The sequence below is a fragment of the Podarcis cretensis genome (genome assembly GCF_951804945.1).
Source record: "Podarcis cretensis genome assembly, chromosome: 4".
Taxonomy (NCBI): domain Eukaryota; kingdom Metazoa; phylum Chordata; class Lepidosauria; order Squamata; family Lacertidae; genus Podarcis; species Podarcis cretensis.
Genome location: NC_137173.1, coordinates 52,770,771 through 53,301,543, shown reverse-complemented (window position 1 = coordinate 53,301,543; position 530,773 = coordinate 52,770,771). Strand labels below are relative to the sequence as shown.

The 530,773-nt window shown below is 41.2% G+C and overlaps 7 protein-coding genes, 6 long non-coding RNA genes and 1 pseudogene across 29 annotated transcripts; 10 read left to right on the top strand and 4 right to left on the bottom strand.

Moving 5' to 3' along the window:
- Positions 1-4,740: 4,740 nt before the first annotated feature.
- On the top strand, positions 4,741-53,624 carry URB1 (URB1 ribosome biogenesis homolog). 2 transcript variants are annotated; one of them, XM_079971982.1, is made up of 39 exons: positions 4,741-5,083; positions 6,407-6,546; positions 7,193-7,344; positions 8,875-9,007; positions 10,324-10,420; positions 11,056-11,141; positions 11,859-11,984; positions 12,705-12,835; positions 14,135-14,330; positions 16,206-16,343; positions 18,236-18,409; positions 19,554-19,698; positions 20,480-20,602; positions 20,917-21,029; positions 24,178-24,291; positions 26,500-26,616; positions 27,677-27,815; positions 29,265-29,438; positions 29,727-29,911; positions 30,711-30,929; positions 31,354-31,533; positions 32,326-33,181; positions 33,735-33,933; positions 35,172-35,355; positions 36,573-36,631; positions 36,902-37,095; positions 38,454-38,564; positions 39,293-39,356; positions 40,170-40,341; positions 41,166-41,268; positions 44,321-44,481; positions 44,944-45,055; positions 45,343-45,449; positions 46,285-46,428; positions 47,490-47,599; positions 49,137-49,328; positions 50,895-51,136; positions 52,268-52,858; positions 53,245-53,624. In XM_079971982.1, the coding sequence occupies exons 1-39, from the start codon at positions 4,933-4,935 to the stop codon at positions 53,460-53,462; spliced, it is 6,852 nt and encodes a 2,283-aa protein (XP_079828108.1). In that variant the 5' UTR covers positions 4,741-4,932; the 3' UTR covers positions 53,463-53,624. The 2 variants fall into 2 exon arrangements, with proteins under 2 accessions (XP_079828108.1, XP_079828109.1); XM_079971983.1 differs by lacking the exon at positions 4,741-5,083 and adding an exon at positions 5,886-5,970.
- LOC307213883 lies at positions 24,314-26,077 on the top strand. Its single transcript, XR_013837775.1, has 2 exons — positions 24,314-25,789; positions 25,847-26,077. It is a non-coding gene; the product is annotated as an uncharacterized lncRNA (long non-coding RNA).
- Positions 46,181-55,516, bottom strand: LOC307213858. Its single transcript, XR_013837747.1, has 4 exons — positions 54,991-55,516; positions 54,312-54,411; positions 50,844-50,978; positions 46,181-46,220 (listed from the first exon to the last, which is right to left on the bottom strand). It is a non-coding gene; the product is annotated as an uncharacterized lncRNA (long non-coding RNA).
- A 772-nt stretch (positions 55,517-56,288) lies between these two features.
- Positions 56,289-63,688, top strand: MIS18A (MIS18 kinetochore protein A). Its single transcript, XM_079972103.1, has 5 exons — positions 56,289-56,577; positions 57,314-57,380; positions 59,457-59,579; positions 61,885-61,978; positions 62,909-63,688. The coding sequence occupies exons 1-5, from the start codon at positions 56,385-56,387 to the stop codon at positions 62,987-62,989; spliced, it is 558 nt and encodes a 185-aa protein (XP_079828229.1). The 5' UTR covers positions 56,289-56,384; the 3' UTR covers positions 62,990-63,688.
- A 73,330-nt stretch (positions 63,689-137,018) lies between these two features.
- HUNK (hormonally up-regulated Neu-associated kinase) lies at positions 137,019-193,212 on the bottom strand. The gene is made up of 10 exons (XM_079972046.1): positions 192,382-193,212; positions 171,820-172,112; positions 166,517-166,572; positions 163,634-163,769; positions 161,873-162,000; positions 152,757-152,886; positions 149,144-149,312; positions 144,797-144,877; positions 141,820-141,997; positions 137,019-140,446 (listed from the first exon to the last, which is right to left on the bottom strand). The coding sequence occupies exons 1-10, from the start codon at positions 192,640-192,642 to the stop codon at positions 139,779-139,781; spliced, it is 2,100 nt and encodes a 699-aa protein (XP_079828172.1). The 5' UTR covers positions 192,643-193,212; the 3' UTR covers positions 137,019-139,778.
- LOC307213876 lies at positions 177,925-181,836 on the top strand. Its single transcript, XR_013837768.1, has 3 exons — positions 177,925-178,002; positions 181,310-181,528; positions 181,708-181,836. It is a non-coding gene; the product is annotated as an uncharacterized lncRNA (long non-coding RNA).
- LOC307213871 lies at positions 192,378-198,321 on the top strand. 2 transcript variants are annotated; one of them, XR_013837763.1, is made up of 3 exons: positions 192,378-192,456; positions 195,560-195,741; positions 198,088-198,321. It is a non-coding gene; the product is annotated as an uncharacterized lncRNA (long non-coding RNA). The 2 variants fall into 2 exon arrangements; XR_013837764.1 differs by lacking the exon at positions 198,088-198,321 and adding an exon at positions 197,114-197,416.
- Positions 198,322-209,116: 10,795 nt separating this feature from the next.
- On the top strand, positions 209,117-252,424 carry SCAF4 (SR-related CTD associated factor 4). Of its 2 annotated transcripts, none has more exons than XM_079972017.1 (20): positions 209,117-209,356; positions 223,660-223,743; positions 224,149-224,193; positions 225,434-225,595; positions 226,511-226,646; positions 228,462-228,601; positions 229,640-229,816; positions 230,101-230,198; positions 230,635-230,743; positions 230,860-231,030; positions 232,639-232,718; positions 233,184-233,368; positions 233,854-233,954; positions 235,333-235,446; positions 236,089-236,245; positions 237,163-237,320; positions 238,498-238,651; positions 239,108-239,203; positions 239,290-239,478; positions 250,537-252,424. In XM_079972017.1, exons 1-20 carry the CDS (start codon positions 209,327-209,329, stop codon positions 251,355-251,357), a joined length of 3,207 nt encoding a protein of 1,068 aa, XP_079828143.1. In that variant the 5' UTR covers positions 209,117-209,326; the 3' UTR covers positions 251,358-252,424. The 2 variants fall into 2 exon arrangements, with proteins under 2 accessions (XP_079828143.1, XP_079828142.1); XM_079972016.1 differs by having other exon boundaries at positions 209,166-209,356; positions 230,104-230,198.
- Positions 252,425-253,930: 1,506 nt separating this feature from the next.
- SOD1 (superoxide dismutase 1) lies at positions 253,931-261,288 on the bottom strand. The gene is made up of 5 exons (XM_079972106.1): positions 261,119-261,288; positions 257,214-257,307; positions 256,752-256,821; positions 255,003-255,120; positions 253,931-254,232 (listed from the first exon to the last, which is right to left on the bottom strand). Exons 1-5 carry the CDS (start codon positions 261,191-261,193, stop codon positions 254,122-254,124), a joined length of 468 nt encoding a protein of 155 aa, XP_079828232.1. The 5' UTR covers positions 261,194-261,288; the 3' UTR covers positions 253,931-254,121.
- A 139-nt stretch (positions 261,289-261,427) lies between these two features.
- Positions 261,428-285,488, top strand: LOC307213863. Of its 2 annotated transcripts, none has more exons than XR_013837754.1 (3): positions 261,428-261,723; positions 282,590-282,826; positions 284,903-285,464. It is a non-coding gene; the product is annotated as an uncharacterized lncRNA (long non-coding RNA). The 2 variants fall into 2 exon arrangements; XR_013837753.1 differs by lacking the exon at positions 261,428-261,723 and adding an exon at positions 276,489-276,785 and having other exon boundaries at positions 284,903-285,488.
- Positions 285,489-286,754: 1,266 nt separating this feature from the next.
- On the top strand, positions 286,755-474,702 carry TIAM1 (TIAM Rac1 associated GEF 1). 12 transcript variants are annotated; one of them, XM_079972001.1, is made up of 30 exons: positions 286,755-286,813; positions 330,160-330,213; positions 335,126-335,295; positions 385,498-385,676; positions 390,922-391,085; positions 393,998-394,977; positions 417,053-417,497; positions 421,366-421,538; positions 424,060-424,293; positions 426,528-426,713; positions 429,808-429,954; positions 430,546-430,620; positions 433,412-433,582; positions 439,169-439,273; positions 440,318-440,399; positions 442,478-442,564; positions 444,034-444,258; positions 447,741-447,844; positions 456,719-456,823; positions 457,980-458,048; positions 458,358-458,483; positions 459,781-459,889; positions 461,543-461,722; positions 462,729-462,847; positions 463,957-464,065; positions 466,045-466,103; positions 467,410-467,512; positions 468,681-468,768; positions 469,202-469,374; positions 471,796-474,702. In XM_079972001.1, exons 6-30 carry the CDS (start codon positions 394,009-394,011, stop codon positions 472,278-472,280), a joined length of 4,728 nt encoding a protein of 1,575 aa, XP_079828127.1. In that variant the 5' UTR covers positions 286,755-286,813; positions 330,160-330,213; positions 335,126-335,295; positions 385,498-385,676; positions 390,922-391,085; positions 393,998-394,008; the 3' UTR covers positions 472,281-474,702. The 12 variants fall into 12 exon arrangements, with proteins under 12 accessions (XP_079828127.1, XP_079828137.1, XP_079828126.1 ...); XM_079972011.1 differs by having other exon boundaries at positions 456,644-456,823; positions 469,202-469,347; XM_079972000.1 differs by having other exon boundaries at positions 456,644-456,823.
- Positions 291,223-298,010, bottom strand: LOC307213866. The gene is made up of 3 exons (XR_013837757.1): positions 297,967-298,010; positions 295,197-295,363; positions 291,223-292,337 (listed from the first exon to the last, which is right to left on the bottom strand). It is a non-coding gene; the product is annotated as an uncharacterized lncRNA (long non-coding RNA).
- Positions 474,703-513,662: 38,960 nt separating the features above from the next.
- On the top strand, positions 513,663-514,793 carry LOC307213846 (claudin-8-like). Its single transcript, XM_079972095.1, has one exon. It carries the CDS (start codon positions 513,822-513,824, stop codon positions 514,503-514,505), a length of 684 nt encoding a protein of 227 aa, XP_079828221.1. The 5' UTR covers positions 513,663-513,821; the 3' UTR covers positions 514,506-514,793.
- Positions 514,794-520,301: 5,508 nt separating this feature from the next.
- On the top strand, positions 520,302-520,967 carry LOC307214031 (claudin-8 pseudogene; annotated as a pseudogene). Its single transcript has one exon. The product of its transcript is annotated as a claudin-8 pseudogene (transcript).
- The last annotated feature ends 9,806 nt before the right edge of the window (positions 520,968-530,773 follow it).

The following is a 530,773-nucleotide window of genomic DNA, read 5'->3' as shown; positions in this document are numbered from 1 at the left end:
AGGTATGTATATTGTAACATGTAATGATCCTTCACCAGTGGCAATGGCCGTGATGACGTTGGAGACTGCTGATGCAAGTGATGCTGAAGATACATTTGCACAGTTTACCAACATTTAATAAAGTACTGCAAGTTTGTACAACTATTCTTAATAGTTTGTACAACTTATTCTTAATAGTTGCAGTTAGTATTGGACAAGTAGTATAGTCTTCTGCAATTATTCAGCACCTCTCAATATAGCCTCTAAATGCTTTGTGTTACTATTTGGTAATAGTTGGTGTGTATTTATAATGGTACCAGTGTATATTTTTACTTTAGTCCCTTCACGTCTCTCCCACAGAGGTTTCTACAGCCACAACTGGTGCTGTAACTCCCCAACGATTTGACTTCACCCCCAAAGCACACTCCTCCATTGTCTCCTGAGACAGACAGATGTCAACAGTAACCTCTGATGTCCATGCATTGAGCATGAACATCTACACCAGAAAGGCTACACACACATAGGCCTCTTTGCTACCAAGAACCCTGAATGATAGCTCTGCATGCAATCATGCCAGGCAAACACAATGTTTTTCATTTCCCTTGTCTCTTATTAAGTCTTAAAGCGGTTTTTAAATTCTGCAACTAAGTTTTTATGCAGTTTTAAATTTTCCTTCCTACTGAATTTTATATTGTGCTGTTGATGTAGGCCACCCTAAGAACTCTTAGGGCAGTCTATAAATGTTAATAAAAACATAATCAGAATAGCAGTTTCATATTATGTCTATGTTTTATTCTTTATTACATTTATATTCCACCTTTCATCAAGGAGCTCAAGGTGGTGTACACAATACTTCCCATTTTATCCTCACAACAACCCTGCCAGGTAGGCTTAGAGACAATGACTAAGTCATGTAGTGAGGTCTAGGTAGAGATTTGAACCTGGGTCTCCCAGCTTCTAGTCTACCTTCTATACTACACTGGCTCTTTCTCAATCCCTTTCTCTCTTCCAACTTAAAACTCATGTCACATTTTCATAGAATCATAGACTTGGACGGGACTTCAAGGGTCATCTAGTCCAACCCTCGGCAATGCGGGAATCTAAACTAAAACATCCATGACAGATGACCATCCAACCTTTGCTTGATCAATATTAACACAAATTAAATTGATACTGTCTGGTTTTTTCTTTCTAAGGCAACAGTCAGAAAAACATGAGGAACCTGAAAATGTAGATTATAGATAAATTTACACCCAGGCTCACTATGACTGCAATAGCACTTTAAGTTATGGAGGTCTATCACTACTTTTTTAAGATTGCTGATATGCCTTCAACTCTCTTAAACATCTCAGTCTCTTCCTTTGCCGGATAAATTTCTGTTTGTCTGAATCCAATTACAGAAGTTTCTCACCAGTGAGACCATTTTAAAGTACTTCATTCCCTGCACTTTGACACCAAGTAAATCTTCCCCCCAAAAGTTTTAACGACTCAGCTGCCATTTCTGGCTCTGTTTCTATGGAAATGAATGTCATGGCTAGTTGAAACAAAGCAAGTAGTTTAAAATAATCACTATATGGTGGTTATTTAAAACAAGGCACCCCATGTTTGCAGACTCAGTCTCCGTTTCTATGGAAATAGGAATAAACAAAGCATTCCAAGACAACTTTTCATATATATATATATATATATATATATATATATATATTTCAGAACTATTAACAAAAGTTCCACAAATTCTATTTTTCATATACATTACTGTATAAAATTAAAATTTCAAAAATTGCAGTGATTCTGTTCTTCGTGCCCTTGCATCTTTCAATGAAGAAAAACAGATTTCCTTTTAGTTAAAGCTTTGAATTAATAATGAGGGATAGGGGATTGTTCATTCTAGTTCTAAAAGTTAATTAATAGTACAATCCTAGGCATGTCTACTGTAAAGGACTGCGGCCTGGCTCAACTCTAGGGTGGTTTTATTTAACTCAGTATAATTAAGGGTCCTAAATTAACTGTTTGCAACTGCTGTTACTAGAGCCCAACATTTCCCCTATGGTTTCCAGATGCTTTCTTCATTTTATTGAAGTAGCAATATGATATACATTAGCCTGCTGGCAGGTTTTATTTTATGTCTGATGTAGCTTCCTACAACATTTTAATTGTATTCCCTGCTGTACAAATAATCCTCATTTATTTTATGAAGACTATGTTGATGAAAGATTTTCACTATTTCTCCTGGAGGTTATTATTTTATTCACTTTTTCACTGCATTATATGAATATGATCCAACCAAGGTTTTAAGTCCTACTGAATTCAATGGCAGACCTGTACGCAAAAATCAATAGAAATAAAAGTGCTTATTGTTAACTGGATTGTACTGTGTTAACATACAGTGATGTTTTGGGAATGCAGTGTCAAATCTTTTCTCTCTCCCTTTTAAAACACATTAATAAAACACTATTAGAACGTGTGTGTGTAACATTTGTGTGCACATTATCCTTAGCATGATGCTTGTGTAATTTTTATCCAAGACCAGTAACACAATCTATTGCTCTCCTATAAGTAGACTTTATGCAGGATTGCCTTGCTGTTGTTGTGGTGGTGTGGGATAGGCATGCTGGATTCATATAGCATAGGAATGCACAATCAGCAAGGAAATAAACCTAACTCCAATATAAGTAAACAAAAATACAAAATAAAAAAGTTTACAAGATGACATTGCTTGTGAAGAAGTCCCTCATAACTAATGATGGGGTGAGGAATTGTTTAGTTTTAATAACATGTAAAGTGTATGCCCACTGCATTGTAAACGATACAACTGAATATACATTCTAGCTGGAGTAAGATTTACATTCACTTTGTATATCAACTTGATTGCAGAATCAAATTTAATACACTAATCTCTTAGACCCTGGATACAAAAAACAGACTAGCAGACCACACCTCTTAAATACTACTTGGAAAAATATAAACACTGCTAGGTTCATAGACATGTTTCACAAGGAAGTAAATACATGTAAGTAACTATAACCAACAATGGATGACGAAGGGGAGAAACTTGAAATATGTGGCTCTCATTTACAAGGATTAATTTTACATTCTGCTCTCTTAGCAGTAAAAAGTTCAAAAGGTGTTTTGAGTATCATGCTTGCATGATAATTTGACCTTTTCAATTGTAATAAATCTCAAGGAAACATTTTAAGCCAATAAACAGTTCAGAATTAGTGCGGAAGTGGAAGAGTGCTGCTTAGGGCTGTGCAGTGCAATCCTAAGCATGTCTTAACAGAAACATATCTGAGTTCAATGGGACTTACTCCATGGCAGCTGTGTTTATGACTGCAACCTTAGTTATTCTGAAACAATTAACATGGAATGTAAGGGTACTTTTTGTGTAAATGGCGGTGGTGGGGACACTTCTGACTATGTATACTCCTGGAAGGGGCCAAACATAAGAGCTCAGCTGGATCAGAACAAAGACCTATCTAGCCAGCATCTTGTTCCTCACAGCAGCCAACCAGATGCTTATGAGAAGTCCACAACCAGGGTATAAAGGCAATAGCACTCTCCTGCTGCTATTTCTCAGCAACTGGTATTCAGAGACATACTGCCTCCAATTCTGAAAGAAGTATATAACCTTCATGCCTAGCAGTCATTGATAGCCTTATCTTCCACAAATCTGTCAGCCTTCTTTTAAAGATGTCCTAACTGGTGGCCATCACATCTTCTGCTAGCAAATTCATTTCACTCTGCTAGGGTTGGGGAGCCTTTGGCTGTCCAGATGATGGTGAACTTCAACTCCCATTAGCCCCAGTAAGCATGGCCAATGGCCAGGGATGATGTGAGTTGTAGTTTAGCTTTCTTTTTCACATTTCCGCTAGCATGGAAGTTTTTTATTTTATCAGACATATTGCAGCAAGATAAAAATAACAAAATACTACCAGTGATGTAATACTAAATGCAGAACCATGTGCCCAGACAACAAGGAAAACAAATGTGGGCAGGAGAGAGCACACATAAGGGTGAAGAAAACCCATTTGCCACCTCACTCTGCTAACAGCAGCATTTATATGTGGCAGTCTAATGCTTCTAGAAACATATAAAGCTCCACTTTGGAGAGTTTAGGCAAACATTTGAGAAACCATGATAAACGAAAAGCACACAGCAGCAGGAGGTGAGACCCAAGTTACCACTGTGTTCTTAAAATACTGTATAAACAACTACGGTTGCCAGGCAGAGAAAAAACAGGCACCGGTGCAGGAAAGCGTATCACTGAAGACCAGAGTTGAAGTCAAACGAATTCAAAAGTAGCAGAAAGTCCGATGGCATAAGCCATTCACGCTGACACCACTAGCCTCCAAGAAGTCCCCGCTATGAATCTCTTTCGATCGTAACAGCGGATAAGCTACGGAAGGAGAAACACTTGTCAGAGAAAAAACAAAAACAAACCAATGCTATTCTAACTTAGTGTGCAAAATGGATTTTTTTGGGCATCCTAATTTAAGATTTCTAGGTTCGGTGGGCCCCCTAGAGCGTGCGCGCCCTCGTGCACCGCTCACTTCATATGGCAGCAACCAGCGGAAAAGCCTCTGTGGCACGACAGGGGAACCTGCTGCGCTTCTCCCGAGGCAGATCCATTGCACCCGCCACCCCTTGCAGCCGCTGGAGTCCGAAGACGTCGGGCGGGGACGACACAAGTAGAAGGACAAAGAGGGAGCTGGGATGGCGGCTGCATCTGAAGAAGCAGACGGGGCCGCTGTCGGCTTCGGCCTCTTGGTCCCTGGACTGCGAAGGACTCCTTTCAGAGGCTTCCTCTGAAGTTCCACAAGCGGCCTAAAGCGGAACCTTCATCTCGCTTGCCCGTTTCCCGGGGAAAGAACAGCGGCCGGACCGCTTCCGGCTGCCGCGGAGAGCAGCGAGGCAAAGCCGGGCTTCCATCTCTGGTCGCAGTTGCTCCTGGTCATGGGCGCCAAACGCAAAAGCCCGGCTTCGGCCAAGCGGCAGGAGAAGGAGAAGCCGCCGCCGCCTAAGCGGGGCCGCGGTAACGAGGCAGCGGAGCTCACCGGGACCCAGTTCAAGTCCACGTTGCGCGACCCCAGCGCCGCCATGAAGGGTGAGGGCTGCTTTCCCCACGTGTTCGCCACTCCTTTACCTAAACGCTTCTCCCGGACCCCTGGGGGTTAAAGCACTGCGAATCCGTGACTGGGCAAGGGCCAAGCAGCTATCCTTGGGCAATAGCGTAGCCTACCCTTCCCCCACCACCACCGCCCCCCCGGATTTCCCCCCCTTTGCTGCTGATTTATATAGCCGAGTACTGCTTCGCCACCCCAGTGAGTTGCATTGCTCAGTTTTCCACCAAAATTGGATGCTCAGTAATTACCGGTAACTTTAACCGCTCCGTCGAAGAAGATGCAGCTCGCGGAGATCGCCTCCCCCCGCAACTCTTGTCCATCAGAATAGCCCTTTTTGAAAGAAAAGAGCAGCAATCTGCATACTTGTAGGGGATTAGTTATTTCAAACATAGTTTTTTCTCCATTTACGCAGTTCAAGTGGTTCCCTTGTTGCAAGTTCTTATTGCAGATTCATTAAAGGCAACAGAGTTTTTTGGCACCTTAAAGACTCAGCACATTTATCATGGGATGGTCTAGTAGTGCCTGGTTCATCACATGCATGAAATGTAATCATCTGTTAGTATGTATATACAGTAGGGTCTGAAAGGATAAATGTAAACGTTTGAATTAAATGGCAATGCAGTGTAAAAAGTACAGCCCGTAACAATCCCATTTTAGCTTAAATACAGCTAAAATCATGTTAACATTGTCGTGTAAATTAACACCAATCCTTGGGCAGCAACTGCATATTTTATGTTATTTTAGCAGACAAACACTGCTAAATATCTGCATATTGATTAATGCAGAGCACAAAATGGGACTGAATGTTTATATATTGCACTAGAAGTGCGCAGTTGGAGGGGGTAGAAAGTTTGCAAGATGTCCCCAGGTAGGGAAGTTTCTCAACATAAAAAAAGATACTCTTAATCTCAGTGTCATGGGGTTGGACTAGATGATTGTCATGGTCCTTTCCAACTCTACAAGTCTGTGATTCAATGATTTTATTTATAATATTTAAATCTTCAGATTTACCCAGGTAATAGACTCCCAGTTCACTGCTCCAACTTTGTTATGGTGCAATATTACAAATTTATTTTCCACTTAGTTACTGTTGCACCATTTGTTTGTCGGTCTGCACCTGTGTTCTGTTCCCAGAGGTTACATTGGCAAGGTATTAATGCCAGCAATTTGTTGGTGGTGGTTTCTAGGTACATAGGAAGCTGCCTTCTTTAGCTGGTTGATCTAGCTCAGTATTGGCTATACTGAATGACAGCATCTCTCAAGGATTTCGGGCAAGTGTTGAATAAGTCCTTGATTTGTTCCAGGTTTGGAAACATTCATATCGAGAGCGAAATCTTTACCATCAGCAGAACAGTATGATGTTGTAGAGGGATACATAAAAGTTTCTGTCGAGTGTGCAGAAATTTTAAAACTTCTGGATGGCGAAAGGCGGCCTGAAAGTGAGGTCAGTATTTCATTTGTTGCATTTAGCATTCTATGATGAGTTGTGTATACATTGAACAAGTACTGATTGGTAACATAAAGCAATAAGGAATAAACTTTCCACTGGAACCTTCACACAGTTAAATTAATGTTTATTGCTTGTCAAGTATTTCACACATTGAAACACTTAAAATGATAATCTTATTTGTTCTCACAATAAGTCTGTGAAATATTTCCTTCATATTTTCATATTGTAGGATTTGTAGCCCTGCACGTTTGTGATGCACACTGTTGTTCCACCTTCCTTTGAAATTGTGCGTTGGCTGCAGGCATTTTGTTACAATATAGGACAGGAGCATTGGCTTGGAAATTTTGACTTACTATTACAGAAATTGTCTCCTTGAAGACCTTGTTTAGCAAAGATAGGGTCCACAATTCATTTGCAATATTTCTTTGCTTTATTTTGGTATTCTGATTTAGAGTTTACCATTGTAGGAGGAAGCAGTGGATCTAAGCACTTGCTACATTTTTACATTTGGAAGCTTCCTTTGTTGTTAGATGTTATACTTTATTTAGGATGATGACTTCTCAAGTTGTTCTTCTAATATTTGCTGCTTTTCCCACCCACCCCAATAAACAAAGTATAATAAAGTATTTAAATGTTGCAGATGCTGCTAATCTTTCAAGCTCTAGAAAGCATTTTGCTGCGAACAGCAAGTGATTTGTCCCACTTCAGTGTGGTAGGGATGAACATAGTAAAGAAGCTGATCAATAGCTACATGAGATTAATCTATGCTGCTCTGTATTCTGAGAGTCACAGGTAAGTTCATTGCAAACCAAAGGACATATATAACTGTCTAAAACTTGAATGAAACAATATTTCCATTGATCAGGATCATGCCACTTTAATCCTGAGAACAGATATTGGAATGGTACACAAAGTACTCTTTATACTTGATTTACGAGAATACTTTAATTGGCCATGACCTTCCTCCTTTCTTTTTGCTTCCATGTTCATATATTTATTTATCTGAGGCTTCTACTCCACCAGCATAGATTCAAAGCATACTTACAAAAATGTGGTGGCACATTTTTTAAAAATTCAAAATATAATGTTCAGCATCCATTACAGAGTGCAGGGGTCCACTATAAAAAAAAGACTCATCAACAGGAAGAAAAGTATAAAAATAACAGTTACTCACATCAACCGCATGTGTTTAAAAGCTGTTGGTAGGGCCTGGCCATACTCATGGATAGTAACATAAGTGACAAAATAATACCAAATTAAAATAAACTTACTACTTTTATGTACTCTGTGAGTCAATTTTTCTAATAATGCAATATCCTACACTTTTGTATACCAGAATTCTCTCTCCAGAATCTTGCAATAGTTAGTCTGGTAAGTGACCAGTTCCCTGCTATATAGAACAGATTCTTGCTCTGTAAAGAGGTTTACAAGGGCTAATTGTGGGGATGGCATTATTTTGCCTTTTACATCGAGTGCATTCTTACAAACCACAGTATTCAAAAACAGTTAAACTTGTGGATATTCCCACCATAAATGGAAATATGTTCCCATATCTTGACATTCTCTCCTGCACCTTGGCAAGGAATCTGGAACCATATTTCTAATAAGCGAGCTGTTACAAATACTGAAAGACCAGGCAAAGATGGCCCAAGACCTTTTTGTTTCCTATAGTACAAAATTCAAATGGTGCAACATTTATATTATTATGTTTTATTATTATAAAACCACACTAGCACTCTTTAGTTACTGAAATCTTTTCCCTCAAATCTTCTGCTGAGGTGGACTGCCTCAGCCAAAATTGCTAGTTTTTAGGTTTTATGGTTTTCAGTTACAAACTTCAGAAAAGTAAAGAAAAAGCTACAGCAATGAATTTCAAACAGAAAACAGAAGGGGAGGAAATTTGGGTTAGATGCTTATTGGTAAGTGTTTTCAGGCAAACACTTCAGTCTGGGATGTGCCTTAGCATTTCTAATGATAGGGCAGCCTTGGGACCATAATTTAACAGGGCTTAGCCTGGTAGAGTTATTCATAAAGAAGTGGCCTATATAATTTTCAATCATTCATCTTAAAAGTGATGAAACAAAAAACAGAGAGCATTGTACCCAGCAAAGTTTCCCATTGCCACAAGGATGTTGGCTTTCACAATGGGAATTCCTCTCTCCCCTCCACAAATCTGCTGTCTAGTGGTGACATGCTAGGTATCTGCCGCTCTTAGCTGACATAATTCAGACTTGCCTATTTTAATTTCAAAGGTGTCAGTTCTTAATTTTCCATTGACTGGTTTGCCTATGTACTGTTCCTTCTCCTGTGTTGCTTATGCAGACTATCTCGCCAGTGCCTCATCTTGCTATCTGCAATGGTGTCACAGGGGCCGGATGCTGCAAGGGATGTCTACAGCCACTTTGATTTCAATAATAAATTCCTTCCTAGTTTAGTGAAGAGGAGAGATTATAAGGTAAGAGGAGGAAATATGCAGTGAGTGTAAGTGATGGCTTAACCGTATTTGTTTTTTTGTGCTGTGAAAAGTAAAGCTAGAATTGGGGGTGGGGATACCTAAGTCTCTTTCTATATCATGTGCAGAGCATCATTGATGTGGATTGTTTTATTGCTTCAAACTGTCACTGATCCACAGGCGAAACATTTTTTGATTCTTGATTTACTTAGGGTTTTTTTTAAAAAAATGTATATATACGTGATTTTATTACATCATTTTTCTGTGTGGGGGGGAGCTTTTGTATGAAATGGCACCTATGTTTTGTATGACATGGATGTAACTGTTATGTTCCCCCCCTTCCCCTTACACAAATGCCTTCTTGCATAAAAAAGAAGTAGCAAAGTCATCCTGTGAGAATTTCACAGCAAGCAAGCTCATATGCACACAAACACACACCATAATGTGTGTTTCAAGCTGTGGATTCCTTCCAGAGTTCTGTAAAAGCACATTGTACAGTTTTCCTAGGATTATGCTACTGCAAAATGTAGGTGTGCATGGAAGTGCAACATGTTTGCCTGCTGTTCCGCTCCAGAAAGCTGCTGATAAAAACAGGGACATCAAGAAGATGTGTTAGCTTCCCATGTACAGTGGTACCTTGGAAGCTGAACGCCTGTAAACTTGAACGCTTCGGTTCCCGAACAATAAAAAACCGGAAGTGATTGTTCCAGTTTTCGAATGATTTTCAGAAGCTGAACGTCCGGCATGGCTTCTAGTTGGCTGCAGGATACTAGCATCCTGCAGCCAATCAGAAGTTGCACCTTGGAAGTTGAATGCTTTGGAAGTTGAACAGACTTCCAGAACAGATTCTGTTCAACTTCCAAGGTACGACTGTATAGGAAGGTTCATTCATTCATATGACTGGTAAACCGCCTCTTCTGTTAATCTTACATTGTTCCAGGTACATAAAAACACATTGTTCATCTTCCTCCCATGTTTAATGCATAAATAATCTTGGGCCCTTGGGATTTTGACTGCTTTTGTTTTATGTAAACATGTGAGGAAACCACAACAACAGCAGTTGTTGTAATACATATCTAGGCTCTTTTACAAACCACTGTGGAAGCAGTGACACCACACTGGTAAAGAGGGCCTAAGTTTCTGATGGAGTGCACCTTATGAAATATGATAAACATAGAAATGGTTCTGCTAGTTAAAAGACTGTGAACTGTTTAAAATTGCAGTCACTCTTTTAAATATGTATTCCTCATATTACAACTGTTGTAGTGAGTTGGCATTTGGGTTTATACGTTGCTGAATGTCTCTTAACATTTATTTAGGGCAAGCCTGATGTTCGTATGGCATATATCCAGTATGCTGTTTCTTTTTTAATTGCTGGTGACAACACAATCCTTGTCCACGTTCTGGAGTTAAAAGGTATATTATAAATATTTCTTAAAGGCGTTAATATCTCCCTCTTATTTGTGAAGTGAGAGGTCCGTGTTTGGATGTTACGAGTACCTAAATTCATTGGATACAAGCTTTAAGAAGGAGCAGTTCACTTTCATTCGCCTGTGAGTTGTATTGCACAAGGCATTTAGCTGTCGAGATACATAATGGGAGAACTTAGGAAAACTTCTGTGCTCTTTAATAGAGGAAGACAGAGATTTAAAGAACCCTTTGCTCATGTTTTTGAGTAAGTGGCTGAGTTTAATGAGGGCAAGATTCCCTTACTGTTCTATCCCAGCAAAGGAAAGTTAAAATGCTTTGCCGGTTTCTTAGCTCTGTTTGGAGAAATCTGAGTCTTTGGATTGGGAACAATGTTATGGGCCAGATTTCCCCTGCTCCCCCATAGTTGGCCATCCTTACTGTAGATACTGTAGAGTTCAGAATTCAGCTACCCTCTTCCATGGTACAAGTTCATTGTTTATTCTGAGTCCATTCGCTTTTGGTTCACCTTGTAGAGCAAAGCATTCGGTAACACCAGTGGCAACACTTGATAAAACTGATTTCATTTTAAAAACGCTTTCCATCTTCCAATTATGTTTTTAACATTTTTAAATGGTTTATAGATTTCATCCCAGATATTTTTCGAACCGGTTTGAAGGAAGATAGAATTTCTACAGTTAGCCTTCTACTTTCCACTTTGGCAACTAAGGTATGACCTTGACGTGACTTTACTCTTTGTATCTTATTTAATATATGAAAATAACTCTGTTGTGGTTTTCCAAAGACTCTCCAATTACCAATCCTTTAATGTTTGGCTACAGTTTAGATCTTGTCAGCATTTCTGTTATGAGCTTTTGTTTGATCATAAAATATTCCCTAAGAGTTGGAGCCTGTAATTTGCTGAGTTTTTAAACAAACAAGAAAATAGTATTTCAAAGCAACTGTTAGGAAGTTTTAAACCTTTTGTACATCCTGTAAAAATAACTAGATTCTTTTGGATTTCTTTTGAAACTTCAATTTCTGGGGGCAAGGGCAGCTGTTTCAGTTTGCTGAAGCAAAAACAACAGTATTGTGGCATCTTAAAGACTTAACAAAATCAAGGGTTCATTCACTTGTTCATCTTCCAGTGTGGTATAAGCAATCATCTACTAGAAATGCCACCCTGCACTCTTCCTAGGACAAACAGGTTTCTCTAAAAATAAAACAAATGTACACAATCTGACATCAGAAAGGGCAATATTTAGAAATGCATGGGAGAACATTTCAGTCTCTTTCTTAATGACCTTAAACCTGACCATTCTTGAACAAAGGAATTTCAAAGGTAGGCTCTAGCCTGAAAATGCGGAATTATAAATTTATCAAGATAAAAGATTATTTTTTTCAGCTTTGTAGTTGAAATTTGTGTATGTGTTGTATTTTTTTCTAGGTAGTTCACAATAGAAATCTTAGCAAGACTCAGAAAGTGCGTTTTTTTACTGTCGAAGTATTGAACCACATTGCCTCACTCTACCGCTGGAATGGAATTACTGACGTCAGCACAGAAGATGTCGTGGTACAGCAGTTTCTTCTTATCTTTCTCTATTTCACTGTTTAACCTCAGTAGAAAGGGTTTTGCCTTTATACTAACCCAAGAAAAAGAGGAAAGCTATATCTGGCCCTGTATAGTAAAACAATATTTTGCCTAGGATAAGGATTATTATTGTTGTTGTTATTACTCACCCTGCACCAGGTCTGAGGGTGGCTGGCAGAAATTCAAAACGGGATGGGAGTTGGGAGTTCAAAACATTTGCAGGGCACCAGGTTGGGGAAGGTTAGTATGCACAGCTGAAAACGGCAAAGGAAGTGAGGAAGAAAAGTCTTCTCTGATCCTTCCTAAACCAGCTTATGGACAGACATTTAACAGACAGTGTCTTCAGCTTTTTATAGTGTCTCACCATTCACCTTTTTCTCCTCCAAGAATCTGCTGGTTGCTGCTAGGTCTTGGGACTCCATTTTTCATGTCCTCCTCATAAATGCCACCCCATTCTGCCCCTCAAATTTGACTTCCCAGCCAGAGGGAACATTGGTCTGATTCCCCATTGCTGCTCTCCTCTGACTGATGGCAGCCGTCCAGCTTCTCAGGCAGAGCCCTCCCCATCACTTGCTCTCTGATCCTGGATATGCCAGGTACCGCATTTGGGACCTTCTGAAGCATGGGAAGCATGTGCTCTGCCACTGAGCTATGGTCAAATAAACAAATTCTAGTAAACATTGATCTTTGTGCTCTACGCAGGCTACCCAGGATCCTGAAGAGGCAGGAAAGATCCTAGTGAGGAAACTCGTCCATAATTTTTTACTGGATCTCTGTTGTTCTCTGAAACATGGCATTAACTTTTATGATCCAAGCCTTGGCACATCTGGCAGGTAAAGTATCCCAGTTACTCCGGTGGTTGAAAATAGTCCCGTCAGCTATTCTCTGTTTAAATCAAAGATTCTCATTTTCAACCAGACAAACCAAACGTACAAAAATTGCTTTGGTTTTGTATGTGGACTGCAGGTGTTCCCCACTGTGGAACTGAGACTTGTCAGGAACCTGAGGGAATGAAGAAAGATAGAATTGGAAGGGCAGCCAGGACGCTACCCCAAACCCCGGAATGTTTCCTAGTCCGTTGCATCAGGGGTAGAAGTGGACTTGGGGTGTAGGACCACAGCCAGTCCCAAACCGCGATTCTGGTTGAGGCAGAAACATTGACAAATGTTTTGTCATCTCCTTTTTAAAAGAAGGCCACAGGGTGGAGCCCCAACACTCTACAGCTCCCAGAAGACAAGGCTGAACAAAATACTTCAAGTATTTTTAGTGAGAAGCCTAAACAGAGCTTTAAAAAATATAATATGGTTTCCCTTGGGGAGTTGTTGCCATCATATGATATAGGCTGCTTAGCTGAAAGTTCTGTGAAGCATTGGCCTTTGCTTGTGAAAAGATTGGTCTACATGTGCAGGCAGTAGCTGCCTGGAAGAATGGCCTCTCTGTCATAAGCTTCTTCCTTTATGAACAGTCCTATGACCCCTTTTGTCGAAGAGAAAGGCTTATATGTAGCCCAGCTAGTGAGGTAAAAAGGTAAATAAAAACCACCTAAGAATTTCTTGACTGATTTACTTTGCTTAGCTAGTTCTTGCAGTACCTAGGCTGACATTCTTCCTGTCCTACCTCCTGCTTAAATTCTCAGCTGGTACTGTTTCTTGCAAATGAGATTGAAACAATAATGCGCCAGTTATGTCCTATCTAAAGTGTCTAAATTAGATAACAATTCTGCAATTTCAGTAGCTTACAGAATTGTTTTGGGTTCTCTCTGTCAAAAGTAAACTGAGCAGAATTTAGAGCCTTATTTACCATCTTGCCAGCACCCAAAGAGCCACTTTACTAATTCCATACACCCAAGGGAGCTTTGTAGGGGTGCTGTTTTGTTTTGTTTGTCTAATAGCAGTTTTTTCTGCTCCATGGCACACCTCTTTTGAAACTGAGGAATGTTACAAGAGCAGTTTGTGAATCAGATGGGGGTCAAAGGGGGGCAGGGGAGAGTCAAATTCCACTGGGCATGCTCAAGACCCCCTTGCACATGCCTAGAGCAGTTGTTTGGATCCTGGCCACTGTTAGAATTGGTTTCAACTGTATGGTGACATATGCTGCCATAGTGATTGCTTTTCAAAATCTTTCTTTACTAGAGGAGGGAATTTGGTTCTTTTGCGCTTTCTCGTGAATCTAAAGACTGCTGCAGAAGATGAGATGGTTGCTGATCTTGCGGTGAACATATTCAAAGTGTGCCCAGATTTACTGAACAGATACTTTAAGGAGTCCCAGTATTCTTTTGTTCCCAGGCTAAAATCAGCTTGGCTAGACAATATGAAATTGCTGAGGAAGGTAAGAATTTTATGAAAAGTATACCCTTTGTACATGAAAATAACATTTACCAACTTTTTTGCTGTGTTAGGATCACAGTAAACATCTTTATTCCCCCCCCCCCCCCGTAGTTATATTTGATGGGGGAGTAGCAAAGAGACTCATTTTGGTTAAGGGCCTGTTCATGCATTTCTTACTGTGGAGAAATCCCAACAGAGTTAGACCTTTGGGTTGGGTTGCTCTTCTCCCACACCTCACCATGTGAGTAAATAATGTCTATCTTTACTATATTTATCTGAACGTAATACCTCTCTATTATCTGCCCTCCAGATCTGTCCTTGAAAAGAATGCTAGGGACATACTGTAGTCACACAGTTGAAATGACATTACTTAATAAGAGCATGATACAGAAAGCCTAAGATTTTACTAGGTTGATATTTTGCCGTTGTAACATATGAACAAGTCCTGAGTTTGGAAATGTTTTTGCACAGGAATTAACCACATCTGATCATAACTGGCCGCCATTTTGTGCCATCTGTGCAGAATCAATATTCAATGGTACTTTGTGCACTGGAATCTGTACCAATCATGCAAAATCATATTTGATTCAAATATGCAAATTAATATTGGGGTCCATTGCTGCATATATTTCCTAATGGTTTTAAAGTGTTTGTTCTGCCAGTTGTGGAAGATGAAAAAAGATATAAGGAAGCTCCATTTCTACCCCCTGGGATAGAAATGGGAATACCAGCTCACACCTACTGACATCTAGAACTTTGCCAGGCATTGCCTTTACACCTTCAATACAGTAATAAGGCAGAGTGGTTATAAGCCTAGATTCCCAGGATACTGAATTTTGGACTTGGTACCACATTCTATGCTTCTGCAACACTTATGGCATGTATACAGCTCTGACAATAAACAGGAGACAAGATGGTAATATGTGGGCTAAGTTTGTTCTCCTACCTTTTTTCTGGGCATAATTGCTGTTATCTGCTCTTTAGAAAGAGTACATTATCAACTCAAAACGGGTGATTAAATAGGAGCCAATATATTATTATCTTCCTCTGTGCTTACTGAGTTCTGTACCAGGGACCCTGAGCTATAAGTTGCCAAGAAGATATTGGCCATCCTTCAAGCTAAAGATCATTTAGCTGGTGTGAGTTGACTTAGCTCTAGGTCTTCCTAGTTATTTATAGAAAATGTGGCGAGAGGTTTTAAAAACTTCTTACTAAAATGCATTAGAGAGAGATTAATACATATCCTTTATTCCTAGTGAATGGGAAAAAATGTTTTTGAAAGTAATAGAATATATTAACTAAGAATGAGATCAGTGATGGAGAAATTAGATGGCAAATTATTTTTTATTTGATTAGAACGCTTATGAATAGCTTTTCTGTTACTCAGCAACATCCTGATAAAGTGTCTTAAACAGGAGGAATTAATATTGACAACAACAGATAAGCTATGGAAACTAAATGCTTGCCAGGAGAGAGCGACCGTGCGCAATATCACTCTCTCTATTTAGGATTCTCAGCAACTGATACTCAGCGACTTGCTGCCTCTGTTACTGAAGGTGATGCACAGCCATCGTGACTAGTAGCCATTGATATCCTTACCCTCCACGAATTTTTGTTTTGAGGTGGCTACAGCAGGAAACTGCTGAAGTTCTCCTAAATCCCTCTTCTGCTGGTGGAAAGCTATGCTTTATCAAATAAACAGTCGATGGACACCAGTTGGGTTTATCTCCAAACACCTTTCTTTTCATGAGGAATTAGGCATTTCAGACTGTTTTATAATATAATAACCTTTGTACATGTTCAGCTGAATTGGCGTTAGGGGCCATGGCCTCATTAGCACTGTCTTAACAATGTGTATTTTCTATAAAAATTTCAGATCTATGAGGCTCAACCAGAGATTTCTACTGCTTTTAAAACAACAGAGTTTGTTCCTTTTCCAAGATTGCTTTCAATGGTGATGGTAACAACCATTCCAGCTGTCTGCAACAAAGTCATGTTTACCCAAGGATTAAATGTAAGAACTTCTCTTTATAATCCGGATGGGGAGGTTTTTGGTTCCACTAAGCAATTTTGCTGGCACTTTCCTTATTAAAGCTTATCTTCCATGGAATGTTCCAACAGTTGCAAGAACTTAGTGGCTGAATTTTCATGTTATAGGAGTGAGCCTATGCAAGCCTTGGGCTTGTGAGGAAGATTTTGCTTTGATTTTGACAAACCACACCTTTGCATTGCATCTGCATTCAGACAGACTATGTTAGTAAACTTAACTGTAGTTTACTAAAACAAGGGCAACTTCAGTCTGTGGTTTATGAATCTGGCTCATTATGATCGTTAATTCTAGTATTACAACTGAACCCTAAATTGTGGTTAATGAAAAATTAAAGTGGAAGCTTCCAACCCTCTTCTCCTCATGGCTGTACAAGAGGAGGGGAAGCATGTGAGCCTTATTTCGTCTCAAAGGTCTGTCCTGATGCTGCCACCTTGTCTGGATGGCAAAAATGTTGGCACAAATAGTAAAAAATTGAATGTCATTGGCAACCCAAGTAGATTCCACCTCTCAAACATTACTGTAGCAACATGGAATCCATCGAAGGGAAACAGTTCTTGGTACAAGGCCAGTAAACTTAGCATAGCTCATTTGATACCGTGGCCTAAATATGTGAAATAATTGAAGTAAATCATGATTTTTCAGTGTCTCGTAGCAGTGTGTGGCAACCCCACTTTACAATATTATTTGATCATTCTCCAGTGCTTAAAACATCTGGGGTCCTTCAGATGTTTTTGACTACAGTTCCCATCAACCCCCAGCCAGCATGGTCAGTGATCAGGGATAATGGGAACTATAGTTTGAAACACCTGGAGGGCACCAAGTTGAGCTATTGCACCTTTTGTTAACCTTCCAATCTCTCCTTACATCCCCTCTTCAGTAAATGTTGTTAGCTGCTCTGAGCCTGGCTTTGGCTGGGGAGGGTGGGATATAAATAAAATTTTATTATTATTCTGCCCGGACACTGAGGTCTAGCGCCGAGGGCCTTCTGGCGGTTCCCTTGCTGCGAGAAGCCAAGTTACAGGGAACCAAGCAGAGGGCCTTCTCGGTAGTGGCGCCCTCCCGTGGAACGCCCTCCCACCAGATGTCAAAGAGAAAAATAACTATCAAACTTTTAGAAGACATCTGAAGGCAGCCCTGTTTAAGGAAGCTTTTAATGTTTAATAGGTTATTGTATTTTAGTGTTTTGTTGGAAGCCGCCCAGAGTGGCTGGGGAAACCCAGCCAGATGGGCGGGGTATAAATAATAATAAATTATTATTATTATTATTATTATTATTATTATTATTACTACTACTACTACTACTACAAGATCTTGCAGGGAGAACCTTTCCAGTCCAAAGTACCCAGAATGTATTAAACTCTGTCTGGCCACATAACGCTTTGACCCTTTGCAGTCTGCCTGCTTCCTTGGGGCAAGAGCTGCTGCTTGGTTTGCTCTTCACTTTACAGGGTTGCAGTTGGCTTTCATTCTGTGCACACCTACTTGAGGGTAAGTCTCACTGAACCCAGTGGGACTTACTTGTGCTCTGTCTGGCCCTTTATCCCTCTCTTCCTTCAAAGTAGTGAGTCTGACTATGCAGAAGCTATGTGATAATTGATGTGGAGCTGTGCAGGTTAAAGGCAAAGGTAGAAAAATGTGTCTTGTTTCCACTAAGGGTGAGGGTAGCTCTTGTCACTGCTATTTGCCTCAGTTCCTGCGAAAGTTCAGGCATGGAGAGGCATTCTCCTTACATGGAACATTGATGCTTCCTGGCCCCATCCTGGCAATTGAAAGTGATGCCACCAGTGGGTCACATCAGCAGTTCCTGGAAAGGTGAAGCAGAAGCACAGTAACAGTTTGTTCCTCATTTCTTTTAGATAGCCAATAAAACAGTAAAACATACAATCTTTTCGCTTATATCAACTGTTTTGAAAAGAGCACTGAAAAACATTGAGCACTGTCTAAATGAGACGTTATGGGAGAAGTCCGAAATCTATACACCATCTATGATGCAAGAATTTGTCCAGCAATACAGAGAAGCGCTTGGCAAGGTAAAAATTAATAAAACTGTGTGGTGCATAATTGCAGTTTTGTGCAGCAGAAAATACGTCCATTCAGGGAGGATTTCTTCCTCCACTTTCTGTATCCTGACAGCTAAGGTGAAAAATATCCAGAGATATTTCTAATGGATTCTTAACGTCTTCTCCCTCTTATAATTTATATGCTAACTATTTCTTGATGCTTTAAGACTTTCTTAATTAATGCTTAATTGCTGAATAATGGGATACTAATGTTTTAAACTTCTTATATGCTTTTATTGAAATAATTTCTTTGTGAGGTACTAGTTGCAATTTTTAAGTCACGGTGCTTAGAATAGCAAGATATGTTCAGCCAGTTAGTAGAGATGGTAAAATAGAGTTTCAATAACTCTGGAATTCTGAATGTGGAAACCTGACAGGGAAGAACACATATCTGGGTGCCAGGTTTGGGGAATATCAGCCCCCTATCATTTCAGTAGATATTGAAGATAAGGGGCAACAGTTGTAGACTGACAGTCAATTTGTACTAAGGTAATAGTTGAGCTAAGGTAATAGTTTTCCAATTCTCACAGCTGAGGCATCTCATTGGCTATGTTGGGACATAATGCAAAACTGAGAATAAGTCGATCCTCCTCTTGGGCTTGTATGCTCCTCTTTCCTTTTCTAATGCAGCCAGGAGGGGGATATTGGAAACCTCTGCTTCAGCTTTTAGATTACGTGCAGTTCAGCATGTCATCCAAACCATATACTGTGGTTAACCTATACCATTGTCTTGCTTTTTCACACTGACCATAGTGATATGCATGTATTTGGACCTGCTATATAATTGGTGTGATAATTAGTATTAAAAACTGTAGGCCAATTCACTTAAGCCTAGTTCTGACCAACTGAAGTGAACAGTCATCAGTGGGCTTAATTAGCAGTTGCACAACAAAAACTATTTCTCAGTTTTAAAATACTTCTCATCTTGTAATTCAGACTTTCTCAAAAAACCAATGACTGGTAAATTTTTGTATGAATTTGCATAGGGTGTTCTTTCCCCTTTTCTCCTCCATTCCTGCTCTGTAAATAATTCTCTATAAACATGTTGCAGTGACAAGACAATTCTATAACAATATTTAGTGGCTAATGTTGGTGGTCTTTTTAACAAATCTAGCTCTTGCCAGATATGACTACCATAGTAGCAGTCTGGCAGTCGCTTCTAAAGCAAGAGAAGGGACAAGATGGACAGAAAGGGAGTGCTGAAGATGCTTCTGTTTCGGAGGAAATAACAGCAGGCAAAGAAACAAATGGAGAGCATGGTAGGAAAACCTTAGTCATCTTATCTAATGTGCGTGTGAACAGTGGAGCACAATGATTCATATCTGATGAGTCACAATGGCTCTGTTCTGTTCTTTGACAACCCCTGTTAATGACCTCTTATAGGAGAGATGCTTTTTGAGGCATCTAACATTATTCTAAGAATCTGAGCTCCTGTTTTCAAGAAACGTCTTGAGTTATCCTGGGGTAGTCACAGTGCAGCCTATGCAGACTCCACAAGTGTCAGATTGGATGCAAAATTCATTGTTATCATTTCTGCCGAAATGGTTTCCAGAGCTAAGTTACACTCCTATCCTGTGCACAACTTAAGCTCTTGCTGCATAAACAAAGGCTTGCAACGGGGCAAGAGGAGTTGTCTGGATTTTCCTTTTCGCCATGGCCACTCCCCCTCTATTCTGCAGTTCTTTCCTATCACAGAAGGGATGAGAATGATAATTTCTTCGTAGCTCTGACTGTGACTGCCATATCCACCCACCCCTACCCTCAGTGCATTAGTACTTAACTATGTAGGGTTTTGCTAGCCGATACTAACGCAACAGTGTTTGTGGTGGTTGATGCACAAGCACAAGGGGCAGGGACAGTTCCAAGCACCAAAGCAAGGGAGCTGGGCTTAGACTGTTAAATGCATAAACCTAACTCCATGATTATGGTTTAACTTGGTTACTTCTTAAATCACCCTTGATCCTGACTGCTATTTCACAGAATTGTATTATGTCTTTGCTAGTAATATTATTTTAAAATATGTTAATATATCTACTCTAGGCTCAGATGATGCAGAGACCACTCTTTTGAAAGCTGTCTTACTCCACGTGATCTGCCTTTATCAGCAAGCTGTTCCCCATTTAGTAGCACAGAGCAACTTTGACTTTAGCAAATTAATAAAAGGTAATTTAAGAGTCTTCAAATTTTGAAGTAAGGCACACATTGAAAATCATTTGTATGATATGTATGCATGCAAAGCTCTGCCACTGAGCTATAGCCCTAACATAATATTTTGCTGTTGGACCTCTTTATTTTCCCAGGGTTTTAAATATTTGTTGTGTATTGCAGTGCTTAAACATTTTATACTCCTTGATCTATTATGTTCCTTTTTGTTGTTTTAGTTAGTTTTTTCCTCTGTAATTTAATGTTTTATTGAAATCATGTAAGCTCTGGAAATATAATGCATGGAATAAAATATTGTTATTTTCCAACCACAGGCATTATTACTGAAAAAGGACTGCGGCAGGAGATCCCTCCTGTTCTACAATATCACATTATCAAGGTGGCTCTAGAATTGCCTGCAAACAAGTTTTCCTGGTTCAAAATGCAGGTCGGAACATGAGGGTTATTTTTGTCTCCTATATTAAGACCAGCTGTCTTACTCATTGATTTCCTAATCTGTTTTGACTGTAAGGCAGTCATAAATTCCATTTCGTCAAGAGACCTGTGTGTTGTGAGCAATTATATTCACATTATACAAGTAGTGATGTTCTCAGAGGTAGCAATAAAGCTTTGACCATCCTGTAGGGCAGGGATGGAGAACCTTTGGTCCTCCAGATATTGCTGGACTACATGTCCCAACATCCCTGGCCATTTGCCACACTGGTGGCTGATAAGAATCACTATTATTATAATACATATATTCATAGGTAAAGGTAAAGGGTCCAGTTGTGACCGACTCTGGGGTTGCGGCGCTCATCTCGCTTTATTGGCTGAGGGAGCCAGCGTACAGCTTCCGGGTCATGTGGCCAGCATGACTAAGCCGCTTCTGGCGAACCAGAGCAGCGCATGGAAACACCGTTTACCTTCCCGCCAGAGCGGTACCTATTTATCTACTTGCACTTTGACGTGCTTTCAAACTGCTAGGTTGGCAGGAGCAGGGACTGAGCAACGGGAGCTCACCCTGTTGCGGGGATTCGAACCGCCAACCTTCTGATTGGAAAGTCCTAGGCTCTGTGGTTTAACCCACAGCGCCACCCGCGTCCCTACATATATTCACATATATATATATATATATATATATATATATATATTCTCTCATATATATATATATATATATATATATATATATTCATATTCATATTCATATATACACACACACACACACACACACACACACACATATATATATATATATATATATATATATATACACACACACACACACACACATTCATACCCCGCCTTTTTTCCCTATAGGGATTCAAAGTATCTTACAGATAAGAATAAGAGCAGCTAGATACAGGGGGGTGGGAATCAATATTTTTTTAAAAAATAAACATTGATAGAATTAAAGCCATCTATCTATCATCTGTCTATCTGTCTATCTAATGTATTAAAAACCATACAAATAATTACAATAAAAACAGGATTTTATTTTATTTTATTTTATTTATTGAATTTATATACTGCCCTATGCCCAGAGATATAGGCACTAGCCCTTTTGTTAAAAGCAGTGAGTCCCCAAATCCTGTTAGAAAAAGAAAGTTTGCACCTGCTGGCAGAAGGACAACAAGGAGGGAGCCACTCTGGCTTCTTCAGGGCGGGAGTTCCAAAGTCTGGGAGAGCAACTGAGTCCAACGACATCTGGAGGGCCACAGATTCCCCATCCGTACTTTAGGTCCTCTAGTAAGAATAAACTGTAGTTCAAGAAGAAGAATTGCTGCGAGCTGTCCCTGGCTCTTAAAGCAAAATGCTTACATAGGATTTTCTCTACTGGCATAATTTTACTTTGTATACAGGTATTTTCTAAAGGAGAAAACCTCTCCCTGATTTAACTACAGAAAAGTCTTTTGAAAGTTTGCATTTAGAACAAGAAGTGACTTTGCAGAGGCTAGGAATGACTGTGCCCATGTCTGTGCCCACTTCTGCCCTTTGCATTTTAACTAGGAGTGAGGTTATTTTATCTCTTTTGTGGAGTGGCATTTGTATAAACGGGAAAGGATTGGGTCTGGGGCACGGGATAAACACTGATAAAGCTTTGCCCTTCAGCAGGTATGCCAAACAAGCTTGTTTGGGAGGCTCAGAATTTCACAAAGAGGACTGTTCTCTCAGTTGTGTGAGATTCTGAATGAAAGACGGGAGCACAGACAGCAGATCAAATGACTATTCAAAGTGAAATTACAAAAGTCCTGTTTGGGTACTCACCTTTATTAGGACAACCAGTATGTCACAGGAAAGCAAGCGAGCTTTTGATTTCCCAGAATTCTTCATTAGGCTGGAGTTGAACAAAGGGGTGGAGGAGAAAAAAGAGAAAGCTGGCTGGGGGAAGGCCTGTAGCCCAGTGGTACCACATCTGCCTTGCATTCAGAAGGCCAAGTTTTAACCTGGACATCTCCAGGTACGCTGGAGGACTGCTGCCAGTCATTGCAGCAAGATGGACCAATGATCTGACTCAACACAAAACAGCTTCTTGTGTTCCTAAGATTTTGAAGCCACAAAGTCTGCATTTAATCATATAATGTAGGTAAAGACTGCAGAGGTAATAGCATTAGCTTCTCCTAGGTGCTGTGTAGCTTTCAAAATTATGATTATATTTTCAGAAATGGCGGCTTAGCTGTTACTGGTGTAGCAATCCTAGGTGTGGCTTGAAAGCTTTATAGCACCTAGCCCCACCTACGTTTTAAGACAACGGCCATGTTTGCACATAATGATAAGTAAGACTTTCTGGCTTATTGTGGTTTATTAGGAATGAGAAACATGCTGGTACATACCACCTGATCTCTCCCAATTTGCTGCTGCTCCCCTGGTGCAAGCTAGATGAACAAACCAGCAGGACTTAGCATCCTTTTACAATCCAAACCAAGGATTGTGGTCTCTTCCTCCATTACAGGTCACAAATCAGCAGTTGTAGCTTCAGGTTATGTCAGGGCACATCCAACTTGGATGTAATGAGAAGTCAAGGCTTTCTCACATCAGGAAAGGAGCAAAGTGGATGCAACTGGGCTATGCGTGCCACCAGCACACCACTTGCCCTGATGAACCATGTAAGCCATAAAATCTGGCTTCCCATTACATATGAACACAACATATGACTGAACTCTTCTTTTTAATGAATTTATTTCTTTATTTATTGGAGCTTCCAGGGTCTACAAAAACAAATGCAGGATTTGTGGCTTGAACATCAAGAGAATTTTCTTTCCTTCCTCTCCCCCATGTCTCTTAGCGTTAGACTTAACATCCAGCCTGATAGAACTTAAAAACTTGGCTACTATTTTGTGGCACTATGGTTGGTCCTATAAAGGTATTGCTTAACTGTGGATGTTTAATTTTTCTTATGGACCAACAAGATATACTTCGCTTTTTGTGTTCAAGGGAAGTGGGGAACTATGAATTGTTCAACCTTGACCCCCAAGCTCTATGAAAGCAGAGTTGGCACTTGGCACAAGTTGTCAGTAACAGGGTTATAGGCATCAGTCTCTGTGGAGAGAACCCAAAACAATTTTATGAATTGTAATCAATAAAGTGTGTCCTCCTAGGATGAAGCCGAGAAGGTCTCTGGCGAAAGATCAGTATTTTATTTGCTGATGAAAATGTTCGTAACAAGCAACCATTTGCACCTCAAAACCTCAACAAAGAAATTGATTATTAAGGTGAGCTTTTTTTTAAATCTAGTTTTCAAAATTTTGTTGTGCCCACAGAAAAGTTGTTCACAGTGAAGACACTTTAGAACAGGTTTCCTCAGTCTTGGCCCTCCAGATGTTTTTGGCCTCCAACTCCCATGACCCCTAGCTAGCAGGACCTCAGTGGTCAGGGATGATGGGAATTGTAGTCTCAAAACATCTGGAGGGCCGAGATTGAGGAAGCCTGCTTTAGAAAGTTGGATTTAGGGTTAGTAATAAGCACAAACACTGCATTCGCACCCTGGATTGTATCCACCATTGCATGAATGGCATTCCACTCACACAACAGAACTGTCACACCCCCCCCAATCTTTCAGAGTTGATTTTGAGGGTATGCAGGGAGCTGGAGGGGACAGGAAAATTGGTTGCACACACATAAGTCTGTTGTGTGAGTGGAATGGAGCTGCAGGGCTGACTAGAGCTTACTCTGTTCCATAGAATATAGCACTTGTGGCCTGTTTGCTGTATTCCCAGGAAATGGGTTTAGTTACTTCACTTTTTTATTCTTTCTTCAAGTCTCTGTTATCAAGTCTGTATTATGGCAATGAATTTGGTTGTAGGTTGTGAATACTGATACTCTGCTCTTCAAGGACACAAAATATACTGCTTATGGAAATCAAGTTTTCCTTCAGATGTTATGAATGGACTGATACTTGATGAAATCATCTGTGTGGGGAGGTTCAGACTTCATGCAGGTGGTTGCAAGGCAACCTCCAGTGTGTTACTTGAGCACTTTTGTTAGGAAAAAGCACTGCCAAATGTTACACAACTCCCCTTGGGGTTGCCCTAGTTTTGCTCTCCACCCTTCATTTTAATGCAGTAGTGGGTTTTTGTTTTTTTTAAAATGAAGTCTAAACTGGGTGATTTAGCAGTAAAATCCAGCCCCTCACTTCACCTTCTGAACAGCTGACTGGTGTGATTGCAGCTTTTACAGGGCCACACACACATGGCTCTAGCTGCTGGATGAGCTGGGGAAACGTAAATGTGTTTCCCCATCAAGCTAGGGGTTCATGTGTGTGAGAAGTCTGTGGTCTCTTTGTAGGTTGAAGTGAATAACATTGTTTCCATATAAATGTTTATAATTCAATTATTCATAGTGCTAGTGTTTTATTTAGTTACAAAATTTCCTCCCTGCCCTTCACCCTAATGGATTGCAGTGATAAAATGTACAATTATAAAAACAGGACGCACCCCAAACAGGTTCCTGCCTCTTTTCATAGGCTTGAATTTGGTAGCTGGTGCATACAGTAAAACTCTCCACCGCAACCCGTGGACAGGCTATCCCCATGCTGTCTGCGTTACAATAAAGGAGAGACAGGGTTTGATCTACCCTTTGGCAGAGTCGTTCAGGGTCCCGAGAGCAAGTTTGAATGATCCTTACCTAAAGGAATCCTTACAAAATGTTCTCTGGACTAATAGTTCCATCTCTTTTCAGAAATAAGAAAAAAATATAAATATTTGTGTCTGTGTGTGTGTGTGTGTGTGTGTGTGTGAGAGAGAGAGAGAGAGAGAGAGAGAGAGAGAGAGAAACAGGAAAGAAACATAATTTCAAAGCACATGAAATCATTCCAAATGGAACAGAACAGTATAAATTCAGCACAAGAGGTGGGTCCCATGAAACAAAATGCTGTAGCTGTCAAAGGCCAGGGTGTAAAGAGGTGTGTTGCCAGCATACAGCAGAAGCTGCCCTTAGAAGATGCTGAACACTTCTCTATGGGGTGGGAATTCCAGAATTTATGGACAGCCTTAAAGAAAGCCCACTCCCAGGTTTCCACTTCTGAGGGCAGGGCAGTACTGCTGAAAGGGCTCCCTCTACAGATCATCACACCCTAGAAGATCAGTAGGGATAGAGACAGTATTTTATTTACATGGGCTTTAAACACTAACTTGAGCGCTATTGGTGTATGCTATGGAATTGGAATGGAAGGCTCTTGCAAGATGGAGTTTTTGTGCCGGCATAGATAAAGGAAAGTGGTTGAGGAGGGAGCAACACAAGAGGCTTATATACTTTTAAATAACCTGCTTTTCCATTAATTGCGGTATGTTTTTAAATAGGGGTCAAGGTAAAAATGACTCTGCCATCTGCTGCTGTTCTTTCTTTAAATCAAAGAGCCAAAATGAGAGCTGACATACAAAAATAGAACTGAAAGCTTTGCATGATAATTGTTTTTTTAACAGGTTCTGCACGACAGTGGAGTATTTGAGTATACCTGGAAGGAACTTGAACTGTGGCTTGAACACTTGGATAACACAGCAGAAGGCAAAAAGGAAGCAGTGATTCAGTTTTTGGAAAGGGTAATAAATGTGCAAATTAACCAGATTAACAATGCCAAAAATAGCATATGTGGGGACTTATTACCTTTTGTTGTTTTAAAGAGGAGAGTGTTTTGAAAAATCATGAATGGATTCTGAGAACTCATATCTCCTAGACACGGAAGGGAACAAAGGAGATGAGTGATAGGAAAAGGTTTTTGTTAGAGATTTCCACTACAGTGGGTGGCAATGACAAAAGATTGTTTTTCACCATCAGTTTTATATCAGCATCTGCTGTTACAGCAGAGTGAACAAAGGACATGGGAAGGAAATGCAGCAAAGTTATGTAAACCATGATTTAATCCTACCAACGATGCTATCCTTTTTTGTGTGGAAGCTGTTAGTAGCATGCAGGAGAAACATGGTGTGGACTAGAAAGATCACTTCACAGGCAGTACACTGCATAATAAAAGTAATACTTGGTTCTAGGAACGCAATTTTATTATAGAATCAAAATGAATCCATATTATACCCCACCCAAAAAAAATTGCTTTCTTCAATGACAACCCTAAATATTTAAGAATACACTATTATAAAAGGAGGAGGAATTTAAAAAGGTGTCTTCAGTGGTTTCATTCACATTTTGTATATGTTTTAATGAGCTCAGGTACCAAAATACATGCAGTTCTGCTGGTTTTATGTACGCAATGATAAAATATCTGTTTTTCAGCCACTGTGATGGTTGACTTTTGTACAAGAAGATAAAGTGTTTGGGCTCCAGGACACTGCATTATATCTTTGGCTGACACCTGTGCCATTATGTGTGGAAATGTGTTTTGGCATCTAACGTACATACTCACTGCTAGATTTCTCAAAATATTTTTTCAGGGGTATGTTTCAATATATGCAAGGTTCTCCACCAAATGCTGTAGGCTGCCATGAAATGTTACATTGCTCACTGGGGCTGATGAGAATTTGAGTCCAACAACATCTGCAGGGCTAAAGATTCCCCAGACCTGCTTTATGCTTACAGTTAATAGCACTGCTCCCTTACTATCTTTATGATTAAACGTTTGTAATGAAAGCTCATTTTCCATTGCAGATCTTGGTAAAACTAGTGACCAACCCCTATCCATACACAGATAAAGCAGCAGACCTTGTCCAGGAAGCCAGCATTCTCCAGGTCAACTTGTTTAAGCAAGATGTTGATAATGCCAGCATACCCATCTCTCACATTGACGGTATGTTCACTTGGGGGGGGGGGTCATTATGCAAATCTTCCACAATTTTTCTGGAAAAGTACATGTAGACAGCATTTTAGAAACAGGCAGAAATTTTTAACACGGGAGGGGGGCAATACTGTTTTGTTTTGTTCTTGTTTTTATTATGTGGTTTTATTCTGTATTTTTGTGCTATGAACTGCCCTGAGATCTTCGTATGAAGGACGGTATGCAAATTTAAATGATGACAACAACAATGCAATCCTGTGCATGTCTACTTGGAAGCAAGACCCTTTGAGTATAGTGTGTATAGGATTGCAGCTTTGGTTGCCTTCTCAAGCTACACTGCAGTTGCTGACATAGATTTGCAGCTTTTTCTAAATGCATCTTTGCTTATCTTCATGATCCTAGGCCAGTCCAGAGAGTTAATTGGATTTGGGTTTGCTTCTGAATTACAGGACTAAGGTCAGGTTTCTATATCACAGTTTCTATACCCTTCTGTTGTCGTTCATACACACAGAAGTTCATACTACAGATGGTTTGTCAGGTATTACTACAGTTTGTCAATCTAGGTACTCCACCAAATCAGAGTTAATACAGACCATGGTTTCTGATACTGATAGGCTGGCTGATTGCAACACATGGTTTGTCAGTTCACATACTACACCAAGCCATCATAATTTTGACATGGTGTCTGAATAAAGCCGACGCAGGTGGCGCTGTGGGTTAAAGCCTCAGCGCCTAGGGCTTGCCGATCGAAAGGTCGGCGGTTCGAATCCCTGCGGCGGGGTGCGCTCCCGCTGCTCGGTCCCAGCGCCTGCCAACCTAGCAGTTCGAAAGCACCTCCGGGTGCAAGTAGATAAATAGGGACCGCTTACCAGCGGGAAGGTAAACAGCGTTTCCGTGTGCGGCTCTGGCTCGCCAGAGCAGCGATGTCACGCTGGCCACGTGACCCGGAAGTGTCTCCGGACAGCGCTGGCCCCTGGCCTCTTAAGTGAGATGGGTGCACAACCCCAGAGTCTGTCAAGACTGGCCCCTACGGGCAGGGGTACCTTTACCTTTACCTTACTGAATAAAGCCACTGAGCAGTTGCTAGCTCAAATCATTTAGAAACAATAGACCATCATCACTGAATTCTCACTGAACACATTTAATGTTAATAGACCCAAAATTTGGCATCTCTTTTGAGTTTCTAGGTCCCCCACCCCAGCATTTGATATAGCAGATTTCTTGGGATGAACCAAAAAGCCTAAATGGCATGCTATACACACAATATTTGAAAATCATGCAAACAGAATTTACTGTTTTCTGTTAAGATCTACGCAGGATTTTGTTTTGCTATTTTTACTTGAATGTTTCGTTTTGAGTAATGTTGTACTTGAGATCCTGTTATTCGGCTTCTGTTGACCCATTTGTTTGGGTTCTAGAAACAACCTTCATCTAAACTAAGCTTTTACCCTTTCAAACTAGATGTTTTGGATATGATCGATGTCATTGTGGAAGGCAATGAAGGCCTAAATGAAGAAATTGGATCTACTTTAAATGAAGACATGATTGTCAGCACTTTCCCATTTAGTGCTGTCGTTCCTGCTGCTTTGGAAGCCAGGAACAAGTTGCTTCTCGAGGCTGATGGGAATGCAAGAGGTATTTCCTTCCTATATTTCTTTTGCATGCTTTAATTCTTAATAATATCGGCAAAGCTTCCCTATGAGTTCTGACAAAATAATATTAGTTATAGCTGTCATGGAAAAGGTTTTTAAGCAACAGGGGTTCTTGTTGATTTGAGTTTCTTGCCTACCCATTTTTTAACGATCACATGTGCTTTTTAAAATGCTCATAAGTATTTCAGTGTGCTAACCAATAGTTTAGAGGACTGACTTTTCAAGTTAAGAAGCTGTACAATTCAATCTGTGTTTTGTTTTGTGTCTTTAGGAGAAAGCATAGTGGAGTATCTCATCACCGTTTTTACTGACCTCCTGCATTCTCAGAGAGACCCCTTGGCCCTTTGTTTGCTGTTTCAGCTCTATGATAAAGAACTCCAGACTGTCTCTCCTCAACTCTGTCAATTCAACCACTACTACAGTCTTTGGATACCAGAGCAAGCTAAGGAAACTGTGGTAAGCAAGGCAACAAGTATTTTCAGCTGGTTAATTTGATGTTGAGCTCACACTGACTGCTTTTGGATGTCACACTAAACCACTGTTTGGTGTGTTGACAGTGAGCCTCTGCAACCTCATGATGGCAACCCCAACCCTGGTGCTCCTGGTGCAGTAGCAAGAAAGAGTTCAGAAGATTGTGCTGATTTCCACTAACCACAGCTTAGCATGTTGCTTGAATCCTAAACTGGTTAAGGTAGATTAACCAGTCTCAGAATCCATGGTTAACATCAGGCATCCCCAACCTTCAGCCCTCCAGATGTTTTGGACTACAATTCCCATCATCCCTGAACACTGGTCCTGTTAGCTAGGGATCATGGGAGTTGTAGGCCAAAACATCTGCAGGGCCGCAGGTTGGGGATGCCTGGTTAACATTAACATTGAATAGCACAACAAGCTATGATTAGCCAAAACCCCTTCCTTCCTGTCACAATGGAGTGGGAGGGAAATGTGTGAGTTCAAGGCTTGCTGCAGTTTCTTCTTGTCACATAAATTGTGGTTTAGTGCAGGGTGGGGGAACTTGTTTCAAGCTGACGGCTCTGTGCCTTGCAGGGCAATATTCCAGTGGCCATTGGTAGCGGTGGGTGGCGCCAGAGGCAGAAGTAGGCGGGGCAATGGGTGCAACTGTTAACTTTGTACAATAGGCTACATTCCAGCCACAGAAAGGCAGAGGTTTCTATACACATGTCTGTAATGATGTTTCTTTCTTCTCCCCGACCCCTCTTTCTGAAAACATGAAACACATTTTAAACATTTCCAGCAAGGCAGAAGTGAGTATGTAGATGATTGCCTCTTGCCGAATTCCTCCTTTTCCTCCCTGCTGAAGAATGCCTATCAGAAAGGTGTTGCAATTCTGTTGGAAGAGGGTTTTGAAGAGAAGCTAAGGGAGGCTATTTCCCAACTCCAGCCTCAGCAGTTCCTGTTAGCTTCAAAGCACGTCCTTCTTTGCCTAAAAACTACCGTGGAGAATTTCAACAGTGTAAGAGATGTTGTTTTCTCTCCTTCACCCTTTTCTAAGATTATTGGTTATAATCCCTTCCTCTTTTATTCCCACACCAAGACTCTTTTACAGATTATGTGGCAGTAAATAAGTGCTTGGCCGCTGCAGGTACACACACCTGAGAAGTGTCTAAAGTTTCAGCTCCTAGGCCTGCATGATAGGCACTGCAGAAACGAACCTTTCGCTCTATGGAAATGTCACAGTTTTAAGAATATTTAAAAAATATGTTGCATGCATCTGGCTTTAAAAAAACCAAACATTTTTAAGTGTTACAAAGAGAAAAATAATAGACTTTTGTGTATGTGCTGACATGCTCTGCGGTGCAGTGCAGTGATGTAGCTTCTGTGCTTGGTCCTTTCCCCAAGTTTTGCCTATTCTGAAATGTATCTTAATTTTCTAACAGTTTGGCAAAAATTTGGGTCTCTCACTTCTCACCTTGTTTGTGGATCTGCTGAAGAGCTTGTTGCACCGGGGGGATGCCATAGAACTGTGTGGTCAGCAGAAAGAGAAAAATACACAAACCGAATCTGATCTCTTTGTGGATGCGGAGTGTCTGATGGCAGAAGAGACTGGAAACGACAAGGTAATAACTTTTCTCTGTCTTACTGTTTATGAATGTCAGCCTAGTTAATCGGCCCTTGGAGAGGGGGGAAAAAACCTTCTGGCAATTATGCATAAACGTTTACAGGTGCAGGCAATTGTTGTGAGACAAAAAATTCTGTTCAAATTACGTTTCCTCAGTGAAGTGGAAAGTCATGCAAGGGGGGAAATGACTTAATTCTTCTGTTACTTAGGTATTTTTAGACTGAATAAAGATAAAATCCTAGTCATGCAGTGTTTCTTAATCATGCACCTTCACTTCCATTCACTGGCCATTTGTCTGGGAGATGGCTCAGTTCATTCCAGACCATGACTTCCTTGACCCATAAAATAACAAGAGCAGCTCTCTTAGGGAGCAGTCCAAACTCACAGCCAGCTGACAAGCTTAGGGTGGGGGGTTATGAAAGGGCAGGGACACTGCTGCACCTGCATCCTTGCAGGAACAAGGGCCAAAGGGATCACTGGAGCTGATGCAGTTCTCCTGCCTCAATTGGGCATTAAGAAAAATAATATATATATACCAGGGCGGTTCACAAGATCAAAATACAGGATAAAAGCACAAATAAATAGTTAGAACAAAAACACAGCAATAACCTCCCTCCCACACACACATTTAAAAGGTCATAGAATATTAATTAGCCATAGTCCTGATTGCCTATCACATGGCGGATTCTGAGCTTCCCCTGCTTCTGACAGGTCCTGGGTCTCTGGGCAGCTTAACAGGGATCTTAAATCAGTTGGGTGATGTCTTTAATTGTAACCATCTCCATTGCAGATACTGGGAGAAGTGCTTCCTTTGGTCTTCAAACACCCTACGCTGGAGAATTGGTTCCTGGCTGTAGAACAACGTTCTCTCCCTCCCCATAGTTTAAGCCCAGTTAAAGTGAAGCTGCTTGCTGCTCACCTAAACCGTGGCATTCTTGAGTTGCTGAAGGTGGGCTGCCCAATGTTGCAAGCCAGGAACCAGCTAGACACGCTCTGTAGATATTTTGAAGCCGTCACTAAAACTGTCTTGGAAGAACTGCATGCTGGGAGAAAAGATGTCTGCAGGTTACATCCCAAAAGGTCACAGCAGGTGGAGGCACTGCAAGAACTGCAACTGTACATGGATACCCAACAGCTGAAGGAAGTGACTTTGGCTATGCTGCAGCTTCCTAAGGCGATGCTGGCCTCCAAGACAGCTGAAAGCATTTCTGGAAAAGAAACATGCTTGAGCACTTATGGGGAGACTTTGGTGCAGCTGCTCACAGATAGCTACCAAAGGGGATCCCTGAAGGGAGACCTCTTCCTCTCAAGAGAGCACATTCAAGGGATGGGGACTCTCTTGTCCACAGCAGTCACAGAAGAGTTGGAAAAGGTCTTCCTGCATGCGATACAGAAGGAGCCTGTCTTTGCCCAGGCAGTTGGAGTGGATGTGCAGCTTTCCTGCCTTAAGCATTCAACGAAAACGTCCCTTTCCATTGTGGCTGTGCTGATTCGGTACAGTCGGACTCACTTGCTGCAGTTTGAGCTTTGGTGTCTGAAGCCAGGCGCTTGCAAGCTTCTGAGAAAAGATGTGGACCTCTTTCTGCCACTTGTAAATACATACTTGGACTGTCGAGAGCAGCACACTTTGAGCCACCTGTCAGAAGGTAACCATGGTCAACCTACGTAACACTCTTGATCAGCTTTTTTTAAAAAGGGATTGCAACTTTTTTGTGCCATTGGATGAAGAGTATGATTTTGAAAAATAAAGTTGTAAATGCCAGTGGTACAGTGTTTGCGGGTTTTCAGACTAAAAACTTCAAACCTTGTTTGTTAAGTGGGCCAGTTAATAGTTCAGATGTTAGTTTCCCTGCAACTTTATAACCAGGGAATTTGTTTTTTTCTACCTTTAAATTTTGTTTACAAGTTCTCCTGCCGGTCTTAGTTTGTTTCCATGGTCCTATATTATAATTTTGTAACCAAAATTATGTGAGAAACTCTTAACCAGGACACAGTTTTGGAGCAGCCTGGTGTAAACATTGTTTGGCTGTCCCTTTCCAAGACATTAGAGTCTGTGATTTCTCTTTAGGCTAGTAATTTTAGTATGTCATTCCAAGGACTTGAGACTGTGCAGTGGTCTCTGGTACATGCATTAGAGTATGGGCCTGTGAAATGCTGACGGATCCACCTTTGTGACTGTTGTGTTGTCCTTTCCTACAGTCTCTTCAGCTGTTACGTCCATCTTGAGAGAAACTTTGTGGCCACAACTGCTGGACATGCTGAATAGTGGTTCATCTCAGCCATTCGCTGTGCAGTGTCAAGTTCTTTCCAAGTTACTGCCGCCTCCAGAAACCGAGCCATTCACTAATTTAACAGAGAAATTACTTTTATCTCTTGAGACGGCGGGAAATCATGAACAGTAAGTCTACTTATTTTCTGCTTATTTGTTCCAGTTCTCCATAATGACCAGTCGATTACAATAAACACAAGCACATGGCCTCCATTCTCAGGCACCTGCTGTCAATGTGAGGGTAGTATTTTAATACTTCAAATAGATAGAAATCATCTAAAGTATATCATCTTTTGCTGAGTCACATCAGTGGAGGTAAATACCAGATGGAACATCAATGTTGGGGGGGTATGTTTAATGTTAATAATCAGAATTAATGAAATATGGTAAAATTTAATAATAAAATAAAAATGTCGGGCGAATGTGATGACTGTTACGCTTTAGAAACTTACACAAGATAAAATAAAAATGTGATAAACTTTAATAAAAATGTAGTAAGCTTCACTACTGCAGCTTGGCTAGATCAGAATGCCTGTTGCATTTTTCTTTTTTAAACATTGATCTGTGTCTGTTATCAGAAGAGAAAGAGTTGCTTCAAGTATGATGCCAAACCTGTTTGACGCTATTTGAACGAACTCTGCCCATACACTCCGCCATCATCCCCTGCCATGATCAGCCAGTTGCCAGTTCTCTGGATCATTTCTTCAGCATTAATCCATAGTTCACCATTAGATCTGAAATGTGCTGATATTGTCATTTGCTTGCAAACAAGGTTTGCAAACCGTGGTTTTGACCTGTTTTGCAATCCTGATTTTTAGGCAAAGTATTGGTTTGTGCCAGCCATTGTTCGCCTGATTCAGATGTTATGACAAACTATTTTCTGCTGCTGAATCTGAACTGGAAGAAACCAGAGCAGGGAAGGAGAGGGAGCAAAAGGCTCATCCATGTACCATCAAACTAAGTTTGGCATTTTGTGTGAACTGGGCCAAAGAAATGAAGCTTCTTTTGCACCAGGATAGTGATGGACATTTTATTACAAAGAGAGAAACCATGACTCACTGTGCAATTACTCTCCTGATCTGCAAAGTATTCCATCCCATTGTGTTTAACAGTCTAGCAAAACATCCATAAGATTTCTGCAACCCTCCGTGATGCCTAAGAAGTCACTCTAGACCAATCAGTGGCTGTGTATTTTCAATAGGGGGGCTATCCTCATGGCTCTCTGAGAACTCAGGGCACTGCTTACATCCTCTCCTGATTTAGTAGACCTTCCAGGTCTAGAAAGCAATTCAAGTTTAAGGTTGGGGGGCAGTGGTTGAAATGAACACAAAAGCTACCATTTCATTACTCTTTTCAAACCTCTCTAGCTGGGTAATTGCTGATGCTGTATCCAGAGCCCTGAAGAGCTCTGCAGAGAAGTTGCATTCATGGAGGAAACGTCTGCTAGTTGCCTGCATGAAGTGGTTGATCCTCACGTACAGCAGTAACAGAGAACAAGAAGCCCACTCGGAAATTGAGAGTGCCGTGCTGTTGAGGCTAGAGAAAGTACTGGTGAGAATTAGGGGATTCCCCCCCCCCCCCCCCGCCCCAAGTTGTTATTATTATTCTAAGCAGGGTGGTAGTATCAAGCAACAACGCAGGGGAGTAATGTGACCACTAGAGGGTGCATATGCACAGGCTGTTGCACATGAAAGTGCAAACTTCTTTAGAAAATTATTCTTTGCTCTACCTACTTTCTCTACCTTTTTCCAGCTTCAGCTGTGACCCTCCTGACAAAACCAAACCTTGCCACAGACACCCATAGTCCAATGACTTGCAGGCTAGATTACTGCAACATGCTCTGCATAGGGCCGCCATTGAAAAGTGTTCACAAATGTCAGCCAGGGCAAGATTCAACTAGGCACTTTGGGTTTATCATGCCAGTTTTGTGTGATCTGATTGATGGCAGGTTTCCTTCTGGGCTCAATTTAAGAGGTTCTGTTTAACTTTTAAAGGCGTAAGCAACTTAGGATCTGCATAGTTTATTCCATATGAGCCTCCCTCCATACACGAATCATCATCTGAGGCCTTCCTCCAGATCCCATGAAGAATGCTTGGCAGTGACCAGGGCCTCTTCTGCAGAGAACTCACCCTATGGAACACATTGCTAAACATGCTGCATCAAGACTGCTTTTGGCTGAGCATTTCCTCTCTCTTTCTTGTATTTTGATGTTTTAATTCTGACTGCTGCCTGGACATTTTTTGTGGTCTTGGCTCCTCATGCTAGTATTTTGGTTTATGATTTTAGTTCAGTGGTTCCCCACCTCCCATGGACCACCTGAAAATTGATGATGGTCTTCACAGGCAGCTTAATGATTTTTCAGCCTGTTGTAGCCATTGTAATGTGCTGTGCTAGATACTGTATTATTTTTAATTCTGGGGATTTTTGCTGCTTTTCCCCCTTGTGTTTTCTAATACAATGGTACCTCGGGTTAAGTACTTAATTCGTTCCGGAGGTCCATTCTTAACCTGAAACTGTTCTTAACCTGAAGCACCACTTTAGCTAATGGGGTCTCCTGCTGCTGCTGCACAATTTCTGTTCTCATCCTGAAGCAAAGTTCTTAACCCGAAGTACTATTTCTGTGTTAGCGGAGTCTGTAACCTGAAGCATATGTAACCCGAGGTACCACTGCATTGCAATTTGCATTCCCATGAAGTGTTATCCCTGCACCACCATATCCCCACTGTCATATGTTTAAGTGTTGTTTTGCTGTTTCCTACCTACCTAGAACTCAGTAACTGAGGTGACTCCAGAAGACTGGCACAGTTTTGTGAAGATGGGACTCAAGTAAGCATGTTTAGGTTTATAAGAGTATTTTTTGCTGCTACAATGACATACAACACTGAGCTTAGGGTTGCTTATGGCTCACTAGGCAGTAGTTTTGCTTCTGTTAATAGATGTTTACCAATTGATATCATATACAGTACTTTTAAAGCAGTGTGGCAAACTGGTTGACAGACCAAACCAACTCCTGGGATATAATTCTTTCTTTCATTCACTTTGCAGGCAGAGTGCATGATTTTTATCTCAACGTCTCTTTAAATCTCTGTCATGTAGGTACCGTTATAAAGACCAGGGCTTTCTGAAAACTCTGAATGCAGCTATCAATTTGCTGTACCAGAAAGGAATCCCTGCTGCTCAGAGATTAGTGAAGCTGCCAGTGCTTTATATGATGATCACGCAGCACTCCTTATTTTTGTCAACTATGCTGAGGTCGCAAGAAGGTGATGACACAAACATTCATGAAAGAGGTATCACCTTCTCATTTGTTTCCTTGTGTATCTATATATAACCCAAGTGTCTTTCACGTGTTGTTTTTCATCCTTCCACTTGCCAGCCCACCTAGATGTTTTCAGAGCTGCTGTATCTAGAACATAATTATTTTAGCATTTACCTTTTAACATATTACTAACTCTTCTCTATTATCATTGCGTTGTCCCTTTTCTGTATATTTTTTCAGCTCCAGTGCCTTTTCTTACTATTTATTTGCATTTGGATTGCATTCATTTATCATTGAACTTAGCATTTCTTACTTTATTTTTTATTCTTTGGCTATATATTTCTGAAACAGTTATTGCAGTATTGTATACAGCTTTGTCTATTTTGTAATTAAGCATGCTAAAAAATAGCCCACTTGTTTTGGGTTACCTGGTCTTACTGGGATATTTACAGTGCTAGTTGAAATCCTCAGAATCTCAGCTTTGTCCCTTTTTCTTAGGAAGTGACATAATGGAATTTATCCTAGACTAGATGCAGGAATAGGTGGAATAATGCAAATTGAAAGAATCTGGGCTACACAGCATCATTTAAGAGCTTACAAAAAGGAACCCTGGAAAAACCTATGCAAAAGTTGTTTAATTAACCCCGAGACCCATTAATTAGCACAAGGGCAGAAGTTCCCATGTTACACTGGATGGGGATTAGAGGAGAAGGGAAGGATGGCCCAATTAATTTCCGCACAAAACTTGAATGGAATGTGTGGGAAGCTTGAGTAGCTGGAACTGTGTGGATCAGTGCTGCAGAACTGCCGTTTACCTGGACTACGCAGCGAGGGGGCAAACCAGAAGTGAGATCAGGGCTCCATGGGTGCAGCATTAGAGCCAATCTGGTGCTCCCTTTAAACTTTGTTCTTACCCCTTACCTTTGTCTTGGTAAGAGGCAGGGGCATTGGTGTCAGAAAGGCAGCGCTGCCCCACCACACTGTCCGTTCCTGGTGATAAAATAATACTTTTCAAGGCCCCCTTCATATTGGAACACATGTTTTATGAATTGAAAAGGGCCTTCATTTTCTTCAAAAACAAAAAGCCCTATGTGAAAGCGATGAACATTTCACAGTTATATCATAATGTGTTTTCCATTTTGTTGGCAACAGTCACTGTCCACTGGGAAGTTCTCCTGCGTGGCTAAAATGAATGGGAGCTTCATGAAAGCAATCATGGTGCTCCATTCATCTCAGCAGGTCTTGCCCCAGAGAACATCCTAGCAGTGTGAGTGACCAGCACCATTGTTGTAAGGAAGCGCCTGAGCAACTGTAGTATTCTCAAATTGCTTGACAAGAGACGATAAGTCATTTGGAAGAGGGAAAAAATATTTTTACTTTTTGCTTTAGAGGTATTAGTGGACATCCTGCTGACTCTAGTGAAACTCTGCCCTGCAGTTTGTGAGAGCAACCATTTTGCTGTGTTGCTTGGAGCCTACGGTGCAACACTGAGCACTACAGGTAAGTGTATTTGCAGTTGAAAGAGATGCATGACCTAATTTTTGAGACTTCTTAAAATGCAGCAGCCAAACTACCATGTGTGTCATATGTAGTAGCTCAGACAAATCCTGCTGTTCCTGGGTGGTTCGGGAAAATGACCAAAGAAATAAGTGCATGCATGCATACTAAGGAGTTTAAATGAAGTAATTTTCCTATCCTCTTTTTGTTCCCATTGTCCAAAGGGAACTATCTGAAATGGGACGAAACAAAGATAAAAGGAGAGAAAGAAACAGTGTCTTAGGAGACATGGGTAGTGGTCAAGAAGTGGCAGGAGTGGTAGCTGGAAGGGAACTGTATTTGGAGGTTCAGAGACTGGTTGGTTGTGGCTTAGGTAAAGGAAGTACAGAGCAGTAGCCTGAGGGAAACTGAGTAGGGTGTGGTGTGTTTTGTACAACAGAATGCCACAAAGACTTAAGTATGTGGTTCTTAATACTGATCCACAGGCATTCATATGTCATCTGCTGTGCCTTTAGATGATAACTTGCAGCAGAACATGTGCACTGCCTTCATTGCAAAGTATTGTGTTCAAAATGATGTCAGGTGAAAAACCTCTCTTGATTAAGGTTAAAGTTCTTACTCAATGTTGCAGAAATCAATAGTTGCATGTGCCCAAAGGTTGGCACTCTATCTATCTATCTATCTATCTATCTATCTATCATCTATCTAATTTTTCTCTTTTTTATTTTTAGACCAGAAGATATTGCAGCTGCTTAAATTATATGAAAAGAATGGTCTAAGCCTTGTAAACTTCAGGTTAGTTGACTGCCATGTTAAGTCAGTGTATCGGGTAGATAATGTGTACAGTGTGTGTCAGGTTTGCCTTCCTGTGGATTACGTGCCTCAGGTATTTGCATACACAAAGGGTGTTTTGAGCGGAGTTTAAACCTGTGCAGAGGAACAGTTATTCCTTAAAACTAGTGGTAGGGATGGGAATGGAATCTGATAGACTGCAATTCCAAAGTTGACTCACCTGATCCATTTTAGAATCTGAACATTGACAGATTCTTTCAACTCACCCTGAATCATTTATGGGTTATTCCAAGAGTCTGCCTCTCTGTTCACATCATACTGTACATTCTTTTTAAAAGGTATCATCTATTCTTTCCTCTGTGAACCCACCCACCTCCTGAGGTTTATCCCACCTTCTTCAGTGGTGGAACCCTTGGAAATGAGTTCTAATATTTTTTTAATAGAAAAAAAGCATTTTCTTTCATTGAGTGATATTGTGGCGGTTACCAAAAACAACTGTGTTGTTTATTGCTGATACTGTGATATTGTGTAGGAGGCAGTATTGCAGCCTTTCTCTAAGAGCCAAGATGGCTAAAAAGGAACACAGCAGAGTGACTGTTGCTTCGTAGTTTAATTTTGTTTCAAAGTGCTTTGGAAGGAAAACTAAGGTTGTCAAGGAAACACATCCTACCTTTGGTTTCTCTGGTAATAAATAAAGAAGTGAAGAGAAAAGGAAAACATTGTTCTACCATTTACAAGTCAAATTGCTTTGTGTAATTGCTATCTTCTCTTCATATACAAAGTTGGAAAACACATAGCATCTTAATATGATTCCAGAATCCTGATTTGGGGTCCAGCTGCTGTGGAGCACCATAAGACATGCAAGAGTCTGGGAAGGTCCCTGTGGCAGCAGCCAAGCATGGAAGAAATTCTGTGTCTGCTAGACCGAGAAATGATGATGAGGACCATTCTCCATTTCCCACAGCATCGGCATCTCCTGTCCACAGAGGTGCCTTCATCTGACCACAGATTTCTGTCCTTTCAAAAACATACGTACAGTAGAACCATTTTAGTCTTAGGTCATTTATCTTGAAAGTGGCATTGTTAATAGTCACAGTGGCAGTCATAGCATCTGATTGATTTATATTAAAGGGCCTTATTCCTCTTTTGTTTTCTTTTTTTTTAATGTAACGACTGCATAGTCTGCTTGAAAGCTGCGAAACTGCAATCCTTTCAGTTCAGTGAGGTTTCAGAGTTGGGTGCTAATTATGATCTAGGAATTAACCACCAAACCCTTGGGCCAAAATTGTAGCAGCTATTGAGGAAACGTAAAGCTTTTTCCTGCAAAAGAGAGATGCAGTCAGGCTGCAAATCCTAGACACACTTAGCTGGAAACTGAAATCAGTGGGGCTTACTTCTGCGTTGACATGCATAGGATCAGTGGCTTCTAACCCTTTAGTAGGCGATGGGCTTACCTCCACAGTCGGAGCCAGCATGCTTCTGAAAACCAGTAGATGAAAACTGCAGGAAGGGAGAGCTCTGTTGTGCTCAAGCCCCGCTTGCAGGCTTCCCCTAGGTATCTGGTTGGTGACTGAGAACAAGATGGACCATTGACCTCATCTAGCAGGCTCTTCTTAATTTCTTATTGCACAGCAGTCATTGAGGTCAGGGAAAGCGGTAAAAAAACAACCCAAAGCAGTTAACACAGCTATCACCGAGCTTTAGGATGCCCTGCAGTTCTTATATGATGACTGTTATGAGAAGGCTTTCACGGCAGCTAACAAACATGTCAATTAAAATTCAGTCATACCTTATTTTTTATTCTGTATTTAGGAAGAACAGATGCTCCTAAGCAAAGGCAAAAGCGAAGTGGCTCTTCAGGATCTCTATGACCCCTGTTTTCTCCTTCATCTCTTCAGTGAATTGTTGAGACCAGGTATAGGAAATGGTTTTCTTGTATTTTAGGAAGCATTTAGTGTGAAACTGGAAACATAGACCCCCCAAAAGTTATGGCTTGAAAACTGTCAAAGATTTGCTATGCAGGTCTGAGGTTGCAGCTAAGCTTGTGTGATTTAAAAAATAAGGCAATGGCTGAGCTCCATTTTTGAGAATATAAAGTCTGTTACCCAGATCTTTCTGCAGCCTTAAGCCAAACAATAAGATAGAGAGAAATAAAAGAGCTGGTAGTTTTTATATTGACAAGGCAGGCTATTACACTATTATTTTGTTAGTTTGTTAGTTTTCTTCCTCCCCCCGTCCTTGCTTTATATAACCTCCAGCCCAATCAAAAGTTTTGACAGAACCCAAAGCACGCGACATTTTGGTTAGTTCTAACAAATATGTTGGCCAACGGTGGATTTTGGAATATTTCTTGTGGTTTCCAATGCTGTTTCCTTTGCTTTTTATTTGTGTTCATGGTTTAGTCTGAGGCCTGTGTAATTGGACACAAGCTCTTTATGCACATCTGCTGAGCCAACATAGTACACTTTATATGTCTGTCTTATCTGTTTATAAAATGCTTCAAAATCCGGAGCTCATTTGCATTATGGCATCTGGTTTGCGTTTGCCCAGGAGTCACGGCATCTTCTAAAACAGGTGGCTAGTTGATAATGTAATTGCTCATTAAACTATTTACTCTTCCATTCAGAGCAGACATCAGATATCAAATTGACCCCAAGGGCTTTAATTATACTTTTTAAAGAAAACAAGAAGGGGTTTTGAGATGGAGGAAGAACATCATCTGACACTGCAGCACACACAGTTTTGCAGCACACACAGTTTTGGAAGGGCTGCCAGTGCACTTGGCAGTCACTGTTTTAGGTTTGCATTCATCATCTTGGTACCTGCCACTTACCATCTCCATTTTCCCAACCAAAATTTTTCACTCAACAATTGAAAAAAAGACTCAATGCTTCTTTTAATAGTGAAGGGGTGTGTGTGTGTTTTCCCCCACAGCATCTCCTGTCCTGTATTTTGTTACATTGTTTTGCAGGAGTTTGGAATCATTAGATTTGTCAGTGCTATGAGGAATATTGGCTGCTGCTGGATTGAGTATGTGAAATCTGGGCGGAGCGGGGGCATAAAAGAAAATTCAAGTGGCTGGGAAGCTACACACAGATAGGCCACATGAACAGGTGTTTCGTTTTTGTTTTTTGAGGAAGCTACAAAGCAGGCAGGATTTCCAAATCAAATTTGAAAGAAGAAAGAGAGACTGTGTAGTGAGTACAGCATTGAAGGGTATGTGGTAGTGGGAGTAAGTAGGTTGATTTAAATAGGGTGAAGCAGAGCTTGTTTTTAGTCTTGGGTGGGAGAAGACAATTTTTCATCTTTGGAATGGCAACCTCTTCCCACCACCAGAAACAATATTGTTTTGAAAAGCACTGCTTGCTTTGATTCTCTGTTTTTGTGGATGATTTGTTACCTCACCTGTCCACCGACTCTTGTTTCCTTTTCCTTGTGGCTTCATTGCCATAGCTTCTCTTAGCTTGCAGACTTTGTGTTACCACAGAAAGAAAATCTTTTCTGGTCAGTGGCAGCAAGGCCAATTCTGTGAATGTGTGAAAGCATTTGCTTAGGTCACAGGCATGGCCAAACTTGGCCCTCCAGCTGTTTGGGGGACTGCGGTTCCCATCATCCCTGACCACTGGTCCTGTTAGCTAGGGATGATGGGAGTTGTAATCCCAAAACAGCTAGAGGGCCAAGTTTGGCCATGCCTGGCTTAGGACATGGGAGCATCCAGCTAAAGGCTGTCCACCCCACTACAGTCAAAACCAGATATTTTCCCCATTATGATTCCTGTATCATTTTTGTCTTTCTCACTAACACCATCCAAGCTGCAGGTCTTGCTTTGGTTCCTCTTTGCCTCTCTTGCTGCCTCAGTTCCCTGAGGCTTTCTCCCACTTACTGCATCACACAAGCCTTCCTTTTATCCTTCAAATAATCTTTTAAGAACCTGCTGTCTCCATGGAATCTTTTGACAGCCGTTCATTCTGAACATGCTCTATGGAACAACCCCAAACATGCTGGGCTGTTACAGCAGGTGGCCGAAAGGGTCTTTGTTATATTTTTTGCTTCCTACATGTGTTTATAACAGTCTCCTGTGAATAAATGTTCCATAATTGCTTCTCACTGGGTGTAAAAGCCCCAAATGAAATACAAAAGGGAAAAAAGACACCTCTAGAACTGATCATTATCTCAGCAGCCGTTTCCCCTTGATTTTTCCAAGGTTTTGTAAACAAAACTGTATGTCCAACATAAATTAAACTTGCTGTCAAGTTTCATTTTGCCAAGGCCAGGTCCAGCATTGATGTTTCCTTCCATGACCTATACTCCTATTTCCAGATTAATCTTCACTCCATAAATTTAGGGCTAGCCCCCAAAATACAGAACAAGATTCCTTGTTGACAGAATCTCTCTTTTAGTAAGGGAAGAGGGGTGGCTCATGGGGAAAAGATTCAGCTGTAATTGCTCTGCCTTCCAGTTCCAAACTTTCAATCACTAGCTTGAAGTAGAATCACTGCTCCACAAATATACATGCACTGATGAAACAGAAATAGAGATCCTTGTTACCAAGCTGTATCAAACACCACATGGTACAAACAAAAGCATGGTAAAGAGTAATTAGATCTGTTTTAATTGACTCTGTATGTGCACCTCGGTGTAGGGGAAGGAGGGCTTCAAAGAGATAAGGTTTGGGTGGTGCCAGAATGGAAGGCTCCTTAGAAACTCAGGTGCAAGAGGGTTTGTGCCTTTATTTGCTTAAGCAGAGGCAATTCAGAGAGATTCTATCTTGAATTCTTTGTTGCAGAAGAATAGAAGAGGACAATTTTCTAATCAGGCATTCATTCACTCTTCTTCTAGAAATTGCTATGATTTAATGTGCATACCTATAATTTAGTCTTCCTTTAAAAAATTACCTTGTAAAAGATTTTGAGAGTTTCCTTTTTACATTTTAAAACATTCCTTCCCCTTCCTTTTTTCCTATGTAGAATGTGTTGTAGCATATCATAAGTTTGTTGACGTCAATGCCTTGGGTCTGGCAGTAGCAGCCCTTAGCAGCTATGACAGTAACATGCGAGCGGCAGCATACTATGTCCTGAGCTCTTTCCGCTCTCACCTGGAAGGGGCTCGGTTTAGAGAACAGAAGCAGGTAAGGAGTTAACTTTAGCTTTCCTAAAGTATGCAGTGGTTTGAAAACATGCCTAAGTCTAAACTTGCTCTGAAAGCATCTCCTAGGATAACTGTATTGCTAACTGCCAAAGATGTCAATATGCTTCTGATTTTCAGGGTACTATGTAACTTCCTTGCCCACCTCCCAGTTTTCCAAATTATGTATAGGACTCAACCCACGAGTGAAATACAGAACTTAATATTTCTCATTCATTTGTATTAGTAATCATTACCTCATCACTTCCATTCAGTTATATTAGGATAGGTATTCTAATTCAATTGAGCATAATTTCTATACTATGATTAACATATACTTTCTGCAGTTTCTGATGAAAATCATACTGTGTTGTCATATGAGGACTGTGTGTACAATTGAGCAGTTACTGATAGGATCATACAACCAATTTCCTGATTATTTCTCTCTTTTTGTCTTGTGCTTCAGTTGGTTTACCTTATGGATGTTGTGCAGAATGGAATCAGACAACCAAATCTCAGATTTACTTTCCCTTTGGCACTGTATGTTTCAAGAGTAGCCCACCAAATGCTAAAGCCAGGTATTCTAGAACAAGTTACACCTGCTCTCTAATCTTTCTTAATTCATAAGATAACCATTTTGTTTCTGTTAAATTTCGGTTGGTTTTGTTTCAGAATGAAAAACAATGGCTTTTAGTCAAATTGTTACTTCCATTTTAGATATCCCTGTGATCATGAAATGTTTGTCAGATTTGTTATGCTGTAAAAGGAGAGATTTTTAAGATGAGCATAGAAATTTCTTGAGTTTAATAATGGAAATGATAAGGGCGTTTTTCATGCTACAGTAACCATTCTGTTTTCTTCCCAGAGGAGCACATGTACACAAAGCTGAACAAGTTCCTTCTATCTCATCAGTATTTGGATTTGAAGAAGGTGCCTGGATTTTTTCAGCTTTTCTACAGTTTTGATTCAGAGGTAATAGAAATCTGTGTAGTGTAAACTGTCATTCATGAATAGCACAATTGTTTGCTTTCTGTTCTCTGTACACAAAAATCTGGTACCTGTCAAGTAATTCAAAAAAATTCTTTTCTTTTCCTGTCTGTTGCAACCAAATCACTATGTAAATAGTCTTTATAGTTGATTGCAGCACCCAGGATTTTCATTTCTAAACTCTGAGCATGGTAAAAGAGTCATTGTTCAGACACTGAGATTAGTGTCCATGTGGCAGCCACCTCTTCCTGTTACACAATTCTGTTCATGCATGGCCTCTTTATTTTTTCATTCTGCCATTCACCACATTTTTGAAACACATTCCAAATTCCATATTTGCATTATTATTTTTTTAAAAAGTATTTTTATTAAATTTTATCCATATAACCCAAATAACAAAATACAGCAAACAAAACACATAAAAACTAAACCAAATCACGGCAGGCATGGGATGTTACATTCACAAGAAAAAATGGTGAAGCTGGTTATCTGTGTGTTTGCGATAAGATACAGACAGGCAAGTGGAGCATCTTTTTCCCTACATTTAGTATGTGACTGTATAAGAAGGCACATTCTGAATGCAGAAAAATGATAAAAATTGTTTAAGTCATTTAAAATAAGGAATGTGTATTATATTTAGCAACATCACAAATTACTAGCATATCTGGAATTTAGGTTTTTGTGTCTCTGTTTGCAGCATCATGTGGTTTTTCCCCCCTTCTTTCTTCATCTTTATCTGATCTGTTGGAGACATTTCTATAGAGTGGAAATAGAGTGGAAAAGTTACAATAGTAATTTATGCTCCCTCTTTATTTTCCAGCACAAAATGGAGCGTGAATGGATTCTTGCAATTATTGGGGAAGGACTCAAAGACAAACACTGCTATGAACTATATGATTATCAGAGAATTTTCCATGTCATTCTGTCTTTCTTTCATAGTCCACTGTGTGATGAATCCTCCCAGGTAAAATGCAACTGAAACACATACAGATACTCCTAAAAGCTTTTAACTTAAAGCAAAAAGAAAACATTGAAGACTTTTTCTCTAAGAACTACTCTCATTCAGTCATATATTAAAAGAAAAACATCCAGTTGTCTTTCATGTGTCAAGAATTTTAACATCTGAGGCTATCTTTAGATCTCAACATAGTCTGTAGTAATAATATTCTAAGGCTGCGATCCATGCTTGCTTACTTGAGAATAAGCTTGGAAACAATACTGACTTCTGAGTGAATGTGCATAGAATTACTCGTAATTTATGAAGAAGCAATCCTTGTTTTGTGCAGGGGTTACATTCCAGACTCCCACGCTTGTCTGTGAGACCTGCATAAAGCATTTCCTCCCTCGTTCCAACCTTTTATTGATGTTTTCGGGTCACTTCTGGGTTTGGTGTGCATGCGTGATTGTGCATCAATCAGTCACTGCCTGTAGGTTAATTTATATCTCATTACTGTTTCTCTCCCCCACCTCACCCCAATATTTGCTAGTAAGGTTTTATAAAACTTAGTAATTATGTATGAATAGAAAGCTTGAGACAAAATTCGAAAATAACAAGCTATCTCCTAAGACCAAGGAGTGTGCTAAAAAGGCAGGGGGAAGTATTGTAAAATTGTTGAAAACACTAGAACCAAAAATATTGGGGTACTCTTTATATATAACACATAGAAGCAAGATAAAGGTCACCAAGTACCCTTAGAATGTCTGTCTGCATTCTGGAGGAGTCATGGTACCATTTTGCATGCATTTTAAGGCAAGATATTGAAGACAGTGTTCAGATGGATACTGTAGATTCTGCCCACACTCATGAGAAGATAATTTCCAGAGTGACTCCATCTTTGATGTAGTCATTCCAAAAGACTGTTGGTCTCAAAGGTGCCACAGAACTCTTTTATTGTGTTTGCAGATAATTAGATCTAGTTGTTTTCCCCTTGTTTCATTCCCAAAGGCTTAAAATTGCAGCTGTGAAAGTTATTAAGGACATCTTATGTAACTAAATAATATTATTATTATTTTTTTGTCTTTCAGCATCAGATTCTGGAAATACTTCAAAATGCTGCATACATCACCAAAGCTGCCTATCAGCTAATAAGAGATCACAGCCTATTAACTTGGATAATATCTGTACTAGATAAAAGGTGCATAGAAGAGTATTCATGATTGATTGCTAAATAATTTCTTTCTTTCACCTTTTTAAATGTGCATATACGAGAGCAAGAAATTAGGATAAGCATTTTTTGCTCGTAGAGGTCATGGTATGCCACTAAGGCAGCTATCCTAAGAACATTTAGAAGGATGCCAGCTTCAATGAACAGACTTACTTTTGAATAAATGTGCATACAGTTGCACAGTGAAACAGCTTAAGCCCTTTAAATCCTTTTACTTAGAGATACTTTAAAAACTTTTATTCTGTTAAAATGTTAGCCTGTACATATAATTATCAACTTAGTTAAGGATTATTAACTATAGTTTCCATGTACAGTGGTGCCCCGCAAGACGAACGCCTCGCAAGACGGAAAACCCGCTAGACGAAAGGGTTTTCCGTTTTGGAGGCGCTTCGCAAAACGAATTTCCCTATGGGCTTGCTTTGCAAGACGAAAATGTCTTGCGAGTTCCTGCGGGGGTTTTTCCCTTTCCCCCCCTTTTCCTAAGCCGCTTATCAGCTGATCTGCTGATAAGCCGCTTATCAGCTGATCCGCTAAAAGCCGCTAAACGCTAAATAGCGCTAATCCGCTGTCAATGGGCTTCCTTCGCAAGACGAAAAAACCGCTATATGAAGAGCCTCACGGAACGGATTAATTTCGTCTTGCGAGGCACCACTGTAGTCCGAAGCTGTATTCCATGTGCCTGCAAAGACTTGAGTTCATTAACTGGAATTTAACAGAGTGTTCTATTGCTTCTTTGGAGAAAACATTTTATTAATACTCTGTCGTCCTTGTTTGTTGAAGAAAACTTGGCCTCTAAATATGTTTCTGAAATGTAATGTAACTGAATAATAGTCAGAAAACTGGCTGTGGCAATGTTTTATTTAAAAGCTGAATCTCCTGTTCTTGAAACTCAACTTAAATTCTCCAGGGATTAATAAAGAGGTTCTGAGGATTGTTATGCTGTTAGTGGGAAAACGACACTGGGTTGTTCTGCCCATGGTTGCTGCTACTGTGGTTTGCTTTTAACAACTTCAGCACTCTTCAGCTTAGGTCCCATATTAAACTGGTATGAATTAAAAGAAATGGGATCCTATTTTTGGCTTGCAGCGTTCATCTCTGAAAAACTGTTGAACTAAGTTTCTGTTTTCACACAGTTTCTCAGTACACACACACACACACACACACACACTGTAGTGTTTGATGTGGGAAATGTGAATTTCCTAAATGCATGTTCAAAATCTACTCAAGGTTTAAATCCTACAGTGACTTTCAAATAAATACATCAACAGGAACGTACACTCTGGATTCAGTATTGGATTTTTCCCTTCCATTTTTTTTCCCCTCAGGTGAAAGGCAATATTAAAGGTAACATTTTGTGTACCCAGCTCATGGGACTAGTGGATAATGGTTGAGAAATATTATTTTTTAAATGCTATTTTGGTGCACTATTGTAATCTAGTTCTCTATAAAATAAACATGGTACATTTTTTATTTTAACTTTTTTTTTTCATTCATTCATTCTTTCTAGGTTTCTGGAATCCAAGATGCTAAGCAGTGTCATCTCTTTAGTCCATACACTTTGGGTAACCAATTTAGGAGATAAACAAAAGTCACTTGGAACACCTGATATGAAAGAGCTACTAGAGAATCAGAGATTCCTTCCTCTCCAGCTTGTCAGTGAATTTCTTCACATTTTATTAATGCTTCTTAAACACATTCGGTATGTATTTCCTTCTGTTTTCAAGAGTACAAACATACCTCCAGTTAAAGACACTTCGGGTTAAATCTTTTCAGGTTGTGTCCCGCGGCAACCCGGAAGTAACGGAATGGGTTTCTTCTGGGTTTCGCCGCTCACGCATGCACCGACACTCAGAATTCTGTCATGTGCAGATGCGGCAAATTGCGGCCCGCACACACACGGGTTGCGTTCTGCTCATGTTGTGAACAGGGCTCCGGAACGGATCCCGCTCGCATCCAGAGGTACCACTGTATAATGTAACTGGAATTAAATTTCATTGAACCTTGAGTTTTTGTAATATCTCAAAATTCACCTTTTATTTTTCATTGTAAATGGCAACAATCTTTTTTTTTAAAAAAACAACAGCTTATTTGCAGAGATCTGAAATGCCTTGGTTGGTACTTGCTAATGTCTAAGTGGCCCACTCATCATTTCTGCTCAGTGGGAGCCTGTCTTCAATACATTGTGCTTTTATTTATTTTCCAGAATATCTTTCTCACCTTTCTAAATTGTAATCAAGGCTGTGAACGGGGGCCATGGAGAAGCACTGCTGAAGTCTGCTTAGCATTCAGTAGTCTATGCCTTCTCAAAACTATTGCCTATGGTATTTTTCGGCCACTGCAATTCTTCAGAGCCTTAGTTCTCAGTCAATTTTGGCAGTTCTTAACCCTTAGGGTCATTTTCACCCCTAACAAGATGTTATGCCTGATTTTGTCTCTTTTCACTGACCAGTTTTCCATTTGACCTAACCCTTATACTGTGTGATTTTTACTTGAGTTCACTACAGTGCATTCACCAGTAAAACAAATTTAGCTTTTTATTTTTGTTTACTGTGTACCTGCATTTTCAGGAAAGACATACACTAAAAGCTATGTACATCAAGCACTTGAGTAGCCCTGCCTGAAAAGTGTATGCATATTTGGAAGGAGGAAATAGATTCAAAACCTGTGAAAATGAATTGGCTATTTGAACCCAACTAGCACATGTATTGTTGTTTGGAAGTGTTATTCCTACTATGGCTTGGTTCATATGTGACATTAAAGCATCATTTAAAATAAGCTGTGGTTAATGCCCATAAGTATGTTGCTCCTACTTCACTCTTGACTGTACGGTATGGGAGAGGAAACAAGCCAGAGTCTGGCTTGATGTGAACTGTGTACCCAGCCTTGAGGTTTGTTTCCTCCCAGGTTTGCACATCATGACAAGCCAGGCTCTGTCTTGTATCCTCCCCTGCAGGGCATAGTAACAGTGGAAGAGAAAAGAAGCGCTCATGTATACTAAACCATAGTTTATTTAAACTACTGTTTAATATTGCATGCAAGCCAGAGCAAATTATGCAACCTGATAACAAACGATAACTCAAATCAGTAGCCTTCATGTTTCACTGCTGTCTTTTTGCTGCAATCTTATCTGCCTCAGACTCTTATTTTGTGTTAGACAAAAATTAAATAAACCGTCACTTGTTTCCAAACAAAAGCAAATTTTGAGTTTAGTTACCATTTGGGTTGAGCATTGTAACCTTTGTTTTCTCCATCTCCTGCCAAATAGGACCAACTTGGATTCTGCCATATTGATTCAGTTTTTCAGCACGTTGAGTTCTGTATTGGAATACCGCGTTGTGGTTTTTGAGGCCTTCAGACAAATGGGAAGATTCACTGTGAATGAGCATGTCCTTTCAAACAAAGATGTTCTGCTGCTCTTGCACAAGTGGAGCATAATTGGCAAAGACGTGGAACTTCAAGATGTTCTTCAGATATTTGCTCAACAGTACCAAATAAAAGAATTGCTTAGTAAGTTCTAAATATATCATGTGTTTTAAATAAGGTCAGCTATTTTCTGCTGAATTCTGAAAGTACTGAACGCAACAGCCAGCTCATTATATTTCATCAAATGCATGGAACAAGAGGAAGTCCTTAACCACACACTAAAAAGATATTATTGTTGGCCCCAGGCAGGCTTCCTCGGGAAGTTTGAAAAGGGAGTAGAAATCATTAAAATATATGTGTACTTCATTAATAACATCAGACATGATCCAAGAAAAAGGATTTCATATCTCCCTTGTTTTTTTGTTTTTTTTTGTCTAGTGGTAAACTTCATAGAACATCACCATATGCTCTTTATATAAAATGAAGCTCTGAGTATAAGTGACTTTCATCTTGTCAGTTTGCCAGGATCTGCTTAGGACAGTCGAGGCCTTACCCAAACACTTTTCCCTTTCCTGAGCCTTTGTAGGGGTGGATAATTAAGGAGCAGAGACCTGTGTGGAAGCAGAAACCATTTTAGTTTGTGTGATCCCACACATAAAACACCACTGAGATGGGTAAATAAAAGAAAGAGTTCTCATTTTTAAGATAGTGGGAAATTGCTTTTGTTAATGTAGATTTAAAAGAGAGGGCTTATAATAATGTTTGTTTAGAGAAAATATTTTTGGCAGCATTCATGCAAAATCTATGGAGTGATGATAATCTCAAGATAAATGTTCAGGTCTGGGCTTCCTGCAACTGAGCTATTTGTTTTGTTGGGATTTGGTTGAACTTTTAACCTGTTACTTTCCAACTTTAAAAGCATAATTCAGCAAGAGGTTCTATCTGTCCTTCTGTCTCGCTTTTAAATAAATACTGAATTGATTAATTTATTACCATTCTCCCTTAGGTGTGAATATGTCTTCGCAGCAGTGCAGGAGAGGTTAAGACAGGTGCAAGATGATGGTTGTGCAGAGTCGTGAAAAAATCAGTTTACACCTTTTGAAACCTCTCCTGTACCAATGTGAAGACATCTGCTTGCTGCAACTTGGAGACATCCAAGTACCCACTGAGAAACATTTTTCACAATAAGACCAACAAATACTTTTCAGAAAGTTCAAATTTTCTCATTTTTCTTTAAATTATTGTAAGTATTTTGTTTGTTTTCTTCTACTACAGAAAACATTAAAGACAAAAACAAAGCACAAGCACCATTTCGAACATCATCCCGACTTGTTCGGAAGAAGAATGAAATTGAAACAGAGCCAGAAACAGCATCTGAGTGGGGGGAGAAATATTTAGAGGAATGCAGATCTGTCCTGAGATCTGTGCTTTTCCACTGGGAACTTGTATTCCTGGATATGCCAGCAAAGCATTCAAAAGAGCACAGTGGAGATGACAATCCTGGTCTTACGTGTAAGATTGCTTACTTAGTATTCAGATGGCTAGTGAAGTCTCTTCTCGACAGCAACTTCAACGTGCAAAATGTACTTTTGACTTTCAAGTGGTTTGAAAAGAGTGCTTTGCAAAACAGCACTGTGGTAGATGAGATTCTTAAAGATTCAACTCTCAAAAGTGGTATATTTAAGCTTTACAGTACTGTCTACAATGCCTGTGAAGAGAAGGCCATGGAACTGAGTGATCTCTCCTTGCTTAATGGAATCATGCTGCACCTACTAGATTCCCAGAACCTGACCAAAAATGCTTTTCATGAGACTGTGGAAAGGTTCTGCCTCTCGGCAGTAACAGAGGAAGAAAGAATGAAGAAAGGTAATGTTATTTTCAGCAAGGAAGTTAAGGAGAAACTAAGCATATAATCTTTCTCCCCCATAAAACTTCTTGAAATTTTGCCTTTTGCTATAATATGGTAATTCCAGAAGATACTAAGAGATTAACTAGTAATGTAGAGTAGGATATTCTGGTGACATTAAAATTGATTGAGAAATTAAATAAGCCTGAGTATGGTAAGGGATATTCTAAGGGATAAAGTGTTGTTTAACATCAATAACCCATGTTCGCTTAATGAAGTATCAAATGTTCCATTTTAAAAAATGTACTGGAAACTCTGCCATTTAAAATAAGCAGAGTAAATGATGAATATAGATCAACTTTTAAGAAAAGATCTTGATTGTGACAATTATTTTCTTATTTCCTAGGGGCAAGCATATTCCTCACTTCCGTTTACATTGGAGATCTTTGGCTGGGAGCAAAGCAACCAGACACATTTATAACCCATGTTAAACTGATACATGGAACAGCAAATGGTAAACAAAAGAATGATGATCAAAGAACACGGGAACCTGAAGAAGCTATAGCTTCTCTCTGCAAAGACATTTACCCATTCTTAATTCATCACCCTGTCTTTCAATCTTAAATGTAAAGTGTGTGTCATGCTTTCAGATCTTGATGGGGGGGAAGCTGCCATAAAGAGAACTATTTTGGAACTCATAACTTATTTGTAATTATGTATCACGAAAGATACAGTGTACTTTTAAGCTGGATTTTGAATAAATATTTACTGCTATTTTTTTCAGAAGTTTTGAAAGCTGATTTTCAAGGCTTTTGATGTATTATGTTTTAAGATGCCTGCCTACTAAAACCAAAACACCTGACTCACAGTTAGAATGGTTGGTTGACTCAAAAACAAACTGAATAGGTGCCAAGAAAAAAAAATTCAAGTCATCACCCTACATCGATTTTCTACATTCACTTTACTTCTTTAAAAGACTCATGCAGAATTAGGGCTTCATAGACACCAGGGCCAGTAGGAAGATATTTCTGGGAACACCAACATGCAATTCCTATTTGGACCCCCTCAGAGAAATAGTGTGAGATGGGTTATAGCAGGCAAGACATGCACTCAATTCAGACAGTGATTTCTGGCTAGTATTACATCTGATCTGGGGAACTAAGATTTAATGTCAGCTAATAAGTCATCATGATTCTGGTTTGTTAGCCCCAGTTCCCTGATTCAGAAATAATACAAGCAGCAATGAAGTGACACAGTAGTAATCCAAACCAGGACATTGTGAGCCTAATAGAAGCAGGGAATGTATGATACAGTATTTTAGAATTTTAGAAGCAACGTAGCCCAGGTGTTCATTAATTAGATGCTTAAGGATATAAATCTAGGATGCTTGCTTTGCATCCAAGTCCTGTCTTTCATAAGGGCGTACAACCTTACATTTCCTTTCATCTACAGAACACAAAGCATTGTACTTACTTCACGGGTGTAGAACCAGTCCGAGATATATAGAACAAAATAAGGAAAAGAAATGCCACAAAAGAAGCAAGCCCAATCCAAAGGGCTATGACAATTGAATCTGTGGAAAGAAATACAGTATTTATAACACCTTACAAATCCTTAAGGCATTTATTATAGATTACTAAGCAATATTACGTCCACTCAAGGAAGGCTTCTTTCCCAAGGGATAGGGGCTGTAGTGCTTTAAGTGAGGACACCCTCCTGAAACTCCAAATACTAAAAAAATTAATAGCAAAACATTGCTTTCATTAGTATAGCATTTGAAGTGCATGACTTATATTCTCAGTTTTAATGTAACAGTAAGAGGGAAGCTGTCATTTACTACAATGTTCAAAACATATTAATGTATTCCAGCAGTTAAGTCATTTGAAAACAAAAATATACATTCCATCCAATTTTAATGTATACATACTTGGAAAAGAGTTTCAATGAAGTAGGTGGACTGTCTTAGTAGTCAACCTGCACAAGACTGGTACTGAATTTGGTAGTCAACAAATTACTGTGCAGTAGTCAGAAACCCCAATCTAAATAAGCAATTTACATGCAGAAAGTGTGTTTACAAAAACATTAAACTTTTCAAAGGATGTTTTCTTTTTTGTTGTTTTTGCTTTAGTTGGTCACATAATGCAATACTTACATCTGTTTGCCTTCAGCTTTCTTGCATCAACTGGAAGTAGATCTAAATAATCCATGTAATATTCAAAATCGTAAGTAAAACTGGATGAATTTGTCTTGTTAGCCATCTCAGTACAACCTCCTAGCCAGCTCTAACCCCAACCAACAATTATGATGAGTTGTACTTAAGTGTTCCTATAAAGAGATTCTGTAGTTGTGCAGTTTTTCATTTGAGCAGACATCCTTGAGGAATGCCAAGATACCAGACCCAATCAGCAGAAATGAAGGTCAGTGTATGGCGATGGTCTCTGGTGCCAGAATGACAAATGTGAACATTCCGTGCGGGAAGTACAAGATGTTGTTAACTCTCTTATGTTTTCGCTAATACAGAACTAAGTAATAAGAAAAGACACATAGTCAAGTTGGTAAAGAAAACTATGCCAGCAGGTGACAGGCTATCATCATCATCATTTTATTCATAACCTGTTCTTCATTTAATATTTCGACCCCACAGCAGGGAAAATGGCAATATACAAAAATTAAGGACTAATAAAGCAAAGAAAGCTAAATGCAGGGAGGACAACCAACACTTTACCAAGATAAACAAACATGACACCCGGCCCACTAAAATAAAGCAAATGGCGTTAGCAACAGCTGACACCCCATTTTTCACCTACAGCACTGCCCACTTACTCCCCGTTTCAACAGAGTGATCACTGCAGGAAATGAACAACTCCACCTTTCAGTCCTCTCCAATGCACCCCCCTTTCCCACAACTGACCACGAAACGAACACGAATGTGGGAAATGGGTGGCACGTGGAGACTCCTCAAAGAAGTCTTTTCCACCACACTGGAGTCAGTTGTTTTGCAGGCGCAATGATGCCACTGCTACGTGTGATGTGCTTCCTACTGCCACCTCAAGCAGGTTTTTGAGCAAAACCTGCAGTGTGTGCATATTCTTGCTGTTATCATTAGCAGCTGCATCTCTCGTGGTTGGTTGGTGGTACTGAGAATCGTGTCTGTCGAAAAGATTGTAAGAATCACGCGACCCCCCTTTTTTAAAAAAAAAATAATCTTCAGAATCTGTATTTTGGAGTTTTTATTCTTTCATAACTACTTCTCTCATAAATCACTACCATGCAACCTCGCAAAGACCCTTAGACCGCTCAAAGCGGCTGCTTCCCCCGCGTTGCTATGGTGAACTCCGCAACCTGCCCGACCGAGGCCCTTCCCTGGTGCTGAATCACCCAGCGCCACAGCGCATGCTCCCACCCGCTCTCGACTCCGCCCCTTCTCCTGGGAGAGGCAAAAGAGAAGGGCTCGCTTTGCGCGCTAGAGCGGCACCGCGTTGCATCTGTTATTTCCGGCGCTGGAGCGGAGGGGAGGGGGCGCGGCGCGGGCGGCTTTGAAAGAGAATGGCGGCGCACCCGGGGGAAGACAGCTCTCTCCCGTTGACGGAGGCGTCCCCTGGCAGCCCGGGGCCCGGAGAGGAAGCGGGGTCCGAGGAGCTGCCCATGGTGTTCCTGTGCGCTGGCTGCAAGCGGCCCGTAGGAGACACGCTCGGCTGGGAGTTCAACGACGAGGACACCAACTGCATCTTGCTGAGGAGTGAGCGACGAGGCGCCCGCCCGCCCGCGCGGCTAATCACCTGGGAAACGCTCTGCGCCCGCCCGCACCGCGGCTTTCCCTCGCGCGGGCAAATATTCGCGCGCTCGTCCTCCCCCCCCCCCCCCATAAACCAGCATTCAGTGGCTCCTCTCTTGGCTTTGTTCGCGCCCTTCTCGTGTGCTTTACGTAGGTCTTAGGACCCAAGTCTCCCTTCTTGAGGCAGTTTTAGGCTGCGCCATCACTTGAAATTATCTGGGCGACTTGAAAGCAAAGGCATTTAAAGCAAAGGCATTGCAATAAAAGAAAGTGAATATGGTGAAGTTGCAGAAGGAACAGCAAAACACTTAAAAAGAGAGAACGGGGGAAATATTCTGCAGTGCTAACGTTGCCATCCTATATTTGTGTGTGTGTCCAGTTATTTTCAGTGGGGTTTTCGCCCAGGTAAATGTGCTTAAACTTGCAGCCAAAGATAATTCATGGGACTCAGTTCTAGTGCTAGTGACGTATATGCCACTTTTTAATTTCCAAAGTGTTTTGGAATATGCATTAAACTTATTCCTTGCCACCCGGTTGACCAAAGCATGTGGGCATTATTGTGCCCCTTAGTTGGGACAGAGGTTTTTGCCAACCCACTTCAGCGTTTTCCCTTTCTGTGTTGGCGATAAATAGCATAATTGGGCTGGGAGTACTTATGGGAGACTACTTTTCTACTGATCTTACATCTTTTGATTTTCAGATGTTACGCTCAATGTTTCAGTGGACAAGGAACAAAAACTTTCAAGCCGAGCAGGCGAATATGGCTGGTAAGTTGTGAAAATCCTAAAGTGAAACAGATGTGTCACACAATAAAGCTTTATGCTAAAGAAGAAAGTAAAAAAAAAGGTTTGCCCTAAAAGTATCCATATGGGCTAATAGACAATATGTTTGGACTCATTTTTGTTAGGAAGGGGAATAGGAAGCCACTTTAGAGCAGGGTTTTTTTTTTGTTTTTTTGAAGCCATCTGTTTTAAGCTTGTTACTCATACTGAATCTTTGAGGAAGTGTGGGATGTATATCTTATTATGTTAGTGTTTTCAGGATTTTTTAGGAGACATTCCTTGGGAAGTGTGTGCATACATAATAAAAATACATAGGTTAATGATCTTCAGTGCTTGCTACTGAGTTGTCACTTCTTAAAATATTTACAAGTGTTCCAAGAAAAGTAATTTCCACACAGTTTTGAATCTGTTTGAACATTCAAGCTACATTGCTTGTGCTTATTGACTAAGACTAAAACTGGTTTAAGAGTTTGGTTCACATCTGCTAACCATCACTCTGAATAGTTGTTTTGTTTTTTTGCGCACTTGCATGAATGCAGTACATGGGAATTTGCACCTTTTTGACCAAGTCCTTAAAAAAAGTCCTGGGAAAACCATTTTTAAAATATTGCTTTCAGTCAGATAAATATACACAACTTGCCTTTAACATTTATTCATAAATAAAGAATGTGTTGTCAACAGGCCTTTTCATTGAGTCATAATCAGTGCTTCGGAAGGACTGATTCTTAAAATGTAATGCAGTGGTTGGAGTACCCAGCAAGGACTTGAATGTGGTGGAATCAGCTATTATCAAAAGCACGAAGGTCTGGGTGATCAGACCATGGCTGGGGACTCTGCTGGGTAGCACCCAAGAAGCATAAGAAGGTTCTAATAGTGGGTTCCCAACCCGCTTCAGGTTGATCCCTCTGACACCTTTGGCTGTCCTGTCTAACATGGATGCCTGGTCTTGTTTATCCCTCTTGAGACCATAAACAAGGGGCCCCTGTACAAACCAAGACAGTTCAGCTCTTCTGCCTTATCTGTTAACTCTCAAATAGGCCCCAAGCTGGCTGTCTCCAGGGTGCCTGGCATTGTATTACAAAGCATCACATAGTGTTACATTTTGCCTGACTGCCTTTTCCCAGACTTGCTTGGTTGTTGTGTCTTCTTTATCCTGAAGTGGCCTTCACATGCACAGCTGCTTCTGACACCTGTGGTAATCTCTTGGCCTTCCTTGTAAAGGAAGGTCACCCACTCACAGTCACACTCTAGGCTGTCTTTGCTTTATGATCTAATTAAGTTGAAGAGCAAAGGAGAGAACCGGAAAAAAGGTTGCAATGGTATTAGGTTTTTCAAACCAGATTAATACAACAAAGTATATAAAATAATTCTGTCTAATTGCAATAACTGTTTCAGAATAAATTCATATCTTGACTGCATTGCCACAAAATCCCTACTTGGCTGTGAATACCAGTTGGTGATTTTGGAGCCAGGCATTAAGACACAGACCAACCTAGAGGAGTGTTGTGAATCATAGAATTGTAGAGTTGGAAAGGGACCCTGAGGGTCTAGTCCAACCCCCTGCAATGTAGGAATCTCAACTAAAGCATCCATGACAGATAGCCATCCAACTTCTGCTTTAAAACTTCCAATGAAGGAGAGTCTGCAACCTCCTGAGGGAGACCATTCAACAGCTCTTACTGTCAGAAAGTTCTTCCTGATGTTTAGTGACAATAACTAGGAGTGGGCAGGAAAGCCAGGTATGCTGCTAGAAGCTCCTCAGGAGGAGGACAGGATAAATCCTTTTTATTTAAAATATGTGTAAAAAAACAACTTTCCACTAATTGTTTTATGCCATTTGTTTAATACTGGAAGTGGTACATTGCTGCTAGAAGCTCCTCAGAAGGAGGACAGGATAAATCCTTTTTATTTAAAATATATGTAAAAAAACAACTTTCCACTAATTGTTTTATGCCATTTGTTTAATTTGTACTGGAAGTGGTACATTGCTGTGTTCCGAATTACAACATGAACGTGTTAAAATGATGTTACATATTTTCTAAGTGATGCTTTGCTTTACAGCATGCTTGAAACCTTGTTTTGCACTGGGTGCAACATGACCCTTGGAAGCATTTACAGATGCACTCCGAGACATCTGGATTATAAACGAGATTTATTTTGCTTAAATGTTGATGCTCTTGAAAGGTAAGCAAAGCAATAGTTCTGTTTGCCTTTCTTCTGATGATAATTGATTATTTAAATACTCTTAAAACTGGACAACTTCCTCAATACTCCAGGTTATTTCTGATGTGCGTAAAGTTTTTTGCGGGGAGGGGAGGAACAGTAGCGCAAATATTTTTCTGTTCCTCCATGGAAGGAAAAAATGAATCAAAACTGGCCTTCGTTTTTGTTTGCATTCAGCTAGATAACAATGAGGAAAACATCAATTTCTTCCTTTCTTTCCCCACTACCACCCCCCCAATCCTTTAAGTTTAACCATTATTCTGTGCAATAAATACCCGTCATTTCCAGAGATGAGACTTCATTGACAATTGCTTACAAGTAGCATTTTCTAACACAGAGATAATAGTGTGCATTGTGTTCTCTGAAACATATCCAATTACTATAATTTCCTTAGCAACCATTGAAAAATTATCCTTGAATGCGTGCTTGGGTAACTACAAATAGAGGATTGTGATCTAACTGTGATAGAGGATTGTGATCTCATCTCTTCCTTCAGATGTATTTTGAAAACTTTTTCATTTAGGCTTGTCTTCACAACATGCATTTTCTTTTTAAATCCATCAGGATTTATTGATCTCTTTGTTACTATTCTTGATATGTTGTGCTCCACGTTGTAATTTTTTTAATGAAAGTGCAGATTATAAATTTGTAAATAAATAATCTGCATTGCTCAAAATTCAAGTATTATGCAAATTAATACAAGCATAGCATGGGAGCACAGTAATAAGTATTGCAATGCATCATTAAGTTATTTTGGTGTTTTCAAGAACTGACCATTTTGTTCAATTGGTTTTAATTTTAGACATTGCACTTGTAAAGTTCTAATTGCTGTCCTTTTTAATTTAATTATTTAATGCATTGATATCTTTAGGGTAATATCTTTGGGGTGAAATCTTCCTAAGGCAGCTAGGAAAAGTCAATAAAATAAATATAGATGACTTGCAAGATGTGTAGGGGTTACATTTCATGGATTGTATGTAAAGGCAAAATGACACCTAGTCAGACCGACCCTGGAATATCCCACGCAAGCTTCCCTACCTTTCCAGAACCTGGCGCGCCAAATGGGTCATTGCCCCCACAAGGTTACTGGGTTCAGGCAGGCTGTTGTGTGGGCTCTTGCAAGATCTCATAGGAACATCCAAGATCTTGTGAGAGCCTCCCAGAGCCTGGAAATAATTTTTAAGCTTTCTGCCTTGTGAGCGTTTAATTCATGGGTTTGCCGCTGGCCATCCGCCAAGCGCATAAAGCTGCAATCGTGCAAGTTAACTGTGCACACAAGTTGTGAGTTAACTACACCAGATACCAGTATTACAAATTATACCAGTAAAGTAAGGATTAAAACATGAATCTATCATAAAATTATCAAGGAAATATCAAGGAGAACATAAATGTTCTTAAAATTCTCTTTAAAATCACCTGTGAAGGGGCCATGTGAGGAGAGGTGTTCAAAGATACAGGGCTACCACTAAAAATGCCCTGTCCCAGGTACCTACTAATCTCATGGTCCTTAATCAGGAACCAGAGAGCAAAGGCTCTGAAGCCAATCTCAGGGCCTGTACAGGGCCATAGAGTTGCATAAGGTTGAGAAAGATGTCATTTCATTCTTCATCCCCCTCCTGAAACCTGCCGCTCATACATTCTGTAAGACATCTGTTCTGAGCTGGCCTGACCTTGAGGCTGAAGAGGAACATTCCTGTTAGGGATTGGGGATGCACCAGAACATGTTGCTGCAGATCATCACTTGTCATACATCTCTCTGGAATTTCATCACCTGCCTTACGTACATAGCCCTACATTCTCAAGTGGACCTTCACCCAGGTAACCTGGCAGGCTCTACTTATAATGCAGGCTCTCATTACTTAAAACAAAATAGTGGGAAGGGGCCAACCAGCCTGTAAATAATGTGTGCATTTCAATTACAGTGTTACGTCGGGTTACATACGCTTCAGGTTACATACTCTTCAGGTTACAGACTCCGCTAACCCAGAAATAGTACCTCGGGTTAAGAACTTTGCTTCAGGATGAGAACAGAAATTGTGCAGCAGCAGCAAGAGGCCCCCATTAGCTAAAGTGGTGCTTCAGGTTAAGAACAGTTTCAGGTTAAGAATGGACCTCTGGAACGAATTAAGTACGTAACCAGAGGTACCACTGTACTGAGTATTACAGTCATGACCGCTGTCACTGGTAAATGATTCTTCAGTTAATAAATGCTCACACATTTATTGATTGTGATTGTGATGTTACTTATAACTGTACAATGTCCAAGTTATACCCTAGGGTCCTCGGAACAAAAAGCTGAAATTGATGAAGAGCCTCTAACGCTTGAAAGTCGAGCTAGTTTAGAAGAGTCACTAGGAAGGGTAAGATGGTTATTTTATGTTTTATGTTTTACTTTTTTCAGATGTGAAAGATGGTGTGATGATGGTTCCTTCTTAAAATCCCTCTTCTTAAGAAATACAGTAATCATGTCAGTAGATCTTGTTAAGGGAAACGGGGGAGAAAAGAGACATGAGATTCTTTTTGTACTCCTATATGAGAAAATAATGGCAATTTGCAACTGGGGATGCAGATGTGTTGAAATATGCATGCAGCTGCTGAGTTCTCCATGTAGTTCTGGCTGGAGATCAATGTGCAAATACAGCCCCAAACAGACAGAGCATGCTGTCATCCTCTGATCATGCCAGTCAACCAGAAGGTTGGTGGTTCAAGTCCACCCAGGGATGGCTGTGGGCAGGATTCCTGCATTGCAAAGGGTTGGACTAGATGACTCTTGCAGTCCGTTCCAACTCTATGATTCTATGATCTCTACCATATGGGGGAGGGTGACATCCATTCCTGTCTTCTGTGATCCCACTCATGACATATTGAGGAAGCAGGATGAGCGTCAGGTACAGTGGTGCCTCGCAAGACGAAAATAATCTGTTCCGCGAGTCTCTTCGTCTAGCGGTTTTTTCGTCTTGCGAAGCATCCCTATTAGCGGCTTAGCGGATTAGTGCTCTTAGCGGCTAAGCGGCTTAGAAAAAGGGGAGGGGGAGGGAAAAGACTCGCAAGACATTTTCGTCTTGCAAAGCAAGCCCATAGGGAAATTCGTCTTGCGAAGCACCTCGAAAAACGGAAAACCCTTTCGTCTAGCGGGTTTTTCGTCTTGCGAGGCATTCGTCTTGCGGGGCACCACTGTATACTGGCTTGTAATTCACTTGTGGGTCCATGAATTTGGGACACAACTTATAATTAACATATAATGTAAACTAAAATGTTTCTCGCCCCATCCCCCCCCCCTTACTTAACAGGCAGAAACGATTTTGAAGGCATTGGAGCAACGATTATCTGTAGTTGAATCAAGTTTTGCATCTCTTCACAACATTAGCTGAATAATTATTATTGATATTACTAATAATATTGACACTTGAGTTTGAAGTATGTTGAATCACTGCTGGAGTTGTCTGGTTAAAAACAAGTGTTTCCCAGTGTCCTAGAGCTTGTAAATGCAGACACCTGAGGAAGGAGAATACTTCTGGAAAGCCAGTCATCCTTTGGAAATTCTGGTCGTGAATGTTGTTGTTTTTTTTTAAAGAATCTTTTTTTACTCTCATCTTTTCTAAATCACTGAAATGCAAATATTGTTATCAATATTCTCTTGTACCTTTTTTGGTTTTATATTTTGATTTATATTTCTTTTATGATTTTTCACATTGCTTTTGGCAGATTAGGAGCAAGTGTGGCTAACCTGCTTTTTCTGAAGAAGAATGGCAGCAGTAGTGTGTTAGCTGCTTAATAGATCAATGGAATAACACTTTCATTTATAGTAGCAGCTGTTTAGTCTTCTGTTAGTTGTGGGTACTGATATAATGAGCCGTGTTGGCTGAACCTACATCTGTGGAACTTGTTAGCTTGTTTAAATGATTTAATTGTTAATGTTTATACTCCAGCCTTCCAAGAATTAGGTTTAAATTTCACAGAAGATGCTAGCAGTGGCCTGATGAGAATTTCAAAAGTAAAAAAGGAGCAAGTGATACTTTGACTGTATTGTCTTTTTTGTAAATAAAATAATAAAATATGATAGAACTCTGCTTCAGTTTTATAACTGTATTGTGTACAAGTTATTTAGAGAGATTTGATTCCTAGTACTGTGACACTTGAATAAATGTAAATAGTGCTGTAAACGTTTCATTAAAAAATTTCTACAGCTGAACTGGAATTTAAAACTGTTCAGTAAAAGTGTTTTATTGCAGGTCTTTGTGCTCATTCTTAATCACCTCGTCCTCCAAATTGAAGCTTCATGCCGTTTGCCAAACTTGAATGCCTTTCATATTCCAAATAACCTAGGTGCCATTAGTCATCACAGAGTTTTCATTATGCTGCAGCACATTCTGTTCACATCTAATTGCAGCACATCATGCTGTTTCATCCTTATTTTCTCTTTCTTTAAAAAAATGGAAAACAGGCACTGTTCACCAAGAAAAGGCTTTTATAAAATAGATGCTTATATATAGTAGTAATTCTAGCTGTAATGAAGCTGGAAGCTCAAGCAAACATTGCCATTTATTTTCAAGTTAATTTGGTAGGATTTCTATCTTGGCATGTGAATAAAACTGAAGGTAATTGGCATCATTAAGTTACGGAAATTTGCAGATTGAGAGTTTCCTGTCCCTTGCCTCCCCTGTAATCACCTCTTCCCAAAAAGTATAACCAGACAATCCGGGAGGAACCCTTCTGAACAATTTGGGATTGGGTGTAGGAGATGGGGGGCAGGACTTGGCAAGAACTCAGCCTAGTTTTGGGTGATTCCCCCCCCCCCTCTACCACAACTCATTGCTGTGCCTGTTACTGTTTTTTGTACCACTAACATGTAGTCCAGATGCTTGTAAGTTTTCCTGATCATGTTTATGACCATCGGATGTTTTCTCCAATGTAAGAAGATGCTGATTTGGATCAGATAACAAGGGTAGCTGGTTTCTCAGATGCAAATGTAAAACACAAATTTTTATTGCAATCTCAAAACAAATTTTGAAATAACAGCTTTCCATTCACCCAAATGAAAGCTGAAAACTGGGCTGCCATTGCTGATCTTTTTCTACATTTGGCATCTTGATACAGCTTTTTAATATGGACTATTAGGACTGATTTACTGAACATGAGTGGGACTTACTTGCCAATAGACATTTAGAGGATTGTACTGTAGAGCTGTAATGTTTTAGAATATATGAATATACTTCTAAAATGCAGATAAGAAACTGGATAAATATACATCTCTTTCAAAGACGCCACTAGTAAATGCAAGCCAGCAGTATCCTTTCTTCAACATGTCCTGTTGAAACGTATGTGTCAGAGCTGCCTCCAGGTCCCAGCTCACAGAGGACCAACGCTAGGCTGTAGTTATGTACAAAAGTCTTTATTGGGGTTCAGTTTCCATTTTAAAGCCGCAGCGCGCAGCTCTACGTCTCGACCTTAGACCGGCGTAGTCCCGTCTGAGTCTCCGCCCCTTCCACACCAGTTTAACACTCTCGCTTTGCTCCACCTCTTCCTAAGTTCCTTTCTCCTCTGGGCCCTCCTGCCCGCTAGGGTTTCATCCTTTCTGGATTCCTCTGACGCTGACCCTGATGATTCTTCCCCCTCCTTCCGGCGGGCTTTAGGACCTGGTTCCCTATCCGGGCTACCTTCTGTGCCGCTCGCCTGTACATTTGAACTTGGCGCGCGCGCCCAGCCTGCAACTTTCCTCTTGACCGTTCCCTCGCTCTCCGATGGAGGCGTGGCCAACCCTGACTCATCTTCTCTCGCTGGTGGTGCATATGTGGGCTCTGATACCTGGGACTCCTCCCCCCTGGGACTCCTCCCCCCAGCCAGGAAGCTGGTCCTGATTTCCAACTGCTGCTCTGGGAGTCCCCGCTGGCCCCTTGCTTCTGGGGTGTCCCCCTTGGGTCCCCCCTTGCCCTGCCCATCGGCGCCCCCTTCTGTGAATCTTCCGATTCGCTGGAGAGGCTCATGGAATCTATCGGGCTGCTGTCATCTCCTACGCTGCCCTCGGATTGCTCCCCCTCGCTCTCCATCTCCTCCCTGCGCTCCCGCTGAGTCCCTGACAGTATGCATGGATGTTCTAAGTAAATAAGGTTGAAGCCTGGCAGTGGCTGAAGTCTGACATATGTAACAGTGTTTGATTTTGCAGTATATTTCTCAAAATCTGATTTAAATATCTTTGAGCTGATGAAATTTTTAATTGTTTTACTTGTGAGCCATGCAGATAATGCAGGGTGATTATAAATAAAAGTAGCATACGGTAATGTTAGATAACAAAATCTCAATGGGTAGTATCATCATGTCTTCATTAAGTGAGCATTATCTTCTACTCTCAAGTGACATTAGTTCCCTGCACATGTAGAAGGGGTGCAAGGCTGTGTCCTTGCTACTTACCCTGTTCCTGCAGCATCTGCTGGACTTTTAAAAAATAATGATGCCATTTACAATTTTGTAGGTGTTTCATGTGCATTAGAAGGATAAAGAGTCACATGAAGATTCAATAGATGACCCTATGTGTCTGTAGAAAACTTACTATAGGTAACATACACAGGAGCCATATGAGTGGGGAATGGAAACCTTCCATGGTAAAGGGCAAGCCCAGATTTACATTAAATCCTTAATCTAATTTAGCACCTTTCCCCCCTACTTCATCATTACACTGGTACCTCGGGTTAAGAACTTAATTCGTTCTGGAGGTTTGTTCTTAACCTGAAACTGTTCTTAACCTGAGGTACCACTTTAGCTAATGGGGCCTCCCACTGCCGGGCAATTTCTGTTCTCATCCTGAAGCAAAGTTCTTCACCTGAGGTACTATTTCTGGGTTAGCAGAATCTGTAACCTGAAGCGTCTGTAATCTGAGGTACCACTGTACAGCTAAAATAATCATTATTTAACAAAGTGTATATACCACTTGATGGCAATAACCCCCCCAAGCCAATAACAAGAAATATTAAAATTATCAATTAAAAAAGTTAAAAACAAGTACTGTAATTAAAATATTTAAAAGATAATTAAAGTTAACAGACTACAGTGGTACCTCGGGTTACAGATGCTTCAGGTTACAGACACCGCTAACCCAGAAATAGTACCTCTGCTTCGGGATGAGAACAGAAATCGTGCGGTGGGGGCAGCAGGAGGCCTCATTAGCTAAAGTGGTAACTCAGATTAACAACAGTTTCAGGTTAAGAATGGACCTCCGGAACGAATTAAGTTCTTAACCTGATGTACCACTGTAAAGAGATTAAAACATGTCAACATCCAGGATTCCCTAAACAAAAATGTTTTAAGCAGGTGCCAAAGAGAGTATAGCGAAGGAACCTGCCTGATTAACAATCCGTATTCCTGGGAAAATGGGAATTGTAGGCCTGTGAGGGGAATGGGGGTCTCCAACCAGCTTTTAACACCCTTAACAAAGTATGGTTCTCAGAATTCACTGTTTAAAGTGGCATGATACTGATTTCAGTTTATAGTGCATATGGGGCCAGAATAATGCACCCTGTCTTCATCTACCCTACTGAACTGTCTACCCTGAGTTTGTTTTAAACCTTTGCAGCCAAAATTGCTGTTTCTAGATGGAACACAGTTCCGTTATTTGTGCTTTTATTTTAATCTATGCTTTTATTTTGATTGGCTAGTGATCTTCAGATTATATTACAGGAAGTGGGGTTTTCATTTCAGTCTGCAAATTGCATGCAAATACTAACCTGACTAGTTTTCTGCTTTAATTAATGGCTTTATTAAAGTCATTAGTAAAAGCAGATGTGATGCTGTGGCATGCAATGACATTGGAAGGTTATGGAATAAGGTACTGCTTTGCACATTCTTAAGTGAGATCACACTCATTGTGCAGTTCCTCACACATTTGCTTGTTAGAGCATTGAGGAAGGATGTGGAATAATGAATTTGTAAGCAAGTACAAAGTTCTAATTGTTTTGCAAATTGAGTATAGAGAGCAAATTGCTCTTGTTGAGAAGATACAAATAAGATGGCCTACTGTTCCTTTAAATCCTGTGAGTTCATTTAAATGCTTGCAAAATAAAAAATCCCCTATTAACTAAAATCCTTGGCTGAATTAAAACACCCACTAGTCCTAGAAGCAAAAGATCCAACATAAAACCCTATTGAGGCCCTGGTCTCACTATGGAATGGCAAGATGAAACAAGTGGTTGATATTATTGTCATGGAATTCTACTCAATATTGATCCGGAGCAGATTCCAATGTATAGTTAGTGGAGTAAAAACTTAAGCATGTTGCAATATTCCCCAAAAAATATACCAGAGTTAATTGTATTTCGTCCGGCTGAGCTTTACTGCTACTGAAGGCAAATGAGCATAATGATCACAAATCCAATACATTCAGGATTGGCACTGTCCATAATAAATCCAGTTGCAGCAGACTGAACTTAAACTTACAATAAGTCTAAAACCTTAACCCTAAGCATTCTATCTACAGAGGTAAAGGCAAAGAACCCCTGGATGGTTAAGTCCAGTCAAAGGTGACTGGGGTTGTGGTGCTCATTTCACTTTCAGGCCAAAGGAGCCAGCAATTGTCCACACAGCTTTCCGGGTCATGTGGTCAGCATGACTAAACCGCTTCTGGTGCAACAGAACACCGTGACAGAAACCTGAGCGCACAAAAATGCCTTTTAACCTTCCCACCACAGTGGTACCTATTTATCTACTTGCACTGGCGTGCTTTCAAACTGCTAGGTTGGCAGGAGCTGGGACTGAGCAACGGGAGCTCACCCTGTCGTGGAGACTCGAACTGCCGACCTTGCGATCGGCAAGCCCAAGAGGCTCTGGTTTAGACCACAATGCCACCCACAACCCACTATGTACAGAATACCATACCAGAAGGAATAGAGTAGAAAGAGAAAGTGAAACCCAGGCTCCTTCTGGCCTATTATTATAGTCACCCTGACCTTGACAGAAGAGAGAACCGGAGCAATTTAAGCCAACTGCACTCAGCTTCTCTGAACAAATAACCCAGACATCACAAACCTGCTTGTTTCTTTCACACAGAGAAGCTTCCAGAACCCTCTTGAATTAAGTAGAATAGGAAAGATGTCTACACATCAGATCAATACTTTCTGTACTAAGAAATGCAAACTGACAATCCTCTCTGGCGTTTTGGAGCTCAAGCACCTCCTTGGTACTCTGAGGAGCTCTGGACTATGAAACAGGCTGGATGAAGATGAGCGCTGGTGGCACAGGGCTCGCTCTGAAGCTGACCAAGCACTGGTAAGAACACACTGAGTTATCGCTCAATTCCATATAGCACAGCACAGGAAAGCGCTCAATAGGCATAGTAGCCATTTTTAAAATATACTTTACCTGAGTGCAGCCCACTCTTGCCTTAATTGTTGCACAATGGAATTTCCCCTCACCTCCCTGTGTGCCGCCATGCTTTCCCCAAATCTACTATGGAGGGTTGGGACAAAAACCCAGAACAGATTTAGAGGGTGTGCAAGGAGAGAGAATAGAAGTTCAATTCCACAGCCACAAATACTTGCATTAGGGAAAATACTTTGTTGAGATAACCCCCCCCCCCAAGAGTGCAAAGGCATATTTTGTCAGCTTGTTATGTCTCCCATAATTGTTTCCTCAGCCCAAAATGTTTTCCCACTTCTTTGTGCTTTCCAGTCAAGCAGGTGTGCCTGTTAGAGACTCCCTCTGATAACAGTTCAAAACATGAGTTCCTCCTCTTAGGGAACTTTAAGCTTATAGCTGTAAGAAAGAGGGGGAAGTTGTATGAATTATTATTTTTAGAACTAGTGATTCAACTTGTTAGAACAGAAGCTGAGTGACTAAATGCTTACATACAATTTCTCATGAAAACATAAACACTGTAATGATAAAATATCTGACAATTCTTCATTACGCTGAACCAGTATCCTTGTACAGTGGTACCTCTGGTTAAGAATTTAATTCGTTCTGGAGGTCCATTCTTAACCTGAAACTGTTCTTAACTTGAGGTACCACTTTAGCTAATGGGGTCTCCCGCTGCCACCGCGCCACCACCACACGATTTCTGTTCTCATCCTGAGGTAAAGTTCTTAACCTGAGGTACTACTTCCAGGTTAGCAGAGTCTGTAACCTGAAGTGTCTGTAACCCAAGGTACCACTGTAATTGAATTATGAGTCTTATCTTCCAAGCCCAGAGACAGCACATGTCCAGCCACTTCTGTCCATTATTTACTTCAATAAAACTTAGTTCAATGAAAGCCCAGAAGTTTCTGCATTAACTTCAATTAGCATTGTGCTTGGAGAGAGCAATTCAAACATTCTTTGTTATGCTGCTGAACCCTCTTGTTCGCAATTCTAATCTTGTGTGTGTTTACTGCATTCGCTGGGACATATCACCAAATAAGTGCTGTCAATGTTTTTGTTTAGAAACTTATCAAGATACCTTTTAACATTTGAACTTTTCAGCATAGGAAAAAACTTTAAAAGGTAGGACTAAAAGTTAGAACTAAACCCTAATTTGAGCAAATGGAGTAGTGGGGTGTATGTCAAAAATGCCATCCTTAGTCTGCAATTCTAATCATGCTTACTAAGGATCAAGCCCCACTGAAGACATCTGGACTTACTTCCAAGTAAATATGTGTGGGATTGCACTGTCAGTGTGCGTCCCGTTTTTCCTAGCTCAGGTTAACTTCATATGACTAATATAAGTGTGGGATTATTTTTGCTATTACCTTGTGGGAGGAAACACACTGCAGGTGGTAATATAAGTAAATCTGTCATCATGAAAGGCTGTTTTTAAGATTCACTGGAAAACATGATGAGGGAGGCCATGAAGACTTCAAATCCATTCACAATAATGCCCTCCACGTGGAGTTATTTTGGGAAGAGGAAAGGGAGAAGCAAGTTGCCATATTCTGACAGATTTGGAAGTAGATCAGATTAGTTTTTACTTTACAATGAATTTTGATGTGTCCCATAAAATATCAAATTCATATTTGAGTACTGTATTTTGTTATATTCTCACTTCTACCACATGGTGGTGTAACCTGCCCTCTAACCTTCCTCTTTTGCTTTCACACTACAGTATATTCTTCACTGTTTTAAGGCTACATACTTGACCTGTTTTTTAAATCATAAAGATTTAAAAACAAACAAAACTGCAGGGAATTTGAAGGGTGCGGGTCTTGCTTGTTTGTTTCATTGCAACTTGCTACAATTTGTGTTTTTTAATTTTTTAATTTTTTATTGTGAACCATCCTGAGATCTGCAGGTACAGTGGTACCTCGGGTTACAGACGCTTCAGGTTACAGACTCCGCTAACCCAGAAATAATGCTTCAGGTTAAGAACTTTGCTTCAGGATGAGAACAGAAATTGTACTCCAGCGGCGTGGCGGCAGCAGGAGGCCCCATTAGCTAAAGTGATGCTTCAGGTTAAGAACAGTTTCAGGTTAAGTACGGACCTCCAGAATGAATTAAGTACTTAACCTGAGGTACCACTGTATAGGGAAGTATACAAATTAAATAAATAAATAATAACAACTCAGCTTCAATTGTTTTATGAGAATTTTCATTTCAGTTTAGTTAAACGAATTAGTAATTTGCTTCCCCTAAGTAGATTGTTAATTATTTTTCCCCATGTTGGTTTCATTCTAGTCTCCTTCTTCAACTTTAGCAATGCTATGCAATCTTAAAACTTGTCCACACTTAAGACTTATAGCAGTATTTTTTTAAAGAGTTAATTTATAGCTGATTGGCTGTACCTTTGGCCACATGGGGCAGTTATTAGGTTGAGTTTCCTTTCCACACTAATGGCAGGTTGTGCCTGAATTTAGAAAAGTTCTGTGGCTGTAGTCACACTCCTTATGCACCCTCAGGTTCCTCTAGTCAGTAAATGTCAGGGTTATGTGTATGTGCAAGGGGATCGTCCTTTCATGACACACACACTCTCTCTCTCTCTCTCTCTGTGTGTGTGTGTGTGTGTGTGTGTTTACTTAATGCCTAGTATTCCAGAATTCTAATATGTGGAAGTGCAGGAGATTGGAAGAGAAACTATTTGTCTGCCTGAGCTTTGGTGAAGCTGGGCATGGTGAAGAAATTTTGTCTCCAGCTAGCAATTGTTGTCATGGGCAGTATTTTGACTCTGTACCATTGTCTCTATCGGCCACATCGCTCCTCTGTAACTAAGCTTGTCTGCCAAACCTTGCCCACCAACCCCCTCTCTTATGTATTCAGTGATCTGTGTTTGCCTGAGCTTGAGCCTGAACTAAGGAATCTGAGCCCCTGTGTTCTGATTCGATACCTGATATTCAATCACAGAACATTCAGGATTTGGGCCACTGCCACTGGCCCTTAAACTCTGAGTTATGATTTGGAGCTTCGGAGTTTAGACTACCAATCACACTGATAGTGGGAGTGTCCGAGGCCGTCAGAAATGTATATAAGCAGTCACTTTCCCCTTGTTGTCCAGTTCTCTTAGTTCAGTAAAGGTTCTTGCTGTTATCACTGTGTCTTGCTTTGTGGGAACCCAACTACACTTCACCCTCCACATAAAAACTGGGAAGATGCCTGTACACATACTACACAAATGAAAATACAGTGGTACCTTGGTACTTGAACAGCTTGGCTCCTGAACAAAGCGGGTCCCGCAAATCCGGAAGTGTTCTGGTTTGAGAACATTTTTCAGAAGCCAAACGTCCGACGTGGCTTCTGCTTGAGTGCAGGAAGCTTCTGCAGCCAATCGGAAGCCGTGCCCTGGTTTTCAAATGGTTTCGGGAGTCCCAGAACGGATTAAGTTTGAGAACCCAGGTACCACTGATTGAGGAATGATATCCATTCTGGATCTTTCACAAAAGTTGGACTTTTGTCGTAGAAGAAAATGTGTTTTTAGTACATTATTTCAGAATACTAGCTGAATAATACTATAATATTAGTATACTAGCTGAATAATGACCAGAGTGCCTGGAGTGCTCTGGTCCATGGGGTCATGAAGAGTCGGACACGGCTAAACAACAACAACAACAACAACAACAGCTGAATAATGATGACGTGTGACAGCATGCCAAAGAAAAATCCAGAAAAAACCCCCAAACCAGCAACTGTACAAATAGTACGTGCAGAAAGGCCTGTATTTGTAAGCTCCCATATACATTGCTCTGTTACTAGGCTACATGCTGTCAAGCGTCTAGACTCTAATAATGCTGCGACTGAGGCCTAGTTGTCACAGATAGCAGATGAAGAGGAAGCCTGTGTTTCTGACTTTCATCCAGCTTGTGGGTGGGAGCTCATATAATTAAGCAGACTGACCCTGAGAAATGGGCTACTTCAGTATGTGGCAAAAAAGAGCTTAAACTGCCAGGAAACACATTAGATACTCTGCATCACAGCAAAAAAGGAGGGTGAATATGTTAATGCCAGATAATAATTTTATGAACATTTCCAGTGTAGGGAACCAAGTCTAGTGAAGGAAGCCAAAGATGTAACAGCACCATAGCATGATCCCTGAAAACTGAGTCATTCTCATTAGTGCCTCAATGTCTTTCCTGGCTTTTCAGTTAAAGAGTAGGGTAAAAATGCTTCCAGAAAATAAATAAATCAAGTATCTGAACTAAGGCATTCTCTCACTTGCATCCTAGTGCAGTACCAATCCTAGGGGCCTTTCTGCACTTACAAATAGTAAGTGCAAAGAGGCCCTTATTTGTAAGCACCCTTTGCTGCAGATCCTGCTATGTTTTGACGTTATAAAACTGTTTAGCATCTCCCTGCCACATCCCCTACAGTTCCAAAGGATGTCTCAACTCCCAGGAGCAGCTTTTTGGCAGGTACAGGAGGCTGTAATGGATAAAGAAGGTAATTTGAAAATGGGTGCTCTGACTTACACCAGCCGAGTGTTACAACCCCATTATAAACATACACACAGGAATTCAGGTGCTGCTTTCCTCACTGCAATACAAGCACACATGCATTTGCATTTTTCATCTGACCTATATCTCAAAATTACACAGGGTACTGCTTGTAGCTATGAATGGTATAACTGTCTTTCAAGGCTCCAGATTCAAGCTTATGCTATCAAATTAACTACTTTCTAAAATGTTTGGTGTTTGGTTAAACAAAACACATTTATTGTAAGTTTTCTTTCTGTAAGTGATATATGGCTGTACACTACCCTCACATCTTTTAAACTGCAAGTTTAAAAAAACAAAAGTAAATTATGAATTCTTCAGCATTTTGAAGCTCATATATTTCCAAAATGTATCCCTTCGAGTGTTCTCGACGCTACAAGCATGAGTCTGACAAAACTGTGGGAGGCAGTGGAAGACAGGAGTGCCTGGAGTGCTCTGGTCCATGGGGTCACGAAGAGTCAGACACGACTAAACGACTAAACAACAACAACAACATCCCTTTAAAGGTGTGGTAAGAACGGATGGCGCTGTGGGCTAGACCACAGAGCCTAGGGCTTGGCGATCAGAAGGTTGGCGGTTTGAATGCCCGCGACAGGGTGAGCTCCCGTTGCTCGGTCCCTGCTCCTGCCAACCTAGCAGTTCGAAAGCATGTCAAAGTGCAAGTAGATAAATGGGTACCGCTCTGGCGGGAAGGTAAACAGCGTTTCCGTGCGCTGCTCTGGTTCGCCAGAAGCGGCTTAGTCATGCTGGCCACATGACCTGGAAGCTGTACGCCGGCTCCCTCGGCCAATAAGTGAGATGAGCGCTGCAACCCCAGAGTCGTCCGTGACTGGACCTAATGGTCAGGGGTCCCTTTACCTTTACCTTTAAGGCTGAGGGTATAGAGTTTTGTTCCTCTGTCTCTAAGTAATTCCCATTTTATATGAAGCCAAATTCTAGGGACAATAAGTGGGTGGCTTTTTCTTTTTTATTTCCTGCAGAATGCTGATCTCCACTAGTATTCAAATTCTACAGTATCCATTCTTAAAATAAGAGCCTTCAATCAACATTCCAGACTAATCACTTGTGCTGCTTCACTTGAAAGATACTACAGCACATAGGAAAGGAACCAAATATATTTCAAAAGCCTTAGATTAGCCCCAAATGACTACTGTTGAATAATCCTGTGGGACACAGGCCACATTTCTTTCAGGGTCACCAACCACTCTTACTGGGATAAATTTAGACACAATTTTTAACAAGAAAATGTGTATTTCTTTCATTTTTGAGTTTCTGCTAATCCAGTTTCCTATAAGCTTCATAGTTATTTCAGCTGACGGCATCAGATTTCTGATTTTAAGAACCCTGTGAATTATAATCTTTACCAGTTTCATTCTAGCTTTTTTAAGTATGAGCTTACTGTAACCTCTATGTACCTAATGGTTCTTGGTTCAACAGAAAGATTGAAGGGAGCAGTTTTGGTAACTCAGCATTGAAGGAAATGTTGCTGGTTTTGTACTTCTCAAATATTCAGAGGCTATGTCTGCAGCTAGGACCTGACATCAAGAAAACAGACACATAACTGATGAGTGTTGGTGAACACTGGCTCAAATTACCAGTAAGTCTTTATTTTAACTTTCCATAGGTATTGCTTGCAGTACAGATTGGCATGGAAGAACAGTCTCCTAGAACAGTGAATACAGATTGTAATTATTACCAAACAATGAATCAATACTGTAGACACAGATGAGAAATTTTGATGCCATGTGCCCTAACTAATAAAATAACTTTTGCACCTCCAGTTTTTGACACAATCACTCAGGACAGATCTTGGCAAAATGGATAGGATTCAATAGATAGCTCAGTGGGTGTGCAAGGTTCTAAAGGAGTAAAAAGCTGAAGGAACTTGTGGGGAATCTGTGATTTGCTCTTTTGACATCTCTCTCTCTCTCTCTCTCTCTCTCTCTCTCGCTCTCTTTCTCTTTCTCTTTCTGTTTGTGTGTAGGGCTCACTGTTATGTCTGTGGATATAACATCCAAATTAATGCACGTCAAAAATTAAATGTCTAAATTAATGCCTCTAGATATCAACAGCAGCAGGTCTTTTTGGACTAGCACCCATATGATCTCTGTCCCCTTCAGCAGCAGGTGGAAATAGGCCAGCAAAGCAGGGAGCAGGTGTTGCAGCACTTGAGCAAAGACTCTGCCCTTGACATTTACTCATGGAGCAGAAAAGCCTCACGCAATAGTCATTGTTTGGTTGAACATGCTTAGATTCCCCCATGCATATACAAACCCTGTGTGATCAGGGCTCTTGCGGTGAATTCACAGCACATTAAGCCAAACACATGAAAATTCCCCTTCCTGCTCAACATGCGAAGATTAAGGGTATTGCTGGTGGGGATATTGGGGGCAGGCTAGCATGTGTGACCCAGGGCTTCTGTTCATGCTGCCTGCTTGCCTTGTTCTGAACTAATATATACATATGCATAAAAGAAAGGTTTCCTATAGGCTGACATGGAACATACATCAAACTCATCAGCAGTGGCGTAGCGTGGGGGGTGCAGGGGGGGCCCCGGCCGCACCGGGCGCAACATCTGGGGGTTAGGGTTAGGGGTAGGGTTAGGGTTAGGGGGCGCAAATCCACGGGGTAGGGGGCGCAAATTACTTGCCTTGCCCCGGGTGCTGACAACCCACGCTACGCCACTGCTCATCAGCCTCACCAGTGGGCAGAAAGCTTAACCTTTTCCTCCCACCATCTTCCTCCCCACCCAAAGTTGCCATTTGTCTTGCTGATAAAAACAAACAAACAAACATGCAGATACGTAAAAGCAATAAAGTCAGGATATCCAATTATGGGCCTTTCACATTTCTTGTGTAGCTTGGCCCTTACTCTAGTGCAAGCACGGCGAGTCTACAGTCTGTGGGTCAGATCTGACCCTCCACACATTTTCATTCATGCTGTGAAATGTACTGATTTCCTAAAGCAGGTCCTGTGTTGTAAGCTTACCAACACAGTGCTTGGCTCCAGATCACGTAGAAAATGTATTTTTCTACACATTAGTATAAATCTTTGTGGCTGTCTATGGAACGAGAAAAGTATAGCATGGGGCTGTTAGATAATGAAGCTTGATTGGTTTACGACCCCAATTAGCTGCAGTTTATAACGGTCCGGCACGCTCCTCAGCCAAGCTGCGCCGATCTGCTTCGCTCCGGTTTCGCCTTGCAGAGTAAAAACACAGCGGGAAAAAAACTGTTGCTTCAGATCCATGCAACCACACCAAGCATTTGTGTGTCCATTTATCAGTCCTTTATTGCAGCAGAATATTTACAGCTCAACATTTCTCAGATTCTCCTGGACTGCTAGCATTCATGGCGTCCTTCTCTTTCAGAGACAAAGAGAACAGTGAGTAAAGCTCCTCCCTCCTTCCAAAACTGCCGTCAGAATGTGAGGCATTACTCAGAATATCTTAACCCTGTAAGTTCTGAATCCCAACACCCCCTCTTGCCTTGCATTCTGAAGAGACCTGTGGATGTACCTTTGCAGACCTCTGTGAGATCAATCCCTTCCCTAATGCCTTGCGCCCTCTCCTGGCGTTCCTGTCAGGCATCTGTGGAACATCCTCACAACTCTCAGATTCGCATTGTGCGAAACTTACCCACGCACCTGTGGCCTGATACCTCTCAGGTGGAATATCCTTCGTTGTGCGACTGGATCACCTGGGCACAAACTCAGGTGTTTCCTCTGACTCGCTGTGGCCAGTAGGTGTGTCCTCTGCATCACGGGATTCCCCCTCTGACTTAAAGCGTCTTCGAATCCTTTGCATTACACTCACAGGAGAACTAGGCTCACTCTTGGGCTCTCTTTTTACAACTTGTGGAGATGCCCCATCCTGCTCCTGACTTTGGTCAGTGAGCTGATCGTCATCAGCAGACTCAGCCTCTCCTCCCTCCTCATCAGAACCTTCCTGCTCTGAATCAGAAAGACATTCTGAAAGAACATCACGCTTTGCAGGAGTCTTTGACCTCTCATCCTGCTCATAGAACTCAGCGTGTTTACTGATCAGCAGCTTACTCTGATTACCTGATGGGTACGCAAACCTCCATGCTTTAGAAACCGGCTCATACCCACAGAAGATCATTTTCTGGAACTTGGGTTCACCTGGCCCTCGCAAAGCCTTAGGCACCAGCATAGATGCAACAGACCCAAAAGAACGCAGAAAGTGAATCTGGGGTTTCCTGCCGTGCAACATGAAAAAAGGTGTGTCACCTACCATTGAATTGTAGGTCCGATTCCAGGTGAAGCCCACATACTTAATTGCCTCCATCCAAAAACTTGGAGGTAACCCAGAGTCTGACAGCATCACCTGTGCAGCCTTAACCAGAGCCTCACTCCTGAGCTCTGCCACCCCCCTCTGTTGAGGAGAAGTCACTTTGTGACGTATCCCTTTCTGGTGAAAGAACTTCTGTAAAGCAGACCCAGTAAACTGTGCACCTCGGTCACTAGTGACTGCTTGCACCTTGGTGGAGAACCTTAGTTCCACCTCCTCAACCCAACTTTTAATCAGTTGTGTTGCATCTTCCCTGGATTTGAGAGCATGAGTCCAGGAGTTCTGCGAAAAACTATCCTGCATCGTCAGCAGAAACCTGGCCCCTCCCAGACTTGGTTCCTTCATGGGACCCAACAGATCTATGTGCACTAGTACAAAAGGTTTTGTGGTTACCCTGTCCACCTTTGGGTAACTACACCCTTTTACCTTTGCCTTTCTGCAAGCCTTACAACGTAGGGTCCTTCCACATTCCCTAATTTTACAGCCTTTGGTGTACTCTGATAACACCTGGATTTCTTCAAGAGAACTATGAGCTGTCTTTTTGTGCCAAGCACATGCACATGAAACATGAGTGGGAACTGTAGCACGCATCGCTTGTGCTCTCTCAACCTTCCCCTCACCCTCCAGAGGCGTTTTAAGAATGAAGAGATCATTCTGCCCCTTTTCAACTTTGACTAGCTGCTTCCCTCCTTTGTAGATTGTACAAGCATCATTCTCAAAGGAAACCTTAAACCCCTTTTTTAACAAATAAGGCACAGATAAAAGACAGTGATGCATCCCTGGTACAGTGCAAACCTCCAACTGCTCCTGCAAAACAGAAAGAGAGATTTTTGCAACATTAGTTACATCTCTTTTTTCTCCATTAGCAAATAGTACAGTTTTTCCAGCTGGAATTGCCTTGCAATTCCACATCTCGACAGCAGGGGTCTTTGGAATCAGGTTGCGGTTCGCTGCTGAGTCGATTACAAAGCAGAGTTCATTGTCTCTCTCAGAGCTGTCCTCAAACATTGCCATACTAGCTGTCAGCTGATAAGCTTCTTCATTGTCTTTAGCACCAAAAGTCTCGCTGCCCCCTCCCTCTGGGCGTCTGCAGCAGTTCTCTCTGGTTGCCACGTCAACCAACTCCCCCTTGTTCAGGACCTGACCAGCTTCAGCGGAAACAACGTCCTCTGTTGCCTTGGAGACCGGACTGGCCTCTGCTTTCCCACGCAACTCTTTGGGGCTTATCTGGACTTTTCGCAGGTGGTTGGCCTTGAAGCGTCTCAGCTTCCCAGACCTCTGCGCACGACGAAAACAACTCTTGGTAGCCTTTGGAAAATAAGCCGTTTCTGAGCCTTCACTGCTCACTGCCCCCCCACTGCTCTCAGGGCTCCCAGGACGTTTTCCTGCACCCCCTCTGGGGGGTAAAGGGCTCCCAACGCTTGGCCTCTGGCCTGGCTCCTCACACAGGTACGGTGCAGCACTCAAACAGCTGCCAGCAACAGTCCCTTCGTTACCAGCCATGCCTTCAGCCTTCTGCTCCATTCTTGCCAATTTTTGCCGTCCAATTTTTCAAATGGGACTACGAATGACTCGTGGCTGTCTGCCATTTTCTCCCAAGGGCCCCAAGCTGTACTCACGTATCAACAGCTCTCCGGCACCTGTCTTCTCAGCTGCTCTCAGCTCCTCTGCATCTCAGCATCAGGCAAAAATCAGCGTCTCAGCCAGCTGCTTTGCCTCAGAACGCAGACCTCCGCTTTCAGTAGCGTCTTCCCAGCTGACCCAGCTGACTTCAAAGCATCCTTCGCAAACTCAGCAACAGTTTTACAAGCGGTAATTAGGTCCATAACCTGTTAGATAATGAAGCTTAATTGGTTTACGACCCCAATTAGCTGCAGTTTATAACGGTCCGGCACGCTCCTCAGCCAAGCTGCGCCGATCTGCTTCACTCCGGTTTCGCCTTGCAGAGTAAAAACACAGCGGAAAAAAAACTGTTGCTTCAGATCCATGCAACCACACCAAGCATTTGTGTGTCCATTTATCAGTCCTTTATTGCAGCAGAATATTTACAGCTCAGCATTTCTCAGATTCTCCTGGACTGCTAGCATTCATGGCGTCCTTCTCTTTCAGAGACAAAGAGAACAGTGAGTAAAGCTCCTCCCTCCTTCCAAAACTGACGTCAGAATGTGAGGCATTACTCAGAATATCTTAACCCTGTAAGTTCTGAATCCCAACAGGGGCATCTTTAATTTTAGATGTTCCTAATGAGCACTTAGGGGAAGAAAGATGAAGCCTTTTGAAATAATAACACCGGGCATGATGCAGCCAGATTAAGTGCTTTCCACTTTCACACCCGTCTTAATTGTGGCTTGATCGCAACCCAGCTATTATTGGGAGGGGAGGAGGTGAAGGAGAGGGTCACTTTCAAGCTACTAATCAATCACATGCAGGCACCCAATGGGTTACCAGCCTTTATTGGCTTCTTCTCTGGCACCAGATACAGAACATCAAACAGCAAGTCTAAAACACAGCATATTCTCTTCCCTCTTCCCTGGCAGGTTTATAGGGGTGGGGAATTCTGGCAACCAGCCAGCCCCATCACATGCTCCCACTCTGGGGACTAATTGTTACCACCTGCCTGAGGGACCTCACCCAGCGACACTTCCTCACAGGATCATGACTTCATGACAGAGGAGACCCAAGTAAAAGGTCCATGACGCCATCTGTACTTTTGTTGAACAGGGGTACTCAGTACTGCACGAACTGCTGTATGAATTTCCCCAAGTTTAAAAGGCAGCTTACAGCACTTGGGGAGCAGCAGCTGTTAGACAAGAATAAGTACAACTCACACAAGCCCTTGGAAACTCATTTAAAAAAGTACTAGAGCAGTTAAGTAGTACTGGAGCAATTCAGTTAAAACTATTAAATTGTGATCAAAGGGCAAAACAAAAAACAAAAAAACCAACCCAAGCCATCTGAACACTTGGAATGTACGGTAATTAAATTGCATTACAATTAACAAATGCTGCATATGCACCATACATTTAAAGCACATTTCCTCCACCACTCCACAAAGACTCCTGGACGCTACAGTTTACCCCTCAGAGAGTTACAGTTCCTAGCAACCTAATAAATTATGTTTCCCAGGATTCTTGGGGAAGGGGGATAGGTTTTTAATTTATGTTGTACACGCCTTTGTAACTCTTTGAACCTTTGTAACTCTTGAGTGTGTGCTTCTTTCCTTGCTAAATGAATGAACCCATCTATGAGGCAGCGGTAAAGGGAAGATATGGGCAGGCCCCATAAGAATGCAGTTTTGTTTTGTTTTTTATTAGAGACGACTTGTGCTTCTTTCAACCACACCTAAGGCCTGTGTAGCTGTGGCCTCATTCATTGACCTATTTTGGTGCCCCCCACCCCCAGACAGAATGGTAATTACCATGGTTTTGTGTTTAATTCCCCTGTTGTTGTGTGGGTTGGCTCCTTTCTTTGAGCAACATGGAGCTGTTTTCAAAACAAAATAGTCTTCTTTGGTGCATCCATTGTCTGCCTGAGGCACATTGTGATCTCCAAGTTGATTTGTGGTGGGCTGGTGGATGGATGCAGATGCTGACTTCTAAACAGCTTTCCAAACTTACAATCACGGTTATGTGTCCTATGCACCCAACACTCTGCAACCAGAGCTACAATTGTTACAGGGGAAGGAACTGGTTTGCTCATTATTGACCCTCTTTGTCTCTATGTATGTGTTCAAAAGCGTGGGACAAAACTCTTTTTTAAGTATGCACAAGGATGTTCTTGAGAAGCTACACTGCAGGATCTTTGTAGAATACGAACAACCATATAATTTATTGTTTCATTCTTGCGACAAATCAGATTCCCGCCACCCTAATGAATCATCCCATATATACTATCCTTCTTTTCCTCCTCCATCCCCACCCTATAGTGGGCAAGAAGAAAAGGACAGAATTCCATGTTTAAAAATAAAGTATCCCATGGAAATCCCTTTCAAGTGGAGCTCACTTTCATTTCCTCTTGAGATGCCCATTTCTGCGGCTCCATAATCCCAGTGTAATGCAAGTTAGCCCTTTTCACAAAGAGTGTATTATGTTTTCTGCATAGATGAGGGAAGTCTCCCCACCCCCAACTTTAAAGGTTCGTATCTATGAGCTGAAGCAGCTGGTTTAGTCAGTAAGCTAAATAAATAGCACTCATATGGAAAGAGTTAGACACTCCCGTCAAGTAGATGCGGGTGAAGAGGGATATGTATTTGGTGATGCTGTGTGAACGAAAGGGTCCTGCAGAGGGCCTGGGAGGAGTTTCCTGACCTCATTTGTCCATTAGGGTGGAATAGAGGCTCCTGTTGTTTGTCTGGCTCCACATCAACCCCAGCTGCTTGAAATAAAATGACCTCTCAGCTCTCTGCATTTCACACCAGTACAGAAGTAGGCCTGTGCACATGGACACCTTTTCATCCATAACCCTGCACACTTTCAGCAGGACAAAGAGCCTTTCGCTAGCTTCTCTTAATCCCCACCGAGAGCAAGAAAGACCTATTCTCACTCTGCCTTTTTGTACGCAGACCAAAATATATACAGTAGTATATTTTCACCTTGGTATTGATTCAGCTTCTCAGTTTGCCTATTAATAAAAGGATATGATGGTGTATCCAGTTCCATATTACAGAGCAAACACGTTTGCATCTGAGTATTGATAGCAGTCTACAAAAATCAAACATGTGACAATGGACCACATATATTTTCCATTGCTCCAGAGGGCAGGACCAAATTGACAGGCTTAAATTGCAAGAAAAAGGATTCTGATGAAGAATTAGAAGGGATTTCTTGATACAGGCAGACTGCCTCAGAAGATGTTGGACTTTGTTAAGCATATGCAGGAATCCTGTAGTCTTTCTGTTTCAGCCGGCATGGACTACGTGGCCTTTCATGTCCCTTACAACTCTCTAATTCTATGGCTTCATCTGGACTACACATGTAAAGCCATATCATATCATTTTAATTGTTACAGTCTCCCCTAAAGAATCATGGGCACTGTAGTTTGCTTAGGGTGCTGAAGAATCGTTAGCTTACCCCCCCCCCGATTTATGTTGGGGGGGGCAGGACACCCACCTGTCATTATCTTCTGTTTGGCTCTGTCTAGCAGATTCGGAATGAAATGTCTCAACAACAGTTGTTTTAAACTACTTTATTTTGATCCCAAGTACTCAGAAAGATCTGTCAAAATCTTTCTACAATTTCTACTTTTAATTAAGTATTTTTGTTTATTTATTTGATTTAGGGGGGGCAGCTGCGTTCCCGTGCCCCCTGGCTGCATCCATGCCTATCCCTATTCCTCTCACACAGCTACAATGCCAGCTCCCTTTGAAGAGAGATTTAGTGTTAAACCACGCTGAGACCTGTAGCTCTGTGGGGGGAATAGAGATCACCTAACAACACCTTGCCAACAAAGGTCCGTATAGTTAAAGCCATAGTTTTCCCAGTAGTGATGTATGGAAGTGAGAGCTGGACCATCAAGAAGGCTGATCGCCAAAGAATTGATGCTTTTGAATTATGGTGCTGGAGGAGACTCTTGAGAGTCCCATGGACTGCAAGAAGATCAAACCTCTCCATTCTGAAGGAAATCAGCCCTGAGTGCTCACTGGAAGGACAGGTCGTGAAGCTGAGGCTCCAATACTTTGGCCACCTCATGAGAAGAGAAGACTCCCTGGAAAAGACCCTGATGTTGGGAAAGATGGAGGGCACAAGGAGAAGGGGACGACAGAGGACGAGATGGTTGGACAGTGTTCTCGAAGCTACAAACATGAGTCTGACCAAACTGTGGGAGGCAGTGGAAGACAGGAGTGCCTGGCGTGCTCTGGTCCATGGGGTCACGAAGAGTCGGACACGACTAAACGACTAAACAACAACAGCAACTCTCAGTAGTAGTAGTAGTAGTAGTAGTAGTAGTAGTAATTTTATTATTAATACCCCACCCATCTGGCTGGGTTTCCCCAGCCACTCTGGGCAGCGTCCAGAAAAATATAAGAACATAATAAAATGTCAAACATTAAAAAGTTCTTTATCTCCTTGACATCTGATGGGAGGACGTTCCACAGTGAGAATGCCACACTACCCTTTACAAGCCTGAGTTCCCAAGATTCTTTGTAGGAAGCCATGACTGTTGGCAACGCTTTAAATGTGTAGTTCAGTTCGGATGACTATCATGTTGGCAGCTACAGTATCTGTAACCTTTCCATACTGGGAAAGAAGTTTGAAAAATAAAGGAAGGAATAAATTTGTTGTTGCTGGAAATACAAAGCATGAGAAAGCACTAAGAGACAAGAGAGCTTATTATTTGAACCTTGCGTCCTCAGTAGATAGCACAAATATTTTGCTAGCCCTGGTGAGCAAACCCTTGGGAAGTACCGTAATGCCTTGAGGCAAACATCAGTCATGTAGAAAGGCAGCAATGGGCCATAAAATGGTACTGAATAGCCAACTTCCATCTCTTTATACACTTCACTGTGAAAGTACAGCCTCACTAACTTTGAAGGCAAGTTAAAATTAACTTAAAGTCTATTCTATAGGAAGTAGATAGATGTAAGAATAGAGTGTGGAAACAAGTTCACTGAAGAAACCAACATGAAAATGTTGTGCTCATTCTTTCAGTGCAGATAGTGTATCTTTAAATTATGACCAAGACCTCATCTGTACTAGATATTAAAGCAGTAGCATATCATTTTAAACATTCACGGTTTCTCCCAAAGAATCCTGGGAACTGTAGTTTGTTAAGAATGCTGCGACTTGTTAGGAGAACCCTAGTCCCCTCAGAGGGCTACAATTCCCAGAATGGCTTAACAGTCAATCCCTCTCCCAGGGGACTCTGGAATTGTACCTGAGAGTAATCGGGGTCTCCTAGCAACTGTCAGCATCCTTAATAATATTTTATTAGGTTTTACAGAAGAAAAAGAAAAAACTTTAACAAACCAACAATAATCAACAAAAATCACAAAGATACAAAAAAGAAAAAACATAAAAAAGAAAGTTTTAACATAAAAAAGCTCTCTTTCAAATTTATAATCTTCAAAACCTTATTTCCCTTACTTCCACCCGCCTTCCTTTCTTGTATTCCAATTAAGAATTAATTCAGCAAGATCGTTCATTGTTCCTTTTCATCCTTTATCCCTCCCTTTATACTTTTACTTATCTTAATCACTAGAACCCCTTCGTTTCATTTTCAATGTCCTCAGCATTCATATATTTTACAATGCTTTTGTAAGTAAACTTTAAACTTCTTCCAATCCTCTTCCACCTGCTCATCTCCTTGATCTCGGATTCTGCCGGTCATCTCTGCCAGTTCCATATAATCTATTACTTGCATCTGCTACTCTTCCAAGGTGGGTAGATCTTGCGTCTTCCAGTGCTTTGCGATGAGTATTCTTGCTGCTGCTGTGGCATACATAAAAAAAGTTCTGTCCTTTTTTGGCACCAATTGGCCGACCATGCCCAGGAGAAAGGCCTCTGGTTTCTTCAAGAAGGTATACTTAAATACCTTTTTCAGTTCATTATAAATCATTTCCCAGTACGCCTTAATCCTTGGGCACGTCCACCAAAGGTGAAAGAATGTTCCTTCAGTTTCTTTACATTTCCAACATTTATTATCGGGCAAATGATAGATTTTTGCAAGCTTGACCGGGGTCATGTACCACCTATATATCATTTTCATAATGTTCTCTCTTAAGGCATTACATGCCGTAAATTTCATACCGGTGGTCCACAACTGTTCCCAGTCAGCAAACATAATGTTATGGCCAACATCTTGTGCCCATTTTATCATAGCAGATTTTACCGTTTCATCCTCAGTATTCCATTTCAACAGCAGATTATACATTCTCGACAATATCTTAGCATTGGGTTCTAGCAGTTCTGTTTCCAACTTTGATTTTTCCACCTGGAAGCCATTTTTCCTATCCAAATTATAGGCCTCTCTTACTTGAAAATAGTGTAACCAGTCTCGCACCTTATCTTTAAGTTTCTCATAGCTCTGCAATTTCAATTTGTCTCCCTCCTGCTCCAAAATTTCCCAATATTTTGGCCAATTAGATTCCATATTAAGTTTTTTCAAGGCCTTTGCTTCCATAGGTGAAAGCCACCTTGGGGTTTTGTTCTCCAACAAATCTTTATACTTCATCCAGACATTAAACAGTACTTTCCTGACAATATGGTTTTTGAATCCCTTATATATTTTAGCTTTACCGTACCACAGGTATGCATGCCACCCAAAAACATTATCATATCCTTCCAAATCTAAAATGTCCATGTCTTCAAGAAGTAGCCAATCCTTCAACCAGCAGAAAGCTGCTGCTTCATAATACAACTTAAAGTCCGGCAGGGCAAACCCCCCTCTATTCTTTGCATCAGTTAAATTTTTATATTTTATTCTGGGCTTTTTGCCCTGCCAGACAAATCTAGATATTTCTTTTTGCCACTTCTTGAAGCAGTCCATCTTGTCAATAATTTGCAACGTCTGAAACAGAAACAACATTCTTGGCAATACATTCATTTTAATAACCGCAATTCTACCCAGTAAGGAAAGCTTCAAATTTGTCCAAATTTCAAGATCTCTTTTCACTTCTGACCAACACTTCTCATAGTTATCTTTAAATAAATTAACGTTCTTAGAAGTCATATTCACCCCTAGGTATTTTACTTTTTTCACCAATGTTAACCCTGTTTCTTCCTGAAACCTTTCCTTCTCAATCGGTGTTAAATTTTTCTCTAAAACCATAGTTTTGGATTTATTCAGTTTAAAGCCTGCCACCTGACCAAATTCATGGATTATTTCCAAAGCTCTTTTGGTACTTGGGATTGGCTCCTGCAATGTCAATACTAGGTCATCTGTGAAGGCTTTAAGTTTGTAATGTTTAACTCCGACCTGTATACCCTGAATCTGTTGGTCCCTTCTAATCATGTTCAGCAAAACCTCCAGGACTGAAATAAAAAGCAAAGGGGAAATTGGGCAGCCTTGTCATGTCCCTTTCTCTATCTTAACTTCTTCTGTAACTGCATTGTTCACTATTAGTTTTGCCTTTTGTTCTGAATAAATCGCACCTATACCATTTCCAAACCTTTCTCCAACCCCCATCCCTTGCAAATTTTTCCTCATAAAACTCCAAGACTCCTAGCAACTGTCAGCATCCTTAACAAACTCCAGTTCTTGGGATTCTTTGGAGGAAACCATGACTGTTTAAAGTGGTATGGTTCTGCTTTAAATGTATTGTGTGGACAGGGCCCAAGTGTTTGGGAGAATTATGATACTAGAAGATCATGCATTTCCATTCATTGTTAAACAAAATAGTTATTATTAAAAATAGAAAAAGGCATGGGAGGAGCCTATTGCAATTTAGTGTCTGAACATAATCTGTGATTAGTATACTGACTAACTTAATTAAAATGCTATTTTCCTGGCAGACTCTAAATTGCTGCTAAAGAAGATGCAATTAAGGTGTTAATCCTATGACATTTTCTTTTTTGTAGAATCATTGTGTTTTTGAGGCTTCTCTTGAGATTCTCTCCCCAACCTGACCAAAAGGGTTTTGATTATTGATCATGTAAAAGTTTTTTCTCTGTTTAGAGCCTATGGCTGTTTCCACATCTGTTTACTCTGGCTCCAGTGCACTCCCACTGCTGGTGTTTGAAGCTGTGTATAGTGATGTCAGCCACAATCCATATCTGTCCTCTGGTTTCTTGAGAAATACTGCTATTTGATCCATTTCCCCTCAAACCAGCTTCCATCCAATTTGAAAACATAAGCCACATTCATTTCACAGTTAATCTGAGGTACGTAGTTTTGAGACAGGCGTTGCACATACACAGATGACAGTTTGATGAATAGAAGTTGGGGTGGTTGCAGGCAGGGGAAAACCAAACAGGTAATGTACATCAGGTGAAGACAAGCCCTCTGGTGTGGTGTGTACAAGCAATATGTAAGTGTGACTTTCAACAGGGGGGGGGGGAAATACGTTGTACTGTCATGGACTGCTTGGACGCAGAGGAATGGTGGGAGGAACCAGCTGGGGAACCCCAGTGGCATAGCTAGGGAGGGACAGGGAGGGCAGACCACCCCAGGTAGCGCTCACAATCCACTCAGGCCATTTGAAAGGAACCCCCAAGGGAAGACAGCTCAGAGCTCAGGGAGTGGTGATGGGACAACAGTGAGTGGTCAGAGAGAGAAGATGGGTTGTCAGAAGCTGAAGAAGTTCCAGGGCCTAGTGAACTGGGTGAGTTTGTGGCAGACAGAAGTCCAGAATCAGAGGCAGAAGCTGGAGCCAGTGAGTAGGAGGGGGGAGGCCAAGAAGCAGAGATGAGTCAGGCAGGGTGTCTCTCCCTCCTGCTGTGACAAGCTCCCCTCTCCCATAACCAGAAGAGGACTAAAAAGGGCAGAGCAGTGACAGGCTTCACGCAGGCATCATCTTCAATTGCTTGGGGAAAGCCCTGGAGAGAAGAAACTTAGATGGCTGTTTGAAGGGGAGAACTTTCAGTCTCGGCAACAGATTTCATGGGGTGAGACCTACCAGGGTTGAGCTGCTGTGCTCATTAGGCCTGACACTCCGCCAAGTCTGTGAAGATTGCAGATCCTCTAAGTGTCCCTAATTTCCAGGGACCGTCCTGATTTAGAGAAGCTATCCTGGTTTCTGATTTAATCCTGGAATGTACCAATTTTCCTTCGGATGTCCCTATTTTCATTGGAGAAATTTTGGAGGTTAAGGAATTATCCAACCCCTGAGCTGTCTGAAGGCAATCCTGTACAGGGAAGTTTTTGTTAATGTTTAATGTTGAATTATGTTTTCATATATGTTGGAAGCTGCCCAGAGTGGCTGGGGCAACACAGTAAGATTTGTGGGGTATAAATAGTAAAATTATCATTATGGAATGGGACGTCCCTATTTTCATCGGAGAAATGTTAGCGGTTATGAGATCATGGTTTTGCTGATAAAAAGTTAACTCTAACTTGAACAGTGTGACTTAATGGCTTGTTCACTCTGTGACAATCGATGACCTATGTGAAGAATAGTATGCTACAAAGTCCTTTTGTCTTTGAAGACTATGCCTTCTATGTTCTTACATCAATGTCTCAGTCAGAGTTTTTTTCCACACAAGATGTATGTTGTTGTTGTTGTTGTTGTTTTATTTGTACTCCGCCCATCTGACTGGGTTGCCCCAGCCATTCTGGGCAGATTCCAACAAATATAAAAGCATAATAAAACATCAAACATTTTAAACATTTTTTAAAACTATAAAACAATTTTTCTGTAGAGTAATTTGCAATTGGTTTCACAGTCCTTGGTTCCCCCCACCACTCAGCTTTTCTTCCCTCTCCTTTCATGTCATATTAGCATCAGCTTGCAAATAAAATGGGCTTTCTTAAACCAGCTGCTGATAAATTCTCCTGAAGGCCGTAAGTTAAATGAATAAATGTGACATTGTGTTGAGTTCATGAAATAAAGAAGTAGGTGAATTCATCCAACTGACCAAATAAGGGCACCACATGGTTTTGTTCAGATTAGCATCTACTCCTCACTGTATTTCCAAAGGCGCATCTCAATATGGGACATCACTTCACTGGGAAGTAGGGCAGATCCTTGTTTACTGGCAGAAATGTTGATGCTTTTGTTTTTTTCCTGTTTGACTAAGGCATGTTATTAAATGAAGAAGCTTAGATGCTTCACACAAAAGGTCTCCCATCAATAGGGCAGTGGGGGTGGTGCAGTTGATAATCCAGTGCAAGTCAGCTGGAAAAACAATTACTGTGACCTTCCCCAGGCTGAGAAGTTCAATTGGGCCCTGCCCTACCCTGCCCTGCCTTCTCCATCACAAGGAAAGACAGTTTAAAAAGAAGCAAAATAAATATTTTAAATTTCCACTGGGGTGTCCTTCCCCTCCCCTCCCCTTCCCACCCCAAAAAACAGAAATTGAGACAAGATACACATGGGTTGTGGAGTGGTGTTTTCTGTCTAAAAATGTCAAGATTTAAGATTTCCCACTGTTCCTTTGAGATGTTTGCTTTAAGGCAACAATTCCTCTCTTAGATTTGCTGTACATGATACAGTCCTACCAGCAAGCATAGCGAAGAAGCCATCACAGTTTTGAAAAAAGAAAAGAAAAATCCTGCCTTTCTTGGGAACAAAGTAATTTCTTTGCTGTTTATGGACAGACCTCTGTCCAAGCAGAACTACCATGACTGCTGTGATTCTCAACCGACAGCTGTAGGCTAGTATTTTAGTTATTCAGCTCCTCACATTCTAAGTCCATGCCAGGGTTTGCTACAAATATTATGCATAATTGACAATGCAGTTTGCTCTTATTAATAGTGCAGCATTAAATTGTTCTGTTCAGCTGCTATTAGAGAGAATGAAGACCATTGCTTAAACATGAAAGGCACATTTTCTCATTCTTTAAAACTTTCTTGAAAAAGATACAGGTTTAGGACTGAAAAAGGTATCAGAAAGACTCGTAACATCATGGGACCAGTTTCCCATTAAGAGAACAAGCCTGATATCAGAGATACAGGATCGTATTCAACAAAGTCACCCTGTTAGAGCAAGGACTGCCACCTGCACAATCACACAATGCTTCCCCTTTCCCCTCCCAAATCTCAAAGAGATGGTTGAGGGAACAGGTGGGGGGGGGGGACCGGTAGAGAAAGAGGGAGACCCATTGCACAGGCAGACGTATTTGCACTTTGTAGGATACAACTTCATACCTCTGAAATCAGGCATGTTTTCTTAATGCAGGGGTCAGCAAACTTTTTCAGCAGGGGGCCGGTCTGCTGTCCCTCAGACCTTGTGGGGGGCCAGACTATATTTTGAAAAATATATATGAATGAATTCATATGCCCCACAAATAACCCAGAGATTTTAAATAAAAGAACACATTCTACTCATGTAAAAACACGCTGATTCCCAGACTGTCCGCAGGCTGGATTTAGAAGGCGATTGGGCTGGATCTGGCCTCCAGGCCTTAGTTTGCCTACCCATGTCTTAATGGAAAACTGGGCCACTGTTACTTACTGTATACCACTGGCAATAATTTTCTAGATTTTTCTGCTACTAGAAGACACTAGCCAGACCACTGTGGGGTGTTTTTTTTTAGTTGCTTAATAAATCCATGTCTGTATGTAATAAATGAAAGCTCCTATGTTGCATGAACAATTAACATTTGAAGCGAAATGGAAGTTAGAATGCTTGAGATGCACATTTACAAAATAGTATTATTTTCAAATGACTGAAGAGGAACATAACTCAGGAATTCACAGGATAACAATTGACCGTAACTAAACTTATCATCTTCTTGAAAACTATTATTTCTAAAACATTTGGCTACAAGAGCTAACTGAAAGTGAAGTCAATGCATGCCTTCAGTGGCGTAGCGTGGGTTGTCAGCACCCGGGGCAAGGCAAGTAATTTGCGCCCCCTAACCCGTGGATTTGCGCCCCCTAACCCTACCCCTAACCCTAACCCCCAGATGTTGCGCCCGGTGCGGCCGGCCCCCCCTGCACCCCCCACGCTATGCCACTGCATGCCTTATCACCCATTACTGATCATTATAAGGCTGACTTTTTTGTGCTCTTAGCAGCAAACTCACTTGCATGATCCTGCAACAAGAGATGACGGTGAGAGAAGCCTACAATCTCAAAGTCCATCCTAGGATGAATAGATGTGTCAAGTGACTAGGAAGGATCTTTCTAGGCTTGCCATTTCCTCCCATTCAGTATAAATAAGGTACCCAATAACCAAATATTAAGGAATCAAGGCAATAGTGCAAGATGAGTCTACAGTGGATAGATCATGAAATCACAGATGAGGTGTAATGACCCCTGGGGGGGAGCATCAAAGGGAACTCTGTGTGAAACGACAAAGGGGTGGGGCCCCTTTCACATCACAGATGAAGCAATGTGGGTTAGAAGCTGAGAGTAGAAGTTAACATAAGTGACAAGCAGAAAGCAGAAGGCAGAACAATGGCTGATATCTGTTTGAATCCAGTGGAAATGGCAAGACCCTCTTGGAGTGGGTAATTCAGTGGACCCCTCCTACACAGGCTCAGGTTTTATATATGTGTAAATAAACCATATATCATAAAGACACCACAGTCACAGCTGTGCCTCATTTTCCAAAAGGAAACACAGATCCTGGATAAGCGTGCCTGGAACTCCCTGGAATTCCACACCACTCTGAGATTGGGGGGTGGTGTGTAACCATACAGTGGAACCTTGGTTCTCAAACGGCTTAGTTGACGAACAAATCGGCTCCCAAATGTTCTGTTTTCCGAACGTTTTTCAGAAGCCGAACGTCCGACACAGCTTCCGCTTGAGTGCAGGAAGCTCTTGCAGCTAATCAGAAGCCATGCCTTGGTTTTCAAACAGTTTTGGGAGTCAAATGGACTTCCAGAACAGATTAAGTCCAAGAACCAAGGTTCCACTGTATTTGTATATATTACTTGCCTGGAAAGCTGCACTGCAAGTTTCAAAGAAAGGTGAATCTTTAAGAGATGCCTGTGTTTTGGTTCTCAATTTGTTTTGGAAAGTGTGATTTAAGTGGATTTGCCTTGAAATGCAAACTGAATCAAATATCTCCCCATCCCTGCCTAGGAGTAAGCCCCCATTGAATCCAGTGCAACTGAATCCTGAGTGAACCTGCAGAAGACGGTGTGCTTTGACGCTGATGTTGTGCTCAAGCATAGAACTGTGATTTCTGAGTTAACTGAGTTCATTTTAAGGTGTCACAAATACAAAGAGTTATGGAATCATCAGGAAAGACATTAATGGCCTGAACTGGCTGACCTGATCTTTTCGAGCAAAGAAAGAACCGTATTTGAAGCAGTTAATAGATGGCTTTCTCAACACTTCTCTCCTGGCAGTAAAGTACACACAGTAAGTATAAAATATGCCGTCAGATCTCAAAGCTGAAATAATTTGATGCTAGGCTTGCAGTTTCATTTTGATTAATCTCTCTAAAGTAAGAGGCTTTCAGAAACAGAACATAGTATTACAGGGAGCAGGGGGTTGCAAAATATTTATGTAAACATATATTCAAGTTAACATCAGTTCTTTTCACACTGGCATACCTCTACATAACATGGTGAGGAACTACATTATGGTAAACAGTTTGCAGTTCTTAATAACTAGAGGTCTACAGGGGGCTGTTGTAAGAGAACTGAATCTTACGTCAGCTGCTGAAAGTCTGTTATATATATTTCCCCTATCGATAGCCATTTGGATGACATTTGGTCATAAGTCACCTTGCTGAAGCTAAGGAGTTCTGAGTCAGGACCTCTTGGGTGCCGTGTTGGAAGATAAGCAAGATATAGTGTAAATGTAAGAAAATAAACCATAAACACAATAAATCCCCAACCAACAACTCTGATTAATGCAAATCAAGATCCTTAATTAAGGAGGGTCTGTCCCCCCCCTTGATTTTCACTCTCTTTGCTTTTGATTCCTCTGACACAAATCAGATTATCTTACCAGAATACCTGACTATGGAAGTACATTAATCTGAATATTTCTCCAACTACAGACAACTAAACAACAATCTTTAACCTTGCAGCCTCCCCACTGAGTGTTGGAGCCAACTCGTTATACAATGAGAGCTCAGAGTTGGACAAATCTCTGTTTTTCATTTCTAGTCTTAAGTCTGGCTCTTTTCATTTCTACATCAGTTGGGGTTTTTTTTTTTGGGGGGGGGTTTAAAGTCATCACTAGAATTCACTCACATTTAGTGCACATGCTCCTAATACTCAATTTTTTTGTATGAAAGTTTGCCTAATATCTACATTTTTGCAAGCAATTTCCCCCTGTATAATGCAGTTTTGCTATTCTCATTAATATATGCATTAATATGCATACTTTTACCTTATATATTCATTTAGAGAACTACATTGCAAGTGTGAATTTTGAAGAATAGCTACATTTTAGTCTGTGTATTGTATCATGGTGTGTAAATTAGATAGTTTTGCATTAATTTATGGACTGAACCAAATTTCTCCCCCATCCCAAAGCTTAATATTATTCATTGAATTTTTGCTGATCAACAACAGCATTTTCTGAAACAGTTGCTTCCTCTGAATTATGGGCAGATTCTCAAGGCTGCGACATCATCCTTTCAGAGTGCAGAGTGTGGTTATCCATTTTCAACACACTGTCCTGCAGCATCTTGAAAGCCGAACATTTAGGGACAAGGTTGTATTAATTACATTAAGTGAGACATAGAATGATTATGATTTGATTGTACTAGTCATTTCCATGTTTAATTCAATAAACCCTCTGCCCCCATTTTATTAATTTATTGGAGCTACTTCCAAATTTCCTGTCTGCTGCTCTGGAGTGTCGCAGAATGTAGGTCACAGCTGCCGCAGCTTGGGCTAAGCAAACTGAGTTGCTTACTTCCAAGTGGACAAGTGTGCTCATACGAATTGGCACTTTCTTTGAAAGAAGAGCACAGAAACCAGTGACTGCACCTAGAAAACCTTCTCTTTTTGTCCTCTTCTAGACTAAAGTTCAGTCATTCTCATTGGCCGCATTTGGACGACATGCTAAACCATAGTTTAGTGTGATCTGAACGAAACATGATGAGCCTCAAGCTCATTGTCCCTGCTCCCCCCTCCCCCCTCCGTTCCCAGCTTGGGTTTGAGAATTTTAGAAGCTTCTGCTTCCATTTCTTGTTAACCAAAGCTTGTTATGTCATTCCAACTGACAGACTGACGTTAATGTTGGATCTTGATATAAGAAGCCAGGATGGAGAATGTTGCAGAGGACCCACATTCCAGGAACAACAAAAGCTGAACTGAAAACAATAGACTAGGATAAGATGAAATCACTTTAATGCTAGGTCTAGACTAGATTTAGATTAATGAGCTTTTCTTTGTCTTTTTTCATATCCTAATTGCGATATGGTTAACTGATACAACTTTTAATAATATCATCACAATATACTGTATGTTAAAATTGCTGCTTTTCAAAGTAATTTAGTTTTGGGCTAGGTAGTGAACCTATTAAAAAAAATAAGAAGAAATTGAGGGGCATTTTGGTATCACAACGGGGAACCTGTGGGCACATTCAGTAAAAATGTTTTAAAATGTTTATTTCTTTTTAATGGAAAATAGGTGGGGCTTGGAGGGCCATAATGGCTTCACATCAGGAGACCCATAGGGAACAGTCTATGCATCTTTAGAAGACTTAAAAAATACAGACATCAAAATCTGTACATTTTTATAAGATGACAATGTGTGGGGAGAACTTAGGAAGACCTAAAAAAAAAAACTATTGGCGACTGAATACAACCCACAAGCTATGTGTTAGCCACCCTTGCTGTAGGGTTTGTTCCTACACAGCTTACTAGTGAGTCAACTAGACTTCTGGTTGATTGCTAATGCTTTACCAAAAATCCTAATTGCATATTTCTAGCTAATCACAAAACATTAAGGGTTTGAAGACTGTAGTTCTGGAACCGACAAGCACGGCAACCTAGATATTACAAAACCATAGCTTGTGTGTGAAATGTGACTAGTGGGGTGATTTAAAGCACAGCATAGGTGGGAGGACACAGTTCAGGGCAGGGGAAGAGATACAAATATAATTCTTGCATTTGACTTTTTATTATTAGGTTCTCGTAGTTGACTGTATATTGCTAAAATTCTAATAAAGCAGTACCCACAATACAACCTTTTCAATTAAAAAAAGATACAATGCCTCTATCCTGTGGTTTTCATGCATGCCGACTTGGTTTTTCTTTCTGTTGACATACAAGCCATCCTTCCATATTCAGCTGCTTGCAAACACTGTGCCTCAGGCAAGAGTATTCTTCACTCACCACTTCCACTTGTTTTCCTGGCTTTGCTTGCCGTGATCAGATTGGATCTGAAATGTTTTTGTTTTCTAATATTATTTTGTATCTCTTTCCTCTGCTCAAAACACATATTAGTGTAAGATGTGATTCAACTAGACAACTGAATTTGGAATCCTGCTTCTTCTGGGGGAGCTGATGGAGGGAGGAAGAAAACACCAGCGTTTGGAAGATCTAGGGTGCCTGGTGGCCTTTTTTTGACCCTGGTTTGCCGTCAAAAATGGTAGAAAAGCCCAAACTGTACTAGACACCAGCTCACTACAAACTGTCACTTTGTTGATCACACCTGAACTGTGTGCACCTCATCAGCTGCAGAAGCAAATAGAGCTGTCAAGGCTGCGATTGACTCCCACAGATATTAACACAGTGAACGCCATGACTAATGCAGTGCAGCTCAGTGCTGCAACAAGACCACTGAGAGGCAGGAAGTCTTGCCACAGTGGTGCCCAACACTGTCTAAGAGGATAACACATGTAAAGTTCAGCTGCATTGTCCTTCCATCAAGTTTGTATCAACAGGATGCAATTTAGCTTAGATTGACATCTAAGAACCTTAAGGGTTTTTCCAGGACCAGACTAATGTGAGTCTCTGGCCAAAATGTTACTGCTATGAGACAGGACCAAATAATTGCCAGTGCTAGTACTCTGATTTGCCAAGCGTTGAGTAATTAATATGAAGAGGGGTGTAGCCTGCATGGCCACCTTGGTTGCCAACCATCTGTTGCATTAGAGACCCTTGCTTCAGGATGGTGATGAGAACACCTTACTTAGCATTTCGAAGTGCACTACCCATAAAACGCAGGGGCCTGTGGCTGTGATCAGCTCTCTGCTTGCATCATCCTCCGTGGCATATGACTGCATAGGGCTAGAGATAGAAAGGCTAACTATATTGGCCTTTTCAAAAAAAAAAAATACGGAAATTATGTGTTCTACATGAACAAATAGTGAATTAACGTGGCACTTCCCTAATAGAAAACTGAGATATAGCTATCATTATCTGCGTGACTCAGTTTCCTGCCCCAGAGAGCAGATGGTGTGGCTAATGGTATGGTGGGAATATGGTTAGTGTCTGCCTAGTAGGGTGAATGCAGCACGTTAACAGGAAACTGTGTGTGCTGGCTGATTTAAGGGTCTCCTGGCACAAAAGAAGTTCGTCTCCAGTCCTTGTGTTGGTGTGGGCTGAATGTAATCAAGCTGTAACAGCTCTGGAAATTCTCACAGCTGATGGCAAGGCATGTGGTAGGTGACCTGGCGGTTTCCCAATCTAATCGGTCTCAATATAAAAGATAATGTGTCTCCATAACGCTTAAAACACACACCCTAAAACCATAATGATTGATACTCCTGTCTAATGAAAGCTGCCTAATGTGAATCTATTTCTAACAGGTTTTGAATTACTTGTCATTAACTGGACTATTACTGGAACACAGTAACATATTTTATAGGTTAGGTATCCTTCTTGATTGAATTCAGTATCTACAATGACTTCTGTTAAAACTGCATGCTATAATCTGGCCAAGGCTTTCAAACCTGCAGTGTGAAAGGCTAATAGGCATATAATCCTCCTCTCTCTCTTTTTTTTGGATAAATATTCAGTCACTATTAAATATAATTAAATGCATGATCAGTAGACAGATCTGTTCTTTACCTATTATGATTAGTGTTCATAGTGTACTTATTGCAAAATGCAGCACAGGTATAACCCATGAAAATTGCAACCAGAATTCCTTTTAGCACCCCACTCTATGCAAAGTCTATGAAATTTGCATAGACTATTTTTAAAAATACACGTATGCACATTTAGAAGTCATCATTATTGTTTAAATCAGGGATTGCAAACGGGATCCCCCACTCCTGCCTGCCCGTATGTCAATTACCTGATGCCACTTTGAGGTCAGGTTACTTTAGTTCAAGGAAAGAGGCAGGTCAGTGCTCCTGTTTCTTTGCTCTCTTCCTTTGCAGGTGTGGTTTGGCTTCAAGCTGCACTTGCGGAGGAAAAATGGTCCTTTGCAGGAGCCACTTACATTCAAACTGTGCATGGCTTGGATTGAACCACATCTGCAAAGGAAAATCCACAACGCAAGTGGGACACTGCATTTAGCCTGGCTTGTGGCAGAGATGGGTTCCACTCAGGAGCTCACCCTGGAAGTGCTCAAGTGCAGGTGACCATAGTGAGCTTGCATTTGGTGCTGAATTTAAATTTTAAATAGAAATACATCTTGGCATTGTGGGGAAGACTGTGGCCACTGACCAGGTGTCCTGTGTGCCTGCTCAGTCTGCTGTCCAGGGGCTGGTGGTTGATGGGCAACATTAAGGCTTCTGTTGTCCTTTCCTAAAGTTATTTATCTCGAAATGAGAGATGGACAGGGCACTCTTTTAAATAGACGCGGCTCCTCTGTCAACCCATCAGACAGAAGATTGCTCTGTGTACTGTTGGACACCAAAGCCACCATAGACCGCCACTTGACATGGACTGTAATTGTTATTTGTCAAGAATCAAAATAAACATGGTTTATCATACGGACATTTGGTGACTTGGTACTGTGATTATTCACAACAATCCTTTGGATAAGACCCTTCCATACAAGTTACAGCACTGTATTTCGCTCAGTATTCATTTCGTTGTTGCCCTAGGATTTCTATCCAGATGGATTGCAACAAGGAGAGGAGCACTTCATTAAAAAGATACTTCCCTTGAGGGAAAAAACACACACACCCAAAATCCAAACATAACAGGAATGGACCAGTATATGGGATGAGGAGCTGGCTGGAACAGCTGTTCCTTGGACATCTCAGAAAAAAAACAATTAGTGTGCATGTGCCTTCATTTTGCAATTGAGTTTCACTGGACTGAAAGCTGGTAAACTGGACACATCTTTGTTAGGCATTAAGCATGACAGAAGCATCACATTTCATGAGCAGAACTACCACAGTCCCTCAATGGGAAAGGGTGACATTTGCTCAAACTTTCACCTTTGAATGTCCAAGGGAAAGGGCATTCAACTGGACATATGCCCACATCAATCCAGCATATATAAACAGAGTACTGTATACATCCAGGCACATATGATTTCTGGTAGTTTTTCTGTAGGGATTGATAAATGAATTGTATCCTTGGGCATAGTCTTCTTTTTTGAGAACATAGATGAATACATCCATGTCTCAAGATGAACACAATTGCCACATGGAACGGCAGAGACATATCTGCCTCCAAACAAAAGTCTTGGGCCCACCTTCCAGAGTTTTTGACAGGTTCTCCACTGCTTTGAAGCTATACTCATTCATGAAAAAGGCATTGAGAGTAAACTACAAGGAAAAATCCATACTTGCTGCCTTGTAGGACATTTTTGGGGAGAGGAAAAGGTTAAGGAGTAACCCTACAGAAATCCAGAATAGACTCCCTAAGATGGTTGGGCCTTGTACACCTCCTTCTGGCAACTCCTGCAGCCAAGCTGGTGCCAGATGTATTGTTCTGCTTTCCTTTGGATCACATCAGTGAGGCCGAGAGTGGGGTCTTTTCATCTGGGAAGCCCAGGCTTACCATACACACTGCCTAGACCAATGCAGCAAAAACAATGTGGGAGCCAGATGTGATTCTCCAGCGCTTTGACTTCACCCCCGGAGGCGCACTCCATTGTCTATCAAGTCAGATGGATACCAGCAACCTTTGTTGGAGAATGGACATTGGTAGCTATTCCCATGCAATGTCTAAGATCCAAATTGCATCAGTCTTTAGGGACATGGGCACCTTGCCTGTATCTTAAAAGGAATTCTCTTAGAGCCCATCTTTGGATATGTTGCATCTGTATGTTGATGAAATTGAGAAGGCATAAATAAATGAATACTTTAAATAAATGAATACTTTAAGAAATAAAAAGCAAGTTACACAACAGATGGCCCCAAAGAGCTATGCTGAGTTTGAGGATTAACCAGGCCATAACAAAAGATATCATTGCAAATTGTTAGTGTTGATGTGTTACTTATTATTGCTGAACAGTGTTCCCTTTAGCTACCAAATGCCAAATGCTTAAATATGTAGAAAACCAAGTTGTCCTCTCCCAGCTGCTCCCCTTTCAAGCTGCCAGCTGCATTGTCTCATCTTTTAAGGACTGCCAGGAGGTATTAATGGGCCCCATTATGCCTATCATATTGCCAGTGAGTTTAGATGAAGTCTTATTGTGGTATTAATCTGATCATTTGCTATTAATCAGTTTTGCATTGTTGCTCTTCTGACATTAAAGCCCTAACGAGCCTAAAAAATGAAGGCAGAGCATATTACTAGATTTACAATGAAATGTAGAGTTCAAGGAAAATGTGGAATTACTGGTAACGTGCAAAATAACCATAGTGCCAACTTCATGTAAAGGACAGCTTGCAATTCTCTTTGCAACTTTTGACACTCGGTCTAAACTGAAAACTTTTGCACTTCTCTCTCTGTATTTAAAAGTACCTTTGGCAACCACAATAAAATAACTGTAATCTCCCTTGCCCCAGTTAAAATGGAAATGCTTCAAAAGGTGCCACAAGGCAACACCCCCATCTTACAGTTGAAGTATATTGCTTCCCTCAATGAATTGTAGTTTACCCCTCACAGATCTACAGTTCCCAGCAACCTTGACAAGTAGTTTGTACCCTGAATTCTTTGAGGGAAGCCATGTGCTTTAATTGTAGGATATGGATATTATCATTCTTCCCTGCCTCCACCCCCCAAAAATTGTCTGAAGGGGGTAGTAAAATTACAGTGAAATTCTAAGGAGGGGCTGGGGAGAAAAAGTGGCTCTACCATCGCAGCCATAGTTTTTTTAGCTCTCACCACCAGCCATGTCAGAAGCACACACATGTGTGTGGTGGTGGGAGTATTAGCTTTCACTATTCCAAATCCTGGTTGGCATGACTGACAGGCACAAGCACGAAGCCCCTCAGAGGACACTTGAGGCTTTGGATCCAGTGGATCCAAAGCTTCTGCCACTCTGCTCCCAAATGGTCCATTTCAGAGCTCACTGATTCTTACCGCCAGCAGTATGTCACTCCAATGGCAAAGGCCACTGGAGAGACCTCTCAACACAATCCCATAATACCACACCATCTATCAACATGGGTGTCATGAACTGGCAGAACAATGGCAAGGAGGAAGAGGATCCTGGTGAGGGATGTAGCCAGGACTGGGACACACTAGGGCAAACTGGAGATGAGGAAGGAGAGGCTGGTGTAAGAAGTATTCACAGGGTGACAGATGATAATGAGGGGATGGGTGCCAGTGCACAGGAACCAGAGCAGCAGGACCAATTACCAGAGCCAGAGGGGCCCCTGTCTCCACGAACACAGCAGGTTCTGAGATGCAGGGAGAAGAGGATGGGGCGATCCAGGAGATTGAAACAGGCAAGGCCTTACAGCCCAGCTTCCTAGCTGGTCAAGTAGGACTTACTAGCTCTGGGAGGAGGTGTGTGATTCCTCAGAGGACTCAGAACAGGTGTGGGTCACACGCCTCGTCAAGCCCAGATGCTGCAATCAGTTTACATAGTAAAAAAGGGCTGCAGAGCTGAGGTGCTGTGTCTGCTCAACTGCCCATGTTGATGGACCTCAGTTTGGATGCTGCAAGATCTCTGTGGGACTTTGGACACGTGAATTGACCCTGGACTAAGGACTTGACCTACTGACTTGGATGTCTGTAGGATTGGACCATGGCAATTTTTTTAAAAGGTATATTTTACCAAGAAAGGTCTATCTGTACCTGAAAGCTTTTAGGTGCCACTGAGTTTTGTAATTTTAAAGATATCTGGCAACACCCAGCTAAGAATAGGCACATTTACTTCCCTCAATTTCAGTGTGAGAGAAAAGCATGTGGTAAACTTTTTCTCAGTGAAGTCCATGAGCCTGAAACATGCTTACTTTTAACTAGACCATACCCATTTTGTTGTTTTCTTAAGAACACACAGAGAGACACTCACAACTCATACAAAAGATCACCAAACAGCAAACACCAATCCTCAGAAAGTTAGCAATTGATAACAATACATACATAGCACTTGCAAAGTTAAAAGAAACTAAATTGCTCCCAACTTCCCCAATGTGCATTATTTTTTGCCATCCTTCATTAACACAGGCATAACTTATTCACAAAACCCATTATTTTAATAACCATTATTTCAATACTGGCATTTACTTTGTTCTCTTCTTTCCAAATTAACCCATCTGGTTTCTAATCAAAGGATGCTTTTATGAGGTGGGTTTTAAAATGATGTTGTTGATTTTCTTGTTTAATAATCATTCTGTAATTGGATGTTAGCCAAATATAGAAAGCTATGTGTGTATAAAGATTAAGGATACATTCTGTGGTTAAGCAGTGGCTGTGGACTCCCTCTACCCCTCCCCCATGCCCCAGTTTGGGGTCAGAGCACTCTATGAAATTTCAGTGGGAGGTAAGCAGAAGAGATTTCAGAACTCAGATAGCCCTCTCCCTCAGATATCCTCCCCCTCTCCTCCTAACACCACACCAAATCCAACTTGTTAGATGCAGCGTTGCCAATTTCTAGCTTTAAAAGTCTTTCCATTTAGACCTGGTTTCAGTGTTGTTTTTCACCACTGGGAAGAATGCCATGTTCTGCAGTTGTCTTCTGCATCAACTGCACAATGTAAACTACCAAAAACCAACAACCCTCCCTTGGAAGTGTCATATGGAGGCAGTGAAAGTCAAAGCACAGAAAAGCACTGGGGCATTGATGAAGTTCTATCACAGTAAGGGAGAGCAGCTGATTGAATCCACTGTAAAGATATTTGGTAGTGAGGAGCTTACCCAAATGCTTTATGGCCTTGAAATCTGGGGCTCTGATTCGAATAGTTTTGGAAACTGTGCAAAACATTTATTATTATTTTTTGGGGGGAGCTATACTCTCTACCATCAGGAATATCAGCAGGTCTTCTTTGTACAGAATTTGGGTGGCCAACCATTAAGGCAAGAACAAACTGCGCTCAGTTAAAGTATTTTAACTGTGCTGTGCTATATGGAATTAAGTGATAACCAACTCTGGAAAACAGCTTGTCAAGATGTTTCGGACTATTATTACTTTCCAGAACTCAGCTCTGCTTTGACCTTGAATAAGTATCAACTAAGGAATTGGCTCTCTTGGATAGAATCCAGAAGGGATCTGCGACTGATTCTGATCTCCCAAATTTCCCCTTGGAATCCACTCTTGAGAACAGAGCATCTTAGCACTGGTTATCTGACCCTACTCTCACCAGTTTCCTTAAGAAATGCCTTTACTGACCTGTGTTTCCAAGTGATGATCACTGCAGTCTTTGATGGCTGCTACAAGGATCCCCTTCATGGATCACTGCCTTGCCGTGGCGAAGGGGCTTGAAGAACTCAGAGAAGCTATGAACTATGCCGAGCAGGGCACCCAAGATGAACAGGTCATAGTGGAGAGTTTTGACCAAACGTGATCCACCTGGAGGAGGAACCGGCAAGCCACTCCAGTATCCCTGCCAAGAAAACTCCATGGACAAAGACAACAGGCATATAAAAGTTATGACGCTGGAAGATGAGCCCCTCAGGTCGGAAGGCGTCCAACATGCTACTGGGGAAGAGCGGAGGGCAAGTACAAGTAGATCCAGAGCTGATGAAGCGGCTGGGCCAAAGCCGAAAGGACGCTCAGTTGCGGATATGCCTGGAAGCGAAAGGAAAGTCCAATGCTGTAAAGAAAAATATTGCATAGGAACCTGGAATGTAAGAACCATGAACATGGGTAAGTTGGAGGTGGTCAAAAATGAGATGGCAAGAATAAATATTGACATCCTGGGCATCAGTGAACTAAAATGGACGGGAATGGGTGAATTCAGTTTGGATGACCATCATATCTACTACTGTGGGCAAGAAACCCGTAAAAGAAATGGAGTGGCCCTCATAGTCAACAAAAGAGTGGCAAAAGCTGTACTGGGATGCAATCTCAAAAATGATAGAATGATCTCGATACGAATCCAAGGCAGACCTTTTAACATCACAGTAATCCAAGTTTATGCACCAACTACTGGTGCTGAAGAAACTGAAATTGACCAATTCTATGAAGACTTACAACACCTTATAGAAGTGACACCAAAGAAGGATGTTCTTCTCATTATAGGGGATTGGAATGCTAAAGTAGGGAGTCAAGAGATAAAAGGAACAACTGGCAAGTTTGGCCTTGGAGATCAAAACGAAGCAGGGCAAAGGCTAATAGAGTTCTGTCAAGAGAACAAGCTGGTCATCACAAACACGCTTTTCCAACAACACAAGAGACGACTCTACACATGGACATCACCAGATGGGCAGCATCGAAATCAGATTGATTATATTCTCTGCAGCCAAAGATGGAGAAGCTCTATACAGTCAGCAAAAACAAGACCTGGAGCTGACTGTGGCTCAGATCATCAGCTTCTTATAGCAAAATTCAAGCTTAAACTGAAGAAAGTAGGAAAAACCACTGGGCCGGTAAGATACAATCTAAGTCAAATCCCTTATGAATACACAGTGGAAGTGAGGAACAGGTTTAAGGATTTAGATTTGGTGGACAGAGTGCCTGAAGAACTATGGATGGAGGCTCGTAACATTATACAGGAGGCAGCAACGAAAACCATCCCAATGAAAAGGAAATGCAAGAAAGCAAAGTGGCTGTCCAATGAGGCCTTACAAATAGCGGGGGAGAGAAGGCAAGCAAAATGCAAGGGAGATCATGAAACATACAGGAAATTGAATGCAGATTTCCAAAGAATAGCAAGGAGAGACAAGAAGACCTTCTTAAACAAGCAATGCAAAGAAATAGAGGAAAGCAATAGAATGGGAAGAACCAGAGATCTGTTCAAGAAAATTGGAGATATGAAAGGAACATTTCGTACAAAGATTTCCATAATAAAGGACAAAAGTGGAAAGGACCTAACAGAAGCAGAAGACATCAAGAAGAGGTGGCAAGAATACACAGAGGAATTATACCAGAAAGAAACGGATGTCTCATATACCCCAGGTAGTGTGGTTGCTGACCTTGAGCCAGACATCCTGGAGAGTGAAGTCAAATGGGCCTTAGAAAGCACTGCAAATAACAAGGCCAGTGGAAGTGATGGTATTCCAGCTGAACTATTTAAAATTTTAAAAGATGATGCTGTTAAGGTGCTACACTCAATATGCCAGCAAGTTTGGAAAACTCAGCAGTGGCCAGAAGATTGGAGAAGATCAGTCTACATCCCAATCCCAAAGAAGGGCAGTGCCAAAGAATGCTCCAACTATCGCACAATTGCACTAATTTCTCACGCTAGCAAGGTTATGCTTAAAATTCTACAAGGAAGGCTCAAGCAGTATGTGGACCGAGAACTCCCAGAAGTGCAAGCTGGATTTAGAAGAGGCAGAGGAACCAGAGACCAAATTGCAAACATGCGCTGGATTATGGAGAAAGCTAGAGAGTTCCAGAAAGACATTTACTTCTGCTTCATTGACTATGCAAAAGCCTTTGACTGTGTCGACCATGGCAAACTATGGCAAGTTCTAAAAGAAATGGGAGTGCCTGATCACCTCATCTGTCTCCTGAGAAATCTCTATGTGGGACAAGAAGCTACAGTTAGAACTGGATATGGAACAACTGACTGGTTCAAGATTGGGAAAGGAGTACGACAAGGCTGCATTTTGTCTCCCTGCTTATTTAACTTATATGCAGAATTCATCATGCGAAAGGCTGGGCTGGATGAATCCCTAGCCGGAATTAAGATTGCCGGAAGAAATATCAACAACCTCAGATATGCAGATGACACAACCTTGATGGCAGAAAGTGAGGAGGAATTAAAGAACCTTTTATTGAGGGTGAAAGAGGAGAGTGCAAAATATGGTCTGAAGCTCAACATCAAAAAAACGAAGATCATGGCTACTGGTCCCATCACCTCCTGGCAAATAGAAGGGGAAGAAATGGAGGCAGTGAGAGATTTTACTTTCTTGGGCTCCATGATCACTGCAGATGGTGACAGCAGCCACGAAATTAAAAGACGCCTGCTTCTTGGGAGAAGGGCAATGACAGGCCTAGACAGCATCTTGAGAAGTAGAGACATCACCTTGCCAATAAAGGTCCGTATAGTTAAAGCTATGGTTTTCCCAGTAGTGATGTATGGAAGTGAGAGCTGGACCATAAAGAAGGCTGATCGCCGAAGAATTGATGCTTTTGAATTATGGTGCTGGAGGAGACTCTTGAGAGTCCCATGGACTGCAAGAAGATCAAACCTCTCCATTCTGAAGGAAATCAGCCCTGAGTGCTCACTGGAAGGACAGATTGTGAAGCTGAGGCTCCAGTACTTTGGCCACCTCATGAGAAGAGAAGACTCCCTGGAGAAGACCCTGATGTTGGGAAAGATGGAGGGCACAAGGAGAAGGGGGCGACAGAGGACGAGATGGTTGGATAGTGTTTTCGAGGTTACCAGCATGAGTCTGACCAAGCTGCGGGGGGCAGTGGAGGACAGGAGTGCCTGGCGTTCTCTGGTCCATGGGGTCACGAAGAGTCGGACACGACTAAACGACTAAACAACAACAACAACAAGGTCCAGTACGCAGATTGGCTTTGTATTTGTGGTCAACCTAAGGTGGAAGATCTGAGATCCAAGAGATCACTTTCTGAAACTTTGTTCACACCCGCATGCAGATACAACCTGGCAGAAATGTTTCAGTTTCTTTTGAGTGACAATAATAGCTTTGTAACACTGAGTGGCCCTCTATGCACTGGCTGAAAGAAGGAAAAGCAGAAGGAATTAGAGAAATCACAATAAATTATTGTGGTGATTCGGAGGTTTAATTTGAAACCAAGCTGGATTTGAGCTTGTTGGTGCCTCTGGTAACCTGCCTCTTCCATCATGGATGGTGGTTCATATTATGGATGTATGATTTGTATTGTTTATTGGCACTGTTGTGTGGGTTTGTCATGGCCTTTGGCTAAAACAATGAACTTATGTTGATTTGATTGATCTGCCAGAAGCACAAGAAGCTACTGAAAATGAATAAATCACATTCTAGAACTTCATAAACAAGGTTGCCCAAATAAGGATTGCAAAGAAAAACTATGGCAGCAACCCATAGAATGCTGGTTGTTTTGGGGTTGTTGTTTTTAAGCAGAAAGGGATACCAGGAAAGGCTTGATTTGGATAAACTTTTCTGTGACTACTTTTGCTGTTTTACGTCTGCAGTGCTTTCCACACTGGAGGCCAAGATTTCATTGTAAGAGCTAAGATAGAGTTCTCAGAACAATAATGGTATATCGACTGAGGGTATGGGTTGTATTTCACTGCTTGTGGTGCAGCTGTTCTTCTCTCCAGGCTTCTACAGAAGGGAGGCACCTGTATTTTTTCATCCAACAAATATGTATGGCCTACCAGATATCCAATAATTTATAGGCAGACATCTGCTGTTTCCCAGCTGTTGTCAGAAAAACTTCTAACGCTAACATTTTCTTGTCACTAACACAAAAATAACCATCAAGCTCATGTTTAAAATCAAGCTCATGTTTAAAATCAGAGGCAGAAATAAAGGTTGGGATATTTTTAGAGTGTTTGTATTGCTCCTCCTTAGCCAACAACTGACTTCAGTTACATTTTGTTAAGTCTCTCTCATTTTTCTGTGGTTGACTTTACTTGAGGATCTCACAAGGATTTGGCATCTTCTAAATAGCCCTGCTAAATTATGAACATAGTGACAGCTTCATTTGTTGCATAAACAGAAGGCTTTTTGCTTTGATGGAACTGCTCTTTTCTTGGTTATTTTCTGTAGACCCAACATGTCACTAGGAAGAGGTGCAGTATACTCTACTCCCAATAAAAGAAGTTGGTCACCTGCTTCTGCTAAGGATGTGCCTTAAACTCCACATTTTCATTAGAACTGTAAACACATGCTTTAATATTCTCTCACGATCATTGTCTCCTGAGAAGTGGGAAATTTATGGCAGTCTTTGCAAGGCCAGATTCCAAAGAATGAAACTTCTCTGTAGATGTAAAGTGTCTGGAATAATTCAGTCATTTTCAAATGTGCATGTTGAGCAAATATTATGAAGGAAGCAGAAGCAAGCGCACTGGCAGGCAGTGTTAGCCCCTAACAACGGGTCATTTAGGCTAAGTTCATGCTCCTGCTAATTGTGCACTCACAACAGCAACAGAAGTATAGTGTCCAGATCAAGGGAAGTAATAGTACCACTCTATTCGGGACGCAGGTGGCGCTGTGGGTTAAAGCCTCAGCGCCTAGGACTTGCCGATCGAAAGGTCGGCGGTTCGAATCCCTGCGGCGGGGTGCGCTCCCGCTGCTCGGTCCCAGAGCCTGCCAACCTAGCAGTTCGAAAGCACCTCCGGGTGCAAGTAGATAAATAGGGACCGCTTACCAGCGGGAAGGTAAACGGCGTTTCCGTGTGCAGCTCTGGCTTGCCAGAGCAGCGATGTCACGCTGGCCACGTGACCCGGAAGTGTCTCCGGACAGCGCTGGCCCCTGGCCTCTTAAGTGAGATGGGCGCACAACCCCAGAGTCTGTCAAGACTGGCCCGTACGGGCAGGGGTACCTTTACCTTTATTCTGCCTTGGTCAGACCACACTTGGAATACTGTGTCCAATTCTGGACATCACAATTTAAGAAGGATGTTGACAAGCTGAAGGAGCATGTCAGAACTATCACAAAGCTACACGTGACTTCAGAATCTCAGTCTGGCTTCTCCAAGATATGACCAGATTATTATAGCAATGAATGAACAGTTTTAAAAATAAAAAACCCCTAGGGATGAAATACTTCCCTAAGCCTAATAACGTCAGGGGTCAACATATTCATGCCAATGGAACATTTTCACATGTGTCAGAGTAAGCCTAAGGAATATTTTAAATGTTTGCTTTCAGAGTTGAAAAGTTTAATTGCAGCCCAAAGAATGACATGTGTTGAAAAGGCTGAATTAGAAGCTTTTGTATTCCAACTCCCCACCCCACCCCCACCCGCTGCCTTAAGCTTTACTTGGGTAGCATTTCACATCCATTATGTTTTCCCTTTCATCACGTTTGGTGAATTAGATTTATGCAAGGCTATTTTGCAGTTAAATACACATTTTGTTTTTACAGTCTGCCAATTTACAGGCATTAAATGTATGAATTAATAGTGCTTAAGATTAATGCAATAAAGTTTGTTTAGTTTAAAGAAGCGCTTTTGTTCCAAAGTACTATTAAATCTTTACATAAGACATTAAACCAAAGTGTCTTTGATTTGACTCTGGTAGGTGTCCAAATAACGTTTATAGAAAATGTGGCAGCTTTTCAATTGAGGAAAGGGATAAACCACCTTCTTTAGCATTTATGCCCTGGTCCTGACATTCAAGGGTGTAAGTACTGCTAAATACACAATGGTTATTCTGTGTGCCTTATACACAGACACAGCAATGCTATTTTCTCAGTTAGGGTTTGCAAACTGTACATGGAATAATCTTGCTCTGTATACTGAAATCTCAGCCTTGTATACTATAACAATCCACATTAAATGAAGAAAATGTACCATAGTGAGTGAGAACATAATTTTAAAAGATTTCCTTTCTGAAATCTCAGCCTTGAGACTTCACAGGTGCACTCACAAAAGGGATTTTATGTGATATTGTGTATGAATCCTTTTGGTTTTTTTGGAATGAATGGATTAACTTCCAAACACATAAATTTAGTATTTCAGAGTTTAGACACATTTATAAAGGTATGAGTTGTGTCTGCAACTGTTTAAAAAAACAAAACAAAACAAAACACTTCCATTGTTTTAAGGGCAGTTTAATTTTTCAGTATTGTTATGTCTGTACAAGTAAATAGAGCATACTTTCTACAAGTGTAGATACGTTTCCAACCCTAGGAACCCTCTTAAAGTGTGGATAGGGGGCATTCAGTGTGTGTGTGTGTGTGGCAGATTGATGATCCTGGCTGCCATCGCAAATCTCTCTTCTCACAATCCTAGGCTGCTTCAACTTTGGGAAGTGAAGGTGTCACTCCCACAGCCCCACATGCTACCCATCTGCGCTTTGTCAGGCAGAACTCATATCCCAGGCTTCAAGAAAGAGACAAACAAGGTCCTGTTATCAGACTTCTCTTGTGTTTTTTGGGTGTGTGTGTTTGAAAATGCACAGGGCTGTCTTTAGCATATGCACCACTGGGGTACAAAGATCCACCCAGCGCCCCCCAAATTTTTAGGGGGCAGACTCAAAGTTGTTGAGCTTTTTGGGAGGAAAGAAGCCGAAGTTGTTGACCTTTTTGGGGGGAGGAAAATCACTCACCTGTAACAACGATGCTGCAGAAATAGCTGCTTTTGTTTCCTGATCCTTCGGGAATATTTGATGCTATGGAGTAACAGAGTGACGGAGGGGTCCATTGCTTTTTACTGCCGCCAGTACATTTGGCGCCCCCCAGAATTCGGCACTCGAATGCACCGCACCCCTTGCATCCCGAGTAAAGACGCCCCTGAATATGCAAATGCAGAATACTGAACCCCTGTTTTTGGATATCCCTATATTGGTGAGTGAATCAACAAGGCTTAAGGCTGCAATCCTTACTCATATACTTGGGAGTAAACCCTAATGACCTTAATGGGATCTGAGTAGACATTATACAACTGTTCTGTAAATTCCTTTGTGCAGAGGGAGGGTTCTTGTCCCATGCATAAGGGTAGGACATACAGAACATTCTGGCAGGGGTCATTCACAGGCATTAAATGAGAGGTGGGGAACCTGTGGCAGCATGACCAATGGTCAAAGGCAATGCTCCAGCAACATTTGGAAGGCCAAAGAGTCCCTTTCCCTATGTTACATACACATCCTGCTCTTATTAGCTTTAGGTAAAGGTAAAGGTACCCCTGCCCGTACGGGCCAGTCTAGACAGACTCTGGGGTTGTGCGCCCATCTCACTTAAGAGGCCAGGGGCCAGCGCTGTCCGGAGACACTTCCGGGTCACGTGGCCAGCGTGACATCGCTGCTCTGGCCAGAGCCAGAGCCAGAGCCACACACGGAAACGCCGTTTACCTTCCCGCTGGTAAGCGGTCCCTATTTATCTACTTGCACCTGGAGGTGCTTTTGAACTGCTAGGTTGGCAGGCGCTGGGACCGAGCAGCGGGAGCGCACCCCGCCGCAGGGATTCGAACCGCCGACCTTTCGATCGGCAAGTCCTAGGCGCTGAGGCTTTAACCCACAGCGCCACCTGCGTCCCATCTTACTAGCTTTATCACCACCTAATTTCATATAACTGGCATACAGTCACATGGCAACTGGCCTTTGAGCAGCTTTTTAGAAAAATGAAAAATGAAATATAAACAGCACTGGAACTATGAAATCATTTGTGCATCTCCAATTAAAAGCATGTATGTCAAACAGACATTTCAAAGGCACTTCCTGCATCTTGTCTCTAAGGTCCAAATCACAGCAATTAGGCAATTATGTCAGTCCCTTGGGTAAGCTGGAAATGAAAAAGTTCATTTGTTCTCGGCTTGATTACATTTGTATCTATTTATTTTTTTAAGCCTGCCCATTTTAATTTCCTCAGCCATAAGTACACACAACTCATTTAATTTATATGCACAGGAAAATCTCTCAGGGTACATTATAAAACCACACCATCCATCCATATCTCACCAGAGCTAGAAGCCCTGAAGGCTGCTTATATATGTTACAATTTATGTAAAGTTTGAGTTTGCTTCAGTTCTTCAGAATTCCAGAGGAAACCTCATTCTCGGGCAGAGCATCTGCTTTGCCTGAGAAGGTCCCAGATTCAATTGGTGGCATCTCCGGATAGGACTGGGAGAGACCCAAAACCCTGCAGAGCTGCTATCACTCAGTGCAGACAATACTGATCTCAATGGACCCAATAGTCTGACTCAACAGAAGGCAGCTTCCTATCTTCCTATACTCTTGGTTTCCACAGAAGACTACATTGGCAATGAAGTCACATTTCCTCCTGGAACCATAAGGTATATTGCTCCTTTCTATAAAAAGGAAGGGGTTAGCAAAGAGAAATGGATCCTACAGCAACTAGCTCAATATTTTGTCTTCTGAAATTAGCTATCCAGGGCTCCAGAACTCTCTCCCAGGAGAGGTACACATGAGTTACCTTTGTTGCTAAGTCTTTTAGTGGCAAATTAAAACTATTTTAAGAGAAGGGGAGAGAGGCAAGGGGATGGGGAAGAAGAGGCAGAGAAAAATGAGGGGAGATGAAGAAAAAGAAACGCAGATGAAACACAGTTAAAGAATTAAAAGTGAGTCCCATATTCCAGGTTTGGGTAAAGGATGGATCCTAGATTGTAAAAAAGACTGCTGGATTGGGAAAAGGATTATGAAGCAAATACAAATCCAGCCTGGCAGATCACGATTTCTGTTTTTATGATCTGCTGTTTGTATTACTAGGATTTTCATTTTATTAGAAACAATGTTTTATGGACCATTCCTGTTGTTGTTGCTACTACTGCTGGAGATATTATTTACTGGAGATTTTTCATTGCAATGGAAATTGGCAAGAGCATCAGTTGTGTCATTCCAGCTCATTTCAATTAGGCTTGTGCTGGAGAAGTCCCTGGTGAGCTGCACCCACCACCTCTATTGCCCATGTGTTGCTCAGGCCACTTGAATCATCACTGCAAAAAACGCCATTCTCAAACATTCCTCTCCAACTTGTGAAGCAGGTGTTCATGCTGCTGAAATTCCACACCACGACACTGTAAAACCTTTGCTGGGAACTGACATTTTATGACCAGGAAAACGAAACACACGAATTAGTGTAATTTAATATATTGTGTGCTGTTCTTTCTTGGGCATTGTATCTTTCAGTTCCAACTTTTAATTCACTTTTTCCGTCGTCACTGATAAATGATTATGGTGAGGAAAGTTTTTTATGTAGCTCTGTGCTTTTCTTACACCCGGATTCAAAATGCATTTAATCTCATCCAGCTCAAATTAGTTGGATTTGTGCTTAAGCAGTGGTGTAGTCCTACATATGATCATTCATAGGAAAGTCTCGATGCAGCATATCCTGCTTATGATCCTATGTACTCATAGCAGAGAACAAAGCACAAGAGTATAAAGAAACCCAACATAGTGACATCAACAGGCGCTCCCTCAGTACCTCTCTATTACAGTAATCTAATCTACAGGGGTAGGGGACGCGGGTGGCGCTGTGGTCTAAACCACAGAGCCTAGGGCTTGCTGATCAGAAGGTTGGCGGTTCCAATCCCCTGACGGGGTGAGCTCCCGTTGTTCGGTCCCAGCTCCTGCCCACCTAGCAGTTCGAAAGCACATCAAAGTGCAAGTAGATAAATAGGTACCACTCCGGAGGGAAGGTAAACGGCGTTTCCATGTGCTGCTCTGGTTTTGCCAGAAGTGTCTTAGTCATGCTGACCACATGACCCGGAAAAACTGTCTGCGGACAAACGTTGGCTCCCTCGGCCTGTAAAGCGAGATGAGCGCCGCAACCCCAGAGTCATTCGCAACTGGACTTAACTGTCAGGAGTCCTTTACCTTTACCTTTTTAATCTACATGGAAGGAAGAAGTTCCTGCCCTAACCAAAATTGGGAGAAACATAGAAAGCTACTGTAAACTGAGTGGGTCCATCTGTCCATCTAGGTCAGTATTGTCTCTACATAGACTGGTGGTGGCTTCCTAGGATTTCAGACAAGGATACCTTCCAGCCCTACCTGCAGTTGCTAAGTTCTAAGGAACTTTATGTAGAACTAGAAAGGAGCTGAGCTTTCACTATTAACTTTTCATACTAGATAATTTTGGAACACTGGAGGCTAGAACCAACTCAGGAGGACTCAGCTGAGATCACATGCTTGGATAAGTTGGGAGGGTCTTTCTGTGCCTGTCTATAGTCTATTTCCTCCAGACAATTTGTGTGCTTTGATCATAGGAATATAGGAAGCTGCCTTATACCAAGTCAGACTATTTTGATGCTTCTGCACTGCACTTTGTTAAGGAGTCATTTGATCCAGTGGCGTAGCGTGGGTTGTCAGCACCCAGGGCAAGGCAAGTAATTTGCGCCCCCTAACCCATGGATTTGCGCCCCCTAACCCATGGATTTGCGCCCCCTAACCCATGGATTTGCGCCCCCTAACCCTAACCCCCAGATGTTGCGGCCGGTGCAGCCGGCCCCCCCTGCACCCCCACGCTACGCCACTGATTTGATCCCTGGATGATGTTTTAAACTGAAATTGAATGACAGAGAAGACTAGGAAACACAAATTAACTTATTTTACTGAAAACAGGGCATCTGCACCCACCACCACTCTAAGTTCTAAGTAGCCCTAATTTTGTTGTTAGAACTTCCACAATTCTCTTAAATCAGAATTGTGCAAAATTATATTATATTAATAAGCAAGCTGCAGTTTAACCCTGTAAACCAGCCGTCACCAACCTCCAGATGTCGTTGGACTACAACTCCCATCAGCGCTCTGCCAGCATGTGCTACCAGTAAGGAAATTAATCAAAGCTTCAGAGATCAATTTTTCAAATAGAATCTGGAACTGTGACTGACTTTATGAATATGATAAATGAGTTTGCAGTGTGAGTGCCTAAGTGTCCATTAGAAAACTCTTTGCACATCATATCATTGATGACATGGGAGAGATAACATAACAGACTGTGATGGTTAACTCTCAACATCAACTCTGCTGACAGACCAACTGCCTTGCCTGCCTCAACTGTAACCAAGCAGCAGCCATTCCATCAGGCTGCAGTAGAGGAAGAGAATGGAAGCAAGGCTGCTCTATCAGCTCTTTTAAGAGACCAGCTGCCTTCAGCTCTATTTCTCCCACATCTGGCACGGAGCAGTAACCATCCTGTCCGATATCCTGAACTGTTTCCATGCTACCAGTTGTTATCAGAACTGTAACTTTTAAGAACTGGTACCGGAGTTTGTTTTCCCCCTTGTTTGTTGTGTCTTTCAGGCTGTAAATCTAAATGCAGGGATTGTCTCATTTTAAAAATTGATTTGTAAGCCTTTCCAGCAGAAAAGCATAATAAAAATGCTTTAAACAAACAAACTTCTTTCTTCTCATTTTTTGCATGCTTAGCAAATGACATCTCAGGCATGGCTGCCTCTCAGTGCTTCTAACAGTACTCTGCCGGGGGGAAAAAACGAAGGGGACAATAACTCTTCAAGGATAGCACCTACCTTCCCATTGCCAGCTGTAGAGGCAATGAGGCAGAGAGATTCTTATTCATCCAATTTTTGCTGGTGTAAGACTATTCTTTTCACACACTGCATTTCAGTGGAAGGTGCAGATTCTAATAAGCTTTCATCTCAGTTTTATGTTAAAATGGCAGATATTTTATGTAGGAATCTTCGGTGTCCTCCCCACACCACCGGCCTCTCCTCTTGTTGTTGTTTTTTTCATGATTTCTTGCTGAGCGTATATCTTTGTGGTGCCCTGATGGAAATTTCCTTTACAGAGTTGCAGAACAAGGTGTCAAATCCTTTATACAGATTTGCGGGTGACATCAAAAGGCTTCACTTCATTGCTGTGGCAGGCTCTACCCAAGTGTCACATCTGAATCTTAATATGAAATCCACATTGGCTTAATGCCAGCTAAGCAAAGAGCAAATCCTTTCTGCAAATGACATCCTTAGATGAGCATTTGAATTAGAGCGAGCAAAATGCCAGCTTAAATTGCAAGAGAAAATGGGAAAAATGCATGTATGACGTAATGTATTTGCTCTGTGGCCTCCCCACCCCCAGGAGAGAGTCTGCTAGCAGGAGAAAGCAGATTACTACAATTTCAATAGCCAGAGGAGTCCCAGAAAATATTTATCTGGCTGGGGACTTCTTAGGGTAGCTGGGATGCTTGGAAGAACAGCACAGGTAGACTTTATTAAGGGCTTCACACAGGCATGTACAACTTGTGTCCCATCAAACTTATTAGCTGTGCTTTGGGGGGGGCAGCTGAGGCTTGGCAACCCCCCAATTTTGCAGTCTAAGTAGGCAGCGAAAACAAAGCGTATGGAGTCATTGGCGAGCTGGGTGTCTGGTGGGCTAGCTCACAAGTTGCACAAGCTTTTGACTACACAACTTTTGACTGCAGCCGCTCCAGCGACAGTGCCTCATCAGTGCCCAGATTATTGCCCAGCTTACCTGGTCTGTACCTTGATGTGTCAGCAGTGTGACCCAGAGAAATGTCTTTGAGAAGGATATTCACACACCCAGGTGTGCTCATATTACTGCATTCATGGTCTGCTTGTGGGTTTTTCAGTGACATCTAGTTGGCTGCTATGAGAACAGGATGTTGGAATAGATCCACCTTTGGCCTGATCTAGCAGAGCTCTTCTTGTGGGGAAATTGCAGTGAAACATAACTATGCAAGAGTGCTTGTTAATGCATGAAGGGGTTAAGACCACAGAGTTGTAATGCTAGACTCAGTTAGATCACACACCCTCACTTCTGATGAGGGAGGAAGTGAAGCTGCTTTTCTTTTGTTTCTTCATTCACTTCACACCATGTAATTGACTAGAAAGGACGTGCCTGAGTTCAGACTGCATACTTGAAGATAACTTTCTGTATTTTGTAACCCAAGAGTATTCTGTGTTCTCCTTGCTGCTGCATGGAATAACACATGAATCAGACCTTTCAATTTTGTAAGTAAATCATTTTAAACTTAGCAAGGTGTGGTCTGCTCATTGCCAGAAGCATAGAGAAAAGGGTAAGAGTTGTAAGCAAACTAAAAGGGATATCAAAAGGGATTTAACAACCTTTATTTCCATGCTGTACTGCTGCTTAACTCTAAGACTGGTTTAAACTTTGCTGGGGGCTGTCACCTGCCGGAGAGTGTGCAAAGTCCCACATTTTGAATCCAGCGTCCAGCTGATTTTTTAAAAAAATTATCCACACATGTGTCATGGATCTTATTTTCATCCCACACTTCTTATATGGAAAAAGGCAACCCCTACAGGTCCCAGTATACCGTATTTGGAGCTTTAAAGCTTAGAACCTGAACACAGTATCGTACTCAGAAATAGACCACAATAAATTGCAGTTAAGACTGACAAATATATATTCCCTGTACCTGATCCTCGTCAATGTTCTAGCTGCTGTGTTTTGTACCAACTTTAATTCCTGAACAGAGGTGGCCCCACGCAGAATGCATCACAGAAGGATTTTACCAGTACATGGATTACATTCCGAAAGCTAGTTTTCCAGTGATCACGAGACTATCTCCTGCCCTTAATTCCCATTGATGAAACATCAACTGATCATCAGCAAGCCCTGAGCCTAATAAATTAACTAGCATTTCTAACACTACTCTGAGGAGTTATTAAGACAGGGGATCACCCTGGCCCGAAGCTTAGCGCATGGTGGATATCGGCAGAGATGTGCATCCAGCCCCTAAAAGAACCCCTCTCCCAAATGCACAGATGTATCTCAAGATTTGTAGTTCCTGTCTTTTGATTCCATACGTACCGGTAATGTGTTCTTCATTATGGTGTTAGACGCTTTCCAAGTGGCAAGTAGACAAATAGTCTGGACACAATTGGCCTATGAAGTACTATTTCAAATTCTTTGACTGCTTCCATGGGACAGATCTCCCATGCTACAGAATCATAGGGTGAAGAAATGGAAATAGAAAACAGAACCTATAGTCTGTTATTAGTTGCGGCCTAGAATAACTCTGGCTCTATTCTCCCCCACCCAAGCACCAGTCACAGAAATGATAAACATGAAGTACAGCTGCTAGAAGAAGAAGAAGAAAAAGAAAGCTCACCCCACCCCACCCCAAGGGACTTCTAGTGTAGAATTGTTGAATGAGGGATGTCCCCAGTTTCCTGTCACTGTCATGACAAAAGGGGCTGTTTAAATCATTTCTGCTGCACAGTTTCCTTTAGAATCAGAAGGAAAGCTTCGGCTGGTGGTAAAGGATAGGAAGATTCAGGTCAACCTCTCCCACAACGGAACAGCTGCCAAGTCTACAGGGATATTGTGCTCTCCAGCCCTGGTTGCAGGCCTGTGTCTCTCCCTTTGATCTAGCAGCAAGTAGTTCTGTGGGCCCCAGGAGGCCTCAGAGGTGCTGAAAGCTTTGATTTGAGAAGGGCCAGTCCCACCACAGGCTTGGATCTTCCAGCTGCTTCAAATCTCATCTGACTTGAAATTTAACAAACAAGTATCTTGAGCCAAATACAAACATTTGCAAAGCATTATTCTGTCTCGGCAGTTCAGGATGACAGTTTATTTTTAAGTTCATTTCAAAAGCTTTTTGTCTTTCAGCGTTTTTTGTTTTTTAAGAAATAGCTCAGTGGATAGTTTTTCTCCTTTGTGTAGTGGTGGTCCTTTTGCAGCCTAAAAAAGGATAATTGGTACTATTATATGATGGGGAAATGCGGCTGAATCTCCAAAGTTAGCCTTTCACTGCTGCCTCCTTGATAATGGTAGCAACTGAAAAGAAGGGCCTTACAGGGCAGGGTGGGGGTACTATGTGCGAGGTTTGTTCCAGACTTTGAGCAGATGGTGGCAATGACTGCCATCCTCTGTTGTCTAGATCTTCTTGCCGTTGTGCCGGCACAGATTCACCTGGACCAACAGCCCTGGGATGCTCGCCTGTTTCATATTATTGCTTTTAACGATGAGGGATTCAAATGCATTTTTCTCCACAAAACACTCCAGTTGCAAGAAAACATTTGCAACACTCAAAATTACAAAATGTTTATGTTGCAAATGTGTAATTTCCCCCTTAGCTAGAGTGACAAATGTGACAAGTGTGGTGTGTGATGCGATCGTAGAAGCATCATCACGAACACTTATTAGATGGTGCCGGTGACAAGCTAGACAGATGCAGAACATTTTATGAACTAATTTTAAGTTCTTTTGGGGTTTTTTTTTTGAGGCTCTGGGAGTTTCCCATTGTCTGTAAGTATTCATCTAGCTCTCCCCAGAAAGGCCCATTTCCCCCACAGCAGAGCTCTTTAACTGATTCGCTTTGGAGGAAACAGCCTTGCAGTGGGGAGGAAAGCTGTATTGCTGTTTTCCAACATTTGTTTGGGGGCTCATCCTGGTCCTGTCCTTTAAAAATCATTGGGGCACCAATGGACGTTGCAGTTGCTGTGACTCACATACCATTGCTCTGCTAGCCCCTTCATTCCCCTCCTATAACGAGTCAAAATATTTGCCCTAAAGTGAGTAGGATATGAGTTTGGGTGGACAGGAACAGAGGTTGGCTCAGAGCTCTTAAAGCGGCAGGCACCAAGTGAAGACCAAGCGTTTCTACTACCCACAATGGACACTGGTGCTCAGGGAACAAGAGTGGCATTCCGCTATCTAAAACATGATCAATGTATTTTCCAGCAGTTGCACCAGTTTCTCATATAGGGGCTGGTTAGAAATAACAATAAAAAATATTTTGAATATACAGCCCTATGGTGTGCCACATTTTGATGGTAAAGGTAAAGGTAAAGGTACCCCTGCCCGTACGGGCCAGTCTTGACAGACTCTGGGGTTGTGCGCCCATCTCACTTAAGAGGCCAGGGGCCAGCGCTGTCCGGAGACACTTCCGGGTCACGTGGCCAGCGTGACATCGCTGCTCTGGCGAGCCAGAGCCGCACACGGAAACGCCGTTTACCTTCCCGCTGGTAAGCGGTCCCTATTTATCTACTTGCACCCGGAGGTGCTTTCGAACTGCTAGGTTGGCAGGCGCTGGGACCGAGCAGCGGGAGCGCACCCCGCCGCAGGGATTCGAACCGCCGACCTTTCGATCGGCAAGCCCTAGGCGCTGAGGCTTTAACCCACAGCGCCACCTGCGTCCCATTTTGATGACATTGTAGTAAACTTTAAAGACATCTAAAGCCTAAGACCTATTTCCTTTGTACTCCATCTCTGAAATCTGCATCTTTTGATGAAACAAACTGGCAGCTTCTAGGCTTTTAACTAACAGGCTGACGCTGCTTTGTCATTCCTGATTCTGGATCCTGTCTCGTGATCAAACGAAAACAAAAGGAAATTCTGTATCAAAGCTATCATCTTCCAAATACTTGTGTATTTGTTTAATTTCTTGCATGTGAGCTGATCCCAAAAGGAATTGTGCTGGGTACTTAATGTTAAGCATATGCATATACATGTTTATAGGATCATGGCCAAGGAGATATTCATTTCCCCATATCTAGTTTGCATTTGCTGTCAGAAAGTTTGTAGGCCTTTAAAGCAGTGTGCTCTGGGAGCTCTCCAGATCTTAAACATTTTGTGATGTTAATTACATTTAAAAGCTATTGGTTTTGCAGACAGTTTGGTTCGCTGCCAAGCTGTGTCTCCAGCTGAACCGTCTTGAGTTCTGTTTTATATCACTGCATTGGTATTGTCAGTCTTCCTGTCCCAAATCACCAAACTCCAGGTGTGCATCTGACTTGTCTGCATTCTGCTCAGGGTTACACAAACTTTTTAAAGGCTTAAGGGCTTCAGTGCAGAGCACAAGGCCTGGTTATACTCATCTGTGTGCATCTTGACCCAGGGGGAGACCCTTCAAGATTTTCAATAGCAACCACAAGGAGTTAGCACTGGAATTTTCATCTGTGCCTGAAATAGTTTATTTTGCAGTCTGGCAATTTACAAAATGACACACGCATAGAGATGCAGTGGGTCTCCACTAACCCACAGGACTGGTGCTCTGGGAGTTGTTGATTTCAACATTTGTCTATATTAAAAATATATGCTTCTTTTAAATCATTGTCTACCAGGGCTATATTTGTGCTGGAGTACCAACCATCAATTGAAGCTGGCTTCTGTAGCTCCAGTGGGCTCATACAAAACCATGAATGACACATAAATAGTTTGGAGGAATGCTGCACACTTTACAGCCTTGCTGTGTTGTGCATCTATTAGCACAATTATCACAGCGTCACTTCAGAGCAGGTCCAGCGCCGAGGGCCTTCTGGCGGTTCCCTCACTGTGAGAAGCCAAGTTACAGGGAACCAGGCAGAGGACCTTCTCAGTAGTGGCACCCACCCTGTGGAACACCCTCCCACCAGATGTCAAAGAGAACAACAACCAGATTTTTAGAAGACATCTGAAGGCAGCCCTGTTTAGGGAAGCTTTTAATGTTTGATGGATTACTGTATTTTAGTATTTTGTTGGAATCCGCCGAGATGGGCAGGGTATAAATAATAAATTTATTATTATTATCATTATTTATTATTATTACTCCAAGAACAAACCCATCAGCACAGTGACTCTATCACCAAACCCTAGGATCAAACTGCTTGGGAAATTTAAATATTTCCTTTACACCACAAAGTTGCAGTGCAATCCTAGAGCATATTTACTCAGAAATAAGTCCCACACTATTCAGTGTGGCTTAATCCAGAAAGGTGTGCATATGACTGCAGCTTCACGGGAAAAGTAAAGGAATTTGAAGTTCTGAAATTTACAATTCTGCACAATTCAGGCACAGACTACCATTGTTTCTCATTTCTTCTCTTCAGCACCATGTAATTGGGGGGGGGGGGAGTATTTCAGTCATATAAAGACTGCAAATAGACAAATAACCAACCTGTAGTTACAGGTCACCTTGCCTGCACCCTGCTTCTAGAATTATTTCTCTGCACATGCATTTTGCCTGAAGGGTCTGAATTGGGAGATTGTGTTCTCTGTAGTGCCCTGGGATCTCAGTCATTCTGTTTAGAGCGACACGAGATTCAGCCACAGCAAAGAAGCATCAGCTCTGTTGCTCTAGTAACAGATGGACCCCAAGGTCAGTTACACACATTAAATGGCAACTGTTGTCGCTGTGCAGACCACATATGTGCCTGCACAGACACTATGAATAACTACAGGTTATCTAACTAGCTTCCTCCATGGCTAGATAAATGTACAGTAATTCTTCCAAATACACTGGGTGCGTTAACATTTGGCTTTTAAAAACAAAATCAAGTTTATAAATAAGTTCCCTTAGACCTTGAAACACAACTCTCTCTGATTAGCACATTTGCTTCAACCAAAGCTGTGAAAGTGTTCTTTCATAGCATTAACCTTTTGCTTAATTTGATTTTTCTCCTGGAAACAGAGGTTTCAGTAGACCTATTCTATTTGCATTAACCTGCATTAATTAAATAACCTATTTGCATTAATTTTATTTAATCCAAAGTACTTGAATGTCCTTGACTGCTACATAGGAAATTATTACTGACGTGACTGATGATTCTGTTGCTTTTCAAGGATGAACATTCTGGTTTGGCCACAGAGATCCTGTGAACAGGAGTTTTCCCATTAAAAACAGAGGCAGCAGCTCCATGCAGACATCCTTTTGGACATGCTAAGAACTGAGCTACAACTTCAGGCCACGTCCAGATTGTTACTATTTGTGGGTATGATTCACTTAAAAGTGGATTTGGTGCTCTTGTGCAAAACCCCTGATTGCAAACAACAAATAACCCCAGGACAGGAAAATACACCATATTTTGTGCAAACGAATCAGGACAAATGCTCAATAAACAGGTTGTGTGAAAGAAGCCTCAACTGAATTAAATGGGAAGTGTTCATCATAGAAAGCCCTATGCACACAGAGCATCTGTGAAGTTCTGGATAAGGTGCGTGAGATGAGAAAGTCAATGACTAAACAGGATGCTTTGTTAAATAGATAAAATGTATTGCTGTGAAAAAGCAAACTATGAAGTTAGGGGAAAATAACCACTGAAGGTGCTCAGGGATTAGGCCTTGGGGCTGTTTCAAGCAGGGTTGTGGTGGTTGTTTTTCCATGAGTGACCAGGGGAAAGGAAGTAGAAGTGAGTTGATGAAATTTGCAGATAACACCAAGTTTGCCGGCATTGTTAATACAGAGACAGATTTGGAAGTTATGTAGGAGGAATGGGATGATCTCATGAACTGGAGTAAAAGAAATTTGATAGTATGACACATATGTTATACATCTGGAGACCAATACTAAATTTTGTGTATGTGTGTCAGAGACCTACCAGCTGAAAATCATGAGAATAAGAAGGTATATTGGAGTAGTGGCAAGATAGACTATGAGAAGTGTGTTTGTGTTTTTATATTGAAATTCTTCATCAGTGTTGGCTCTGTAGACAAGAAGCTCTCAGTGGTCCCTCTTGCCTGATTACACATACTTCCTCGCTGCTGTTACCACTTGGTCCAGCATCAGAGGTCAGCATAGTTGGGCACTTGCCAAGGGCTGGGGGCTTAGAAGGAGCCACTAACAACCCAAACCTGCTGATCATTAAGGACCAGTGTTCAGTGCTGGGTGCCTCTGAGCAGAACTACTGCTGCATCCAGCCCCACCCCTCATCTTACTTTCCAGCCCAGACATGCAGCAGCAGGGTTTTGCATGGGATACAAGCTTCCCCTTGGCTCTGATTCATGGCAGCCACCCATCATTAGATTATCCTAAATGAGATCAGTTGGTTAGAGGATGATGCCAAGGTTACAGGTTCAATCCCTGTATGGGACAGCTGTATATTCCTGCATTGCAGGGTCCCTTCCAACTCTACAATTCTATGATACCATCAATGTTGAGTTGGGTAATCTACATGGTGGACAGCGACTGCAAATCAGAGCCAAACACTGACTTGACTTTAAGTCAGAAGTGCCAGCAGCAACAGCACATAGCAGCTGCCTCCCCAGCAAACATGTCCAGGGTAAGCAGAATGACTGGAGGAATTGGTGGTGACATCACACAGCAGCACCATGCAGGAATCCAGGCTGGTGCTGGGTTAGGACCTATCAGCTGCACCTTACCAAGGACCCACAGAAGTCTGGCGCCAGCCTTGCTTGCTGCTCCTATTCCCTTGCCTCTCCTCTCTGCTTAATATGCACCATCTCCCAGATGAAGAAGGCAAGGCATGTGGTGCTTACTGCTCCTTCTCCCAAGTCCTCTCCCAACTCACTTGCTCAGAAAGGGCAGCTGAAATGGCAGCAACAGCAAGCAGTAGTATGAGGGGGTCTAGGAGGCTCTAGAAATTAGTAGTCAGTCTCTTACTGGGGTATAGGCCTTGGCAGTTGCCCAACACTGTCAAAGCCTGGCACCATCCCTGTGCTGCATGAAGGTAGTCCAGAGTCTGACTCAAAAAAAAAGATGAACATTGAAAAGAAGCTCAAGAAGAAGAAGAGTTTGGATTTGATATCCCACTTTATCACTACCCGAAGGAGTCTCAAACCGGCTAACATTCTCCTTTCCCTTCCTCCCCCACAACAAACACACTGTGAGGTGAGTGGGGCTGAGAGACTTCAAGAAGTGTGACTAGCCCAAGGAGCAGCTGCATGCGGAGGAACGGTTTCCCAGATTATGAGTCTATTGCTCTTAACCACTACACCACACAAGCATCTCCATGGGAATGTGGAGGCCCTGCAAGGATGCAAAAGCAAAGAGATCTTATGCTGCTCCCTCTACTTCCCCTCCCAGTTTGCCATCCCATTCCAGGATTCAAGAGAGAGATGCACCATCAGTTTGTAGAGCAGGAAATAAAGAGTCATTGGGCATTGTTCAGCACTGGTTCTGCTGTAAATTTCTGTAACTCCCTGATGAAAAAAATAATTTGGTCTGTATGTCCTAGGGGAGCAGGGGTAAGAGAAGTGTAATTAAGTTCATTTGTGCAAGAAAGCCCCGTGAGTATTGCCAGCATGGCCTTTTCAGCTGTTTATATTATATGATGAAATCTCTGAATATTCTCCAGACTTGGTATGTGTGCATTCAGCATACCTGGAAAGTTGTGCGTAATGTCATTTTGCTGACACAATGCTTGTTTAGAAGCCCATAAACTATACATAAACCTTGTTCTCTAAACCAGCAAAATGGCTGTCTGAGTGCTCAAATTGTGGTGAAGGCAGTAGCAACAAGCAAGAGGAGATGTTGCCTGGCACCAACACCCCACATATTCAGTGTACTTATCAACTAGCAGGAAATTGGCTATTGAATGCACTTTCATTACAGAATTACATCCAGCACAGAGAAAGAACTAAAGAGAACCTGCAGGCTCCAAATATTGCTCTAATACATCTCCCACCATCAAACTTTGCTAGCTGAGGTTGATGAGAGTTGTAGTTCAACAACATCTTCAGGGCCATTGGTTGTCCATCCCTGCCTTAAAGCCTGGCTTATATGAAGTGGAATCAGCTAATATAGCAGATTGCACCACTTCAACTGAGAGAACCATTTTGTAAGTTCCCCTTACCTAAAAAAGAAAAAAGCAAGCAACAGCAACTATTCACTCACTGCAAGTAAAAACCTAGCGTGATAAGGATGAAGAAAGCAGCCTAGGCCATTCCCTGCTGTGCTAGTTTTCTTCTTAAAGGAAGAAGTTTTGAACAATGTGATTCCTCCACCTGCTCTCTGAAATATTACAGGACCATCTCTCGATTTTGCTACCCAATTCCCATCTCATTCTGTTTAAAGTGTACAGCCCACTTAGACAGGGCTTGTAAGGAGTTCCTACATCAAGTAGCAGGATCTACTCCAAGCAGTGTTTCAGTCATCCACTTGCCCTCCATTTGCTTTTCTTGATATGTTATGAAACTGAAGCATGCTTGGAAATTAACTGGGGAAACTACAGCAGCATAATGTGTTAATGGTTGAGAGGATTCATTTGGAAATAAAAACACTGCTTTAGGTAAATGTGGTGTACTGTTACTTTACATCTCACACCATTTTAATTCCTGGTTAGGGTAGGCCCAAAACATTTTGCTACCTGAGGCAAAGTGGAAATTAACCAAAGGCAAACCAAGTGATTTTGGTACCTGTTCCTGAGGCAGAAAATTGCACAGGTAGCTTTCCTTCTCCTTGTCAGAAATAATCCCTTTAAAAAAACAAAAAACCTAACCATTTGCTGCTCTTTCATAATGCCTCAAATCCTTTGACTCTCAGTTCATTAAAATGTTGGGCTTCAGTGAATTGCTTTAAGGCAATTCAATACAATACAACTGTAAAAACCGAAAGAATGGTTGACAAACAAGAGGGTTTGAATAAAAAAGATTACCGTCTTGAATCAAGGACCCAGTCTAGATGGATAAGGAGTAGAGCAGGCCCTACTTACTTCCCCGGGAACTCAGATCATTCAAAGGTCATTGTGTATCTTGAGGGGAAATTCTGCTCACTTCTGCATACCAGAGATAACAATCCTGCTAATTGTGTACATGGTGATCACTTACCCAGGACCCAAGTTTGCCAGTGGTTTTTCCTTTGTTTCTCTTTTCATCTCACTTCAGCATCTTGATCATCTCTTGAATGTGTAAACAAATCAGAGGCTTGAGTCAGTTAAGCACTTAATAACTAAAAATGATTGTTCATGTAAACAAATCATGGGTGGCTACTGAACTCATCTATGCTGTTCTATATCCATCCCCTTCCATGGACAGAAGCTGATCAGACAGGCTGTTGAACCTTATTTCAATACTGGTGATGAGACAGTGTCCTTCACTGCAGGCTGGCTTAAGAGGTTCAGGGCCCAGAGCTCTATTCTTCAACTTCTCACAGCCACTCCCAATTCTTCAGCGTCTGCCGCCTGAGGCAGCTGTCTCGCTTTGCCCAATAGTAGGGCTGCCCCTACTCAGTAGCAGCAATAGTAGTATGGTACAGATCCACCAGCAGAGCATACAGGTTGAGTTATAGCACTCTTTAAAACAACAACAAGTATTGCATGGTGAAGCCACTTTATAACTAGACTTATTCATTTGGTGTTTGGAGAGGATTTTTGTGAATACTTTCATGCGTTATGGATATCACACTGGTCCACTTCCCAGTCGAACTGGATGTGGCAACTGTGAGTAAGACACAAACGTATCACATGCTGGAACATTTGCTCCATCCATCATGCCAAAAACCTCTTGGAAAGGTTAACTTGAGGTGAGCTGCTGCATAATAGATGTGTGGAAAATGTGATAGTTCAATCCTCAAACCAGCACAGGGAGTAGTAAGTAGGGATTTTCTGTACCTGCACATATTTTTTTGTACCTCAGTAGTTGATCATTAATAGGAAAGAATAGCTGCTGCAGGGGCAGCAAAGATAGTAAGATCATATGCATCTATGTCAATCTCTTCTAACAGCAATCTCTTTACCATCAATTCTATTTACAATCAAGAAGTATATAAATTATGTGAAATAAAAAATAAGAATATGTATCTAATAATAGAAATAGCATTTTTACACAACATCCATTTTGGCATGCTGGCTCCATGTTCTCCCTAATGTATTATATTTGGGTAAAAGGAATGCCCCACGGCAAACAAGACTGTTAGGCAAAAGACTGTGGATCAACATTTTTGGTTTGCCTCTGTTTCTCTGATAAACTGCTATTGTCACACACCCCAAAAAAAACACACAAAAAAACTACATGGGTGATGCTTAGAGAAAACAGAAGTTAATCCGATTTAATACTTTTTTTTTCCCCAAGGAGAAATGCATGCAATCTCCAGTAGTCTTAAATCATCAGGGATTACTTTAGGCTCCAAACAGCAATGAAATGCTGTCCCAGCTTTTTAATAAGGAAGATTTTATGGTTTTTATAAAAATCTAATCAGATTGCATCTGCTGGACTTTGGATGTTTAGTTTGGTATAACCAGGGATAGAGAACTTGTGGCCTTCCAGATATTACTGGACTCCAACTCCCATCATCCCTGACCATTGATTTTTCTGGCTGAGGCTTATGGGAAGTTGGAGGGCAACAGTAGACTGATCTTGTTGTGGAGGTGGGGGAATGATTAACAAAATCAATCCTCCGACTTCCGGGTTAGCGCCTCTGGCAATGGCGGAATTCTTCTGATCGGGAGGAATTTACTCCATGGAAACAGGGTCTGGCCGCCACGGCGAAGGCGGAGACCCACTAAAAATCACAGACGGGAGAAGCCTGTGAACCTGGGATTCGGCTGGCACCTTTTGCACCTCCCCTACTCACGGGGAGACCCGGTTTCGGGGATCCAGAGCGACGTGGGGTGAGTGGCGCAGTGCTTCGAATTGATTGCTTCTTTCACGGAGTGAAGCCGCATTGCTGTTGCCGGAGAGCACTGACTTTTTCCTGTGGACAATTTGATTTTAAACAACTACCCGTGAGTAGAACGGAAAATTGGATCTATAAATGTCTTAATTTGGCACCGAAACGGGAAGGTTTTAAACAGGAAGTCCGCCTTCCCCTTTTGTAAATAGATTGAAGCAAAGATGCTGCAAGCTAAGGTCTTGGAAAGTCTTCCGCAAAGGATTAAACTTCCATCGATTAAAACTATTAAACCCCCCTTGGAAGCAGGAGAAGAGGGGGGAAATTTTGGATCGCGCAAGCCTGCAGGAGAGAGTGATGAAAATTAAATCACCACCGCTCTGAACCTGGAAAGGGGCTGCCAGTAAGATTGACGTTTTGGCTGTGAATAGAACGTATCTTGACAGTTAGCTAAATAAGAGAAATATATTGTTTCCATTGACCTCTTCTGCGTTTAAAAAGGAGGAAAAGTAACTGAAAATTGAAACTATATTTACGGTTTGAACTGTGCTTAAAAGGATTGATACAAATAGAAACTGTTTCCCTCTAGAGGGAGCCTTTGAAACTGTTATAAGAGCTGAGCTGGGGGAACCAGCTGCAAGATAAGAGACTGTGAGAATCAGGGATTGACCTTGGACTATTTGAGAATGTCAACAGAAGAAGCTTTAGTGATTGCATTATGCAAGATAAGTCACTCGTTGGAACAACTCCACAAGAAGACAGATGTTATGACTACTAAAATTGATAACTTGGGACAAAAAGTGACTAACTTGGGACAAAAAGTGACTAATTTGGGACAAAAAGTGAACATCAATACAGAAATTATTCAGAATCTGATACAGGAATCTACTTTGACAGGGCAAATTGTCGAGAAGGCGAAGGAGGAAGTTGCTGTTGTTGAACCTAAAGTAATACAAGTGGGAGCCCCAGCCTTACAGAGGCAAATTGAGGACTATAAGTTGAGGCCTTTTATGATTGAATATAGAAAAAGTCAGATTTTGAGGATTGGAGCCCTGCCTGGACTGGAGAAGGAAAGTTGGATAGATCCCTTCATGCAGGGATTTACTGACTTTTGGAATTTGGACTTGGGTCGTGAGGAGATTGGAGCTGTGGGGGCCTTTGGATTTGGAGGAATTTTGAAACATGTCCTGAAATACCTTATGGATTTTAGATTTAACCATGGAGATTTGGTTGACCTGTTGAGAAGGAATAAAAGCATTGCTAGGTTGGAGCTTCCCCGAGATCTGCTCTTCAGTATCAAAGGAAGGAAAATAAGAACAAGATCAGTAGAAGACAAAGTAAAGTGCATGTATAAATATGAAGAAGACCTGCAGAAGGGACTTGGAAAAGAGTAGAGCCTCGGACAGAAGATCACCAGGTTGATGGACTATAGAATTGACAAATGACTGGCAGTATCCCAGACCAGGGAGAAGAGATGGTGGAAAAAGATTGGAAAAAGTTTAAAGTTTATTTTTAGAAATAGAAATATTGTAAAATTACTGAGTGTTAGAAAAATGTTGGAATGAAATCTTATGGCTTTAGTAGAAATGTTATAAGGAGTTAAGCATAAATAAGCATTATAGTATTAATGGAAAATAAGGGTAAAAATAAGTTAAGATATTTATATGACAGAAAATAGAGAAAGATGGAAAGGAATTGCTGTAACAATTAACAGAAGTGGAATACAAAAAGGGAGGTGAGAGGAGGTCGATGAAACAAGGGTATGAAAGATAGAGTACTGAAATGGTATGATGTATGTTTTTGATGTATGTTTTTGCAGTCCCATGGACTGCAAGAAGATCAAACCTCTCCATTCTGAAGGAAATCAGCCCTGAGTGCTCACTGGAAGGACAGATTGTGAAGCTGAGGCTCCAGTACTTTGGCCACCTCATGAGAAGAGAAGACTCCCTGGAGAAGACCCTGATGTTGGGAAAGATGGAGGGCACAAGGAGAAGGGGGCGACAGAGGACGAGATGGTTGGATAGTGTTTTCGAGGTTACCAGCATGAGTCTGACCAAGCTGCGGGGGGCAGTGGAGGACAGGAGTGCCTGGCATTCTCTGGTCCATGGGGTCACAAAGAGTCGGACACGACTAAACGACTAAACAACAACAACATGTTTTTGAATTGTTTTTGTTTTGTTTTGTTTACGTCAATGTGTCAATGTTGTGTTTTGTATTGTTTATATATTGTATTGTTTTTTCCCTTTCTTGTTTTTTTTTCTTGTTTTCTTTTTTCTTCTCTTTCTTTTTTGTAAGTTTTAAAAGTAATAAATATTTTTTTTTAAAAAAAAATCAATCCTCCGGCACACTGGGAATATCCCCTCACTCAAGTTTAGGATATTCCACCATTCTTCAGCAGAGTTTATTTTCCTTTGAGAAAAATAAGTGGCTCACATATATGTAAATAAGCTTTAATAATACTGTAACAAAATAACATAATGAGAGAAATAAAATACGGCAACATGAGGCAAATTTGAGGCAAGAGGCAGTTGGTCCCTCTTAACTGACATTTTAAATGGAACACACATTGAAGCGAGGGGCTGATTCTCGAGCAAAACACACAAGCCCCGCCCACCAGATACCAATTCAAATTAGGCCCCGGTGTTTTTCTTACTGATATGCCCCAGGAATTTCATCTGGGTAGAGACCCACATGCAGAAATCTGCTTCTATGCATGTATGGCTCTAACTGAAGCAATAGATTTAATGGGCTTAAATGTGCTTCACCATTGTGGCCAAAAGGTATAAATAAATGGCAGGCAATCTATAAATACATTGTGCTTTACACGTATTGTGTCACCGGTTGAACATCACTAGGAGAAAATGTTCTGTCTCAAGCTGTAACTATCTCTGATGATGCCTGAGAGGAAAGAAAGGGGAAAGTGGTTCCATCTTGAAAGATTACAGGAAACCAGAGATGAGTGTAAGAGATTGAACAGCTCTGTTGCTAGGTTATGGATTGTTTTCTTACGACAACAGTGAACTTGAATACTAATACTGTGCATTAATATAGCAGCTTGGCTCATTCTGAACAAATATATGTAATATTGAACTGTGGAATATTCTAACATTTCACGGAATCTATTCTAGGACAATTCAACAAACATGCACATATAATTCCTGTAATTGTGTCAAAGAAGTTCCATACCCTGGAGTGATCTCTATGCACATAGTCAGCAATGGGAATATTATAAGATGTTTAAGAGCAGTTTCTGTTCAGTTTAATTTCCTCTGAGAAGCAGTTTTGGAGATTGTAAATAGATTTACTAAGGTTGAGCTTCACCTGTCTCCTCACCATATTCAGGCATGGACTTTACATGGACCATATATAGGCCATTTCAAATGCTGATTGAAATTGCCAGGAAGCCGCACATTGGCAATTGGGGATTTGGTCAACGTAGTGGCGGACCTTGGGGTCTCAAAAATTAGTGGCATCCTGCATGATGCCAAAAATTGCCCCCCCCCACCTCTCACACTCCATTCTAAATCATAGTTGTGGCATCCCCTGCATCACCCCCAAGGCTCTGCGCTCCCAGCGTGACCAAACCAGTCGTGCCCCCCTAAACCCATCTCTGGTCAGGGCTTGTTTTTCAAAGATTGTAAGGATTTGAAACTTGGAGATCCCAGTAGATTTTATTTTATATTATTTTAATCTCGTATTGTCAACTGCTTTGAAAGGACGGTGGTTCTGAAAAGCAACATAAGAATCATTTAAATAATACAAATAAACAACCTAAGGGAGTTATTCATTATGCAACCCACTGATGAACTCGCTATAATGAATAGACAGTTGTAACTGAAACTTTCTACACACTTAGGGCATGTGTACGTTAGTGGCTTTAAAAGCAGTGAGATAATTCATCCCTTGCATTTCAAGTCCAGAGTTTTACATTGATATATTGTATGCAATATTACCTGATTTGTTTCTCCCCACCTGCAATGTCCCCGTCAAAAAAACTCCTATTCAATGGAGCTGTCATGTAGGCGTGTGCCACACCTCAGCTGAACCACAGTTTACATTTTCAAATCAGTTGGGACCTAGTTTGAGGGGAAGTGCATCAGACAAGAGTGTTTCTTAAGAAACTAAAAGATTAGGCATAGGCAAACTCGGCCCTCCAGATGTTTTGGGACTACAACTCCCATAATCCCTGGCTAACAGGACCAGTGGTCAGGGGTGATGGGAATTGTAGTCCCAAAACATCTGGAGGGCCGAGTTTGCCTATGCCTGTACAAGATACTGATATACTCGTGCTGTAGCAATATCAAACACCAGCAGTGGGAGCACACTGGAGCTTGAGTAAGCTGTAATGTGTACACAGCCTTACTTCTGAGTAGACATTGGATATAGGGTTGCACTGTTGTAGTGTCAATGCCATCAGCAGACACAAGTTCTCCCTCAGTGCAGTGGTGGCACGGGATTGTATTTTTTATTTTTTAATTCTAAATGGTTATTGAACCCAAATCTCTTTTCTGATGAAAGCAGCTTTTGCATCTCATTTGAAAACCAAGGACCCAGAGTCTGGAGGAAGAATGGGGAAGCACACAATGCCAGATGCTTGAAGTCCAGTGTGAAGTTTCCACAGTCTGTGTTGATTTGGGGAGCCTTGTCATCAGCTGGTGTTGGTTCACTGTGCTTCATTAAGTCCAGGGTCAATACAGCCGTCTACCAGGAGATTTTGGAGCACTTCATGCTTCCTTCCACATGAGCTTTATGGGAATGCTGACTTCATTTTCCAGCAGGACTTTGGCATCTGCCCACACTGCCAAAAGTATCCAAACCTGGTTCAATGCTCATGGGATTACTGTGCTTGATTGGCCAGCAAACTCGCCTGACCTGAACCCCATAGAGAATCTATGGGGCATTGCCAAGAGAAAGATGAGACACATGAGACCGAGCAATGCAGAAGAGCTGAAGGCTGCTATTGAAGCATCCTGGACTTCATAACACCTCAGCAGTGCCACAGGCTGATAGCATCCATGCCATGCTGAATTGAGGCAGTACCGTATTTTTCGCACCATAAAGCGCACCGGACCATAGGACACACCCAGTTTTTAGGGGGGGGAATCAAGAAAAAAATCATCCCCCCCCAGCCCCAGAGAGCAGCGTACAGGCTGCACACAACCTCTCCCTGCCAGAGGGGTTGCGCGCGGCTATGGCACAAGCCAAGGCAGCGAGCAGGATGGATCCCGCTCGCTGTTTCGGCTTCCTCTTTAGCCCCACGCAACCTCTCCTTGCCGGGAGACGCTGCGCAGGGCTAAAGAAGCCATAGCCCCGTGCAGCCTCTCCTTGCCAGAGGGGTTGCATGCGGCTATGGCACAAGCCAAGGCAGTGAGTGGGATGGATCCCGCTCGCTGTTTTGGCTTCCCCTTTAGCCCCGTGCAGCCTCTCCTTGCCGGGAGACGCTGCGCAGGGCTTTCCTGGCTTTACTGGGAGGTGGGGGGATTCCCTCACCTCTCCCAAAAGCCCGCATAAGCCGCGCAACCCCTTTAAAGAGATCGCGGCTTCTCCTGGCTTTTCTGGGAGGTGGGGGAAGGGACTGATGCAGCCAGTCAGTCCCTTCTCCCTCCTGTGGAAAAGCCCGCAAAAGCGCACGGAGCTTGGGGGCTTTTCCCGCCTGCCTCCCCCCTGCATTCGCTCCATAGGACACACACACATTTTCCCTTGCTTTTTAGGAGGGAAAAAGTGTGTCCTATGGTGCGAAAAATACGGTAATTGATGCAAAAGGGGTCCAAACCAAGTACTGAGTACATATGCATGCTTCTACTTCTCAGAGGTCCAATATTGCTCTATTTGCAATCCTTGTTTTGCTGATTTCATTTAATATTCTAATTTTCTGAGATTGTTAATTTGGGGTTTTCATGAGCTGTACGCCATAATCATCACAATTATAACAAATAAAGGCTTGACGTATCTCACTTTGCATGTCATGAGTCTATCTCATATATTAGTTTCACCTTTTAAGTTGAATTACTGTACTGAAATAAATGAACTTTTCCACGATATTCTAATTTTCCGAGTTTCACCTATATACACAGCTGAAAATCCAACACGTTAAAATGGCGGGGGGAGAATGCAGCATTTGTATACATGTAGGCCAGAATGTGTACATCACATTCCTGTACCAGCAGACTGCAGCAGCAAACTAACTTCTACATATATAAATATAGCTTTAAAGACAGCATTTCCTGCTGTGCCAGCATGTTGCTATGTAAAACACTCAGGGATGGCCTCCAGCACAGTGGCCTGTTCTAAATATTTTCTTTCACTTCAGGGAAGCTTTTCAAAACCTTCAGAGCTGCTTCAGCATCTGACTGATGCTCCAAGCAAACTTCTTCAGCCCAGTTGTTGTTTCTGCTGGGTACCCATGTGCTGCTTCAAGCATGATAGGTGGGGCACATTCAGTAAATAGAAGGGGGATTCTTGTTAAGGGTACCTGCATCCTTGGGGCAGCGGAGAAAGGAAATTCCTTTAGGGATTGTTTCACAAGGAAATGAAGGGAGTGAAACATATTTTCATGTGTGTCAAGTCCCATTTTTGTAACTTGACTTCCTGCTTTGCAGTCTTTAGAGCTTGTTAAAAGGGTACTAAATCTTACCTTCCCAAATGTGTGGATTCTTCAAATCATGGCAAGCAGTCTAGTCAGATGCGGAAAGAAGATCCATTGAACACAAAAGGGGACTTACTGTCAGACAAGTGTGCACAGGACATTAGCTTTAGCTGACCAGTTAGGAGAATTTACACAGAACATTTTACAATTCTTACAACAATGGAAAAACCATTAGTTTTGTGCACCTTTTAAAGGATTTTATTTCCTAACAATATGTTCTGAAATTGTCAAGCAATTACAATTAGTTAAGAAGTATTAATTGCAACTGCATGTAAGCTAACAGGAGCGAGCCAGCAGTAAATCACACTGAGCAAGTTGGTGTTAACTCTTTATTAGCAAAAACAGGATCTGCACAGGAGTATTCGGCCTAATGAGGACAGCAACTCTTCTCCAGCAGGTCTGGCCTCCATGAAGCAGTTGTTGAGACTGAAGGTCCCCTCTTCTCCAGGGTTTTCCCCAAGCAATCTGAGACTGTGCCTGCATGAAGCTAACTTCTCCTCTGTCCTCTTCATGCCTCTCCTGGTTTTGGGTGACCGAGGAGGGAGGGGAGCTCATCAGAGCAGGAGGAGCCTGTGCCTCTTCACCAGCAGAACTTATCTCTGCCTCTTGGCAACCCTCTTCTGATTCAGCTTCTGCCTTTGATTCTGGATTTGTCTGCCAGATTCCCACTGCTCACTAAACCCTGTTACGTTTTCAGCTTCTGAAACGTCCTCCCAGTCTTCTCCCTCTGACAACTCATCATTGTCCCACCACCAATCCCCTGGCTCTGAGCCTTATTCCTTGGGGGTCCCCAGCTGATGCCTCCTACCATTCCTCTGTATTGAACCAGTCTGTGACATAAACAGTTAAGAACAGTTAAGTCTAGGAAACACGAGTTTCCATTTTATTGTTTCGTCCAAGAAAGCATGTCTGATATCAGATTTGAAGATCAGGATTTTTAGTTTAATTCTTCATCCCTGTAACCCACATTCCATTCTAATTTCCCACAATGCATTGCTTTGGGACACTGGAAAATTTAAATGGCTTCTGTTATGTTCCAGAATTAGAGTGACAGTAAGAGCAACAATGAACAGTGTCCACAGGAGAAAAGCAAGCCCTTACTTTCAGATAGAGGAGTAAATTTAGAGATGCAAGAAATCCCACATTCCCTAGGCTTGCATGCCTCAAAATACACTTAATCAATAAGCTGTCTCATTGAGATCAAAAAGCTGGCTGCTCATCTTTATCTTTAAAAGCTGCTTCCTTATGTCTCTATGCCACACTATGAGCCGTCGTGCTCAGGGTATGTCAGTGACAGAAAGCAGACAACTGCTTTGGAGTTTTTCAACCTCTTCTCCCCAGCTCAGAACCTAGCTTTGAAAGGAAGAGGGGAGGAAGGAGGTAACAGGTATGTACAGATGGCAATTTAAGGTAGATTTTATGCATCCTACGTGTGCATGCTTTCCGAGTCGCCCACACAATGTCCTCATCTTAGTGGCAGCCTACACTCCCTCCGTTTAATTCAGTTTTTTCCTGATACATGGATAATGCAGTAATTGGCAGGGGGGACCTCCAACATAAAATGTAACATTATCTGAATGTAGATGCAGTGAAGCACCTTGTGTGGGTAGGTTTTTCTTTTTCTTTTTAAGTGTGATGTTCTGCTGGATGCTGTTAATCACCTTCCCCTCCACTTGCTTGTTGCAGACCATAACCAACCATTCTGTTTGTAACAGCTGCAAAGAAAGAAGCATGCTTATTTCCACTGCTTGTTGATGATGGGACATGCTGTGTGTGTGTGTGTGTGTGTGTGTGTGTGTGTGTGTGTGTAAAACAGCCCTTTTGTGCAGAACTGCTTTTCCATTGTACTGAATAGGGATTTTTATTTTATTTTTTTAATTGAAAAAAATGGGTGTTTCTTTCTGAACCATAAAGCAAAACTGAAAGGTGCTAAGACAATCCATCAAGAACTGTGACAAAAGGTCTGCAGCTCAAGACTTGAGCTTCGGGAATGGCCACCAGCGATTTTCCTACTGATCCAGCATTTAGAATGTTCCTCCCTGTTTTAGGGAATTAATTATCACAAGCAGGTTTTACTTCACCTCCTACTTAGGGCCTTAGGGTCCAATTAATGTATCTGCCTGGCTATTTGAATGGCAACAGCGGAAGGGTGGCTATACAAGCTGCTTGTGTGAATTGTCTTGCCAAATGGCAGAGTCATTTTAGCAAACTCAAATCCCCTCCATCCCTCCAACTGGGAACAGCATAAGCTAAACTGAACCACAGAGACGCTTCTTTACACAGATGACTTGCCATAAGGATTTGCCTTGATGTGATTGCAGTGCCACGTGGCCACACACACTGCAGAGTGCCACCGCAAACTGGGCCTACAGTGCCCTTCGTATGGAGCAGAAGGGAGGACTGGAGACACCTGTGATGACAGAACATTGGGCAAGAGTTTGGGTGAAGGAGCAGTTCTTTATGTGGAACTGCTATTATAATAATGATTTTGCTTCAGGCTTGGTTGTGGACTGAAGACGATGGGCTGTGTTACTGCATCTTGGGAAATGTGTTGTGCAAATTGCAATAATCACAAAATGGATTGTTAATTTGTACAGAACAGTACGGTTCACACAAATGCCATCCAAACTGAGTGCAGTTGTACTATGAATCCCAACCGTATCCCCACTCAAAGTGCATTTGCATGTGGGCTGTTAGCAAGTGTGAATCAATCCTTAGGAAGCAGCTTGTAGGATACATTGCATACGCAGTTATACTTACTAGCGTAATACTCATATTTCAGAATAAAAACAGATTCAGCAACAATGTTATTTCATTCTGCTATTACATGTATTTACCATTTGTTCACAAAAAATACAGCTCTCTCTTGCTTCCCCCAACGTTTCATTGGGTTCCAAATAAACCTGAGTTGATAGTTCAAGTTAGTATTTGCAGGACATTCAGGTACAGAAGTCTGAAGCATGCACAGAACGGTATGCTGATTATTAGTGCCTTAATATTGTGTTCTATGGGGAAATGCCACCAATTATATTTTATAACTTCACAAACATCAGTGGTGTATGGGTCCTTATCAGAATATTTGGGGTTATTTTGAAGACACTACTTGAAATACTGAGAGGTTTTTCAGAAAGCATAGTTGAAGCACACACAAAACATGCCACAATCCCATTTCAACAAGGTATTTTTTGTTTACATTAAGCAGTGTTGTAAACTTGATTAAACTTACAATGCAGCTTGCTTTGTCTAAGAGGGGTTATGTGGATAAAAATGTAAATGAAACCATCCAGTGGCAGGGATAGTAGAGGTTCATAATGTAGTAGTTTTTGGAACACCATGACCTTTCAAAATTCATCTCTGAAGTCTGAAAAACCCTTAATTGTGTGAAGTCAAGTTCAAAAGGGCTAGAACAATCTCAGGCAGCTGAAATTGGGTGGCGCTGGCTAAGAATATGGGCATTTCTCCCCGTTTTCCCCCCCTAGACCAGCTGCACATGAACATGCCTGCACATGGTATGTGCTTACAATTTTTTTCTGGCACACAGTAGGATATTGTTCTTTCATGGTGATGAATCTGAAACATTTTCAGCCATTCGGGCCTATGCCAATGCGGATATTCATTTGACACAAGCACACTGCACATTGTTTAAGCCTGGCCTGCTCCCATACTTCTCCTTGGGCCTAGTTTTCACAAAGAGCAATGTATTAAAACTTGCACAACTTCAGGCTATGCATGAGCTTAAAAGCAGGCACAGTCTTCTCTTGTTTGTGCTAAACGATGGTTTTGCTTAGCATTACATGTGAATCGGTCAGTTTGTACAGTTGGATATAACATGGCACTTGTGAAAATTCAGTGATCTGGACTTTAAACTGCAAGGTAGTCAGTGGCACTGTTACTGGATTAAGGTACCACTACCTTTGAAGCAGAAGCAACTGTTCTCATGCATATACCTATTCCTAAGATGGTGTTACAACCAATGGGTGCTTCTACTTTGGATGTACTCATGCACAAGCAGGTGGATCCAATTTCAAGATGGCTGCAGCCAAAGAACTGCTAGTGCTCCTGACATCCTGTCCACTGCTGTTCTTCAATCCTAACCTTTTAAGAAATATTTGGTGCTGAGCTGAGATTTTATGTGTATCAACAGAATCTCAGCGGGAAAAACCTGATTATCTGATATCGGGGTTTCTTAAAGAAGGCATCAAAACGACTCAGAAACATACCTTTAAAAACAATCTCTCAATAATTCCCCCCACCCAAAGCACTTATTCTGATTTGTCTTTTATAAAGGCATTAACATCTAGATACTGTGTATGCTAAAGAAGAGGGGAAGCACATAAACCATTAGTGACAATCTGCCACCGCGCTAGTCTAATGTTAACAACTATCAGCAATCCTGTATACATAACATGTGCTAGCAGGGAACAGGTAGACCATAGAATAGTCTTTGGTTAAAACCCTGTAAATTAATAGCAAATTATTTGCACAAACCCCTATTTTCTTATTCAGACATTTTCTTTACTGTGAAATAAAAAGAGCTGCAGAGTACAGAACATGTTTGCCTTTTACGAAAGTTAATCACAGTTCGTAGCACTACTAAATTTTTGATGACAACTGCATTACCATTCCTGCCATTTTCAAATGGCACTGGAGCTAGCAGATGTGTCCTTTGATAACTCTTCTGAATGCAGTGCAGAGTTTCTCAGCAACACTTTCAAGTATGTCCAATGCTGTTTTGCTAAAACTGAAAGTATACAATTTTTCTAAAGGCAGTTTCACAGAAATGGCATAGCTATACAGATGACCAGGTGTTTGTTTTTTTAAAGCACAGCATTTAGAAATATGGGCTATTGTCTCATGATGAGGAGGAAAATGTGAACAAAGATTTCCTTACAGTCAAACTAGTTCTGAGATGATCATGTCTCTTTATAGTAGCATCTCTTAACAAATGAACATTTCCTTTAGGAAAAATATAGAATGATTTTAGGTGTTTTGGAATTATTAGACAGTAAAAACTGCTTCAGTTATTAGCATCTTGCTCTGGTTTTTGTGCTTTTATGCCAAGTCCTTTCAGGTCTGTTTCTTCTTCATCTGTACATGACTGAAGAGAGCACATTTGCTTCAGAAATATGAAAAAACTTAGTTTTCCTGTTTTTGAGTAAAACGAATGGTGCTTATGCCTTTGAAACAGAGAACTATTGCCTGACAAGTACATCAACCACAGCTTTACAAACCAGAGGGCAATTCAACAAATTCTTCTTTCACTGTCCAAGCAAGTTGTTAGGTCCAGTGGTCTGTTGTTGACATAAACTTATGTGCAATATTAGAACACAGCCAAAAAGTATCTGCTTGGCAAGATTACACAGATCTTCAAAAGTAAGTCGTTACATCACTTGAAATATTTGTCCTTTCCCACCAATGACACTAGTCCTAGGCCACTGAAATATGTGGCCTTGTGATTTCTTTATTGAATGTGGTAACAAAATACACAGGAAAAAACATTTCACTACTTCTATGGGAAAGTCCCAGAAAACGGCACTACACAAATTTAGATTTTCAGAAAAGTCACCTCAGCACTGGCCATTTATAGGGTCCATTATATTGAATGAAATTTGTGTTGGGCTCATTTGCTGCAGCTGAGGCATTCTTGCTTCCAGCGTCTTCTCTGTTGGTGACCCTACTGACTGATTCCTTTTCCGCATCATCTGTCCAATACCCATCATGGGGAATCGACCTCTGCTTTTCACACAGTTAGGGCTCCCCAGAGGATTAGAGACATTATTTAGCTGGGTTGGAGAGACAGCTTCCTCTCTAAAAGAACTGCTCTTTTCGTCATATGTGAAGGACAGTTGAGTAGGATGAACTGGACTTTTAGTAGGACTGGGAGAAGTTCCCCCTGGCTGGAAGAGCGGAGACAATGTCCTTTCACTGGAACTTCTCCGACCAAAATTGACTGGCGAGCTTAGCATTCGATACTGATGCGTGGGAGAAATTTGGTCTATTTGGTCCTCTCTGTCGCCGGTTTCAAAAGAATGCACAATGTTCAGAATTAAAGGAGAATCCAAATTCTGGCTGCCAGGGCTTGAGGGCTCTTGCTGAGGCGAATCTTGCCGCTTGGTGAGCCTTGGGGTCCTTGGAACAGGTTGCTGGATTTCAAGGTATTCCAGAGAATAGGAGGTGACACAACCTGTCTTGGCTGTAGCTGATTCATGGAAGGGGCTCAAGCCACTAGGAGAATCTACAAAACAATTTTTTAAAAGAGTCAAGAAAAACCTTTCATGGATCCCCCCTCCCTGAGACAAGGCCAGCTATAAGTCATCAAGTGAGAAACCGCCTGAGTGAAATTCAAATCCTAAACATAAACATACCCCCAGAACAATACAGTAAATACAAGTTTAATCCAAAATGTGTTTTCCCTTAAGGTGTGTTATCCTGCTTATTCCTTCTCTACTTTGTCTTACACTTTGCCTGCCTGCCCCATCAGAAAGCTAACTTTTCTACTATTCTCATTTCTCTGTTCTGTCAAGGCTGTCAACCCCCTTCTCCCCCCCCCCCGCCCCAAGGGAATCTGTGGTCATGTCCCTTCCCAAGCTAATCAAACCTAAACCATTATCCGGGACAGAAAGAAAGATAACTGTGCACTAAGAAGTTTGAATAGAGGAAGGAATCTTATCTGAAAAGCCAGTGATGATTCAAACATACTGGGAGTAAGGAAACAGAACATTTCAGAGCATGCAATTATCCCCAAACACATTTGTCTTTCTGGGATGCATCTTGATGTTGAGTGCTGTAAGTCAACTGCTATTTCACAACTTATGCAGCAGTGAATGTGTATTTAAAACTGCCCATGCATATTGTGGCTAAATGTGACTCACTGATATGTATATCTGTGCAATACACCTAGTTACGAATACATGCTTTCTGAGTTTATAATGTACAGTTTTATATTTACATGTAAACAATATTAAGTGTACGTGCAAAAAATGTAAAATATGGAATGGAGCTCTGCTAAAACCATGCTCTTAACAGCTATTCTTTGTTATGTTTGTGAATGGCCTACAGCACTAAAATGAATTATAAAATCAAATGGCAGAAAAAGAATATGAGTGTGGAGCAAGACCAAACTTAAATACCATCCCATGCCTCTTGTGGAACAGTTTACATGACAGGTCTCCTGTCATGGCTTCTCCAGGGAATTCTAAGCTGGTAAGAGTCCTGAGAAAATATCATCACCCTCATCAGATTACAAGTCCCAGAATTCAAATATTCTATACCCCCATCTCCCTGCCACAATTAGGATTCCCTAGGGAGAGATAGTATGTGTTAAACAAGTTGATGGCTGTTATCCTATGCATCCTTACCGGGGAGTAATCCCACTGAACACAGTGGGACATATACCCGAGTAAAGATGAAGTGAGTCACACTAAAATGCTGCAAGCCTATATGCACTGACCTGGGAGTAATTCCTGAACACAGCAGGGCCAGCTTCTGAGCAGATATGTACAGGATGGCAGTGAAAGTCTGTGATATGCCCTAATTTTCTCTGATCTGCAACTTACAAAGCAAGTCTAGATCACATCAAGAAAGATGTGGAATGATGGCTCCACTTACCTTTCTCTGGTGCACCACCCTGAGTAGCTTTGTGATCATTCAGCAGAGCTTTTGTAGTCTGTATCTGTGTCAGAAGGCAGGTAGGAGGTTCTTTGTAGGTGGGGGAATTTTTCTCAGATTTCTTCAGAAGCGGGTGAAGAGGCTCTTCCTTCGTTTCCTGTTCCTTGACCTTTTTGTCCTTCAAATTTAAAAGCACATAAACAAAAACGGTTTGGTTTGTTGGAATCTGCTTTAGAAAGCTTCAAAAACAGGTGAAGTAAAAACACTGCTTCTTAAAAGCATTCCAAGTTTGAAAAGGCAGCATTAAGTTAATGGAAGCAACTTCATCAGGCTGGAAAAGGCGCCCCAGACCTGTTTTGGGCCTAGCAACCTTATGTCCCCTTTGGATCCCTCTCCTTCCTGAGAGTAGCGCAGTTCCAGTAATTTGCCACCGTGTGACTTTCTTATATCTTATTTCTCCCAAAACGCAATTCATGTGTCTGTACATGGAGGTTTCATATCATACCAGTAATAGAACTAGGATGGGAAAGTAGGAGCAGCTTTGGTTGGGTGGAGCAGAAGGAAAACATCCTGGGAGGTTGGTGGGATTTACAGCACCTCAGGTCTTGGGCTGTAACACCCACAGGGATGAACACAAATTGATGGTGCATCAAGCTAATCATCGTAAATAATTGGCCAAGAAGTGAAAACTATGTGACCCCCCCAACTGCTATTGAAAATTGAAGGATTTCAGAACACCAAGGTTACAATCTGACACCCAGATTTATAGAAGAGGATACCCAGGTTTCGTATGTTCCGAGATGGAAATAAGGAGCATCCATCAACAGCCTTAAAATCTAGCACTTGGTAGCGATTGGCATGTTATCAGCTTATGTGTTTAGCTCTGATTGCACAGGGAAGGATGCTAACTGAAGTTCAGCAAGCTGTCGGACTAGAAGCTATGACAGCATTACAAAGAATTACCTAGGATCAATAACAGTTGGTATAATATTTTATGTAGCACTTTCAATGTAAAGCATGCTTTATAATTTTTATCCAATCCATCCTCATGACAAGTATTGGATATTGGTCACTATGATTCCCATCACTCAGATGGTGACACAGAAATGTCTCACCAAAACCACTTGCACTTTGGATTCTGGTATCTAGTGGACAGAAGAACCTTCTTTTGCATTTGTTTTTCCCATTATTAAAATGATGCGGAAGAATTTTCTGCAAAGTGCAGGAGGACCCTAGGAGCTGTCTGGCTGCATCTCCATAGTAACGCTCTGATGCGCTTTCATGTATCTCTTATGTTCAGAAAAGCTCTTTGCAAGTGGATGTCCGTAGCTGCAAGCTCGGCTGAAAAGGATGTTTTGTCTGGCTATAGTAGCTGAAGAACACTGAGATGTGTGTCTTGTTCACATGTCTGTATCAAATGAAATTATCGAGGGGCCCTTAGACATGCTCCCAACAACTGCTGGTTTCAACTACATACATGTGCTGATGATAAAGTTTTGCAATAAGCCAGAACATGAGACACAATGGAAATTGATTCCCCCTCCCCCCTGGCAAAATTATTAAATCTTTATATGATCAAATATCTTAGGAGTCACACACTTTCTATTAGTTTTTGATTCTATCCATTTGGGCTGGGTGTATGTGCATGGGCACACATATTTCTGTATGTGTGTATGTATGTATCTCTGTATGTATCTGTTGTGTCTATATACAGATGTACATATATGTCTACATACAAAAACACACACATACACGCCAGCAAATGATTTTGAAAAAATGTGAAGTAAAAATATTTACTGGCCCAATTAATTTAATAAAAACACAACATCACAATTAATACCATGGTTTTAACAGCAATCTTCGAAAAGTATTCTTTTTTTTTTTTGCAAGTATTACAAGTTAAATTACAGCTGTGAATGTTCACATCAGTCGAGTTACAGAAGCAGAAGCAGGATGAGCTCTGCTCTCCTTCAAGAACAGAGAAGGAAGAAAGTGGCTGCATTTCTGGACTGTTGCCAGAGAGAAGCTATGTCCTAACCTGGTTGCTAAACAACACCGAATTGGAGGTTGACTTCTAAAGCAGAATATCTATTTTGTTTTTCAATGAGCTATGACGGTTCATTGTTTTTAAGGTCTTTTTATTGTATTACTTCTATGAAACAATAGAGGGGCAATTCCCAAACAAAGCAAAAATGAAAGGGGAGCTAATAATTAGATTCATGAATTAAAATTTTCTGGTGCCCTGCTATTTTGTCCAAATATTTAGTATTCAAAATAGCCTGTTGCCTGATATAGACTCCATCCCCTGGGATGTGTGCACCACCAACTCTGTGTATCCTTACATCAGCTTTGCACCTCTGTACAATTGCCCTGTATGATCAGCACACTCACTCTGAGCCGGAGCCAAAGAGCTGGATTATGGCTCTTGTGATAAATACATGGCATCAAATACAATGGTTCCACTTAGGTAAGTAGGGGGAAATTAGGGAACATGGCATTACAGCAAATGTTGGGCAAAGTGTTCTCTGCCATTGAATTATTCCTTAAACAGAATCTGTTTTGGGAAATGCTGAAACCGCTCTAAATGAAAATAACAAGCTGTGGTGCAGCATTAGCAATAGCTTAACAGTTGCTACTTTAAAAAAGAAAAGAAAAGATATCAACAGCATCTATTGTCGACTTGTATTGACTTTGTTTCTAAAAATGGGGATAGTATTATTTCCCTTTATTTATTTATTGAATTTATATCCCACTCCTCCCTGAGGATATATTCAGTATTTGCCAAACTGGATTACCCCATGTTGCCTTGGCATGTTTTGCAGTGAGTCATATGGTAAGTTTCTCTTGCACAGCCATCCTTCAAGAGACCTCTGGGCATGACTTTTTGTTTGTACTCTTTGTTGAACCAAAGTTGAAATAACAGTCAAGGGAAATGCCCAAGTATTGCCTGGTTCCAAATAATTGTAACCTGGTTTACCTCGTAGGTGTCCTTGTTTGACTTGTATTTTTCTATCCGACACCAATGGTTCATGTACACATTATCGGGAGCTTCTGTCTTCTAGAAGGATAAATAATAATTGTAAGGTATTTGTGGGGAGAATTAGAGCACAGATTAGTTCAAATACTTGTTTAAAAGAATTGCAATCACTACTTCCACCCTAAATATTGGGGTGGCCAGACTGGAATCTACTGGTGGGTAGGTAGGTGATTTGCATAGTTTGGCAAGTTCTGGGTTAAGAGCATCAACATCTAAAAGGCTTCCTCCCTATTCTAAATTAGGCTGCTGAAATAAGAATGACTCATAAAAATCCAAGAGTGGAGTTTTGACCTGGGCTGAGCATGTGGTTAGTACTACTTTGCGTTCTGAAAATATGTCCTTTCCCAGAGTCACTATTTTGCACCTGGTTCCTCCTCCTCAGTTACTATTTGACAGTATAGTCTAACAAAATTACAATCTTGTAATTGTCTAGTAACAGGTTAAGTCCAAATTACCATGGTAGGTAAACGGGTATAGGACTGTAGCCTCAATCTCACAATTATTTTACTTCAGAAATTGCTGTAAATAAATAGTCAGCTATACATCTTCTCAACATGCTTCCCTCCCAAATATAATCATAACCAGGGATGCATTTAACAATTCTTGTTACTCACAAAAATAATCACCTTCAGGTAAAACGGAAACTAATCAGATGTTGATAAACAAGCACTAACCATGGGAATTAAATTATTTAAAAAATGCAACCAGTTTCCTTGATGCTTGAACTGGAAAGCCTCTAGGGTGTCCAAATTCTCTTTTAAACAAGAAACACCCAAAAGGCAGAGGGCTTACAAGCAACTTCCTCATTAATTGCACCTCTACCTACTTCAACAGAAAAAGAGTCAACCATCATGTAGCTCAAAAGGACAGGCTAACAATTCCTTCCTGATAATCTTTTATATAGCTCTAAGGTAGCACTGCTGGGAGTTTGGACTTTTCAAAGAAGACAGAGATAACAGAGGAAAGTGCTCTTCATTATTGATGGAACCTTCCTTGTATGGAAGAAGATAAAGACTGGGCCCTCTCAAAGTGTGTCACAGGTGACAGCTACAATCCATTTCTTTAATCTAGGAGTTTCAGATTGAGGTGACAGTAACTGAGTTATTGTGCTGGTGTTCACTGTCTGATAGAAATCTATCATGGTCACAGAAGGCTGGCGAGTGATTTTCTACAGGCTCACAAAGCAACCTGGTATCACAGCGAGTTATTAAGATGATAGCTATTTCACTTTGAGCAATGTAACCAGCTTCTGGTACACCAAATTGCTTTTATGAACTAGTTCTGATACTTTGGGTGTGATAGCGATGCAGAAGAAAAAAAGATTATTTAAACTGAGATGTTCTGAGGAGAAAATGTAAAAAGGAATGAATCTAGCAAAAATAAAATCAATATCCCCCCCCCCATGCAACTCTTGCCTATAAGATGACAACATGTGAAGAGCAATTCTAACAAAGAGCCCAGGTAGTGCAGGGCAATGGACTCAACAATACATCTGCAGCCCTGCTGGAAGGGTGGAGTGTAGGGTGGTTGTTGTTTATTGTTGTTGTACCAGCACCATGTTGGCGCAGCTGAGGGGCTTGAGGATGGGGACCACTTGTGGATCCTTAAGGCTTTGGATCTAGTTTTGGAGTTTTCTACCTGGCTAGTAGCCACCTTCTCAGTTAGCAGAGGCCAGAGGAGACACAAGGACTCACCATTCTAACCACACACACCCCAACAACATTTGGGCTTAGCATTCTGGCCTCAGTACGCTAAACGGCTATATCAGTTAAAAATCTGACCAAAAAGTTGCTTCCAAATAATTGTCTTACACTTACACACACACACACACACACACACACACACACACACAATTTGTTAGTACAGGTATGACAAAACATGTGAACGGCAGGTACAATTTTGAAAAGGTACTCTTCCCCTCCCCTTTTGCACTTAAATTCAAACTTATATCAGTTTTTTAAACTGATTGATCAACTAATACTCTTATGATGAATTAAGGTTTTTGTTTCCAACATAGGGGACAGCCCCAAAATGACAGTTATTGCTACCTCTAAGAGTAAACTCAGGTCTGAGTGGCAAAATGACGTGGCCACTGAGAAACAAGAGGGCGGTATCAGAAGGCTCCGTGAAACCCTGACATTTGCAGAAATACAAATTACAACTGTTTAAAAAATCTTCTCTCTTTTAACCACCCCCACTGCCCTTTATAGCTTATAATCTCTTGGAGGACATGGCTACCTGGTTGACAGCAGGGGCATCATTGCCACTTACCTGGATGTTGCAGGAGCAGCAAGTGAAGTCAAGGCAGTGTGGCAAACTGGCAAGAGTGCCGGGACTGGCTTTGTCGGTGAGCCTGTGCTGACTGTCCTTGCTGCTGCTGCTCTCCCCTGGTAAATGGCAATGCTGCTGCTGCCGCCGCCGCCGCCGAGAGACTGGCTCTGCCTCCTCACCTCTTACACTGGAGACCCCACTTGTAACTAAGGCTGCATACACACTATGCCTTTAAAGCACATTCAAAGGGCATTTCCCCCCTCAAAGAATTCTGGGTTCTGTAGTTTGCTATGGGTTACTTTGAATTTCAACTGAGAGAGGTAAACTACAGCGTCCAGAATTCTTTGAAGGTAACAAACTGTGGAAGATTGGCAGATGAAGATGATGGATTTTTTGGAGCTAGCCGACCTGACTGGAAGAGTCCGCAACCAGAAGGAGGAGGATTAACAGGAGGAATTGATGAAATTTAAAGACCATTTAGTTAAATATATTAAATTAATTGGAAAAGCTTGCAAATACCAGATAGGCTTAGGATCTAAGTATGTAATGTGATAAATTAATATGTTGAAATGCCGAATGGGAATGAAAGAAAGATGCTAAGTGATTAAGTTAATTTTATGAGAATATTGGTTTTGGAAAACCGTTAAAATGATATACACTGAAATTCAACCAGGGGGATACGAGGAAGTCATTTAACAATGTCAATAAGATTGGTTTAAATAAGGTTATGATTTATGTTTGTTTATTTGTTTAAAAAATTCTGGAAAATCAGTAATTTATTTTTTTTTAAAAAAAGAAGGGAACAAATGTGCTTCGAACATGCTTTAAAGCAGTGTTTCCCATCCTTGGGCCTCCAGCTGTTTTTGGACTACAACTCCCATCATCCCTAGCTAGCAAGACCAGTGGTCAGGGATGATGGGAATTGTAGTTCCAAAACAGCTGGAGGCCCAAGGTTGGGAAACACTGCTTTAAAGGCATAGTGTGTATGCAATTTACCTAACTTAGCAAAACAGCCCCTATATTAGGGGGAAATTCATACTTTTGTTGTATATGCATTGTCAAAGCAACAGTCAGTGGCGGATCATAAAATCTCTGTCCCACCACCATGAAACTTCCCCCTGATGTCCATGGGAATTCTATGCAGGAAGTGAATGCAAAGAATGGAACAGATATATGTCCTGAAGGAAAACAAGTAATAAAGATTTATTGCATGAGGTCATAGGCGAGAACTGTTTTGTTTAAGTGGCTTGTGCTGTGAGCTAAAAGGGCACACAGAGGTCAAGAAATGCTCTATAGGCTTTTACTTTCCAGTGCCACTTTTAAAAATAACAAATAAACTAAAATCACTAGGTTGCTTTGCCTTGCTCCCAACTCACAGAGCACATTGTATTACTCCTTGCTCTTACTTCCTGCATTTTAAGCACAGTTTCAGCTTAGCCCACACTTGAAACGAGGACTGCAGCATGTTATCATTGCTCCTGCGCATGTGCACTGGCCAGCCATGCCTTCATTCTGGATACTCCATTCTATACCCCACACAGTCATCTGGTCCTCCCTGCACCCCACAACAGACACTCCATATTCTGTAGCCATTGGGGTTTTCTTCTTTTTTGTGAGAAGGGTCCCCTTAAGTTATTTAAAATCTACTTTTGCAAATCTTGTTGTTCCCCAGAATGAGCTGGTAAGCTCCCTCTTGTTTTTCAATAGCCCTATTTTGACTGCACTGCCTTCAGAACTTAGCACCTGAGTTCAAGTCTTGGGGAATGGTCATTCAAGCCCCGTTATTATTATTACTATTATTACTATTATTATTATTATTATTATTATTATTATTATTATTATTATTTTATATATTGCCCTAAACCCAGGGGTCTCAGGGTGGCTCACAGAATAAAATCACGATATGAAACCATAAAATACTTAATAAAAATAAAAACAACCCAATAGCCCCTCAACACACAAAAAACCCCACATTTTAAAAGGGCACAGGATATAAATCGTATCAACCAAACTTACTCTAAGGCCTGCCAAATAGCGTTCCAGCTTCTTATTAAGCAGGATGTAGATGGCCAAAGTGTGGCAAGCCCGGTTGGAGAGGACGGTATTGATGACATCACTGTTCTTATAGCCAAGCTTTTCAGTCATGTAGAGCAGCACACTCTGGCTGATGTCTTCTATGTGGATTCTACATGAAGAGAAAAGGGAAGGGGTTATTTTCCCCCTCCATCTTCCAGGGAGAGCGTCACCGGGGAGAGGTGACAACAGACATGCTATATAAACCTTAATGGCCACCATGTAACAAGAACTATATACTGTTTTAACCAAACTGATGTTTAACAAAGTTAAACAAACTGATGATAACTTTTTGTTAGTTTTAAATTCTGCACACACTTTGTTAAAATAATGTGCATATAAAATAGCGCTGGAAATGTTTTTTAAAAAACATTATCTAGTTACAACACAAATAAATAAATACTTATATGCAACTATTTTGAGGGGAAATGTTTCTGTAGCTTGCATCTTCCCCTCATATTTTTCTGCTGTGCCTTCTCATTGCTTCAGAATACCTGCAAGACCAATAAACTTGCTAAACAGTAAGCATAAGCACTATATATAATGTTTAGTGCCCTAGAAATAGCACATCAAGAATGACAGCCTCCCTGGGAACCTATATTTGATTTGTTATCACTTTGGGCCAAATTCAAAGTGATGTTAAATGTTCCTTTGCATTTAACACGTATGTGGGTGTTTGTTTGTCTTGTTTAAATGCAAATAGCACCCACTGTGGAAGCTGGTAATTATAAGGATCACAGCAGATGGAGTGGGGTTCAATCCTTTCCTTCCCCTGCTCCAGCCCCGATGAAGATGGCTTCTCCAAAGCGGACATTTGCAAAGAGAAGGAAGTTCCCATTGGCACCAACAAGACGTGGTGATACACAGAGGTTTACATGGAACTATAAAAGGCAATTAGACCAATTCATGAAATATCAGTAATTACTAAATGCAGAGGCAGAGGACCTCTGGATACCAGTTGCTAAAGGTCAAACATCATTGTTTGGAGATACCTAGAAGCATTTGGCTGGCCGCTGTTGGAGACAAAGACAATGGACAGGAGGGAACTTCAGCCTACAATCCTAAACACACTTGCCTGGGAGTCACTGGCGGAGGAAGGGGGATGCAGGGGGTGGGGTGCGGTCCGCCCCGGGTGTCATCCTTGAGGGGAGGGGTGACATCACCCCCTGCCCCCGGGTGCACAGCATGTGCACAGCTCCAAGTGCTAGAGCAGCTGCTGGGAGTAAGCCCCACTGAAGTAAGCTCCTGCCTCTGCTGGGAGTAAGCCCCAATGAATTCAGAGGTGCTTATTTTTCAGTAGACATGGACTGGATTGTGCTGTTAAAATGATCAATAGGGAGCTTAGGTTATAACGTTAGTTCAGTGACTCATTTGCTTCACACATTTTGCCTGCCATTCAACATAACACACAAAAACAAACATACACACCCTGGCTAAGGACTGCTTGAAAAATTTACAATTTTCTTACATGGAAAACAGTTCCACATTGGAAAATGCTTGAAAACCAAGCTGGGTCAACATATTTGATTGGTACATATTCTGACTGCATTCGTGCTCACGCAATGAAATAGATTTATGCGTGATCATCATGGGTGACGATCTACATACACTATTTGCTTTTTCTTCCTATCTGCAAGAATGAATGAATCCATTTATTTCAGTCACTGACCAGAGTGTAACATATACAACAACAGAGAGCATACAGACATAAATAGATAAAATTAAGCTTTATGATAATAGACAATAAATAATTCAGATATAAAACAGGTAAAATATATAAGTCAAAACCTTAATCACTAATTTAAAATGTATTAAGTCATTGGCCATTTGATTCTCTCAAAGTTTGTCTCCTTAATTTTATAGCAGCAGCAGCAGCAGCAGCACAGAATTTAGCCACTTTTAAGGTAATCTCTGGTTCCCTTTCCTCTATTAAGTATTTTAAGTAATTCCTATCTGCAAGAGATATACTGTGTAGAAAACTCATAACATCTAAAGTGCCCCAGAGAACAGGCAGTGGAACAACAATGTTTCAACAATGATTTATTTCATCCTCTGATGCACCTACTAAAGCAGCCATTTCTCTCTTGCAGTTTGCACACTTTGCGAACTTTTGTTGGTTAGAAGCAGCCAGCCCATGAATTTATTGGGTGGCCACAATAAGGCTTATATCCATCACATAAAATCTGCAGTAGATGCTTAGAAAGGTACCAGCCTCCTCTGCTGTATTAATATCCATCCATGTGTTACATAACCCTCATTACCATAGTAACTAGCACCTCACAATGATTAAAGGTTTTTATCCTCACAAACCCCTTTTTGAGGTTGGGAAATATAATCCTCCGCACTACAGGGCTGGGACAAAGGCACTGGGGAAGCAACGCGACTTTGCGCAAGGTTTCACCAGAGATTTGGGGCTGATCCAGGAATTGGTCCTAGCAACCCTAAAACCATTGCAGAATACTAATCTTGCTCCCTGCTGCTGAGGAAATATCAGAGACTGAGAAGAATCAAAAGTGAGAGCTGGCATAGTAAAGCAAATAAGGGGCGAGAATTGAAAGCCAGACAGTAGCAGGCAGTGGGATAGTGCAATTAGGGCAGTGTTGCTCACCTGCCTTCCCATCACTGCTGGTTCCTGAGAGCAAAAGGAGGAGGGGAAGGGAGCCTGGATGGCAGAGCCAGTCTGATGCACCTGCCAACACACCTGCAGTGCGCTGAGCTCCCCATGCACCACCCGTTTCAGGAACCTGCAGTGATGCTCACGATGAGATGGCAGGTGAGCAACATACCCCTGTCTGTGCTACCCTGCCAAACACTATTGGAGCCAGAGAGTCCTCAATCCAAATTTCCCTGCAGCTGCAGACATACTACATTGATGCAAAAGAACTCATGCTCAGCCTTTAACTTAGAATCTTAGCGTTGGAAGGGACCCAAGGGTCATCTCGTCCAACCCCCTGAAATGCAGGAATCTCAGCTGAAGCATCCATGACAGATGGCTTAACCACTTAACCAGTATATAGTCCATTGTTTTGATTTCTTTTTCCTGCAAATGTTTTATGTTGCTGTTCCTCATCCAGATCGAAGATACTCTTGTACCCAAGTATTTTTGTTCTGGGAGGGTGGTAATGGTAGAACGGCAGAATTTCAAAGTCATTCTTGGTCATGACTAGTGTTCTGGGAACTACAGTTCTTAGGGGCAAATAAAACTCACGTGCTTGCCATCATCGCAGTACACGTACCAACATTTCAAAACAGGAGAGATCTCTTGGACAACAGAGACAAGCTTTTCTCGAAAATTCTCCAGGCTCATAAATGCCAACTAATTCAGAAGTGAGCCAAGGGGAATTCACCCATCATTAGGGCTTATGCTGAATTTTGCAGGATCAGAGTGTGAGAGATAACATTTGAAAACACACACACACACACACACACACACACACACACACACACACACCCCTCCTCTGGCTCACTCAAGTAGCCCTTCCTCATTCAAGCAACCCTAATGACTTCAGTGGAACTTTATCATGTTGGTAAAACAGCCTTATCTTGCACAGTTTACCTGTTTGGATACGTGACATTATTCAGAACTTTTCCATTCTCATTAAGCCAACGATTCGCTAAGGCTTGTTGGATGTTTGGCCTCTTTGTAGGATCTGGCTCTAGCAGAGATCGTAGGAAGTTCACAGCCGCTGTAAAGACATTAAGGAGAGAGAAAAAAAGTGTCACATGTTTTGCAAATCCTTTTTGTAGATGATTAATTACAAGAAAGCAACTTTACCAAAAACGTATCAGCTATTACCCAAACATAACATGAATGGCATTCAGTATGAATTAGAAAAGCACATGGTTTCCAAATGGAGGACACACCACCTCTAGAAACCTGCAAATATGGGCTGTATCTTTTACAGAAATGGTGTAAATAGCTCTAAGACTACAACATATGAAGCTACCTTAAACTGAGTTAGACCACTGGACTATATAGCCCAGTACTGTCTACTCTGACTGGCAGCATCACTCCAGGGTCTCAGGCTTTCCTTATCACCAGAACCTTTTAACTGGAGATTGCAGGGTTGATCCTGGTAAACTGACATGCACTTTATACATGACAAAATAAGCATTATGGAATCAAATCAGATGCATCGTCAACAAACTGAGATCAGCTAAAGAAGTCCATTATAATGATCACTTCAGTAGGTAAGACAGATATAACAAAACGAATAATTAAACACACTTATGGATGCAACTCTGATGAATCTGGTTTCTAACTCCTATTGAAATAATGGCAGTTACTTCTGTGTGGTTTCATCAGCCTGATTTATGCCAAGAACAGCTCTTGTGTTTATACAAACTGCTCACACCATCAGTACATTGTCAGCTTTAAGCATGGTAATTTATTTCAAATGTTTTTAAATTAAATGTGTGTTTATATATGCCTAAGCTTAAATCAAGAGTCTGACACTTTCTTTTGTGATTTAAAGGAGGGTCACAAAGCCCAATCTTAAAAGGGTCATGTGCCTTTTTAAGTTAGGAGGCTTTTTAAAAAAAGAAAAGTAAGATAAAAAACCAAGTTGGTATCTGAGCTACAGAAAGGCTCAGTAGTACAAAACCTAAGACTGTGATCTCTAAATCCAGTGGGATAAATCTTGCTCTCTGACTGTATAATTAAATGTGTGCGCCACAAGAAATTAATGAGGCTTTGCACTCAGCATAATAACTAATTTCTGCTTTGCATGTCACTTGTACCAAAACAGCCGTCACATGCAACTGTATTGAGTGGCCCATCTGGTGCATTCTCTAGTGACTACAGGAAACATTTGGAGAGGGTGCCAAAATAATCTTGGATGAGTTCCACAACAAGTGCTTGGAAAACGTGACCACAGCAATACTCCCCCCCCCCCTTTTGCTACAAAGAACATCAATCCAACTAAAAGTGCCAGGTTCCATGTATTTCTGCACCTCACGTGTAAAGAGAGCTGTTCACAAAGAAGATTCGCAGCAGCCTAAACAGTCTGTGATTTTTCCTTTACTAAAGAGAAGATAAGTTTGCCTTTAAAAGGCTACCACCTTCATTCAGCCACATTGTCATCCAACCTTCTCAGTACTATGCAAGGGCATTCCCTTAGCCATATTCACACCAGGCAATGATGTCATGCACTTTCCACATGAAGCCAGGAAAAGGAAATACATGCTCATGTTCCACAACAAATCAGGGTGCCAGGAAGAGGAAAAAATAAAAGGCTTGTCCAATAAATCAGGATTGGGTGGTATCTAGTCAGAGTAACGAGATTTTCACAACATATAATCTGAACTAAACGTTTTGTAAGAATCTTACTTTTGCTGCACTGGGCCTGGAATTTAAGGCATTTATTATGTCAGAGATTTATACTCGGTGACCTGAAAATAATTTATGTTGGTAGGGTTTTTTTTTGGGGGGGGGGGCATAAAGAAGTGACTGTGTGTGATATGGGGGGGGGCCAGCAAGATCTTGATTCCTTTCTCCCTGTAAGGCACCAAAGGGGAGAGGTCTGAAACTAGGATCTCCAGCAGCCAATACCAGTACTTCCCACATCGCAAGCGCTCTTGATCTTCAGAAGGCCAGGATGTTTAGAACAAGGAAAAGGGTGTCCTCTAGGCCCCATCTCCTGCTTGAAAAGAGCCAGGCAGGCCAAGTGGGTCACACCATAAGGCCTTGCAGCCATGTCAGACCACCAGTTTGAGTGATTTGTCTTAAGCATCCCTATTCTGCCTACTCTCCTGCTTTGCTTTTTCTTGACTGCCACAGACTGTGACCCTTGTCTGCTGCTGACCTTGTGCCTGCTTCTACCCTCTCCACCCCTCTATTATTGCCTTGGAACTCACCTTTTTGCTCTGGCTCAATACTTGCTTCTTGATCTTTGATCCATGTCCACTTAACTTGCCAGTGACCACCATGCCAATTGTCCCTGGCCTGTTGGTCCTCATATGCCTAATCTGGTGCCTGACCTCCTGTACCTAATGCCTTTATGCTCCTTGTCTACCCATGTTCATATGGAACCACAGGTGCATCCTGTCCTGGAGCTAGGAAGAAGACTGACAATCCCCTTCCTTCCTGTCGTAATAAATCCCAGCTTCCCCTCCCCTTATGATCTTTTTGACAGTGAAAGAGCAAGGTCTCCTCGCTACTTAAAGGGAGGGGGGACTGAAAGAAACTGGATCCAGAGGATGCATGACAGGATATTTCTCTGGCAGACTAAAGGCTACACACCTGCACAATCTTCAGACCTTACAGGATTTTAGGAGCTGGAAGAGAATGCAAAACACACCCATCTTGCATCAGATGTGAAGTGCACATGAATGTGTTTTGAGGCACACATATGCATTTTAAAGGGACAACCAGCAAAAATATTCACATGAGATGCAGGGCCTATGGGTTCTGTACCAGTATCCTACTCAAGAAGGGAACTTTGTCATATGAGTAAGACTTAAGAATGTCCCACAAATCCCCACTGTGTGTGTGTGTGTGTGTGTGTTTAGTTTAGTTTCAGATGTCACTTAGCTTCAGACGCTCAAGGCAGGGAAGCGAAAGCTGGAAACACTTGTTCTATGCTAAACATACAACAGATGTTCAGTCTACCTCTTGAAACCACTTTGGCAAAATACGGAGCCACTGTTCAGAACCAACTGAATGACTGGCATGCATTTATTAAGCTGCAAGTGTTTCAAGATGGAACCAAACAATCCAGGTCAGCCTCCTGTTTCGGTGTGCAAAATGGCCAAAGGTCACTTCCTACGTTATTAGTTTTCATTCAGGGGAGTTTTCACTCCTGTGAGCAAAACTGTCATGCAGAAAGAAAAATCCATTGTTTTAGGCCCACTCACAAAGTAAGCCTATGTATGGATACAGATCCTGCCTATAATATGGGAGTGCAACTGCTGCCACAGGCTTCATGTATGGAAAGTGGCCCTGACTTAGACCAGTTCTGTGTCTAAAAACACTGCAATACATTACCCTTGCTCCACTCTGGCAAGTGACCGAGCAGCTAACAAGAAAATAAATCCAGAAATACAGGCCCCTCCTTTACAGATGCTGCTTGCCTTGTTATGTGCATGTTTTACCAAGACATAGCTTCCCAGGTATTTTCTTTGCTTCTTGCTCTAGCAGAAACAGAAAAACTGTACTGCTAGGGGTGGGAATGATGTGTCAATGAAAAATCCTGTTCTGACATTGGTCCTTCCCACATGCACAATGCACTTGCAAGCATGAATCACAAACCCAGAGAACAGATGCATAGCCAACATCTGAGAAACTTTCTGAGCACATGCGCTCTTCATAAGAACCACTTCGAATTTCTCCAAGCTTGTGCAACACAACAGGATAAAAGAACAACTTGCCGCTTAGCTGGGATGCAAATCATCAAAAAAAATATCAAACTATTGTCAAAAAGCGGATGCAAAAAGCAACCAGTATGGCACAGATCAATCAGCTTTGGAAATGGAGCCCTGTGTATCTAAATCTTGGGAAACTGTACCATATTAAGTATCTCTCATTTTTTGCTGCAATTTATTACTATTGATCCATATTTTTTTTAGATGTGTTTATTGGGGTTACACACACACACACACACACACACACACACTACAGCAATAACAAAATAAATCACATGAAAGAGGGTTGACATCATGCCAGGAAAAACAAGAGAGAGGATACCAAGGAAGATCAAAGCATATCATCATATATGTTACAAATTTCTATACCATAAACTCAGTTAAGAATATATCTATCAATTATTCCAAAACAACACAACACTTAAGGGCAAGCAGAATACATTAAAGAAACAGAAATTGTAAACACCAAAATTGGTCATCTGAAAGGATGCTAAAGAACTATAAATCATTTTCATAAGAAGGCTTGCTGAAAAAACAAAGTCTTAATTTGGCACCAGAAGCTCATTACAGATGATGCCAACTTGATTTCAGTAGGCAGAGAGGTCAGTAATTCCAGAGCCAATTTATGGTCTCTGCAGGGGCAATACCAGTACCAAAGGGTCAGTTTCTCTCTTCATTAAAATTTACTCCAATTTCTTTTAATGATCTTCGTTTCTTTTCTTCTAACTCATTCTTGTGTGCTTGAGCTGTTCTATATTCTTTATAAAAGCGTCTTTCCCCTATTTTTTTCTACTGCTATTTTATATTTTTAACTACTAACTCTTTTCTGATGTTTACTCTTCTTAACTTGAGTATCTTGCTTTTGTTCCTTTTCTCAGCTTCATTCCTTCTGTTTCTAGAATCATAGAATTCTAGAACTGGAAGGTACCCAAAGAGTGATCTAGTCCAACCCCCTGAAATATAGGAATAATGCCCACAGCTGTCCTTGAGTGGGCTCGAACCACCAACCTTCTGGTTAACAGCCCAACACACTGGCCCACTGCACCACTGGAGGCATCCATTCTTAATTCTGCTGTCAGTTTGGTGTTTTCCTGCTTTCCTTTTGTTTCATCACTTCACTGGGTTCCATTTCCTTATTAGATCCAGTGTGAGCTACCAAGTTTTGTTCTTCATACAATCACATAATGTGAAGTAACCTTAAAGCTCATCTAATCTAAGCCCTGTGCAACACAGGGAATTTACTGCTATGGCATCCTTGATAAGAGGTCATTCATTCTCAGCTTTATCATACCTAACGTGAAGATGGTGGTCCCAATAAGCAGAACAGCTCAGCAAGTGACTTATACCCTTGCACAACGTTTCTGTCCCATCAGATATCCCTGCTGGCAGCTTGCATCAGTGTAGAAAAGTACACAGTAGGACCTATCCATAAAATTAGCAGCTCTGCACATTATGGCTGGTGCATGGAACAGCTGCCAAACAGAGGGTATTTCAAAAAGGTACCCTGAGAGCATTCAGCCAACAAAAGCCAACACACATGAGTCCAATATACAGCTCCCATTGATCCACCAGTGGGTTAGAGATAGTGGTGAAGTCTTCACTGGGGATAGACATGCTAGTTGTTATTCTTTATTAAACTTATTAATTGCCTTACAAACTGTCTCAATGTGGCATGGAATAAAAAATAGGATGCATCAGTACAAAAATCACATAAAATGTAAGGTTTAACACAAAATAAGAGCAGCCTGTACCAGTGATCACACCAATAAATGATAATACAGTAAACAACACAGCTACCCCCTCTCCTAGCAACATGGCATGATCACAGGACCCAGGAAACACGAAAGCTTGCATATTGCCTCCTGCACTTACATGTGTTAAGGTGATGATCAACAAGAATTGTAGGAAATTCTCATGTATATCATGAGCTAATGTGGTGGCCTCCAGATACTGTGGACTACGCCCTCTCATCATTCCTGACCATTGGCCATTCCAGCTGGGGCTGAAGACAGCTGTAGTTCAAAACATCTGAGACCACCACTTTGGCTAGCTCTGATCTAATGAAATTGTTCACAGGAGGATCTAGCATAATTGCTGTCTGGGCTGCCTGTCTATAAGAAATGAGTTAGCAATGTCACTCAGCAGCCAAAGTCTCATTTTAATTTAGCTTCCATGTTTACCAAGTTTGTTATAAGACAAATAACATATCTGTAGTGTTAAAAACTCAGTGGTAGCTGATGCTCATTAGGAATGGTAGGGCAGCCAAAAATAGATAGAGCCAATGACAGGCGGAGCTGAGTAATTCTAGTTTTGACCCACCATTCTCCTCCCTGCTGAATTCTACAAGGGCAACAATAAGACTAGAGGAGAGACCTTACCCTGGGACTTGCTGTTAAGTAAGAAGACAAGCAGGTGGGGGGTTGGCCGAGGGCAGACTGGGGTTGGTGCGGCAGCACCTCATTTGGTCTAATGGACAAGCCTCCACTGTAAACTGCTATAAATGCTAGCACCTAATTCTTCATGAAGTTGGCTTAATGGACCATGCATTTGCCATCAATATACCATTTTTCACAGTTGATCCCTGGGATACAAGCAACTATGCTGTACTGATAAATCTGTGGGGTATGCATTTTCAATAAATTCTGCACCCAATGCAATTTGAAATGGGGAGGAGGGAAGGCTTCAGAATAAAATGGGTACACACTTAAAAATTCAGTGCTCTGTATGAACAATCCTTTTGGAGGTAATTCCACGAACCCTCAAGTTTTTTGCAGATGGAACACATCTGAAGCTCAGCAGTCATAAAAAGAGAAACCATGAATTAGTCTGAGGTTTCTGCCAAGTTCCACAATTCTGGAATCCAGCCCATCTAAAATCACTAACAGAATAACAATATTTCCTGAAAGGCTTTGTGGAAAGTCGTCTTCAAGAAGGAGGGCTGAATAGCCTATAGAAAATGTTGCCATTTATTTGACATATTACTTGGGGCTGGGGGAAGGGAGATGCATAATGGTCAGCGATTTCTGGGCTTATATATAGCCTGATAAGCTACCATAGACTGGTAAAAGCCCTGGGCTCAATTCCTGACATCTCCAAGCAGGGCTGGGAAAGACCTGTCTGAAACCATGGCGATCTGCTGTGAGTTTCCTACATGTTCAAACCTCAGAACCCTATCTGAGCCCAGGAGGGAACATCAACCCCTGTGACCAGGTGGCAATCTGAAGCCTCAGATTGGCCAGGTTCAATATAAATACCAGGCACTTGGCCTTCTGTCTTTGGCACTCCAGGTTCAGAACCAGTATGTCACGGGTCAGTGGGGTAACGGGGGTGGGGTGGGGTGGGGGGCTACTGCCTCCCTATCTTTTGCTTATGGGCTTCATGGAAGCACCCAGTTGGTCAAAGTGGGAAACACAACATTGAACTAGATGGATCCCTGGACTGATCCAGCAGGGTTATTGCTTGCTGCATTTAAGGTCCCAGATTCAAGCTCAGGTCAATGGTTCTGAACTGGAGGTGCACCTTCCACATCTGAATTTCGGGTACAATTGCCAATGACTCCAGCTTGGTTGTGGCTCACAAAAACAGCAAATGGGTGTATGGCATTTCAAGCCTAGACACCACATTAGTGCCCCCTCTCTATTTTGTCTGGCTCTTTGTCTATGGGGAGCCCCAGGCAGACCAACTCTGTGTTACAAATATGTCTGCAAACATGACATGAAGGCTGGAAACATCAACCCTGTCATGTGGGGAATCCCTTGCAGACAACTGCAGTGCCTGGAGACAGTCAGTTTGTGTATCCTCAGCAGTGACCAGAGGAGAGATGACCTTTGGGAGGAGCGCAGAGAGAAGAAACGCCATGGTGCATCTGCAGGAGACAAACTGGACCCCTTCACCTGTCTCTCCTGAATCTGTCTCTACAGCCACAGCAGGCGCTGTAACCTTCCAACAGTTTGACTTCATCCCCCAAGGCACACTCCTCCATTGTCTCCCAAGACAGACAGATATCAACATGGATGGATGGGTATGTGAACATGTGAAAGGGAGTAAGTGTGCAAATGCACACTAATCCTTTGGTGAAGCCTACCAGCTAATTTAAACTTTTCAATGTGCCATCATCCACTGAGAAACAGTCAAATAAATAAATATAAAGCCTTTCACCCTGTTTCTAAAACTTGTCTAATGCAGCAATTTGTGAAGCATTGCAAAGAACGTCTACTGTTACAAGCACAAAGAGATAACAAGAAATGTCATATTAAATCAGTGTCTGAAGAGTCACCAAACGTGCAGTAACTGAATGTGACTTTAATCAACGTTTGATGTATAAAGTTATGCAACACGGCATAAAGGCTAGCAACCTTAGGTCTTCTCCATTAAGTAATATTGCCAATACTGCTGCAATAGTGAACAAGTAGAAGTAAGAGCATAACAGTGAAGTAAGTTTAATTTCTGCAATAATACTGAACATAAACTTGTAGAAAGAGCCTACTGCCAATTATTTTCTCCCTTTTTAGTGTAAATCTTCTGATACCACTCCTGACACCAGTAACATTAATAAAATACCCCACCTAACAAAACCAAAGAAAGTAACAAAAAACAGCAGTAACTCCCGCCCCAAATGTGCTGTTGAAGCAAAAGTGAAACTTTCCATTTACTCCATTGGGATATGAAAACTACTCATGCATGCAAATATTTGAAGAACTGGATTGGTCAAATTACCACAGTTTCAATAGCTCTGACAGAGAAACAAAGCAAGCAAAGTTATGTTTGTTCTAACCCACTTGCAGCTAAAGTACAAAATTGGTCATTAAGGAACAGAGTTTCATAACCATTATGACACTAATTTATAGCTTGACACACCAAACACACTTCAAACAAATCCTATGGGTAATTCTCACTATCATCTTATACTGAAACCAAGCTTGGAATGTAAAAAAGGAACACTTTTATTTAGGCTTTTATTTATTACTCCTAATGCATTGGAATAATATGATATATAACTTCCACAGTGAATTGGGTTAAGTGAATTTCAAATCATTCTGACTGAAAACTTGCCCAGGAGGGAATCTCAGGAAGATCAATAGACTTTACTCTTGGGAAGAATGTAGCCCTTCCATCTTCTGATTAAACCAACACAGGGAGAGAGACAGAAAGCACAAATCAAGTGTGAAATTACAGACCAAATAGGTTGATTCAGCAAAGTTCTGAACACTCAGCCCACCAGAAACAGAAGTTCTGATGTACAGTACAACATTAATTATGAGGGCTGTATGGACTTAAATGGAGTAGCACTTAAGTAACTGCATTATTTACCTGTGGAGAGCTGAGTAGGGAAAGGATTCATTTCTTTGTCTACCATTTTCTGGTACAGTGCTCTCAGACTGAATGGCTCCACAGTAAACGGCAGTGTCCCAGTCAACATTGCATACATATTCACCCCACTGTAAAAGAAGAGTGGTGGGGGAAACTGTTAAGAGAAACAATTCCCTTAGAAACAAGACAAGGCATGCAAGAATGCATTAAGTTTACTAGCCTATGGTTTATCACACTTATGGAACATATATGAACATATGATGTTACTACTGGTCCATCTAACCCACCACAGTTTATTCCGATTGACAGCAGGTCTCAAATGTTCTTTAAAGGCAATGGTCTTTTCCAGCTTTGGTATCCAAGATCCTTTTCATAGGAGAAGCAGGGATCCAAACTGGGACTTTCTGCACCCAAAGCACTTGCTCTATCACTGAGCTCTTCTCATAGAAGCTTCTCATAGAAGCTTCTCATTGTGTTATGACACAATGTTCTCTAGAAGTGCAGCAACAGTCCGCTGGATCTTGTGTCTCAGTCATGTTTAGAGTAGACCCACTAAAACCAATGGAGCTTTAGTGTGGTTAAGTCTGAATCCAACCCAGTAGCATTTAGCCTCCCTTCAGAGTATCTGCATAACCAGTTTCTTGAGAGATAAAACCATTCATAGCATGAAGGATCACATTACTTAAGAATTAATTCTGATTTGAAAAGTTCACAGTTTTAAGGGATGATTCGGTTATATGGAAATAAGATTTGCTTATGTGCAAAAGGACCATACACAGGATTGATTCACACTATGCTGCTTCCATGCACCAAGCAAGTGCAAAACCCAAGGACTAAGCAAGTGCATTATAAGGTATATCCTATAATACAGCATTCCCTGTAGACGAACAAGCTATGAGTCAACTGTCTCTCTCCTTAAATTAAATGGCTGGATGTTATTGCCTGGGAAGGTTAAAGGGCAAGAAAAAAGAACGATGGCATTCTCTGTTTGAATCACGTCACAGTAAGAGCTTCTTCGTTCAGCAGCTCCAGCTTGCTGTGGATGGGTGACCCTATGTAGGAGCAACCAATTAAGGAGCAGTGTGACAGTTTCGATTTGGATTTTCTCGAAGCACAGACACTGTAAATTGGGCTTCAAAATATAAAGCTCTCTGAACTAGCTGCTTGCAAACAAAGGACAAAGCAAAACAAAAAATCCCAAAGAAGGAAACTCGTATCTGTTCTTAACTGCACCGAGATCAATGGAATTAATTCAAATTTCCAGACAGGGAAGTCTGAACATTTCTTGAAACACATTCATCTTTGTTTGCTTGTAGTACCCTGGAGTATTAAGATTTCCACTGCAGTCACTGAAAAGTTCATATGAGTTCCTATAAAAGCAAATTATTTGACAAGTTTCTTCAGCCAATCATATCTCCTTGTTTTCTGACAACAACATTCTGGCTAACTTCTGTCCCTGCTTCACAAACAGCTGTAGACCACAGTTTGTAAATCCCAATGGCCAAGGTCAACTAAACACACTAGGCAGCAATTACTTTGGAGAAGGAACTGTATCATCTTATGTTTGGAAATTCCTGGCAAATTGAAATCCTGACATTGTAAATGCTAACATTTACAATCATCAGCACTGTAAACTATTTTTCCAAAGTTACATATTTTAATTTACCAGCAGCTCCAATTAGAACTTATATAAAAGTCAAGCAAGAGAAGTCAACCCCCACCCCCTGCATGCATGTAGCTTTTTCAATTATAGTAACTCACATGGACCAAACATCTATTTTGGGACCGTATTTTTTTCTTGCAAGCAGCTCTGGTGCTGCGTAGGCTGGACTACCGCACTGCGTGCTGAATGGATCAGAGTATCCCAAGATACTTGCACAGTTGCTCAAGCCAAAGTCTGTGAAAAAGAAAATAAATAAAGCTTTCAACATTGCACAGGAGAAACAACAACCTCGCAATATTTGTACTTTGCTGCAATCATTTATGCAGTTAAAGGCTTCCTTTTTAGTTAAGAGCTTTTTATTTGAGTCTAGGGAAAATTTAAATATAAATTTAGTCAGGAAACTGGAATAACACTTATGAAAAAAAGATGACAGTATGAGCTCAAGTGTCTTAAGTAAATGCATATAAAATAGCTTTCTCCTTGCCTGGCAGAACTATTTGAGAGGCTGGAATCTTAAGAGTACAACCCTGCTCTCCTTGCATCTTTGCAACAGTGTGTGTGGTTGCATGCTACAGAACTGAGTATAGCCCTACCTATAACATCATGAGGATTTGATCAGATGCATGGTAAGGACTTGAAACCTATTTCTTATGATCAAGGATGAAGTGATAGGCATATAGAGGATTTACACGCCAAAATAGTATTTCCATCATTGGAGCCCTGGGGTTCTTAAGGACATCAGGAGGGCTAAGGGAACTTGAAACCTGTACTTCGGATTGAGAGCGCACTGTGAGGTTACACAATACCATGAAACAATCTTTTTTGTCATTGGGGCTCCCAAGGTTCTGGGTCAGAGGGAGAGACCCATTCGGGGCAATATATGATTGCACAGAGGGATCACAATGCACTCCCAAACCTTGTTTAAGGCAGCACCCCAATATAGTATTTTCAGGGAGAATCCTAAAGCAATCCTAAAGGGGGCAGGGCTTACAATGAAATGGGGGCACAGCACGTGCCACTTTTCAGTTTGATGGATGGTAGTTCTATGTATGCATATGTGTGTATATCTCCCTTAAAGGTTTTATACACCTTAAACATTCAGAAACAGTCTCACACAGAGCTTTGTGTAGTTCACAATGTCTTGTTCACTTTTTACTTCTGGTCCCATTTTAGGCAACAATTTTCATCACCTCAGAGGTGATGAAGCCTCTCTCATGAAATCATCATCATCCGGCTTCTACTGTGCACCCAGACTCATTGCTGCTAGAAAATGTGTAGGCATAGAATTAAATACATAAACAGATGTTCTGCTAAGGGGAATATTTTCCTATCAATGCCCACAACTAGCATTAATGGGAGCTATAAACAGATAGTAGAATAAGATGAGTAATCTATGGTGTCTGCAAAATGTGGATGAACAGTGCTCTGAATGAAGCTGATAGGCAGTTGAAGAATCAATGGGCCATTGACAAATTAGATATAAATATAAAAAGCTTCTCAACCAGTTTCACATTCTATTTCTGCAGATGAGTAAGCCAATCATATGGAGTGGGTGGGGTTTTGCCTGATGCTGCAAGACTAAGGCTGTGTTCACACAACAGTGTATTTCATTTCCACAATGTTACCTAATTGTTAATTGCTGCATTATATTTGAGCATTCACATGACATAAAAGCCACTTCCAGAAATGTAACACAATATAGCACAAGTTTAGTACTCATCTATGTGTAATTGACTTCCAGAAGAAAAAAATCCATTTGCAAATAAAACAGAAAGGCAAAACTTTCTTGGAACTGAAGCTCTCAAATCCACACATTAAAAAGCAATGGTATGGTGGTAGAAGGATGTTCACACTCCAACTATATTTGCAATGATATGCCATTATGCATGCTCAAATTTTAGATTCCCTGTTCTTAAAAACACCATGCTTCCAGGAACAGAGCCCAGATGCTGCATTAGTCTGTGGCAAAAGTAGTGATTAGGGGCCGAGAATACACATTATTAGGACTACATGTGCATGCAAGTACATGAAAACAAGCATCAACCATTTCAACTGATTAATTTTCAGGGACTGTTAATCATATTAAAAATGGCATTTCCCCATATTGCTTTAACCTCTCCATTGTTTTGTAAAAACAATGTTGATATCCCTTGTGAAAATGGTTTTTATTACCAGTTTTATGAGGAAGTATAGCTTACTGAAGCCACCAACTGGTAAAAACTTGGTGGAATCTGTCTCCCGACTGAGAGATAGGAGGGGAGTATGTACACCCTAGGTGACAGATAGAGGTGGTTTGATGGATGTTTTTTCTGTTTCTTGTCATAGGGTAAAATGACATTCCTAACATATATCCATTGTGATTGATTTGTACTTTGTAATTTTGCCCATATGGAATAATGGTTGGAGTGTTGGACTATGATCTGGGAGACTGAGATTCAAAGCCCCAATCAGCCATGAAGTTCACTGGGTGACCTTGAACCAGTCAACACCTCTTAGCCTAACCTACCTCACAAGGCTGTGGTAAGGATGAAATGGGCAGGAGAACCAGTATACCACCTTGAGCTCTTTGGAAGAAAAGGTGGCATATAAATCTAATTTTGTGTGTGTGTGTGTGTGTGTGTGTGTGTGTGTGTGTATTATTGTATTTTTGTTGAATATTGCTTTTAGGTATTGTTTTCATTTGTTAATGCTTTGTTACTGAACTCGGGGGTGGGGGGGTTGAAAAGGAGCATACAGGTGTGAAATTAAATGAAATCAAATCAATTTAAAGTGTCTTACTTGCAAGTAACACACTTGGGGCTGTGTGCTACTTACCAGTGCTCATTGAAAAAAAATTATATATGCATAGAAGACCACAGGATTGCAACTTCTTTTGCCACATTCCTCTAAAAAGCACTGCTATATACTGCCACACAGAATGTTTTGGGACATTTATTATAACAAAAATACCAGTCAACAAAATTGCAATAAGAGTTTCATACCAATAAGCTTGATATTGTTGTCATCATCAAGCAAGAGATTTTCTATCTTCAAATCTCTGAAACAGACAAACATGTTTAATGAGAATGCAGGCCTTCAAGCTTTTGATATTTTCAAAGTTTCAGTAACACTGTCATTTTCCACTTGCATCAGATTAGGATCTTGATGTTATGCTATAGAGATGATCGAGTTGTAGTCCGATGTAGTTACCATGCTGGTACACTTGGTCTAATATATGGGGCACAATCCATCAAACAGTTCTATTCCACAAAACTGACTGAAATTAATGAGAGTTGCACCGGAATATTGTGGCTGGGAAGTCTAGTGGTATTTTCCAGCATTGTGGTATGTGTCATGAAATCATATTAGACAGTCTCCATTTGAAAAAACATGAGAACAGACAGCTTTTGTACAGAAAAAGAGAGTTTTAAAGGCTATGTATATTTGATTTATGCTATCAAATGATATTTACTGGGTCTAGTCTTCTGCATGGAAAAGAAATACAGGCACAATAAGGCTGAAAAACATATATCACCATAACATAAGTGGAAGAAGGAAAATGGTTCACTGACTTCAAAGCATAGTTTGGGATATTTGTGGCCTTGTGCAGTTAAACTGCATTCCTAAGGCAAACCTATGGAAGAAAAGCCAACTTTGCATTTCAAAAGGAAGCAAATCTCAGTGCTGCAGAATTCTGACATAAATATTGCACTAGCCATCACACTGTACTTAAAATTAGTTGGCTGAATGCTTCTAGAGATCAAGCAATGGGTGCCAAGAAACAAAATCTAAGATGCCTGGAATAACTGTACTTGAGGGGTGCTATCAGAGACTTTCAAATGTTTTTGTCACTGTTTGCATTTTATTTCCATAGCCTCTGCAATGTTCAAAATGCTTTACAATCACTATCTCTGTCATCCTCGTAACAACCTACCTGAGGGCCTATTAATGTTACCTCTTGGAACAGAACAAGTTGCCAAAAATGCCTAAGCATTTGACAATCCTGCTAACACTTTGTGTTACATAGAAAGGAGCAAGGCCAAACTGAATGTTGTAGAGGTTTAATGCATCAACTTTAAAAAATGCATATAGCAACAGCTGGGGGGTGGGGAGAGATACTATCAAGACTGCACCAGGCATGGATGAGGAAATTTAAGCTTTTCCTCCCCTGGTGATATCCAAAGGAAACTATCTCTTCTGAAGTTGCTATGTGCATTGGAAGGAAAGCCCTCACTGGGGGCAACTTCAAAAGAGACATTTGCAAGTTACTTGAAGTTGTACCCCCCCCCCCCCCCCGTCTCTATGAGTACCTGCAAATAGGCTTCATCATCTGTAAAAAGCCACTCATTGAGATTCAGAACTTTAAAAAGTCTCACAATTTTTGAAGTGAGAGTCAGGATGGTTTAAATACCTCAGCAATGCTTCAGAGGTGATTAGAAAGTTCTTTATTGACTATGGGCAACCATGTGAATTGGAAGTCATAACAAACAAACAAAAGAACGTTATTGTTGTACTGTATGATAATCTATAAGGAAAGACATCTTTGACATTATCTGCCAAGGTCTAACCAAATGCCATGAGTGACCCAAGCAGACAGTATGGTGACATGGTGAATAACAAAATAGATGTATTTTGAAAGAATTAGGAATGTCCTATGACTAGTTGTTGCCTACATTCTCAACTGGTGTGTCCTCTAAGTCTTCCATTACATGGCCCAATGCGGAAAACTTGGGCTATTATCAGACAGAAGAGGCTGTCTGGCAGCACCTATGATGCAGAGAATGATATATGAAAAGGTAATTCTTAGTCCCTTTTACAGATAGGAAATGAAGACGGAGCGATAGTGGCTTGTCCAAGGTGATAGCATGGAGGTACAGCATTCAGACTTTGATCTCTTACATCCATATGCTATTATAGCTCACAAAATACAGAAATGTGTGTATTAACATCTCCCAAAGCATTGCTTAATAACCAAATTCAAGGTGATATGCATCTAGTTCCACATTGAAAGAAATAGTGGAAAAAACAGATACACAGGAAGCTGTCTTTGCCACTGGTACATTATTAAATTCCTTTCTCTGACATTCTGACAGTAATTGCACTGAATAGGATTGAATTTGGTTAAAATTACTTTAAAAGGGTTGTTGAGAATTTCCTGTGGGATGCTATTGCAAGCACCAAAGCCTTAACTTCATTGTCTCTGTTGTTCTTACTCCCTTAGGAAGCTTAATGCTCATCCTGTTTTTGACAGCATGAAGGCCTCTGTAAATATCTTCTAAAAAGAAAAGGCTTCCCATATATTGCCATTTGAGATTGTTTTCTTGCTGTCAGACAAAGAGACAATGACTGCTATCTAATTCTGATTTGAGATTGATGCTTCTATGGCTTCAACAATGAACAAACCGCAGGCCAAAGTTTACAGACCTTCTCAAAATGACCCCACAGAGCCAGGACAGGCATCAGAAATGACTGCTTGGTAAGAGCTTTTGGCTGTAAAAAGGATGTACAGTATTCTTAAAACAGGGTTCTCAATCTAGCATTACAAACTTCATTAGGTCAAGGGAAAATCAGCCAAGCTTCCTCAAACGTTGCTAGGACAAGACAAACACAGACTGACAGTCCTGGAATCATCTTTTACAATATAATCTGGCAACAAGCAATCCAAAAGAGCATGAAGAAGGCTACAGTACCCATCTTACATGCCTTAAAGTCCAATTAATGATGGAAGACCCTAGGGAAGCCAATAGCTCCCAAACAAAATGACTGGGCATGGTGACTGTGTTAAAAGGAGCAGCCCTGGGCTCCTTTAGAAGGAATGGCAGGGCAGAAATAAATAAGAGGAGCTACTCTGGGATGCCTAGTGCTTTGGCACCAAAACAGATTCTGAGAACATAACAAACCCTGCTGCAGCTGACTAAAGGCCCATATAGTCCAGCATCCTATTCTCACAGTGGCCAACCAGATGTCTATGGGAAGCTGACAAATGGAACAATAAAAGCACGCTTCCCGCTCTGCAACTGATATTCAGAGGCCCTCAATCTCCAACACTGGGCACAGAACACAATCACCACTATTAGCAGCCTCTGCTTATCCTCCATCAATCTACCTATCCCCCTTTTAAAGCTGTCCAAAGCTATCCACACTGAACACACAGAACCCAAACAAAAACAAACCATGGGGCAAACTGCACATGACAGGAACCCCTGAATTTCTTTTAAAGATATTGGTAACCTCATGTCATCTCTTTGGGAAAAACACCCAGGGAAGACTGAATTTTGTGGACAAACATTAGGAATTATCTAGGTAAACCCTCCTTTTGGGTTCTGATTTACAGCCTTTGATTGTACTTCACTGTTAAAACTCCCAAAACAGAAAATTAGAAAAGCAATTTGGTGTAATGTTTGCCCCATTGTCCCTTTGAGTTGTTGGGAACGGGAAGGTGAAGCAGTGGGCTCATGTAGTGTAGGAAGAGCTTACACTCCACTGGCAACTCTCTGTTCTCTCACAAGATAACAGGATTCATATTATGTGAAGCTGCGGCTTTGAAATGACGAGCTCACGACCCAGAAAACTGCTGGATACTGGTGGACTGGCTACTAGGTAGCATAAGTGAGAGTTTACAGAACACAGGCTGTGTTCACACATCATTCTAAGTCAAACCACGGTTTAACATGAATGCATGAATGTGCTGGCTCCCAGGGAGGAGACTGCTTCCATTTTGCTCCTCCTCAATTCTTTCAACTCAACACAACATGGCAGCTAAGATTTGGCTGAGTGTGTCATCTGAATGTGTGACTGCTTAAAACTCTCTCCTCCTTAACCATGATCTGCAGCCAAGAACAAACCTTGGCTAGATATCATGGTTAAGAAGAGAGCTTAACCAAAATCCCATGTCTGGATGACACACTAAGCCAAGCATCGACTTAACTAACACAGCACACTAAAAACTAAGAGGACTAGAAAGGAGAATCAGTATGTTCAGGCAGTCTCAGTAAGCCACAGTTTAACTTACAGTGTGACATGTGAACCAGGCTACTATAGCTCACAAGGTTAAGGAGGTTTCACTTTTAGGCCAAGTACTGAAAATGATAGGCAGGACAAAAGAATAATTATTTCCTTAGCTGAAGAGTTGGATACCTTGAACACTTCTTTTAACCTTAAAATACCAAGTATTTTCATATGACAGTAAAATTTTCTATAGCTGAATTCAAGGTCATAAAAGTTTTAAGGTTCTTCAATAATTACAATTCACTATTTTCAATAACATGACTCATGTTGATAAGATGACTGAATTTAATCACTCCTCTCCCTCAATCTAATTATTTACCTACTTTACCACACAAGGACAAATAATTTGTGATAGAGCCGACTGAATAATATCTCTAATGAATTTGATTTTGTTGTTGTTGGTGGAAGTCCTTACCTGTTCTGTTAAACAAGCTCAGAGATCATGAGTATATATTGTAAAAGGTCCAGAAGCAAGAAATTCCATCCCGCAAGAACAGCCATGTCTTGTTTATCATAAAGAGAGAATGTGAACACCTACAGATCACAGATGTGCAAGTGCTGTTATTTTTAGAGCTGATTTAAAATAACTTCATCGCCAACTGCACTTAAGGCAAGAATGAATTGTGACTTTCTAAAACATGGATTTAGCACTCCTTTTTAAAGGGTCCGTTATAATTAAAATAATAGCAAACTGCTTGAATTGATAGGTGACACATAGTGCTTGCACACTTTTAGAGCCTGCCTATAAAGCAACTCTCTACACTCCTGGCTGGGTATTGTGCCAGTCAACTAAATCACACAAAGTAGAAAAGATAGGTATATAATTTAACCACTGAGGTTGCCTTTTCTGACATTAAGTCTTTCAAACTGGATTACAGCCCATAGTTAAAACAAAATATCATTTTAAAAAATACTTAAAATTAACCAGTGAACTAACTAGAGTTTATTTTTTAAAAAACACTGGCGTATCAAGAATTAGCAACAAATTATAAAAAAATAAAATCGGAGTCTACAAAAGTTCTGTTGCAAAATGTACATTTTAACCAACCACCTGAAACTCTGAACTGAAGAAGAATGATACGATTTCCCTTGGGAAGACTTTTCACATACAAGTTCCATCTTGTTTTTATTTATAACTGCCACTGCTTAATTTATGTAACGACAGATTGCTTTTATTAAACTCTTGTTTAATAGTTTCTAAATGATATTTGCATCCGTGAATATACTGTAAAGATGTCTGTGAAGCCATGGTCTTCAAAAAGCAGAACACTCATGTTAAATAAATAAGCAAGCTCACCTGTGAACCACCCCTGCACGATGTAGGTGTTCAACAGCCAAGATAAGCTGCCGGATGTATTTGCGTGCTTCATGCTCTTCCAGCCGCTTTTTCTCATAGATTTTGTGCATCAAGTTGCCCCCTGGGCACAGCTCCATAACAAGGTAGTAGCTGTTTTCCGTTTCCAAGATATCCAGCAGCTGAGCAATGTAAGGGTGTCGGATCATCTGCTGGATCTGTCCCTCCCGCCTCAGATTCTTGGTAACATAGGTGTCCTTTTTGGCTCTTTTCTTATCAATAACTTTCACTGCCACCTGATGGGAAAGAAAGACAAGCCACAGTTATCATTACTATTCTTGTTATTGCTCCTAACTCCAACTGTTCAATCATAACATTAACCTGAAAAAAGGGGAAAAAACACAGAAAGAAGGAACTGGATGGGGGGGGGGGAAATGAGAGCTGAATTATACGAATATAATCTTAATCCTCCAGTGATGCGGTCTTACATGTATGGTGTTTGCTTTAAACAATTTTCAATGTTGTGTTTAAAGTTGTTGTTCCCACCCTGGGACCTTATGGTGAAAAGTGGCTAGTACATTTATAAATATTATTATTAATATTAATATTACTGTACCTCCAAATGCAATACTAATTTAATTATGTCCAACACAGTTGTGTAAGAAGGAATTTGTGACTTCTAAGCAATCCAATTGGGGCCCAGGTGGCGCTGTGGGTTAAACCACAGAGCCTAGGACTTGCCGATCAGAAGGTCGGCTGTTCGAATCCCTGCAACGGGGTGAGCTCCCGTTGCTCGGTCCCAGCTCCTGCCAACCTAGCAGTTCGAAAGCACAAAGTGCAAGTAGATAAATAGGTACCGCTCCAGCGGGAAGGTAAACAGCGTTTCCGTGCGCTGCTCTGGTTCGCCAGAAGTGGCTTAGTCATGCTGGCCACATGACCCGGAAGCTGTCTGCAGACAAACGCCGGCTCTCTCAGCCAATAAAGCGAGATGAGCGCCGCAACCCCAGAGTCGGTCACGACTGGACCTAATGGTCAGGGGTCCCTTTACCTTTAAGCAATCCAATGCTAAGCATTTGGTGGTCAGCAGAACCCTCAAAAGCAAAACCTACAGTACTTAATTCCTACCATATTGAATGTTATTTTTCTAATTTACACAAATAAGTAAATGTGAGGTATCCAACAAATATCCTTTTATTTTAAATTGACTTCTGTATCTTGATTCCAATTATTTAATTACTAAGCATTTGCATTTACATAACCTAAAAGCAGATTTCTAGGTCACAAGCATCTACTGATGTTTATTATGACATCTGTGGTATGAGCAGCAAAAGAATTATGCTAATAACCATTCCTCTTTCGCAGCCTATTTCTTCAGAGTCCTATGGCAAAGGAAATGATCATACCTTGCAAATGAGATCTATTAGCTCATTGTTCATTACTGCCAGCTTATTAGAATGGAAAAGGGAACTCGCTGTTCTTTCATGCTGTTGAGCTTTGCACTGAAATCAGTTTAAAAGGTTCCTGCCCATACAAAACAAAATCCAAAGTGGTGAAGACTCTTAGTTTAGTGGTAGAGCACATAGTCTTCATGCGAAAAGTCCCAAGTTTAATTCCCAGCATCTCCAAATGGGACTCTAGCTTTGATGGACCCCAGACAACCTATCCTCTGGCAGGCCAACCTACATAGCTGCAACGGAAATATTTCAATCAGTGCTGGTGCCTGGGTCTAGCTACCCTTTCCCATGATGCTTCTGACCATTGCGGAACACTGACATGATGGCTGGATTCAGTCACATGAGGCACTTTTTGGAATTCTTGTTAATTACACGTTTCTTCAAGTATAACACTTTTAGGCCAAATCTATCATCCCAATGTCAAGTCTACATTACACTAATGTTCTTTTCCTTGTCAACTTATAAGATCTCTTGTTCTTTTCAACAATAACCTTCACTATATCTACATTTAATAACACTGCCCAAACTACAGGATCACCCTGATTTCAACAGCCTTTTCCAGAAAAGTTGCTGAGGTGATGACAATAAACATTAGTTCAAACAAGAAAAGTAGCTCTCAGAAGCAGCCTCCAGGATACAGTTGACAGAAAAGGAGCAGATGAGTTGCTGATGTGGAAGACTCAATGGCAGCTTACACTCCCAGTGCTTCCAGTTTTCTATGCCTGAGAATAAGTGATTAATATTTCTATGTCCAGTGTGAAAAGTTGCCTGGGGGAAACTAATGGAAAGGGGATGGGCTGGCCAGGCCAGCTGACAAGGCCTGCAAAACTGAGCAATAATTAGTTTTAACTAGATAACACAAAGGTCAAGCAATGCTCACAAGGCAGCTGCACGATGGAAATTAACATTTGCAAAAATGCCAGGAAGCAACATATCACTGTGTTGAAATGAGGTAGTTTGGTTACAACTTAAAACACTGAAAATCACATATTCTTTTGCACTGCTAAATGTGGAGTGAGGGTAGATTCAGGCAACCAGGAACTACTAAACCCCCATGTTCACATTGTAGCATTGTAGCATTGTAGCAGTTCCCACATGGTTAACAGTCATCTGAATCCACTGTCTAAAACCAAAAAACTGAATGTGCTTCTCTCCCAATGAAGTTAGAACAATAACTCAGATTAGCATAATGTGTTTAAACAAGCCATCCTTAAGGATTAGTCTGCTGAGGACAAATTAATTCATGCATATTGAAAGGTTGTTTCCTGTTGGCAGAACAGGAAATACCACTTGCAGGCGGAAACAGAAAAGTAGTGTTGGTTTCCCCCAGGATTGAAAGACACAGGAAGAAACAGAAATCTGTTGTTTGAAGTGCTTTATGAATCACATCTCTCCCCCATACCAACAAGTCATCCCTACCTCATTGAATATAACAGTTCATTGTTGAACACCACTAAGAGGTGAACTACATGTTACATGCAAGCAACAAAGAAAGCCCCGACAGTTTTTTAAAAAATAAAAAGCAATCTTAACATTCACATTGTTTTAAAACCTATTACAGTTGTTCTTATTGTACAATTTTTAATAGCCTCAAGACTTAAGTGAACAGCAATAAATTAATAAAATAATTTTGATGGGGGGAAGCTCAACTGGCTCTGGTCGGTGGAGGCAACCAGGGCGGGGTGGTTTGTAAGACCCAATAATCACAGAAATGTGTCTTCCACCTCAAGGCACAACCTTGCAGTTTCCTTATTTAAACCCATCTGGAACATTTGCTAAGGAGTGGAGAAAACACAACAGCTTTCCTACCACCTACAAAACTCCAGAACCCAACGTAGGATTCTTCCACCAACTTTTGCTCTTAATTACTAATATGATTACAGTACAATTAACTGAATTAAAATTGTTTGCAAAATCAAAGTATTAAAATGTATTAATAACAACTGAAATGGAAGCAGGTGTGCATAGTTGATAAATGCCTGAAAACATAGGTCTGTTAGTTTAACATCCTAAAAATGGCACTCAGAATACTTCCAGATGAGGACTTAGTATGCAAATGGATCATTCAGTTATCTCAAACAGATAGTTGTGTTTTTTACTAATCGGATTTTGCCTTGGAAAGGGAAATGCAGACGAAATGGGAAAATATGAGCTGGTATCTGAATGCTAATGATGCCATGTGGATGCAGGAAAAAACCTGCATGCATGAAGAACACAATAGGCATCCATCTAGAACCACGCTTAGACAATTTGCTATATTCTTTTACTGCTCAATCCTATGCATGTCTACTTGAAAATAAGCCTAACTGCATTTAATGGGGCTTATTCCCAATGGAAATGGAAACAACTTTCCATGTATGGTATCATACCCTAATACAACCTTGTGCCCACCAGACTGCTCTTTACACATAGCTGTTTCATCTGCATCACAATGCTTTGATGAGGGGGCCGAACTAAAAGTAGCACTTATTTCTTAGAAGTTATGGTGTGCTTGTACATAATAAATGCATATGGTTAATTTTGCCTCACAATTAATTAATTAATAAATGCATATGATTAATTTTGCCTCACAAGTCTGTTGCAAAGTTCAACTGGGTAGGAGAAGGGCAAGGCTGAAAGTTTTTTTAAAACAACAACAACAACTTGGCTTATTTAGACCATTTTTCTTTAATCCTGCTCTTTGTAAACACCCCATGGTGCTGGGACCTCCTTCTCCTTATATGCTTTATGTGCAACTCTGGTTTTACTTCCAATAAATAATTCAAGTCCTGGCATTCGTAAAATATCCTGCTGGTGGGAAACAAAACACCAGCTCCCACAATTAAATTGAGAAAAGGCTTTAAAAAGCAAAGACAAGTTTACTGTAAAGCTGAACTTCAGTGGTATGGAAAATCACTGAAAGCAGTCGAGCTTTATAAAGAGACCAAATCCTTATGCAGAACCTGGGGTGTGTGTGTTTTTTTTTTTGCAGTGTAAATGCCCATTTCTCTTTACAACTTTTCCTGAGAAGTCCCAGAGTCTTCTAGTTAAAGTATACTGTAATCTGCATGAATATAAATGTAACTGGGAATTTCTTTTACAAAAAAGCACCCTCCCTAATATTTACCAGTACTGTACTGTGTTATTTTCTCATATGGCAAATCCAAATGATTACAGGATGTTATTTTACCATTTTCAGTGCCCTGAAGTGGGCATGAAAAACTCTGCCTTGCAGGGACAGCAAGGATTGCTAGGGTACGTTGCCGGGACGGTGGGATGCTTTACTGTAGCACTGGAGAAGCCTGAGAAACAGGAGAACTTCTCCACAGCTTCAAGGAAATAGGTCAATGGACTTTCCCTGAAACTGGAGTGAAGTGTGGTGCTCCAAAAAATCAGTGTCTGGCTTGAGGGCCTACAACCCATTGGTTATAGAGGAGCATCAGGGGAAGACTTAGGATTCGGAGAAGCACATGGGGAAAGGACCAAAAAAAATGTCTGGAAGGGAATTGTCACTGATGCACATTGGCCATACAAATGATCTCTGATTCATGTAAGGGAGTTAGTGCTTCATCCAGTTTGGGTGTGTACAGGTGTACTATGTTATAATTAGCAGGCAGGGTGAGTATACATGTACCATTCACAACAGAGATGTACTTTTCCCAGCTGTGGTGAATCTTTAAGTAATAACACTTTTTCAGATTTTCACCTAAAAATTAGGTTGGATAGCGCACAGAGGACGGCAACCAAGATGATCAAGGGTCTGGAAACCTAAAATAAATATCTTCTTATTGAAAGATTCCCTTTTTGCTTTCATGTCTCATGATTATAAAATAGAAAATCCCCGAAGCCTAAGGTCTGAGGCCAAAACCTAAGGTCAGATTCCTCAGATGCTTGTCTAACCATGTACCAGTTCATGATTTTATGACAGTGTAAACCAATGCTTAACTTTAAGATTAGGCTGCTTTTTAAGATTAGACTGTAATGCTTCACACATCAGGATAAAATGACTCCATTCCCCTGCACAATTTCCCCCCAGATTCTCTTACAAAATGATTCTCTTAAAAAAATTATTCAATGCACATTAGATTTGATGACACATTTACATTCGCCAGCAAATACCTTTTTTGGTTTCAAGGATTTCAAAACTGCGGTGCACATTAGATTTGATGGCGCATTAGACTCAAGTAAATACAGTGGCACCTCGGGTTAAGAACTTAATTCATTCTGGAGGTCTGTTCTTAACCTGAAACTGTTCTTAACCTGAAGCACCACTTTAGCTAAGGGGGCCTCCCACTGCCGCCACACGATTTCTGTTCTCATCCTGAAGCAAAGTTCTTAACCTGAGGTACTATTTCTGGGTTAGCAGAGTCTGTAACCTGAAGCGTCTGTAACCTGAAGTGTCTGTAACCCGAGGTACCACTGTACAGTATTGTTGCTGATAGGAGCAGATCCAGACAGAAATCCAAATACAGTGCAAGCTGCTAAATTTATCATCACAGCTCTATGTTTCTATGACATTGTGCCAAATTGTCAGATTCAGTCATAGTAATTTGGAGCAGACCTGAGTGAAGAATGCAGCCTCCAGGTCCGCTCCCCAAGCCCTGCCACAGGCCGCCACAGATAGGCTAGATTTGAAATACTGGCCACCCATGATGCTCTGTGGCAGCCGGGGAAGCTTCCAATGGCCAAAACAACATGGCAAGGCTTTGGAGGCGCCGCAGCGAATCGCAACAGCTGGGCACCCTGAAATCAAGTAAGTGGCCACTCTAGCATTAAAATTTGTTTGAATGTTGCATGTTTCCCCTCTCCAGCTCTAATCAAACATCTACTCCATTTCCCCCAGCCCCATTTTAAATAGGGGTAGATAGTGGCCCCTACTCTCATCCACTGCACGATCAATGGACAGCATATTGTCATCTCTGAATCGGAAGTTCAAACTATCTCACAAGCACTGAAATTCAGTCGCAGTGGAAATCTCCATCCCATCTGTTTTATTATACAGTAAACAGTAACTGAGTGAGTGGAGGCTTATAGTTAAAAGCTGCATCTTCAGATTTAATCATTTAAGGATGGAACTATTCAAGGATTAGAGATGGTGTCAGATTCATTTGGTATTTGTTCTTTACTGCTTGTTCTGGTAATTAAAAAGACTGAAGGACACAAAACAGAACATTTCAATGCAGCCTACAAAGCTTTTTTTCAAAAAATCATACACGCACACACACAACCAACCCTGAGGTTTATAAGTTTAAGAAATGGATTTTCAAACCAAATCCATGTCTTGAAATAGATCAACACTTTCCCCAAATAAAAATGGGAAATCCTTCAGTGCAAGTTGCCAGGCTGTGAACTGTGTACACACAGCTGTAACTACTCTGTTCCCAAGAGAGGTGGGATTCAAAGGAATGTTCTTTTACTGCTTCAAGATAACATTTCTTGCATTACAAGCCAAATTTGGTAAGGCACTTAAACATGAGCCTTACAGTACTTTAATTTCAGGAGTAGTTCCAGTGGAATGGAAGCAATTTAAGTGACTCCCATACTTTCTGTAAGGGCAGTTCCCATGACTCAATAGATGAGTTGTGAACATGTGTTAGAATGTAAGAAATGACTTGCTGGATTAGAACAAAGGACAATGAAGTTCAGTACCTTGCCTCCAACAGTGATCAGTCAGATGCCCTTACAAAATTCACAAGCAGAACATTCCCTGTTGTTTGTTCTTTGCATTTGGCGACCGTAACACATGAATATTCTGTGAAGTACAGTACTTCTACTTCTTTCCTCAAGGCTTAACGTTTCCCAAGCCCTCCAATTACAATATTTTGTTTCTAGGAAAATTCTATTCACCCCCCCCCATAGAGTATCTATTGCATCTATGACTGCTGTGTAGAATGAGGTAGTATGAGCATTATGGGTATTTGCTGGATTTGACATCATTTGTGATTAGTGACAATTTGCTCACCCATGGTCACCTTTCAAATAAATTGTTTATTTACTGCTCTTTTACATGATAAGGCTTAAACAATCCACACTTACCTATGAATATGTCATTCCACCACTGCAGCACACAACAGTAGGATTGCTTATGTAGCCATTAAAAAAAAAATGAAGAGATAAACACCAGCAAGGTTACTTCTACCACAAAAATATTTGGCACTTTGGAAGCTTTTTCTTTCTTAAAATTATATGAAGACTAGAAGCCCATCTCCCTCATTGCTAGGGTGTGTATACTCTCATATCTTTTTTAAGGTGGTAGACAAGAGTACAGCTATCCAACATATCCAAGTTTTGTGATACAGCTCTCTCTTTAAAAATACACAAAATGCCTAGAAAGCACCATTTCAAGAAAACACACTCAGAAATAGATTTAAAAGGTTAAAAGCAAAATGCATTCCGATTTACATATTCTTATATGTAGATAGGAGAGAATCCTTCATGCTTTTTGAAAGAACAAACTACTGTTCAATGCAGAAACACAATGGAATAAAAAATCAATGAATCAAAAAATGGAAAGAATATTTCCATTCAAATGCATTTGCCTTCAAATATAAATTGCAACAAATTTTAAAATATGTAATTATTAAAATATGCAGTCAACAACAGACACACATGCATCCCATAAAATCATTTATCTAAAATCTAAATAATAGTCATTCAAGTCAATGAAGTCACATGCATTCGCAATGCTTTCTCTAGCATTAAACTTTGGTAAAGCCAAAGGTTTCTACTTTATCGCTGACTTCATTGTTGTTGTTATATTATTCCGATAAATATTATTTCATTCTGCATGCACAACAGAACCTGCAATTCTTTGTTTAGGGCAGATTTCGCTAATCCTGTACCCATGGGCACCAGATTGGTGCCAGCCCTGCTAGAAAGAAAGATATTGGGCAAATTAGAGTAGTGTGGCTACCTTGCATATTTTTCCTAGTGCTGAAGAATGTTCCCTATTGTTGTTAGACAGCAACAGCAACAGCATCATTGTGTGTGTGTGTGATGATCTCCATAATCGGGACCAACAGGATACAGCTGACTGTTGGGAGTGGTTGTCTCTCTAATTTTGTGTTATGCCACAGTCCCCATGGCAGCCATTTTGTTACTGGTGCCGCCATCACTATCAAAATTTGAAATGTGCCCACTAGGTTGGCAATCCCTGTTTTAAGTCATTAAAAATCCCTTCTAAGTTACCAGGCTCTGCTAACAACCTTCCCCTCACGACAAGTGTCCATTCCTTCTCTCTCTCTTTAAAGGGGGAGAGAGGAGAATTACTACCCCCACCCACCCCTGAAGCAAGAATTACGTTTCTCATATTATAGTATCAGCAACAGAAATTTAACATCTGAAGTAAGTTAATTTGCTCAATAATTCACCAGATATTTTCCAAACAAGGATTTTGGCATTACATAAATAATGTGAAACATGCATGCTCCTTGTACCATTAAAAACTAGAAATCCCGGATAAGCTTAAAATACTGTTGACAAAGAGGAAAGGAATTTCAATGGGCAGTTGCAGAAATGAATGAGGAGTCTTGTGCATAATTGCTGTGACAGATGAAATACCTGTTAAGACAAGCATGGTCTGTTTCCTTTTGTTGACCAAAGCTGAATACTGTACATAACTGCCCATGAAGTAAATCAGGTTTCCAACTGCTATAAAACAGAGGTTTTTCTGGTCCTTTTAAGTTAGATGAACTAAGAAAACACAGAGCTCAAATAAAGCCAAACAAAAGTAATGCCTGGGTCACAAATGTATCCTACCTAGCTGGTTTTGATAATAGAACAACTAGCCTTTTTAATGTTGCAAATGTCTTCTGTCACAATGAGATAGATGAGACTTCTCAGATTACATGTGGCAAAACAAAAGCAGAAAACCCATGCCAAGTAATAATGTTATTTTAATAGTCAAGCCTAACGTGAAAATACTTGTTTGCAGAACTTACAAAATGACAACATTAATTGATCTATAAGACAGGATACATGTAAATGTTCCCATTTGAGATGTGGTGTTGAAATGTACATTTAGCTATTCCAAAGCAGTAATGACTCAATGTTCTTTATAGTTTTTCTACAGCAAATGTATGCCATAGCAAAACAGTAGTACTGCTCTTTTGACACACAGGGGATTTCAGTTCTGGTATTACCAGCTATGCTGAATTATGGACTTGGGCAGCAGGATGCTTCAGTTGTGCACACACAAGCAATCGTCCTCTCACTCTTTTGCCCCAGTGTGCTCCTGTACAATCCAGATGCTCCAAGAGAAACACAGAAATTACTTGCATGTAAGTAGACTGGCTGCCATTTCATGTTGTCAGCTGGGGCATTTGTTCACAAGTATAACTGTTGACGAAGCGGGCTAAAGCTAGGCCCTTGACACAGAAGACGCGAACCTTGCCATGCAAGGAAGTCAACAAGGCTATGTTCCAGTTGTTAATTTGGATCCCATTTTTTTCTTTCTCAGGGAACAGATTAGAAGCTCAAGAGGTAGCATTCTCATTTTGAAATGGCATGTTTCAAGTTGAAGCGAACCTTCTTGAACACATCTGCTGCCAACAAAGGTTCTAATTAAACTGTTTTTATAAGAACCTAACCTGTTTCACTCAAAAAAGTGTGTTATTGATAATGTTCTTAGCACGGTTTTTGTCCAAATATTACTTGAGCATGGGGCTCAAATATCTGATGAGGGCCAAGTTACATGGGAATGCCTTTCCACCTCTTTATAGGCAACTCCCAATTTACGTGGGGGTTATGTTCCAAGGCACCACGTGTTTAAGTGAAATTGCGTATATTTGAAACACCATTGGAAAAGGTGGCAAAATCAGAAGAGCGCTTGAGATCTCATCCTCATGTACACCTTCGTCTTTAAACTTTCCCAGGTATCTGTATGTGACAGACTAGCTGTCATTTCCCAACAGGAGAAGTAAAATGGAGAATGAGATGTATTAGAGCACATTATGCACCTTTGGTGCTCTATGAGCTGAGGTACAGGGTGCCCCCCTCCTGCATTTCTAAGCCAGAAAAGGGCTTGGGCTGAATAAGAAATCATGAGGGAGAGAGAAAATTACACAACAACGAGCTTTCTTTCAGGTTTACTTCTCCGTTATACATATATTCACAAATCTGTCCTTCTGCCCCCACTCCATCTTGTCCTTCCAAGCTAAGAAAATCCAGAGGAAAGAGATACAGAAAGCCATGCAAGGAAAAGAGTTCTCTCTCTCATTTTTCTCTTTGGGCAGATGTGTTGGAGAAAGGGGGACAAAGGAAAGTTCTTGCTCCCTTACCCTCCGCACTATACACAACCAGTGACTTTATATAGAATATTTTATGAAGCTTTATAGCAACATTTCAGAATTGACCAATGAATATGTCAGTGTTCTCCCTGGTGTAACTAACTTCAAAAGGACTTCAAACCTAAATGAATCCAGTGGAGGGCATGCTTTAACTAACAAAACATTTATATACAAAAGCATGACTTCAAGAACAGGCATACAACCTTACACATCATAAAATTGCAAGAAATACAAACACATACAGAAGAAACCAGATGTGATTTTCACATAAGAATTCACCTGGTGTCAATTTAACATAAACACTGGAATATTTCCACCATCGACCATCCACAAGTGAAATGATTATATGCGCAGGGGGTGGAGAGCTGAGGCTCTACCAATGTTCACTGCTGAAGATACTATAAATTTGAAAGCAGATTATGTCAAGAGGATAAGTACCTGCCACATGTGCATTAATTCAGTCTACTGCAGAACACGTTGAAAATTTCAGCGGAAAAAACATTAATATGAATTTCCTAGAATCCGGGCTAGGTTTGCAGACAACAGACTTTAGTAGTAAATACCATTTCCCTTTCTAGAAACATGCAGTGTAGGATGACAATTTTAAATAGGCTTGTTACTTGAGTAGCCAAGGAAAGAACTGATTATGTAACAAATAATACACAGGTGACTGCACCTCAGCAGCGTGGTGCTTATCCTGACTTAAACATTAAGCTATTTAAAATTTCCTGCACATGTTACGTCATGCTACCTTACCAAAGCAATAAGCCCTATCCCCTCCCCCACCATACAACCACTGGATGTGTTTTAAAACAACATATGACCTTTCTTGAAATATAACATTTGCACAGATTTAATATATATAAAAATTGCAGCATCAATTGTGCCATATTAGACAGTATTTCCTGCCACAAGGTTCTATCCTTCTAATGCTGGCAGTTAGTCAGGTTTTCAGAACAAGAATGGCCTCCCATTGAACAGGCAGGGATGCTGCTGTGCACTGGAAGTTTTTGATCCCCATTCCGGCCACCAGGGTGACATAAGTGATTGGTACAGGTGTGTGGCCAGGCAGGCTAGTAAAGGTATTTGTGAACCTATTTGCAAGGCTACAAAACCCAAATGGCTGAACGGGGAATGTTGCTTGTGCAGCAACGTTCTGTAAAACTTCCCACACACTGGTCAGAGTTCCAATGCAACTGAAAAAGCTGTACCCCAAACTTAGGGGACCACTGGCAGGAAACTCTGATTCGATTCAGCAGGTGAAGTTTCTTTGAAAAAGCAGAACTGTGGCAGGCCTGGTTCAAATGCAAAAGCCTCTGGATGCACAGATAATGTACTTTAGATCCCAACAACAACATTCAGACTTGAGATTTCTTTCCCTTAATCCAAATTTGTTGCGTTTGTTCATTTTTAATAGGTCTCAGAAAAAGATAAAAATGTGTTTTTATTTATGTCGAGGCTTATATATCAAACAAGTATCTAGACAGGAAACAAAATACAGCATAAAAATATTTAGTTACATTTCACATTTTACAAACTTGACAGTATCTTTACAAATGAACAAAGAATCAACATTTGACCAGATTTAAGCCCACTTTTCGAATCCCTGCGGCGGGGTGCGCTCCCGCTGCTCGGTCCCAGCGCCTGCCAACCTAGCAGTTCGAAAGCACCTCCGGGTGCAAGTAGATAAATAGGGACCGCTTACCAGCGGGAAGGTAAACGGCGTTTCCGTGTGCGGCTCTGGCTCTGGCCAGAGCAGCGATGTCACGCTGGCCACGTGACCCGGAAGTGTCTCCGGACAGCGCTGGCCCCTGGCCTCTTAAGTGAGATGGGCGCACAACCCCAGAGTCTGTCAAGACTGGCCCGTACGGGCAGGGGTACCTTTACCTTTACCTAAGCCCACTTTTGCAGATTGGATTTTGTGGTTAATGATAAAATTACAGGCAAATGAGGACTGAAAGGAAGTTACAATAAGGCATGGCAATTCTTACTGTGATATAAAGTTATTCATCTCATTTAGTCTGCTTGGGAGGAATGTGCTATCAAAAGATTAAGCATCTGTAACAGGAAACTTGAGTCAGGTGATCAAGTTCCTCACCTACATTGGCCAGCCAGAGGGATGGCACCTTATACCATTCTTCATCCTAATTTAGTGTAAGAAAATGAGGAGAGAGGAAAAATTCCACTGGTTGTTTTATATGTTTTACAAAGAATTTGTGCCTAACACTTCCCTTTAAACTGATGGTGAAGAAAATCACACTTTCTTTCTTTAAAAGTGTGTGTACAGGAAGTAACTCGGAGGGAATTACAAAAGGAAAACATGGGAAGATTAAATTTATCCGATGAAACAAAAACAAAGGAGCAAAGACACAATATTACCATTTTTGAAGTGTTACTCATACCATCCAATTTAGTTAAGGGGTTTCTTTCTTACATTCAGGACTTGCCTGTACTGTACCTCCAAAATAAGTTGTCATAGAAACCCTGCCTGGCTTGATTATCCACTTTAGGGCCACTATATTGAGTGTGGTGGATTAAAGCCCAAATGCAAAGGAAAACATGATCACCAGGTCTCACCAATATGCAGTGTCTACACACTGAAATGTAGTTGCTGCTGCCCTTCTACTGGTCCCCTTACCCGCCATTCTCCCCTGGTTGCTGCTATACAAAAACATAGTGCTGCTCACTACAGCAGGCAGGAAGAGGGGGGAGAGGGCTGACGGAAGAAGACTCTGCAGCCTCACTCTGACCTGGTGCATTTAAAGATGCGTTCTCCACTGCTGGGTGAGGTCCTGGAAAGCCACCATAGAGCTAATTAATGATGGGATAATCAATAGCACAGTGGTTTAATGATAATACACATATAGCCCAATAATAACCAAGGACCTTGATGCATCTTATATAGTTTCCCCCTCCTGTCCTGACAACAATACTATGAAATACATTAGCCTGAGAAACAGGGATTGTCTGAAGGTCACCCAGCAAGCTTCATGGTTAGGTGGAGACTTGAACCTTGGGTCTGACACATATATAAACAAGCACATGTAATAATCACAGTGCACAAGACTGGATTATCTCAAACACAACAACTACAGGAGAAATATATCTGAGGAAGATTACACTTTTGCCAGCATTTTTACTAACTAAAGCAAATGAAGGTGGGGGAAACGTCCATATTCCTGCAAATGTAATCTCTCAGCATTTTCAATATTTAAACGTAAATGGTTGTTAATTTAGCCACTTAAGCATTTACGGTTGCCTTGGAACAACCATACAATATACCCTGTAACTATTTCTAGGACTGAATCTTATTAAGGTTCCCTGAAAGCAAAACTCAACACCTGCTGAGAAGATTTGGAACTGCACTGCTATTTGTATACATACTTCAGCCCCTCAGAAGTGATTCAAAAGGTAATGCAAGGCACACAGTTCAAAGAAAATGTGCCTGCTATGGCAGCATGTAATTTTTTAAAAATTCTATGCGAAATGACTGGTCACTGACAGATCCAACAGGACCTGCTACACAGCTGTCTTTAGCGGCTGCTTGCCTCATTCAACATCAACCTGTCAAAGGTTAACAGGAATTTCTAGCTTTCTGTGGAGTGCTTGTTCTTCCCACACAAGCCACCCCTGCATTTCCAAGGTTCTAAAATACACAGAGTAGCAGCTGTTTGCTTTAGAAATATAGTCTAAAAACAGAGCTTTCTATAAATAAGACCACTTCTACTATTAGTCACTCTATTTTTGTTGCACAACAACCTGTGAAAGTCTTATCTTTAGCAGCTGTTTCACACTGACTACCAGGTACTGTAATTCAAAACTGATTTCATGCAAAAAAAGAAGTGAAGAATGAAGCTTTTAAAGCACTGCAGTACCATTAATGAAATGGATAAACAGATTTCTTAGTGGGCTGAAATCAAGGCAAACTATGTGACGGCAAGAGTTATCCTTGGCTTCAACCTATGAGCTACTCAAGCATTATTTAGCCTCAGGAACCAATCATCCAAACACCAAGCAGGCTCTACTAATTCTGTTGTGCAGCACTGAGATGTTCAATAGGTTTTCAGTTTTTTCATCAGAAGCTCAAGGTGGATAACACAGTCTTCTAATTCAAGTATGTACCAACATTCACAAGGAGCCCATAGTGGCATAGTTATTATCCCTTTCATTCACACAATAAACCTTCGAGAGGGTTAGGTTGTAAGAAAATGACAGGCATAGAATCAACAAACTTTATGGCTGAGTGGGAATTTGAACCTCAGGCTCTTAATTAATTGATATACTTGTATAAAAGTTTGGATTTTAAATACTTCCAGAAATAAATATATACCACAATGGCTATTTATCGTAGCAGAGAGTTTTGCAGCTAAATTGATCCAAGTTAGTTTTTTATTAATTGAATTTATATACCGCCCTATACCTGGAGGTCTCAGGGCAGCTGGGTAAACATAAAACTGTTAATGTATGTTTGCTTAAACTGGGCATGAATGTTAATCTCTCTGAGACTGTATCCCAGTTGTAGGCTGGCTGACTAGAAGGAATAGCTACTGAATCCTCCCAGATCCATAGACACCCATCAGAGGACTTATATAAGGCTTGACACATGGGGTTCCTGCATTGTACAGACCATTACATTCCAGCAGGGGTTTTGTCTATTAGCAGAGGAAGCTAGTCCTGGATTACTCTTGGCTATGAAAGATTCAGGAGTCTGCTACAAGCATTATTTCATTTGTACAGTCTTGTCAGAAACACAGATGGCACAGCTCTGGTAGGAGAGAATTTTCTGTTTGGGCTCCTTGTATTATTTAACCCAGCTTTGCAACTAATGCCATGGAAACTTACGGAGTTGCTATCGCTTTTCTTAAAGAGAGAGCGTATGCACTCATGAAACCCACCTAAAGCTAATTATGTTATTTGCAATATTAAAAGTTTACATTACTTTATTATAATTCTACTGTAAAAATAGCTTGCCTCACTTGTTTTCAGCTAATATATGTTTAGCTGCCTCAATCTTCTCTATATTCATATTGGGTAAGGAAACCATAGTCTGACAACATGAAAGTGGTATAAAAGAGTTGTCTTAAATAGAATACAAAAGACAAAACCTATAGCTATAACCAGTGCTTTTTTCTATAAAAATGTTTAGGGGTACTCTCATTTTCCTACTCATATTGAAATACTGCCCCTCAATGAGGCCAAACTTAGACCCCTAAAATGTTTAGGGGTATACATACCCACTGCGCCCCCCCCATAAAAAACACTGGCAGTAACAAAAAAAAAATGTCTTAGATAAATTTTGTTGTGCTTATTTCAAACCAATAACCCCTTCCCCAAACACATGTAAAAAGGGTATTGGATGTTTATCAGCCAAAAGCCTGGTTGAAGAGGAACATTTTTGCCTGGTGCCTAAAGGTTTTTAATGAAGGCACCAGCTGAACCTCCCTGCCGGAGTATTCCACAAAGGTCCATTCTTCTGCTGCCACCCTCCGGACCTCTCATGTGGAGGAGGCACACGAAGAAGGGCGTCAGAAAATGATGTCAGGGTCCAGGTAGGTTCATATGGAGAGAAGAGGTCCTTGAGGTATTGCGGTCCTGAGCTGTTTAAGACTTTATTGGTCAAACCAGCACTCTGCATTGTTCCTCCGGTGAGCAACCTGGCCACCGAATTCTGCACCAGCCAAAGTTTCTGAACTGTTTTCAGAGGCAGTCCTACATAAAACTTTGATTTGACAGTCACTTTGACGAGTGGATCTGCACAATGCACCAATGTGAACTGCAACTCATTAATCAGTGCCACATTTATGAAAGAGACATAGATTTCTTCAGAGTTGAGTCCCCTGACATAAAAAGCTCTTTGCCACTCTGTATACAGCTCTTAGCATTTGATAAGTCCAATGTGACAGGAAGCTTGAATGGAAGAATGATTGACAGTAAGGGAGTGGAATGGAATGCTGGGCGGAGCTAAGAGTGAGTGACAGTTTATGAGTGCGGCTGCTGGAAAGAGACAGTTGGAATGTGGGTGCTTTTAACAGCTGTATAGCAACATAATTCAGCAGTTCCCCATCACTACATCTCCAGGCTGGGGGAAACAGAACCTGTTTTATCTGCTGCATGACAGGCAGAAATATAGGGAGCCTGTCAGGAAAAAGTGACAAACCTAGACCCTAGTTCGTAATGCCCTACTCATGCAAAGGGGTCTCTATGCAGTCAAGGGGTAGCAGAACCATGCCACAGGTCTCATCTATGAGGTTTACCCTGCCTTGACATCTAGGTATTACCCATGGATGTCTGCATAGCTGCACACCAGGGGCAGAGAAAACAATTTAATCTTGGGGAACATCACAGACCAACTCTCCCTTGATTACATGGAAACCCCATAATGCGAGTAACACATAAAGAAGGCTATGGATTAGGAAGATTCTACAGCATATACTCTTAAATAGTCTAAAAATGTGCTTATCCAGGAAGAGTACAGCACTGCCATTCCTGTGTATGTCTGATGTCTTCTGTCTGTATTACTGAAGATGAAGTCCAGTCTTAGATGAATGGAAGCATAAAGAAGTCTTGCTTTCTTTAAAGCATGTTGTAAATTCAGAACTATGTGTGTGTGTAGTCCTGGGATAAGTGGACTGATGAGGCAGATTCACTTAGGCGAAAAGGCAAGAGAAAAACAGAGGTAGTAAAGTGCCTACTCTAGAATCATATATGAGCTCTCATGAGCCTTAAATTATTCAGTTCTAGTCCAGCTCCCTGTTGTCAGCCAATAGAACTGTTGCCCAAATAAATCTTGTTTAATTAATGGTATGAAACCTAGTCAATTAATTGTTTGATTGATTGATTAAATTAAATTAGTTTGCATATGAAAAATAGGGGAAATACTTTTGTTTTTAGATGATGCAGTGGGTATAATCTTAGAAAATGCATTCTGCCTCCTCAGAATGAAGGGAATGCTTGCAGTATGTAGGTAGTATAAATATTAAAAATAAAGTTTTTACTTTTTTAAAAAAATCATCTGCTTGATAAATCAAGGGCACCTTTCTGATTGACATAAATATGTTAGTTGATAAATGGATCTACTAGTTAAATATTTCTGCCACAACAACATCTAAGCTTGATGTTCTTCTAGCAACACTTCTATATCTATTTTCTCTTGCTGTCCCCAAGAGATTGCTTTAACTGCTGTTCATTTAACCTCTGCTTTTACAACTCTCCTGATAACAAGGGCATGACCCAACGTTTTAGGAACACAGCACCAGATGACACTATGAAGCAGATATGAAATAACAACTTGTTACCTGAACCTGATAATTCTCTGCATGTTTGCTTGGGAGCAAGCTCTATTAAGCTCAGTGAGATTTAGTTTTGAGTAAACATGTACAGGACCAGACTGCATGTACAAAAGAAACAACATGTCTTATTGTATTGGCATCTGTTTAGTAAAAAAAAGAACCTTCAAATGACAAAAAATGAGGTAGACTGTAAAGAAACTTTTTTTTAACTAAACTAATATGTGTTGATTACAAAGACTGATCCTACAAGGATTTACTTGGTTCAATGTGGCTTACTTCCAGGTAATGTGAACTGTGACCTTAAGCATATTTAATAACCTGAAGCATATTTATTTAGTTTATATACTTTTTAGAGACCCCATTCAAATGGTGCATTACCACAATGCATAAGAAAATTCATATTTCTTATGAAAATTAAAATACTGAAAATCAATAAAATTTAAAACAAACAGCAAGAGCTAAATGATCAAGTGAGCTTCACTAGAAGGATGATGAGAAGCTGAGGATGATGTCTGAAAGGAAATCAAAGAGGGGGTCATATGCACTTCATGGAGGAAGAAACTACAGCTGAGGAGTCAGTGCTGGAAAAGGTTTGTCCCTGATACCCACCAGCAAGATAGCTCATTAAGGGAAAGCAACAGAGCTGTCAGCCCCAACACCTGGGTAGGTAAAAATGGTACTTCAAATTAATTGGTCCCAAACCATTTAAAGGTTAAGAACATAACATTAAACTGAGCTTGAAGATGAATAGACAGCCAATGCAACTGGCAGGGAATAGGTGTACATGATCAAAGCGCTTGACTCCCAAAAGCATCCTGGTGGCTGTTATATGCTATTTGGATCTTCAGAGACAGCCCATAGTGATCTAACCAGAAACACTTCAGAAGTTTAGCCATACAAGATATCTGGATCACTGGGTCACACGCCACAATTACCCAAGAGTCCAGTGTCGCTGTCAAGCATTAACCCACATACCTGTTTGGTAGGAGTTTCCAAAATATTCTGGAGTTGTCATCTTCAAATCACATTTTGGAGTTGTCCTGGAATGGCCCTGCTTATTTCCCTTACACTACCATTTAAGTGTACATGGTTTAATTAAGCATGGTCATTTGTGTCATATACTATTGAGCAAAGCTGCATGTTATCAACAAAGTTATTATATTTAGAGCACACACTGAATAATGCTAAAAGCAAGAACCTTTCTAGGTGCGGTTGTCACCCATTCGTTATATCAAATCCAGACACAGTCTGTATTGAGCGTCTGTTGTAGTGTTATTGCATCTTTGCAGCACTAAATGCTTTATTTTTACTAATTGGAAAATGCATAACATATCTACTGCAAAAGCCTGGGCAACTACTGATTACTGTGTACTTTGCTATGGCCACACAACTTCTGTGTTTTTGTGTGTGTGGCATAGTCTCTATTGGACCAACAGCCTCTACACTATAATAAAAACATAAGGTAAAAGGTAAAGGACCCCTGGATGGTTAAGTCCAGTCAAAGGGACTATGGGGTGCGGTGCTCATCTCGCTTCAGGCCGAGGGAGACGGCATTTGTCCGCAGACTGCTTTCTGAGTCATGTGGCCAGCATGACTAAACCGCTTCTGGCACAACGGAACACCGTACCGAGTAACAGAACACACGGAAAAGCTGTTTACCTTCCTGCAGCAGCAGTACCTATTTATCTACTTGCACTGGTGTGCTTTTGAACTGCTAGGCTGGCAGAATATTGGGCTAGTTGAGCCTTTGGCCTGATTCAGCAGAGTTCCTCTTTGGTTCTTAAGGCAGCTTACATGTCACATTAAAAAGCACAATCCTATGCATGCTTATACAGCGATTAATCCCATTACTGTATGTTCAGTGGAGCACAATACAACAACCATTGCACACAGGCATAGGATTGTGCTGTCATATTTTTTTAAGTGCCACAAGGCATTGCTGCATTCGGCCACCTCACATTTTATGTCTTTGGTGGCTCTCTTCTCTTGGTGCACCTCAACACTGGAATACCCCTCCTGCTATGTGTTTTGTTTGTTGATTATTGTTATTATTACCCCTTGCCATAGGAAGAATCCCACGCACGGAAAGCGCGGGGGGCGCTTGCCCATTTAAGCAAAAAAGCCAGCGCTAGAGCTCTCGTCCATCCTTATTACAAAGGATAGGAAGAGAACCGGAGGGAGAAGCGTCTGGGCGAGCGGGAAAGTAGCGAACAGCGGCCCCTGGGGGGCGACTCCCTGACGGGAATTTGGGGGACGCGGCGCGCGAATAGACAGAGCGAACGGGCGAGGCGGCGGGGGACTGTCGGGGAAGAGGGAACCGCTTGACCGGACATTCAACCAAATTTCGGCCGCGGGGAGGGGGGGGGGAGGCTGGGACGGTACTGGGACAAAGCGGCGATAAGCAGGCAACTGCCCGAAGCAGTCCGGGCAGCGGAATAGGCGGCGAGGTCGCCTCACGTGGGGCCACCTCAGGGGCAACAAAGCCTGACTCGGTTCATATGGCGGGAAAACAAAAGGCTGCCCCCCCCCCTCGAGCGCGGGGCGAGAGCCAAGTACCTTTTCTCCGGTCACGACGTGCAGCCCTTCCCGCACTTTGGCGAAGGACCCCTCGCCCAACTTCCTTCCGATCAGGTAATTGCCCACGCGCTTGGTGTGCTGGAACTCGCGGAGCCGCTCCCGGGACGCGGCCGCGTTGACCCAGGCGGCCAGGAACGTCCCCTCGGGGCTGAGGGGGGGCGTCGTGGGCTCGTCGCCGCCGTCGCCGAAGCTCGCCGCGGGGGGCTCGCTCAGGAGCCCGTCGCCAGCAGCCGCCGGCATCCTGCTGCTGCTGCTGCTGCCGCCGCCGCAACTCGGTGCAATCAATGCTTTCCCTTTGCAACCCTTGCTGCGCCAAAGAGCTTCTGAGAAACTCGCTTCTTTCTTTCTCTAGCTCCTGCTTCTGCTCCCGCTACTCCCCAAATTCAAGTCTGCAGCACCAGCCTGCCAATGTGATCGGCACCCGCGTGTGCACGTGGGGAACCGACGGCGGCTGGCTGGCTGGCTGCTGAGGCGCACTTTGCCTCTCAGGGAAATGTCAAGCAAAGAGCAAAACAAGCAAGCAATGAAAAAAGCAAAATAACAGAAAAGAAACCCGCTTCGCCAACGGGGTCTGGCCGGCTTGGTGGAGATCTAGCGCGATTCGGCCGCCACGAGGAACTGGCCCCGGATCACAGCCGCGCAGCTTTGCAGCCAGGTCCGGCGAGCTGCGAGGCTGAGGCTGTGCACGCCTCACGTTGAAGAGGGAGCCTGAGCCAGCTCCCGCAGATCAATTGTCTCCAGTCTCGTTGGCTGCCTTCCCCTCATTGGATCTGTCGATCACTTTTCCCCTCCCTCTCGTACCGCGCCTGGCTGCCTCCTTCTCCTGGTGCTGCTGCTTGAGGCTCTCTTCCCCTCTTGCGGGGAAGGGTCTGGGGAGGCGGGGGGGGAGGAGAGAAACGTTTCATTCAGGCTAAATTGGCAGTAATTTAATCCGATCCCTCTGCTGAGAACAGATGCAATGAAAACTCGACAGCAGTCGTGGTCCTTTAGAAATTCGGGCAGCTCCCCCTGCCCCCCCCGTGTTTTTGGTGTAATGCAGATTCAACCCTAAAGCCAAATCGCATCGAGGAGCCCCCTTGCCAGCGAGTTATTTACGCCTTCAATTCACGAAGATGCTGCATTTCTCTCTATAATTAGGGCAGTCAAGCCGTGACAGGCGCTCTGCGTGACTCCTTTCGGAGCAAAGCTGGTTTATTTTTCTCAAGATCTCTTTTATTCCTTCCCCGATAATATTTTTCTTGTGTTGCTTTGTGCCCCTTTTGTGCTTGAAAGCACTTCACTTTGCTTTCACTTCTTTGCGGGTGACATGTGCTCCAGAGCTCAGATCGTGACAGCCCTGGCAATAAAAGCATAAGCGGTCCCCACCTCCCCTTTCTGTTGTAAGAAATTGAGGCTGAAAATGCAGTTACCTTGGCAGCTTAAAGCAAAGGAAAGCCCCGCCTTATATTATACATTATTTTTATTTAGAGCTGCAGCCTCCATTTTATGTTCTCAGCCCTCTTGCTTTTAACAATTCCCAACCTCAGCTTTAGGAAGCATTACACCCTTCATTCTAACTGCTATCTTAAAATGCTCCATACTTCCACAATGCAACTTGAGTAAATATAACTACATACAGGGACTATGAATAGTTGGGGAAAGTCACAACTATTGCGAGACAATAGTGTGCGAGACAAACTCATAAATAATATCAATGCGCCCCCCCCCCGGGCAAATAGAGACAGCCAATCATCCTCTCCATGTGCACAAATCACATCCTAGGCCTTTACTGAGAGTCTGCCAATCCTCAGGTGCTTTTTTGGGGGGAGATGCAGGAGGCAGGACTGGCAGGCAGGTCCCCCTTTCACTACTGGACTTCTACTTGCGGAGCTTTGGATGCCATTTATAATTAATTGACAATTTGCGGTCCTTTAATGGTACCCCCAGATCTGCTACCTGCCATCTCCATCAGAGTGCATTTCGACGAAAAAGGGAATTGCTGGCATCAATAGCCCTAATCCTTTCTGCAAATGTTTTAATTGCAATACACTCCGTGTGACAATTACCCTGATCACTTGCTGAAATTACTAATTCCATAGTTTAGAAAAGCTTTTTATATAGAAGTATACAGGAAAAAAAGCTGAAATCATATGCTTTTGTTTACGGGAATTAATCCCTCTGAACTCAGTGTGACTTATTTCTGAATAAACACCCGTAGGATTGGGCTATATAAGAATCTAATTTTGTTCCCCCAACGTAATCTAATGGTAGGTCTGATGGTAATGTAACCTTAGCTTATATGCTGATACTGCAAAACTTTGCATACACCAATAGTACTATCACTAAGTCTTTTAATTGTGATATTTTAATAAGCCAATCACCCTACATTGTATCCCAAGGCTGAATATGGTTCTCATTACCTGTTTTCATATTCAGCACAGCACAGTAGCCTGAATGAAGTTTATATGCCTATGAACCCCAGAAAAGGCTTATCCCCTCCATAAGGTACCTTCTCTACAAATCTAGTTCATTTCTCTCCCAGCTATGTGCAGGTTTTTCAGTTGATATTGGCCCCCCTGAAGATTCAATAGACTGAAGCACTACTTTCCATCTGCCTTGTGTTCTTGTGTTCTTTATCCCAAGCCTCATATAGTGCACTTAGATCTGTTTCACATTGGTTATAATTTGTTCATTGCCAGCCTCTACAGGGATCCATAGGGCTAGTTCCAGATCCATAAACAGAGTGAGAGCTTAAGAGTACATCACAAGGCAATAATAAAAATAGATAAACAGGTGTTTTATTTGCTTCATGTTTTTATTGTGGCCAGTTTATTTAGCATAGCTGTTACATCAAAGAAAGACATCATCTGGGCGTATTCATTGATCCAGGGTAATATGTTAACTTCAACCCTAGAACATTAAAGTAAGTGATTTCCAGTTATTTTAAAAACTGGGATTTCCGCAGGGTGTTGAGTGTGTTGTGAGAACAGGGATCAAAAGTCAAAAAGAACAGGGATCAAAAGCCTGCCCAGTCCCAAACCAGGACTGTAGAGAGAGTGGTCTGAGGATAAACATGTAATGGCATCAGTGTTTCTGTTCTCTAGCATAGCATTCATGGGGTTCAGTTATTTGCCATAAAATATTTAGAAAAGATAAGTGCGGTATGATTGTCTTGAAGATTTGGGAAATTTAAAAAACCATTTCGCAGATAAATACACCTTAGCTAATGAAAAATGGAGCCCTTCTGTATTCCAAAGGAAAGTGAAAAAAGCCCATTGGACCATTTTCATGAAACAGATCAGTGGCACCGAAACAGGCAGATTCAAAAGTATATCAGATGGTGGGAGAATGTTGACTTTGGTAAGTATTCATACACACACTATATTAATAGTTAAAATTTCTAACTCTAAATATGTGGCCACTGCTTCCATTTTATTAATTCAAAAAGACTACACAAGGGTGATGTCTTTAAGAATACTGTATAGTGTTTATATGCGTACCCAAAGAGGTGGCCAAACTGATTTTGGGAGCAATCCAATGCAGAAGAAGCTGGCATAAAGCAAGCCAGTGTAAATGAAGCCAAGATAAAGTTACACCAGATCCAAAACCCATTCAGTAATGGGGCTGCTGCTGCTCTCTCCAAATCTGGCAGAGCAGTGGCCGACCTTCGGGTCTCAAATTTTACCAGTGCCGAGTGCAACACCAAAATTTGTTCCCCCACCTCTCCCCTTCCATTCTACATCATAGTTACAGTTCCCCTGAAGCTCCACATCCAGTGCAACCGAAGCAGTCACTCTCCCCTAAATCAGTCACTGGAAAGAGGGCAAACAAGTCTTTAAAATGGTTTTGTTATTGGGTCACTCCAACCTAAGTCCCCTTCTGTGGTCCCATTCCTGCCGCACCTCCAGAATGCCCCTTTTGGGGGACTTACATTGGGCTCGGCTCAGCAGGCTAAGCTGGGATGAGCAAATTATGTTGGTGTATCTTCAGCTGAGATGAGGTTGGGGAGTTAACACCCTCTGAGCCAGGAATCAGCCAGTTGATCCAGAGATCCACTGTATCCTGATTGCTCATCCTGGAAGATATTGCCATAGGATTGCCCCATTAATCAGGTAATTCACTTTGGGAAACACCGTTCATACAAATATATTAAAGTATTTTTAAACCCAGAGTGCATGATTTAGTCTGTTAATCTCTAGCCCCTAAATTTTGACTCAAAACACACCCTAAGAGTTCTATAGTTAAAATGAAAAAGCAAAGAAGGCAGGACAGCCTTACTGTATGCCTCTTTGCAGCTGAATTACAGCAGCGATTCAGCCACTGGAAATCACCTTAGAAACTGGTGATAAATATAACATTTTGACACCCTTAATAAATGTGGTAGGAAGAGTGAATGCATGAATGCTGGCAAAAAGAGGGGTACCAAATTTGATATGTATTTTTTAATTGCACCCAGTACCATTATTACAGCCGTGTATGTGCGAGGGGCTGTTGATTAGAGACCCAAGCATGCAAGTAAAGCCAAAGATATGAACGGCATAGGAGCGATAAAAGCAGAATTTCCCATACAAAATTAATGCAACACCTCCCCGATCCCCAAATGACCATAGGTTTTTAGTATAGAGTAGACTAGGGGCATGTATATGTTAGCTTTAAATGCCATTTCCCCCACTGCATTTCAAATTGCATTGCTGTGCATATCACTACCTGGCATGTTTTCCTGCACCCACAGCCCCAACTCCTATTCAATGCAGCAATCCTTGTGCAAGCACAATGGATGTTTAAAATATAAACCCCTCACCTTAACTGTGGCTTATGGTTTCAAATGGTTTGGAAGCTGTTTTGAGGAAAAGCACATACCGTATTTTTCGCTCTATAACACGCACCCGACCATAACACGCACGTAGTTTTTAGAGGAGGAAAATCCGTAGGCATGCCACCCGTAGGCATTCCCTCCATAACACACACAGACATTTCCCCTTACTTTCTAGGAGGAAAAAAGTGAGTGTTATGGTGCAAAAAATACGGTAATAAAGAAACTACAGAGTAAAGATGAAAAGTGGCTAACTTCTTGTGTACCGAGGTTCGAACACCAGCAGTAGGAGAGCACTGGAGTCTGAGTAAATACGCAGAAACAAGCTAAGTACATTAGGATGCCATTTATTTTGCAATGACATGGTGTTTGAACTCAGATACGTGATGAAACAGATACAGGCAAAAGGGCATTGTTGGGTACTTAGAAGATGCGGAGGCATAAAATTTGCATATGCTCATTAATATGTATAGGTGCAAATTTAGGCCAACTTTCAGAGGGGAGAAAACAAACTGGCTCTTGCTCTCAGGGCATACTCTCTAAGCTGTTGGGACTTATTATCACGTAAGTGTATAGGAGTGCAGCCCTGTGGCACCATCCTGTGCATGTTTATGCAGCATTAAATCCTGAGCTCAGTGGGATTTACTCCCTAGTCATTATATTTAGGGTTGAATTGCAACTTAAGTGCTTTTTTTTTTAACAAGTTCTCTGATAAAATTCTTAATGCATATACAGTACCAACCCAGTTAAAATATTTAGTATGAAATGAAGAGGATGTATAAGATACTGTGTTAGTTAAGCAAAATGAATAATGTATGCAACCTTTTCCCATTGTATTAATCTGGAGCTCTAAAATTGGAAACTTTATTTTTTCTGTCTTCCTTTGTATACAGAGAGACTTGCAAATGAGTTTCAACAATAATTGTGTGGCATATCACAGTTTACTTGATGCAGTTGGGTCTCTGTGCGATTCTCATCCCTAATGAAGTCACCAGAGATTAACTGCTAAGGGATTCAGTTATGAAGAACATGTTTTTATTATCAAATGTGAAGACTTCTGAATGCACGGAGGAATCAATATACTTTGAAATAAAGCCTGTTTATTAAATAAAGAGTATAAAAACAAATTTAAGGTGCAGATGAGCACTGCTTCATTTAGCTATACTGTATACATGTTCATTTGATATATTCCATTTTTATATATCTGTTATATATCTGCTCCTAAGATGGAGCGGATGTCACAAGGGACCCTGCATGAGTTTGATGGGCTCTGGACCAATGGCCCCTCCATTGCCTGCTTCCTCAGGTTCACAGCACAGTGAGGGGGCAGACCTCTCAGTGTATAAGGGTGTATGTGGCAGCCATTTTGGAGAGAGAGGTGAGGGAGAGATCGGGATGGTGGAATGTGGAGGATGCGGTTCAGTTATGCAGGGCAGGGCTTAGTTGCCCTCCCCCAAAATTGTATTCAAGTTGGCATCCCTGGGTGGGTGGAACAGAGGCAGAGCGCAACCCTTGGACCACCTTGTAAGTTGTTTTGAATATATTCTCAATGGTTTTAAATATATATTTACAATATGTGTTCCTGGGTAGATTTTTAAAGGTTTTCCTCTTTAAAAAGACATGGAAATAGGATGTGACAGACTTAGACCCACCCCCTCTGAGAATAAGGACAGTCTGAACTTCAGTGGGTGCCTATGATTGGACATTGGGTTTGGGGCAATTACAGATGCCCCAAATATTTTGTGTGTCTGATGAAGTGGGCTTTAGTCTGCAAAAGCTAATGCCACCATAAATTTGTCTTGAAGATGTCCTAATACTTTTTCTTGGTTTTGTTGCAACGGCCTAACATGGCTACCCTTCTGGAATTTTCCCATTACATGCTGATTATTATAGCTGAACATTTTCTATGGTAGGAAATTCCCCCGTTATTCATGTATTTGTGCCTTTATTTATGCCAATCAGAAGTGCCAGTTGACATTTCACATGCCAAGAGACTCATCCTTATCTTCTGAATTTCCATTTTGGTCTGCATGCACACTTTCATGAGAGAGCTATTTTAATCACAGCCCTCAATTCACCTTCACTTCAACTTTTGAGCACAAGTTACCAAGACTGCCACACTGTGGTTTATGGAGCAACGAGTCTGCAAACGTGTCTGAAGCAAAGCAAAGCATTGTCAAAAGTGATGCAAATTCATCACTGACTGCTGCCACTTCAACAAAATGTTTACTCCTTGTCTACACTCTTGGCTCTTTGCTGACTCCTTGATTTTCAGACAGACAGAGATATTTCTCTGAAGTGGAAACAGATTTCATTATTATTATGGGATGATATTTACATATCAGTGAGAAACTTGATTTCCTTACATGATAATTGCAGCTTGCAATTCAATTTCTTTCTCTCTGAACTACTAATTTCTCCTTATTCTGTATCTATGAACAAACCAGTTCCTGTAATTTACCTGAATTGCAAACAAGGTTTGCGGATGTTTTAAATATGTCTTGCCTATCATATCATCATTTTCCTTTATGTTTTGAATATAAATTTAGTGATAGTTGCTTATGTCATATATATATCCCGAACAAATAAGCTATAACACAAAATATACTACAGTAATATATATGGTAACTTGCACACAAACAAATTAAAACACAAGCGTACACACGTACACCATGGAAGAAGAAGCTGACATGCAGGAGGAACTTATTTGTCACTGGTTATATTGCCAGCATCAGATTGCTCTAATGCCTGCATATTAAAATCCAAACAAAGAGCCATGCAAATTGCTGCCACTGGTTAGTTGCCTAGCAACTATACAGTGAGTACTGAAAACAAAGTACTGTCATACTACACTACCATGCTGAGCTTGAAACAAAGCCTATAGTATGACTTGTGAAACACTATAAATCTGAAATATTTAAAAGGGTTGACCAAAAAGAAAAAAGAAAAATATATTTTGAGACTCTCTTGATTTTACAAATTTTCCTCAAGGGAATGGGCTCACAGGTAATGCCATGACAAATGCTGTAATAATTTATGCCCTCCCAAATGTGTTTACATTGAAGGTGCCACAAGACTCTTGTTTTGTTTTTGCTGCAAAAGACTAACAGAGTTATTTCTTTGGAAACTGTAATATGAGAAAGATTTAGGGCTATAGCTCACATCTCCCATCCATGATGCCCCTGTCTACAGACAGCAAGCAAGCAATATTGCTATGCTTGTACACCTATTGTTTACTCCTGTTATGTCTTTTGTGCAGGTGTAAAAATGGAGCCTTGTATATGCATGTGGAATTTTGTTGTTCTTAATGCTCCTAGGGAGGCTGTGGCAGGGGGAGGATCAGACAAACCACAGTGATCCTGTACGTGATTAGAGCTTTAGCATATATACTTTAAAAACAACAACAGTCTTAGGTCACTTCCAGACTCTTGCATGGATCTCTCACCCATTTGGGGAGATGCTGGAATATGTCCTTTGCACAAGAAAGGACGCCTTCATAATCCACCCCCAAGAAAGCAGCTACATTGTGATAAATTAGGGATTAAGGAGAACTTCAGTGTGGTTCACATTTTAACGTGACCCAACCTAATTTGCACTTCTAGAAACCAAATGCAAACTGAAATGCAGCTCTCCTTTGAGTTTCACAGTTGTCTGAATTTTACGATGTAGTTCTCCAACTGATAAATGTGGATAAAAATGCACATATTAGGGGAAGGTGTTCCTAATAATGAGTATTAGGGAAAACTTGCATTACGTTAAGGTAAGTTGCTTGTAAAAATCTATATAGTAGGAAAAATTGGCACTAAAAACGTTGACAATTTTTCATGAGAACTTAAAAAAACATTCACATACTGATGTGAAGATGTGGAGAACTGAACTGAACTGAATCAAAGAGAAACCAAAATAGAGAGGTTCAGCCATCACTGTGATAAAGAAGAATGGCACTGCAAGGCTCTGGTGTAACAAATTCACTTCCTCCCCAAGTCACACTTTTTTGCAGTAAGCAAAGTGATGAGAAAAAGGAAGTGTGGGATAACTACGGCATGACGGCAATGTTCTATAACCACTGCACCATTTTTTATTTTTTAGTGCAAGGATGAATGTACAATAGGTAGGTTGTCTGGAAATGTCCTTGTATACAAATACTCAGAAGGAAGGCAGATGATGGCTGGAGGTAGGAATAGAATCTTGTGGCATCCAGATCCAGAGGTTTTTGGACTACATTGACAATGCTGGCTGGTGCTGATGGGAGTTGGAGTCCAGCAACATCTGGAGGTCTCAGGCACCCCACTCCTGCTCTATACCATCAGCTTTGAGCCACCATTGCATCACTTGTCTTTTCTTGCAGCAGCCAATGCAGTTGACTGCACCCTGATTCTCTTTTCGCCTTGACCTCCAGGACAGATTCTGGCAGCTGTCTTGTCAAGCCAATTACTTTGGACAGGAATCTGGCAGGAAGCCTTGCTCGTTTCTGCCCCTCTGCACTTTATACAAGCCTCCAAGAAACAGTAGGCCTAAATGTAGCTCTCTAGTGATGGAAAAGAGACAAAGCCTGCAGAACTGGATGCAAGGTCACCTTATTATAACACAGCTTGACAAGGCTCATTTAAGAAATGAAGGCACAGTACAGTACCTGGTTACAGTCGGAATTAGAATATTTGTCTGCTTGATGCATTTGCTTCAGCTTTCAGAAGAAGGAAGAGCACAATGTGCTGGCACCACTCGTCACCTAAGTGTTGCTGTAACTATGGGGATGAAATATACCGAAGTATATTTATGGAAGAGAGAGAATTCTGTGCAGTTTCCCAAAAGCACAGGCTGACTGAAGTATGAAGAGACCTCTTACTCGCTTGCACAGGACTGCTTAAATTAAGATGCGAAGACTTAATTCCCCCCCCCCAAGCAAGTTGCTGATATTCCTCCACTTGACTTAATATATTTTGTCTGCAAAGCTGCAGATATCACCCTGACATAGATCACTTTTGCTAGCTGTTTTACAAGATCATTTCCGAGAAAATACATATAGGAGTTTCTAGACTCTAGATTATATTCTCTAGGGGAGGTGTGGTGAACCTCCAGATGTTGCTAAACTACAGCTCCCAAAGTCTTTGGGCACTGGACTGGTCTGGCTTGCTGGTTTCTAATGGGAATGGTAGTTCAGCAACACCGGGAGGGCCTAACATTCCTTGCACCTTTCCAAGGGCATAAAGACTGATTTTGGTTTGCTAGACAAGCAACAGCTCCTTCAGTTTAATGAATCTTGAGTTGCCCCTGGAAGAGGAGACTGGACATTTGATGACCACGAACAGTTCTCATGAATAGAGGACAAAGGAAAATAAATGATTCCCATTCCAACTTGAGAAATATCCTTGGATTACTAACCCATCCCCCACCAAAAGGGGAAGGGACTAGCATTTATTTTGCTCAAAGCAACCATACTGAATTCCACATTATGATTTGCTTGTACTGAGTATATGAGTAGGGATAAGCACATTTTTTTTTTGTTTTTATTTTATTTTATGATTGTAATGTACGTAGTACTATTTTTATAACCCATGCTGTAACCATTTGGTGAAAGGCAGATTATAAGTATGAATAAATAATTATTTCACAAACATGAAACCTGTGATGTTTTAAACTGTAATTCTTATGCGGCTTTTGAAAGTGTGTGTCAGGGGTTGGAATTGCAAATATCACAAACTAGATCACACTTGCACAAAAACAGCAAGAGCCAACCAAACGTTTCAGATCTAGATTGCACCTCCAAGCATGCATGGTAGATACATGTTTATGGTGTGGGCATCCACTAGGAGGATCTGTACAAAGAGGTTAGCATCTTTGGTGAGGATTTAGTCTTTGTGTACATAAGCGCCATCTGGTGGTGTTTATTAATATTGATTCAGTATGTATTTTCTGTACATTAATTTGATTTAGCAAGCTGGCCATTGCTATTCTTTTGTTCAAACAACAATAAAAAGCACATCAGTATAGCATAAGATGTATGCAAAATTTTCCAAAATATTATCCGTAATGTGATTAATAAAATGAAATAAAAAAGTGGTTAAGGAAACAAAAGATGTTATAAGGGATTAAGATTGTACAAAACAAAATAAAAAAATTCCTTCCAGTAGCACCTTAAAGACCAACTAAGTTAGTTCTTGGTATGAGCTTTCGTGTGCATGCACACTTCTTCAGATACACTGAAACAGAAGTCACCAGACCCTTCTATATAGTGAGAAGGTGGGGAGGGGTATTACTCAGAAGGGTGGTGGGATTGGGTGATTGGCAGATAGCTGTGATGAGCCTGTTGACGACTCTTAACGACTGCAATAGGTCTTACAGGAAAAAGCAAGGGGTGAGAAGGTGAAAAATGGCTTTGTCATGTATAATGAGATAAGAATCCAATGTCTTTGTTCAGACCAGGTTTCTCCATGGTTTTAAGTTTGGTAATAAGTTGCAATTCAGCAGCTTCTCTTTCCAGTCTATTTCTGAAATTCCTTTGTAATAGAACAGCTACTTTGAGATCTTGTATAGAATGTCCTGGGAGATTGAAGTGTTCTCCTACTGGTTTCTCTGTCTTGTGGTTCCTGATGTCAGATTTATGTCCGTTTATTCTTTGGCGTAAGGTTTGGCCTGTTTGTCCAATATAGAGAGCTGAAGGACACTGTTGGCATTTGATGGCATACACAATGTTAGACGATGAGCAATTAAATAGTCCCGAGATGGTATGTGTGATGTTGTTGGGGCCAGTAATGGTGTTGTCCGGGTGTATGTGGCAGCAAAGTTGGCATCTGGGTTTATTGCAGGCTCTGGTGCCAGTGTCCGTGTTAAGTCTGGTTGTAGTATTATTGTGGGTTAGGAGTTGTTTAAGATTGGGTGGCTGTCTGTAGGCAATGAAAGGTCTTCCTCCCAGAGCTTGAGAAAGAGAACTGTCATTGTCCAGGAGAGGTTGTAGATCTCTGATGATGCGTTGTACTGTTTTAACTTGGGAGCTGTATGTGATGACTAGAGGTGTTCTGTTATTTTCTTTTTTGGGTCTGTCTTGCAGCAAGTTCTCTCTGGGTCTCAGTCTGGCTCTGTTGATCTGTTGTCTAACTTCATCTGCTGGGTATTTTAGTTCTAAAAAGGTTTGCTGTAGATCTCTTAGGTGAGAGTCTCTGTCTGTAGAATTGGAACAGATGTGGCTGTAACGTAGTGCCTGGCTATATACAATGGACTGTTTGGTATGTTTGGGATGGTAGCTAGAGGCATGTGGATATGTTTGTCGGTCAGTTGGTTTACGGTATAAGGTGGTGTCTATGCACCCATCCTGTATTTTTATAGTAGTGTCCAAAAAATGTATTGACAAAGCCATTTTTCACCTTCTCACCCCTTGCTTTTTCCTGTAAGACCTATTGCAGTCATTAAGAGTCATCAACAGGCTCATCACAGCTATCTGCCAATCACCCAATCCCACCACCCTTCTGAGTAATACCCCTCCCCACCTTCTCACTATATAGAAGGGTCTGGTGACTTCTGTTTCAGTGTATCTGAAGAAGTGTGCATGCACACGAAAGCTCATACCAAGAACTAACTTAGTTGGTCTTTAAGGTGCTACTGGAAGGAATTTTTTTATTTTGTTTTGACTATGGCAGACCAACACGGCTACCTATCTGTAACTAAGATTGTACAGTAATCTTTTCTGCATTTGCTTGGAAATATGTCTCAACTGAATTCAGTGAAACTTCCTTCTGAGTAGACATATATAGGAGTGCACTGTTAATCACTTTGATCACTTTCACTTTCAGATTACTTGTAAGTATTTAACAGAATGATCTAAATATCAAATATATATATGTATGTTGTCTTCAGTGCAACACTATTCAAACACGTTCAGATGTCTTAACCTCTTTGCTCATCTTCTTCCTCTTGTATCCACCTCCTTAAATCTATGGGTTAATAAATAGCAGTATTATTCCTGTGTGTGTATCACAGCCTTTCATAACAAAATGCTTCACAGTAGTCGAGTCTGAGCCTGTTTATCAAATGTAAACTTCCTGTTTTCAAATACAGATTTTCTTTCTATATTTGCTGGAAAAGGGTATAAAGGATTATACCTGCCGACAACAATTCTGAGCTGATTCCTAAATCAACATTTTGCCTCGTATACTTACTGTTACATGTTAGTGTATTGTTCCGAGTTGGGGGGGGGGGGTAGGCTGTATGCTTAAGCCCCCTTTTAATTCCTTGATCCAGCAAGTGTTAATATCTAAGCAGATGACAAATGCCTCCCCCTTCAACTCGCTGGTAGTTAGAGAGATAAAGGCCAGGGTTGAGGTGTATGTGTGGTAGAAAAGCTAGGAGCTATCAGTAGGCTGGGCAGCTAAGAGACAGGGTTATACCTAATTTCTGTTGGAATCCAAGACTGTGAATTCTATCAAAGAAGCAAGACCCTCTTGGGGTGGTAATGCTGTGAACCCTTCTGTCGTAGGCTCAGGTTATATATACGTGTGTGTAAGTAAACCATATATCCTAAAGATACCACAGTCTCCACTGTTCGACATTCTGAAGGAAACATGAACCCTGGGTAAGTGACTGGGACCCCTGGAATCTCACAGTTTTGGGGAGATTGGGGAGGCATGCAACAGTATGAATTCATGGGAATAACTCAGTTTAATAGGTTATCCACATCATTTCATCCTGAGACAACCATAGTGACCCACAGCTAGTTGCCCCTCAGTTTTTTTGTCTGATTCATCTCACTCACAATATCACTTCAAAAAGTAGCAAATCTCTATAGAATTATTCCAGTGTCTATTTTGATAGCTTGCAAATTTCAGAAATAGCAGATTAGCAGAGGAATTACTTCTTCCAGGCTTGAATCTCCAGCCTGAATAAAGTCTATTCAGTAATATAAATCTTACTATTCTACTCTAGGTGCTTGCAGAACTGTAGACCAGCCTGCTTTACTAGCTTTATAAACTGCCTTTTGGAGGTAACAGGATTACAGACCTGGACCCAGGCACAAAAGGATAGTAAACTAACGTTACCTGAGGAAAACTAAAAGATAATGGGAATAAATTACACACATCAATTGCCAAAGCACTAAACATTTAAGAAACCATCCCTACATTCCGAGAACCTAAGCAACTACCTGCCAGTGGCTAATGTCCCCTTCTTGAGCAAGATTCTTGAGCAGGTAGTTGCTGTTGTAAACAAAAATTGCCCCTTTCCCCTATGGGGTATCCAAGAGCCCATATAGAGTCCTTACATAGGCTCCCTATAGGTAGGAGAAGATAACAGAGGCCAACCAGAGAATATTGAGAAGCAAAGCACCTAGTAAGCTTGATCTTTATTGATCTGTTGCAACAGGGTGCTCCCCTAACCCGCAGGAGAGGAGGAACCCAGAAAAATTGTGCACAAGGCCTTAAAAAGAGTTTTGAAATTGCCACCCTGTAGATCAAGACCACCCCCAGAAACATCATACATACATCACAGAAGGGGTGTAACCTAAGACCACCCCCCAGATACATCATACCTACATCACAGAAAAGGCGGTCTAAACAGAAATAGAATGTTGTTTTTCTCTTGTTGTTTTTCTCCTGTCTGGCAGGTAACTTGATTGGATTGCCTGGGGAGCCTGGCCATTCTTTTGTAGCGATAAATACTTACGTAGTTCCTGGGCCAGGTCACAGGCTCACACCCTATTCATATCTTAAATGTGCCTTTAAGACAATATTTGTGAGGAAAGAGACAATGGGGAGGTTTCCCAGTTTGAGCTTGCAGAGAAAACATTTGCTCAGTTTAGGAGTCAAAATGGTTCCATGTCGGTCTTCCTGTGCTGATCTATGTACGTGCTTGGTATGCTTATGAACATTACCATATATCTAAGACCTCAAAATTCCTTTCACATTGCTGATCAGATAGTGACTCAGCTATACAGCAGCAAATATAACATTTTAAGTGTGTTTTAGGTACATTATACAAATGTGACACTAGATGGCAATGGGGAGTTTATGGGAAATTCAATATATTTTTCAAACTTTTTTTTTAAAAAAAACATTTACACAGCATTTTTATATGTGTCTAGACTCCACCCCAGACACTTGTGGAGGAGACTAATGTGGGTCTGCTTTTTGCACAGAAACTGCCCCGGTTGCATTTTCGGTAGTGCCGCCCGCCATGTGGACAGCGCTGGAGCATATGCCCAGGCTGCCCAGGAAGGGCACGGAGGGTGCCCTCCCAGGCACAAGATAGCCGCTCGGCACGCCTTGCAGACAGCGGCGGAGCAAGCCACTCACGGAGGCAGAGCAAGCTGCTCATGGCGGACATTGAGCACGCCACCCGCCCATGACTCCCAAGCGTTTCCCAAGCTGTCAAAATGAAGGGGGAAGGGGGGAATGCTGCCAGCAAAGCAGCACAGCTTCCCCCTTACCTCAACAGCTCGGGGTAGGCTTGTGAGTTGTGGGTGGGTGGCACGTCAAATGTCACCCCCTCAGTGACTGCACCCAGGGTGGTCCGCCCCCACCGCCCCTCTTCCTACGCCCTCCCATTAGATGTCAAGGAAATTAACAACTATCTGACTTTTAGAAGACATTTGAAGGGAGCACTGTTTAGGGAGGTTTTTAATGTTTGATGTTTTATTATGCTTTTAATTCTGTTGGGAGCCGCCCAGAGTGACTGGGGAAACCCAGATGGGCAGGGTATAAATAATAATACCTGTTGTTGTTGTTGTTGTTGTTGTTTTATTATGACCTCTGTCAGAAGTAGTACTTCTGTTAATGTTTCTCATACTATTAGTGGTTTTTGATACCATCTACCATGGTTTCCTCCTGGAAGGCCTGAGTTGTGGGTGGGTAGAACTGCTTTGCTGTGGTTCCAATCCTGCTTGGTTGGTTGTCTTCAACAGGTGATGCTTGGGGAGTGCTATTCTGCACCATGGGGTCCCTTGTGGAGTCCCTCAGGGTTCAATTCTATTCCCCATGTTTAATATCTATATGAAGCCACTGGGTGGGGTCATGCAGAATTTTGAAGTGTGTTGTCAGCGGTATGCTGGTGGCACACAGCTCTACCTTTCCTTTACATTTGCAGCTGTGGCAGTGGATGTGCTGGAGCGTTGTCTTGCCTCAGTAACAGACTAGAAGAGCGTTCTGATTAAAGGCTCCCTGTTACATTCTGCTGACAATGAATGAAAGCAAAGCATGAGAGTCTGACACGTCGCTTCTGAACTCGTTCCATTTTTAAGGCAGTAAAACCTCAATATGTTTAGTTCTGTGCAACTGCAGCTATACCCTCCCAAGTTTGAGTAATGAAAATGGGGGCATTTATTTATCAGAAGCCGCTGTCATCTTCCTATGTCACAGTAGGAATACTACTCCCTTCAGCTGCTGTACACACTTCTGAAGGCTCTTCTTCTGCTCTGCGTTGCCTTCTTATGCTTGCAAGGATACCTGGGAAGTCACGGTTGCTGCTTGCTTCGAAAAACCACCCTAGCCAATATTGACTTTTATGCTGTATGTATTGTTTTTAACACTTGATTGGAAGCCGCCCAGAGTGGCTGGGGAAACTCAGCCAGATGGGCGGGGTATAAATTATTATTATTATGGCGCAGGCGGGATGAAATGGGCAACTCTGAGGCTGCATTCACGTTTCATTTGGCACAACGTCCAGCCCCTTTTCAGTTAAAGCGCGGAGGATTCAACTCGCTGCCTTTCCCAAGACTTAAAGCGAGGTCGACATCTGGGGTGGCGGGAAGTGTCCGGAAACAGGCGACGAAAGCGTTGGGCGCGAGGCAAAAGGGCGAGCGCTGTCACGTGGCCCTCCTCAAGCGCACGCGCGCGCGCTTGTTCGTTGATATGCCCGTCTCCGGGGGCGGGGCGGGGGTTTGGTCCGCAGCTCTCCTTTCTTCCGATGGGTGGCGCGCAGCCCGGAGGCCTGCGCTATCCCAGGGTGCTGTTCGCGGCGTGGGCGCCGCCGTCCCGCTGAGGAGACAGTCTGCGCGGCTGCCTCGCCAACGAGACGCGCTGCGGGCTGCCGCCAAACGGACATGTTAGCGCCGAGGCCCTGAAGGCGGGAGGCCGACGAGAACGACGTCCCGCCGCTTCCTCCGGGGCTCCTCCGCGCGCGGTAGCAAGAGGCCGCCGAGCCACAGCCATGGAGGCTGTGAACGCCTTCAACCAAGAGGTGGGGACGGGGCCCGGCAAGGGAGCGCGGGACGGGTAGGCCCCGGCTGTTGGTGGTGGGGGGTTGGGAGCGGCTGGCGGCCGCTGATACCGCTCTGGAGCCTGGGACTGGAGGCCGGAGCTCGCAGGCCTGGTCTGAGGCGGAGCAGCCGACGGGAAAGAGTTGCCAGCGCCCTTCGGTGTGCGGCGGCCTCTCCTGGGCCCGGCGTGTGGGCGGCGGCGCTGCGCCGGGTGACGCGGAGCTTCAGGGGCCGCTTTCCTCTCAGCCCCCTTCCCCTCCGCTGCACACGCGACTTCCCTCAAGCTCGAAGGGGGCCTAAGAACTTTCGCCACACTTCCCAGGTCCTCTATCCCGGGCCCGGCTGCTGGGGAGACCCGGCCGGGCTGTTTAAGGTCAGCCCTGTAGGCCAAGCGAGAGGCCGGGAATGGAAGTAATGCGCGCGTGCCGGGTAGCGCTTCGCTGTAGGTGGGGAGGAAGGGGGCCTAAGTATATTGTGCGTGTATGTGTGTTTCTGTGTCTGTGGGTGAGCGCGCACTTCGAGGAGATCGCGGTGCGGGGTGGCGGCGGAGTGAAGAGGAAGTTTCTGGCCTTTTTCTTGCAGCCATTTGATGATGAAGATCCGGGACGTGCGAAGAGATTAGGCGTCTCGAGGGCATGTTATTTCCAGCCCTATTACGCGACCCATCAAAAAGTTTTGTATTTAAAGTTACCATCCCAACTGTTTCTGTGATACTGTGCGAACCCCTTGCGTTGCAGAATCTAGCAATGAATAAAAGCTACCCCACTGATTATATCTTAGATAATGTACACGGTTTTCAAATTATCGTGCATATGGCGCGAGTGTGAATAGAAAATCCGGAAGATTTCCCCCTTCTTTTCAGGACTGGTTGTGGTGGGCAGGAAAAGTGAGGGAATTGATCTCAAGGAGCAGAGAGTTCTTAGCCAACATCAGAAACTTGCTTTTTAAAGGTAACATTGGGCATATTCTCACAACAGAATGCCAGAAGAATTCCGAGCTGAAGTGTCTGGTGAATCGCATTGAAACTGAATGGCTGCTGCTAGTGTTTTAGTGTATTAACAGTTGACATTCATAAAAGTGTTTCAGTGGACTAACATTGATACTTCTCTAAAAGGTTTCTGTGTACTGCTGTGGCATTCTGGAAAATGGATACAAGTGTTATTAAACTACATAAAGATTGCAGCAAATTTACAACTTAATGTGATTTCTGCTGCAGATAACCAGATAAATCAAAGTGTGCATAAATGCAGGTTTACATGAACATAAAGTAGACTTTAATGTTTAAATCACTGTATATGCTTTTTGAACAGAAAACTCTGTAAAGTTTGCTCACTGTAAATGCTTTTATATTTGGGCATATCAGTGGCCTTCCAGTTAAACATCCAGTTACGAAACTTAATGTTCAGAACTGAAAGAGTACATTAAGCTTCAGAATATTGCCCTTCATTTAAGCACAGCATTATGACAGCCATACACACCTCTGGTTGTCTTTCTTTGGGTCCTACACAACCCGATACGAAATATCAAAACAGCTATGCATAAGTGGCAGGTTCAGTTTGCCACCTGGGGCTTGTTCAGTACTACTAATTTGTCTTAACACGGACCTATAAATGCTCAGATGCATGAAAAGTATTTTGGGTAACTTCAGTAGAACTTGTAGTAAATGTGCTGGGTGTGTATGGGATGTGTTCAATTAACAAATGGATTCTTTTCAGTATTGTATGTAAAACTTTATAAATGCTATCATCATCAACTTTAGAAAAAGCATTACAGTTTGTGTAAGATTTCCATAAAGAAAATGAACAGTTGCTTAATTGCTTGGGGTAGTAAGTATTATTTCAGAGTGTTTTCTTAAGATTACTGTGTGTGAGCTCCTAAGATGAAGTACAGTGGTACCTCGGGTTAAGTACTTAATTCGTTCCAGAGGTCTGTTCTTAACCTGAAACTGTTCTTAACCTGAGGCACCACTTTAGCTAATGGGGCCTCCTGCTGCTGCTGCGCTGCTGCTGCACAATTTCTGTTCTCATCCTGAAGCAAAGCTCTTAACCTGAGGCAATATTTCTGGGTTAGCGGAGTCTGTAACCTGAAGCGTATTTACCCCTAGGTACCACTGTACTCAAAATGTTCAGCTAAGTGTTAGAATGGCTACTGCATCTTCATGCATTGTGTTATGGCAGAAAGCCAGGAAGTGGCTATGCTGACCTCTTTGCTTCACCTTGGTAGAGATCATAGTACAGGTGTGTGGCTGCTGTCTTCAGAGTTCTCTGTACTGCTCTGATATTCTGTGTTTAGATATAAATGGAAGAATGAGACCTGTGGAGCATCATTGTAGTACAAATGCAGTGAAGAAAAAGAGAGACAAGAAAAATGCAAGCCATTGTGGCATTTTACATGCCCACAAATTTAACGTATATTGTGTTGGCTTTATCTTTCAGAGAAATAGTAAAATGATTGTTTCCTAAGACCAGAATAAATGGTGATGCTTGGTAACTTATTCTTAGACCTAAATCCTACTGGTTTGAGTCGAGTATAATTCTAATTGTGCCTTGGATTGCAACCATAGAAACTTTATGGAAAACTCCTTTCTGTCAAGGGTTGCCGTATCCAGAATATTGGAGCCGCAAGCAGTGTCTGGGTAGAAATTGGCTAAATGTCCAGGGAAATCTGGACGTATGGTAGCTGATGTTGGCAGTGTTGTTTTTGCCGAGTTAGCTCAGGAAAGCTCAAAAATGTCTAATTTTGGGGGGCAAAACTAGAAAAAGAAAAAGCTCAACTTTACTGTGCAGATTTTCCCTTTTTGAACATTTTTATAGCTTGTTTACATTTTAGGTCTGACTGTGGCCCAGATGCCATAATCACATATTTTGTGTTGTCATAAAGGGTTGTCTTAAACCCTGAGAAATAAGGTATAAATTGAAAATAAAATGGAGCAGTAATTGGCTTAAAATTTCAAATAATTCAGAGTACATACGTATTCTAGCATCTGTTGTGGATATTTGTTCTCTTTTCCATAAAGTGAAATTTATTTACATATTGTGGGACTCTAAAGTTGGAGGACACCCAGTGATTCAAGTGCTTGAACCCCTACTCATTTCTAGATGTTGCTGTCCTACAACTCCCATCATTCCTGAACATAGTTAGGGTCTGATGGGTGGGCCTGATTAGAGCTGTAGTCTAAAACATTTGGAGGACACCAGAAATCTTCATTGATAGTATTCCCTCCAATACCGTGTATTCAGCTTTTGACATCTAGACACTATATTCCTCTTGGGCAGGGGTCAGCAACCTTTTCCAGTTGTGTGCCAGCCCACAGTCCCTCAGACCATGTGGTGAGCTGGACTACTTTTGGGGGGGGGGGGGAATGAACACAAATTCCTATGCCCTAAAAATAACACAGAGATGCATTTTAAATAAAAGGACACATTCTACTCCTGTAAAAACACGCTGATTCCCGGACTGTCCGCAGGCCAGATTGAGAAGGCATGGGCCGCATACGGCCCATGGGCCTTAGGTTGCCTACCCCTGCTCTTGGGGTAACAGAAATAGAATTAGGTGATAGTTTACTTGAAATCTGGATGCTTCTGGGGATGTTCGTATCTAACACACAATAGTAACAGAACAGTGGGTATTCCGGTGGTGATATCCGAAGGTATTGGTTTTGGATACTTCCTGCTGACAGCAGTCAATATAAGGTGCTGTAATATCTGTTGTATTATATATAGTGCTTTTCGTTAATACCATAGATAGCATTTTTGTGCTGGGGATAAATATAGTTAGGATATGGTTGGCAATTAGATGTTAGATAAATTAACACAAATGGTGTAGCACTTGTGGTATTTCAAGGTGAGGAAGGCAAAACCTATTTCCTAATTGCAACCTCTTCTTACATTTGCTGTATTGTGTTTGTGGGGTACTGGTTTGTTTTGTTCTTGTTTTTATTATGTACTTTGTGGTTTTATTCTGTGAACTATCCTGAGATCTTCAGATGAAGGGTGGTATACACATTTAATAAATAAAATACAAATAAATATTTAAAACATTTTCTGTTTCTTTCCTTATGCAATTAAAACACAATAGTTTTTATCATTTTTAATATTTGGAAGCTGATAGCAGCCTATTTACACTTGCCTTCCATCTTATTTTCCCTAGAATGAAGATCCGTCATTCTGTTTGTTATGATTTGTTCTTTTAGCTCTATTTAATGCTAGGGACGCGGGTGGCGCTGTGGGTAAAACCTCAGCGCCTAGGACTTGCCGATCACATGGTCGGCGGTTCGAATCCCCGCGGCGGGGTGAGCTCCTGTCGTTCGGTCCCAGCTCCTGCCCACCTAGCAGTTCGAAAGCACAATTAAGTGCAGGTAGATAAATAGGTACCACTTTCTAGCGGGAAGGTAAACGGCGTTCCGTGTGCTGCTCTGGTGCCGGTTCGCCGGAGCAGCTTCGTCACGCTGGCCACATGACCCGGAAGTGTCTGCGGACAGCGCTGGCTCCCGGCCTCTAGAGTGAGATGAGCACACAACCCTAGAGTCTGTCAAGACTGGCCCGTACGGGCAGGGGTACCTTTACCTTTTAATGCTAGCTCTCTGTTTCATCTGAATCAGGAAAGGTGGCTGAGGTGTTAGACCAGTGCTTGGAGGCAGTAATGGGTTGGACATGGGCTATTAAACTGAGACTGAATCCTGAAAACAGTAAGGTGTTATGTGCCCCAGGTTCTTTTGTCTAAGAGGTGGAGAAGTGGCTTCCCCTGGAACGAACAATTTAACAGTTCTGGAGTTCTCCTGGATTCAACATTGGAGACTCAGGGAATATTGGAGACTAGGAATGCCTGTTTTCAACTCCAGCTGGTTTGCCAGCTACGATCCTTTTTGGACAGAGATGACTTGGCCACTGTACTTCATGCTTTAGTAACTTCCTGATTGGATTCTTGCAATGAGCTCTGCATGGGACTGCTCTTGAAGCTGACCACAAAGCTTCAGTTGGCCCAAAATGCAACAGCTAGATTACTGGTTGGGGTCCATTTAGGTCTCGTATAACCCCTGATTTAACCCAACTGCACTTGTTGCCAGTTCATTTCTGGGCCTAATTCAAGGCACTCACATTAGTGTTTAAAGCACTAAATGACTCAGACCCCAAATACCTGAAAGATTGCCTCCTTCCTTACAGACCCTCTTAGGTGCTGAGATCAGCAGGGTGATGGTGGCGGCCTGGAAGCTGTGGAACTCTCTCCATAGCGGTGTGTCTGTCACCATTATACAGCTTCTGGAGAATGAATGCTAAAGAGCCACCTCTATCCTGGCTTTTGACATGAGTTGTATATTTTAGGACACACTTTATTATTATTGTAAGTTGTTTTAAGCTGTTTTTAATACTGTGTTTTAATGTGATCTGACCTTAGGGTGAAGGAAAGGAAATAAATAACAAAAATTTCAACCATTTTCATACTTAAATGTCCTCCAGCTTGTCATAATGTCTTGAACAGTCTTCTGTTTTCAGATCTGTACCCTGTGTTCTGTAGGAAGTGAAAACCTTTGTAGAATAGTGATGATTTCCCATCTCTTAGGGCTTACTAAATAAGTCAGGTGGTTTGTTTTTTGAAACATCAGTAATGCTTTGGTGAGAACAGATAGAAACTTTACCCCCTCATAATAATAGAACTCGAGTTTGAGCTGTAAAAGTGATTGACAGTAGATTTTGAACAGACAAAAGGAAGTGCATTTTCACACAACATTTTATTGTATTAAATTCGCTGCTATCAAAAGTTGAAATGGCCCGCAACTTGGATGGTTTAAAAGGGCATTGGATAAATTTATGGAGGACTGGTCTCTGTCAACAATATTTGCTATAATAAATAAATGACATGTCCACATTTATGGGCAGTGTGGTTTTGAACACCAGTTGCTGGGGAGGTGAGCAGTGGGTTAAGGCTGTAGCTTTTAAGCCCTGCTTGATAGTTTAGAAGTATCTGGTTGTTTCTGCTTGAATACAGAATGCTGAACCAATACTAATACTTATGTGTTCAGGCAGATCTGCACAATACATTTAAAGCACATCCAATGCACATTTAAAGCACACGACTCTCCGCGGGATGCTGGGAGCTGTAGTTTCTTAAGGGTGATAGAAATTCTAGCTAGTTTTGTAGGGCAAAACTATAATTCCCAAAATTCTTTGGAGGAAGTCATGTGTGTTGCATGGACTTTAAAATATAGTGTGGATCTTCTCTTAGTATACTAATTTTGACTGTTCAAAATACTATATATGTCTTGCTTTATGTAATCCTTTAAAACTGTAAAGGGGGGGAGGGTACTCAGGGTGAATGGGAATATTATGGCACAGGGCAGGTGACATTTTAACCAGGGACTTCTGAACATAGCTTAGCTCTGATTATGCCAGTATTCCTAGATTAGTATTTTTATAGAAAGATAGATAAAAAACCTATATCTAACCCCTTACCCTAATGTTACAGAATATGTACTCTGTGCAAAAAATTCAGTAGATAACCACCAGTAAATGAATAAAAAACCTTTAAGCATAAATAGTAAAAAAAACCAACTCCACAGTATTTCTCACAAAACAAAAATTTGAAAACAAAAATAAAAGCTCACTGCTGTTGTTCAAAGGTTTGGAAGAACAGAAATGTTTTAAACTGTCACTGAAAACAGCTCAGTGTAGGAGTCTGCCTGAATTCAGGCAAGAGAGCATTCCGGAACCAGGGTGCCACTGCAGAGAAAGCCCTGTTCTGGTTTCCAGCGAACCAAACTCCCACTGATGATACTGCAACATAAAACTGTGTGCCTGGTGATCTCAGATCCAGAACAGAATATAATTGGGCAGGAGAGGTGTTCTTTCAGGTAGTTGAGCCCTAAGCTGGTTTGAAATCATAAAATTTATACACATTGATTAATTTAAAAAAACCACACCTCAAAAAGCTCAAAAAAGTGATTAAGGCTTTATATTCAAAATTCATCATCAGTTAGACTTTGTAACAAATAGGTAGCCAGTGCAATTGTTTCAAGAGAGGTGCTAAATGATCCAGGGACACTGTCATTGTCAGTACCCATGCACCAGAAGACGGAGTTTACAAACCAAGGCTGTTTCCCCCCCAGCGATCCTTTGGTGAGTTGCTATTTTCTTTGACCCCAAAATAATGTAAAAACGTTGTTGCCCTCCTCCCAAAGCTAAGCAACTTATGAATCCCGAACCCCCTAAAAACGGGGCTTTCCTCCTCCCCCCAAAAAGCTCAACAACTGGGGTAGATCACTGCCAGTTTTTAATTCTGTGAGTAGATCGCAGTCTCTTGGAAGTTGGCCACCCCTGTTGTAAACTATCTTGTGTGTTCCTTAAATGGAATGGAACAAATAAATGACTTGTAGTTCTGCTGTGTATGAGCACATCAAAAATGTCCTAATGAAGTAATCATAAGTGCAAAAAGATACAAAATGGAGTAAGGCATGGATTCAGGCAGAAGGAGCTAGCAAAGGCAGAAAATTGGTGCTAAAATGTGTGTTGTTGAATTTCCTTCACAGTCAGCTTAACACACGTGTCTTCTCTAATGTCCATGATGCCAGTCTAATCTGGTTGTTGCTATAGGTTGTTCCACACTGTAAAAAAAACACATACCTTAGAAGCTCTAAAAATGAGCAGTTTTCTTCTACTTTGGCTATGAGGCTAGAGTGGTGTGCACCAGTGGAATTTACGTGGCTGGATATAAACTTCCAAGTCTCTTCTTCAAAAAGAAAGTATTGCCACCAGAAGTGGGAATTATTTTTTCTGTAAATCCTTGTTGGACAATGCAAGCCCTGCCCATACTACCAGTATGCTGTTCATGATCATATAGCTGAAAACTCAAGGTTGCCAGATACTCCTTTACTAAATCTATTCCATGCATGCCCCAAACTGAACTACTGCAACTGTCCTTTCATATTTAGTATTAAAAGAGCAGGGATTCCTTGCAAATCTATATTTCCTTAAAAATCAAGTCATTACCTTCGAAACATTACTCCATCTTGTATCGCTTTTGGATTTGTGAAGATGGGACACCCGGGGCTGAACCAGGAAGTGGAAGGAGCTTCAATCCTCACATATCCTTTTTCCTACCGTTGAGAAGCAAGCTTCCCCAGCTGTGATCACATTTCCTCAGCTCACAGACCAGAGGGCTTTTTTTCTACAAGAAGGAAGTTTGAATAGATCCTAAATGTACTCTCCAGACAATTCTTTTTCTGCAGCTGCTTCTTCCACTCAGATCAAACAATCCCTGACTCAGATGGTTGCCCTCAAGAACGTAAGAGTCCTGTTGTATCAGTCTAAACCAGCATTATGTTTCTACAATGGACAATCAGAATCCTATGGAAAGCCAACAATTAGGGCACAAGTGCAATAACATTCTTCCACTCGTGTTCCCCAGCAACTGATAGTAATATAAATGCTACCTCCAAGACTGGAGGTAATAGTCATCACTACAAGTAGCCATTCGTAGCCTTATCTTCTCGTAGCCTTATCTTCTATAAATTTATCTAATTTCATTTTAAAGCTATCCAAGTTGGTGGCTATCACTACACATTCTGGTAGTGAATTCCACAAATTATGTATCCACCATGCAAAGAAATACTTCCTTTTTTCTGTTCTGAATCTCAGCTTCACTGGATGACTCTAGATTCTGCATCTCATACTGTACTTTGCTCCTCAGTGACTCACTCTTCTCATTCCTAGTGGTATAGGGAGGGAGGAGAAAGAGATTTCCTTCATGCCACCTTAGTATTGTGTAGGAGAGAGGAGACTTCTTCCATTTCCCTCATCTTCCACTCATCTGAATATAGCAGTTTTCTTAATCTTGAAAGCTTGCCATTACAATGCAAGATTTCACTTTCAGTAGAGCAACAGCAGGAGAAAATGGAAGTCTATCTTAAAAGTATTAGTCTCACTAGCAGTACCTGGAGGAACATACTTTTGATACCATAACAGACACTTGGGGGATGTTGTTAATCTGTTTAGCTTTGATTAAGAGTATTTTCTAAAAATGTGTGGAAGTCAGAGCAGTGAAAACTAACTCAGTATTGCTGTTACACTTGAATATGTACTGGCAGTGTGGTTTTTATCTTGATTAATCTGTTTAGTGGGGAACGCAGATGATTAACCCTCAGTTGATAGAAATACTGACTTTCAATCTGGGTTTGAGATTAAGTATACATCTAGGAAGTGATGCAAATAAACCTGGTGGAAGTTATTAAGCATGACACCATTTTCAAGTAAAAAACGGTGCACATAAGTCATCAAGGTGAAGGATACCCTATAGTTTAAGATACAAAACATGACAGTGTGTTGGAACTAAGTAACCCCACAGTTTTAAGAACTTCAGTATTGTACCATTGTATGCATACCATAAAGAAGGCTGATCGCCGAAGAATGGATGCTTTTGAATTATGGTGTTGGAGGAGACTCTTGAGAGTCCCATGGACTGCAAGCAGATCAAAGCTCTCCATTCTTAAGGAAATCAGCCCTGAGTGCTCACTGAAAGGACAGATCGTGAAGCTGAGGCTCCAATACTTTGGCCACCTCATGAGAAGAGAAGACTCCCTGGAAAAGACCCTGATGTTGGGAAAGATGGAGAGCACAAGGAGAAGGGGATGACAGAGGGCGAGATGGTTGGACAGTGTTCTTGAAGCTACGAACATGAGTTTGACCAAACTGTGGGAGGCAGTGGAAGACAGGAGTGCCTGGCGTGCTCTGGTCCATGGGGTCATGAAGGGTTGGACACGACTAAACGAAAAATGATATATCACTATAGCAGTGCAATAATAAGTAATTACAAATTACATGTAATAACAAAAGCATTTTATAGAACTGGCAGTCATAGTACATACTGCTTGAGCAATATATGCACCATCACGTTTTGCAATAGCGCGTGTAGGACAGAAAAAAGTTACATAAAACAGCGTGGCTCTGATTTTCTGTCATTGCATTGACTCCGGAGATGACACATTTCTCTGTAGATGCTAGCAGTGGAAATCAGGCCTTCCGTTTCTGAGGCTGCCTGTCTTGATGTTCCAGGCTGACCATGTTTCTAGACACATCCCAAAGTTGGTATTGACCTTGGGATAAGGCCTACTGAGAAGAAACATATTTTGGGATGTTCACACCACCTTTAGTTTTGTTATAATAAAGAACAATCTCAGGCTTGGCATTCTGGTCTGAAATTGCTCAATATATATTGAAGAAAGGAGAATCATGGTCCTTTAACAGACATTAAACAATTCTCAGTAAGAAAGAACTGGGGGGGGGGGGAGAGTTCTGATTTTCAGTGTACCAGTCAGACCTAACCTTTCATTGCTAATTCCTTTGCTAATGGCATGCTGGTGAAAAAAGTCTCACTTTTATTCCATGCAGAACCCTGTAAATGAGTTGTTAGTTTCTGGTGGAATCATAACCAGAATTTTATGCCATGCTTGGGTTTGGATGGTACATATTGCTTCATTGGATGTCTTGCTCTGAATAGGACCAATTGTTCGTTATTGAAACATTCTCATATGGCATGAAACATGGGAAAGATTTTGGTAAACATAAGCTACAGGACACACACAGGTTCCACATTCTCTCACACTGGTAATTGGGGGCTGTCTGAGGGCTTTATTGATTCTTTTGAAGGAATATATTTGATTGTTACCCTTAAATCTGGCCTCTTGTTCAGAGTGAGGTTGCTGATGGTTTGCATTTATTTTGTAGATGAAATTGAGGCCACAAAGAGACCCAATCCAAATTTGTAAATTTTGTGCAAAATCTTACCAATGATTAAAACAACTAAGTTTTGCTGGGTAACTGAATGTTATAACTGGAAAAGAAAAGTATTTTAAAGTTATATATATATACTGGGGTTTTATAAGCTTATATAGTGATTTTGACTCCTGTAGATTATTCTGGGAGTAATTTTAAACTGAGACTGAATCCTGAGATGGAGTGTGTGTGTGTGTGTGTGTGTGTGTGTAGGCAGCTCATGTGTCTGGGAAGTAGATAGACAACCTGTTACAAATTGGATTGCAGTCGCCTTGAAGGAGTAGGTTCATAGTGTGAGGTACTCCTGGTTCCAGCATTGGCACTTGATGCTGGGTGGCATTGGTGGCACGTGGTGTCTCTTTCCAGCTGTAGCTGCTTTGTCAGGTCCTACTGTTTATGAACTGAGCTAGCCTGGCCACAGTAACTTACATACGCTGTTGAAGGCAGTATGACCTTGAATGCCAGTTGCTGGGAATCACAAGTGAAGAGATCACTGCTGTATTCAGGTTCTGCTTTTTGGCTTTCCATAGGCATCTGGGTGGTCGCTGTGAGAACAGGATGCTGGACTACATGGGCATTGGCCTGGTTCTGCAGGCTCTTGTGTTCTTATTTTAACCTATGCATTAGTAATCTTTTGTTTGTATTATGTTCTGTATATGCTGCTATTTCTGAAGAAGCTGCAACTTTGGAAGCTGCAACTAATGCAGAATTCAGCCTTCAGAGTGCTGAGCAGTGTACCATTGTAACCGTATAACACTGGTTTTACAAGAATTGTACTGGTTGCCTGTATACTGCTGAAGATGTGTGACTTCTAGTGGAGTAGGGCAGGAAATGTGAGCATGATGATGCCATGCATCTTCATCTACAGGATGTTACTGGGGAATAGTGGGGGTGTAGCTCTCAACAAGCAGCCACATGGCCCTTTTAATGTTTAATCTGATCCTAAAATGGTAAGGTTCTTATTTTTTATACAAGTATGTGATCTTATCCTGGCTTTATTCTTTCAGCAGTGGTTCGATATTCTAGAAAGCCAAGGATATAACCTTTCTTTTTGTTTGCTTTTGAGCATAGCAAGTGAGACCTACAAATGTTTTGTTTTGTCTTAAGCCCTTAACAAGGATGTCCCTTTTCAGGGGCTGGCCAACCATGTTCTCCATCAGGATACCATAAATGTAGGCTAATTCACTCCTGCTGCCCAGTTCTCTGGTTCCCCCGCCCCCATACAGCACACAATATGAAATTGCTGCTGGACTGTTTTTTGTTCCCCTTCCCCCGTTGCGCAAAATACTTCTGTGACCATTGGGTTTTACTTCAGTTTGCTGATAATCTCCCTGTAGTTTCTCAGTGGTCCTGTTTTGGCTCCTGTTTTGTTGGTACTAAGCAACCTGAGTTTGCTATTAGGAATGTTGATTTTTTAAAACTTGGTTTAGGAGTGAAGTATTTTCACTGACAGCCGTTATGTGATGGTGGACTGGTTTTGGACACAAACATAGGTAGCACAGGCAACACCTGTTTTGCACGGGAGTTCAGTTCCAAGTCATTGTGCACATTGGCGGAGTACACATAAACCTGCCCCATTCTGGCCACCCTGCCCCATTATGCCCCCTTTTCCTGCTACTTCTGGGTTTGCAGTGATGCACACAAAATGAGAGTTGCCTGTACTAATCGCTTACTTAGCTGAAGGCGGATGTCTTTTAACAGCATGGCTTTTTTACTTTGGCATTTGTATATTAATGTAAAACCATTGAATACTGTTCTTCTAGCCTCTAAATACCAACATGATGTTACAAAAAGGAGGTGGGGGAGCTGCAAACTTTAACAAGTAAATGTATAAATGAAAGCTTTGGTTGAGTTAATCCTTAGGCAGTTTTAGAGGACAAACTTAAGGACACAATTTATTGAGGCTATTTTGATTCAAGTGTGCTACTGTGAGTGAATAAAAAGCTGTTAAAGTAAACTTTTGTCTAACAATGTGTGGTTGCTTTTTAATTATTTACAGTGTATGAGGATCTCGTATCAATATTTATTATGGATTTAGACTGGCAAGTTATAACTGGGGATTTGGCTAAATCCTAGTCCTGCTTCTAACTGTTCTGCTGAAATTTGGTGCCTCTCTTTCTGTTGAATCTCTTATTTGCTTTCTGATATTGTTTTCTTGTTAGCTGGCCTCTTTTCCCCAAGAGGATATACAGCAGCATGTCTGGAAACTAGCATCATTACTGTCTTCATTTTCTAAATGCCTGCTTCCAATATATATATTGCGGCATTATATATTACGAAAGTTACAAAACATCTCTACATAGTGGAGGGAAGGGAGTTTTTTTTTAACCTCATGGCATATACAAGCTCTGCAACCCTAGTCTTCCCCACTCCCAGAAGACAAAGCTGTTAGGAACCTGAGCCGGCCAATTGACGCTTCTTCTGACCTCCTTCCTTTCTCTCTTCCTCACCTGCCATTCTGGACGTCTTGGAAGCTCAGAAACCATTGGCAGCCTGTTTTGTGGGTTTACAATTCTTTTTATTGTTATTTTAGTTTACAAACTTAAATACTTCTGTGTTCCTAGGGAGTCCCCAGAATATGTAGAAACCTGTATCTTGTTTTTAGTTGGTCCCATTTCACCTCCAAACTGATAGGCACTTGATTATTTGAGGGAACCTGTGGGACAAAACATTGCAGTGCCAAGTGCTTTTGTTCAGACTTCCAGCTACTCCCTCTCAGCATTCTGTGGCAACTGAGCATGTTCAGTCCTCATTGCGCTGTGTTTCCTTTTTTTGGGTGGGGTGAGGGTGGAGATTGCCTCCTTAATTCCGCCCCCAGATATATTTTGGGACTTCTGCACCCTCTCATGTGAATTCCTGTTGTTTCATTAATTCATTATTTATAAGATTTCTATCCTGCCTTTCAACTGAATGATCCTCAAAGCAGATTATACTATATTAAAATAAAACATGCACACATATACATAAAAACCCTTCACCCATCAGCCCTTTGTCCCCTGCCTGCTGGTAAATGCCAGAAGGTGCTTCTTTTCAGCTCTGCAGTCCCAGGTGAACAGGATATTGGAGTGAGTGTCCTTTTTGGCAGGGTAGGGGAAACATGGTACCTGTCATTGCTTCTTTGCGGGCAGATGGATGAGGAACATGATGGACAACGGGTGTATATCTGCAGTCCCCTGAGTGGTGGCAGAGACTAGAGTGCATTTTGACTACAAAAGTCTGGAGAATTGCCTGAGATACAGGTTTCAACTTCATATGAAGAGCACGGAATAGTCTGATCAGCCATTTTTATAACATGAGTGCAGTTTGGAACATATTACACTTTAAAAGTGTGACATAATTTCAGAAATAGCTTTACAACTTGCACTGTTATTTGAACTAATTAGTTTTTAGTTCTGGAGCTATTTAGCATTTAACTGGGATGGAAAGAGTTCATCAAAAGGTCTGTAGTGACAAAGTTGCATTTCAGTTACTTGTGTTTTATGATTTTTGGTTTCTCTCTTCTCTCCACCCCACCATGTTAGCTCTTCTCATTGATGGAGATGAAACCTCCTATTTCTCGTGCAAAGATGATTCTTATTACTAAAGCTGCCATCAAAGCTATTAAGGTGAGATGATAAAGAGTATTTATTTTATTTTGTACAAAAATTTAAAAGGTTTGAACATTTGTAGCATGTTTTGTGTTTTTTCAAAGAGCACATGGACTGAGAGTCATTCTCACTTATTAATATTTTACAGATACTGAATAATTTTAATTATAATGCTTTTAATGTATACTTTTATCACTGTCAAAGTAATTTTTAAAAATAACTCCATTTCAAACACTCCTTTGAGATGATTTTGAGATAGTTATAAATGCAGGTTAGGACTAGTTTAATAAAATGACCTATGATATATTTCCTTCTGCTTAGTTTGATATGAGTTTATATGCTAATGTTTAAGGTAAACAAATTCACATTTCTTAAACATATTATGAAATTAAATATTTCAAATGTTCTTTGATTCTCTTTCAGCTTTACAAACATGTAGTCCAGATTGTAGAGAAGTTTATAAAAAAGGTAAATGAAATATTTATTAAGTTGTATATAGTGATGATTCAGCAATTTACATTCTCCCCCCAAAAATGGTTTGTTTTTTTAGAGCACACAAAATCAAATTATGTGCATCGAGCAATTCTATGGTAAATCACTCAGCAACTGCATATATTAATTATGGCAATGGTAATAGCTCCGTAACTGTGCAGAAAGATAGCATATTATATGGGGATTTGTTCTGGGGGATTGTATGTAAAGCCAAAATTGTGTAGTTGGAAAAATCACAAAAACCACACACAGTCCCGTGTGATCATTCATACTTTTTTGGAAGCATGGGCCTTGCCCCCCCCCCCCCAAACAAGGCAAGATCTTGCAGGAGCTTCCAAGAGTGAGATCTTCCCAGAGCCTGGTAAGCAAGACTCTCTGCCTTGTGTGCTTTAACTTCTGTGATACCAGCTGGCTGGCTGCCAAGCGTGTAAAGTTTTGATCATGCAGTTTAAATGTGCACAGGTTGCAACTTTGCTGTTTGGGTTTGTTTGTTTGGGAGAATTAGCTAATTCTAACCGCCACTAAACTAATGCATAACACACCTGCAAGAAGAAGTAAGCACACAAGGCATAAAGAGGAGATGAGGAAGGTTAGCCTGCCTACATTGGGAGCTGGAAAGCTTGTGTATGAACTCCCCTTCTTGCATCTCTAGATGCCAGAAAACTTTGATGTTACTGAGTTTTTGGGACATACATTCTTGACCTTAGGTGTGTCAGTTCTGCCTGTGATCTAGGTAACATGCAACTAATACGAAGGCAGGGCATGTTGGGGCAGGCTTAGTCTGCTTGTCCTATTTTACATTGATTATTTATTTTTGTGAGAGTCTTTTTGAACTGCCAAGTCATTCAAAAACATTTGGTGATGTACATTAAAACATCGTAGTTATGACATCATTATGAGAAATAACCATCACTGAGTCAAATTAATGTATATACACAGGCATATTTTTAAAGTGCATATCTTGCCTGATATGTGACTGGATTTCTGAGATCAGTGTTTAAAAAGTGAATAGCACTTACATTCAAATTCCAGGAAATATAGTGGAATGTCTATAGTGTTGTATGGCACCTGCTAGTTTGTTTTCCTTTCCCCCTCTTTCTGGACTTTTAACTTCATGCTAATATGATAGGCCTGTTTTATGATCATACAGAGCTTACTGTTAGGATTTATAAAATGTATATTACTTATATGACTTTCTGTCTGTCTCTCTCTTTAGTGTAAACCAGAATACAAAGTTCCTGGATTGTATGTTATTGACTCTATTGTTCGTCAGTCTCGTCATCAATTTGGAACAGATAAGGATGTTTTTGGGCCAAGATTCTGTAAAAATATAACAGCCACATTCCAGTATTTATATCTCTGTCCAACAGAAGACAAGGTATAACTCAATTTCTTGTAGCATTTTGACTTGGTGTGTGTGTGTGTGTGTGTGTGTGTGTGTGAGAGAGAGAGAGAGAGAGAGAGAGAGAAATGAATATCTTCGGATCCTACTATATTTGGTCCACCCTGTACAAACACACATTGTTGATTGTTGGATACTATTTCTGAATGAGGCCTTGATGTTGAATGTTTCTTTTCTAGTTGGCTTTTAAATTTTTGAGGCCCTTCTTCCTCACCACTTCATGACTAAAAGCTCTTATGGAGGAACTTTTCTCTTCTGTGTAGAAAGCCATGTGAGCTGGATTTTATTCTATTTGATAGTAAAGCTGCAACACAAACTAGATGTGGCTGGTGACTTAGAACAGGCTTGGGTTCCTGCTGCTTATATGTATTATGCTGACAAAACTGATTCCCACGTCTAGAATAGAATAAAGTAGCCATCATTTACTAAGTTTGGAGGTCCATAAAGTGTGTCATGAAAAATATTGTACGGGATTTGATCTCTCCACTGTTGCTCATGTCCACAGTCATTTCCTGGAGAAGTCACAAAATGCTACAAAGCATAGGAAACAAAGTATAAAAGTTTTGTACTGTACTATTCTCTCTTTTTCTGTGTGTGCATGCAAGGACTAGGGCCTTGTTCAGATGGCATTTTTGTGCTCTCATTTTTGTACATTGTGAGACTGATTGGTTTCATACACTTGCACTTTGTTTTGTCTCCCCTCTGAATAGAAGATATCTGAACTCGGATGTCTCACATTTGTTTAGGTGATAGGAAACAAAGTGCATGTGTCCATTACCTGATCTCATGATGTATAAAACTGAAGCGGGGGGACAGTATTGTCTGAACACTGCCTAGGCTTTGATTAAGCAAATGAAGATTTTTAAAAATGTACTTCTCTTCTTTGAACAGAGTAAGATAGTTCGTGTCCTCAACTTATGGCAGAAAAATGGAGTGTTTAAAATAGAAATAATTCAACCTCTCCTCGACATGGCAGCAGGAGCTAGCAGTACTGCTTCAATGGCTGAAGATACTACTAATAATGAAGGTAAGAAATCTTAGTTAAAGCATTATTTTCTGTTATGGGCCTATATTGTCAAAATCAGACTTTATTTGCTTTAATCTGCATAGAATGGGCTGAATTAATTGCCAGCAAAAGTTGGAGATAGATTTTTTTTGTTGTAACTCTTGGTGTTAAAAATATGATAAAGTTCATGTTTTGGCTAAGTGATTGTATTATAGAATAAGAGTGCTGTGAAGAGCCTTTTGGTTGACTGTCTTATTCATGCGTATGTTTAGTATTGTACTGTGAAAACATTTTTTTTTTTCTTCCCATGTTTTGAATAGAATTATTTCTACCCATTGCTGTGTTCTTGATGAGTCTGGCTGAAAATATTAAGATGGCCTAATAAATAAAATACACAATGATTTGGATACTATACAGCATATTCTGTTACCAGAAATGGCAACCGTGTATAAGTGGGGCACCCCTTAGATTGCTCAGTAGTTAAGCAATATCACTTGCTCCTGCAGTATCACAATATCACATTTAGGATCACAGGGAAATTTTCACTCATTAGCACAACACTACAGAATATCACAGGGAAATTACTGGTACTCAAATAGTATTTTCTACCACTGTGAAATGTCCTTCCCTCTGCCATATGTGAACCATAATCTGTTACGTGTTTCTGGCATCTTGTGTTGACATACCTTTTTGCTCATACATTCCCTGGTCCATAAGATTGAATCCTGTTATTTCTGAAATTCTTTTTTATCTTTTCCTGTTGTTTGTGTTTGTTTTAATATTGCTTTGCTACTGTTTTATTTTCGTGATATTTTTGTATACCACTTAGAGTTGTTTAAATAGTAAGCACTTTAAAAATGCTAATGGACAAAACACCTCTAGGGATGTATATAACTCTAGTATTTTATATGTTGTGGTATACAAATTGCTGCAAATACATTAATAATACTGGGGTGGGTGTGTAATAGTATATTAACCTTAAACAGTTTAGCAGTTCTCCATATATCCATTCAATTATCAATATTCTTTATAAAGGTTTCCCCCCCAAAAAATTTGCAGTCTGTAGGCTCGTTAAGCTACAAAAGGCTTTCCTGAACTTTGTCATCAATCGTCATCATGGTTTTCTATACAGAAGTATGACAAAGAAGTATGATTACTGAAATACAGAGAAAGAGAAAAAGATAGGAGTTTATATGGGACTGTGGATGAAACTAGACATGACAATAATCATGCAAAAAAAAAAGTTTTGTGTTTTAAGAAACAGCACCACAAAATACAGCCATGAGTGGGCTCAGAATTAGATTGAGGCTTTGGTGGGGAGGTTTAACCCTTTGCCTCTGCTGTAGTCCTAATCATTGCCCCCACTCACCTGCGGCTGCTGTTTACTGTACAGAACACAATTATGTAACTACCACTTGCATGATTATTGTCAAATTTAGTTTGGCCCTAAGAATATTTAGCATATACTTACAGCCATATATTCACCTGGCCCTAAAACAACAACAACTTATTATTTATACCCTTCCCATCTGGTTGGGTTTCCCCAGCCACTCTGGTGGCTTCCAAAAAATATTCAAAATACAATGAAATACATACTTTGTATTGTGGCATGCAGGACATGAGGGTGTTTGGCAATGAAGTATTGCCACATGATGTCTAATTTTGAGAATCCTGCCCGTGGAATTAAAAAAACAACTTGCTGACCGTATTTGCGAATGGTCTACAGACTGACCACCCAAGTTTTGATTTTTAAAAACTTGCATTATAGTGTAAAAGTGCAATGCTATCAGTGGGGATTGTTGAAATCTTAATGTTGCATTTAAATTTATTTTATAGGTTCACCACCTCCTGCCACAGTGATTCCATCTGAGCCTCTTCAAGTTGCTTCCAATTCAGTACCTGCTGTGCCGCAGTTGCCCAGTTCTGATGCCTTTGCAGCTGTAGCTCAGTTATTTCAGACAACACAAGGACAACAGGCAAGCAGAGACTTTTTGTTAAAAAATACAGAATTCAAATTACATTGCAGTAATCCAAGCGAGATATAACTAGAGCATGCACCACTCTGGCGAGACAGTCCACGGGCAGGTAGGGTCTCAGCCTGCGTACCAAATGGAGCTGGTAAACAGCTGCCCTGGACACAGAATTGACCTGCACCTCCATGGACAGCTGCGAGTCCAAAATGACTCGCAGGCTGCGCACCTGGTCCTTCAGGGGCACAGTTACCCCATTCAGGACAAGGGAGTCCTCCACACCGCCTGCCTCCTGTCCCCCCCAAAACAGTACTCCTGTCTTGTCAGGATTCAACCTCAATCTGTTAGCCACCATCCATCCTCCAACTGCCTCCAGACACTCACACAGGACCTTCACTGCCTTCACTGGTTCTGATTTGAAAAAGAGGTAGAGCTGGGTATCATCCGCATATTGATGAACACTGAACCCAACCCCCCTTATGATCTTGCCCAGCGGCTGCATGTAGATGTTGAAAAGATGTTGAATTGCATTAGTGAATAGTGAAATCAATATTTCTGCTGTTTACTGATCACATCTCGTCTGAAAATAAATCATGCATATGTATAACATGTCTGACCTTTGTCTGCTTGAGTAAGAAATGTCCTTTCTATTCTCTTGCCAGCTGTCTACTCATCTGCATAGCACTAGCACTTCTCTTGAGGACTAGTAGACTTTTAAGTGCAGAAGAGAGTGTGAATATGCAGATGTGATCATCAGTGCTTTACTAGGTTTCCATGCAAAGCTCTCTTTTGTGGCTGTCTATTGTGGCTACCTCTGTGCTCCATTATAGCTTTAAGAACACAGAGCAGAGGAGGAGCCACAAGAGCAGCTGCCTTGTACCATAATACCCACCAGGCATAGCAGTAACTCCTGCCTGATTGGAGGGTGGGGAGAGCAGATATCCACCTATTGGAAGGCATCAATTGTTGTACATTTATTACACCTCTGATGTTTTCACAGTCATTCCTAAGAAGATATTAATAGTTGCAGTTTCATTATTTTAGCTCCAACAGATTCTTCAGACTTTTCAGCAGCCTCCGAAACCTCAATCTCCTGTGATAGATAACAATGTAATGGCTCAGGTCCATGCTATTACTGCCCAGCTGCAGACTACAGCAACGCAACCATCCGAACAAAAACACGATTTCTCAGCACCTGAGCAAAAGACATCTTTTGATAAGGTAATATTTTTCTTGTACTGAAAAGGAATTTACTCAATGATTTGTTTTTTGTGGAATGCCATGCCAAATTATTGTTTCATGCTATGAGAACAAGTATTCAGGGAGTCTTGATTCCACCTCCACTGCATGTGACATTTCCTTCCCCCTTTTCTGGTTTCTGGTGAACCATACTTTGGTATGCAAAACTTAAAATGATCTTACATTGTCAGTGGTACTAATATTGTTTACTTGTCTTTCATTACTTACTGAAGAAAATAGAGTTGGCTCAATGTAATATGTTTCAGAAGCTGTTGGATCGATTTGACTATGATGATGAACCAGAAGCAGTAGAAGACACCAAGAAAGAGGAACCAACAGCTCCTGCAATCTCTCAACCAACATTGTAAGATTTATGAGTCAGACCAGTAGATGTTAAATTTTAAGGTGATGTTGTAGAAGCCTAATGTTGCATATATAGGTTCTCTTCATTAGACTTCATTGTTTTGAACTCTTTTATGCAATATTTGATATGCATCAGTTTGCCAAGCAAAACAAAAAAAAACCCTATCCTGCAGTTACAGTTGAATATTGCCACGTCAGCTTAAAAAATACCTAAATAGTGCCATCATTATAACAGCTAGAATACTGTTTCCATCCCTAATGAGCCTGCAGTCTAGAGTCTTGAGAAAGAAAAGCAACAGAAGGAGGGGAGCAAAGAGGGGAAGTTTGTATTCATGGAAAAAATGCATGGGGAGGGGAGCACTGCTGGCAGCCTAGGTTACTGTACTAAATTTTATGTCCTTAAAATGCTGCTTTAAAATCTCATATTTATTGCTCAGTGGTTTTCCGGGTGAAGGAATGCAGCAACAAGTTTATGCCCAGCTCCCAAATATAGACCAGTATCAGCAACGAGTGCTTGGAATGCAACAGGAACCTATGCTTCATCAGGTATTAGAAACATTTCCCTTATGCACAGTACTTAATAATTAGACATGCAGTACTTTGAAAGCTTGTTCTTGATTTTAAATTAATGGAAAATACCTATATATTCTTTTTTCTACAAGGTTCCACTTCCTCCAAATGGACAAATGCCAAATTATGGACTTCTACCTGCATCACAGTTTCCTCCCATGGCTCAGCCTGGGATACAACCCTCACCCCAGGTGCAACAACCTTTCCAGCCTTCTTTTCCAGCACAAAATGAACCACATACACAGAAACATACACATCAGCAGGTAAATATCTATCCTTCCCCCCAGCCCTAATGCCATATGTTGCACCCAGGAAGAAATCTCAGGACTGTTCACAAGAGTTCCATAGTGTATGCTTTGGTCACTGTGTCTTGCCCTATTTTAATTTACCTGGATATGTTTGTCACATTAGATTTCCAGTACAGGTTAGACTCCTTTAGAGTACTGAGTTTTAGTATGTTTAGTCACCCAAGGTGGTGGCGGCAGAACATTATGATAGTATGGTAGATTAATTGCTTAATCTTTTCAAAAATTTCTAATGTGCACTAGAATCTGTATACTTTAATATGTGCTTTGTGAAGGAATCTACAGTTATTGTATCTCCAATTTTAGTCCTTGATCAAAAAGGCAATATAGGCAATATTAAGACAATCGTACTTTGGCTTAATAAGATGATACATGAACAAACATTTGGCAGTGCACACAGACTCTTTATGCCTTTCCTTCATATGAACAAGCTAACAAACTAGAAAGTATTCTGTTGACTAATCTCCTGTTTCGTTCAACCCAGGGAACAATGGTTTAATGGTTTTGCAAAAAAACTTGCACACCTTTAACTTGCACAATCACAGCTTTATGTATTTGCTGACCAGTTCGCTGCAAGCACACAAATGAAACACACACAAGCCAGAGAACTTTTAAAAAGTTATTTTGGTACCAGGTTTTCCCACTCTGGAAAGAGCTTTTAAGCTCTCCACCTTGCTTTTAAGCTCCCATGAGACCCTCCCAGAACCCCATAAGCAAGACGGAGAGCTTCTATATGTGTGGAGCAAAGTCTGCTCAGCGTGCCAGCATCGGACAGGTAGGGGTGCTTGCGCAATCCCCCTGAACATAACCCCCGCACAAGTTGCGAGGCTACTGTAAATAGATTACATCTATGCCAGGATTTCACTGTCCAGTAAATGTAACAGAGCAGAAATCTCTTAATTGAACTGAGGTATCCGTTACACTGCACTGAGTAGAAGTTTTCAGTTTGTATAATGCTTTATTGGACAGAATCGGCAGGTAGTAAATTCTCACTTAAAGAAGTTAAACTTGCTCATTAGAAATTACTTCAGATAATATAATACACCTGTTTTCAGCTCAAATTATATATGGATTAGCAAGGGTGTTGGATATTCCTGTCAAGCTTACAGGCTTTATTTTACAACTAATACTTTAGATAGAATGTGATTGGTTTAGCATTTTGCTGACGCAAAATGATTGATTGATTTCCACCACTTACTAGTTTCCATTTGCTACAAGAGTTTATATCCAACTAAATTTATACTCATGAGTAGACCCAGTCAAATCAGTGAAATTAAGTTAATCATGACACCTGTTGCCCATTGATTCCAGTAGGTTTGCTCCAAATATTATTTAGTAAGATACATCCTTAACTATGTTAATTAAACCACTTAAACAGCATTTTCTTAAGGAATCATGTTTTTACAATCTGTACATTTATGTACATATAAGTGAATATGAATTGTAATTTGAACCAAATGAAAATCTTTACATTTCAAATGCTGTCTAGTTTTAAATTTGAAACTGATCAAAAAGTGAAACTGAAGAACAGCTGTGGTAATAAATCCTTGCCTCCCCCCACCCCAGGAAATGGAAGTGGATCAGCCTCCTGTTCACGAAGGAAAGAGGCATGAGAGCAGAAAGTCAAGATCTAGATCTGCATCAAGGTAAAAAGTAGCAATTACATGTACATTTATAATCCATTAATAGGTACTAGAGTGTATCCAGATACAGGAATAATGTAAAAATCTCAAAGCTGAAAGCTTTTAATCTCTTATGCTCCAGTCTTGTTATTTATGGTTTTATACTTTGCCATTCAGTAAGTGCTACCATTCAAGAATAGATCATTTGCATTTTGTGATTTCATACAAGGCATACATAGGGACAAATGGGGTGTGGTTTTTCTAAGGCAGGTTTGGCTTCTTAGAGGTGTTTTGTTTGCATTTTGGGGCAGTGATAGCCAGAAATAAAGATCTTAAAAGGGTAAGTTTTCACATTGCTCTCAAAGGACAAGCCTTACTATACAATAACAATTCTCAGATTTGGGGATGGGCAGAATTCAGTAGCAGCCAGCAAGTTACCTATGAATGTAAAACTTACTCTATATTTTTAATATCTTCCTTAAATACTAGATCACCCAAAAGGAGAAGATCACGGTCTGGTTCTCGGACTAGAAGATCACGCCATCGTCGTTCCCGTTCCCGGGACAGGCGCCGCCATTCCCCTCGATCCCGATCCCAAGAAAGGCGTGAAAGGGAGAGAGAGAAAGAGCGCAGAGCAAAAGGCCTTCCTCCAATCAAAACAGAAACTGTTAGTGGTGAGTATTATTTCTGTCTTTCTTAGCAAGATGGAACAGTATTAATACATGCTGTCAAATGTGTTTTTGTCCTTGCTTTCTTTTTCCGGTAAGATAGCACTTCGGAACAGTAGGCAAAGTCAGAATGGCAAACTGATACTCTGCGTCACTGTGTTAAATCCATTTTATTGCTGAGCTGCAGTCCTCGGAAAGTTTGAAAGCCACCAGTGTAGTAAAACTAAGTATATATTTTTAAAAGATGGGCCAGAAATGCACAAATGTTCTTGTTAATTTCACCATGATTAGTAGTGTCCTGTTTTTGGCGATGATGACAAGCTCTAGCCTCTCATCCTGAGTTTGGAAATGAAAGATGTCTCCTTCTGGAAGAGCTTTCCATTTGCTCAAGGGACTCTAGATCCTACCCATTCAGATTCATGTATACTTTTCAAATTATTGCTAGCTCCTGATTCAAGTTGCCAGTCACCTTTGACTTGTCACATTTTTAGTTTGCAGTACAACACTATGGGTAGGCCAGTTGGATAAACGAACATCGCAGCAGGATGTTGGAGGTCTCCTAGAAGAGTTTGGACCAATTGAATCTATAAATGTGAGTATGAAATAAAATGCAAGTTACGAGAAAATAAAATCATTCAGCTGAAACCATTTTGAGTGATTCATGTAGTATTTTTTTGCAACACGTGCTAGCAAATTTGTATACTTGTTTAAAAACAAATTGAATACTTGTATCCAAAAATTTTGTGAGCTATGATTTTTTAAAAGCCAACATTTTAAATGTTCTGATGTGAGAAATTGCTGTAAACAGTACTGAATATTAGTAATAGATGCAGCAAACACACAATGTTGATTATGCACTTTATTTATTTCCTCGGAAACCTCTAAGAACTTAGAAATATTAAAAACACGCAAGTCCCAGTTCTTCTATTGCTGTACAGACATTGTATCTTGGTTTATGTCAGGAGTAGAGAACCGGATCTGGCCAGTGGGCAGGATCTTAACTTCCCTACCCCCATGGGCCAACTTTGACTGTGCAGGACATCAGGTGATGGACAGTTATCAAAGTTGAAGTCTATATACAGTGGTGCCCCGCAAGACGAAAAACCCGCTAGACGAAAGGGTTTTCCGTTTTTCGAGGCGCTTCGCAAGATGAATTTCCCTATGGGCTTGCTTCGCAAGACAAAAACGTCTTGCGAGTCTTGCGAGTTTTTTCCCTTTTTTCCCCCTTTTTCTTAGCCGCTAAGCCGCTAATAGCGCTAAGCCGCTAATAGGGATGCTTCGCAAGACGAAAAAACCGCTAGACGAAGAGACTCGCGGAACGGATTATTTTCCTCTTGCGAGGCACCACTGTAATCGCTGATTAGTGGTTACAGCAACCTACTTCATAGGTGTGCCAATTGATGCTCCTAGCATGCCTTCGAAGGAATTTGCTGTAATCGCCAGTCAGCTCCCTTGAAGTATATTTGGAGGAAGTGGTTTGGATTAAAACCATAAATGGAGAATTTTTCTTTGCAGATGTCTGGTATTGGCTGCACTGGTGAGTTCCCTGTTGGAAACTGCCTAGTGCAGCTGACAGTAGGGTATGGGGGGAGTTGCTTTCTGCATTTTCAGAAAGCACTTTGGATTCACAGACTGACTTCAAAGGTGCTTGTTGCAGAGGAAAATTTTTCTGTTTGGAGGTAGTGAGTTGAAGTCAAATCTTTTCCTGCAAGTGAAGAGGGAGCTGCACCATGAGGATGATGTCATGTGTTTGTTGAGTGGACATGGTTTGTGGCAAATGGCCTTGCAGACCAAACTGAGACCTTTGGCAATTAGGGTTGAGGGCTAGAGGTTTCTCTCTGCTGATTTATGCCTTAAAAGGAAATAAGGCACACATTCAAACAAATTTCTTGTGACTTTGCACTTTTTCCTTGCAAAAATTATGGAAATTCCTGTTTAACAGTAGTGCAATGTTTTTATTTTTACAACAGATGATACCACCAAGGGGATGTGCCTATATTGTAATGGTGGAAAGACAAGATGCATACCGTGCTCTTCAGAAACTGAGTCGTGGGAACTTTAAAGTGAATCAGAAATTTATAAAGGTATTGGATATATTTTTCAATAAAAACTTATTGGATGAAATTTTTCCCTCAACCCCCTCCCCAAAGAAGATTTCTATGGGATAATATTTTCAAGAGGGAAGAGAGGAAGGAGCACTTTCATTGTGAAAACAGAAATTGGTTTTGCTGCAGAAACCATTGTCATCCATAGCAATCAATTAATCCAGAGGAGTTTGGGAAAAAATATTTGGTAGCAGTAAGAAAAACCCCATGCAGCTCAGGGTGGGGGGGAATGTTTATTTATGATAACTATATGGTGGATGAGCCACGTGGTAAGCTCCTACAAACAGAACGCATCACCATGTTATTTGGAGGCAGTTTATGTGGCTTGCATAGGACTGCTTAATTACATGACATTGTCTTTGGTCATCTCGTTGCAAGAATTTTTCACAGGGCTATGATAGGTTATTCTTTGCCAATTTCCCATTGTATGTGGGCTGTGTTGAATGGGAGTCACACTCAGAGTAGACCTGCTGAAATAAATGGACATGACGAACTTAGGTCTATTCATTTCAATGGGTCTACTCTTGGGTAAAATGTTTTGCTTTCTGACTTTAGTTGTGCTGAACAAGTACAAGTTCACTGTAGGAAGGAAATCACTGGTATGTTGCTGTTTTCCTTCAGATTGCATGGGCTTTAAATAAAGGAATTAAACCAGACTATAAGCAGTATTGGGATGTAGAATTAGGCGTTACCTACATACCATGGGGTAAAGTTAAGCCTGAAGATCTGGAAAGCTTCTGTGAAGGAGGAATGCTGGACAATGAAACACTTAGTCCTGGTAAGAGATAAATATATGGAAAACAAATATTTATTTAAGAAAAAGTCTTACAAGTAAAATAATTTGAATCTGTTAAAAAAAGTCACTTGTTTTACTTTGCTTGCTTTGGGGTGGAACTTTAGGAGGTGCTTGTAAGTAGAACTTCGCTTGAATGTGAATCCCCTTGGAGCATGAAATCTAATTCAAACATAAATTCTAATACTTACTTGGTAGTGTGAAAGAGGGCTGATAATTAGGGAATAGCGAAGATGTTTATTTGGTCAATTTTTACCTGATTTGATGCTTCTGTACCTGCTTGTGGTTTGGAATGCAGCTCCTAGTCCAATTACACACATATGCAGATAATGCAGTACAGTTTCAGTGTGGACAAAAATAGTTATATTTAAAAGAATTTGATAAAATTTATATTTTGTGATGAAATCCATATTTTACATAAAAATAGTATGTTATGTATAAAGTGCATAAAATTTAAATGCAGAGTTTTGTGTGCGCTCTTTCAAAAAAAAAAAATCACATAAATGGAGCTGATTGGGACCTATGAGGGGCTGCAGGAGAAAGAGGAGTGTGAATTTTGGTTGTGTGAATGGAAGTCTGCTTGTGCAGTGTTGGATTCTACCCTACGTGCCTGTTATAAAGATAGATAATGGGGCTGCAAGATAAACATTTCAAACAAAGCTGTGCTTTTGCTGAACAAACTATATGTGCACATTCCAAAAATTGTCTTTTGTCACCATAAACAGATTCAGATAGTATTTGTGATTGCCATTGGGACAGATAAGTGGGTTGGCCATGATGTATACATATCGTCAGTTAATGCATTAATTAAATTAATGCAGACTTTACACTTGCATTGTAAGGCAGAAATTGAGATTAAATATATTGCATTCTTGTAATCGATGTTTATATCTTTCCTGTAGAATGGAAAGGAATTCCAAAAAAGTCAGAAAACCAAGTAGCCCAGAATGGAGGCGCGGGAGATGCTGCACACAATGAACAAACTTCTCCAGTTGCTAAAAATATGTCCGTTCAAATGCCTGTTCCTATGCCCACACCAATAACAGTGCCTCCGCCACAGGTAAGTTGTTTTTCTCTTTTTGATTTCTCATTTCTGCATATGGAAATTTTAAAGCTTGGTTCATCTTGTTGTTGAGAGGTAAGATGCAATTTCATGCACTGTTTTGACATGCTGACACACATACCATATGATGGTATTACAGTACATCTTTTACATGGTGAAAATTCACATTTGAAACATACAGCAAGATTTAGTACTAACTAAAAGTATACCTGATACAGAAGAAATATCAGAATTTGTTGCTTTGAAGGCACATTCAAATGAAGAAATCACGTGGTACAACCTGTTATAGTATCTTTGTTGTGTCAAAAAGCAATGTGAGAATTTAGCCTTAGATTGATTACATAAGGACTATAGGTTTAACTTAACCTGATAACTTGTTGACAAATTGGTTAAATGATGGCAAAACATGCAGGGCCATCAGCACTGAAACTGTTGATTTGTGTGTTAATCGCATTAGTTGAAAAGCAAACTTCATTGAAATCACTTCAAAAACACTTTCAAACAGTTCTTACAATTGTGCATAATATCTGATAAATTAACTGCTCTAAGATTTTATGCAAGTGAAATTGTCTTTCTCTTACCTATGATCAGTCGAATTATAGGTCTTTTATTGAAGATCCTATGCCAAGAGGTGAAGTTTAACTGTACAATCTAAAGATACCACTTAAAAGCAAGGAACTCTTTAAATCAGCTTTCACCAGCCTGTTACTCTCTAGATGTTTTAGACTATTTGTCCCATCGGTCGCAGCCAGCTTGGTGGTGCTGGCTGAAGCTAACGGAGTTGTGGCCCAAATTGTTTTGAAGGCATCAGGGTGAGAAAGGCTGGTTTAAATGCTGCTGGAGCTTGCTGTATTGCTTTTTATTCAGCACAGAACAATGCAAACGCATTCCTCATTTTTAAAAGTAACTTTTCTCATTAGCTAATGGCAGATTCTGAAATCACAACTACAAAGAAAGCTCCTTGTAAACGTTTGTGGTTCCTTATCTCCCATGTAAATGATTCCACTGAAAAAGAGTTTTAGTAAGATACAATGTCTACACATTATTTAGAGAGAGAGAGAATTCTAATAGTTGGCTCTGTTAAAATGTCACACAAAGTCTTCATGCTCAGTAAGTCAATATCTATGGAAAGCTGTAAAATTATTGGTGAGTAAATCTTTTCATTCTACTGTAGGTTCCACCACACCAGCCAGGACCTCCAATGGTTGGTACACTTCAACCACCTACATTTACCCCTCCCATGGGAATGCCACCTCCAGGATTTGGTCCCGGAGTTCCACCTCCACCTTTTTTGAGGCCTGGCTTCAACCCAATGCATTTGCCTCCAGGTAATTAAACATTCTCATAATTTTCATACATATGAATTGTGAATCTACTACAGCCTAGTGACATCCAGATATTTTGGACTCCATCTCCCATTATCTGTGACCAATGCCATGCTGCTTGGGGTGGATGGGAGATGTAGTTCAAAACATATGTAGGGCATCAAGTTGTGGAAGGGTGCTCCTTTCCTTTTAAGGAGAAGAGAAAACTCCCTGGAAAAGACCCTGATGTTGGGAAAGGTGGAGGGCACAAGGAGAAGGAGATGACAGAGGACAAGATGGTTGGACAGTGTTCTCGAAGCTACTAGCATGAGTTTGACCAAACTGCGGGAGGCAGTGGAAGAGTGCCTGGCATTCTCTGGTCCATGGGGTCACGAAGAGTCAGACACGACTAAATGACTAAACAACAACAACATAAAGGATTTCTGTGGTAGTGATGCTTTGTTATTTCTATCTTCGTAGGTTTCCTTCCTCCTGGACCACCGCCACCTATTAACCCCCCAGTTTCAGTTCCTCCGGTCTCTGTTCCTCCTTCTCCAGGAGTAAACATCCCAAACTGTAAGTCTAATTTGTTATGTTATTAAAGTTGATGGTAATGCAAGTGTATGCCATTTAAAATATCTCTGTTAATATCACTGTTCTAGCTACTGTGGCCAATATAAATGAAGACACTACAAAAGACTCTTCTGTGGGAAACCCCATTCCAACAGTAGTTTCTGCAGCTAGAGGAAATGCTGAAAATGCAGATGGCTCCAAAGGATATCCAAATGCTCTGCCACCTGTAACTTCTACAAGTATCTCAGCTTCTGTCACCCAACCAGTTCCACTCCTTGGTAAGTTCACTTTTCAGTTGCTGGATATATATGTGCTTTTGCTTTCTTTCAAAAGTACTTATTCTACTTTGTCAATAGTTAGGATTCAAAATTTTAGAAAGCAAAGTGTTTTCCTGTGTAATTTGGTGGGGAGTAAAGCATTTAACGGTGCAAGTACCCACTGTAAATAATGAAAGATTGAAGCAGTGATTCGGTATTGAGAAATGATTATGTTAGGTACGTTTTAATAAAACAAATCCAGAAGACTCAGGAAATATGTAAGTAGATTCAGGGTTCTGGGTTTACTTTCGCCAGAGATGTTTTTTTCCTGGTCACCCATGGCTGTGTATAGAAATATCTGAAACAAGAGTCAGTGTAGGTGTGTAGATGACCCTGAAGATGAACTGTTTTCTCCCTGCCTTTATTCCTTAAAATATTCATTCCCGCATTCTGCTGTCCCCTTAGCTTCTGGGATAACATCAGGACTGGGGGCTAAATGCATATCTCAGGCCTCTCCATAGGCTACACCCCCATTCAGGCTACTCTCTCTCTCTTCAGGCCACACCCCTATCTGGCCATTCTTTATGCCCTCCTTCAGTGTTTTTGGCTTACTGGAATCTGTCCTTAAACTATGGCAAGGACTCTTTGGGTAGAAAAGTATGTGTACATGCAAACAGAAACCTCTCACTTCTGTAGAGCTGGGATGAGGTTTACTATATCAAGATAAGAGTCACATCTGTTATTTCACCCACTTTTGCCTCTGACCCCAACCACTCACATGCAGCTTCCAGAATGTTCCCCTAGAAGCAATTCAGCCCTCAGACTGGAAGCAGGGTCCCTCCCTCTCACTTAGGTCCTCTCTCCTCCATGTTTCAGGATATATTGGTATGTGTAAGTTTGTATGCATAAGTTTGATTTTTGTTTTCAGTTACTTAGCATGTTTATCTGCTCAGCTACATGACATTTTGAATAAAAGACACACCATTTTAAACACTTTTTAAACTGGGCAAGTAGCTTTATGGTTGACACAAAGAGCCAGGCAATCAGTGGTGTGCAAAACATCTCCTGAAACCCAGAACAGGTTTCGCCTGAGCTCAGTTCCAAGCAGTAGCTTGTACATTTGCCCAAATGCAGTGAATGTGCTCACAACTACAATTAGGTACATCTGTACATATCCTAATATAGTCTGAACCTGAGCATACAAGAAAGATGTAACCATCTAATGGCATTGCTACCATTTCTTTCCTTCTACTCCTCGTCTGTTTCCTTATGTAAGAATTGTCTACCATTTTGTCACCTGAATTTCTCACCAGTGCAGACTTGCATGCCATACTCTTACACATTTCCAGGAAAGGGGATAATGCATTGAGAGTGGGGTTCTTTTTGGCCCAGAAGAATTCATTTATCATACAACTCTCAAATGTATCACGATCAGTTGCCAAATCACCTGAATTACTGCTTCCACAATTTTTTTGGGGGAAAGCATTGCTAAAATTGCACTTCCTTGGTTTGAAACCTTATCTCCACTTTGGAATATGCTAGCTGTTGGCAACCCATTGTGAATATTTTTCACAGCTTCGGTTGTATATAGAGCATTTCAAGCACAATATTGCCTTAATATGCCTATACATAAGGTTAATCAATCAATAATTTTATTTGTATGCCGCCTTTTCAAAGTCAAAAGGATGCTGAAGATGGCTTGTAACATATACAAAATTACATAACTACAAACATAACAAAAGTAGTCATAAGCAATAAACAAAACATCAAAAGGTACACAAACAAATTGAATAATTTCCATGTAAATCAAGATCCAAAATAGAGATACAAAGAATAAAGAGCAACAACAGTATCAACCCTGCCTCCAATAAAACGCCTTAAACAGTACCACTGCCTGAGATTCTCTTCAGCAGCCTCAGCTTTTGTAGCTGGAGTCAGTCAAGGCTCTGCCCTCCCAGGCCAGGTGGGAAAAGCCCTCAAGGCAGGGAGCAGGTCTTCCAGGACTCAAAGCCAAGATGGTTGGAAATCCCATATAATTGTACAAGCATAATTGTTGTCATCAGTGATTCTGTGTGTGAAAGAGAGTGCGGGGGGGGGGGAGATAAAATAAATATTTTTTGTAAATGTAAAAAATGATTACCCAAATGTCACAATGCCTGGTCTTGGGAAATATTCTAGGAAGACTAATTCTATAATCCCTGGTACTGTTGTGCTACATGAAAATCTGGAGGGAATTGAAATGTTTCCTTTTAAGCTGTACTGGAGCAAAGCAGTTAAGGGACTGATGTAAAAAACATCTGTGCAGTTATTCCTGGAAAGCTATATAGCTATCCAGCTGAGATATGGTACCTCAAGTGTTTTAACAAATTTTTATTTCTCTTGTTGAGTAGACTGCATTCTACACAAGCTAGATCAACATATCTAAGTTTATTTAAAGTAGTGTTCAGTTTTATGGGGAATGGTATGAGGACCTGCTTGACAGATCACAGTTCTGAGGCATTACAGGTGGAAATTGGTAAGATAAATGTCCCTGACCTCTGCATGGAATCAGACACATAACAATAAATTCAGAATACCTAAACATCTTGAGCCTAAAGAACTGCAGGAAGGCTATCAGCAATAGATGTCATCAAGACTACCAACTATCCGCAATTCATTCTTCTCCAGACTCTATCAGCTTTTTTGCTTACTTCCTGCAAGCATTAAATAAATTCTGAAATTACATGGCAGGCTTTGAAGGAAGGAAGGGAGAAAATTGGGTGTCATCAATATACTGGAGGTACCGCTCTTCAAAACTGACACCTATCTAATGCTTTGGCATCTTACACACATTGAACATAATGGAGGTCATATGACATACTGCAGTAATGATACCAACAAGAAGTACATTATTTGGGCCTCTCAGAAGTCTTTTGCAAAAAGCGGTGATTAATACTTCAGAGTGAGCTCATGCTCATGACACCTTGTATTCACTTGATCCGTTATATCAGTGGTCTTTGAAGTAGAAATTTAAAAAAACAAATCTGTTGATTACTTAACATGAATGGCTCAGGGCACAATCTCCGTGTCATATCAAGTTGTGCTCAGGAGTTGGATGAAGTGCAAGAGTATATGAATTGCAAAGGCACCACCAGCTGGCAGTCTCCTGAAAGGGAGATGGAATTTGCTTAAGTGAAAAATAAAAATGCAGAGAATCCACTCAAGATTTTACCTTCTTAATTACTTGTTTTCATCTGTCAATATGAGTCTTGACTTCTGTGCACAAATGCTTGCATGAGTTCTTCCAGGTATCCTATCTGGTGGTCATATTAAATGAAACAGATGTATTTAAACAGGGTTGGCCTGAGCCTTCCACATACAGTTTGGGTAAAGCAGAGCATCAGAGGATAGTGTACATTTCCAAAGATGTCGGTCTTAATTTCTGCTCTCAGTCTGATGAGGTGTAGAATGTCTTGATGTTTCAGAAAGCAAATCCCATTCCTTCATGGTCGTTTGCAATATTCACTGTTGACAAACAGCTGCCATTTAATGAAGTTGTATATATATATTGAATAAGTTAACTCAGACTTGATCCAGATTTTACAATGTGAGGCATGGCTGAACAGCTGCTGCTATATGGTTGGAGCCGCATGCTGCGCCAGTGTTGAAAAGTACTGATGTGGTTGAGGCATATTATGTGGTCCCTGTGCTAGCAAAGTACGCCTGGAAGCCTGCCACTTTTACTGGCATAGGAACTTGTATGCAGTCTGCTGGATCCACATATCTACTCTTCAAAATGAGCCTGTGGTCTGGAGACAGCTCAGTTCAAAAATGATTTTCTAGCAGCAGTATCCTCGCATTTATAATACCTGAATCCTCTTTAAGAGCAACTGGATTCCAAGACCCTATGTATATTGTGTAGTTATTTCTGGGTGCCACCAACAACCTAAAGGTGTGTGGAAGCGGCTTCTGCTAGGTCTTTCATTCAAGGCCTGTGAAAGCTAAACTAGTTTCTATGCAGTAATTTTAATGAAAAGCTTTCGCAGATTTTTAAAGTTGCTGGGATTTCAAATAGCATATAAGTTCATGTTTTAAAGGCTATGAAATCATAGCTTAAGAAAATTCTGAGAAACATAACTTAATATGAAAGCTGCCTAAACTACTGGTGGGAGAGAATCTTCTGCACAGGGAACAACATGGAAGAATGCATCGCACATGAATGGAAAACAGGAAGATTCTTCTGAGGAGACTACACAGAGTCGCTTTTGCTTTGAGTATCTTATGTAGACACATTTCTGGCAACATCCCAAGCATTTTCAAGTGACATGCCAGCTCTACCATGTAGAAATGTGACATACGGAATATAATGCTTTCCAGATGTGTCAGGAAAAAGGGTCCTAGATTGCTGCCATTTTTACAGATACAGTTCCAGAAAGGTTGGGGTGACTGATCCCCCAAGTAATGTTTCCACATGGGAATGCGGATTTGATAGCTTAAAAAAGTTGAATCGCAAATAATCCACAGTTTTATGAGTTTAAATGATTAAACAAGTGTGTGATGTAACTTTGAATTGAAATACACATAAACATTGGTTCACAACACCACATTGCTTCTGTAAATGTTGACAGGAAGTAACTGAAATTCTGCACTAAGAAAATATGAACTCTGTAACCTGCATGAATTATGCAGCTAAACCATATACATAATTTTGTATAATTTATTTTGTTCATGATCCGAAAGGGGAAGCATAAAGTCTAGGTCTAAGATTCCTGTTGCTTTTCAGACATTCAAAGTTCTGTGATTGTTCAAAGTGATAGGAATTCAGTTACAGTACAATTTCCAACTCAAGGTGACTGATAACATTACATTATTACACTATTAGATTTTTGCAAATTGTTTCTGGGTTAATATCTGAGTTTTTATTAATGTTTTCTCATTTGAACAGCCTACGTTAATTAATTTGTTGGTCATGTGTTTCTTTTTAAAAAAACATTCAGAGACTTAAGATAAACGATGAGGCACTCTGGGAGGGGGGGAATTATTTCAGTTACTCAGTGATACTCAAGAATTATTTTGTTCAGCTTGTCAAAGACATCCCATAATTGTGAAGCTATCAGTCTACTAGCTGAAGATTCCATATCAAATGACACAGTTCTTCTGGTTGCATTCTAATTATGAATTTCCACAAATTTTCTTTTTAGCTTGTCATCTTTTCTGTTACTTGTGAAATGTGTTTCATTTATGTTCTGCTTGTTACTTAATGACTTACAATGAAATGAAAAAGTTTTTGTTCTAAGCAAGCACTAAAAGTAATTAAATTAAATAAACTAGAAGTTTATTAAATGAGTAACAGGGAGGTAGATTTCAGAAGACTATGTTGATCCTGTTATTATCTGAGTACCTTAGCCCAGGATTGGGAAGATATAGGTTGGGATCCACAGGTAGAGCTCTGTGTGAACTGCAGTAGATTGGCTAAGATTTCTGTCTCTCATAACAGTCACTGCAAAATGGCTCTCCTCACCCCATAGTATATTGCTGAAATGAGGATAGCTTGAGGTAATGAGTGGATGTTTGTGTGGAAGGACTACGAGTTCTGTTCAGTTCTGATACTCAAAACAAATTCTTGGGCTCCAAATTATTTAATTGTGTGTCTTTTGCACCAGGTTCCAGCTGGTGGAACTTGAGGTCCTAGTACAAAACAAAGTCAATCCTGCAAACCTGGTGTCTGCTCACCTCTGCCTTGCTGTATTTTATATACATCCCCACTTTTCATACCCCAATAGTTGTTTAGAGAACTGGTTCTTCGCCTTATTCTTCCATGACTTATTTGCCAAGGGTTCCCCAACCACATTTTATGTGTTCTGCAATTATCACAGCCCTGTGTTCCACGTTCAGTACAATGTTTAGTTAGCATATCATCCTCTGTGTGGCACATGAGTACCATGGGGATAATCTTGCTGCTGTTTTTCACTCCCATCTCATGAGATAGGTGAACACTGAAATAAGTTCATGTGTCTAGGTTTCTGTGTATTGCTGTGTAGCACAGAATTCTTAAAGAAATATGAGTTGGAAATTTTATATAAACACATTCGTAAGTTTAGCAGTAGGAGACCCTGACTTGAAAATGCACAAAAACTCATTGTCAACCCCAAAAAACTTGTAGCAATGCGACAGGGGATTCAGTCTGCTACAGGAAAATGTTCAAAGTACTTGACCAACCAAATCACAGCAGGATTACAAAGTTCTTGGAAAGTTTAGCTGGGAAATACTATTGTCTTGGATACTGCAAGAAAACCTGCTTGTGTAAAATGCGTATGTGCTGTACACTTACCCCAATGTGAAAGAAATGCACCATGAATTCTCAAAACAATGATTATGAGAACTGGCCACAAGTCTTATAATTAACAGGAAACTCTGGAATAGAGAACAGGTGTGAATGTAGTATTTCTCCAAGTCAAAGCAAATTGTCATCACCACTATATCTTTAATGTGTCTAAAGCATATTTAATAGTCATCCATCAGTAAACAATAACTTGGTCCAAATGAGTGTATTAGCGCTGTATAAAGCATGGTTTCTGCTGTAATGGCCAGTGCACAAGAATGTTAAATTGGGTAAGAATGGTGTGCAAGCTTTCAAGTTGTAACTTCCTTGCCAAGTCAGCCAAGTTGAAACCAAGCTAAAATTCTGTTGGAGAAAAAGCTAAGGTAGCTTGTGCCAGATATAATCAGTTCAAGCAAATAATTACAAAATATCATCTCTGTGAAATATTAACTAGGAGTGGGTTGGGATCGCTTACCTTTACTATTTAGCAAGCATATGAACTTTAATTCCTTGGCATGGCTTTCAAATCAGTGAACTTTTAATCCAAGGACAGAAATCTGAGAACTAGGTTTGTGCTAGGATAAATTATGGCCTAGTTCGTAATCTTTTCTGCATTGCTCTTGATATTTCAAGAACTGTTTGGATTCACTACATTGTTGCATTTCAGATATTTTGTGGTATTACAACAGTTGGTGCATATTTCATCTCTTAGTTTCATTAAGCCTAAGGTATTTTCAGTTTTATTGTTCTTTAGGATAGAGCATGAAAACATGCTGAACTCTTTATGTTGTGAATGCCATTTAGCTGTCACTTTGCCTATCATAACCTGAAAATGACTCCTAAGGGAAATTTACTAGTGAACTCTGTTGCTACATGGGAAAATAAGAAGCTTCCACTTCATGGAACAAATCTTATTATGACAAGTGCAAGAGGAACTTATAAGATAATTCTGTAGCGTATTGCCATCCCTTCAAAGGCGTGTTCTTTGCTTCAGCCAGCCTGGAATAGGCACCTTGCAGTCCTGTTCAGACTGTGTGGGTTCTTGTGTGAGGGGATGGTGAAATGATGCACACCCTAGCCTTTCCCAGCAGTTCTGTATGGTCCTAGAGGGTTTCCGTTTGAGACTGTCAATCCCCCTTTTTCTTTTGCATAAAATATCCCTGGATAGTGCAAGGAGAAATGTAACACATCCACACACCAAAAGTAAGTAGCATGAATCCCCAACCCTATTCCGTCCCTTTAGAATACCATTTACAGGCTCTTGGAGACTTGAGGAGCCTGCTTAATCTTCTCTCTGGTTTCCTCTGTCTTAGTTACTCTGAACCACAGAATTAAATGATGACTTGCATAGTTTACCTGATGTTGGCTCATCTGTTGTTAGATTCCAGTTCTCACCAGCCTCAGCTTAGCATGGCCATTGGGGATAATGGAAGCTGGAATCTAGCAATATCTGGAGCTCCACACACTAGCCTCACCTGATTTAAACCCTCTCCCCTTCTCTGGGGTGGAAAATTTCAGATTTTTACCATAGGTGATTGAGCAGTAGCTTGGCTTCCTACCCCCGCCTCCCAAAACTAACCATAGCAAGCAAGAAAAGTTACTGTTGTGGTTGTTCCATGTGAAACTGGAAATACCATCCCTAAAACTGGGTGGCCTAGTTTTTAGTATTATTTCTGCAGGCTTAATGGTCATTAACATTCCATAAAACTTAGAAACTCACAAGTTCTTGCAGGCACGTTTTTAAAAAATGTTTAGAATCTTAAAAACTATTTAAACCTAGGTAGAATATATATACAAGCTACTTCCTTATTTTTAGTGGCTGCCTTTGGTTTCCATACCGATAGGCATTTGACCAAAGGGACGCAGGTGGCACTGTGGCCTAAACCTCTGAGCCTCTTGGGCTTGCCAATTGGAAGGTTGGCAGTTTGAATCCGTGAGACAGGGTGAACTCCCATTGCTCCCAGCTTCTGCCAACCTAGCAGTTTGGAAGCACACTAGTGCAAGTAGATAAATAGGTACTGCTGTGGCAGGAAGGTAAATAGCGTTTCCATGTGCTCTGGTTTCCATTACAGTGTCCCGTTGTGCCAGAATTGGTTTAGTCATGCTGGCCTCATGACTCGGAAAGATGTATCAGGACAAACACTGGCTCCCTCAGCCTGAAGCAAGATGAGTGCCACACCCCATAGTCGCCTTTGACTGGACTTAACCATCCAGGGGTCATTTACCATTTCCCTAGGCATTTGACCACTTGACTATACAGTTAAAGAGAATGATGACACTGAGAAGTTATGAGATCCCCATGGTTCTTCTGAAAAATACTTATCAAGCTTGTTCCTACTTAAAGGTGACAGGAAGCTGAACAGTTGCCAATTCTTTAGAAGCTTTAATTCTTTAGAAGCTTACTATCAGCCCACCTAGAAGACTCTTGGTAATATGAATAGATTGTCAAAAAGTTGCTATGTGTGAGTGTCTGGAGGTGGTTGGAGGATGGATGGCAGCTAACAGATGGAGGTTGAATCCTGACAGGACAGAAGTACTGTTTTTGGGGGACAGGAGGCAGGCGGGTGTGGAGGACTCCCTGGTCCTGAATGGGGTAACTGTGTCCCTGAAGGACCAGGTGCGCAGCCTGCGAGTCATTTTGGACTCGCAGCTGTCCATGGAGGCGCAGGTCAATTCTGTGTCCAGGGCAGCTGTTTACCAGCTCCATTTGGTACGCAGGCTGAGACCCTACCTGCCCATGGACTGCCTCGCCAGAGTGGTGCATGCTCTGGTTATCTCTCACTTGGACTACTGCAATGCACTCTATGTGGGGCTACCTTTGAAGGTGACTCAGAAACTACAGCTAATCCAGAATGCGGCAGCTAGACTGGTGACTGGGAGCGGCCGCCGAGACCACATAACACCTGTCTTGAAAGACCTACATTGGCTCCCAGTACGTTTCCGAGCACAATTCAAAGTGTTGGTGCTGACATTTAAAGCCCGAAATGGCCTCGGTCCAGTATATCTGAAGGAGCGTCTCCACCCCATCGTTCTGCGGTCATCGACACTGAGGTCCAGCGCCGAGGGCCTTCTGGCGGTTCCCTCACTTCGAGAAGCCAAGTTAACAGGGAACCAGGCAGAGGGCCTTCTTGGTAGTGGCACCTGCTGGAAAAAGGTTTAAAATTTGCAGGACTAAAAGACTACTATGCTTTTGAGCATACATGTCAGATGAAATGTTAGGCCATTTTGGAGAGAGACCATTTTGGGTCTGATCAAAGTTTGTTTCCTTTAGTACAACTCTGATTTTGTTATGTTAAAAGAGGATAAAATAACTGCTAGTTGCTATTCTGGGGAGGGAGTGGGGACTCATACTTTCATGTGTTATCTCTCTCTCTTGGAATTGCTAGAAGAAATACAAATTTATTTGCCTGTTCTCTGCCCATTGCATTGGCTGCCCGTCTACTACCGAGCCAGGTTTAAGGTCCTTGCATTTATGTCTAGGGCATCTTGTGGGTTGCCATATAACCCAGTGCAGTCACTCAGATCCTCTGCCATTGGTTGTCTCCCAGGTTGGCCAAGCTCATTTGACATCAACACAAAAGTGAGCCTTTACTGTCATCGGCCCAGTCCTGTGGAATAGATTCAGCACGCACCTTCTGTTTCATGCTTTGCAAATACAGTGGTACCTTGGGTTGCATATGCTTCAGGTTACAGACTCTGCTAACCCAGAAATAGTACCTTGGGTTAAGAACTTTGCTTCAGGATAAGAACAGAAATCGGGCTCCGGTGGCGCGGCGGCAGCAGGAGGCCCCATTAGCTAAAGTGGTGCTTCAGGTTAAGAACAGTTTCAGGTTAAGAATGGACCTCCGAAATGAATTAAGTACTTAACCCGAGGTAGCACTGTACAGAATTTTTTTGTATTCCACCTGGCTTATGCCAGCAAACAGGAACCGATGTCAGCTACTGTTGTGCTCTCTTGCACCTCTGTTCAGAACTAATAGGAGGGTACATACCTAGTCCAATGAAATATGAACATTATGAGGGGGCTAAGCCAGTGCAAACAGGAGCTAAGCAGGAAAAGCAGAACAGCCTGTCATGCATTATGGATTATTATTGTTTTGTATTTTTACTGAGCCTTTTCGCAGGTGCCATAGGCAGTAATGGTGAGCACACTGGTGTTTATGCCCACCATATTGGCAACCTTTGAGCTGAATACACTAATTCTCATCTTTGTATATGTGTTTGGTATTTGTACGTGTGTCTAATTTTTTTTATCCGACTTTGAGCTTTATACAAATCCAAGATGTGTGTGCTATGCCATATAGATGACATGCAGAACTGACTTTGTAGGACTACAGTATAAAAAGTTTTGGGGGGAGGAGGCTGCAGAAAGCTACTTTGGACTGTGTACACAAACAGGGGAGTTAATTTATTTGTGATGAAGATTTCATTTATAACAAAAGCCCTCCCTTCTGTTGCATTTCTTTTAACTATATTTGGGTATGATTCATCTGAACTGGAGCACTCTTTAATCCTACCAAATGCAAGGGGAGAGTTACCTGCTTAAATATATTGTGTTAAAATAAATGGGACTTAAATGAGCTTAATGTTGAGTGAAAATGCTGGTACTACATGGGGGAAGGCAGTTGTGTTGGAGCAAAGGTTGGTTGAGAAAGTCAGGAATAAGTCCTGCAGTGTGTGAATTGCTTAGGAGATTGTAGGTTGCAGCTTGCTGAAGCAGCAGAGAAATAGAACATATATTGCATCCATTTACAACTTTATTTCTTTTGGTTTGCCAGGTACTCAAGGAGTTACACCCAGCCCTGTGATTGGGCTACAGACACCTTCCACGGGCCTTTTGGGTGCACGGCCTGGTTTGATACCACTCCAGCGACCCCCAGGAATGCCACCGCCTCATCTGCAACGGTTTCCAATGATGCCACCTCGGCATATGCCTCCCCATATGATGCACAGAGGCCCACCTCCAGGCCCAGGAGGTTTTGGGATGCCTCCGCCTCATGGGATGAAGGGCCCTTTCCCCCCACCTGGCCACTTTGCAAGGCCCGGTGGAATGCCTGGAGGAGGGCCTGGTGGACCCGATGACCGAGATGGAAGACAGTTCAGGAATGACAGGCAGCCATTTACTCCAAATAGAGACCAGGAAAGGTTTGGAAGGAGGTCTTTTGGAAATCGGATAGAAAATGAACGGGACCGCTATGGTAACCGCAATGATGACAGAGATCATGAACGCCTCGGTAATCGTGAAAGGAGAGAATGGGGAAGAAGAAGCCCTGAACGTGATAGACACAGAGACTTGGAGGAACGAAATAGGCGTTTCAGTGGACAGAGAGAGAGAGATTCTAGAGATAGGGAATCTCGCAGAGAAAAGGACGAAAATCGAGGAAAGGAGAAACCAGAGTTGACAGACAGGGTAGATGGTGTTAAAAACCATGAACCCCAGAGCAGCAAAGTGGAAAATACAGACTCTGTTCCAGAACTTAAAAAGGGGGAGGCTGAACCCACAGGTGCAAAACCTGCTGAAGAGTTAACATCTGAGACTACCTCATCTCTTGAACAACCTGAAGAGTCTACTGGCTCAGTCACAGAGGCTCCTCGCTAGACTGGAATACTTGTTAAAAAAAAAGTGACATTGGAGTGTAGAGCTTTAGAGTTGTACAGTATGCTGTATATTTGCTTTTGCTATTTCACAACTCCTCCATAGTTTATGGGATATGTAAGCAATTTGATTGCTTCCCTTCTATTTAAATAGCTACAAAAATAACACAAAAGAAATGAATAAACCATTACCCTTTTTTTGCTGTAACTTTTTAAAAGTTTTGACTTTAAAAAGTTTACAAGTCAGAATTAGAAGTGCTATTTTTTTTAATTTAAGTGAAGGTAACGGTAAAAGCTCCTAAAAACAAATAGGGATGTGTTTTTAATAAACTCTATTTTCATAACAAACTTTAATGTGTGCTATTCTTCCTACACTGCACAGAAGTGGTAAAGGATTGTTCAACATCTTAAAGTTTGAACTGTTAATGCTGTACTGGAGTCTAAATTAGACTTTGTTTAAAGCTGTTAAAACATGTTTGTGTAACAGTTCACAAAAATGAAGTATATGTGGTAGTTATGTTCTTAGATTTCTGAATTTTAATTAACATGACTATTCTAGATGGAAAAAATAGCTCTTAAATGTTTCAAGAGGAAACCTAGTGTTTGCAGTGAAATCACTTTTATTTGTTTTTGTTTTTCCTCACCATCCAAGAGATTTTGTGGTAAATGTTGCCCTAAAAAAAGTTCAACATTGCGTCCTGTGGAAAGCACACATTTTTTGTAATTTAATTCATTGTGTTTTTGAGGGAGGTAAGGCACCAAATTACCACTATATTCCAATCTGTTTTTGAATGTTCTCTCTCCTGTTTTGTCTACTACATAACTACTGTCAAATTGCTTGTAACAAGCTAGAGGAGGAAGTATTGACTTATTAGCCCCTCTGCTGCATTCTGAAATGCAGGCAGTACTTGGCAAATTGAAAAATTACATCACCCCATGGTTTGACATGCTCAGTTCAGTTACTGTTCCCATTCAGATGAGTTTTTTCCCTTAATTTTTTGGGAAGTGGAATGTGAGGTAGGTAAGTTATCTTGCAGTGGTAGAATAAAGAGAAACTTCATATACTTGTGACATCGATTTCCATGCGTTGACCTTTGTTTCTATGCTAGTAGCCACTTAGGAAATGCACCAAAACTCAATTTTAAAAAATAGTTAACTATTTCATGAAGTAGGAAACGGAACAGGCATGAAATTGCAACTGCTTTTTGAAATTTGACATCGGTAATTTACCTCTTAAAACCTACGGCTATGATTGAACATGATCTTTTAACAATTAAATTATGCAGGCCAGGTAGAGAATATCTTCCTCCAAATTCTATGGAGAGCTAATTTAAACTGTGTTAGAATGTAAAGCCCAAGTAAGATTATATAATTTAATCCCCATGTTTACTGACAGTAGTTGTCACTGTTACTTTGAGAGCCAGTATGTCACCTGCCTTGTTTTTAACACAATTTGACAAAGCTATTGTCAAGGTTTATTTGAAAATAAGTACAATATACCCAAGCTTATTTCAAGGCAACTCTGCAACCTAGAGCGCTTCAGGTAAGATTGTCAGTCTTGGTGAGCAAGGGTCTAACCTGCTCAAGCATGTAAACAATTGCCAAACCTTCAAGAGAGCTATATAGAAAAAAATGTGCTTTCTGTGTGCCTCTTGCATTAAAGGGTTTTAGCCAATACCCTTCTCCAAAGCAGGCAGTCACATTAATATTGACATGTTCGGCACATAGCATTTACCATTTATTAAGCATGTTCATCTGCAATATCTACCGCTCTCACTTTGTGTGATGTTGGTATGAATTTCTACTAAGGTTAAGAACTTTTGTTAAAATGTCAAATAGAATATGGCAAATATGTATAGCAATAGCTAGACATGGTGGAAACAAGTTTTTTATATGCACAGTAGCCCTCTGCAGCTATGCAGCTGAACAAAGCACAGTTTAGCTATTTCAGATAGCTCAAAGTGGTTGTTGCTGAGACAAGACTGCTCCTGTAAGACCATACACTATCAGTCTCCCTATATGTTTTCTATGAAACCCAAGCTACTCCATATTGCCTAAATAAGGAAGAATATAAAGATTTAGAACCTGGCTTCTACAGGAAGTAGGAATGTCTACTCTGTAGCTATAACTCACAATCCCAAGATGCAGATCTTTTAAATAAGCCACGGCATTCTCTTATGTCCTCTCCAACAGCTCACAAGAAAGGCAGACTCGGCTATCTCACTTGCAGCAATTAGTTTGTCACAGATTACGTTTGATTGGAGTCAGTAACAGTAGACTTCAGAAGCAATTTTTCATTTAATGATTGGGTTTATCTCCACTTATCTGATGTACTGGAATCGATGAGAAGTCACCCCTCCCCATTGGAAACGCTGATGTGAGAACTCACTAGGTTTTTACCATATTTAGAGCAAAGCATTCAGGACTAGGGTTCTCTCAAGCTAGCTTGTTTATGCCACTATCAGGTAATTTCAGTTGTCCAGATGTGATTAGATGATGAAATCAGCAGAGGGCTTTACCACCTCTATCAAAGTGAACTGGCGGTGCTTTGGTCCATCAAGGCAAAAATTCTTGAACTAATGTTCTACTGCCACTTTAATTACAAGGTATACAAAATAAGACAACTTATTGGTTTAAACCCCAATTAACAGAGCCGTAAGATTAAACAGTTGCTTTTTATCCTAAACAAAGCCAAATAATTGCTAGTTCTATAGGTACATTTACATTCTGCATGTAGGTTTTGGTATACAGTGCCACTGTCAAAGATCTTAAGCCTTGGCCAGTCCAATCACACCACAAGCTAGACGAGCACCAGCATTTCCAGTTTTCTTGCTCTCTTCATTTCCTCCTCTACCCAGATCATCAACTTTTTCATGAACCTAAAAAGGGATAGATAAGGTGGAGATTATTACATTAATAAATAATTTGAGGGAAAGTAAGTTTCAACCACATGGTGCAAATGGTCCAAGGCAGGATAAATACTATACATCAAATAATTAGTAATCTACAAATATAGAAATAACTAAGTTAGGAAATAAGTTGTTTAGGGGTAGTGGCTGTGTATTCCCACAAGGCTTGCTGCCACTCTGTTATGGGTACTCTACACACTACATATAGTCAACCAGATCTGGCTAGCTTCCCCATTAGGTTGACAGAACGCTTCCAAATTTGCACTTGCAGTTGAAAAGAACCAGCACCTCACCAAAAGCCTGTACTGAGTAGTGTATAGCAAAATATTTTAAGCGATAATTTTACAGCAGAAACACCTGCAGCTCTGCCCAAGTACATGCAATATTATAACGAACTGCTTCTCAAGCTAGGCTGAGAATGAAGCTTTGGAGCAAAGTGAGGAGCTCCTTAAAATACCTGGGATATTTCTTCACCTCAGAATTTATAACAAGACTCTGATCATGTGCAGTAATGCTCAGAAGAATTCCAGGCTTCCAATACACTTTAGCCCATTTCTGGTGCTGGTGATGCCCAACGCACCTACATTATGTAAGCAAGCATGTCTAAGGAGAATCAGAAGCAGCAACTCTGTGCCAAGACCTCTAGGTCAAAGTACTGAAGCAAACCATCCACAGGTAAAAAAATTATATTGATGTATTTTTCCAGAATTTGTAGGGAAGTTGCTCAAAGAAATACTTACCACCATAGTACGCCCGATAATGCAATGTGGCCCCGAGAGAGAAATAACATGGTCCTGTATTGATACTGTTGCTACACCTGAACCATCTGCAGTCACATTTCCAAGATCACCAACATGCCTGGAATAGTTGATTTGATTTTATAAGCAGAATATGACCTGTAATGATTGCTAAATGCAGTTGACTGAGGTGCTACTGTGACACACAACTGCTGAAACATATGAAGCTGGTGCTTTTCAGCTTCAATAACTGGTACTTGAAATATATAGACAAGTGTTAAGATGATATTATAGCCAGCTCAAGCTGTCTACCCTAATTGTAAAAACTTCCACCAGTGTAACATGCAGTTATGCCTAAAAACACATCATTCCTACCTGACAATAAGCCATCACTAGTAAAAAATTATATAAAGTGATTGTTAATACTGGACAGTTTAATTTTTCCTGTTAAAGCCATTGTTTTGCTGAGTTTTTATCATGGTCTAAATACTGGAATTTTCGACCCATGTGCTTCCAATAGCTTCAGATGTAATGGCAACACAAGGAGAGGGATTTAGAAGCGTACAAAATTCCAGGAAATTCTGAAGAGTTCAGGTGGGGTCCTATATGTAATTTAGAATGGCCATTTTAAAAAATGAAAATTGTAATTCAAATGTACACAACTATTGATGCCTCTAATTGTATGGCTGTATTTTGCTTGTTCTAGTAGTGCCTGTATTAACATTTTTATTTTATGCAATGCTGAATAAAATATATGCAGGACAAATCTTTCTGTCTTCGAACTAGTGTGACACAGACCGTAGCACCCTAAATTTAGAAATTCAACACAGGGGACAGGGTTCTTCGCCTTAATGTTTTCTGTGCTTTATTTTAAATTATTTAATTTGAGAACACATCAGTAACCCTTTTGAATAAGAAGCAGTACTCGACACATCTATTCACCGCCTTTTTACCAATTCAGGAAGCTAAAAATTAGCTGTTGCCTTCAAGCCCTCCACCCCATCAGACCACTCTAATTGACTGTGTTGCAGCAAAAAATCACTGAATGTTCGCTAAATGATTGACCAACAGAGCAGTTGCATAACAAGGCAAGTTTGACTTATATTCTTAAGGTCTATGGACAGAAGTATCCTTCAGGAATGAACTGAGGAACCAAGTGAGCTGGGTGCCCACAATTATGAAAGCCAAACAGGCATCAGGAAGGACGAGCTATGAAGTAGGATCTGAGGAATGAATAGGAGGTGACAGAAAAAGCACACCACTGGGAGACAGGAAGCCTTGCAGTGTCTACAAACCGAAAGAGGTGTGGACCAGCGGTAGAACAGTAATACCCAGACACAACTGGCAGACTGTGCCACTGAAGAGATCAACAAATAAGAAAAGTTTAAGAAAAATGAGCATTAGTCCTTAATTTCTCCAGCGCTAGTACATACTCAGCTAGGAGTCCTTTTAGACACTATTGCTTGAATAAATAAGGGACAGTTTTTTTACTGCTAATTTCCAGTCCAGTTGTTTCTATAGTTATCCTAGATGTATTACAGTAAATAGAAAAAAGGGATGCCCCAAAAGTGAAATACACAGAATTTTAGGTCCCATCTACAGTTTTACATTTGTCTGCAGCACAGGAACCTATCCTGGTTCTTCACTGTGTTGGAAGAATGCACTGTTACTTGATGGGAAGCAAGCCATTATACTAGAAGGTAGAAGGTACTTCAAGATCATACACAAATAGGAAACTGTTTTATACTAAACCTTTCTTCATCTTCTGGTCCACCATGCATTTTCCCCTCAGGATTGAAGTGAGGGCCTGCACTGGTACATCCTATAAGAAGTTACCCGAAGTCAGTATTTTCCCCACATTATGCAAATCCATATATTATAGCTCTCAGGACTCAGCCTTAAACTCTTTTTCTTTTATAAACAAGATATTTTATCAGGACATAATCTAACACAATTTAAATTAAAAGTGTGAGGGAGAAGATGGTCAAAGTAACCTGTCTCCCTCCCTTTAGAGATTTGAAGAGTTCCTGTGTTTAATGCCTAGGCCAGTATCATGCACATCACAAGCTAAATACAAAACTGCTTCCCCAAGAGTGGAAGTGTATTTATTGCTTAGCAATCTAATATTTGCATTCTTAAGACACTATTGGCCATATATGTTTCTGCTGTTAGAAAACATTTTGTAGGTTGTAAGAGCAAAAGCAATAATGTTACCGTTTGTGTTGTCTCCAAATTCATGGACGTGGAACCCATGTTTTCCTGGAGTTAACCCACTAATACTTCCTGAAACAGTTACAGGTCCGTTACCCTGAAACAGATTAGTATGAATAGAAAGATTCAGACAAACCATCCATTTTAAAGTCCTTACATCTCCAAGGAAAATGACATTGTACAGAGGAGAGAACTGATTCTTCAAGCAATACATGCTTAAGTATGATCCTACAGTAGAATGTTGGCATAGTACTCAGCATGAACCTAGAAAATCTTACTGTCTTCATCTGAAGGCAGCCCTGTTTAGGAAAGCTTTTAATGTCTGATGCATTACTGTATTTTAATATTGTGTTGGAAGCCGCCCAGAGTGGCTGGGGAAACCCAGCCAGATGGGTGGGGTATAAATAATAAATTATTATCATTATTATCATCATCATCATTATTATTATTATTATTATCTTGGTGCCTACAGTCCCACAACTGGATTTTGGTGGTGTATCAAAGAGGTGTATTTGCTTGGAAACTTCTTATGCACACCTTGGTCCAGATAAGTGTCTCTCCAGTGACAGACAAGGGTATGATGCATGCGCTTATGGCAAAACCAAGAATGCAAGGTTTACACCTGCTATATGTTAAATGCTTTTTAGTGACCTCGATGGAATGCCTGACACTTAAAGCTTCGCATAAAGCAACGCTCATAACCAACAGCAATTCAAGTTGCTTAGTAAGTGTACATTTCGTAAACTAATCTCTAGGATGCCTTATAAACTTCAAACTGAAGATACAAATCAACATTTTGTTTCTGATTAAACTAGATTTGTTACAATGCTGCTTTGAGTAGCATTTTATCTTACTGGATTCACACAATCTCATTTTAATAAATGCATTCAGAAATGAAGCATTTCCCTGATAAAATGGTTAAACCTGTCTTTTCATTACCGCTGATAATTATATTTATTCCCTGCAATTCACAATTATAAGAAGGAACCTGAGGTCATGCATACGATGGAGTCTCTTGCTCCCTGGCAGTCAATGACCGTTCAGGTTCCAGGCTCTTTCTTCCAGAGGGAAGGGGCAGAAAAAGCTGCACATGTATTTCAGGTGCTGGCTGACGGTGAAACAGTGGATCCACAAAACCCTCTGCTGATCTGTAGAGTCTTCTGGCATAGCTGTTTAGTCCAACAGCAGTATTATTTAGGGTAGGCAGAAAGTGATATGCCCCATTTCAACCAGGGCCTCCTATGTTAGTAGTAATATAATGAAATCTAGGACGCAGGTGGCGCTGTGGGTTAAAGCCTCAGCGCCTAGGACTTGCCGATCGAAAGGTCGGCGGTTCGAATCCCTGCGGCGGGGTGCGCTCCCGCTGCTCGGTCCCAGCGCCTGCCAACCTAGCAGTTCGAAAGCACCTCCGGGTGCAAGTAGATAAATAGGGACCGCTTACCAGCGGGAAGGTAAACGGCGTTTCCGTGTGCGGCTCTGGCTCGCCAGAGCAGCGATGTCACGCTGGCCACGTGACCCGGAAGTGTCTCCGGACAGCGCTGGCCCCTGGCCTCTTGAGTGAGATGGGCGCACAACCCCAGAGTCTGTCAAGACTGGCCCGTACGGGCAGGGGTACCTTTACCTTTACCTTTAATGAAATCTAATCAACATGTCAAAGGTGCACATTGGTGTGTGTTTTAATTTTCTGGTTAGCTGTTTTACCAGATAAACATGCACATTAAATAGCCTTGGGCAAAATATTTCACAAACTTAGCTATGAATGATATGCAAGTCTGTGCTTACATTCCACTTAGGCAAGTATTTATCCCACAGCCTATTAGTGTTGACTGTAGTTATTCACTCCCTTCAGAGACGATTTGTTCACAACAGCAGGATACTGCTACATTAAATTAGAAATTGCATAGGATGCAAACCTGCTGAGGATGACAAGATGTAGCTTGAACTGTAACAAATAGTTTCTAGACTTCCACACCGCTACATAAAAAATATTATATGGAATCCAACAAAATCAGTACACCAGTATACATTACATGAAAATTAAAGAGATTTTACAGGGATATAATTATTTGGAATAAAGGCTGTGTTGTAGTTTGTAAGATGTTGTAATCTATCTTGAGGATCAAATGATCAAAAAGCACAAATGTTCGAAATCATTTTCTTCCTGCTTGCAATGCACTGCACTGTTGTCAGTGAAGTCTCCATAGAAATGTCTAAAAGCATGCAAGTATTTCCAAAGATACAGCAAAGTCCCTCAAATAGTCAAGCACCATCAGAACTTTTGGAGCCTAAACCGTGACACTAAAGGTTAAGGGTCAATGAATTCCATACTAGTTCTGAAATATACTGCCAAATGCAACAATATATAAATAATTCTCTTCTATCAAATTCCCATGTGCTCTCTCACTTAATATATTTGAAACTAGAAATAGTCATGGTGTCAATAAGGCAGCAATAGTTGACATGGTACTGTCCTGTTGTTCCCCAGCCTGCCCAATGTTCAGGAATGATGATCGGGGCCACCACACTGGCTACCCACCTGCCATAATGTATTGCTCTGTATATTACATTTACAGTCCTGCTAATATAGTAATATAGGCCAGCTCCCTCGGCCTATAGAGCGAGATGAGCACGCAACCCCAGAGTCATCCGCGACTGGACCTAACTGTCAGGGGTACCTTTACCTTTACCTAATACTAAACCTAATATTAAACCTCTTTGAACCAGACATGCTTTCTTCATAGTTAAAGGTAACTAGAGTAACAGATCTTTCTAAATGCATTCATACTATTATCTATAGCAGCTTTAAAAAAGATATTTATACATTTATTAAAACCTACAACACATAAAATACATATACACAAACTTTCAAAGATCTAGCACAAAGATCCTCATTCACTATTAAATACTTCATAGCTATGCTTCTGTCCTGCTATTCACATTATTTCAACGACGCGTTACATTTCCCCCTAGCTTATGCGTGTACATCACATGAACAAAAACCTTATACTTCTAAGTAAATTCAGGCAGAGGCTGCAAAACCTGTTTGCCCAGGAGATTAGAGTTCACAACTCTCACTCTTCCTTTTTCTCCCTCAAGAGCAAGTTGGTTTAAGTTACGCTTTCCAGCAGCCATGATTCAGCATATTGTCCCTTTTCTTTTGGGCAGGGAGGACAGAACCTAATTTGCAGCACATTCCCCTTTCTTTGGCTATGTATATAATAAAGAGAAGGGAAAGAAACAGGTGCCCCAGAGCAGCTGTGGGCAACGTTTGCCCAAAGGTGGCGCCAAGAGGAAGGGAAAGTGGCAGCCTGAAAGAGCCGAGATACTCATTCTACTGGTCCTGACGGAGGAAGCGAGTTATTGCACCTCAAAATACCTGCGGGTTTTGATTTTATGCAGAACTGGAACGAACCGGTTCCCCTTCCCTAGAAGCCTTCCCCACGACTTCCATCCCCTAAAAAGCCCACGAGTTGGCTCTTACGCTTTTTGTTTTGTAAATGGGCTAAAGTTCATTGGAACTCGCCCAGGTACCTCTTATCTAATCTGACCCCTGCCCGCCGGCCTCTCTCGAAGCCAGGTCACGCTAGGCAGAGGCCGCACGAGAGGCCTGGCCTGATGCCGCAGAGCCGCGGCGCTTGCTCTAGCTCCCACCGCTCGGCCCAAGGCTGCAGCCCCAGAGGCGGACAGGAGCGGCCCTGACTCCGGAGGGGAGGGCGGCCAGCGACCTTCAGCGCGCAGCTAACACCTGAGTGGGCGCAGCAGCCTCCTCCCGCCTCCCAACCCAGCCGCCTCGCGAGGGAAAGCCCGGCGGGAGCGCGCAGCCTGGAGCGGGACCAGGCGGCCGAGCAGCCTCACAGCGCCGGACACCCCGAAGGACGGGGAGCCGCTCCCTCAAGCCCGGCACTCGCCTTCTGCTCGAAGAAAATGACGCCTTTGACGGGGGAGTCGCCAGCCATGACGCAAACAGCCTTCTGCACCGCCATGTTCCTGCTCGCCTCAGAACCACCTCCGCCGCCGCAGCGCGCACGAACCTGATACCTAGCACTCGGAGCGCTTGCGCGACCTCAGCCGCAGCCCCCGCGCGCGTCGCTTTCTTATACCCTCCGGTTACAGTTCCTCCCTCCCAATCGCGGCGCTCGGATCGCATTCTACGCCCGCCTTCGCGAGACGAGGCGGCCAATCGCCCGGCCGACGCTCTCCCGCCTTCTCCAACCAGAAGGGGAGAAAGACACCTCGGCCCCTTTATCCGAGCCAATGGCAGCTCGAGCGCCTTTTCTTAGTCAGAGCTTCGGCAGTGCGAGGGGGCCTTGACAGGCCTCCCGCCCGGAGAGGTCTCCTGTGGCCCGCCCTGTGTGCGGCGGGCGGGGAGAGAGACTCGTTGTTCCACCCGCTTGGCAGCAATTCCCTTGGAGACAAGTAGAAGCGATGCTCACGAGTGGCAGCCGAAGCGAATGTGCCGGACGAGGGAGGATCACGAGGTCGGGCTGCTCCCTTTTTCGCCTCAGGCATTCAGGTGACTGGTGCTCAGAGACCAAGGAGCAAGTCAAGTCCTGTTTCGGAGCTTGACCTATTTGGGTAATGTCGACTTAGCAAATGACTCCGTTTCCGAAAGCGCGGGGCTGATGGTCCTTAGCGTATCACTTTGACAACCTGAACCTCACTGGCTTATCCCTTTCCACTGGAAAGGGTGGCTGCGCGGTTCATGAGCATCTCCATCCCAACACACACACAAACACACACACACACGTGTATATGTATATGTATATATATATTTATATATGTAGGCGCTATATTATTTTAGTGCCACCTCTACTACTTATTTCACTAGTGATGTTTGGTGAACCAAATCATATTCTACCATTCTAATCTCATCTGACAGCTTCAAATACAGCCATACCTCGGGTTAAAGTAGCTTCGGGTTAAATCTTTTCAGGTTGTGACCCAGAAGTAACGGAACAGGTTACTTCCAGGTTTCTTCGCGGATGTGCAGACGCTCAAAATGACATCAAGCGCATGTGCAGAAGTGGCGACCCGCGTGTGCGCAGACGCGGGTTGCGTTCTACTCAGGATGTGAACGGGGCTCCGGAACGGATCCCGTTCGCATCCAGAGGTACCACTGTATTACAAAAAAGAAAAATCATTTTGCAGGCGCCATAGCTCAGCGCTAAAGAAGGTCCCAGGTTCAACCCTCCACATGTCCACAGCAGGCTGGAAATATTCCATCTAAAAGCCTGGTCAGCATGGACAGTAATACTATACATAAACTTAATGGTCTGATTCGGTAAAAGGCAGTTTCCTTTTTTCTGGGGATAAAGAGCCAGAATGTACAGGCTGATCTGTGACGGCTACATATGCATGTATTCATTAGTCGTATATGAGCTGGGAAGGCTTAATTGGTTGTGTTTTGTAGCATATGCTAGAATAGGGGAAGATATGTAGCTCAGTGGTCAAGCATTTGCTTTGCAAACAGAAGGCCCAGGTCCAATCCCCTGGCATCACCAGGTAGGACTAGGAATGTCCCCTACGTGGAACATGGAGAGCTGCTGCCAGTTAGTGTAGAGATAATACTAGATGGACCACCAGTCTGACTTGATATAAGGAAGCTTCCTTTGTTCCTAATGTATGTGTGGTTTGCACATGAATTTGTATATGAATTTCAAAACTTACAAAGCAACCGTGCAGGATAATGATTTGACCAAATGGCTCAGAGAAGACTGAAGTCAGGGTCTCCTGCATACACATAATGCCATTTGCTGATACAAAGGATGTAAAGTTGTACTATGAAGCCGCAGCCTTTTGCTGGCTAAAAGACTGGCTACTTCTTGAAGACACTGACGTATTGGATTTGGAAGGGTTTAACAATGCTTTTGGTTGGCATGCATACCTATGGTACGATAAGGTTAAGATCAATAAGGTCTTCAAGAACCATATTGTCAGGAAAGCAGTTTTTAATGTCTGGACAAAATACAAAGACTTATTGGAAAACAAAACTCCGAGGTGGCTTTCACCTCTGGAAGCTAAGGCCCGAAAAAGACCCAATATGGAGGCCAAATGGCCAAAATATTGGGAAATATTAAAAAAAGACGGAGACAATTGGAAATTGCAGAGTTTGGAGAAAATGAAGGATAAAGTGCGAGACTGGTTACATTACGCTCAGATTAAAGAAGTTTTTAAAAATGACAAAAAGGTAGGGTTCCAGGTGGAGAAATCGAAGTTGGAAACAGAATTGTTAGAACCAAAAACTAAGGTATTATCAAGAATGTATAACTTGCTGCTGAAATGGAATACACAAGACGAAATGGTTAAATCGGTTATGATAAAGTGGGCTCAGGATATTGGGCATAATATCATGTTTGAGGACTGGGAAAGGTTGTGGACCACTGGGCTGAACTTCACTGCATGTAATGCTTTGAAGGAAAATGTAATGAAAATGATATATAGATGGTACATGACCCCAGTTAAACTTGCCAAAATATACCATTTGTCTGATAATAAATGTTGGAAATGTAAAGAACATGAAGGAACATTCTTTCACCTCTGGTGGACTTGCCCTAGAGTGAAGGCCTTTTGGGAAATGATATATAATGAGTTGAAAAAGGTATTTAAGTATACCTTCACTAAGAAACCAGAGGCCTTCCTTCTGGGCATTGTCGGCCAGAAGGTGTTAAAGAAGGACCGAACATTTTTTATGTATGCAACAACGGCAGCAAGGATACTTATCGCTAAGAGCTGGAAAACTCAAGATCTACCCACACTGGAAGAGTGGCAGATGCAGCTGATGGACTATATGCAACTGGCCGAGATGACTGGTAGAATTCGAGACCTGGGAGAAGAGAGGGTTGAAGAAGACTGGAAGAAATTCAAGATTTATTTACAAAAGTATTGTAATTTGGTCGAATGCTAAGAAGGATGCTAGATCATAAATAATTGCCTACCATTGAATTAGATTTGAATTTGACGATAAGTGAGATTGAGGAAAACATAAAACTTTTGGAGATTAGATTAAATTAATTGAACAAGATTTAAGAATATAAATAAGATGATAAATTGCTGGAAAAAATTTACAATGATGTAAGTGGGAGTGGGAGACGTGAGGGAGTCCAAAGAAGTTTTGAAAAATGTGTTATGATACATGTTATATTGTTTATCATTTTCGCTTTTTGTATTTAAAAAAATCTCAATAAATATTTATAAAAAAAAAAAGGATGTTTCATGATGAGGAGATAATCATTATGTGCAACCAGTGTTTTTTTCTAGAAAAATAGGTGCCGGTACTCACCATGAAGTTGTTACAGTAAGTGCCACACTTTTTAACTGAAAAAAGAGAGGTGCCAGTACAGTACTGCACACCATGTGCAACACATAGCTACCCACTTACCCATCAACTTTATGGTTTCTCAAGATGCTGGCTTCCATGAGAGACACAGTTGTAGCAATTGTTGTAGGTTGAGAACATTGGAGCAAACATGCGTTCTGTGCTCATACCTTAGGCACTAGTTTTATTGTCAACATAATGTATTTAGCTGACTGTACTAGCATTCACTGAGAGAAACATTTCTTAACAGTTCTGTCATCTCATTGTTCCTGGTTGAGGGCCAATTTATGCAACCAGTTTTGCATGTTAAGGAAAGAGAATAAGCCATGCAGAATTCAGCATATGGCAATGCGGTTATGTGACTGCTTCTCTACATAAAGGTAAAGGTAAAGGTACCCCTGCCCGTACGGGCCAGTCTTGACAGACTCTGGGGTTGTGCGCCCATCTCACTTAAGAGGCCAGGGGCCAGCGCTGTCCGGAGACACTTCCGGGTCACGTGGCCAGCGTGACATCGCTGCTCTGGCCAGAGCCAGAGCCAGAGCCAGAGCCACACACGGAAACGCCGTTTACCTTCCCGCTGGTAAGCGGTCCCTATTTATCTACTTGCACCCGGAGGTGCTTTCGAACTGCTAGGTTGGCAGGCGCTGGGACCGAGCAGCGGGAGCGCACCCCGCCGCAGGGATTCGAACCGCCGACCTTTCGATCGGCAAGCCCTAGGCGCTGAGGCTTTAACCCACAGTGCCACCTGCGTCCTGCTTCTCTACATACTGCACCACAAACCCAGCTCACAACTCAGCCAAACATTATTTATTTATTTAGACCATTTCAATGCCAGTTGATATACAGAAGTATCACTAAGTGGTTTATAGAACACTAAAGCAACAAAAATGCTATAACAATACAGTTCAATACACAGTAAGCCTTCAACATATGTGGAGGTTATGCTCTGGAGATCATGCCTAAAGCCAAAATCACATGTAGTCAAAACACACTGGGTGCAATGGCAGGTGGGATTGCCAAAGGGTTTTCTTTTTTCCCAGATGCCCGCCCACTTTTTTTTTGCCTAGTGCATAAACCTGAATGCACATAAGTTAAATGTGCATCAGTTGCAGGCTTACTGTAGACAAATGTTAATATAAATGACTAAAAAATAGAGACACACCCTCCCCTCTTATCCTCCTGACTCTCGCCCAGGGCACCACCCATCCACCCTAGCTCTCAGATAAAAGAAAGTGCTTCTTCACATAGAACTTAACGGTGACTTATGGAACTTGCTCTGACAGAACACAGTGCTAGACATGGTTGGCATTAAAAGAGAATTGGGCAAATTAATGGAGGATAAGACTACTGATGGTCAGAGGCAGCAGTGTTTCTAAATACCAGTTGCTGGAAGCCGCAGGAGTTTGCGTCCTGTTTGGAGGCTTCCCACAGGCATCTGGCTGGTCACCATGAGAACAGGATGCTGGACTAGATGGGCCATTCTTATGCCTCTTACCCAAGGCCCAAACAAACTTTAAATGTCTCACAAATAGAAGGGTTGCTGCTGACATCACACTACTCTTGCTAGGCTTGCTTTTTATGGGCAAGCACCAAGGTGGATGGAGTGTCCTCTGGCTGCCCACAGCAGTGTCCCATTTAGCAGCCAGCTTCACTCTCCACACCCAGTTTCAGATGTAGCAGGTTTGGTGAGTTTCTCAAGAGTCCTGAGGATGGCAAGTAGGACACCCCGCCACACATAGGTCTCTGCACACCTATCCACCAGTTGTTGTTTTTTAAACCAACATATCCCTCAGCTGATTTCCCACGTGCAACTAAAAAATAAAAATCACAAAGCTATTTTGAAACTTTATAGTGACAAAACTGTTTTGCTAGATGCTGAATTCATGTAATCCTAACTTGGTTAGAAATTATTCCTGACTGAGTATTTCTGAATTTATTATATGTTATCTCACTCTCAAAGAAGCTCAGTAGTGTGGTGGATTTCTTCAATAACCACACCATTGTGATGTTTAAGGCAACTTTACTTAGTCATAACAGCAGCTGCTGGGAACCCACAAAAGTGGAGTTCACAGGCCTTCAGAGGGGTGTACCGAGGACTGGCCTTGAGGAGGAGGGGGCAGCTGCTGCAGGGCCTGTGCGTGGGGGGGGGGGGGCGAGCAGGCAGGGCGGTGCCACTGCAGGTGGCAGCACTACAGCAGGTGAGGCAGAGGAGTGACAAATTTTACTAAAATAGAAGGGGACAGAGGAGGAGAAGAAAGAGGGGGATAAATAAAAAGGAAATAAAGAGGGGGGGAGAAGAGAAGAGGATAGAGGAATGAATGAGAAAGGGAAACCCAGCAACAAAAAGATGTGTGCAGAAACAAAAAGCAAAGAAACAGAAGAAGGGTATCTGGGAAAGGCAGCAGGGGCAGAAGCTTCCATGGACCAGAGGAACCATTTGATGCTCCTTTATTTTTATTTAGAAGTGAATATTTCTGTTGAATGTGCCAGTGGTGCAGCTAAGTGATTTTAGAACCTGGACTTAATGGTCTTAATGCCCTCACCACCACCATGGCTGTGTGTATTGTTTCAAGTGAAGTGAAGCACAGAATTAACCTCTCCTTTCCTCTCCTCTCCTCTCCTCCCCCACTCCTGCCTCATGATTCCATGCTTTATAACTTATTCTGCATTCCTGATATGTCACAGCAAACAAACATTTGCCAAACCAGAAAAAAATGGGGAAAGAGATACTCTAAGGTTCCTTGTCAAGGGAGTAATGGGCACAAAGGAGCCTAGGTATGCCTCTGAAATTATACAGATCTTATATAGCAGCATGGGACGCGGGTGGCACTGTGGGTTAAACCACAGAGCCTAGGACTTGCCAATCAGAAGGTTGGCGGTTCAAATCCCCGCGACGGGGTGAGCTTCCATTGCTCGGTCCCTGCTCCTGCCATCCTAGCAGTTAGAAAGCACATCAAAATGCAAGTAGATAAATAGGTACCGCTCTGGCGGGAAGGTAAACAGCGTTTCCGTGCACTGCTGTGGTTCACCAGAAGTGGCTTGGTCATGCTGGCGACATGACCCGGAAGCTGTACGCCAGCTCCCTCTGCCAATAAAGCGAGATGAGCACCGCAACCCCCGAGTCGGCCACGACTGGACCTAATGGTCAGGGGTCCCTTTACCTTTACCTTTATATAGCGGCATTCTCTTGCCTTAGCTTTGAACATGCATAGAAATTAAGTACCATTCTCAATATCAGAGCTTTAGGCTTAAATCAGCTACATATACAGGGTGCCTACTCTCTATGAAACTAGCTGAAGTCGAGTTTTTCCTGCAGAAACATTCTTGACACATTCGTAATACACTCGATGAGTAAGCAGATTATCCTATCAATATCCATTCACACACTCTTTTATATCTCTTCCCATATAGGCTATCTATCAAAACATATAATGTGCTAATGCTTGACACCACATACTGTATACAAGAGCCTTAATAAGGAAAAGCTATCATTCCCTAACCCTGTACGGAAAATAAGTGGTACAGCTGGGTAATTTTAATTTCTGGACTTGATGGTCTTACTTGTGGGGGGTTGGGGACACACTGTAGACTAGGGTCTTTTTGAATGGCTGATGAAAGTGAACAACTAGATCTGTTGTGAAATAAAATAAGCAGAAAGAAAATCCTTATCCTGAGCCAATAACCTTTGGTCCTCTATACATTTATGACCTAATATCCTCCAGGCAAGCAAAGCCATAAAACAGGTAAAAATATACAGTACATTGTCCTAGATACAGATTGTTTCTCAACAGAATTCTTTCTTTTGGAGGTGGGGGTTGAGAAGTGGAAACCAATGTATTAAATAACCCACGTATGGAAGGTACCAATCACTGATGGCAAGGAATCATTCCACAAGTATGCATCAAGAAAGAGTTCGCAGTGCACCCTCCAATTCATCTAATACCACAGCTCACTGGTTTAGGCAGGAAGTATCTATGCTAGAGGCAACAAGCTCCAGGACTCCTTCCTTGGACTTGGATCTCCTGACTGGCAGAAAAGCCCTTTTTTTCTTGGTTGAACAGGGTCTGAAGGAATGTTGTTCCAGTCATAAGTTATCCAGTTCCACAACCCCGCAGGAAGGAGGCATGCAGGCTTACAGGAAATAAGAATGAGATACCTCATAGTTCCGTGAAGGACACAAAGTAAAATGGCAGCCAGGGGATGAATCCCACCAGCAACATATAGGAAGTCAAGCCCTGCATGGGGCAAAAGTAACCATTTCAGAAAGAGTTGTTGAGATGAAGAATAAAACACAGTCCTCTTGTTCAACAGAGCAATACACTTGACTGCATGGTCATGGAGATAGACAGAAAAGCACATGATGGGGCTTTTACAGTCTCCCAGTGGTCTTATCCAGGATATGCCTGCTTTCCTCCCCCAGTGCCATGTATGGGATCATCATAACATAAGCATACGAACAGCCTGCTGGATCAGGCGAATCACCCATCACTCCAGCATCCTGCTGTCACCATGGCCAACCAGGTGACTAAGGGTAGCCTGTAAGAAGGACCTGATTGCAGCAGCACTCTCTCAACTTCTGAATTGTAAAACAAGCAAATGTTCTTATTGAATAGCCTCAGTGATGTTGTTTTGAAAACCAGAACTAAAAATAGAAAAGTAGGGTTGCCATACTCTTATGTTGCACCAGGGCTCTTGTGCCTGTGAAAACTATGTGGTAGCAGAGGAATACTGCCTGCATTCTGCATCCTGGCATTCTTATGCTAGGATACTTATGTGTTTGTTAAACTGTTCGCAAAGTTACAGGAGCCTACAGCATTAAGGTGGCATTACCAGAAAGGAAGTGCTGGAGTCACACTGGCCATTGCTGTTGTTAGTCTAGTTGTCAGTCTACTGTCTTCTGAATTGCACCGGGAGTGGAAAACATCCTTGCTCTTGTCCTTGTTGGAAGGCTGCCTGGGAAAAGATGAGACACTGAGACAGTAAGGAGTAAAAGTTAGTCAACAACTTCAACAGGCTTAGGCTCTGTAGGCGACAGTGAGCAAGTAACTGAGATAATGCTGCCACCCAAGTGCTCTTCCCTTGCCTCCCTACTTCTTGGGTGGTATTCCTCAATGCCAGTATTCAGAGCTCTGTCTGTTAGTAATATATAGAGATAATACTTTCCAGTAACCTATACTGACCTGCATTGGAACTCTTGTCTGTTCTTTCTGTTTGTTCTGCTCTATGTGGTCATGCTCTTACCCAGCGCCAAGGCAGAAAGGGCCATGGCTGTTTGGTCAGCAGTAGCAATGGAAAAAATGACTGGTGTTTGCTCCTGTAACAATCCTGTCCTCATTCAGGCAGCAGCACTGTAGTTCTGCAGTCCTGTGCAGAATCAATCAATCTCATTGAAATCAATGAGATTTCCCAGTAATTGCACAGGATTACAATGCAGGTGAGACTTTTATTCAGTTGGAAATAATTCATGAGGGAGAATTCCCTACTTGACATCTATAAAATGTGACTCTCACAAATGGTTGATAACATCTGAAACGGTTTCTTTGTGATTAAGTGTACACAAAATGTGATGGTAGAATGAAAAAAATATAATGGCAATTCTTCTCTCTCACTGTGTGTATGTGTTCTGCTTTCAGCTCAGTAGCTAATGGCAAGAAAACTTTTGAAGTAAGTACTATGGAAGCAGAAATAGGGGAAGTATTTTACAAAAGGAGACTGAATGAAGGGCCAGCTCCAGGTATGGACAGAATTAGGGGTGTTCAACTCAATTCCCTTTCCAGAGAAGGAAGTTGGTCTTCATCAGGCTGATAGTGAGGCTGAACTTCCTGCAGGCTTGGGCAAAAAGGTTGATGAGTCTCTCTGTGGAGCTTCCTCAGAGTGTGCTGTCAAGGCTGCATCATCTGCAAACAGCATCTCTCAGATATGAACCCACAACACTCTTGTCTTGGCATGGAGATATGCCAGGTGAACAGATCCCTGTTGCTACTTGAATACAAGTATATGTCTTCTTGCAGGTTGTATGCTTGTAGTTCACAAGAGCCTCACGCTTTGCAGCAATAACAGGCTCTGTGTCCTTTATGCCAGCCTCAAACCAGTTGGGGCTCTGCGGTTCTCTTTTGCCAAAAGAAGGCATAGCTATGTTGTAGTTTGCCTCTTTGATGTGGTTTCTTCAACCTGTCTCTAGTGCTCAACAAGCAGTAGTGCTTATTCAACAGAATCAGAAAAGCATCCACAAAGTTCAGCTATGACTCTTGTGGCAATGTTAATTTGAGACCACACTTTCTGTTTTGTGCTATAGGTCCTCTTTGGCTGGAGGAGGATCTTGCTATCTGCCAAGGACTGATCTTTGTCACAGTGGGCACTGTGATAGCTCCGTGTAACACAAACACAGTTCAGTGCCGATCACCTGGTGACAGTCAAGCCCAGCTGATGCCAGTGGCCTGACCTTGGCTGTCTCCAGGATACTAATCATTTTGCCTTGGTAGAGAAGAACATGCCACCCAACCACCTTAGGATCTCTCTGCTGGATTTGTGTAGGGTTTATTCCTTGGCCTTTTCTTCTCCCAAAAATGTCCTACAAGGCAACGGATGGAGTTCATTCCTCAGAGTTTATTCCTGAAACCTTTCTCGTGAATGAATATAGCAACAAGGCAGCAGAGGTTTAAGAAACCACCTTTTTGACGGTTGGACCCTCTCTTGGTCCTGTCCGCTCAGTCTGCTGGAGCCTGCCTTCACCGAGGGTTTAAGCGCCTTTGGCTATCCTTACCTGGTTTAGCTGGCTACTCAAAGACGTTTCCTGGGGTGCGGCCACTGCTGCATGCTGACAGCTAGGAGCCACAGAAGAGAGCTGAATGCATTAGTGAAGGAAGGAAGGAGGGGGAGTACAGGGTGCACTGGGCACCAGGGGGTATTGCAGGCTGGCAGTGGGGGCTGTAGGGCATCACGGGGGCTGCTGGGTGTCACTAGAGCAGCAGGGGAGCTGCAGGGTGGCACGGGGATTTGCTGGGCACTGCAGAGCGGGTGGCGTCCCTCAAAATGCCAGTTTAGGAACTCTTGGTGATGTTTCCCAAAAAAGCTCAAAAACTTTTGCAGATCCCCTAAAGAAAGCTCAACAACTCTCTGCCAAAGTCCCCCCCCCCCAGGTGCCAGCAGGGGTTGCTACAGTGGGAACTGAAAGTGGATGAACTACCCCAAAAGGAGCAAAATGTGTGTCCCCCCCACCATAGCTACTGCCACTCCCCTAACTGTTGAAAATTTGCAGTAGCCCGTGCACAGCGGAATGATGAGGAGTATGTGCCACATACTCTATATTACTTTATTTACACTTCAAAGCTGGTAGATTACAGAAAAACATCTTGCCTCTGCCGGAGCAGAGAAAGCATCCTCTCTCCTCTAAAGCACGGAGAGAAACTCTGTGAGAACAGTGAAAAACAGGAAACCAGTGTACGTCACATCCAGTCTCCTTTCCCGTGGGAAAACCCAACAGCACAGACTGTGGAATGTAAACACCTGTCTCGTGACAAGCACTTCGCTGCACAGTGAAGAGAGCAGAAACCAACATCCTCCCCCTTTCTGTGAACATCACTGGGCAGCGTGTTCGTACAATATCAGTACAAACCCAACTTCTGCACATAGGTACAGTGTTGATCCCTTGATACAATCTTGGACAATACATCAGCAGGAATTTCATTACCTGGCATATAGGACACCGTTACGAGTCCCTTCTGAATACGTTCCCTAGCATTTTGCATCTTCAATTGCAAGTGCTTTGTGCTTTGCTTACAACCTTCAGAATTCAGCAAAGCCAAACATGCTTTGTTGTCCTGGTAAACCTGGATTGGACATTTGACAGGAATTTTCATGTCTTTGCACAATTGTAACAACCATTCACAATCCTTAAGTGAATAAGACAGTGCATTCAGTTCAGCTTCACAAGTACTTAAGCTAACTGTTGTTTGCTTCTTGCATGACCAATCAAATAGACCCTGATTGTACATATAGCAAACTCCAGACGTACTTTTCCTGTCTGTAGTGTCACTTCCAAAACTTGCATCTGCAAATATCTCAAGACCACCAGACTTCTGATTGTTAAATCTCAGTCTGTAATGCATAGTGCCTTTCAAATACCGCGCTATGCGTTTCAGAGCTTTCCAATCCTTAACACTAGGATTGTTGACTTGTCTGCTTAGCAAATTACAGCTAACAGCAATGTCTGGTCTTGAACATCTGGCAATGAAGTTTAGCTTGCCTAGCACACTTCTGTACAGTTAGTGTCAGAAAATGCTTCTTCAGTGTCATCTATCTGATAACCTGTTGTCATCGGTGTGTCTACGGGGTTAGCATCCATCAGGTTTAGTTTGCTTAACACATCAGCAATTTTCCGTGACTGGTGAACTAGAATGTTACCATCTTGATCTCTCTCTATTTCAAGAGATAGGTAGTTGTTTACCTTACCAAGATCTTTCATGTCAAAGTGTTCTTTCAGTTGAGCTAGGGCGTTATTGTACGTTGTGACATCATCCCAAAAGAATAAAAGATCATCAACATAAAACAAGCAATACAATTTCTTTTGCCCCTCCTCTTTGATAAATACACATGGATCAGCTTTCCCTTGCTTAAAACCTAGAGAAAACAATACTTCAGTGAGTTTTGTGTGCCAACACCGTGCACTTTGTTTGAGACCATAAAGGGACTTCTTCAGAGCACAAACAAATCCCTGTTTTACCTGTACGCCATCAGGTGGAAGCATATAAAGAGATTCACCTAGAGATCCGTACAGAAAAGCTGTATTCACATCGTGGTGACTAATGTGTAAATTCTCCTCTGCAGCTAGCTTGAGCATAAGCCTAATGCTCTCATACCTCACTGTGGGTGAGTAGGTCTCGTGATAGTCTTCACCTGGTACCTGTGCAAAACCTCTGGCTACCAATCTGGCTTTGTGTCTGACTATCTTGCCATTTTGATCAGTCTTCGCTTTGAAGACCCATTTGCTTCCAAGCAGTTTCATTCCTGGAACTACTGGAACAAGTTCCCATGTTTTGTTCCTTTCCAAGGAATCAAGCTCAGCCTTCATGGCATTTAACCATGGCTCAGCTTCCTTTGAATCCAAATCCTGGATTTCTTGGAAACTTGAAGGTTCAAATACCTTCTTGGAGCTTTTAACAGCTGTTACTGCTATCTTGGCAAACTCATCAGCAAATCTCTTTGGAGGTCTGCCTTTTGTTGCTCTTTGTGACCTGCGAATTAGCCTTAGGTCTTCAACACTCTCCTCTTCCTTCTTAGGAGAAAAGTGACCTATTGTGAACAATGGTTCTTCCAATTCCTGATCAGAGCTTTCAGAGGGTCGCATAGATGCTTTCGCACTCTTGAAATCCTCTGAATCACCCGATTCAGTTTCAGACTCAGAATCAGAACCTTCATCAGTGGGTGTGGGTTGTTGCGGCTGCTTTTGCTGTTGACTATCCTCAGTCTCATCACTGTCATCAGGATAACATTGGAAAATTCCCACATTCTCCCCCCACTTGGCATTGTACTCAACACTTCTTGTGAGCTTAATTGTCTTAGAGTCAGTCATCATTATTCTGTAAGACCCTTTCTGATAACCTAGAAAGATACCATGCAAACCACGCTTGTCTAACTTGGAGTTTTGTGGTGAGTGAACCCACATGTCAGAACCAAAAATTTTCATGTGTTTGATGTATGGTTTCTTGCCAAACATCTTCTCATAGGGGGTACAACCAATCGCTGAAGATAACCTGCGATTATAACTGTAAACAAAACACGAGAGAGATTCGGCCCAATAACTCTCTGGAAGATTGGCATCATGCAGCAAGGTTTTTAACCCTTGAAGCAATGTTTGATTTGCCCTCTCGCAAAGTCCATTCTGCCATGGCGAGCGAGGACTAGACAAATCGTGTTGAATTCCTTTCTCAGACAGAAAAGCTTCAAACTGCTGAGAAGTGAATTCCCCCCCGCGATCAGTGAAAAGAGTTTTTATCTTCTTACCATGCACATTTTCCAACCAAGCACAGAATTCTTTGAACCTTGGAAAAGCCTCTGATTTCTGCTTGAGATTGTACACATAAATATACCTGGAAAATGCATCAATGAGAACCATGAAGTACCTGTTTCCACCCAAAGAGGGCGCTAGTGGTCCAACCAAATCAGCATGAACAATTTGGTATGGTTCTGTAGCTTGCCTACTAGACACCTTACCTTTCGCAGCCATTTTCACCTTGTTTGCTGCGCATGCCTTGCACTTCATGTGGTACCTGCAGGGTTTAATAGTCATACCTTCAACCAAGGCAGGCATTTTAGATACTGCCTCAAAATTCAAATGACCAAATTTTCGGTGAAAATCATGAATACATCCTGCATGCAAACTTTTGTTAGAACCTGCAATGCAACAAGTGTCATCCTGCACAACATCATCATAATATAAAACATACAAACGATCAACATATTCAGCATGCAATACATAATCATTTTTCTTTGTGATGATGCACCTTTTGTTCTTAAAGGAAACGTCAATTTTCCGCTCATTCAGCTGTCCAACGCTGAGCAGATTATGTTTGGCATCTGGTACGTAAAGCACATCTTTTATCGATAAGTCCAAACTGTGAAGAACAACAGTTCCGTAGCCTTTACTGGGGATTGTGTGGTCATCCGCCTGGTGAATCGCACCTTCCTGCGGTGTAAAAGACACGAACAGTCGCTTATCGTTGCACATGTGGTGCGTTGCAGCCAAATCAACAACAAAGAAAGATCTAGACGTCTTCTGGACCTTTGCAACCTTTGGAGCGAAGCGTGAGACCATTGCCTTGTGCTGCGTTGTCCTGGACCTTTGCCTTTGCTTTTTCCATGCGATGAGCTTTTGCTGCGCTGCTCTGTCTTGGCCCTGGGATATCTGCATTCCCTCTTCATATGGCCTAGACGTCCACACGAGTAGCATTTCACTGCCTTCAAAGCTTTGGTGCCATCTGGTGGTTTCACTGCACTCTGGGATGACGTCTGTGAAGACTCCCCCTTTCCCATGCAGCTATCACCCTGGCGGTCTGCTTTTTTCTGAATCATGGCAGTATCACAAGCTACTCTGAGCTGAGCATGTGGCTGATTGGCATCAGATTCCCCATTTGCATCAGCCAGCCTTCTGCAGCTAGCCATCATGACTCTGGCATTAGCCTTCTGCATCATCTCTGCTGCATTAAATCAAGCTGCTTTATACAAGCTGTGTCTGTGCTGCTTCAAGCCTCATTCCAAAGGCAAGTTCAAAAGTGCTTTCTCTCTGCTGCCTTAAATCAAGCTGCGTCACTGTTTTCTGCAGCTACTTTATTCCAAAAGCACGTTTAAAAGTTACTTTCGGTTTCCCCCAGCATAGGAGCTTGTTCCTTTGAGCCTTTGCCTGTGCCCGGCAAAATGGCCTTAAAAGTTCAAAGTCCAGCCATAAAGCCATTAATTAGGAGCTGGCAGGCTGCCCGGAGCATGAGCAACATACCTCTCATCAATCATCCTGACGCGCAGAGATATCGTCCGATCCGTCCCTCTGCATTCCTTTGCATTCTTTGCCGGCACTCCGAAGTCCATCCGTCACTTTGACTGCGTTGTTCTGGGCCCATAACCAGGAATGTTGAAAATTTGCAGTAGCCCGTGCACAGCGGAATGATGAGGAGTACGTGCCACATACTCTATATTACTTTATTTACACTTCAAAGCTGGTAGATTACAGAAAAACATATTGCCTCTGCCGGAGCAGAGAAAGCATCCTCTCTCCTCTAAAGCACGGAGAGAAACTCTGTGAGAACAGTGAAAAACAGGAAACCAGTGTACGTCACATCCAGTCTCCTTTCCCGTGGGAAAACCCAACAGCACAGACTGTGGAATGTAAACACCTGTCTCGTGACAAGCACTTCGCTGCACAGTGAAGAGAGCAGAAACCAACACTAACATCCCATGCACAATTATATATTATACAGTACTTTTTACCAGAAAAAGGTGCAGGAACTCCCACTTTTTTTTGATGGACAACAAATAAATTGTTGAGCTTATTTTAGGGGGGGAAATGCTTTTTTGAGGGGGAACGCTTCTTCGCCTGATTGCCCCACCGCCAGCATCACTGCGACTGCATTACAATGTCGCCTCAGAAACAAAGCCATGAGTGGCATGCAGTCTGAAGCCTCCAACACGCAGCTCTGGGCGCCTTGCCACTGCTGTATGCTACAAAGAGGTGCCGGAACACATCAAAGAGGTGACGGAACTCAGTTTGGGTGAGGCCCGGCTGGAAAAAAGTCCTGCTATTATAGTAGAATAACTGAATGAAAGAGATCTGGGACAGAAAATTCAGCCAAAGGCTATTGAGAAGCTGGTAGTTGCATGAATACAAACTGTATTTCCTGTATGAAGCAACGTGCCTACTAGTCATAAGCATCACAAATAAATTCCCACTGAAAATCATGAAATGACCATGACAGAGACATAATCCAGCCCTTGTCTGTATCTCAACATGCATTGATGGCAAAAGTCACAGGTTGAAAACTGCAAAATTATGAAAGAAAGCATGAAAGATCTAGCAGAGTATATTTTGTGATTCAGTTCCTGCCTCAAGCTCTTAGAACAGGTTTCACCAACATGGCACCCGTGGGCACCAGTGTCCCCACCAGTACCTCCTATGCCACCTACAAAAGGTTTCGGTAAATATCCCCACCCCCGCCAAATCCACAGTGGATGAGATACTGTTTGCTTTTGCTGCCTAGGGCTGCAATCCTATATGAGTCCGCAACTTAGTGCATTTAACTTGTGCACATTCAACTTTACACACATTGCAAAAAATAAAAAGGTGTGGGTGTTCCAGGAAAAATGAATTTGGCAGTCCCACCCACCATTGAACCCAATGGGTTTTGACCATATGTAATTTTGGGTTTAGGTGTGATCCCCAGAATGTAACCCTGATGTAATTTGTGGACTTACTGTACTCATTTACTAGGAAGCAAGTGAGCACAGGATTTCAGTCTTTCAGTGCCTGTTTACTCAGAAATAAGTCTCATTGTGTTTAATGAGGCTTACTATCTAGCAAAGTGTAGTTAGGATCAGTCCTTTTTTTCTAGAAAAATAGGTGCCGGTACTCACCATGAAGTTGCTACAGTAGTGCTACACTTTTTAACAACAACAAAAAAGAGGTGCCAGCACTGCGTACCCCTTGGGGGGGAAAGCAGTGGTTAGGATTACAAACTTCATCTGCCTAACATGCCCTGCACAAGCCCAGACTGTTAGGATCAAACAGCATGATTTTTTTCCTCCTTGTTGTTTTGCTGTACATCCAGTGTGAAGATAATTTCTGGAGAATTCAAAAGCTTGCGGGTACTTTGTGAAATTTAGGTGGTCCCAATAGAGATTATCCCCCTATTGTGGCTTTTTGACTGCCCTGCCCCCCCCCCATTAGACCAACATCCCTACCTTACGATTTTTGTATGTTACTCAGTTATCTTTTCAAGTCAGCTGACACCTCTCTACTTTGCCATAAGTACAAAGTCCATCACAGGCGAAACATAGACAAGAACAAAGTAGAGATTTTCATGGAGAAATACTTGACAGCTACCAAGCCATGGGCACTGTTTTCTGGATTCAGTCCACACTACTTATTTTGATAATTTGCTTGGACAGGAGGAATATCTGATTTCCTTGAAATCTACAATAGCCTCCACTTCCCCCCAGAAACCTTAGAGGAAAGCATACTTTCTCCTGCTAACTATTGCAGAAATTTCCAGAATTGTTGCTCCTCACTCACAAGTTCCAAACATAACAAATATAGAGAGAAAGACTGTGAAATTACGTAGTTTCCTTGTGCAACAATGCAGGGCTATAGACTGCAAAGTGAGAGGGAAGACAAGCCAGCCAGCCAAGACAAGTCCTCCCCCTCCTCCTCCTTTACTACACTGCTGCCATCAAGTGGCTAGCTCTTATTTTTCTCTGGCTGCTTCCATTAAAACAGTGCTTTAGCCTTCTAGACCATTGTTTCTCAATCTATGGGCCAGGAAAGAACAGTGGGAGTCAGCCGTAGTCCCTCTTTGCTTGCATGCCCATCTTCTTACAGCGTCAGCAACAGCTGCCCCCATGCACAGTGCATAGGCATGTGTGCAAGAACTAGGAGTTGGAAAAAAGAGTGAGACTGCAGCACTGGAAATTGGAAAAGAAAGACAAGGAAAGGAAAGATGGATGGACAGTGTGGCTGACCAAACGTGAGGGAAGGAAAAAAACAGAAAAGAGGAAGACGTAAGTGATGATCTAACTAACATGCCTTGCAGCAACACTTTCATGACTGTTTGCCAAATGTGGACAGGTCTCCCAATTAAGACCCTGCATTCTGTGATACCTGTTGCTTCTACTTTACTTTTAAAGGTAAAGATAAAGGGACCCCTGACCATTAGGTCCAGTCGTGGACAACTCTGGAGTTGTGGCGCTCATCTCTGTTTACTGGCCGAGGGAGCCGGCATACAGCTTCTAGCTCATGTGGCCAGCATGACAAAGCTGCTTCTGGTGAACCAGAGCAGCACACGGAAACGCCATTTACCTTCCCGATGGAGCAGTACCTACAGTATTTACTGTATCTACTTGCACTTTGACGTGCTTCGAAACTGCTAGGTTGGCAGCAGCAGGGACTGAGCAACGGGAGCTCACCCCGTCGCAGGGATTTGAACCGCCAACCTTCTGATTGGCAAGCCCTAGGCTCTGTGGTTTAATCCACAGCGCCACCAGCACCCCATACTTTACCTTTAAAGGTAAAGGTAAAGGTACCCCTGCCCGTACGGGCCAGTCTTGACAGACTCTGGGGTTGGTGCGCCCATCTCACTCAAGAGGCCGGGGGCCAGCGCTGTCCGGAGACACTTCCGGGTCACGTGGCCAGCGTGACAAAGCTGCATCTGGCGAGCCAGCGCAGCACACGGAAACGCTGTTTACCTTCCCACCAGTAGCGGTCCCTATTTATCTACTTGCACCCGGGGGTGCTTTCGAACTGCTAGGTTGGCAGGCGCTGGGACCGAGCAGCGGGAGCGCACCCCGCCGCGGGGATTCGAACCGCCGACCTTCCGATCGGCAAGCCCTAGGCGCTGAGGCTTTTACCCACAGCACCACCCGCGTCCCTACTTTACCTTTAGCCCTTGGCTATTTCCTCTTCAACAATGAAGTCCAGTTACTTTGCCTAGGCTCCAAGGATTTTTATTATTATGCCTCTGTTCCACTCCCTCTTGTCTGCCTCAATATGTAGTTTGTTTTGGTTTTTTTTAATCTTTAATAACATTTTATTTGTATTCTTTTAAATATACAAAGATATTTTTTGATGGTTATGATCCCATTTATACAGGTAGAGTGAAAAGCCACCAATCAGACTTCTAAGGATAGGGTAAAATGTCTTCTGCCATTGGTCTGTCTAGCTCATTATTGTCTCCACTGATTGGCAGTGGTCCTCCAGGGTTTCAGCCAGACTTTTTTTCAATCTTACGTGGAGATGCCAGGAACTGAACCCAAGACCTACTGCATGAAATTACATGCTCTGTCATACAGCTATGCCCTTCCTTGTTAGTAGATGAATGGTCTCCAATCCAATTTGACCAAAACCAACCTTCATACCTCCCTTCAGAATACTGGATATCAGTACATTTGAAATTAAATACCTTACTTGGATATAAGACCTGTTGAATTCAGTGGAACTGCCCTTTGAATAAATATCAGTAAGACTGGCATGATGTACCTAACTCTTTACTTTCAACTGCAAATTGATTACCGGTAATTTCAGTAAGCATGCATCTTAGAAAGACTAACAACAATTATTATGGCATGAGTATTCATGGACTTCCCACTTCATCTGTCCACAAAAGCTTGTTCCACAATCATTGTTAGTCTTTTGCTGTAAAGTGGTAATCCCACTGAAATTCATCTACTTTACATTAGTACTGAAAAATGTGCAATAGCCATTACCAAGAAAGAAAATGAAACCTAGGAAATCCCAGCAGGTGGCACTCTTTGCCTCTCTAAGTGCCAAATTCTGTTTTTCAATCTTTGCAGTACCTGCCTTTAAGTCATTGCCCTACAAATATGCCACCCATCCCACTGGATTGTATCTGCGATGCAAAAAAAAAAAAAAAGTATAATAAATCCCAAACAAACAAGAGCAATCTCTGTGTAATAAATCCCAAACAAACAAGAGCAATCTCAGAGATTGGAGAATAAATGTAAATATATTTATCAGTACATTTCAGACCACCTCCAACATGGTTCATGGAAGAACAGGCCCATTCAAACATTACAGTCACCAGGTGAAAGCTCCCAAAGGTGCCTGGGTGGTGTGCTTGAAAGGCAGAAGAGCAGCACAAACTCTAGGATGGAAATACGTTCTCCTATTTGCCAGAATTTGGAGAGAGTAGAAGGTAATACAGGAAGTATCCAGGGATGTGATCAATGCCAGTCTAAGTATCCCAGGCCACAGATGCACGCATACACAGGGGCAAGGATCCAAAGATTTACATGCATGGGTGTGCCTTCCATGAATGAGATAACTCATTTCTATTCATGGAAGGGATTGAGATCCAGTAGACTCCTCACTCTCCATGAGGATATTTTTGCAGGCTCCTGATGTTGCTCCAGGGGCTTACCAGCATTTCAGAGGTAACGAGGAAATGACAAAAATCGCCTACCGCCTTCCTCAAGTGCAGGTCAGGATCAAACATAGTGCATTCTACACACACATAGGGGTTGCTCAGATTCTACTTCTCATTGTGGCCCCTGATTTTCTTCTTAAAGGTGACAGGGGACCCTCTAGAGTGGTATTCAAGTTGGCACAAAGGGCTGTGGCTGCCTACCCCTTCATGTGCAGATGTGACTTGGCACATGTGAAGTGGCCTGATTAGATCTTGGTCATAGTTGTCCCTTCATCACCAGCCTGGTTCTGAATTCTACCGGCTTGGCAGCACTAAGAACTAAAACTCTTTTTTTAAAAAACGAGAGAAATAAAAGTAGTGTAAAATTGTTGGAGTTCAGTGTTAAAAGCAAATGTGGCAAACACCAGTGGGAAAAGGTGGGTGTGTGTATCTTCTGTGCATTCAATGTATTTACTGGATTGTGGCTCATGTTGCCAAAGCAATCTTCTAATAAACTACGCTGCAATCTGAAGCTCCAACACTTCTGTATGAGCAGGGGCTTCCCCCTTGATGTTACAAGTCAGAAAAACCACAGAACCGATTGCTTAACAGTGAAACCACAGAGAAAGTGAAACAGCAGCCAAAACCAAGCTCCAACTTCAATCAAACACCAGTTATAGGTGAAGTAACAGTGACTTGGGTTTCCAAAGAAACTTGGTATCTTCCAGGGTTATTAAACGGAGTCAACGAGTTCCTGAATCAGTAATACATATATATTAAATTAGTCAAATGAAATGATTGCATATTTCACTCTTAGCTCTTCATTTCTTCACTGATAGAAATAACTAGTTATACTTGCAAATAATATTGCATCATTCTCATTGATGAGCACATATAAGCCATCACAATTATAACTGCAGCCCAGTGAAGCATGAGGCTGTCTGCGTGTTTGCACTTTCATGATTTTCTTGTTCATCACAGCTGCCTCATCCTACCTGCCCTCTGCCAGCTAAAACCCAAATCATTCTTTGAGCTCAAGGGTGGGGAGTGTGGTGGAGTGTGGTAGCTTAGCAGAAGGAGCAACTGAGTTGAAGGGATAACTGCCATGTACATTGACAAACTTTGCTCTAGTTTTTTGTGTGTTTTTTCTTTTTTTGCTTACACTATATATTGAGAGGCAGGGCAGAAGGATGAAATAAATGAAGATTGATTAGTCTCACATACTTTATGTCTTTGGTTTGGGGAAAAGACACCCTCTTAAAAAAAAAATCTTAACTTGTCACGAATCAAGGGTAACTTGTGAATAATGAAGAGACTGAAATGCACAAAAATATACAAATATATCATAGCACTCAGAAAGTATTATACAGTATAAGAGAATGAGAATGTAAGTTGACAAACTGAATAATTTATCCCATGATTTAGTCAGTGCTTTTCCTTAGGCAACAGCACAAAGTGAGGTCAGGAAGAGTCAGCAGGCTGCCTGCCTGGGTGTGTGGAGTGGCTCTAGTCTAGAATCCAAAAGCACACCACAGCCTCCCATACAGTCTTGTTGGCTTGCCACGTGGGGCAGCAGAATAAGAGAAGATCTGAAGGCTCCTGGTTGATCCTCTAGCGCTGAGAATGTCTGACAGATTTATTAACTTTTATCCTTTCTTTGCTGGGCCTAGCATCAATGGGTGAGTAAATCTTGGTGATATATATATATATATATATATATATATATATATATATATATGGCAGTTTTATTACTCTAACTAGTTGATTTGTTCTGGAAAGCATCCTTCATGTATCAGTATCTAGATATTGTTAGACTACAACTCCCATCATCAGTGGCCATGCTGGCTGGGGCTGATGGGAGACTGAGTCCAGACATATCTGGGGCAGGTGTGAGGGACGCATACAGGTTCCCCATCTTTGCTGTAAATATAGATTTAAAGGATGCATGGGGTAAAAGTACAGACCTTTACAATATAAAGATGTTTCACTTCCACAGTAAGAATGCAATAACCAACATTTCACACACTTGTTCCAACTCTTCAGAGAAATACAGAAAGTGCTATGTGCCAATTACAGCTTTCCATTATCTGGATATTACTAGTAAGTAGCTATTCTGTATTGGTCATTGAGTGGATGAACACAAGCAAACAACTACAACAGCAAAATAAATATTATAAAGGACAGCTGCCCACCATTCCAGGATTAAAGGCTGCACTCTTTCTACAGGAAAGTCCTATTCAACAGAGTAGGACTCTTGAGTCAACATGCCTAGAATTGAGTTGCGTGTCATTACAAACTTTTTAAACAGACCAATCCATGCTGCCGTAATACTATTTATTACAGTTTTCTACATTCCTTTTGGTCTATTATCAAAACATCCTCTGGTCTAAACTACTGACTGTAATATAAAAGAGTCACACGCCTAACTTGTGTTGCCTCCATTATAAAACAGGGCCTTCCTTTCTTGCTTTGATAGGTTTAAACAGTGATAAGTCCATTTAGTTCCACAGTCACAAGATAAGGGCAGTTATCCTATTCCTGGCATACACAGTTGACTGAATGAAGGTGATGTGCTGGTGGAGAAAGCAAGAATATTTTTGTGCCATAACTGTTATGGATATGCAGGTTTGTTACATATCATGATAGGATCAGTTTAAACATGTATTACTATCCATTTAATGAGCATTAACACCACACAGATAAGAATTTTCAGGAGAATATTGTTTAAATATTGCATGATTAGTTTTTATAATTTTTTGTTAATTGCTCCCAAAGATGAATAGAACAGCACAAGTAGGAGAAGCCATACTGTGGAATGTTATAGGGACGTGGGTGGTGCTGTGGGTTAAACCACAGAGCCTAGGACTTGCCGATCAGAAGGTCGGTGGTTCTAATCCCTGCGATGGGGTGAGCTCCCGTTGCTCGGTCCCTGCTCCTGCCAACCTAGCAGTTCGAAAGCACGTCAAAGTGCAAGTAGATAAATCGGTACCACTCCGGTGGGAAGGTAAATGGCATTTCCGTGCGCTGCTCTGGTCCGCCAGAAGCAGCTTAGTAATGCTGGCCACATGACCTGGAAACTGTATGCCGGCTCCCTCTGCCAATAAAGTGAGATGAGCGCCGCAACCCTAGAGTCAGTCATGACTGGGCCTAATGGTCAGGGGTCCCTTTACCTTTACCATATAATATGTGATTTAGTGTTAATTATTGTACATTGCAAAATGTAAGAATGTTACTTATCACCCATCATGTTCAGTTATTTAGAAATGAAAAACAGCAGAAGGAAGCAAATTTTGTCTCACAATATGATTTTAAGCACTCTTACATGGAAGGAAGTTCCATTGCTGCCTCCATATAGGAATCCATTTGTGTGCAGTGGTTCTTCACAAGCTCTGAATTTTCTCCACATTTTTGCAAATGTATAAATGGAAAACAAGGGAAAGGCCTGCAAGGCTCAGAGAAAATTGTTAGAACCATGCAACAATGTGCTGTACATAAATGTTTCATCACATAGGGACAGCTGCCACATGGAATAATTTAAAGTGGCCTCTATGATGCAGAACAAAGGAAATGTGTAACTACCCCCTGAAGGCCCTTTCTTCCCTCAAAAAACAGCTTGGGGGGTTGCAATTTAGATTGCTGAAGTGGCAAGGGAAGATTATTTATTATAATAATTTATATCTCACCCTTCAGGATACAAAACCTTCCTAAGCAGCATACAACTAAAATTGATATACTTTATTTTTTTTGGAGAAAAGAAACAACAAGCCACATCAACATCTAGCAAGCCATAACGATCCTGGCCAGGTGGACGAGGAGGGGACATTCCAGGTGGAACAGGAATCTGCTCCTGCTGTCTTATTTGTGTGATGAAACAGGTCATCTGGAATCTTGTTGAAGTAGGTAGTGTGTTGGGGAGTGGCCGTTGCAGCAGAAAAGCACCAAGCTCTCTCAAACCTGCTTTTCCATACAAGAATGGACCAGTTGGGTTAGGTTACCGATATTTGCACACAATGTGTAGTCTGATCCTTACATTCCGGGAACAATCAGCAACTCATCTTAGGAGACAGCACAGAAAACTTGATGAAATCCTGAAAAGATCTCCACTTAAAAGCCTTATTGGAAGAGAAGGGTCTTCAGGAGGCACCAAAAAGACAACAGGGATGACACCTGTCTAATGTTTAATAAGGGGAGGGAATTCCAAAGGGTGGGTGCCACAACACTATAAAGTTATCAAAACAAAACAAAATTGAATATTACAGATGCATTGTATCATGTCAAATATTTTGGGTTTTGTGAAGAATATGCCTTGTTACACTAGTATTCAATAAACATTACTCAATTCCGTCTGAACACAAGTTTCTGCTTTCTTTATTTCACTCTTAAATAGTAAAGTACTTACAAAAATCTCCAGAGGCCCTGCTAAGTCTGTTATGGTAAAAGTGTATTGAGGCATGTTATTGAAGCTGCAGTGCTTTGTGCATACCAGAATGTAAGCATGCCTGGAACAGGTTTCTTACGGTATAAGCTTTCATAGACTAGTCTTCGAAGGTGCTAATATTTACTTACAAGAATGGCAACTTTGTACTTTCCTCCGTCCCCCTTCAAAGAAAAACAAGTCTCAAACTGGTTACAACGAGGGACCTAAAATGCTGTACATTGCAAGCGCATTATAAACTTTCCTGAATTGGCAAACACACACACACAGTTGTGGGATATGGAAGAGCCAGTATAGAGGGAAATGAAAAAGAGAAGGGAGCAATTACTGGACCTGGGGGGGGGGGGGAGGGAGTTACAATGGTCATTACCAAGACAGTATTTTCTACATGAAAAAAGTTCCCAGTAGCCCAGTTCAACGGGGTTAACAGTATCCCACCCGACCACCACTTTAAAAAGTAAAAAAAGAAGTGGGAGCATTTCTCCTATCCACGTGTTACAGACCAAACGTCTGTACCCCTGCCCAAATGGGTGGGATAAGCCACCCACCTCCCCCCCCCTCGGTCAATAGCCAATCACGTAGCATTTTCCCTCGGCCCGCGTTAATTTAACCCAGGTCGTTCTCCTGATTGGCCAACTCCGTATCAGATTGGCAGCCCAACTGGGTTAGCGTCACTGGCCCTGAAGGAAAGAAAGAGCGCCGCTTTCGCAGGTAGCGCGCGCGCGAGAGGTGCGCGCGCGGCTTTGGAACGTAGCTGACGCGCTTCTCGCCCAGCGCCCCCTCAGCGACCGCTCCGGTGGTCGGAGGCGCCTATTCTCCTGCCACCTCCCCCCCCTCCCCCGCGCTCCACTTGGCTCCCCGCGTGCGCCTGCTATTGTCCACGCCTGCCGTGCTCCTAACTCCAAACGCCCCGCTGATCGCCGCCGGCTCGGCTCATTGGGCCGCGTCGGTTAGATTGGCCGGCGGCGCAGCCAATGGAGCTCGGTTTCCAAGGAACCGGCAGGCCCCGCCCTCCGCAGCGCTTGCGGTAACAATATGGCAGCGGCCGCTATTGGCAGAATGGGCTCGTCTTGAGAGCGGCGGCGGCGGCGGCGGCACTGGCGACACTGGCACTGCAGCGGGAAAGGAGCCATCCTGAGCGCCTGCCCTTCTCGAGCGCGCTGCTCTCTTGTCTCGCCTCCTCCGCCACCGCTGTGGGCTGCGGCGCTCGGCCGGGGCGCCCCGAGAGCTGGTAAGTAACGTCCCTGCTTGGTTTATGAAGCTGGCGGAATGAATGGAGGGCTGGCTGGCTGGCTGCTGTGGAAGCGGGAGAAAAGGAGATGCGGAGAGAGACGCCCCTCCCTCTCTCCCTCCTTGTCCTTTCCCCGCCGGGGTCCCCGTCTCTTCTCGCCGGTGCCTCGAGCCGGTAGGAGCGAGGCTGGAGCCCTGCGCTGTGCGCATTTCTCAGGCACAATGAATGGACAGGCGGTCGTCGGAATGGGGACTGCTTTGGTGCGAGGGAGGCTGGGAAGGGAGCGAGGAGAGAGACGGCCCACCGGGCTAGTGCTTGTTCCTACGAGCAGTAGAAGCTCCTTTCCACCCCCCGACTCTCTGCTACCCGAGGGGCCATCGCTCTGTTGTGAACATCAGCTTGGAGGGAGGGGGTGTCTGTCTGTCTATCTCTCTGTCTGTCTGTCTGTCTCTCCGCTTGAGTGTAATCTTCTGCGCTCAGACCCGATGTTACATTCTCGCCGTCCAGGGATTAGGAAGCTGGATAAAGCTTTGGGATAACCTCTGGCTGCTGTGCCTCTGGCGCGATGCGGCCGGTGTGTGTGCAGCTGCGAGGAAAACATTCACACAATGGCAAGGAGGAAGAAAGGAAGATAATCGTTTGTTCTCCCAGAAAGGGTATAATGGCACAGATGGATCAGAGGGATTTTGGTACAACCCCCCCAACACACACACACACAGAGAGTAATCCTTTCCCCAACCTCTCATTTGCATCTCAAATGCTCTTGAGATCAAAGCCAATAAATTGTTCATAGGAGCTAGCCAGTGTAATGTGGAGTGTGCTTCTTAAACGTGTGGTGGAGTCACTGATGTGCTTGTGTGTTATGGTCCCCTCGTTTTGCGACATTGCCACACCGCTAGTACTGCTGCAAGCTGCTTGTAATGTCCTGTCCCGTTGGAGAAGGGGGGAGGGTTGCTTTTGTTTATAGACTGCATCCTTGGTCATATTGGGTGAATAGAGTTTAGATTCAAATACTCATAACTCAGGCAGGAGGCGGATGTAGGTGACATATTGCTAAGGAACCAATGCTTATGTAGTCAATTTCCAGAGATTTCTTCCCGGTCAATGATTGGACACATGTAAATATGGATGTAGTGAGTTTTGATGGTTTGATTGGACAACACTGGATATCTGGGGTGCTCTGCATAATTCATCCTGCTTTCATGAGGATTTTTTAAAATCACAAATACAGCCAGCACAAAGACCCCGAAACACAGATGGTTTAGAAAGTTCTCAGTTCTTTGGCTGTAATCCTTGTCAGGGAATAAGCCCCATTTAATTCAGAGGGAATTACTTCAGAGTAAGTATGTATAGGATCGTGCTGCATGCTATGTAAAAACTTGTAAGCTGTTTGTTGTGACAACTGAATACCATCAACATGGAAAATTAGTTTCACTTGAGTTTTTTTTTTCTTTTTCTTTTAAATTGCTCTCCAGCTTTCTTGTCAGATCAGTTACATTGTGTCAGTGAATGCATTTTAAATAGCTGTAGATGGATGCCATGGAAAGTAATAGGATTTGAAAATTAACATAACTTCTCTCTTTCTTGCTTGGAAAGAACACTTCTCTGTGGAAATACTCAGTGCTGCTAAGACATGCTAAATTACTTGACAAACTAAAAAATAGGTCAGAATTTAATGTCTGTCTTTAAGTGGGTATGAAGTTTAAGAAGGTAACGTAGTTCTGCTGTAATTTACATTTTGTAAGTCTGCTGCATGCTGTGTTCTGCATTGTGCACCCCCCACAAGTGCAGCTTGCTTTGTTTAAGGAACGTATTAGTTGCAGATGATGCAATGCATATGTATAGTGTGTTTAGTAAATATGAATATATAAGAAGAAGCTTCAGGGGAAATATGTTGCAGCATTGTTATTGAAAATTAAAACGTACCAGCCTGTTCAGTGTATTGGGTTTCAGAAGTATGTGTACTGTATACATGTTCAGCGTGGTCCAGTCTTGCAAATTTTTACAGTACATAAGTAGATGCTTTGTGTATCTGTATCCTATAAATCTATCTTTGTAGAGTAGTGTAGCAGGCTAATCTTTTAGACCTCATTCCTTCAAACAGATGTAGGTATGGAATCCTAGTGTTTCTTTATCTGGTAGCTTCAGCTTGCTGCTATGATATAGCATACAAATGAATGAATGCAATGTTGTTTCCATACACAGAGTTCTCTGCTCCCCACCGCATTCAAATGTAAAGAGGCTCAAGGTAAGGAACAACATGGATGAGTGTGTTTTTGATTGGATACTAGAGGATTGTGTGCTCTTCTCAGATGGGGAAGCTCCCGGAAGCTGAGACTGACTTTCTTCATTCTTGGTGATAAAGTGGAAACCAATCTTTTCTTGTGGTGCACCTGAGTCTGAAAACTCACTGGTGCTCCTTTATCAGTATGAATCAATGGGTGAAGAGATGGACTGCAGTGTTGGGGAGAGATATGGTTCATGTGTTCTATTGTTCACACTACCCTCTTTCTGTATTGTGTGTCCCTTTACTAAGAGTCAACAGGGAAGTGTTCCATTTCTCCAGCACATGAGATTGAGTTCTCACATACGTGTCCCTTGTTCAGTGACTGCAACTATGATTCCTTGACTGCATTCATATATGAGAGCCATTGTAGATCAAACCAAAGGTAAGGCTTTCATATCCTCTTACACTGCATCCAACGCAATACTGTAGAACCTCTATTTACGACCGCCTCTACTTGGGCCCAATCAAATTCGCGACCACGGCAAACTCAGAAGTACCATATTTTTCCGTGTATAAAACTAGGTTTTTTTCCTGAAAAATAATGTCAGAAATTAGGGGGTGTCTTATTCACGGGGGCGTCTTATAGACGGAAAAATACGGTAAATACCGGGTTTGCCACGATTTGCGCACACGCAGAAGCGGCTTCTGCCGTTTGTGCATGTGCAGAAGTGGCTGTCACCGTCTGCACATGCGCACAATGGTGCTTCTACCAGTGACCTGTTTCGCCTAAAGGACGGGCCACCGGAACAGATTATGGTGGTAAGTAGAGGTTCCACTGTACTCATCAGTGGCATTAATTCCCATGTTGAACAGCAAGTGTTGGACACATCATGTTCTGCACGTGTGAATTGAGCTTTATTCATAAAATGAACATGTAGCTTCCAACTAATCCATAGTTTAGAGAGGCTACCAGCAGGTACTTAAATTACCAGAGATATGAAAGCTCACAGGCATGAATCTGTCATGGACTTGCTGGATGCAAAGGAATGGTGGGATACACCAGCTGGGGAACTCCCAGGAGAAGAAGGCTCAGAGCCAGGGGGTTGGTGGTGGGGCAATGATGTGTGGTCAGAGGAAGAAGGAGGAGCAGACTGGGAGGAGGAGGTGTTGGAAACAGAAGAGGTAACAGGGTTTAGTGAGCAGAAAGAGACTGTGGCAGAGAGCAGTTTAGACTCGTGGCTGGAGAGGAGGGTGGCCAAGAGGCAAGTGTTGAGACAGGCTGTTGAAGAATCCAGGGAGTCTCCCCCTCCTGCTGCAACCAGCTATCTTCCCCCCATGTCTCCTAGAACATGCAGAGAAATGAAGAGAGCGGAGCTCTTTTTGGTTGTGCACAGAGATAGTTTGTGACCGCGTGGGAAATACCCTCGAGAGGAGGAGCCTTAGAGAGTGGTGGGAAGATGGGGATCTTTAGTCCTTGCAACTGCCTCATTGGAGTAGTACCCACTGGGAAGAGTTGCTGTGATCACTAGTCATGCACTATTATGGTTTCTTTGAATAAATAATTAACTGTACTTACAACTTGGGTTTTTATTGCTGACCTATGCTTGGCTCTGACAGAATCCATTATTTCCTTTTGTAATGTACCTAGATGTGCTAGGCGGAAATAGCACTAAAATTAGTTCTGTGGCTTAGGATGCAATCCTGTACGAGTAGTTTCCTGGGAGAAGCATGACTTGCTTTCGACTATACAGCAGGGGTGGGGAACTTCAGGTCCGGGGGCTAATGCAGCTTTCCAAGTCTTCCTGTGTGGCTCTCAGGACTCTCCCTAGATCACACCATCTCAGGCCACACCCCTTGCTGACCTCTGTAAGTGCTTTTGCTTGGCTGAGATCAATCCATGAACTGTGATAATGCCATTTGCTTGCTTGGAAGGAGATATGTGGGTATGAGTGTGTGTGTGTGTGTACGTACCAATCTTTGACTTTTGCCTGGTTGGAATGTACCCTACTGTACGAATGAAAGAGTCACATCCAGGGCTCTATCTTATCTTCCCCTTCTACCCCCACTGTCATGTGGCCCCTGGAAGGTTTCCCACAAGGGAACATGGCCCTCAGACTGAAAATATACCTGATATACAGTATATACTGATATATATACACTGATATACCTGATATACAGTATATTTCAAGCATAAAACCATCACTCAAATTAAGCCTTGCTTTTTGCTTAGCATGTAATGTAGGAAGAGACTTGCTTATGTTAAACAGGTGGGGGGAACAGAACCCTTGCATACCTGGCAGCAGACTGTGGTACCCAGTTCTGGAACTTTCTTTCTTCTAGCATTAAAACAAAAATTGACTTGCTCTTATACTCAATGATATATTAAAGGGATGCTTGGAGATTATAGAGCTTCTGGGTCACAGTAAAACCACAGCTGTTAACTTGTCTGAGGATTACACTGGGGATGAATTCATGCAAACTTGCAAGAGTCTGGAGTTTTTATGTTAAAAGTAACCATGTCATTAAAAACAATATGTGACCATTATGGCATCGAACCCAGCTGAAAAACAGGTACTTATCCAACAGGAGACTGGCACCTAGGTGTTTTGCCAGGGGATCACTTGCCGCTTTAATGTTTGCGTGTACATACTATTGCTTCCTAGTCTCTGATTAGATCTCTTCTTCCTGTGTTTTTGAAACTGGCAGAAACGTTTTCAATAACACTTCAGCACTAAGATAAATGATTCAAGAAGGTTGAATGACACTTGCTGTCATCTTTACTGTTAAGAACCCCAGCATGGGCGAAGCTGAAATGATCCTCAGGGAAATCCCTCCTGCACACTGCTCCTTGATTATAACCATGTAAAACTTGCACTGTGCTAGTGCAGGCTGCTCTATTGCGGCAAATAGGGCACTGCCCCACCAACTCCCAGATTAATAATAATTTTTCAATTGATGTTAATGAACGGAGACAATCTGTATACTGCTTTACACATGCAGTTCAGTTTTCTGTATTAAAATGAGACACACAAATCTGCACGTGCCTTTGAGCATTCAGAGAAGACTTGACCCTGACAATAGGCCAACATTTTTTCATGAGAAAGTAGCCCTGTGGCTGAGTTCACAGTTACCCCAGTTTGTCCATTAGGGCACGCAGGATATTGACCCACCACCAACCTCATTCTGCCCTCAGCCAGCCTCCAGCTGCCTAACCTCTTACTGAGAACCAACCCAGGAGGTGGCAATGCCTGTAAGTTTCCTCTTCTTTCTTAGCTTCAGTGTTGTCCTTGTAGAACTCTGCAGGGAGGAAGATGGGGACAAAACTTGAATTAATTCGTTCTGGCTCCGCCTACCACTAGTGTCCCTCCCTTCTGCCTTACTAGTCCCAATGGGCCCCAGCCACTGTTGTACTGTGCAAAACAGATGGGAGACTTGCCAGGCCTGCTCAATCAAGGCATTTGGATGTGTTTGCATTTATCACTCATTTTGAGCATATCCTTCCTCTGCTTCGCTCCATTTTAGCTGTTTGTTTCACAAGTGAAGGATTTATCGTTTGCTATGGCAATATTCATATGAGCATAGGTAAACAACATTGGGTACTTCTGCAAAGCTTGTTAAGGAACAAGTGACTCACGTCTCTCTCCTCAAAGAGGATCTTTCTCATTTGGAGGAATGGTTAACTTTGATTTAAACCTTTTTTGTGTACATTGGTTTCTGTTCTCCCTTGGACAGAGGAAAGAGTGCTGCTCTGTTAACAGTCTCAACATATGCAGGGCATGCTATTTTAAAATGTGGGTGAAATCCAGTGTTGTGCAGGTAGGTGTGCACTTTGAGACTTCACTTTCCTCTCCTCCCCCATTTGCCTTCAAGATCTGTTCTGGAGGGGCCCTCCAGTTTTCTGGAGAAGATCTGGAGGGCTGCAGAGTGGAGAAGAGCCAGGAAAGCTTTGGATACAGGCTGCACATTTTGACTTGTGCTGTTTTTGTTCATCAGCATTTTATGTGCAATGCATAGTGGAGTTGGTGGGGGGAAGAGAATATAAGGGATTTCTTTTGCACACAGATACATCATGTGCAGGCTTGAAGAAGTCTCTCTGTAATCCAGCTGTGGCTATAGAAACTTAGAAGGTCAGGAGAACAGGAGGCATGTTAAGCTGAAAGGTATAGCTTCGTGTTAGGACTTTGTAGTTTCTGACAGTGATCTTATGATCCTGTGTTTGTTTATTCAAAAGAAAACTTCACTAAGTACAGTGGCATTTAATTTTTGTGTAGGCCTTGGGTTCTATAACAATATATTGCATTCATTGTAGATCTTCTTTATTTTGACTTTTATTTTATGTTTATAGGTTATATGTTCATTTGCAACCAAATTTATAAGTCAAAGCAAGTATACAGTATTTATATTTTTTGAATTTAAAAATCAATGAAAAAACAAATGATAAAACCCCAAACGTCTTGTTTTTATCCCTCTTCTCAGGTTTTCCCTCATTTCTTACCAAATGAGCACACACACACACATATATTACGTTACCTACTTGTAAAATTGTACAAGTGGTGAGTTTTGGATTTCAGTTCCCTGAACAATAAGATATGACTGGCAATGCATTTTGTTTTATAATAAAGTAATAAATTGCCCCTTTCCAATGCCTTTTGAGATGTTCTGAGTTAATCGTTAAATGGGTTCCTGAAAACTATTTGTGTGATCTTCGTTTACTTGGGAATAGGTTGCACTGATTCATGCCAACCCCCACAGTTTATATACAAGGACTTGTACAATAATATCTTGGGGATATTATGTATTTATAGGAAAAATGTTTTGGGGGTATTATGAATTTTTAGGGGGGGGATGTATTGCCCCTACTGTAATAAAAATGGCAAGGATCAACCACCTCTAAATCAGTTGCCTGTCCCCGTCAAGGCCACATATCCACCAGCTTCTTGCTTGCAGATCCATTTGTGGGGTCTGGAATCTGGGAGTGGCTGTGACAGCTTTCCCCAAGCACAGAGTGCATTTGAAGGAGCCCTCTCTGATAACTGAGAGATGAACATGGATGCCATGGGGAGTGGGGAGGCTATTTCTTCCCCTCCAATGTTTCATACTCCATGTGTTTTTCTTCTGCTCCCCATATACATCAAGAGTACCCAATTGTTTGCCAACTCATATATTTTGACTGCTCTTGATAATTGAGCAAAAACTGTGGTTACTCCTGACTCTTGCCCCTTCCCCAACTTGTTTGAGGGGCAGGATCTTGCCTCTGACATTGGTTCTGCTGCTTCCGAGTGCCTCCAAAGTTCTGTGCGACTGAAGATACAAGAGCTTGCTGCTCACCTGCGCAGAAGAGTAGAACCACATTCCTGTGCTCTCATTAAGTTTCAGAAGCACACAGAAGCTCAACACAAGTAGATCAAGGCGAAGGCTGGTAACTTAAGTCAGGGGCCTGCAGAAGTGGCAGGACTGCTTGCTGCCTCTAAAACCCAGTGATAGGAACTGCTGACTCCTTCTCTCTTTGGACTAGAGCAGGAGTCTACAAAATAAAGTATTTGTTTGCCACTGACAAATGTATTTGGACATTTGCTGCTTCTTGAATTTTTTAATTTTTTTATTAAGGGTTTGACCTGTTTGACCTGGGTTCTTAAAGGTTTCTTTTTTTTTTAATATGTTCAAGATCTGGCCTTTACCTTGCTGAGAATCTTTCCCTTTCCCCAATCACTTTGGCCTCCCCTGTTGAAATTTGAAAGGGCACCCAATCTGTTGGTCAGAGTCTAATTGAGCCAAGTTTTATTTTTGTTTTTTTAAAAAGAAAAGGATGTTGGCTTAAACAAAATGATTCTTTGGGGTTCAGGGAGCCATGACTATTTAATGTGGCATGGTACTGCTTTAAATGTTTAGTGCAGATGAGGCCTATTTGCTTGTTGTATGGTAATGAAAATAATGGTTTGCGTGATAGTTTGCGTATTTTTTCCTCAGAAACATCCCTTCAGGGACACTGCTCCTCTTCTTAGAGTTTCTCTACTCAAGATAGCACTCAAACGCACATAAATTATATTGAGCTACTCCTAAACTTGAGCTGCAGGATTGAAAGTTATGGTTTCCATAGCAACTGTTCCTGAAGCCTCTTCGGATGTATGCAACATTTCCCCCTTTTAAAAGGCTTACCCTTTCATGCTTTATCACGTCAACTCCTCCTTCCTGCCCACACCCTGCTTTCATTCCTCCTACTCTCCTCTCAGCTCTTCTTTCCTTTCTCATTTTCCTGCTTTCTCCTGTTCATCCCACAAACAGCTTCATGACGCCTTTTGTGCTTCCACCTACTCTTGGAACAGCTGCAAGATGCACGGACCAGAAAATCGCTACTTAGACATCAAGTGTCTGTTGCCCCTCTGTGCTCTTTGTTATAACTGTGTGGGTTTCTCCACCCCCAAACAACAACAGTTCCGACAAACAATGTGTGATAGCACTCCACAATACAGATAGGAGGTTAGTCACTTTTAGATTTGGGGGGGGGGGGTAGTCAGTCAAATATGGGCATATGGAATTGTGATAGAGTGCTATGGGCACCATCCCTTCCTGGCTACTTCCCCCGCCCCCATGCCACCCCAGAGAGACAGACATGCATATTCTTTACTTTTTATAGGGTCCAGGTTAAATCCAGATCCGGTAAAATCAAAACAGATTTTCTTGAATTTTCATGGTCTCTAGAAAACTACTGTCAAATCATAACTTCTGATAGTAAAAAATCACAAAAGTGGTGCTTGCTAACATCACAAAACACATTGAACCAAGACACAAAAGCTCATGATTTTTTTTACATAGGATGCCAACAAAACTATCAACAGATTGCAGAACGCATCACTGAACACAGAAGACTTGGGATTTGATAGTGGCATCGAGGGGATTTTTTTAAAAAAAATATAAGATCCATTTTATTTGGTCTTGTGTGTGTATGTTTGTGTGTGCACACTTGTCCGTCTCTCCGGTGCTCCATTTTTTTTATCCTGACCCCTACAACATTTCACTTTATCTCTCAAGCCACTCTGTTTTCTACCTTTCTTCCCTCTTAGTTGCCCCACATTCTCTGTCTGCATCTGCTCAGGTGTTACTCTGAGACTTGCAACGCACATAGAGTTGAAAGAGAATGTGGAAGATAGTGGAAAGAACATTTCTGACTCTTGCCTTTATGGTTTTCGGGCAAAGGTAATAATAAAAAATAATACAGTTCTGTGTCTTTATTCCCCAGCCCCTAAAATCTATATTTATGTAAGAGGGATGTGCTGTTGAGTTGTTGTGTCTTTGAAATAATTTCCAACTGTTCCAATAAAATAACTTTGGAAAAAGAACATTAAATTTGTTGTTCACGTGTTTAATTCCACACTAACTGTACATTATTGAAGTACTCCCCAAATCAAATATTTGCATTCAATTATCTCAGGATAACTGTTTCTATACACAGAACTCTAACACATGAAAACTGTTGCTCTGCTCTCTGGATTGTGATGTAAACCACGAACTTTAAACCACAATCTATGTAATGTGGTCATCCATCTATTGAAAACACTGCTAAACTGGAATGAATATTCCTAGATGCCTGTAGTATTTGAAGTTATAATTTAGAGTCACAATTAAAACTAGATATTCTATAAAGCTTTGTTTTATATGGTTGTGTGGTACGAGCAGTCTACATAGACTCGATAATGACTTGCTGTTGTTGCTTCAATTATTATTATTTATTATCTGGGAAGCAGCTGCCATTTTGTTAGCTATATATCACTCCACTAGAAACCCAAGGTTAGTGCAATTAGCAGTGATTCCATAAAGCCTGAAGTGCTTGGGAATTCCAGGCAGAATTCCTTAAGTGTAAGCATTACAGGAGCATTGCATTACTGAACCGGGCACCTTGGGAGATTTTGTTTTCTCTTGTAGTTAGTCATGTTTTCAGCACAGCCAGTCTTCCTTTGGATGCACAGTAGGCTATGTAACAATTTTCATTTTAATGAGTTTCTCTTAAGGTATGGAGGAAAACCCTGTATGAACCTCCCTAATAAAGAAAGGTGTTGTATACATAGGACGTGGGTATTTGTGGTACTTCTTAAGACTCCAGTGTATACATTATAGAAAGGAGAAAGAATCTGAAGAATATTCTATACATAAAACTCATCTAGAGGGTCAACAAAAGTAGAGCAATGGCTAGTTTTTGCTTTGTTTAATTTTATGTAAACCACTGAGAAGCATTTCTGAAGGGTGGTATACCTATTTTAAGGATTAGTTTACAGTAGTGTTTCTAATCAGATGTGAGACATTAAAGCAAATTTGCATCTTTGTTCTTGGCCCAAAAGATGCACATGCAAAAACTAGTCTTGAAAAGGTCAGGGAAAACCTCTGTGGCCATGACTATGCCTCCCATTTGAAATCAAATTTAAACCAAAACCATTTAAATTTGGTTGGGTTGCATACTTGGTGGTTGCAAGATGTGCTGGCAATGTCTTTCCTTGGTGGACAGAGGGTTCTGGCTAGCTGAATTTTCCCACGCTACCCAACGCTTAAGGACACTCTTTTGGTTGGCATGTGTTGTCAGCGAAACAGGTTCTTCATGGGTGGCTTTTACTCATAACTGATTAGTCAGGGATTATTACATAAGTGGGTTGGTGCAGAAGATGTCAATAGAAAGAACATAGCTCATAAGAAGAGCAGGAAAAGCTCAGGGTGAACTGAATAAAGTGATGGGGTTGAGCTTTGTGCCGTATTCCCATACCTGAATATGAATCATCCATTAATCATATTTAAGAAATGGACTTTATTATCTTGGGGTGCAGCTCACTTTTGTACCCCCCTGAAACATATGCACAGCTTAGCTTTCCCAACCCTCTCCAGAAACCTCTGCACCAGGCCACCATTGTGGAACAAGCCCATCATGCCAAGGCTTCAGTACCTTTCCTGGTAACATCCAACAGCTTGTTATTCCCCAGTAATCTTCTGTGTGACAGCACCACTTTTTCCCTAGGAGTAACCTGCATGTGGGGTAATTCAAGCCCTTCCAGAACACCCAGTAGCTTATTCTTGGAGTGTTCAGGTTAGTTGTGGTGCTGAATGTCAGTGACAGCCTGATTGTGTCATCCTGTTGCTCAGAGATGGCCTCTCTAGGACATCCCCATGTCCTGTTCTGTGGAATCACCAGTTATGTGTCTAACTGCTTAATAAAACAAATACTTTGACATTTATTCATTTTCATTCTCTTTTGGGATGAAAATCAGAATTCAGAAAATAGAACGCCATCCAGGTTAATCCACCAGTGATTCTAAAGTGCATGTAGCCAACATGGAGCTTTCAGATATTATGGGATTCTGGCTCCCATCATCCCCAGCCAGCTTGACCATTGACCAGGGATGATGGAAATGGTAATCCAGCAACACCATTTTGGGCACCATTTTGGCTTCCTTTGCTCTGACGTTTGTCTTCCATTGGCAATTCACTGAACAAGCAAGAGACTGTTCATTGTTTTCTTCAGTGCATCCTATGCTATTATTGAAAAAAAAAAGTCTTTTGCAACACTGGTGTTTTAATGCAAGAATGATCTCATAAAGCTTTGAAGAACTTCCATCAGTTGTGCAGAGATTTACCTGCAGAGATCCTCTGAAATCTAAGGATTAAAACTTGGCATATGTATGTGCTTATTGTGCCAGGAAATATCCCCCTGTATGACTCTGTGTATTAAATGTTACCATTACATCATTTAGCAGGCCTGTAGCCACATGTTTTATGATATGGCACCATGAGGGTAGATAGGGAGAAGCCTGAGGCAGTATTTAACAGCAGTACAAGCCTAAGATTGAAACTTTAACAGTAATATAATAATGCTTATTTCCATATTGTCAAAAGTAATGTCCTTGCCCATTGACTTGTTTTCAGGTTGTAAAAATCCATGCCCACCTGTGCAGGAGGATAACACTGCTGTGGCCAAATGGAGCCAAATTGCTTTTACTGGCAAGGGAAGAATAGAAACTCTGGCAATGGACAGAAATAGACAACATCTTTTTAAATTATTGGCTAAAAGACAGAAGAAAGTCTTTATGAGTAACTGTGTAGCACCCTGCCTGCTTTTAATATTCTTGGGCACTTTAGCCAATTGAGCTGTTCTTTGGCTGTACTCTGGTCAGTTAGGGAGAATATGGTGTTTCTAGTCAATCAAGGTTTGGACAACAATGGGGAAATGTCCGCAATGTGCTTGTGGCTCTACAGTTTCTTAAGCTGCAGGTCAGGACAGCATTTTGATGTAACAAATGCATTTTGTGTGTGTGCAAACTGGTGTTTTTTATGGCAAGCGTACACAGTGTGGACAACATAGACCAGCCAGTTGTGGGTAGACTGCTGGGTTGTGGGGTATACGTTCCATCTTTCTTCCTTCTCACATTAATTTTTTCTGGGTATATTTGCTCCCCTGCTTCTGTTTAAAATGCTGTTCTTTGGAATGTTGTTGCTCACTCTATCCACACCTTATTCATTTTAGTGTCTCCTGCTAAGCTTTTGGGTTAACAAACTGGTAACTGAGTGTTCTCTCTGGTTGTTCTTATCTTTTTCCTGTTTTGCTGTGAGACAGAAAAAAACTGAGTGCAGCAAATCTCTGATGCTTGAGGATTTGGCTGCAGTAAAGAGGCAGAAAATTTAAAGGGATACTGTACTCTGACACAAGAGTGTAGATGTGGGCCATAAAGAAAATGCATAATCTGGAAGGCATAGCTAACTTATTACTTGCATGCTATTAACACAAGAGCCTGGCGTAAGAGATGTGAAGCAGGCTCCTGTGCTCTCTGCCTTCTTCCCTTGTTGACATGAATCGTGATTGTTTCTTTTGTGTTAACCATAGGTAAAAATGTCTTAATGAATAATAAAATTGTGATCCATCTTTTAACCAGCATTCAAAGCTGCTTTGAAACACTGGCTAAAGCTAATGCTGATTAACATGCAATGCATATACTGTATTAAAAGGTAAAGATAAAGGGACCCCTGACCGTTAGGTCCAGTCGCAGACGACTCTGGGATTGTGGCAGGGTCATGTGGCCAGCATGACTAAGCTGCTTCTGGTGAACCAGAACAGCTCACGGAAACACTGTTTACCTTTCCGCCGGAGCAGTACCTATTTATCTACTTGCACTTTGACATGCTTTTGAACTGCTAGGTTGACAGGAGCAGGGACCAAACAATGGGAGCTCACCCTGTTGCGGGGATTCGAACTGCCGACCTTCTGATCGGCAAGCCCTAGGCTCTGTGGTTTAGACTACAGTGTCATCCTATACTAAACAATGGTTAATTTAACATGACATCTACAGTGAGACAATGTACCTATTTTGATGAATCTAGTGTGTTGGATTATAACTCAAGGTGGCCATATGATGGCCCTTAATTTTGAACTTTAAAAGGAGCTTATCAAGGGGTCTAAGAAGATGATTTTTCCCCATGATGGGCAACTTCTTGAACTGGTTGTCCCTGGGCCTCCCTCTTCTAGGGCAAACACAGTTTGCACAGGGCAGTGCTTAGATCTGCACCTCTGTTGTGCAGTATTCTTAATCTGAAACAGTTACCCTCAAGTGCAGAATGTCAAGTTTAGTCTTGAAAACACTTAACATGCAGACATATATCCTGTTTTGGTGACTTGCACTATTTCACTTAATGTTGCATCGCTACAGCTGGGAAAAAGAGCAGAGTACGCCAACTCTGTCCCTCTTATCAAAAAATCCCATTAAGTCTTTCTGACTTTGTATTTGCTGGTGTACCATATAGAGATTTAGAAAATATTAACTAATTTATAAATGCTTTTCAATTAATAAGTAAAATATTTTCTTTTGCAATCCTTCATGGTCCTGTGGAGTATTAGTTCCATTGATAGATGACGTGTGAAGACTACCCAGCGAGCTTCATCATATCTGAGCAAAAAATTGATAGGAGGCATGTTTGAACCTGTAGCATTCTTTCAAACAATCCAGCAGTTTTTGGCCATGGTTTTTTCAAGCATTTTTCTCTAATCCTGAGGGCTAGAGACTTTATTGACTCTCAAAATCTGACAAAATTGTTTTTTAAAAAATAATTTTTATTATTGTAAAGTTTTTCTTTAAAATGTGACAAAATTGTTGCGCAAAAGTATTCCAGGGCCACACATCTACTTAGGCTAGTTCAGCCTTAACATGTTATCTTCTATTTGTGTCTCATCATTCTTCACGTACAAGTCACTTTAATTTCTTTAGATACTGATTTTCAATCACCTACTTTTCAAGTCAAGCTTCTAGTTTTTTGTGTTTTTAGATCACTATCAGAATTAAAGATTCTCTGGGTCAGTGCTTTAGTTACATTCTTAAAGCTCAAATCTACACAGACAGACATGCCCATGATCTATGCTAACAATTATAGAACACTTCCATTGAAATTCTCCTTTCAGGATTGATTTTTAAATGGTTTTTAGTGAAATGGTTCCATTTTAATGGTACATTGTTAGCAGTGGCGTAGCGTGGGGGGTGCAGGGGGGGCCGGCCGCACCGGGCGCAACATCTGGGGGTTAGGGTTAGGGGGCGCAAATCCACGGGTTAGGGGGCGCAAATCCATGGGTTAGGGGGCGCAAATTACTTGCCTTGCCCCGGGTGCTGACAACCCACACTACGCCACTGATTGTTAGAGGACAATGGAACTTTGTAGGAAGGGTCTGATTACCAATGTTGCTCATGTGAGACAAAGACTGTAGTTCACTCCTGAATAATAGCATTTCTACGCTCACAAAAAGTAAATGTAGGCATGGTGTCCTATAAGGAAAAAAAATCCCAAATCCATACCAGGTCAATCAAAGATCTTTCAAGATCTCTAGAAGCTTTCATCAGATTTAATGATAAACAAAACTGGGGCATTGGGGGGAGGGAGGTGGAAGTTAGTTTACGGCAAAGTTATGAATTTTAATCTCTGTAAGAACTCTTAAGATGAAATGAAGAAGTAGGAGTCATTTGAAAAAGAAAAAGCTTTTAAAGTGCTATGCAAGTTTCAGATTGCCTTTTGGGATGGAGACACATGAAGAGAGGTATAGAAAGTTTAATAATAATAATAATAATAATACAGTGATTGATTCCCCATCTCTAGAAAAATAAAATGTATGTTACCCAGGTCTGTCCCCATTGTTAGAAAAACACAAGACCCTTAATAGGTATAAGAGAGGAAAAAAGAGAAACTACACAGTTCTTTTATTAACAGAAGTATAGGATCATATTAGGTGTTTAGTTTTAAAAATCAACAGAAACCAGATTGGGTCATTTATTATCTGAGGGAAACATTCCAATTGCAACTATCCAATTCAGAGTATGGTATCTATCTATCTATCTATCTATCTATCTATCTATCTATCTATCTATCATCTACCTAACTATCTATCTCTATATCTTTTTATCTAACACACCTAAAATTAATCAGAAAAAGAGATGATTTTATAAAGTATTTGCATTATTATGAAGATGGGTAAATTGCTAGCTGTTCCTAAAATTGTGTGATCTGTCTTTTTGCCCTCAGGAGTCACAGCAATAATGAGTAGCAGACTTTTGGGCTGGGGAGGAAGGAAATCCTACAGTAGATATGGTTACTGGGAGAATGTGATATTTAACACTTTCTTGGCAGAAACAAATATATATACCTGATCTGGCTGTCATGTGAGTCAGCAGAATAGTTCAGCCCTTGCTGTGTTACTTAATCCTTAATACCAAACTTCACAAACATTTGAAAGTGATGTTTTATTAGATTTTTTTAAAAAAAGATTGGCCAAATTAAGGAGTCCATGACGTTCTAGAAGACTGCTGTAAGACCAATAGGTGGGAACTTTCTTAATACAGGTGACTTGGATGGGACTTAATTTCTGCCAGAACTGATTCCAGCATCAAGGTTCAGTCTGGGAACACATGAAGTAATAAAAAGGGAGGGTTTTGTTGAGCAAGTGCAGCTGGATTCAGAAGTCAGTGGAGGGATGTGGAATGGAAAGTTGATAGGGTGAACCAAACAGACATTCACAAAAGTGATATGCAGATTAGGAAGTTATTTCACTTTTGTGAATGTCACTGTCTGTTTCAGTGTGATATAATCTGAAAATGAGTAGCGATCTATTTGGTCTTTAAATGGGATGAACTCCTTTAGGATTAATGAGCTGGAATATGTATGAAAGAATATGTTCTTTCAAACTGCTAACAAACAATCAATAACTAATCATCAGAAAATAGGTTTAATTAAATGTAGATTAAGCATAAAATGATTTCCCCAAGAGCCATCTTTAGATCTTTTCTTCTTTGATGGAACCTTGTCTGTTGATATAAGATGAATGTAACTTTAAAGGCTCTTATTTACTTTAAATATAAGAATGATGTTTTTTTGGAGAGATGTCTCTGGAGACAATTATCACATCTCACAGAGAAAGCTTTTAGTTTTGAATATAACACTGCTTATCTGACTAATGAGTGAATAAATAAATAAGTGATGATCCTGGACACTTGACTACTCTAGAGAATTAACTTTCATCATCAATATATGGTTGCTCAATTCAAATTATGGATCTCTCTCTCTCTTTTTAATGTTGATTGCATTAGCAAATCTAACAAACACCCTACATATTATTGCAATCTTTAATGTTGTATCCAAACTGCTTTTCTGTCTTTTTCAGCCTCTTGTACCATTTCCTTTTGTGAGAGACATCCATAATTCCCATGTACAGATGGGAAACAGACACACAGAGAGAGACTTGCTCATGGTAATCTTATAACTGGAGCAGTGATTTGACCTCTGTTATCCCAGGTCCCAATAGATTTTTCCTGGGACCACATTGGATGTCAAATGTTATCATATCTAGAAAATCCTATTTTTTTAAATCGAACTTATTTTGTCTCGCAAGGTTATACAAAGCAAAAGTCCTTAAAGGGGAGAGAAAAATAATGTCAAATTGATACAAAAGGTTGGAATGTTAATACAGTAGGGCTAGACTAGCACATTCCGCCAGTGCAAGGATTTCTGCTTGTGCAATGGGTTTTCTCTCTCTCTCTGAATCTGTTCTAGAGGGTTGGGGGAACTCAGAAGAGATTTAGGGGGCACGCAGGTGGAGCGTAGAACTTTCTGTTGTGCAAGTAAAAGCCTTTGTGCTGATGAGACGTTCACTTAGCAATACGTTGGATACAAACCTCAGCTGTTAATAAAGCTCACTTGTTCCTGGGATTGGTGAAGATTGTCTCCTTGGAGGTGGAGCCCCTGATACTAATTGTGGTTGCTCACTGTGGGCAAGCCAGGAGGTCCTAGCATATGTTTTCCCTTAGTCAATTTCTCTGTGCTTGTAGCCAGTAGCAAGGGTGTAACTTTTATTTAAGTACACAGAACGACTCTGGAAAATTTTTAATGGCAAAGTCCACCTTAGAAAAGTGAGCAACTTGTCTAGAATATCCTTTTCGGAAAGGAAGTCCTATATGGGAGAAAAATACAACAGTTGACTTGTGTTTCAGATGGGCTTCTTGGAAGTCATGTGTGCATTAATATAAATAAATAGAATCTGAATTACAAGAAAACTGCTGTATTTTGGTTTCCATCTATATATTAAATTATAATAGAGGCTGTCTGGTTTACAAAGCAGACACTGTTAAAACCACAGAACTGTGAGTCTGAAGGGCTGGGGTAGAGTAATGCTGCCACTTACCTACCACACCTACTAAATGGTTTCATTCAGTCTTCCAAGCATTACCAAGGAATTGTGGATCTGAATGTGTTTTAGCAACTTCCTTTGTTGTTTTTGCCTGAGAAATTTGACAGCTAGACTTGACGTATCCCTGCCTCTGACAACTGGGAGGATTCTTCCTAGCTTGAGCGGATAAGTGAATGACTGAATTCAGTATTGTTTATTTCTCACATAATGGACATTGACCACAATAAACTTCTAGTACTCGCTAGAGAAGTGAGGGAGAATTTTATGCATTGACCATTTCTGGTTCCTTGGACATGGTCTTCTGGAGCAAAGAGGCAGGTTTAAGGAACAGGATCTTTTAACACAAATGTAAAGCAGAACACACATTTCACCACATTTGAACAATTTCTGGTAAATACGGAACTTTGCTTTAATATAACAGGTTTTTTTTTGGTAGGTGCAATTAGTCACAGCATGAATCCTGGTTCACTAGCCAAAGGATAAACCAAGAGGCAACTGCACAACTTCCTTTTGCACTTATTGGAGATAATTATTAATCTACCAGATAAGCCACATATGATAACTGTTGTTGTTAGTTACTTGTTACCTGAAGAAACTCCAAGTGACTTGCAACGCTGTTATAAACCAAGTATATTATGCATAACATAAAATGTAACACCTGCTTCCCCATAACAGCTTGTAAACCAATTTGAGACTTTCCCCCTTAAAAATATAAAACGGTATATAAACAAAATCAACAAAACAACAACAACAGCCACAGGAAGCTTTGGCACCACAAACAATGTCATCTTGGTTTATCAGAAGCTGGGGGGGGGGGGAGGGAGAGTAAAATCTTTACTTGGCGTCAAAAAGATGTCTAGGAAGGCATCTCGCTGGCGAGTGCATTCCATAGATGGAGACCCACAAATGGAAAGGCTCTCCCTCCCTCCAAATCTGCCTTGGAGAGGGGACTTGGAGAAGGGCCTCAAATGAAGATTTAAGGGTTTGGGAGGGGTATTGCAGAACACAATACAGGGGTTGATGATAGGGTAATTTCCCCCCCTACTTTATAGCGTGAAAGCTGAAAGAAACATGCATCAAAGCCTAAGTATTTGTAAATATTGCATTTTTATGTTGACTCAGATAATCATGGAAGCCTAGGTATAATGACAAGTGAGCAGAAGAGAAATTGCTTCACTTTTCAGAATTTAGCTTGGAACACAGTGTGATTCTGGATAAAAATATTGGCAAAATATGTTCTATTTTTGTCATGGGTAATGCATGACAAAGTAGGCTAAGGTGACTTTATTTACCAGGCAGCATCTAGTGAAGATGCTTTGCAAACTTTCCAGCACTCATTACACAAAAGCCAGTTTTATGTTGGCAAGGATGGATACCTCATAAAATATGCCGGCTACTAGCACATAAATCTGGCTGAAACATTTGAGAGGCTATCTCAAAAGAATAAATTAAAATAAGTACAACTTTGTTGTTTCGTTAGACTGAAACGTGGTAATTTGTCTATGAATGATTGCAGGATCTGGGTCAGTTCATATGGGAGAGGCAGTCCTTGAGGAGATCAGCTCCTCCTCTTAGTACTCCACCAAGGCTACCTTTATCTGGGAGAAGAGGAGGAGATCTAGAACAAGGTTGAGCTGAAGATGGATCAGTATGTACTGGTAAATGGATATATAACTTCTAGTAGAATAGCAAGACTCTAAACTGTTAAACAGCAACAACCACAAGGTTTCCCCACTCCTTTTAAATTGGGCTATATGAATCTCTGATCTGTAGTAACTCAAATGTAGATTTGTTTATGTGGGTCATCCCAATTATATGGGCTCATGATGTGCAAAGATAAATGGCTCCACCTTTGAGCTACTGCTTTCAGTTTGCATTAGAAAATGTCCTGGTACCCGAGAGAGTGATCAAAATGAGCATGTTTATTTCACTTGCATTTAGTAAGCAAAGCTAAAATCTCTGAAACTGCCATGCTTCCTGAATATTTATTTGCAGTTGGCACCTAGTCATTGTTACTAAGATGAAATTGAAAATTTTCCGTGAAAAAACAAAGCCCTGGAAATTTTTCCATCACTGTTAGCAAATCGGAAGTCTGTCCATATATAATGCAGAACAATGCAGCATACACACTTGAGGGGGAGGGAGAGCTTGTCTATGGTGGAATCCCTTTCTTATGTATGCTCATAAAATATAGGTCTCCTCTGGTCTGTCAGGTTATGTAAATAGAAGCATATACTCTTGTGTGTGAGAGAAATGGAGCTGTAATAGAACTGTAATCGTGTCTCTGTGTGTGAGTGTATGTATGAGAGAGGGGCATCGTCACTGGAAAAGGTAAGGTGGTCTATGGATCTGGGAATATGGCTGCATCCTATTATTCTATCCCCACACTTAATTTGATACACTAGCTAAACCAAAGGCTATGCAAGATTCCCCACCTTGATACATTCCTCACACTTTCTTGGTGGCAAGCATATGAGTGGAAGATGTTTGCTCAAGCAAGGCTTCACATCTGGCATTGCCTTTTTTTTTAAGTGGCTGTATCTAGTGGCTTTTTAATTTTCTTTCCTTTTGTGGTCAGCAGAAGCACTGCCGCAGTAAAGCCAGGGACAACAGAACTGTTTATACCATCAAAGTGTCTGTTGCAAATCGTCTTTCCTTCCCATGGTTATATTAAAGCCGTCTTTGAAAATTGTGGGCGGAATAGTTATACGAGACAGCAGATCTGTCTATAAGAGGTGTCTGGACCTGTTTATATTTCAAGGGCAGACATCTTACCTTCCTTTCTTATCTTTCGAAAGATCCTTTTGTTGGTAGAAAGCTCTAGGCTTTCCCTCCCTGCTATCATACTTTGCAGGAAAGGAGAAGCAATTATTTGTGAGCTCCCTTAGCTGGTAAATCATTATGGTTAGTAGAAATGCCCATCTACCCAAACCCTTGACAGGATGGTAAAGTATAATTTGGTCTTGATAATCCCAACTGCTGTGAAATTGGATGAACATATAGCTTCCATGAAAGCTGTCTGCCTTTATTTTTTGCAATCTGTGAATTTGCTGTGTTGTCAGCCAGCTTGGATGGGACTCACCAGCTTGTGCAATAAAGTGTTTACAGTGTTTCTGAAAGACTTGCTAGGTAGCCACCTTCTGTGCTTATCCATCATCTTTGGAACTGCTTCTCATGAGATACAGGATTGATTGACTTATCAAACGCTTGTCAGTCTCCTTTCAACTAATATTGGTTCAAGATTCTTCCTTCATTTGTTTATTGCCTTCAAACCTTCTCTTTGTCATCCAAGTTAATTTTTCTCTGGGAGAAAAACTTTGATTTTTATGTGGTGCCATAACATCTGCCCTGCAATTGAACAAAGAGCAGAGACAATTTCGAGTCTGGGTGAATATTGCCACTTAAGAAAAGAAAAGAAAATACAAGCATTAAAGGTCTACTAATAAAATGATGGACTACTTTTAGGATATTTGCACTTTAGCCATATTTATTTATTTACTCAATTTCTTTGCAACCCATTTCTAAACGTTTCTTGTACTTTATAAGGTGCTTTTAACATCTGTGTGCCTTACATATCTTCAGCAGGTGACCTTTTCTCTGTCACCACATCACCCACCTGGGAAAATGGCTATTAATATCACAGGAACTCTCCCAAGAGTCAAGTTGAACACTGTCGTTCTTAGTAGTAGAAAGCAACCTGAATATGAGATATCACCCATAGTCCGTGATTATAACGAGCCATGAAAAGCTTTGGCCTTGTGTGCTTACCCATCCCATGTCCTCTTTGGCATAGCTGTGAGGAGGCATTTGGAAGCTTTTGCATCAATTTCAATTGACCACAGTTTGCCAGGCTTGGATGAAACAACAAGCTGTGGTTATGCTGAACTGGAACTGGAAGCTTCCAAACTGCTTCTTGTAGCTGCATTTGAGAAGGACACTGGAGGAGATAGCATGTGACCCCAAGGTTCACTGCAGCTTCTCATCAGATTAAATGATTATTTATGATGACTGAAAATCTCAATCTCTCTCTCCCTCTCCCCCTTTTCTTGCTCTCCTCCCTTCCCCAGAAACGTTGGCTGAAATTTTGTGCTCTTTTGCAACTTTTTGTGTGAAATAACAATTGTGATTCTTCCTGGGAAAACCAGATCCTATTATTTAAGGAATAATTCATCGGACATTGTATTTCTAATGAATATTTTTGTGGGTTTAGTGAAATGTCTTTTCAAACCATCAGGGAAAATCCAGATATATGCTCAACAACTTTCTGTCTGGATTTTCACTGTTTGAAATATGGCATCCCTAATATGTTCCACATTTCCTCCAAAGAGTTCAGAGTTGTATACATGGTTATGATTTTATCCTTGCAGCAACTGTGTTGGGTAGGTTAGTCTAAGAGATGCTAATTGTCTCAAGGCTACCCAGTGAACTTCATGGCTGAGTGGGGATCTGAACTTGGGTCTCCCCATTCCTCTTCTTATGCTGTTAGTACTGCATGGCACAGGTTTATTGAAAGATGGTTCAAATAATATGGGATTTGCTTATGGTGGGGATCTGTTCCTTTCCTCTGGAAAAATGTATACTTTTTGTTTCCTTGGAGTAGTTGCTCTCTTGCTAGTTCTAAATTCTGAAACTGTCTCTAAAATTGCTTCTAATTCTCTTCAAGTGGCAAAGATACCAGAAGTGAATACTATACCTGCAGAAGTGTCCTCTTGAAATATTTTTCCACTTCCTCCCAGGAATAGTTCACTTCGCTATCCTTCCTACAGGATAACAGTCTCTCCAAGCCAGGTGTGCCTTGAGTTAGCCAAGAAACTGACTCCTGTACTCACCTTTTCACACCAGGTTGGACTGCAAAAATCCTGAGGATTGTTAGATTCAGCAACCTCCTTTCTCTCACAGAGGTGACGTACCTTGAGCGAGGGCTTAAAGTGGTGACTCTCCATCAAAATAAATGGCTCAGGATTCTGTTTAGCTTTTTAAATTTTTTTAAAAAAGCTATACAATGTTGCAAATAAAGAGACAGATAAATTGCATCCAGGCTGTCGTAACTTGGAAGGAATGCCCTCTCCATTGCTCTGCACTATATCCTTGATTTTGACCAGCAGCTTTCAAATCAGATATGTATTCAGATGGTCTCTTTCTTCCCCCCCCCCGGTTTTCAGTGTGATAACCTTGTCACTGTTGGAGCCTGAAAGTCTAGTTCTATAGTTTAGCTTGTCGCCTCAGGAATATTTGACCCTCCTCCCATCATTCTGAAAGGCAGATGAAAATTGAAGGTCATTCTGGGGGGTGTGGTGAAGGGGAGATGGTGTTCAGGCAACCAACGAACCTCCTTCATATTCGCCTTCTGTGTTTCCTAAACAGCAAGGTATGCTGTTTATTGTTTGTGTCTCAGGATGAAATCCTGGTTGCATCAAATTCAGTGTTGCTTTGGCTTCTAACTTTAAATGAATGCCTTTCCTTAACACTATATTAAAGGAAATACAATGTCTGTTGTCATCACAAAATATTTAAAAAAACCTATTTCTATATCAGTGGTGTGTGGTGAATTTTTTTGTAGGAGAACAGTTAGGGCCGAGGTGCCAGCTTGCAAGGGCGATTGTGGGGGTGGGGGAAGGTGATGTTGTGTTGCGCCTCCTGGCCTAAGCTGGGCAGAAGCTTCCTGGGCTTTGGGAAGGAGGGGCCAGGCTTTAATACTTTAATACTGTAAGTTAGCAGGAACATTTAGGGGACTAGCCTAGTTGCCAATGTCTACTGACTGCATGCCACTGTTCTGTATATCTACTAGCTTTATAATAAATGTTGTGGCTACTGTTGTAAAACTACATGTTGGGATTTTGAATTAAGTAAACTTTCTTAGTGTTTTCTTACTATGGGCGATCCTATTTTTGGATGAGGCTCAGTCACATACTGCCAAATTCAGGCTGTGCAATTAAAGTTTATTTGGAGGTCTTGCACAACAGACCCACTTCCCATTTTTTGCAATAAGGAAAACGGCAGGAAAATGCACTGGAACATATAGGACAATGCTTGATGCAACATCATGTCACCTCCCCCCCCAACACAAATTGAAATAAAAGCTTAGTAAATAGCTGGTATCTTTTAACTTTCATGTGAACGAAACAGGTGACAAGTCACTGCAGACTGATGTGACTCCAGTGCCACCTCTCACCAGTGAAAAGTTGTCTTTCCCCATGGAGGTACCTGGGGATAGATCAAACAGTGAGCCTGCTCTGTACACCCCTGTCACCAAGGTCATGGGGACAACTGTGCTGTAGACTCTGCTAACATAGTGTTCTACCTGTCCCACACTTCCAAGGGTGAGCTGATTGCTCTGTAGCCTGATTTTCATAGTGTACTGACCTATGCATTAAAGCCTTTGGCAAAAACGAAGTTGGGTGTCCAAGTACTGGCAAGGGGAAGATCACCTTTTCTCCATCTACTGGCCAGGGAAGGAGCAGTTGAAGGGAGCCTGCTGCCCCCTCATCCTGTCGAAATGCAGTCAGCTCCACCATGAAGATCGTTTGACCGAAAGGTGAGATATAGAAATAATCTAAACAAATACTGTCCTTGTAACTAGCTAAAATTCAGGCAAGTCCTTTAAACATATACTTGAACTCTACTTCAATGCAATTTTAAGCAAGTTTTTAAAGCAAAATACTATAAAATGCCAGTTTTTTAAAAGTGAACAGATGGGGCTTTCAGCTTGACTGGACTCTTCAAAAAGAACTCTCTCTGAAAATTTCTCATTGCCTGAAGACAGCGAACAAGCTGATTGTACAGTCTTATATGGTTATATTACAAACTAAATCCAAGCTCGCACATCCAACTTAGGGGTCTTACAGCTCCAAGGGGTGATCTGTGTAAAGAAGGACAGAAGTGGATTAATGTGAACTTTTCCCTCCCTTATTGGCCTTGCGCAAGTTGTTCTGACAGGATTAGAGTCTAAGAAGTTGGAATTGGTTGTGCTGACAGAAATGCAGGCTGGCAGCAAGGAGGAAGGGATATAAGCACCAGTGATTTATTTTCTAGGGGAAAAAGTCTTGCATCTGTACATGTAATAAAATATTTACTATGGCAGCTTTTAAAAACTTTTTTGTGGGATGTATTTATAAACATTTTTAACATCGCTTTAAAATCGACTTTAATATTTTAGATTCAATAGCATGATACTACATTAAAGTTTTTGCTATAGGTTTTTTTTAAAAAATAAGGTTGGTTTTGTTCTTCATCTACCTAGCTAAGTAGAACAAAGTCTTTATTACAGCACCTACAGTGTTACAATACAGTACATGTACTGCATCTCTTGAAAATCCCAAGGTGTGGAAGAAATTGTATCGGTTTATATGTTAATTGAATGTTAGTTCAAAGTTTCCCACAGACAGTATCAAACATCGATTCAGCTTTGACATATAACATCACAAATGACATCATGTTTTTGGTGTGATTGTGGGGCACTAGGGACATTTCTCCATTTATGGTGGGAGTGTCCACTTGTACAGAACTTTCAGTCTGAGGTGTATCAGGAAAATTCTCCTTTCTTATAAGACTCCACAGCTTTCACTCTTAAATCTATGGGATGATCAGACACAACGAGGGCATTCAAAAGAACTCATTACACGGTTGTTGGCAGCAGCCAGAATATATTTTGTGCAAGAATGGAAGGCATTGCAAGGATTACAAATTTCCACATGTTATAAACGCGTATGGAACATTGTGATAGAGGGAAAAGATAACACATAATTTGAATGTTTCCAAGGGATTGGTAACTTCAGAATGTTTTCATGCCATGTGTTGGGACCTCATTTCTTAGACTGTTACAAAGAGCCTCTTGGACTCCATGGCTTTACCAATGCATGAAATGTGGCATTCCTCAGCATTTGTGGCTGTTTTATATATAATTATGTTTCACCATTTTGATTTTGTATTGACTGAGAAAAAATTCCTTTAGTCTCTGTCCTCCCTTGTTAGGTTGTGTTGTATGGTGTGTGAATATATGTGTCAGAGAAAAAATAAGATCCCAAAGTGGACTAAGGCCTGATTTATACAAGATGGCTGCCACCAGTGAAGCTCTTACCTATGTAATTACTCCATCATGTGTAAATGCATTCAGAAGTACTGGTTTATTTGTGTGTAACTTTAGCACCCCAGTAATTAGCTGGGCTGATTAACCTTACCTTATTTGTTCTTGCCACCAGCCAACCCACCCACCCACCCTTTTCCTTTCCCTTCCCCATGTTCTCTGGTTTGTGCATAGAGCCTGAAGATAGCAATTTCTCTTATTTGTGGTTGAGCATAAAGGATGTAAGATGCCTTGTTAGAATAATCTTGCTGTTTCTTGCGTTCTCCAAACTGTGGTGCAAGTATGAGCTGCTGTCTAGAAGGCCAAGGGCATTTCCCCCTGGTAAACTGGATTTGCAGGTACCTTCACAAAAAAGACACTTCCCATTGCACACTGCAGTGCTACCAGGCATTTTGTGGTATTGCTTTCTGTGATCTTTCTGTTGCATGTGCATTCTTCTTTGTGCATCTGGATCCCTTCCTTCTCCCTTTCATGTTGGCATCTCTTTGTGTGAGTGGCAGACAAGGAGCTTTGATCCTGCCACAGGACTATAACTTTGTTATAGTTTTTCTGCAAACTGCTTTCCTAATCCCTGGGCAATGGGAAGCTCTCGTGTCTATTCATTGGCCATGTGCTTATGCATCATGTGTGGGAGGACTGTGTAGACTGGGTTCCGTGATGTTGTCATGGTGTGTGATGTGCTGATCGGTGCCTTCCGTGTATGTGGGGGTGTCATAATTAAACATCATCATGATTAATAGTTGCAATGCAGTTGCGAGGGACTTTGTGGGAATGGTGGTTGTTGTTAAGTCAGTGTCCCCCCGCCTCGCTGCTATTGTGGTTTTGTTCCTGTTGCTGGGCGGGTATGTGAACCTGATGCCTGTGTCAGCTCTTACATCGTGGTAGCCATCCTAACTAGGCCATAGGATAGAGCTACACATCTCTTCCTTGAAATTAACCAAACTGAAAAATAATGTCCCACTGAAATGAAGCATAATGGATTTTTAGAGTCTTGTAGAAATTTAGCGCAGGAGAACAGTATCCAGCAAGTTCTCAAAACAAAACGTTGAAAACATGAACATGCCTCTCCCCCCCCCCACATGCACACAGAAAATTGCAAATACTGCAAACTGGGAGAGCCCATGTTACAACCAGCTTCCAAGACTGTGAACCGCTCTGAGGTCTATGGGTATAGGGCAATATACTACTACTACTACTACTACTACTAATAGGTGTAAAGCGATGACATGCATAGGAATTGTGAATGCATTGAGTTTCAGCATGTCTGTACAGTCTGATAGAACTGGGTTTTCTAAAGATCATAGTGTGCAGAGTTCTGCTGTCTACACTCACCTGCCCACTAGTGGTGGAAATGAACTTGAGTAGCAGCCGCCATGCTGAAAAGTAGTTGGGAAAATGACTGCAAATGTCCTTTTAAAAGTTATTTCATTTCATTTCGGAGAGGACAAGAGTAATTGTGGAGTTCTGTATTTGCTTCTACGTATTCCAGTTAAAATTGACCAAACCACGTGGTAGCAGTACTTGCAACATAGAGGTAGTGTAAATACAAGAATAAAATCAGTCATGGTGTTGAGCTGTGGCTTCCTTTTCCTGCTTCCAGTTCTGCTCTTGGCACCTCCAGTGAATTATGCCTTGTGCTTTTACTATAAGGCCATCTGCTCCCCTTTTGCGCACACTGCATTCTGATGAGACTGGAAAGGTGTGTTTAAAATGCTGGTTACGAAGTCTGACAAGTTCCTGATGTTAAAGAGAGCTTGTGTTCTCTTCACTGTCTAAAAGTTTGTCTAAAATACAATAGTCAGACTGGAAATGCCTGTGCATGTCTGAGACTTCGCTCAGGCATAAATGTTTATAAAATACTTAATAGCAATATTGGTCTTAAAAGAGAAACACAGAAAGAAAGAAAGAAAGAAAGAAAGAGAGAGAGAGAGATGAAACTGCAACAGAGACTTATCTATGAATGCCCACAGTCAATTTGAATTTTGTTTGAACTTCACCTAAATTTGTGCATTGTACAATTAACTGAGACTCAGTTCAGATAAGGCTGAGGCACTGTTAATGGGCAGTTCCCTAGACCGGATGGATGAGAGGTTTTTTGCTCTTGATAGGTTATAGTCCCTCTGAAGGAGCTGGTATGCAGCTTGGGGCCAATTCTGGAACCACTGTTGCAGCTTGAGGCCTTGGTGGCGCAGAGTGCCTACTATCAGCTTCAACTGGTGGCCCAGCTTTGCCCTTATCTACACAGGGATAGCCTAATGTCTGTTGTCTGTGCTCTGGTTAGATTGTCTGTGCTCTGCTCTAGGTTAGATTACTGTAATGCAGTTCAGGAACTTTAGCTTGTGCAGAATTCAGTGGCCAGGATGCTCACTGGGGCAAGATGATTTGAACTTAACACCAATTCTGGCTTGACTGCAGTAGCTGCCAGTTAGTTTCTGGACCCAATTCAAAGTGCTGGTTTTGACCTATGTAGCCTTAAACAGCTCAGGATCTCAATACCTCAAGGATTGCCTTTCCCCATATGAACCTACCTAGACCCTTCAACCATCATCTGAGGCCCTGGTTCATGTGCTTTCTCCACAAGAGGTCTGGAGGGTGGCAACATGAGAGAGGACCTTTTCTGCAGTGGCTCCGCACTTGGGGTAGGCTCTCCCCAGGGAGGCTCGCCTATTGCCTTCCTTACATATCTTCAGACACCAGAAAAAGGCATTCCTCTTCTCTCAGGCCCTTTGGCTAATTAAAGAAAGCCTTTTAAACTGTATGTGTGTGTGGGGGTATTTTCTTTGTTTGTTGTTATGATATGCATTTTTGTGTTTTTATGCTTCCAACTCTTTAAAGGATTAAACATCTGTGAACATAGTGGGTATTTTTTTTCCTTAGTAAAGATGTGTAGGATTTTGTGAACATTTTAAAATGGGTTCTTAGGGTAGTGGTTTTGTTTACTTTTATCCAGTGCTATGTTAGCTTTCAAAGGTATCTGGAGTAAAAATTGGTTGCTTAGCAACCTGCTTCAGTTACAAGTGTTGGTGAATGGGTCACTGATTAGCTGCACCTGACTACGTGGGCTCTGGACCACAAGAGCTTATGCTACAATAAATTTGTAAGTTGCCATAAAACTCTTCATTGGCCATTGTATACAATCAATATTTATAAATGCTGGACATTCTATGTTCCAACAACCAAAATATCTGAAAATTTTGGTGACTGAATTTATGGCAGGTGTAGATAAACATACAATACACCTTATTTTTTTATCTGTATGCTTGTTTAAGAGTATCTGAAACAGAATTATGTTCGTTTCTGTAGATCTGGTCCTCTTTGAAACTCTTAATCATTCACTTACTGTAGTTGTGAATTAAATTACCAATTGTTCTATGCACAGTGAAAGGTCAGAATTGATGGGACCTGGATCCCAGCCTTTGGAGGGTCACAGGTTTCCCATCCTTGCCATTTTGGATATGAAAACTTGAACAGACTGTTGTATGCCCCCCCCCCCCCCGCAACCACCTCATCCTAACAAACTTGGATACAACCTGAAACTGTAAAACATCTACATCCACTAATGGTGGTTTGCAATGAGATTATGGAGGGGGAAAAAGCACCGGAAACGTGGAAAGAAGCCTTCATCACATTGATACCTAAATCTGAATTGGAAAAGACACAACTTAAGAACTACCGCCCCATTTCCCTTCTAAATGTGGATTACAAAATTTTCGCAGACATTTTAGCAAACAGATTTAAAAAGGTTTTAAGCGAAGTGATCCATAAAGATCAGGCAGGCTTTCTCCCAGGAAGACATTTGTTTGTTAACACAAGGAACATTATTGATATTTTGGAACTTCTGCAAACAAATATTAATACAAGAGCAGTGTTAATATTTATAGATGCGGAGAAGGCCTTTGACAACATTTCTTGGAAGTTTATGAAGAAAAACCTGGAAGGGATGGGAGTGGGACGGGGATTTGAAAATGGGATAGATGCAATCTATTCAGAACAAAAGGCTAAATTGATAGTTAACAATGTGGTGACAGAAGAGTTTAAAATTGAAAAAGGAACACGACAAGGTTGCCCTATTTCCCCTCTGTTATTTATTTCGGTCCTGGAAGTGCTCTTGAATATGATTAGAGGGGACCGGTTGGTGGAAGGAATTCAGGTCGGAGCGAAGCAGTACAAACTTAAGGCTTTTGCAGATGACCTAGTTTTGACCCTACAGGAGCCAGAATCTAGTACGAAAAGGGCATTACAATTGATTCAAGAGTTTGGTCGGGTGGCGGGATTTAAACTAAATAAACAAAAAACTAAGGTATTGGAAAAAAAATTGACAGTTTCATTTTTTTTTTATAATAATATTTATTAAATTTTGTATAACCAATAAAAAACATACATAATAACATAATATTTTCCATTATCCACATTTCATTCTCAACTTTGGACTTCCTCACATCTCTTGTTCCTGCTTTCTAAACATAAATTTTACCAGCAAATTATTAACTTAATTTAATTCATATAATATAATTTTCCAATATTTAATGTCTCAAATTTTGGGGTTTAACATACTCTTATTGAAGCTTAATCATAAAATATTACTTATCCCAAATTTATCTTTTCATCTTCCAATTGAATTTAAATTTATATTCTTTATAACTAGTTTGTTGAAGCCATGTTTTTGCTAATCTTACATCTTTCTTAACAATCATACAATTTACAATATTTTTGTAGATAGTCCTTGAATTTCTTCCAGTCTTCCTCCACCAGTTCTTCTCCCAGGTCTCGGATTCTGCCCGTCATCTCCGCCAGTTCCATATAGTCTATCAGTTGCATCTGCCATTCTTCCAGTGTGGGTAGTTCTTGAGTTTTCCAGCTTTTAGCGATGAGTATCCTTGCTGCTGTTGTAGCGTACATAAAAAAGGTTCGATCCTTCTTTTGCACACTCTGACCAACAATGCCCAAGAGAAAGGCCTCTGGTTTCTTAAGGAAGGTATACTTAAATACCTTTTTCAGTTCATTATAAATCATTTCCCAGAAAACCTTCACTCTAGGGCAAGTCCACCAGAGGTGAAAGAATGTTCCTTCAGCATCTTTACACTTCCAACATTTATTATCAGACACATGGTATATCTTTGCAAGCTTGACTGGGGTCATGTACCACCTGTATATCATTTTCATAATATTTTCTTTCAGGGCATTACATGCTGTAAATCTCAAACCTGTGGTCCATAACTTTTCCCAGTCAGCAAACATGATGTTGTACCCTATGTCCTGTGCCCATTTTATCATGGCTGATTTGACCGTTTCATCCTGTGTATTCCATTTTAACAGCAAATTATACATTCTTGAAAGTATCTTAGAGCTGGGTTCTAACAGTTCAGTTTCTAACTGATTTTTCCACCTGGAATCCTACCTTTTTATCCAACTTAAAAACTTCTTTAATCTGAGCAAAATTTGACAGTTTCAGAGTCAGAAAGGTTTCAGAAAGAGACAGAGTTAAACGTGGTTAAAAAAGTAAAATATCTAGGGGTGAACATAACAGCAAAGAATCTGAATTTATTTAAGGACAATTATGAAAAGTGTTGGTCAGAAATTAAGAGGGATTTAGAAAGTTGGTCAAGACTGAAACTTTCCTTGTTGGGCTGAATTGCTGCTATAAAAATGAATGTATTGCCAAGGATGTTGTTTCTTTTTCAGACTTTACAGATTGTGGATAAAATGGAGTGTTTCGGGAGGTGGCAAAGAGATATCTCTAAATTTGTCTGGCAGGGCAAAAAGCCCAGAATTAAGTTTAAAATATTAACTGATGCTAAAGAAAGAGGGGGGTTTGCCCTGCCAGACTTAAGGTTGTATTATGAATCAGCAGCTTTTTGCTGGTTGAAAGATTGGCTGCTTCTTGAAAACACTGATGTTTTAGACTTGGAAGGATTTAACAATGCTTTTGGATGGCATGCGTATCTGTGGTATGACAAGGTTAAGATTCACAAGAATTTCAAGAACCATATTGTAAGGAAAGCAGTGTTTAATGTCTGGATAAAATATAAAGATTTATTAGAAAACAAGACCCCAAGGTGGTTATCACCTATGGAAGCTAAGGCTGTGAAAAGACCCAATATGGAGGTCAAATGGCCGAAATATTGGGAAATATTAGAAAGAGATGGAGACAATTGGAGATTGCAGAGTATGGAGAAACTTAAAGATAAAGTGCGAGATTGGTTACACTACGCTCAGATTAAAGAGGTTTTTAAATTGGATAAAAAGTTAGGATTCCAAGTGGAAAAATCGAAATTGGAAACAGAACTGTTAGAACCTAAGACTAAATTACTTTCAAGAATGTATAACTTGCTGCTGAGGTGGAATACACAGGATGAAACGGTTAAATCAGCTATGATAAAATGGGCACAGGATATCGGGTATAATATTATGTTTGCTGACTGGGAAAAGTTACGGACTACCGGTATGAAGTTTACGGCACGTAATGCCTTGAAAGAAAATATTATGAAAATGATATATAGGTGGTACATGACCCCAGTCAAGCTAGCTAAAATATATCACCTGCCAGATAATAAGTGTTGGAAATGTAAGGAAACTGAAGGAACATTCTTTCACCTCTGGTGGACTTGCCCCAGGGTTAAGGCCTTCTGGGAAATGATATATAATGAGCTGAAAAAGGTATTTAAGTATACCTTCCCTAAGAAACCAGAGGCCTTCCTTTTGGGCATTGTTGGCCAGAGGGTGTTAAAGAAGGACCGAACATTATTTATGTATGCAACAACAGCAGCAAGGATACTTGTCGCCAAACATTGGAAAACTCAAGATTTGCCCACGCTGGAAGAATGGCAGATGCAACTGATGGACTACATGGAGCTAGCAGAAATGACCGGCAGAATCCGAGACCTGGGAGAAGAAGCAGTGGAGGAGGATTGGAAGAAATTTAAGGACTATCTTCAAAAGCACTGTAAATTATATGAGTGTTAAGAAGGATGAGAGATTTGAAAATAACAGGGCACCATAAAGTTAGCTGAAAAGACTATGAGAATGAGTGAATTTCATGAGAAAGACAAATTTTGAATGAATATCATGTTAAAACTAGGTATTTAAGATTTTGATAAAAATATTCAAAGTTAGGGATAAAATATTGGAATTGTGTACAATAAGAATGAAAATAAGGTGATAAGTTGCTGGCTAAAGTTTTATTAACTTGGAATGTAGGAGCGAGAGACGTGAGGAAGTCCAAAAAGAAAAAATGAAGAAAAGATGGTTATTACAAGATGTAAAATTTTATGTTTGTTTTATTCTTTGTTTGTTCTCTGTTTATTCTGTCTTTTTTTCTTTATTGTATTAACAAAACTCTTAATAAAAAAATTTATTAAAAAAAAAAAGAAACTGTAAAACATCTAGCAAAGCCTTCTTTGAATGACTGCTAACTTTTCCCATACTCCATTTTCAGACTGGGACCTAAATCCAGATTCCATTCATGGCTCCAACTTCAGCCAGTTCATCTCTCCATCTCCTACCCTACACCAAGTTTTGTTTACTACCCAGCCTGATGAATTCAAAAACCTGCACAATAGTTTATAACATTTGGTTGGCCTAAATTGTCCTGGTGCCCTGATGTGGATTTTGGATTTTTTCTTATGAGTCAACATTGCTATCTGTGCTTTTTTGCAATTTGAAGAAAAAAATTGTTGAAAATGTGGGATGCTGCTCTCAGACTAAAGGCTTTAAGATTCTCTTGGGTGAGCAAGAGGCAAGAGCAGGGATAGGCAACCTAAGGCCTGGGGGCCGCATGTGGCCCCAATCGCCTTCTCAGCCTGCGTACAGCCCAGGAATCAACGTGTTTTTACATAAGTAGAATATGTCGTTTTATTTAAAATGCATCTCTGGGTTATTTGTGGGGCATGGGAATTTGTTCATCCCCCCCCCAAAAAAAAATAGTTCGGCCCACCACATGGTCTGAGGGACGGTGGACTGGCCCATGGCTGAAAAAGGTTGCTGACCCCTGGGTAAGAGGCTTCAGAGAATCTGATCTTGCATATTAATCCAGAAGCATGAAAATGGCACTGCAGCACTGTCTATGAAAACCACTTGGCCTTTTAACAAAATAATCTAGCTACAAATGTTAGTTGGTGGTACACAAATATTAATTGGTGCTTGGAAGGAAGAGAAGATTGTCTTGCATAGAATGATGACACTAACAAAATGAACTCTGAATTCCTCTGCAACATTCCTCTGTTTTATTTCTTCAAGGTAGGGATCTTATTTTATACGTAGCATATGGCTTAAGTGAAAGTAAAGGTAGAAATTGATTCCAAGACTTTGATTCCAAGTCAATTTTCATTCATATATGTAATTTTGCAATTTGACAGTGTGATATACAAAAGATTGATGATGCTTTCAGTTCATGGCAAGAGGTGGGGATAGCATAAAGTTCTGCAATAAGAATGTACTGTAGTAATCTCTTCAAACCTGATGTGCCATAAAAATATAGAATAGCCAGCTCTGTAGCAAGTGATAAAAAGGTAAAGGGACCCCTGACCATTAGGTCCAGTCGTGACTGACTCTGGGGTTGCGGTGCTCATCTCGCTTTACTGGCCGAGGGAGCTGGCGTACAGCTTCCGGGTCATGTGGCCAGCATGACCAAGCCGCTTCTGGCGAACCAGAGCAGCACATGGAAACGCCATTTACCTTCCCGCTTTGATGTGCTTTCGAACTGCTGGGTTGGCAGGAGCAGAGACCAAGCAACGGGAGCTCACCTCGTTGCAGGGATTCGAACCGCCGACCTTCTGATCGGCAAGTCCTAGGCTCTGTTGTTTAACCCACAGCGCCACCCATAGATGCCCCCAAAAGTCAAGGGAAAACATCAATATACCACAAATTCATAACTATCAGAAACATTCTGCACTAAGTTATCTTATAAATGCAGACCCACTTGTTTATATTTCTGGTGTGTAATGCTAAGTAAATGTCGACATAAACACAGGGTGTTTGACTTTTGTACTTTGTTAACACAGAATACCCTGTTCTGTTGCACTAACACCTGTGATGATCTCTGCTAGTTAATTTTACATTGCTTTATCTTCCCTCTTACTGTGTGCAGTTGGAGATCTCTCTGAAGGTTATTTGCTGTGAATTCATGGCTTTTCTTGCCCTTACTACAGGAAGCTTATGACGTCTGAATTCTGAAGTGCTTTGCACTGTATGTTTTGTTGTGCTGCTGCCTTCTCTTCTGATTGGCTTCAGGGAGTTGGAAGATAGCACTGTGACATGTTACTCAATAAAGTACATGGTCGCTGCTTTACAGCTTTTGAATTGCAGTGCTCCTGAATACCTTGCTTTTGTATTTTCAAGGTGGAATTAGGCACATGAGCAAGCCTTTTATAATGGGTGTTTCCACCTATTGAGAAGTGATGTAAATGCTCCAGAATGTTGAGCACTCTAGAGCAGGAACAGCCTAACCTCCCCTTTTATCCATTTTTGAGATCACCTCGAACTACTAATAGTTGGAGAGTAGAAGCCTTACCTCCCAGTTGTCTTGATGATGGAAATCTTTATTGCCTTGCTCTAATGTTTGGGATTATGCAGGTCTGCTACGGAATAACATTACTGACACTAGCAAGATTTATTCTTAGAGAAGGAATTGTCAGCTGATGGGTCACTGGACTCGCATGGGGTGCTGCTCAGCCTTCTCCACTGACAGCTTCCTCCCTCCCTTACTTTGGGCTTCTCAAGACAACTTGTAGAGAAGGAAAAACAGGAACAAGCCATGCAGGTGAGAGCAAGAACCCCCCTATGACTGACATGGCCTGATCTTGTTTGGTCTTACTTTCCCAAGCAGGTGGGAGGGAGACTGCACAAACTGGACTGCAGCCACAGTTGAAGTACTATATTCTCTTCTCCCCCTGTTTCAGGCAGGAGTGGGAAAGGAGATAAAGGACTAGCACAATGGTTTGCCAGCAGGTTGCTGCAGGGAAAAATAATGATAATGATGATGATGATGATTTATTTATACTCCGCCCACCTGGCTGGGTTTCCCTAGCCACTCTGGGCGGCTTCCAACAAAATATTAAAATACAATAGTGTGTAAAACATTAAAAGCTTCCCTAAACAGGGCTGCCTTCAGATGTCTTCTAAAAGTCTGGTAATTGTTTTTTTCTTTGACATCTGGTGGGAGGGCAGGGGCCACTACTGAGGAGGCCCTCTGCCTGGTTCCCTGTAACACGGGCAAAGGTTCATGGGCTGTGTCACCCTCTTTTCATACATGGAATAGCAGTAGATACAAAGACCGAAACACAGACATATTGTCTGACTTGCCACTTACAGGCTCTACTGTATTGGTGCAGAGAGGCTGTGACTTTGCCTGCCTTCACGGATAGCTTTTTCTCCTAAGCTACTTGCTTTGGCAAGAAGATATATAGCAAAGTACATCTTTGTCCTTCTCCCACTCTAAATTGGAGACTCAGACTGTCAAAGATTGTTTAGAAGAGGTTTGGGGAGGGGTGTTGGTTTGGTAGGGAAGATGTAGAGCAGCTGTGCTGGCCGAGGCAGATGGGGGATGTAGTTAAAAACATCCAGGGAGCACAAGGTTGGGGGAAGCTGATGTAGAGGCATATGACACACAAGTCATGAAAAACTGCTTTAGAAAATAGAGAGACGCAAAGCCACGTGATGCAGCTTTTGTTTTGTTGCTTTACTGAGGACAAATCTTTGCATCAAAATGTTGGAAGCACCTTTTTCTATTGACAATTCCTTCCCCCACTCCAAAAAAGTGTGCAGTCTGTCATGAGAAAAGCATCTTCCCTGCAGTTTCCATGGTAAGCACTCCCCCATAATTGAGTCACAGACGCAGGAGGTTATATAAAAGAAGCCAATTTCTGGATCTTACCTAGTGAGGCTGCGTTTGTCAGCAGCATACGTAATTTGAGCATCCTTACAACAAACATCACTGGTGGAATCAAAATACCTACAAGCTGTTAAAGACATCATGTTAGTTGTGTACCTTTCTTAGCATCTCTATTCCTTTTAGTACTCTACTTGCTATTAGGCTCACCATTTTATTAAGGTTAATAAACCGACTTTATAGAACAAGGAAGTTGCAGGGGTCAAAGCTGTGGTATGCTGTAGATCTGCGTGAAAGAAAATAACAGGATTTGTTGGGGGTTTATATTGGAGGAGTATATATAGAGCAAAGCATATTCTACCCCTGTATTATAGAGCAGAGAATTCTCTGGTGAAGAACTCGGGTACCTTGACATGCCAGCAGAGCAGATACTAATAAAAGATATTTCCTTGCCTATTCTTCCAATTTGTCACTTGCCTGGAGGTGAGTAGCAGAAGTTCTGCAGGGAAGTAGCTGGGTGAAAAATTGGCTGCCTGCCTATCTCCTCTTTCTCTCTCCCCGTTCCCCAGTGACTTGTACAACCTGTGACCCATCAAGCTGAGCAAATCATACCAGCTACACTTGTGGTCTGTCAGGTTGTGACAATTCATATGTTTTTGCAGTCCCAGGCAAGCAGTAAAACCAGGACACATAAGTATTTTATGGGTCATCATCTGCAAGATCTGCACCGTTTGCGTCCTACCAGACTTAGCATAGTTTCTCCCTCTATGCAATTCCAGGTTGGGACTAGTAGCATACTGCTGTGCTACACAGAGAAAATTGCCTACTGTTCTGAGGCCACTGTAAATAAAACAGACTTTTTAAAAAATGGACTGTTGATATTTGCTTTTTCATTATCTCCCCTTTTCCCCTCTCTTTCCTCATCACCCAAACCATTTTGACTAAAGATAGTTCTTGAAAGATTGTTTGCTCCTTCTAGGTTTATGCAAGAAAATTAAAAGTATGAGAACAGTTTACAAGTTTCAGCAAGTCTTGGTGTTGTACAATATTGGCTTATGAAAGGGAAAAGGCGGAGAAGGCTCCTCCACCAAGATCAGATATCTGGTGAATACGGTAGATATTTGTCAGTTGAGCAAATAGCCCAGATACCTTGTCACCAAATATATTTGGTAGTACAGTAGTAGGATACTTCCTGGATACTGTTGTTGTTTTTTTAAATGTTTTTCAGAACACTTTTCTCATTTATTTATCTATCTGTCTGAAGCTTAACATTAGTGACCGTTTTATATCCACGAGGGGAGAGTTACTTAGAGTATAGCCATCTACAAATTTAAGCTAAGTTTGGTAGTCTGCCAAAATTTATCTTTGGACAAGATCATGCGTCTCTCATCTGAATATTGTAGGAAGTGAAGGTCTTCTCTCTGACGTTACTAAGCTTTGGAGGCCACTTGAAGTGCAGCAAGAGTTCGTGTTTTCTGATCGTTCCTGACGCCAAGAGAAACTGCAACAATGAGTAGTATCCAAGCTTTCTAAGGTTTGAAGAAGCAGTGAAGCTCTACTCTAGGGTTGTGCTGAGTTTGAGTTGTTTTGAAATCTGCTTTAAAAACACCTTTGGATGGTTTGAAGATGTACCTTGAGAAAAAGTCCCATTGGAAAAATTCATTGGATGTGTTTTGATTAAAACTTGGATGCCATGTTTCAGATTTTCCTTCAAGTCAGATTGGCCGGTGGTCCTGGTTTTTTGTGTTTGTTTGTGCATGTGTTTTTTCCTGTCCCTGCAATGTTTGTTAGTTATACTCTGCCTTTGCAGTGGGAGGCAGTAATGCTTCTGAGTACTGGTTGCTGGAAGCAGCAGGAGGGGGGAGTGCCCTTGTGCTCATGTCCTACTTGTAAGCTTCTCGTGGGCATCTGATTGGCCACTGTGAGAACAGGATGCTGGACAAGATGAGCCACTGGCTTGATCCGTCAGAGCTGTTCTTATGTGGTTTGAATAATCAGGAGCTGCTCGCTATACAGACTTTCCAGCTGTCTCTCTACTCATGGAACTATTTGTGTAAGCAGATCTTTATGTGTGTGTTTGTGTGCGTGTGTGGGAGCTGATGGATGGGTGGCCCTGTTTTGCAGCAGGGAGGTGGTATGCCTGGCATTTTAATCTCTTAGATTGTATTTTGAACTGTCAGGATCAATGCAACTGAGGTTCTCCTATGTAAATAGCACTTCAGCAGAGCCAAATGCTTTATTTGGACATATTTATTATGTATTTATTTCAACAATTCATACGTCGCTTAACACTGTAGTCTATAAGTGGTGTACAATAAAGTTTCAAAAGATATAATAAAATAGGCTAAAATTAACTGTAAAATCAGAAAAAAATGTAATTACAATGCCTGCTAGAAGAAAAAGGTATTCACCTAGTGCTGGAAATTCAGCAGGGAGGGAACCTGTCTATCTCAGCTGGGTGGGAATTCCCTGGAATGGGGCCCACAATACTGAGCAACATAGCTCCTGCTTGATACAAGCTATGTCTTTTTGCCCTGGGGACCACTATCAGTAACTGTTCCCTAGACCTTGGTGATTGGTATATAAGGAATCAGGTGGTCCTTAATGCATTCTAGACCCAAGTTGTTAAGGGCATTGTAAATTAATACAAGAAACTGGAACTTGGCCCAGTAGCATATGGGCAGCGAATGCAAGCTCTTAAGCAACAGAGTAACATGCTGGTGGTAGTCTGTCCCTGCCAACAGTCTAGCAGCAGCCTTTGACACCAGCTGGAACTTCCAGACTAGACCCAAGGGTAGCCCCACATATAGCACATTTCAGCAATCCATTCTTGAGGTTCTCAATGCAAGAATTGCCATGGCCAGACTATAACGGGGTGTAGGGGTAAACAAATTTTACCAGGAATGACCAATTTGTGACCCAGTATCATTGTTCAACCAACAACAATTTTTGTGCAGCTGCCAGGTTAGGGGAAGGCTTTGGATGGGCAAAACAACCTGATTCTTTGGTCGGCGGATGCCAGCTGGCTCTTTTAATGGGTGAATGCTTATGCCACCTGGGTGCTGTGAAATTGAAAGGAGAAGGCTCCCTGAGCCTTGTTTTCTTCCATGCAGGTGCAGTAATGTAATGGCTGGTTTCCTTAACACCAGCTGCTTCATAATTGGCTAGCATGTGGCAATTCCTGATAGGTCATATCTGTTGCCTATTCAGCTCCAGTGCCTGGGGTAGGACAGGTGGAATGTATTCTGTCTTGCCCCACAAGCAACTTAAAGCCTGTCCTGAATTGGATAACACAGTTCTTGACATCCAGATACATAAGTGCAGTGAGAAGTTGCCATTCTTCTTAGTAGTGCTTAATCGATCAAGGGCTTGTATATTGATAACTATTTGCCGCTAGGTAACCCTATGCAAAAAGAGGAGGAGGAAAGAAACAGGCAGCAACATGCAGGATCTTTAGAACAAGCTCTTATTTTCTTTGGAGCTATGACTTTTTCTTTTCTGAAAGTATTGTCAGATTGATAGCATGTGGGTCCTCTGCTCTCCAGGGAGAGCTTCCGAGTTGCTACAAGTGAGTGGACTTTTCAAGCCCTGCTGACTAAGAAGTTGTTAATAAAAGCTGCCAGTAAAAAACTCCATATTGCAGCAATTAATCACCCATTCCAAATTTTTTCACGTGCAGTTGAACAAGTGACCCTTGCGAGAAAGTGAAGGTTCGTACCTCTCTTCTTGAGCAACTACAGTACTAGGAAGGCATTGTAGCCAGTATTTGTGGAGTAAATGGTTTAGTAGGTTGTTTTCAGTTCTACTCCACATGCACTTGTCCTTTTATAGAGAATAAATGATCCCTTCTATAAATATAAAACTGTATGCTAAAAATTCATTTGGGGGAGGGTAAATGTACCCCTCTTCCCCCATATAGATGTTTATCTCTTAATCTAGGTCATATCAGCACAGAAGTCTCTATGCTGTTAGGCAACCGTTCAGCGGTTTTCTGTAAAATTTCCTAAAGAACTCTCATTGAGCCCTAACATAAAAGCAGTTGTCTTTGACTCTCTGGCTTCTCTATGCAGGAGTTTAAGGGGCTCCAACTACCCAGGGAACAGACATTTATAGAGGCTTCTGTTCTTCCTTTGTAGCATTTACACCCCATTTGTACAGTTTTGTCATCTGCAATCTGTACAAATTGATGTGAATCCGAACAATCTGAGATTTTCTGTTTTATAGTTGGCTAGATATTCATTTTTTAAGTCTTACTTTCTGATGTGTAGAGTCATAACAGGTTTCCTTGGAAAATTTCTGGAAGGTGAATGAAGAGACAGGCTAATTTATGGGCTGGGTGGAAAGAGTCAAGTCAGTCATTATTTCTGGAATATGAAATGCGTAATGCATGGCCGATATACTGCAGTCATAAAATCATTAGGGCCCTGAGCAAGGCATGGGTCAGTATCCACAATGGATCATTTTGTAGGGTTTCATTAATGCTTTGCAAAGGTAGGTTTGCTTCTCAGTCAGTCTTTGAATTTTGTTTAATGTAGGTCATAATCATTTGCATAATATTTTACAAATACCCCAACATATCTTCCAGCTTTTTACAGGGGAAAATGGGTAGATATCTTCTGCTCACTAATAATATAGTGAACATGCCAAATAGAAAAGCCATTTTCATTGCGTGGTATTTGTACCTACCCTCCAATTTAAAAAAAGCAATAAAAATGCAGTAATAAATAACTCCATCATTTTGTTTGAACAGAAAAAAGTTTGTTAGTACAGAAAAACAAAAAAGAAACATACCAGAGAGTACTATAATAAATGAAATTTATTTGTTGTGCTGGTGAAAAATAAACCTATATGAATGTTTTAACAACTTTGTTCACTTACCTACTTCCTTCCATATTTCTTATCATGTGATGCTTTATACATTGGAATCAAATTCTATTGTTTTGTAGATGGTTTGTGAGTTGCTACCACTGATCTAACTTTTTCAAGTGTGATCTCTGTTAACTTTCCCAACAGAATAACCATAGTTTTTAATTATAGTTTGTGTTTTGCAATCAATCTTTTCAATATAGGCATTTCTTACAATCCTACAAGTCCACCAGAGATGTTTAAATCTTGCTTGGTCTTGGCCAACCCTCCAAAGAATTTTTGAGATGTTCCTATTGTAGTACATAAAAGAAAGTACACTTTTGCAATTGATGTCACACGTGCATACTTTATTTTACAGTGGTACCTTGGTTGTCAAACTTAATCTGTTCAGGGGGTCCAGAGTCGACTCCCAGAATCATTCGAGTGCTTCCTGCACTCAATTGGAAGCCACATCAGCCGCGTCATACATTTGGCTTCCAAAGAACATTTGAAAACTAGAACACTTACTTCTGAGTTTTCGGCATTCGGGAGCCAAAATGTACATGTACAAAGGTGTTTGACAACCAAGGTATGACTGTGTATTTATTTATTTAATATTAAATCTACTACCCTTCATCCAAGGACCACAGGACTGTTTACAACATAAAAATACAAAATACATAACATAATAAACAAAATAATAACCCTTTGAGGAACATTCCAAAAAAAGGTGGCATACACTTCAATTGTGTCTATTTACCAGGGACTGTATCTGTTTTCTCATACTGGCTCTTCATAGAGCAAATCACTCCTAAGTTTGCCTTTTGAAGATACCCAGTTTAAATTTTGTTAGTGTTGTCGTTGCTTGTGTTCCATCTCATCATTATCTCACAAGTAAAATTAGTAGTTCCTAAAATAGCCTTTTTGGAACATTACACTTAATACATGTCTATGTAGTTGTGGCATCTAACGCTTAAGCAAGTTTGGCACAATAGCATTGACTAGCTCTCCTCCTTTAAGTCCCATCAATTTTTGTGAAACAGTTGAGAATATGCCTGTATCTGTCCTAAAGAAGTAAATTCAGCCTTGTTGCAGATGTCACATTGTTGCAGATGCCACGTTTTGATAGAACCAACTAGAAAAATTGTTTCTATGCATTATATAGGGGAGGGCAGTGCTTTCCCCCCTAAAACAATGTTTAGGGGTACACTCATTTTCCTGCTCATATTGAAATACTGCCCCTCAATGAGGTCAAACTTAGATTCACAAGATGTTTAGGGGTATGCATACCCCTGTGTCCCCCCAGAAAATAAGCACTGGGGGAGGGTCATATCACCTATGTGTTAAATACACTCATTGGTCTGTTTTTGCAACACCATTTTACCTGTATAAAGAATGGACAGACCTTCTTTTGAATGTTCAGGTTTCAAGCTAGTTGAAGAAGAATTTCTTGAAAAGTGTACTTTAGTCCAGCATTACAATACTAGAGCACATGAGTTGTTGTTTTATTTTCTTTTGAAATTATTCCCAAGGAACAAGATGTCTTAAGTATGTGTCTTTTTTCTTGGATTTGATACTGTTTTGATGATTTAATAACTGTGTGACCAGAACTTATTAAATATGCAGGTTGGCACATGCTGTGCATTGATGGCTTTTGTGTAATTTTGTTTTCCAGGGTTAAAGCTGTGAAGTGAAGAAATGATTCCTGCATTTCCTATTTCCCAGGCTTGTACGTATAATACTTCCCTATTCTCATTGTTTACATAGATCCAGGATAAATGAAAGCTCTTTTAAAGTTTAAGGTGCTTGTTAAGACTGGATAATTCTTTGTCTGCGTCCACAGATGCATTCCATTGGGTGATCTTGCCAATGAGGTGTGGGATTAAGAATAAAAACACTGTAGTGAGATAAATGAATATTTCAGCAGTATACACATATGAGTCATGAGAACTTTAGAAAGGATTAACCACCTAAGGAGCAAATATTAAAATGAGAAATGGTGGTCCTGTTAGCTCTGGAGAAAAGAAAGGGAGTTTGGGGTGCATCTAGATTAATTGTACATTAGGTTTTAGTAACCGATTGCCCAAAATAGTCTAAGAGCTTCTAATGTGACATACTCTTCTTTTCATGAATTTCTTTAGTGGTGCTCAGTCTTGACTGAAAATAACAAGCTTAGGTTGTTAGAGAAGATTCATAATCAGGAGCTTGCCAAAAAAGAAAAGAAAAAAGAGTAGTATTTTTTGGAATTTCCCCCTGGAATTTCCAGGGTGATGTTTTCCCACAGAAATGATTCAAGAGTCACCCATTGAATGAACCACTCTTTTAAACTTGGGACCCTAACATGTTCTAGCTACTTGTCATATGCTTCCCATATCCCTCTGATGTGTTTGTAGTGGGGGCCCCTGTGTAAGGGAGATAGGGCATTCACCATTTATTTCCTTTTCTCTCTCCTGCAATAACCTTCATCTTTCTGCAGGCCAGGGATGCCCATGAGTTCCTCAGTCCTTCCTTTATCAGGAAATCTCCTGCCCCATGCCTTTCATCCCAAAGAAAGGTAGAGTTGGCTTCTGTATAGCTATAACAGATGGCCTTACAACTTGCATGTCCTGACTGGAGTTCCTGGGCAGGGGCCTCCCAAGGTCCTGTAGGTCTTTACCTGTTGGACCACATTCACCAGCAGATTGTGACCTCTTCTCCGTGATCTTGCTAACTGCCCTCTTAGCACTGTCTTAGAGCATACATATGTGGGGCTTGTAAGACCTTGGAAGGGCAATAAATGTGCAAGGTCTGGTATTGTATTGAGTCAAAGAAGCACTGAGTACTTTGATGGCTGGATTCTGTGTATTTTATTAAACCCCGGTATCTGTAGTAATAGGTCTCCTAACCCCTTGTGTTCAAATAAGATTAGCGACTAGTTGATCAGAAGGTAGAAGCATTACTGCATATATAACTTGAAAATTAAGATAACAGTTGGATTGCTTCAGTTATTGTCTCCACCTCACCTTAACAGTGAGGGCTCACTCCAACATTTGAGCTGATAAGCAGTTTTAAACACTTACAATAAACTTGAGAGAAAATAACACTTCAGAATGACAAGCAGTCCAAGTAATGTGATAATAAATACAGTATCCTTTTCTAGTGCCATATATGTATATATTTTTTCTGTTCACAATAAGGACCTCAAATGACATCCCTCTACATATGGAAAAAGGGATGGTAAACTTAATCAAAAAAGATATTGGGTTGTATCCAACCAAGTTATATTCAGAATAGATCTATGAACCTAATTTAGTCATTTCTAATGTTGATATAACCCTTTGTCATGAAAACATTTTATATATTATTTTTTCCTGGAAGCTTCTTCTTTCTTCTCTTCCTCTTTTCATGTGCCATTGGATGTGTGTGTTCAAAGCTTTGAGTCTCTGACCAGTCCACAGAATTATATTATATGTTCCCTTTGAAATCTGCTCAGATCCTTCCACCTATTACTTAGATCTTGATCAGAAACGGTGATTTGTCAATTTTTATTTTTTTATGAGTAAGGCTTATACTTGGACACTGATTGATCTATTTTGGTTTAACTGGTATTTAGATACTAGGGGAATCCCTGTTATCAAAAGTGAAATGTATGTTACTCTTGTGCTGTGTCCTTAATATTAAGGGGTAGAGAAACTGATCAAGTAAGAATTTTCACCGCAGTTGTGATGGTTGCAAGAACTCATTTCAAAATATCTAATTGAAGCTATTGAAGAGGCCTCTGGGGTTGGGTGCTATCAACTACAGATACATTTCCTAGTTCAGGGTGGTCCAACACATTGCCAAAGGGCTGCATGTGGCCCCTTGATGGTGGCCTTCTCAAAGCCAGGTAAGCAAAGTGCTGGGCTTTGAGAAGGAGATGTGAGGGTTCTGAGAGGGTCCTAGAGTTCTCCCTCTTCCTTCCCAGCTTTGGAAAGGAGATGGGAAGGCTCTAGGACCCTCCCAGGGCCTTCTTCCCAAAGCTTGGCGCCTTGCTTAGCCAGCTTTGGGAAGGCAGTGTGAGGGCTGGTGTGTGTGTCAAATTTTTACCTTGTTCCCCCCTCCTGTGCAACAAGACAGTCAGCGGCCCACAGGTATGAAAAGTTGGGCTATCCTGTGCTTGTTATTTGTGTCTGTCTAATCAGTATCTTTGGATATTTATTATGGTCTGATTTTCCCTCTTTAAAACCAAGAGAGCTTATGAACTTAATAAAAATTGTCACGTTGAGTCATACCAAAGCTCCAAATATGGGCATATGTCAGAGTATACAACTAGAGGCAAGATAGTATTAAATGCTACAAGTTGTTTCATCTTCACACACCCACACACCTTTCTTCAATCTTCATACGATAGAGATTTCTGTGTTTCTGTGGTTTGAATTTCTAACAAAACATACATAAAACATGTTAAATTCTACTAGGCAACAGTTATATAATGCAACCAAGGAGAAATACAAAAGTGTTATATGATTCTTTCATCCCCAATAGCTTAATGCATAATTAAATCTTCTTCGTTGTTGGCCATAAGGGAACTATTCTTTTAATTACTGCATGTATCTTAGGCCATTAAAGGCATTCACCCAGAAAAAACCCGCTTGACGGTTTTCTAAAATTTGATATGCATACTTTCTTAGTGTTCCGCTTCCCTTAGATACGGGAAGCCTTCTGAGGAGCAATTGGAACTTTACCCTCTTGGTTTGGCAGACGGCAGTGACTTTTCCAAACTACACATTATAATAGCATCAATAGGCTTCACTGTGAACAAATGTGAAATGGTTGGGCTTATTTTTGTGCATGAAGAAATTGTAATGAAGGAATAGCACACAATTCTTGAATTAAAATGTACAAAGGAGAGTTGCTGCTGTTGCAGCAGCCATGTAACGAATAACATCTGTATGTAGTGTAACATGATAATTTTAAAATGGCTAAAACAATACATTTTCTGAAGCTCCTAAGATCCTGCAAACTTGATCCACCAGCTACTAAGAGGAAAAGTTAGATAGTTTTTTTAATAGCTTAGTAGATCACTCATTGGTCTTGAATGCTTTTAGACAAGTTGCTTTTTCCTTTCTTCATTTTACCTTCCAAAAAGTGAAGAAAGTATAGGTTTGAGAAGAAGCTTAATGCTTGCCGGATTCAGCACATGTGGCCTGATTAAATGCCCAATATAATATGTTAAATCCATGCGCAACCTTCATAAGAAGCTAGAAGTTCAACAGGTCTTCATGCTTCAAAACATTTTGAGAAATTCTTCCCATCTTCATTTTCTTTTTTATTTCAAAACTACTTTGGCCTTTCTTTTCCTGTTCCAAAAAATGCACTTTGGGGATTAAATACTTCAAAATCGTTTTCTAAAGGTGTAACCTAGTTTGTTTGAGACCTGAAAGAAGCTGTAGGGGTGTTAGTTTTGTACAGTGGTACCTCTAGTTGCAGACTTAATCTGTTTTGGGGTGCCGTTTGCACCCTGAAAAGACCGCAACTAGAGTGCCTCTTCTGCGCATGTGCACGGCGCAATCGAGCGCTTCTGCGCATGCGCAAAGCACGCAGATCGCTTCTGCGCATGTGCGGGCAGCAAACCCAGAAGTAAACACTTCCAGGTTTGCCGTTCGTAAGCTGAAAGTCTGTAACAAGAGCGGAACGCAACACGAGGCATGACTGTACCTGGTTAATTTTACTTAGCTGTACATGTGAAATGTTTAAGTATAACTGAGACAAAGTCATTCAATGTTACCTTTTTAACACGACATTGTGCCTCAGCATTTTCCCTATACCTGTAAAATTTATAACCAGAATAATCTGGACAGGATTTATGGTTGAATGAGGAGGACTGTGGAGCATATTTCATAAGAATAAAGGTCTACTGAGATCAGTAGGGTTTATTCCTATGTGTGGATAAGTCCCATGCACACTTACATGAAAGCAAGTCCCATTGAACACAATGGGAATTCCTTTTAAGTAGAGTTACAATGTGAGAGATAAAATGAAATTCAACACCTGCTCGTCCCTTCCCTGAATGAAGCATATAGGAGTCCTCGATTGGTGAAGGACTTTTTTATTGTCCCGGAAAAGATGGTCAGTTACATACAGTGCTTACCTCCACCTTCTTGCTAGATTATGAGTTCTAAGGTCAGGGCGCAGGTGTTTCCCAGATCTGTTGATATGCCACTTTGTAATTACAGGATATGACTGGACCTATACATTTCTCCCCTTCAACCATAATTTTAAACTGTTCCACTCCCAACTTCTTTTGCAAATCAGATTCTGTTTTCTGGCTGGTGCATGTCATTACCAAAGCCTTCCCTAGCAACCAGATATAGCTAATAATAGCCCCAAGCCCAGCACCAAAAATACTTAAATGTGGCAGAATATCTCTGAATGTGAGGATGTAGCATTATGGTCTCCCTTAATGCCTCCAGTCTCCTTCAAGTAATTGAATCAAATGAGGCTTATTGTACCGTAAGTAAGACTGGCACTGTGAATTAGGTAAGGTTATTTGAGCCGTGAGATAAATTCCTTTTGTTGTTTCCATATTAAAATAAAATGTTAATTGAACTTAAAATACGGGTTTTTTGGATGTGTATTTTTTTATCCCTCATCTGTATATATGTATTTGACTTAATTTCCAGCTTGTGATCTGCTTGGTGAACACATCCTCTTAAGAGACATGTATTGCCTTGAAAAGCCGCACTGTTCTTTGATGTGAGCTGCATAAATTGTTGCTGTTGGACCCTGGAATACAACGCTTTAGGGTTGCAATACTTCAAGAGCATTTAGCTGCTTTTCTCATGGAGCAGAGGTATGTTCTGTAATTTTATTGTACTGTTTTCTCAATCTGTTATGCACTATACATAATATTCAGTAATGAATAGCCTGCCTTTTCATTGTGAGAGACTTCAAGCCATAGAACGTGAAGCTGTAAGAGATGCTCAATTATCATGTCCATTCTTCTGCTCCAAGGCAGGCACTTCCTTTTTTCCTTTTTTTAACCACACAACAACAACTCTATGGTATACCTATTTTGGGAAAGGACCATAGCTCAGTGGTTGAGTACATGCTTTGCATGCCAAAATATCCCAGGTTCAATCCCCGAGATTTCAAAATACAGCTAGGAAAGTCTCCTGATTAAAACTCTAGAGAGCTGCTGGTGGTCACTGTAGACAGTACTGAGCTTCATCAACCAATGGGTTGACTTGGCACCAGGAGCTTCCTGTGCTCTTACAAGTCTCTATCGTTGTCCACACTGTGCACACTACCAATAAGAATTAAACTTTGTAGTAGCCATGTGATGAGGATCAGGTAGAACTACATAGTTCAGTTCTCATAACTCTGGGCTCTGCAGTTACCATTTGCTGGATACGAACCAAGCACCTAAAAAAAATGGTGGCTTCAAAGATAGATCACTTGGTGAGGAGAACATTTGCCCCCCAACTGACTTCTGAGAGGACTGAGGGCAAAGTCCCTTCCGAAATAGCCAGCTGAAATATTTATAAAAGACGTGTTAGTAACAACTTAGAACGAGGAATTGGAGATGCACATATATTCCCCTTTCTCCTTATCCCTTTTACTAGAACTTGGGGACATTGCACATAAACACACTGAGCCAGTTCGCACATCCCACTGAGGCAAATGATGGCTTAGTAAGACTGGGTGTTCTCAAGAGAGCAGATTGCTCCTCTTGTGCTCCTCCTCATGACCTTCTGCTGCTGAACTTGACTCAGCATGTAACCTTGGTTACACCTTGTGGTTTGTCTGGAGCGAGATAAGCCACAATCCTGGGTTTGGACTACCCACTCAGCCCACACCATGCCTTACCTTACTGCAGCTCAGTATCAGGACCAGCGGAAGATCTTGATAATCTCTCCCGGAACTCTTATGCTTACGTGTTTGTGTTATGCCATTGTTTGGTTTAGCATTCCATGCAAGGTCTCTGCTGCTTTGCTGAGCAGCCATCATCTGGGCAGTGGAGAAAAGATTGTTGTCCCTGTTTCCATCTTTCCACTACTGCAGAGCTGGTATAGCTCATGAGCTGGGAACTGCAGACAAGCTTCCTGGGGCTTGGTGGGCTGCATAGAGTGGTCGACGGCTGCATGTGACCCACCTGCTCTCCAAAACCATATTGGGAAGAACTTGTCTGGATCTGAACCACTGTTTCCTTATTGACCAGGCAAGGAGATGACAGATTTTTGTCATGTTGACATGATTAAAGCAAATGAAAGAAGAGGAGCTATGTGCCTTAGTTTCCAGGGGTAGATCTTAATTATAACACATTTTTCTAGTTATTGATCAAAGCGTTTCCTTCCACATCTGGTATCACCCTTCCATTGCTGGCCAGTTCCTTTTATATTTAGAGGAAGGAGGGGAGTAGCAGCAGTGTTTTATGTGGTTGAGCTTCCTTCCTAACATGTGCCAATGATAGGACTGCATCCTGAAACATGGGATTTCCTTTCTCTGATCATTGATCTTATAGCAAGCTGTTCCAACGTGTCAGAAAACATTTAATGCTTTCTGCTACTTTCTTCTCAGCAACACAGATGAAATCTTTTCCAAGTCACATGTGACATGCTTACTACATGGTGATATTGTTAATCTCCATATTGGTATCTAAAACAAGAGAAGCTGCTCTATTTGTCATTTATGATCTATTTGAGATTCCTGCATGACGGGGTTGGACTAGATGACCCCCTGGATCCCTTCCAGCTCTGCACTTATGTGACTCTGTGATCAGTATAGTGATTCATAGTTGGGATTAGAGGTATAATTTACATTAAGTCTAAAGCTAAGAATGAAAAGTAAGCTGTATTTTTTTTAGCGTATCTCCCCCATATGCTCTTAATTTCTTTAGTTTAGCAATATTCAACATCTGTTAGCATTAAATAGTGTAATATTTATTACTGAATTACGATTAAGTTGGCTTGTTTATGAAGCTATTTGGCTGTTCTGATATGGACACCATTCGAACATCTAAACAAAAGAAAGTGATTCTGCCTGTATTCCAATTTAAGCCATAGTTAGCTCTTGTTACGAGAAATTTTATAAGATTTGATCTGTTAAACCACAAGATGAGCTCTCTATCAGTTCTTCCTAGCTATAACTCTTTGTGCTTTCTGTGCCTCCCCAAAGGTGCTCCTGGGCGGTTGAGAAGCCCTTTGGAATGGCATGAGAAGTGATGGGGGGGGGGTTGTAACAGGGATCAAGGTGTGTAATTCAGTACAATTGTGAACTCCCTTTGCACAAGCAGAAGTGCCTTCAGTTCATACAAACGTCCCTTTGGATCTAACCCATCCTCTGTTCAAGGAGAAAATACAGGTGCTTCCCTTTTGCCAGATAATGGGGTATATTTTTTGGTTCTTTCTTCCTATCCATTCCCTCTGCGCTCATATACAGGTATCCAGAGCCAAAGCTGATGCACCACATTTTAAATGGCAGCTTAGGACTCCCTTGCATAATGTTTTCCTTGTGATAATTGAGAAGGTGGCTAATTATTTTATCGTGGAGGCTATTGTTAATGTAACAACCCATTTTATTGCATCTCAGTAAGCGTGTTATTGCCTTGATGGTAATAATAGTGTGGTGACTGAGACATCTATCAGCATTTCAAAGATCTGTTTATTTAAAACATCACAACACCATTTATCATGCCTGTTGTGTGTTCTGTATATGCCCTTTAGAGATGTATGGGCATATTCAAGCCCCGTTCCCTATTTGGGAATTTAGGCTGTAAGGCACACTTACTTGGTAATAAGTCTCAGTGTGGCACTTGCTTCTAATTCAACATGTGCAACAACCATTTTTATTATATCAATATCCCACCTTTCTTCCAAGCATACATGCTTCCCACTTCTCAATTTCACCCTTGCAACAACCCTGTGGTGTAGATTGGGCTGATAGCTAGTGACTGTTCCAATGTAATCCACTGACTTAGTGTGTGAGTGAGGTTTGAATAAGGATCTTTCTAGTCAGACAGCTGAGCAACAACACTTAACTGGGATGTTTCATCAAGAGGCTACTTATCACTCTGAAAAATTCTTAGTAGGCCAAGAAGTGGAACCTAAGGGACAGATCAGTGTTGTTAGAGGTGAGAATTCCTGAGCTAGACATACTTGGTTTCCTTAACAGGGGTCTGGGAGTCTGTATTTTCTTATGAGCTGCTGTCTTACAGATGTGAATTTTTATCTACGTGGATGGAATTAATTGGTCTTTGCTGTGGAACTCTTTGCTTACTGACAACACATTTTTCTTAGGGGCAGTAAATTTTAACAACCAGCTTGCATGCCCTTCCAGAGGCGTTGCAAGACTTCCTTGTTGGGCTGGGTTTTAATAGCTGAGGTTAAACAGGTTAGGATAATATTCTGGGTTAGATCCAGAGTAAAACACAGCTGAATGCTTCTTCATTTTTGTTGCACTTAGTTCCCATTGAAAGCAACAGGACTTTAACCTATGACGATTTTTTCCGCATTGGTTTCATGGGTACATATGTATGATGATTACCTTGGTCAGTTTTTTATATATCAATCACATTGTGCTGTGGGAAAAGGTAGGATAGACACCAAAATAAATAACCAAATAAATACTGTGGGAAGAATAGTGTGTGCCAGCTTGAGCTCTGTGGAGGAAAGGTGGGATATACTGTATTTACTCAAGTCTAATGCACACTTTTTTTGCCAAATCACACTGTGAAAAATGGGATGCACCTTATATTTGATGGTGCATTAGACTCAATAAATACGGTAAAACTTAAGTTTAAACTGAGCAGATCTTTCCTTTCTTCAAAACTCTGCTGCTGCCAGGGTTTTGTGGTGGGTCAGGTGTTTGCTTTGTGGTTTTTTGTGCCAGGAAAAGCCTCTTATTTTTATTTTTTCGCTTACGGGGGAAGCCATGAAGAAGCTACTAATAAAAATTTATTCTTGTCAAGAGTGAACTTTTTGCTGATGCACATTACATTCACCAGCAGATTTTTTTGTTTGTTTCAAGGTTTTGAAAATTGAGGTGTGCATTAGATCCGACTGCACATTAGACTCAAGTAAATGCGGTAAATCCCGTAATAAATTAAATAAAAAAATTGTGCTTCAGGACTAAGAGCATGCCAATTCAAATTCTTCCTTTGCCCATATCCACAATATGGATGCTTGTACAGTAGAAGATGTAATGTCATCCTCCCTTAGAGACAGGTTTAGCAGTTTACTTATGTGCTTGGAGAGCCAGCTAAAGCATTAGCTATGACTGTGTTCAGATGTACATAAACTGACTCTATCATGTAAATGTGAGTAAATGCAGGGTGGGGAAGGAGCAGTATATTGGTCTTGATATGAATCCACTTCCTATAGTTCTGTAATTTATTCTTGACATGGATACTATATGGGACAGCAGAAGACCGTGTCCATGGTGTTCCTTTCCAACCTTGGAATTTACTCTCCCAAGAAGCCCTGTGAATCAAGCCTCCCTCTGACCCACTTCCCATGCAATGTTAAACCACAGTTTAAATTAAACTATGGTTGAATGCATACAAAGTGCTTTGCTCCTCTCCTGCTCTTAAATGTGTTCCATGGAGAGGAAAGGCTTGTCATAGATATATTTTTTTATTAGTTTTCAATTATTTTACAATAACAGCCTCATTATAACAATGCCAATTTATAATACACTTATTAATACCAATTATTCAAATAAATTATGTAATTTAATTAAAGTAGGCCCCCTACATGCTAGATTTGATGACTTTCTAATTTTCTTTATTTCTGCATTCCAAATCTTACTAGTTTCAATTACATTCCAGTCATAATAATAATTCCTTATGCAGCAACTGCAGTGTTAATAACTTCTGTTTGTGTTGACAAACTTCAAGCAAGGGACTCAAACTATATCATTGTTCTTTCTCCATCTCATGCTTCATTGTTTTGCACCGAGAACAGCAGCTGCAAAAGTTGCTCTGTCCCAGTAAATAAACTGTTGTCACCATTCCCCCCTCCCCAAGCCTGGGAAGAAGAGCAGTCTATCGAATTATAGATGACTTAGTAAGAAACCTTATCAGTTCCTTGGCAGCTCACAGACTTCTTTCATCCTTCCAGCTGAAGATATATGGCCAATTATCTTTCCAGTTAAATTAAATTCCAAGTCCTCTTAGTGTTATTCAGTTCACTTCATAGATAATAAAGGATGCAGAAGAGTTAGCTCTAAGTCTCCATCATAAACCTTTTGCAAAATAGAGCTTCCATCTCTTTCCCCCTTTTTTACACACACAGTTCAGTCTGATGTTATAATCCATATTTTAAATCCAATTTCTTCCATCCTCACTTGTACAGGTATAATTTGAACTAACATTCAGGGGAGGTTACAGATAGGTAGCCGTGTTGGTCTGCCATAGTCAAAACAAAACAAAATTCCTTCCAGTAGCACCTTAAAGACCAACTAAGTTAGTTCTTGGTATGAGCTTTCGTGTGCATGTGTGTATCTGAAGAAGTGTGCATGCACACGAAAGCTCATACCAAGAACTAACTTAGTTGGTCTTTAAGGTGCTACTGGAAGGAATTTTTTTTTGTTTTGATTCAGGGGAGGGTTGCCGAATCATAAATGTAGATAGGAAAACTTTAAATAAACAAACCGTAGGATCCCCTCCCCTGTCGACTTTTGTACCGAATGAAGTGCAAATTGAATTTTATCTCAAATTCAAACCTTAAAGTCCTTGCAGTTGGTTTGTTCACAGTTTGTGATCTCATCTCTTCTAGCACACACCTGTACTTTAGTCCAGTTAAGCTCTAATTAACAGGAGAACCTCTGCTTCTTAATGGCAGCATTGGAGGGTTTTTGCCAGGTGAAGTGCTTTTGTACTCAGCAGCTCCCTGGCCCCTGCATTCCATGTTGCAGCAAGAGCCAGGTACTGAGACAGAGTGCGAGTGAAGCCCATCCTTGGGGGGAACTTGCAAGAATGATTTACTCTCTATCATCCTTGTTTTTCCATTGCCTACACTCTCCTGCTGTCATGGGGGCTGCCTCCATTAAGGCAGACCAGAACTGGAAGCCGAGGGGAAAGGCTTGTAATGATGACAATGGCTTGTAACTTGTTTCACACCAAACAAATCAGAAGGAGAAAAAAAGGTTTGTTGTCTTACCACTACTGGGTTGAAGAGGAACCAGCCATGAGCCTGGGTTCACATCTCATGGCAAGCCGGGCTCTGGCTTGTTTTCTCTCCTTTTGTAGCACAGTCAGGAGCAAGGCAGGAGCAACACACTTGTGGTCATTAAATCATCATTTGTTTTAATTTTGCCATGGATAACAAAACTCTGAAATGAGTTGTGTGTATCTGTTTTAAAGGCAAAAAGCTTCTTGAAATTTGCAAAGGTAAACTTAATCTACATTTTTGTCAATTTTCAGAAGCTGGAAGAGCAGTGAGAGCATAATGCTCATGAGCAGAGGAAAGGGTTTTCTGAGCACTTTCCGTAACTGGGAAGTGGGAGAACATTTGAACACCACCTAAAATCAGAAGTGAATAGATGCATCTGCTTTGTGTGGGAGTGCAGTCTCAGAATTCTCTCTGACAGCTGCAATATCCAGCTAAAATATTATTCTCTTACTCCTACATGCTGAATATTCTTCCTACACACTTTTGGTTCAGATTAAATTCTCTCTCCCTTCCCTCTCCCTCCCTTGAGAATAAAAGAACTAGGCATTTTGAGTACTCAGGTCTGAGGTTGATCTGATTCAGGTATATTGCTCGTGTGTAAAGGCTACATGTGAGAATGAGCATGGATAGCGCCTCTCCTCAAATTGCTGCCCCCCCCCAAGGTCCATGAGTTGGAGGGTGAAATCTGAAGTGGAAAGCCCCCTTCTCGTGGAGACTCCCTTCCTGAATTTGAATGCCAATTTTACAGAGTTCCCTGTCACTTGGTGGGAGCTCCTCAAGTAGAAGAGGGTTCCCTCTTCAGGCTTGACCCTCCAACTTGTGGAGAGTAAGGCACATGGCAGCGCAGGGACAGCTGAGTGCATTCATCCCTGCTCACCCTGCTTGCATCTAACATATATGCAAGCAACATACCCAAACAGGCATAACACCAGAAGGCATAACACAGAAGGGATGCTTTTGCAGTGACCCCACTTGGAAGTTTCACCACCTTCTGTAAGTATTCTGCTTTATAAATAAAGATGGGACAGATGAAACTATGCAAGCCAAATTTATAGAAAAAGCCGTACAATGTTTGAACCATATATTTTTCCGGTATCTTTGAAGATTGTAGCAGATAGCCATGGAATGTTTGATGCAATAACAGTGTATAATGCATTCTGCGTGTGCATCTCCCCTCCTTAAATAACACAAATTTGTTTGTGTTATGGGATGCTGGACGCAATAGGCTTTTGGTCTGTTCCAGTGGTCATTTCAGACCAAATTTGCATAGCTGCTCTAGAAAGATAATTCCACTTAAAACTGACAATGTTTTTTCAAGGAACTATAAAAAGGATTTTTAAAATCAAATTTGGAATAAATAATTTATGTTACTTCTTGAATAGATAATGTGTTTTATTGTATATCAAGCATTTGTTTAGCAAACACGAATGTTAGCAGAATTAATATGTAAATATGAGTATGGGTAATGTAAATATTGGATGCTTAATAATACTCACATTTTCTCTATTCTGTTTTGTTGCATTTGAATTATTTGGTTTTAAAATGTTGCATTTACCCCTTCACTGCAGCTCTTGGAGTCACTGGCATTATATAGACAAGTTTTCTATAAAACCATGGGGTAGCTAACAATTTTTGTCTGGAAGACCGCATTCACCGTTGGCGCCAACCCAGATGAGCTGGGGCAGGCAATTATCACCCCATGCTGTTCATGTTATCATCAGTCTGATGACCAGGGAGGGGGCAATTTGTATCCTCATCAGGGAGCTTATCTAGATGGAGAGGTTAAACCTCTCCACCTAACCCAGTGCTGTGTCTACTTTTTTGTTTTTCTTTTCTCAGTGCTGCCCAATTTAGAGTCCTGGGGAACCAGAAGAATTTCCTTGGTGACAGATCAAACCCCTCTGCAAATTGTGTTAGCTGCTTCTGTTTAAAACATTTATTTATTTTTTACCTCTCATTTTAGTTAGGATAACCTGAGAGTACCATGTGAAAAAATGAGGTGATGTAAAATGGATTGGGTAACTAGAGGCAGGCCAGTGCAGCAGCCACATACGAGAAAGATAAAAAAGTGTTCAACAAGTTTTAACTATGTAAGATAAATGAGGATGATTCAGAACATCTAAATGTGGAAGAGCTGGTAATTTTCACGTAAACAATAGTGTTAATGGGGAGTTGTTTGTGCTCTTAAAGACATATGCAGGTCATTTCTTTAGAAAATTAACACCCCAAGCATGCATTCCTAGTTGCTAGCAGGAACAGGTTACAGGAAGTGTAAGGATGTTCCAGAACATAACAGCCATTTGGTATACAGCATGGGTTTCCATTTTGCTGCTTAACTTTTTGAAGGGTTATTGTGTATACATGGAGTCACTAATGAAAACTGTTGACTGAATAGTGAAATTCAGAAAGTAAGGTTTAAGTAAGGCTCTCTGAAGCACTGCTGCTGATTGATAACATAAAATAGCATTATGTGCAGGGTCCCCCCACCCCCATTATTTGCTAAGCCTTTGGCTAATAAACAGTATTTGGCCTTTTAAACTGTTTGCGTAGGGTTATTGTTTTGTTCATTATTATGGTGTGGATTTTTGTGTTTGTATATTGTAAACTACCCTGTGATCTTCAGATGAAGGGTGGTATAATAATAATAATAATAATAATAATAATAATAATAATAATAATAGAAACCCAGGAGGCAGGGCTGTTTCCAGGTTTGAAGGGGGCCTGGACAAAGTGTCTTCTGGTGGGCCCTTCCTCTTTCAGTGGGCTCTGGCAGGCTTACCTGGCTGTACCTACCTGTACAGTCATGCCTCGGGTTGAATGTGCTTCAGGTTGAGCGCTTTCGGGTTGCGCTCTGCGGCAACCCAGAAGTAACAGAGCGCGTTACTTCCGGGTTTCGCCGCTCGCGCATGTGCAGACCCTCAAAATGACGTCACGCGCAGGTGCATCTTACGTTCTATTCAGGATGCGAATGGGGCTCCGGAACGGATCCTGTTCGCATCCCGAGGTAGCACTGTACTCCAACCAGCACTCATACTGTCACAGAGTGATGCTAAACCAGGGCCATTGTGGGAAATTCAAAGGGTACTGTTTGAAATGCTAGCTCAGAAGTTTTTTAAGGTGAGACAAGGGGAGGCATCAGCAGTGTTGGGCATGGCTGGCAACTGTCCAAGGAGAACATCCTAAAAGGGAGTTGTATGAGTTGTCATTTTGCTGCAATTTGAGAAAGCAAGTGCAGGAACTTTGACTCAAGGTGGATTAAAACATTACAGTGAGCACTGTTTAAAAATGCTCCTGTGTGGTGGCAGTCCATGAGGAAGTGGTTTACCATGGTGAGGACCACATAGCTGGGACTGGAACTGATCAGCTGAAGCAATGCCGCATCAACTCCTTCTCCCCCTCCAAATGCTGTTATGGAAATGCTTTCCTGTGTTTAATGCTTAGCCTCAACAATGGGCTACAACTGTTATTGTGTCTTTTAAAAATCAAGCAAAATGTATTTTATAAAAACACTGTACATTTTTTATTATTCATTGTGCCCAGTAACAAAATTTGGTGTTGATTATTCTGGGGCAATAGGGGTTTGTGGCTTTAATCTATTTTATACACAAAAAACTGATCCTCACTGGCCTTACCAAATTTCAAGGTGCAGTGTTCTTGAAAAGGAAAGAAAAACCCATTATTTTCAAAAGGAGTTTGTGATTGGAGAGAGATTCCAGAATTTAATTTTAAAAATGCAAAGTTGATGTCCCAGGAGCAGGCCTTGGGTCCAGGAAAAGCAGAGGCCAGTCTGTGTTGATAAACACAAAAGCAAGACTGTGATAATTGTAGTTTTTTGTACCATACTTCACAAAATTAAATTTTCTGCTTCAGAGGAGATACATTTTGCACAAAAAGTTGTTTCCAAGGACAAATATAAACTATTTGCTGGCTCTGCATAGAGTGAACGAGTCAAACTAGGTTTTGGGTTTGTCCCAACTATTCATTTTTAATCTACTAAAATAGTGGCTGTTTGTGACAGGCTAAACCTGAAACAGTTAATTTTAGAAGAAAAAGTATAGAGATGATTGGGGATACTAACCAAACAATTCATTAAATGTGAGGTTTTTGGAACACAGAACTTCATTGCCGATCTAAATAGGACAACAGAAAAGAGTACATTTGGGCACAAGTTTGGGTGTAAGTGCAGCTGCTGGGGTAGCAGATGGTGTTGCACCGAAGCAGAAAACGTGCATCATACATGCAAGAATGAAAGGTCAGTAATAAATGGAGAATTTTTATAACACTAATGTTTGGCAGAAATAGATAATTCTGTAATCTAGATCAGGGCACTTCATGACCCATGCCAGAAGACAAGTGAACTGGCAGCTGCCTAGGGCCACACCATGGGGACCAGCACTGTTCTCGCTTGCTTCATAGATGGTTGGGCATAGAACAGGGTGGGGAACCTGTGACTCTCCAAGCATTGCTGAATTACAGCCCCACTCATCCCTGAGCATTGGCCAACCAGTTGGGAGGGCCACAAGTAACCCATCAGGGGCACACCGTTGAGTATTACTGATGAAGGTCTACCAGCGTGATTACTAAGATACATCAGTCCTTCATTTAGTGTTGGCAAAATGCCTATCGTCACAGCAGTTCTGGCACAAGGAAGGATGTTCTATTCAAAGCTCCCTCAGATGGGTGCAGTGTGTTGTTGGCGTTGCTCTGCAGAATGACAGTTCTGGGTCGGCCACCCAATGTTAAAATGGACTTACTTTTCTGCCTATTGTGAATCTGTGCTAAAGGAGTTTTACTTTCTATCAGGTAAAGATTGGTGGACACTCTTTAAGGTCACAACTGAACTTGAGCTGTGCTCCTGGCAGCCACAGTAGTTGAGAACCTTGCCTGCTGCCTTCTGCATTGCACTGCCCTGAATCCTGCAAATCAGCATGCACATCACAGTCTGTACAGTCCTCTGAAATCTTCTTTGCCTTATTATTAATGGAAGATCTGCTTTCCCCCGCCATTGAATAAATGGAAGAAAATACTATGTGGGGAATTGTGTAAGGGCTTGAAAAATTTCATGTTTCCTTGAGTGAAAGATGATGGATAGTGGCTATTGTGGGAAGACAGGGAAGCATTACCCATATATTTAAATGGCTATATAGTGTGTCATGATTGAGAGGTATGTTAAACTGATACAGTTCTGTTGGAATAAATATGGCTATATAAATGTATCCTATGGTCTCTATTCGGGATGATTGGTTCCCAGTTTGTTTCCTTTGAATCATTTTCCCCCTTCCTGGAGGTAAAATAAGTACTGTTAACAACTTTAAAAATTTGTTTAGCAATCTGACCTTGACGTAATAAGACATTTGCTCACCAATATTCTGTTGATGTAAACTTACAAATGTATAATATAGCAGTATGATTCAGACTGCCTGGTTGCTAAGAACACAGGTGTTCCTTTTTAGGCATAAGTTTCTGCATTCATCAAAGGTACATTGCAAAGTGGTGGCACCTGGCTTGTGGTTTTAGATGTGAAAAGCAACGGATTTCATTTTTTGCAGGCACTTTAAAGATTCTAGGCATCACTGGTTATGTAGCAATTTTAAGATGCTGGTAAAGAAAAAGAAGACTTCAGATAAAGGCGCTGTGATCCTATGCTAATATACTTCTGAGAAATCATGCATATGATTGCACTATAGTGTGGGGAGTTCTAGAGGCTGTGCTACATTATAGCAAAAGGAACTCCTAAAATACTTTGTTCATGGTTCAGTCCTGACCCATCACATATGGGAAGCTCCCATATTAGAGGGGTGCATGTGTGCATAACAGGATGATTTTACACAGGAAGCTGCTTTATATCAGGACATATAACTGGTGTATCTAGCTCAGTATTATCTGATTCAGGTGGGGGGAACCTTTGGTCCTCCAGATGTTGTTGAACTACAACTCTCCACCAAGTGCATGGAAAAGAAATCAATAATCTCCCCCATCCCCCCATATTGCTGCTTCAGTCAACTAAACAGCCCCCCAACTGCATTTCCCTTTTGTAAAAAAGCCCAACACACCAAAGGACTAAGTAACAATACTAGACTATACTGCAGGGTTGTCTCTCTCAGCCCTCACCCCCAGTGATATACGTATGGGCTATTTTTTGTGTGGTTCGTAATTTCTCAACCATAACCTCCCCTACCATGCAGCAAAATGTACATACTGATGATGGTTTTTTTTTTACATTTGCATTATGAGGGTTTTTCTTTTTTAATTACCCATTAAAAACACAGCTTTTTTTTACATGAAATTGAACCTGAGCTAGAAAGAGTGTGCACCCATGTCTTTGCCGCTACCTTTTGATTTTGGCTGGACATGCTATTACCCAGTCACAGCTACACTAAAACCTTGGATTTCTCCATTCTTTTCCTCCGGGCTACAATCAATTCTCTTCCACGGAAGATGAAAAACCAGCTCCATAATTAAGCAGGTAGTCTGTTAAGAATGAACCCTGTAGTCCTTCTCCAATGTCTGACTCTACAGTGAGAAAACTAGAGTGACACAGGCACCAAGGAAAGCCCAAAAGCAGCTTCAAAACGAACCAGGAAGATCCTCCTTCATTGCCTGAAGAAGGAACTTTGTGGCTCATTTTGAAGCTATTTTTGGGTCTTCCCTGAGGCTTGTATGACACTACATTTCTCTCTAGCACCCATCAATCACAGCTCTGATTTCACTCATTGACCTGGCTGCCAATTTGGAACTGGGCTAAGTTTGAGTTGCTGGTTCCAGTATACAAAACCTATACAGCTTGGGACCAATATACCTAAAAGAGAGTCTCATCCCTTATATTACCCACCCAATAAACCACTGAGCAATGCAGGAGAGGGCCACCTGAAGATACCATTGTATTAGGAAGTCCATTCTGCACAATATAGGAATTGAGTCTTTAGTGTCATGGCACCTACCTTTGAAATTTTCTCTTGTTAAATATTAGACAGGTGCCATGCCTGTTGACTTTTTGCTGCCTACTAATGACCTTACTCTTTTAACAAGCCTTTCAAGTAGATATTTCCCATATCTGTGTCTGTTATTGGAATTGCTTTTAGATATTTGGATGGTTTTGTTGCTTGTGGGTTTTGCCATCCTAGGCTTCTCTAAGAGGTAGGGCAGGATATAGTAAATAGTAATAATCTTAAAGGCCAGAGCCAGCTGATATCTTAAAAAGCTGCTTCTGACATAAACTTGTATGATAAAGAAGATGGTGCTGCTGCTTTAATCAGTCCATGTTGGGGCAGAGTGCCAAGGGCCTAGTTCTATTTTACCACTTGATGGCATTTACCAGCCAGCAAACTGGAGGATATGAAGAGGAGTTATGCAAAGATAATCAAAGCTTTGGAATATGTGAGAGGAAATTCTGAATGAGCTGCTCATGGTTAAAGGGAAAAAAAGATGAAATGATGGTCCTGGCAGATGATTTAAAACATCTGAAAGGGTTTCATAATAAAGAGGAAGAAGACACACACGCACACAACACCCTGACAGAAGATTTAGAAGGAGTTCAAGTTGCCGCGAAGCCATTCTGCTATTGGGAAATATGACCTAAGAGCATGATGAATTGAAAACAAAGCTACTGAGGAGAGTTTTGGAATCTTTCCCTGGAGGGTTTTAAGGTGACCACAGAATTTCACCAAGTGTAATTTAAATCTAGGGAAACCCTTTTGTGATTTCTGTTACCAAACCAAATTCTTCACGTATCTCCCAGGCTGGTCAGACACATGAGATTATTGTATCTCTAAAGCCTATTTTAAAAATCAAGAAAATACCTGTAAATTTAAACTTCATAAAATTTAGTCAGGATTTGCTCGACTACAGTCTAAGACAACATGTTTAGTTAGTGCTTAGAAATTAACAGTGTTGGCACCAGTTTGGAACTCTAGGGGGAGGTACAGGAAGAAAAACAGTTTGCCCACTGAAGCATTATAGAATAAGGAAGAAGCTTGGGGAATTAAGGTGAATATGAATATTAATGCCTTAATAAGTGGAAATGCTACCAAAAAGTACAGCTTTGCAAGGCTCTTGTAGACTTCCATTACTCCTCTCACAACGGTTAAACATTGGCCTCACAAGAGGGTGTTAACACAGCTGGTCTACAGCAGTCTTTTGTGTAGAATTATAGATGTGCTCTTTAGGAAATTACATCGCGCCATGTGCCGTCTTTGAACCATCCTGAGCTCTGTTCTCCATTGCACATGCAGTTAACACTGGTAGTCAGTTTCTTGTCAGGCTTCCCTCCTGCATCTTGAATTCAGTTTTAAATTGGATGCTCTCAAGTCAAGAACTTGCTCACTTAAGTTGATGATAATTACTTCCCTGCTGGTGTGCTGGGAGGGTAGGACTGAATTGGCTCATGGTCTAGAAGCAATTTGTTCAGGTCACCAAGGGCAGCATTCTTTGCATACCTAAACTTGTAGCATTGGGTTTCTTTTCCTTCCAATGTATGTAGTGCTTTTGATTTAAAACTCTAGCTATTTTTTCATTGTCAGAGAGCAGGCCTGTACTAGGATTGTGGGCCAGCTGCAGTCCCTTCCCTAACAATTTGTGGCCCCATTGGGAATTCCAGATACTAGCTGTTTGTGGTCTGTTTCCCACCTGCAGAGAAATCCATGCTGGTGGGGGGCGGAGAGAGGACAACTGTGATGGGGTACACCCATGGTAATTCAAAGTCAACACTTGTACAATGGAGAAAAGGGGAGTTTGCAAAGAGGTGGTGTAAAGAGAAAAGTGAGCCTATTTGAGAACAAGAGTGGACAGACATTCGGCTAATCAAATCTGCTTGGCTTTACTTCATTTGCAAGATCTACCAACCAGAGCCAGCTGCAAAAGATGTATTAGTGTTCCCTCTGGACCGCATTCTTAGCATACAAATTAGTTTTCAGTACCAAAGGTGAGCTGAGGTCACAGGTTCTTAAAACACCAAACAACTTGGAACAAGGATACCTAGTAGACAGTATCCTCTGGTACAGATCAAGTCAATCTTCATGATCTTCTAAGAAGAAATCGCTGGTTTTCTGACAACCAGTGGATTGTCACTGTGTGACTATGCAGAAGTGGCGCTTTTTGGTGTTAATGATTCAGAAGGTGGGTGGTAACTCATAAGGCAGAGACAGTAATGACATTTTAATGTCGCTTAGAAACTTTTATCTACCTAACCTTTACTAGACTCTGGCTCTAAAGCTTTATTTTTTTGTACACTGTTAAGTTGTGATATACAGTTGTTCTTTGTGCCTATCTCATTTCTATTTGGTTTCTAGGAAGTGTTATTTTTGTTCTTTTACTGTTTCTATGCAAACCACTCAGAATGTTTTTTGTGTTGAGCTGTACCAAGGTTTTATAAATAAATAAAATCCACTACATAAACACTGGGAATATGCTCTTTCTCAGTGACTTACCTTTAAACAATATTTATGCCCCCAAACAAAATTCAAAAATACTTAATACTAAGCAAACCAATGTTCCATTGTCTTAAGTTACATTCCCATTCAGAAATACAGGATTTAATACTACCCTTATGAAATATGATGGTGATGTCACTTAAAAATAACTATTATGGTATAAATGCAATTTTAAAAGCCTTAAAAATAATTTTAAATGTGTACTTGGAACAATTCAAACAACAAACAAAAATTGTATCATTATAACTTCCCATGTGTTGAGTCTGGCAGCTCATATTGAAGTTAGTTCCTTAGAAATCAGCTTTACTGACTGCCAAATGAATCTGTTTTAGGGTCAAAGTGCCTGCCAGTTCTTTGCCAGAACTTAGCATTCCTTTTTCATTTTTGGAAACGGTTATTGGACTTCTAGGGCCAAGGCTATTTAGTTAAGCTGTTTGACAGTCAACATATGCACATTAAATGGACTGCAGGTATTGGACTGACTCCTTCAGGATGCTTTGAGCTGTGGGAGGATTATCTGGCTTCACCCCTCCCTCCCATTGCCAGTATTTTTTAGAATTAATTTTATTTGCAAATTTAACATGGGAAAGGTAGGGGGGGAAATATAATTAAGAAAGAAAAGGAATATTAATAATAACTGTTGTTATTATATACAAATAGAAATAACAGTAAATCACCTTCAGTTCATATTGCAAATTCAGTGGCAAATACAGTACATGGATCTTAAATGAAACATGCAAATTAATACAAGCCCTCCATTTGTCAGAATAGGTATCCACACAGAATCGATGCCTATGTGAAATGATTTTGAATGAGCCAGGTCCTCAGACCATCATGTAATATAGACGGTGGGTATTTACCCTTCCAACTTTGAAACACAAGTCTCTTGGCCGCCACAATAAAATCCACTTTGGTTGCCCAGTTGTTAATCTCCATACTACGGGGATAGAGTTTAAAAGTACATGGACATTTGCAGATATCAGGGAATTTAGCCAATACAAAATGGATGTGATTAACTTCAAAGCAAATGGAATATATCAGTCACAAACCCACATGTATGTTGTGGGCTTGCCTCTTGGTTAGTCTTGATTTGGGAAAGAAAAATAGTAGCTGTGTAAGAACAACAGCAAGTACCACAAATCTTTTCTGCCTGTCATGTTCCAAGCTAAAAATATTTCTCGAGGGAAGATTATCTTTGAATGTTTGAGCTACTGCTTTAGCTTTGAGGGGCCTGGTCTTAGGCACATATTGGAACCATTCCTGAACCAGCTGATACATTTTGCCCTGTGAGTGGGCTGGAGGAGGGAGGGCATGCACAGTCCCTCCTTCACTATCCCACTCAGTTCCCTGTATGTAATTCCTTGTTTTTCTCTGTGGCTACCCAGAAAGTGTTTACCGTAATTTAAATACAAAGCTGCCTTGATCAGTGGTAGGGAAAGTAAAGCCAGCCTTGGAGCCAGGAGTCAGATCACGTTGGCAAAAATGTCCTTCCTAAATTGTCAACCCAGAGCTAACTCTCAGTAATGCTGTGCTGCTTATGAAATCTAATTGATTTTTTTTTTTTTAGTTCAAGAAGCGTTTTACATAGGCAGTAGCTCTAGGGATGCAACGCACGATTCGTAGTTACTCCATGATAACTGGTCTGTGTGTAAAAGACCTTGATTGGATGCCATTCTCCCCACAGCATCTCTTTCCTTGTGCTAATAGAGGAAATGAGATTACCCATTCAAGCCACCCAGTTACTTGCCCCTCTCCAAGCTCCACCGCACACTAAATCTTGCATGGAATAGCAAAGCAAAAGGCTTGTATATTTATAGCTTTAAAATGCTGATTGCTGTACACAAATTGCAGACAGAATAAAAGCAATAACAGTCATTTATGTTGCCTGTAATAAAACCAACACAGGTTGACAATTTAATTTACATGTTCAGGCCTTAGTTTTGCAAGCCTTCAGCACATAAGGCATTCTACTCATGAGTCACCTCCACAGAACCAGATCTCTTATTTTAGTAACAGGGGTTCGCTTTGCTGCTGAAGGTGTTTTACACTAGTTACACTGTTTTGAATGATGATCACTAAGTGTCTATCTAAAAACAATGAGTGATGTCTAACATTCCAGTATCTGACAATTTGTTTGTTTGCTTTCTGTCTTTTGCTCTGACAGGGATTCAAGGTAACTTACAGCTAAAACATAGAAAAAGCAATAATTAAAAAAACAATTAAACATTAATATATATGATCTATTATATACAGATCTTTACAATAAAAACATCATAGTTCCAGGCCTTTCCTTAAAAAGAGTCAGTTCCCAAAAGCCTGTTGGAAGAAGAATGTCAAGAAGAAGGACATGGACAAAGAGAATGATGCATCAGTTGAATGGGGAGAGAGAGATTTTTTGGCAATTTTCTCTTCTGCAGCACCCTGAACCCTCTCCGTAAATCTCCCTAAATCTCTCCTGTGGGGTCTCCACCTCTCTGGAGCAGATTTAGAGAGGGTGTGAGCCACTGTGTGTGTGGAGTGAGGGAATCGCCAGAAATTTCCCCCACCCCATTTTGCTGACTGATTTTCTTTGTGTCACGATCAGATACCACCTGCAATCTCTTGTGGATGAATATAAATTTAGGAGCAACTTGACTAAAATGAAACAGTACTATATGGAATCAAACTCTGGTCTGCACATATTTATCCCCCCCCCACTGCCCTCGCCCGGTGCCTTCTGTACCCAGAAGGCAGATACAAGTACAAAATGCAACCAAATGAAGTAATAGCTTTATGACTGCCAGCTGGATTTCCAGAAGAGCCTGGCAGCAGACGGCCTCTAAAGACTTCCAAATGCAAACCCACGTGCAAGATAACTAATTGTTCTGAACTCAGTGCTCTGATTTAATAATGAAAAACTTGCAATATTTGGCATGCTATTTAGCCTATATGCGTGTGTCTGTATGTGTTTCTTTCTCTATTTCTCTTTCTCTCCACACACACACACACACACACACACACACACACACAGAGAGAGTATACATACACATGCACACTCAGACAAATTTCAAAGTAGGCATGATGAACCAAATTATTTATTTTTAATCAGGTGTGTTTACTGGGAAGTTTAATCATGATCTTTTCCTAGATAGCAAGCCAGAATCTGTTTTTGCCATTTTTAACCGACAGATACGTTCCATGTAACTGGTAGACATTAGAATAAAAATCTTTCTAATCACATCCTCCAATAGCTGTTGAATGTTCTTTCTCTGAAGGCTAAATGAGAGCAGCTGGGAAAACCCAGCCAGATGGGTGGGGTATAAATAATAATAATAATAATAATAATAATAATAATAATAATTATTATTATTATTATTATTATTATTATTATTATTATTTCATAGACCTTATGGAGAGGATCCTGAAAATCACTTCTGTCTGGTAGCACTTTAGGCAGGGACTATAACATTTGTAAGCAGCACTGCTTGCACTGACCTGATTGTATAGAGAACAACTACCACAGGCACACTCCCCCCCTCCCCAAACACCCAGTGCTTTTTTCTGGGATTACTCAAGGATACACAGCAGCAGCACCTTTTTTTCTAGAAGGAAAGTACTGCAAACACCCATCAGCTTATTAGCAGCGATGGTGTGCAGGTTCTTCACATAACTGGAGTGGTGTACCCATGGATGAGAAGTTTTTTTTTACAAAACCTGCAGCCTTCTCCTAGAGCACAGTCATATAGGAGCACACTTTGGTTTCTTTTTAGCTTTCATGTGAAAAGTGTAAAAAAAAACATGAAGTGGTCTGGTGTCTAAGTCCCATAGTATCATACCTCAGCTTTGGGCTCATGTTCAACCACCTCCCCTTCTGTATGTCTTATTTTCTCTTCCTCATTTGAGAAAAGCCATAAGCTCTCTTCAAGGCTAAAGTGTCCTGCACTGCCCCATCCTCCCCACTCCCCACCTTCACATGACAAGGCAGGGTTGGTTATCTTGTATGCCTAACAGAGCTATAATTGAGATGTTTTGTCCAAAATAATAAGCTTTGGTTTGTGCTTGCTCTGCAACCCCAAAACAGTATACAGTGGTACCTCGGGTTACATACACTTCAGGTTACATACGCTTCAGGTTACACACTACGCTAACCCAGAAATAGTGCTTCAGGTTAAGAACTTTGCTTCAGGATAAGAACAGAAATCGGGCTCTGGCGGTGCGGCGGCAGCAGGAGGCCCCATTAGCTAAAGTGTTGCTTCAGGTTAAGAACAGTTTCAGGTTAAGAATGGACCTCCGGAACAAATTAAGTACTTAACCTGAGGTACCACTGTACTGGGATGTGATCCTGGTTTGCAGCGGAGTTGCAAACCATAGTTTGTTGTCTTGAATGAAATTTTGAATTCTACCTTTTAGTAGTGACTTTCTCTCCTTGAACAAATAACCCATACCCTAGCCCTTACCATTAGAACTGCCATATCTGTCTGAAACACTGACACAAGCTCTTTGCATTGCAAGCCTGTAATGTATTTCTGACCACAGTCTGTCCTGTTTTTAGCACTTATTTGCTAAGCAAATTTTGGAATTGATCTGTGTTTCTCCAACCACATAACAATGATACCTTCTGAGGTGCTACCGAAATGCAAAATATTTCTGTCTCTGAAGACAACACTATGTAAAACAATTTTGTTGATCCCCTTAAAAAAAAATAAATCATTTTCATAGCAATGATTGGAGTAATACATAACAAATTTGTGCTTGCCTTAGTGATTGAAAGGCAGAGGCAGATGACCTCTGCTGTGGCTTTTGCCAGGATCCAGAAAGCCCATTTACATGTTGCCAAAGAACTGAATGCACACAGCAGGATTTTTGTTTTTTGTAAAACCGGCAGTTGAGTGATTTAGTTTTTTCAAAAGAGGTCTGCAGGATGGCTTGCTAGCCTGGTTTGGAGAAAAGCTTTTGCTGCAAGCTGGAATGGAGTGTGTGTGTCCTCTTGCAAACTCTGGAAAAAATGTGTGAATAGGCCTTTTTTGTATTTTTTCCTCTTCCCTCAGTATTTGCAGATCGGGGTCTTTCTCAGCCTCACTTGCAGATGCTGGGGATTAAATCTGGGCTGTCTGCTGTAGGCCTGGACGACATATCAATATATCACCCAGGACCAGTATGAGGAGCAGACCACGATGTCAGCTTCACTCAGCGGTATATTGCTGGTGGAACTGCCACCGCTCCTGAGTCCCCCTGCTAGTGACTTCCTCCTGTGAGCATTGCTAGCAGAGGGACTGAGGAGCGGTGGCGGTTTCGCCAGCGATATACCGTACTGCATAGAGGGAGAAAAAAGCTGTATTGACAAGGCGCTGATACATCTTGTTCCTCCCTCTGCATCTTTAAACTGCTTGGCTGAGGAGTGTGTGGTTGCCATTCCCCTCAGCCGAGCAGTTAAAGGATCCCCCAGCCTCGCACCCTAGCAGAGCTTACTCGGCACTGGGGTGAAACTGCCTCAGCTTCTGCAGTGAGAGCTGTGGCAATTTCACGCGGCGCCTCACAGGCTGAGACCAATGTAGATTGTTTTTTCAACATTGGGGTATATCGCCAGACCGTGATGTTTGGCTGGTGATATGCTGTGATCTTGAAAAGCTGACATCGCCCAGCCCTAGTGTGCTCTAGTGCTGAGCCACAGCTCTTTGATTCCCCAGTACAGTGGTACCTCAGGTTACAGACGCTTAAGGTTACAGACTCCGCTAACCCAGAAATAGTACCTCGGGTTAACAACTTTGCTTCAGGATGAGAACAGAAATTGTGTGGCAGCAGCACAGCAGCAGCGGGAGGCCCCATTAGCTAAAGTGGTACCTCAGGTTAAGAACAGTTTCAGGTTAAGAACAGACCTCCAGAACGAATTAAGTTCTTAACCCGAGGTACCACTGTAATATGGTTTGCAGTTTGCTGCAAGGAGGAAAATTAAGGTACAGAGAACAAAAACTAAAAATGAAAAAAACAGAGGCACCTACCGCTTCCCAAAACGGATCTGTTAATTGGCCTTCTAACCATATTGTTCAGACCACAACTTCTCTGTCATTACAGGGAAGTGGTGTACTTTTAATGCCTTGGGGTAGGGGGTGGGAATCAGGATTTGACTAGTTCTGATTTCTTTTTGAATAGTATAAAGAACTGTGTGGCGTCACAAATCTTCCTTTCAGTACCTGAAATATTTTCCCAATAAAATGTAAAGAAGAGAAGACAGGATTATAGTCATTAGGGCTCCTATAGCTTGTAAAAAGGTTTTCTTAACTATTTTCATTTTTGCAGGAAATGGTAGACTGCAGCATTTTTTATTACTGGCTAAGATGCATGAATGGAAAGGTTGGAAATCTGGCATTTCAGAGAAAATATTTTTTGGGTAACCTGAACATATAAGCACAGATTCATACACAATTAGGTAATCCACACTTATACTATACTGATTTTCCCATGAACTGGCCCTGCCCAATATAAGTATAGTACTGCAGGATCTGTTCTACGCCAGAGTTAGGGAACCTGTGGCCTTTCAGATGTTGTTGGGCTCCTAATTCCCATCAGTTGCAACCATTATGCCTAATGGTCAGGGATGACAGTCAGTGGAGACCAGGGCTGGAGAATGGAAGCACACTCCCAGTCTAAAAGAGCTTTCCCATCCCAACACTTGTAGTTTGTTAGGGATCCTGAGAGTTCTTAGGAAACCCCATTCCCCCTCATAGCTAGAATTTTAAGAGTAGTTTGGAATCAATCCCTCTTCCTAGGGAACTCTGGGAATTGTATCTCTGTGAGAGGAATAGGGGTTTCTTCTCAGCACTCTTAACAAACTATACTTCCCAGAAATTTTTTTTTTGGGGGGGGGGTATGAATGCTTCAAGTGATCTGCTACAGTTTCCCCGGTTTTCTCTCCCTTCAAAAGCTTTTTTAAATGATCTGCAATAAAGTCAGCTCCTTGTTTTAAAATTTCACATTTCATTGCTACCCAAATCAGAGGATGGCCTGCATTTCAAAGGCTCTGAAAGTTACTCCCAAGCCTACTTTTGCTCCAAATGATAGCGTTTAAGCAATGGGTTAACACATGACAGTGGATGCTAATTAGCAGGTGTTTCAGGGTGTGACAATCTGTTGACATTTATTAGGGTTCAGTTGTGTCTGTTCCCAGTGTTCTGTTTAAACATGCACCTACACTGAGTAGGCTGCATAACCCTGTTTTCCCCACCCTGTGTGTCAGGTAGAGATTTCTTCAGCGTGGTGTGGACACAGACAGGGTAATGTTGATCAAACACTTCACAGAGGCAGATCCCAAAGCTTGGATACGGGATTGCATTTTGAAGAGCATGTTGTCTCCAGTTTGTCTGGGAATCTGGAAGGATACTCTTCATCTAGTCTTGTGGCATAATTAGGGTAAGGAACTCTGCCAGAGCTGATATTAATAGGAAGATATAAAACTGTAATACTTTATTCATCACTCAGGTGTTTAATGTAGGTGATTGTGACTCTGTACCAAAGCAGCTTCGAAAAAGGGGGAAAGGGAATGGGAGAGAGGCAAAACAACAACAGTTGAATTATAACTTGCTCTTATATCAGCCTAATTAGTTTGAATGCATTTTGTCAGGCATAGGAGGTGTCCAGAAAAAGCCGTAGCCTTAACCCATGCTGTGGAAAAGGCTTATTTTGAAGTACATGGCAGGTGGACTCCTGGGCGTTAAAATATAGACAGTGCAGGTGGGGGGATAATTTTTTAATACATGAACAGTTGAAGCACTTAGATGTGGTAAGCCTGACGGTCCACAAGAAATTTGCAGAATGAAGTTGGTTTTATGGGTAATGAGCAAGAGCGGGTGTTGCACGTGTTTATACAGCATGGGAAAAAACAAGGCTGCTATACGTCCGGATTTCCCCAGACGTTAGCGGGATTTCAAAGGCGGAATTGACATCCAGGGGGAATTTCTGAAAAGCGGTGCTTTGTCCAGACTCTTAGGCAAGTCAGTTTTGGGGTCTTCCTTTAAAAAGATCAACAACTTTCAGGGTGTCCTAGTTTTTACTTTTTGAAATATGGCAACTCTAGAAAAGACATAGTACACTGTACACTTGGGGACAGCAGATAGCAGCCAGCAGATCAGAGCAGTGCCTTTAGTTCTGCTGTCAATCCCTTACCCCTGGTTATTTTTCTGCTGTTCCCTTTCTTTCTCTACTTGTCTATAGCCTTGCTCTTCAGACAGTTGTAGGGAGAAGGAAAAGAGATGCAGTTGGAAACGCCAGCAGGTCACTGAGGTGAGAGAATTGCTCTCTGTGTCTCACTAAAAGTAAAACTTGTTCCAACCTATATTGCACTACTTGAGATGAGAGGCAACCTGTTGAATACTTTGCTACTCTGAGATTGTGTATTTTTGGCAACATGCTCAGGATCTACTATAAAGTCTGGACCCAGCATGCTCTTGGACATGGGCTGATGGAGTGCCATTTTGGTGTTTATATGGAAAGTTTGCAAGTTGCGTGCAAAACTGTATAGCCCAGGTAGTAAAAACACTGCATTTTAGCTAGGATTAATGTGGCAAGAAAGGCAAAGAGGTTTGGTCCCTCAGTACACGCGAAGGCTTCTACTACTCAACTTCGCTGGCCGTTTAATAGGATGAGCGAGAGTCTGGAAAGGCCTGTTCTCAAAATACTGCGGGCATGAGCAAACAAGTCATTGTTTTGCCTTCAAGGGCTATCGGCAAGGGTGTTGTCAGTCAAACTCTCTACTGTGAACCTACCCCAACTGGTATGTGTCACTCGTTATTTTAGAACATGCTCAGACTATAGTATGTCATCTCTATGAATCACCTCCCTTTGTCAGACTTGAACTGTAGGCATGTCTGCTGGGCTTACAGCTGATTCTCACCAGAGAGGAAAGGTAAGCTAATTACCTTTCTGAAATGCATGGCCAAGGAAAGAGCTATTTGTCTCCACCAGAACATTTAGCTTTTGCATGGGCCTAAATAGGACGCGGGTGGCTTTGTGGTCTAAACCACTGAGCCTAGGGCTTGCCGATTGGAAGGTTGGCAGTTCGAATCCCCGCAACGGGGTGAGCTCCTGTTGCTCAGTCCCTGCTCCTGCCAACCTAGCAGTTTGAAAGCACATCAAAGTGCAAGTAGATAAATAGGTACCGCTCTGGCGGGAAGGTAAACGGCGTTTCCGTGCACTGCTCTGGTTTGCCAGAAGTGGCTTAGTCATGCTGGCCACATGACCCGGAAGCTGTATGTCGGCTCCCTCGGCCAATAGAGCGAGATGAGTGCCTCAACCACAGAGTTGTCCATGACTGGACCTAACAGTCAGGGGACCCTTTACCCTTTAACTTTAAATAGTATCAAGCTCTGTGTCAGCATAAAATACATGCAAGATATACTACTGAACCTGTAGCTTTGCAGTCATTCTCTTTGCACCTGTTGACATTTATTTTTGGTATGCCTTTTACCCCTTAATGTTGAAAGGTCAGATTCTCTGTGTTTTCCTTCATCCGTTAATTAAAAATGAGCCAAAGGTCAAGACACGACTCCCTTTGTTAGCTGTGTGGTGTTGTTTTTTGAAGCGCTCTCCGGAGGAAGATCACATCAGTTTATATAGGAATCTTGGGTAGCACAAGACTCTAATAATGACTTTACAAAATGGTAAGGCCAGTTGGATATGATATTGCTGTTTGTTGTGACAAAATGCAAATGAAGAGAGTGCTGACAGCAAAAAGGCGTTTTTCCCTTTTTTAATTCAAAGCCAATTTTAAATGGACCTGCTGTAATTTGTTCTCTACCAGTTGCAGTTGGTGGGAATATTTCTCCTCTTAGGAGTGTGTGCCTACACTTGCTTAGCTGCTAGACTTTGCTTTTGATTTGGAATAGATAGGACTTCTCCATGGAACTGCAGTGCCGGCAATGCTTGTGTTTCTGGATAATGAATGATACTCTTTTCCGTCTTGTGAACTTGTAAATATTTAAAGTGCCCTAGTGGCCCAGAACACAGGAGTGCGTTATAACAATTTGCATTTTACAGCCATCAGTATGACTAGTGCCTATAAATAACCGACTGTTATTGCACTTGTAAGTCCTTTTTATTAGGTTTGGCTTTCAGGGACCAGGGTTAAGTGCATACAAGGGCCGGGTAGAATTCATTATGTTTTAGCTGTTTTAATGGGGTTTTAAGTAGGTATTCCGTACATCCATTTTTTTCATTGGGATTTTGGGAAGAGAATTTTATGTTTAATTTTTAAAATCTCTATTCCAGAGTCAGGCAGCATTGGGCCTTCCAGATGTTGCTGGACTGCAACTTCCAGCACCTCTGGCCATTGGCTATGCTGGCTGAGGATGATGGGAGTTGGAGTCCCACAACATTTGCTGGGTGCCACATTGGCTACCCCTGCCCTAATCCATCAAGCTTGGTAAGTAAGGTTAGATAAACAAAAAGCCTGTGATGGTTTTGGTTGTGGTCCTCCTCCTCCATCCCATCACTGCCCCTACAGTTACTCACTAAATACACCTCTGTGGCAGCAATGCTGACTTTGATGAGGAGGATTTCTGTATGCTGGGCTGCTCTCGTCTAGTTTGTGTCAAAGGGAAAGGAGGAGGAGGAGGTCCTTAGGGGGCTATAGGTAAAGTGTTTGCAGTGGCGTGAAAATTGAGAAATTAGTGGAGAAATGTGGAACGCAAGCTGCCTGTGAATGGGATTCTCATAGTACATGTATGCGTGTATGTTCATGTGCATCTTCTTAGAACGATAAAATACTTCTTCTTTTTGCATAACCATGGCCTTACTAAACATATCTACACCAAACAGTTGGAAAATTAATCACTCATTGTTTTTGCTGCAGCTGAATAATGTAGCTTCCCCTCTGAAATAACATTCAGATTAGCCCCAGGAAAATTCTAAGAATACCATGAGTTGTATATCCAACTTTATGTGTCTAAAGTTCCACTCATGCCCTGGGACTTCCCCTTCGTCTCATTTCCTTGAGCGCCCTCAGAATCTGCCTCCCGGGTCTTCCAATCCTCTAGGGCATATTTTGAGAGTGTGGGTTGGCTGCAGGGGAGAGAAAATGAAGTTTTCTTGAGCAAGTGGCAGTCTGTACTAACAGAACAACAACATTGGATCTGACCCCAATGCTTTAGCTTCTGTTGTAGATTTTGTTCAGAAATATGAGGTTTATTATTCAGTGTCTTGGTTAGTAATATTTCACAATCAGTGTTGTTCATTTTCCCAACCTGAATTTAAACTAATGTTTGTGCTGGGCTTTCTTTTATTGGTTGAGTGAAGCAAGGCCTTTGATTTAACTTGACCATTTGACATCCAGAGTCATCACATGTCAAAGTGCATGGTTAGGCACGATAGAAAGGGCATTGATTAAGGCTGCAATCTGTGCATGCTTACCTGTGAACAACCCCCATTAAACACCATGGAGCTTCCTTCCAGATAGAATTGTGCTGTGATTCATTTTGCAAGCACCATTAATTATGTTAAAAGTCAAATCTACCCATTTATATGCATTGCTGACTTGTCCCCTGCAAAATTGTTTGTTATCTTGTTGTTGTGAGCTGCCATCACAACTGCTTGTTACTGGTGTGGGAATAAACCATACAATGTGGAAAGAGTTGCATGATGAGCCAGTACACAAAGGTTGCTGAATGGAGTAGCCATCACACAGAGATCGTTTCAAGTAGCAATAATGTATGATGGTAATATTGGAAAAATCTCAGTGTAGTGTTTTTATGGCAGATTTTTGTAGTTGTATTCTCAGTACTGAAACCCCAAAGTTACACTTAACATTCCAAGTAATTTGTCATGTCAGTTGAATAAGGATTTTCCTGGGTTTCCTTACAGTCTCCTGAATCAGCTGCATTTCAAAATGAAGTTAGGAAAAGCTCCTGTGTGAATTAATCACACAGTATTTCAGAGGAAGACAGTGGAAAATATCTGAAAATTGCTTATCTGTGCTGCTGTTTTGGTGATCATTGCATCTCACTCATGTGCCTTACAGTTGCACAACCAAATTCAAAATTCACACTGCCTTGTGTACGAAAAATTTTTGCCTATAAGGTGAGATTCTCCCCAACAGAAGAAGTAGTATTTGTGGTTGTATTCATATCTCTTTGACTTACATGTACTTCAGAGGAACTCACATACAGTGTGGTTGTGTACATATATAGCTTGGATGCACACAAAACCTGGATTCAGATCCATCCTCTGTAGCAGCAGAGTTGGATAAAGCACACCACATGAATAGAAGAAACAAACCAGCATAAGTGGTTGATGTTGTATTGTAGGGCTGTGCTATAGAGATGATGGAGTGTGTGATATGCTTGGGGCAGTAGCTGGAAACATGTTGTGTTCAGTGGGTTTTTAATACAAGATGGTAATTACATATCTGTTCACTTCATAGTTCCACAAACTGAAACTGCTTCATGTACTGGTCTAGGCTTAGGTTGATAAAGGGATGGAAAAAGTTGGAAATCCTGGTATGATTTCTCAAGGTCCTCCATTATGTAGGTCTAGGTGATGTATCTCAGGTGCAGGAGATGCCTTTTGAAGATAGAAGCTGAGGAAGTATTGCTTGAAGTCAGCCATGAATATGATGACATACCATTGCAAAGTGAGTCTGCATGGTAGTGTCACCAACCTGAGTAGATCTCCTCAAGGGAAACAATGGGTAGAGATGAGAAAATGGCAAAACTTGGTGGTCAGATGAATTATGGCATCATCAGAGATAAAATTTCTTGTAGCCTTCCATTTTGTGGGGAATGTTGGTGCATAGAATTCATGGCTGCCTAAATAGTATTCACCAGGGTACTGTCGCTAGACTAATAGCTTCCTAAGGAAGATAGTGGTATCTCATAAATAGAATTGCCTATTTGGGGGTGAGTTTGGGGTGGTAGTTGGAAGGCCTCTGATTTGGTCCGCAGTCATACCTCAGAAGTTGAACAGAATCCGTTCTAGAAGTCCGTTCGACTTCCAAAACGTTCAGGAACCAAGGCGCGGCTTCTGATTGACTGCAGGAAGCTCCTGCAGCCAATCAGAAGCCACAACGGATGTTCGGGTTCCAAAGAAAATTTGTAAACCGGAACAATCACTTCTGGGTTTGCAGCATTTGGGAGCCAAAACGTTTATCTCGCAAGGCGTTCCACTTCCGAGGTACGACTGTATTGGGGTTTGTCTAAAGATTTATTTCTGTATATCGTTAGGAAATAGTGAAGTTGGTTACAAAGTTCTTTTCCATATTCCCCAGCAGGTCCTCCAGATGGTGATGACCTGTAAAATGTGGTGTTGGAGAGTTGCCTCTCACCTTCCCATGCATAGTCCCAATATGTTCATGATGACCACAGTCCTCCTTTGCCAGACTCATGTTTATGATGTCAGAATTGTTTCTCAAGCTCTATGTGGAGTCATATTCTGCATGACTGAGGGAATATAATAAGTAATGCTATTTTCCAAACAACCCTTGGTAAATAAAACATACAGTAAAAAAATAAGAATTCTTGTCTGGTGTTCTGACCATCCAGCACTTTCTGTGCAGGGCTGCTCTTCCTGGAGTACTAAGACCATGTATTGGTGCACTGTTCAGTGACGTGATGGAAGTATTCTTTGAGTCTTAGAAACAAACCTCCAGGTCAACCTAGAACTTTTTGGTATGTGTGGATCTAGTGAGGAAGAAGAACATTTCCCAAGATAGAACATTATGCAATATGTGGGAGGGAGTGGAGGAGTAGGAACAGGAAGCGCAAGTGACTCGCTGCTTTTTTTTTTTTTTGTATTCTTCTTCTTTGTATGTTCCAAAACAGAAGCTTCACATCACTTCTCCCACACTCCCTGCAGTGAGAAGCACAAGCTCTCAATGTGAGAACAGTTTGCATGGGGACAGATTTCCTCTAAAGTGCTTCAAGGATTATAGCTGTAGGGTTATTGTGGGAATGAATGGGGCTATGGCTATGTCATTCACCCAAGTGTGTATTGGAGACTAGAGATCCTAGACTGAACCTCTGGGCATGCCATTCATTCTGCCATGGTTTGGCAGGAACATCACAACCCCTAATCCAACTCCTCAGGCAGGAGCAGCCCACCTCCTCTTTGTTTTGACTTTTCCTAGAGATTACTTGGCTTCAGTCTGTTGCTCATGGGGCACATGTGTGAAAGCAGCTGAAGTGCCATTCCAAGCGTTTAGCCTTTCTTTTGGGTTGCTGTGTTTTTCAGTGACTGGCTAAACCCGCTGTTACAGGCATCCCTATTCAAGAGACCCTGCTGGGGTGGTGTTTGTGAGTATTTAGATTTGAGGAAGTTGAAGATCCCAACAGCCTGCTCTCTTCTGCATGTGAAAAATGCAAAAGCAAAGCCTTAGACTTGACTACAGACAGGGGGAGGAGAGGGGGATGAGAGAGAACCTTTTAAACACACCCAAATGACCCATCTCTACTTAGCATGAAACTTAGCAAGTTACACCCACATTCTGAGCCAGAAGCGGAATGAAAGACTCACGCTTCCTCATTTTTTGTTGCTGGCTGGATCTGAGTGCTTTGTGAAATGAGACCAGAGGATATGTTGGTGCTACTGATTAAGGGTAAGTTGTTACCTTTTTAAAAAGAAACTCTGATAATTCTCCTGTTGGATATACTTTATAGCTCTTTTTTTGACTCCCTCCCTCCTTCTGTGATTGTGTGTGTACGCACACTGTGCGTTGTGGTGTTGGACAGAATTATAACCTGCATGGTTCTTTCCTCTGTGCTGAAAAGTAGGCATATCTCCCTCCTTCATGTACAATTAAAAGGTGCATTCTTTCCGAAGCATATATCCCTCTTTGCAGGGCAGTAGCAGGAAAAGGCACATGGTTTTTGAATGTTAAGAAGTGCTGGATTTAGTAGCAGTATTTCCTGAGAGAAAGAGAGGCATCTCATGTTACTCATTAAAGATGCACCTTTTCCCAAAGCTGTCTGGTTCCATAATTACCAGTTACCTTCTCTAGAACAGTTTAAAGCCGTCTTGTGAAAATTTCCAGTATCGCTCACGATCCTGTTACGAGTAGTGAAACCTTGAAAACCGGGAAGGTTGTTTCTACAGCATTTACACATGTAACGAAGGGCTCTGGTCTGCTGCTGTTGGACTTTCAAACTATTTCTGAATGCTGCAGTGCATTCTGCAGGGCTACTCTGAACTTTATTAAGGCAACCCCTAACTTTTGGGTTAAGGCAACACAGCCTTTTTGTAGTATGATTGTTTGTATGAGATATTGAAGCAGTGGTTCCCAAACTTTTTTGGGGCCACTGCCCTCTTGGTTCCATAAATTCACCCCCGTGCCCCTTTCCCTGCCTATAAAAAGCATTCAGGTTAGCAGTTTGCATTTAGTTACTTTTTTATTTATAAAGTTTGTATACCACCTTATATCCATAGTTCTCAGGGCAGCTCACAACATAAAATTCCCATATAGAAAACACAAAATGCATAATAAAAATAAGAACAGAAACAAACCAATAACCCTCTCCCCCCCTTCCACAGCACAATTTAGATTGACTAGATGTGAATCAGCCCAAGGCCAGGTTGAAGGGGAATGTTTTTTTGTCTGGCACCTAAAGGCATATAATGAAGGCACCAATTGAACCTGCCTGGGGAGAGCATTCCACAAGCAGGGAGACACTGCAGAGAAGTCCCATTTGTAAAGTGATACAAAAAGAAGAAAAAAGGAAAAAGAACAAAACACAGAACCGTGTAAAGGGGAGGGGGAAACATTATAGGAATATATGCAAAAAATACCCTAACCCATACATCCTTTAATAAATTTTATATTATTATCCTAATTCTAATAGAAATATTAATAGTCTACTACATTTTGTATTAATACTACATTTTGTATTAATACCACATTTTGTATAGGGACGCTGGTGGCGCTGTGGTCTAAACCACAGAGCCTAGGGCTTGCCGATCAGAAGGTCGGCGGTTCGAATCCCCACGACGGGGTGAGCTCCCGTTGATCAGTCCCTGCTCCTGCCAACCTAGCAGTTCGAAAGCACGTCAGGTGGAAGTAGATAAATAGGTACTGTTCCGGTGGGAAGGTAAATAGCGTTTCCATGCGCTGCTCTGGTTCACCAGAAGCAGCTTAGTCATGCTGGCCACATTTGTCTGCGGACAAATGCCGGCTCCCTTGGCCAGTAAAGTGAGATGAGCGCTGCAAACCCAGAGTCGTCCGCTACTGGACCTAATGGTCGGGGGTACCTTTACCTTTACATTTTGTATACATTTGTTCCAAATATTGTTGTATTTATCCAAGCAGAGTCTATGTCTGTAAGCAGTCCGTTCATAGGTTGCAAGTGTTATCCTATTATCAATCCATTGATTAAAGGAGATAATATCTTTACTCTTCCAGTTCATCAATATCAGCCTCTTGGCTACCATTAGAACACATAAAATTAATTTTTGTTGTCCAGTTGTTAATTTCCATATGGTAGGTATATAGTTCAGAAGAATATTCTCTGCTGATAATTGTGTGATATTATATAGCTAGAGATTAGCTGGATTCCAAACGTCATCCATTGACATGGTACTTTGTCATCTAGAATAATTTCTCAGGGGCGGAGACAGAAAATACATTTTCTGTACCTTAATTAAGACAGGTGATTGCTGCTTGTGACACTTCATCTGATTATCTCAAAACCCCATTGTCAAGACAGTTATTCATTTTAGAAGTGTTACATTCCTGGGCTGATCTAAAGAGGATTAACATTTTTTTTTTTTTTTTTTTTAAAAAAGCCTCTGAGAAATGCTTGTGTGGGTGTGTCACCTCATTTTGAGCTTAAAACTGATAATTTCATTTTGAAATGCCCCGAAAATTGCTGTGGCAATTATCTGCTTAGGTATGGTAGCACCTATAAAATGCTTTATTTAGAACACTTTGCCTTACTAGTTGTTTCCTCAAAAGTACTGTGCAAATGATATGAAAGTGACCATACATTTCATGGGGCTTGTGTAGGATGTACTCTGGGTAGGCTGTCAGGGCCATACTTTCCAGCTTTTACATATATGAAACTGGCTCTTGTGATTTTCCTTTCTATGGAGTCAGTGGTAAAGTATTACTGGTACCGCATGTCTAGTATCTTAACATCCTCAGTAACACTGACTTCTGCTCAAGACAAAAATGCACTATTTTAAATATGCAAACTTGGTTTTAATATGCAGTTTTGGTTTGTTGATATGAACAGTGGTTATTTGCCCATGAGGGGATGAGGTGACAAGCTCCCAATTGTGTTTTGGAACAAACAGTCTTTTTGCCAATTTATCCATATATAGGTAAAGGTAAAGGTTCCCCTGCCCGTATGGGCCAGTCTTGACAGACTCTAGGGTTGTGCGCTCATCTCACTCTAGAGGCCAGGAGCCAGCGCTGTCCGCAGACACTTCCGGGTCACGTGGCCAGCGTGACAAGCTGCATCTGGCGAGCCAGCGCAGCACACAGAAACGCCATTTACCTTCCCGCTGGTAAGCAGTCCCTATTTATCTACTTGCACCCGGGGGTGCTTTCAAACTGCTAGGTTGGCAGGCGCTGGGACCGAACAACGGGAGCACACCCCGCCGCGGGGATTCGAACCGCCGACCATGCGATCGGCAAGTCCTAGGCGCTGAGGTTTTATCCACAGCGCCACCCGCGTCCCTTATCCATATATAAGGTAAAGGTAAAGGTACCCCTGCCCGTACGGGCCAGTCTTGACAGACTCTGGGGTTGTGCGCCCATCTCACTTAAGAGGCCAGGGGCCAGCGCTGTCCGGAGACACTTCCGGGTCACGTGGCCAGCGTGACATCGCTGCTCTGGCCAGAGCCAGAGCCAGAGCCGCACACGGAAACGCCGTTTACCTTCCCGCTGGTAAGCGGTCCCTATTTATCTACTTGCACCCGGGGGTGCTTTCGAACTGCTAGGTTGGCAGGTGCTGGGACCGAGCAGCGGGAGTGCACCCCGCCGCAGGGATTCGAACCGCCGACCTTTCGATTGGCAAGCCCTAGGCGCTGAGGCTTTAACCCACAGCGCCACCTGCGTCCCCTTTATCCATATATAGCAAACCATTAATTTTGGATTGCCCAGAACATGGCTTGCTGTATTTGAACCAGAATCTGATCCAACTTTTCTAGTTATGTCTGAATTGGGCCACTGAATGAGGTGAGGTGTTAAGAGGAACAGCTCTAATCTACTTGTTTACAGAACCATATTCATCGGCTATTATCCCAGGTTGGTTATCTGGATATTGCCTAGAAGATTCCAGTGTTGTTCGGCCATCCTTTGCTATCTGTCTTGGGTAATTCACAGATTCTTCCCTGTGCACCTATTAACCTACAAGAAATAAAGGCCTGGGTCTTGTATTTTAATCTAAGGATGGAGGCAGCATCCTCGTTCCTTGTCCTTGTTTTGAGTTGCAAACTTGCAGTTCACATCATTTGATTTTTTCTTGACTGGTGCATCCCATATTTCATTGTTGGCGTTCATAGCAATTTGGGGCATTCCTAAACATTGACCAAGCGTCTTTCAGCACTCTTAAAATCAACAAATTAATTGTGGCAAAAGCTTTCATGGCTTAGAGTCAACTTCATCAGAAATATCCCATAAAAACCTTTTCTATAATCAATCTGTTCATTTTTATGGTGTCACCTGGTATGTGCCACTGCTTCAATGAATGCTCAGTCTTACCCTGATGCTGTTCACCTGTGCTTTATTATGAAAACTGATCATGCAAGAAAACCTGATACAACTAGCGATAAAGCTCTCTGGGTGAAAAGGCAACTCGTCAACCGCTTGCATTTTTAATCCGTTTTCGCTTTCGTAAGAATAATTTGTAAATCACAGCTGAATCCAGAATTAAGCGACCACAATGCTTAAGAGCAAATGTGCAAAGGGGCTAGGCTTAACATTGTTTCCTTTTAAAGTGTACTTCTGGGCTGTTGATTGCGTAGGGGGAGGGGAGGAGTGTGCGTCTAGCATGTTCCAGTGAGTTTTATGGAACAATAATCCATTGCTAGATGAGAGGAATAAATTATTAATAGACTATAGCGTTTCAGCATTCTTGCGTGGAGATATTAAGGAGGTCAGAATACAGAGCACTGAACACAGGATTAGCAGAATCAGGCTACAGATACTGCAGAACTGGAGGGAAAAAGTTACACAAATCCCTTAAACATTTATAAATTAATTACGGTTGGGAATGGAATTGTACTTCAGCATTACTGTATTTAGACTCAGAATGCAGCTTGCCTTTAAATATTTACTGCTGGCTATACCCCCTCAAATAAACAAATGTGAAGATTTCCCTTCTTTAGCTCAGCAGGTATGTTCTCTTTTGGTTGTTTGGCTGCTCTGTGGGACAGTCACAAGGCTTTCAAGAAGTCAGAACACAAAACATTTCCAACAAATCCAGCCCAAAAGGGGGTTGTTTGATGAAACTCTGTGCAAATGTGGGGAAATGATAATCCACCTCACTTGATTGTACTTTTCTTTATATGAAAGGATGGATTTCTTTGTTTAGAAATGTTGAAGGTTTGGATGTTGTTCAGCCTAGTGTTAAATCCTATAGATTGCAGCAGGATTAAAGCATTTGTGTATATCTCCCTCATATGTGCTTAACTGGTTGGATCATGATCTCATGCAAAGTAAGTATGTTAAGCCATATTCTGTCTACCGTTTTTCATAGCAGAAGCAGATAATATGGTAATTCTTGGGTATATTAGCTTCTACCAGGTCAAGGAATGTGTCTATAATAGTAGCAGCACTTAAGGAAGGGTTAAGAAAAACAGCCTAGTGTGGAAAGAGGAAAAATACTCCGCAACGAGTATACAAAGCACTGAAGTGAAAACACTACTACAATTCCCTCAACCCACAAGGGTGGTAGCTGTTGCTAAGCTCAGTTGGCTGGAGTATGGTACTGACAACGCCAAGGTTGCAGATTCAGTCCCTGTAAGGGACAGCTGCATATCCCTGCATTGCAGGTGGTTGGAATAAATGATCCTTCCAACTCTGATTCTATGCAATATCTATGAAATATCCCTGACCATTGGCCAAGCTAGTTGGGAGTGATGAACTGGGAGCTCAAAACATGATAGTAGAAACCCTCACTTTCCCCCTACACAGAAATGGGTAGGATGCATTAAGATGGAGGGTTTTTTCCCTGAGTCTCTGTGGGGAGGGATTTCTCATGTTGCATTGAGCTTTGAGGCTATCTCAAGAGTTGAGAGTCCTTTGTCCTGCTGCAAAGCCCTACACAATATGAGATACCACCCTCCCCTGACTACTCTGTTACACACACACACACACACACACACACACACAGCATAGGGGGTAGGAGAGAGAAGTGGTGACCATAAATTATGCCAGTCTAGGGCCCCCAATTATTATTTATTTTATTTTATTTTATTTATTTTATTTTATGGGGGAACTGCTTAATTAGAAAGTGCTCCAAGCATCTGTAATAATGCAAAGCTACATCTGCATCTTGTAGATTGCCTTTGTCTCATAAGAGGCAGATGATCACTGTTCTTGGCTAGCAGTGGTAGAGTATAGGCATACAACATAAGGAACTGTCCTATAGAAAGGGGCTTGGGTTTCCTCCAAGCAACAGTCATGAATAATGAAGGTATAGGTTTTCACTGCTGTAATGGCATGCCAGGGCGGCTTATGTGAAGTCTAAGGAAAATGTTGTAACATTGCTTTCTTGGGGTTCAGTAAGAACTTGAGCAACAGATATCACCCTGGGAATAGTGAGGGCTCTTTGAGAGTACAGTTCTGTGGATTGGGGCTTTTAATACACTGGGCCCTGTTGGTCTATCATTCATCAGCCTGAGGCATAAATAAAGCCCTGCTCCCTTTGGTGTATATTCTAGCATATGCATTTGTGAAGAAACTCTTGTTAAAACTTTTGAATGATAATGGCCAAGGCCTAGGGAAAGGCATCTGTTAGACAGGGAGTGGTCAGGTCAAACAGACCTGAAATAAAACCATTGACATAAAAGAAAGGCCTCTGTAATGAAGATCCCCCAGTGTTACAAAGTCAGTACGAAATTAAAAGCCTTGAGGTAGTTTTGCTATGTAGTTAAGCCAGAAGCCACAAAGTCCAAAAGCACCACTAAACTTCTATCTAGTGATGACACGTTAACCCACAAAGCTTGCCTTCATCTTTGGAAACTTCAAAAACAGTTGCTAAGAAATTCTTTTTTTGTGGGGGTAATGGGAGGGAGGATATGAAGGCAGAAAAAGTGAGAATCATGTGCTATATTCTGATATTTATTTGATTCTATTTATAAATGGTTTCCCTTTAAAAAAAATTGTGTTGCAATTTCACAATCAGTAAGTAACTCCAGCTCCAAACACAGGGACAATGTGAGTTGATTAGAACTATTCATTCTAAAGTTATTACAAGATTTGTTCATATACTAAGGAATTTGTGGGTTTTTAAAATCTTTATTAACTTGAATATGGCTAAATGATGTCTACTTTGTTTCCATAACCAATTATTAGTTCACAGAACTCCAAGGTACTGATAGCATTATTCAGCTGCTTAGTTCTAAAACATGCCCATTCATTCCTTTGGTTTCATTCCAATTTTGCAGCTTTCCCTATCCCTAGTGCTCAAGAGGGCTGAAACATGTTCTTAATATTTCCAGCTTTTCAAGGAAGCCCTCCCAGAGCTGGTATTCAAAGGCAGTATGCCTTGACATTGCAGGCACATAGTCTAGTAGTCAACTGACAGCCTTATTCTCCATGTATTTCTTTAACACCCTTTACAAAACCACCACTACATTGTGCGGTAATGAATTTTGTAGTATGCAGTTTGTACAGAGTCTATCCTGAATCTTCCAACATTCTGCTTTGTTGGATGACCCCAGATTTATATTCTATGAGAGGGAGAAGGAAAAATAATAATCTCTATTTACATTACCATGCACAATATTTTAAAAGAGTAATTGGAGGTGAAAATGTATGTAGACAGATAAATATATAGATATAGTTTTGTCAGCTGTGTCAGGGATCAGATGACCAGGTCACAGCAATTACTATTTGGGGACAGTATTGTTGCAGTCAAAGCACATTGCTGGGAACTAGGATCAATTAAACCCACATTTCCCTCTCCCAATAGAGTTGAACATATATAATGCGAATTTGCAGATTTTTTTTTGCTTTTGCTTATATATGCAGATTTAGAAATAATTATTATAAATATAAATTTCTAGTGGGAAAGGCTGTGGCCAGGTGACCTGTGTGTCTGCTCAGTCTGTTGTCGAGTTACTGTTCTGGTTTGTCTTTGCTCTGGACTTAGACTAGGCAGCCTGGGCGATCCTCTGCAAGGGAGAATACATGACTACCCTAGTAATGGTGCTAAGAACTACCAGGAAAACCCTCAAAATCCGATGCAGATTATTTCTTTTTATCAATTAATTTAGTAGAAGATCATTGATGGCCATAGATTATATGATATTACCATTTAAATTTTTTAAAATGCACTTTGTGAGTTTAATTAGTTATCTTTAGAGAGTCATTAGCCATTTTTCATTCCAAACTTTGTGTTTTCAGCCTCCAGGCTGTGCACTTCATGATCACCCAAAGTATTCTGTCGGTGCCTTACAAGTTATAAATTATTGGGAGAATGTTTCTTTATGTATAATGCTCCTTGAAACCCATCAATTACAGCTCAGTAGTTATGAGTAGTAAGAGATTTAATTAGCTTGTATTTTAGAGTTGCCATGGAGCATCTGAGCTTATATTTATTGATGGTTGCTTTTGTTGAAACAGATCAGAATACGGACAGCATTGTAATTATTGAGGGTTGTGAGCACTGTTTTCTTTTGGCTGACATTTGCCTGGTTCTAAATACGAGCAAAACAATGCTAAACTTGTACTGCTGTGCTCACAGATTCATTGTGGCCTAGCTTGCAAACTTATGTACAGCCTTTCACATAGGAATGTCTAGAGCCAGCCTTGCAGATAAGGGCTGAAATAGGACATGCTTCAGCAGACCCTGAGTCTGGGAACCTAGCTGAAAAAAGCTATGGTTTGTAGAGGTACACAAATAGGTATGATTCCCAGACAAATGTTTGGCATTGTGTGTGGGGGGGGGGGTGAGGGACGGCTGCAGAAGAGAAATGGCTGGTGTATCTATCCCCCACCCTCTCCTTTTCCTCTCAAAATCACGGTCTTCATCCACCAGGTATCTAGTTTGGCCTTAAGTCAACAGATGCCCTGCCTACACATACATGCCTGCTGTTTAGAAAAACTTTTCTAAATATTTTTTTCTTGACACAGTTTACCAGGATTTCCCAAGCAGAAGATAACTTCAATAAGTTCATGGATATACACATGTGTGCACAACTATATAAAGCATGCATCCATTTGCCCCTTTCAGAATGTGCAAACACCTCTCTTTCTTAATTTGAAACATCCTTACACTGCCCGAGGGAGGTATTTGCATGAAAATATTATGTCTGGTTTACCTTTTCTAAGTCTGTAGACACCATATTTAGCAGTGTAGCTTTAGGTAAGCTTCTCAAATAACACAGAGGGTGAGGGGGAATGTCCTGTGCATCAGAATATGCAGTCAAAATTTCAAGATGTGTTGAGGCATGTTAAGGCCTATGCAAAAGATGGTAATAGAATTCCTTTATCATTCCCTCAGTTAATATAGATAAGATGCATGCATTTAAATATCAGGTTTCACTGGGCACTTTCTGGCATGCAGCTGCTTTTGAAACCAACAAAACATCTATCTGTATGGCAATTGTTTGTTGAGAGGTCAGCCGTATATCATTCCAGAGAGACTGTTTTGCTTGCTTGGTGCTCTGTCATTCATTCATCTCAGGATCTGTCAACTTCAAACAACACCACCAATGGAAAGCCCACTGTTTCTGTGGACCTTTGGTCGCACACTGCCTTTTGATGGCAGGGCTGATTGAAATCAGAGGCCCAAAATCTCCATCCAGTCTTAAGCGTGATTGAAATGAGTGGGACTTAAACACATGTTGGCTGTTAAATATACGTAATGCATGAACACATGTAATGGAACACTGGTGCGGTTCTGTTTTAAAGAAAGAACAGTTTTGGAAAGAGGAAATCTTGTGCAGAGAAACTCGGGGGGGGTGTCTTTGTTTTCACCACCTGCTGTTTCTCCATGGAAAATTGCCCCTCCCCACCCCTCTTGTTCCATCCCCTACAGGGTGAAGAAAAGGGAGTATAGTTTTGAGTGGAAGCTTAAGCAAAACCCCCACCCCCAGCTGAAAGTAGCTGGAGGTGGAGAAGTGAGCAGAGGTGCCAGAGAAAAAAAAATGAGTGATCGGTGTCCTGTTTGCCACCCTTTAGACCCCATAGGAAACCTGCCAGGCCAAACCTGCTGTAGCCTGGAACTGGGTCTGCTGAGAACAGCTGAACATAGCTGTGAGCAGCCTGAGGACGCTACATCTACCTTTGTTCCTTCCCATAAAAAGCAAGCCAAGAGTGGGAGACGAGTATGTCAGCAGGTTCCAGGGTGGGATTTGGGGGAGTGATCTTTGAGTTTGTTGGGGCCCTGAGTGAGAGGCAGGAAACTGAGAAGTCTTAAACAGAGATAGAATCATAAAGTTGGAAGAGACCAAGAGGGTAATCTAGTCCAGTCCCCTTCAGTGCAGGAATCCTTTGCCCAACAAGGAGCTCGAACCCAGAACCCTGAGCCATCCAAGCTTCCCAAGTTTTTTGAAAGGATAAAGAAATGCTATATATTATATATTTATAAATGCATATATTTATTCGTAATTTGTATTCATGGTTTCATTGTGCATTTTGGTAAAAAAAATCGTATTCCACTTAAGAGATTTTGTTACAGTTTAAGCAGTGTGGAAACGGTCTAAATAAAATAAATGCCTGCTCAAATGTCACCTCTTCCCAAAGCTGTTTTTCTTTTGCGGCCAGGGGAAGAATAACATAATAAAATGTTAATAAATGTGTGGGTGGCGCTGTGGGTAAAAGCCTCAGCGCCTAGGGCTTGCCGATCGAAAGGTCGGCGGTTCGAATCCCCGCGGCGGGGTGCGCTCCCGCTGCTCGGTCCCAGCGCCTGCCAACCTAGCAGTTCGAAAGCACCCCCGGGTGCAAGTAGATAAATAGGGACCGCTTACTGGCGGGAAGGTAAACGGCGTTTCCGTGTGCGGCTCTGGCTCGCCAGAGCAGCAATGTCACGCTGGCCACGTGACCCGGAAGTGTCTCCGGACAGCGCTGGCCCCCGGCCTCTTGAGTGAGATGGGCGCACAACCCCAGAGTCTGTCAAGACTGGCCCGTACGGGCAGGGGTACCTTTACCTTTACCTTTAATATACAGATGAAAAAATGTGGACTGTCCCACTGACTAATTTCAATGAAAAGAACATGTGAGTCAAGGAATTTGCACTGAAGGGATACATTCACACAGAGAAACTTGCAATACGTGCTTTCTCCTGCTGTTTTAAAAATTGGGGTGATAAGTGATAAACCCTTCAAGACATTATTGTGAACAAGAATGGAGAACTACTGAGATCTTTCTACATCCTAATGGTGTGAAGTGGATGGTGTGAAGTGGGGTATTAGAACATCATCTTTTGTTCTTCAAACCACCCCCACAAAGTCACAAGAAGCATCAAGAAGTGACTTTAGCTATTCTGAGCGCTGTTCAAATACCAGTAGTTAATTACAGTTTTACAGATGTCACCCACTGGTGGTGTGGGATTCATTGGGTATATTACACAGTTTGAAATGAAAGCAAGAGCGTCTGTGTTTTGCTTGGAGTCCTTGCCTGAACTCAGATTTTAGGACAGAAAGCCAGCTCTGAACTTTTCCATACCTTTGCAGATTGATTCATGGGGACAGCACCTTGTACTCCCCCCCTCCCTGAGTATATCACTCATTTATAAGTGGGCAGTCCTACAGGGTGTTCTAGCAACCACCTCCAATTGCAGGTTTTATCCAGTGAACAAAATATTAAGTATCATTCTGCAAGCTACCACATCAATTTGCAACATTTGACCGTAATCAATTAAAAAAGGGTGCAACAATCGCTGGTAGATTTTAGCTGGTTTGCATATTTGCATAAATTCCAGGAAGCTGGCCCTGTTCTCAACTAGACTGCATAATTTGCAAGTAACTTATCAGGTGCAGGTGAAATGGTTGCTCTGCAACTTCTGTTCATGCATTTCTCTTTGACTCAGTAACACTTTATCTAAAAATATCAGAGAGGCAGTGACGCTATTTTGTTCACTCTGCTGCAACAGAATAAAAAAAAATTAAAGTATTGCAGTTACCCTAAAGAATGCCAGATATATTGTTAATCTTCTAAGATAGCAGTAGTTTTTCAGAGTGACATGCTACTTTTCAGATGCAACGCGAGCAGCCAGTATTTGGATTACTTATCAAGATAACAGATACAAATTGTAAATTTACATGAGAGTTCTCTGAACCCATGAAGAACTTTTTGTAGTATAGATAGAGTGTACTGTTTTGATATAGGTACAGAAGGTAAAGGAAAGATCTGCACTATTACTCAACCTGTTCTTGATTCTACCTTTTCCAGCCCCCTTATATGCCTGAACATGGTAGAATTTTTCAAATAGGACTATAAAGTGCCTAACTTTGGCTGGATAATGCCCTGTATTTTTCAAGTAACATAGCTCAGTGAATAGCCAAAATTCTGCTACTTCCCTTTCTAACAGGCCTATGAGAAAGCTGCATTAACTTTTAAGAGCTGGTTCAAATATGATAAAATCCCTATGCAGAAAGCATTTCCTTTGTAGAAAATAATCTGTTGTTTGTGGCCATATATAATGATTATATGCATTTCACTATATGTACATATGTTGGGAAGTTGTGACTAACTATTGCCCCTCATCACATAGACTCACAGTGAAATATTTGTGTGTATAGTCATCATAGTTAGTGATATTAGGGCTGTTCACCAATAAAGGTTTTTAAAGGTAGCTTGTGTAATGTTTTCTATATGAAAGTATAAAATTTTCCCCTTGCTTCTAAATAAATATATTTAGGAGTGGGATGCTAAGTGTTCATTGCAAATGAAAAAATGTTAATACTTTGATTTAGTATCAGTTCGCTCAGCATAAACCAGTGCAATATGTATTTGTTTTTCTAAAATGAAAACTTGTGTATTGCACATAAAGGAGTGTCCAGTAAGGATTGCACCCAAAAAGAGTCTTGTATTCTGAACACACTGGTTCAGAATCTATTCTGAACATTCGTCTGTAGAAGCCCTGTTGAAATAAACAATGGAACGTCCACAAGACACCTTTCTGCACATTTGGTTCTGCAGCGACACTGTGTACCAGAATATTAGAATTGAGCTAGGCAGAATTTTATAGTTACTTGCTGGCCGTTGCAAAAATAACTACATAGAACTCTTAATTAAAGCCTTCATGAACAGTTTGGACATTTGGGAAAATATCACATACAAAGCCACTTCCGGCCTGCCCAGGAGGTGGGGTTGCGGGCTTCACGCCCACCCCCCACGTGAGCGGGGGCTGGTTTCAGCCCCCGCAAGAACAGGGGAATCCCGGCTGTGTCTTCCCCCCCAGCCAGCCGATTGGCTGGCTGGGGGGGGCGTGGCCTGCCCTATTTAGGGCCGGCGCAGAGGGGGCTCGCCCTCTTTTTGCCGGCTAGCCCCCACGTTTTCCCACCCTCCCTCCCTCCCTTTAGGTAGGCTGTAGGTAGGTCTCTGACTTTGCTATGGACTTCGGTCTGTCGCTGCAAGGGGCATGGTAGGATTTTTTCCCAATTGGCAATTTACAGCCATTTGGTTTTTCGCCTACCTCGTAGCAACTCATCACAACTCCTCGGCATTGGCGGTTAGGCATTGGTAAGAAGGGGTTAAGAGGATTGGGGGGGGAGGAACGCCATCACCTCCCTCCAGTGAACCAAGGGTGGTCCGATAAAGGACTCCGGGGGCGTGACCCTGTCCGAAGCCTATGGAGGTGTGGGCCAAAGGCACGCCCCTGAGCGGTGACCCGGGGGGAGCTCCTAGTTGACGTGCCTCAGCAGGAGACTCCCCCCTCTATGGTGTTAACCCTTCCCGTGTCTCCAGCAAATGGGCTGGAGCCGGATAGTCGATAGGACCAATGCCTAAGCCAATGCCTCTCATTACTGAATTCAATAAAGTTGTGGCCTAATTCGCCCATTTAACCTTAAATTATGGTGTCTCGTGTTTTTATTTATCCTGGTGGGGGGCAGGAACTCGCCACGCAAACAACACTGTCCCATTCACAGAACTGGCATAGAGGAATTGGAACAGTGGCATGATTCCAGCACAAAGTGGTTTGTGAATTTTCCTCATAACACCTAGTACGCTCCTAATAACATTTGCAGTTAAATTGACTAATACCTGAAAGAGAAAATGTTACTAACTATTGGGATCAACAAAGACAAGAGTAAGATTGGCCTAGCCAGGGGGGTGGGGAGCAAAGTTCTGGAATCCTGATCTTGCAACACAGGGAGCCCCAGGGCAAAAAAGATTCCTCTGATTTCACAGATAGCACCAACACTTGCTCTTCCTTGTAATACATTGTTGTTTGCTTCCCTGGAATTAGGATGCTACATGGTTTCTCATAGTTTTCTCTTATATCTTAATATTAAGGGCAGAGAAGGATAAATCCTGAATGACTTTTCTTTTGAGACTCTTCCCATACATTTTTGCGCTACTCTGCTTTTAACATTCAGCCATTAACAGTTTTTTTTTCAGTTTGCAAGAATTTGTTTCAAGGCCCAGGAATACTGCTGTGTGGCACATTACTAACCCCAGATACTCATTTTGCACTCAGATAGTGAAGGCACCCAACAAGGGCAGGAAAAAGACAAGGGATTCTGTGCTGATCTTCAGTGCCACCAGTTAACAGGGAAGAGTTATTTGATTCTTCACCTGGTAAAGACTAATTCTGTGAGGGAGAGCCAGAGAAGACCTTGAGGCTGTCCTAGAAATATATAGGTATTTTATTATAGAGCAGTTGAGCCAGTAGGAAGAAAAGAAAAAATCAGTTGAAGCTGCTGTTGCCTTCTAGTCCCCACCCCCCTTATTTATTCATCCCCATTTAGCACTACTCCCATCTAGCTGTTCCACTTACTTAAAACAACAGATAATATGAAGTAAATAATAATCTGACTGCCTTTCCCCATATTACTGGAGTGCTGCAATATTGTCTCCACACTGTTAAGGAGGAAGGCTTCTTAGATATTAGAACTGAGACCCAGGTTCCACTTTTAAAAAACAATAACCCTGTTTGTTTCCCTGTGGCAGTATCCTGAAATATAGAATTATTATTATTATTATTTAACTCTTAAAGCTTCTGGCTTATTGTAGTACTCCCATACTACTGCAAAGCTAGATGGCAGTATCTTGTACCTGGCTATAAAAAAAGCTCTGGTGGGTCAGGCCAAAGGCCCATCAGGCCCAACATCCTGTTTCCACAGTGGCCAACCAGATACCTATGAGCTCTCCTCACCTGGAGTTCTCAGCAACACGTATTCAGAAGCGTATTGTCTCTGACCCTGAAGGAAGAACATAGCCATGGTGGTTAGTGACCATAATGTTCTTTCCTGGTTAGGAGCAGGGGCAGTGCAAGGTGGGTGTGGCGGGTGCAGTCTGCCCCGGATATGATAGACGTTGTGGCTTTGTTGCACTGCCAAAACAGTCCGCCTGCTGCCTCCCCCTCAGCTGAAGGGCTCAACAACTTTGGCTTCCCCCAGAAAAGCTCAACAACTCCATCTCCCCCCCAAAATATGAAATAAAGCCAAACCATTTTTGCAGGCAAAGAAATAAATAAATTCAATTTGACAAGAAATTTTCCGCACCGGGTACCACCTGACCTTTTTACGCCACTGGTTAGGAGGTCTGTTTTGCATTTTGAACCACTGGCCAGAATCAAAGTACAGTACCCAGTGTGTAGCCCTTAACATTTTTCTACTGTGGCGTTGCTTCCCATGTTTTGTAATGCCTGTCTTTGGAGTTCTCGCTTTCTTCAAGGCATTCTTCTAGATTTTGGTATATTTTTATGCGCAAACACGCACCCTGCACTCAAAAGAGCATTTGTGCAGGGAGTGTCCCCTGCTGTGGTGCATGCCTATGTGCTGTGCTCTTTATAGGTTGCTATTAATTCCCGTTTCTGATTTTGCTAGTTTTAATTGTTGTTTGGAGGATGTGACCTGTCACTTACATAGAGATACAAGGTCTTTTGAGAGGGATAATTATATTTCTAATTATAGAATTTGTGTAGGATTGATGCTCATGCTGGAGGAATAATTTATTTGACAGGTTTAGCTGCCTCTTTGTTTGTGAAGGTTCCTTTAAAAACAACAACTATGTCTGAAAAAGAAAGTTGCCTTCCACACAGCCCAAATAAAGATCTATAAAATTACTTTTTGATACATTCCCCCCTCACCTCAAGTTTAGTTGTTTGTGTTTTGTATATGTGTCCATCTGTGTTGCAACGGGGAACTTTTAAAAACCAATTACTGTCAAGGAAAAAAGGTGAGGTATAAATACATAATAATGATAATAATTTACCTAGTGAAAAACCTGTGAATGTAGTTTATGAAGAGATGAGGTGGGGGGAGGTATAAAGAACTCAGTGATACATGTCAGCTTTGGACTTGGACAGCCAGACATTTTCTAGTTTTATATAAACTGTGGTTTGCAGTGACATACCTACCAATAAGAGTCTTTACGCTGATTCACATTGCATCGCATTTACCAAGAATAATTGTTCACCATTAGCTCAAACACCTCAGCCATATGCTTCAACCACAAATGATACCAATTTTGTAGCATAATATTTTTGTGTGAAAATTTATCAGATGTAGCCACCTACTCCCACACAGCAGCATTCCAAAATGTGTTATCATCCCAGAGCTTCTTGAAATGGCTGAAAAGTTAACCACCTTCTTTCTTGGTTCTAGGCTGGACCATGTACTGATAGTGCAAACAAACAAACAAACAAACAAACAAACAAACAAACACTATCCTGATGTGAGTCACTGTGGGGCAAAGTTGCCTTGTTTTTAAGGAGCCTAGCTGGGATCTGGGAGATCACCTTTCATTGCTGCAGACAAGCAAGTTACACATGTGCTCAAAAACTTGGGGTGTGGGGCCAGAGTGCTCATGCACAGCTAATCACTAAGAAAAGAGAAGAAAAAAGCATACTAAATAGTGTGTAACTGCTGCTTCTAGCTTTCTCATTTTCTCTTATTTTTCAGTTGGTAAAATAGGTTCTGTGCTGGAGAAGTGCAGCTGGGAGCTTTTAGCCTAAGAATGGGGGACGGGGAGAGATTAAATATGTTGTTAAAAACATTGGAGAATGCAAGTGATATATGAATCTAGTCAAGAGTACTCATAATCTTGACATCTGTAGGCAGAAGTAGCACTTGCAATCATAGACATGCTTGGCTGGAGGAAGGAATACAGATTTTTCACTAGAAGATCACAATTTGCGTTTTGGGTATTAAGGAGAATGAGGGAATAAACCAACCTTTCTGAAATGACATCTAGATTCAGACTTAGTCACTGATGCTCATCACCTGAAATTATGAATGGTTGGTGCTGGTAGTCCCTGGAAATGTCTAAAGACCCCTGTTAAATGGTGGCTGGTGCTCTTTGGCGATGCGTGGTGTGGAAAGCAAGGAGACCAGCATTAGGTGGAGTCTCAGCCAAGAGAGGCAGAGCTAATTTTTTGTCCCCATCCTCATGCCTCTTGAACTCCACGAGAAGCAACATTTGACTGAAGAAGGAGATAGCCTGGATTGCTTGTGTGTGAGAAGGCAAGTGGGCTTGGAGGAATCAAGACTGAGACAAGTGGGGCAGTGCTGCATTTGCCTTAATGAACACAGCTGTTGTGATGTAAACTGGTGACCACTGGGGAGGCAACAGTGTGTTCTTGCTTCTGAATGGGATCCTCTGCTCAGTGGATGTGGATGGCAATATACTGTAGCACAGCAGCTGAGCAAAGTTGCCCTCCAGCTAAATGGAATTGCCAGTTGCGATATTAAAACCCTCTCTCTTCGGAACTCAGCTGTTTGGTCTAATTGGAATGTTGCTCCACTCATTGAGAGGTTTCCCCTTCCCCACCAGAATTGGTTATTTTGAGGCATGTTCCTTGCTAGGACCTCCTATAGTGAAACCTGCCTTTTGAAACTGGTATTTCCTAGAGCTATATTCGTGAAGGTGAAGCAACATGACCCACCTTGTGAAGCGGAAGCTTAGTTGCTGGCAGAAAGGCAAGTTGTCCGCAAAAGTTTTAGTGTGTGCTCTTTTTCAGACATGTTTAATTGATAGCTGTTACGACTCTGCGCTAAGTTCCTAGCAATCTCAAGGAACATGTTCTGAGAGCCAGACAGTACCATTTCCAAGCAGGGCATTAGGTTTTATTTCTTGGCTTATGTGGAAGCATCCATGTTTCACTCTTGACACTGTACGTACAGTGCAGCAATTGAAAACAAAATCCAACAGAAGCTTGCAATGCAGAAACGACCACAAAACAATGAAGGTGAAAAACAGGAGCGGCAAGTAATCTGCTTCCTCCTGGGTATTTTCTTTGTTCAAAATCATTTCTTCATGATTTGAAATTCCAAAGTCTTGAACCTGAAGCATTGCAGTGCTTGTGTCTCTGGCTTTTAGGTAATGTGACCAAGCCTTCATAGAAAGGGAATGGTATTATTAGAACAAAATGTTGAAAATTAAATATTCAATCTTATGCATACTTACAAGAGATTAAGTTCCAGTTAAACTCTGTGGGACTTCCTTCTGAGTCAGCATGCTTAGGATTGTGCTGTAAGATCTCTCCTCTTTATTTGCTAAATACTGGTTTGGTTCAGATGTACCAAACTGTTTTTTGTAATCCACTTTGGGGTTCTTTACAGTCAAGTGCTGTATAAATATCAATCAATCAATCAATCAATCAATGTAACACTGGAGTCTTGGGTGCAAGCATGCCTGCCTTCCTTCCTCCTCCTCCTTGAATGTTGAGATTCCTTTCCCTGGTTTGTGCCAAACCCATAGTTTATCATTACATTTGAACCTTCCAACTTTGGTTCTACTTCCATGGTGGAAGGAAATCATAGTAGTTTACACAAAAGGAAGAGGACAGGAAAACAGACACACCTGAAGCTTTCAAATAGTACCAAAGCATAGTTTGAGTTCCATCAGAACTGAGCCATTGTCATGGAGGAGTTTACTGGAACAATATTAGTGTTTATGGACATATAATTGCTTTAAAACCATCCCTCTTCCGCAAGTCAGTGCCTTTTCTTTTCAAGTATATTTTTAAAACAAAAAGACAGAATACAAGATGTAGTTGGAAGAAGAGTTGCCTGTAGGACCTTTGTTTGCTATTGGGAATCTAGCCTAGTAACTTATTGGCAGCTGGCATGATAATGAGCCTGTTTCACTGTACAGGAGCTTCATGTTATTAATTTCTGCCAGCTTCTAGGCAACACATAAACTCCTTTTCAGACTCAGAGCTCAACAGCAGCTTAAAGAAAGATGAGGGGAGAGAAGCACAGAGCAGAAGGAAGTAAACAAAATGGCACTAACCCTCTTCTTTCTTGTGATGATCCCAATAAACGAGGAGCAAGGCTGAACAGAGGAGTATAAGCTTATTTTAATTTTTGTTTTCCCCCACTTTTAGGAACCACCAGGACTCAGTGAATTCTTATGAGATTGCCCCCTCCTACTTACTGTGCCTATCACTCTAGAAACAGTTATCTTTTTCTGAAATGCCAGTGACTTTAATGTCCTTTTGGTGAATGATACGTTGCATTCTTTTTGTTTTGAATAATGCACCTCCATCACTTACCTACTGCCTTTAATACAGAAGTGAGTGGAAAACCAGGCCGCTGCTTGTGTCTCATTCTGTCAGTGGGGCCTGTACTGGTAGCTATGTATTTAATTGTGTAATTTCTTTTCAAAGAATCCAGTTAAACCAGTTCCTTCAGTTGCCGCCCTTTTAAAATTGAGCTTGTATTCTGTGCTTTTGTCAATGCATAAAGACATTTTCAATAGTGCATTCATGCCTCCTTTTCTTTGCTTTTTGAGGTTGGTTCATAGACAGCCTCTTGTACAAGAATTTATGAAGATGGCTGAAAAATACTTCTCTGATTAGGACCCTCTTTTGTTTGTCTGCCTCTATCTGTATCAGTTTTGCTTCCCCTCTGCTTTGCCCTTCTTAAGCGAAGGATGCAAATTTAGCAAGAATATCCCATTTCTTCTATAAATTTCCCATGGAATGACCATGACTGTATACTGTACCTCATTTTGAAAAGCAGACAGGGCGTACCTCTAGAGAATGTCCTAATCGTTTCCCTGCCTGCACACACTTCTAATAATATACAAGTGTAATTATTATACAGTTTAATGTTGATTCTTGTCATTTCCACACAGTAAATTACTAAAGTGGAACTTTATATCCAGACTGGCTAATCCTTTTCCTTTGCTTCTCTCTCTCTTTTCTTCCCCAACAGGTTTTTGGCATATATTCACAAGCTCCGACAAGACAGTAATGGAGTCATTGGGTGGCAGCTGGTGACAGATTCTGCAGTTCCAGTAACTGCTCATTTTAATAGCATTTGCAGTTATATACATCTATATCCCACATTTCTTTTGGAGAAAGTAGTGCAGCATACCAGCGCTGCCTTGTAAGGTATGTATGTTTAAGCATTTTGCATGGGAATTTGCTCCCTGGTGTGCAGTTTTGGGAGGAGAATGTGGCTCACCAGTCTACCTGTTGAGCAATATAGGAGAACTGGAATTTCCATTTGGTGGCAACTGATGAGATCCTTTATTAACTCCTTCCCTTTGTTTTCTGCTTTGAATTGCCTGCAGGACATTTCCCAAATGCATTTTATACTTCAATGTGTTGATTATGAAACAAAGTATCTGGCCATAGATTTATAACTTAAAAAACCCCACACCTGTGATATGCTTTGTTATGGTTTCTTGTGAAGTGCCGAGTAATAAAAGGCTTCAAAAAGGTTAAAACTAGTGTAGGTTTATAAGACCTGCAGTTTTATAAGAGTATATATTTAAAGTAGGTGAATAAATGAGCAAATTAAGTTAATTTGGATATTCAGAGGATATTAAAAAAAAATTTAAGGAACTGTAGAAAGAGAGGGGAAGGAAGTCAAGTTTTGAAATGTTAAAATGATTGTAAAATTAGTGAAATTTATAATCTTGAAAAGGATAAATAAAATTTGAAAACAGAAAAAAGGTTAAAGTTAAAAACTTAATTAAACATTATCATTAAAAAGCGAAAGCACCTTGTAGTTACTTTAAATAGGTACCGTATTTTTCGCCCCATAGGACGCTCCGTCCCATAGGATGCACCTAGTTTTTTTGGGGGGAAATAAAGGAAAATTTTTTTCCCTTTATTTCCCCCCCAAAAGCAGGTCGGGGAAACCGAACCAGGTCGAGGAAGGGTGCTGCGCCTCCCTGCTGTCCCCCGAGCTTGTGGGGCTGGCCGATGTCTGCCTCAGGCGGCAGGCTGCTATCCGCAGCGTGGGGAGCCCTGTGGGGAACTCCTGCAGGGCTCCCCATGCTGCGGATGTCTGCCTGGCGCGCAGGGCGCTCTGCTTCAGGGCGCCCCACCCGCCGGGTGGCAGGCTGCTATCCGCAGCCTAGACAGCCCTGCCGGACCTCCTGCAGGGCTGCCCAGGCTGCGGATGCGCTCCCAAAGTGCCGGGCGCTCTGCTTTCAGGGCGCCCGACGCTCCGGGAAGCAGGCTGCTATCCACTGCCTAGACAGCCCTGCCGGACCTCATGCAGGGCTGCCCAGGCTGCGGATGTCTTCCTGAAGCCTGGAGAGCGAGAGGGATTGGTGCGCACCGACCCCTCTCGCTCTCCAAGCTTCAGCGAAAGTCTGCATTCGCCCCATAGGACGCACCCAGATTTCCCCTTCATTTTTGGAGGGGAAAAAGTGCGTCCTATGGGGCGAAAAATACGGTATGTTTAAAGTGACCTTCATGGGGTAACAAAGTTAACCTGTTCATACAAGTTCTTCTGCTTGTACAGCAGAATATCCTCCCCTCCTCACTCCATGCACACGTACCCCACCAAATCTGTTTGGGGGATTCCCCAAACCCCTTGTTGCAGATTTTGGGGTTGAGGAGAGGGAAGAGAAGTTCTGTTGCACATACAGCAGTATGTGCACAAACAAGAAGACTTTGATGAATACAGACTATAGTGCTTTATTTTATCTGATTATCAGATTGAGGCACAAATTAAATGTGATGCCAGCAGATCCATTTCTTTAAATGTAAGTCTTTTCCAATTATATAATGAAGAGAGGAATGGTGGAGGGCTCGATCTCATTTTGCTTTTTATAGGAAAGGCGGGGTAAGCACTTACACATGTAAAGCACCTATTGCAAGAAGAGGCTATAGGGAAGAGGTAGGAATCTGTGGCTCCCTAGATGTTGCTGGGCTGCCTCCGTCACCTGTGACCATTGGCCATGCTAGCTCGGGCTGCTGGGAGTTGGGAGTCCAACATCACCTGGAAGGCCACAGGTTCCCTAAATGGCAGCTGCCAGGTTGATTCAGATATTTTCCCTGCATACCCCTTTCGCTCCAAAAATCTTACCTTGGCCCTGACTTTGGAGGTGACTATAGCAGAGCTGGGCTTAGAGAAATTAGTCTCCTGCTGTTACGTGTGCTTTGAGCCCAAAAGAGGTAACTTCTATTTCAGTGGATGGCTGGTTTGTTTTTGGAAACAAAGGGTATGCTATTGGTTGGATCTTTTGTCCCATTTTCTCAGTATTAAAGCTTGGCTGTGAGCAGAAAATACAGATTTCATGCTAACAGCCTCCCACCAGAATCTAATTTTAAATTTGCAATCTGTTGTCTTACAAGGTACTTTTTATTTAATGGTGAAACTATGAAGTTCATGAAGCCTAAAACTTTGGTGGTTAAATTTAATTTTTCATAGTTCTTTCATATATAGCAATGTTCCCCAAACTTGGGTGTCCAGCAATTTTTGGACTACAACTCCCATCATCCCTAGCTAGCAGGACCAGTGGTCAGGGATCATGGGAACTGTAGTCCAAAAACAGCTGGACACCCAAGTTTGAGAAACCCTGGTATATAGTATGGAGCTTAATTGGGAAATAAAAAAAGTGTTCCAGGAAAATAAAATAAAAAACTTGATGAGGATGCCTGTCTGCATGGAAGGGTTGGGAGAATCAGCATTCTCTGTCTTTGGAAATCTTCTCCTTGTACCTAATATATAGAAAGATGGATAATGACTGATTTGGTCTTGCAGTTAAATGTGTGAGTAGTAATGTAAGGGGTCCCTGTTCAATTATCAAAACAGTGGCTAACATAGGCCAAAGTGCGCTTTAAGTTTGTTTGCCTTCAGTGGGATCAAGCATGCTTAACTCTGTATTGGATTGTGGCTTTTAATGGCAGATCTGCAATGTTGTAAGTCTTCTTTGGTGGACTTTGATGTGAGAGCAATAAACCCAATAGCCAATTACCTTCAAACAAATCACCTTGTTGGGTTTAATCACCCAATCACTTTACTTTAGCATTTCAATAGCACTTAAAAGAATTCCAGGAACTTCACATGTGTTATCTTGTTACCCAAGGATATGGCCCTCCAGACGTTATTGGACTACAACTCCCATCATCCCTGACCATTGGCTATCTGGTTGGGACTGATAGGAGTTAGAGACTAACAGCATTTAGAGAGCTGTAAGTTACCTGCATATGCCTTAGAACAGTGGTTCCCAATTAGGGATCGAGGGACCCCTGGGGGTCCGGGGAACACACCCATGGCCCCACCCTTGCCTCCCCCCAACTAATTCTTAGTCACTTTTGCATGCCAATATCACAAATTTTATAGTCTGTTTCCGCGCTGTGTGATTTTTCAATATATTGGCCAAAATCATTTTTGAACCCACACTATGATAACGATTTTGACCCGGCAATACACAGCAATATATTGCTCCTCGTGTGAGGATACTGCATGATGATCTCAGCTGCTGACACTGCTGATCTGAGCTGTCTTCCCTCACGCTGAGGGAGACTCGGGCAGCTGATAACACTCCAACCTTCTCGCACGTTGAGGGAAAACAGGGCAGCCGATTGCGAGGCGCTGCCTTCCCCACACACTTAGGAGAACAGGCCTGCGGATCACCTTCACTTCAAGGCACCGTGGCACTACCTTCCCCTGGCACTGAGGCGGAGCAGCTTTTCTCAGTTAGTAGGAAAGCAGCAGCGGCCACAGTGGACATGCATCTTCGCTAGCTGCCCTGTTGATGGTGGCTTGATGCAGCTCCCCCCATCCCCATCCCCTCCCACTCAAGCCATGCCGTGGAGGTGACTCTACTTCCTCTCTTCCTCAAGAACCTCCAATTTATCTTCATGATTGATATAAAATACTTGCATCCTACCTTTCTTTCCAACTGAAACTCAAGGCAGCTAAAAAAAAAAGTAATACTGGCCATTCAAAACAAGGCAAAGAAGGGTCTGTCCTATTGAAGCACAAAAAGAGGGTCTGGTTGTCGGTTGTGCCGGACAATAAAAAGGGCCTTGCTCCCTCCTGCACTGCTAAGCTGCAATAATGACTGCAGTTTAGTGGGAGCCCAAGGAGGGAGGGCATTTGGACCAGGCAGGTTGACTTAAATGCTCATATATTAAGTTAGCATTTTAGCCATTATGCCACGTTATTGTTGTTGTTGTTGTTGTTGTTGTTGCTGCTGCTGTTGTTGCTGTTGCTATATATTATTTATACTTTGGGAAGCTTATAATACATATAAAAACATAGTCAAACCTCAAACTTTAAAAACCTGATACAGGGCTGGCTTCAGATGTTTTCTTTCTTAATGTTCATTTCCTTAACATCTGATGGGAGGGTGTATCACGAGGAGGGTGCCACTGCCAAGAAGGCCCTCTGCCCTCAGATGATTGCTGTAGTCTGTTGGTATCCAACCTGTATTTCAACCCTTCAAATATGCCTAAAAGTCTCATTTAAAAAGTAGGATTTACATTTTTGTTAACTTGGGTGGTGAGTTAAAAGTATTGTGTAATGCCTGTCATTCTTTGAACATAATCCAGGACAAGTTAAAACCCTCAACTTGCATCATGTCCAACGTATTAAGGATGGTCTGCTTACCTCAGAGTACTACTCAACAGATGCCTTTTATCACAACCTATTTCTTGCTAAAACTTTCCCACGAACACCTCTATTTGTATTCCCAAAGATGATGGTATTAAGAGAACCATTATCACAGCTACTGAATTTTGTGGTAGCAAATGAATGCTCTTTGAGGGAAAGCACTTTTCTCCTAGCTGCTTTTATTTCTTGCTCAATAGAGATTACTCTTAGGTTCTTTTTTGGGGGGAAGCTTTTTAATTTTTTTATGATTTTGTGCATTATTTATGTTCTGTGTTGGGTTCATTGCATGTGCTGAACTGGCAAAATGCATGCAGTTGCTTTATTCATTGGGCAAGTTGCTGCGTGTCTAGGGACTGAGTTTCTGTATAGCAAGTTGGTCTAAAATTAGCAGCTCCTTTCTCAGTAGCTGAGTCTCATGCTCCTTCTTCATCTGACACAAAATAGTGATCTCATAATTTTCGAGAATCATCCATCAGAACTTAGATTTTCCCAGCTCTAAAGAATGTAAGGTGAATTTGGCTGCTTTGGTTTGAATCCTTTTAGTTGGTAGTTGCAAACCTTCACTGTAAAACCTCTTTATATCCTTTCTAATACACAGCAGAACATGTTGAGACTAAGCACACTTGCCTTGGAGCAAGGCCAGTTGAACACATTGAGATTTACTTCTGAGTAAATAAGTATAGGATTGTTCTGAAAGTCTCCTAATTGCAGTTAAGACCTGAAAGAGATTAGTTGCCCTTTGAACATTCTTAAGTACTGTGTTGTGCTTCTACTTAGGATGATCGAAGTGTGATAAATGGATGGATTTCTGCTGCCCTTTCCACTGTTGGGGGAGATAGAATTTTAAACAAAAATGGAAAATGGTGGAGAGAATGGTGGAGCTGCTCTGTTGTCAAATTTGTAAGCCCTTCTCCAAAAGAATGGCAGTGGAGCCTCGCTATGTAGGTAGAACATTTAATTCTTGAAATGTCCTACTGACAATCGCAGATGACATTTGAGTATCTTGTGTGTGTGTGTGTATGTGGGTGTGGACCTTCCCCAGGACTGTGTGTTTCACACTGTTAAAAGGGTAACCAGTATTCAGTGACGAGGAAATTTGTATAAGTCATGTAACAAATTAAACTAACTTTAAATGAATTTGTATTTTGCATAGGTAGGTTGTACTATTTTGCATATTTGAGACTAAAGACAGATGTAGTATAGAAACGACTTTCACGGAGCTGTCAGCCCTCGTTTGGTATTAACACCTGTCTCCAGTGTACTAGTAAATTGAACACTTGACGTATCATTCTTGTCCTTATGGCAGTACATTTGCTCAGCTGCCTGGTTGCTACTGTTGGCTTTCTCCTCTTCCGCCTGAGGAACAAAGTGCCTTGAAAGTCAGGATGCTGAGATGGAAGCCATCTCTGGCACCCAAGTGCAGGACACTTCCTTTCCCAGCAGGGCAAGGTGGTATCAGGGAGAGGCAAGAATGACATACTTCCATTCAATTCACTGGTGTGCTAAAAATGGATTTTAATATAAAAAAGAGAAGCAATTGCAGCTCTTTCTGCTTCTGCATCTATCTTTAGGCATAATCTGCTTGTGTTTGTCCGTGGGAAGGGCAGGAGCTATATAATGTCCTTCTCTCAAACAACTGAAGAATGTTTAGCAAATTCTCTGGCTTCTGAGGTTTCATCACCTATTGCCCACAATCACCAGAACTATGAGACTACAAACTACCATTTTAAAACTAGAAAGCATTTTTAAGAATATCACATTTGCTGGTTTTTTGGCATTCCTGTAGAATTGTGGGATACACATAGCCCTGCTTTTTCCTCTTTTGTTATTCCAAACAGTTCGAATTCTATCTCTATTGCTCCATGCCATCCACCATCTTGGAGCGTGAGTTCCCCTCTGGATCCAGCGCTTGACCTGCTGTCCATTCATTAGTGTGACTGAGGCAAGGAAGCCTTCATTCATTTAACCTATTTGCATGGAGTTGTCTGCAGATTCCAGAGCCTTGAGCAATCTGAAACACTAACGCTTTGGGACATTTTGTTTTCTTCTTTGACTTATTCTGAGCCATTCTGCTTCGGGTGGAGCTTTTAAGATTTCCACATCAGAGGTTTTTTTTGGCTGAGCTCTTATTCCAGAATAAGTAGCCCGGTTTGTCTGGATTTTTGGTGGTGATGAGAGTTGTGGTTCCAGGTCATGTTCAAGAGGGGCTTTCGGATAATGGTTCAGGGTCTGTCCAGAAAATATCAAGTTTCTTTCTGGGATTTTCACTCAGGTTTGGTTTGATCCCCTGAGGAGTAGTAATTTGGTTTATCCTGAGCTCCCATTAGCACTGCAACATGTATGCATCCTGTTTTAGGGAAACATCATTTCTAATTTTGCCATTCTCACTGCCCTGAATGGCTTGTGAATACATTCCAAACTCATAAGTTCAAATTTTTAAAATAAAAATTCCACTGTGTTCAAGTGTGTTCATTGGTAACCGGCTTGACACATTGCTGAGATATAAAATATAAAACTTAGAAAAGAGCAACATCATAGTCAACTATAATCTTTAACATAGTTATATTTATATTCTTAAAGATGGTTTTCATAGGGGATTGGGCAGATTTATGAAGTACCGGCCTATCAGTGACTATTAGCCATGATTGCTAAACACAGCTTCCATGTTCAGAGACAGTAGGCCTCTGAATACCAGTTCCTGAGGACAATAAAGAAGAGAAGGCTCTGTTTGCTTTCTTGTCCTCCTTAGGTATATCCCAGAAGCATCTGGTTGACCACAGTAGAAAATGGGATGCTAGACTAGATGAGCCTTTGGTCTGATCTAGCAAGGCTCTTCTTATGTTAGATATAAACCCCAATGAAGAGAACTGTGTAAAGTGTACTTCTGCAGCAGAATTTGTCTGAATAAAATATCAATGTATTGCTGCTCTAAGAACGAGGTGGCAAGAACTGTATGTCACTGAGAAGCAGATAACTAATTTATCTCTTCCTCCTCAACCAACTCTTCTTCATTTACTGAAAAACAATTTCTACATTAATTTGAATTATGAATCTTTTGGATTTGTTTGCACATAACTTAGCCTCTTTTCATGATAAGTTGACTCTTAAATTCCATTGGATTATTATAGTCAGCACTCCTATTAATTTTGTTATATTTTATTGTATTTAAAAAATATTTTAATACTTGTTTTCTTCTAAAAATCTGAAAGAAGTTTACAGCACAGTGCAAAAAGTGCAGTGGAACTTAATCCCTATACAGTGATGATAATAAAAGCAATAAAATAATAATAACAGAGTTGGATTAATTAGCAATTGAATCTTGGGAGAATAAGTTTTCAGCAGACACTGATATATGAGCACATGCCATAATAGAGAGGGCAGGTATTTGTTGAATTGTGTATGAGAGCACAAAAAAGATATATGTATATACATACCCACTCAGTCAGACACACCTCGCCTAAACCATTTCAGTTTCAGACTGAGGGTCAAACAAAGTCATGGGTCACAGGGTGTGGGGAAAATAATTGGTTAATTCAACCCCTTGGCTACATTTTGATTTTATTTCAGTGAAGCCTGTGTTGATTTTTATTCAGGTTATATTTCGTAGATCAACATATGAATTTGGAAGTACTGGCATATGTATTGTTTATTACCTCATAGCATTGTGAGACTTGGGCATGTTTTGTCAGATTCATACAGAGCAGCTGCTTGATATATAGGATAATGAGTGGGTCTGTCAGGAACACTGGCAGGTTAAACTAATCTTTTATTAACACGAAAAGGGGGGGAAACACTTTACGTTTGGAGAATATAGGTTGCATTTGTAACACATTCATGTTTCTTGTTCTTTCAGACCCTTAAACCATGGGAAATGCAGAGAGCCAAAATGTAGAACATCAATTTTATGGAGAGAAACATGCCAGTTTGGGAAGAAAACATACATCACGTTCCCTTCGCCTTTCGAACAAAGCATCTCGCCGGACCAGACATGCTTCCTCAGGAAAAATTATTCACAGGAATTCAGAAGTAAGCACACGATCTAGCAGTACTCCTAGTATTCCTCAGTCATTAGCAGAGAATGGCCTGGAGCCCTTTACCCAAGAAGCCAACTTGGAGGATTTTGGAAGCCCAATCTGGGTAGACAGGATGGATATGGGCTTAAGGCCAGTTTCTTACCACACTGATTCTTCGGTTACTCCCAGCGTGGATAGCAGCACAGTCCTCATGGCAGCCTCAGTACAGAGTATGCCAAATTCAGAAAGCGGTAGACTTTATGGAGATGAATCAACATATCTGGCTGAAGGGGGTAGCAGGCAACATTCGTATTCAACAAATGGGACCAATTTCTTGGAGCCTATAAGTTTCAAGAAGAAACGTTCAAAATCTGCGGATATATGGCGTGAGGACAGTTTGGAATTTTCACTCTCTGATCTCAGTCAAGAACATTTGACAAGCAACGAAGAAATCCTAGGCTCTACTGAGGAGAAGGAAAGTGAGGAGACTCGAGGGAGAGAGGCGGGCAGCAGTCGCCAGCCATTGGTCACCTGCCAACGTGCCAATTCCATGAGTGACTTGTATACTCCAAAAAACTCAAATGCTGCAATCAATGGGGGTCCACGAAATACGCTAGGAGGGTACTGTCGGAATTTAATGTCTCATATTCCAGATATGGAGAACCACAAAATGTCACCAGCCACAACAGAGAATGTTCCTTCTTACAGTAATTACAACACGCTCCCCTGCAGGAAATCTCATTGCCTCTCAGAAGGAATCACTCACCCAAAAATGAGCCATAGCAACAGTATGCATGGCAGACGAGCAAAAACAACTCAGGTAAGAGAACCATATCTTATTTCAAACTTGACAACCTGTGGTGTTCACTTCTATAAATATGCTGAGTTTTTTTTAATTGAAATGAGAATTTTGTTTGCTAGCCACAAATAAGCTATGTTCCATTCAGATCCTTGATTTGTAATGAAGAGTCAATGTAGCCATGGACAGAACCAATACTTTCCTGATGATTAAGTAGAATTTGATTCCTAGGTGATTTTATCTATATACAACCTATTCTAACAATAACAATATACACTCTTAGTATTTGAGTTGTTGGTAAGGGGACTTGCCTAAGAATCAGATTACAGTTATTAGAATATAGAACTACCATGGTTCATGAGAGTCATATTTTCATGACAAAATATTCACATAACAAAACATTTGGGTGGTAACAGATCATATATGCAAATATCATCTTAGTTATCAGTGGCTTAATTGTTAGCAGCAATGTACCACCCCTGAGATTATTCACTGGAATGGCAGATAATTAATTACTCACTATGGAAGGAGAAAACTACTACTTTGTCCAGTCAAAAAGAAAGATGGTGGCTCTGTAGACTTTGAAACAATGCTGCTTCTAACATTTCCTGATGTTCTATTACTTTTTATTAAATATGTTTCATTCTCAGTGCATAAAAAATAACAATACCACAACCATTCATCACAGTCAATTGACATATAAATTGAAGGTGAGAGCTGTTTTGTTATCACCAGTGGCACTGGTAAGATGGTTTGTAGGCAGAATTGCCAGTAGCTACTGCTCGGTAATGGAGTTTGTGTAGAATTTGTGTCTGGTGCAGCTGTCCATTCAGCAACTCTGCACTTGCATGGTGCTGGCTGTGGCATGTCTCCACTCCCACTGCAAAGGGTGGGAATTTCCATCATTTATCAGCATGATAAAGTGTCATCAGCTTTATCTTCCAGATCATCTCCCTGGCCATACTGGTTACTGCTATCAAGAAATTCTAAAATGCCTTATTCTGCTGCCCGATTTCTCTATTCCATCATTTCCTCCCTGATCTGATGTACTCAAGTTGCTCTTTCCCCTTGTCAGTTTCCTGTGACCAGCTGTAGCAGTGATATGAGACTCTGGTCTTAAATTTGCATGATGTTGTTTTTTTCTTAGGCCTTAAGCAGTTGCTGAGACCTTGCATGGAGGTGTTCTTTTAGCTCAGATGATATGAGTGGCTTTTAGCTCAGATGATATGAGTGGCAGCTTTAACTGATGTACCAGTTCCAGACACGGCCACAGGCACAGCCACCAAGTCAGCCTTCTAGGGATAAAGCAGTACCTTTTCTCCCACCAAACCATTACTCCAAAATCTACTTACCTATTAATTGAGACCACACCTCCATGTTTTCTAGGGATGTAAGTGCCTTTTTGTTGTATGGTATAAGTACAACATGCATGAATAGACAAATATAAGCCAACTTCCTCTGTCAAGTAGTTCTGCAAATAATAGCTGACAAACCAAGGGGGGAAATGTTGGGGCTAATAAAGAAAGAACCATACCTTTTTTATCCCCCTTTATATGGACCACTGTTGCTTAAATGACGACATCCAATGACATAAAATGTATATTTTCATAAATATACAATCATGCCAACCATAGGCTTAACATTGTCCCAAAGAGAAATTTCTTGACTTGACCAAGTTTAAACGTTTGTTATTTTCTTTATTATTTTGTAGCTACTGTAAGTTCTAGAGATGAGATATTCTGCATGTTGTACTGGTCTGCTCTCAACCTAAGTAAGAATATGAGTCAGGTCAAAAGGAAACTATGAAATTTATCCTGTATATATTCAATGTGCAACTCTTCCTGTTGACATATATTTGTAATTAATAGTCTTTACTGCATTCATCTTCTAAGACGTAATTGTTCAAATGAGGTTAGTTATAGCCTTTCTTGGTTTTCGGTATTTGCCTTTTGTAGCTATCTGTTGTGAAATGTAGCTAGCGGATGAAATTGAACAATCCCAGAAAGAAGCCTGAACAAATAGGTCAAGACTAGCGCTAGACAGCATGCTTCAGTGACTACTCTGATTTTATTTTATGTTCCATTTTAGTACATATGTAGCAGAGAATGCAGACTCTTATCTTGTGACCCGGAAAAAGAAAAACACTTCACGTAGGGATTGGATAGGGGGGATAAACCATCTGACTTGCATCCTGATGCTGAGTTAAGCTTGGGCAATGCACCATTCTTAAGTGCAATTAGATCTGACAGTGTGAGCTGGTCAGATGAACAGCTTCTACAAGCGTAGGTGTTGGGATAAATAACACATCAGCAAAAGATGCCCACTGGATGGCAAGGAGAAGCCTGAATGGATGGGGGGGGGGGAGAGAGAGAGAGGGAAAGAAAGAGAATTCATCAGTTGGCACTAACTTGTAGGAGGTAACTGGAGGCGGGTATCTGGATTAGCTGCTTGCGTTTGATCCATGAAGATGTGCTGTTTCTAAATATAAAAATGACATTCTGAAACAGATGATGCTGTTTTCCCACAGCAGAAGCTCTATATTAAAAACAAAAAACCCCGTAAAGCATCAGCCCTTTTAGTAGGGGCGCTTATGCAACATCAATATAGACATTCTTCACAGTTCTGTCAAGGCTGCTGAGCACAAATTAAAGCTGTTGGTGATATCCAACTAGAGAGGCAAAGGTAAAGAACCTCACAGTTGTTCATCCAAAGGCAACTCTGGAGTGTGGCCGCTCATCTCGCTTTTCAGGCTGAGGGAGCCGGCGTTTGTCCACAGACAGCTTTCCAGGTCATGTGACCAGCATGACTAAACCGCTATTGGCGCACAGAGGACTGCGACGAGTGCCAGAGCACATGGAAACACCGCTTACCTTCCTGCTGCAATGGTACCTATTTATCTACTTGCGCTGGCATGCTTTCGAACTGCTAGGTTGGTAGAAGCTGGGACAGAGCAACAGGAGCTCACTCTGTCATGCGGATTCGAACTGCAGACATTCCAGTTGGCAAGCCCAAGAGACTCAGTGGTTTAGACCACAGCACCGACCTACGTCCCTACGATATCCAACTAAGCCATACTTGAATTAAACCTATTGAAATCAGTTTGATTGACCCAGAGGTTCTGCTAATATCCCCTTTTCAGGCAAGGTGGTGGACAGGGCAGTAGCTGGACAATTTCATTTGTTTTGAATGAAAGGAATTATCTTGACCCATTTCAATCTGGATTCAGGCCTGGTTTCAGCTCTAAATCAGCTTTGACCACCCTGGGTGATAACCTGTATTGGTAGAGAGACTGGAAAGGAGAGCGAGCCTGTTGATTCTTCTTGATCACGCTGCAGCCTTTGATACCATCAACCATGATGAAGTACCGGTAGCTTTGCAGCTTGGGAGTTGGAGATACAATGATATGGTGAGGAACAGCAGTGTAGTGGTTCTGTTCCAGTGCTGCCGTGCTGTTTTGAGAGAGCATCATTGGGGTGCTGCTGCTCAGCCACTGGGCAATTGTTCTATGTATTTTGCTCTGTCCTATGCGCACAGGGCTCTGTCTCTATGCTGCTTCAGCATCTGGGTTCCTTGAGGGGAAAGGGCAGTGTCAGGAGGCAGTAATGGGCTGGATGAGAGCCAGTAAATTGGCACTGAATCCTGACATGATGGAGGTGTTGATGGATAGCTTTTGTGTTCGGGAAATGGAGAGACAGTTGGTTCTAGATAGAACCTTTCTTCCTGAAAGGGCAGCTGCTTAGCTTGTGGGGAAGAGAGGTGCTCTTCAATTTAACACTGGCATTGGAGACGTAGATGGCAGCAATGGCAAGAAGTGCCCTATTTCCACCTCTGGCTGGTACACCAAGTACAGCTGTTCCTGGATCAAGATAGACTTACTAGAAGAACCAGTGTTCTGGTAACTTTGCAATTAGTCAACCATAATGTGCTCATATAGACAGTCTGGAAGCTGCAGCTAATGCAGATTATGGCTGCTGGAGTTGTGGTGGCATATTTAACTGGGACCACATAACAACTGTTTACCAATATACTGTATGCTACTGTGGCCAATCCAGAATTTTGGAATTAATACATACAATGCTGAATGATTTTGGTCCCAAATGCTTGAGTATGTTTCTCCTCATCAGTTGTTAAGGGCAGTTGCCAGAAGCCCTTCTTATGCTACTTCTGACCATCACGGCCCATTGTGCAGTGATATGGGACAAAACATCAGTGGAATTACTTCCCCATAGAGATCCACTTGCCATCCTCATTACTGAGTTTTTGGTAGCATTTGAAGACATTACTTTCACTTGGGTCCTTTGACAGATTGAGGTACCCAAGACCATTAATTATGCTGCCTGTATTGTACTAATTAAATTTGATAGGTGGTACATTTTAACATGTAATTCGTTTATGTATATTTTAATGGATTTATTAATGGATTTTTTATTGTTCTGATTAGGTATTGTAGATTTCATTGGGATCTTTTTAATGGTTTTAAAGTCAAATAAAATCAAACCAACCAACCAACCAATCAATAAGTCATTGAAAGCTACAAATCTGAACCTGCCCACATTCCTCTTGACTGCTTTAAGATACAGGGAAAAGAACAAATTAAGGGATACCTGAAAGTACTGGCCTTCCTCAAAGCTGTCAGAACTACAAGCCTAACTTCCTACCTCAATGTCCTTCAGTGGTGATCAGAAGTTGCTTTATCCATACTGTGTACATGTTCTCTTGGTTGGAAAAAATGGGAGATCCATTTTCTAGTGCTGAAACCGGCTTTTAAAATGGATTCTGGAGTCTTTCACTTACAAGGCAAAATTGAAAAGGAGCAGAGAACCCAGTATTCTTTTAGTCTACCAGTGTTTATGACCTCATTATGCAGACATAGCTGAAGGAAATGTTATTTGTTTTCTTTTGAGAAAGCGAATAGAATCTTAGTTTCCTGAAGCTAAGCAGTATAACTCTCTCCGCCCCCCCCCCGCCCGTTCTTTGCATCGCTTATTTAAATTGGAGCTTAAACATGGGAGTTGCTTTTCTTTAATTGGGACAGCCTTTTAGTGCTTTGGAAATAATTAGTGTCAATATGCACATGCAATTAATATCTAGGAGTTGTTTTGGGGGCACCCACACAGCAGTTTCATTTTAATATTAAGTGTTCACTATAGCTGAGCAAGACCTCCTAGAGAGTTGAAGGGAAAATACAATTCAGCTTTTGCCGCTGAGGGAAGAATACCAGCACCAGCTCCTTGCATTCAGCTTGGTACCACCTTTTTATTGCATTTTATTCACCTGTCAAGAGAGCAAATGTTCCAATGAGCAGTTTATTTGACATCCTTCCTCCCTGAAACAAAACTCTGGCAAAGTTTTACAAACCACTGAATTGGTAAATACACATTTTGAGAATAGTGGTGATTATGGAAAACAAAAAAGGAACAATTTATTGCTCTCTCTCTCTCTCTCTCTCTCTCTCTCTCTCTCTCTCTCTCTCTCTGTGTGTGTGTGTGTGTGTGTGTGACTCTTTCCTTCCTTTTCTGCTTTGCTGTTTACTGTCTCCCTCTTTTTGAAGTGCAAATTCTCAATGGAAAGAGGAACACAGAGCATTTCTGCTTTACTCACTGGTTTAGTAGCCATTCCGTTTCACCACAGAAGCCCTGCAGACTGCAGTTCTGATAAGGGGCTAGATCTCTTTCCCTCAAAAAATCATCATAATCCTTACCAGCTTCGGTTCCTAGGATTCAATGCAGTGAGAAAACCACAGCACCTGTGTACATATAAAATCAATATAGAATTAGTAACAATAATATGCCCATACTGTGTGAAGTTTCTGAAAAAACGATTTGATGTGCAGCTGTCGCGCCTAAAAAAGTACAGATTTAGCAAAGTGCTTTTGCTCCCTTAAACTCCCCTCCTTCACCCACTGCGGATGGGTTTTTAGCTGGAATTATAATTCTGCAATCAATACTTAATTCCCCATTGTCAACTCCTATGAATCTTCCTTTAAAGTAATGGCTGGTGGGAGCGAGAGCTGTTACCTAGCCTGTCATTTTGATTACAAAATGAATAGCTATACTTCAAAATAAAATTTTAAATCCATATCACTGGAGGTAGGAGCAAATTGTCACACAATTGTGACACACAGACACACACTCACTGGTTAAACATAAGAGCACTTTGCAGTAATTGCGCTCTGTTTAGGTTTCCAAATGAGTTCTCCACAGCTTCGGCTTTTCAGACCTGAAAGACAAGACTGAAATCGGATGTGTTTGTCAGAAGGTAACTGCGAGGAGTTGAGAAATCTACCACTTGTCTGGTAGACTAAACACAGCTTTCATTAAAAATAAGGATTGGTGGAGACACATAGCCTGAAATGGCCTTTAAAATACTTGTGACCCCTTTTGATTATAGATATACTCCATACTGAAGGGGATTTGGGAAACTTTGTGCACCTCTGTTGACTTGTCTCCATAAGAGGTTTTGTAGTCTAATCCCCCTGGGTTTAAAACCAAGGTAATTAATTTGTATTTAGTGGCATTAATTAGAGTTAAAACACTAAGAAATAATACCAGGGCACAAAGCCACATTGGGATTTAGGTGGAATCTCAAGCATACTTATTGGAAGTTAACTCCATTGAAACCACTGTGATTGACTTCTAGGTACAGTAGTTTGGAGCAGGATGAAAGATACAGTCCTAAATTTTTACTTAACAAGTTATAGGATTGGGCTATTGATGAAGGTGAATTAGAATAATAGAATTGTAGAATTGGAAGGGACACCCAGGGTCATCTAGTCCAACCCCTGCAATGCAGGAATCTCAGCTAAAGCATCCATGACAGGGGGCCACTCAACCTCTGCTTTAAAACCTCCAATGAAGGAGAGTCTACCACTTTCCAAGGAAGTCCGTTCTGCTGTTGAACAGCTCTTGCTGTCAAAAAGTTCTTCCTGATGTTTAGTCAGGATCTCCTTTCTTGAAACTTGAAGCCATTGGTTCTGGTTCTAGCCTCTGGGGCAAGAGAAAACAAGCTTGCTCCATTCTCCGTGTGACAGCTCTTTAGATATTTGAAGATGGCTATCATAGGTCATCTCATAGGTCTCCTCTTTTCCTTGCTTAAACATACCCAACCCCCTCAACCATTCTTAATAAGGCTTGGTTTCCAGACCCTTGATCATCTTAGTTGCCCTCCTCTGCACATGTTCCAGCTTGTCAATATCCTCCTTCAATTGTGGCACCCAGAACTGGAACACATTACTCCAGGTGTGGTCTGATAATGAGAAAACAAGCGAATTAATAAAATCCACTAAAAATAAAACCCATTCTCAGCATTCAAGTTGCTCTCTCTGCACACACACACATTCTTCAGATGAACTTAAATTACATAAGCAGTTCACTTTAAATAATATTTTGGTTAAGCAGTGGTTCAAAGATCAACATGCCACATGCTGGTGTATAGGGAAGAATTGTGGCACTACGCTGCTCTCCTGCTGCCATCATGCTACCAGAAACCAAACTATGGTTTGTCTTAGCATTACATCCAAACCAAGGCTTGTCTCTCTCCAAACAAACAATGAGTGATAAGCCAAGAACAAATGATAGTTATAGCTTGTGGTTTGTTTGGAGAGAGACTAACCATGTTCCTGGGTTTGGGTGTATTGCTAAGGCAAGCGATGGGTCAGATCCTGGTAGTACAACAGGAGGAGGAGCAAAACAGCCGCAAGTTGCTCTTTGGGCAGCAGTGTGCTGCACCTTCACCTTTAAACTACAGTTAAGCTTAATTGTGGTTTCAGAGCCAGCTTAATTGAGAGCCAGTGTGGTGTAGTGGTTAAGAGCGGTAGTCTCGTAATCTGGGGAACCGGGTTCGCGTCTCCACTCCACATGCAGCTGCTGGGTGACCTTGGGCCAGTCATACTTCTCTGAAGTCTCTCAGCCCCACTCACCTCACAGAGTGTTTGTTGTGGGGGAGGAAGGGAAAGGAGAATGTTAGCCGCTTTGAGACTCCTTAAAGGGAGTGAAAGGCGGGATATCAAATCCAAACTCCTCTTCTTCTTCTTCTTCTTCTTCTTCTTCTTCTTCTTCTTCTTCTTCTTGCAACATGTGAACTGGGCCTTCGAAGGCTAGACCGTGTCTCAATTGTAGAGCACATCTTTTGCTTGCAGAAGTTCTGAGGCATCTCCATTTGGAAGGATTAGGTAGCAAGTGATGGGAAAAACATCTGCCTCATACCCTTGAGAGCAACTGAGCAATGATGAGCTAGATGAGCAATGGTGTGACTCAAGATAAATCAAGCTTCATACATTCCTAAGAGCAGGTCTTATTTTTTCCTGAAGATCTGAGACATGCAATCTCCCAGGACTAACATAGCACAGGTATTACCTAAGAACTTTGATCTAGTGAACCTCAAGGCACCTACTGCTGCTCTGCTTCAAAGGTGCATGGAGTGATCAGAAGGGGTAGCATTTTATTTCTTTGAGGTCCTGCTTAGTTAGCAGAGGGAGAACTCAGGAGACACGTAGCTCTTCATAGCATTCCTGGGCATGGAAGCCTTTTTTCAATATATGCCAAAGGAACTGACTTAGAAACAGTTGTCTAATGTTTTGATAACTTTTTATCATTTCCTCTATTTGTGATGTTCAGCTGTTGCTTATCTAGTTAAAATGGCACCACCCATGCTGAAGAGGGACTTGCCAGCAGGCCTGGAGGAACCCCACAGGTTGCAGAAGTACAGAAAATATTTGGGCAAATGAAACCAGAAGTTGGAGGGAGTGAAATCTCAAAAGGAATTAAATGAGAACTGAGAGATGATAAAATGATGCCCCTTTCCCTCATTTGTTTGCTGAACATGCAAAACATGCAGAACATGAATATTTCTGAGTAGCTGCGTTAGATGGGCTGTGACCAGCATGTTTCTGGAGGGCGCAAGGAATGTTGTATGTTTATTTATTTCTCTCTCTGGGCATTTTCATCTTGCTCTGTTATCAACAGTTCTGTGCAGTCTGCAGTAATAAAAACAGTAAAATGCTACCAAGCCAATATACAGCACACGCTGCTCTATCAAAGCATTTAAAAGCAAAACAGGATCTGAAACTTAACATTCTATCCAACTTTGGCCCTATTTAATCTTTAATGAAAGCAATTAATTTTGAGTGCAATGAGAGTTGCTGTCACATTCAACCCACACTGAAAAGGCAGCATATGCTTTTCTGTATGTCTGTTGGGGAACAGATAATACTGATAAGGAAAGGACATAGGTTGTTTGTAGATATCTGTAATGTGTATAAAAAAATTGGTGTTTCTTAAAGCCTATTGCATATATATCATGCAATATGCAGAAAAGGGCAAGCAAAATGAGAAAAGGGTTGGAACATGTTTCCTATGAGGAAAGGTTAATGTGTTTCAGGCTTGACTGATGTTTATAAAATCATGTTCAGTATGCCTCTCTCATAATATGAAAACATGGGAAGGTGTCACCCAATAGTTGACTCGCAGTAGATTCGAGATGAACAAAAGAGATGGCTTATTCACACATAATGCATAATTAATCTGTGGTATTAGCAGGGCTTTTTTCTCCTGCTGGAACTTGCCAGAACTCAGTTCCGGCACCTCTCAGGTGGGCACCATTGCCATTCTAAGAGAGTGAAAGAGGTGTTCACGGTGAGTTCTGGCACTTCTTTTTCGAGAAAAATAGCACTGGGTATTAGACTTTTGCAAGATGTAGAGATAACCGTGAGTTTAGGTGGCTTTGAAAGAGGATTAGACAAATTCTGCTTAACTACAATGTCACTGACTGCCCATGGCTGGGTGGCAGTGGCAGGGAGTGCTGCTGCCTTCATGTCTAGTGTGGGGCTCCAAAAAACAACTGACTGGCCAATGTGGGATGCAGGATGCTGGACTAATGTGGCCAGAAAAGCTCCACTTACCCTCTTAGGTTTTCATGCATAATTTCTGCAAACAAATGTGCAGGAAAATCATTTTTATGCCTTGAATATTTGACATATGAAAGCTGCATCCATGTTTAACATGAGAAATAAAATTTCTCTTATCTTCCGACATGTGTTTGCTGTAATGATCAAAAATTTTTCCAAAAATCAGTCAAACAGCTTTAAGGTTATCCTGAAAGCATGACCTGAAGGCCACACTTTGAGTATATGAGATAATATCATGTATTAAAACATATAGGGATGTGTATTCTAGTATGTAATAGCAAATGGTTTATACTCCTAGAATAGACATTGTTCTTCTCTGCCTCTCCTATTTTGTGCTATCAGTCAAAAGTCAGCTCCAGATAATGGTTCTAATAATTTTTGTTGTTGTACAAAATGTCTTAGCAGGGGGATTTTGAGATTTAGACAATAGTAGTTTTTTAACTGCAGAAAACCTCTTGATTATATATTATACGTTTCAAGGACCTCCATGCAAAAAATGCACAATGAGTTGCCACAACTGACAGTTTGGGGTACTGTGCTTGATTAGATGGGTGTTAACAGTTAACCTTTCCAGTTAAGTGCATGTTTGAAACATTTATTTTCAGAATGTTTTTGTGCATTTTTCTATGACCTAGTTGGCATCTGGTTTGGGAAATCTATCTCTGCCACATACATTCATTTTCAGAGGGGTGCCATGAGACACTGTTTTTATTCATTTACATGATTGCTCAGGTAAACCTTTTCCAGATGTCTTATTCACTTATTCAGCATTTTTTCTGGTTTAATCTTGCGCATGTTCAAACATGTTCTCAAAGCAAGGTTTAAGTTTGCTTTAATATAGATCATGTAATATTTTGTGTAAAGGCAACAAAGTCATAGGCCAGGGGGCAGAAAAGTTTGTGGCTTGGGCTGGTTCACGGTCCTGCAGACACCGTGGTGGGCCGGAGTGCGTGCGTGCACATGTGCAAATGCTATTTCCAGCACGGAGGAGGCATGCACAGCTTCCCATTGGCTGCAGGAGCTTCCTGCAGCCAATGGGAAGCCATTGCGGAAGGCAGTCCCTGCTCTGCACCAGTTTAGTGTGGCACATGGGAGCCGGCCGAGCAGGCAGCGGGGGTCCATGGGCCGGTTAAATGACTCCCATGGGCTGCTTGTGGCCCACGGGCCTTAGGTTGGTGACCCCTGTCATAGGCCCTTCTCTCACACTATGCAGAGGCAATCAAGTCAACATTCAAATAGGGAACTGCAACCAATCAGCGCTCCCTGGTGGACCTACAAAGTACACCTTTGCAAAAACACAGTTGTCACATCCACAGTTTTTGATATATACTTTGATGGGCCACTTAAGCTTTGACATATGAAATGGCCCAATTTCTTCAGAATTAAAGAGATCGGCTGAACAAGACAAACAACCATGCAGAAAGCCTACCCAGTTGATGCTGTCAAAAACCCCACATGCACACTATATAAAAGAGCGTAGGTTTCCCACCCCTCTCCCCTCTCTCTTCTCCCCCAACCCTATACTGTATCCAACACTAATGTCGCATATCGAATGTAACTGATTTGTAGAAAAGACTTCACAGTCTGAAAGAAGAGACAGTGTGTGTACTTTTGTAAACCAAGAAAACCTTTAACAAAAATTATTTGAAAAAGAAGTGTTCCTAAAGTCAGACCATTGTTCATCTCATGGAATCTGCATTTTCTACCTAGACCACCAAAACTGATACCACCTTCAAGGTCATATCTATATAGTCTAACTAAATGTAGGACAAAGAGTTGTTGGGCACAGATGGCACATCTTTCATCATAACACAGTGACACCAGCTATGTGAAAGTGCTGACAACAGCAGCACAGTCCCATCGTATCTAAATTCATAGCACAATATAGATTATAACCATTGTCTTGCATCAATAAGCAAACACTTCCTAAGAACAAAATTCTAGATTGGTTACAGTTTCATTTCTCTGTTCCAGTGGTACCTCAGGTTACAAACGCTTTGGGTTACAAACTCTTTGGGTTACAGCTCTTTGATTCCCCAGAACAGTGGTACCTCAGGTTACACACGCTTAAGGTTACAGACTCCGCTAACCCGGAAGTAGTACCTTGGGTTAAGAACTTTGCCCCAGGATGAGAACAGAAATTGTGCGCTGGTGGCACGGAGGCAGTGGGTAGCCTCATTAGCAAAAGCATTCCTCAGGTTAAGAACGGTTTCAGGTTAAGAATGGACTTCCGGAACAAATTACATTTGTAACCCGAGTTACCACTGTATTATGTATTTGAGAATGAGCTCTTAACTAAGCACACTTGGCTATCCAACCACTGATGTGATCAGCAAAGGGATACTAGTGGGACAAGCCGATTGTTATTGCTGGCTGTAGTTTAAAGCTAATAGTGCCTTCATTTCAACACTTAAACTTATTATCAGCCAAGCCAAAGAGAGAGAGGAGAAAGACAGACCTGCAAAATTCTGCCCTCATCTTTCCAAACCTCAGGTGCTTTGAGTGCCCCCAAATGGAACAGATATTTCTAAATATCCATTCTTTAGCAATCAATTTGCTAAACTCTGCCAGCAAAAAAAACAAACAAACAAACCAGAATGTTTTCATCAAAATACAATCCATGTAGTTTTGTAAAATGGTTGGAAAAAAATCTTTTTTTTAAAGGAAGAGAATGATTTAGACATTAAGGCTGAACTATATGAATCTTTTGCACATTCGCATTCCACATATTCCTGCATTGCACTATAAACCGTAATTTGATATTGTATCTGAACTGGACAAATTGTGGTTGCCACTAATTCTATTTTATCCCCAAACTGGAATTAGATATTACAGTTGGAAAACTTTAGTAGTAACATTAGTTTGCCAGCTCTTCACTGTGTTTGAAGTTTGCTGCAAAAATGTAGTGAGTGTAGCAGAGGATAGGCTCATGATTATATCTTCTTACCTACCAGCTCTATCCAACATGTATACGACATGGCAAATGACATCATCAGTACGATAAATAAACAGCACTCCTCTTTCAGCAAGTGTGTAGCAATCTACATACATAATTGTATGATGGGGCAGGGCAGATCTTGTTACACCAGTTTTTTTTTTTTCTTTTGTAGTAACTGAAGAGCTCTTGCACAAGCAAGCAAATTTATAGGTGATGCAGTGAGAGATGGGTGATGCAGCTGGGTAGGGGAGGAAGAAACTTTAATTATAATCCTAACAATTGCTCCCATTCTCTGGCTATTGTGACACAGTAACTTTTCCACTCATTTGTTTGCCTGGGGCACCATCATTTGCGACATTTTAATAATTGCAAGGGAAGAAACTGAAAATGTATGTAATAAATAAATGAATAAAATTAATAATAATAATAATAATTTATTGGATTTATATACTGCTATATACCCAGAGGTCTCAGGGTGGTTTACAAAATGAAATCAAAATATAAAACCACAATATCTATAATCAAAATAAAAACAGCAACCCAATAACTCCCCTCCCCCAAAACCTCACATTTTTAAAGGGCATAGGATGTCAATCAAATCAACCAAAGGCCTGGTTATAAAGGAACATTTTTGCCTGGTGCCTAAAGGTGTATAATGAAGATGCCAGGTGAACTTCCCTGAGAAGAGCATTCCACAGATGGGGAGCCACTGCAGAGAAGGCCCGTTCTTGTGTTGCCACCCTCTGGGCCTCTGGAGGAGAAGGCACTCAAAGAAGGGCCTCAGAAGATGATCTCAGGGTTTGAGTAGGTTCATATGGAAAGAGGGAGTCCTTGAGGTATTGCAGTCCCGAGCCATTTCAGGCTTTATAGGTCAAAACCAGCACTTTAAACTGGGTCCGAAAACTAATCGGTAGCCAGTGCAGTCGAACCAAGATATGCTCAAACCGTAATATGCTCAAACCGTCTTGCTCCAGTGAGCAACCTGGCTGCTGAATTCCATGCTAGTTGAAGTTTCCAAACCATCTTCAGAGGCAGCCCTATGTATAACACATTGCAGTAATCTAACCTTGAGGTTACCAGAGCATAGACAACAGTAGTTAGGCTATCCCTGTCTAGATAGCTGGGCCACCAGCCAAAGCTGATGGAAGGCACACCAGGCCATGGAGGCCACCTGAGCCCTGAGCAGAAGATCCAGGAGTACCCCCAAGCTATGAATCTGCTCCTTCAGAGGAAGTGTAACCCCATCAAGAGCAGGCGATCTCCCACCCATCCTGTCTAGGTAACCACCCACTAACACTGCCTCATTTGGATTGAGTTTCAGTTTGTTGGTTCTCATTACCAAGGCAAGGCAGTGGTCCAGCACTTCTGCTGCCTAACCTGCAGATGTAAAGGAGATTTAGAGCTGAGTGTCATCAGCATACAGCTGACAGCATACTCCAAATCTCTGGATAACCCCACCCAGTTGTTTCATGTAGATGTTAAACAATGTAGGGGATAGGATTGAGCCCTCCAGAACCCCACATTGAATGTTCCACAGGGCTGAAAAGCATTCCCCAGGCAACACCTTCTGGGAACGACCATCCAAGTAGGACTGGAACCACCGCAAAGAAGTGCCACCCAACCCTAGTTCGGACAGTCACTCTAGAAAGATACCATGGTCGATGGTATCAAAAGCCACTGTACAGCCAGCCAAGTGCTGTCCTGTGTTTACCATAAAGCAGTGCTGTGCAGATTTTGAATGAGGAGAAAATGAACTTTTGGGGTCCAGAGTTCACAAAAAGAAAGGAATTGGTCCCTGTGCTTTGCCTCCCACTGCAGGGGAAATACAAACCTGGATATTCAGTGGTGCTTTTTCTAGGCTACTGGACTTATGGGAAGAGCTTGAATTGGTGGAGGAGAGGAGGTGCTGGCCTAGGGCCTGCAAAAGACAGTGCACTGCCTGAGATGGGCAGCTCCAAGCCTTCCTCCTGTTGTGACCCCCATGGAAACTTCTGGCAGCGCTGGTCAGAGGGGAAGGAGCATTAAGAGGAGAGTGTGAAATTGGATCCTTGGGGAGGGGCCCAGTGGTCTGGGAAGTGGATAGTAGGGAGGGGCCCAGTAGGTTGTTAGGAAAGAAGCCTACCTCTGTATCTTTGGATTCTGCTACCGAATTATGTAATTTAGGAAATGGGTGAGGTTCTGCTTCCTTCTGCAGAAGAAAAAGCTAGGCAGAATAAGCAACTAAGCCATATTGAGGTTTAGCATTGCAGGGAGAGTATATGACAGACACTGTGGGGAAATTGGAGACTGGCAGTAATGTGGATGGTTTATATTCCACTGGGCTACTATTATCAAGTTCTTTTAGTAAATATGCATACAGTCTTGTTGAAGATACACTGTAGCTTAATACTTTGGGGCTGGTTTTGAGTTCAACAGAACTGCAGGCCACATATCACAGACTTTTCTGTGTTTTGGGATCACTGCAGTTTGTGAACTTGGGCAAGGAGTTCCTTGTGTCTTCCCTGGTTGACTGGATCTGTGGACTCTCTGATGGAAGAGGCCTACTCTTATCTTGTTTCTTTGCTAACAGATTTCTCTTCTTTCCTCCCCTCACAAAAAGCTTATCAGTAGATTTGGTCTTTATCTTTTTAACATAGTGCAGTTCTCGCATGCTAAGGCATATCTTTTGGAAATGTTTTGGTTGTTTTATCCCACCGATAGTGATTTTTATAAGGGTTGCAATGATGTGATTTTTGCTATGATTCTTGTGTTATACTGTTTTGTTTTATTATCGTGTGGCCTCCTCTGGGACCTTTTGGTGAAGGGTAGGTAATGAATGCACTTAATAAAAAATAATTTTGAAGCCTGGAGGATTTTTGCATGTAACATTATAAGTATGAGGTATTTTACTTCCTTCGGTGATATACCAGCTTTAAAAAAATTAACTCAGCTGTAGCTTTCGAAATTCCTCCATTTTATATGATGGATGATAACATACATTTGTGGCCTTGTTTGCAGAGAACAAGAAGGGTTTTATGTGCTGCAGTGTTGGAATTGTTTCCCTAGTTGAGAAGAAGATAGCTAAGAGTCTATCAAACAAGGGTGAAAGTGTTGGAATAATGTCACCGTATTGGCCTGAATATAAGCCTCACTCCCCCTCCCCCCCAGATTCTGACCATGAAAAGTTAAAGTGTGGCTTAAATTTGCGACCTTACAAAAATGTGCTTTTACAATGTCGCCACTGAAACAGACATACAGTAAAGTAGAATAGGTGTGAGTGCTTGTGGAAATTTAAGAGAATGTCTTATATTTGGATATTGTCTTTTTTTCTCCCCCCCCCTTGAATTTTAAAGGTGCAGCTTATATCCAGGCCAATACAGTATTTGCCATTTTTAAATCTACTGGTACCCAGTACCTGAAAACAGACAGGACACACACCAGTATTATGTCTAGTGGAAGAGAACTTCCATTTCTTTCTAGCAGTGAAGTGACAGAGCATTGCTCGTGCAGGGAGGACTCTCAGTATGGATTCCCATGTGATTAGGTGCTTCCCATATTCTCATCACACTGCAGAAGCTCCCTCCTGTGCTACAAAGATAGCGTGATAAGGGTACCTTTGGGGTACAGTACTTGTGGGTTGAAGGCGAGGCTTTTCCTGAAGCAATCACCTAATCATGCCTCCATGTAACAAACTCAGTACAGATCCATTCAACCTAACCAGCTCTCCCTGGATTTGTAAGAACAATAATTTAGGGGGGGGGGGAGAGAAGACTGCCTGTACCTGTTCTCCTCTTTATATTACCTAGGCATTGCAATCTATACTCGATTTGTGAAAGGAAAGGGTTAAACCCTCTTTCACTCCTTTTAATTGTTGCTTCTAGAGAAACAGCTTGAGAAAAAGCTGGAGATTACCCTCCGGGCAACCTAAGCCAGAGAAGCTGTTATGCAATGAGCATATGGATCCTGTGGAGTTTCACGCAGGTGCAGGTGGAGATGATGTATTTTTTGTAGAGTGGAGGTGATTTATTTTTGAACTTCACTTCCAGGAAAGTTGTAAAATACCTGGTAACATTTCATATTTTGGAAGGCTTTGCACACAAAATAGCTCTTAAAAGTTAAAGTACTATCCTCCCTGGATCAGCTTTGGCGTTTGTTTCCAGCAAAGAGAGTTTCTGTTTTCATAGCAATATATAGCACACATCCTGCCAGTCCTAAATCTTTTTTTCTTCTTCATGGTCTAATGGAGTGGCTGAGAGTGTGTGTTATGAGCCAAGAAGTTTAAATTCAAATCTCACCACATGCATTAAACTTACTGGCCTTAGCAAGTGAATATTCTCTTAGGCTCAGCGCCCTACTCTCCTCCAAACACCCAGTTTCTGCAATATGTGCAAATAATAATGCGTAGGATGGGGGATAGTAAAAATTTGTCTTATGGGCCTCTTTTAAGAACTGCTGAGAGGTAGGTGAGGTATTTTGAACACTTGAAGCTCTATAAATGCTTATTGGTGTTGTTTTTTTTAAGTGTTGCATGCTTAAAAGGCTGACTCATCCTGTGCTTTTTTGACCTTTCTTGTCTGCCTTCCAAGAGTATCAGCTCTCCTTCCTCTGTAGTACATTCAGTTCTGTAGAATTCGCAGAGCTGTAAAGGAAATGCAGATAATCTGTAATAGGTGGCCTATCACGTACTCATCAGTTTTTAACTTGAGCTGTCCTAGAATATCACCAACCTTGTGCGCAAGAGCGGGAAGGTATCAGCAGTTTTGTAGAAGTACCAAATGAAACAAAAAACACCCTTTTATCCTCAATTTACCTCCATTAATTCAATACCTCAATACCTCAATACCTACCACCTTTACTCCATACTGATAGCATACAGGCATTTCTGATGTATCCTTCATGTGCTTCTGATTCATTCAAGTCACCTTGTGTCAGAGCCATTCAGTATCTGCTTGTTTCCTCCCCATGTGAGTTTTCAGATGGGATGCTCACAAGCTAGGAATAGTAGGCTTCATGCTTCCCATACCTGGAATGGGAATTTATGGCCCTTCAGATGTTGTTGGACTCCACCTTCTGTCATCTTTGTCCTTTGGCCATGCTGGCTGAGGCTGATGGGAGTTGGGAGGCCAATAACACCTGGAGAACCACGGGTTCCCTATCCTTAGTCTACACCATAAAAAGATGATGTCTCTACAGGGCTCTCCTTTGCTACACCTTATCCACGAGTTCCAGAATCACTTTGAGGGGGGTTTCCAGATTAGGCTTACTGCTTCTGAAAAGCTGACTGCAACAACTTTGCAGTCCATGTGCATTTCAGTAATGTAGTATGTGAAGCAGAACTAAATTTACTTAGAATTTCAGCCAAAGGTTTTGGGCTAGTAGTCACTATGGAACCATGAGAATTCAAACCACCTGATGTGTATTTTCTGATGTGTGAATGAGCGATCATTTTGCAAATCTGAACATGGAGCCAAGTGTCATATATGCCCAAAATGATGACTTAATCAAAGCCCACCTGTTTAATGCCTGACTCACTCGCTCACTGTGAAACTGATTAGTTGTGAAATATTTTTGTCAAGGGATAATTTTATGTGACTTTCAGATGATCTGCTTTTAACTGAAAGTGAGAAATGTGTTAATCACAACATTTTAAAGTGCCTGTAGGAAATGTCATTGGTTTCTTTGTGTTTATGTAAAATATAAACAGTTTAATACGTTACAGAGTGGCATAAGGTGAACACAGATATAACTTTTTAGAGCGTTGAGCTCAATTTGTAAGCAGCCTCATTGTGTTCAATCCAAAAATACTGTTTTGTCTCCAGAATTGACTTCTGGGACATAAAACTTTTTGCAAGCTTATTGCAGAACCAGCCTGTGCTGTGATCCTCAGATGAAAGATGGCGTATAAATAAATAAATAAATGGTTTCCATTTATTTCCTGTGCAGAAGGCCTTCAAGCTTCTGCTAATTTACTCCATAGTTTAGGAACTTCTCCTTAAGCTTCGAATTGCCCCAAATATGTAACCATGTATTACTAAGGAACAGTGTTCAGCGAGTCCCCACACCCGACACAATTAGTGACTTCTGAAGTTGTTATGTGGTGTTGTTCCTCATTGTTTCATGTATCTTTTAAAGTTTATTTCAAAATAAAATTCCACATTTAAAAGAGAGGTTATCCTATTTACTGCAGCAAATAATCACCATCATCTTACAATATATACCCATTTTATTGTCCGGTACGAGCACAATGTGGTATTATTTATTGGTGCCTTCATGTGGTCCTGTCCTAGATAATATTGTAGGATGCTCTGCACTTTTTGGATTGTGTGGCTGGTGGCTGGAAGCAGTATCGCAGGGCTGTAATTCTCAAGTCTTGGAGAGATTGGGAATAATTTTGAACTATCAAATCCATTCTATTCGTATGTAACAGTTTAAAATTTCTCTTAATAGCTCTGGTTAATATTCTGCTTCAATAGCTCTTATTTAAAATGCACTTAGATATTATTGAGCTGTATTAAATGTAGTTCAATAAAACAATTACAGTGGTACCTCTGGTTGAGAACTTAATTCATTCCGAAGGTCTGTTCTTAACCTGAAACTGTTCTTAACCTGAAGCACCACTTTAGCTAATGGGGCCTCCCACTGCCGCCACATTGCTGCTACACGATTTCTGTTCTCATCCTGAAGTAAAGTTCTTAACTCGAGGTACTACTTCCAGGTTAGCGGAGTCTGTAACCTGAAGCGTTTGTAACCCGAGGTACCACTGTATTATTAAAGTAGACATCTAAAAAAAAATAATAGAGACAATAAACAAAAATATGGATATTTCAGTAACCTTTACTTAGAAACGGTGTTTAAAATACCAAGTAACCATTTCATAACGATGGAATTAGAAATTAATTACATATAAGGATGACCCACTTTTTCTAATAACCAAGCACAAGAAGCATTTAATCCTCCTCAGAGAGACTCTTATTTTTATCCTTTTTGACAGCTTGGTCTAGATTAACCACAGGGGCTGTGTCAGTCTAATACTGACATTTGCACAGTAGTGAAATGAGGCTTGCTATGTATTGGTAGCCAGTCATTTCAAAAGCAACCTCTTGGAATCTCTCTTCCCACCCACTCTATTTAACTCCCATGCTCCTTTGCTGTGGCTAAATTATATAGATAGGTAGGTAGGTATATAGCCCATGTTCCAATGGGTCTATCTAAAATCTCCTCTCTAAGTGTGTTCCAGTGAACTAGGAAATTATTTTATGATGTTGGGAATTGCCGCAGTTCAGTGAATAATAAAGAACAGAACAAAGCCCTCAAGTCTTCAGATTGCTGAATATAGGCTGAATACCGGAAATAGAGAAATTAGGATGATGCAAGACTTTGCATTTTGGACCTGGTATCTAATAGACTTTCAGGAAGTCACACAAGACCAGACTGCTTCCTTGTGTACCTACCTCTTTGCAGTGGTGCAGTGGACTGGGTGGACTTAATGGGAAAGTGGAGAAGCTCAGTTGTGGGTCCGCCTCATTCTTCTGAGTGGGACTCACAGGTTCTGTCCCAAAGGCCTGCGCCGATGACACCACTCCATCTTCTCTGTGAGAAAGGGTTATGTCCTGTACTTTTCATGTCACACTATAGCATATGTATAAGCATAAGTTTGATTTTTGTGGGCGGGTAGAAGTGAAAAGCATATTCCAATATATGTGAATTATTATTCATAAGCCAGTATGCGGACTCTCCCATCAGCCAGCGACCATTCACAATTTTCCAGCATTCAGAAAGCTCTTTGTTCCAAGTGGTGTGATTGTTCAGTCCCATTTCAAAGGGAGCTCTGCCTAGGGAGCAGCTGTACCACTTAACTTTGCTCAGAGCACCCAATCAGATTTGTAAGACATTCTCCTTGATCCGCTAGCTGGGATGCTTGTTTTATCTCCACATTTCCTATCCCATGGAAGTGCTCTATGAACTACTTTGCATATATTTTAAGAATATGTAATTCGACGTTCTGAAACTACCCTCTAGCCAGAAAGAGATGGAAATTTGACAGCTTTTAACATGCATCTACTTTGGGGAATAATAGTAAAGTGATAATCTGAAGAGATATCAAGAATGAATTGTCGTATTTCAATACATCTATATTTAGCACTTCCCCTCTGAATTTTCAGGGGCAATCATCGTTCCATTGGAGGTTGTTTTTCTCCCCTCACTTTTTTGGGGTGGGGGTGGGGAATCTTTTGTTCATTTAAAAAAGAACATCATATTCTGCAGCTGTTGAACATTGATAAGATGCAGAAAATATTTTGAAATGGCAACCAAAATGCTTTATTTTATCTGTTTGTTATTCCAGACCTTTGCATATGATAGAAAAAAGTCCCATGCAGTCGAATGGTGACTATTTCTAAGCAATGTTTAGGTACTTTATGCCTCAGTTCTGATATACCATAGGCACACAAATTAGGTTGTTCTGATTTAACATAGCAATCAGAAACAGGGGGATATCATCCAGTATTGGGCTTGGATCCAAAGAAACATTAACAGAACTCAGCCCATGCAATAGAGTCTTCCTACCCCCTCCTTTTTATTGCATCCCCTGTACCTGCCAAAGATATGCCTGAGGGTAAGGGGATCATGCCATTTTAAGCAACAGCAAAACCTATTATCAGCAAAGTCCAGCTTAAAAAAAGTTGGCTTTTTGCATTTGCATTCTCAGTGAGTATATATTATCTTTTCAACTAAAAAATATTTAATTTATTAAAATAGATTTAAAAACTTAAACACATGTTTCAGTCTCTCACACTGACCATAATTAAGGGTAAGAAATGCTGCATAGTTTCCAATAAATATATTTAATCACTTTATATATAAAACTTACATGTATGTAATTTTATTTTTTAACATATGTTTTTAAACTGCTGATTTAATTAATATTTTGAGAAAAAAATAGGTCACATTGGTTCTTTATAAACTTTTACCGAGGATTAAATGTACATTTTCTGCTCCGTGTAACTGCTTAGAGGTTTTTGCAGTTAAGCAGTATATAAATTATGTTAAATAAATAACTAACAATTAAGTTTTAAAAGAGTAATCAACAGGTCAGTCAGATAAATTAAATAGACATTTTTTACATGGGGCAATGAATAACTTCATTGATTTTGAAGTGGAGCTTCTTTTATATTTAGGCAAAAGAATGGTACTAGAATTATCCAAAAAGTAAGCAATAACTATATTGAGACATCATTTCTCCACAATGTTTGCTTTTCTTTACTGTGTTAATACAGGATGTGAATGCAGGCGAAGGGAGTGAATTTGCAGACAGTGGGATTGAGGGGGCAACGACTGACACGGACCTCCTTTCCAGACGTTCCAATGCCACAAACTCCAGCTACTCTCCAACGACCAGCCGGGCCTTTGCTGGCAGCGACAGCGGCAGCTCTTCCACTGGAGATGGGGCTCGTCAGGGAGTCTATGAGAACTTCCGGAGGGAGTTGGAGATGAGTAGCACCAACGATAACTTGGATGAAGCTGGATCTGCCCTGAGCGATGAACAGAGCAGTGGGACTTTGAGTTCCCCAGGACAGTCGGACATACTTCTTACAGCAGGCCAGGGGACGGTACGGAAAGCAGGAGCGCTTGCAGTGAAGAACTTTCTCGTACACAAAAAGAACAAGAAGGTGGAGTTAGCCGCACGGAGGAAATGGAAGCAGTACTGGGTTTCTTTAAAAGGTACTGTGAATACACCCTTATTTACTTAAGAGATCAGAGAGTACAGCAACTATTTGGTGGCAGTGAAGATCTTGTATTACTTAAGCAGCTTACTTATTGGGTGGGTCACGATATTCTGAAAGTGCAGTATAAGATGAAATGTATTAAAATAACTCTGCAAAAGGCTTGTTGCACAACTAGGCATTACTTTTTCATGTAACACAGTTTTTTTAAACAAGTCCAGTTTTGCATCCCAGTTTTAGGCAGGAAGTGGTCTTAGTCTGCCTCTTATGGAAACATGTACAAAAGGGTAGTTCTGGGGCTAAAATGTTACCTGGAGTTCCCTGGAGTACAGAGAAGATACAGATATGACATGCAAAAAACCAAGACCCAAAATATGCCTGTCACACATGCCAATGCTCCTTCTTGTGAAGAGCTATTTGTACAGGGGACAGTACAGGTGGACAGACAGTAAAAGATAATGGGAACTGGCAAGATATAACATGAAGCTTCTCTAAGCATGTCTTTATTTCCACTAGCTATTTATTTTCCCTGCTTTTGCTATAAGCATAATTTCAAACCCACCAGAATTCTTCATCCACTTTGATCTGTGGATGAAAGTGAATGTTAGAAACCAATCTGTGACGGCAGTCCTTTAAAGTCAATGCTTTGGCTCTTCATCTGTGGCCATTTGGCTCTTCATATAGGGTCAGTGTGTCTGGCAAGTGTAGCTAGGTGAGATGGTTCTGAATCTGCTCATATGAAATGTAGGTATTCTTCTTGCGGTTTTGCCTCTGCTTCTCCGCTTAAGATAGAGCATGTATTTGAAAATGTTAGGGCTTGGAAATAGGATTGTGAGAACCACAGTTCTGAAAAGTATTATCTACTCCCTTAAACAGGCTGAGAAAACTGAGGACAAGCTGTTACCTAAATAGGTTTCCTTGATCTGTTTGGGACGATTCCTTCCAAATTAAAATACATTTTCTAATTCTATCTATTTAAGAATTGAGATCAAAGTAAAACAAAAAACGAATTCTGAGCAAAGCAGATCAAAAGGGGGAAGTCACATTGCAACCAAGTTCTCTTTTATATTGTTCAGAAAGGTCACAAAAGACAGGAAGGTTACTTGCTGAGTCCAAGGAATAAAAGGTGGGCCTTGTGATTTCACTATTATTCCTTTTGGTAATGAGCATTGCCTGGAGCAGCAGTTTGCAGGAGCTGAATGCATGTAACATTGCAACTGAGGTCAGGGAAATAGATCAGAGACTTACCATGGCTGACTGAGCAAAGGAAGAGGCCATAATCATCCCAGTCCAGGCAGCATGATGGGAGAGTGTGATGGTGTGGTGCAAATAAACAAAGAGCCATCTGGAAGGAAAGAAGGAACATAAAAGAGGTGTTACTTTAAAGTGTGACTTACACTGATTGTTTGTTTCTTGGATTACCAAGGCTTAATAACATTCTAATAATGTTTGTATTTAGGCTTTGAAGTTAACATCTGCTGCGTCTTGCTGAAAAGTACTTTTTGCTGAAAATATTGTATCTGCCAGTCTTGGGTTAACATGGTAACCGCAGATTACTTGACACCAGAAAATCTATGTAGAATTTTAAAACCAAACAAAATGAGAATTTTCTGTTAGGAAACCAGAGTGATGTTTATTATATTTACATGATAAAGCATGAATGCTTTCAGTGCAATCCTATACATATCTATTCAAAACAAATTCCATTGAGTGCAGCGTTTCAGGAGGCTTTTAATGCTTGATGTTTTTATTATGTTTTTAAACATGCTGTAAACTGCCCAAAGAGGCTGGGGAAACCCAACCAGATGGGCAGGGTATAAATCATCATCATCATCATCATCATCATTCTCAGTGGTACAGATTAGTAGGTGCAGGATTGCAACCTCAATTCTATCCTTCCAAGTTTTACAATTCTACCTTAACTCCAAGTAACTATTAGTTTCTGTGTTGATAACAACACATTGATCACCAGCTAAAATATTCTAATAGAATGGAAACCTTATGGGTTGTTTTCTGCTGCCTTTTAATAAAATGAGCTCAGATTTATCTTTTCAGAAAATTTCTCAAAGTTCATTTCTCAAAGTTTGGACTTCGTCAGTTAGTAGCATCCCCTCCACCCAAATAAAATATATTTACTTTTACACATCTAATTGTGTAAAACATGTACAATTGATGCTAGAAATGTTTTTCAGACCAGACCATAGTTTTTAAGCATCAATGTATTTGCATGCTAACTCCCCCCTTTTCATAGGTTGATGCATAAAAACCAATATGTTAAATTGTGCCTGTGGGTAAAGGCTGACATGAATTTGGGTTCATATGTAAAAGTGCAATTCAATGTATCTTTTCCTGCATGTGAAAAAGTGGGTTGTAGTCCAGAAAATCCAAAGTAAATTTGTTAGCCTTTAAGGACTCCTTAAAAATTATTTACATGCTGACTGTTTATTCACCTCCATAAAACATTGAAACTGGCATCAGTTTTAGTTTAGCTTTTTAAATCATTAAAGTCAATCAGTTTCAGGTCTGTTTCTCCTTAACAACTGGTTTTACTTTCACTTAATATTGGCCTGTTACTTTCACAAATTTATTTGCAATTTGACCTGCCTTTAACCCTCATAGCCTCCTGGGAGGAGCTGAGTTTATAATGCCAGTCCACCATGGACCCACAGAAGAATTAACCTGCATCAACCATTATATAGATTGATTGAGGCTATACTCATATTGCCAAAGGCATTGTAGGGGCAATATAAATCCGACCATAGGAAATTTTGAAACCATGCTAGGACAAAAGGAAAGTTCCTTTCCTTATTTCCATCTCCTTACAACGGCTTCATACATTACAGCAGTAGCATGTTTGCTTCTGTGTCGTGGAGCTGCTTGTAGATCAAGACTAGAAATGTCACGTTGAAAATAAAACCTTTGGTTCCTCGAGTCTCAGAATTGCTTTTGAGTCACACAAAAGTACTTTGAAGGTTGAAGGGTTGCACATGAACCAGTCTAGACCTCAGGAAGTACTGGCAGGGGTGTGTTTGAGGATAATATATGTTGTAGCTTTATTATTGTCTAGGCTAGTTACTTTTGTTGGAGATCCGTAGTCTCCTGGCCAGAGATATTTTTTAAATTCTTTTATTTTAAATTTCAAACCAGTGCTAAGGAAAAAATGCATACCTGAAGAACAATATCAGGTTTAAAGGACCACAACCTTTTAGCAATTAGCTGACACAAATATATTCAGCATTTATAAAACATATATAAATGTATATAAAACATATTACTTTCTGGAGCATGCTGTACAAATGAGTACTGTGATTAAGGAATTTCAACTATCTGAGCTCTCTTGAGAAAGAGACACGTAGAGAAACCCATGATATGTGTGAAAAACAGTCACAAAGAGTCACAGATTATAAATTGCCTATGCAATGTTGTATCACGCTAAAGCATTCTTCTTCTGGAATCATCATCATTTTCCCTGTTTCTGTTGTTCAGGCTGAGAGTGCTGTTTGCTAATTGGGCCAACACACAAGATGGGTTGTAACAAGAGTCTCAAGGTTTGCATAAATACAAAAAAAGCAAGGGGAAACCTTTAGAGAGAGCTCAGCAGCCACACCCTACTGATTAACTCTTGGAGATTGGGATAGGAACCCAGGTGAAATGGAATGAGGTATTATGAAGGAAGGCGTGAATGAATGGTTGAAAGCAGTACTCCACACTGTTGCAGGTTCTATATGTGTTAAGATTTTTGATTTTTTGAAATATTGACATTGTATAGCTTGTAAACATGAAACTCAATGCTAAGCTTGATACAGGGTTGCAGTGTTATCTTGTTCAGGTGTGCAGTTTCCTAATACTTTGCTGTTTTTCTTAAGGATGCACATTATTCTTCTACGAAAGTGATGGCAGATCTGGAATAGACCACAACAGCATCCCAAAACATGCTGTCTGGGTGGAAAACAGCATAGTGCAAGCAGTGCCTGAGCACCCAAAGAAAGACTATGTTTTCTGCCTCAGCAATTCCCTTGGTGATGCTTTTCTGTTTCAGGTTTGTTCTGTCCTTGGTTCATTACATAATTGTTTTCTTTCTTTGCACTTCATTCAGGCAAAGACCCAAATGGTGTCCCAGCAGCTGAAAGATGGTACCTTCACACCTGATTATTTAGCGGCCTAATTATTTTATCAGCGGGTAGTCTTTGCTTTTGTGGCAGGTTCCAATACACTTCAGGGTCAAGATGCAACCAAATGGCTGTGTGACTTTCTTCAGCTTAGAGTTGATAAAGATCTGCTTCCAGTTTCTTAGGGGGGCCAGACTGTGTTATGTAGAGCAGTCACTATGTTGTGACATATTTGGGGCACCGTCTTCTGCCACAAGGAAATAATATCTAGGATCTAAAGGGAGATGTGTAAAACATGCAGTTAATATATTTAGGGTTGAGTAGATCTGGGGAAAATATACTTCACAGACCAATAATTCTTTATGTTGCAGATCAGGGTATAGAACACTGTGCTTCTCAGTACAAACTAGGAACATAGGAAGCAGCCTTATACAGAGCCAGACCGCTGGTACATCTATACTTTCTCCACCATTGTTCTTTATTGACACTTAGATACTGGATATTGGCAAACAAGTCCTAATCTCTAAAGGCACAGGGGCTACAAAGCCTCAGAGTTATGCTTTTGCCTTCTGTCTATCTTTTTAAAATTAATCTGTCTGCCTTATGTTTGTTTTCCTATATGCAGTGAATGAGAGTACCATAATTTACATTAAGGGGGGGGCGTTCTTCCTTCATGCATGAAGTGCATTTTCCAAACTGGAGTGGCTCACTTGGTTGGGCTGGGGGGTTGTACAAGAACATATGGAAACAGCATTAGTGTAATAGACCATGAAGACCCTCCCCAATCGTATCTACATACTTAGACTGCTGCAAAATTGTACAGATGCATTTTGTTTAGGAAACCTCGATTCTCAGAAAACAAATGTGGAAGGGGCAGAAAGGTCGCATGGAGTGCATGGCTTTTATGGCAACATAGAGCCTTATTTATTGCAAGTTCCATGCTGAGACACCAGCTTAGGTTTTCCAGTAACCTCGCATGGGAAAGAGCACAAAATGAATTTCTTTTTTTTTGGAAAAAGAATGAATTAGTGGGTTCTTTTCTTTTGAATTGTAAAGCTATTTGTTTGCAGTGTGTTGGAGCCCTTCTGAATCTAAAAGATTTTGAGGCTGAAACACGAGATGGATGAGAGGGGAGGAAGAACAATTGGACATAATTATGGAAATAATTGGCAAGTTACTGTAGCCTACAAGCTTGATGTGTTGTGCAGAGAACTGCTAAAGCATGTACATCATTTGAGCTAGCAATAATATAGCCTAGCCCACATAATTCATGTACATTTAGTGTAACATGCAAACAGAATAAATAAGTTTCTTTACCGGGAATTGCTGCTTAGAATTTTCTGTGTACAAGTTCTTGACGGTTTTTTATCTCATTTACCACTCTACATTCAGTAGAAACTGCTGATGTAACTGAATTCAAAACGATGACAACAACAGCAACAACATTAATAATGGTCTTTCAGTCCTGCCAAAGGATATTTTTCATTGTAATCCTGTTCTTGCATTTTTGCATCCAAACATGCCACACGCCTGCTACTAATTTCCTCCTCAGCCAGGCAGCTGTGATGAGGCCTACAAAGAGCCATTAAATTTGAAAGTCCCTTGGTGTTATTTCCAGACTTGCTGTGTAAGTCTGGTCTCCTACACCTCCCCCATCCCCAATGCAACTTAACATAATAATAATAATAATAATAATAATAATAATAATAATAATAATGTCCCCTTTGTGTGACCACCCAGTCAAAACATTTCCGTAAACGAAGACTGATTTTTTTGAGGTGGAAATCCATTAAAATATTAAGTTTACTCCAAGGTTTCTGTACATTTTGAATCAGGATTGTTCTGTCTGATTTCCACAGCTAAAAGAGCTGTTGTTACTATCCAGCTTGGTAGCATTGCTTGGTGAGCAAGAGTATTTTGCCTTGTGGCTCAAAATCTAGTTGCTTTCTCTTTGATGTGGGCTGTTCATTACTAGTTTCCCTCTTCAGCTGTAAAGCATTGGTAGTCTCACAGAGGTATTGTGGGGCTATAATAATTAATGATTATAAGCTTTCTCAGCAACAAAGCACTATAGTTTTCATTACACTTACGATATCAGTGGGCACCATGTTCATTAATTATTTTATGAATTGTAGCGGACTAGCTGTGTAATTATTACGCTATAAAATATACAGGCATGCTTTCTGGTTACCTCAATGTCTAAATCATTGTGCTCAAGGATGAGCCGAATATTATTGTAGCATTTGTGATGGGATAAAAATGTAATTCCTGAGCCATTGCTAGGGAACCTTCTGCAGCTATAAATCACTGGTGAAGATTTTAATTCTAATGCCGATTTCAAAAGGGCAAATTAAGAGTAGAATGCCTCTTCATCACATGTCTCATAAGTGAGATGAATAGAAGTGGAATCATTTGTTTTAACCAACATGATTCTGCTTTTCTGTTTTTTAGACTTCTAGTCAAACGGAACTGGAAAACTGGATTACAGCAGTTCATTCTGCTTGCGCGACTGCAGTGGCCCGACAGCACCACAAAGAAGACACTGTCAAGCTGTTGAAAACGGAGATTAAAAAACTGGAGCAGAAGATTGATATGGACGAGAAGATGAAGAAAATGGGGGAAATGCATTTCCTCAGTTTGTCTTCTGTCAGAGACTCCAAGAAGAAGAAGACAATTCTTGATCAGGTAACTTTACTTGCATGCATTAAATATATGGCTATAAAATAAAATTCAGGTGTCCACAAGTGTCTGCTACAGTTATTGTCCTACTTTAAATAAAATTGTTTTTATTAAATATTTTGAATTTTATAAATCCTAAAAACAACATAACACCAGAATAAACAACACGGTAGTACAGAGCGACTGCGATGATCTTAAGTAGCTGGTGTAAAACTGAGGAGCCATGGGACTTTCTGCTTTCTTTTTCAACTGTGTTGCATGCATGGGCATTGCTAATGGTGCTTCAGAAGCTTCATATATTTCTTCCCCCGTGGAGCATTGCATCTGGTCATCTTCTGTACCTTATACTTCCAATTTGAATTTGGCAACGTTCAGCTGACTTGACCAAAAGAAAATTTACTCTGATGGCAAATATCTGTCGTACTATTGCAGTGGCCATTTGTCGCTGTAAGCAAGGGAACATAGGAACCTGCATTTACTGAGTCAAACCCATGGTTGGTCTTCTTCTTCTTTGGCAATTGCTCGTAGCTGAGTAAGATTGTCTTTCATGAACATGGTCTTAACAGTGAGTCCTTAAGTGACTGTGGAGGCCAATGGATCCACATGTCCTTCCGCAGTGGGGACATAGGTTTTCAGGCAGGAGTTGATCACTGTGAGGGTTTGCCAAGCGTGCCTTCCTCTTAGCACGTTTCTCCCTTTCGTCCTGAGTTCAAGCGTCTTCAAAGCCCATGGCACCTTTGGTATAGGCTGTTCTCCAATTGGAGCACTTGCAGGCCAGTGTTTCCCAGTTGTCTGTGTTTATTCTGCATTTTTTTAGATTTGCCTTAAGAGAGAGTCTTTAAACCTCTTGTGTTGACCACCAGCATTACGCTTTCCATTTTTAAGTTCTGAATAGAGTAGTTGCTTTGGAAGACGATAATCAGGCATCCGCACAACATGACCAGTCCAACAGAGTTGATGTGGGTGTTTTTTTTTTAATTGCACATAATTCCTTTATTTTACTGAGATTAGGGCAAATGCAGCCATTGTACAGTGAAGTGAGCTCCAGTGTAAACCTGCCCTAAATCAGGCAGGGATACCACATAGACTGTGGGGCAGAAAAGCAACACATGATGATACAACGAAGTTCATGTTGAAGAATCATTGCTTTTGACACTGGTGATCTTTGCTTCTTCCAGTACACTGGCATTAGCTCACCTGTCTTCCCAAGTGATGTCTACATAGACTGGCAGCAGCTCTCCAGGTTTCAGACAGGGAGATCTCCCCACCCTACCTGGGGATGCCAGCAATTGAAACTGGTACCTTCTGCATGCACTGCAGATGTTCTGCCGCTGAGCTATATCCTTGTCTAAAAGCAGATTAAACAAATTCTTGGAGGATATCAATGACTACTAATCACAATGGCCATGTATCTCCTCCTGCTTCAGAGGCCCTATGTCTCTGAAACTTAGTTGCTAAGGAACACAAGTGGAAAAGTGCTATTGCATTCATGTCCTGCTTGTGGGCTTCTCATGGTGTGATACTTACTAGGGAGCAGGCCCCATTGAGTTCACCAAGCCTTACTTCTGAGTAAGTGTACTTAGAATTGCAGTGTTAATCATGGAAAGGAACATATGGAGCCCCCTTTGCTGAGCTGCAGCAGCTCTTTAACCAGGCCTCTAAATGTAACTAGAATGTTAACCAAAGAAAAACTATGCAGTATTATGGAGATTTCTATCCTTTTCAAAGTGTTCCCTACTAGCAATCTGCACGGCACAGGCTGATGGTGGCATTCTGCTCTGTATCTGACAGATGTTAATGTATTCCCCAGTGTGCTTTATTCATTTTCTTTAGTACAATGACAAACTTCATTGCTTTTTAAGCTGCTGCTGCTGCTGACAGCCTAGGGATTTTTTTTTTAATTTTTTTGCTGTAGTTCTGGTGTCTTCATACCTCTATTGTGTTTCATGAAAACACTCTCTCGGTGAGAGGAGAATCCAGCTGCAATAAAGAGGAAATAAAAACCAGAATTTTAATGTTATTAGCATCGTATCCAAGTAATAGTTGTATTCGGATTTCTCCCCCTTTGAAAATAAAGATATTTACTTTCCTCCAACTTAGATCTAAATCCCCCTTATAAATATAATAAATTTGGACAGTGGAAGACAATTTTATAAAATCTGGTATCTATACTTGTATGTTATTGTATGGTATCATATGGACTTTAATGTTTACTTACCTCTGTGATCTTCTTCTTCTAGATCTTTGTTTGGGAACAAAACCTGGAACAGTTCCAAATGGATCTCTTTCGGTATCGTTGCTACTTAGCTAGCCTCCAGGGCGGGGAACTGCCAAATCCAAAAACGTTGCTCGCATTTGCAAGTCGCCCAACTAAAGATGCAATGGGCCGTCTTGGAATCTTTTCAGTGTCTTCTTTTCATGCACTGGTGAGTTTAAACTGATGCCAGAGGTTATTGTTGCTAAAATAGAAATCACTTGGTGCTTTTGTAAGAAGGTTAACTGAGTGCTGTTGCTGTGCAGCCCCTGTACATCTTGGTGATATAAGTCTGTTCTTGGTCTCTGCTGTCAGCAAAAACCTGGGTACTATCTCTTTTGGCTCCAAATATTTTTAGCATTTTGGGGGTGAAAAATTTGAATCAGTCTTAACATCTCAAAGAGATAAAATTAATAATAATAATAATAATAATAATAATAATAATAATATGTTTCATATATTCTGGATGCTAGAATCCTTTTTATTGCCATTCATTATTGTAAAGGCTTTCATTCTCATTCATTGTTAATGGTGAGAACATGAGAAGAGCCTGCTGGATCAGGCCAATAGCCCACCTATTCCTTTCCTCCCAGTGGCCAACCAGATGCCTGTGGGAAATCTGCAAGCAGGATTGGAGCATAGGAGCACTTTCCCCGCCTGTGGTTTCCAGCAATGGCTATTCAGAAGCATTACTTCTCCAACTCTGGAGGCAGAGCATAGCTGTCATGGCCTTCAATAGCCCTCTCCTCCTCCATGAACTTGTCTAACCCTCTTTTAAGGCCATCTAGGTTGGTAGCCGAGGGACGCAGGTGGCGCTGTGGGTTAAAGCCTCAGCGCCTAGGACTTGCCGATCGAAAGGTCGGCGGTTCGAATCCCTGCGGCGGGGTGCGCTCCCGCTGCTCGGTCCCAGCGCCTGCCAACCTAGCAGTTCGAAAGCACCTCCGGGTGCAAGTAGATAAATAGGGACCGCTTACCAGCGGGAAGGTAAACGGCGTTTCCGTATGCGGATCTGGCTCGCCAGAGCAGCGATGTCACTCTGGCCACGTGACCCGGAAGTGTCTCCGGACAGCGCTGGCCCCTGGCCTCTTAAGTGAGATGGGCGCACAACCCCAGAGTCTGTCAAGACTGGCCCGTACGGGCAGGGGTACCTTTACCTTTACCTTTAGGTTGGTAGCCATCCCTGCCTCCTGTGGAAGCGAGTTCCATATTTTATCTCTGTACTCGATGAAGAAGTACTTTCTTTTATCTGTCCTGAATATTACAGTGTTCAGCTTCATTGGATGTCCATGAATGGAGGTGGGAGGCTTTTAGCTATCCACTTTCTCCATGCTATGCGTAAGGTAATTGTAGTGGTTAAGAGTGGTGGACTCGTAATCTGGTGAACTGGATTCGCTTCCCTGCTCCTTTACATGCAGCTGCTGGGTGACCTTGGGCCAGTCACACTTCTCTGAAGTCTCTCAGCTCCACTCACCTCACAGAATGTTTGTTGTGGGGGAGGAAGGAAAAGGAGAATGTTAGCCGCTTTGAGACTCCTTAGGGTAGTGATAAAGTGGGATATCAAATCCAAACTCCTCCTAAAAGTCCCAAATGCTGCAACCTTTCTTCATAGGGGAGTTGCTCAGCCACCATCAATTCATATCCCATGAGCGTATACAGATATATTATAGAAGTAACTATCACTGAGTCAATTATTGCATAAGCAATTTTTGGAAAACCAGTTTGGTAACTATTTTAGTTGAAAAGTGGCAATAATAATCTATGGTAACCTTTACATTATTTCTGCTAGTGTTGTGATTTGATTGTGTAAATCTTTTGGATAACAAGTTAATAGTTTTAATAATACTTTATCCAGAAAAGGATAACTGACTGGTCTCAGCTCATCATGCTGCAGGAGGATAATGTATAACAAAGTGAGAAGTTATCCAGTAATGTTTGTAGTTAGCTACTTTAGAGCTGTGGCATCCTCACCACCAAACCTATTTCAGGCTGTGTAAGAGAGTGACCTATCCCTGAGCCCACAGCTGCAGCCAGAACAGAGTGGAAGGGGCAGCCAAAATGTGTCTGAAAGGCAATTTGAATACATTCTGTTTTGCTTCTCAGAGGGGAGAAACAGATGGAGAGTGTTGGGCACCAGAGATAGTCTTTCTAAGCCACCTAAGCAAGAAAGGCAGCTGAGAGCCCCAGAAAGCTAGAGAGTAGGCAGGAATGGAGACTGGGAGAAAGACCAAAAGGATAAGGTGCTGGGGGAGGCAAAAGTGGAAGTAACCTAGGAGTGAAGTAACTCCTTTTCTCTGCCCCCCCTTTAAAGAGGTTGTGCTTTGTTGTTGTTTTTTTGTCCCAGTTTGCCCTCTAGGGGTTACTGACAGAAGTGCTGTTAACTCATAAACTCTTATAGCTAAAGGATGCTTTCGTATTAAATTGCTCTTACGCATGTTACATAGCTCTTGCCCTGGGCTCTCTCCGTAATACAGCATAGCCATACTGGTTTCAATTCCCAACTGCGCTCCTATAATAAGTCATCCTTGTCATACCTTTCGCTGCTTGCTCTGTCACAAAATGACCACATAGGCAACCTGACTCAAGAGTTGGTGATTCCACTTGGACTAACCAGTTGGGAGAAAAATTCCAGGTGTATAAAATGTTGTCCTCTGCCCAAGTGATGTTACCTTAATTTGCTTTCAGAATAAAATATAACTTGGAATTTCTTCTAGCAGTAGTCCTTGATGAGAAAACAATGGCCCGTTGTTGTTGAGAGTAGCAATTGATATTTATATAGTATTATATAATTCGTAGGATGGTAACAGAATTGCCACCTATGAAATGTATCTAGTGTATGGATGCTGATTGTAAAACATAGTTAATGTTCAGCAGTTTGCCTTATGAATCACTGTGTTAGCATCTGGCTCTAAAAGTCAAATCAAAAATGGGTTTAAACTGATAGATTTCTAAAAAGAAGTATTATGGGCGGTATTCAATTAAGTTAGACTCAGCGCAGACCCATTTAAATTAATGAACATACTAAGTTAGGTATATTGATTTCAGTGGGTCTCCTCTGAGTAAAACTTAGTTGACTACCACCCTATGTCTGCCCCAGTCCGCAGCACATACAAGGTAATTTTTGGTTCAACATAATTTATACAAACCTCTTTAAAAATCTTGGCACACCTTAACATCTATGGGTCCTCATTAAAATTATGAGGTCTGGCACTCTAGCTTTGCTCTGATTGTGGTGTCTTTGGTTGAATTGCTTTTAATGCACCCGGCAGGTGGCCGCTCGCACAGGCGAATCTGGCGTCAGGAGAAGAACACAGGTGATGTCAAGATCAGCAAGCAAACGGAGAAGCCGTTTCTCTTCCCTTTGGGGTTTGGACACCACTTCAAAGAAAAAGCAAGGGAGACCAAGCATTAATCAGGTAGCCTAGCTCTTGAGAGAAAAAATTGCAAACTTCTTGGCTGGATCCTGAGCTCCAGCCTGTTTTGGGGGGCGGGTCTGGTATAATTTTTCTACAATCTCTGAACTTTGCATTTCCACAAATACAGGAATGAAGTGTGGCAGATCTTGGTAAGCATCTTCCTTTGGTTTCCCACACAGGGTGTTTGGGGTGGTGATGAGATCAGCACTAGTTGGAGTTACCGCTTCATAAATTGTTGGAAGTATTGCTAGAATTTCACCACAGCTTATGAGCTGTTTCTTAAGTGCACTTTTCTGGCCTTGCATTTCTCCACTTTCCATTTGATCTGATTCCCCACACATCTCTGAATGGGTCTCAGTAGGTGGTGGTTTAGATGGGGCAACCACCCTTGTTGGATTAGACCAGACAGCCATTTGCATTTGGCTGTTTTCCTAGCCAGGAAGGAATTTTATCCAATTTTAATTTGAGATGATAATTTCCTCCCTTGAAGCACTTATTCATTTGTCCCAGTAACATGAGATCTTTCCAAATTTAGAAAGCATTTGCATCATCCTATTGTAATTTAAAATAGCACGTTCTGTGCCTCTGCAGGTGTTTGGTGAAGGAGCTGATTCTGTAAAGAAATCTTTAGAAGGAATATTTGATGACACTGTTCAAGAAAGCAAGGTAAAAAAAAAAAAAGAACATTTTATTAATTTACACAAAGGAGTCCAATTAGCTCGTGAATCTCTTTTTAGAATGTAGCCCACTCCTTTAGGACAGAGTAAAAGTATTGAAGGGAAGAGCGAGTCATGCAGCAGCTCAGCTCTGCCAGATGTCAGCCTGTTTGAAACATGGTCAAGCAATGAGGTAGAGGGAGCTTGGCACTGCTCAGCTCCAAAGTATGCTGCAGAGAAGGGAACTCTTAAACCTTCAATGGTATTTCTGCGAGTGAGGCCAGTAAGTTCCATGGTCACTGGCCACTGGAGGTGGGTAGTATTCTGATTCTGTAGTTTACCTATGCTACCACTGATTAAACCTTTGTCTGTGAAGAATATTTGGGGGGGGGGAGGAATTCCTTGTATCAGAAGACCTATTAGAGCAATCATTTTTAATAGCTACTTGTTTAATCAGAATTGAATTTAATTCTGCCCCTAAACCTATGTTCACACCTGTCTCTATAAATATGAGGCAGGATTCTTTTCTTCCTTATCAGGGCATGTAAGAATGTAGTAATTGTCCTCGTGGATCAGAGCAAAGTACTTGTCTAGTTCAGCAGTCTGCCTCCAGCAGTAGTCAGGCACATGCTGCCAGGAATTTTTCACACAGGTTTCTGATAATCCCTCCTCAACAACCCCCTCGCCTCAGTTTTTATTCAATTTTCCAGGATTTGTGCTTGTTTATTTTGTTCATATGACAACTCAGGTTTTTAAAAGTTGTCCTTGATTGCTCTTCATCCATGTTAGCATCCTTTTTGTACTTTTCTGTGCCTTCCTTACTTTTATTTGGACTTCTATTATATTGTCTTTTAAAACAAAGGTGAGGGGCAGATGTTGTTGGACTATAACTCTCATCCCTGATCATTGGCCATGCCGGCTGGGGCCGATAGGAGTTGGAGTCCAGCAACATCTGGAGGATCACAGGTTCCCCACTTTAAAAAACAAAACAAATACTCAGCCTCCCAGCTTTCAGAAGGGATTTTCAGAGAGTTTCATTTGGTTTCTGAAATTAAAGTTCTTTTTTCGGGGGTTCAAGAAAAAACTGAGGAGGAATTACCTGATTAATGTCTTATTTCATAAGAGGAGAAATGGATCACTGTATGACTCTGACAGCTTAGCCAAACTTAAGAACCATCAATAAGTGCCAGAACTAAGACGCATATCCCCCAAAATCTGAGGGATTTGAATTGCGGTTGACATAGAGGGAGCTTATTGTGTATAGTTTACTCAATTGAAGTAAAATTGGTTTTATAGGGGTGTTTTAACTTGGAACTGTTTAAATTGTATTGTTTATGGATAAATTTTGATGTATTGTTTTTAGATATGGGCCAATGGCCGTAATAAACCAATCAATCAAACTGAGGAGGAATTACAGGGCTGTGTTTACTGTGTTCAAAGCTGTGTAGAGCTGAAGTAGCCATTGGGGGAAAATGGCTTTAGCTGAATATACCGGGATAATACTTTCCTCTTATATGGATCCCACATTATGGTCACTAAGATTATAATTGTAATTGCTTATTTGCCTGGAGAACCAGGCATGCAGCAGTTCCTTTTAGGGGCAAGTCTAGCTCTTCCTCATATTCCTTGATGCCTTGCCACAACTGGTCTCCATATTTGCCCTCTCAAGGTCTGAGCAATCCTTTCTTCAGGGTAAGGCCCCCTTCCTGCATTCAGCAATTCCCCAGTCCCCCAAACGTGGCTTTGCTCTTAATTCTGCCAAGCATAGTCTGTCCATTTCCTCTGAAGAGGTGTTAGATTTTCATGAGGTCAAAAATACTTTGGCAACATTATGCATTTCAGCGCTGCTGCAAAACTATTTTGTACATGGCAAAACCTCACATTGCTTCCATATCACAAACAATAACAATGCACAGGCAATGTGATATGTAAAGACAGGGATTGAACATGTCACTTTTATGTGGAAAATGACTTCACAGAGACCACTGCTAATCTGGGTTGATGAGGACATATAAACACACCGTTCTCTGTGTTTGATCAATGTCTACACTGTAGAGAGACTTCTGCTCTGCCAATTACAGCCCTACCCTGTAACTCCCTAAAGAATACTGAGATGAAGCACCATTAAGTCTGGGCCAGGGGGCATATTTTTAATCAAGCAAATGGGGGTGTGATTGCATTTAAAACTAATGAGAATTCCATACATCTGTCACTTGCTTGGAATTATATTCCTCAGGGTCCATCTTAAACCTACAAAATAATAATAGTAATGATAAAAAATTAAATGCATGCAGCAGGTTGCCACTGGGCAGTTCAACCAAACCCACAATGACTTTCTCACCTGCAACTCTTTCTGTTGTGAATAGTGAGAATAGTGGTGTCTCTTCTTAGATTTATTTATCCTCTTGGTTTTTGTGTGCGCATACATTCCCCCCTGGTCCCAAGTCCAATGTATTCCAGGCGTTTTTTGGAAGCACTCTTCCCCCTTGACTCTGCTATTGCATGTGCAATAAGGATGCAGGCATCAAATAATTGTCCTTTACCAGAGTGGATAGACGTCAAAGAAGAAGAAAGGGAGTTGGCAACTTGGAGGCCAGCTGACAATCCTCTGGGGGTTGAATTTTAATTGGTTGCCTTCAGGGAAGCCAGCTCCCTACCCGTAATATAGTGCTTTAATTTTGTTATTTAATTTGATAGAAAACAAAGGCATACTTTATGGCCCCATATTTATGTTTAACTGGCAAATGAATCAGTTGTATTTGAGCAGAAGCGTGTTAATAACTGTGTGAATTTCTATTCAGAGAGAAAAAGAAGTGGCGCTCACCACAGTCCACCCACATAATCCCGATTCTGACATCTGGGTTCATGAGTATTTTACACCATCCTGGTACTGCCTGCCAAATAACCAGTCTGCCCTGACGGTAGTCCACCCGGGGGACACAACACGGGATGTCCTGGAAATGATTTGTAAGGTAAAAAAAGAAACATTATAAGAATTTTTGAATTTTCTATGATTATTTGAAATTGTGATTATAGCCATTTTACTCCCCTCCCCCTCCCAGTTTCAGAGTGTTCTAACTATAATGAGCCGTCCTGTGGTTTAATTTGACAAAAAATGAAAAGTTGCACAAGAATTCAGAACTGGATGGATTTCCCACATTTGAATGATCTGCAATCTGTGACAACCATATGTGTATGGAAATGTTTGTCATTGCACATCCTAAAAACCATTCTGAAATTCTCACTCCTTATGGAAGATTTAAATTTTAAGGTTTACATTTTTATTTTATTTTGGCTTCTCAGCATTTATTTGTAGCTTGTGCCTAGATTCTCCTATGCTATTATCATTTCAGCACAAGTTTTAATAGAATTGTGTGTGTGTGTGTGTGTGTGCGCGCGCGCATACACACACACAATTGTAAGTTTGGTTAAAATTAAGATGTTCAAAATCCAAGATAGTGATGTCCTGGTGCAGAGGTCTGTAAATGTTTCAGTCACACTCTTTTCCACGCGTGCTGAGCTGTCCCTTCCATTTAAGTAATGGTGGAAGCTGTACACGAATAGGAGCTTATTGTCTGCACTGGAGCTCTTTCATGCTGAATCATTTTTATTTTGTATTTATGTATAACTTTAAGGTTTTATATACCCTCTTGCTGAGTATTCCTGTCACCTGTGGTACCTGAACTTAATGCCATTATCCACAGGAAAAGTGGGTGAGCTCTGTTGAAATGAATTTTCCCCAGAGCTTTTTGGTCTAAGTTTTAAATTTATTTTTATTCACATTTGAATAATGAACCTTGCGCCAGTGCCCTTCCAATGTGCTTCCATTGATTATATTTGTATATTCAGCAAAACATTTTGCCTGTCATTCAGTTAAGTATGTTCTATTACTTTTTCATGTGATTCACCTATTTTTCATCTGTATCTTCTCTATCAGTTTCCACACTAAGCAATAAAACTTTTCATACTTCACTCTTTTTGAATTAAAGTTCGGTATTCAGTTAAACTAAGAAAGATGTTGACAGAACTCAGGTGTGCTGTGAGTGTGATATATGCACCTCATTGCATTGTAACCAGCACAAGAATTCATATACTTTTAGATTCTCAGGTGTATTTTTTAGGATTAATGACTTATCCATCTATACCAGGGGTCAGCAACCTTTTTCAGCCGTGGGCCAGTCCACCGTCCCTCAGACCATGTGGTGGGCCGGACTATATTTTTTGGGGGGAGGGGAATCAACAAATTCCTATGTCCCACAACTAGCTCCGAGATGCATTTTAAATAAAAGCACACATTCTACTCATGTAAAAACACCAGGCAGGCCCCACAAATAACCCAGAGATACATTTTAAATAAAAGGACACATTCTTCTCATGTAAAAACATGCTGATTCCCAGACCATCCGCGGGCCGGATTGAGAAGGCCTTAGGTTGCCTACCCCTGATCTATACAAACATGGAAATGGGTCTTGAATCTGCACACAAGTAGCATTTGAAATTTCCTCTAGTACTGTGACACATTCGCTATTTTCACACTTAGATTAGCCATGAAAGGTTGTAGCATAGTAAATATTAGTGGGATTGTTTGTCTGCCGACTGTTACAATTTGTGAATTGTTAGTTTGGAAAAAAAAAGGAGAGGGAATTTTCAGATAGATAGCTGTTAGCTGGGTTGCAACAAATTTAACTAATCTGTTTTCTGAGTTGTAGCGTTGGATTCTTTTAAGTATGGGACAAAGGGATGCGGGTAGCACTATGGTCTAAACCATAGAGCCTCTTTGGCTTGCTAATCAGAAGGTCGGCAGTTCGAATCTCTGTGACAGGGTGAGCTTCCATTGCTCTGTCCCAGCTCCTGCCAACCTAGCAGTTTGAAAGCATACCAGTGCAAACAGATAAATAGGTACTGCTGTGGCAGGAAGGTAAATATAAGTCCATCCCTGTAACATCCACTAACCAACTAAACTGAAACCCTTAAAGCAATTTGTTTAACACTTTGAATCTTTCATATTCAAATGATGCATTCAGAAACATAACTTTATGACTTTTAAAGAAAAGCCCAGTGTTGCACAGAAGGTATGAAGATAAGCATTTATTATGGGTAATTATATATTGTATTCACTGGCAAATGAATTTCTGGAGAGTACTGACACTCTCAGTGAGAAATGTCTTATTGTAACCAAAGGCAGATGACACTTTCAAAAAAGACACAATAGGCAACAATTATAAAATGTTCTTAGCAATCATTTTATTTTTAGAACTTTTACATAAGCAGTAAGCCAGATTCTCAGCCAACGGATACTGACTGCTCTTTTCCCTATACTTTACATTTTGTGAAGATAAATTCCTAAGTCCATGTTCTACTTCTTTTTAGGCTTTGAGCCACAAACCTATTGAGCCACAGTTGGAATTGTATTAATTTCAAGTCCACTGGGCTAAACTGATCTGTAGTTCAAGCTGTGAATCTGCTTCTTTCCGTACCAAATTATTGGCTTAGGGAAATACTTATGGTTGCATTCTTTCCTGTAACATCTAATAATAAATCTCTCTCTTCTGTCTCTTGTATTCAGCTCATTCTTTTTCTTTAATTCTCTGATCCACATCATTTCACATCAGTTTGCCACCTGCCATCTGAGAACCAGTCGAGTTCTGGTATAGTAAACATTTCATGTGAACTCCTTCATGCTCTAGATTGTGTTGTTGAGATTCCCCATGTTGTAAATCTTCCCTTGACGGTGGGAACCCAAGGGTTTCAAATGCTAGATTGAATAGATGCCCAGGATTATTGTCCTACTATAACTGTATTGATTGTCTGGGTAGTGTGCTGTGTACTGAGCACTGGGGTGGTGGGACAAAGGTAGCTCAGTGGTACAACCCATGCTTTACAGTGAAACCTCTACTTACGGACATAATCCGTTCCGGAGGTCCGTCCGCTGGTCGAAACAGGACACTAGAAGAGGTGTCTTGTGCGCTTGCACATTCGGCGGTAGTGCACTTCTGCACAGACGCCAGAAGCCACTTCCGCGCATGCACAAATCACAGCAAACCCGGTGTTTATTTCCGGGTTTGCCGTCGATGCAACTTGGAACATCCGTGAGACAAGGTGTATGTAAGTCGAGGTTCCATTGTATATAAAAGAGGTGAACCTCAGACCCAGAGGGTCAACTCTTGCCCCTCCAGACCTTTCAGTCTGGCCCTCAGGGATCTCCCCAGCCGTATCTCCTCTCCAGCCCTGGATGGACGATAGAGAGGGGCATGTGTAGAAACCACTACACTGTACAAAGTTAACATTCACATGCTCTGCCCATTTTTGTCTCTGGCCGCCGGAAGGTTGCCAGAAGGGAATGCAGCCACCAGACTGAAAACAGTTCCCAATTTTTGCTGGGTTTGATACCAGGCACCTCCAGTTTTTGCTGAGAAAGTTTGAAACACGAAAGAAGCCACTGCCAGTCACTAAAGAGACAACACAGAGCTATATGGTCAGTGGTCTGACTTGACATAGAGCAATTTCCTATGTTCCTATTTGGGGAATCTCTAATAATGAGCTTCCTGTTTTCAAGACTAAGGAAGTTTATTGTGGGGTTCCAGAGATGATGATGATGTTGTTGTTGTTTTTGATGATGACGATAGTCATAGCAATCAACCTTTTCTTTGAGGTCTCCCTTATTCTGGGAGAGCTATGGCTTTCCCCACAAGAAAGTAACTAGTTTAGAAATTGCTGTGCATCAGCATATAGCCATCGGTATGTGTGGTTAGCCTGGTGCTGCCTGGGACACTAGTCCCTGTAGGTTCTCTTAACATGTCGGACTAAATCTCGCTGACATGCCTTTCAGTCACGGCTTCTCCTGACAGCTCTAAAGCTGAATGAGCTGTGGAATGTACATGAGGTTTTTGCTGATTGCTGACTGACAGAAAGAGGCTGTCGGAAGGAGGCTAGTGGGTCATTGGTTCCATTCACGTGGTTTTGTTTGCCTGTTCTTGCGCTGCCTTGTCAAGTTTCATTTCTGAATGTTTCTCAAGCGGCAGACTTTCCCAAGTCTTTTTGTTCAGTGATACGCCGCTGACTTGCCTTCCAATTCCATCAACGCTGAAAACGGTTCAAATTCAGTTGGGTTTATTGGGGGAGGGCAGGAAGGAAGGAAGGGGATGCCTGTAAATGAAAAACAACCTAGAGCTTTTTGACTCGGTCGAAAACTGTGCTAATAGGCAAGGAGAGATGCTGTCTTCACAACAGATTTGGAGGCAGTAGGCCACATTGGGACTGATGTTAACTCAGTGTCATATGAAATAGCTGATGTGGCTCCGATTAGAATTTGCTACAGGCCTGAGGCAAGTAATGATTGCCCTCAGGTGTGTAGATGAATGGCAGCGCTCATTTGCCCTCCCTTCCCTCCCAGATTCTGTTATGTTATTTCCCCAAAGGCCAGAGTATTGGAGAACTAGTGGGGTTTTAATTTCGAAAGAGATGCAGCCTTGCTACTTTTGCCACCGGCCTTGGGAAGAAACATTCCAATCCTTCTGTCAGCCTTTCAATACAGGAGGGGAAGCTGGGTTGGCTTTCTGTTCCACACTGAACTTTTCCTTGCACTGCTGTCCTTTTACCTGCTGTGGAAAAGAGTTGTGGTTGTGTCTGCATACTTCGCTTCAATGGGCCAGAAGTGGCAGCTGTTTGTTCAGAGGTAGGGATAGTATGGTAGTAGTGGGACAGCCAGACATTCATTACCTTTCAGGCAGATGTGGGCCCATTCTGAAGGCCGTTTTTTGTTTCTTAACGGATCTTCTGTTAATTGTGAGGAGAATCAAAGAATCATAGAATTGGAAGGGGCCCAAGGGTCATCTAGTCCAACCCCTGCAATGCTGAAGCTGCACTTGTTTGACTTTGCTTTAGGATTCCTCAACTGCTTCAGATTTCTGAAGTAATTCTAAAATGGCATATATAAATTCCACTTGTAGGGAATAGGGAATAAGAAGGTGGAAGTGCAAATGCCATAACATCCAGCTAACTATAACTAACTCTTTTTTAAAAATAATAATAATGAGAGAATCTGGTAAACACATTCATGGTTATCTGTTTTGGGATAATATTATGTAATGCCTGGAATTTTAGGAGCCCTTTGTCATTCAGAATTAGCAAGTATTTGATAACGTGATGGCAAACTTTGGTGAGATTCAGAAAGCAGCACCCCTGGTCTCCTACTGTATATGTCAGATTTTAGGAGCAAGCCGTTCCCTTTTCCTATGATACAATTAACTTCTTATCTACACTAGCAGTATTTTCATCCACACTGTAGCTGAACAGAGCTGGACTTCAGCAAGGCTTCCCACTCAGAGGAATGCTGTTATCTTTGCAATATCAAGACGGGGATAAGCGAGCATTTCTTTTCTGAGTGGCAAATAAAGAATTTTTCAGGGGTTGTTTAGACAGTATCTTTATAAAACATCCTTTTAAGCAAAAAGACCTTCCCTTCATTTTACAGGAACATCTTTCACGAAAAGAAAATGGTTACTTGTGCTCTTATCTATATCTTGCAGTAACCTTCTCTCCCCCCCCCCCCCTTTTAGGCACATCAGCTGGATTACTCAGCTCACTATCTACGTCTTAAGTTCCTGACAGGAAACCAAATGCAATCCTACATACCAAAGCCAGAAGAGGATATTTATGAACTGGTAATGCTCACCCTTCAATAATAATTCTGTGCAACGTTTCTTGTGAGAAAAAGACTCTTGTTGTAGTGCTTGGTCTTTTTTGGTAATTAATTGCAAGCTATTGATACTCATAAATATCAGTAACTTTAAACTAGTAGCACAAGATAATTTACTTGTGTTGCGGAACAAAAGATATTGATTCTGATATTATTGTTGTTATTATTATTACACTTGAATTCTACCCTTCAAGGAGCACACAGAAGTATAAATGGTCCTCCCCTCTTCACAACAACCCTGTGGGGTAGTTTTGAGACTGGCCCCAAGGCTTTAAGTCTGGGTGAGGATTTGAAGCAAGGCCTTCTAATCCTAGTCCAACACTCTTAATTGCTATATGAGACACTAACTTTAGTAATTCACTTTTAAGTAGGGTGATAAAATTCATGGCTTGTGATTGGTGTATATGGAAAGAAGGGAGGTGGGCCTACGTTTTCTCAGACAGAGGGAGCATCATTGTGAAAGCTTCCATGGAGGGGTGGTCTTTGCCAAGCAAGATGGAGAAAAGAAATGTGGATTTCTGATGCAATGAAAAAGATGGTAGATACTGACCCCCAGTGGAGATGAATAGTAGGACGACTGGATAAAGGGGAAATTATGTGCTTTTATTTCTGAGGTCAAGGCAGCAATCTTATACAGTTGTACCTTGGTTCTCAAACGCCCTGTAACTTGAACGTTTTGGCTCCCAAACGCCGCAAACTGGGAAGTGAATGTTCAGGTTTTCAAACTTTTTTTGGAAGCTGAACGTCTGACGCAGCTTCCATTGCTTCCGATTGAGTGCAGTACGATCTGCCAAGTTATTATTTTTATTAAATTTGTATACTGCCCTTCATCGGAACACAACATAACAATACAAAATGAAAAACGCAAGATTCTCTTCACATTGCTGCGGTTCTTCTTTAGACATCTTTGTCTTCACTCTTAATTTTAAAAGAACACTGTGTGAAAAAATAACAACTGACAATATATGTCATCACAACAGACTCTCACTCTCTCTTTTTGCATTTTCAGTTGTATAAAGAAATTGAAATCTGTGAGAAAATTACACAGCAAATTCGGATTGAAAAATCTGACACATCGTCTGATAACTATGGTGAGTTTGACATCTATATATATATATATATATATATGCCTTTTCATATCTAAGCATGCTTTTAAATACATCTTCAGAGGATTTATTGAATAAACCATCTGTGGTCAAATCTCAGGACTGTCATTCCCATAGCTGTCACAGTGTGCGCCTCAGTATTAAGCCTTCTAATGAAACATGGCAAATCTGCCATTTTTGTCTTGCCTGAAGTGGTGTGCTAGATTTTCATGGGGGTTGATTTTAAGTGCAAAGCCTGGCCATTTCAAGAGCTGAGTCCTTCCAGGAAACAAGCCTCTCTTTGCTAAATAAATAAAGACTTTTCACAGTAAGCAAGTCACAGCATCATCCCCAAGAAAGACTTTTTTCAAGGGCTGCCTTTTCTTGCAGCAGAAGCTGCCTTGCGCCATTCTGCCACTGGATTTGACCAGCTGTTAATTGGATCCATTTAAAGATATTCATTTATTGTAAATGACTCTTGTGCCACTTTTCAGGATCAAAGATTATCCCATAGCAGCTTAGAATAAAGTGATCACAAACAAGTACAATCAAACAACATTATTAACTCTACAGCAATACATAATTGTTAAATGTAAAAGTGAACAGAGCAATAGAAAATTAAAAATAGCATAAAGCCATCAGGGTTGAATTACTTACACTTTTAATTATTTGCCCACGTTAAAGTAGCTTACATACGTCTATGTCCTATGTCTTTGCTAATTAACAGAAATTACATGTTGGTCATTAGCAAATAAGGTTGCCATCTTAACCCAACTTACCTGGGAGTAAGCCCCATTGTATTCAATAGGATATACTTCTGAGTAGTTATGGTTTAGCTTGCATTGCAATTTATTAACCCCCCCTTCTTTTTAAAAGTATGTACAACTACTAACTTCTTTGTTATGTAGATACCACCTAGTGCTAGTCACCTGAACCCAACCAATTTTTGTCTTTATACCCTAAATATCCATCTCTGAAGCTGTGATAATTCAACGGTCTCATTTTTTCCTGCTGGGCTTCCATTTAGGCAGTCTTGTTCATAGTGAATATATTATCTAAGATTACCCTTTCTTGCTGGCTTTGAATCTCTAAACACAATGAGATTTCTGTATTTCATGGTACACAGTGATATTCTACTGTATTTTCTTTGTCCTTTCTCTTTCGAAAGTGATGAATGAAAGTATCTTTCCAGCTACAAAAATTACTCTGAAGGCAGTTTGATTGAGAATTGGATCCTATCCCATCTGCTTCCTTATAGCTAATGGCCAATACTATGTTAAATATATTTCCCCCAGGAGGGTCATAAATATTTTGCTTAATAAACAAAAAGGCAAGCTGCTGCCTACATCTCCCTAGGAAGCCATCGAATTTCAGAGCAGCAAATGCCTCGTTTTAGAGAAAGCAATAAATAATGCATGATAGTTAACATGTATTTACATCCTGCATACTTTGGAGCAGATGATACAAACTGAATGCACCTCGAGGCAGGACAAAGTCAAATGCAGATATCAAGTATGATGCACACTTCTAATCCAGGTGTTGGCAGTTATTTTCCTGAAAAAACATTTCCCTGAAACACTCTGTATCTCTGCGTCTGTTTCCCTTTCTCCCACCCCCACAATTTTAAATATATGTGAGCCACTTGTGCCTTACCAGATTTAGAAAAAGTATAATATGTGGAGTGGTAACATGGCTTTAATCTTGGTCAGGCCTGTGTATTACACAATTCAGTGTAGTGCACAGATCTGACTGCAAGTGAGATCTATGTTTTGCTTAATATATTCACTTTTTTTCTCTGTGTATCATGCACATGCAGAATCTGGAAAACAGAACCATAATATTTTGCCCAAAACAAATAAAAAAACCCCATGTATTATTGTTGTCGTCATGGGGTGTGGTATTCTGTTTTAGAGAGCAACTTACACAGATTATTTCCATACAGACTGTATGAATAATCGTGGGAGTTTGGTAAAATTAGACAGGGTAAAGAAATGGTTTTACTTGATTAAAGCAAAGTTAATGGAATGGATCTTTTTGTGAAATTAAATCAAATGGTTCTGTTTTGCCACTGGATATTTCAACAGGCTTTTCTCTGTCCTCTGTGGAAGAAGATGGGATTCGGCGGCTCCATGTAAACAGTGTTAAAGAGACAGGCCTGGCTTTCAAAAAAGGTAGGGTGTCAGGGGATGTTGTATTTCCCTTTAAAACTTTTTCAGTGTTCAACAAAAGGAGCCCTTTCCTCTTTCTGCTGTTCAAGATTATACCAGATCTCCGTTGCACCTAGACCAAAATTCATTTAGGAATGGTGACAAAAAGTGTAACTCCAGTACCTTCCAAATTATGTTACTGTTCAGTCCGTCTCTTAATTTTACAAGATGAATTTATTGTAAAGCTGGTAACACAGTTATGTTGAAGGCTGACTATACAGTGGTACCTCGGGTTACAGACGCTTCAGGTTATAGACGCTTCATGTTACAGACTCCACTAAACCAGAAATAGTACCTTGGGTTAAAAATGTTGCTTCAGGATGAGAACAGAACAGAAATCACACAGCGGCTCATAACCAGAAACCACTCGTAACATGAGGTGCGCTTTCATTAATGGCGCCTCCTGCTACTGCCACACCACTGCCGTGTGACTTCTGCTTGCATCCCGGGGCAAAGTTCGCAACAAGGGACATCTACTTCCGGGTTAGCGGAGCACGTAACCCAAAGCATTCATAAGGGGGACGGTATGTAAAATGAGGTACCACTGTACATCTTTCTGGACACTGAAGGTTGATATTCTTCCCTTTGCTGCATCTTAATAGCTTGTGATAGTTTTGTTTCATGTTGATTTAGGAGAAGTAACTCAAATGATCACAGGAAGTAACCTCTGAAGAGGCTTGGGGCAGGGATAAATCACATTTTGTTTACTTCTTTTTCAAATATCTATCTACATGCATGTTTTGAGAACATGAATATCTTAACATGAGAACTTGAACTGAACAGCAATATACATTCCTTTTGATTTTTTTTTAAATTATGACATTTATCCTACCATTGGAAACCTTCACACAATCATTACAACATAATTTTAGTATTCTTGCAATACTAAATAAATTATAAGGGGCTCATCTCTCTGTTCAGTCATGAACTGATGTAGTGCTCTTGGGTGAGTTACTTACCTTTCTTGGTCTTAGTTTTTCCACTTGTAAAATGTACATAATTCTTATTTTCTAATAAAATGATTGAATGGACAAATAAAATCAAGATTGTAAAACATGGAGCACAATACCCAGAATGCTCTGCCATGCTGGACTGAGCCTCATGTTGCCAGACACACTCGGTTTGGCTGGACTGGGCTGTTGCATCATTACAGCGCATCTTTGTGGTTTGTGAAAGGAGTTTTCAATGAAGAAAAGTTTCTTGTTTGAAAGAAATAGCATATAGGCCAGAAGTGGCCCTCCAGATGCTTCTTGACTCCAACTCCCATCATTCCTGACTGGGGCTGATGGGAGTTGGAGTCCCCCAACATCTGGAGGACCGCAGGTTAGCCAATCCCACCATAGGCAGACATGAAATCTTAAATGCTGAATAGAAATCCAACTCTGATGGATAACTTTGAGTATGACTCTTGATTTTCTGCTTTCTCTTTGCAGGCCTGAAACCTGGTGATGAGATCATTGAAATCAATAAGAAAGCTGCTGAAGACTTAAATTCAGCCATGCTAAGAGATGTTCTTGTTCAGCCTTCTCTGTGCCTTACAGTACGGACTTATCCTGAGAGACAGGCAGGGCAGAAACTAATGCAGCTGCCACAACGCCGCACAGATGGTTCACTCGACCTGACCGACAGTCCATTGCGCTCTGTTGGCAATAGCCAAGGTACCCATGTTTACTAGCATTGTGGGCTTACATTTTTGAATCTTCCACCTCTTCAGTTCTATAAAAGAGACTTGCTGCTTTCAAAAACAGAAGCTGCTGCAATTTTAAAGGATACTTTTTTTTAGTTTTTAATCTTATGTTTCTCTTGCGGTGTCTTCCTTCACCTCTCTTCCAAACATCTTTTTATTTTTTTTTTAAAAAAAACTTCTTCATGTATACTACTGCCAGGCAAACCTGATGCAAACATTGATACATTTAAAAAGTTCCAAACATTACTTAGTTTTTGGGCTACGGCAGCTTTCGAAAGTGTCTCTCTGTTTTGCCACAAGATGTCAGCAGTGTCCTATGTGAAAGCGGTTCTGTGTAGGATTCATTTGTCCACTGAATATGCTTGGTTAATAACAGAACAAAGATGGAAATGTTCTTAATGATGCATTGAGGAACAGACATTTCTTTAGCCAGCTAACATGAATAGGGGAGTCAAGTGCCTGTGAACATGCAGTTCATACTGACCGAGGAATTAGATTCCGACAGCAGGCCTTCAAAGCATGTCCTTGACTGTAGCATCTTCCATACACTACTGTGTTCACCAGGAAACTTGCAGTATCTTAGTGGCAAAACAAGCACAAACAAATCCTAATTAATACGCTTTTTAAGTCATTGTCGTCCTAAATGTTCATAGTGAAATAAGAGTTCAGGTAAGAAAGGAAGGGAAGCAATAGATTCACCTTGTTTTTGTGAATATTTTACCAGAAAAGCCCAGGTGCTTCCCAACAGGCAGGCTGTTTGTACGAAATTTGGTTGCTATCCTACACTTTCTAAGCACAATTTTCTTGTGACTTTTCAAGCCGCAAAAAGTATTGAGAGAAAAGTGATGGGAAATTGTAGTGGAAAGTATGGGATAACAGCCACTAGTTAGCTGTGCCGTATCACCTGTGTGTGAAAACACAAGCTCAATAAGCAGCTAGACAGGAAGCTCCCCAGATCTTTCCTTTTTCTGCTTTCCAGCACAAAAGATAAGGCTTTTTGCATGGTAGGAAAGATAGTCACGAACTCTGGGATATCACTGGTGTTTGCAACTGCCACAAAAGAAAAGAAAAGAAAAGAAAAGAAAAGAGAAAAGAAGAAGAAGAAGAAGAAGAAGAAGAAGAAGAAGAAGAAGAAGAAGAAGAAGCACAATTTAGTCTATAGTTGAGGTCAGTTGAGGAACAACATGTATGAAGTATAAGGTGAAAACTGAGGAGAAAGAAAAGGGGAAGTGGGAACTGACCTGCTTGAGCCCTGAACAGGATATAATCTCCTGGAAGTGTGCATTAGGTTGGAAGAAGGAACGTGCTTCCATGGTTGACCCCTATCCCCATGCTGTATATCAGCAAAGCACCAAGGTGCAAGACCATCAGCCAGCCTTGTTCCTGAGCCCCTTTGCACTGCATAGCATAGGGAGGGAAAGCTTCAAGAAGCAGGAAATGAATTTTTAATAACATTCATTCTTGTTTTCAAATCTCACTTTTTAAGGATTCCAGAGTGAACGTTTTGTAGCCAGCAGAGTTTAAAGCCACACTTTTTAATTTTTTATTATTTCATTTATTGAATTTATTTTCCGCCCTATACCCGGGGGTCTCAGGGTGGTTACTTTCTGTGAAGTAACATTGTTCTGGCCATGCCCAGGAAGCTTCTTATATGACCTACTGCACTGTCAGATGCTCCTCACTGAGGGCTGTATATTATCCAAGCCAGATAGTAACTTGAATAATTCATGTGCGTAAATCCCTGGTGCAATTTTGGTTGGGCACGGTGGTCTGGTTCACACATCACACTAAACAATAAATGAAGCTGCAGTTTCATGTGAACAAGAAGCATGCTGTTGCTCCCTGTCTTTTCCAGGGTTTCATAGTACTACAGAGTGCCATAAAAAGTTTTTAAAATGTGAACTGTAAACATACACTACTGCACTGTGTTTAAATAGCAATTGTAAAAATATATGGTTTCATTAAATTGATAGGGACAGCTCTGTGTGTGAGTGTTTGTATGTTTGTTTGTGTGTGTGTGTGTGTGTGTGTGTGTGTGTGTACATGCACAATAACACATGACTCATTTTTATTTGTGAGACACAGTTTTGGTTTTAGGAAATTTTATTGAATGTTTTTGCATTCCTTTTTTTGTAAACCGCTTAAAGATTTGATGATATCAAGCAGTAGAAATTATTTGTACACACAAACATATATTAGCCAATAAATAGATGCAGACAGTAAAAAGCATTCCATGTGTTCAGCTGTTCACTTAAGGCCCAAATGAACATTTTCTCTCTATCTGGGACTGGAGTCTATACTGCAGGAAGTAGATTAAGGCACGTTTTTTCTATAACAGGAAAGAAGGCCCAGATAACTATAAAAAGTATTAGGCTCATCAGAATAGGGTGAGATTCCACAAGGCTTTAAAGGGACTGTTGATCATAGTAGACAAAATGAAGCTGCTCAAACAAGCTTGGATATGTTGGTGGCATTTTAAAAAATAGGTACTATTTTGATTAAATACTGAAATCTATTATTCAAGTAATATATTTTCAGAGCCATGGTGTTAGATTTTTTATAATTATTTAAAAACTATTCTCAAGTAATCAAGCCAGTTGAACAATTAGGGATTTTACTACAGCTTTGATCTCAATTATTTGAGGTATCTTCTTGATTTGAGTCATATTTGAAACAAGTACACCATTGTTCTTGCTGAGTTTTGCTCTCTTCAGCATGTTGCATCAACAGACTTAAAACTGACATAGCAATGGTGAGTTTGCCTATTATATCAAATAATATCAATTATTATATCAAATTTTCAGGTTGTTAAGAAACAATTTGCCAGCAGAATGTTAAAAGCCTATGGCATGTACCAGTGGATCACATGGCAATTTGCATGGTGCATTTGGCAAACTGCTTGTTCATTATGTATTTATTTAAAATATTTATAGCCCGCCTTACCTCTGCAGAACTCAAAGTGGCCAAGGACAATGAAATTAAAACAACCATTTAATGACCAATAAAAGCAGTTATGCCCATCTGAGATACAGTATTTTATTTTGAGCTCTTCAAGGTATTTCTGGAAGCTATATATGAACATAATGTATTACTTATTAGAGCAGAATATAGGTAATTTTAAATATGTATCTAGTCATCTCATGATTACTGCTCCCATTCCAGATATAGTGTCGTAAATGTTTGTTATTTCATGCAAGCAACACTACACACAAGGCTATGAAAAATACTCAGTTTTACTCTGGACCCCCCCCCCACTCCAATGTGTACTTTTTGCAAATAGTAATAGGCTCCATTAATGGCAGTTTCAAGTGATCTAAGTGAAGCGTGCTCTAATAATGGCACTGGAGAGCTAAAAGGTATTTGTGTTTGTTCATGACATAACAGTGTTTGCTGTGTTGCACTTCTGAATTGTTGTTCAACCCGTTATTTCTCACTTCTGTCTCATCCTAACAGGACACTTGTTCTGCAATGATCAGGACAGCTGTGCTGAGACAACTCCAGAAGAGGCAGAAGTGCATGTCTTGGAGTCGTCCAGTGAGGGTGATAAAACTGGCAAGGTGTGAAACTTTCATTTTCACATTGTAAATAGCAGAATCACTGCAGGCTAAAAGCTGGCATGCTGACTTCACAGCTGTGTGCGATTAGAACAGTCTCTTCCAGGATAATGTTTACCTTGGGGTGTTTTTTTTAAAGTGTTTACATGATATGGAATGAACCCAATTAGAGCCTTGATTATAGCTCAACACCACCTGCTGTACCCAAATGCTCCCCCTTTGCCCATCGTGGGTGGGTGTGGTGTGGTAATAATGATTTTGAATATAAAACACTACAGCCCCTTTTCTTTGGTTGTGAATCTCCCTGAATGCCACTTGCCACATTTTCACATGCACCCCTGCCTCTGCTTATAATTCTTAATATATGATATGCTCAAATATATTTTTGCTAGTTGCAGAGCTTTCATGGTGGCATCCTAAATGGAAAGAAATGTTAGGTGTTCTACCTTTTGATTGCAGTGGAACTCAACAATTAAGATAAACTGACCAAACAAATGGATTGTTAATTGGGATGCCCATCCCAATTGGGAGCTTATTAACATATGAGCATCCTAGTTTATTTTTGTGGGTGCTTTGTGAAGACGAGCTTGTTGTTTTTTGTAATTGTGTGTGCAAAAATACAATTCAACTTTAAAAGGACATGCATTTCAAAAGTTGTCTGATGAGTGCCTTCATTTTACACTCCGCTGAAAACATGTAACTCCTTCAGAATTTTTCTGATAATTAGTAACAGATAAGGTAAGTAGGTCTGAGCTTCCTTTTGTGTCCCTGTATTGCAATGGTTTCCCCAGAATAGTTTACTAATTACAACTTCTGCCTGAGGACAGCTTCACATAATGCAAATTTATTAAATGAATGCCACTTTTTGTGAATGGAATTCCACGTTTGTAATACATGCAGGTTGTCACATGTGACAAGCACTTTAATATTTATTAACACAAGGCAGGAAGCTGAATTTGGTGGTATATCATGGGGTGTACACGTAATAAAATAAATGTGTGTGTAATTATCATATGTGACTATATTTATGTGAGTTACATGAAATATCCAATCTCAAAATTGTATCCAGGTAAGAAATTAATCTTGTGGGAGGTGGCTCTTGGTTACGAATTAATCCACAAATGGTGTTGTTAGGATATCATAGTGGAAAGGAAGGAAAAACCTCATGGCCTCAGATTTCCTGCCCCTTTGTCTAACTAGCCTATAGCCCTTCCTTTGATAGCTAGACAGTGGAAGTCTGCTAGCAGGAGGTATTCCCAAGCTTGAAGCAGCTGCAAAATTGCATCAGCTACTAGAGCTCAGATGCAGAGCTCATATGACAAGCAGGAGGCTGTTGAAGTTTGCACTCTGGTTTCCTGCAGGACCTATTATAGTAAGTGATGCTGGGTGGGTTTTCTGGCTTAGAAAAGAAGGGAGGTTCTGACCTCTAGAGGTATGTAGATCTTAAAACGTTAAGTATGGTCTTTGCTGGATTAATAAGGTGTTTAGAAAGGGTATGTCTCATTTTTAAAAGTGAGTAGTAGGAAACTGGTTCATAGTTTTAAAATATTCTTATGTTGGTGTTTGTGCTCTTATCTAGATTTTTACATTTTGCAAACTACAGTGGTCATGTCCTGAGGTTTTCTTCTTTTCAGCTGCAGATGTTTTAGATCAGTGGTCCCAAACTTTCTCCCCCATAGACCACTTGAATATTGCCGATGGTCTTGGTGGGATCCCTTAATTATTATTCTGCCTGTTGTAGCAATTGCAGTGCACTTTGCTGGATAAAGTATTATTTTTAATTGTCTGTTTATGCTCCTTTTGTTTCATATATACCGTATTTCATTGCATCACAATTTGAATTCTGTAGAATTCAGATTGTTGTGCAATAAAATAAGAAATAAAAGAATCAATAAACATACAATTAGGAATCAATATGAATATTTAATGTGGACATGACGTGGACCATTTAAATGAAGCTCAGACTACTGCTGGTCCACAGACCACAGTTTAGGAACCCACCTCTTAGATTAAAGATACATTTTTAAGGTTAATAAATATGTATACTAGGGGAAAATGCAGTAGCTTGTCAGCTCTATGTAGCAAAACATACATCGTTGATGACCAACTTTTTTAAACTAGCTGAGTCATTAATACTCAGTAGACGAGTGTAATACCTTTCTAACTTGTGTAATCTCTTCTGTAGCAGAAGAATACAATAAGGAATGGAAACTTGCTTTGTATAAACGAAATGCCATTTATTTAATGTGCTCTTAATATGCTGAAATGCATGTTTTGTTTATAAAGAGAGACATACTTTTGAATTCATTCTGGATTTTTGTTAAAGGTTTTAAAGGTGTGTGTTTACAGTGCTTGTTTAACCTGTGTTAAAGGTGTGTGTTTACACTGGAGAAAGCATTGCAAATGAATTCATATTTTGAGTTGAATAGTTCATATATAATGCTATACCGCATAGCACAATAGCACTCATCACATTCTTCCTGTATTCCTATGTGATTTATGACTCTTTAATAACAAAAGATTATAGGAGCTCACTTGATTAACCTTATGTGGGTGTATGCTTGAAAAGTGGTTCTTTTACGTACTTCATTCCTAATTCTATCATAGCATTATATTTGTGCTGAATTAAATCAAATCTTTCCAGCAATAGCACCTTCCTTGTACAACACTAAATGTGCTTTTGTACATCTACAATTAGATTTCTTCTGCAGACTATGTTATATCAGTTGCATCATTAGTCTTCATAGGACAGTGTTTCTAATAAGCCTTAAATGCCTACCCAAAATGTTTATTAGCCGCCTTGAACTACACATACTTAGGTCAGTAGTATAGAAAAGAACAAACCTTCTTAGGCTTGATCCAGGATTGGAAGTATGGTGTGTGTGTGTGTGTGTGTGTGTGTGTGTGTGTTAATGGTATTCATTTATTTCTTCTGGACAAAATTGATGTACTGCAATATAGGATGAAGCTGGGAAAAGCAAACCTCTAGAAGGAAGGATTTGGTTGACCTCTCATCCCCATGATGTTTCCAACTGCATCTCTTTGCTTTCTGCCAAAAAAACCCCATCACACTTTAATAGCATTGTGCAGTTCAATTCACATCTGACCGGGGGTGGTCTGGTTGTCACTGAGATGCACACTGCGGGAGGAGAACCATTGTATTATCCTGTAATACACACAATGTACATATATGTACACACAGATGGGTTGAATTGGTACCCATGAAAATGTTTTTTGGGGGGTGGAAAGGAGATTTCAAGAGGCTGAAAAGTTTTATATAGCCCCCCTTGCTTCTCTGGTATAGCCCCCCCTCTTTTTGGTGCTGCTTCTCTCCCCAATCCGCAGGCTTGGTATAATTTAAAGCAAGCAAACGAAAAGCTCAAAGGGCTTCTTCTTTAGAGAATCTGAGCCAGTCAGGGATCACATGGCCATCACGATAACAACCTGTCATTACAGCCCATCAGATTGGCTAAGTGACAACACCATGGTGCTAATTCAGAGCAAGAGCAAAAAGCATTGTCCATACTCTGATTTGGTTTTCTGTCTTTCTTCATTCGTGACATAGCCAAATCTGGTTTTCTGCATGAAGTTGTCAGGAAACCTGTTAACTCTAATTTTCCTACATAATGATATCACAAAGCTAAATTAGAGTGTGGATAGTACCCACTCTGAATGGCCAAATATATTTTGTACTAATCATTCCTGAAATGAGCTGTGCTGATTTGGTTGTGTGGGTGTAAAATGCACCCTCTGCCCTGTTTTGACTTGATATTTTGATTTCGAATCCCCTTTTGGGGAGAAAAAACTGCTGGTCGTTTGTTACCTTTCATCTAAATTAAGGCAGCTGTATCTTAGCACTGCAGTTAATTAGCTAGCGATGGTAGCAAAGAGTCATGATTTTTGTTCAAATTATCAAAGTATTTTGAACATGTTTCCCCCTTATATTTTAGCAATGAAGGACAGTCATTTTGTTTTTTGCATTCAAAGCACATTAATTACGTTCTCTCACCGTCTACTAGTATGATTTGTAAAATATCTTACCTAAACTTCTTACCAGCTATTGGCTTTCAAAGATTTCTAATTGGCAACCTGCTTTATTTCTGGAAATGTTAATATTCTTGTGCAGCACAGGTTGTAGCCAATCAGCTCTCCGGAGCCTCAGGCAATAGACATTTATTTTCCACCGGGGATTTTGCTTCTTCCTTTCAAGTTTAAGCTGTCCTTGCTTGAGTACTTTTTCGAAAGCTCCTTGAAAGGGAGAATTAAGGACTGACTCTGCAGCTTAAATCAGAGAATTTCATTCTAGTTGACTCTATTGAGCGTGTAAAGTCTGAAGAGGAATACAAGAGGAATCCGGTAGCTGCCCATTCTCATTAGCATGCAAGAAGGTATCCAGCAGTCAGAAATACTATGAATTGGAATGAGAATATGTATTTTTTTTTTTACCCGTAAAGTAGGTCAAGAAATCTGGATGTGGGGTGTGTCTACCCTCCGTCCATTTTTTATTGCTGAAAATGGCGAATAATGGTATTGTCAGAGTAACATCGTTTTGGTGATGTCAGTTTATTGGAGAGTTAAACGTAAGCCCAGAAATGAAGGCACTGGGAGAGCTTCTGATTCTCTTCGGCATATGCTTCATATGGTGAGATCTACCATATAGCGGAAATAATGAGAGAATGTTATGTTGTTATGCTGCATTTTAAAGGAATAATTGGCTGATGCTATCAAAGCAAATTGAGTGATTTTCCAAGTCTTGCCTTGAACATGCAATAATCTGGGTCACCAGAATATCACACAAGGTGAGATGGGGGTGAAATTTGTTATCCAGCTGAAATAACATTAAATAAGCAGTGAAATTTGAGATTCAGCTGTTTTATAGTTGGATGAGGTAGAAATCTTGGGGAGCAAAATGTTATTGTATTGTGGAAAGGGGGGAGGGGGAAAGCATTTTTAATGTGGCTTTTATTGGTCCTTGGGTGCATCCAATTCTGCAAGCCTAAAAATGCAGATTATGGCCAACCGAAGTGAATGACAGTTTGGATCTCCAGCAATTACTACTTCTCTTTAAAATATGTAATAAATGCTGATCTTTAATACACATATTTTTCAAGAAAAGATCCATATTAGTGGATGAGATCATTATTGCTTTTACTATCGATTAACTTTAAAGATATGTGATTAAGTAGGTCTCAGATGAAGTAGATTCTTGCCTATGAAAGCTCACGCTTATAGCAGCTAAGAATTCCATGTACTGTTTTTCCGTTGTATTTTGTATCTTTGGCATGTTAAAGAATCACGTGTTGTTCCTTCTGGATATAATAACAGGCAATTTGTCTAAAGATAGAAAAGTTTGTGTAAAAACTTCTGAAAATGGTTATGAACCGGTATTTGTCAGGATATTGACATGCCCTGTCAATAAGTCCATGATTGTAGTTCTCTTTAAAACTTGTGTTTGTGCTTTGATGTCTTGTGTGTTAAACGGTTCCTCTGTGTGGGGCTTGGCTTTATGGGTGACCACTGCAATTTGCACAACCATGGTGGTCCTTTTTCTAAGCAATCAAAATTGTGTTAGGCATGTCCATATAACCCCTGCTGGCTTATAAACCTTCTGGCCTCATAAGCCTTTTGTCATGTATTTAAATTCATTGGTCTTCATGGAAATCACACAAAAAACAAAACACAATATTCAATAAGGCAATAGAGCTCTGTTTCTGGTTCAGCAAACCATAAACTTCACAATCAAATGCAAGCTTGGTGGAATATGTGTGTATATTACATACACATTGTATGATAAACACACACACACATATTACGATATGAAATAATATTTTCATAAGCTATATAACTTTTATTGGGTCAGTGTTGTGTGTGTGTGTTTAGCTTTTTGTTAGCACAAGCTAAATCCTAAAAAGATTCAGTAGGAGAGAGTCTCTAAAAATAAGTTTGTGCTGAAGTCTCTGTTTAAATTACCTAACCTTATCTATCCCACATACCAATAAACAAACTCAGTTGCTTTCTGGTTTCCTACATGCCTTTGATATGCTCTCCAAGGGTCATATGGTAGCTGGAGAGGTTCAGTTGGTCCTCATGATCTGTGGATAATTAGGATACATTTCCCTCTTCTAAGGACTGGAACCAGAAACACCCCTTCCAGTTCAGATCTCCATATTCCTTGACCCCCAACCAAGATGCTCCTGTTTACTCTCCTGGCATATCGTAGAAATGGAGTGTTGGAAGGGACCCCAAGGGTCATCTAGTCCAACCCCCTGCAATACAAGAATCTTTTGCCCAGCATGGGGCTTCAGCCCTCAACCCTGAGATTAAGAGTCTCATGCTCTACTGACTGTCCTGTATGTGTTGTGCTTTCCTGCTCTTGAGCTTATCAGCTAATAATAGGCTGTGTAGAAACTCTTGCTTTGAGACTCCCCTTCTTCGGTTTTCTTGATATCAGATAGTGGCTACAAGCTTCCAACCCTCTAATTGACATTTCTGGTCAGCAACAGTCTAGTTTATTGTCAGTTCTTCTGGACCTTTCTGTTGTAGTCGTTGTCGTCATATTAATTAAATTTGTATACTGCTCTTCATTTGAGGTTCACAGGACAGCTCATAACATAAATCAATAACCCTTCTCCCACCAACACATTTAAAAAGCCATAGAAGGTTAATCAAACAAACACCTGGCATGTAAAGATAAGTAATGATGGTGCCAGATGAGCCTTCCTAGGGAGAGCATTGCACAAATGGATAGCCACCTCAGTGAGGTCCTAATCCATTTAAGGTTTTATTGGTCAAAGCCAGCACTTTGAATTGGGCCCAGAAACTTAATTGGCAACCAGTTCAGCTGGACCAGAATTGGTGTAATATGCTGAAATTGTCTTCTCCCACTGAGCAACCTGGCAATTCTATACCAGTTGAAGTTTCTGGGTTTTTTTTAAGAATAATTTTTTATTAACCGACCAATCACATCAAATCAAACCAAATTACATAAATTCCAAATTACACAGCCGAATTTTAAATTTTTGTTGGGGCTACCCATATTTCAAGTTCCGAAGGGGATCCAATCAACTTCTTGCTTCTTACTGCTGTTTTAATGTCCACAAATTTAACCTTATGATGTTCACAGTACTATCCAGTCCTTTCTTATTGTTTTTCCACATCTCTTGTTGTTATTTTCATATATTTTTCCTTTCTCTTTGTGACCTCTGATAGTCTCCACAAGCTGGTTAGAACAGTTTGTAATCCTGCGTGGATGTTATTTTTTTTATCCAGACGTTTTCCATATAACATCACTTCCATACATCAAAACAGTCTTAGCGTCATTAATCTTCACCAATCTGCCTCCTTTCTCAAAACCTCTGAGGATATTCACCAGGAATGCAGTCTGAAAACAGGTCCATTCCTCCTCCCGGCTATAAATCCTTTGGCAAGATGGCGACTCCGAATTAATTGCTGCGCCATTCCAAAAGCTCTTATTGCTTCTCGATCTCCATAAAGCATACTTTTGGTTAAAGTTTATCTCCACACAGACCTTAATCATCCTGCTTGGGTCAGTTCAACCGACGATTCTAATGAGGAGGGGTTCTTGTAAATCACATAGAAGGAAAGTAAAAAAGGTTCAGTCCCGTTCAGTCCCGTTGTCAACATACCCAGCCTTTGGTGTATCTTCATTGTAAAATATTCCTGTTTCTCCAACCCGTCGTCTTCTTTCGCAGAGGTCACTTAAATTAGCAGACTTCACTCCCCTTCTTCACTTGAAATATGTGCATTTGCTTCTTTTGTAATTAATTATTCCAAATTGCTGCAGCTAGTGCGCGATCAGAGACAGCGTCCAGGAGAGCCGAGGTCCACACGGGGGCATTCTGCCTAGGGCCCTCACCCCCTTCTTTCGAATTATGGGGTGATTTATGGGCACAGCAGGCAAGGGCAGTGTTCCCCATTTCCTTGGGGCAACAAGGGAGGCTGCCTACTCCCATAACAGCCTCTTAATTACCCCGTGTGGGTCGGAGAGATGGTATTGTCGGCCATCTTCCAATGCGCCCCTAGTGGCCCCCCCACCAGTTGAAGTTTCTGAACAGTCTTCAGAGGCAGCCCTGCATATAACATGTTGCAGTAATCTAACCTAGAGATTACCAGAGCATAGAGAACAGAAATTAGTCTATCCCTGTCCAGATAGCGGCGCAGCTGGGCAATTTTTGTGGAGTGCCATCGTGCCCCTTTCCCTCAGAAACAACAAAATGGCAAATGAGGTAAACAAGCGGGTGGTAGTAAAACCTGTCAGTTTAAAATAAAAGGCATATTCAGTGTCTTCTCTGCTTGGCCTCCTGGGAACAATCTTGTGTCACGCAATTCTAGCAAACTCCTAAGGGTGTGAATATCTCAGTAATTGGCATCTCAAACCTGGACATTTGAGCCAGCTCTCTTACTGCGACATCTGAATAACATTTCTGCACTGTTGATATAACCTCTTGTGAAGTTATGCTGATGCAGCAGTTGGTAAACCCTGTCCTAAGCAGCTATTTCCTAGTGCAGCAGGCTTCAGGACTGGGCTTGTAGAATGCTTTAATTACCTTGTGTACAGCATTGCATAGTTCCTTTAGAAAAGTAATCATGTGTAATTTGCATTATTATGGTGTTGATGTAATATACTACATTTTGCTTTAGAAGAGCCCGGTAATTTGAAGTGCTTTAAATCGGAGAAACAATGATGATAGCTTAATCTGGACATTTCAGTGGGACTGGTAACGATGGCACCATTGTTTCTGGAAAATAACATCGGCTATATGTGTGTTTTTAATTTTAAAGAGCACAGAACAGGTTGCTGCTTTTTGTCGCAGTCTTCATGAGATGAATTCGTCTGACTCTTGTGTGACCCCTCAGGAATTTACTGGGCCTCAGCAAGCCACTACAAGACAGCTAACCGATGCTGACAAACTGCGCAAGGTTATTTGTGAACTCCTTGAAACAGAACGCACATATGTCAAGGTGAACTGCTGCTTTTGGGAAATGCTTAATAGTCATGTATAAAAGGCAGTGTGGAGGGATGCGCTCACCCTGAAAGGGGCTTGATCCTTTGTGTGTGTTCCCCTGAAGCCTGCACATAAAATGCATGGGCAACTGGACTGTCCACTGTCTTCCATTGCCTTCACCTGCCCACCCCATGGCCTGTAAACCTTAGCTGATGCAGGAGAAAGGGAAGAAGCAGACACAGAAAAGCACTTGGGACTGCGCATCCTAGCATCCCTGTGGGGAAATTGGTACAATCCTCAGTTTCCCACAAGTGATGCTGGAATGTGTAATCCTCACAAGGGCATGGGTGCTCTGAACATCGCCACCGCCAGCTCCCATCTTCTCCAGTCCTGGATAAGCTTAGTGAGGTGAACAAGAAAGGGTGGTGGTGGTGGACACTTAGAATCAGGTGGAGTAGTAGCTGCTCCTCTGTATCCTGCTCACAAGACCAAGCATGTTCGGCTTTGCAAGCACTCCCATTAGATTATTTGTGAAATCCCCAGTGTTAAGCTTCTGTCTCTTAGTCACAAACCTGGTGGAGCATGGCATTCTTCTATTCCCTGCTGATGTCAAAGTTCTGGCAGGAGCTAAGTGGCTGCAAATGGCTCTCTGGGAGCCCACATGTTTGCATGGTCCTTGTAAGCCTTGGCTTAGTTTACTGTCTCATGTAACCTAGCCAATGGTTTATTAAGATGGCTTGTTTAACCAATCATTGTGTTTTACCACAATTTATGGTTCACTAAGTAGGGGTTCTTTGCAACTGAAGGTTAACAAGGTAGAAACCTTTCTTTGCCACACTGAATGAAGAGAGGGGTGGGGGAGAGTATGAGCCCAATGCTTAGATCAGACATGCCTGAGTCTTTTAAAGGGTAAAGGGGACCCCTGACCATTAGGTCCAGTTGCGGCCGACTCTGGGGTTGTGGCGCTCATCTTGCTTTATTGGCCGAGGGAGCCGGCGTATAGCTTCCGGGTCATGTGGCCAGCAGGACTAAGCCGCTTCTGGAGAACCAGAGAAGCGCTTTGCTAAATTCTGTTTACATTATGTGCAAACCAGCTCCAGGAAGATGCTTTAAACCTGTACTTTCTAGGATTGGGAGAAAATGCAGCTAAAGTAATTTTCTTTTACTTTCAGGATTTAAATTGTCTAATGGAGAGATACCTGATGCCTCTGCAAAAGGAAACATTCCTCACTCAAGAAGAGGTATGGAACTTTCCCCAGTATATTATTCAGGAAGGTTTGTTGGCTGAAATTAAACAAGATGCAGTGTAGATTTGAACCGTGAAATTCTGAAATGGATTTTTGAGCATAATGAAGCTGATGACTGATATTGCCAAGGATTTGTAAGGGCAAACATGTTCAAATAAAGGCTGGTTAGCAGGATTAGACTTTTATACTAAAATCAGATTGCTGGCATTTAGGAGTCTAAAAATGTAAAGATAATGTGTTGTTACATATTTTATGTGAGAGGAATAATTTTCAACCCATGTTTCCCTATTTCTTTCTCACCAGCTTGACGTTCTCTTTGGAAATTTGACTGAAATGGTGGCATTTCAGGTTGAATTCCTGAAAACGCTTGAAGATGGGGTGAGGTTGGTTCCAGATCTGGAAAAGCTTGAAAAAGTTGACCAGTTTAAAGTAAGCATTTATTTTAATTAATCAGTAGCATTACTCCTAACTCTCCATTAATTTAATTTAATTTAATTTAATTTAATTTAATTTAATTTAATTTAATTCAATTCATAGTATGCTATAAGGATGTTTTCATATCCAGTTTCTCACTTGTATTTTTGTTGAAGAGTAAATAACAGAAATTTCATTGTCTTAAGACCTCAGTTCAGGCAAGGCTAGTGTGCCATTTTCTAGAAAATAACACTGGAAATCTGAACTATAAACTGCACTCTGTTTGCTCTTGACAAAAAAGCAGAAAAGAAAGCCACTTCTTTATTACCCTTCTCTTTCCTGTTACCAGGAATTACATAATACATAAAAGAAATGTAAAGAAAAAAAGTAAAAACTAAATGCAAAGAAGCAGTATCAGAGGAACTGGAAAATGTTTTAAATATTTTATTATTAGGTTATAACATTACTAAACAGGAATATGTACATGTTCTATAAATCTTTATCATTTAAGTGCAGATTGTTCTCTTCAGTTTTTTACTTTCATCTGACCTCAGTAAGAGAGCAGGATTGTGTGGTAAATGATCCCTAGGTGTGGGTTTCTTGTAGGGCTGTGCATTAAATAAATAATAAGGTCAGTTTCTTGGTAGTGATCTCTCCCTTCATGAGGCAGCTTTTGATGGTCTGTTGCTATGGATGCTACCCAGAAACTTTCCTCATTCCCTCTGAAGGTAGGAGGGAATTCTAGATTTCTGAACTGCCTCCTTCAGAAATGAAAATGTCCACTTTCCTCCAAAGGGGCCAGTGTTTTCTTATTGGTCCCCAAAAGCATCCATCATAAATGTCCAGATGGCAAAATGTAGGGGGGTAAATACTATAAACTGCCCTGGGATCCTTGGGTAAAGGGAAGTATATTAATTTAATAAATAAATAAATAAATTCCTACGAATTCACATTTCATTTTAAGATGTTATTAGGAAGAGAGGGAAACTCCAGTGGCCCTTCCCCCCTCCCGCCCCCCACTTCAAGGTTGTTCATCAAAAAAATGTTCTAAGTGGAGTCTTGTGCGATTTTTGTTTTACATTCTTATCGTGCTTGAAATTGAGGCTTGCCAGTGAAATTGGTTGATACTTAAGACATTCCTTGTATTCTGAATTACCAACTTCCTTCTCCTTCTGGTCTCAAAAGCTCTAGTCGTATGATATGGGTGGAGGGATGAGAAAAAGTATTGTATACTTTATAGAATGTCTGAATGCACTATTAAAAAACAAACAAAGCAGCTAAAATTCTCTGCTTTCCATTCTCTTGATCCTAGAAAGTGTTATTTTCCTTGGGTGGGTCATTCCTTTATTATGCTGATCGTTTCAAGCTCTACAGTGCCTTTTGTGCCAGCCATACAAAAGTTCCAAAAGTTCTTGTGAAAGGTAAGAGCTATATGAATGCAACATACCTCCCTTATTCTCAAATTGTGTGGTAGCCTCTCTCAAACCGTAACATTGCATCACTACATTCAGGGTTTGGGCGATGCTAGAGCTATATGTGCTTGTAGCCCTGTGAATACAGGCATGGATTATTTTGCTGTGCGATCTTTTGAGGTCTTTCAAAACTGTTAATACAGGTTTAATACCAGGATGATGAGTGATACAATTTGTGTGTCACTTTAAAACTCTTTTTTACTCTTGTATATTAGCTGGTAACAAACCTATTCAGAGTTCTCTTTGCTTAAGTAATTCATCTTCTGGAAACTGGGGTGCTTGTATCAGCAAACTCTTCCCCAAACAAACTAGATAGAAAGGCAGTTCCATCTTCTTAAGCTCCAGAGGAGTATTTTTTTTTTATAGCTACCTGCAAAATTAATCATACACAGAAGTTTCCTATGAAATATTTATGTATATAGGGAAATGGTTCCTTTACAGCACAGCTTGCATATCCATAATGCATATATATCTTTATCAGGAATGACTTGTGGGTGGAAGAGGAAGTTGCGAGTTCTGTAGTGTAATGTAAGGTTAATTTATTTTTGCACTGGGATCCAGTGATCCCTGGACTGGATACAGGTCTGTGCACATATAAAGTGGGGGAGGCCAAAGAGGGAGCCATTTCATGAAGCCGCCTTTCTGCTAGTCCATATGAATATTTATCACGGATGGTGTACATGGAGTATGTGTTGGCTGGTGCTATGGGTGGGATGAGACAGGTAGCTCTAGGTAGGAGAGGAGATGGAGAGTTGCTTCATGTATTGTCATATAACGTTAATCAGCTTTGTGGCAACCAAGGAAGTTCATATGGCGTTGAGAGGATGTAATCACTTATGCAATACAGCATTTAATATCTGATGGGAAACTACAGGGAAGAAGCTGGACCACTGGTCCATCTAGATCAATATTGATCCATCTAGCAGGGGCTGTCCAGGATTCCAGGCAGGAGTCTTTCCTAGTTGTGTCTGAGATTGAACCTAAGACCTCTCTGCAGGTAAAGTGTTTGCTTTAGCACTGTGCCACAGCCCCGCTCTCCTCCAGGAAGCAAGCCCTAGGAAGGGAAGAGGCCTTCTGTTAACAACCTGCCCATGAAGCTGCATACCACAATCTTCAAATACTGTCAGCCAACAATACTTTTCTCTTGTGCCTTCCAAATGGATTTTTTTTAATTAAAAAAATGCAGTCCATGTGCAAATTTGCACTCCCTTACCTCCCTGTACAAACCCTGCGCATGTCAGCTGATTCCATTATAGGCACTTCATTCAACTGACTGTTTCTGTATCCATTTTCATGAAGTCACATTTCCATGCTTGAGTTTTGGGTATTTTTCTCACCACTTTCCCCACCCACCTCATCACCTGCCTTCCTGTTGGAATGGTGCTTGAGAAATCTATCACCCCACAAACCATGTGGGTGGTGGCTACACCTTAAAATTTAACAATATTCATCTTACTGTAAATCTGTATATTGTTTGCCACCTTGAGTACCTTCAGGCAGAGAGAGGGGTAGATAAATAATATGTAATAATATATATTTTTTTAACAAAGCGAAATGTTTCCACCATGTCCTGAGAGTTGCTTTTTATTTCCAATCCTTTAGCTAAGACAGACACTGCGTTTAAGGCTTTTTTGGATGCTCAGAATCCCAGACGACAACACTCATCAACGTTAGAGTCGTACCTCATCAAACCCATCCAGAGGATATTGAAGTACCCTCTTTTGTTGAAAGAACTCTTTGCCCTCACTGATGCAGACAGTGAAGAGCATTATCACCTGGATGGTAAGCTGATATTGAGTGTGATTTTAAAGCTTAATGTGTGCCAAGTTTTATTACGTGTTTGTTTTTGTCACATGTTCCTGCCTCCTGCTTGCTAGTGTCCCACAGACAGCTGCAGGAGACCAGGATGTTGGACTAGGTAGGCCTTTGGTCTAATCCAGGAGGACCCTGCTTGTGTTCTGTAGAGCCACTTAACATGTTACAAGGTGACCCACATTTGTAACTCTTGAAAGGAGTTCATATAGCTAAAAGTATGTGGGGAACCTGCACCTAGAGGTTTAATTGGTCCCTGCTTATGAAGATGTGGGGTAGGGAGAAAGGGATGTTTTGTTGCATGTTCTCAGATTTGCCAATGCACAGTACAGAAAAGATAAGGTCAACCCACCCTGGAAACTTTAGGGATCTTAATTGAGAAGCTGTGTGCTTGAAGATAGTCTCTAAGAGTGCATGCACAGGGCAACACTTGCACATTTTGTTCTGTAATTGATCACACCCTTGGGTGGTCATGCTGTTGCATCAACACATGCAAAGCATTCAGTTTTGCATGTGTTGCTGAGTAGATAAAAACGGTGTATGTGCAATACTGTAGTATGCATTGCATGGCCGCGTAACTGGTTGTGATTCATTAAAAATAAAATTGCACAGCTACTGTCCCTCAGTACTATCAAGACTGTAGTTCAGTGAGTCCAAATTTAATCACTGCTCCTTCACACACTCTGCCCAGCCTGAACTAACTCTCCTGTTTGGCTGATAAATCACAGCATTGCTGCAGACTGAGGAACATAATAAAAAGATAACGCAGGAAAAAGAATAACCTATTCCCGGCCAGCAGGTCAAATACATTGTGATGGAAGGTGTTGTGTTGCAAACCAAGAGCACAAGGACAATTGTCTAAATGTTCTAAAAATGCAGTAGAAATGTAATGCAGATAAACACTCCCAAAGGATAATAATGCAGTCTGGTATCTCTACTCTCGTTGCTTTCTGTTTCTTTGCCTTTCTTCTTCTAGTGGCCATTAAAACAATGAACAAAGTTGCCAGCCATATTAATGAAATGCAGAAAATCCATGAGGAATATGGTGCTGTGTTTGACCAGCTCATTGCAGAGCAAACAGGAGACAAAAAAGAGGTAAGGGCATGTTCTTGATAGTTTTTTTTAAAAGGATGATATATCTTTTGTGACTTAAGAATTTAATCTCTTATTTCTAGTTGTTAGTTCTGTTTTCTTTCACTGTCTCACAAATTATAAACAGCACATAAACACTCCAGAAGACATGCCTTGGTGGCAATTTATATAAATTCTGATTCAAGTACTGTGTTGGTATGGTATAAATAGCCTTCTGAAAGGAGATCTTTATCCCAGATGATATCTGTGCTGGGTTTAAACTGATTTTATGTCTGTGTTGCTGTTGTCTGAAACTGTTACATATAAGTTGTAATTGTTTTTATATATGCAACTATTTTATATAAACCTGTTTTATATTTTTGTTATATTTTAAATCACTTTGGGATGCATTAGTGGAAGTGGTTTATAAATTATTAAATTAAATAAATAATACATGACTATCCAACCCATGCACTATATGACTGCCCTATCTCTATATCCAGGTTGCTTGGGTTTGTTTCCTTTTTCTTTGCTTTCAGCCTATATTCCTCGAAACAATGATGTGGCCAATGGTGCGTTTGAAAGTAATGTTTAATACCTGTAAAGAAAGCCTATCTGGAAGCTGAAAATGGAAATTGTTTGGACTAGGGCTGTCATTCAAAGAAATCTTAGCCAATAAATTGTATGGGTTTCATTGGTTTATGTTAGATTACATTTACCCATGCATCATTCAAAGAAAAAACTTTATCTTAAATATACTAGGAATGCCTAAAATTGGAACTGCTTGCCTTGTTCCTAGCATCAGCTGATGCTGAGGACATGAAATTCACATGCCTTGCTTTTCAGCACCAGCCACTGCATCTTCTCTCTTCCATTTGGGGTAGGAGATGCGGCCTGCAGTAGGCCAGGAATGGAGAACCTCAGGCCCAGGGGCCAGATCTGCTCCTCCAGGCCTTCGTTTGACACACATTGCAGTTTTTGAATCATGTCTTTTGTTTAGACTTGCAAAGCCATCATTTTAAAATCCCATTACAAGAATTCACCAGCATGCTTCAGTGTCGATAATTTTATGAAACCAGTTTTTAAAAAGCACACTGACATTTCTTTTCTGTCTGCGTTTCTCTGGTTGGCAGGTTGCAGATCTTTCTATGGGAGACTTACTTTTGCACACCACCGTCATCTGGCTTAATCCTCCCACATCGCTTGGGAAGTGGAAAAAGGAACCTGAATTGGCAGCATTTGGTATGTGCTTTTTCCCAAAAAAACAAAGCAAATGATAGTTTTCATTTAGAACTTAGGCAGAATTTGCCAATGATTGTTTCCAGGGTCACAGCTCCAGGGGAGTTTCCTACCATTCCAGGTTAGTGCTTTAACACAGCCTTGCAAATAAGCCCACAAAAGTTGCTAGCCTGCAACAGTGCTGGGGCCTGGCAGAAGAGAAATGTGAAGCTGTGTCCCTCTTGCAGCAGCCTGCTAAATTTTTGTGCTGGGCACAGAGGAGGGGGCTTCCCTCTTCTTGTAGCTTGGCTTTTATGCTAGGCAAAGGGGAGGGACAGAGTGTTCTATCCCTGCTGTTTGGCGTGCATAGGAGTCCTTGTGGCTAGGGGTGGACAACCAGGCCAGTGCTTAAATGCAAACTACTTTAGCAATAAACAGTAAGTGCAAGAAAAAGGACCTTTCCCTAAAAAAAAAGTAGTGTCTGTTGTGCCACAGGACTTCCATGCACCAAAATTGCTCCTCCTGCCATGTGGAATGTATAGTTCATGAAATCGCCTCTGCATTGTGAGTAGGTTAGGTATGGGTACCATGAGCTTATAGGTTTTGGCTGAACTGAATCAGCACATCCTGAAAATTACTCTTCACGTGTCAGTCATGTAAATTTAGGAGCCCAGTCTGCTCTGGTTGAAAATGGTGTCTAACCATGATCAACTAGTTTCTCCTTCCATCCTCAATTTAGATCCATCGGGGCTATTGGCCTACATTTTACTCCCATGTAAATGTTGATGCTGGTTCCTTTCCTTAGCACAGCAGTGTGGCAGAATTAATTGCCTGCAGATGAACTAGGAATGCATGACAATTTAATAAGATTAGCAGCATGGATTTTTAAAAAACCTCTTTTGAAGCAATACATTAGCTTTGTAACTTATGGATATCTGGGACTTTATTCACTGAATTTTGTCCTTTTAAAATATATGAGCTACTATTATGTTGATTGCTTATAGGAACCTTATTCAATCAAGAAAATTAACTGCTAATCATTAAACTGCTTGCTCTGGAGTAATCCCATTATAATGCAAAAAATAATTCCCACAATATGTAGTTTGATGATAACCAGTTTAAGTGTCTGTAATGTTTTTAATATAAAGCTATAATCTAGAACTGTGGTGGGCAGACTTCAGGTTTGTGAGATGTGCTTCGTTTTTTATTAGAGCCCTTGCTTAGATCCACCAACCAGAGCCTAATGCAAAAGACATGAATTTAGTATTAAATTCCATAAATTTGCCTTCGGTATCAGAGCTGAATGGTGCTCACACTCCTTCCATGCTTAAACCCATTCCTGTTTACCTTAATCTTTCTTCATTTCAGGAATATAATGTTAGGATGAGGGGAAGTCAGAAATCCATGACTATTTATTGCAAACCAATCAGATTTATACCGGTAGATTGAGATATATTCTCTGCCCACTCCTGATTTAGAATACTTGCATGCAAAGGTATAATAATATATCTGTAGCAGTTGGGGTGGGGGGGAAACAGTGTACTGACACTTGATTTTGCCAGCATCTATTCTAGTCAGTATAAATTATTTCATATTTTTAATAAGCTATGTCTTTTATGTTTTGCATTCATAATCCCCTGCCATCATTATATTCCTTAGCAGGATTGTTCTGAAAGCTAATGTATCAGCATTACATATGTATAATATTTCCCAACCATGTTTTTTATTGTAAAATATTTCAATGATAATGTTATTGTGTTTTTATGTATTATGGGAGCCGCCCAGAGCGGCTAGGCTGACCCAGTTAGATGGGTGGGGTATAAATAATAAAATGATGATGATGTGATAAGCATTTGAAATTTCCAAGCATAAACTTAGTTGTTTGGGCGCATGGGATATGTACGTGGGAATGTATCCACCTCCCCTTTTCCCACTACTTTGACTTAACAATCTATTCCACACTACACATTACTGGTTTTCTATATATTTTGGTCCCTCTCTAGTATTCAAAACTGCTGTGGTTCTTGTCTATAAAGATGGCTCCAAACAGAAGAAAAAATTGGTAAGTTTTTCTATTACAGTAAATAACACTATCAGTATTTAAAACTGGCACATGCTGAAACTTCCCTGCAGTTCCCAGTAGATAGTCAGAATCACACCTGTGAAGTCACCTCTCAGGAAGGGATGTGGAGGCAGAAGCCAGACTGTCTTTGAAGGACTCCAGAGGCATCGTTCTGTTGGCTTCAAGAACACAGGAAGAGCCCTGTTGTATCAGATCAATGGCCCATCTAGTACAGCATCCTGTTCTCACAGTTGCCAACCAAATGCTTGTGCGAAACCCACAAAGCAGGATCTGAGTGTAACAGCGCTCTTTCCTCCTGCTTGTTTCAGCGGCTGGTATTCAGAAGCATGCCACCCCTCCAAGTGTACAGATAGCATTGTGCTCGCAGGTTGCCTCTCAGCTGGGAAGCTGGCGACAGCAGCAATCAGGATGCCTTTGAGGGGCACAATGCTGTCCTTCAAAGGTAGCCTCCCAATGGATAGGTCAACATCGCAGTAAAGTCAGATGGGCAACTTGAGGTGGACAGTGCTGCTCACCCCAATTCTTTTGAAGGAACTGAGCACAACTGTTGCTTATGTTAAGCAGCTCTCCTCAATTTCATATGACATTGTCAGAATCATTGCAGGCACTTGCCGTTGCTATTTTGGACGCAGTCAGCAACTACACAATGCACTGCACACCTTGCATTGTGCAGTGCAGTGTTTCTCAAATGTGGAGGGGCGTTGGCGGGGCTATTGTAGATCGGAGGGGCATGAGTGTTTTAATCCTTTTGAAAATTCAAATAAAATAATTAGGGGAGCCAGGTTTGAAGGGGGTATGGGATTTAAATGCTAGTTAAAAGGGGGCATGGGTTGAAAAAGATTGAGAAACACTGCCTTAGTACTTTACTAGCTGAGAGAAGCTGAGCGGACCTTTGATAAGTCATTACCAGTTCCCAGATCTGGAAGAAGCTACGAACAGTATACTATGGACAGTACACCACACTGCAAAATAAAACTGACAAATAGTATTTGTGAGATATTTGAGCCTAAAGTTTTCTCAGGTCTGTGGGATGGGGAGGTGGTCAACAGAGGAATGATTGCCTTTCATTCCCAGGCAAGTGGAATGAAAGAAACCTGAATGCAGTGCTGGCTAGCAACATTATTTCTTAAGAAATGGGCAGAGATAGATTGCTAAAGGAAAGGGAAAACACATTCGTAGGAAAGAGTTTCATTAGCTTTTTTTTTCTGGATACTTCAGACCACAGGTGTGAAGTCAGTGCTATAAAAATAATAATAGGCATGGTTCTCTCCCCGCTCTTATATAGGGAGGATCACACAGGGCTTCAATATACGAAGACTCAGACCCATTCCGTTTCCGTCACATGATTCCTTTAGAAGCTCTGCAAGTTCGGGCACCGGCAAGCGCAGGTAGCAAGCAAACATTTTTCTTTCTGTTTGGATCTGTTTTTAATTTATTTTTTACTACAATGTAAGTTTATTGTTCTAGCCAAAGGTCATGACAAACCAACCCACAGCAACAGTACCAAGAAAACAATACAGATCATAGAGCCATAATATGAGCCAACATCCACGATATGTTTATCTTACTTAAAAACCTTTGTGCTTTTCTAAACATTCAAGGCAGGTACCAAAACATACATACAAAAAATGGAGCAAATAAAAGCAAGTTCCAACAACAGAAAAATAGAAAATAACCTCAACAGACTCTTCAATGTAAAACCAAATTAAAGACTGAAAAAACACAGCAACTGCCTAGCGTACCATGCCTTTTGGTTTGGCAAATGTGGCTGTTCAGCTTCTCCTGAAATTGAAACACACGATCTCTAGATTGGGCTTTGCTGTAGTGAACTCTGTGTGGGCTGCCCTTGAAAAACTTGGAAGGTGGTTTAGGTTAGCACTAATGTTGATCTGGCCCTTACTTGATTGCAACTCACTTATCTTGTCATTCTGCATGTCGGTCTACAAAAATTCTATTGTCTGATCTGATTTCCAGAAACTGCTGTCATGGAGAGTAAATAGAGAGACACTTTTTTGAAGTGCATGAAACAAGTATTCCTAATATGCGCTGCTGGTGTGCACTGCATGTGGCCTGGCTGTATGAGTTGTTAGGTTCACTCCGGTGAAAGCTGAATCTTGTTGAACAGCTGGAAGCCCACTAGCAAGCAGAGAAGCTGCAGGAAGCCCTAAAACAGATAGCGGAATAGTTTTGTGGCAAGTGAGCCTACAATTCTTTTCTCTGTTGTGCTGTAACATGGTATTGCAGGCTCGAGAGAACAACTTACGACTGTCAATGTTGCCCTTGAAGCCACAGAATAAGCAATAAGAGATCGTCCCAAAGGAGTAGCCTTGGCTGTTCTCTTATTTCATTCTCTTTGCTTTAAAATGTGGATTGTGCAGCCTGTGGCTCCTCTGGAAGTACCCAAACTCTCATTTGGTGCAGCCTTTAGAAGCTGATGCTCACACAGTCCTGGTGAATCTTGCATAGCTCTCCCTTTTGTCAGTCACGGGGGATGGCCGTAGTAGCCATGAAAATTCAAAACACTGTTTTTTAAAAGTGTTTTTATCTTTCTTCTAGACGCAGAGGCCAATTCTGTCTGTGAGATTGTTCATGTGAAATCTGAGTCTGAAGGCAGGCCAGAGAGGTCATTCCACCTTTGTTGTAGGTAAGAGAGTGCTGTTTTTAAATATACAAATATATTTGACTCTTGTAATGAAGCTTATTGTTACTATTTATTGTAAGCCACTCTGAAAGCCACAGCCAAGAGCAGCCAACAAAAGATGAATGAACAGATCAGTAGTTAGATAGAGGACTAGATAATGTTGAGGAAAGCTGGGCATAGAACTGGAAAACCTGGGTTTAATTCTGATCATTGCCAGGGTCTTTCAGTGGCCTTGACATTGTTCTGCTCCTTAGTTCCCGGTCTGTAGAACAGGGGCTGATCTAACAGGATTCTTGTGAGGGTGAACTCAGTTAAGATTGTACAGCAGCTTGCAACATTATACAGCAAATTAAGCTAAATAAATAGAATGCAAATGCAGACAGTTTTGCTAGCTTGGTGCCTTACTTGTGTTCCCTTTTTTCTTTCTTTCATCTAGTTCCCCAGATCATCGGAAGGACTTTCTGAAGTCTATTCACTCAATATTACGCGACAAGCACAGAAGGCAGCTTCTTAAAACTGAAAGTTTGCCTTCATCCCAGCAGTATGTTCCTTTTGGAGGAAAAAGACTGAGTGCTTTAAAAGGTGCAAGGCCAGCTATGAACAGGGCAGGTACTGTAGGGTTACAGCTTTTCAAGATCTCGGTAACCCAACCACCGCTGTAAGACACGCCTGAGTTCTTTATTTGTGCAAAATGGTGGTGGCGCTTTCCTGTTCCTCCTGAGTTCAAATTCACTCTTCCTTTAAAAGCACATTGCTCAGGGTGTGGGGGGTTGCACTTTGGCAAGCACCTTTCAAGCTTGAAAATTATCCAGGTGAGGTTCTTTACAAGTCCATCAGATGTGTTACCAGTAGGCAGACATTTACGTTTAGGAAGGCAAGTGTCTCTGTCCTCAGAAGACCCCTTGTAAGGTGGATCCATGCCTACACAATTTAGTAGTAGACCTTGAAGCAAGAGGGAAATGGCTGACTTTTCAGCTTCTGTCTCCATCTTTTATTTATTTCATTGGCTGCCTTTTGGGGGTGCGGGTGGGGACTACCTGCATTTCCCATGACTTAGGGCAGGTGGTTGCATTATCACATTATCAGTTGACCTTCAGCAAACTAACAAACTGGAAAGCGTATGATTGTGGGACAGGGGAGTAGAGAGGAAAAGCTGTCCTGTCTTCAGGAAAAAGCAAAATATGGATCTTTACAGGATTTTTATCTTGGATCTAAGTGAAAAATTAACCGTATATCCTGGGTATTTTTACCTCTTTTGTAACAGACCAATAATATTCACAGCGTATTCACTTTTTGTGCAAGACTCTGCTCCTCAGAGGCCTGGTTATGAGTGCTGAGGAAAAACAAACTGGCCTTTTGCTTTCTGCTGTAGAGCTCCCTTAATTTCCTGCTGACTCCTTTTGTTCCTAAATAGCAGAACATTTGTCTCAAGAGAGCAGGAACTGTGTAATGCTCTACCTTTTTCTCCACTTTAAAATTCTACAACCTAACTGTCAACTTTGTGATGTCAGGTTTGGGGGTGTTTCTGATTGGTGGTTAAGTATCAGACAGCTTAGAATTAGGTTTGAGCATAATTCACAAGCGAGTAACTTGTACTGGAATAGCTACACGGTTGCTGGGAGGACCTCTTGAGAATGAACAAATGGCTTTGCTTCTCCTTTGGAATAGACACACATCCATGGACTTGTACAGTCTTCTTTAGCATCTGTTCAATATCAGCTCCCTACAGTCTCTGGATCTGATCCATACTTAGCCTGTGCTATGCGGCTTCTGGGGAGGAGAGTATAACCTTAACTCACTTTCTCCTCTTAAGCTCACAATTAAGCAAGAAGGAATAGGAAATTGGTTTCGTCCTTAAATACACATTTTTGGTCCATTTCATTGAAACCTTAGAGAGAGTGTAAGACATAAGAAATTAGGGTGGTCTGCATTTACACACGGGGCATTTTTGGTTGCTTCAGTTCATCAGAGACGTATTGAGCATGGACATCATTTGTCATGTAGTGAATGGCCTGAAGTTTGAAGGGGAGATGCATGTGTCAGGGAATCTTATCGAACAGCATTTCTTCATGCGTCTCCCATTGCTTGTTCCTTCTGGGTGCACAAGTGTATCCCCCCATCAAAAGCTATGGCATTCACTGCAAGACATGCAGAATTCTTGGGAAAGCATGTTTCCCCTCTAAGCAGATCTTAGAACAGGGAAATAAAAAAATTCCTTCCAGTAGCACCTTAAAGACCAACTAAGTTAGTTCTTGGTATGAGCTTTCGTGTGCATGCACACTTCTTCAGATACACACATGCACACGAAAGCTCATACCAAGAACTAACTTAGTTGGTCTTTAAGGTGCTACTGGAAGGAATTTTTTTTATTTTGTTCTGACTATGGCAGACCAACACGGCTACCTATCTGTAATTAGAAGAGGGAAGTTCAAGCCTGCGGGCCACACCCTTCACCAGCATAGCTCTGCACCTCTGACTTTTGCATGGGTAGAATGCAACCCACTGTATGTACCAAAGTAAGAGTCGCTTCTGCTACTGCAGCCATTTTTGCCTCTTGCCATCTCTGGCAGGCAGACCCTGGAAGGCTTCCCATGAGGGGATATGGGGCCTCAGGTTGACAAAAGGTTCCCAACTTGTGCCATATATTAATAGAGCTGCAAAGAATGGAGGACCACTAAATACCAACCACCCTTTCCACAATGCAGGATTGGCTGTTTGTCACTATGGCCCTGGCACAAAAAGCAAACAATTAGGCGACAAAATGGGGTCCATTATCCTAGTGTGAGGAGCTGCTAGAGGCCAGATTTCTCAAAGGTCACTGGCAAAATTTATAATTCCCAGGAACTGTCTAAAATTTGAGTTGCCTGCACAGAAAACGTTGGTGTAAAAATTGCCCAACCTTCTTCTTGGCAATTGACCCTTGACTAATATAATTATGAAAAAGGATTTGGAAGCCAAATTCTGGGGGGAAGTGTTTTGTAACCAATTGTTTGTAAAAGCATCTGGGGTTTTATTTTTGTGTGTGCACAGTGTCTGCCCCAAGCAAGTCTCTTGGGAGGCGGCGGCGGAGGCTGGCTCGAAACAGATTTACCATTGATTCAGACGCCGTGTTTGCCAGCAGTCCCGAAAAAGAGCCCCAGCAGGCCTCCAACAACAAGGACACTGACCGCTGGGTAGAAGAACAGTTTGACCTCGGCCAGTACGAAGAGCAAGAGGACATTAAAGAAACCGACATTCTCAGTGATGACGAAGAATACTGCGAGCCTCTGCGGAGCACCATGGTGGAAAAAGAACTTCAGGAGCAGCTACAGGCGGCTTCCATTACAAGCAGCCAGTCGTGCCGAGGCGACAAAGTGCGGTTTGCTTTGGGGACGCATGCGTCCAGAATGACTCAGCTAAAGAAGCAAGCTGCTCTCTCTGGAATTAATGGCAGCATGGAAGGCAACAGTGAAGAGGTCATCTGGGTCCGCCGTGAAGATTTCGTACCACCAAGGAAACTGAACACTGAGCTTTAGACCTGCCCCTTTCTCATTAGATGGTAGGCATAGATGTGCCCCCAACCCACCCCTTACACATTGTGGAGAATGTCCCTATGGAATGCACACTTGCACATACAGTTATGGCAGCTAAACTGGTTGAAACCACACAGCCTCTCCCCCCCCCTTCTCATTTCCCTTAAGGTAATGCATAACAGGGAAGGGGGGAGCAAAACAAACTGGAATGAGCTTGAGTCCTTCTCTGTACATTACCAAGGGCTTTATTTATTCAAAACTAATCAGGCGCTGCATATTGAAATGGGATGCATAGATCTTACTAGAATACACATTGCTGTGGTTGTGTGTATGTGGTTTTTTAAAAAACAAAACAAAAATGCATCTAATTTGCTTAAGTTGATAGCACAAGCAGCACACAAATTTTATATGTGACATGTCAATCATGGGTTCATCTTAAGCAAGGAAGCTGCAAGGAATAAGTCTTTCAGGCTGCAGTATTCTTATATCCCCCTTAAACGTCAACATTTCTCACTCTCATCCAGCAAGGGAGTTCCATGCCAAGAAGCAGACATCAGTGCATGGACTTCCCTAATTTATGGGATGCCACGGTTGGCGTTTGAGTGGAGGGGGGGGGGAAATCTTTCATTCAGTACCCAGGGGTATGCATGGGGTGGACCTGCACTGCGCATGCACTGCTGAACAGATATTTGGGGCTGTCAGCTCGGAATGGTCCAGTCACTTGCTTGGGGAGGAACCAGAACCAGGCTCCCCTTTCTCCCATCCCTTCACAAGTGATCAGTACTGACAACACCAAACGTTTGTTTGGCATGGGAGGTACTTCTACACAGTAGCATTCACAAAGCTTACTGTCACCAAGGGAGGATCTCTGGATCCAGCAACACTATGTATATTTTAGGAATGTGTGAGGGAAAATCTGGAATTTATGTTGTGCCGAGTTCTCTTTGGTCTGTGGCTAGTCTGATTTAATGTCAACGCTGGAAGTTCTAGTTTTACATTAAAGAAAAAAATTATAACAATGCCAAACTCTTTTTTTATTTGAAAAAGAGATCCAAATTTAACACTTGAAAAAGATATTTTTTGTATTTTACCTGAAATGCAAGGGCACAAAGGGATGGGAATTTTACAGTGTTAGCCTGCAATCTTATGCACACTTGCTAGGGACTAAGTCTCATTTGACACAGCAGGACTTGTTTCCGAGTAAAGGTGCATGAGATTGTGTTTTCGTTCCAACTCTAGGATGTAAAGCAACCCTTTTAGAAAGGGTTGAGGATGTTGGTTTTATAGTATAATTCTAAACTGGAAACTCTTAGGGATAATCTTTTTTTCCTTTTTGTAAAATAAAAATAAAACTGGACAGCTGTACATATTTGAGACTGGAATTAAGTTAGCAATGTCATTAAATAGCTGAGAAACCAAGAGGGTTAAATTAATCCCTGCTGTAAATTCTGTTGGAATAGACAGTCTGCGTCTAGGATGAGTTTGATCCTCTGTGGTTGATGAAGTTAGGGCTCAGGAAAAATTGAACATTTTGTGGCCAAAAAACCTGACCTCCTCCTATTATTATCCTCTGTGATATCAGTGTACTTATTGATTGCTCCCCTGCCCCAACCCACTGTGGAATATGAGCAATGTTCTGAACAATAAAACTTCTTCTTTTTTTCAATTAAAAAATTCTTATTTAAACATCTGTAACAGGGTAAAGTTGTGACCGAAATTTAAAGATTTCCAAATAATTTTTAAAGAGCACTTTTTCTGTTTAAATATTTATATAGCTTTCCCATTTTAGTTTTGATCTGCGAAAAAAAAAAGGGGGGGAGAGAGTTTTGTTGTTTGGTTTGGGGTTTTTTGAAGGGATCATTTTTGTATCTATTGATGTTTGACACATTAGTAGGTACGCTGAAAGCCTAAAATTTTATAATAGCTTTAGGGATTCTATTTTATACAATCAGCTGTGGCTATATTTTGAGACGTGAATGGAAAATGTTACCGGGCGGCAGCACCAGCTGCCTCGTGTCCCAGCCAATATTGGAGTCTCACCCGCACTATATTCAGTGTTTTGAAAGTTTTATTGTCTTTAACTTTTTGCAATCTCTTCATTGTTTTCTTAAAAAGCTTTAGCAAGGTTTTTACACCCTGTGTTATCTCACTATATTTAAATTCAAGTCGGTTGTGTACCAATTTATTAGACATGACAATGTTTTAGCTGTCCCCAGTAGAATACAATAAGCTTGTCAAATGCTGAACGTCCTGTATTTGGAGGGTGCCATTGTTCTTGTACATAACGTCATGAACTGTCAATGTCAAAGGTTCTTATATATTTCTTTTATAAGCTGAAAGAAGGTCTATTTTTATGTTTTTAGGTATATGAATGGAACGTTGTAAATGCCTGTCAAATAAAACAATACGGGGGAAAATATTGGAATAGCGTTGTCATGGCTGCGTGTGGCTATCCTGGTCTCTTTCAGTATAGACTGCTGCATTTGCCTAACCAAAGAACATCAGCACAACCCAGGCAAGCCTAAGCATTCTTAAAATTCCAAAAGCACATTCCAGCCCATGTTTAGGTCGCCTATTGAAACTGATGAGACTTAGACCGGCCTTAACTTTGGCCAAGTAGATCCCCTCATTTCAAATACACACACCTGTTTCTTGATCACAACATATGTGGCACAATACAAGTCCTCTTATCTGAACCTTGAATTTCTTGCAGGTCTGGTCCTGATTTGGTACTGCAGGTCAGTCATGACTCAAAGTTTCAACTGTGCTGTCCTTGTATCTATTTTGTAAGAGGATGTTGGGTAACATAAAGTGTACACCCGCATCACTCTTTCCCCACAAACAGGGCAGGCTTGCACATTCAGAAATTCTCTAAGTCTTGTGAACAAACAAGAGAGGTGCACAGGCTATGGGTATGCATAAACACCTATTTCATCTTTTTCTTCATCAATCATCTTCGTTTTCCCACTTAAGGACCACTGTGGCATGAGACCCCTTTCAGCCTAACAAGCTTGAGTGTGAACCCTGGGCGACTTTGTGGGTGGGTGGTCTTCTGGGAGAGTTAGCTGAACGGAATGGGGTTGCATTCCCTCTAAAGGAGAAGAGACACAGCGTGGGAATACTCCTTGAACCACCATTGTCATTTGAAGCTTAGGTGGCCTCTGTGGGTAGGAGAGCCTTTTGTTAGCTTTGTCAGCTCTGGACATTCCTGGATAGGGATAACCTGACCACTGTGGTTCACGTGCAGGTAACCTCAAGGGTGGATTCTTGCAATGCGCCCTATGGGGGGATGCCATTGGGTCTGGTCTGGAAGCTTCAATTAGTGCAGAATACTATGGCTAGACTGGTCTGGGAACTGACCTCCAGCACATGGCACTGGGGTTAAAAAACCTGCACTGGCTTCCTATAGAATTCTCTCCAGGAAGATAGACTGCCTGTCTGGGCTTACAGACTCTCTGAGTTCTCTGGGCAAGCACCACAACACATCTGCGCTTTTATCTGTTAACTGGTAGCAAGCAATTCAAAATATTGAATTGGCTGTTGCTGTCCAATTAACAAAAGGTAATTGTCCACAACATATTTCAAGGGCAACAGGGTTTTGTGGGATTTCCACTTGTGCAATGGGACTTTACCTGTGTGCTGCTAAATTTGTTTTGGGATTCCCCTCAACTCTCTGGAGCAGATTAGGGGAGGGGGCAGGGTATGCAAGGGGGAGAAGAAGAGAAGTCCAATAGTGCAAGTGGGAATCCTTGCCTTGGTAGGATGTTTACTTAGCATTGCATTGGATACAAGCCACTCTATTTCAACTTCCATTGAACTAATCTCATTTTGGTGAATTACCTCCTTTGAAATTCGCTATGTATTATTCACCATCAGCATGGATTTTGGCTAATATAATTGCACCAAACATTGATTTATAAATCAACCAACCATACAAGGATGAATTTGATTTAACAGGGGGAAAGTATTCGTGAGAAGAGGTTACAAGGTAAGTGTAATCCAGTAACTTGCACATGGTCCATCACAGTAATCATGATGTTTATACAGGCATTTCGCTTGGTTCACAGGTGCTGTGGCTGACATTTGATAAACAATAGCATATTTTGGCTTTTAGATTTTCAGTCTAAAAGCTGCCACTTTTCTTCAGATACTTCGAAAACACATTAATAACAAAATTCTCTTTCCAGTTTTCACTCTTCTGTTAAATTAATGAAAGAACTGGATCAGACCAGAGGCCCAGTTCATCTAGCATTCTGTTCCCAATCCCGAATTAAATGTCTGCCCAGTAGATGTTCAAGTCTGCCTTTCTGATATCTCCTCTGTTCTACCTGATGCATAATCTGACATCTGTTTCATAAAACCTGAGTCAATTTCAAGAACATCCTCAGATACTTTTATCAAAGCACTGGGGGAGCAGCTGTTGGCACAAAAATGATGGTGTGTGTGTGTGTGTGTGTGTGTGTGTGTAGATGCACAGCTCTAAACAGTCTTTGAATGGCAGCCTTCCAGAGGTAAGCCAGCTGGATGCCATGCTACATCTGTACACCCAGAAAGGAGTGGATTTCCAGATTCCTTGCTTGTCCGCTACTGAAGGGACATGCAATTTGATTCAAGTTGGTGTCAATGAAGTTTGCTGAGCTAATATGTGCCACTGTCTATTTTAATGGTCTACATATTTTTTTAAAATGAAACAATCTCAGTTTTAATTAAAGCACACACTATATGCCAGGTGCCATGGGGTTTAAACCAGGACCTCTGTGTATTGAGGGCTGGGTCATTGCTCTGTATGCCACCAGGACTGCTGGTTAGAAAAGAGAAATGGAGACAGTTGAAAATGAGACATTTGCTCAACAGCCCAGAATCCTCCCTTGAGGAACTGTGTGACCCTAGAGAGCCAGATTCTTGCCTCTCTCTGATAAAAAGCTGCCCTCCATTGGTCTGAGTATTTTATCAGAGAGAAAGGCCAGCAGGTTATCTTTGTACATTAACAGACTAATGGTTTTCTACTGGCCTGGATGTCTATAGAAATGTTTGGTAACATTTTTCTTCCCAGTCATTGTCCTTCATTATCATTGTCCCTTCATAACTGGAGCCTCTAAAAGCCTCCCAAACAGCCAATTTTGTGCAAATGTCACAAATTTCTCCTGCTAATTTGTTCTTTTTGAAGGGTGGCAGCAATGGGAGTATTTTCTGATCTCGCTCAGCCCTGGCTATTTTATTATCTGCTTTTAATAATTCTGCACTACTCTTTTTTTCAATGAAGTTAATTGCTTGCATAACAGTGAATAGGTCAAGCAGCCAAATGTGTTGACCCAAAAAGGCAAGCTGGTCTGGAAGCCTCGCTTGCAGCATACTGATGGTCAAGATGACCCCTACCTAACTGGTAGCAGCTGTAGCACTGAGCTCATATGCATTTCACATGCTTTGATGTAGCCCCAGGCATAGCTAGAGGGGGAGGTAATCATTAATACCATCCACCTGTGTTCCCAGGTGACTTAGCCTGCCAGGGCCTTTGTGTATCTTTACTTGAATGCAGACAAGTAATCTCCTTGCTGTGGAGTCCATCCTTCAGAATGCTGTGATCGGGGCAAGGAGGGAACTGTTGGACCTTTGCTGTAAGTCTGTAACCTTCTTTAATAAATTGTTAGACCTGATGCATCTTTCTTTGGAACCCCTGCATTTCTGAACTCCTGTGAGTCCTCCTCTGGCTCTGCAGGGCGTTTCACCAAGCTGTTCAAACACTAAACAAAATCTTCAAGATAATGAAATGCAATTATAACCACACTGTGGTGTTTTGTATGTGTCTTTCGGTTGACTTGAATGAAGCAACTCTCCTAAGAATGCATAATAAAGCTAGATAGGTGCTTCCTGCCCACTGCATCCATTGCAATGAAGGCCACTAGAGGGGAAATCCTTTACAAAAAATAATAATAAAGGAGCAATGAATAAGCACAGATCCTATAATGATAAAATAACACCACTGGACAGCCTAGTGATGGTTGGAGGACAGCCATATGCTGTAATGGATTGAGGAGACCTCTGCAGTTTTAAGCCACTGAAGATGTTGAGGTTTTGATGCCTTTATGCAATTTTATGTTGATTGATGTTGCATGAAATTTATGGCAAAGTTGGTAATCAAATATAGATAACAGGCATCAAATAAGACATATGACCCCTGGTGGCAGCCTGCACACACAAGCTAAGACGCCAGGTTAATAAGATAAGAGCTAATGCTATTTTTTGAATGCTGGAAAATGTGTAGAACACATTTACATTGGTCAAAGCCTTAAATGTGAATTTTGATAACAAACATACTTGTGGTTGTAAAATTTACAACCCTGTAGTTCAACAATTTTCTGATTTCATAGATTTATTGCTGCGTAGTAATTTCACATGGAAAGAAAGATTTGATGACACTTATCAGTAAGATTAATTGGGAACATTTCTGTTGTGTGGCCAGAAGGGGGCAGTCCTTCCTTAAGAACAATGTGTAAAACCTTGATTGATTGATTTTTTTTGGTAAAATGTAAGCACAGTGCTATTTGGGTTTTGATCAAAATTAAATTAAAACCGGGAGGCCTTTTCTGCTTATTTGGATGTTGTATTTGCCGCTGGAACGGAATACAGATAGATATAGAACAATGATCCTTCTAGGTTGCATTTGAATTTTGCGTCATTCAATCAGGAAAAAGCAATTTTAAGGGATGAATTTAGATTTGCTTTTAATTTGAGGAAGATTAAAACTTTTAATTAACTCTCTAATACCTCCTTTAGGAATGGAGCGCCTTTCTAGTCTTTTAATCACTAATCACAAAATGGCCTAATCGTGTTTGATGTAATAATACCGGTTTAAAGCAGCCGACTTCTTAGGGACGTAGTGAGCTGCCTTATACTAGGTCAGGCTAGTTGTCCAATTAGTCCTCTGTTCTCCACTGTGACTGCAATGCTCTAGGGCAGGGTTGGTGAACATGTAGCACAGCAACATCTGTAGGGCCACAACTCCCGTTATTTATATACAGTGGTAACTCAGAAGTCAAACAACCCATTCCGGAAGTCCATTTGACTTCCAAAACGTTCGGAAACCAAGGCGCAGCTTCTGATTGGCTGCAGGAAGCTCCTGTGGCCAATTGGAAGCTGCATAAGCCACGTCAGATGTTCGGGTTCCAAAGAACGTTCACAAATGGGAACACCCACTTCCAGGCGTTTGGGAGCCAAAACGTTTGACTTGCAAGTCAACCAAACTACAGTGGTACCTCGGGTTACATACGCTTCAGGTTACATACGCTTCAGGTTACAGACTCCGCTAACCCAGAAATAGTATCTCGGGTTAAGAACTTTGCTTCAGGATGAGAACAGAAATTGTGCTCCGGTGGCACGGCAACAGCAGGAGGCCCCGTTAGCTAAAGTGGTGCTTCAGGTTAAGAACAGTTTCAGGTTAAGAACGAACCTCCAGAACAAATTAAGTACTTAACCCGAGGTACCACTGTACGACTGTATTCATTTCCTTTATGAATATAAATTTACAAAGCGATAAAAACACACACAGAAGAATTGATTGCATAAAAACAGCTAAACTATTTTCACACATGAAAACAATCTCTCACTCACATATACACATACACACCCACCCACCCACACCATACACTTCTACCCCTGCTTGCGTTGCTCACTAACCCTGTCTGTTTGCCAACCCCACCAACCCCCTTGGCCTCTTGCCAACACCCCTCCACTCACAGCTCCGTCATCCCTCCCTTGCTGTTCTGTCATCAACTTTTTCCCCTTACAAAAGTATAATATAGTATACCCAATATGCTAAGAAATATCAAAAATAATTAAATCACCTGTTCAGGCTTCCCCATAACCGTCATTATAGAATATATGGATGGGTAACACAAAAGCTTGTTGCTTTAGAGATCTTTTGACATGGATGTAAGCTACAGCTAGGATTTCAATAGCCCAGCAATGAAAAACCTTGAAAAACCTGCTTTTGTTTGTGTGGTATAAGAACGTGCGGAATTTGGCTATTGTGGGGGAAATACACATCAGCTATGAGTTTCCAAGGTGGGAGGGTGGAAGATCCAAAACATTTCTATTTCATCTGGTGGGATGTTATTTCTTATGCTTTGTACCTAGATTGTCAATATTCACCATCCACGCCACCTTGGCAAATACAGATGTCTCCATTCATACTGGTGTGCTACCATTTCCTTTTCTTATTATTTATTTATTGTTTGCTTTGTATATGGTATGGTATAATATCCTGCAACTTCACTTTTGGGCTGTTAGTAATGTCAATGAAAATACATAAAAACACAGTACAGTGGTACCTCGGGTTACAGACGCTTCAGGTTACAGACTCCACTAACCCAGAAATGGTACCTCTTTGCTTCAGGATGAGAACAGAAATTGTGTGGCGGCAGAAGCAGGAGGCCCCATTAGCTAAAGTGGTACCTCAGGTTGAAAACAGTTTCAGGTTAAGAATGGACCTCCTGAATGAATTAAGTTCTTAACCTGAGGTACCACTGTATATATATCCACAATTTAATATGTGCTGCCTCCTCGAGAGGTCCAGAGGGTGGCAACACAAGAATGGGCCTTCTCTGCAGTGGCTCCCATCTATGGAATGCTCTCCCCAGGAAAGTTTGCCTGGTGCCTTCATTATACACCTTTAGACACCAGGCAAAAATGTTCCTTTTAAACTAGGCCTTTGGTTGATCTGATTGAAATCCTATGCCCTTTTAAAATGTGGGGGGGTTTTTTGGGGGGGAGGGCTATTGGGTTGTTGCTTTTATTTTTATTATGTATTTTGTGGTTTTATATCTTGACTACATTCTGTGAACCGCCCTGAGACACCCCCCCCCCGAGGTATAGGGCAGTATATAAATTCAATAAATAATTAAATAAACACTACATATATGAAGTAAATTCAAGTCCAATACAGATATATGTTGCATAAGTCTTCAGTTAGAAGGCTTGTTGGAAGACAAATGTCTTCAACAGGTGTTGGCAGGACAGTAGACCTCAGCTCCTGCTGCTCAGGGAGCCATGAGCAGAGATGGCTTATAACCTCCATCTGGCCATGTAAATGTTCCTCAAGGCATGAACACTTCAGATGTTCTTTCGTGAGCAGGACAGATGTTTTGTACTCTCTTTCAGATATCTAAGGGGAAATATGAATTGACTGGTGAATTGGAATGCACACTGACAATTCAGGTGAAAATATGGAGACTGCACACCAACAATTTTATAGAGACAGTTTTTAAAACCTTGGTGGGCTAAACATACGTTTTGCACCCTGTTATGAAACCGGCAAGACTTCTTGTCTTGTAAAGCTGCACAAATTTTATCTACATTCGATTGTTTACTATCTTGGCAAGAGAGCAAACATACTCTAACAGATGTGTCTGACTGCGCACTGTGAGTTTTACAAACCAAATATATCCTTACACCAAGCTATGCCTGAAGCAGGAGTCTTTTATGCATCGCTCTAACCAGTGCAGCCTGGAGTCAAGCGCACATTGTATTTCTGTCCAGTCATTATTCAGGTAACAAACCAGGTTCTCCAGCGACCTCTGCTATTGGTGTTGGTTTCTCCATTTCACTATTTGAGATGATGTTATCCAACCTGGTACCCTCCAGAAATTGCTGGACTATAACTCCCATCATCCCTGACCATTGCCTATGCTGGCAGCACTAATGACAACTGGATAACAACAACATCTGGAGGACCTCATACTGGTTACTTTTGACTGGGATAGCCCATAGGTTTTTTTTTTTAAAAAAAAAAATGGATATTTTGAATACAGTAAGAAGCTGGATTTCAGTTTCTTACTTTCTGATAGCTCTTGGACTAAGAGTCTTGCCCAAGATTCTTCCAAGCTTATATTTTGTATTTGATCAAGGTCTGTGTGAAGGAGCTGTTGCTATATTAAAGGAACTAGTTGGTTGGAATAATATATTGCTGGAGAGGCAAAGGAGGCATGGAGTTCACATTAGACAGAAAATTGCCTCACAGAAGTAGTACTAGCAAGCATGTCTTACCATCCCTCTGGGCCACCCACACAAAGCATGTTAATCAGTTGGGCCTAGCAGTAATTGGGGGTCTTGCAGTCAGATGTGCTGATTCGACTTCATCACTGGAACTTTATTACTGATTATTTTATTTATTGAATTTGTAAAGCCACCCATTGATAAATATTTCCTAGGTGATTTGGTGACTAAAGAACATTTTAAAAAGATAATAAATTGTTTCACAAATTCCAGTTCCTCAAGTGGTGAGAACTTCAGGGATGTAACATGTATCGGGGTTCTGTTTTCTTGGAGCGAAGCCAAAAAGAGACTTAAGGAGTTGTTGTGATATAAAAAGGTAAAGAGACCCCAACCGTTAGGTCCAGTTGTGGCTGACTCTGGGGTTGTGGTGCTCATCTCACTTTATCGGCCAAGGGAGCCGGCGTACAGCTTCTAGGTCATGTGGCCAGCATGACTAAGCCGCTTCTGGCGAACCAGAGCAGCGCACGGAAACGCCATTTACCTTCCCGCCGGAGTGGTACCTATTTATCTACTTGCACTTTGATGTGCTTTCGAACTGCTAGGTGGGCAGGAGCAGGGACTGAGCAACAGGAGCTCACCCTGTTGCGGGGATTCGAACCGCCGACCTTCTGATCGGCAAGTCCTAGGCTCTGTGGTTTAACCCACAGCGCCACCCGCGTCCCTTGTCGTGATATATATATGGTTTATTTACACATATATACAGGTAAGCATAGGACGAGGTACAGCTAAACTCCAGCAGATATGTGAAAGTTCAATGCTTCAGACAAGATTTCTAGGATGACATAGCCAGCTCCCCAAATGTTGCTGGTTCTCAGAGTTTAAAACTGTTGCGATTGGTTATTATTTCATGCCAAGATCATAATAATTCAGGATGAGCAAGTGAACACTCTTGAAGGAAACAGTGGTAAATAAATTCCTAATTTTTGTTGCAGTTGCCATACAGAATAGTGTGCATAACCGTCTTCCCCATCTTGCTGCCATCCAGGTACCATCATCCCTGACCATTGGCCATATTGGCTGGAGTTTATGGGAGCTGTAGTAAAAAAAATATCTGAACAGCACTGATCTGGGGAAGGCTAAAATATAATGTCATGAATGAGGATGAAATGTTATCATACACACAATGCCCAGCCACAAAGGGTTGGAACCAGAGATCATTCTGCAGAAGGGGATTGGTGGAGGATAACTTTGGTGCCCCATTCTCTCTAGTAACTCGTTCAGTCCTTTCAGAGTTCTGGGACTTTCCTGGGAACTGTGGTGTGTGGGGCTGAGGAAGAAGGAAGGGAGTGCAGGAAATCAGATAGAGGTAACTTCTATGAGGGGGAGGACCTGCTCAGAGAAAGTGTTCGCACCTCATCTGTGACCAAAGAGATTTGCTTGTAGTACAACATCTCCTTAAAGATAAATAATATATACGGTAGTCTATCTTATTTTGGCCAAAGTAATATCCTGTTGAGATGGGAATGATTCTATTTGTAACCTTGAACATCCTTTTTTAAAAACCCAAGACTCTTCTCTTTCCTCACCCTGCTGTTCTGACCACATTTTTCAAATAAATAAACTGAAGTTGCCCTTCTTGAGATACCGAAGAGAGAGAAGTCTGTGTATGTAATGCTCTGTAAGTTGGACCTTTTTCGGGTAGCCCCAGGGGTTTTGCATTCACTCTTCCAGGAACTGTAGCTGTTGGGTAGAAGCTAGCTATTGTTCAGTTATCATTCCAACTGAAGCAATTAATTTGAACGCTGTTGGAATAAGTTGCTACTCAGAGGGGGAGTGCTTCTGCCTTCAAGGGGAAAAACAGAAATGTGAGCTGGTTTTTGTTTCGGAGAAACAGCTTTGAAGAGAAGGGTATTGCTATGGCCTCATGCCAGGGCCTCCATATATACTGTCTCCTCCTTAGTCTCCCTTAGGTTAATAAAATTCTTTTTCTCAGCACAGTCTTTTGGCATAACACACCAGATGCTTGCAGACACTGCCAAGGTCAAAAAGGTTTGTTAGTGATGGAAACAAAGCAATGAAAAGTCAATTAACAGAGCAAAAAAATGCCCAGCCCTTCAACCTTTAGGCCCAACTCACTTATTTTCACATACAGGTATGCATAGAGGCCAGGCCCTAATATTAGGCAAAGTGAGGCAACTGTCTCAGGTGGCAGATGCTGGAGGGCAGCAGTGGCAGCCCCTTGGCTGTCTCTCCTAAGGCCCGCTGGCCATTTCCTTCTGTTAGAGGACCAAGCTGTATGGCCTGTCCTGGCCCTCAGACGCAGCGGAGGGTGTCATTTTGTCACCATTGTTGGAGTATGATTCAGCTGCCAGTTCAGCCAGCTGCTGTAACTGAAATGAGGAGGGGACCCCATCTTGTCCTTTGCCTCAGGCTATGTGCACCCCTCTCTCATCAAGATAGTTGGTGTTGGACTTAGGACCCTGCAGATCAAAGTTCAAATCCCCACTCGTGTAAATGTGGTAGCAGTAGTAATAAAGTGTGCGTGAATGAATGAATGCCTGTATTGCCCTGGCTTTCTCTGACCCATAAAGTCAGACCCTGAATTCCTGTTTTTACTTGTTTTTATACACTTTTATAATTCTATTTTACTGCTGTTACATTTTGTGTTATTGATATTGTTTATGAATACTGTACACTCCTTATATATTTTTAAATATTAAGTATTTTATAAATATATTTAAATAAAATGAGCATCTATAGAATTAGGTGCATGGTTGTTGTCTTTTGTTGTTGTTTTTTTAAAAAAGCATCTTCAGAAGGTAAGCAGCTTAATCATTTCTCAGCAACCTCCCCCTCCCCCCAGTTTTAAGACGATGTACCTTCTTGTACTCTCACACTTGTGACAGTGTATTTTGTAATTCTGCTGTGTGTAATGACAGCAATTTATCTTGACATTTTTAGGTTAAAATAGTACAGCATGAAATGGCGACCACATTGAATGTATATACATATGTATGAATAAATAAATAAATATATTCTGACAGAAATCAATCTAGCCTACTAATAAAGTGGCAAGACTTGTGTTCATCATCCACACTGAGGACGTTTCTGAGATCTCTGAGGCAACTGATTCCAAAGTTTTAAGGGTACTTTCCTAACCTTTAAGTTACTCTATAGGTCCCATCTATTTAGTTTCAAAGGGATTGCTTGTGCTATTAAATAAATAAAAATGCTTTGATACTTTGCTGGGTCAGCATTTGTAGACTGGATAGTGTCTGTCTTTTTATAAGTAGCTTCAGAATGAGTAAAGCAGTTGATCAGTAACACACAGGTTTTGTGCTAGAGATAATAGGGAGAACAAATGATTTTGCAATACAAGCAACAGCTGAAGAGTTGCCTTTCGTAGGCCTCAGCCGGTTGACACATTTGTGGGAAACTGTTTCTAAATATTGATTGCTGTTGCTGAGTTGGTGTGTATTTGATTTTTTGGGGTGAGTTTTTAACTCTTGTTAGATAATCTTATGTGTGAATTGCCTTGAAACACTGGAGTAGAAGGTGATTAATAATTCAATGATGATAATAATGTTAAGCCCCAGAGACTGAGGGCTAGGAGATTAAAGACCTCTTTCCCTCCTGAGCTATGCATGTCTAGCAGTGGAAGTTAACAACTTCTAATGCCAGGCTGTTGAAAAACAATTCAGTAGCAAGACAAGTGGAAACTGAGTTTCAGAGAAGTGACATGAGTTGACAAAGCCGTCATAGGAGGTTAGTGTCAGAGTTCATACACAGGTATTGTTACTCCCAAACCACCATGGCAACAAAAATGCATTGTTGCAAAAAGCCTGCTCTCTTTATGTTAATTGTATGTTGACATGAAGTTCACCTCCCTGGCAGTGCACTAATTTGAGCTTTGTCAGACAGATAAAGATATTAGGCTAATGCTTTTTTTTCTCTCCCCTGAGTGCAAGGTTTTAGTCAGTGAACAGAATTAATTGTGTTGATGTAATGGCATTAATGTCTCCTCCAAATGCCTGTCTGCTGTCACGGTAGGTGAGGGATTTGACAAGTGTAATATTGCTGTCAGGATTTTTTATTATCTTCCAGTTATCCAGACAATAAAAGCCAGCCATTTGGAAGAGAGCATGAGGAGGCATTAGGGCGTAATGAGGTTCAACACGGGGACCAATTTTGTTGATGGAAAAAAGCAAGTGTGACAAGGCCCTTTGATTCAAAACATTTCTGAACCTGAGGCAGAAGTGCTCCTATAGACTGCATAGGATAATGTACACAAGGGATAGTATGATATGTATCTCTTTCACAGGACCCACATTGGCAGAAAATACTGAACAGTTGAAGGGGTGAGGCAAAAATGAAATCTTCCTGCCTCACAGATATTTGGTTACTTCAAGTGCCTGTGTTTCTTGATCCAGGATATGCATCTCTGGTGTTTGTGTAAGGAAATATTACTGGTATCTAATAATGGAGGTATACTACTCTGTGCTTGTGGGTTGTGATCCTTCCTCAGGACTCAGCTTTCACAGTCCCGTAAGGATGGCGAGTCCTCTAATATCTCTGGATCTTATCCGTTTTCCAGTTCTCCAATGCATGTCGGTGTTTCACAAAAGGTATTTCCCTTATTAGGGAAAGCAACATAGCCTAATGATAGGCAAAATATTTGCATGTAAAAGGTCCCAGATAGATGGACAAATCTGCCGCTGTTTCCCTCAGTTTCTTCTCCCCCCCCCATTTTTTTTTTAAGTTCATCACATTTCCACATTAGTTTGCAATAAAAACCGCCCTCAGAAACATTTATCTGCATTCTATTGCACATTTCTCTTTATACACACATTTTTGTAAGTAGTTTCCCTTCAACAGAATGCATTTTAAATGATTTCACTAATGTTTGCATTTTTATGCACACCTACCATATTCGTATTTTTTCCTTGGAGAAGTGCAGATTTTTCAGTTCCTGAAATAATATGTGGTGACTCAATTTTTCTGTAAAACAATTAAAAAAAATTGAAGGAGAAACAACTCCATTTTGAGCACATCAATGATAATAATATTTCAGGGGAGCTAAGTGCTGTCTGTACTATAAAACAACATTCCTAATCACGTTCCCTCCAGTTATTCCTTTTCCTTCTGTGATGGAACCCCTATTTGGGGACTTCCCTGGTTTTTCTGGCCCACATAGGACCAGTCTGGATAGTTGGCCTTGGTGAAGATTTGACGTTTTCTTCCCCAAAACAGTTTTTAATCTGGGCTTCCACTGAAATGAGGCTGCATTTTAAGTAGTATTTTAATCTTGTTTCTAAGTTTTATTTTAATCAATTGTTTTTATACCTGATATTAGCCGCCCTGAGCCTGGTCTTGGCTGGGGAGGGTGGGGTATAAAAATAAAATAAAATTACTATAATATAATATAATATAATATAATATTTAATATTGTGGACTACAGCTCCCATGAACCCCAACCAGAAAGGACAATAGTAAGGGATGATGGCAATTTTAGTCAAAACATCTGAATGGCACCAGGGCAGGAAATGCTGCAGTATTGCAAAGTATTTGCCATTAAACATTATTTTATTATTCATATTAAGTTGTGTGCAGTATTAATTCAGATGTTACACAATTACATTGGCCTTAGCAATAATTTAACTTTGGCAGGGCAAAGAGCGGCTTTTCAGGTTTCCTAATGTCATTTCTGCATAGGCAAATTTTGCATTTTTGTTTTCTTCTCTGTTTGACTCTGTTAATGTTATTGCCCTGAGTATAGAGGAAAAGAAACCAAATCCCCCCTCCCTGAGAGACCGTGCTCTTGCAAGGAAGCTCTGCTTTTTGTGCTTGATGGATGCTTGACTGCACAAGGCCTTAGATTTGATAAGGGGGAAAGCAATGAACTTCTTGCAAGCTGGAAAAAGCAGCTGATGGCATGAAATAAAAATAAATTAGCTTGAAGTACTTAAATGTAGAAGAAAAAGATCTAATCTTCAGAGAGCACAATAGGCACCCATAATTAACTGAACAAAAGCCACAGATTGAAACAAGAAAGTGACAAAAGGGTTTAATTTTTTTTTTAAGGCATTGGTATTGATTTCAGCTCTCTTCTGCCCTTACAAAAAGTATTGGAACCTCTGGTTGTAAGGTTCAGAATAGGCTTTTCCAACATGGAGAAAATGAATCCTCAGCTCTTAATCAAACAGCAATATTTTTGGCCTTAACCAACCAGAATGACTGTTCCTGTTAATATTGCTCCAAAAACGGCCCCTCTGTTGTCATTTGGTAAGGAACTGCAAAGACTTGCAAACATTCTAGAAACAAGTTTGCAATAAAAAAGTAAACTTATCCGCTTCGACTTTCAGTGAAATGATATTGGACATCACTGATGGGGACCTTAAAGAAATGACAGAAAAATGCTTTTCTCACCTTCCTGCTAGACACCAGAGGCAGAAAGGGGAATATTAGGGGTTAGAAAATTATCTCCACGGGAGAAATTGACACAACAGATTAATGCAACCACTAGTTATCCTCAGGCTAATAACTGTAGAGCACAGCCTTATCCAAACTGGTGCCCTGCAACAGCTGGCAGGGGCTGGTGGGAGTTTTTCCTCAAATCATTTGCAGGGCACCAGGTAGGTGAAGGCTTGTATGGTCCAGTACTTCAATTTTATTTCTTCAGAAGTATAGTGGAAAGTAACAGGACTGCTCCATTCTGCTTTAGTGAGACCACACCTGGAGTCCTGTGTCCAGCTCCGGACACTACTATTTATAAGGAGGATATTGACAAACTGGAGTGTGTGCAGAGGAGGGCAACCAAGATTAGGGTTGCCATACGTCCAGAATTTCCAGGACCTACCTGGCAATTGGCCGTTGGAAGCTGTCAGAAATCATTGAAACCCAATCGCATAAATCACAACCCATGTTGGCAGTGTCGTTTTGGGCAATTTTCTTTAAAAATAGCTCAGAAATGTCATTTCCCCCCAAGATTTTGCGAAAAAGGTCAACAAATTTTCTGTCTGGATTTTCACTTTTTGAAATATGGCAACCCTAACCAAGACGATCAAGGGTCTGGAAACCAAGCCTTTTGAGGAATGGTTGAGGGAGTTGGGTATGCTTGGCCTGGGAAAGAGGAGACTGAGAGGAGATCTGATAGCCTTCTTCACATATCTGAAGGGCTGTCACATGGAAGATGGAGCAAGCTTGTTTTCTGCTGCTCCAGAAAGTAGGAGCCAAACCAATGCATTCAAATTACAGGAAAGGCGAATCCAACTAAACTTTAGGAAGAACTTTCTGACAGTAAGAGCAGGACTGGACTACCTCAAAGGGTGGTGGACTCTTCTTCAATGGAGGTTTTAAAGCAGAGTTTGGATGGCCATCTGCCAGGGACTCTTTAGCTGTGATTCCTGCATTGCAGGGTGCTGAACTTAAATGCCCATTGGGGTCCCTTCCAATTCTATGATTCTGTGATTTTATATTCTGACAATTGCTTTCATATGGACCATATTTTAAACTGACAACTTAGAGTTGGAAGCGTTTCTTTACCTTATAATTGAAGTAGTTTCTTAGCATTCCATCTGACATTCTTCATTCATCCTGCATTGGTATGCATACACTATGAATGAACAAGTCCATCATTACATTGATGTAATACCTCCAAATTGCTGGAATAAATATTGATTCGCTATGCTCACAAATAGTTTAAGGCATTTAATATGTCAAAAAGCAGACATAAGACAGAGCCACAGTGCTGTCATTCTAATTCATGGAAGCAGTTGAATTGTAGTGCAAGCTAAAGGGCTTGTCTCTGTTTATGTAAGTGCTCAAGTCCATGTGACCTGTAACACTGAAGAAAATCCCACTTTAATTAAGGATGACTGCAAGGTTAAGCCAGAGTTTCTGCAGCTAACTCAAATGTGAATTTCCTTTGCACTATCAGCAATATGTTCATGATGAACAATTTCCAGAAAGTATTTACATTTGAAGTTAAAGGTCACTATTCTTGAATACTCCTGATTGAATATCAAGTTACGTGTTTTCCGAAAGTGAAAATGGCACACAATCAAACTATTATTTAACATTTGGGATCTTTTTCTTTTCCTAATTGTTGGTTTTCAAACTACGTCCCACAGAACCCCTGGAACTTAATCAGCAATTTTTTCAACTAAAATAGTGCATTGGTGCTTGCCCATATTTACTGATAACCTAAAATATTTCCAGTGATCCTCACAAATTATAGTTCTAATGACCACAAATTATTATTGTGGGGCTCAACTCTAGCAAGCATTAAGAACCTGAACATTTTTAGAATCCCAACCTTTATTGCCTCGAGAAACTATAAATTCCAGAAACCTTTCCCTCTTCTCTATATTCAGCACCACAGATGCTAAAATCCCCAAACAGATGGAACATGTTTTGAAAATATATATCTTTGGTAAGCAGAATAAACTGGGTTTAAAATGATCCAACTAAGATTGTTTTGGATTGAGCTATACTGAATTTGTGTTCTAAAGTGAAGGAAAATGATCTGGGCTTTGAAGTTTCCTTTGATAGTTACCCAGCAACATCAGACAAGCCTCATAGGATAAAGTGGGGAAAATACCATATTTTTTGCTCTATAAGACTCACTTTTTCCCTCCTAAAAAGTAAGGGGAAATGTGTGTGCATCTTATGGAATGAATGCAGACTGCGCAGCTATCCCAGAAGCCAGAACAGCAAGAGGGATTGCTGCTTTCACTGCGTAGCGATCCCTCTTGCTGTTCTGGCTTCTGAGATCATAGAATCATAGAATCATAGAGTTGGAAGAGACCACAAGGGCCATCGAGTCCAACCCCCTGCCAAGCAGGAAACACCATCAGAGCACTCCTGACATATGGTTGTCAAGCCTCTGCTTAAAGACCTCCAAAGAAGGAGACTCCACCACACTCCTTGGCAGCAAATTCCACTGTCGAACAGCTCTTACTGTCAGATGCAGAATATTTTTTTTCTTATTTTCCTCCTCCAAAAACTAGGTGCATCTTGTGGTCTGGTGTGTATTATAGAGCGAAAAATATGGTATTTGTGATTATGATCCTTCAGTTTAGGAAATCAGTTTTTTGCACTTTACCCTGATTGAAAAAATACATAATTGGAACTGAGTAGCATTTATTAAATGTTTGTTTATTTTATTTATTAAAACAATTATATCCCACCCTCTTAGTTCAAAAACACCACTCAGGGCTGTGTGCGATTCATACAACATTCAAATTTACAATTTCAGACATTAAATTCTACCACTGACTAGGCTAACACAATTCAAGGACTGACTGGCATGTTAGTAGCAAGCAGCAATACGGGCTTGTTTTTTGATGCTTTTTATATTGCCAGGTTCCCTCTGTGGCTGTCTCTTTTTCTCTCCAGCACTCAAATACAGTGGTACCTCGGGTTACATATGCTTCAGGTTACATATGCTTCAGGTTACAAACTCCGCTAACCCAGAAATAGTACTTCGGGTTAAGAATTTTGCTTCAGGATGAGAACAGAAATCGTGTTCCGGCAGCGCGGCAGCAGCAGGAGGCACCATTAGCTAAAGTGGTGCTTCAGGTTAAGAACAGTTTCAGGTTAAGAACAGATCTCCACAACAAATTAATTACTTAACCCAAGGTACCACTGTATATAGTTCCTGCAAATATAATTGAAAAGCAACAACAACTAGGCTTTTCTCCGCCCTGATCCCCATGACTTGGCTATTCCCGGCAGAAAGAAAAGCTGTACCCCCCCTCCCCTTCTGTGTAAAGTCCCTAAAGCTACTGAGGCAATAACATGGGCTACAGAATTGCTTTCCCAAATAGCCAATTTTCCCACAAGCTTCTGTAGAGCTTTGAGCACTGTGCAGCTTGGCACTCCAAACTGCTTTATTCGTTGGAAAAAAATTTAATCCACATTTTCCTTTTGTCAGCTTGCAACAGATAAAATACAATAAACCCAGTTGATAAGTATCTTTAGAAAACATGTCATATTTCATATTTGTATCTACCTTCCCTGTGGCTCTTTGTGGTTATTCTCATCAATATCCAAATGGTTGCACCATTTCTAAATCAATACTTACTACCCAACATTCTTCACCCAATAATTGCTGAAGAGTTGCAATCAGAAAAAAAACAATAGTGAAAAATGTGGTGAGAACAGGAGGCCTGTTAGAGCAGAACAGGGGCTTATGTAGGCCAACCAGATGTGTAAGGGAAACCTGCAGATGAGTGGGATATAAACATGCTGCCTCTGATTCTGGAAGCACATATACGTAACCATTATTATCCACTGAGAGCCTCATCCTTCATGAATCTGTCTGATCCTCTTTAAAGTCATTCAAATTGGCAGCCATCACTGTGTCTTGTGGTAGTGCAGTGCACATTTTTACTATGTGCTGCTATGTGAAGAAGTACAGTGGTACCTCGGGTTAAGTACTTAATTCGTTCCGGAGGTCCGTTCTTAACCTGAAACTGTTCTTAACCTGAAGCACCACTTTAGCTAATGGGGCCTCCCGCTGCAGCTGTGCTGCCAGAGCACGATTTCTGTTCTCATCCTGAAGCAAAGTTCTTAACCTGAAGCATTATTTCTGGGTTAGCGGAGTCTGTAACCTGAAGCGTATGTAACCTGAAGCATATGTAACCTGAGGTACCACTGTACTGTACTTTTCCATGTACAAGACGAAGTTTTTTACTTTAAAAGAATGTTTAAAATGGGGGGGGGGGTCATCTTATACACGGATAGTGGGATAGTGCTGAGGAGGGTGGTGCACGATTGGTTGCAGCCGTGAGCTGGAGCTTGTCAGTGGTGATTGGGCAGGTGAATGGTGTCTGTGGCAATGGCTGCTGTGTACTGGCTGCTGCTTCACTTATTTGGTGGGTTATTGGTGGATGCGGCAATGGCTGCTGCCGATTGGATGCCGTTGCGACAATTGGGCTTCTTTGACGTGTGCGTTTGTTAGCGTTTGTCCATCGGATGAGTGATTTTCGGCATTAGGTAAAGGTAAAGGTACCCCTGCCCGTACGGGCCAGTCTTGACAGACTCTGGGGTTGTGCGCCCATCTCACTTAAGAGGCCAGGGGCCAGCGCTGTCCGGAGACACTTCCGGGTCACGTGGCCAGCGTGACATCGCTGCTCTGGCGAGCCAGAGCCGCACACGGAAACGCCGTTTACCTTCCCGCTGGTAAGCGGTCCCTATTTATCTACTTGCACCCGGAGGTGCTTTCGAACTGCTAGGTTGGCAGGCGCTGGGACCGAGCAGCGGGAGCGCACCCCGCTGCAGGGATTCGAACCGCTGACCTTTCGATCGGCAAGTCCTAGGCGCTGAGGCTTTAACCCACAGCGCCACCTGCGTCCCCTTTCGATTTTCGGCATTACCCCCCCCCCAAAAAAAATTGCTCAAAAACTCCCCCTGCAGGAAATGTTCAACAACTCTGGTCAATTCTCCCCCAAATAAGCTCAACAATTCTTGGCAATCCTTCCCCAAAAAAGCTTAACAAATCTTGGCACTCTCCCCCATTTTTTTAATTTGGAATCCCCAAAAGTAGAGGGTGTCTTATACACGAAAAAATATGGTACTTCTTTTTGCCTGTCTTTAGCTATGTTGGATGGTTCTGGTGCTATGAGAGAGGCATTAAAACTTCTCTCTATTCACTCTCCCCAGATGGTGCATATGGTAATTGTTTACATTTCTATGATGTTCTCACCTTTTTTTTGGGGGGGGGGTAAAGTCTTAAATATAGTAACCTTTCTTCATAGGGTAATGTCCCCATTAGCATTCTGGCTGTCCTTTTCTGCACATGATCTCCCACTCCCATCTAAATTGATATTAAGTGCACGCAGTCGGCTATAAATTCTTGACATGGGGGAGAGGGAGTTCCTAAGCATAAATGATATGTTGATTTTACAGAATGCTCAGCACTATCTGCTTATAATAGAAAGCCACCAGAAGTAGCTATTATTCTGGGATCTTGTTCCTGCTCAGCTCAACAGAAATTTTTGGGAGATTCTCATATTCTTGGGGGGGAGCTGCAGCCCAGCGGCATCTCCGGACAGGGCTGAAAATGTTCTCTGCCTGAAACCTTGGAAAGCCACTGCCAATGAATTTAGAAAATACCAAGCTAGATAGATAAGTGGTCAGACTTGGTATCGGGCCGCTCCCTAACATGTGTTTTCTTCATATTTGATAAACAACACAGCAACACATCTAAAACGGCAGGTACAAATGCATCAATTACCATTCAGGAAATTAATGGTTAGGTAGGAAAAAACTGTAACCTGGTGATTTGAATTTGGTAGATATGGTGCCAAGTGAGAACCTATAGAGAGAGAGTTCCAAAGCCGGAGTGACACGATGGAAAAGGCCCTATCTTCAGTCACTACTTGCCTGGTCTCTTGTGGCGGGAGACAGCTGGAGCAGGGCTTCCAATCATAGCCTCGAGTGATATGTTACAAGCATGTAAGTGTGAAAGCAAGAACAGAAATGGATACCTCAGAAATATGTTGCAGGGAAATACATCTGAATTTCAAATAGCAGATATAACTGGGGCAGAACATAGCGATCGGTAGATCATGAAGAATTACGCTTTATAATATTCTTGCATATACTTTAGAAGTGAAGAAAAGCGGCTTTCCATACAGTAAATTCTCTTTAAACTAGGAACGTTATAGCAATGAGCAGCTAAAGTAGATTTACTTGCATCACGTAAGTACTCTTAAACTAATCCTCAGCCCAAACCTAAGCCTTTGCATGGATAGCTAATGTAGGTTTTCCATAGATAGATCGACAGAGTAAGTAGTTCAGCAAATACTGTAGGCTTGTACAATGCAGTCTGAAATACAGGCATAATGAAGTATTGAGAGCACACCAGATATATCAGAGAAAAAGAATGTGTTTCTTGAAACTATACTGTTTTCATGTTGTTTTGGAAACTGTGAATTTAATAGATTTGCCGTAAAATGTGCCATGGGTCAAATTTCTCCTCCATCCTTACTTGGAACAATACAGATGGGACCCTGTAACAAAATGTTGCTGCGTGGAGTGCTCCCATCCAGGGCTAAGTTGCTCTATTCCTTTCCACCACCCCAACAGTTTGATAGAACATATAGCCTTAATTTAGATTCTGGATACCACGTGAAGGCATGTTGGCATTGGGTCAGGGTTTTCCACTGAGACGCTCTGAACAGCCTTGTGAAAACCTGAGCTTTCAGTATACATAGTTTGCTTTGTGAAAGAGCAACAATTGTGAGAATGTCAATGAAATTGCTTTTTATAAAACCATGAGTGCCTGCTCCCGCCCCCCTTTAAAAAGAAAGGAAAAAGAAACTAGAACTTTAACTGCGGCACAGCTTTTATGCCAAGAGTGTTTTAGGAGAGAATGCAGTAATCTTGAAAGTATAATACAAAATGGAGCTCTGTATCATTTTCACACTAGGTTAGTATGGAATCCAGAGGAAAATTCCAGTCATGTGGCTGAAAAAGAGCTGTAGAATATTCACAAAGGAAAACTGTTATTGTCAAGCTCTCCTCCTGCAATGAATTGTTGGTTTTTTTGCAAAATAATGAGAAATGTTAGTATTCCTAAAAGCAAGACTAGTTGGTGCAATTGGAAAAGCTCTGTGAGGAAATTCTTGCACAATAGAAGATCAACTTGTATGTCAGGATCAAACCAGTATTTATCAGTAACTTAATTACATAAGCAGTACACATTCTTTTGCTTGTCTTAATGGACATCTAAATTACTACACGGGTTTAACTTTGCCCTGACTTTGCTGCTATTGTTCTTGAACAGGTTGTATTGCTTTGAACTTCTTTCTTTCCAAATATGGATTTCACCTTTTATCATTTTTCTCTCCTTTTGTTTGAAGCAAAAAGGAAAAAGCAGACAAAACACAATTACTGCTCTAAAAAAAGTCAATATAGATCCCCAATTATGGCAAAGTGGAGCCGTGTGTGTGTTTTTGTGTGTGTGTTTAAAGAGCTTTTGTTGTCCTTAAAACATAATTGTGGGTAGAGGTTGAAGAGCTGAATTACGTGGGTAGGGAATTGAGGAAATTGATACCTTGGGAAATCTTCAGAAGTAAATTGGGCTAAAGAGAGGAAGGCAGGCAATGAAGACATTGGCAGGTGCTCTAGCTGGATTGTGGATCCACTCCAACCTCACATGGTCATTGAAGACCATCAGATGCTGGCTGAGTTTGTTTTGTAAGGATTTTAATGGATTCTTTGCATTTTCTGAAAGTTGTATGAGCTACTTTGAGAACCCAGTGGAATAACTGGGTACTAATTACTAGATATACTGTATAGCACTTAAGTGGAATCTACACACATATAAAAACCGTTCTGAAAATGCTTTTAAAAAAAGCATTTTTAAAAGTACATTGAATTTTCCATAAGGCTCACCCTAGCCATCTAGTTTCACATTGTATATTGCACTTAAAACACACTTAAAGTGTTTTATTTGCAGCTGTATAGCTGCTCCTTTTGTGTGTATTTTCTGAAACATCTCGTGAACCCTTAACCTCTGATACTGATCAAGTTATCTAAAGGCCAAGACTAAGAACCATTTCATTTTTCTTGTGAATGAAGGAATTCAAGGTGGCATACTGGTCTATCATGCTATATTAGTCACAGTTTAATTGGTCATCCTATGAAGATCTGTTCTCCTTTCTTTTTCACCTTTGTGATTGAGGTGCCTCTGCAGTGTCCCCTTGTTTGTTGAGTAGACATTGCAAAGGTTTGAAGAAAATTGTGTTTCTTCATTGCGCTGTAGGGATGCTTTTATTATCTTGCCAAGTTTTCTATGTATGCCCAAATATAAAAAATGAAATAAAAAATAGTGCTGGGTATGCATGATCAGAAGTAAGCTTAAATGCAACATAATAGTAAATCTTTTCCATACCTGTGCAGGCGAAATGCCATGTGCAACACAACATTTATTGTTTTAAAGCAATCCAATATCTTTTTACTCAAACAAGCTTTCTTGACACAGAATGGATAGTTATTAGCAGTTTTATATTGCTCTACATACAAGATCTCAGTCTTGTAAAGTAGACTAGTGTTATCCCTTTGTTAGAGATTAAAGTGAGGATAAAGTCCTAGTGAGGCCAAAGACCTGCTCAAACAACGAGAACCAAGTATGTTGGGATCGTAACAGCAGGCCCTAGGCCCCAACCTCTCCTCATAGATTGTGTCTTGCACACAGAGCCTGGGTGAGTAGGTTCTCTCTCCCCTCAGCAGAGAGGGCCCTATGAAATATATTGAGTCAGCTTAGGTTCTGTATACAAGATTGCATGCAAAGTATGACTTATGCATAAAGATTAGAGGGCAGAATAACTATTGCTCATGATCTGCTCCCCTTCCATGTATTGTGTTCTCAGCTGCAGGCTGGCTCAAAACATTTTGCTGCCTGAGCCCAATTAGCAAATGGTACCTCTATTTGGTGCACAGAACCAAAGGCAAGGGAAGTTATTTTGGTACCTGAAGCAGGCAACCCCACAAGTGTATGTCCTGCTCCTTGGCACTAAAAATAAAATAGAAATAAATAACTGTGTAAGTTTGCTTGGCACCCCAAATCAGCTGCCTGAGAGGGTTGCCTCATTTTGCCTACTTGTTGAGGCGCAGTCTTGTCTGAAAAGGGCTTAATAATAGTGGCTTGCTTAAGTAGGTTTAATAATGAGGAGATATTGGAACTTGAGATACCCTAGTTCATGATATATGCTCTTAACCACCTTGCTCTGCTTCCAACCTTTTTATTTGGTTTTGGCATTTTCAACAATATGGCAAACTAAGCACGTCATAAAATGAATGTATTAAAAACATCTTAATATTTCTATACCGGGGGGGGGGGGGGGCGGAGAGAGACCATATGTGTTTTGGATGCTTGGAGCTGAGGGGTTAAAATCATTTTTCTAAAAATGGACAGGGGTCAAACTGTTGGTATCTGTATCTGAATTGTGTTTGGCCCTCAGGGATTTTCTCCTGTAAATGTGCCCTTGGGCACATTTGTTACTGCAGTTTGGCTGGTCAGACTGTGCTAAATGATTGCTGTCTGCGTGGAACTTACTTTGGGATTTATCTGAAGGAAAATGCTGTTCAATTATAGTACTCCATTATTAATAGACCATATGGGCATCAGGCTTGAGAGAGAGGAGCTTAGCGGGAACACAATCTTTCAGATCCTTCCTCCCTGACCTAATGCATAATCCATTCTCCTTCCCATCCTGAGCACAGAGGAAGAGATCCAAATGTGTCAAGTTTCCAAACATTAGTTGGGGCAGGGGGAGAGTATATATATAGTATGCTTTCGTTTAAGATAGATTTAGGGAAATGCTTCCAATATTCCATATACGTATTTCTTAAATATTGATCTCACAGGTATGTGAAATGCTTCTATAAAAGGAAAAAAATAAGGACTGAGAGAATAAGGACTGTGTGTATTCAAAAGTAAAAGATCATATCTGGGTCTTGCTTGTTTCCTCTTGCTAAGATTTCACTTCTGATCTTGCTTCTCAGTAAATAGTGCCCCTGACATAGCAGTACTTTCCTACTAGATCAGGACAGCTCCAAAGCTCAGTCTGAACAACAGCTGTTCACTTTCCACTCTTAAATTCAGTTCTCCACATTTCCACTCAGTTTTTGGGTTTTTTTTGGGGGGAGGGGGAAGGCATCATGAAAATTCACCAACGTTTTAGTGTTGAATTTCTCCCAATTTTTAATTATTTCACAAACATATATACCACTTGATTGCAAAGGGGGGAAAATGTTTTTTCACAAATAGGTTTTTCCACATATATACATTTTGCATGCAGGTTTGCCTACTATACATGCTTGTGCAGAGCAATTTCCCTTAATGCATATTTTGCATGTTATTTCCTTGAATATATGCATTTTAATGTATGCTTTGCTGCAGTTTGTAAACATTAGTGAGCTGGAAAACATTTGGAGGAGTGCAAATTTTGGAGGATTGGTTGTGTTTCAGTTTGTGCGTTTAAGTTCGGAAAGAGCAAACTGAACTGAATTTCTCCTCCAGCCCTAGTTCTGACTAAGGTCATAGCCCTCTTCAGACATTCAGTAAACTGTGTAGCCTAACATGTGAAGTGAGTGTGTGAATGTGTGCAGAAACAAGTCTGCTAGCTCCGCTTTCCCTGGCCACATCTCTGTCATCTTCCACAAGTTTGAGGCTGATAGTCTGAAATGGGGATCCTGCTTCTACTTGTGTAAGTTTCCTACATATTGCACAACCTTCCCTCCTTCCTTGCATGTTAGGATACCCAGTTTCAGGGCTGCCAGGTTGAATAAAAGATTGAGGGGAGGGCAGATAAGCCCCACTCTGCGTAATTGATCACAAGACACGGCATACACACACTATTTGAATGACAATACCCATCAACACGGGGGGCAGCTCCCTCAAAAAATTTTATTGGGAGGCCCAAATGGACCTCAGTCCCTAGGAGTTGGCTCCTATACTCTGTTTGCTGAATGTCTGAGGAGGTCTTATATGAGAAGCACAATCCTAACCTCTACTCAAAATCCTGGGCGGGATTTGTATCATTTGTATCTAATCTTTCGACTGGATTCCTGCAATCTTTGGGAGCATTCAATTTTGCAGCCCAGTTCTGAAATTTAGTGTTCATTAGCGTATGAGCAAAATTGATACAGTTATTATTATTATTTATTTCATTTATGAATCGCTTCCTATAAAGCATCTCGAACCAATTTCACAATACAATTAAAGAACACAGTTAGATCACATAAAATTATATGGGTGCCTTGAAGTTAATAGGATAATTATTCTTAAAGCCATTGTGGGAGCAAAGAACCCAATTAATTTTAAAAACAGAGCCGGATAAATGAACACAGCCTGACAAAAATCTACTTTTGGTGTTTTAGGAGCTTACTGGAGTTGCAAAAAGTTCTCTCTCGACTCCAAATGTATTCCTTGAATCATCAAAATGGACAGGACTGGAAATCCATTATCAGGCAGGGCAGAATTGGACTACAGGGTAAGACATTTCCCTTGTGAAGCTTAGATTGCCCACACCATACATTTAAAGCACTTCTGCACCCCTGCAAGAATCCTGGTAACTATAGTTTGTGGTAGCCTTCACTGGCCTAGTACCTTTAAGATGTGTTTGACTAAAATGCCCATCAACCTCAGGCCAGATTTGTGCTACCTGGGGCTGATGGGAGTTGTAGTCCAAAACATGGTAGAGGACCAGTTGGCAAAGACCACTTTGAGGCAAGCCATGGCGGTAAAATGGTTAAGAGTGCTCTAAATGTATGTTGTGGTTGTGACTTTATTCACTTAAGTAAACTTTACATTGATGCACATAAACTACATAAGAGGAAAAATTCTGCCTGAAACAAAATGTGACTGAGGTCAGATATGCTTATGGCATTTTAACTTTCCCCTACAATTCAATCTTTTTAGCAATTGGTAATGATGGTGTACACCAGGGGTCAGCAAACTTTTTCAGCAGGGGGCTGGTCCACTGTCCCTCAGACCTTGTTGGGGGGTCAGATTATATTTTGAAAAAAAATTAAATGAACGAATTCCTATACCCTACAAATAACTCAGAGATGCATTTTAAATAAAAGGACACATTCTACACATTTTACACATTCATGTAAAAACACACTGATTCCCGGACCATCTGCCGGCCAGATTTAGAAGGCGATTGGGCAGGATCCAGCCCCTGGGCCTTAGTTTAGTGTAAAGAAACCCAGTTACTTTGCTGAAACCACCACTATGGCTTGCCCTGTGGCCGTCTCTGGTGGGGGCAGGTGCTGTTAGCTGTGCTCTCTGCTTTTGCCTCCTCTTCAGTCTGACTGTTGCAGACAAATTCTGGCATTCCTCAGGCTGGGACTCAAGGCGGCTTACACAAATTAAAACAGCACAGATAAAATACAGAAGGCTAAGAACATATAAAACATAATAGTTAAAAATCAAATTAAATTGTAATTATAATAGAATTAAAACAATATAAAAACAAATCTATTAAAATACAAATGGCAAAAACAGCAGAGCACTGTTTCCTTGCAAATTTAATCAGAAAAAAACTAACACAAGATTCCTTTCATCTGAATACCCCCTTGGAACTTGGCAATTGCTCTTGTAATTGATTTATGGTTGTTCTTTCTTGACCCTTCTAGAGCATGGGGCTAGGTTCTGCTCTTTCCTAGCCACTGAGTTTGTACTGTTAGACTGCCATAATAAAAGTTTACTCCTTTACTTACAAAAAACACCCCATGATAGGACCTGCCATGCCTCTTTCTCCTGTATATTTCTCACTGTGTCCTTTATGCCTCCTTTCCTATTTCTTTAAGACTTGTCTCTTCTTTGCCCTGTGGCAATATGCAGTTTTGTTCCCCTTTCCCAGTATTTTTCCATCTCAGTTTGCTGGAGCAGTCTTCTTTCTTACTTCCTGGTTCAGTCAAACAGAAGATGAGATAAAATGGTTCCAGAGCTCAATACCTTAAAACCTTCAGGAAATGGAATTCCATGATTGAATGAACCTCAATTTAAATTTTTTAAAACTCCTCACTTTACACAGAAAGCAAGCACTTGGGGAATTTGAAAGGGCATGTGGGTGTGTATGCAGAAGACAATTTTTGAGAGCAAAACTTTCTGAAAGCATCAGGAGTGTGTTCAGATCATGCATGAGGAGCATCATGGACTACAGTCATGTCTACTTAGTGATACACTGTTTATCCTTCCATCTTTAAAATGAGTTGGAAAAGTGTTGGAGTTTTCACTTCAGCATGCCCTTGATACTGCTGTCACTTAGTAATTGATACTTAAGAAATAATGTATCTAAAGAAGTATGGCTATTATATGTGTGCAGCATATGTTGGACCTCCTGAGGTGTTAGCAGGCACAGGAGTTAATTGTTTGGTAGGCTTAATAAACAGAATCACTGCACAACAGCTTATTTTAGGTCTTGTCTAGTGGTAACAAAGTGTGACCTTTTTGTTTCTTTTCAGCTGCCTAAAAAGTCACCATGAACCTATCATTAAGTATCGAGTTAGTTGTGTGTTGAATGCTCTGATTTTGCAACCCTAAATCAAATCCTGCTATTGGAATACAGTATTAAAATTAGGCAGACTTCATAAATACGCACAATGTGTTTAGAAAGACTGTCTCAGAACTTGGACCTACTCCTTTTTCTTTGTCAGTGGCAGCGGATAAAAAACTTCAACCTTGTGCCCTCTTCCTAGGGAACAAGTTCCTCTTTTCACAGTGTGATATACGTAATTCTAATTCCTAAATAAGCATAGGCAGTGGCAGGCTGCAAGAATCACAGGGGATAAGGGAGTGGCTAGCAATGAATGTGGAGATATGGAGCATTAGGGTTGCATTGTATTCTAAATCGCTTTGGGATTTACACTCTGTGAAGCCGAGGCAGGCAAAGACTGCCTAGCTGGGGCTCCTTAGCTCTGGGAGGAGGTGTATGATTCCTCAGCTGGCGTAGACTCAGAACAGGTGAGGGTCAAGCCCAGATGCTTCAATCAGCATGCAAAGTATAAAAGGGCAGCGGATCTGAGGTGCTATGTCTGTCTAACTGCCCAGGTTGATGGACCTTGGCTTGGATGCTTCTGACAGCATCTCTCTGATGAATGTTTGCTCTTCTGTCCCTGATGCTGATACAGCAGATTAAAATTTGAGGCCATTAGTTCTTCTTGTCCTTAATGATGTAGAGATACACATTGTCAGTCCGAGGAAAGTACGGTATACCAGTTTTTCTGGAAGTCTGTGACAGCGCTTGATAGTGTCCACATGCAGAAGTGGTTGGGGCAGAAAAGGAGGGTTATAGCTATTTCCCCCTTCTCTCCAGTACATTCAGGTATTGAATTTCTTTGTAAACAAGAAAGAAGTCAAGAACGGTGTCTGCAGCCCTGCTAATGCTGAATATTTTTTTTTATTCTCAAAGGTGCTCTGAGAAAGCTGCATGCAGTTATAATGAGGATATATATATATATTTCTCCCACTTCTGTAAAATATGTGGCAGAATGAAAACAAGTTTGCATGGAGAAAGCAACAAAACTATGATTTCTTTGCTGCATTTATTAAATTTCACATGTTTTGAATTATTGCCCCTTTGACCTATGTAAGTGCTTCATCATTTTGGAGGAAATTCAGGGGAGCTGAATAAATAGCACCACTGTCAAATGTTTTTAGAAAATGTTGGTGGTTGACTGTTTTATCATCATTGTATTGTTTAATTTCTGCTTTATTGTGTTTTAAATTGCATTTGTAAAATGCCCTAGGACCCTATTTGGATGAAGAGCTGTCAAAAAGTTAATAAATAAAAAGTATTTCTGACATTAAAAACCCAAAAATTGTTTATTTCAACCATTCTCTTATTCTGTCTCATAAAAACACCTTCTATGTTTAGCTACTTTGAGCAATGATAATTTATCTTAAAGGGGTCACTGAATTGTCTGTGTGTTACATTGCAAGATGATTAATTGATTAAAAGCCATTTTAAACATTATTTTACGCAAAAGACTTAGGATCCATTCACAGATCATTTAATGAGATATAGAAAGGAGAAATGAATCTTCCCAAAGTAAGCACATACTAGGTCGGATCTTGGTCTTCAGAAGGCCCTAGACTCTGAATAGTTTCCCTTATGCCTACAATGTGAAAATAAAACCTACATTAATTAAAATTGTGCATTCAATTTCCAAATGGTATCTTCTGCCTCCTCTTTTGTTGGCAATATGGACATCATGCACACCAATACAATGCCCTTATTTTTACAGAATTTTTATAATTGTCATAAAAACTGAGACCAGAACCTAATTATTATTATTTTATTTCAGGTCATGGAAAACAGGTGCTTAATGGATAACACTAGCGAATGAAATGACCAGGTAGGATGACTCCAATCAGATATCTAAAATCTACAGGGTTCTGCTCTCGGTATTTTTCTCTTATGACACTGGGGTGGGGGAAGCAAATAACATGAAAGGATAAAAGGAAGCACACCTGAGTTGGTTGTGCTTTCAAGGTCCTAAGGTTGCATAACATTCAAATACGACCGTGTGCCATGGTGTTGAGTTGTGTATGTTGTTGTCTCAGGACCTGGAACAACCTGTGTTACAAGTCACTGCTGGAATGAGTTGAGAGTGGAACAAATGGTCTTGCCTTTGGGTGTTCTAAACAAGGATGAAAAAGAAGAAATGCAGCTCAAATATACTTCATTCCCCACCAGCCCCACTGGGTTAGAACACCCAATGCCACTTTAAGGCAATTGGATCAAGCAGTTGCTTCATAAAGTCAGAGAAGAGCCTCAGGATGATTGCAGAGTCTGGGTTGGCTCATCTGAGGAGTGGTGGTCCTTGAGGCATTGCAGTCATATCATGTGTAGGCTTCTTCTCTGCAGATGTCTGTGCTAATGTTTAGAGCTTTGTAGTCTGTAGCTGTTGAATACACAGTTAGACTAATCTCCATGTGGCCTTGTAAATCTGGTAGTAAAATGAAAATAAAGTTGGCTAGGTTTCTAATAGTGTAAAGGACTGGAGCCTTGTTCACCCATTTGGAGAATTACATATGGTAGTTAATGACTCAGTGAGTCTACAAGTCCAGTGGATTAGTTAGAAATCATGACACTAATATTATCTGTTCCAGGCAAGATGCACACAAGGGACTCATGTATCTGGAAGGGTTCCCCTTTCATTTCAGTGGAATGAGTCCATTCATATAGGTGAACCTGTCCCTCCTATTGAAATTAATGGGAAGTTCTTGGAGCTCAGCACACCTTGCTTTACCCTGCCTTCTAGAGCGGTGTTTAATCTGTTACTACTGATTGGCTAACAAACTGCAGCACTTTGCTTGTTTACAGTATAAAAATGCATACTGAACAAAACTTTATTTCGACTGATAGTTTTTTTGAGTTGCCCCAATAACATCTTCCAGACATAAAAAAAACCAAAACCTTAGGCATTTATTGTATTATTCTCCCCCACCTTTCTTGATATAGATAGAGGTGGGGAGTATCAAGCCCTAGAAAGGCACACACACTTTAGGAGAAATGAGGTTTTAATGTTGTTGGCACTGAAAAGCAATAGAGTGAATTACAACAGCAGTGGGAATAGCAACCAGTCATAAAAGCAAGCAAGAAGTAGTGCGTCTTTTTCTAGTGATTTGGGATTAAACGGGCATACCGTTCCATTTTGCTCATTAAGATTAATATGCAACAACAACTTTAAACGATAATTTCCAAACTTTTGTTTGCCTGTAATTTGTAACGGCAATGTGCTTACAATCCAAGCGTTCAATAATTTAGCGACCATAAAGCTAAGTGTGTGGCTATTTACTTTTGCTGCCTGATGTATATTCATTATAAAGCGAAGATTTTTCTGAAACCATTGCAAAACTCTTTGTGGAAGCCTAGCACTATAAAAGACTCATTGCTGTCTAGGGGCGTAAAGTTCTAGAGAAAAGGCAAGGATCCAGAAATGAAATACTCAAAATAACAACCAAAAATATCTTTGAGATAAGCATGTGTGTTCATAAAAATAATCTAATAGCATGCATATAGTTAGGATAGCCAGGTGCTCTAGTTTGCAAAGGATAGTCCCTCATTTGCAAACTGCTTTGATGTTTTACAATTATAAAGTGGCATAAAAGGTTGTAAAATAAATAAATTAGAGTCCTGTATGTTTTAAATATAAAAACAGTAAGAAGGGAGATCTGCAGGGGCTTGAATCTTGCCAGCCAACATTTAGCACCTAAAGAGCAGACTGAGAAGCCACCTGGTCCCCTTCTTCCCCACTGCAGTTTGATATATTTCTGTAATATATTTGTTCATGCTTATACATATTAATAAGCACATGTGCTATGTAAGTGACTATCCTTCATTCAGCTAGATATTCTGCAAAAAATAATAAGGAAAACCCCAGCGCCACCCCTTTCAGAGAAGCACCCCCATCCCGAAAGGTCAAGGGTCAGTGAAATCAAAGTGTTTCTGTTCTTAGTGTCAGTAATTTCAACAAAGTCAGGATAGGGAAACTACACTGAAGGCAGAAAGAGAAGAAAGAGAATCTACAGCTGCTGAATTTATTTAAGGATTGTAAGGATTTATATGCCTGCTTTCAAAACAAAAGTTTATCCAAGGTGGGTTACAAACAAATACCTTAAAATTCTTTAAACTCTAAACTGAAAAAGCAGCACAAAAACCATTGAGCAGTAAAGCTGAGGAGTATCTGGTCACTCGAAACAGCAGATAAGACCCATAGATAGCAAACTATTACATAGCCCTTCCTGGTCCTCATTTCTCATTGGCTATGGAGCTTTTGAAGACAGGAGTGCCTGGCGTGCTCTGGTCCATGGGGTGACGAAGAGTCGGACACGACTAAACGACTAAACAAACACAAACAAAACATGGAGCTTTTAGGCCAAATTGTACATTACGTTATTCATATTGTTTTCCTTCAAGGTCTTATCTTTCACAAATACCAGGTCCAAGACCACCAGTTTAGATAGAGATCCTGGCATGGGGTAGGTGGCTTTAACCATTTGCTCCCTCCTGCAGTCTCACTGGATCCAATGAAACACCGTTTTCAAGCCCAGTTGCAGCATGGTGGGGAATTATTGGTGGAAATTGCCAAGCATTGCAAAGGGAGGGCTAACACTTCCCTCCCCAGCTGCATCCCATGTGAAAATGCCCCCTGTTTGGCAATAAAGCTGTTTTAGCTCCAACCAAATAGCTACCATAGCCTAATGAGTCTATGATAACAGTTTGGTTCAAATTGTCATTGCAACAATGTTCCCCAACAGTATGTGTTTTCATGTGGCAAGGGCTAGCTGAGGTTCCTACTTTTCATCTGATGTGATTGTAGTGCTTGGTTTCTTAATTAAGCTTATTTGCTTTATAGGGAAACCCCCCCTCCAACCTCATCTTGTCCATTAATGAACTAACTCTGTGAGTTCCATAGCTTGCACATTCCTGCCAACAGATATTGGTTCAATGAACTCATGCTTTCTCTGTGAGTTTCTGACAAAAGCAAACAGAATGACAGTTTCATCTAATAAAAGTGCTATTGCCTATGGATGGAAAAGGTCAATTAAGTCATCACTTTCAAGTTCGTGTCAATACAAGATTGCTCTCTCATGCATATTTATCAGTGTCTTGTCAACTCAAGATTTAGAACTACTGTACATACTGATCGTAAGACCTACTGAAACAAAAAACTCAATAAAGTCGTATCTCGGCTACCGAATGCCTTGGGAGTCAAATGTTCCGGCTCCCAAATGATCGAAAACTGGAGGTGAGTGTTCCAGTTTTCAAATGTTCTTTTGAAAACCGAAGGTCCGATGGGGCTTCCATAGCTTCCGATTTATCAGAAGCCACGCTTTGGAAGTCAAATGTTTCAGATTGAACAGACTTTCAGAAAGAATTCTGTTCAACTTCCAAGGTATGACTGTAGTTAGTTAGGCAGTAGTTAGGATGAGGCCCCATGGTTGTCACTGAGACTAAAGCACATGAAGGAAGGGAATGTTTTTAAAGGCTAATAGCAGTTTGGGGTCAGGAGTAATTTTAATTTGGATCACAGATGGGGACGGTGAAATTTCCTCTTCACATTTGCTGCAGTGACAATAAATTCTGATGTGCATGCCTAGTATTAAACCTATAAAACCGGACCTGCTTCTAAGTAATGTGTTCAGCGTAACATGCAGTTGGGTCCTGAGACAATGTGTGTCAGTTTTGATGGAAAACGCCTTTTTCCCTCAATGTGAGTTGAAATAAAAGACTCCTTATATGTAGAAAGAAAGAAAGAAAGAATAGTTTTGAAAAAATATATTTGCCTAAGGTATGGTTTAAATGAAATGCAGAAAGTTCACCAAGAACTGAGTGTTGGATGCAGGGGTCCAGGGGGTTGGGGTCATGTTTAAGTCAGGTTTCCAGTGCCGGTCCCTGCAGCATTACTACGTCAGGGATTCATATCTTCGGGGCATCCTGTGGAGCATGTGGAATCCTGCACAAGCAAGTTATTGTTACACAGAGCCATGTTTAAATGAAGCTACTAAAACGCTGGCAAATTCTCATGAGGACTTTTTAAAATGTAAGTCCTCATGAAAATTTGCCATGCTTTTAAATTGCATTTCTCCTGATTCACAGATTTGAAACACATTTTTGCAAGCAATCTCCAATAATATAATACATTTTATATGTTACGCAGGTGGCGCTGTGGGTTAAAGCCTCAGCGCCTAGGACTTGCCGATCGAAAGATCGGCGGTTCGAATCCCTGCGGCGGGGTGCGCTCCCGCTGCTCGGTCCCAGCGCCTGCCAACCTAGCAGTTCGAAAGCACCTCCGGGTGCAAGTAGATAAATAGGGACCGCTTACCAGCGGGAAGGTAAACGGCGTTTCCGTGTGCGGCTCTGGCTCGCCAGAGCAGCGATGTCACGCTGGCCACGTGACCCGGAAGTGTCTCCGGACAGCGCTGGCCCCTGGCCTCTTAAGTGAGATGGGCGCACAACCCCAGAGTCTGTCAAGACTGGCCCGTACGGGCAGGGGTACCTTTACCTTTACCTTTATATGTTATTTTCATGAATATATGCATTATTATGCACACTTTCCCATAATATATGCATTTTTTGTACACAGTATATGACTAGAGAGCTTCATTGCTACATCTCGATCCATTTAATTTATTTATTTAGCAAAGGTTACATACTGCTTAATCAAAAATATGTCTAAGCATTTAAAAATAGTCTCAATAATTCCACTGCGTGTATTGTTTCAGGAAGGGCAAGCCCCACTATGTTTCATTATCAACATCACCATCAGTTAAACAATTTATTTAAGTCCCATTAAACTAAGACAATCTTCAAGTTCTGTTTTTAGTTGTGAACTTCTTAATAGACTCTTCTGCTAAGCACATTTTTATCTGTATGTTTTATTTTATCATTTTTCTGTTTGTTTTCTTACTCTGTGCAATTCTCAGCATCTGTCCCTGGATCTACAGTCATGGACCTACAGGATATATCAGCTGGCAGTGTAGCTGGTTATCGGGGTCAATCACCTTGCCAACTTGTGCTGGGTGGGACTCCCCCTCCCGGTACACCAACAAAATTCTCAGCGCTGAGTCCTCTGTGGGCATCATATTTAGCCCTGATTTAACACAAATCAATATAATCACCACCCAATGGGACTGAATGCTGGGTTGTTGCTGTTTTATTATCCATGTAGCAACTTTTTGTTCATTCAGACTATTCTTGCTAGAATGGAATGATTTTGTTTTTATTCATTTGTGAGATTTGGATATTCATGGTATATATCTACACTACCAATAGAAGTGTAGTGTCCAGATCAAGTAATAGTACCACTGTATTCTGCCTTGGTCAGACCACACATGGAATACTGTGTCTAATTCTGGGCACCACAATTTAAGAAAGATATTGACAAGCTGGAACATGTGCAGAGGAGGGCAACCAAGACTATCAAGGGTCGGGAAACGAAGCCTTATGAGGAACATTTGAAGGAGCTGGGTATGTTTAGCCTGGAAAAGAGGAAACTGAGAGGAGATATGATAGTCATCTTCAAATATCTTAAGGGCTGTCACACAGAAGAGGGAGCATGCTTGTTTTCTCCTGCTCTGGAGGGTAGGACTCAAGGCAATGACTTCAAGTTACAAGAAAGGAGATTCTGACTAAACGTTCGGAAAAACGTTCTGACAGGAAAAGCTGTTCGGCAGTGGAACAGACTCCCATGAGAGGTGGTGGACTCTTCTTCCTTGGAGGTTTTTAAACAGAGGTCAGATGTTCATCAGTCATGGGTGCTTTAGCTGAGATTCCTGCATTGTAGGGAGCTGGACTAAATGACCCTTGGATCCCTTTGAACTCTATGATTGTATGATTCTATAAAACATAATTTAAAACATTAAAGAAACACTAGTTAATACTGGCTGGTTTAAAGAGAAATTCATATTGTGATGGCTTGTTTCCAGAAGACATTTAAAACAAGACAGGGATGGTTCTACAATCAGAGTTCCATGGAGCAGGGCCTGCCACCCTAGAGACTTAGTTCCTAGTGAAGGCAAACTGAACCTCAGGGGCATGGGGAACCACCAAAAGCTCCTCTATTGGAGAAACTCAGTGATTGAGGTATAGCACAAGGGCTCAGACAAAATCTGTTTTAGTGGAGGGCCTTCCAAAACAGCATGGAAGGTGGGGGGGCTGCGGGGGGGGGGAGACGAGAAACAGGAGGAAATGGCCTCCCCCTCTCTTAACATTAGTAGACGCCTTAGTTGGATCAAATGTTGTTCCGTGAGTGGAACATCCGCAATGGATTTCACCTAATAAAAATCAGAAGCTGTGGTGTAGAAGCATTTCAAACCTTGCATAAAAGTCCAGGGCATGGAGAGCTAAAACAAATTTCTTACATTATAGCTGTGTGTGTAGGAAGAGGAAATAAGGTTTGACACAATGGCAGTTTTATTCACTTAGACAAAGGAAGGCTGTCTCTGTGTGTATGCATGTGTAAAAGAGACAGAGAAGGAACAATGTTTTGTCTATATTTGGAGAGTGTTTTTGGTTGGCTGCAGCATTCGTCAACAATTTAAAGTGAGTTGGCCCTAGCAGGGGTGCAGACACACTCCATTAAGGTTGAAAAATGTCTTGGGCTGACATTGGGACAAGCTCACTAGCGCTCATTCACTTCCTACCTACCAAGCCACAATCTGACATTGAAGTACTAAAGGAATAGAGCAAGAGTTCCCAGGCTGAAATTTCTGCTGTTGTTATGTCGGAGAGCTGCTGGGGGCTTTTGATCACTCTTTGAAACCACAAGTATAGTACTGGGCACGCAGTCTTCTGCAGTGGTTGCAGTTCTTCCAATTGCAGGTGAGGAGGTTTTTGATAAGAAGTACTACCTTTTTTATATTGCAGCAGTTTTAATTTATACAGCACAATCACATAATTAATTTCAGCAGGTAGCTGAAATTATACAAGGTTTCTGAATATCCTATATAAATTCAGAGTTGGAGTGGGTCTGCATCATGCATTCATTACTTGTACTTTTTAACAGGACTGTTTCTTAGTGCCTTATCTTAGTTAAGGCAGATTTGGAAGACTTGAGGGGAAGATGTTATTAGGTGAGGAGTTACAGGGCAGAGAACATTGATTTCAGTTATGAGGCGGAAATGGGCAAAAATCCAGGCTGCAGTACTTCCCTAATTATGCATTTATTGATTTGATAATGAGCTGAATATGGATTGCACCATGTATTAATCCAGAGGAAGCTAACATCAGGCTTACTGGCAGTATCTGGCCCTATAGGCTCCCTTTGATCAGCTTTCTCCATCCATTCTTCAACTGGAACTGGGCCTCTCATATAACCAAGATCTGAATGCTGGCAACTTCCAGCTCTGCCACCACATCTAAAAAGTCAGTGAGTTCGTGGGCTGCTAATATGAGAAGCCAGGCAACCAAGGCAGAGGCTGGGATGGAATTCTGACCCAAGAAGAAGGTGGCTCCAGCCTCTACCCTGAGGATATGAAGCCACGGCTATAAATTCTAGCACAATTCACCCTGCGTGCCACCAGCACAAAGCTAGGATTAGAAATGCATGTCAAACCAAAGCACAATGATCTTCTTCACAAACTCCACACCCAAGTTACCAGAGCATAGAATGTGCATATACATAGCATATTATCAAGGACTGAGGCTAGAAATTGCTCTTTTTACCCATTACACAGCTTGTGACGGCACATGTTTTGCTTCTTCCAACTCCAGTCAGTTCCTGCGTAGCTTGCATCAGGAAGTACTTCACAGGTGCACAGTTGGGAGGGGAAAGGAAGCTGGATTCCAGCTGGGGCCAAAGTTAGGAACATGGGCTGAGCCTGCTGGATCACATGGAAGTCCCATGTGGTCCAACATTCTGGAATCACATTGACCAACCAGATGCCTGGGGGAAGCCCCAAAGCACTCTGCAACAGCACTCTGCCCACCTGATTCCCAGCAGCAGTTGATAGTTGGATCAGTCTTTACTTTAAACCATACTTTCAGCTCTTATGCTAATAGGGTATTTATCAATCTTTTAGTACCCACAGACATCCTTTTTATTGCTGTCAGGGCAGTCGTATGCAACCCGGCCTTCAAAATGATTTGCACCTGCAAAAGTTTTGGGGCAGTTATACTACTCTGTTTCCAATTAGTGCTTAGCCTTGATTTATTTCTGAAATCCTGTAACCTTTTCATACTACAAATGTCCTGGGTTTGGTTTTTTTTTGTCCTGCTTTCATTGTGCAGTAGCCCTTCTAGATAGCAATAATGTGATAGCGTTGCAGAACAACTAATAAACCTCTAGCACGCTGCAGATTCCACCAACAATATGTTCATCTGGAGGGACCGAAATCCAGGGGCAAGCTCTTAACCCATGTACAAGCTTTCAGTATTACCTCAGTTGTTCTTGACAACAGTAACCCTATTCTGTTTGATCAGCTTGTTCCACTAATATTTACAAACTGTGATATTTGTGTAAAGCTACTTATATGTAAGATGCGAGCAGGAGAAACTGGCTTAGGCTTGTTATGTGATCCCCCTGCCACCTCACCTCTCTCCGGCTGAGTTGCTGCTGTGTACCAGGATGGAGAAGGGGCATGGTGCCAGCCAATCTGGTATTCCTGCCAATGCAGTGCCCACCTCCACCTCCCCTTTACTGTTGCAGCATGCAGCAGGGACTCAGCTGGAGGGAAGTCAAGTGAGCAGTGCAGGCTGGTCATGCTGTCCACTACTGTCTACACCGATTGGCAGCAGCTCTTCTGGATGCCAGACAGGGGTCTTTCCCAGCCCCTACGTAGAGACACCAGAGACTGAACCTGGGGTCTTCTGCATGCAAGGCAGGTGCCTTACAACTAAGATGCGGCTGTTCCAAAGATGAATTTGCCTGTGGAGTATACTTCAGCACATCCACAGTAGTGTTTTGAGAGTTTTACACAACTATTGCACATCACAAAAATATTTTAAGGAGTTTTCTATGCAAACATATCCAATCATAGACTAATGAGCACAACTGTAGTTGAACGCTCCTGTGGGTTTTCTCTTTGGCTCGTTGAAAGTTATTTGGGGTGGAAACTCAATGCTTGTTTACAGATTGTATATTAAAGCCATTTGGCTCCATTTCAGAATGTTTATGTACTATCTAACATTTTGCCAGGAGGGAAAATATAAAGGTAAATGACAGAATTTCTTCAGAGACACAGGTGTGCCTTCCAGAAAGAATTTTTCTGGTTGCAAACCCTGTTGTGTTTGACCTTCCACTGGCTTTGAAAGTTGTTAAACCTGATAGATAACTCCATCCTTTCCAAATGATGGGGGCAGTGGAATGCTCCACTCCAAGCAGTAAGGAAGCAGCCGAGTGCTAACCAGCATGCATCTGATTCAAACTGGTCTGAATTAGCAAGCGTTTCTGCAGGTGACAGCTGCACAAGCTGCTCAAGAAAGGTTTCTCTTCTGCAGATGACCTGAACCTGCAAAACGAACAAACACCCTAAGCCCTGTGCTTGAACAGAACATATCTGGAGCCCTGTTCTGGAATGAAGAGATGGCTGCCGCTTCTGCTGCTTTGCAGTTTGCTGGACTGATCCTTGGAGGCATTGGCGCAGTTGGGACTTTCGCCATCACGGGCATGCCCCAGTGGCGAGTGACTGCTTTCATCGAAAGCAACGTGGTGGTTTTTGAAACCTCCTGGGAAGGCCTGTGGATGAACTGCATACAGCAATCTAACATCAGGCTGCAATGCAAGGTCTACGACTCCCTCTTGGCTCTGCCTCCTGACCTCCAGGCTTCAAGGGGTCTGATGTGCGCAGCTTCAGCCCTGGCGTTCCTTGCTTTTGCAGTCGCTGTCCTTGGCATGAAGTGCACAAAGTGCACAGGAAATGACGACCGAATAAAAGGGTATATTTTGCTGGCAGGTGGCATCACTTTCATTGTGACTGGCATCGTCGTGCTCATCCCTGTGTGCTTCGTTGCCCACAACATCATCCGAGACTTCTACAACCCAGCCATTCAGCTGGCTCAGAAGCGGGAGCTTGGCGAAGCCCTCTACATAGGCTGGACGTCTGCCTTCTGCCTCGTCGCTGGAGGAGCAATTCTTTGCTGTTTCTGCCGTTGTGAAGAAAAAACCAGAAGCTATCGATACTCAGTGCCTTCACAACGTACAGCCTTCCAGAGCCATCGTACGCCAAGAAGAGCTGAAAGTTCGTACACTAAAAGTCAGTATGTTTAGTCTGCCTTTGATTTACTGTCTTTCCAAGGGAAGTATCCTTTCTGATCAAACTTGGATTCTAGAAGAAACTCTGCTAGTACAGCACGCTGTGTACAATGGAGCAAAATCCAGGAAACTGTCTGTGACCTCTAAGACAAAGCAAGCTCTAGAACACAAGGGAACGTCTTCAGATATTTCAGAGCAGCATCAGAAATTCGAACTGAATATTGTCCAAGGTTTTTGTATTTTTTTATTAGCATTTATTAAGGGGAATATGTTTTCATTCTAATAGTAATTTGAAATTGCTTTGCAGTGGGGGGTAGGTTATGTTACAACAAAAATTCTCTCTTACTGAAGTCCACTATGATCAATACTATATTAATATGCAAAATATAGTAGAGGCTCTTATTGGGAGGTGAAGGGGAAAATGAAGGGGGGGGGACTTCTCTAAATCTATATTTGATTTTTTTTTAACCATATAAAGTTTTTATTGAAGTGTTGCTTGGCTGTGTAAAAAAAGAAGAGGAGTGATGTGCTTGAATACTTTAAAATTTCAAAGTTTTCAAAGTATATATTCTACATTTCCTGAAAAAAAAAATTGCCCAATAGTACTAACACTTCTTAGTAGTGATAAAATGTTGTGTGCTTTCTTTTCTTGTTTTTCAATCTAACTATATTCTACCATTATTTTCCTGCGCATTATTGTTTGTTCTGTGGGAAAAGAGTTTTAACACATTTTAATAAAAATATTTTAAACTTCATCTGTTTCGTGTGACCTTCCTGGCGATTTGCAGGGTGCACTAGGCAGAATTGTAAAGAATACGTAACCACAATAACATGCAGAATGGCAGCCATGAAGAAGCATGTGGCAAGCTGTCCTGTAGGAGAATTCTAATGCAGTTTGGCATCTTTCTGGAACTGTATGTGGCAGATGGAAAAATGCACAAATACTACAAATCCAAGTATAAACACTATCTAACAAGGTTTGCCGTGTGTGTGTGTGTGTGTGTGTGTGTGTTTGTGTGTGTGCATGCATGCATGCAATACTCACAGTGCACTTTAGCTTAGTTCATTTGACAGGTCTGTAGGGAATGCAAACCATTCATGTTACAATAGCTGCTAAGACTGCTTGCAATTTTTAAAAAGGTTAACTGAATTTATAATCAGGTGAGTCACATAGCATATAACTAGAGTTTTCTGAGCGTACTCTACATTTTTTGCTATTCCAGTCTTTCCACCAGCTGAACTGGATGCCAGCCAATTCCCTCCCTTCCACAAGACTTCAGCAAATTCCCCACCCCAAAGACTTCAGCACTGCAGTAAATGTTTCTTATCTTGACTCTCCACCCTGTCCTACTTCCCACCCCCACTGCTGTGCAGAGTTCTTTCCCAGAAACATATTCAAAGTTACTCTATTGGTTTGTTACTTATAGAGGTATTGGTCATATTTATGTGACAATGTCCTGATATGTTGAAGATAACCTTGCTCTCTTTAAACTGCAGCAGAATGTTATGTGTGCCATGCTGAAGAACTAACAAAATGTCCTTTAACTGTGGAAATGCTTTCCACTGTTAGATTATTTTCATACGGGAGCAATTTTGTGCAATCTAGCTGAGTTAATGTCAGGGCCCAGGGAGGAGCAAATTAGCACACACTTGGGCCCTGCTCGCTTGCCTTGTGGTCACCCAATTCTACTGGCACCACCACCCACCACCTGGCAAGGCTCCTCAGGACTCCAAGAAACCTGTCTCACCCTCATGCCTCACTCTGAGCCACGGTGTGCTTCCTCAAAGTGAAGCATTCTGGCTGAGGGGCCCAGGAAAGTCTAGCCATTTTGCTGTGGCTAGAAATTGTTTTTGTTTAACCTATAACTTTTATTTTTTTATTATTTAATCAAGTAACTTTAGTAGTAAGAGCTAGGCACACAGGAGGCTGAGGCAGAGAGATCATGTATGCTGCTGCATTAGCAATAGCAAAACAATGTTTATAGCAAGTGGGGTGAGAAGAAGAGTGAGGATGGCGGATACACAACTCCATACCCTCCAACATTTCTCCGATGAAAAGAGGGATAGTCCATTCCAGAAGGATAATTTCACTATTTATACCCCACACATTTTATCGGGCTGCCCCAGTCACTCTGGGCAGCTTCCAACATATATAAAAACATAATATAACATAAACATTAAAAAAAACTTTCCTGTACAGGATTGCTTTCAGACAGCTCATGGGTCGGATAACTTTGTACCCTCCAACATTTTGCCAATGTAAATAGGGACAGCCTAAGGAAAAGTGGGACATTCAGGGATCAAATCAGAAACCAGGATGGCTTCTCTAAATCGAGGACGTCCCTGGAAAACAGGGACACTTGGAGGGTCTGCATCTCAGGCAGTGCAATGCTCTTTGTTTGCTCTGTTTACTGCTGGATTCCAGGAAAATTGTTAGAACTGGGAGGAGTGACAGAAACAGCTTGCCATGTGCAACAGCCTCTATCTATTTGCATTTCCAAATGACTAACATTGCATGTGTGAAATAGATGTAAGAACATGTTCCAGGAATATCAACTTAGCTGGGAGCATGCAGTCTCTGGGAGAGTTAAAACATGAGGATGGCGGGTTTACACTGATTCACTGGGGCAATAAATTTTCTGTCCCATTTGGCAGCCCGACAGAGCCTCTGCTAAATAGCAAAGCAGTAATGAGAGTGGGAGCTATCCCTTCATGGGTTTTCCACAGAATAACCTGGTTTGCAGTCGAAAACTGGAACCAGGACCTCAGTCTTTTCTCTTTTACACCATAACAATAATGAAGATTGTTACTCAACTTTGTTTTACAGGTTTGCTGGTTTGCTAAAAAAATAAATAGCAAACTAAACCCACAATATTCTTTGGAATTCTGGAGAAAACATTCAGATATAGTCTATGTTTGTGGCATTCACAATACCTTTACACTCATCTGTCCTGCTACTATTTCACTCCCCTCAGGCTTCAATACCAGTAATTATTCTATCATTTGAGATGACAAGAGTGTCTTTCAGCAATGGTTACACCTTACACACAAAAATAAACACAATCTTCTTTTTAGTTGGTGCGGTCTAATGCTGTTCCTCAAATATTTCAGCTCTATTGCAAATGTTAGCTACAGAGACTGGTATGTGAGCAGCTTTAGTTCGTCAGGTGGCTCACCTGACTACCAATTTTAATTGCCTCTCTGTCACAAGTCATGAGGAACTTGGGCAATTTAAGCAAGGGCGAATGTATCCCTGATTCCTAAACAAACAAAAAACATAATACCTTTGAAGCCTCCAAGAAGGAAGGGCAAAAATGCACTTGCCTAGTAGGTGCCATCTTCCGAGGTAATCCGTGAGGCAGTTTTTCTGAGGCAAGCTGCTGAAAACAAGAAATTGCAGAGACACTGTGGCCCTGATACAATTTGAGACAGCTTTGTGGGGAGTAAAAGAGGGAACATTAAGAGTTTTGTTTTTCACATTAATGTTGCTATACTGTGCCCCAAGTTTCATTATTTTTATGACAGTTTTGGGGTTTTGGCACTCAAAAGTCTGCTTAACCTGAATGCCTTCATGCTATTCAAATTTACGCCATCAAGAAAGTGACATTTCCCTGGCCTTTGGACTCTACACAGGATCTTTGTAGTGCTACCTAATATATATACATATACACCTTAATATTTGCTTACATACATATGCTTTACAATTCTCCTGGAGAAGGGAAGAATATGGGGCACAATATTATTGTGAGGAGAGAACAAAACTTCACAGTGAGTGCAGAATGAGTCTATGCTACTGCACTCTCAATCTCAAATGCAGGGATTCCCAAACTTTCTACATCCAAGGTCCACTTGAGATGGCTGAAAACTACTGAGCCACCCCTCCCCCCATCACAAAAGGATAGTGCAGGGACAGAGCCAGCTGCAAAATGATGACAGATGGAGACAGAGTTTGGCATAATCAGCTGGCATCCCTTTCTACTGATTTCTACTCCATCTTTTGAAATTGCAAAATCCTTTTGCTATCATGTTTTTCTTGTGGTGTGAAGTTTCAGAGCTCAGCTTTCCACAAGCTTTAGAGGAGACATTTGGTATGAGGTTATTGTGACTCAGTCTCCCCATTTTAAGGAGAATTTGGAGAATCTCAGGGTCTCTTCCAACTCTACAATTCTATGTTACTGTGCTTCCCTATGTATTTTTTATCATTTCTTCACCCATTCTTCTTGAACTATATCTTCCATGCCTCTTCCACAGAACACCTCCCAGTTTCTTCTCTCTCTCCTCCTTGGTCCTTTTATAGCCACATTTTCCTCCTACTCCTGGCTGTTTTTACTCAGCATGCAAGGAGTTGCTAGTGCTGGCACTGGTCCAACCAAAAGCCTATGTCATGGCTGAATGGTGGGGAAAGGCAAGTGAGGAGGCACTGGGCAGGCTGTGGCACCGAGGCCCATCTGAAAGTGGCCGAAGAGCCACTGGTGGGTTGTGGCTCACTGTTTGAGAAACACTGCTCTCATGCATCATTAATAGCCTAGAAATTCCAGACTGCCGAATTACCGTATGTCCCTTTCCTGATAGTAGGCTTACTGATCCAGCAGAGTCTTCCATGATCAGAAAGTGGGCAGGAAATTTTTCTTGGCTCCCCCTTCTGTCTGTACTGGTTCCCCTATCTTCTTTGGAGGGCTGAGGACACAGCAAAGGAGGTGACGGGAGTGGCTGCTGCAAAGGAAACACACATTTCCCCTTTGCAAACTAAGCACATCTCTTGAGAAAGTTGGGCAGAACTTAGAAAAGACATATAGCAGGGTATAGCAGGCAACCTATACCTCTTCAGATGTTGTTGAACCACAGCTCCCACCATTCTTGTCAATTGGGCATACTGGTTGGGACATATGGGAGTTGTTGGCCAACAACATCTGGATGAGCTCAGGTTGCCCACCCTGATTTACATTGTAAAAGTGTGTGTGTGTGTGTGTGTGTGTGTGAAGGTACAGGGTTATAAAGACTAGGACTAGCCACCTGAGAAACAGTTTCTATCCAAATGCTATTTTGGTTTTAAACGCAGTGTAAGGTAGTCTCTATGGGAGTATATTGTATTTAATTATGGAGTATCAGAGTTTTTAGGGGGTTAACCAGGCTGGGATAGCTGGGATAGCAGGCTTGTTGGTTTTTGAATCTCTGATGTAGATTTTTTCAATTTTGTTGTTCTGTTTGACAATAAAGATTATCGTATCGTATCATAGATCCACACACACGTTCATATTCTTTTGTTTGCAGCATTGAAAAACTTCTAAACTCAACCTAAATAAACCTTACAATTTTTTTGTCACCAGTAAATTGTAAATGTGTTTATGTGACGTTTTTAACCGGAAAACGTGATTAAGCTATTGTGCTTTGACACTGATGCAATGATTATTGCTGAAAAATAATTATTAGTGCTGTAATTGGGTATCTAAAATTAGAGCATAATCATTTAATTATAGCATGTTAGCAGCACTTGAACACACAAAAAACAACAATGTCAGGTAGAATATGTCTGGACTCACCCTTGCACAGAATCTGATTGGCCACAAAGGTACTGGGCCTTGACTCACTGTGGAACTTTAGACGAAATATATAGAAGCTCCTTCAGGTTAGGCAGAAGTGGATTTCTTCCTCCTTGTTCTTCAGGATCACAGGCACAGCCCATCTTAAATTCATTTGCCACATGAAGAAACTATGGGAAAGATTCTTATGTTTTGGGGAGAAATGCAAGATCTTCTTTAGAAAAGTATTCCTGAATTATTTTTGCTTGGGCATCACTTTCTGAGAAGCCCCATGGCTTGCTGTGCATTGCAAACTGTGGCCCTGCTGCTTGGGGGCATTGGCATGGTTGGAACGTTAACCGTCACTCTGATGCCACAGTGGAAAGTATCTGCCTTCACAGAAAGTAACATCATAGTCTTTGAGACCATTTGGGAGGGCCTATGGATGGTGTGCGTCAATCATTTCAAGAAGCATCAGTGCAAATTCTACGGATCCTTGTTGGCCCTTCCACCTGCCTTGGAAGCATCCAGAGGACTAATGTGCACAGCATGTGCCCTGTCAGTTATTGCCTTTCTGATTGCCGTTGCTGGCACAAAGTGCATCCAATGTCCTGGCAGTAATGAGCAGATGAAGAACAAGATTTTGTTGGCAGCTGGAGCAATTTTCCTTCTGACTGGGGTCATTGTGCTGATTCCTGTTTCCTGGACTGCCAAAAACATCATCGAGGACTTCCACAATCCAGCAATCCAGTTTGGCCGGAAACGTGAACTGGGACCTGCACTCTATTTAGGCTGGATCACCTCAGCATGTCTAATCAGCGGAGGAGCCATATTTTGCAGCTTTTGTAGCTCTGCAGAGAAGCCTGGAAGATACCGAGATTCATCGCCATCTAGTCGCAGACTGAACAAACCTGAACATATCAGGATGATGCCTCTAAGTGTACATTCTTACGTCTGATTATTTCAGTGTTGCATGTTGACCTTGCTATGGACAACAGCAGAATTCTTTCAACCTATATATACACCTGTGAGGCCAGAGTCACCCAGATCTAATAAACACAACTCAGTTGTGCAAAAAGATTTCCATGCATGGATCTGCTATTTGGATGTGCAGAAGTGTGTGGGATTTGACACACCATAACTATATATTGCTACCCAATGTATTGGCTTCTGCATTAGGCATTGTGTCCACATGGGTAGCAATATGAACACTGCTCTCTGCTGCTCCTGAAGTTCTATGGATCAAGGTGAATATGGTTCTTCAGCATTTTAATGTGACATGCAAGAAACTTTTTTGTTTGTTTAATGTAGCCTAATTTTCCAAGTTATATTAAAAACACAGTGCCCTCAGTTCTTTAGGATTCAATGCTTTTTACAAGTGCTTTCAGTTATATTCTGAACCTGCTAGAGGGCCCTGGCTTCATTTGTGGGGCTCTTTAGGCAAAATATGTTATATTATTACAACTAAAGTATTCTAATCGCAGCTTCTTCCTCTGGTTCTCTTATTCAGTGTAGCAAGCATTCACACAACGAGAACAGAAGGGGAGAAAGAGGTATCTTAAAGCCCACGTAACCATATTTAGTTAATTGGCGGCATTCAGCTTGATGGGTCAAAATTGTTTCAGGAGGTCGTAAATGAAATCAGAGGTGAAGGGAAGGGAAGGGAAAGTGTGCAAGAATAGCCAGATAAGTTCCCTGGAGCTATTTTATCCAGACTCCAGATAAATTTTAATCAATGCAAGATAAAGTTGCCCACAGTTTCACCTAGAAGGAATTTGTTAGTAAATGTTCAAATGATAAGAGACATAAAGCCACAGCTGTCCTTGAATTTTATATGCAATGACTGACTATCCTATATACAGTGGTACCTCGGGTTAAGTACTTAATTCGTTCCGGAGGTCCGTACTTAACCTGAAACTGTTCTTAACATGAAGCACCACTTTAGCTAATGGGGCCTCCTGCTGCCTCTGCGCCGCCGGAGCATAATTTCTGTTCTTATCCTGAAGCAAAGTTCTTAACCTGAAGCACTATTTCTGGGTTAGCGGAGTCTGTAACCTGAAGCGTATGTAACCTGAAGTGTATGTAACCCGAGGTACCACTGTAATAGGGAAGCCCTTTTTGCCAAGTAGCATCAAATTTATTATATCACCTGACTATTCTGTGAGCAGATGCACAAGTTTGTGCGGCAAACTGCATTTCTGGCCCCCAGACCTGGTTAACAAAGGACTATATAAAGCTGACTTAGACCACAGGCCCATTTAGCTCAGTATTGTATACAATGACTGGCAGCAATTTTCAGGATATCAAGGCAGGAGTCTCTCTGAACCTCACCTGCAGACATTAGGGATTTAACCAAAGACCTTCTCCTGGGATCCAGTGGAGGAGGGTGGGATTTGATGTTCTAGTTTTAGGAGTGGAATCCAAACACTGCCACACTCAAATATATTTTTTCATGGAGCGTACAATTTTAAGGAATACCAGGGCTGCTGAATCAAAGACCAATTTTTCATAATTCAGCAAGAGTTTTTTTATAAACTAATTTCAGATCAATCAATATGAATAGATACTAAAAATGGCAGACATACTGCATAAATACACATTTACATTTGAAGAAAGGCAACCCTATCGCTTTTTTTGGAGAGTAAATCAATAGCAAACATTTGCTAGCCTCACTTGTCAGGCTTAATTCATCTTTCTAATGCAGTTATGTACATTTTCTGGTTTCAATAATCTCAGATTACCAGTTATTACAACATTGTGTCACAGTATCGACTTGTCCCTGAATAAATCAACCGTTACATCCGACAGCCTGAACTTTTTTCTTCCAATGCCAGAAAATACATACCGTACCTCAGATGGAATGTGCCAACAGCTGACAAAAACCAGCATCAAACACCATGAAAGTAGTGAAGCTTTGGTGACATGTGACATGGAGAGGGGCTGATAGATACATCTGAAAAACAGTTCTGAGACAGTTGCTACTATAATTCCGGGTCAGAGGCCTTTGCCCAAGTGTATCTTCTGAAAGCTGTGTGGAGGGCGGCAACATGAGAACGGGCATTTTTAGTGGTGGCTCCCACTTGTGGAGTGCTGGCTTCCGGGAAGCATACCTGGCCCCATCACTGTCTATTCTTAGGCACCAAGTGAAAACATTTCTTTTTACCAATGCTTTAGACTCGTAATTCAGAGGACGGTGGCTCCTTGTAGCCTCTTCCAGTGGGTAGGATGTCTTACATGTACCTATATGGTTGTGTTAGTAGGTTTTTATTTTGTTCAGGTTTTAATCTTTATATTATTTTGTAAGTTGCTCTATTTTGTGAAATAGTGACAAGTGCAATTAAAAACAGGAGTCACATCTGTTGCTCCACTGAACAATAGTTTATCTTCAGATTCTAATAGCTCGTATAGATCATAGACCTGATCTCAAATTAAAACATTAGTAAGTCAGATCTATTTTAATTACTGTGCCTTGATTGCGACACCAGTTTCGTTATTGCTTGTGTTCAGAAATACAGGAATATATATTCATTTAAAAATAAATTTATCTCTCCTTCACCTTTAAACCTAGGGCCCCAAGATGAAATTAAAATCATCCATATAAAAGAGACACAAAACCATTACCCAGAAACATAGGAATCTCCTTCTATTATCAGAACTATGGTACATTTAGCTCAAAGGGGCATTTTTTGTAGGGCAGCCTTCCACAACCTGGTGCTCGTCAGTTATTTTGGACTACAATTTACATCATTCTTGGCCACTGACCATACAGGCTGGGGCTTGTGGGAGTTGTAGTCCAAACCATGTGAATGGTACCAGGATGTGTGTGTGTTTCGTAGGGGGTGGGAGGAGAGATTGCCCTATGGTTTCCCTCTCATGTCCATTACTTTAATGGAATTGTTACATGAGGCCAGATGCATCCAGTGTAGTGCTGGAATGTAACTGCCATCATCGGGCCATGTTTGATTCTGTTTATCCTTATCCTGATTCCTATTTAGGAAGTAGGCCCAATTGGGGATGGGGGAGGGAGGTTGGCAGGTGGTGGTTACCTATTCATAAGATTTGCCCCCGTATGCTGGTTACTTTAGCAAATGTAGGTTGGGGAAGGGAGGAGGTGTGACTTCTTTCTACCCTGCTTAAATACATTGGAGTTCTCTGAGGGTTAAAAAGGAGCAGAGAGTCACAAATCAAGCTTCTCCTTTGAAGTATTTACCATTCTCGTCCCAGGTTTCTGAGCTAATGGGAAAATAAGCTTACATGCATGTTTATCTTCCAGCGACATTATGGATTCAGATAATGAAGCTTGCTATCTGAACAAGCGCTGCTAATTAAAATACATTTTAAAAGAGAAGTGCCATCTTGATCAAGGTTTCTTTATCTGATTCAAAGAAGTGGCTGCTTGCCACCATAATGATTTGTACTGTAAATTGAAAAACACAACTGCACCAAAAGAGTTGAATGCAAATGATGGGAAAGTATTTGCATTTCAATACCTTTTGATAATAAAGTATGATTTTTAAACGACAAATATTATCTCAAACAATAGATGTGTTCAAGGTGACTAGGATAACTTCAAAGAAACTTGCTGTAAAAAATACAAGAAAAACCACAAAAAGCATCAGCTCCAATCTTAGAAATAAGTCCCTCTGAGTTCAGTAGGGCTTGGTTCCAAGTATGTTGACATAGGATTGCAATCCAAATATAGCACTGTACTTTGCACAAAGAACTCTCAGTCCCATTCACTTTAGTCCTCCTGCTTCTCAGGATGGTCTGTGAGGGCTGGCAAGAGGTTGTGACTTCCACCTGCAACTCTCAGAGGCAAAAGTGGAATGCTGAAAGGTGACTGAATCTTGCAATGTCTTCAGGGTTCCCAGATACAGAAAGACTTTGAGGAAGGAAATCTCATGATGGCTAGGATTTCCCAGCAATCATAACATTTAGACTAGTGAGACTTGGGAGATGCCTATATCAGATTATTTCCCCAGGTTCAGTCTCATTTGAGGGCAGCAAGCAAGTTCCATAGCCTGCCCACCTGGGATTATCCCAGGTTTTGACTGGCTCCTCTTTGCGGGACTCAGGAAGAAATGTTTCATGCTGCCTCAACTGGCTGATACGGGATTTTTAAAAAACGGTATCTTCCTGCAGTAGTTTTCATGCAGAAAGGATGAACCCTAATTAAAGTTACACTTCCTGCAACAACTTCTAAGGCAGGGAGGAATAAGGCCCATAGATTGTGGGAATTCTGAATCTGTCCTAACACTCTTACCAGAGAAGGGCAACTCCCCAGTGCTTCCTTTAATCAGCAATAGTGTTGGTAGGGGTAGGAGTAGGAGTAGATCTTTTTCACATGTACTGCTAGTAAGCCAAGTGTTTCCCCCTCTTATATTTCTGCATCTGGTTCTTTCTGGCTAAGTGCAGAACCTTACATTTGTCCCTATTGAAATTCATTTTGTTTGCTTGTGCTCAGTTCTCCAATCTGTTAAGGTCATTTTGAATTCTGATTCTGTCTTCTGTGGCATTAGTAATGCCTCCCAGTTTGGTGTCATCTGCAAATTTGATGAGCATCCCCTCAATTCCTTCATCCAAGTCATTTATAAAGCCGTTGAACAACATCGGGCCCAGGAAAGAACCCTGCGGCACCCGACTAGTCACTTTTCCCCAGGATGACAAGTAACCATTAATGAGTACTCTTTGCGGGGGGGGGGGGGGGTCTTGCCCCAGCAAGCTCTCTTCCTGCCATGTGCAGGAATCCTATTCAAATTAATAAACAGCTTTTTCTGTGAAGTGGGAGGAGGGCTGGCTCTTCTAGAAGTACAAATCCAAACCACCCAAGAGAGGTTGTACTATTGTGCTGCTGTCCTTTGAATTCCACTTGCAGCATTAAATACCGTAAAGAGAGTAGAAACTGCCTCATGTCCTATTTATGATCTGCAGGGTTTTGTCTGCAAGGTGACTCTTACCTTGAACCCCAAATAAAAGCTTGTTGGGAAAGATTTTTAAAATAGAAGGAATATATCAGTGACATTTGCACCAAATGTTGACCTAATTCAAAGAAGTGTTTTGAAATCCATGTTACCCAGTTTGGGGGCACGTGCAATCAATTTCAGGTCTCAGTCTCCTGTGCTTATTATATTGCCTATGATTACCAGATGAAAGATGATGGGTAAATCTGCATTTCAATTTCTGTCAGATGCCTAGGTGATGGACAGACTGATCTATGATGTTTTCATTAGAGATTTCATGATGGAGTGCCAGATGGTTCCCTCTCAGAGTGAGAGCTTCAGCCCTCAGACTCAGATATCGCCTTCTGTATTCTTGCATGAATTTTCCCCAATTAGCATGAATCAGAGCAAAAGCTTAACATGCTCAGATACCTTACAATTCACCTGAACAGCGGAAGTCAATCTGTTAATGTAATATGCTTCTTCGTCTGATGCTGCTTAACGTGGGGATTGCAGAGGATCATATAAAACCCATTAGCCTGTTTTCTTTATGCATATAAATTTCCTTCTTCAGCCTATGAAGGTATTGTGATAGTGGTGCATAAGCAGAAGGATTGACACATATTGGGACATTGATGTCAATTCAGTCAGCAGGGCTCCTGAGCTACATCATGATGGCTGCTGAGATCATGAAATGCTATGGTTACTTGGAGCCCTTTTCTCATTCCATTTTCTCCCATCCAGTCTTTGGGGCAGGGAAAGTAGTGATAATGGCATCTCTGGGGAGGGATCTGGAAGACACAACAGATACAGGAGACATAGGGGTGAAAGAGCTTTAAACTGTACCCCAATCTTTATCCCTACTGTATTAGGATCACTCTGGAAACCATGACGCATATGAGCAGTCACCCACCTGGTGCCCTCCAGATGGTTTGAACTACAGTTCCCATCATCCCTGGCCATTGGCCATGCTGGCTGGGGCTGATTGTATTTGGAGTCCAGATTATTCGGTAAGCACCAGGTTGAGGAAGGCTGACATACTGGTTTGATTTTCATCACCCGACTGGCTTGAGAGATTCTGCACAACATTACCATCTACAGGTCTGGTGAATGATTGGCTAAATTACTCCATCACATCACAATGTATATATATTGTGAAGTTATTGTTTTAGGGGAGGCTCCACCAAATACAGCAGTGCATGTGTCATTTCCTTGCTCTCAATTCATCACTGCCACCACACCCAGAAAGTGCAGAATGTCATCTGAGAAGTGTGTGGAAATAGTCTTCAAAAGAAAAACAAAACATCATCATTTGCTGTTGGTTCCCAGCAATAAATTAGCCATGTATAGCAAAGGAGGCATTAATACACAATGAAATGTTTTGTTCCAAAGGACACCGGAAGCTGATTCCATACTCCATACATGTTACTGCGGTGGTACTCTGTTATGAACAGGTGTTTGATTCTGAGAACTGCTTTGTGTCTGAAGAGTTAGGAATTTGGAGGTGGTACTTCCTGTGCATGATTTATCAGTGAATTTGAAATTATATTTCATGAGCCACCGCTGGAGGATCATATGAAATTATTGAAAATCATGATTGAGTTGCCGAGGGCCTTCCGGTGGTTCCCTCACTGCGAGAAGCCAAGTTACAGGGAATCATGCAGAGGGCCTTCTCGGTAGTGGCTCCCACACTGTGGAACGCCCTCCCACCAGATGTCAAGGAGAAAAACAACTACCAGATTTTTAGAAGACATCTGAAGGCAGCCCAGTTTAGGGAAGTTTTTAATGTTTGACAGACTATTATATTTTAATATTTTGTTGGAATCTGCCCAGAGTGGGAAACCCAGCCAGATGGGTGGAGTATAAACAATAAATTATTATTATTATTATTATTATTATTATTATTATTATTTGCAGAAAAGCAAAAAAGAGAGGTAGATCTCAAAGTTGTGCATGAAGGAGAATTTATGAGTTCAGATACTGGCCAGACAGGGTTCTGTTATTGTTGCTGGCACCATACCCTGCTGTAGGAGTGAAGAACCCTTCGCCTGCATGACTGATGTGGGCCCCCAAGCAACTACAAATGCAGCCCCAACAATTTGGTGGTGGGACATTTTCTTTTCTTTTACTATGTCCATCCAAAGAGTGCCTTCCTTGCCCTGTGCCTGCTGCTGCATGTCCTCCTCCCCCTTGCTTTGCACCCTGCTTGAGGGCACTCCATAGGACTTCTCTCACAAAACTTCTTTTTTAAAGCACTATAAATAAACTTTTCTTCCCCAGCAACATCCTCAAGGCCATGGTGTTTTCCAGCAATCTCTCTCTCCTTTTTTCCCCTGTTTGCAGCACTTCAGACATTTTCTTTGCCCAAAAACAAAATGTATGAGTTGACATTTCAACTTCCACTGTACTGTGTTGTTCGTGTAATATTTCAAAGGTGGCTCTGGTTGTTTATTCCTGCATTCCTTCAGCCTATGTCTCTCACTCAGTTCTCCCCCCTCAAAATGAGGCTTTTACCTTTTCCATTTCCTGTTCTGCCATAACTTTTAGAGCTCCAGATAAACTCTTGCCAAACACTCTTTTCTTGAGATATATTATTTGCAAGACTGCATTGTATCTTCTAATACCTTTATGCAGAGACTGCGCACAACAAACAAATCAATCTCTATAACTAGCCCAGAATCACAGAAGAAAACGGTAAAATACAATTTAACATACATAGATTTGACAAGGAAGGAGATATATTGAACTCAAATTCTAATTATTGGCAAAATATACAAACATCACAAATCCTTGTCAGGCCTCCACTAAGCAGGCACTTTAATGTTCAGCATTCTGCAGACTTGAGTATCAATAAATGCCACTTTCTAGCTCACAGCTGCTTCATTCACATTGTTCTAGTGTATTTTTGAAAAGTTAAAGAGCATTAGGAATATGTTCTTGTTATTGTTGAGAGCAACTTCAAAAGCAAAGAGGATGTTGTTCAGCAAGATGGAAGGCGATCCATCCTGTATATCTCCCTTATCAGAATAGTCCTGCCACTGGTGACATCAGTGCTGAAAGCTGGTGCTTGGCAAGGCTAGGCTGAAAAAATGAGTTGTCAGTCATCTCAGGCTCACAGCAGGAACCTTGCGTTGGAGGCCAAGAATTGTATACATAATAATCAGCCTGATTCTTTTCTTCTTCCCTCCCACTGTACCTTTTTAATACTAAAAAGAAGTGACTAATATGAATTACTCATTAATAAATTTAAAAGCCTTTGTTCTAAAGCAGTATATTGGGCATGACCCTTAGCAATAGCTTTCTCACTCTGCTCCTAATTCACTACAGGTCTGCTGGAACCAAGTTTCGGCCCTGGTGACTTACTGCAATTTAAATGATCGATTTGTTGCAGTGCTTCTTCTGATGCCTCTCCCCCCCCCTCCTTGTGCCTTATTATCATCAAACAGGAGAACCTATGTCTAGTCCTCAAAGTCTTCTTTGATGAAGACCGCTGCAAGCAATGATACTATTTTTATTTTACACAGTGCTAGTATCCAGTGTAGCTGGCCTTTATGGTTCCAGGGAATCCAGCAAATAATTTAAAAACAAAGCAAAAATAATGCTCAGCAATGCGATCAATAACATTAATTGCACATATTTAAAAAAATTATTATAGACAAATGAGCAAGTGCCTTTTTCTGGTAGAGGTTTCCAACAGTTTCACACATCCTCTTAGAGGGAACTCATCTTTAAAACCCTTCAATGTCCTTCCTAATTTATGACATTTCAAAACATACTTACTTTTTCCACCTACTTACCCAAGAGTAAGCCCTTTTGAATTCAATAGGACTTGCCTCTGAGTAGCTATTGTTAGGATTGCACTGTTGGTATGGAGAGTGTAAATATATCATCAAATCTAGGGTTGCCATTTGGGGCCAAACCCAAATTAGTGATTTTAACCTTTTGAAGCTGTTTCCGCTGCTTTTTCCATCACATTGCCATACATCCAGGTTTTCCCTAACATTTTGCCGATTCAGCAAAATCCCCCCTCCTTGCCATTTTTACACCCGGGAACCAGGACAAGTCAGGAGTTTTCCTGGTGCATGGCAAGCCTAATCAAACCAACTCTATGAGACAAAATTGCACATACCCCTAATTTAAATATGCAGAGCAGAAGCTACAAGATGGACTTACCCACAGGTGCCATGTCCATAAGTAAACCTTGCACTGTCAACCAGACTAAGTTGGTTAGTGGCACTTGGACCTAACAATGTTTTACTTAACAACCTTAGGTGGGAGTCCATTTCCTTTGTTGCAGAACCACATCCTTGGCTTAGACTGTCTTAGGCTAAAAGCTTAAACACACTTACTACAGAGTAAGCCCATTGAACACAACAGGATTCAAACATAGGTTTGCACCATCTTGCTCTTGCATGCACAAGTTATCTCTCTTCTGGTGGCACCTGACTTCAGTGGTCTCTCCCTGTGGCTGTTCTTCCTTTTTACTTATCTACTTTTCCCTGCTCAGCTGATTCTTTCCTTCTAGCTGTTCTCACCTCCCAAGCCACAGAGACCTTTGCCTTGCCTAGGAGGGAGCCTAATTTTGACATCAGCTCAGGTATTCTCTCTCAAGACTAGCAAATGTTTTTATCACAGTCTACAATAATCTGCACATGCAGGCAAGCACTTTTCTTTTCTCCAGCTAGCACACAGGTCCAGAGAAATACACGGCAGCTAGTGTATGTGATACAGAAGTCCTGGAGATGCAGAGCCTGGCTTCAGCTTGTGAAAAAGATTTGGGGACCTAAATGAGAAAACCACCATTAAATGAAGCAGTTAATGTGGT

Excerpts from the sequence above, each read along its gene's own strand:
- MIS18A (XM_079972103.1), top strand. The coding sequence starts at position 56,385 with ATGGCGGCGCACCCGGGGGAAGACAGCTCTCTCCCGTTGACGGAGGCG. Across the intron at positions 57,381-59,456 it reads CGAGCAGGCGAATATGGCTG|CATGCTTGAAACCTTGTTTT; the intron begins GTAAGTTGTGAA and ends TTTGCTTTACAG. Across the intron at positions 61,979-62,908 it reads TAGAAGAGTCACTAGGAAGG|GCAGAAACGATTTTGAAGGC; the intron begins GTAAGATGGTTA and ends CTTACTTAACAG.
- SOD1 (XM_079972106.1), bottom strand. The coding sequence starts at position 261,193 with ATGGCGGTGCAGAAGGCTGTTTGCGTCATGGCTGGCGACTCCCCCGTC. Across the intron at positions 256,822-257,213 it reads ATTTGGAGACAACACAAACG|GATGTACCAGTGCAGGCCCT; the intron begins GTAACATTATTG and ends AACTTCTTATAG. Across the intron at positions 255,121-256,751 it reads GGACCAGAAGATGAAGAAAG|GCATGTTGGTGATCTTGGAA; the intron begins GTTTAGTATAAA and ends CAACTATTCCAG.
- TIAM1 (XM_079972007.1), top strand. The coding sequence starts at position 394,009 with ATGGGAAATGCAGAGAGCCAAAATGTAGAACATCAATTTTATGGAGAG. Across the intron at positions 433,583-439,168 it reads TCCTGGAAATGATTTGTAAG|GCACATCAGCTGGATTACTC; the intron begins GTAAAAAAAGAA and ends CCCCCCTTTTAG. Across the intron at positions 442,565-444,033 it reads AGGCCTGGCTTTCAAAAAAG|GCCTGAAACCTGGTGATGAG; the intron begins GTAGGGTGTCAG and ends TTCTCTTTGCAG.
- SCAF4 (XM_079972017.1), top strand. The coding sequence starts at position 209,327 with ATGGAGGCTGTGAACGCCTTCAACCAAGAG. Across the intron at positions 231,031-232,638 it reads AGAAACATACACATCAGCAG|GAAATGGAAGTGGATCAGCC; the intron begins GTAAATATCTAT and ends CCCCCACCCCAG. Across the intron at positions 235,447-236,088 it reads TGAATCAGAAATTTATAAAG|ATTGCATGGGCTTTAAATAA; the intron begins GTATTGGATATA and ends GTTTTCCTTCAG.
- URB1 (XM_079971982.1), top strand. The coding sequence starts at position 4,933 with ATGGGCGCCAAACGCAAAAGCCCGGCTTCGGCCAAGCGGCAGGAGAAG. Across the intron at positions 5,084-6,406 it reads CCCCAGCGCCGCCATGAAGG|GTTTGGAAACATTCATATCG; the intron begins GTGAGGGCTGCT and ends GATTTGTTCCAG. Across the intron at positions 12,836-14,134 it reads AGCCTTGGCACATCTGGCAG|AGGAGGGAATTTGGTTCTTT; the intron begins GTAAAGTATCCC and ends TTTCTTTACTAG.
- LOC307213846 (XM_079972095.1), top strand. The coding sequence starts at position 513,822 with ATGGCTGCCGCTTCTGCTGCTTTGCAGTTTGCTGGACTGATCCTTGGA.
- HUNK (XM_079972046.1), bottom strand. The coding sequence starts at position 192,642 with ATGCCGGCGGCTGCTGGCGACGGGCTCCTGAGCGAGCCCCCCGCGGCG. Across the intron at positions 144,878-149,143 it reads GCTATTTGGCAGGCCTTAGA|AAGACAGAAGCTCCCGATAA; the intron begins GTAAGTTTGGTT and ends TTATCCTTCTAG. Across the intron at positions 140,447-141,819 it reads GGGTGGTGCACCAGAGAAAG|ATTCTCCTAGTGGCTTGAGC; the intron begins GTAAGTGGAGCC and ends ATTGTTTTGTAG.